At 40.7% G+C, this 576,716-nt stretch overlaps 5 protein-coding genes and 1 long non-coding RNA gene across 26 annotated transcripts; 2 read left to right on the top strand and 4 right to left on the bottom strand.

Moving 5' to 3' along the window:
- Positions 1–35,165: 35,165 nt before the first annotated feature.
- On the bottom strand, positions 35,166–124,650 carry dhx29 (DEAH (Asp-Glu-Ala-His) box polypeptide 29). 3 transcript variants are annotated; one of them, XR_011353490.1, is made up of 28 exons: positions 124,429–124,650; positions 119,502–119,581; positions 118,139–118,252; positions 107,505–107,634; positions 100,608–100,747; positions 99,634–99,783; positions 98,800–98,926; positions 92,186–92,368; positions 91,924–92,086; positions 87,200–87,323; positions 85,660–86,244; positions 81,826–81,969; positions 81,102–81,278; positions 80,772–80,912; positions 78,334–78,478; positions 73,657–73,777; positions 72,913–72,997; positions 71,921–72,009; positions 71,214–71,342; positions 62,937–63,012; positions 58,927–59,151; positions 51,598–51,734; positions 51,359–51,449; positions 50,778–51,092; positions 42,271–42,402; positions 41,192–41,288; positions 39,720–39,861; positions 35,166–39,163 (listed from the first exon to the last, which is right to left on the bottom strand). XR_011353490.1 is itself a non-coding variant. In XM_069924356.1 (27 exons), the coding sequence occupies exons 1-27, from the start codon at positions 124,586–124,588 to the stop codon at positions 39,806–39,808; spliced, it is 4,116 nt and encodes a 1,371-aa protein (XP_069780457.1). In that variant the 5' UTR covers positions 124,589–124,650; the 3' UTR covers positions 39,650–39,805. The 3 variants fall into 3 exon arrangements, 2 of the variants coding, with proteins under 2 accessions (XP_069780457.1, XP_069780459.1); XM_069924356.1 differs by lacking the exon at positions 35,166–39,163 and having other exon boundaries at positions 39,650–39,861; XM_069924358.1 differs by lacking the exons at positions 35,166–39,163; positions 92,186–92,368; positions 98,800–98,926; ... (4 more) ...; positions 119,502–119,581; positions 124,429–124,650 and having other exon boundaries at positions 39,650–39,861; positions 91,928–92,011.
- Positions 124,651–166,717: 42,067 nt separating this feature from the next.
- On the top strand, positions 166,718–326,085 carry mtrex (Mtr4 exosome RNA helicase). 4 transcript variants are annotated; one of them, XM_069924359.1, is made up of 27 exons: positions 166,718–166,836; positions 170,309–170,449; positions 190,339–190,405; positions 191,272–191,334; positions 207,173–207,285; positions 207,667–207,841; positions 208,382–208,472; positions 209,573–209,697; positions 212,533–212,631; positions 214,362–214,464; positions 217,596–217,727; positions 218,584–218,663; positions 224,259–224,369; positions 224,957–225,058; positions 226,058–226,183; positions 240,256–240,406; positions 251,712–251,884; positions 253,611–253,679; positions 271,872–272,000; positions 287,174–287,284; positions 287,514–287,702; positions 293,221–293,384; positions 296,654–296,759; positions 301,030–301,086; positions 306,752–306,914; positions 324,386–324,490; positions 325,791–326,085. In XM_069924359.1, exons 1-27 carry the CDS (start codon positions 166,742–166,744, stop codon positions 325,841–325,843), a joined length of 3,093 nt encoding a protein of 1,030 aa, XP_069780460.1. In that variant the 5' UTR covers positions 166,718–166,741; the 3' UTR covers positions 325,844–326,085. The 4 variants fall into 4 exon arrangements, with proteins under 4 accessions (XP_069780460.1, XP_069780463.1, XP_069780461.1 ...); XM_069924360.1 differs by having other exon boundaries at positions 166,762–166,845; XM_069924361.1 differs by lacking the exons at positions 166,718–166,836; positions 170,309–170,449 and adding an exon at positions 189,805–189,830.
- Positions 309,645–313,212, bottom strand: LOC138756148 (uncharacterized). The gene is made up of 2 exons (XR_011352800.1): positions 312,762–313,212; positions 309,645–310,423 (listed from the first exon to the last, which is right to left on the bottom strand). It is a non-coding gene; the product is annotated as an uncharacterized lncRNA (long non-coding RNA).
- Positions 325,948–452,921, bottom strand: plpp1a (phospholipid phosphatase 1a). 9 transcript variants are annotated; one of them, XR_011353491.1, is made up of 8 exons: positions 452,429–452,918; positions 450,530–450,598; positions 400,547–400,698; positions 392,985–393,265; positions 379,792–379,849; positions 358,634–358,721; positions 327,766–327,945; positions 326,293–326,441 (listed from the first exon to the last, which is right to left on the bottom strand). XR_011353491.1 is itself a non-coding variant. In XM_069924365.1 (7 exons), exons 1-7 carry the CDS (start codon positions 452,484–452,486, stop codon positions 326,319–326,321), a joined length of 915 nt encoding a protein of 304 aa, XP_069780466.1. In that variant the 5' UTR covers positions 452,487–452,913; the 3' UTR covers positions 325,948–326,318. The 9 variants fall into 9 exon arrangements, 8 of the variants coding, with proteins under 8 accessions (XP_069780466.1, XP_069780465.1, XP_069780472.1 ...); XM_069924365.1 differs by lacking the exon at positions 358,634–358,721 and having other exon boundaries at positions 325,948–326,441; positions 327,766–327,942; positions 400,550–400,698; positions 452,429–452,913; XM_069924364.1 differs by lacking the exon at positions 358,634–358,721 and having other exon boundaries at positions 325,948–326,441; positions 327,766–327,942; positions 452,429–452,911.
- LOC138757297 (craniofacial development protein 2-like) lies at positions 379,789–384,850 on the top strand. The gene is made up of 2 exons (XM_069924363.1): positions 379,789–379,931; positions 380,038–384,850. The coding sequence occupies exon 2, from the start codon at positions 380,749–380,751 to the stop codon at positions 381,973–381,975; it is 1,227 nt and encodes a 408-aa protein (XP_069780464.1). The 5' UTR covers positions 379,789–379,931; positions 380,038–380,748; the 3' UTR covers positions 381,976–384,850.
- A 28,468-nt stretch (positions 452,922–481,389) lies between the features above and the next one.
- Positions 481,390–566,623, bottom strand: slc38a9 (solute carrier family 38 member 9). 8 transcript variants are annotated; one of them, XM_069924377.1, is made up of 16 exons: positions 566,517–566,619; positions 565,550–565,623; positions 549,805–549,989; positions 547,507–547,630; positions 545,720–545,841; positions 544,977–545,040; positions 544,046–544,139; positions 541,367–541,537; positions 540,934–540,993; positions 536,184–536,381; positions 529,355–529,462; positions 521,805–521,911; positions 497,552–497,665; positions 489,470–489,618; positions 485,032–485,121; positions 481,390–483,512 (listed from the first exon to the last, which is right to left on the bottom strand). In XM_069924377.1, exons 3-16 carry the CDS (start codon positions 549,900–549,902, stop codon positions 483,347–483,349), a joined length of 1,665 nt encoding a protein of 554 aa, XP_069780478.1. In that variant the 5' UTR covers positions 549,903–549,989; positions 565,550–565,623; positions 566,517–566,619; the 3' UTR covers positions 481,390–483,346. The 8 variants fall into 8 exon arrangements, with proteins under 8 accessions (XP_069780478.1, XP_069780474.1, XP_069780475.1 ...); XM_069924373.1 differs by having other exon boundaries at positions 565,536–565,623; XM_069924374.1 differs by lacking the exon at positions 566,517–566,619 and adding an exon at positions 566,243–566,490 and having other exon boundaries at positions 565,536–565,623.
- Between the last annotated feature and the right edge of the window lie 10,093 nt (positions 566,624–576,716).

Here is a 576,716-nt window from a genome sequence, read left to right on the forward strand (position 1 = left end):
TTTTTATTAGATTCCTCCAATTTCTTTTTTAAGTCTTCTACCTCCATTTCTGCTGCTATTGCCCGTTCTTCCATCTTGTCCATTTTTTTCCCCATTTCTGTTAAGGTCATATCCATTTTATTTATTTTCTTTTCTGTGTTGTTTATTCTTCTTCTTAAATCATTGAATTCCTGTGTTTGCCATTCTTTAAATGACTCCATGTATCCTCTAACAAGAGCAAGTATATCCTTTACCTTGCCTTTCCCTTTATCTATTTCACTGTATTCTTCCTCTTCTTCTTCCTCTAGGTTGGCCATCTGTTGTTTCTTTGCTGCCCTTTCCTCCTCTTCTTTCTTGTTTCCATTGTCTTCTGTGGTCTCTTCTTGCTGCAGGTGTTCTGCAGCTGTCGTTGCCGGCTGTGGAGATCGACTCCCCAGCTGGTCCCCCCTCCCGTCGGTGTGTTTTTTTTCATGCGCATCGCGCATGCGCGGTTGCGCACTTTTACTCGGCTCTGTGAGCCATTGTTGTAGTTCTTTTTCTACCGACCTGAGGTAGTGGGGTCTTCTCTCCACAGCGGGCCTCTTCGGACAGGTAAGGCCTTCACCTTTTTCCTCCGTTGTCTTCTCTTCCTCTCTTCTTTCCGTTGATTTTGATTTTTCTCCTTTTGTCTCCATCTTCTTTCCACCTTTATACTCACTTTTCTTTAACTGTATTTCTGTGCCTTTGTATTTTCTCTTGTTTTTCCCGACTTTTCTGGAGAGGGCTGGAGTTCACCGTCCGGCCACTACTCCATCACGTGACTCCTCTCCAAGATATCTTTTTGAAGGTAGCCAATACGCAAGGGAGCATACTAATAGGAGGGGATTTCAATCTGAATTTGGATCCAAATATGGATAAAACGGGGAAAAAAATTAACAGGAAGAACAAAGTAACCAAATTTATAATTAAATCAATGCAAGAAATGAAACTTGTGGACATATGGAGGAAATAAAACCCAAAATAAAAGGAATACTCATACTACTCGACTAGACATAAAACATACTCAAGAATAGACCTATTTTTGTTATCAGCTAGTATGCAGGATAGAGTAAGAAAAACAGAATATAAAGCGAGAATGTTATCGGACCATTCACCCTTAATACTGACAGTAAAGCTAGAGGACATCCCTCCAAGAATGTATAGATGGAGATTAAACCCCATGCTACTTAAAAGACAGGATTTTAGAGAATTTATTGAAAAACAATTAAAAATGTATTTTGAAGTAAATACGGAATCAGTGGAAGATAAGTTTATACTATGGGACGCAATGAAAGCATTCATTAGAGGGCAAATAATAAGTTATGTAACCAAGATGAAGAAGGACTATAATCAGGAAACAGAGCAGTTGGAAAGGGAAATAGTAAACATAGAAAAAAAATTAGCAATGAAGGAAGATACAACCAAAAGAAGAGAATTGGCGGATAAAAAAATAAAACATGAAACATTACAAACATATAAGGTGGAGAAGAATATAATGAAGACAAAACAGAAATATTATGAACTAGGTGAAAAAACACACAAAATCTTAGCATGGCAGCTTAAGACAGAGCAAACTAAGAAAATGGTATTGGCAACAAGGAAAAAAGACAAACAAATTACATATAATCCAAAAGAAATTAAGGAAAACTTCAGAGAATTCTATGAACAATTATACCGAACTGAAAACGAAGGGAAAGAAGGGAAAATAGATGAATTTTTGACTAAAATTGAACTACCAAAACTACAAATAGAGGAACAAAATAAATTAACAGAACCATTTGGAACAGTAGAAATACAAGAGATAATAAAAAAATTACCAAATAATAAAACACCAGGAGAGGATGGACTCCCAATAGAATTCTACAAAACATTTAAAGACCTATTAATACCGCCCCTCCTGGATGTAATCAACCAGATTGATGAGACACAAAACTTACCAGATTCATGTAAAACAGCAATAATTACAGTGATACTAAAACAAGGGAAAGATCCACTCTCACCAGCGTCATATAGACCAATATCTTTGCTAAACACAGATTATAAGATAATAGCTAAACTATTAGCAAACAGATTAGCAGAACAGGTACCGAAAATGGTAAATTTAGACCAAACTGGATTTATCAAAAAAAGACGCACAACAGACAATATTTGTAAATTTATTAACTTAATTCATGCAGTAGAAGGAAATAAAGCACCTGCAGTAGCAGTTGCTTTAGACGCAGAGAAGGCCTTCGACAGAGTAGAATGGAATTATTTGTTCAAAGTATTGCAAAAATTCAGTTTACCGGAGAAGTATATTAATTGGATTAAAGCATTATATAAGGGACCGTTAGCGAAAGTGACAGTAAATGGACATGTATCAAAGCAATTTAACTTAAGCAGGTCAACGCGGCAGGGATGCCCACTATCACCATTATTGTTTGCGCTAGCTATAGAACCACTAGCAGAATTGATAAGAATAGATAATAATATAAAAGGAATAAAAATAAAAGACAGAGAATATAAAATCAGTCTATTTGCGGATGATGTGATAGTGTACTTAACAGAACCAGAACTATCAATAAAAGAATTATATAAGAAATTGAAGGAATATGGAGAAGTGTCGGGATACAAGATAAACGTAAATAAAAGTGAAGCAATGCTTATGAATAACGCGGATTTCTCAAAATTTAAGAAGGAATCCCCATTCAGATGGCAAATGCAGGCAATAAGATACCTAGGTGTACAAATAAACAAAAATCTAGGCCAATTATATAACCTCAATTACAATCCACTAATGAAAAAATTACAGGACGATTTAGAGCATTGGAAAGAGCTACCACTAACACTGATAGGAAGGATAAACTGTATTAAAATGAACATTTTTCCAAGGATACTATACTTATTTCAGGCATTGCCAATACAACTGACAGAAAAATTCTTCAAAGAGTTAAAGAAAATAATAAGGAAATTTTTATGGAGAGGGGGGAAACCGAGGATAGCACTAGATAAATTAACAGAATGGTATAAACAAGGAGGCTTACAATTGCCAAACTTCAAAAATTACTATAGAGCCGCACAATTAAGATACCTATCAGATTTTTATCAAACAAGGGAAAAACCAGACTGGACGAGATTAGAATTAGATAAAATAGGGGAAAAGATACCTGAACACATATTATATAAATGGGACGAAAAATTGGTACAACATAGAACTTCTCCAGTATTACACCATCTCCTCAATATATGGAAGAAGATTCATGTAGAAAGAAATAAAACAAATTATCAATTACCAAAACTAATACTGACGCAAAATAAGCTACTCCCTTTTACAATAGACAATCTTTCCTTTAAAAAATGGGAAAAAAAGGGATTAAAAGAATAGAAAATTGTTTTTCAGGAAGTAGATTCTTATCCTTTGAACAAATGAGAGATAAGTACAATATAACTGGAGATACAGCGCTGGCATATTACCAACTGAGATCCTACTTGAAAGATAAATTAGGAAGCAATTTGAAGTAACCTTGAATATGTGATTACAGATACAATGTTAATCAAAAGATTTATAACAAATATGTGTATTAAACTGCAAGAAAAGGAGAATGAGGAAACAAATAGTAAAACTAAACAAAAATGGGAACAAGATTTAAATATAAAGATAAAAAAGGAAACATGGGAGAAATTATGTTCTGGAACGATGAGAAATACAATAAATACGAGGCTGCGTATGATACAATATAATTGGTTACACAGACTATACATTATACCGCAAAAGTTAAATAAATGGGACCCAACAGTATCTGATAGATGTTTTCGATGTAAAAAAGAAAGGGGAACAACAATTCATGCAATCTGGACATGTGAGAGAGTAGAAAAATTTTGGGATGATCTCAATTATTAAATAAAATAACAGAAAACAATATACCAAAGAATCCAGAGATCTTTCTCCTAAGTAACATAAAAAATAAAGAATTTGGAATTGACTTGGAGGATGCACAAAAAAGATTTGTTAAGATAGCCCTAGCCGTAGCAAAAAAATGTATTATGTCAACCTGGAAATTGGAAGATAATTTGAAAATACAACAATGATATATAGAAATTAATAAATGTATCCCATTAGAAAAAATAACATATAGTTTAAGAAATAATATTGAAATATTCGAACAAGTATGGGAGCCTTACATTAAATAAAATAGCGAAAACCTACCGGGAACAAACATTACCTAAGTTGATGGAAGGAGAAGAAAAGAAAAGAATGGACTCAGTAGAATTTCTGGTGTATTTTTGTTGAATGACAACATTGTCTGACTGGCTTAATGCAACCTAGATTGTATACCTAAAATGGATGAGGGGGGGGGGGGGGTGGGGGGGTGGCTTGGGAGGAGGGAGGGGGAGGGGGGAGAAAAAGTCACTGTATATGTGTGAAAAAGAAAAAGTGTATATCATGGCTAACGTGATTTATGGCGTGAAAAATAAAAAATTTAAAAAAAAAACAAAAAAAAAACAGCCCTCATCAAGGGGTCAGCAGTGGAGAGGGTCAAGGTTTCAAATTCCTGGGTGTCAACATCTAAGAAGATCTGTCCTGGGACATGCATGTCAATGCAATCACAAAGAAGGCTCACCAATGACTATACTTTGTGAAGAGTTTGAGGAGATTTTGTATGTCACCAAAGAACTGAAAATTTCTACAGATGTACTGTGGTAATCATTGTGGCCAGTTGCATCACCGTCTTGTATGATGTTGCCAATGCTCAGGACAAGAAAAAACTCCAGAGGGTTGTTAACTTAGCCTGCGACATCATGGGCACCAGTCTTCACTCCATCGAGAGTATCTACAAGAGGCAGTGTCTTAAGAAATCACCCTCCATCCCCAAGGACTCCACCACCACCCAGGCCTTGCCCTCTTCACTTTGCTATCATGGGGAAAAAGGTACAGGTGCCTGAAGACCTGCACTCAGCTGCACAATGACAGCTACTCTCCTTCTGCCATCAGATTCCTGAATGAACAATGAACCATAGACACTGCCTTATCTTGACTTTTTCTTGCACTATTTTTATTTATTTTGTAAGATGGTTTAATATGTTTGTACTGCCATGCTTCTGCAAAACAACAAAGCTCGTGACATGTTCATGAGAATAAAATCTGATGAGGACTAGTTAGTGTTTTTAAGTGGACCTTTTATGATTCCTCCTTCCTGAAGACCTTGATCAGCTCCTTTGTTGTGCTAACATTTAGTGGAACGATGTTGTTGGTGACACCACTCAACTAACTGATCTATCTCATTCCTTTATGCTTCCTCATTGTCGTCTGTGATTCTGCTGACAACCGTAGTGTCATCAGCAAATTTGTAACAGCATTTAAATTGTTCTGGCCACATAATCATGGGTGTATAATGAGTAGAGCAGTGAGCTAACCACGCAACCTTGAGGTGAGCCCGTGTTGAACGTTAGAGAGGAGGAGATGTAGTTTCCAATTCCTTACTGAATGTGGGCTTCCAATGAGAAAGTCAAGGATCCAGTTGCAGGGTGGATGTGGCTATGCTGAGGACCTAAACTGATGAGTTTTGAAAGAGCTCTCAATAAAAATAATTAAAAGACAGTCTGAAAGCTCAAAAAACAGAATTTTATCATCGAAAATGGAAAAAGTTAGTGCTAAACAACCAAGGCAACCAAAAACAAAAGAAGCAATTGTTCAGCCAGTAACATCGAGTTAAAGCCTAACGAGGAGTGGCTCAGAAGCGGCCTTGGGACCAGCTGAACCCAACAGAGCTGGGGCGGGGGTCAGCTCGAGATATAATCACCATCCTGAACAAGATGGAAGCTTTGTGCACCCATTTCACAAGTGTTGAATAGGAACATAGGAACATAGGAAGTAGGAACAGGAGTAGGGCAAAAATGGCCCATCGAGCCTGCTCCGCCATTCAATATGGCTGATCTAATTTATGACCTAACTCCACCTACCCTGCCTTCTCCCTATATCCCCTAATTCCTCTATCATGTAAAAATTTATCTAACTGAATTTTAAATATGTTTAATGAGGCAGCCTCAACCACTTCCCTGGTTAGAGAATTCCAAACATTCACTACTCTCTGGGAAAAACTATTTTTCCTCATCTCTGTCCTAAATCTACTCCCCCGAATCTTGAGACTGTATCCTCTCGTTTTAGTTTCCCCAGACAGCTCAAAAAACCTTCCTACATCTATCCTATCCATACCCTTCATAATCCTATATGTTTCTTTAAGATCTCCTCTCATTCTTCTGAACTCGAGCGAATACAATCCTAGATGATTTAATCTTTCATCATAAGTCAACCCCTTCATCCCAGGGATCAACCAAGTAAACCTCCTCTGGACTGTCTCCAAAGCCAGTACATCCCTCCTCAAATATGGAGACCAGAACTGGACACAGTACTCCAGGTGTGGTCTCACCGTATCTTGTACAGTTGCAACATTACCTCCCTACTCCTGAATTCAATTCCTCTAGTGATGAAGGCCAACGTTCCATTTGCCTTCTTAATAACCTGCTGCACCTGTAACCTAACTTTTTGCGATTCATGCACAAGCACTCCCAAGTCCCTCTGCACTACAGCATGCTGTAGTTTTTCACCCTTTAAATAATATTCAGCTCTTTTATTTTTCTTGCCAAAGTGGATAACCTCACACTTACTAACATTGTACTCCATCTGCCAGACCTTTGCCCACTATATCCCTCTGCAGACTCTCCACATCCTCATTACAATTTGCTCTTCCACTTAATTTGGTGTCATCCGCAAACTTGGCTACACCACATTTTGTCCCCTCCTCCAAGTCATTAATGTAAATGATGAACAGTTGTGGGCCTAACACTGACCCCTGCGGCACCCCACTTACCACTCTCTGCCAACCTGAAAAACTCCCACTTATCCCGACTCTCTGCCTCCTGTCAGACAACCAATTTTCAATCCAGGCCAATATACTTCCCCGGACTCCACTTTCCTGTAACTTACTGATAAGTCTCTTGTGCAGCACCTTATCAAAAGCTTTCTGGAAATCCAAATATACAACATCAACCTGTTCCCCTCTATCCACTGCACCCATTATATCCTCAAAGAATCCTAACAAGTTTGTCAAACAAGATCTTCCCTTTCTAAAACCATGCTACGTCTGCCTGATTGAACCCTTACGTTCCAAAAGTTTCACTATTTCATCTTTAATGACCGCTTCAAGCATTTTTCCAACTACAGACGTCAAGCTAATTGGCCGATAATTTCCAGTCTTCTGCCTACATCCTTTCTTAAAAAGTGGCGTGACATTTGCTGTCTTCCAGTCTGCCGGGACCTGCCCAGAATCCAAGGAATTTTGGTATATGACCACCAATGCATCAACTATAACTTCTGCCATTTCCTTCAGAACCCTTGGATGCATATCATCAGGACCAGGTGATTTGTCTGGCTTTAGTCCCATTAGTTTCTCCATCACTACTTCCTTTGTAACAACTATTTTATCAAGGCCCTCCCCAACATTCACATCCTTAACTCCGCACTTGGGCATGCTGGACGTGTCTTCCACCGTGAAGACTGACACAAAATATTTGTTTAATGCCTCGGCCATTTCCTCATTTTTTGCTACCAGTTTTCCTTTCTCATCCTCCAAGGGTCCTATGTTAACTCTGGCCACCCTCTTCCGTTTTATATATTTATAAAATTTTTTGCTTTCTGTTTTTATATTTTGTGTCAATTTACTTTCATAATCCTTTTTCCCATTTCTTATTACCTGCTTTGTAACCCTTTGTTCTCTTAAAGTTTTCCCAATCTTCCAGTTTCCCACTGCTCTTTGCAGCTTTGTATACTCTCCTTTTATACTCTCCTTTATTTCCTTTGTTAACCACGGTTGATTTTTCCCTCTCTTGCTGCCCTTTTTCCTGACCGGAATATATTTTTGTTGAGCATTACGAAATATTTCTTTGAAAATCTTCCACTGTTCCTCAACTGTTTCATCAATTAGCCTGTGCTCCCAGTCCACTCTGCCCAATTCCTCCCTCATCCTATGGTAGTCACCCCTGTTTAAGCATAATATATTAGTTTTAGATTTAACTATTTCCCCTTCCATCTGAATGAGAAATTCAATCATACTATGATCGCTATTTCCCAGATGGTCTCTGACTATTACATCATTTACTCTACCCATCTCATTGCACAACACTAGATCCAGGAGAGCATTTTCTCTTGTGGGTTCCTTAACATGCTGCTCAAGAAAGCGATCGTGGATGCATTCTATGAAGTCCTCTTCCAGACTCCCACGACCAACTTGATTTTCCCAATCTATGTGGAAGTTAAAGTCCCCCATGACTACTGCCATATCATTATTACATGCCTCACTCATCTCTCTCTTTATTTCCTGTGCCATTAAACTATTGTTATTTGGTGGGCGATAGATAACACCCACCAATAATTTTTTCCCTTTGTTATTCTTTATCTCTACCTAAATGGACTCAACATTATGCTCTAGATCTTATATCATTCCTCACTACTGCCTGGAGCTCATCTTTGATTAAGAGTGCAACTCCACCTCCCTTACCATCCTGTCTATCTCTGCACCACCTGGTACCCTTGAAAGTTTAATTCCCATTTAGGGTCACCTTGTAGCCATGTTTCCGTGATGGCTACCAAATCATAGGCATGGGTACCGATTTACGCCTCAAGTTCACTAACCTTATTTCTAATACTGCGGGCATTCAGATAAAGTGCCCTTATGCTCTTTGTCCTTTTAATATCTAGTGACTTCTGTAACCTTTTCTTTTGATTTTTCTGCCCACTATTTTTCTTTGTAATTTTCTTAACACTATCATTGACCCGAAAACTCACTGCACCATCTGATTTTTTACTTTCTCCTCCCAACATTACTTTTCCTATTTTACTTTTCCTGGCCATTACTTTATCTTCCCTACCCTTTTCCCTATCACTCTGGTTCCCATACCCCTGCCAAATTAGTTTAAACCTTGCCCCACTGCTGTACCAAACATACTTGCCAAAATGTTGACACCTTTTGGATTTAGGTGCAACCCGTCCCTCTTGTAAAGATCATGCCTTCCCCAAAAGGGATCCCAATGATCCAAGAAGCCAAATCCTTGCCTTGTACACCAGCACCTCAGCCACATGTTCATTTTCCTTATCTTTACATTCTTTTCATCACTTGGATTTGGAACAGGTAGTAATCCCGAGATCACCACCCTAGCATTCCTGTCTTTCAGCTTTCGTCACAGCTCACTGTAATCCCTTTTCATTACCTCCTCCCTTTTCTTGTCAATGTCGTTTGTACCCACATGTACCAAGACATCAGGCTGCTCTCCCTCTCCTCTCAGAATATTTTGGACTTGATTTGTGATATCTCGTACCCTTGCACCAGGGAGGCAGCACACCATGCGGGTATACTTATATGGCTCACAGAACCTCCTGTCTGTACCCCTGACAATGGAGTTCCCAATAACTACTGTATTTCTCCTTTTCATTTTCTTTTGCACCACTCTGTCAGGGTCATTGCCATTGACCTGGTGCCCATGGCCATCTTCTGTCCGGTCATCTCCCTCAACAGAATCCAACACGACATAACTGTTGCTGAGTGGGATAGTCACTGGTGTGCTCTCTGTTTTTCTCGCTTTTTTCTTTCCCCCCCTGACGGTTTCCCTTTTACCTGACACGGGTTCTGGAGTATTTATCACCCTGAAAGTTGAGTCGATTAACTCCTCACTCTCCCTTACAAGCCACAGGTCATCAACCTGCAACTCCATATCCCTAATTCGCTCCCTTAGTAACTGCATCTCGGTACACCTGGTGCAGATGTGGTCATTTGGGAGGGTGGAGGTCACACATTGTTCCCACATATGACACCCAGTACAGAGCACTAACCCTATTGGCATGACTCTGAATACGAAGGCAAATAACTCAGCTTACCTTTTCTCCTTGCCTGCTTTCGCCGAAGCCTGATAAGCCAAAGCCAGGAAGTCTCACTCCTTCAGCCACTCCTCGCTGGCCGCTCCCTCCCCTTTCATTCCTTTTATTGGCCCCTTGACCAATTAACCCTGCCACTTTCAGCAAGATCCTCCTCCTCTGACTCACAGCCCGACTCTCTCCAAGCTCCTCCTCCGACTCCCAGCCGAACCAAGTAGAATCAGCAATAAGAAAATATATCAGAAATGAAATAAATTATGGAAGATTTTACAGAATGAATTACTCAAGTGGAGGCTGACATGGACAAAAAAAAAAGACAGACTAAAGGCTCTAGAAGGAAAAGCAAAAATATGGGACATAGACAGAAAAGGAATGATGGACAAGATCGATCATCAATGACCCGGTGCGGACTCAAAAGGCCAACATGGCCTGTTTCCACTCCGTCAATGGTTATATGGTTATATGAAAATTTCAACAGATATAACAATGTAAGAATCATTTGACTGAGAGAAGGAATTAATGGAAAAGACCTGGTGAGCTTCTTTGAAACATGGATCCCACAAATGGTGGGACAAAACAAGTTAAAAGCAAATTTGCAAATTGAAAGGGCTCACCATACCCTCCGAGCCAGAAGAATCAGCAAACAGCGACTACAACCAGTCCTTGTAAGACTTATACCTCACTGGGAAAGTGGGAGAAGTAATGTTTGTTTCAGGAATTCAGCCCTGCTTGGTCAAACAAAGAAAGGAATTTGATGAAGAAAAGAGACAATGATCTAAAAACTTTACTTTCTGAGACATCCACCCATTGCTGGGTAAGTCATTGAATATTTAATCAATGAATTTTCAAGACCAAAGAAGTGGAAGAATTTTTAAGAAAGTTATGAAAAGATTAAAGTCACCAGATGAAAATACCATTTTAAAATGGGACTAACTGAAAGACAACTTTTTTTTATAATTTTTTATTTTTCACACTGTGATCCATATCAACCAAAATATGTACAAATGTTTCTCATTAAATATACACAGTGGCATTTTCTCCCTTTTTTCCCCCTTTCCCTCCCTCCCCTCTTCCCACCCTCCTCCAAAACACCATAAATATTCAACATATACAATATTATAAAACCATAAAACAATATCTTCACACAAAGGAAAATAAACAAGAAAAATGCGTCATCTATTTTTACACTCTGAATCAAGTCGTTTTGCCTTCTTATCATTTTAGAGGATGGAGGTCGGAGGTAAGCCCTCTCTGTTATGTTCCATGTATGGTTCCCAAATTTATTCAAAAATGTGACTATATTTTTTAAATTATATGTTATTTTTTCCAATGGAATACATTTATTCATTTCCATGTACCATTGCTGTATTCTCATGCTCTCTTCCATTTTTCAAGTTGACATTATATATTTTTTTGCTACAGCTAAGGCTATCATAATAAATCTTTTTTGCACTTTATCCAATTTGAGGCCTAATTCTTTACTTCTTATGTTACTTAAAAGAAAGATCTCTGGATTTTTTGGTATGTTATTTTTTGTGATTTTATTTAATATCTGATTTAGTTCTTCCCAAAATGTATTCACTTTGGTACATGCCCAAATTCCATGTACTGTTGTTCCCATTTCCTTCTTACAGCAAAAACATCTATCTGATAATGTTGGATCCCATTCTTTTAATTTTTGAGGCGCGATTTATAACCTGTGTAACCAATTCTACTGTATCATGCGTAACCTTGTGTTTATTGTATTCTTCATAGTTCCAGAACATAACTTTTCCCATGCTTCATTTTTTATCTTTATGTTTAAATCTTTTTCCCACTTTTGTTGAGGTTTATAGCTTATTTCATCATTTTCCTTATCTTGTAGCTTAATGTACATGTTCATTATAAATCTTTTAATTATCATTGTGTCTGTAATCACATATTCAAAGCTGCTTCCTTCTGGTAATCTTAATCTGTTTCCCAAATTATCCTTTAAATAACCATTCTTTTAATGACCTCATTTGTTCTTCAAAAAAGGCTTAATCTATATTATATCCATCTGTTTTACCTTCTATTTCTCTGTGAAGATCTTGGTCTTCTTCTTCCTCTTCTTCTGTGTCTGCATCTGTGTTGTCTTCTTCTCTTTTTTGTGTCTGTGTTTCTTCCTGATGAGTTGCTTATATCTCTTTGTCGGGCCTCTTGCTACTGGTTCTCCCCTCCTGGGTTGCCTGTCTGTCGGCCTCTTGTCTGTCACCCCGCCATCTTTCTCCCTTGCCTGGTTCCTCGCTCCCTCCCCTGCCACCATCCTCATCCTCCAGCTGAGCACCCTGGTGTTGGGCGTCCCTCAGCTGGTCGCGCTGTGGCTGCCCTCTCCTTGGCTGAGCCACACGCCCCCCCCCCCCCGTCATTTTTTTCTTTTTCCTTTGATTGAGCACTTTTGTTTGGCTCCGAGAGCCATTTTTGAAGTCCACCGGTCAGGAGGTCATGACTCCGCAGGGCAGGCACCAACTTCAGGGATCGGGTGCTCCTCGCCACCACAGCTCCCTGTTCCTTCGTGCAGGTAAGGCCTTCTTCTTTCTTCTCCAGTAACTTAACTTCTTTGTTTCTGGTTGTTTTTACTTTCTCCTTCTTGGGTGCCATCTTATTTCTCTTCTCTGTAATTTTATCTTCTATTTCTTGTATTTTATATTTGTTGAGCTTTGTCTTTTCCTGACTTTTTTTCTTTTTTGCTGGAGAGGGCTGGTTTTACTCGACCAGCCAGTACTCCATCATGTGACTCCTCCACTGAAAGACATCTTTAAAAATTTATATTTAGTAGTACTGAACCATCTTGTTTTTTCTGCTAAAATAAAAATCATTGTAATTTACATGGAGAACACTGGAAAGAAAGGAAAGTGGTGAATAAAGAAGTAGGGTGAGAACTCCGATTTAAGGGTGAAAAAGGCACTGGGAAAGAAGCGGTTATAAAAGATCGCACTAAAGATAAGATTCTGATGGCTTTTTTTGCAGGCTTCAGGGTTCTATGGCTAACATCACTGTCAGAGCTAGGGATATGTGTGTGTTTCTTAAAGGGGAAATGTGATGTTTCTTAAAAAGGAAATGCTGCTTAAAAGGGAAATGTTTCTTACAAGTGAAATTAAAAAGGAAATGTTTCTTATGAGGGAAATATCTCAAAAGAGAAATGTCACGGTATTTTTAAAAATTGAAAAGATTTTATTTTTATACAATATTTGTTTGAAAAATGGTATGGATGAAATGCTAAAATTTATTAGTCTTAATATTAAGATGAAATTATAATCCTTTTGCAGGAAACACATCTTTCCAAATTGGAACATGATAAATTAAAAAGAAGATGGGTAGGACAAATAATATTGTCTTCCTCTGGTTCAAAGACAAGAGGGGTAGCAATTCTAATTAATAAAAATACACCAGTTTTAATAGAAGATATCTCAATTGATCAAGCCAGAAGATATGTAATTGCACACTGTAAAATTTATGGAGAAGCATGGACATTTATAAATATTTATGCTCCAAATTATGACAATGAAACCTTTATGAAGGATATCCTCTTAAAAACATCAGAGGAAAGACAAAATATATTGGTTGGAGAAGATTTTAATTTTTGCTTGGACCCAATACTAGATAAATTTGCAAGAAAAGTAATGAGGGCAAAAGCAGCAAAAATCACAATTTAATCTATGAAGGATCTAAAGCTTATCGATATATGGAGGAAATTAAATCCCACAGAGAGAGACTATTCCTTTTACTCAAGGGTGCACGATTCACATATGAGGATTGACTTATTTTTAATGTCTGCCCAGTTAAAAAGTAGTGATAAAAACAGAACATCTAGAAAGGCAACTCACCACTAACATTAATTACTGCAATAATAGAAAAGCAAGAAAATGTATACAGATGGCAGATTACTGCAAATTTATAAAGAGACAGATAGAGATATTTTGTGAGACAAATCAGCCATCTACTAACAATAGTTTTTTGATATAGGACATGCTCAAAGCATATTTGAGGGGACAAATTATATCCTGTACAAAGAATATTAAGAGAGAATATATGGCAGAAGTAAATAGTCTGGAGAAAGATATTATAGAATTAGAAATAAATATCAAAGAACAGGACTACAAGAATACAGACTGGAGAATAAAAAGCTAAGATATAATATAATACAAATATAGAGCATAAAAAGTTATATTAAAAACTAAATAACAATACTATGAGTTGGGTGAATGGGTGTAAAAAGTTTTCTCTTGGCAAATTAAAGCAGAGGAGTCATCAAGAATGATAAATGCCATAAAAACAGAGACAGACACTTTAACATATAAACAAAAGGAAATCAATGACATTTTTAGACAATAATACACGCAATTATACAAATCTGAATTATTAGGAGACAAGAATGAAATGGAAGAATTTTGTTGAATGTTGAACTTGCAAAACTACAAGAGAGAGAAAGGATAGAGCTGGACACCCCTTTACGAGGCCCTGGGTACTCTACAGGCTAATAAATCACCAGGAGAGGTTGGATACCCACCTGAGTTTTACAGTCAATTTAAAGAACTATTAATGCCCCTGTTAATGGATGTTCTGGACCAAGCAGTAGAAACACAGACCCTTCCAGAATCATTCCCAACCACAATTATTACAGTGTACCAAAAAAAGGGCCATTAAAAACTTTGTCATATAGACCAATATTCCTGTTAAATGCTGATAAGAAGATACTAGCAAATGTGTTGGCTAATAGGTTAGGACAATATTTACAAAATTGATACATACAGATCAAGCAAAATTTGTTAAAGGAAGACATTCATCAAATAGTCTAGGAAGATCAGTTAATGTAATACACTTGGCAAAATTCAAACGGCATCCAAGTATTACAGTCTCCCTGGACATGGAAAAAGCATTTGACCACTGTAAATGTGTGAAAAAGAAAAAGTGTATATCATGGCTATTGTGATTTATGGTGTGAAAAATAAAAAATTTAAAAAAAAAAAAAAAAGCATTTGACCATTTGGAATGGCATAGGCACAACCTTTAGAAATTGGATAAAACCTTTATACCATATACCACAATCTAAAATTATAATCAATAATCAGAAGTCAGCGGTTTTCCCCTTAAGTAGATCGAGTAGACATGGATGGTCCCTGTCCCCAGCACTTTTTATTCTAGCAATTGAACTGCTGGCAGAGATAATAAGAAGGGATCCGGATATAAATGGCTTTAAAGTTGTACAAGAAGAACATAAAATTAGTCTACTTATCAGACCCAGCTAAAGCTTTGGAAAAATTACAAGGAACACTAGAAAAATATGGAAGAATATCAGGCTACAAAATAAATATGGACAACGGCGAGATAATGCCATTAACAAATTTTGAATATGAAAGATACCAAAAAGGAAGTAAATTTAAATGGAAGACGGATGGAATAAAATATCTTGGAAGAGTGACTGACAACAACTTACAAAATCTGTATAAACTATGTTCCTCTTCTTGGAAAGATAGAAAAGGACCTACAGAAACTGAGAAACTTACTGATCACTTTAGTGGGAAGGGTTTATTGCATCAAAATGAAAGTAATGCCAGACTGCAGAATCTTTATCAATCACTGCCTATTCTGCTACCTAAAAACTTATTTAAACTACTAAACAATCATATTAGATAGTTCCTATGGAATAGTAAAGCACCAAGGGTCGTACTGGAAAAACTGACATGGGACTATGGGCTGGGAGGACTATCAGATTTTTAAAAATACTACTTAAATGAACAGGCTAGATTTCTCGCAGCCTTCTTTATTGAAGACAACTCCCCTCCCCCATCCACTTTTTGGATTCAGATGGGAATGGGAGGAGGATTTAATATATAAATGGAGTGTCAAGTCAATAGAAAAAAAAGACAGATAATCCTATATTAATACATATGATCAGAATGTGGCAAGAAATTAATTAATGTATAGGGGAAAAAAGTAAGGATATCAATAAAAGCAACATTGTGCAAAAATGTGTTATTGCCTATGAACATGAGCAATAGAATATTAAATTCATGGTATGACAAAGGTATAAGATATATTGAAGGCTGCTACATGGAAGAAACTCTTTTGTCATTCAAGCAATTAAAACACAAATACGCAGTGGCCAATGGGACCTTCTTCTGTTTTCTCCAGCTTAGAACATTCCTAAGAGAAAGGTGGGGACCAACGTTGACCCCACCTGAAATTAGTGAAACGGAACGAATAGTCTGGATGGGGAATACACCCAAATTTATAACAAAAATGTATTATGCTCATCAGATTGAAAGTGCAAAACCAGGATTACAGAGGTCAAGAGAACAATTGGAGACAGTCTTGTGTCTTTCAGAAAGAAGCCGGTCAGATTGGTGTAAGAACAGCATGACATCAATTGTAAATGCAAGATATGGATTGGTTCAGTATAATTTTTTACAGCAATTATATCTTACCCCACAAAAGTATCATTGATCATAAGTAGAAATATCAGAAATTTGTTTCAGATGTGGGACTGAGGCAGGAACTTTTTTTACATGCTACAAGGTCGTTCGTGAAGTTGAGGCCATTTTGGCAAGAAATCACAAAAAAAAAACCCACGTTAACAGGAGTGACCTTCAGGGGTGACCCAGAGCTATATCTATTAGGACATTTTATGGAAGTAAGCAACAAATTGGATAAATATCAAATCTCATTTATAAAAATAGCACTGGCAGTAAAAGTATTGCAATCACTTGGAAGTCCAAGTCCCCTCTACTTATAGCACGATGGACTGTGGAAATGAACAGCTGTATACCTATGGAAAAAAATCACTTAAAGAATAAATATGACTCTGCTCAACATTTGGAAGAAGATTCACGTAGAAAGGAAAAAATACAAATGATCAACTACCAAAATTAATATTGATGCAAAATCAACTAATCCCCTTCACAATTCCTTTAGAGGATGGGAGAAGAAAGGGATCAAAAGAATAGAAAATTGTTTTTCGAGAAATAAATTATTATCTTTTGAACAAATGAAGTGCAAATATGGTATAACTCACGGTACAATGTTTGCATACCATCAATTGAAAACCTACTTGAAGGACAAATTGGGAAGCAGAATGAGGTTACCAGAAGGAAGCAATTTTGAATATATGATTACAGACACAATGATAATTAAAAGATTTATAACAAACATGTACATCAAACTGCAAAAGAAAGAGAACAAGGAAGCAAACTGTAAACCCAAACAAAAATGGGAACAAGATCTAAACATAAAGATAAAGAATGAAACATGGGAAAAGCTATGCTCCGGAACTATGAGAAATACAATAAACATGAGGTTACGCATGATACAATATAATTGGTTACACAGGCTATACACCATGCCCCAAAAGTTAAATAAATGGGACCCAACAGTATCAGACAGATGTTTTCGCTGTAAGAAGGAAACAGGAACAACAGTACATGCAATTTGGGCATATGAGAAAGTGGAAAAGTTTTAGGAAGATCTAAATCAGGAATTAAGTAAAATCACAAAAAGCAACATACCAAAAATTCCAGAGATCTTTCTTCTAACTAATATAAGAAGTAAAGAACTTGGACTCGATTTGGATGGAGCACAAAAGAGATTTAATATGATAGCCTTAGCTGTAGCAAAAAAAATGTATAAATGTCAACCTGGAAATTAGAGCCTGAGAATACAGCAATAGTACTTAGAAATGAATAAATGTATTCCATTGGAAAAAATAACATATAATTTAAGAAATAACATCACAGTATTCGAACAAATTTGGGAACCGTGCATGGAACACAACAGAGAAGTCCACCACCTAAAATGACAGAAGGAGAAGAAGATGGAATGAACTGACCCAGTATGTAAAAGTAGATGACACAATTTTCTTGTTTATTTTCATTGTGTGATGACTTTGTTTAATGGGTTTAATGTATCATATATGTTGAACATTGAGTGGGTTGGGAGGGGGGTGGGAAGGAGGGAAGGAAGGGAGGGGGGGAAGGGGAGAAAATAACACTGTATATTCAAGAGGGAAATATTTGTGTGTATTTTGGTCAGTATGGTTCATAGTGTGAAAAATTTTAAAAAATTAAGATCTGGCAGCTATACCTGGACTACATAGGGGCCCAGGCACAGTAAAAATAAAAGAAAAAGGACTATAAATACAACTATTATATATATTTAAATATGGTTTCCCTAATTGGGTTCTCTATATTTAAAAGATATAAGCTCTGATGGAGTGCAGATTTGTGTATATGAAAGGGGGAGGAACTGTTTTATTTTTGTTTGTTGTTGTTCATAATAAAAAGTTTAATATATTGAGATATGGATAATTTTATTATGTATATTTTTGAAAGAAATCAAAATTAAAATATTTTTAGAAAGGATCTAGTTGCAGATTACGGGGTGGGGGCACAGGTGGAGGGGTGCAGAGGCTCAGGTTTTGGAGCTTGTTGAACAGCACTGAGGATCTGATGGTGTTGAAAAATTACCTGTCGTCAACAAAGAGTAGCTAATGTGTTTGTTGCTGTAGTGCAGTGGTTCTCAACCTTTTTCTTTCCATTCACATTTTTTCTTTGGCTTGGCTTCGCGGTCGAAGATTTATGGAGGGGGTAAAAGTCCACGTCAGCTGCAGGCTCGTTTGTGGCTGACAAGTCCGATGCCGGACAGGCAGACACGGTTGCAGCGGCTGCAGGGGAAAAATGGTTGGTTGGGGTTGGGTGTTGGGTTTTTCCTCCTTTGCCTTTTGTCAGTGAGGTGGGCTCTGCGGTCTTCTTCAAAGGAGGTTGCTGCCTGCCAAACTATGAGGCGCCAAGATGCACGGTTGGAGGCGATATCAGCCCACTGGCGGTGGTCAATGTGGCAGGCACCAAGAGATTTCTTTAAGCAGTCCTTGTACCTTTTCTTTGGTGCACCTCTGTCACAGTGGCCAGTGGAGAGCTCGCCATATAACACGATCTTGGGAAGGCGATGGTCCTCCATTCTGGAGACGTGACCCACCCAGCGCAGCTGGATCTTCAGCAGCGTGGACTCGATGCTGTCGACCTCTGCCATCTCGAGTACTTCGACGTTAGGGATGAAAGCGCTCCAATGGATGTTGAGGATGGAGCGGAGACAACGCTGGTGGAAGCGTTCTAGGAGCCGTAGGTGATGCCGGTAGAGGACCCATGATTCGGAGCCGAACAGGAGTGAATGTTGCCATTCACATACCACTTTAAGTAATCCCTATGCTATCAGTGCTCTGTGATTAGTAAGGGATTGCTTAAGGTGGGATGTGGGTGGGAAGGGAAGGTTGAATCACTGCTCTAGACCCAATTGTTACTTAAATAATTTGCTTGAGAAAAAATTGCACAGGCACATAACGATTAAAACAGTGGTTTTCAAAATTTTTCTTTCCACCCACATAGTGAAACAATCCTTCACTAATTATAGAGCACCCATGGCATAGGGAATACTTAAAGTGGTATGTGAGTGGAAAGAAAAAGGTTGAGAACCACTGCACTACAGCAATAAGTACACTGTTGTAGAGTATCTGATCCAGAGCTGAGTGGAGAGCTAGTGACATTGCATCTGCTGGAGAGCTGTGGCAAATTGCAGTAAGTCCAAATCTTCACTTAGGTGTGAGTTAATTCTGGCTACGACAAACCTCTCAAAGCATTTCATCACAGTAGATGTGAGGACTACTGGGTGATAAATATATTGAGACAGCTCATCCTTCTTGGACACTGGGAGGATGAAGCAGGTGGGAACCTCCGGCCGCAGATTGAAATAAGATTTCATTGAAACTCAGCTTGTCAAACCGAGATAAAATCACAAAGCCAATGTTTCAGGCTTGAGGTATGACAAAATGTCGGCATGGTGGTGTTGGGGGAGGGGCAGGAGCACAGTTCCACAGACAGGAGATAATAGGTGAATAAGGGAGGGAGGGCACACCAGCAAACAGGGGGAGGGCTCTGTGAATGGAGAGGGAGGAGTGTTGAGAGATGTAGGAAAGAAGACAGAGGGAATGGGAAGGGAGGGAAAACAGGGAGTAGGCCATCAGAAACCAGAGAAGTCGCTGTTAATGTCATCTGGTTAGAGAGTGCCCAGAAGGAAAATTGGGTGTTGCTCTTCCAATTTACTGGTGGTCTTGGATTGGCTCCTCCCCTCCACCATTTTTTTCAGACCCCTGCCTACATTTTGTCCGTGCCTTGATGAATGGCTCAAGCCCGAAACGTTGGATTTGTATCTTTATCTTTGTTTGACCTGCTGGGTCTATGTTGTATTTCCTGTTTAAGCAGAGTTATTGAGAAATTCCCATCATTCCCTTTTTAAGAAGAAAAAGTCGGGGATTGCCAACAGAGAAATTTGAGAACTTGGTGATTGTGAGTTGTGGTGCAGTTTGTCAAGCTCATTCTGGGACAGGAAAGAACCAAAGAATCCAATGTTAAGTTACCCCATTAAGCATATGGATATCTAATAGTTGTTTATTGCCAGTTAAGCTTGAGAAAACATATTAGCTTTTATATTAGTGAAAACCTTTACAAAGGTCGCAGGCCCAAAAGTGAGTATCAATTAATTGAATGATTTTATCATCTCAATTTATTTTTTACTGTATGGTAAAAAGGGTTCCTAGTGCAGGAGGGGACACTTTACTTTTACAAGCAAGCTGAATTTAAAACTACTGATGTGAGATGAGAGCTGCCTTCAGAATAAGCAAGGTGCCAGGAGCTCCCAATAAACAAGACATGAAGCCATTAGGGAGGCTGTGCCTACAGTAAATCCAAAAACCAGTTAAACTATAGGCCATTTCATGTTGGGCCTCTGCCTTGAGACTAGCTATGGAGCAGATAGAAAAATTGGAACTTACCTTTCAGACAGCAGCTCTAAAAGGCTCCTCCAGTGTCCCATTCATATCCAGAGGTGCCTCATAGCGCCCTCCAGATCCAACGGAGGTGGGGTGACTGGTGCCGTAATGCCACCCATCATTAATATGCAGCAGAGCAATGGCCGTCTTCCCTACCCATAATCCCCCACACAGCTGAAACCACTCTATGGTTCCCAGAACAGTTCCAGCTGCACGGTGGATTATGGGTTGGGAAGACGGCCATTGCTCTGCCGCATTTTGAGCTGCAAAGAGTGGCCCGAAGGCCAAAGCAGACCGGTGTGACTCTCCCAGCCCGTACTGGCCGCCCCGACTGCCCCCGCTGCCCCGCCGGTCCCTGCTGCTCCGCCAACTCCTGCTGCCAGCTCTCGCTGCCCCAACGGTACCTGCTGACAGCCCCCGCTACCTCGAGGGCTCCCCGCTGCCCCTGACTTGGAGGGAGAGGGTAAGTGGGGAGATGGGATGAGGGCTGATGGCATCATCAGCCCGCCCCTAAATAGCTGCTTAGCATGGCTATACATTCAGATTGATTGGGGGAGGTCTGCACTGCGGAGATTATCCCTCTCAGAAAGGGGTTAGAATATGTGGCTTGGAGACCACATTCAGAGAGGTAGGTGATTATGCATTTGGGCAGAGTTTCTCCGCCTTTACATCTCAATTTTTTGGCACTCTGAAATGGCCTAGTGTTAAATGGCTGATTGATCCTGGGAACTGATAAGACAGATTAAGCTAATCTTATTAAAACACTTAAATATGGTAAAAAGACTGATTGAGTCATTGAAAGATTCAGACCAGTGTGAGAGTACAGATCTATCACCAATGTATATAGTGTATATAGTTATAGTATCTTGACTGTGCTTACAGCGATTGGCTGAGAGCTAAGCCACGCTACTGTCTGGGCCTTAAAGGATTGTGTCCCTAGCCAGGTCGGATCATTCTGGACTGGTCGGCCACCTGTGAAGAGCTCCTGTCTTTTGCTAATAAAAGCCTTGGTTTGGATCAACAAGTCTTTGATTCTTTCGACGAGCAAAAGACAGGAGCTCTTCACAGGTGGCCGACCAGTCCAGAATGATCCGACCTGGCTAGGGACACAACCCTTTAAGGCCCAGACAGTAGGCGTGGCTTAGCTCTCAGCCAATCGCTGTAAGCACAGTCTAGATACTGTAACTATATACACTATATACATAGGTGATAGATCTGTACTATCACAACCAGACACTATCAGACACATAACAAGGAATCTGAAAACAATCAAGCCAGATTAAAGATTCATCAGACACAGGCTCCAGGAATATGTGCTAAGGGACACACAGAGGCTTGGTGCAGCTAATGCAAAGGCGCTGTTGGGAAAGATCACAGTTTGGAGTCCTTCCAATACTGGGCATTGAGGGGCTGAGACCGAGAGGAATTCCCTCAAACATGGGGTGAGGGGTGGGGGGGGGGGAGAAGCAACAAGGTGCCATGGGGATGCTAATTGTATATTTAGAGAACAAATGTAACAATGATGGGAATGTATAGTATGATTGACAGTATGGGTGGGAAAAGACTGAACGGTTTTCTTTTTTGTAAATAATTTACTGTGAATCAAGTATATTTAAAAAAAAACATCAGGCCAGCTCGTCTTGAATTTGGAACCGCTGAAATTTAGAGTTTTGAGGTGGAGCTCTCCATGAAATCATGTAAATAAATTCTTGAAGTGCACCTTGTTCTCTATATTTGAGTTAATTTCTGTGACACTGAGAATGGAGCAATGGCTGCAATCTGTACTGTGGAACTTCTGCAGTGCATGACACTTTAGGATCCCTCAATGTACCTCCCAATTTTTGGAATGTCACAAAGAGAATGTAAAAATTCCATATAGGTCAGAATTTAACCTGGACATTAAGCAGCAGCTTCAATCTAAGACACAGTGCCGGCATTCACCATTTATGATTGAGATTAAGTGCACCTTCCTTTCATGACGATGTATTTTTCAGAATTCTGCACCTTTCAGACTTGTGAAAGTTGAGGGAGAAAATACATTTAATGCCCAGATAGATGGATTAGTGAGCTATAATGAAACTAATATGATTTTTACACAGAAATAAAGAAAAATTCTGTTAAGAAATTTGCATACTTACATCTGGAGTAGTCATTTACACAGCAACTTTCCTAAGCACTTTTATGCTGCCTTCCTGCGTTGCGGAGTTTGTTGGAGGGTGAATGTTGTATTCATTTGCCCAGTTTCTTAAGGAGTGCCTGCGGTCAATTTAGACTGCAGCCGCTCCGTAAAAAACATATAGGGGTCCTGGAGGAAAAATTACGGAATGGAATTTAGCAAATAAATTCCGTCAGGTGTTGGAATATAGGGGTTAATTAATCATAGAAAATATGTAGAATATATGTTTATGTACTATTCATTTTGTATACATGAATCTATGTAACAATTTAATATTTATCTCATGGTGAAGGGAAAGAGTAATGTAAGTAAGGGGCAGCCACAGTATGTAGCAAAGTTGGCTGATTACAGTAGGTTTAGAATTGCCTGCTCCCGAAATACAAAAGAGAGGATATGTATGAAACAATTTAGTAGGTAGGTTAAGGCAAAAGGAGGTGTTGATTAGCACAGGAGACGATGGCCAGACAAGAACAAAGAGAATCCTGACAGAGACTGTCAGAAACAAAGAGAATGGAATAACTCAGTAAGAAGGCAGAAGGAGGTGTTGAGTAGAACAGAAGAACATGGCCAAATGAGAACAAAGAAATAATTAGAAATATCTGGGGTATTAATTCATTTCTGATCAAAACAACAGGATATTCTGGCCTTGAGGATTAAGATGGGAGCTCTACACCCCAGATATCTGCAGAGCAGGAAATTACTTGTGATAAATCTTATGCAAAATCTAGCAAAGAAAGCCAACTTTTGTTCTGTATGATAATGAGATCTAGCAAAGGAAGCCAACTTTTGTTCTGTATGATAAGGTTGAGCTATATAAACTGTAGAGACTGGACAGTAGAGGTCAGTCTTGGGGAATAGATCACTGTCCAGGTGACCTATGAACTAACGACTGAACCAGAGTTCTGTTAAGCTTTATTCTTGTGCTGTGTAATAAACTGATTGTTGAACCGAATACCTTCTCCTATCACTTCATTCAACGAGCACGCTAGACTCAGACGACACATAGACTAAATTGAGGGTAGGGTAAAGCCAGAGTCCGACACAGGACATTTTTACACTGCCTGGGTGGCTGTGTAAAAGTGCCTTTAAGAGTATCGGAGAGCAGACAAGATCAAGGAGTTGATGAAAAAAGTTGAATCAGCCATAAACTCATCAAACAGTAAAGTAGGCTTGGGTATCTGATTTTTTATTTTCAAAAGCATCACCCCAAGAAAGAAAAATGACAGAAAAAAACTAATCCATCAATCAGATAAATAAAACCAAATAAAAATTTCAATGTCAATCTCTTTATACACTGACTGAAAAATAAGATGAAATTAGTATTTGGATATTGGACAACATTGCTAAAACATAGCTTGCAGTCTCCACATTCTCCAGTTGATGGGAACAGAACAGTGTTGAAATGGCTGCAATTATAAAAGGAAGTTCAAATACTCAACAGGAAATATCATTACACAAACACTGTTTGGTTTGGCTGCCTGTGGGTTGATTATGATAATTAAAACAATGTTTTTTTTGCATCTTCCTTAAATTAGAAAGTTGAAACTGATTAGAAAATGTAAGATTTTCTGCTCCAGTACTGAAAAACGCCAAAAGATCATGGGGTGGGAAGCAGAAGATTAAATCAGTAAAGGGACAAAAGTAGCTGGCAATGGGGAGGAAGAGCTACAGGAGGTGGGACTAGAGGAGATGCGTGAGAGAGTGGCAGAGTTATTGACTGCAGTCGTGTTCTTTGTTTACACTTTGTAGGATGTCAAAGATGAGGATAAAGATGATAGAGAGCTGAACTGAAATGACCAGAAGCTCAAGTTGACACTTTCAGACACCTATTTCTTGGACCATTTTCGGTTCAGCACAATTTTCTATTCATTGTGTGAAGTTTTTCCAGATATACTTCCATACAGTTAAATCAGATTATGCCCAACTTTATTTCTCCTTTCATTGTGAAGGTTGCAATGTCCCGCAATCTCAAAGGGATCAGAATCAGCATTTATTATCATGAACATGACAGAAAATTTGTTGTTTTGCGGCTGCATCATAATGTATAAACCACCATTAAAAATAAATGAGAATAGTGCAAGGAAAAAAAGTCCAAGTAAGGCAGTGTCTTTGGTTCATTGATCATTCAGCAATCTGATGGCAGCCTTAATGGTGCTGGGGAGCTTCCAGAGAAGTTGACTGCTGTCCTTGTGCCACTGAGCGCTGGTGTTCAGGCTCTTGTGCCTTTTCCCTGATAGTAGCAGAGTGAAGAGGGCGTGGCCTAGGTAGTGGGAGTCCTTGAGCATAGAGGCTGCTTCTTTAAACCACCGCCTCTTGTAGATGGCCTCGATGGAGTGAAGCCTGGTGTCCATGATGTCACAGGCCAAGTTGACAACTCCCTACAGCTTTTTCTTTAGCCTGAGCGTAGGAAATTCCATAGCAGACAGCAACACAGCCAGCCAGAATGCTCTCCACGGCACACCTGTAGAGGTTTCTGAGAGTCTTCGGTGACATACTCAATGTCCTTAAAAGTAGAGCCTTTTTTTTAAATGCACATTCCAGATTTTATTCAAGGTTATTGGTATACATTTTGGTTTGACCATGTAGAAATTACAGAACTTTTTATAAATAATCCCCTCATTTCAGGGCACCATAATATTTGCGACATAGCAATGGTTAGTATATTAAAATGGTCATGTTTAATGCTTTGATGCATATCCTTTACATTGCAATGACTGCTTGGTCTGTGATTCATAGATATACACAGGTGTTGAATAAAAACGCAATGCTGGAGAAACTCTGAAGATCAAAAGGTGTCCTTTATATAGCAAAGAAAAAAATATTTAACTGACATTTGGGCTTGAGCCCTTCATCAAGGTATGGAAAAATGTTGGCAGGCATCTGAATAAAAAGCTAAGGGGAGGAGCATGGTGGCAAAGGCAGGAGGTAATAGGTGGAGAAGGGAGGGAGGGCACAGCAGCAAGCAAGGGGAGGAGAGATGGCTGAGTGAATAGTGAGGGAAGGGGGTGGAGAGCTGAGGAAAGAAGATGGAGAAGGAAAAGGAGGGGGGGGAGGGAGAGCAGGTTAGTAGAAACCGGAAAAGTCAATGTTAATACCATCTGGCTAGACAGTACCCAGACAAAAAAAATCAGGTGCTGTTCCTCCAATTTACGGGTGTTTTTTGAGGCTATGAATAGACATACGAGTATGGGAGTGAGACGCAGAACTGAAATGAATTGCCACTGGGAGGTCCCCATCACTGGTGAAAAGTAGAGCCATTGATGAGCCTTCTTCATGATTGCATTGGCATGAAAACTCCAGGATAGACCTCAGAGATGCTGACACCCAGGAATTTGAAGCTCTTGACCCTCTCCATTGCTGACCCCTTGATGAGGACTGGTTTGTTTTCTCCAGATTTCCTCCTGAAGTCCACAATCATATCGGGTTTTGCTAATGTTGAGTGCAAGGTTGTTGTGGCACCATTCAACTAGCTGATCTATCTCACCCCCCGTACACTTCCATATTGCCATTTGTGATTCTACTGACAACCATTGTGTTATCTGCAAATTTGTGGATAATATTTGAACTGTGCCTAACCACAGTCATAGGTGAACCGTAGAGTGAATGGAGCAGTGGGCTAAGCACGTATCCTTGAGGTGCACCTATAATGATTGTCAGTGAGGAGGAGATGTTGTTTCTAATTTGTACTGACAGTGGTCTTCCGATGATAAAGTCAAGGATTCAGTTGATGGGGGTGGGGGGGGGGGTGAGGTAGGGGTGACCAGCACTGAGGCAATAATAGTGTTGAAGGTTGAGCTGTAGTCTATTAAGAGTAGCAATATGTATGAGTTGTTGCTGTCTAGGTGTTCTCGAGCTGAGTGGAGAGCTAGCGATATTGCATCCGCTGTGGAGAAATTGTGTAGGTAGGAAGGTTACTTAAGTACATATTAATTCTAGCCATGACCAACCTCTCAAAGCATTTCATCACAGTAGATGTGAGTGCTACTGGACGATAGTCATTGAAGCAGCAGGATGATTGATGCCATTTTCAAGCAGATGGGAACCTCTGACTGCAGCAGTGACAGTTTGAAATGTTCGTGAACACTCCAGCTAGTTGGTTTCCAGGTACGTCTTCAGGGCCTGATGCCTTGCGAGGTTTCTCCCACTTAAATGGTGTTCCGATGTCAGCCTCAGTGACAGATATCACAGGGTCTTCCACCTTTGCAGGGATTCTTGTAAGCACTCTTCTTCTCAAAGTGGACATAGAAGGTGTTCATCTTATCCGGTAGAGAAGCATCAGCCTTTTATGGTGTTCGCCATCGCTTTGTAGGATTAAATGAGCTGCGCTCCCTATCATGGCTGGCGAGCAGCTTTCTCCAGAACTGCTTCTTTGTTGCCAAGATAGCCTTCCACAGGTTGTACCTAGACTTTTTGTAGAGATCTGGATCTGGCCTTAAACGCCCTTGATCTCACCCTCAGCAGGTTGTGAATCTTCTGATTCATCCAAAGCTTCTGTTGGGGAACTCCTGGTATGTGCACATGGGCACACACTTGTCCATGCAGGTCTTGATGAAGTAGATGAAACAAAGGTTGGTGCAACACAGTTTTATGCACCAATTATACCTTACTCCACAAAAATCACATGGTTTAAAATCTGAAATTCCGGACTTGTGTTTTAGGTGTGGTATAGAGATTGGAACTTTTATATGTTGAAAATAAAATTCTTTTGGTATGACTTGGCAGAAATTTTGACAAAAATTATAGAAGTTGATTTTCCATTGGAATCAGAACTATCAAAACATCAAATACAGTTCGTGAGGATTACACTAGTGGTAGCCAGGAGATGTACAGCTGTTACAAGAAAATCTGACTCCCCCTTACTTATTACTCATGGGAATATGGAAAGATAACATCTTAGGAAGAAATATAACATGCTTGTTAAAATATGGAAACCTTATTTTAATCCTACACCACTAGTCACTTCTGTGGCAGGACAACAAGTGTCCATTTTTCCTTTAGCTACCTTCAAATTCTCTTGAGCCAATTCCCAGATGTAACATAATTAACTTCTCCGAAAAGGTTTAAATAATATAGTTAGGTTAATAGTATTGAATTCCTGAATATCAAGATATGGACTAATTAATGAAGGCATGCTCAAACACCCCTTCTTTTTTTTTATGTTAGTAGTTGGGGGGGGGGGTAGACTGTAATTTAAAATACTATTTATGTAATAAATTTCTATGAGTATTGGAAAAATTAAACTAAAAATAAAAAAAAAAGACATGTTGCATATTCATTCAGGTCTAAGGAGTTGTCCTTGAATATGTTCCAGTCTACTGATTCAAAGCAGGTGCTCCTCCTTCTGCCTTGCTCACACTTCCACCACGTTCATCATTGGTGCTGTAGTCCTCAGTCTCTGCTTGTATGCCAGGAGTAGAAATACAGCCAGTTGATTAGACTTGCCGAAGTGTGGTCATGGGATGGCTCGGTAGGCGTTCTTCATGGTGGCGTAGCAGTGATCAAGTGTGTTAGCTCCTCTGGTCTCACAGGTGACATGCTAATGTTAATTTGTAAGAGACTTCTTCAAGTTACCCTGATTGAAGTTCCCTTCAACGATCAGGAAGGCATCAGTGTGTGCTAGCCTGATAATAGCCTACTAAGTTTGTCTACTTAATGGACTGAAGCATTGACAACCTTGTCCACTAAGTAGAGAGTGTATAGGCAAAAAGCCTTACTACTGTAACAGTACTGATGCATGACAGCTTGCAAATTCTGGAACAGACTGTGACAAACCTTTCCTCCATTCTTCCAATGTATTGAATTATTGCCAGGCTGTGACTTAAGTTGTGCTTGTGTGAAATGTTAAATTTTAAACTGTGACCATTCAGTCCCTCCTGTCAATGCTATCCTTTACAGTGATAATTCCATTTCACTAAATTAGGAGCTTGTAATACCTCCCTGAACAAAGAAAAATTTGAGCTGTAAGAGCAAAATTTTTTAACTATAAGCTATAACATTAAATAATACCTTCATTATTGTTATATAATATAATACAGACAAGTAACATTCTTTTAGAGCGTATATAATTACTAAGTTTCTTTTTGCTGAAAAGCATTGCAAACTTTGCAATCTGGAAAGGCAATCAGCAATTACATCAACTTTGCCTTTAATGCAAGTATCATTAAATTATATTCTTGCATAATTAACTCCAGTTTAATAATCTTCAATTTTTGTTTTTCATCTTACTTAAGAACACTCGGCCATTATGGTCAGTATATGCAATAATTGGTCCCTGAGCTGTACAGATATAAACATCGAAGTGCTACAAAGCCAGGACAAGGGACAATAGTTCTTTCTCTATGTTAGAATATTTTTATTTTTTATTTTTTAAAAAGTTTATTTATTCATTCAAAAAACAAATAATATGACGTATACGGCAATTAAACGTGAACATGAACATTTTTTTCTATATATAGAAAAAAAGAAAAAAGAACACCCCCCTTCAGCCAACTCTCCTAAGGAGAGCCATAAAAAAAGAAAAAATAAAGAATATTTTAAAAAACTTAAATATACATATTAAAATCTAATCAATATAAATTGAAATGTAAATATTCCAAGTATAATAGCCACTTATTAATAAAAAATTATAATTATCATGCAAAGCATATGTAATTTTTTCCATTATTAAACAATATTTCTTCTCATTATGCCATCTATTAATATCAATCATATTTGTATCTTTCCACGTACTAGCAATACATTTTTTTGCTACGGATAAAGCTAAATATACAAAAGCAAGCTGGAACTTATCTAATCCCAAACCTTTCAAAGATTGCAAACTACCCAATAAAAATACTGTTGAATCTAAAACTATTTTAATCTTATACAGATATTCTAAAAACGATTGAATTTTCTTCCAAAAATTTTGTATGTATACATGACCAAACAGCATGAAGAAAAGTTCCAACCGTATCACCACATTTAAAACACAAATCTGATTCATTAAAACCATATTTTTAAAATTTTTCAGGTGTCAAATATAATTGATGTAAAAAGTTGTAATTAATCATTACATAACGTGCATTTATCAGTCTAGTTACACTATCATAACAGATATCTAACCAATCCTCTTCAGAAAAAAAATAAAACCAATATCTGCTTCCCATTTAATTTTAGATCTATCCCAACCCTTTTTATCCATACCATCCTGTAATATTTGATACATAAATGAAATATACCCCCTCTCTGGTATCTTCATAAGAAAAGTCTCAAATTTAGTCATTTTAGGAAAAATCATTTCTCTACCAAACATACATTTTACCAAAGATAGAATTTGATAATAAAGAAATAAAGAATTCTTATCAATACCAAAATCTTCCCTCATCTGATTAAAAGATGAAAACTTACCCTCTTTAAAACAATCTCCCAAATTTTTCACACCTTTAAATCTCCAATACAATAAACTTTGATCATGTATTGAAAAGGAAATAAGTTGATTATTATACAATGGAGTCAAAGCCAATAATTTACCCCTAGAACCTATCATTTTATTTTTCTTTATCCATAACTTCATTAAATGTTTCAGTATAGGCACATTATATTGTAACATTATTTTGTACCAAATTCATATTCCACCTAAACAAAAATTGATGTATTTCAAATTCAGAAATACTTGCCATCTCAATTTTAGCCCAGCTAGGAGGCTGTACCAAATCCATCAATGAGCTAATAAATTTAAGTTGGGCTGCCTCATAATAATTTTGAAAATGTGGTAAACGTAATCCCCCTAACTCATATTTCCAAGTTAATTTATTCAAAGCTACCCTCGAAAATTTACCCCTCCATAAAAACTCCCTAACCATTTTATTTAAATCTCAAAAAAAATTATCAAGTAAATATGGAATAGATTGAAACAGATATCGTTTACGCGGAAAGATATTCATCTTAATTGTATTTATCCTTCCCACTAAATTAATAGGTAAATCTTTCCATTTAATCAAATCAGTTTTGATTTTCTTCATTAACGGAGCATAATTTAATTTATATAAAGATTGATAATTAATATTCAAAATTATACCCAGATATTTAATTCAGTCAGTCCACTTCAAATTAATAATATTCTTATAAACTTCACTTACCGGTAATATTTCACTTTTTTCCCAGTTAACCTTAATTCCAGAAAGATCCATACTGTATTAAACACTCCTTCAAATGTAAAAGTGACTGAGCTGGGTTTGTTAAGTACACCAATACATCATCAGCAAATAAATTAATTTTTAAAAGTTTTAAAAGTTTTATACCTTAGAATATATATTTTTTTGATGTTCATTGAATTTCTTGGAAAAGTAACCCACTGAATGACCAATACCATCAAAATAATTCTTTTGGAATAACACTGTTCCTGCAGTCTCTTCACTCGTATCCACACACAGCTAAAGAAAATGGTTTGTCCAAATCAGGAGATTTTAAAACAGGGCTATGGCACAATAACTCCCTTAAATTTTCTAAAGCTCTCTGACAAGATTTTGTCCACACAAATTTCTCCCCCTTCTTCAGAAGATTGGTTAAAGGAAGAGCAATTTCTGTAAAACTCTTGCAAAGCTTTCTATAATATCCTGTCATTCATAAAAACCTTCTCAGTGCTTTCTTGCCATTGGGAATAGAGAATTCAGAAATCACCTGCATCTTTGCTTGAATAGGCACAATTTTGCCCTGACCAACTACATGTCCTAAGTATGTTACAGTAGCATGTCCAAATTCACTTTTAGCTTAATTGACAGTTAATTTGCTTCAGATAACCTTACAATTTCTCCAATTCCATCAGATGTTCTTCCCATGAGTCATTTTTCCTCACCAAATCATCAAAATAAGCATCTGTATCATCCTTTGGAATATTGCTGGGGCATTTTTCATGCCAAAAGGTAGCACATTATATTCGTACAAGCCTGATGGCATCACAAATGCAGAAATATCCCTTCTTCTTTCAGTTAGTGGCACACACCAGTAACCCTTCAGCAGATCCACCTTAGTAAGAAATGTAACTTTCCCAATTTTATCAATACAATCATCAATTCTGGGAATGGGATAAGCATATGTTTTTGGTTACTGCATTAACCTTTCAGTAAACAGTAGAGAATTTAACAGTTTCATCTCTTTTAGGTACCAGAACAGAAGGAGAACAATTTGAGTTTGAAGGTCTAATAATATCATTTTCCAACATGTATTCCACCTCCTGATTAATTATTTTATTCTTTTCAATGTTTATTTGATAGGGGTGTTGTTTTATGGGACAAGCATCTCCTACATCCACATCCTGACAAATCACCAACAGTCTTTCAGGCACATCTGGAAACAAATTTTTAAATTTTAAAAGTAGCTCTTTCAATTCTTCCTTTTCCTGGGACTGGAGATGATTTAACTTATCATCCAGATTCTGCAAAATGATTGGATTAGACAGCTGAACTGGAACAGTGTTTTGTTTAAGTGACCCTCACAAGAGACAGCTCATGATCCATAGATTCCTTAATCTTGTCACAAACCGGAGGAATCACGTGATGGAGTAGTGGCCAGCAGGGGAATACCAGCCCTCTCCAGAAAAGAAGAAATAAAGTGAAGAAAATACAAAGTTCAAGAAATACAAAACTTAACAAATAAAAGATAAAGTTGTAGAGAAAAGAAATAAAATGGCACCCAAAAAGGAAAAAATAAAAACACTGGGAAAAGAAGAAGAAAAGACACTGGAAGAGAAAGGAGAAGGCCTTACCTGCATGAAGAAACAAGGAGCCATTGTGGAAAAGAGAGCCCATTCTCCAAAGTTGGTGACGACCCCGCAGAGTCACGACCACCCCCCCCTCCCCCCGACTGCTGGACTGCAAAAATGGCTTTGAGTCAAACAAAAGTGCGCTCACTAAGGAAAAGGAGAACACTGACAGGAGGGGCGCCCAGCCCTAGTGTCGGGCAAACACAACGTGACCAGCTGAGGGATGCCCGACACTAGGGCTCTCAGCTGGAACAAGAAAGCGACAGGAAAGGGAGTGAAAGGAAAGAAGAGAAGCAGGAAGGGGCCTAACAGATGAGTAGCCCAGAAGAAGAGGACCAACAGCAAGAAGCCAAGCTAGAAGAAACCCAGCAAAGTGAGACAAGCAATTCATCAGGAAAGTCAGAAGAGAGACAGATACAAGGAACAACAGTCTTTCAGGCACATCTGGAAACAAATTTTTAAATTTTAAAAGTAGCTCTTTCAATTCTTCCTTTTCCTGGGACTGGAGATGATTTAACTTATCATCCAGATTCTGCAAAATGATTGGATTAGACAGCTGAACTGGAACAATGTTTTGTTTAAGTGACCCTCACAAGAGACAGACACAGAAGAAGAGGAAGAAGACGACCAAGATCTGCGCAGAACAATAGAAGGTAAAATAGATAGACAGAATATAGATAAAACATTTTTTCAAGAACAAATGAGAGCATTAAAAGAATGGTTGACTTTAGAATTTAGTGAAATGAAAAGAAAAATGAAAAGTACAGAAGAAAAAGTGAGTAGAATAGACAGAAATAGGGAAAAGATTAGAAAATGTGGAAGAATGAAAAATGGCTGTAGAAATGGAAGTGAATGACCAAAATGCCCTAAAAGTTAAAGAAATGGGATCCAACAGTATCAAATAGATGTTTTTGCTGTAAGAAGGAAACGGGAACAATAGTACATATAATTTGGGCATGTGAGAAAGTGAAAAAGTTTTGGGAAGATCTAAATCAGGTATTAAATAAAATCACAAAAAACAACATACCAAAAAAATCCAGAAATCTTCCTTCTAAGTAATATAAGAAGTAAAGAATTAGGCCTCAAACTGGATGAAGCACAAGAGATTTATTATGATAGCCTTAGCTGCAGCAAAAAAATGTATAATGTCAACTTGGAAATCAGAAGAGAGTTTGAAAATACAGCAATGGTACATGGAAATGAATAAATGGATTCCATTGGAAAAAATAACATATAATTTAAAAAAGTCACATTATTTGAAAAATTTTGGGAGCCGTACATGGAACATAACAGAGAGGGCTTGCCTCGGACCTCCACCCCCTAAAATGATAAGACAAAATGACTTGATCCAGTGTGTAAATGTAAATGACACATTTTTCTTGTTTATTTTCATTGTGTGATGACATTGTTTAATGTTTTTATTGTATTGTACATGTTGAATGTTTAATGGTTTTGGAGTGGGGTAGGAAGGTAGGGGGAAAATAAAAGGATAAAATGCCACTGTGTGTATTTAAGAGGGAAATGTTTGTATGTATTTTGGTTGATACGGCTCACAGTGTGAAAAAAAATCTTGTCACCAACCAACACCTTACTTACCTTGTACCTTACTAACACCTAAATTCCATAATATGGCTTCAACATATTTACATGACAATTGTGTTTTGCATCTCCAATCAGGTAATCGACCACATAATCGACTTCATTAATCTTTGAATCTCTTTCATATGGTCCTGAAAATCTACCCCTACGTGGATTAGAGTTTATTGGGAAAAGAATGAACACTATCTCCCTTCTTAAAATTCCTCACTCTAGCTTTCCTATCATTTCAGGTTTTCATTTTTCCTTTAGCTACCTTCAAATTCTCTTGAGCCAATTCCCAGATGTTCTGCAACCTGTCTTTGAACTTAAAAATATAATCCAATAAATTTAACTGCATATCCTCATTAACCCATTGTTCTTTCGACATTAAAAGATCTCTAACTTGATATCCAAACACCACCTCAAAAGGACTGAAGCCCAATGATTCCTGTACAGACTCTCTTACTGCAAACAGAAGCAAATGAACACCCTCATCTCAATCCTTGTCATTATCACAGCAATAGGTCTCAAAATGCTTTTGAGTGTCAAATGAAATCTCTCTAAGGCACCTTGAGTTTCAATATGATATGCAGATAATGTAATTTGTTTAACTCCCAATTTATAAATAATTTGTTGGAAAAGTCCTGACAAAAAATTACTTCCTTGATCCGACTGAATTTACTTAGGCAATCCCACTAATGCAAATAATTTAACCAAAGCTTTCGTTATGGATTTAGCTTTTATGTTCCTAAGTGGAATAGCTTCTGGAAATCTGGAAGTTGCACATTTTGGTTCAGCTTCAACTAGCTCCAAATGTGGCAAAATGCCTGCTGAACCCCCAATTTTGTTACGAACTGAGTAACAAGTAACAAAAGACAATGAACCAGACAGTGTTTAATTTTAAAACACAAATTTTATTTCTTACTCTTAAACTATAGTTTTAACTTAATCTATCCTTAACACTAAATCTATCCCCAGCTATGCGTAGGTGTCTAGTGTATGTGTGTGTAATATACCCAAACTATTGCAGTCCAAGCCAAAATCTAGAAAGTTACTTCAAAGTTCAGTCTTTTAAATTCAGAGTTGAAGTGTAGTCCTTTGAAATTTGATGCCCAGAATTAATGTTGAACTGATGGGGAGACAGGAGTCGTGGCTGCTACAGACTCAAATTCTCCTTGCATTGTCCTTGACGAAATGTCCACCCACACGAGCTGTGGTCATAACACTCCTGGTCTTTTTGTAGGCAAGACTCAATCAGAGCTGCCTCCACGAAGCTTCCAAGATCCTGGCACCAGTCTCTCCAAGTAACTTCACTGTTAGTCACACTTAAAATGAAGCAGTCTCTCCAAATGACTTCCACTGTCAGACACAATCAAAATGAAGCACTTTGCTTCCCAAAGGTCCATCCTGGCACAGGTCAATCCTCCAAAAAGGATCAGCCACTCACAGAGCATGTTTTGCTTTGAATTCCACAAAAATGGCTAGCCAAAAGAATGGCTTTCCAAAAGGCGTTATCTTCAGCAGTCAGAATGGTTCACCCTTTGCAAAAATCACAATGTCTTTGCAAATGTATCAAATTCTGGAACAGACTGTAACAAACCTGCTGATTCTTCCAATGTATCAAATTATTGATGGACTGTTTCTTGTGTTGTTCTTGTGTGAAATGTTAAAGGTTAACTATGACCATTCAGTCCCTCCTGTCCATACTATCCCTTAGAGATAATCACATTTTACTAAAACAGGAACTCATAAGTGTGCACACACACACTATTATGAGCTACTCTATTTCTGTCTTTGTGTGCTTGCACTGTTTTGAACAATGGACCAAAAAATGTTCTTTTGTCAAGTTGCTTTAGTATAATCAGATAAATAAGCTTGAACTTGATATAGGAACAGTAAACTCTTCTGAACAAGATCAACTATGATCTTAATGAATGGCAGAGTATGCTTAAAAAAACTAGATGGCCTACTCTACTCCCGCTCTTATATCTTGTGTACATACACAAGTTGCATCCAGTATAATCCAGAATCGCCATGAAGACAAATAAATAATTATTCTGTTTGGGTGCATGAATGGAATCCAGGATACAAGCAGGGTAGTGGTTTGGAATATTACATACAAGGTGTTATACATTTAGGAAGCTAATCAGTTCTCTTTGGTTAAATGGCAATCTGAAGTATTTCCTGCAGCAATTGCACAATTATCTTATTTAATTTTAAAATGAATAATTTTTGGGATGAGTTTCTTAAATCAAAGAGTGCATGCACTTTTAAAAGAACAAAATTCAGTATCCAATTTAACAAATTCTTCTTGATATTATAAACAATTCACTTGACAATGTTTTGTGTAACTTTAATGTTGAGATATTTAATTTTGGTAACTACTAAGGTCCAAGGGTTGAGTGGACCACAAGACAAATATTCAAACTCACGCATTTACATTACACTTCATATCAGTCACCCCTTCCACCCCGCTCCAGTCTCAAACACAAGAAAAATATGCAATTATAATGTATATTCTGTAATTTCAAGAGTTCAACAAATCTGGTGTTATCCTGCCACCTACTGTTAAAATTATCCTATACTATTAGTCACCATTATTGTTTTAAAAGGCTCAATTTTAATTTGGTGCATTTAAAATAATACATAACGACAGGCTTTCTGAAGTATCATTGAAAATTCATTGCTACTTTGGCAAGGATATCCAACATATTTCATAACATAGAGGAGAGAGTGTGCAAATCTTTTGGAGTGAAAGATAACATTCCAAAAGTATAAAATCTGTAATCAACAAAACAGCAAGAGCCATGTTATATTATTTGATGCAGTGGTAGTCATATATAATGTAAATAAACTTCAGCATAAACTCATTCTAAAGTTTGAATTTTCGTTGTGTCAAACTAAAACGTCCAAGTCTCAAATATCATTAACAATGAAACATTAAAAGCTTTGCTAAATCATTCTGGTTCTTCCAGGACATATATTAATCATCAATCCTCATAACCTAAGTCAACCTTTCCTGTACTATTTCAGAGAGCTTGTTGTAGGATACTCTCGTGTGATGTTGCCTTCACCTGGGAGCAGGAAGGGGGAGCGAGTGAGAGGGAGGGTGAGAGTGCTGGAGTGAAGATGCGGAGGCCCATGGGGTCAGGGTCGCTGCCATCACCCAGCATTGTGAGAGTAGCCATCTTTTCTGAGTGTTAACTTTTAATCATGATGTTATTACCAAATATTAATTTGACTCCAAATCCTTTTCTTCCTCTCTTTGGAATAAGTGGGCCAACAGGTTTGATGTTGACTGCATCACAATCCCATGTAGTTGCCCTTGCTTCCTTCATCATCCGAAGGGCCATATTGATGAGATGGAACAATGCTGTCCCTCCCACTCATACTCAATGGTTGTCTTGATATGATGGCTTGTCTGTCTTTGGAAAAAATTAGATGTTCCACTACTCAAATTAATCTTAAGTTTGTTTTTTTTATGGGGTTCTTTTCTCAATTAATTTCAAAATTTGTAAGATTAACTATTTTCTGGTTTATGACCCCATTGGTTACCTTTTTTAAAAAATTATCAGTAGTGGTCTGTCCATGTTTAGGCAACAGCCTCTGTAGGGTGGGGTGGGGTTAGATAAATAAAATAGTAGTTTAGTTTATTTTTCCACTTCTTTTTAATGTAACATAGGTTACAATGCCATCTGTAATATTCTATTTTATTCTCATGTACACCGATGTAACATTTATACAATGAAACTAATAAAAATATTGAAAGAGGATGATATGATCATATGTAGTTACTTTTATTACTATGTCTTCTCTCTTTGGCTTGGCTTCGCAGACGAAGATTTATGGAGGGGTAATGTCAGCTGCAGGCTCGTTTGTGGCTGACAAGTCCGATGCGGGACAGGCAGACACGGTTGCAGCGGTTGCAAGGGAAAATTGGTTGGTTGGGGTTGGGTGTTGGGTTTTTCCTCCTTTGCCTTTTGTCAGTGAGGTGGGCTCTGCGATCTTCTTCAAAGGAGGTTGCTGCCCGCCGAACTGTGAGGCGCCAAGATGCACGGTTTGAGGCGATATCAGCCCACTGGCGGTGGTCAATGTGGCAGGCACCAAGAGATTTCTTTAGGCAGTCCTTGTACCTCTTCTTTGGTGCACCTCTGTCACGGTGGCCAGAAGAGAGCTCGCCATATAACACGATCTTGGGAAGGCGATGGTCTTCCATTCTAGAGACGTGACATACCCAGCGCAGTTGGATCTTCAGCAGCGTGGATTCGATGCTGTCGGCCTCTGCCATCTCGAGTACTTCGATGTTAGGGATGAAGTCGCTCCAATGAAAGTTGAGGATGGAGCGGAGACAAGGCTGATAGAAGCGTTCTAGGAGCCGTAGGTGATGCCGGTAGAGGACCCATGATTCGGAGCTGAACAGGAGTGTGGGTATGACAACGGCTCTGTATACGCTAATTTTTGTGAGGTTTTTCAGTTGTTTTTCCAGACTCTTTTGTGTAGTTTTCCAAAGGCGCTATTTGCCTTGGCGAGTCTGTTGTCTATCTCATTGTCGATCCTTGCATCCGATGAAATGGTGCAGCCAAGATAGGTAAACTGGTTGACCGCTTTGAGTTTTGTGTGCCCGATGGAAATGTGGGGGGGGCTGGTAGTCATGGTGGGGAGCTGGCTGATGGAGGACCTGTTTTCTTCAGGCTGACTTCCAGGCCAAACATTTTGGCAGTTTCCGCAAAACAGGACGTGAAGCGCTGAAGAGCTGGCTCTGAATGGGCAACTAAAGCGGCATCGTCTGCAAAGAGTAGTTCACGGACAAGTTGCTCTTGTGTCTTGGTGTGAGCTTGCAGGCGCCTCAGATTGAAGAGACTGCCATCCGTGCGGTACCGGATGTAAACAGCGTCTTCATTGTTGTGGTCTTTCATAGCTTGTTTCAGCATCATTCTGAAGAAGATTGAAAAAGAGGGTCGGTACTGCATTGTTATCTTCCACACTCATTCTCGACCAAAGACATATATTTGTTTAATTTTCTATAATAACTGGCAATGAATTGGAAGCTGTTTTGCATTGTTAGCTGCATTACAGACAAAAGCTATTTTTATTCTATCCAGATAATTAACTTCATTCCAGGCTCTCACAAATCAAAAACAAATGCATTCACAGAATGTTGAGGTCACATTTACAATGATTTATGACAGTAAACTAACTAAAACTCTTTAATCTGAATGCTGCTTATGAGATAATATTTCTTCCTGACAATAACTATGCTAAAATAGAAAGGCAAACATAATTTGCTTCAACATTTCCCTGGCCATGTGACTAGATAAGATTTTATGTCGATAATAAAAAAGAAACACACATTTCTAAATTACTAGATTGAAACCTGCGGAATTTGGACACCAGTGATAAAGATACCTCAAAAGCCAAAAGTATCACCACAGGAACATTTATTGACCATTAGACATATTATAAAATAACAAAAAAATGCTGTATTGTTCACTTTAGTATTTAAATTTAGTCTTCAAGGGAAACTTCTTTTGGCATATGTACATATTATATCAAGGTATTAGGAAGCCATATTTTTCTTCAATCACTGTATTCACTCTTGATCAGTTTCACAATTAATTGGATCATCTCATCATCTGAAAATAAAAAAAAACAATTATAGATCAATTCATTTCAATTACTCACCTAATCTGCTATCTTAAAAAATGTTTTGGAAACCAGTTAAATGAAATACATTTCAAGATGATATTCCTAAATCCTAGGTTTCCCAAGGATTTGGCCAACAATTATTCCTCAACAGCTGATTTAGATATGTGGGAGTCTATTATGTACAAATTAGTTGGTATGCTTTCTATATCAAAACAGTGATAATACTTCAGCAGTTCTTAATCATCTTGATACTTTGAAACATTTGGTGTCATGAAAAAATGTGATATTAAAATATTTTTTAAAACAAACTCAAACTTCAATAATTACATTTGAATTTTTTTTCTGTAAACCCTGCCAAGACAATTCTCATAGTCAAATTCAACACAAGACAAAATTGTGAGATATTGAGCTTTCAGATCTATAAATTAAAGTCATTATTACCTTCCATGTCACTACTTTTTTCTCTTACATCTATCTCCCTTACATAATTGTGTTGTTCGCATCCAGCACTTTTTATTGGTTGAAATATTTCAATAAAACATGCTAATGGTTCTTTGTTTTTGCACATTTAGTAAGAGCCGATTCTAACTTCTCGAGGTCTTATATGAATCAGATCAAAAATTCTTGTCACACTCCAGGGACTTTAGCAAAGATCCAAATAACTCACAAGTGCATAACTAACATGGATGAGATTTAAAGAGAGGCCCTGTTTTCCATTTCATACAGTCATTACAGATGAAAGTGACATATAGCTGACCCAGTATTCTAAACCATACTTAATTCCTCAAATAAAGTCACAGAAGTAGATTCTCTGCAATGAGTGAAAGTTGTGCAAGGAGGGAATTAGGGTTGAGAGGTAAGTGAGAGTTGGCAAGGCCTATACAACAACAGATCTGGAGAAGTTCAAATTGTTAAGTTGATACAGCAAAGTACAGGTTCTTCTGGCCTACAAGCCCATGCTGCTCAAATACACCAATTAACCTACAAACCCTGTACATTTTTGAAGGGTGGGAGGAAACAGGAACTCTAAGAGGAAATCCAAACAGACACGAGGAGAACGTATAAACTCCTTACCGACAGCGCCAGATTCAAACCCATGTTGCTGGCTCAGTAACAGCATTGAGCTCATCACTATACTAAATGTGCCCCCTGCTTATTTAAGCTTTATGCTGTTTTAAAGACACATATTTCCTAAAAAAATGAAGTAACTCTGAATTTAAATGGTTTCATCAATACATTATTCACTCTAGACATCTATTTAACTTGCAAAACATTACATAAATACTGTACAAAACAAAATAAATAGACTGAAATTACTTTCAATTGACATTTTCGGATCTTCAAGTTTCTTCAGCAGAACCGAATCAATTAAGGCTCGTAGCTCTTTAAAAATTATTCCTGTCCTTACTGGAGCCTGAAAAATAATTGATAGATATGAAAGCCTTGAACATTTTGGATGAAGATGTACAATTCTATGACGATTTGGATCCTGTCTCTCTTCAAAACCACAAACAAGCATATTTTGTTAAAATCTTATACTTGTCTTTAAAATGGTGGCTACTTATTTATATGGAATTCCACATCAGGAATCAAGATCAATTTGAACATTCAATTGATCAAATCGAACATTTTATTTATGAGAACTGAAATATTGACTTTATTCCACTTTGCATAAACGCTACCTGACCTGCCGGGTGATTTTCTAGAGTTTTCTGTTTCAATTTCTATTCCGGATTTTTACTATCATTTATTTTAATTTAAATTTACTGAAGGAGTTGTTCACAAATGAGAAAGAAGAACATGTATATTAGGTCAAAGGAGTCAAAGTATGGGAGGAGAGAGGAGGAAGGAGAATGTGCATTGGTGTAACTTAACCAAGGAGATGTGATGTGGATCACTGATGTGGATTCATAAAAAAAAATTTGTCAAGAGCATACAGCTCAAAACTATTATATGCGTGAAAGCTTCTCTTGAAGAATCAAAATTTGCAAGCTATTGGGAATGAGTTGATACTAGATGAAATTCCAGGGTATAGGCCAATGTGGATATGGCCATCAACAGTAAAACACTGAAAATCAGGGGGGGTTCAGGAGAAATGATAGAGGAATCTGAGACATGGAGAAGGTAACTAGGTCAGAATATAGCAAAACCATTTCAAAAGAATGAAATTTTAAGAGCCAAGGCATTGCCAAACCAGCAGCCAATATAGATCAGTGTGCATGGAGCTAATAGATGATTTAGTTTTAGCACAAATTAGAACAAGCAGTATCCTGAATAATCTCAAGTGTAAGAAGGGGATAGGTGAAAGCAGAGGGGATGAGTAAGAAGAAACTGCATAGAGCTGAGGAGTGCAATTAAATGTGAGAAAGTGTAGAACAATAATCAAATATACTCACCTGGAAATATATCCAATCATCAACTGAAAGTAGTCTTTCACGGTGCATCACCTCTATCTCACCACCAAAGAGCAAGATTGGAAAAGGTGAAATCAATGTAATATCTCGCACATATACCTTGCTGTATTTGACCTTGTTTGTCAAAAAAGTGGGAATAATCCATCAGAAAATGAATTTGTTAACACACAAAAAAATTACAAGTTTAGCTCCAAGAAACAACATACCCTATAAAATGATTCATTTCTTCTGTGTATGAAGATCTCACACACACAATAGTACGAATCTCCATACTGTACATGATATACATTAAATATGACATTTTTGTGCAACATTGCCTAAAGGTATGTATAAATAAACTGAGAAATATTAATTTTATGAAGATCTATTAGTCTAATGTGCAAATCTGTTCAATAAGAAGGTATACCTGTAATTTAAGGTAGGTAACATATTGAATAGCCAGTTTATACCATGACCATTAAATGCTTTCATCAGCCATTTAAAAAGATTTATGACGCATCAACTTTGATAGAAAAATAAATCTTTTTTAAGATTGCAGCATATTCTTGTATGTAAACTTAATTGTGCACAATTGCTAGGAGTGTACTAACTACACTGTGATCTGGCACGTAGCCATGGACATCTCAGAACCACAGTCAACCAACTGTTTTTTGGTTTTGAAGTGCTGGGATGGGGGAAGGAAATGGTTTGTGTCAGACACTTAAAAGTTTCTGCTATTCAAAACCAAAGTTATTTCAGATCAATATTGAATCAAGCTGTGACTGTGAGGTGGTCTAACAATGCTGGAGACCACAAGCTGATAAGCCAAGGCAGAAGTGGAGTTATTGAAAGCAGCTGTCAACTGGAAGCTCAAGGTTACATCTGCAAACTCAATGCAGATTCTCCATAAAGCAATCACCCAATCTGCACTTGATTTCTCCAATGTGAAGCAACAATTCAGGAAGAAGAGAGGCACCAATGCAAAACATCTCATCATTGGAGTCAATGTAGTATGCTAAATTACAAGAATTGCTGTTTAGCCTGCTGCTTGGGTCACTGGATGGTAGGAAGGGAAGAAGTGGAAGAACAGACATTGCACCTTCTGCACTGGCATGGGAAGTCCCATGAGAATTTGGTTGATGGGTGTCACAAAGGGAACAATCCCTTCAAAATGTTGAAAAGGGAAGGGAATGTGGTAGAATCTTGTTGGAGATGACACAAATTGAGATGGATATTTCAATGAATGTGGAAACTGGAAGGTAGGAAATTCAGGCAGAAGGGAAGCAACAGCACAGGGAAGACAGGCACCTATGCAAAACATCTAGTCATTGGAGTTAAGTGCAATGGAATGGAGAACATCGGAGAAAGGGTTGGACATGAAGTCACAATAACAAAGCGAATCTGAGCTCAGAATGGATGCTTATTGCCACCCTACAATGAGTCGGATAGATCTGAAATAAAATTGAGGGAGTGGGGCAGAGTATGATTGAAACAAAGACTATTTCACACACCAGAATGGCCTAATGTTACATTTTTGATCTGATGGAAGTATACAAAGTTGAAAGGAAAGTTCTATAATGCAGGAAGGGGTTCAACAAGACAGATGAGTGTGCTGATGGAGGGGAATTAGCTGGGTCTCTATTCAGGGAAGAAATGGAGAGCCCTTACACCCTCCTGATTTTGAATGCTAGTTGGATGGATTGTACATTGATTGTGATGGTGAACCAATGATGGTGACCGATGAATTGGAAATCTGACTCGGGGAAGAAATGCTGGGTGAGATAAGAGTAGGCTTAAACAAAGGATCTGTCAGTTGGTCACGTTTGTGGATCTTGGGCAGAAGAAAGAAATGAGCTGTGTGGGGTTCGGTAGTACAAAGTTCAGAACCTATGGTGGGAATCTCTCTCAAGGGAATGGTCTGTGACTGGGTGGAAGACAACAACCTGATGTTTGACGGTGGGACCATGATCTAGGGGGAGGTATGAGGATGAGTCTAAGAGTCAGACCATTACACCATCACTCTTTTTAGTAGGTTTGATAATGATGTCAGCATTAGTAGAGATGAGTACTGTAAGTTCAGAAGGAGTTATTTAGAGTGAGCAAAAAAAATCAACATCCCATTAGTAGAGAAAATATAAAGCCAGAGATGAGGTCCAGGTAGATTGGGATTTCTGGACCTATGGCTAAAGAAATGGGCATAAAGTTAGAGGAAAAAGAGTTCAGTGATCTCTCAGGATTGGAACTCATTATGACAAGAACAGAGGTGGACAAAGCGGAGACCTGTGCTGTTGATGGACCTTTTGGGATTAGAGAAGAGAGGATCAGAAGGGACGGTGAAAACATGGGAGGATTTGTAACTGGAGGAAGAGATGATGTCTGAAAAAAATGAAGCCGGAGAAAGGCCAGGAGGCTGGAATCCAAGAACTATTGAAGGTTATGATCTCTGGTGCTTCTTCTGCAAAGACTAATTAGAAAACTTGAAAGAATTGATATTGCATTTCATGGAGTTGTTATGAGTACATTACATTTTCTAACTTTCTTCTCGGAGTCCATCAGGACTGACTATTTCTGCTCGAAGTCTTCTGTCTGTGACATCCATACACATCAGCATAACCTGACCTGTCATTTGCAACATATCACACTTGTGTGAGAGATGGGAAAATTGATCTAAAATTATGAACATGGAAGAAACTGAAGTTCATCAGTAAAATGGCTGAAACCAGTTCAAACAGGATAAGCTTGGGGCTTAGGATGCAGGAAAGCAGAGTCAGCACGATTAACATAACAATCTTCTAGTCTTTGTGACAAGACCATAGGACTAAGATAAGGAATGGTAAGGTACAATACAATGTAGGAAGTTGAGGTAGTCTGGATCAGATAAGGGTCTCCTAGCCCTGGACAGAAGTACCAAGTCATACATTTCTAATTAGCTAACCATACACAGATTTATACATATGAAATTAGCCAACCCTAGATAGAATGAGTCAACTCTGCATATTAAGAGACTGTAGCCCAGAGAATCAGGAAGGTGTGAATAAGGACAATGACATGATGGGGCACCCACAGGATACCCCCTGGTCCTCCAAGTGTACTGAAACTGCACGTAGGCAGGAAGGATTACCTATGCCAAACCCATCCAGGGGGGCAGAAGAATGTAAGGGGGAGGGCATTCTGATACTGAAATTGACTGTATAAAAGTTGGGTGAGCCCCAGTATGTGTGTGTATTCCCAGGGTAAGGGGAAGCACCCAACTTTGCATTGTTGTAGTAATAAATGTTCTTTGTTCTCAATTTTTGTCTCGAGCAATTTCTTTAAAGGTACTATAATTTCTAACAAATGGGGGCTCGTCCGGGATCACACTCCCTCCACTGACAGAGTACCCCGACGACGAGAGTAGGTGCACCCCGGCTGATTCAGCTGGACTCACGGGCGGCGGGTGGCTGGTCAGTGGAAGAAGCGAGTGATATCCGAGAAGAGGCATTGAGAACAAACGGCGGAAGGACGCGCGCTAGAGCAGTACTGCTAGAACTCGGTAAGAGTATTTTACTTGTTCCTAAGCATGGGAATAGCGGGCAGTAAAGATGAGAGTCCTGACACAGGACGTGACCACCAGATAGCTACGTACAGCCCGCTTGGGTTGATGTTATCTGAGTGGGGCACAGGAAAGACCCGTGGTAAAGAGAAACTGACGACGGTCAGGTATTTTACTTGTTTCTAAGCATGGGAATAACGGGCAGTAAAGAGGAGAGTCCTGACACAGGACGTGACCACCAGATAGCTACGTACAGCCCGCTTGGGTTGATGTTATCTGAGTGGGGCACAGGAAAGACCCGTGGTAAAGACAAACTGACGATGGTCAGGTATTGTTGTAATGAATGGGTTAAATACCCGGTTAAAGGGAGCTCCGTGTACTGGCCAAAATTCGGATCCGAGGATGAATGGATGTGTAAAGCTTTGAACCTATGGCTCTATCAAAACCAGAAAGACAATGTTGAGAGCAGGGAATATGCAGCCTGCTGGCTCAAGGGATCCATTGAACAGCTGGTTTTGAATGAGAAAGAATTCAGGGATAAGAGAGAGGAGGAACCTCTTGTCCCTGAATCACAGGGTTGGGATGTGTTACATTCCCTCCCTCCACCTTATGTTCCTCCTATGCCAGCTCCTATCTTTCCTTCCCCTCCTATGAACTACCCTTCTGCACCTTCCCCACCTCCCCCACCACTAGAGAAGAGAGAAGAGAGCAGGAGTGGTATGATAACTTGCTCACAAAGCACTCGATTACCACCTCTGTTGACAGGAGAGAGAGGTAACTTTAATTCAGAACAGCGTGAGACTCTTCAGGAAGAAAGGGCAGAACCCTTTGATTCATTTCCCAGGGAGCAGGAACCCAGACCTAATAAGCTAAGAAACCAATTGGATGAGACCACTGCGGGAAGTTCCCATGGGAGAGGGTCTCGGTTTCGTAAATGTGCCCCTGACCAGTACTGAAGTGCATAACTTTAAGAAAGAACTGACCTCCCTGATAGAAGATCCCCAGGGATGTGCCGAACAGTTAGACCAATTTTTGGGACCATATATATATACAATATGGGGGTCTCGACATAGAATCCCCAGCAGGGGAAAAATTGGTACTAACAGGTTTTGTTACCAACTCAGCCCCAGACATTAGGAGAAAATTACAAAAGACAGAAAATTGGCATGAGCAGGGAATAACCCAGCTTCTACAGATCACACAAAAAACATTTGTCCAGACATCTGAGGATAAGCAGAAAGCAAAGGCTAACATTTTGATGCAAGCAGTTAAAGTAATAGTAGATGAGTAACATGGAAAAGGCAGGGACTGTGTGCCAGCTCCTGAATGTTGGGAGAAGTGCAGGGAGTGGGAGAGTAGAGACCAGAGATAATTTCATAAATCACGACTTCCCACTTCAGTCACTGACCAATATTGATTAAAATTCATGCTAAAAATTAAATGTCATAAATGATCGTTTTTCAATACTGTAGAATTAGCGAATTTAACTACCAGTTAATTCCAATTTATGAAATAAATTGTATTCAAATGTGATTTTGCACAGGGAGTACCTGAGTGTTGTGATGTTATAACATTTGCAGGGAGAAATGTTTGCGCAAATAGGGTGAGTTCTACACGTCTTATTTTAAGTGTATGTAAGATAAAGAAAGGATCTGATGTGTAAAGTGGCTGGATCAGCCAGTTGAAGGGGGAGTGTGCATGTCCCTTTAAGTGCACTGTGGCACTTGAAATTGAGGCTTCAGGCTCTTGTCTTGCAGTTAGAGGTATGGAGCCCTATCAACAGATTTAGTACATTTCTTCTACACATTCAGCAGTCAAGGTCCGTGAGTTGAAAGATCACCCACCTCTGGAGAATAAAGATACCTCTGGGGATTCCTATGGGGATTCCTCTAAGTTTAATCATTCATTTCTCTGGTGCATTTTCCTCTGGAGTGAAATTAATGCCTCAGCACAATTTCTCTGTATTGCCGCTGTTATTTAATTCATGATAACTTTCCCCCATTCATCAGGTTTATATTTAAATCCGGTAGTGCGGAAGTTACATTGTAAATAATCATGGAGGTAAACCCTGCGCAACTGGATTCAACTTAATGGAGAAATAAACCTGCGAACTGGTCTATGGTGCTGTGTGAGTACTGCAATAGGTGGAATATGATTTAAATTGGTGGCATAGTTCAGAACAATTGGGTGCATAAGAATAATATCATTAAGAACTCACAGATCTTGTACCAGATGCTATTCAGTACATCTTGACTTAAGGACTGGAGAAATTGGCATGTTAGAATGAGATTGGCATGGTACCAATATTTCTTGATTCAATAATGACTCCACAAGCTCCAGGATTCATGCAGCAGAACTTTTAAGTGGAATATAATAGAAACTAGCCTGTACTTAAATTATTGTGTGTGCAATCTTCATAAGAACATCTTTTAACTTTTTTTGGTGCCTGTTTTACAGACTTTTAAATAAGGCCAGCTCCTGTGAGCTGTGGCACAAGGCATTTTACTTAAGGCAGAACTAAAGGTTGAATATGTTTCAAGTTCTCTTGCAGGGGCTCTTGTGCTACAATGTCTGTTATGTACTCACTCTAACAAATTGGAGGGTTGTGCCCCATACAGACAAGCAGCTCCAACTGCATTTTAATAAGGTCTAACATATTCAAAACCCATGCAAATATGGTTTGTGTTTCATTTTACAATTTTTACACTAACACAAAGGAAAGTCAGATTGTTATTCATTTTATTAAAATCTAGTGATTGGTTATATGTAAAAGCATGGCAAGAGGATCAACTAAAACCTGCCTGGGATGGTCCCTTCTGTGTACTTTTAATTACAGACACCGCAGTAAGAACAAGAGAGAAAGGCTGGACCCACATTCAAAGAATTAAACCAGCTTCTGAACCACAACATCACGACACACAGATTCAAACCCCAACCTGGCGTGCAGTTCCTTATCCATCAGACCTGAAACTTACACTGCGCCGTGACAAAGTGCCGTAATGTTACAATTTTATTCGTTTTTTTAATGGTTTCTTCAGTTTTGTGTATTTTATTGCTGTTTTCAATGAGCTTTACATTTATGGTGGTTTATTCAGTTATTGTTGTTTTTTTGCTGCTTTCAATGGGTTTTACTTTCATTGTTGTTTACTCATTTTTTGGAATATTGTTCGTTAATGTTTTAAGTCCCCCTGGAATAGGGGCAGCAGAGGTTACAATTGTGCTCCTTTAGAATGTAGACAGGGCATAGATTTAATGTATAGTCATAGTGGGATATAAGGGATCCCAATACGGACCAGGGGAACTGAACAGCTTTAGTGGAGTACATCTAATTTGTATCGTAAGACAGACAGAATGGTAGTCAGGATTGTACATGTAGCAGAGAGAGAGAGAGTTGACACATATGCTAATGTACACAGACAGGCTGCAACTCACAAGTTCAATGATACATATGCTAATGTTAGCAGACAAGCTGCAACACACAGTTAAATCACAAGAAACAATCCCCCCCCAGCTTGGTCACTTTTCATCACCCCGTGAAGGGGAGCACCAGTTACCAACAACGTGAGCTGCTTGACACTTTAATATCAGGCTCCAAACAGCCTTCGGAGATCGGTGGCCCTAGGGTTCGGGGCTGAAGAGGACATCAGATACTAGCCACAATTCAACGGAACCGCCTGACTACTGCTACTCGTTCGCTGCTGAAGGCAGCGCTTCTCACAGACTGCTACTCGTTCGCTGCTGAAGGCAGCGCTTCTCACAGCTACTTGTTCACTGCTGAAGGCAGCGTCTCTCACAGACTTCGTCAGGACAACGCTTACAAAAGTCGGGTGGTTCAAAGACACTGCTTCAATATTTCAACGTGTGGGATGGACTAGACTCTTTACTGAGAACTGGAGCCTGATACTCGAAACCCTAATAAGCAGCTGGACTCGCTACTCTGACCTTCATGGTGCTCCCCTACCTAAAGACTTTACACAGACATTACAATTCGGTTATTGACCAGCTGGGTAAAACTACACCTTACACTTATCAGTGTTACTGATCTAAAAGAAAAGTGAGGAAGGGGGGGGGGGGATCAGTCACACTGACACTAGTAGCCAAAGATCAGTAACACTGATCATGGTGAAAGATCAGTATTACTGATCTAAAAGAAAAGTGAGGATTGTGAGAGATGGGAAAATTGATCTAAAATTATGAACATGGAAGAAACTGAAGTTCATCAGTAAAATGGCTGAAACCAGTTCAAACAGGATAAGCTTGGGGCTTAGGATGCAGGAAAGCAGAGTCAGCACGATTAACATAACAATCTTCTAGTCTTTGTGACAAGACCATAGGACTAAGATAAGGAATGGTAAGGTACAATAGAATGTAGGAAGTTGAGGTAGTCTGGATCAGATAAGGGTCTCCTAGCCCTGGACAGAAGTACCAAGTCATACATTTCTAATTAGCTAACCATACACAGATTTATACATATGAAATTAGCCAACCCTAGATAGAATGAGTCAACTCTGCATATTAAGAGACTGTAGCCCAGAGAATCAGGAAGGTGTGAATAAGGACAATGACATGATGGGGCACCCACAGGATACCCCCTGGTCCTCCAAGTGTACTGAAACTGCACGTAGGCAGGAAGGATTACCTATGCCAAACCCATCCAGGGGGGCAGAAGAATGTAAGGGGGAGGGCATTCTGATACTGAAATTGACTGTATAAAAGTTGGGTGAGCCCCAGTATGTGTGTGTATTCCCAGGGTAAGGGGAAGCACCCAACTTTGCATTGTTGTAGTAATAAATGTTCTTTGTTCTCAATTTTTGTCTCGAGCAATTTCTTTAAAGGTACTTTAATTTCTAACACTTGCATACTTCAATTTTTAAAAAAAATCACATCACTAACAAAGTCCCACTGACAAGCTGAAGAGTCTAAAATAGTCTATAAAGATCAAACCAAACATGGTACAAAAAAAAATGTGATGAGTTACCTTCTCCTGGTACAGAATCCAACCATTGGTTTGAAGATCTCTGTTGATAGATGAAGGGTGCGCTTGTGCTTTACCTTGTGCAGTTTCTATGGAACAAATCACCTTGTCAGCGATGTCCACTGATGGAGTATAAATAATCTTCCCAATATTATCATATAGTCCTGCTGTTAATACAGCTTTAAGAAGTGGGACATCCTGATTGGATAAGCTCTGTTTAGAGTCCTCTGGCAAGCAGCTTCGATGGTTAGTTCCTCTGGTTCTTGGTGATGCAAAACCCACTGCCTCCATCAGCTTGATGAGTTCTTGCTTAACATCCTGCAAGTTTATTTTCATGAAACACATCATAAGTTACCATTCTGTTTATGGTTTCTTTACGAATAAAATTTTAATCTTATTAAAGATTATTCTTTAATAAGAACTTATTCTTTCATATAATTTTTAAACAAAAAGCTCAACAATACCATTCTCTAAACTAGCCTTTTCATCATGAGAAAACACATACCTAAAATATCTGATAAGGCATTAAATTATTAATCCAAAAACCTGAATGAAAATAACAAAATTAGAAGAAACACACAAACCTCCATTGTCAAAAGTGCAGTCCTACTCAAGAAGTGTTTCTTGCAAAACATAATTTCAGCACGGTATCCTTCACTTCGCACATTCTTCCATCTAAACATGTCAACAAAAAATTGTTTATATACAATGGAATCAATTAATTGAAGAATATTTGATCTACAAAATTAAGTTGATGAAAAAAAATTACTAAAATTACTAATTTAATTAATAATGCACAGAACAATAACAGATTAAGACATACCCTAAATATGCATTGTAAATAGTCAGATGATCAGAATTAGCCAGTGACATGGCTGCCTTTGCAAAGTTTGCTTCATCTTTTCCATTCACTGGAGTAACAAAGGGAGATTTCTCTGTCATGGCAGCAGCAATGGTTGCCTGCAAACAAATCATATCTTTTTATCCCAGTATTTGACACAATGTAAATGTTTTCAATGATTCACAATTTTGCAGAGGTGATCTTTCAAAATGTGAAAGAGTTATTAAGAAAAAGAACCACTGATTTTGTTTTTAATACAGAATTCCCTAGCTTTAAAACCTGGGTTGAAAAAAAACATGTATGTTTACTAAGCAACTTACTGCTTCTTCCAGACAAACCACGGATTAAACTAATTATTCAAAGCCATCATCCAAAGCCATTTCCTAAGATAAAGCTTATAAAGGTGCTAATGGCTTTGACAATTGGGCCAAAACTGTAAAGATAGCACTCCCATTCATAACTGGTTCCTGGCAGAGACAGCTAGCTGTCTGAGCCACTACAACTATTAAACCACAAGATAGTGATCTGACAGAATCTGTTCCCATCTGATTAACTGCTGACTTAGCATCTCAGTATGTCTTTCTCTCTGACGTTGAGCAAATGTTTCTTTCCTTTGAGTTTCTTAAAGATTCAATTATTTCCTCAGATTGATAAATTTACATGTGATAATTAAAGTCTAAATCTCAAGCATACAAAATGCAGATGTTAAAGTTTATTGGAACTGGACCTCCTAGACATTAGGTATTTTCAGGTGGCCAAAATCCCCCATTGTAAAGCCGCATATTATGCTCGTACGGGGCTGTCGGGAGGCCACAGGAGGCGCGTGCGAGGCGAACTTTGTAACCCTCCTCCAGGAACACTGAGGTCCCCCCTGCACATGAATGCAGCCATCTGAAAGCGTCTGCTAAGGGGATGACAGTCAGCTGGCGAGCGCCTGACAGCTCCGCTTCCAGCTGCCCCTGCCCCTCCTGTTCGGGACGTCAGGGCAGGGGCAGCCAGTGTGGGCTGTCAGTGCGGGATGTCCCCACACTGATACAGCTGCCCCATTTTCCCAACAGCCCAACATGAATACCCACACTGATGCCACTGCCCCGCTCTCCCAATGGCCTGACATGGGTCCCCACGCCCACTCTCCCAGCATCCCGATGTGAGTCCCCACACTGTAGGAGGCCAGCACAGCCAGTGAGTGTGGGGACGTCCCCCGGCGGTCCAACATGGGTGCCCGCGCCTGCTCTTCCGGTAGCCCGACATGGGTCCCCACACTGTGGGACGGCTGGCGCAGGCTGTTGGTGTGGGGACGTCCCACGTGGAATGTCCCCATACCGCTGCCCAGCTATCCCGGTGGCCTGACGTGGGTCTCCACTCTGTGGGACGGCTGGCGCAGGCTGTCGGTGTGGGGACGTCCCACATGGAATGTCCCCATACCGCTGCCCAGCTCTCCCGAGGTCCTGACGTGGGTCCCCGTGCTGTGGGACGGCCGGCACGGGCTGTTGTTGTGGGGACGTTCCGCACAGGGTGTCTCCATGCTGGCGGCCTGTGCCGGCCGCCCCGCGGTGTGCGGGATCATGTCAGGCTGTTCGGAGAGCTGGACGGTGATATTAGTGTGGGGATGTCCCCGTGGTGATAGCCTGTGCCGGCTGTCCCAGCTCTGACAGACAGCCATCCCAAACCTGACAGCCCAAAGGAACAGGAGCCAGAGTGTGCTCAGAGGCGCTGGCCACCTGAATGGCAATTCAAAGGCCGCTTCTGCTTCTGCAGGCGCATTCTTGGCAGAGAATGAATCTGAAGAAGCCTATTAACTCAGAAAAGTAAGGATAAAAGGAAAAGGGTGATAGTTATAGGGGGATTCAAGTATCAGGAGGACAGACAAGAGGTTTTTGTGGACGTGATAAGGAAAAGCACATGGTGGTTTGCTTCCCTGGTGCCAGGGTCCGAGATGTGACTATGCGCATTCAGTACATCCTAAAAGGGGAGGGTGAGGGAGGTTGTGGTACATGTTGGTACCAATGATGTTGGAAGGAAGGAGGAAGTGGTCCTGCAGAACGAGTACAGGGAGTTGGGTAGGGAGCTTAAAAGGAGGACCACTAAGGGGGTAATCTCTGGAATTCTTCCTGTGCCACGTGACAGTGAGGGCAGAAATAGAATTAGGTGGAGGTTAAACGGGTGGCTAAAGGGGTGGCGTAAGAAGCAGGGTTTTTTCTTAGATCACTGGGACCTTTTTTTGGGGAAGATGGGATCTATACTGTAATGATAGGTTACATCTTAATCCCAGAGGGACCAGTCTGCTAGCGGGGGCATTTACTAGGGCTGTCGGGGGTGGGGGGGGGTTAAACTAGTATGGTTGGGGACGGGGTTTCAAGTTAGGCAGGACAGCAGGGTGAGGGTTAGTAGGCTAAGGAAAGAGACAAGTTTGAATAATTTGAGGGAGAAAAAGCAGGAAGTAGTAAAAATATGTTGTAGTGAAAATTGTGAGAATGGAAGAGAGGAGGATATGTAGAAGCTAGGATGTAGGAGATCCTTGAGATGTATTTATTTTAATGCGAGGAAGCTGGATGAGCTAAAGGTATGGATTGACATGTGGAATTATGATATTGTGACCATTAGTGAGACGTGGTTGAAGGAAGGTTGTGACTGGCAGTTGAATGTTCCAGGATTTCACTGCTTTAGATGTGACAGAGTTGGTGGTTAAAGAGAGGGGGGAGGTGTGGCAATACTTGTCAGGGAGGATATTACAGCAGTGCTGAGGCAAGGTAGACTGGAGGGCTCGTCGAGAGAGGCAGTGTGGGTCGAGCTGAAAAATAAGAAGGGTGAGGTTACTATTAAGGGGGTATATAATAAGCCTCCAAATGGGGAAAGGGAATTAGAAGAGGAAATGTGGAAGGAAACAGATGAGATGTACAGGAGAAATAGGGCGGTGTTGGTTTGGGATTCCAAACATAGATTGGGAAACGCAGTCAGTAAAAGGGCAGGATGCATTGTGTTCAGGATTGCTTTTTGCAGCAATATGTTTGAGATGCCAACTAGAGGGGGAGCGGTTTTAGATCTGTTGTTTGGGAATGCAATGGGGCAGGTGATGGAGTAAGCGTTGGAGAGAACTTCGGATCCAGTGATCAATGGTCCATTAGCTTTAGCTTAATGATGGAAAGGGATAGGTCGGGTCCAAGGCTGAAGGTCTTCGAGTGGGGGAAGGCCAGATTTGGAAAAATGAGAAGGGATTTGCAGAGAGTTGTGTGGGCTGATCTTTTTGCCAGAAAGGATGTAGAGGAAATTTGGGGAAATTTAGGGGTGAGATTTTGAGAGTACAGGATCTTTATGTTCCAGTCAGGCCGAAGGGGAAGACTAAAGGTTCGAGGGAGCCGTGGTTTTCTGCTGAAATTAAGAAGTTGGTTCGGGACAAGATGGAGGCCTATACCAAATATTAAAAACAAGGGATTGAGGAGATGTATGGTCATTGCTTAGATTGCAGGAAGAACCTTAAGAGGGAAATTAGAAAGGCAAAAAGGTATGAGTCCATAGTTAATAAGGCGAAGGTGAATCCTAAGGGTTTTTACAGATATGTGAACTGTAAAAGGAGGGTTAAGGATAGAATAGGTCCACTGGATGATGGGACCGGTGAACTATGTCAGGAACCGTATGAGATGGGGGAAATATTGAACAATTTTTTCTTGTCCGTATTCACAAGGGAAAAGGACATTGGCCTATATGAGATAAGAGAGGCAAAGGGCTTCGTTATGGAAAGGATAGGGATTAGTAAAGCGAGAGTTTTGTAGCTTCTAGGGTCAATTAAGGTGGATAAGTCTCCTGGTCCTGATGGGATTTTTAAGGTAGGTCAGGGAACAAATAATGGGGCACTGACAGTGATTTTTCAAAGATCACTGGAGGAGGGGGTAGTACCACAGGAATGGAGGGTTGCAAATGTTGTTCCATTGTTCAAAAAAGGCAGTAGGTGTAGGCCAAGTAATTATCAGCCAGTAAGTTTGACTTCGGTGGTGGGGAAAGTTATGGAGGATATTCTTCGAGATAGTAGGGATTGATTAGGGGCATCCAGCATGGGTTTGTGAAAGGAAAGTAATGTTTGACGAACCTTGTTGAGTTTTTTGAGGAAATGACAAAAAAGGTGGATGAAGGTGGAGCAGAGGATGTGATCTATTTGGATTTTAGTAAGGCTTTTAACAAGGTTCCGCATGGAAGGTTAATAAGATAGGTTGAGTCACTAGGAATTAGTAGAGTTTGTAACATGGGTTCAGAGGTGGCTGGGAGATAAATAGCAGAGAGTCATGGTGGACAATTGTATGTCAGGTTGGAAGCCTGTGACAAGCAGGGTAACTCAGGGGTGGGTGCTGGGTCCCTTGTTGTTTATCATTTATATTAATGATTTAGAGGACAGTGTGGTTAACTGGATACACAAATATGCAGATGATACGAAAATAGGGGGAGTGGTGGATAGTGAGGTAGATTTTCTTGGATTACAGAGGATTTGGTTTGTTTGGAAGAGTGGGTTGAAAGATGACAGATGGAATTCAATGTAGACGTGTGAGGTGTTGCATTTCGGTAAAAATAACCAGAATAGGACATATACAGTTAAGGGGAGGGCATTGAGGCACTCAGAGGAGCAAAGGGACCTGGGGGGGGGTTATGGTTCAGAGTTCACTGAAGGTGGATTCCCACGTAGACAGGGTGGTTAAGAAGGCATATGGTATGCTGGCCTTCATAAATCATAGTATAGAGTATAGGAGCTGGGAGGTGATGCTGCAGCTGTTTAAGGCATTGGTGAGGCCAGGTTTGGAGTACTGTGCTCAGTTCTGGTCTCCAAATTATAGAAAGGATATAGATAAGGTGCAGAGGGTGCAGAGAAGGTTTACAAGATGTTGTCTGGCTTACAACATCTAGATTACAGGGAGATTAAGGAGACTGGAACTTTATTCATTGGAATGTAGACGACTGAGAGGGGTCTTGATAGAGGTATTTAAAATTATGAAAGGAATAGATAGACTAGACAAAAACACTCTTTCCCCTGAGGGCAGGGGAGGTTAGAACAAGAGGCCGTGAGTTAAGGGTAAGGGAGCAACACTTTAGGAGAAATATTAGAGGTGGCTTTTTCACTCAGCGAGTGGTGGCAGAATGGAATGAACTTCCGAATGAGTTAGTTGTGTCAGGGTCCCTTCTGTCATTTAAGGTTGGATGCGTACATGGAGGTGAGGAAGTTGGAGGGTTATTGGCGGAGAGCGGAAAGTTTGAGCTAGTGGAGTTGTTCTAGTGAACCGGTGCGGACTCGAAGGTCCGACCGACATGGCCTGTTTCCGCTCCATAAATGGTCATATGGTATGTAAGAAATGAAATCTATTTGAATCGACTTGTTCACGTGAATACTTGTTTGATGCCAATAATTTCCATTTCTTAAGAAAGTACACTCTGATGTGTTAAACTAAGAAATAAAACAATGTACAATACCGCAAACAAATTCAAGGAGATATGCTTATCAATTTGTAAGAGACTGACATTAAAATCGTCATATATACTGCACCTTCTCACTTGTGTTCTTTGAATGAGGTTCTGGTATTACTACTTAAGGTGACCTTGCCTACCTGACCTTAACCACTCATTCCTGTAAGCGTAATTGTACTAAAGGTGTTTGTATTGCTCTATGGTTCTTGTACTTGTCTTTCTATCTTGACAACAGGTCAGACTATCACAGTGAATCTTTAAATTGTGAGCATTCATGCAAAGAGCATACTGCTCACACCTTCCTCATGTGCACTGTTCTGTCATTCGCTTACATCCACATAACAGGAAGTCCAGAGAAAATGTATGTTAACCTGAAAAATTCTAGGTTAACCAGAATCTCAAACAATGAAGCTGATTTTACAGGAGATAAAAATATTGGGGGGGTATAGGGGGTTTTAGTTAGATGGGTTTGTTTTTTTTTTGAATTTTATTTTTAAATAAACTTTTCAAAAAAAAATTGAAGATTTTACATCAGAATCCAAGGCAGAGATGAATCTTTGATAATCAAGGACAAACAGAGAGGATATACATGTTAGCAATTTTATGAATTGTTAATTAACTTTCTCTGAATGCCCATTCAGAGCCAGCTCTTCAGCGCTTGACGTCCTGTTTTGCGGAAACTGCCAAAATGTTTGGCCTGGAAGTCAGCCTGAAGAAAACTGAGGTCCTCCATCAGCCAGCTCCCCACCATGACTACCAGCCCCCCCACATCTCCATCGGGCACACAAAACTCAAAACGGTCAACCAGTTTACCTATCTCGGCTGCACCATTTCATCAGATGCAAGGATCGACAACGAGATAGACAAAAGACTCGCCAAGGCAAATAGCGCCTTTGGAAGACTACACAAAAGAGTCTGGAAAAACAACCAACTGAAAAACCTCACAAAGATAAGCGTATACAGAGCCATTGTCATACCCACACTCCTGTTCGGCTCCGAATCATGGGTCCTCTACCGGCATCACTTACGGCTCCTAGAACGCTTCCACCAGCGTTGTCTCCGCTCCATCCTCAACATTCATTGGAGCGCTTTCATCCCTAACGTCGAAGTACTCGAGATGGCAGAGGTCGACAGCATCGAGTCCACGCTGCTGAAGATCCAGCTGTGCTGGGTGGGTCACGTCTCCAGAATGGAGGACCATCGCCTTCCCAAGATCATGTTATATGGCGAGCTCTCCACTGGGCACCGTGACAGAGGTGCACCAAAAAAAAGGTACAAGGACTGCCTAAAGAAATCTCTTGGTGCCTGCCACATTGACCACCGCCAGTGGGCTGATATCGCCTCAATCCGTGTATCTTGGCGCCTCACAGTTTGGCGGGCAGCAACCTCCTTTGAAGAAGACCGCAGAGCCCATCTCACTGACAAAAGGCAAAGGAGGAAAAACCCAACACCCAACACCAACCAACCAATTTTCCGCTGCAACCGTGTCTGCCTGTCCCGCATTGGACTTGTCAGCCACAAACGAGCCTGCAGCTGACGTGGACATTTACCCCCTCCATAAATCTTCGTCCACGAAGCCAAGCCAAAGAAAGAAGAATTAACTTTCTCATTCCAAGCTTGAATGAAATCTATTTTCTGACGAGCTGTCAATTACAAATAAATCAGCCTGATTGCTCAGAAAGACCAAGAAAGGATCACAAGAAAATAATTGGAACAATTTACAAATTACTGATTTGAGATTTGAAAACTTCAGGAAACTATTTGAAACACGTTTTGTCTCAGTCTTACTTTAGATCCTAATCAGAGATTTTTAAAATGCAAAATTGCACTTGGATTGAAATCTTAATTTGTTTCCAATTTACTTACCACAGGTTCCAAACAGCCAAAAATAGCACCAAAAATCAACATTTTCCCAATTTTTACATTTACTGGAAGAGCAGCCAGATGCTGTCCCAATGGGGTCAATATTGGTTTGTTGATTTCACAGGCTCCAATTTTCCTCAGCAGATTCATAGCATTAATAATGACTTGATTTTGTGGTGGATCTAAAGCTCTGGCAAGAAAATCTTCTGGAGACCCATGATCACATTTCTAAAACAGAAACATGAATGAGAAATTAAAATTATAGCACATCAAATTTTAAATTCATTACAATTAGACATACTGCATGGTAACAGGCCATTTTGACCCACGAGCTCTTGCTTTATACCCAATTAATTAACGTCCCCGGTACATTTCAAATGGTGAAAAGAAACAGAGCTCCCAGGAGAAACCCACACAGACATGGGGAGAATGTACAAACTCCTAACAGACAGCACAGGATTTGAATCCCAGTCCCGATTGGTGGCGCTGGTAAAGGCGATGCGCTAACTGCTACATCAACTGTGCCATCCTGGATAATTGCCACATAGGATAATTATGTATGGAATTCAACGAATGAAAGCAGAAATAGAATGTTATCCAATTTTATGGAGACACAACGAGGTGACTGCAGATCCTAGAATCCAAAGCCAAACAATCTGCTGGAGGAACTCAGCAGGTGAATAAAGCAGTAAGTCAGGAGTTATGGCTTGAAGGTTCAACTATTCTTTTTTGCCACGTGATGTTGTTTGACCTGTTGAATTCTTCCAGCAGCTTGCGTTGGTTATCCTTTTTCACTTACTGTTATGTCATTTTTGGGTGCCATGGTTAGCTTAATGGATAGCACAACGCTATTACAGCATCAATTACACAGGTTAGAAGCAAGCAAAATTTCCAAGGAGTTTGTATGTTCACCATGTGACCTGCGTGTTTCCTCTGCATGCTCTGGTTTCCTCCCAATTGATGTACGAGGTTCATTGGCTAATTGGTCACATGGGTGTATTTGGGCAGCGCAGGATAGTGGGTCATAGGGGCATGTTTCCATGATGTATCTCTAATATTAAAAATTATTGATCCCACAACCATCAATATCAAAGTAAAAGAAGCAAGTCAAAGGGAGAAAGGGTTGAAGGTTGACAAAGAAAGATAATGAACCAAAACCAATGCCATATATTTCAGCTCCAGAGAGAACATAGAAATTTACAATGAAGTTCAGGCCCTTTGGCCCATGATGTTGTACAGACCTATATAAACGGACTTAACAAACTATAACCTATAACCTGTTAAAGATGCACTTCTGTCAAGGTATTAAAAGGTACAGTAACAAGCCACCATGTCCAAAACACAGTCATTATTGAGTCACACCAGTGGGAATGAGGGGTACCAATAGTGGGTAGACAGAGTCACCTCACTAGAACAGTTTGAACCTCATTCAAATAATCCAGGGCAAGGGAGCAATATTTAAGGACCATTCTTGCATACAAGAGATGTTACAGGCAATATCAGCATATTTCTATACACAGGAAAATAGTTGCCACCAAATGGCCATGTACATGTCATAATTGAGATATGAATTTAATAGCATATATAATGAAAACAGTCTGAGAGGCCAGTTACAATATACAATGATTTCCTTGCTTAGTTTGTCTGAGCTCAATCTCTAATCAGCAACGGCTGGTTTCACATCAATTTGATGTTATCAAGGTTAACAATGAACAATACTAAATTGGGATGGAGCTGGTGCCACTATGTCCCTGGGTTTGTTCTTTAGCCTTTGACATTTAAAATAGTATCTGACAGGTTCTGCACTCACTCTAGCTAAATTTGAGAGGGAAGCCAGTTTATGAATTGGGAGGCTGTCTGACAGGTATTGGGATCAAGGCATTAGCTTCTTATGTCTAGAGCATGGGGGTGGGGGGGGGTTCATTATTACCTTAGGGCAGAAGAGATGATTGATTCTAATTTCTTGTCTGGATTACTCTCTCCCAGCTTACTGGCAAAGTCTGTGTGATGATTTCTTCTTCATAATTCCCACACCTAGTTATTTTATAGTTTTTATAGAGTTGTACCCTCTGCAGTACAACTCCAATTATCCGAAATGGTCAGGACCAGGCCTGTCAGATAAATTTATTTTTCAGAGAAATGGTCATTTTTTAAAAACAGCCCAGTAGCAACAGCAAATCACTTGCATTAATAGCCTCTTTCATGCAGAGAAAAAGCCATTAGTTGCTATTACATGGGCAAAAAAGGAAAGTCAAGGAATTTTTTTAGTCAATTCATTTACCTCAGGACCGCTACTATTTTTTGGGGGAAACCTGCAGTCTAAAGGATCTTTCAGGTAGACCAAACACTCATCTGTGAAGGCAGAGGTTCTTCACTCTTACGGCGAAAGACATACCTTCCTGAATGCACCGTGGTCGGCTCCGAGGAGCAGATTCCAACCCTTCTCGAGAAAGGATAATCAGCGGAGCACTCCTGACCTGAATGTACAGCCACTGCAAGCAGCTAGTTAGGGGCAGGCTGATGAAGATGCCATCAGTCCACGACCCATCGCCCCACTCAACCTTCTCCCTCCAAGGCAGGGGCAGCGGGCAGGAGCCGTCAGGGCAGGGGAGCTGTCAGCTGGGGCTCAAAACACAGCAGAGCAGTTCCAACTGCATGTGGGATTATGGATAAGGAAGACAGTCATTGCTTTGCCACATATTTATGACGGGTGGTACTACAGCAACAGTTGCCCTGCCTTCATCGGCTCTGGTGGGCGCTACGAGGTGCCTCTGGATAGGAATGAGATGCTGGAGCTGCCTTTTAGGGCAACTGTCTGAAAGTTAAGTTCTTAGTTTTCCATTCACTCAAGGTGGAGGCCAACATGAAATGGTTTTAAATCTCACTGCAAAACTCACCTCAGCTGATTACTTGCTCTATGTAAAAGCACTGGGACCAACACACAGATGAACTTAAATGATCACAAGGTGAGTAATTATGTTAAATTTTTCAGAGATTTTTCCAACATTTGCTGGGGAAAAAAAAACACTCCTGTCTCCTTTCGCACAGACATGATAGATTCTACTTTAGTCCCTTATCTCATCCAATTAACATCTTCTATTAGTCTGGATTCCTCCCCCATTGTTTGAATTCTGAGCCTTCCTGATATATCCTGCTTTTGCTTTTTCTGATTTTTCCTTGAAGAAGGGTTCAGGTCTGAAATATCGGCAATATATCTTTGTCTCCTTTAGATGCTGAACAGACCAGCTGAGTTGCTCCAGCATTGCGGTGCTTTTACTGTAATCGTAGCACCTGTAGCCTATCGTGTTTCTCTCAGAAAGAAAATGAAGGTTACGTAGAATGACCTTATGGTTTTCAGGGAGCCACACAGCTGAAGAAAGCCTTATCACTATATAGTCACAATTAGACAAGCTGACTACATTGTCTACCAGAGTGAGCCCATTTGCTTACATGAAGAACTCTGAGTGCAAGTCCAAAAGGATCCCTGAAAGTGGCCAGATAGGCAGATAAACTGGAAATAATGGCAAATAGGATATCTTACCTCCCTTATAAAGAGTAAGGTGGTTATGGTACAACTTCAGAAATCATTGATTAGGTCATTTTTGGAGTACTTTGCATAGCTCTGGTCATGATACAATGGGAAGAATGTGATCACACTGGAGAGGGTTCAGGGGAGATTCACCAGGATGTTCGCTGGGATAAAGTTTTCCAATTACGAGAAGAGGGTTAGATTGACTGTTTGTTTTCCTTGAAGTGGAGGAAGCTGAGTGGAAATCCTGATAAAAGTGTCAAAATTATGATCAACTTGGAGTGGTTAGAGACGAGAAAACATTTCCATAGGTGTCAAAAACTAGAGGGCATAAGTTATGACAACAACAGAATGCAGATGAGCATTAAGTTTGAATATTGATCTACTCAAAGCAATATTCACCTAAATTAAATATTTAAATCTATTACGCACAGCAATGCCGAAGTGAACAGTAAATTCTGAAATCTTTCCATGCAGACATTACCATGATATGAAGGCAAAGCTCTTCCAAGGGTACTCGTAAGATTTCTGGGACAGAGTAATCTACAAAACTGTCATATCTGGAGAAAGAAAACAAACATTATTTTCTTTAAAAAAAAAGGTTCAACTTTTAAAATGTAATATTAAATTTCAAAGATTAAACGTTTTTCCAAATTAAAATAAATGTGCATTGTGCAAGAGAATTAATTAACAAAATAATTTATTTTAAAAATCTACTAATTGATTGATTTGCACTATTTAACAAAATTATCCAACTCCAAGCTTCAGATAATTAGCAGCAAATGAAAAACTGTTTAAAATCCAAAAAATCAATGGCCAACTTAATTTAACAAAAAAAATCAATAAACTCATTTAGACCAATGCAATTGCTTTATTCTCAGCTAATATTGTGTATCTGAGTGTTTCCAGAATGAAGAGTTTAATCTAAGTGTACATAACATTTTGGATATTGACCAAGTCCTATATAACCACCATCCATAAAGTAAGTCTTACTCATGGTCACCAATATTTCATTATACTAGACAAAATGGAATTTAAAACAAGAAGCCATGATTGGTGTATTAAAAAAAAAACTTTAATAATGGACATTTGTTTTGAAGCTTGTGAACAGTTTGATGCAGAAATCAAACACAATTTTGCTTATGGCTTAAAGCAGTGGTTAACAACCACTTTAAGTCATCCCTATGCCATCAATGCTCCGTGATTAGTAAGGGATTGCTTAAGGTGGGAAGAGAAGGTAGAGAATCACTGCTCTAGACCAATTGATACTGAAATATTTTGCTGGAGAAAAATTGTCATTGGCCCATTTCCTTTTAAGTTATGAAATCGTGCACATAACGAGTCAATTAGATACGATTAAAACAGTGGTTTTCAAACATTTTCTTTCCACCCACATACCACCTGAAGCAATCCCTTACATAATCACAGAGCACCTATGGCATAGGGAAAACCTAAAGTCATATGTGAATGGAAAGAAAAAGGTTGAGAACCCACTGGCTTAAAGCATGATCATCCCCCTCAATTCCAAAGCTACAAGAAATCCAGATGCATCATGTACAAATACTTTTGATAGAAGCATTCAAACTGTTTAATTGGAAAAAAAATTATGCTTTGAACATCCAATATAACAAGCAAATCAAATATAATTATGCACAAGGATTTAATATTTAATCTATTAATAGGGACAATATGCTTTTTTTTTTGCACAGAAACATTGTCAAACAAGCCAGGAAATTAAACTCAAAGTCAAGCCTAGAAGTGATTACATGACCCCACACCAAAATCATCCAGGGAGTTCTTCTTCAAACCTCTAGTGAAAGAAAGACAGATTTGTTCAAGATTCAATTTATTGTCTTTGTAATAAAACTGTCACATTACATGAAATTGCTTTTGTCTGCTGTAAGGCAGACAGATTCACCATCAGCAGAATTGCCCGAAGCGCCTCTTACAGAGAAAGAGAAGCAAAAGGGAGTCTCCCCAGAGTCACTGAGCGTCCGTGGATTCGCCTCCATCGCTTCCACAGCCATACAGAATCCAGTCCAAACCACTGGCGACCCAAACTCCAGATCTGAACGTCTGACACAGTCAGAAACCCTTCAGTGCCTTTGGCACCTCCTCTCATCCAGGATCCAATACATCGTACCCCTTCAGCCAGTTTCAAGCCAGTCTCCAGCAGTCTGCAACCTGACATGAGTCTCCTGACAGCAGTCTCCAGCAGCCTATAGCCTCTGTGGGTTCCTCACCTTGAGTCACCTTGCGGCTCGCCACATGCATTGGTCTTTCAGCCACAGAGTCCCTTCACTAGTCTGCCACCATGGTCACCATTCCGTGGGTGATCTCCTTTGCTTCTCCCTCTCACACAGGGGATGATCCCTGTTTCCCTGGAGTCTGCAACCCACGTGGCTGTTGCTGATAAGAGGTGTCGCCATCTTGGGCGCAGACCCCAAGGTCACGGGATTTTAAATAAAACTGCCGTCAGCTCCTTTAACGGGCTGTTCAAAGCTTGTGCAGAGCTGACAGCAGTTGACTGGGTGCTTGGACCCTGCGGGAGTGCTGTATCTCTAGTCCTTGTAGGTCCGGACCAGCGCTAGCACTGCCGTTACAGCATCACCATTTTCTGTAAGTAAATTCATCCTAGGTTTAATTTGATGTTCTTTTTTCTCATCTGGATCCCAATCCATATCCTTAGCTTTCTTCCCGTCCCCCTGACCCTTCCTGGTGCCTCATTCATGTTCTGTTCCTGTGCTCCTTTTTATTTGCCTAGTTGCTCTATTTGTCCAGGAACAATACCATCAGAGAAATTATTTTGCTGACAATATCACATTTTCAATAAGTAAAATTAGGGGGGTGTGCCACGTGAAGACGTGGGGTTAGACTGTAAATCCCTACTCTCCTCGACACAGTTGAAAAAAAGTGACAAAGGTTATGAAAGTTATATAAAATAGAAGAAAAAAGTGTTTAAAGATACACAGAACAGATCAACATGCCACCAAAGAAGGATAAAGCTGCTTAGTGACACAAGAAACTGAATACAAAAAAGAGCAAGATAAAGAAGAAAGGCCTACCATAAGGAAGGATCTTGAAGCTGTCCGGAAGATAACATCCAAGGGAGACAGGCCAAAAGCTGGGGAGACCTTGGACACTGCTGCGCAGGGTCTCCTCTGACAACGGCCAACTGCATTGGGAGAAGAACTGTCTCACAAAAAAAAAGCAGAGGAAATTTTAAAAAAAGATTCCTGAAGTCTCCAGCTCCAGTGAATGAGAAGACAAGGAGGAGCAAGAAAAATATTCAGAACAAGAAATTATGAAGAAGGAAAAAAAATTACAGATATTTCTATGCATACAGCTGAAATGATAAAATATATGGACATTTTTTGCAGTCTATGATGACATTAGCAGATAAAGTTTAAAAAAGAGAGAAAATTGAAAAATTAATGCAACAGGTTGACAGGAGATTTGAAGTAGTAAATGGAAAAATTAAAGGAACGAGTTTGAGATTCAAGGCATTAAAGAACAGATGAAGAAAGTACAAGCTGAAGCTGCTGCAAAAACTGAACAATTAATGCAAAAAATAGACATTTTGGAAAACTTTAGTAGAAGGAATAACATCAAGATTGTTAGGCTTAAAGAAGGTGATGAAGGTCAAGACATTAAAAGGTTTTTGCAACGTTGGATACCGGAATCTTTGGGACAGGCTGAATTTCAAGGAAATCCAGAGATTGACAGAGCCCATCTAGGACTGAGACCAAAGCCACAACCTGATCAAAGGTCTCGTCCAATACTTATTAAATTCCTTCAATATGAAGCAAGAGAGAAGATATTGGAACTGGCAGCAAAGCAAGCCAAAGAAATATGATCACCTCTGATTTATAATGGAAATAAGATTTTCTTTTATCCAGACACAAGTTTTGAATGGTTAAGAAAAAGAACAGAGTTTAATCCAGTTAAAAATGTGTTGTGGAAGAAAACTAGATGTTTTGAAAGTTTTCTCCCAGTTGGGAGAAATAGATTTTTTTTAAAAACGGGTCCCAATGAGGCAAAGGTGTAGCCCATTCATTGCCTGAAAGAGAAAGACAGGTTGTTGCTGATATTTGAAGTGTTTATATGACAGAAGTAGTTTTGCTGTAACTGGGAAAAAAAATAAACATGCTTCAAGAGAGGTTAAATGGGGAGGAGGTTTTAACCTATAAGTGATCTATATATATATATTTTTTTAAAATCTATGATAGAATCTGAATCGAGGATTGTATGGCATATTGAGCGAGTTAGTGGGGAATATGAAGCTAATTACTGCGAAGTCACGTACATGAGTGTGATTTTGTGATCACATCCCGAATAGATCAGGGAAATAGAGATGAAATAACATCACACGCCTCGGTTGGAGGGGGGTTCTTTCTTTTTTCTCTTGGTTCTTTTTTGTATCTTTTTCTTTTTTGAGCCTGAATTGATTAAGGACATTGTAACATATGTTATTAATATAATGGGAATGAGCAGAGTGGGAGAGGGACAATAGATAGATAGAGGATTTAATAATGGTACTTAATAGCAGGAATATTGAATTTTATTAGCATTAATATTAACGGAAATCAGAATCCAATGAAACAAAAAAAATTACTAAGTTATATGAAAAAAAAACTTGTGGATATAGCTTTTTTGAAGGAAACTCATTTGACAGAAATAGAACATGGGAAGTTAAAAAGAGATTGGGTTGGAATGGTATTATCTTTGTTTAATTCTAAGGCCAGAGGAATACCTATATTAATAATTAAAAGTTTACCAATTAAAATATTAGATACAACTATAGATAAAACAGGAAGATATGCAATGATTGTCAAATTTATTCAGAACATTGGACCTTAATGAATATATATACGCCAAATATAGATGATGGGAAATTTATGTAAGATTTTTTTAAATTTTACTTTTGACTCGAAATTAGATAGATCCAGTAGAACTACTGTAAGGTAGTTATAACTGTGACAACTTTTATGAAGGAGATGAAGCTCAATGATAGTTGGAGATAAATTCATCCTAATGATAGGGATTATTCATTTTATTTTTTTTAGACGCAAGACGTATTCATGTATAGATAAGTTTTTAGTTTCTACACAAATACATGCCAGAGTCCAAAAGATTGAATATCAAGCTAGAATATTATCAGATATTTCACCTTTAGTTATGTCAGATATATTAGAGGAAGAACAAAATGTAGGTTATGGATTGAGATTTAATACTGCTCTTTTCAATAGGAAAGATTTTTGCGTATTTATAAGACAACAGATAAAGTTTTTTGTTACTAATGAATACTCAGTAACAAATAAATTTATTATATGGGATTCTATGAAGGCCTATTTAAGAGGAGAAATAATAAGTTATACATCTAAAGAAAGAGTATATGAGAGAAGAAGATAACACTGGATAAGGATATATTGCATTTAGAAAAAGAATTGCATGTTCAGAAAAATTATGAGAAACAATGATTATTAGAATCAAAAAAATTGAAACTTAATACAATTCAATCTTATAAAGCAGAAAGAGATACAACGCGTACACGACAGAAATATTATGAGTTGGGGGAAAGAGCCTATAAAGTCTTAGTGTCGCAATTAAAAACTGAACAATTGCCAAGGACAATAATAATTACAACAAAGACGGAATCTGGTCAACTTACCTATAAAACACAGAAAATCAATGATGATTTTAGGAATTTTTATGAAAAAACTATATCAATCTGAGTTTCTGAAGGAAATATTTATCGTAAGTTATATTACCTGAATTAAATATGGAGGAAAAAATTGAATTATAAAATTCCTTCAACACGTTGAAATATGACACTGATATCTTTGTCAAATAACAAGGCTCTGGGAGAGGATGGTTTCTCTTCAGAGTTTTATAAAGAGTTATTAATTCCTGTTTTTATGGGATTATTGGATCAAACAAAATATTTTATGGATGTACCAGAAATGTTTAAAACAGCACTAATAACAGTTATTCCAAAAAAATGGAAACATTTGTTACCATCTTTTTATAGACCAATATAACTTTTAAATACAATTATAAAATTGTATCCAAACTATTAGCTAATCGATTAGCTAAATGTTTACCTAAATTAATAAATATGGATCAAACTGGCTTTATTAAATATAGAATATCTGCGAACAATATAGTTAAATTTATAAGTTTATTATAAGCCCAGAAAAAAAAGATACTACCAGTTGCAGTGTCTCGAGACGGGGAAAAAGTGTTTGATAGATTAAAGTGGAACTTTTTATTTAAAGAGTTAAATGTTTTTGGAAATCCAAATACTTTTTAAAATTGGATAAAAGCTTTATATAATCATCCAAAAGCCAAGGTGGTCACAAATAGGCAAATATTTAAGCCTATTCTATTAGAAAGATCATCTAGGCAAGGATGGCCATTATCACCATTCTTATTTGCATTGGCTATAGAACCATTGGCAGAAGTAATAATGAGATCAAGGGTTTTAAGACAGAAGATAAAGAACACAAAATTAGTTTGTTTGCAGATGATGTTATACTATATCTCACAAAACCAGAAATATAATTGAAGAAAATAAATGTACGATTTGCAGAATATGGTTTAAGATCAGGCTACAAAGTTAAAGTAGAAAAGAGCGAAGTGATGCCTATGAATAGTGGGGATTATACTCAAAGCAAGCAGGTGATAAAGTTTAAATGGCAAAAGGAAGCAATTAAATATTTAGGAATTAATATTGATAGGAATTTAAATAATTTACTTAAATTGAATTATTTACCATTATTTTAAAAAATTAGTGAGGATTTAAAAAGATGAAAAGATTTACCACTATCTTTAATAGGAAAGATAAATTGTGTAAAGATGAATATTTTTCAAAGGATACAATATTTATTTCAATCATTATTAACCACTGTACCAACAAAGTTTTTTCAAGAATTAAATAAAAATGTAGAAAAATTTATTTGGCGAAATAAAATGGCAAGAATAGCCATAGAAAAATTGATTTGGAAATTTGATGAGTGTAGAGCGCGTCGAAAGAACTAAAGACTTGTTGATCCAAACCAAACCAAGGCATTTATTAACTGAAAGATTGGAGCATATCACATGTAGGTCGACCAGTCCAGAATGACCTGGTCTGGCTAGGAGCAATCCTTTAAGACCTGCCAGTCGGTGTGGCTACACTCTCAGCCAATCACAGTCATCCTACACTACAGTCTGTACATATACACTTTGGTGACAGAATCTATCACAATGAGGGAGAACTAAGAGGCCAAATTTTTAAAATTATAAAGCAGCTCAATTAAGATTTTTGTCCTGTTATCAATCTGGGGAAAAGACAGCATGGGTACAGAATGAAATGAATAAAATAGAAGAAATTAATCCAGAACATATTTTGTACAAATTGTATGAAGAACCTTTGAAAAGGGAAAAAAAGTACCAATTCTAAAGCATTTGCTTAAGATATGGAATGGAATCCATATGGAAAAAGGAATAATGAACTATCAAATAGCTAAGATTATATTAAAGCAGAACCCACTTATTCCTTTTACATTAAATAATCCTTTTTTTGATATTTGGCATAATCATGGGATAAAGAGGATAAAAGATTATTTTTAGGTTCCTTTTTTCTGACTTTTGAGCAAATGAAAGAGAAATACAATATACCAAATAATACTATTTTCTCATATTATCAGCTCAAATCATATTTTAAAAAGTTAGGTGCAATTTTAGACTTCCAGAGCAGAGTCAATTTGAATTGATAACTGATAATTTAATAACTGATACATTTATATAGAAATTTATTACTAACATGTGTATAAAATTACAAGACACAATGCAGAAAAAGGAATTATATGTCAAAACAAAGGTAGGAAAGAGATTCAAGAAGAGGTATGGTCAAGATTGTGTCCTGAGAGTGTAACCAATACAATCAATGTCAGATATCAAATGGTAAAATATACTTTTTTTTCACCAGCTATACCATACTCCATACAAATTACATGGGCTTAACTCAAATTGTTCTGATAAATGCTTCAGATGTAATAAGGAAATAGTAACTTTATTGCATGCAGTTTGATTGTGTGGAAAAGATGAAAAATTTTGGGAATATTTGAGTATATTAATGGGATGAATTATGAAGATACAAATACTAAAAGATCCCAGAATATTTCTGCTATGTGATTTATATGAAACAGACATTGAATTGAAGTTAGATAAGTATCAACAAAAGTTTTTGAGTGTCACAATAGCGGTGGCAAAGTGTATGGCAGTAACGTGGAAGTCAGACAATATTGTAGGGTTGGATAGATGGCATGTGGAAATACAAAAATGTACACTGTTAGAAAAAATTACTTATAATTTAAGAAATCAACCAAAGAATTTTTAAATGATCTGGAAATATATGGATTTCATTGATAAAAGTCCATCCGTATCATCTGTTACACCTGCTCCTCCCAATTAATGGATTTAAGATAGAATTTATATGTTAGAATATATAAATAGTGAATGATATATAATACATACAGGTGGGCTTTCTTTTTTCTTTTGGGGAGGGATGGAAGGATAAAAACAAAATTATGTATAATTTTGCATCACTTTTATTATAATGTATTATTCAAGATGAAGAAATAGATGCTTGTATTTGATGCAAATGGAAAATAAAATTTTCAAAAAATAGTAAAATTAAAAATCCATCAGTAAAACAATCACAAAGTCACATACTCTTTCAGGTATGAATAATATTATAGATTTTCCAAATATTCACCTTGCTTTTGTGTACAAGCGAAAACAGAATCCCTCTCGGACACGACCAGCTCGACCTTGCCTCTGAAGTGCATTTGCTTTGCTGATAAAAGTCTCCACCAATGAACTCATTTGGCTACTTTCACGATACCTACGAAATTTATTATATAGTAACATAAAAACATTTTATAAGATAATGACAAAAACAAAATCAGTATGCTAAATTAATATTTCATTCAGTTGAACATTGCAGAACTGATAAATTTAATATCAAACATTGAGTTTTGTGCAGTAATTTTGCTTTATAATAGTAAGAATTAAAAAATATTTTATAACTATCAAACTGTGGCGGCTCACCACAAGGCAGGCGAACCGGCCCCGCTTGTAAGCCACGCGGTGGGGCAGCCGGCCGGCCAAAATGGCGCCATCGGGGGTTTCCCTTCCTTCCAGCTCGGGGCTCAGAAAGCTGCGCTTGGGGACCACGTGACGCCCGGATGGTGTCAGTGCCCTCCAGCGCGGTTCTCAGCCAGGTCCGGGCTGGGAGTATAAGTGCAGCCCAGCAGCCTACAATAAAGTAGTCTGCTCACTGAGCAGTATATTGCCGTCTGGTTGCATGTGTTATTGCAGGAGCAGTGTAGCTGCCGCGACAAAACTATGAAATCTGAAAAGCAGTTACAATCTATTTATTAATTAAAATAATCTCGACTTAATAACAAATTCTAAACAAACCTATTTTCTTTAGTCTTTCCAGCATCAATGACAAAGACTACATCAGGTATTGTGATTCCTGTTTCTGCAATATTTGTTGCCAATACAATCTGAAAGTGAAATTAAATAATCAGGTGCAAAGAATTTTTCACCTTTCCTGCTTTACGTTTTAATTGATAACATCATACCATGGCCATCAGTTGTGATAATAAAGCTAGAATATCATGTGATTTGTTTTGCTGGATACATTTTTGAATTCAGAACCAATAAATGACCTGAGATTCAAATTTGATATATCAATTCAATTACCTTTCCTACCACTTGAAATGGTACATCATGTTCAATGTTCCTTCAGTATTGTTTAAATATACTATCTACCACATTAAATTACATCCTGAATAATAATTAATACCGTTGGGAAAGATAATTTAGTTCTACTCCTTCAGTTCAGATGTGAAAGACCGAGTTAGCACCTCATTAGAAAATGCACTGATTTCGGAATTATCTTTGGGAGAAATATCTGAACACATACATTCTCAGTCCAAGTTGAAAAAGTGCTTTGCTGGACCTGGTGCTTGCATTCATAGTGCATCTATACCCTCTTAATCAAATCCTCCTTTGCTGAATTCCAAACTGGTCCCAAACCACTGCCTTAAGCTTTATCAGGCAATTTGATAAACCTTGTCTTTAGATAAGGTTATCCTCAGTTTCCTTTGTAAGCCACAGTTGAAATCATTTTCTTGACATTTTTAAATATGAATGAATAATTGTTGCAATTTTTTTTAAACAGAGATGACATTAAGTTGGAGAACATACAGAGCATAGGAAGTTGTAGGTAGATTTGAAGAAGTGTACAAGGTTGTGATAGATGTATTATCAAAAGCTGATTTTTGGCAACACTCCAATCACAACCTTGTACACCTCTAATATCTTATGTCGTTTCAACCCATTTCCCCAAATCATTTAGATTATGTGAAGAAAACAGAATCTGGCAGAATGACCATTTCTATTACCTTCCTTACTCCTGGTGGTGGGACTATGAAAGCTGAAGCCTGATCTTGTGATGAAAGGATAGAGTGCAAAGCAATCACTTTGTACCTACAAATTTAGCAACATAAAAATAAAATTACACACAAATATCATTTCAAAATAAGAAAACCAAGCTAAAGAAAAATACCATTAGGTTCATTTGAGTGAAAAGATTGAATGAAAGATAAAAAGATAATACAGTAACCCACCAATTTCACCACAAAAATACAAAATCCTTTCATTCTCAAACTAACACCCAATTTTCCAATTTCCATACTGTCTCATCACACTAGCAATTGTATATCACACTCATCACTTGTGTCTGCCAAATTAAAAATCACACAGTAAATTAAAATTTGTGTTGGCACTCAGATCATTTTATTTTGCATGGTAAACAACAACCAATAAGACACAAAGAGAACCCAAGAGGCCAAAGCTTGCCACCCAGACAGATACATTCCATAATTTGCACCACATTTTGCACGCAACAGCTAGATAATGGGGAGTAGAAAATTAGAAAACCATTTACAAGGTTGGAATTCCGTGGTTGTCAGAAATTTTTCATCCCAAGAAAACAACCCTAATGGAGTGGGTAGGTGTGCATTTAAATAAGAAAGTAGAGTGCATCAACATTAAGTGCATTGTTCAGAAAACATCTGTGATTGACATTATCTTAATGACAAACTTTACCAAATATTCAAAACAGACAATGGAAACAAAAACTGTACCTTCTTCTATCTTGAAACATTTTGTCTGTAGTTAAAAGATCATGAAGATGCTGAATATGAGCCAGACCTGGTAAGAATACTAACACTGCACCATCAATTGCTCGGTACTGGCTATTCCTTTCTGAAATGTAATAATTGTTTGTCAATCAAACAACTTACTGCATTAAATAAAAATCTGGTCAATATCAGACTTACAGAGTAATTTTATTTCCTGCTGGATTTAAATGTCTGTCCCTCACTTGACATGGTACACTCTGATAACACCTGCACAAAAACAGTAAACATTTATCTATGTGCTATGCTTCTTTCAACCCATTTCCTTTGTGTTATATTAGTTGCCCAGAATCCTATCTTGGGGAAATGTTAACCTCCTTCAATGCTAATAAGCAGAATATCAAAAATACTATTTACCCCCTCAACAGCCTTGCCAATGAAGTTTCTTTTAAAATCACTATTTTCATTTGAGAGTGGCTTCAGATAACTTCAATCTTCTACATAAAAGTAGACCCGCTTTCAAGTGGAATCACCTGCTCCGGAGCAGGCTGCAGGTGTCTGCGAAGGGACATTCAGGTGGTAGCGCTGAAGGAGGTGTTCTGCCACCTGAAAAGTCTGAAGCAGGGAGAGGGGCCGCAGAACAAAAGCGGGCTCTTGAGTCCAGGCAGGGGCAGCAGTTTGACAGTTTTAAGTATCTGGAACGATGCGTTAATTTTTATTTGATGCTGTGGTTTGAAAGAAAGCTTTTACACTCCCATTTTTAAATTTATTGATAATGCTGAAAATTTGCAAGCCTTTAAACTTGTAGAAATTCCCTCCTATCCATGATCACTATTGTTGTAAGTCTGAACTGCATTAGTAGAGTGACCTTATACGATACATCATCGTTCCTACAATCCACGCTCCCATTTCAAGTATGCTCCTTCACAGTGACTAATGCTGGCATGTGCAATATTAGTCCGGAGAGTTACAGCCACGGACTGCTCTGTTTGGTTCACCACTGCTTTCACCTCTCCCCGCTGCCTGAAAGCCCCTGGCATGGGACTGCAGCCCCAGCCCCGCTGTCCCATGTCGGGGGACTGTCAGGCAGTGGGGAGGGTCGGTTTTGGCAGCAGGGAGGGTTAGGTTGGTAAACCTCCTAGCCAGGTTCTCCACTTTCAGGTGGCCACCTGACAGCCGCATAGGAGTACAATAGGCTGCTTGACAGTCGGGTATTGTGGCCACCTGAAAGTGGCTTATCAGAACACAGGAACAGGAGTAGGCCATCTGATCTTTAATAAGATGGTGGCTGATCTGCCCATGGACTCGGATCCAACTTCTTGCCTTTTCACCAAAACCCTGAATTCCCCTACTATGCAAAAATATGTCTTAAATATATGTGTTCCTGCTTCCTCAGGCAGAGAATTGCACAAGTTCACTGTCCTGTAGGAAAAGCTGCTTCTCCTCATTTCACTCCTCAATCTCTCCCTGAATCTTGATGCCATGTCTGATAGTTTTACTTACCTTCCAGTGGAAACAATATTCCTGCCTCTTTTTTAAAAATCTTTCATAATTTTATCTGCTTCTGTCAGAAACATTCTGAATTCTAGCAAGTACAGTTCCAGATGATTCAAAGGCTAACCCTCTCATCTCTGCAATCAACCTGGTGAGTCTCATCTACATCACCTCCAAAGGCAATACATCTTTTCTCAAGAAAGGTGACCAGAACTGCTCATAGTACTCTAGGTCCAGCCTCACCAGTATCTTGTACAGTTGCATTGGCACCTTTCTGCTTTTAAATTCAGTCCCTCCAATAATGAAGGGCAACATTCTATTTGCCTTCTGGATTACCTGTTGCATCTGCAAACCAACCTTTGCAGTTCATGCACAAGCACTCCCAGTCCCTCTACACATCTTGCGTAATCTTTCACTATTTAAATAATAATCTGATGTTCTGCATTTCCTTTCAAAGTGCTTGACCTCATATTCACACCATTCTCCATCTGCCAGACTCTTGTCCACTCACTAACCTATTTACATCTCTGAATCCTCTGCACAATTTGCTTTTCCACTTAGTTTAGTGTCTTCAGCAAACTTTGATCTACTATACTCTATCCCCTCTTCCAATCAATGTACATTGTGAACAGTTTCAAACCTAGCACTCACCCCTGCGTCATTCAGCTCACAACTGCCAACTAGAGGAACACCTACTTATCCCAACTCTCTACCTTCTCTTGGTTAACCAATCCTCTATGCATCCTTAGCTTCTGGATGTCTTTGGTGTGGCAGGTTATGAAACACCTTCTGGAAATCCAAGTATACAACATCTACGTGCTCCCCTCTACCCATTGTGTTTGTTTATATCCTCAAAGACACCTATAGTTACCTGCCTTTTTCTTACATACAATTTTTAAAAAGTGACACGACATTTGCTGCCTTCCAATCTTCCTGGACCCCCCCAAAGTCCAGAAAATTTTGGTAAATTTACACACAACTGTAACATGCTATTTCTTTCAGACCTGGGATACATTCCATCAGGATCAGGGGACTTATCTACCTTTAGATTCATTAGTTGCTCAGCACTATCTCTTTAGTAATCACAATTGCATTGAGGTTCTCACTTCCCATCACATTCTTAACATCTCTCTTTGGCACTTTAAATGCATCTTCTACTGTGAAGACTGACACAAAAATTGTCAAGACCTCAGTCATTTCCATATTACTCAATATTAATTTCCCCTTATCGTCTTCCAAGGGTCCTTCATTAACTTTTGGTACCCTTTTGTAATTTAATTACAAAAATGATGTTTTACAGTACTTAATATATCTTGTACCTTTGTCATATGACACATTTAATATTCTATTGCCCATGTTCATAGGCAATAACACATTTTTACACAATAGTGCTTTTATTGATATCCCTATCTTTTTTCCTATGCATTCATTAATTTCTTGCCATATTCTAATCATATGTATTAGAGTGGGGTTATCTGTCTTTTCTTTAGTGATTTGAAACTCCATTTATAGATAAAGTCCTTTGCTTCCCCCTCCTCCATTGAGTACATTCTCATTTGAACCCAAGACGAGGACTGGTTCAGTATAATTTTTTTTAAAACACCAATGAAATCTTACCCCACAAAAGTCACAGCTCAAAAGCCAAAATTTCAGAGATGTGTTTCAGATATGGGACTGAGACAGAAACTTTCCTACATGCCACATGGTCGTGTGTGAAAGTGAGGGCATTTTGGCCAAAATCGCAGAAAAATTAACTCGGATAAAATGAGTGACCTTAATGGGTGACCCAGAGTTGTATCTATTAAGAAATTTCATGGAAATAAGCAACAAATTGACCAAATATCAAATCTCATTTATAAAATTAGAAAACTGGTGAAAAAATGTATCACAATCACTTGGAAGTCCAACTCCCCTCTACTTATAGCACGATGGACTACAGAAATGAACAGCTATGGAAAAAAAAAATCACATATAACTTAAAGAATAAATATGACACTTTTGTAAAGGTCTAGCAGCCATATCTGGACCACATAGAGGCCCAGGTACAGTAATAAAAAAAACAAACAAAAAGTATAAAAGTAACTAGAAATATGTAGTTTCTCCAACTGTAGTCTATATACTTAAAATATATGTAAGCTGTGGCGAAGAACGGATCAGTGTGCATGGAAGGTGAGGAGGGAGGCACTGTTTATGTTTGCAGCGTTTGTGAGCAAAAGTTTAATATATTGTATATTTAAAATATCACTATGCATAATTTTTGGAAAAAAAAACAAAAATAAAATATTCAAAAAAGTTTTAAACCATGTTTTTATATTTTGTGCTGGTTTACATCATAATCTTTCTTTTCTCTTTGCTTGCTCTGTGGTGATGGAATCTACTCCCCCAATAGTCTATTCCAGCTTCCTGTGATAGGAGAAAAATTATACAAGGTATTCTTGAGAAGCTGTATAGATAATGATAATTTTCTGTCCTTTGATCATACATTCATTTATTGTCATAACCAATTTATTAAGATATTTAAACAAAGTCAGTGCTATACTCAAGCTAAGATTTGGTCACATGTAACTGTGCAGCACTATACAATTCTACGTTAGATAGATCATTGGTAAAGGAGTTAAGGGTTATGGGGATAAGGCTGGAAAGGGGTACTGATGGTAGTGATCAGCCATGATCTGTAAAATGGCGGTGCTGGCTCGACGGGCTGAAGGGCCTACTCCAGCTCCTATTGTCTATTGTCTATCTACCAAATGGCCTGTTGGCACAAAATGAAGCTAATAATGATCAGGTTTATGATGTAACAACTGCTTCCCACATACAGTTTTTCTTTTGTCCATACAAAAGAAGTGAAAATGTTATTATCTCTATCTACAATTAACTCCAAATTTCAAACAGATTCTTGCTAAACTTTGAGTCTTTATTGAGTGAGACAATATTAAAAATTAGAATAATTTGTCAATATAGCCATTAATGTAAAATAGAAACCTTTAAACCTGAGCTTGCTTTTTAAACAAAAGCAGCCCTGCCTCATTTTTGGTAAACAAAATATTTTCAGAGATTTAAAAAAAATGCTGTGATTGTTTGTGACAAGTAACAAAAGAATTGCTTGGCTAGTAGCACATGCAGCAGATAAAACCCAAGGACAGGAATAGCTATTAGAGTAGAGAATACAAAATATAATTTTTCACCTACCCAAATAGGTAATCAGTTCTAGAATGAGATCTACATTTATTTTAGTTGGATTCATGCACTGAATAGCATGACGTGTTCGACCACTGTACAGTTCAAGATCAGTTGTCAAATTATGGCTGGGTATGAGCCCTTTCATAAAATATTCCTGAAATAAATAGCATCAGTAACGAATTAAAAGATGATGCCATTTGAAGGGGAAAGAGAAAAGACATGTCAGTATTTAAAAATTCTAAAACTGGAACTATCAGAATTGTAATTTTATTAATTGCAAACAATTAATTCAGACAATGTTATATACATAAATGAACATTTTTATTCTTGCATCAAAACCACACTGCTATCTTAATCAAGCAAACATGTCCTTTACTCACCTTCAGGATGGTATATTTATTTGATACTAAAGGCATCATTATGAGGATTGGATTGGATTTAATTTTGCAGGCCTGCTTTCAGCAGTATACATCACTGCAGCATTCCTCAATCACTCATTTTCAGAAGCATTGCCCAAATAGACAACATAGCCAAATGAAAGAGTTCCAAACTTTCCAGTAACAAAGATAAAACTTGATCACAGCATGGAGATACAGGGAGTCCCCGGGTTGCAACAACTTGTACTTACAAACAAATTGTGTCACCAAATTGCACATGTGCATAATGTTTCCTCACGAATACCCCCTTCCGATATGCAAGACATTGATGGAACAAGTATAAGTGTTAAATTTTAATCATGATCTTTTTTTCTTTTTTCCTATCTAAACTGTTTTAAGAACTGTTTCTTTAAGACAAACATTTGACTAACTGATGCTAAATAAGACTTATCTATAAATTCAACTTAAAGACAGACATAGGAACGGATCTTGTTCATAACCCAGGGACTCTCTGTACTGTAGATATCATTTTCATCTCACAACAACTTCAACAAAAATGCAGGGAACAACACGAGCCATGATTCAACCCATGATTCAAGCCATGATTGACACCAACAATCAAGAGGGACTGTGAAGTATTTTCCTCAAATTTCACTGCCAACAGAAATTATCCCCATTCCTTGACAGTAATGTAATGCATGATACTAAATAAATCTCAGTGAGGGTCAGTCAAGTGAGGCAGTGTTATTGCCCCAGCACTTTCTCGCAGCATGTTCGACTTCACCTCCAACAAATCTCCTTTGTAAATGGATCTACTATTCAGAACAAATGGAGAACTATTTAACCTGCAGCAACCACAATCAACACCCAATAACTCAGAACTAAAGACCATAGAGCCTGAGATAAAAATTTGCTCATTCACACCTACAAGAAGAAAGATGATATACTGAACATCTGCAAAACCATGGTCCTCTATTAACCTGTCCTTTGTGGAATATTGTCTTCCAACAATGAAAATTCACACCAAAAAAACTGACTAACTGCCCATTTCTTTGGAGCCATCTCTATAAAGGCAAACACTGATGATAAAATTCACATCCCTTCAATATGTCAGCATAATGGTTGGTTGATTGAGAAATATCATTTGAAGATCTGGCATAGCCCTCATGAATCCTGCCTTTCTCATGCTTCTAAGACCTGACCACCAACAGAAGGTATTGGAAAAATACCAGTGCTTGCGAATCTTTAAATTTCAAGTTGGAGTTCAAGTTTATTTATCATCTGATTGTTCATGTCTTCTTTTCTTTGGCTTGGCTTCGCGGACGAAGATTTATGGAGGGGTAATGTCCATGTCAGCTGCAGGCTCGTTTGTGGCTGACAAGTCCGATGCGGGACAGGCAGACACGGTTGCAGCGGTTGCAAGGGAAAATTGGTTGGTTGGGGTTGGGTGTTGGGTTTTTCCTCCTTTGTCTTTTGTCATGATTGTTCACGTACAACCCAACAAAACAGCGTTCTCTGGTCCTCGGTGCAATTCACTGCAAACACACATACAGACATACATAGCACATCTACAGAAAAACATGAACTAACATCAGCCTCAATATCAATATGCACCCAAATGATTTGAGGTCATAATTATTTTCATTCCCAACTTGGCATGGACCACACTGCTTATATGTCTTACTCCCAAAACAGGCACTCAATACCAAATGCAATTGTGGGTGAAGATTTGAAGGAATTGAGAGAAAAAGATTCAAAGTTTCCTTAATGAAAAGCAACATTTCCAATTTCCTGTAGAGAAAGAGCATTCTGAATTGTAGTGTGAACCTGACTGAAGCCCTTCACAGAAGAAATACACCATCTCAAAACCTACCCTCTCATCTGCTCCATCAACCATCTCCTGTCTTGTTTGAGGAAGAGTTAAGGGTTCCTAAATTGATCTTATTAGCCAGAGTGGAATCAAGATATTGCCTTAGAAAATAATTCTGCACATCTATTTTAAGTTATAGAATGCATTTTCAGTTTATAATGAACATCCTCTATTTGTAGCCACAGCGATTTATGAACAACCTGATGTTGATAGGTTCTTCCTCCTTTGTCAGTGATAGTCACATTAATTTCTTCCTCCTCCTCCAAAACTGGCTGGTAATATTCAGAATCCTTTTCCAAAATGTAGCCTGTCTCTTCTATTACATCCTCCAAATGAAAAACCTGCACATAATTGCGGGAGAGGAATTTACGTTAATCTAATTTTAAAGAGCAATGGTGTAAAAGCAGTCTATATTTCGCAAGAAGTTCATAAAGTAATTAATTTTTAAAAAATGCAGATACAGTCTGTTAAATATGTCAAAATCCACTCAGTGGATAAAAAAATAAATTCAAAATTTTCTTCATTCTTACCTGCACTGGATAAATTCGTCCAGGGATATTAATAACAGGACAATGTCCAAAGTAATTAGCAAACTTATCACTGTCAACAGTTGCACTCATCAAAATCAGGTTCAGATCTGAGCGTTTTTGCATCATGTCCCTCAAAATGATCAACAGAAAATCTGATTGTACACTTCTCTCGTGAACCTACAATATAATGAGATAATCAGCAAATCTATTTTGACAACTTTTCAACAATGGCTTTATTGCAGAAATATACATGACCATGTTTTGCACTACAGCATCAACAAATAAAAATTAAGTGGAAAAAAAATTAAATAGCAGTGCAATATTCGTATTGCAGAGGAAGAATCTGATTCTTTCAAAATTCTTGGGTGCCTTCCACATTCCAAAAGATATATGAGATTAGCAGATTAATTAGTCACAATGGTGTATTTGGAATATTGCAACCTCACAGGCCATAAGGGCCTGTTAACATGCTGTATCAGTAAATTAAAATAAAATTGTTAAATATCTCTGGGGAGAGAAATCACAGAAGAGGACAAGAAAATAAAGTAGAAAATTCAGTCAAGATTTTGTTGAGTAGCTGTGCATGCTTGAGGGGGCCAAATAACCTACTCCTGCTTTGATTTTTAATATTTTACGGTGGATCTGGACATGAAGAATTGGATCTAGACAATCACAGCATACTCTATTATGATCCAGAAATTTGTAAAAATTGACTTTTTCTAACCTCATCCACAATTACATGAGTCACATTGGTAAGAAATGCATCTTGTTGTAGTTTTCGCAGTAGAACACCTGTGGTACAATATAGAAGTCTGGAAGATTCTCCAACTTTTGTTTCCAGTCTGATTTGATAACCGCAAAGAGATTTCTACAAACAGAGATATTAAGCATTTTTAAAGACACTTCTTTGCAAGTGTGTTTTATACTTGAGAACTAAAGTTACTATGGTTAGGGTAGTGGCTAGCAGAACACTATGCCAGCGACCCAGGTTCAAATCTGGTGTTGTCTGCAAGGAGTTTGTAGGCAGTACAATTAGTGTAGCAATTAGCACAATGCTATCACAACACCAGCAACTCAGGCTCAAATCCGGCAATGTCTTTAAGGAGCTGGTATGTTCTCCCCGTGTCTGTGCGGGTTTCCACTGGGTGCTCTGATTTCCTCCCATATTTCAAAGACTTATGGGGTCAGTAGGTTAATTGGTCACATGGCTAGCATGGGCTCATGTGCCGGAAGTGCCTGTTACTATGTTGAACCTTTAAATTAAAAAAAACTTAAATTAAAAAAAAAGAAATCTAGCCCATAAATTTCAAATTGATATGATGGAATTAATGACCATCTCCAATAAGAAAATAACTACCTTCTCTTAATATTACCATTGCTAAATTCCATGCCATCAAGATCTGTCACCCTCTGAATAGAAACTATACCAGATCAGTTGTATTTATGTGAATGGTATACTCTTACTGTTTGATACAATGACAAACAACCTAAAGCTTATTTGCAATATAAAGAAGTTAAGCCTGGAGAAGTACAACACTCAATTTGCTCAATGTCAAGCAGAACAAAGTCAACCACTCGATGAGCACCCCAAATACTAATCTAAATTTTTGTTCTGTGGTGCAAATTTTAAACAAAGTAAATAGTTACTCTCCAAGATTACATGGAAAACATCACTTTTATCTGGGACCTCTACCACTGACAATACTGGCTCCAACAGTTAAAGGTAAAGGTGTGGTGGCTCACCACAAGGCAGGTGAACCGGCCTTGTTTGTAAGCCACGTGGCGGGGCAGCCGGCCAAAATGGTGCCGTCGGGGGTTTCCTTCCTTTCAGCTCGGGGCTTAGAAACCCGTGCTTGGGGACCATGTGACACCCGGATGACGACAGCACCCTCCAGCGCAGTTCTCAGCCAGGTCCGGGCTGGGAGTATAAGTGTAGCCCAGCAGCCTGCAATAAACTAGTCTGCTCACTAAGCTCAACCTGTCTGGTTGCGTGTGTTATTGCAGGAGCAGTGTAGCCGCCACTACAAAGGATCAACTATTGTCATGTAATACTACACTTAGAATGTAACATACACAAAATTCTTTAACTTTGTCTACCATAAGAAAGACAAAGTTTGTCCAGCACCCCTCACAGAAATGATGCCCCAGCGGGGAATGAACTTGATTTTCAAGACCAGTGTTCTAACCATTGAACTATTAGAGCCTCTAAATGTCTTACCTCTCCAAACACCTTACAAGGGGAATGAGGACAGCGATTTAGTGTTACAAATTGAAATATTCAACTCATCCTCATGAGGCCATCAATTACAGAAGTTCTAAATTATAACTTTTTCTTCATCTATTGAAGGATTTCTTAGATTTTAGTTCTATGTGAACTATGCGAGGAAAATGGAGGCTTTGTCATGGGAGGAATATCTGAAAAAAGAGACTATTTAGAGAGACCACATTTCTATAATTGTGATGAAATATTTACCAGATTTATCTCATTATTAAATTTAAAATTGTGGATTCTTCTTTGAAGATCTTAACTTTCCCTTCTGAATCTATATTTCAATTAATTTTAAAATCATGAATGAAGGCTATAAGGCAAGGTCTCCCCACAAAAAGTTAGCGGCTTCCAAACAAACTCGTGCATCTTTTATTCTGTCATTGTGTTTTTTTGAAAACTTCTTAATTCCATTTAATCAATAATGCATTAATGTTTGTCCTTCGTAAATTAAATTTTCAAAAGGAACCTAACCTAAAGCATCTTTAGTGCTGGCTTTTCTATGCTAATTTGAGGTTGTATTTTTTTTTAAAAAAAAGATAGTGGTGGGCATGCAAGATTACCCCTTCTGAAGTTAGCATTTATTAGATTCTTTAAGTATGCAAGATGAATGAAATCATCTGAAGAATTAAAAATATTTAAGGGTTATCATCATCTACGAGGAGGCCAATTAAATCGATACAGGGTCTACCATGCAGCACTCTGTCAAGGAATTGAACTTTTCTCTCAAATATGGGAGTGGGGTCATTTGAATTTTTGGCACTTCAGCACCATACTGGAGACACCAATCATACTCTTTCAAGCTAATTTCTTTCACAGTATCTTAGAATAACAAACTCTTAAACTCACTTAGCTTTTTCATCCACCTATCATCCTAAACCAAACACATTGGAACTTAATCACTAATGGCCCTGATTGTTACTTCCACAACAATGGCAATAGTGGACAATTTTTCAACAGCATGGCAAAGATGGTAGTGCCATCATGTACAATTTATAAATACCTTGGGGAAAAAAATGACCCTCCCAGAAGGCTGTGCAGCAGAGAAACCCTTCTATGAATGCTCCATGGATATAACCATTTCTCTGCCGCATGGCCTTCTGGGAAGTCATGTCCATCATTGTTTTCTCCCATGGTCTTTATTAATTGTGTGCTATAGCACTACTAACTTTCCCACTCTCCTTTAAAAACTGTCCGATATTGCTATTTTTTCCTCCCTCTTCTGCTGCGACTTTCCAATGGCAAAGTTTATACCTTTATTTTAATCTTTTATTCTTTCAAGTTCCTGCACTCATGCAAAAACTTGGGTCATTTCAATCCCACAATGCAATTGCCAATTCTATACTCGCCTGATTGCAATGCCAGCATCTGCAGATGCTGGGCATTGTACTTGGAGTTGAGGTCATCAATCCTGGGTGTAAGATGACATCATTTGACGCCAGCATTGAGAAGATTTTCCTTTCACATGAGACACGTAAAGGCCAATTGGCCATTAATTCCTGGGACCACTTGCAAGTACGAAAGGGGCTTTAGTGAGGATTTTAGGGACTGGGACCACACACCTGTTTGCATGGATGGGACAGAGGTGGAGAGGATAAGTACTTTCAAGTTCCTGGGAGTCCTTATCTCAGAAGATCTCTCCTGGAACCAGTACTTCAAAGCAACCATGAAAAAAGCCTCTATTTTTCAAAGAATTCTGAGAATTGGCATGTCATCAAATACTTATTATAGCTTCTACAGATGCATGTACAGATGCATCATAACCACGTTTGGCAATTTGAGTGTCCTAGAATGCCACAGAAGGTAGCAAACATAGCCAGGTCAATCACAGACTCAGACTTCCCATCCACTGCAGACATCTATGCGAGGTATTTCCGCGAGGCAGCCAATATCATAAATGACCCCCATTACCCTAGTCACAACCTCTTTTTGGTATCTTTGGGAAGAAAGTACAGAAAGAAGCCTGAAGATCAGCACCTTTACATTCAAGAATGATTTTTTCCAATGCCTATCAGGCTCTTGAACCTCCCTTTGTTACACTAATCATAGACTGCTCTGACACTATAGAGGACCTTCTGTAGAATAGTAATGCTATTTTTTTCTTGGACTGTGGTAACTGTGACTACTCATTATCCATATTTTGTATTTATTATCTCTTTTCAATCTAATTTAACATATACTATTAAAGTTGTATTTTTAATGAAGTACCTGTTGGGCTGCAACAAGTAAACATTTTGGTACATATGTACTTGTACAATACATATGACAATAAACTCATTATCATTATCTTACTTGTCCTCCAGGGCCTTCTTCACAACCAAGTTCCTCACAAACTCTTGTTGCCAAACTCACTGCTGAAATCCTTCGAGGCTGCGTACAAATAATATTGCATTTAGTTGTTTTACTTGATAGTAAATCTTCCAACAGAAACTGAGGTATTTGAGTGCTTTTCCCACTGCCAGTTTCACCTGCCACGACCACAACTCGATGTTTCCGCAGGGTTTCAAGAATTTGCATTTTATGTTGAAATACAGGTAAGAGCTGTCTACTTTTTAAATGTTTTTGAAACTTGATAGAGCTATGCAAATTTTTTAAAATAATCTTTGATGACTCTAAATTATCGGTCTTCTCTTTTTCAAAAGGTAAACTTTGAAAGTCATCTTCAGTTATCAAATTCTCCCAAGAGTCTTCTGGATCTTCTGCTGACACAGAAACACAAGTCGATGGTTGCTGTTTGAGTGTATTTAACAATTTGCTGATAAATTGTTCACGTGGTTTATTCTTTTCCATCTGTCTTTTCTCAGTTTTCTTTTTTTCAGCTTCATTCCATTCAATCCACACGTCCCGATATGTAGGTGGAAGCAACTGATGTACAGCCTGATTTTTAAAAATAAAGTGTTAAGTTTGAAGCATACCAACTTGAAATAATTATTTTTGCACAGTATGAATGAGATTTCTGTGAGTTCATTACAACTAATTCATTCTAAGTGTTGCATTAGTATACAATACCATTATTTGATGGCTACTTTGTCAAAATTTTGAAATTCCATACATAAAATCACCGTAGAAAATTAGAAGCTGTAAAGTTCCTTCACCCCTTTTCCCAAAAATAATTTGTAACAAGCAACGAATGTAATTTGGTCTGCATCATCCATACCCTACTAAGAAATATAGAACACATACAGTTTAACAAATCAACAAGAGATACACGAGAGACTACAGATGCTGGAATCTGGAGCAACAAACTATCTGCTCAAAGAATTCAATGGGTTGAATTGCATCAGTGTAGAAAAAAATTGTTGACCATTTTGGATGAAGGATTCCAGCCTGAAAATTGACCATTTTTTTCTCTCTCTATTGCTACTCGACCTGCTGAGTTCTTCCAGTAGAATGATGTAACAAACCAAAATGTTTGCTGAAGAGTTCCAAATTTAAATCAATGAGAAATGATCTGTTTACAGAGGACCACATAATCAATATATAAAGAAACAAAGCAATCAAACAGAATGCTAACAAAGAACACAGTAAAGTGCATTTATAATTCACCATAGTCAACTGCTGATTTTTCTCAATTCCTTTTCCATTCAGTTGATTTTAAATGACTCCGCAACCTTAAGCATTCTTCACTACCTCACAGAAGTGCCCATTCCAATGCATAATACTCATTCAAGCCTTAAAATCCACAGCGAAGCCAGAGCATGGCTTTCTCCAACATCCACATACAATTTCAAATAAAAAGATGTCAAGGTAGTTGGTGCTACATGAAAATCTTTCTAGTCCTTAAAGCATTAAAAAAAAACATAACGAATGGATGTGTACTGGTTGATCTTACCTGTCCTCTTACCAAATGCCACAGAGCCAATGTAGATGCCAGATGTTGGGCTTGCATGGCATCTTCAGTCAGAATTGTGGGACACACTTCTAGTATTCCATCTTTCTGTCGATTTACTCTTACACTGAATAGTAAAAAGAAACTGCATTTAGCAGGAAGACTATCAAAGTGTATGACCACAATCAAATTAGGCAACAGATATACCATGTTTCATTTATCCCAAATACTATACAACTCTGACAATCTCATCCCAATAGTTCAGAAATACTGATAGCTTGGCATTGGCTCACAAGATGCTCATTCCTTTGTTCCATTTGACACATTGTGGTGGTGCACATCACTGACCACTGGGAAACTGCTCTGCGTGTTATGTTTGCAGCAGTAGAGCAGCCGTGTCAAGATGATGGCGCCAGGGTCGTCTTTTCTGCCGGCCCGTCAGGTCTGCATGCGCATGGGACAACATCATGACGTCGTTTCTAGCAGGAGGGCAGGACTTACCCATAGCCTTATAAGGCGCAGCGCGGCAAGTTTCAATAAACAACTGGAGTGCAAATGAGCCCACCAACTACTAGTCTCGTTCTTCCTGACTCCATTTTGGTCTCACTACAACATCTTGCTTTCATTAGCACCTTGGGACCTGATTCTGTCATTCCTATTAACACACTAACGACATGATTCTCTTACTTACATTAGTTTACTAATTTTACAGGGAAATCTTTTTAATAATATCATGTATCAACTAACAAAAGTGAAGAATGCTGCAATATCAACAAATACAATAGACCATGAAATCTGCCCATGTGATGTCAAAATCTTGAGTGTTTAGGATTAACAGTTTTACTAAAAAAACCTTGAGCATGTGTGTGAGGCCAGGATAAAACCCTGGCCCTGGAGAGACAATTTACAAAGGCCAATTAATCTACCAGGATATCCAGATGTTGGAGGAAATCACAGCATACAAACAAAACCCACGTAGTAATGAGAAGAAAAGGCAAACTCCAAAAGGTAGCACTTGCCAGTAACATGATGCTTTGGAATTATAGAGTCAAGGAATCTATGTTTAGAAATATTGGAATTGTTTTCTCCCCACTGCAGCATTGATCAGTTCTTTGCAATGATTAAAACTGCATAACAAAAGCATAAATCAACAACCATGATATCTGTCAGATCCAACACTATAAAAAAGCGGAATACTTTGGTTGGAGTTGCTTATTTGAACAGTTAAGTGCTACAATTTCACAACGCCAGAGGCCTGCCTCTCACTGGTTTCCTCCCTCATCATACTTTGCCATCATCTCTGAGTATGGTTTATCTGTTAGTATAACATATAAAATACTAAGAGATAATGGATTATTAGACCCAAGGGAAGCTAACGAGCAAGTAAAACAAGAATACTAGAAAAAGTGGGAAACTGGATGGACGCGATGGGCTGAATTGCCTACTTCTGCTCCTATATCTTTGGTCAAATGGAATTGTGATGGGCTGAACTGTTTTTTTGGATTATAACAATACAAAAAAAAACAAGTTAGAAATAAAGTAGGGGAACACAACAGATAAAATTACAGAGCCACTTGATATTATTACAAAAATAAAGAATACTGTCTTTATCCTTCATGGACAGTATTTTATTTCAGCTATTAAAAGGGAATGGTGCCTACAATTCAAATGACTCAAAGAGAACAAAATAAGAATTTTTACTTGGGATTATTTAAGATAAAGATGAAGGAATGTGGATGAAATAAGAAGCAACCCCAGAAAGATGCTCGAGAGTGAAAGCTGTTCGTCAAAACTCAGAGAGCAAAAGCAGACCAAGAAACAGCAAAAGTTCCTGCCAATTATTTGGACTGAACAGAAGTGTTCTTCAATCTGTATTTAGTCTCTCCAAAGAAGAGTCTCATTATGAAAGAGGGTGATACAACAGTAATTCTGAGCTCCCAACTGTTTGTTACTTTTATTCTCATTCCACATACCCCATTGACTTTTTTTTTAGCCATTGCTGTTCTAATTAACATCACTGTAAGCTCGAGAAACAATAGCCCATCTTCAATCCAGGTCAGTTATGATAAAAGAACATCCAACTGTAACATTAACACAGTTTACCTTCCTTCACAGATGTTATCTGATATTAGTATTTCAGAATTCACTTTTATTTCAAATTTCCAACAACATTTCACAATGAACAAAATTTTTTTGTAGATTTAGAGATACAGCTCTTCTGGCCCACGAGCCATGCCGCCCAAATACACCAATTAACCTACAAAGCCTGTATGTTTTTTGGAAGGTGGGAGGAAACTGAAGCACCTGGAGGAAACCCATGCAGGCCACGGGGAGAATAATTCAGAGAGCACTAGAACCTAACACCTAACCTGGAACACTGGCGTTGTAATACTTTTGCACTAACTGCTACATGAACCTTGCTGCCCTTAGAGCAGACACAGTCAATGGTAGGACCCTGAGTGCTGTAGAACAGAAGAATCTGGAAAAAGATACATCATTCGATGAAAGTGAAGTTGCAGGTAGAGAGGGTCATAAATCAAAGTACTGAGTACAGGAGATGAGCTATTATGGTGAAATTGTACAAAACAATGGTAAGGCCAAATTTGGAGAATCTTGTTATACCAAAATCTGTTCACTCTAACCTGCCTTCACAACCAACAGCAGACTTGCGTTTCAGCCTTCTGATTTGTACTTCACAGAAACACTTCCTTAAAATACAGGGTTTCTCTCATCACGAATCAACTTGGCTGTTTTTCTTTAAATACAACTGAAGCAAAATAGCTTCATGAAACTATGATCTCTTCACTGGATTGATGCCAATGACAAGAATTGCAGAAGAACATTCCTGTTATCCTTCATCTAGAATTTTAAATTCTAGATCAGTGGTTTTCAAACTTTTTCTTTCTACTCACATCTTCTTTCTTTGGCTTGGCTTTGCGGACGAAGATTTATGGAGGGGGTAAAAGTCCACGTCAGCTGCAGGCTTGTTTGTGGCTGACAAGTCCGATGCGGGACAGGCAGACACGGTTGCAGCGGCTGCAGGAGAAAATTGGTTGGTTGGGGTTGGGTGTTGGGTTTTTCCTCCTTTGCCTTTTGTCAGTGAGGTGGGCTCTGCGGTCTTCTTCAAAGGAGGTTGCTGCCCGCCGAACTGTGAGGCGCCAAGATGCACGGTTTGAGGCGATATCAGCCCACTGGTGGTGGTCAATGTGGCAGGCACCAAGAGATTTCTTTAGGCAGTCCTTGTACCTTGTAAAAGGTCTACTCACATACCACCTTAAATAATCCCTATGCTATAGGTGCTCTGTGATTAGCAAGGGATTACTTGGGTGGTATGTGAGTGGAAAGAAAAAGTTTGAAAACCACCGTTTTAATCATCCCTAATTGACTCATTATGTGCATGGTTTCATAACTCCAAAGGAAATGGGTCTATAACAATTTTTCTCAAGCAAAATATTTTAGTAACAATTAGGTCAAGAGCAGTGATTCTCAACTTTCCCTACACACTCACATACCCTTTTAAGTAATCTCTTACTAATCACAGAGCACCTATGGCATAGGGATTATTTAAGGTGGTATGGAGCGCTTACATCCCTAACGTCGAAGTACTCGAGATGGCAGAGGTCGACAGCATCGAGTCCACGCTGCTGAAGATCCAGCTGCGCTGGATGGGTCACGTCTCCAGAATGGAGGACCATCGCCTTCCCAAGATCGTGTTATATGGCGAGCTCTCCACTGGCCACCGTGACAGAGGTGCACCAAAGAAAAGGTACAAGGACTGCCTAAAGAAATCTCTTGGTGCCTGCCACATTGACCACCGCCAGTGGGCTGATAACGCCTCAAACCGTGCATCTTGGCGCCTCACAGTTTGGCGGGCAGCAACCTCCTTTGAAGAAGACCGCAGAGCCCACCTCACTGACAAAAGGCAAAGGAAGAAAAACCCAACACCCAACCCCAACCTACCAATTTTCCCCTGCAACCGCTGCAATCGTGTCTGCCTGTCCCGCATCGGACTTGTCAGCCACAAACGAGCCTGCAGCTGACGTGGACTTTTTACCCCCTCCATAAATCTTCGTCCGCGAAGCCAAGCCAAAGATGTGAGTAGAAAGAAAAAGTTTGAAAACCACTGATCGAGAATTTAAAATTCTAAACATTTTTTTTTCAAAAATATAACTGTAGACTGAAAGTTAAGCACAAAAACATCACTTTTAAACTTGTCCAAAATAGACAAAGATTCATGAGGACTATTTCAAAATAGGGCCATCATTAAGAATGGTAGAATAATCAATCTTTCATGCATTTAGAATTACATCCACTGATTTGTTATCAATAGAAACCTGTCAAACCTGCACTTTACAATTAAAATAAATGAGATCAAATAAAGGCTTCAATATCTGATAGTGTCACTAAATGGATGCTTGCATAAACTGGTGAAGGAACAACAATGAAAAAAGATCATAAAAGAAACACTAGAATGAAGAACAAGTAAAAAAAATGAAAGAAAGAAAACTGCTCTAATTTATGTTCTATGAGAAATAAAGGGTGAAATGGTTTTAAAAAGTTGTGGTGTGACACAGACAATTATAATTCTTTTGAATACTCAAGTAAAACAAACAAAAATGTGTTGGCTGAGTGAAAGAAAAATTGTCTTTAAACCATAATTATAATGATGGGTGAGGCTTTGTTAAGATATTAATTCTTACAAAAAAAATGTAACATAACACACAAACCTACACTTCCAGAATCTACCCACAGGTATTTTGCGATAGTTAGGAGCTGGACCAGTCAGAATGTTTTTACGGCACCAATCAATCAGAAACTGCTTGGGAGATTTGCCTGTCCAACTTCGTGAAGTGTAGTCAAAGTTCCGCACATCCTTTGGCTCATGTTTTACTGTAAAGTTTAACACAACAAGTCATTTAAAGTCCATACCAATTCCAAAATATATTCTAAAATATAGTATTAAGTTACAGACACTGTTCATTTACTTACTTTCCTCTTTTATTTTTGTTGCAGAATCTTTTACTTTTGTTGCAGAATCTTCGAGTAAATTTAAGTTAAGGGTACCATTATGTGCTTCATCAGCATGACGAGTTGAGCCTTTGTCATTTTTTTTAAAGTCTGTCATCTTTATTGAAAGATCAAAAGCAGGGTGCTTCTCCAGCTGTTTAATCTCTACACCAGTTAAAAACAGAGCATTTTATTGTAAAGGAAAAATGTCAATGCCAAACTAGAGTGACTAATAATTATGTAAATTCACTTCTGTAAACATACGACAGAATTCAGCAAGAACAATTCATCAACAAGTTGCGAATAGTTTTGATATTATTGAACTTTTTTTACAACTAACCTTTTCACTTTTCTACCTGTCTTTCAAATAATTACTTGCAATTTAATAATTTATTTTTAAAAAAATAATCTGAAACCAATTTGTTTCTAGACTATTGACCAGCCAAGACTGTCTTCTTAACTCTCCACACCACCAAAAATTGGTAGTGTTGTGGATAGTGAGGTTATCTCAAGTTACAGGAACCTAATGATTAACTAGCAAGTTGGGCAATCAATAATGGAATTTAATCCTGATAAATGTGAAGTGATGCTATTTAGGAGATCAAGGTTAAGACATTGTACAATGAATGGTAGGACCCAATAGAAGTTTGAGAAAAAAAACATTGAGGTACAAATCTATCTGGAGGTACATCACAGATAGGGTGGCATAAGGTATATGCTGGCCTTCATTAGCCAAAGCTCACAAGAGTAAGAAAATCATAGCAGATTGCTGAAGCCACATCTGGACTATTACGAGCCCATCGTCTTGAAAGTACACAAGTGCCCTGGAGAGGATGGAGAGGAGATTCAGCAAGATGTTGCTTGGGATGGTATATTTCAATTATGAGCAGAGTCTGAATAAACTGTTTTCCTTGAAATGTACAAGGGTGAGAGATGACCCGACAAAGGTGTACAAAATTTCAAGAAAGCTTTGGGTAAAAATTTCTATGCAGCAAAGGTATCTTTAATTGGAGGGCACAGGTTTAAGGTAAGCAAGACGTTTAAAGGAGATGCAATCATTTTTTTCAACGAGAACGTAGTTAAAGTTTGAAATGTGACAAATAGACATATTACTTTCTACTGATAGATATTAGTTTGTCTATATAATTAATAAAGTAGTACATTAGTACCTTTATATTCTTTGGCTTGGCTTCGCGGACGAAGATTTATGGAGGGGGTAAATGTCCACGTCAGCTGCAGGCTCGTTTGTGACTGACAAGTCCGATGTGGGACAGGCAGACACGGTTGCAGCGGTTGCAGGGGAAAATTGGTTGGTTGGGGTTGGGTCTTGGGTTTTTCCTCCTTTGCCTTTTGTCAGTGAGGTGGGCTCTGCAGTCTTCTTCAAAGGAGGTTGCTGCCCGCCAAACTGTGAGGCGCCAAGATGCAGGGTTTGAGGCGTTATCAGCCCACTGGCGGTGGTCAATGTGGCAGGCACCAAGAGATTTCTTTAGGCAGTCCTTGTACCTTTTCTTTGGTGCACCTCTGTCACGGTGGCCAGTGGAGAGCTCGCCATATAACACGATCTTGGGAAGGCGATGGTCCTCCATTCTGGAGACGTGACCCACCCAGCGCAGCTGGATCTTCAGCAGTGTGGACTCGATGCTGTCGATTGGGTGAAGTTGAGCTGTTCCTTTCTTTCTGTTATTAGGTAAGGTAATGTTCTTGCTTGCTATATAGTTTAATAACCTTGCCTTTTCTTTATTTTCCTATTTAGTTTAATTCACTTTTTTTGTACTTTATTTTATTAAGGTTGACTTTAATTTTCTACTTCTGTTATTCATTTGTCAACATGGAAAACACTATTTGCGCATGGTTCATTTTACATATGGGAAATCTTCAAATAAGCGTACATAGATTTTGGATATTTGCTTAATTGAGCCTGTTATGCTAAATATGCAATGTTTGTTGGTCTTTATAATGTTTGTGTTCTTTTTACTATTAATAGTTTGGTATTACTTTAACCCCACTATCTAGTAGTTTTTGTGAATTGAATGCGTTAGTGTGTGGCGGCCCGCAACCGTGGAAATTGGGCCAGTCCAACGCACAGTAATAAACAGCAGCGTGACTCACTAATGCGACCCCTAGCATAGTGAACCAGCAAAGTTGGGGCAGTACAAGACCAGCAGCCCTAAAATGGCACTGGCCAGGCTGCACAGCTAACAGAGCAACACTAGGCTAGAGAAGAAGGGTATTCATATGCAAGAATGCTCCCAGGGTAGGATCCTGTTTTTGTTATTCATGCGGCAGATGTCAGCCAATCAACCAAGCGGTGGGAACTCCAACTGTATAAAAGGAGTATTTCCAGCCTAAATAAAGTCAGAGCTTAACCTCCCACACTGCGAGCGTATGTATTTCTTCGTAGCAGATGGCTACAATTGGTTACCCCGACAAGTTAGATGGAATATAAACCCAGTGATGTATAATGAAGCAGCGATCAGCGCAGTTGGCCTCAAGCTCCCGACCTTCTGGACAGTTCGACCCAGTGTGTGGTTCGACCAGGCTGTGGCTCAGTTCCAGATTTGGGGCATAACATCTGAGACCATACAGTACTACCATGTAGTCAGCGCCCTGAATCCAGAGACTGCAGACAAAGTAGCCAACTTCATCCACAGGCCACAATCAGAAGGCACTTTCACTGCCTTCAAAGAGCTATTAACCGAAACCTTCGGACTCTCGTGGCGAGAGAGAGGGGCACGCTGCTCCACCTGGATGGGCTAGGGGACAGATCCCCGTCAGCGCTCATGAATGAGATACTGGTCCTCCTGGGAGACCATGAACACGGCATTATGTACGACCAGGTGTTCTTAGAGTAGCTGCCCAAAGACATCCAACTGCTCTTGGCTGACACGGATTTCAGTGACCCCCGGAAAGACACAGCATGGGCAGATATTCTGTGGAAGCAGAAACAGAAGTGCTCGGCTCCCGTGGGGCTCGTCAAAAAGTCTCGCAATCGGGGGGGCGTGGCAAGATGGCGTAGAGTCTAGACGTGCAATCTCGACCCCTCTGGCAAGACTTTTAAATAGCCGTTTTTTAACCCCTTGTTTCCAAGTTTAAACTTTTTAAATTTTAGTTTAAAGTATTAAGGAATTATTATGGCCACTAATGGTAAGAAGACTAAATCTCAAGTTTAAAAGAAGATACATTTTCGAAGTGCTGAAGATCTGGGGCCTTGACGACTTGAAACAGCCCCAGGCTGTGTTGCCGTCTATCCACACTGATTGTGATCTGCAGATCAGGAAGTTAATGATTCAGATGCCTAAAGAGGGCTAATGAGACCCATTTCTAAGAGTTTGGAACTATGGCGAAAAAGGCAGAACTAGAGTCAATAATTAGGAGTCTGAAGATCCAGCTGCGCTGGGTGGGTCACGCCTCCAGAATGGAGGACCATCGCCTTCCCAAGATCGTGTTATATGGCGAGCTCTCCACTGGCCACCGTGACAGAGGTGCACCAAGAGGTACAAGGACTGTCTAAAGAAATCTCTTGGTGCCTGCCACATTGACCACCGCCAGTGGGCTGATATCACCTCAAACCGTGCATCTTGGCGCCTCACAGTTTGGCGGGCAGCAACCGCCTTTGAAGACCACCGCAGAGCCCACCTCACTGACAAAAGACAAAGGAGAAAAAACCCAACACCCAACCCCAACCAACCAATTTTCCCCTGCAACCGCGTCTGCCTGTCCCGCATCGGACTTGTCAGCCACAATCGAGCCTGCAGCTGACGTGGACTTTTACCCCCTCCATAAATCTTCGTCCGCGAAGCCAAGCCAAAGAAGAAGAACTGTCTCCCATTACTTTCTGTGGTAAACTTCATGATCAACGTGAAAATCAAGCAAGTTCTTACAAACAAAGGAAAACTAAACTATTTGAAAAGCATACAGCAGTGGTGAGTTAGTTGACCAACAAATTTTGGATACTTAAAACATGCTATTTTTTCTTAATTTAAATCTGGAAGCTGTTTTTTGTTTCATTAAAACAAAATGAAAAGAGGTGAACAACTCAACTTCGGCCCACTGTTGTTTCAGCAAAATCCAAATTATTACAAATAACAATACCAAATGTTTATCTATATATACGACCATTGCCTTCCCAACATTGTGTTCTATGGCGAGCTCTCCACTGGCCACTGAGACAGGGGTGCACCAAAGAAGAGGTACAAGGACTGCCTAAAGATATCTCTTGGTGCCTGCCACATTGAACACCGCCAGTGGGCTGATCTCGCCTCCAACCGTGCATCTTGGTGCCTCACAGTTCGGCGGGCAGCAACTTCCTTGGAAGAAGACCGCAGAGCCCACCTCACTGACAAAAGACAAAGGAGGAAAAACCCAACACCCAACCCCAACCCACCAGTTTTCCCTTGCAACCGCTGCAAACGTGCCTGCCTGTCCCACATCGGACTTGTCAGCCACCAACGAGCCTGCAGCAGACGTGGACATACCCCTCCATAAATCTTCGTCCGCGAAGCCAAGCCAAAGAAAAGAATATACAATCGTACTGATATGCAACAAACATTGATATCTGCAATCCAATGAAAACTTGGTTTGTTAGATTTGCTCTTGCTTTCCTCAATATAATCGTGTTTTTCCTGTTTCAGTTTAAATAATGCTGTGGAAGCTTTGAGATTCACATGAACCAAGAATGCAAAATAGACAATAGACAATAGGAGCTGGAGTAGGCCCTTCAGCCTGTCGAGCCAGCACCGCCATTTTACAGATCATGGCTGATCACTACCATCAGTACCCCTTTCCAGCCTTATCCCCATAACCCTTAACTCCTTTGTCCACTAGAGTCTTATCTAACTCTCTTTTGAACAATCAGCGAATCTGCCTCTACCACCCTCTGTGGCAGAGCATTCCACAGATTCACACTTCTCTGGGTAAAAAAATGGTTTTCTCATCTCCGTCCTAAAGGGCCTATCCTGTATTCTTAAACTATGCCCTCTAGTCCTCGTCTCCCCCATCATTGGGAACAAGTAATCCGACTTCACCCTGTCTATCCCCTGATAATTTTGTATACCTCAATCATGTCCCCCCTCATCCTTCTAAACTCCATCGGATACAAGTCCAGTTTTTCTAGCCTTTCAGCATATGTCAACCCCGCCATCCCTGGAACTAACCTTGTAAATCTGTGCTGCACACCCTCTATAGCTAGTATGTCCTTCCTCAAAATTGGAGACCAGAACTGGACGCAATACTCCAGGTGGGGTCTCACCGGGGCCCTGTACAACTGCAGAAGGGCGTCACTGTTCCTATACTCCAATCCCCTCTTTATGAAACCCAACATGCCATTAGCCTTCTTCACAGCTTTCTGAACCTGCATGCTAGTCTTCAGTGACCGGTGAACAAGTACTCCCAGATCCATTTGCTCCTCCCCACTCCCTAGCTTGTCTCCATTTAAATAATACTCAGCTTTCCTATTATTGCCCCCAAAATGGATAACCTCACATTTGCTTACATTGAACGTCATCTTCCATTCAGCAGCCCACTCCCCCAACCTGTCCAAGTCCCTCTGCATTTTCCTGACATCCTCCTCACACCGCCACCCAATTTCGTGTCATCTGCAAATTTGCTCAAGTTATTAATAATCCCCTCATCCAAATCATTTACATAAATTACAAACAACTGAGGACCCAATACCGATCCCTGCGGCACTCCACTCGTCACATCCTGCCATCCTGAAAAAGACCCGCTTACCCCAACCCTTTGTTTCCTATTTCTTAACCAATTTCCTATCCATGTCAGCACCTTACCTCCAATACCATGCTCCCTGATCTTGCCCACTAGTCTCCCGTGCGGTACCTTATCAAAGGCCTTCTGGAAGTCCAAATACACCACATCCACTGGCTCTCCCAAGTCCACCCTCTTTGTCACATCCTCGAAAAATTCCAGAAGGTTAGTCAAGCATGACTTACCCTTAAGGAATCCATGCTGACTAGACCTTATACTATTATTACTGACTAAGTGTTCTGCTATTTCTCCTTTTATGATAGACTCCAATATCTTCCCCACCACCGACGTCAGGTTGACCGGTCTATAATTTCCTGTTTTCTCCCTCCCTCCCTTCTTAAAAATCGGCACCACATCAGCCACTCTCCAATCCTCAGGGACCTCCCCCGAATCTATGGAACTTTGGAAAATGTCGACCAGTGCTTCCACAATTTCCATAGCAACTTCTTTAAGCACCCTGGGATGCAGCCCATCAGGCCCTGGGGATTTATCAGCCCTCAGTCCCAACAATTTACTCACAACCTCCTGTTTCTGGATCCGGATATCCATTAGATCCCCTACTTCCCCAGGAAAGTTCCCCAAGTCTCTTGATACCGCATGACCACTACCCCCTAACTGACCATAACCTATATCCTCCTTGGTGAAGACAGTTGCAAAGTATTTGTTAAATCATAAACAGAGCATTTTATTTTATAAGATAGGACACATACATGGTCAGTTACTGAAATCCAATAAAGTACTTTTGGAGGAGAATCATAATAGAACATTTCATGGAGCATATGTATTTGTTCACTTTCACAGAATTTTTAACAAAATTATTTCTTCAAACTTACCCTGCTGGAGAATCTTAATTCTATCACCTGCTTCTCTTTGAGCATGTTTGTTATTATTATGCTTGAATGAAAGTGCCCGCTCTTTGATGTCAAGTAGTTTTTCTGTCAGTTCTAAGTACAGAGCATTCTGTTTAATAAAAGTGAGAAGCCATTAAATTACCTTCAAAAGACTTGGTCTCTTGCTGTTATGTTTATAAGAACAGAAGAAATAGAAGGAGGAGTAATCCACCTCGTCCATTGAACCTGCCATTAATATGATCATAGCTCCACTTAGCCATCTGTTCCCCATCAACCTTAATTCATCTACCAGTCAAAATTTTATTTAATGAAGCTGCCTCTACCTCTTTATTGAGGACATAATTATTCCAGATTCACTTCTCTCTGGGACAAGTAGTTCCTTCTTATGTCCATCTTAAATTTACTTCCCCATCTTGATGCCATGTCCTCCAATTTCAATATCTGCCAGTAGAAAATCCTCATAGTTTCTATCTTATCTATTCCATTGATCATTTTATGCTTCCATAAATTCTATAAATGGGGCCTCCATGTTGATGCAATCATGAAGAAGGCTTGCCAGTGGCCAGAACTTGGTGAGAAGTTTGAGATTTGTTATTTCACCAAAAAATCTTAGAACTTTCTACAGATGTACTGTGGAGAGCATTCAGACTGGTTGCATCACTGTCTTGTATGGAGGTGCCAATGCACAGGATATTATGTTGTGTATTAGAAAGAAAGCATAAAATGGATTGAATTTCATGTTCCAATAAACTAGAATCTTATTTTTTAGCATGAATTTTGTTTCTTTACTTGTTACAAAATGATTTTCGTACTCACTGGATCGAAGTGCTCTTCTTTTTCATATTTTTTTTCAGATTCTTTTTCATCCTGATCGATTTCATCATCTTCACTCCCACTACCTGCTTCTTCAGCATATCGTAAAATCCAATCCTTCATGCTAATTTGCGACCTTTGACTTTTAGCTGTCTATCATTAAGACAATATAGCAACTTAAAATTTATTGGATTGACCTAGTTTTGAATCCTAACTCTGTCCTTTACAAAAAAAGAGTCAAAAAAGAGTCCTACAAGGTGGAATACAAACAATCTTTGATTTGAAAATGAAATTGAGGCATAGAATAAAAACTACAATAATGAAAAAAAAATGCTAAAAGTCACAGAAAATGCTTTCACCTGGGAAGAGCATATTTGTCTCCATAAGAAATTAAGGAATTCAGAAGATAACTTAACCCAAGGAGTGGCAAGAATAGGAAAAATACAACTGCATAGTTGAGGAAGTAGGATGCACTTCATGGAAAACTCCAAGAATATTTAAGAAAGAAAGGAATAGTGTGATTAGTCAGGGTTGAAAAGGTACACAGAAAAGAACAAGTAGAAATTAAAGTGCAACAAAAAGTGACACAGGCTGGAATGAGAGGAAACACTTGAATCAAGCATTAGGCAGTATGGTTAGCAGTGCGTGGCATGGTTAGCATTGGGACAGCAGTTAGTGTTAGCAGTTAGCTCAATGTTATTACAACGCCAACGACCTGGATTCAAATCCAGCACTATCTGTAAGGAGTTTGTAGGTTCTCCCCGTGTCTGCGTGGTTTCCTCTGGGCCCTCCAGTTTCTTCCATCGTTCCAAAATGTATGGGAATGGGGCAGTAGGTTAATATTTGGGTGGAACAGGCTTGTTGGCTGGAAGGGCCTGTTACAGTGCTGTATGCATGCTGCTGCATGTATAAATAATAATTTTTTTTAAAACCCCTTTTCTAATAAAAAAAAACAGAAAAAAGTTTAGTATTCTCACCTTGGCCATGGGTTTCTCATCACACTTTTTTCTTTCAGATATTTCATGGTTTGTTGTACATTTTACAGGCATTTGAAATTTGGGCTTGTTTTGGGTCTCTTCCTCCTGCAGCTTCTGACTGAATCCATCAGGTAACGAATCTTGGACAAGACATTTTAAATTTTTCTAAATGAACTTTTCTTGCAACCTAATTGAAATTATTTTAGTTTTTCATGCTATAATTCTCATTACTTTGCAAAATCCACTGAATAAAAACAGAAAAGGCTGCATAGATAATAACTAGGATGTTGCTTAATATAATCAATGCCTAAATGCCAATATCTTAAATTCAATTGCTGCAAATACAGGCTCTATTTTTTCCCTGTGCTTTTTTTTTTAAAAGCCAAAATAATTGGGAATAGGAAGAGCAAGACACTGGTCCCAAAGAGCTTCTGTTATTGGATTATATCCACGGTGCTTAATTTTAAATACCACATTCAAGATAAGATGAATAGCTTTAAGAGAGTGAGACAGAGTTCAAAATATTCACTAACCTCCAAGTGAAGAAATTTCTCCTGACCGCAGTCTGAAATAGCTGTCACTTATAAATTTGTGACCTTAACCCTTAATTCCAGACTCCTTCATGACATAAATACTTCCCAGTATCTACCTTATTAAATGATTAATACTGTGTATGTTTCAATTAAATCATCTCTCATTCTTCTAAATTCTAAGGAACATTGGCTTACTCTATTTGCTCTATTGCACAATATTTCCCTTACCCCAGACATCAGGATGCTGCAAATATAGCCTTCATTAAGTAAAAATAGCAGAATTCTACAAAATATTTCAGATCTTGATTTAAATATTTAGGCATAGGAATTAGGAGATCTGCAGATAAAATCTTTAAATTACATCAAATTATTGAATCGAGTTAAATTAGATCTACAGAAATAGAGGGAATTGCCATTATCTTTAATTGGAAGAGTGGACTTAATTAAAATTAATATACTCCCCAAATTTCTATATTTATTTCAATGTGTCCCAATAAAATTCCCAAAAGTCTATTTAAGGAATCAAACAAATCAATGTCCAGCTTCTTATGAAAAGGTAAAATTCCCAGAGTCAAGCTCTCAACACTTCAGGCCTTTTATGCCAAGGGATGATTAAATCTTCCTAATTTTAAATGTTACTACCTTGCAGCTCAATTCCATCCAATATGGTGTTTGTTTATATGGTTATGGTTATATGGTTGCACTCTGAGGACAATGAGGCTAGATGGCTTCCTATTGAACAACATCAATTAAAGAATGTTCCTTTAAAAAAAGGGGTTCCCATCATGGGGTACATGTACCCCCAGTGGTGCATTTGCACTTTTCAGGGGGTACATTGGGTCTGAGAGAATAATCACTACTGTACAATACATGGTATTGTAATCCGGAGTCAGACTGCAGAATGTCGTGTTTTTTTTAATCTTTAATTTTTAGGGGTACACGGGAACCTATAAAAATGCCCAAGGGGTACAGAGGAACAAAAAGGTTGGGAACCCCTGCTTTAAAAGTTTTTCCTTTTTTAACATCTAAGAACCTTATAATTATAAATTATTTCGCAGTATGCAAGACGCTCAAGCAGTTATTGGTATAAATACTTCATTATTTCAGAAAACTCCTCTGTGGAATAACCCTAATACCCCCCACCTGATTGCAGATGGAATTCTAAAAAATTGGGTTAATAGTGGTATAAAAACAGTTAAAAATTTATATAGCCAAGATAATTCAGCCAATTTTCAACAAACGTCTGGTAAATTCAATCAATCAAATCAAAACTTATTCAAATATTTTCAGATTAGATACTGGGCCTGTAACAGTTATACAGACTATCTTCAAGTTCCAACAGAATCAATGTTTGAAAAGCAGTTGTTTAGTGAACCCCTGCACACTACAGAGGGTCTAATGTCATCTATTTATATTATAGTTAAAAGTAGCTTGTCAATCCATACTGAATTATATTAAAAATAAATGGGAATCAGATCTTGAATGCAATTAGGATGATGCTGATTGGTGTATTATCCTTCAAATATCTCAAACTGTATTAATCTTAACTAAACATAGACAAATACAAATTAACACAGGCATATAATCCTTTATCCGGAACCCTTGGAGAACAGTGTGTTCAGAATTTGGGATTTTTCTGGATTTTGGAAAGCCAGATTTCAGCCCGCCCGAATTGTGCTGCCAGTCTCTTGCCCTCGCCCGGCGCTGCCGGTCTCTTGCCCTCGCCCGGCGCTGCCGGTCTCTTGCCCTCGCCCGGCGCTGCCGGTCTCTTGCCCTCGCCCGGCGCTGCCGGTCTCTTGCCCTCGCCCGGCGCTGCCGGTCTCTTGCCCTCGCCCGGCGCTGCCGGTCTCTTGCCCTCGCCCTCATGACTCACACTGGTGGTCTCTCCCCCCACCTGCCGGATTTAGGAGCTTTCCGGATTTTAGATGTCCAGATAAAGGATTGTGTACCTGTACTGTATCTTTAACCCCCCTCCCCCCACCCCCTCCCAATTGTCAGAGATGTAAAACTTGAAACAGAGATTTACTTCATATGCTTTGGAATTGCTGTCATCTGGAAGACTTTGGGAAATACATTGTTAGAATAATCTCAAATATTATTTTTAAAAATTTTCATTTGATCCTAGAGTTTGGATTTTGGGAGATCTACAAGGTCTTAATGTGAACCACAATTAAAAAAAATACTTTATATTGCTTGTGGCCACAGCTGGGAAAAGGTGCATCCTACAAAATTGGAAATCTGAATTTCTTCCTTCAGAGGCAATGGTTAAATGAGTTAACATTCTATAGTACACCTGAAAATATCTTGTACAGTGCAAGCAGGAAACTAGCAACATAAAAAAATGTTTTTTTTTTGCCTTATTACCACCATTACACCTCCTCAGGTACTGAATTAGTTGGAATACCTGTCTTCCTACTATTGCTTAATGTAGTAATATATACCATTTTGATATATATTAAGACATCATACAATTATTTGTATCTGTTTATAAAAATTTGGCTATTTTGATTCAATAAAAATATCTTTTAAAAAATATTCCAGATCTTGCTGTAGTAAGGCTCTGTATAATGGCAACAAGTCTTAATTAAATTACACAATAATCCCCTTGAAATAAAATTTAATTTCTCTCGCCTAATCATTTGTTGCATCGACTAGTTAGCTTTCTAGAATTCATGCAGAGGTCCATATTCTTCTGATTAAGATTTCTCTATCTGTTACTATTAAAAAAGTTTCAAAGTTTTTCCCAACCAAAATTACTGTTTCCTCTCATGTTCTTTACAACACTTTCTTGCCCATTTGATTAACATCTATATTTCTTTTACAACCTCTCTGCACTAAACTCTCTACTGTTCCACATACTTTGTATTAAATACTCCTCACATACAAGATCTTTGTTAGGTATCATAAACAAAGAAAGTCCAAGTTCAGCAATGAATTGCCCATCAGAATATTCCATATAAAATTTTTTAAAAAAAAATAATGTCCAAGATAAAATGACTTAGGCCAAAAAATCTCCGGAATTGAAACCATATACGTAGTGTATGTTTAGCCATTGGATTATCAATTTGTTTATATAATTTAGTAAGAGTAAAAGGGAGAGCAGCTCCCAAAATAGAGCTAATTGAAAAATTTTGTATCGGTTTAATTTCTAAATTTACCCAATGGGGATTTAGAGATAATTCTGAATAATTCAACCAATACCTTAAGTAACTAATATTAATTGCCCAGTAATAAATTCTAAAGTTGGGTAATGCCAACCCTCCCTCTAGTTTAGATTTCTGTAAATATTTTTTCCCCAATCTAGGATTCTTGTTTTGCCAGATATACGAGGACAATTTAGAATCAAAAAAAGATTTAGGAACAAAAATAGGTATAGCTTGGAATATATATAAAAATTTAGGTAAGATCATCATCTTAATAGCATTAATTCGGCCTATCATGGATAGGGATAATGGTGACCAATTGGTAAGTAAACTGCCGATCAGGTCCAATAGAGGGAAAAAATTAGTCCTAAACAAATCTTTATGTTTTTTAGTTATCTTAATCCCTAAATATATAAAATGGTCTCTAGCTATTTTAAAAGGTAAACTATGATAAATAGGGACCCATCCATTAAAAGGGAATAATTCACTTTTATTTAAATTCAGTTTATATCCCGAAAAATTACTAAATTGGGCTAATAAAGATAAAACTGCAGGAATAGAATTTTCAGGATTGGAAATATATAACAATAAATCATCTGCATATAGTGATACTTTATGAATATCCCTGCAACGAATAATACCAGTAATATTGGGTGCTTCTCTGATAGCAATTGCCAAAGGTTCTAAAGCTAAGTTAAATAATAAAGGGCTAAGGGGGCACCCTTGCCTGGTGCCCCGAAATAATCGAAAATATGGCGATCTTTGGGTATTAGTAAAAACCGAGGCAACTGGGGAATTATAAAGAAGTTTAATCCAAGATATAAATATCGGACTAAAATTAAATTTTTCAAGAACTGTAAATAAATAAGGCCATTCTACTCTATCGAAGGCCTTCTCAGCATCTAGTGAAATAACACATTCTGAAGACTTATGTGAAGGAGTGTAAATAATATTCATCAATCTTCTAATATTAAAGGAGGAATAACGATTTTTAATGAATCCAGTCTGGTCTTCAGAGATAATATATGGTAATATCTTCTCTAGCCTTGTCTCTAGAATTTTAGGGAAGATCTTAGAATCAACATTCAACAAAGAAATAGGTCTATAAGAAGAACATTCGGTCGGGTCTTTATTTTTTTTCAAGATTAGAGAAATCGTAGCTCTGTAAAATGATTGTGGTAGTTTACCCAATGTGATAGATTCATCAAACATCTTAATCAGCCAGGGAGAGAGAGTAGAAGAAAAAGCTTTATAAAATTCCACAAAATATCCATCGGGACCTGGTGCTTTCCCCGAGTTCAGTGAGAAAATAGTATTATTGATCTCCGAATCTGTAATGGGTTTACTTAATTCTAAGTTATCTTGAGGTAATAGTTTTGGGAATTTCAAATGTTCTAAAAAATTAAACATATTACTAAGGTCTTGAGGGGATTCTGTACTATATAAGGATGTATAAAAATTTTGGAAAGATTGATTTATCTCTTCCTGGTTAACAGTCAGTTCTCCATTCTGTTTGCGAATCTCCACAATTTGGCGTCTAGCTGAAATATTCTTCAGATGATTAGCCAACAGTTTACCCGATTTCTCACTATGCACATAAAAATCAGATTTAGATCTAATTAGCTGGTTTTCAATCGAAGATGTAAGTAACAAATTATATTCCATCTGCAGTTCAATTCTTTGTTTGTAAAGTTCTTCAGTAGGATAAGTCACATATTTCTTATCAATGTCTTTAATCTTCTCAACCAATAGATGAATCTTGGAAACTCCTATTGTACTAAATTTCCTTTTTCATCCCTCTCTAACTGATCAAGCTTATTTACTCTGGAAAGTTAAAGGTATAACATGCTTTTTGGATTTATTCTTGGATAACTCTTTCATGTCATTTGAACAATTATCCATGAAATATGATTTACCTCGATCTCATTTCTTTTGATATTTGCAGATTAGGAGTTTCTTAGTTTCGACTTTACCCTCTTTTCCCAATCGGGAGACTACGACTGTTTTAGAGGATATATTATATTCAAAATTCCCTCCAAAAGGTGTTATATCTAAATTATATAATATAATTACAAAAATAAATTCTGGGACTTTTGAAAAGTTTAAAAATGATTGGGAAAGAGAACTCAACCTTCATATTTCTAATGAAAATTGGAATAAAATTCTGCGACTGGTAAACTCTTCTTCTCTATGTGCAAAACAGTTTAAAGTTGTTCATAGAGCTCATATGTCTAAAGATAAACTCCATCGCTTTTATTCTCATATCGATCCTATATGTGATAAATGTCAATTGGAAATAGCTTCCCTTACACATATGTTTTGGTCCTGTCCCTCTTTACAGAATTATTGGAAGGAAATTTTTTCCATTATATCTACTATTTTGAATATTGATTTACAACCACATCCCATTACTGCAATTTTTGGATTACCTATGATAGATTTGACTTATTTATCTCTTCCTGCGGATCGTATGATTGCTTTTCTTACCCTAATGGCTAGAAGATCTATACTATTAAATTGGAAAGAGGTAAATCCTCCCACTGTTTTCCAATGGTTTACCCAAACCATACTATGTTTAAATTTAGAGAAAATTAGAAACTCTGTCTATGAATCCCCTTCTAAGTTTGAGTTAACCTGGCGACCATTTATTCAATATTTTCATTTGTGGTGAGTTGATCTGGCTCTGTTTTCTTTCTATGATTATGTATGATAATTGGGCTGTAAGATGAGATCGGAGTGATCGGCGTGGTTTAGCTATATCTGTAGGTTTTTTTTAAAAGTTTTTTTTTAAATTCAGATTTGTTTTTTCTTCTTTTTTGGGGTTTTTTTTTCTCTTTTTTCATATATTGTTATTAATTATATCTTTTTTTTAGAGATAGTTCACACCCTAAACTGATCAAAAAAATTTTTTTATGATATATTTTTATTCTGTAATATTATTGTTTAATATCTCTGTATTAATTCATTACTTACTATGTATTTTTTTAATATCTCTTTGAACTGTATGTGTTTATAAATTATAATAATAATAAAAAGATTGAAAAAGAAAGAAAAAATAATGTCGAAACCTGATAATCCTTGATGAGACAATTTCAGCAAAATTTAATACGGTACAAGGAACAATCAGTAATTTCAAGAGGTGGTGTAGTATCAACCTATTACTTCATTCTTATCACAAATGCAGTAGCATTCAACAATAAATTCTGATACAATTAACCTACCATCGGGAAGATTTAAACATAACCAATCCAGAGCAGAGTGAAGGTCTCCACCATAAACAACAGTGTTTATCATAGCTTCTTCAATGTCTTCCGTCCGAAATGAAAATTCTTGCAAAGCTGTATATAGATCCTGCAAAGATAAGCCCCAGTTAACAGGTACACCTAAATAAACAACTGCTCTTTTAATTTTCAATCAACATTTAAATTAAATACAAAATTAATAATTTAAGACTCAAAAGACCTTAAGAGAAAGTTATAATCTTGTAGGAATGTTCACTGAAGTAACAGACAATGCCAGTGAAGCAGATGATGCCACAGATCACCTCCCAAGTCAAACACCATCCTAACTTGGAAACATACAGAACTTGGGGATGCAGTGTGCATTTTCCAAAATGTTGGATGTTATTCCTATTAACACTCATACATGCTATTACTTCATTTTTTTAAAGATGCAGAAGGAATAAAAATATATTTACAGATGAATATGCTGGGTTTAAAGGGGACAGGAAGCTTGCAAGTACTCTAGACTAGTTATAACATAACATAACAATTACAGCACGGAAACAGGCCATTAGGACCTTCTAGTCCGCACCGAACCAAACACCCCTCTCTAGTCCCACCTCCCCGCACAATGCCCATAACCCTCCATCTTCTTCTCATCCATATACCTGTCCAACCTTTTCTTAAATAATACAATTGACTCCGCCGCCACTATTTCTCCCGGAAGCTCATTCCACACGGCTACCACTCTCTGAGTAAAGAAGTTCCCCCTCATGTTACCTCTAAACCTCTGCCCCTTAATTCTTAACTCATGTCCTCTTGTTTTAATCTTTCCTCCTCTTAACGGAAATAGTCTATCCACATCCACTCTGTCTATCCCTTTCATAATCTTAAATACTTCTATCAAATCCCCTCTCAACCTTCTACGCTCCAAAGAATAAAGACCTAATCTGTCCAATCTCTCCCTATACTCTAGATGCTTAAACCCAGGTAACATTCTGGTAAACCTTCTCTGCACTTTCTCCACTCTGTTTATATCCTTCCTATAATTAGGCGACCAGAACTGCACACAGGACTCCAAATTAGGCCGCACCAACGTCTTATACAATCTCAACATCACCTCCCAACTCCTATATTCCATGCAATGATTGATAAAGGCCAGCATACTAAAAGCCTTCTTCACCACCCTATTCACGTGAGTTTCTACCTTCAGGGAACGATGTACCGTTACTCCTAAATCTTTCTGCTCTTCTGTATTCATCAATGCTCTCCCATTTACCACGTATGTCCTATTCTGATTCTTCTTACCAAAATGAAGCACCTCACACTTATCAGCATTAAATTCCATCTGCCATTTTTCAGCCCACTTTTCTAAGCAGCCCAAATCCCTCTGCAATCCTTGAAAAGCTTCTTCATTATCCACTATTCCACCTATCTTAGTATCGTCTGCATATTTACTAATCCAATTCACCACCCCATCATCTAGATCATTAATGTATATAACGAACAACAATGGGCCCAATACAGATCCTTGAGGCACACCACTGGTCACCGGCCTCCAACCTGACAGATAATTATCCACTACCACTCTCTGGCCTCTCCCTTTCAGCCAATGTTCAATCCATTTGACTACCTCAAAATTTATACCTAAAGACTGCACCTTCCTAACTAACCTTCCATGTGGTACCTTACTGAAGTCCATATAGACAACATCCACTGCGCTACCCTCATCCACATTCCTAGTCACCTCTTCAAAAAATTCAATCAGATTGGTCAAACATGACCTTCCTCCCACAAATCAATGTTGAGTTCTCCTGATCAGACCCTGTCTATCCAGATGTTTATAAGTACTATCTCTAAGAATTTTCTCCATTAATTTACCTACCACAGATGTCAAACTTACAGGCCGATAGTTGCCAGGCTTCCTCCTTGAACCCTTTTTAAATAACGGAACCACATGCGCAATGCGCCAATCCTCCGGCACTATCCCCATATCTAATGACATTTGGAAAATTACTGCCAGAGCCTCTGCTATTTCCTCCTTCACTTCTCTCAATGTCCTGGGGAAGATCCCGTCTGGTCCCGGAGACTTATCCACCTTTATATTCTTCAAAAGCCCTAAAACTACACCTTTTGTAATCTCTATATTCCCCATATTTACCCAATTTGCTTTTTTTAATCTCACATCTCCCAATATCCTTCTCCTTAGTGAATACCAAAGAAAAGAAACTGTTCAATATCTCTCCCATTTCTCTAGGCTCCACACACAGTTTTCCGCTCTGATTTTCTAAGGGACCAATTTTGTCTCTAGCTTTCCTTTTACCATTAACATATTTGTAGAACTCTTTTGGATTAGTTTTCACCCTGCTTGCCATAGTTTCCTCGTACCTTCTTTTAGCTTTCCTAATTCCTCTCTTAAGATTCCTCTTACATTCAATGTATCTTTCAAACATCTCCTTAACTCCATGCTTCTTATATCTAATGTACGCCTCCCTTTTTCTTCGAACCAAGTTTCCAATATTCCTTGAAAACCATGGCTCTCTCAAACCTTTTGCCCCTCCTTTTAACCTAACAGGAACATAAAGCTTTTGCACTCTCAAAATCTGATCTTTAAAAGACTTCCATCTCTCTACTACATCCTGCCCATAAAACAAATTGTCCCAATGCACACCCTGCAAGTCCTTTCGCATCTCCTCAAATCTAGCTTTTCCCCAATCAAAAACCTCAACCCTTGGCCCTGACTTCTCTCTTTCCATAATGACATTGAAGCTGATGGCATTATGATCACTGGACCCGAAGTGCTCGCCAACACTAACCTCCGTCACTTGACCCATCCCATTTGCCAACAGTAGATCTAACACTGCTCCTTCTCTGGTCGGCACCTCTACATATTGTTGTAAAAAACTATCTTGCACACATTTCACAAAGTCTAACCCATCCAGTCCTTTCACAGGATGTGTTTCCCAATCTATATGTGGAAAATTAAAATCTCCCATAATTACAACCCTGTGCTTATCACAAATATCTACTCTCTCCTTACAGATTTGCTCCTCTAGGTCTCGGTCCCCTCCAGGTGGTCTATAATACACCCCTACAAGTGTAACCTCTCCTTTCCTACTCCTCAGTTCCACCCAAATAGCCTCCGTGGATGTGCCCTCTAATCTATCCTTCCTAGGCACCGCTGTAATATTTTCCCTGACAAGCAATGCAACCCCACCTTCTGTTGCCCCCTCCGACTCTATCACACCTAAAACAACGAAACCCAGGGATATTCAGTTGCCAATCACATCCCTCCTGCAACCATGTCTCACTAATCGCTACCACATCATACTTCCAAGTATCAATCCACACGTTCAGCTCATCCACCTTTTTTTACAATACTCCTGGCATTAAAATATATGAATTTCAGAGATTTCCCAATTTTTAATCCCTGTTTTCCCTCATCTTTAATAACAACATTATTTACTTTTCCTGCCAATTGCCCTTCATCTTCTTCCAGAGCATTTCCCTTCTCTATCACCTGCCCATCCATATTCAAATACTTACTACAAACTTTCTTTGTTTGCATTCTAACCTTCTCCTTACTGCTCTGCACTATTTTGTTCCCGCCCCCCCCAACCATTCTAGTTTAAAGGATCCTGAGTAGCCCTAGCAAATACCTCTGCCAGGATTCTGGTCCCCCTGGGATTTAAGTGTAACCCGTCCTTACTGTACAGGTCACATCTCCCCCAAAAAAGGTCCCAGTTATCCAGAAACTTAAAACCCTGCCCCTTACTCCACCCCTTCAGCCACGTGTTAATCCTCCACCTCATTCTATTTCTATTCACACTGTCACGTGATCCTGATGCCTAGTGTTTCAGACCCGAATCTCAACTCCAGCTAAGCATGCATTTCATAGTCCAGACCACAGCCATGGTTGAAGTATGGAGCACAGCTCTGACCACACACTCAAGAAGAAAACTGTATTCTGGGCTAACATTCCACACTAATGGATGAGGTAGATGCCAGACCATCAGGAATTCCAAATATCAGATGCCAGATTATTGTTTTCCTGCATTATAATTCTTTTATTAGTTCATTTTCTAAATCCTAGAACTCCCTGCATAACTATACTGCAAAAGACAATCAGTCACTTCAATCACAGGAAAAATACCAGTAACTGGACAAGCAAATTTTCAGGACTATTGGATGTTACTATTAAACCAATACACTTTAATAACAACAAAATTTTTTAAAAAATGATGTAGGAACTCAGCAGGTCACGCAGAAGGATGATCAATGTCTTGATTCTCCATCTAATCTCCAGTAATCACCATCCAGTTTCTGCCTCCACTTTCATGCTCCACTCCTTCCACCTGGGTCAATGTGCCGCTTTTTTCCCCTGTCCTTAGCTATTTTTACCCATCACCCACAAGCTGCTATCTCCCAACTCCACCGTCCCACACTTGATCCAACTGCCCATCATTCCCCTCTTCAACTACTTCCATTTATTGTCTGCTTGACCCTGCCTCTCACCTTTTTATGTTGGATATCTCACCTCTGCATTCTGTCCTGATAAAGGAAACACTGATCATTCCTCTGCATCCATTGATGATGCCTGACATTCTGGGTTCCCCAGCAGTGTTTTTTGTTCCAGAATACATCATGTGCAATCTCTTATCTCTACACTTTAATTACATTATTTTAAGCATTTCACCCAGCTGCATAATATATTTTCCAGTAAACATAGTGACTGAAGAGAGTGAGAAACAGACATCTAGTAATTTAAAGGAAGCCTTGGATTACAGAACTTTATGAATTTCAGACTGTTATGTTTGAACTTTCTGTGGTCTACCAAAAACAAATGCACATCAAATGCCAAACCACTGATATTTCTGAACAATTGGATCGTGGAATAATGATTGGAGTTTTATTGTATTTCACAAACAAATTGGCACTATTTTGCATGAACTTAAAATTATCTTGCTAAATATTTTGCGTACAATATTTTTCTTGTGCCAAAATAAGGGCATTTGTAATTAAGCCTACAATGTATTAAGAAACTATTTTTCTTTGGCTTGGCTTCGCAGATGAAGATTTATGGAGGGGGTAAAAGTCCACGTCAGCTGCAGGCTCGATTGTGGCTGACAAGTCCGATGCGGGACAGGCAGACACGGTTGCAGCGGTTGCATGGGAAAATTGGTTGGTTGGGGTTGGGTGTTGGGTTTTTCCTCCTTTGTCTTTTGTCAGTGAGGTGGGCTCTGCAGTCTTCTTCAAAGGAGGTTGCTGCCCGCCGAACTGTGAGGCGCCAAGGTGCACGGTTTGAGGCGATATCAGCCCACTGGCGGTGGTCAATGTGGTAGGCACCAAGAGATTTCTTTAGGCAGTCCTTGTACCTCTTCTTTGGTGCACCTCTGTCACGGTGGCCAGTGGAGAGCTCGCCATATAACACGATCTTGGGAAGGCGATGGTCCTCCATTCTGGAGACGTGACCCACCCAGCGCAGCTGGATCTTCAGCAGCGTGGACTCGATGCTGTCGACCTCTGCCATCTTGAGTACTTCGATGTTAAGGATGAAGTCGCTCCAATGAATTTTGAGGATGGAGCGGAGACAACGCTGGTGGAAGCGTTCTAGGAGCCGTAGGTGATGCCGGTAGAGGACCCATGATTCGGAGCCGAACAGGAGTGTGGGTATGACAATGGCTCTGTATACGCTAATCTTTGTGATGTTTTTCAGTTGGTTGTTTTTCCAGACGCTTTTGTGTAGTCTTCCAAAGGCGCTATTTGCCTTGGAGAATCTGTTGTCTATCTCGTTGTCAATCCTTGCATCTGATGAAATGGTGCAGCCGAGATAAGTAAACTGGTTGACCGTTTTGAGTTTTGTGTGCCCGATGGAGATGTGGGGGGGCTGGTAGTCATGGTGGGGAGCTGGTTGATGGAGGACCTCCGTTTTCTTCAGGCTGACTTCCAGGCCAAACATTTTGGCAGTTTCCGCAAAACAGGACGTCAAGCGCTGAAGAGCTGGCTCTGAATGGGCAACTAAAGCGGCATCGTCTGCAAAGAGTAGTTCACGGACAAGTTTCTCTTGTGTCTTGGTGTGAGCTTGCAGGCGCCTCAGATTGAAAAGACTGCCATCCGTGCAGTACCGTATGTAAACAGCGGCTTGTCATTACAAACACTGTTTCAGCAGAGGGACAGCCTGAAGACTACCTGGATGCATCCCCGATCCAAACACTGGCACCTCCTGGACTACGTCCTGGTGAGAGAAAGAGACAAACGAGATGTGCTCCACACCAGGGTCATGCCCAGCGCGGAATGTCACACTGACCACCGGCTGGTTCGCTGCAAGCTCAACCTTCACTTCAAGCCAAACCCCATGAACAGCAGAGCCCCTAGAAAGAGGTTCAATGTCGGAAACCTGCAGTCAGACAAAGTGAGAGGAAACTTCCAGGCAAACCTCAAAGCAAAGCTCGACGATGCAATCCGCCTCACGGACTCGTCCCCTGAAACCCTCTGGGATCAGCTGAAGACTACCATACTGCAATCCACTGAAGAGGTACTGGGCTTCTCCTCCAGGAAAAACAAGGACTGGTTCGACGATAACAGCCAGGAAATCCAGGAGCTGCTGGCAAAGAAGCGAGCTGCCCACCAGACTCACCTTACAAAGCCTTCCTGTCCAGAGAAGAAACAAGCCTTCCGTCGCGCATGCAGCCATCTTCAGCGCAAACTCCGGGGGATCCAAAATGAGTGGTGGACTAGCCTTACCAAGCGAACCCAACTCAAAGCGGACATTGGCAACTTCAGGGGTTTCTACGAGGCTCTAAAGGCTGTGTACGGCCCCTCACCCCAAGTCCAAAGCCCGCTGCACAGCTCAGACGGCAAAGTCCTCCTCAGTGACAAGATCTCCATCCTCAACCGATGGTCAGAACACTTCCAATCTCTTTTCAGTGCCAACCGCTCAGTCCAAGATTCCGCCCTGCTCCAGCTCCCTCAACAGCCCCTAAGGCTAGAGCTGGATGAGGTCCTCACCCAGGATGAGACATTTAAGGCAATTGAACAACTGAAAAGTGGCAAAGCAGCAGGTATGGATGGAATCCCCTCCAGAGGTCTGGAAGGCTGGCGGCAAAACTCTGCATGCCAAACTGCATGAGTTTTTCAAGCTTTGTTGGGACCAAGGAAAACTGCCTCAGGACCTTCGTGATGCCATCATCATCACCCTGTACAAAAACAAAGGCGAGAAATCAGACTGCTCAAACTACAGGGTAATCACACTGCTCTCCATTGCAGGCAAAATCTTCGCTAGGATTCTCCTAAATAGAATAATACCTCGTGTCGCCGAGAATATTCTCCCAGAATCACAGTGCGGCTTTCGCGCAAACAGAGGAACTACTGACATGGTCTTTGCCCTCAGACAGCTCCAAGAAAAGTGCAGAGAACCAAACAAAGGACTCTACATCACCTTTGTTGACCTCACCAAAGCCTTTGACACCGTGAGCAGGAAAGGGCTTTGGCAAATACTAGAGCGCATCGGATGCCCCCCAAAGTTCCTCAACATGAAAACCAACGACACACACAGACACCCCGTCTGGAGATCAGTGGCAGCGGGCTCGTCTCCGCATCTTCCGATCGCGCCTCCGGGTTCAACGTGATTATCACTCCTTCCTGCAGGATATGGGATTCCTCTTCGTTATTTATAGAAACATACAGTACAAAAGCAAGGAAGAAGTTCAAGGCAATGACAATAAAATTCTGAATCACTTCATTGTTAGTCCCCTCTGCATCGATGACCTCTCCCTCCGACGACATTAAAAGAAAAGGAGGAGTCACGTGATGGAGTAGTGGCCGGACGGTGAACTCCAGCCCTCTCCAGAAAAGTCGGGAAAAACAAAGGAAAACACAAAGGCACAGAAATAAAAGTTACAGAAAAGTGAGTATAAAGGTGGAAAGAAGATGGCGACAAAAAAAGAAAAATCGAAAGCAACGGTAAGAAGAGAGGAAGAGAAGACAAAGGAGGAAAAAGGTGAAGGCCTTACCTGTCCGAAGATGCCCGCTGCGGAGAGAGAAACCCGCTCCCTCAGGTCGGTAAATAATGGACTACAAAAATGGCTCGCAGAGCCGAGTAAAAGTGCGCAACCGCGCATGCGCAAAGTATGCGAATGAAAAAAATACACACCGACGGGAGGGGGGACCAGCTGGGGAGTCGATCTCCACAGCCGGCAACGACAGCTGCAGAACACCTGCAGCAAGAAGAGACCACAGAAGACAATAGAAACAAGAAAGAAGAGGAGGAAAGGGCACCAAAGAAACAACAGATGGTCAACCCAGAGGAAGAAGAAGAGGAAGAGGAAGAGTACAGTGAAATAGAAGAAGAAAAGAAAGGCAAGGTAAAGGATATACTTGCTCTTATTAAAGGATACATGGAGTCATTTAAAGAATGGCAAACACAGGAATTTAAGGATTTAAGAAAAAGAATAAACAACACAGAAGAGAAAATAAATAAAATGGAGATGACCTTAAAAGAAATGGGAAAGAAAATGAACAAGATGGAAGAGCGGGCAGTAGCAGCAGAAATGGAGGTAGAAGACTTAAAAAAGAAATTGGAGGAATCTAATAAAAAAACTAAAGAGACACAAGAACTACTAGCTCAAAAAATAGATACATTGGAAAACCATAACAGAAGAAATAACATAAAGATAGTGGGCCTTAAGGAAGACGAAGAAGGCAAGAATATGAGGGAGTTTATAAAAGAGTGGATCCCTAAGACCCTAGGATGTCCAGAACTACAGCAAGAAATGGAAATAGAAAGGGCACATAGAGTATTGGCCTCTAAACCACAACCACAACAAAAACCAAGATCTATTGTAGTAAAATTCCTAAGATATACTACAAGAGAAAAGGTACTGGAGAAGACAATGGAAAAAGTAAGAGAGGGCAACAAACCACTGGAGTATAAAGGGCAAAAAATCTTCATTTATCCAGATATAAGTTTTGAACTCCTAAAGAAGAGAAAAGAGTTCAATACAGCAAAGGCGATTTTATGGAAGAAAGGGTATAAATTTATACTAAAGCATCCAGCGGTATTGAAAATATTTATTCCAGGACAACAAAACAGACTATTCTCGGATCCAGAAGAAGCACGAAAATTTGCAGAACAATTACAAAAATAGACTGAGGGAGGAAGACGGGTAATGAGAGTTAAAATGATCACGATTGATATGTATGTGGGTAAAGACAAAAATAGACTGAGGGATGAAGACGGGTAATGAGAGTAAAAATGATCACGATTGATATGTATGCGGGTAAAGAGGTATAAGAGTGAATAGAGACAATGAGCATACATGAATGTATCTGTACTTAGAGGAAAATATAGATAGTATAGACAAGAATTAATAAGGGAAGGTAATGGAATAGAGAGAATAAGGAGGGAATTAAAAGAGTGACCTTTGTGACATAAGAAAAGTGAAATCTTTTCTGGGGGAGGCGGGGTGGGGGGAAATAGCGGTCACTGCAAAATCAGTTGACGCTTGCGAGTGGATTCGCAAATCCAAATGGAGAGGGGAGATGTGGTTGTCCGACAAGGGATAAAGGACAACTCAGGAGGTGAAGGGGAGATTGGGGATAAATAAGATAGAAATAGGAGAATAAGGAAAATGTTGGATGTTGTAGGAATGTTGTCTTATAAAGAGTTGAAAATAAGAAAACAGAAATGGAAAAGGAGGAAAGGTAATGATGGAAAAACGGAAAGAGAAGATAAACAAAATATAAAAGGGCTACGCTGAACTATATGTCTTTAACTATTAATGGAATACATAACCAAATTAAAAGGAAGAAACTACTAAATTTAAATGAATAAATGTATTCCATTAGAAAAAATAACATATAGGTTAAGAAATAATATTGAAATATTCGAACAAGTATAGGAGCCTTACATTAAATACAATAGCGAAAACCTACCGGGGACAAACATTACCTAAGTTGATGGAAGGAGAAGGAAAGAAAAGAATGGACTCAGTAGAATTTCTGGTGTAATTTTGTTGAATGACAACATTGTCTGACTGGCTTAATGCAACCTAGATTGTATACCTAAAATGGATGAGAGGGGGGTGTGGGGGGGTGGTTTGGGAGGAAAGGGGGGGGGGGGGAGAGAAAAAGTCACTGTATATGTGTGAAAAAGAAATAGTGTACATCATGGCTAATGTGATTTATGGTGTGAAAAATAAAAAATTTTAAAAAAAACAAAAAAAAAACATGAAAACCAACAAGGTCGGGTCAGATACAGCAATGAGCTCTCTGAACCCTTCTCCGTTAACAATGGCCTGAAGCAAGGCTGTGTTCTCGCACCAACCCTCTTTTCAATCTTCTTCAGCATGATGCTGAACCAAGCCATGAAAGACTTCAACAAATGATTAAGAAACTATAATTGGTGGTGATATATCAGTAACAAAGAAAACAACAATAGTGCTTTTGTGTTCACAAGAAGAAAAGACAAATATACTTGGCTGCATTAGTTGCGGTAAAATTGTAACTTATCAGCACTAAATCTGGAGAAATATTCCCTTTGGTTTATAAACTGCACAGTAATAACAATGCAATTATTATCTAACGATTTCTGAAACACTTGATATATCAATTAGCATAAAATGATGAGCCTTTACCTGTAGCTTCTTAGCTGTGAGCCTTCCCGATATTGTTCCTGATTTGCTATGTTGCATTTTGAATTGGTTGATCAATCTTATAACGTTTTTCTCCAATTCAAGTTTAATTGCCACCTAAAAATTTTGAAAGTTCTAATTAACAAACTCGATATTATTTCTTTCAACATGAGAGGGTAATAAAATATTAAATCTTCAAATACCATTAAAAGTTTATAATTAACACAATAATACATCGTCAATAGTACAGTTTAGCCATATAAGTAAAATAGCGAATGAAATGAAAAAAACAAATTGTGACTGAAAATAATAAAGTGCCTCAAGAACACCTTGATATAGCCATTGTTATGATAAATAACAACTATTCTCATATTTACCATTAAAAACAATAGCAATTTTTAAACACAATTTGTTGCAAATTATATGCTTATTGAGATAGTAATTATCACAAAAATAAATAAATGACAACACCATGATTGCTTAATACTGTCATTTATGAAAATGCAATTGTTTTCCATTCTAGAATGAACATAAGCAATTTACACCACGCAAATGTTCTATTTCTTCTCTAGAGGGGAAGAGAAAAAATTCATTCTGCCCTTTCATTTCAAATCTAGGTGGAATTTGCACAACTCAAACAATGCAAACACTTTTTTTCTCTACTGGCACAAAATCAACATGCATTTTTGAGTAAGTCTTCAGCATGAAAGCTTTCAAAACTGATCTAAACTGAAATACAAATCATTTATCTGAAAAACACAAACATCTACAAGGTGTAGCCAGATTGGAGGTCTGGATGCAACTATTTAGACAATGATAATGTTAATGACCTGATTTTCATAAATATTTTATGAAAATGTACATATGCATTCAAATTCTTACTTGTTGACTTTGTGCCACTGCAAGCCAGAATTTTCAAACACTGAACAAAAGAGCATGGCATGCAAATTAAAATATAAATATAATTCACAGTTCATGCTCATCATTCATAAAATAAAGTTTAAAAAAAGTTATTTCCCACACAGAATAGATAGACTAATCCTCCAGAGATATATGCAGACTAATTCTCCAGAGATATATGCAGATTCTTACAAAGCAGAATTTCTGTCCACGTGATAATCTTTGTACTTTGAGAAGTTGAGAAAAATGCATTATGATTGAAATGTGTCTTGGAATCATGCAATAAGTGTGACACCAAGCAGCACATGTACCATGGTACTCCACTTCAGTTAATAAAATTAAATTTAAACAAAAACCACATCCATAACTATATTGCACACTTAGTTTATGTGTAACCAAGGAAAAAATTTCTGTACCATGTTACTCAATTTTTAAAAACCTTGCTTTCACAATTGTTTATTATTACCTTAAGAATGGATCGGTCCAAAGTTCCCACAGCACCAAGTTCATTTGTGGAGGATGCCCCCAAGCTATAAGTTTTTGGACCTAAGAAAAAAAGTAAAAATAAACTAATAATTTGGCAAACACTGGTTGGAAGCCTGCTACATGACTACAGAGGACTTTGTGATCTAGAAGTCATCAAAGTGAACAGTTAATAATCCAAACATCTTCCACTAGCTAGCACTGGAATAGTCTATAATGACTGCATAACTAACAATTCCCACTAACATACAAATACAATTATTGCTGCCAGCCAAATCACCTGGTATGAGGGGGTGGAGGAAGTTGTAATGGCAATAAGAAATTTCATTAGCCTACTCATGTGAATAGTGTGGTTACAAAGGGAAATTAGAGGTGCATATTTGTTCATGAGTAGGGGTTTTTAGACTGCAGTTATGTAATGGTACAATCAAGGAATTATGCTGCTACATGAGCAATCAAAAAAGAAATGTGCAGGAATTATGAGTCAATTACTGCACCGCGATTTATCCTGCAGGTCCCCTATAACTTTTTGGAGGAAGTCTGCAAAGGAAATCATAGCAGAAAAATTTGTTGTCTGTTATTCACTCGGCTCCATGTCCAACCACCGGGACTATTGCACTCAGGTGTGTGCAGTCTGAAAAGATGTCAAGTATGAACGACCACATAGGCAATAATTATGTTGATTTTTTTCAGCGATTTTCCTGACATTGCAGGCTAAAAAACAATTTGACTCCCGATAAACTTTCTGCCACATACATGGCACTATTTAAAAGGACAACGAATATTCTTTACTCCTCTGGATCAGTGCAACATTCTCTCTTCTCTTTGGCTTGGCTTCGCGGACGAAGATTTATGGAGGGGGTAAAAAGTCCACGTCAGCTGCAGGCTCGTTTGTGGCTGACCAGTCCGATGCGGGACAGGCAGACACGATTGCAGCGGTTGCAAGGGAAAATTGGTTGGTTGGGGTTGGGTGTTGGGTTTTTCCTCCTTTGCCTTTTGTCAGTGAGGTGGGCTCTGCGGTCTTCTTCAAAGGAGGCTGCTGCCCGCCAAACTGTGAGGCGCCAAGATGCACGGTTTGAGGCGTTATCAGCCCACTGGCGGTGGTCAATGTGGCAGGCACCAAGAGATTTCTTTAGGCAGTCCTTGTACCTTTTCTTTGGTGCACCTCTGTCACGGTGGCCAGTGGAGAGCTCGCCATATAATACGATCTTGGGAAGGAGATGGTCCTCCATTCTGGAGACGTGACCCATCCAGCGCAGCTGGATCTTCAGCAGCGTGGACTCGATGCTGTCGACCTCTGCCATCTCGAGTACCTCGACGTTAGGGGTGTGAGCGCTCCAATGGATGTTGAGGATGGAGCGGAGACAACGCTGGTGGAAGCGTTCTAGGAGCCGTAGGTGGTGCCGGTAGAGGACCCATGATTCGGAGCCGAACAGGAGTGTGGGTATGACAACGGCTCTGTATACGCTTATCTTTGTGAGGTTTTTCAGTTGGTTGTTTTTCCAGACTCTTTTGTGTAGTCTTCCAAAGGCGCTATTTGCCTTGGCGAGTCTGTTGTCTATCTCATTGTCGATCCTTGCATCTGATGAAATGGTGCAGCCGAGATAGTTAAACTGCTTGACCGTTTTGAGTTTTGTGTGCCCGATGGAGATGTGGGGGGGCTGGTAGTCATGGTGGGGAGCTGGCTGATGGAGGACCTCAGTTTTCTTCAGGCTGACTTCCAGGCCAAACATTTTGGCAGTTTCCGCAAAGCAGGACGTCAAGCGCTGAAGAGCTGGCTCTGAATGGGCAACTAAAGCGGCATCATCTGCAAAGAGTAGTTCACGGACAAGTTTCTCTTGTGTCTTGGTGTGAGCTTGCAGGCGCCTCAGATTGAAGAGACTGCCATCCGTGCGGTACCGGATGTAAACAGCGTCTTCATTGTTGGGGTCTTTCATGGCTTGGTTCAGCATCATGCTGAAGAAGATTGAAAAGAGGGTTGGTGCGAGAACACAGCCTTGCTTCACGCCATTGTTAATGGAGAAGGGTTCAGAGAGCTCATTGCTGTATCTGACCCGACCTTGTTGGTTTTCGTGCAGTTGGATAATCATGTTGAGGAACTTTGGGGGACATCCGATGCGCTCTAGTATTTGCCAGAGCCCTTTCCTGCTCACGGTGTCGAAGGCTTTGGTGAGGTCAACAAAGGTGATGTAGAGTCCTTTGTTTTGTTCTTTGGCAGTTTGGCAGAGAGTTTAGTGCAACATTCAACAAGCTTGAAATTATTTGAAAAAGGTTCCAAACACCCTACTCAAACATCCACAATAAACTTTACTGCATTGCAATATCAACAGGCTGCTCTGTAACATCATTAAAAGTTTATCACTTTTATTAAAAGTTTGCAGCATGCAGACTTGCAGTTTTGACTTTCCAGTGGGTTTCGGATGCATACGGACACCAATGAACAACTTCAATTTATTCAGATATACATTTTCAACGTTCTAAGTTCAGAATTATTGTCATAGTACATACATGACATCATATACAACTGAGATTCTTTTTTCCCCACAGACGAGGCAGAATTACCTCTTATTGGTAGTGCAAAAACCTGTACTGAAGATAAGTGTACATGTTAATAAGTAAAGAAATGCAAACAAACTGACTGCAATACAGAGAAAAAAAATCAAACGCAAAAGAGTCTGATTGAGTTTGTTGTTGAGGAGGGGAAGGGTAGCAGCTATTCCTGAACCTGGTGGCACAAGTTTTATGGCACCCAAGCCTTTTTCTTGATGGTAGCAGCAAGAACAGAGCACGCGGTGGGTGGTGTGGATCCTTGATGATTGCTGCTACTCTCCGACGGCAGCATTCTCTGAAGATGTTCTCGATGGTGGGGAGAGTATCACTTGTGATGTGCTGCGCTGTGTTTTCTCTACCTTTTGTAGGGCTTTCCACTCAGGGCTATTGGTGTCCCCATACCAGGCCATAATGCAGCCATCAGCACACTTTTCACCACACATCTGTAGAAATCTGCCAGTGTATGTAAAAGCAAACCTCCACAAACTCCTGAGGAAGCAGAAGTGCTGACATGCTTTCTTCACGATGACATAAGCGTGTTGGGTTCAGGAAAGATAGTGACTCTCAAGAACTTAAACTTGTTCACTCTCTCCACCTCTGATTCCCCCTAAAATCAATCTATTGTACATGTCTGGTTTTCTCAAGTCAATAATCAGTTTTGGTAACATTGAGTGTGAGTTTGTTGTTGGTGTACCACTCAACCATGTTTTCAATCTTCCTCTTGTATGCTGACTCATCACCCCTTGTTATACAACCCACTACCACAGCATCATCAGCAAATTTGTAAATGGTGATGTCATACTGAGCAACACAGTCATAGGTGTATAGGGAATAGAGTTGGTGGCTGAGAAGCAGCCCTGTTGTTATCTGGTACTGTTGAAGATTGTGAAGAAGTTCTTACCAATCCTCACTGATTGTGGTCTAGAGATGAGGAAATCCAGGATCCAATTAGACAATGGGACTGAGGTCCAGGTCTTGGAATTTGCTGATACATTTTAATTTAGACATACAGCACAGTAACAGGACCTTTCAGCCTGGTACGTTTTGAACAATTAGAGTAAACCAGAACATTGGGAGGAAACCCATGCAGACAGAGAGAGCACAGGATTCGAACCCCAGTCCCGGTCGCTGGTGCTGTAACTGCGCTAACCATGCTGTCCTTTAGAGGGGATGAGGTGAATGCCAGTCTGTAGGTGATAAAGAACATTCTGATATATGCATCGTTGCTGTCCAGGTGTTCCAGGGCTTTGTGTAGAGCTAGTGATATGGCCGTAGACCTGTTGCTATGGTAGGCAAATTGGAACGGATTCACATCACCACACAGACAGGAGGGAATAGCTTCAACACCAGCCTTTCAAAACATTCCATCACTGTTGATGTGAGTGTCATTTAGGCATACTCTTCTTGGACACGAGTAGAATTGAGGCCTGTTTGATACAGGTTGGACCATGCCCTGCTAGAGGGAGGTGTTGAAGATATTCCTAAATACATTGGCATGTTGGTCAGCACAGATTTTTAATATTCGGCTGAATGCTCCATTTGGATTCACCCCCCTGAAAGCAGCCCACACATCACCCTCAGATACAGACAGGAGAGAATCATCAGGGTACATGGGAGACCCACAGTGGTGGTTCTTAAAGTCATAAACAAATTTTACATTATCCATGCTGCTAACAATTATTCTTGGTTTTTGCTAATTCCTGGCTACAGCTCAAACTCCCATCTGCCAATTACTAACTTTTTTTTTGTGGGAAGTAGGAGCAGGACCATTAGGCCCATTGAGCCTGTTACCTGGGCAGAGTATTCCACAGATTCACTACTTTCTGGGAAAAGCAATTCCTCTCAGTCCTAATTAGGAGGCATACAAGGGATAATTTGGAGGATAATTCTTATGGCAACCATAAGAACATCTACCTCTCAACAAAGTAAGAGGCATTAAACGCTGTGACTCAGAAAAAAAGTTATATTCTCAAGGTGTTGATTTGTAGTAGGTACCTTCAAAGATAATAGATTTTATTGTCCTGTTGAAAAATCAACTACTTAGTTAGATGTGTTTTTTTCCCTGAAGTGTAAACAGATGAACATTGTTACTGACCAATGTATCCAACATTTTTGTGGCCATAAAAACATTATACACTTGGAATTGTATTGTTTCGTTCTTCATCACGATGCTGGGACTGGAGCACAATATCCCCGAACTGTGAAGGCTGACGAAACGCCCTCTAAACCGGTAACATTTCCCACGGTTCTCCAAGCTCTCCCGACGGCGCCTGTTCCCACCACGGCGCAAGAAAGTGCGCGGTCGCCGAGGTTGCGCCGGGCCTGGGTTCACCCGCGGTGCCGCGACTCAGCTGCGGTACCTGTTTTCACTTTATTCTCCTTGGTGGCCGGTTTGGCGACAGTTGGCCGGGGACTCTGATTTTTCCCATGAGTCGCCGGCTGAGCTGTCGCCGGTCGCTGGAGTCGAGTCGCTGCCACCACCGCGGCCGCCTCACTTCTCCTCTTCTTCTTCCCCCCCATCAGTCCGCCCGCCTCCAAGGCCGCTCACGCTCTTCGGAGAACCCACACCAAAGCCTCCGACCGCTGCACGCATGCGCCCGAGTGACGTCACAGGGCTTCCTCGCGTGATTGGAGGCCCACACAGAAAGCAATGCACCCTCTGCTGGAGGAACTCGGGGCAGTTTGAGGAGAGGAACGGTCGGCGCTTCGAAGTGAAACCCTTATTTAGGTGGAGTCTCCGCTAAGAACGCGCCTGAAGAAGAGAAAGCGGCCCTTTGATTTGCCGTTCAGGTGGCAGCGCTAAAAGCTCAGCGCTGGCCACCTGAAGGGACAGTAACTGAGCGCACTCCGGTTCCTGTCCCTTGAGCTTCAAGTTAGGGTGGCGGGCTATCAGCACGGGGACATCCCCACACTGATCGCTCTGCCGCCCCCCACCCCGCGGGGGAGAAGGGGGGCTGGGGCAGCCGGCGGGGCAAAGGGGGGCTGGGGCAGCCGGCGGGGCAAAGGGGGGCTGGGGCAGCCGGCGGGGCAAAGGGGGGCTGGGGCAGGCGGCGGGGCAAAGGGGGGTTGGAGCAGCCGGCGGGTGAGTTTGGCGCTCGAGTCGGGTACCGGGATTGTTTTGGCCAGTGCCCTTCTCTCTCGCCGGCCGCTCTAGCCCCGCAGACCCCGCGCTGACAGCCCAGCCAGCTGCCCCTGCCCCGACGTCCTGTGCCGGGGGAAAGGGGCAACTGGGAGAGGAGCTGTCAGGCGTTCGCCAGCTGACTTTTCCCGAATGCAGCCGCTTTTAGGTGGCTGCATTCAAATGGATGGGGAGGCCACTGTGCTGCGGCGATTATCCCTCTTGAAGGAGGGTTACAAAGTTCGCCTTGCAAGCGCCTCCTGCACGTTCACGTGGCCTCCCAATAGCCGCATATTGCCAAAATATGCGGCTTGACAAGCGGGGCAATTGGCCACCTGAAAGTGCCTATCGAGACTAGAGGAATGTTGTAGAGAAGTCAGGGTAAAGTGTGCAGCGTGGGACAGGATGTTCTGTATGGGACTGGTGAATACTCATACCCGAAATCAGACCCAACAGTGTGGGGACTGCCTGCGCCGGCTGCCTGACGGTGTGGGGACTGATTTCGTGAGTGGGGAGAGAGAAGGGCAGCAGGATCAGTGTGGGGACATCCCCGCACTGACAGCCCGCGCCAGCCGCCCGACAGTGTGGGGACTGGGAGAGGAGCTGTCAGGCGTTGGCCAGCTGACTGTCATCCGAATGCAGTCACTTTTAGGCGGCTGCATTCAGATGGCTGGGGAGGCCACTGAGCCACAGGGAATTATCCCTCCTGGAGGAGGGTTACCAAACTCGCCTCGCAGGCGCCTCCTGCACATTCACGTGGCCTTCCCGCAGCCGCATTTTGCCAAAATATGCGGCTTTACAAGTGGGTCAATTGACCACCTGAAAGTGCCCAATGAGTCTCTCTCTTTTGTTCCCCTTCTGCTCTTCCCCTTCATTTTTTGTCCCCTGTATCACCCAGCTATCACACATTCTGATAATTCCTTATTTTAATATTTGATTTTTGATTTTTTTTCTCAAAAATATACATAATAAATTTTTTAATATCACAATGTTAACTTTTACAAACAAAAACAAAACAGTCCCTCCCTCCCTCCCCCTCCATACATAAGAATCTGCACACCATCAATGCTTACATATCTTTTAAATACAATTGGGGAAACTGTTTAAATATATATAATAGTTGTATTTACAGTCTTTTTTTATATTATTCTATCTGAGCCCCTATGTGGTCCAGGTATGGCTGCCAAATCTTTACAAAAGTGTCATATTTATTCTTTTAAGTTCTACGAGATTTTTTTCCATAGGTATACAGCTGTTCATTTCTGCTGTCCATTGTGCTTTAAGTGATCATGATACATTTTTGTTGGTACTGCCAGTGCTATTTTTATAAATGAGATTTGATACTTATTCAATTTGTTGTTTATTTCCATAAAATTACCTAGTAGATATAGCTCTAAGTCACCCATGAAGGCCACTCCTGTAATCCTTTTTGTGATGTGCCAAATTGGCCTCACCTTCATGCATGACCATGTAGCATGTAAAAAAATTTCTTGTCTCAGTCTCACATGTGAAACACATCTCTGTAATTTTCATCCCTGTAATTTCTGTGGGGTAAAAAATTATTCTGAACTGATCCATATTTTGCATTTATAATTGATGTCATGCTGTCCTTACACCAATATAACTACCTTCTTTCTGAAATCACCACATTCAAGTCCATCCCCAATCTTTCTCTTGACCTCTGTAGTCCTGGTTTTTCATTTTCGCTCTGGAGAGCATAGTACATTTTTGTTATAAATTTAGGTATATTCCCCATTCAGAACGTTCATTTTGTTTCACTAATTTCAGGTGGGGTAAATGCTGGTCCCCATCTTTGTCTGAGCTGGAGAAAACAAAAGAAGGTCCCATTGGCCACTTTGTATTTGTGTTTTAATGTTCAAAGGACATGAGTTTTTTTCTGTGTATCAGTCTTCAATACATCATATTTTTGTCATACTATGAATTTATTATTCTATTGCCTATGTTCATTGGCAAGAAAATTTTTTCACAATGGTGCTTTTTATTGATATCCCTTCTCTTATACATTCATTAATTTCTTGCCACGTTCTGATCATATGTATTAGTATGGAATTATCTGTCATTTTTCTAGTGATTTGACACTCCATTTATAGTTAAAATCTTTTGCTTTCCCCTCCTCCATTGATTCCGTGGGGAGTGGGGGGGGGGGTTTGTCATGATAATGAATATGCATGATATGTATTAACCTGACCGGAAGTCAGATGGTATGCACTGGAGGTGGAAGGTACAGGATGATGAAATAAGGGAAGCAGGAAAATAAAAAGACACTGAGATGTTCAACTGGTAAAGCATGTGGTGATGGTGTTATTAATTTCACATTTTGGACCACAAATGTGACATTGGCGACGAGGATAAACATTTTGGATTTTAAATGTGATAAACATTTTGGATTTTGAATTGGTGGCTTTGAGCTGGAAGGTTTTCTTCATGGAAGTCACAGGAGCTGAATTTCGAGGTGTTCCTCATTTTGACCCGACGGGTGATGCAAGCACTGTGAGTGTGAAGTGGAAGGCATGGCTGGAAGAATTTGAAGCCTACGCTGACAGTCGTGGCCTATTTCTCGATAGCAGTATGGCGGAACAGAAAGCGCAGCGGAGGGCGTTACTTCTCTTAACCGCAGGACCTGCAGTTCGGGAAAATTTTAAGACGCTTTCGAATACTGGAAGGAAGGAGGAATACCAGAAAGCTGTAGATGCATTGAATGCACACTATGTGGTGACACCGAATGCTACATTTCAACGTCATTTGTTTCGCAAAACAAAACAAGAAGATGGAGAAACGGTTGCCCGGTACATGATGAGATTGCGACAACTGGCTCAAGGAAGTGGCCATTCAGATAGCAGATGCTTTAAGAATTATTTTCCAGAACTCGATAGACTCAGGATCAGTACCCATGGATTGGAGAGTAGCTAATGTTACCCCACTATTTAAAAAGGGGGGTAGAGAAAAAGCGGGGAATTATCGGCCTGTGAGCCTTACATCAGTAGTGGACAAAATAATGGAATCCATTATTAAGGATGTAATAACGGAGCATATGACTAGCAGAGAAGGGATCGGATGGAGTCAACATGGATTTACAAAAGGTAAATCGTGCTTGACAAATCTATTGGAATTCTTTGAGATGGTGACAGGTAAAATAGATGGGGGAGAGCCAGTGGATGTGGTGTACCTGGACTTCCAAAAGGCCTTCGATGAGGTCCCGCATAAACGACTGGCTTCCAAAATCAAGGCTCATGGGATTGGGGGCAAAGTTGTTGTTTTTTTTTCTTGTTTTTTTTTTGGTATTCAACTGAAGATTTTTATTTGGACAATTAAAAAAAATACTTCTTTACATGTTGGGAGTCCAATTTCCCCCTTTATCAATTGGTCAGCAGTTAATATTCCTGAATATTTTCAGCATTGGGTACCACAGTCTAAGAACTTACCATTGGTATTTGAAGTCTTAGCAATTTTGAACAAAATAAGAGACACTTACATTGTTGCTTTTTGCCTTACAATACATGCCTGACGATGATGTCCTCATTCTTCTAACTTGTGCCTCATGCTTTTTGTTGCCAAGGCTAATGAAGGCATGCTAAAAGCCTGATGAGACTTGAACTTTGATTTAAATCATTTAAGCAGAGATTATTCAAGATAACTGGTTTATTCCTTCAGAAAAACTGCATGAATTGATATTGATATAGTCTTCTATAATAACTGGATAATATGTACGATATAGAAAGGTGTGTATATTGCCCTCGTTAGCCCTGGGTTAAAAAGATTCACACGGTTATTTTCCCTGAATTTCCACTTTGGGTTTGATTGCAGACTGATTTTATATTCCCTGTCTTTTATTTTTATTCCTTTTATATTATTATCTATTCTTATCAATTCTGCTAGTGGTTCTATAGCTAGCGCAAACAATAAAGGTGATAGTGGGCATCCCTGCCGCGTTGACCTGCTTAAGTTAAATTGCTTTGATACATGTCCATTTACTGTCACTTTCGCTAACAGTCCCTTATATAATGCTTTAATCCAATTAATATACTTCTCCGGTAAACTGAATTTTTGCAATACTTTGAACAAATAATTCCATTCTACTCTGTCGAAGGCCTTCTCTGCGTCTAAAGCAACTGCTACTGCAGGTGCTTTATTTCCTTCTACTGCATGAATTAAGTTAATAAATTTACAAATATTGTCTGTTGTGCGTCTTTTTTTGATAAATCCAGTTTGGTCTAAATTTACCATTTTCGGTACCTGTTCTGCTAATCTGTTTGCTAATAGTTTAGCTATTATCTTATAGTCTGTGTTTAGCAAAGATATTGGTCTATATGATGCTGGTAAGAGTGGATCTTTCCCTTGTTTTAGTATTACTGTAATTATTGCTGTTTTACATGAATCTGGTAAGCTTTGTGTTTCATCAATCTGGTTGATTACATCCAGGAGGGGCGGTATTAATGTTTAAATGTTTTGTAGAATTCTATTGGAAATCCATCCTCTCCTGGTGTCTTATTATTTGGTAATTTTTTAATTATCTCTTGTATTTCTACTATTCCAAATGGTTCTGTTAATTTATTTTGTTCCTCTATTTGTAGATTTGGTAGTTCAATTTTAGTCAAAAATTCCTCTATTTTCCCTTCTTTCCCTTCGTTTTCAGTTCGGTATAATTGTTCATAGAATTCTCTAAATTTTCCTTAATTTCTTTTGGATTATATGTAATTTGTTTGTCTTTTTTCCTTGATGCCAATACCATTTTCTTAGCTTGTTCTGTCTTAAGCTGCCATGCTAGGATTTTGTGCGTTTTTTCCCCTAGTTCATAATATTTCTGTTTTGTCTTCATTATATTCTTCTCTACCTTATATGTTTGTAATGTTTCATATTTTATTTTTTTATCCGCCAATTCTCTTCTTTTAGTTGTATCTTCCTTCATTGCTAATTTTTTTTCTATGTTTACTATTTCCCTTTCCAACTGCTCTGTTTCCTGATTATAGTCCTTCTTCATCTTGGTTACATAGCTTATTATTTGCCCTCTAATGAATGCTTTCATTGCGTCCCATAGTATAAACTTATCTTCCACTGATTCCGTATTTACTTCAAAATACATTTTTAATTGTTTTTCAATAAATTCTCTAAAATCCTGTCTTTTAAGTAGCATGGGGTTTAATCTCCATCTATACATTCTTGGAGGGATGTCCTCTAGCTTTACTGTCAATATTAAGGGTGAATGGTCTGATAGTATTCTCGCTTTATATTCTCTTTTTCTTACTCTATCCTGCATACTAGCTGATAACAAAAATAGGTCTATTCTTGAGTATGTTTTATGTCTAGCCGAGTAGTATGAGTATTCCTTTTCTTTTGGGTTTTGTTTCCTCCATATATCCAAAAGTTTCATTTCTTGCATTGATTTAATTATAAATTTGGTTACTTTGTTCTTCCTATTAATTTTTTTCCCCGTTTTATCCATATTTGGATCCAAATTCAGGTTGAAATCCCCTCCTATTAGTATGTTCCCTTGCGTATTAGCTACCTTCAAAAAGATATCTTGCATAAACTTTTGATCTTCTTCGTTAGGTGAATATACATTAAGTAGATTCCAAAACTCCAAATATATCTGACATTTTATCATAACATATCTCCCTGCTGGATCTATTATTTCCTCTTCTATTTTAAATGGCACATTTTTACTAATTAATATAGCCACTCCTCTTGCTTTTGAATTGTATGATGCTGCTGTTACATGTCCTACCCAATCTCTCTTTAATTTCTTGTGCTCCAATTCAGTTAAGTGTGTTTCTTGGACAAATGCTATATCAATTTTTTCCTTTTTCAGTAAATTTAGTAGTTTCTTCCTTTTAATTTGGTTATGTATTCCATTAATATTTAAAGTCATATAGTTCAGCATAGCCATTTTATACTTTGTTTATCTTCTCCTTCCGTTTTTCCATCATTACCTTTCCTCCTTTTCCATTTCTGTTTTCTTATTTTCAACTCTTTATAAGACAATATTCCTACAACATCCAACATTTTCCTTATTCTCCTATTTATATCTTCTTTATCCCCAATTTTCCCTTCCCCTCCTGAGTTGTCCTTTATCCCTTGTCGGACAACCACATCTCCCCTCTCCATTTGGGTTTGCGAATTCACTCGCAAGCGTCAACTGATTTTGCAGTGACCTCTATTTCTCCCCACCCAGCCCTCCCCAGAAAAGATTTCACTTTTCATATGTAACAAAGGTCACTCTTTTAATTCCCTCCTTATTCTCTCTATTCCATTACCTTCCCTTATTCATTCTTGTCTATACTATCTATATTTTCCTCTAAGTACAGATACCTTCACGTATGCACATTTTATCTATTCACTCTTATACCTCTTTACCCACATACATATCAATCGTGATCATTTTTACTCTTATTACCCGTCTTCATCCCTCAGTCTATTTTTGTAATTGTTCTGCAAATTTTCGTGCTTCTTCTGCGTCCGAGAATAGTCTGTTTTGTTGTCCTGGAATAAATATTTTCAATACCGCTGGATGCTTTAGTATAAATTTATACCCTTTCTTCCATAAAATCGCCTTTGCTGTATTGAACTCTTTTCTCTTCTTTAGGAGTTCAAAACTTATATCTGGATAAATGAAGATTTTTTGCCCTTTATACTCCAGTGGTTTGTTGCCCTCTCTTACTTTTTCCATTGTCTTCTCCAGTACCTTTTCTCTTGTAGTATATCTTAGGAATTTTACTACAATAGATCTTGGTTTTTGTTGTGGTTGTGGTTTAGAGGCCAATGCTCTATGTGCCCTTTCTATTTCCATTTCTTGCTGTAGTTCTGGACATCCTAGGGTCTTAGGGATCCAATCTTTTATAAACTCCCTCATATTCTTGCCTTCTTCATCTTCCTTAAGGCCCACTATCTTTATGTTATTTCTTCTGTTATAATTTTCCATTATATCTATTTTTTGAGCTAACAGTTCTTGTGTCTCTTTAGTTTTTTTAATTAGATTCCTCCAATTTCTTTTTTAAGTCTTCTACCTCCATTTCTGCTGCTACTGCCCGCTCTTCCATCTTGTCCATTTTCTTTCCCATTTCTGTTAAGGTCATATCTATTTTATTCATTTTCTCTTCTGTGTTGTTTATTCTTTTTCTTAAATCATTAAATTCCTGTGTTTGCCATTCTTTAAATGACTCCATGTATCCTTTAATAAGAGAAAGTACCTCCTTTATCTTGCCTTTCTCTTCTTCTTCTATTTCACTGTACTCTTCCTCTTCCTCTTCTTCTTCCTCTGGGTTGGCCATCTGTTGTTTCTTTGTTCCCCTTTTCTTCTCTTCTTTCTTGTTTCCATTGTCTTCTGTGGTCTCTTCTTGCTGCAGGTGTTCTGCAGCTGTCGTTGCTGGCTGTGGAGATCGACTCCCCAGCTGGTCCCCCCTCCCGTCGGTGTGTTTTTTTTCATGCGCATCACGCATGCGCGACTCTTCGCGCATGCGCGGTTGCGCACTTTTACTCGGCTCTGTGAGCCATTGTTGTAGTCCATTATCTATCGACCTGAGGGAGCGGGTTTTTCTCTCCACAGCGGGCCTCTTCGAACAGGTAAGGCCTTCACCTTCTTCCTCCGTTGTCTTCTCTTCCTCTCTTCTTACCGTTGCTTTCGATTTTTCTTTTTTTGTCGCCATCTTCTTTCCACCTTTATACTCACTTTTTTTTCACTTTTATTTCTGTGCCTTTGTGTTTTCCTTTGTTTTTCCCGACTTTTCTGGAGAGGGCTGGAGTTCACTGTCCGGCCACTACTCCATCACGTGACTCCTCGGGGGCAAAGTATTGATGTGGATTGAGAACTGGCTGGCAGGTAGAAGACAGAGAGTTGGGATAAATGGCTCATTTTCTGAGTGGCAGGCGGTGACCAGTGGGACCCCAGCTGTTCACAATTTACATTAATGATCTGGATGAGGGGATTGGATGTAGTATCTCCAAATTTGCAGATGACACTAAGCTAGGAGGGGTTGTGTGCACGGAAGAGGGGGTCAGGAAGCTCCAGTGTGATTTGGATAAATTGAGGGACTGGGCAGATACATGGCAAATGCACTACAATGTGGATAAATGTGAGGTTATCCACTTTGGTAATACAAACTGGAGGGCAGATTACTATTTGAATGGCAATAGATTAAGAGATGGGGAAGTGCAGAGAGACCTAGGGGTACTTGTACACCAGTCTCTGAAGGCGAGCATGCAGGTACAGCAGGCGGTTAAAAAAGCAAATGTTATGTTGGCCTTCATATCAAGAAGGTTTGAGTATAGGAACAAGGATACCTTACTGCAGCTGTACAGGGCCTTGGTGAGACCACACCTGGAGTATTGTGTGCAGTTTTGGTCACCTTTTCTAAGGAAGGATGTTCTTGCAATGGAGGGAGTGCAGAGGCGATTCACCAGGCTGATACCTGGAATGGCAGGAATGAGTTATGAGGAAAGATTGCACAAATTGGGATTGTACTCACTGGAGTTTAGAAGATTGAGAGGGGATCTCATAGAGACATATAAAATTCTGGCAGGACTGGACAGAATGGATGCAGATGGGATGTTTCCATTGATGGGAAAATCCAGAACCCGGGGCCATGGTTTGAGGATAATAGGCAAACCATTTAGGACCGAGATGAGGAGGAATTTCTATACCCAGAGGGTGGTGAATCTGTGGAATTCATTGCCACAGAGGGCAGTAGAGGCAGGTTCATTAAATATATTTAAGAGGGAATTGGATATATTCAGTATAAGGGTATTAAAGGTTACGGAGGGAAGGCGGGGACGGGGTACTGAACTTTAAGATCAGCCATGATCTCGTTGAATGGCGGAGCAGGCTCGAAGGGTCGAATGACCTACTCCTGCTCCTATCTTCTATGTTTCTATGTACAGTTCCCAAATTTGTTCAAATAATGTGACTTTATTTTTTTTAATTATATGTTATTTTTTCCAATGGAATACATTTATTCATTTCCATGTACCCTTGCTGTATTCTCAGGCTCTCTTCCGATTTCCAAGTTGACATTATACATTTTTTTTGCTACAGCTAAGGCTATCACAATAAATCTTTTTTGTGCTTCATCCAGTTTGAGGCCTAATTCCTTACTACTTATATTATTTAGAAGAAAGATCTCTAGATTTTTTGGTATGTTGTTTTTTGTGATTTTATTTAATACCTGATGTAGATCTTCCCAAAACTTTTTCACTTTCTCACATGCCCAAATTATATGTACTGTTGTTCCCATTTCCTTCAGAAAACATCTATCTGATAATGTTGGATCCCATTTTTTAAAACTTTTGGGGCATGATATATAACCTGTGTAACCAATTCTACTGTATCATGCGTAACCTCGTGTTTATTATATTCTTCATAGATCCAGAACATAACTTTTCCCATGTTTAATTTTTTATCTTTGTGTTGAAATCTTTTTCGCACTTTTGTTTGGGTTTATAGCTTATTTCAGCATTTTCCTTCTCTTGCAGCTTGATGTAAATGTTTGTTATAATTTTTTTTATTATTGTTGTTTCTGTAATCACATATCTTTACCTTGTATTTCTCTTTTTTTTTAAATTTTTTATTTTTCACACCATAAATCACAATAGCCATGATATACACTTTTTCTTTTTCACACATTTACAGTGACTTTTTCTCTCCCCCCCCCCTCCTCCCAAGCCACCCCCCCACACCCCCCCCCCTCTCATCCATTTTAGGTATACAATCTAGGTTGCATTAATTCAGTCAGACAATGTTGTCATTCAACAAAAATACACCAGAAATTCTACAGAGTCCATTCTTTTCTTTCCTTCTCCTTCCATCAACTTAGGTAATGTTTGTCCCCGTTAGGTTTTCGCTATTGTATTTAATGTAAGGCTCCCATACTTGTTCGAATATTTCAATATTATTTCTTAAACTATATGTTATTTTTTCTAATGGAATACATTTATTCATTTCTATATACCATTGTTGTATTTTCCAAATTATCTTCCAATTTCCAGGTTGACATAATACATTTTTTTGCTACGGCTAGGGCTATCTTAACAAATCTTTTTTGTGCATCTTCCAAGTCAATTCCAAATTCTTTATTTTTTATGTTACTTAGGAGAAAGATCTCTGGATTCTTTGGTATATTGTTTTCTGTTATTTTATTTAATATCTGATTGAGATCATCCCAAAATTTTTCTACTCTCTCACATGTCCAGATTGCATGAATTGTTGATCCCCTTTCTTTTTTACATCGAAAACATCTATCAGATACTGTTGGGTCCCATTTATTTAACTTTTGCGGTGTAATGTATAGTCTGTGTAACCAATTATATTGTATCATACGCAGCCTCGTATTTATTGTATTTCTCATCATTCCAGAACATAATTTCTCCCATGTTTCCTTTTTTATCTTTATATTTAAATCTTGTTCCCATTTTTGTTTAGTTTTAATTTGTTTCCTCATTCTCCTTTTCTTGCAGTTTAATATACATATTTGTTATAAATCTTTTGATTAACATTGTATCTGTAATCACATATTCAAGGTTACTTCCCTCTGGTAAACTCAAATTGCTTCCTAATTTATCTTTCAAATAGGATCTCAGTTGGTAATATGCCAGCGCTGTATCTCCAGTTATATTGTACTTATCTCTCATTTGTTCAAAGGATAAGAATCTACTTCCTGAAAAACAATTTTCTATTCTTTTAATCCCTTTTTTTTCCCATTTTCTAAAGGAAAGGTTGTCTATTGTAAAAGGGAGTAGCTTATTTTGCGTCAATATTAGTTTTGGTAATTGATAATTTGTTTTATTTCTTTCTACATGAATCTTCTTCCATATATTGAGGAGATGGTGTAATACTGGAGAAGTTCTATGTTGTACCAATTTTTCATCCCATTTATATAATATGTGTTCAGGTATCTTTTCCCCTATTTTATCTAATTCTAATCTCGTCCAGTCTGGTTTTTCCCTTGTTTGATAAAAATCTGATAGGTACCTTAATTGTGCGGCTCTATAATAATTTTTGAAGTTTGGCAATTGTAAGCCTCCTTGTTTATACCATTCTGTAAATTTATCTAGTGCTATCCTCGGTTTCCCCCCTCTCCATAAAAATTTCCTTATTATTTTCTTTAACTCTTTGAAGAATTTTTCTGTCAGTTGTATTGGCAATGCCTGAAATAAGTATAGTATCCTTGGAAAAATGTTCATTTTAATACAGTTTATCCTTCCTATCAGTGTTAGTGGTAGCTCTTTCCAATGCTCTAAATCGTCCTGTAATTTTTTCATTAGTGGATTGTAATTGAGTTTATATAATTGGCCTAGATTTTTGTTTATTTGTACACCTAGGTATCTTATTGCCTGCATTTTCCATCTGAATGGGGATTCCTTCTTAAATTTTGAGAAATCCGCGTTATTCATAGGCATTGCTTCACTTTTATTTACGTTTATCTTGTATCCCGACACTTCTCCATATTCCTTCAATTTCTTATATAGTTCTTTTATTGATAGTTCTGGTTCTGTTAAGTACACTATCACATCATCTGCAAATAGACTGATTTTATATTCCCTGTCTTTTATTTTTATTCCTTTTATATTATTATCTATTCTTATCGATTCTGCTAGTGGTTCTATAGCTAGCGCAAACAATAATGGTGATAGTGGGCATCCCTGCCGCGTTGACCTGCTTAAGTTAAATTGCTTTGATACATGTCCATTTACTGTCACTTTCGCTAACGGTCCCTTATATAATGCTTTAATCCAATTAATATACTTCTCCGGTAAACTGAAATTTTGCAATACTTTGAACAAGTAATTCCATTCTACTCTGTCGAAGGCCTTCTCTGCGTCTAAAGCAACTGCTACTGCAGGTGCTTTATTTCCTTCTACTGCATGAATTAAGTTAATAAATTTACAAATATTGTCTGTTGTGCGTCTTTTTTTGATAAATCCAGTTTGGTCTAAATTTACCATTTTCGGTACCTGTTCTGCTAATCTGTTTGCTAATAGTTTAGCTATTATCTTATAATCTGTGTTTAGCAGAGATATTGGTCTATATGACGCTGGTGAGAGTGGATCTTTCCCTTGTTTTAGTATCACTGTAATTATTGCTGTTTTACATGAATCTGGTAAGTTTTGTGTCTCATCAATCTGGTTGATTACATCCAGCAGGGGCGGTATTAATAGATCTTTAAATGTTTTGTAGAATTCTATTGGGAGTCCATCCTCTCCTGGTGTCTTATTATTTGGCAATTTTTTTTATTATCTCTTGTATTTCTACTGTTCCAAATGGTTCTGTTAATTTATTTTGTTCCTCTATTTGTAGTTTTGGTAGTTCAATTTTAGTCAAAAATTCATCTATTTTCCCTTCTTTCCCTTCGTTTTCAGTTCGGTATAATTGTTCATAGAATTCTCTGAAGTTTTCCTTAATTTCTTTTGGATTATATGTAATTTGTTTGTCTTTTTTCCTTGTTGCCAATACCATTTTCTTAGTTTGCTCTGTCTTAAGCTGCCATGCTAAGATTTTGTGTGTTTTTTCACCTAGTTCATAATATTTCTGTTTTGTCTTCATTATATTCTTCTCCACCTTATATGTTTGTAATGTTTCATATTTTATTTTTTTATCCGCCAATTCTCTTCTTTTGGTTGTATCTTCCTTTATTGCTAATTTTTTTTCTATGTTTACTATTTCCCTTTCCAACTGCTCTGTTTCCTGATTATAGTCCTTCTTCATCTTGGTTGCATAACTTATTATTTGTCCTCTAATGAATGCTTTCATTGCGTCCCATAGTATAAACTTATCTTCCACTGATTCCGTATTTACTTCAAAGTACATTTTTAATTGTTTTTCAATAAATTCTCTAAAATCCTGTCTTTTAAGTAGCATGGGGTTTAATCTCCATCTATACATTCTTGGAGGGATGTCCTCTAGCTTTACTGTCAGTATTAAGGGTGAATGGTCCGATAGCATTCTCGCTTTATATTCTGTTTTTCTTACTCTATCCTGCATACTAGCTGATAACAAAAATAGGTCTATTCTTGAGTATGTTTTATGTCTAGTCGAGTAGTATGAGTATTCCTTTTCTTTTGGGTTTTGTTTCCTCCATATGTACACAAGTTTCATTTCTTGCATTGATTTAATTATAAATTTGGTTACTTTGTTCTTCCTGTTAATTTTTTTCCCCGTTTTATCCATATTTGGATCCAAATTCAGATTGAAATCCCCTCCTATTAGTATGTTCCCTTGCATATTAGCTACCTTCAAAAAGATATCTTGCATAAACTTTTGATCTTCTTCGTTAGGTGAATATATATTAAGTAGATTCCAAAGCTCCGAATATATCTGACATTTTATCATAACATATCTCCCTGCTGGATCTATTATTTCCTCTTCTATTTTAAATGGCACATTTTTGCTAATTAATATAGCCACTCCTCTTGCTTTTGAATTATACGATGCTGCTGTTACATGTCCTACCCAATCTCTCTTTAATTTCTTGTGCTCCAATTCAGTTAAGTGTGTTTCTTGGACAAATGCTATATCTATTTTTTCCTTTTTCAGTAAATTTAGTAGTTTCTTCCTTTTAATTTGGTTATGTATTCCATTAATATTTAAAGTCATATAGTTCAGCGTAGCCATTTTATATTTTGTTTATCTTCTCTTTCCGTTTTTCCATCATTACCTTTCCTCCTTTTCCATTTCTGTTTTCTTATTTTCAACTCTTTACAAGACAACATTCCTACAACATCCAACATTTTCCTTATTCTCCTATTTCTATCTTCTTTATCCCCAATCTCCCCTTCCCCTCCTGAGTTGTCCTTTATCCCTTGTCGGACAACCACATCTCCCCTCTCCATTTGGATTTGCGAATCCACTCGCAAGCGTCAACTGATTTTGCAGTGACCACTATTTTCCCCCACCCAGCCCCCCCCCCAGAAAAGATTTCACTTTTCATATGTCACAAAGGTCACTCTTTTAATTCCCTCCTTATTCTCTCTATTCCATTACCTTCCCTTATTAATTCTTGTCTATACTATCTATGTTTTCCTCTAATTACAGATACTTTCACGTATGCCCATTGTATCTATTCACTCTTATACCTCTTTACCCGCATACATATCAATCGTGGACATTTTTACTCTCATTACCCGTCTTCATCCCTCAGTCTATTTTTGTCTTCACCCACATACATATCAATCGTGAGCATTTTTACTGTCATTACCCGTCTTCATCCCTCAGTCTATTTTTGTAATTGTTCTGCAAATTTTCGTGCTTCTTCTGGATCCGAGAACAGTCTGTTTTGTTGTCCTGGAATAAATATTTTCAATACCGCAGGATGCTTCAGTGTAAATTTATACCCTTTCTTCCATAAAATCGCCTTTGCTGTATTGAACTCTTTTCTCTTCTTTAGGAGTTCAAAACTTATATCTGGATAAATGAAGATTTTTTGCCCTTTATACTCCAGTGGTTTGTTGCCCTCTCTTACTTTTTCCTTTGTCTTCTCCAGTACCTTTTCTCTTGTAGTATATCTTAGGAATTTTACTACAATAGATCTTGGTTTTTGTTGTGGTTGTGGTTTAGAGGCCAATGCTCTATGTGCCCTTTCTATTTCCATTTCTTGCTGTAGTTCTGGACATCCTAGGGTCTTAGGGATCCACTCTTTTATAAACTCCCTCATATTCTTTCCTTCTTCATCTTCCTTAAGGCCCTCTATCTTTATGTTATTTCTTCTGTTATAATTTTCCATTATATCTATTTTTTGAGCTAGTAGTTCTTGTGTCTCTTTAGTTTTTTTAATTTGATTCCTCCAATTTCTTTTTTAAGTTTTCTACCTCCATTTCTGCTGCTACTGCCCGTTCTTCCATCTTGTCCATTTTTTTCCCCATTTCTGTTAAGGTCATATCTATTTTATTCACTTTCTCTTCTGTGTTGTTTATTCTTCTTCTTAAATCATTGAATTCCTGTGTTTGCCATTCTTTAAATGACTCCATGTATCCTCTAACAAGAGCAAGTATATCCTTTACCTTGCCTTTCCATTTATCTATTTCACTGTATTCTTCCTCTTCTTCTTCCTCTGGGTTCGCCATCTGTTGTTTCTTTGTTGCCCTTTCCTTCTCTTCTTTCTTGTTTCCATTGTCTTCTGTGGTCTCTTCTTGCTGCAGGTGTTCTGCAGCTGTCATTGCCGGCTGTGGAGATCGACTCCCCAGCTGGTCCCCCCTCCCGTCGGTGTGTTTTTTTTCATGCGCATCACGCATGCGCGACTCTTCGCGCATGCGCGGTTGCGCACTTTTACTCGGCTCTGTGAGCCATTGTTGTAGTTCTTTTTTTCTACCGACCTGAGGTAGTGGGCTCCTCTCTCCACAGCGGGCCTCTTCGGACAGGTAAGGCCTTCACCTTTTTCCTCCGTTGTCTTCTCTACCTCTCTTCTTACCGTTGATTTTGATTTTTCTTCTTTTGTCTCCATCTTCTTTCCACCTTTATACTCACTTTTCTTTAACTTGTATTTCTGTGCCTTTGTATTTTCTCTTGTTTTTCCCGACTTTTCTGGAGAGGGCTGGAGTTCACCGTCCGGCCACTACTCCATCACGTGACTCCTCCCTACCTTGTATTTCTCTGTGCAGATCTTGGTCTTCTTCTTCCTCTTCTTCTGTGTCTGTACCTGTGTTTGTGTCTTCTTCTTCTCTTCCTTGTATCTGTGTCTCTTCTGACTTTCCTGATGATTTGCTTGTGTCACTTTGCTGGGCTTCTTCTTGCTGGGCTTCTTCTTGCTGGGCTTCTTCTTGCTGGGCTTCTTCTTGCTGGGCTTCTTCTTGCTGGGCTTCTTCTTGCTGGGCTTCTTGCTGGGCTTCTTCTTGCTGGGTTCTTCTTGCTGGGCTTCTTCTTGCTGGGCTTCTTCTTGCTGGGCTTCTTCTTGCTGGGCTTCTTCTTGCTGGGCTTCTTGCTGGGCTTCTTCTTGCTGGGCTTCTTCTTGCTGGGCTTCTTGCTGGGCTTCTTCTTGCTGGGCTTCTTCTTGCTGGGCTTCTTCTTGCTGGGCTTCTTCTTGCTGGGCTTCTTCTTGCTGGGCTTCTTCGTGCTGGGCTTCTTCGTGCTATTGGTCCTCTTCTTCTGGGCTCCTCATCTGTTGGGCCTCCTGCTACTGCTCTTCTTTCCTTTCACTCCCTTTCCTGTCGCTTTCCTCTTCTTCCAGCTGAGAGCCCTGGTGTCGGGCATCCCTCAGCTGGTCGCATTGTGTTTGCCTGCTCCTCTTCTGAGCCCCCCTCCCATTGGTGTTGTCCTTCTCCTTAGTAAATGCACTGCTCAGTTTGGCTCAAAGAACCAATTTTGCAGTCCAGTGGTCGTCACCGACCTCGGAGAATGGGCTCTCTTCTCCATGACGGCTCCTTGTTTCTTCATGCAGGTAATGCCTTCTCTTTTCTCTTCTGGCATCTTTTCTTCTTTTTTTCCCATTGTTTTTACTTTTTCCTTCTTGAATGCCATTTTCTTTCTTTTCTTTTCAACTTTATCTTTTATTTGTTATATTTTGTATTTCTTTTACTTTGTATTTTCTTCACTTTGTTTATTTTCTGGAGAGGGCTGGTATTCCCCTACTGGCCACTACTCCATCACGTGACTCCTCTACGTGCATGAAGATGGCAATATGCACGAGAGGGTAGATAATCAAGGGTATGTGATCTTAGGTTTGATTAATGTATAAACACATCGAAATGCTGGAGGAATTCAGCCAGTCTTTCCAGCGTCCATAAAATGTACAGATATACTGCTGACTACTTTGGTGTGTTACGAACCACGCATAATGAGCTGCAATAGACAATGAACCAAACAGTGTTAAATTTTAAAACACTAATTTTATTTCTTACTCTTAAACTATAGTTTTAACTCTTAAACTATCCTTCACACTAAATCTATCCACAGCTATGCGCAGGTGTGTGTGTGTGTGTGTGTGTGTGTGTGTGTGTGTGTGTGTGTGTGTGTGTGTGTGTGTGTGTGTGTGTGTGTGTGTGTGTGTGTGTGTGTGTGTGTGTGTGTGTGTGTGTGTGTGTGTGTGTGTGTGTGTGTGTGTGGTCCAGGCCAAAATCTAGATAATTGCTTCAAAGTTCAGTCTTTCAAGTTCAGTGTTGAAGCTTAGGCCTTGAAATTTGATACCCAGAATTAATGTCAAACTGATGGGAAGACTGGAGTCGTGCCTACTACAGACTCGTGAATTCTCATTGTGTTGCTTTTGAGGAAATGCCCGCCCACACAAGCTGTAGTCATAATGTGAGAAGTGCCTTCGCATTCACAAAATATGCTCGAGACAAAAGTTGAGAACAAAGAACATTTATTTATATTTACAACATTACAAGGTTGGGTACTCTCCCCTTACCTCAGGAAAGTACCCCGAAGGCGGGAAGCCTCTTTGTTTTTATACAATTTTTACTTCACCTCCCCTTACATTTGTCTTACGTTTGTCCTTCTTGCATTGGTTTGGCACTTTTCCCTATTCGTCTGACTCTTGACTGACTCCAACTTTCTCTTATCCCGTGCTCACACCTCCTTTCCCCACCCCCTATGAAACAAGCTCTTGTGTGTACATGCATATTTCTATGTCTGCTTAAATTCCTCTGTTATCTTGTTTACTCTGTTCTGCTTTTTCATGCACCATTTTACACAAAGAACATTTTAGCTTTTTCCTTGCTTTTTCTTTCTACCTTCTATAACTGTTTCAGAACTCCTACCATTTAAATAATAACTGTTTCTAAACTCCTAGAATAACATTCCTGGTCCTTTTGTAGGCGAGACTCAAACTGGGCAGCTTCCACGAAGCTTCCAAGACCCTGGCACTGGCCCTTCACTGTTAATCACAATCAAAATTAAGCACTTTGCTTCTCAAAAGATCCTTTTGGCATAGGTCAATCTGCCAAAAAGGCCCAGTCATTCACAGAGCATGCTTTGCTCTGAATTTCACAAAATGGCTGGCCTCGAGAGCTGCTTCAAAAAAGCTGTTTTCTCTTCAGCGGTCAGAATGGTTCTCCCCCTTGTAAAATCATAATGTCTTTGAAATGTATCGAGTTCTGAAACAAGCCTTCCCTCAGTTCTCCCAATGAATCGAATTGTCACTCGGCTGTGACTTGTGATGGTCATGTTAACTGTGACCATTCAGTTCCTTCTGTCTATATTATCGCTTACAGTGATAATTCCATTTTACTAAAACGGGAGCTCGTAATAGTTACTGCCTCATGCACCATGATAAGCTTGTTGACTTTGTGAGACAAGCTCTCAACATGCATCTTCTACAGAGCCACAAACTCCCACATCTATCTCGACTACACCTCTTCCCACCCTGGATTCCATATTCTCAATTCCTCTGTCTTCATTGTATCTGCACCCAGGACAGGACTTCCATGCCTGATCATCAGAGATGTCCTTCTTCATGCAACATGGCTTTCCTTCTACCACCATCAACTCGGCGCTCACCTACATATCCTCCATTATCCGCACAACTCCCCTGGCCCTCTGCGCCCCCACATGCAAATAGGACAGGATTCCTCTTGTCCTCACCTACCACCCCATCCTCCTCCGCCATTTCCATCATTGACTACATGATCCCACCTCACCGCCTTCTTCAGGGACCGCTCCTTCCATGATTCCATTGTCCACTCCTCCCTTCTCAACAATTATTTCCTTAATAACTACTGCTGTGCCGAAAATAATTCTTCCATGTGAAGCAACATTTCACTTGTGAATCTGCAGGGGTTATCTACTGCATCTGGTGCTCCAGTTGTAGTCTCCTCTACATAGGAGAGACTGGACGCAGACTGGAAAATTGCTATGTTCAGTACCTCAGCTTTGTCCACCGCAATAGAGTGGATCTCCCAGTGACCATCCATTTCACAATTTCCCATCCCATTTCCTTGCTGACATGTCTGTTCATGGTCTCATGTGAGGCCAGACTGAGACCACCCATAACTTGGAGGAATAACACCTCATCCCCATCTGAGGAGAAGCAGAGGAGATGGCCAATGGCACAGTGACCATGGTAGTTGACCAGTGAGAGGTCTTTGCCACTGAAAGACCAATCCATGCGACGGGCTGCTGGCGACTTGAGGCAACGAACCCACAGATGTTGTGGGCTGCTGGAGATTGCTGTCGGGAGACTCGTGCTGGGCTATGGACTGCTGGAGACTCACTTGAAACTGGCTGAAGGGATACAGTTATCAGAACCGGGATGCGAGGAGGTTCCGAGGGTCCTGAAGGCTTCCTGACCGTGTTGGAGGTTTGGATTGGAGTCTGTGTGACTGTGGGGTCTGTGGAAGGACTGGAGGTGAATCAATGGACATAGTGACTCTGTGGGGACTCCCTTGCTTCTCTCACTGACAGTAAATCTGACTGTAAAGCTGCTTTCAGTTGGAATTGCTGGGAGAATGCGGCTCTGGAGCCGGTGTTGGAATATAGGGGTTACTTAATCATAGAAAATATGTAGAATATATGCTTATGTACTATTCAGTTTGTATACATGAATCCAGTACTATGTCTTCTTTCTTTGGCTTGGCTTCGCGGACGAAGATTTATGGAGGGGGTAAAAAGTCCACGTCAGCTGCAGGCTCGTTTGTGGCTGACCAGTCCGATGCGGGACAGGCAGACACGATGTAACAATTTAATATTTACCTCATGGTGAAGGGAAAGAGTAATGTAAGTAAGGGGCAGCCGTAGATTTAGCAAAGTTGGCTGATTACAGTAGGTTTAGAATTGCCTGCTCCCAAAATACAAAAGAGAGAATATGTATGAAACAAGGCAAAAGGAGGTGTTGATTAGCACAGGAGACGATGGCCAGACAAGAACAAAAAGAATCCTGACAGAGACTGTCAGAAACAAAGAGAATGGAAACTAAGTCAGTAAGAAGGCTAAAACAGAAGGAGGTGTTGAATAGAACAGAAGAATATGGCCAGATGAGAACAAAGAAATAATTAGAAATATCTGGGGTATGAATTGATTTCTGATCAAAACATCAGGATATTCTGGCCTTGAGGATTAAGATGGAGCTCTACACCCCAGATAACTGCAGAGCAGGAAATTACTTGTGATAAATCTTATGCAAGAAATCTACCAAAGAAAGCCAACTTTTGTTCTGTATGATAAGGTTGAGCTATATAAACTGTAGAGACTAGACAGTAGAGGTCAGTCTTGGGGAATAGCTCATTGTGCAGGTGACCTATGAACTAATGACTGAACCAGAGCTCTGTTAAGCTTTATTCTTGTACTGTGTAATAAACTGATTGTTGAACCGAATACCTTCTCCTATCACTTCATTTAACGAAGGTAGGGTAAAACTAGAGTCCGACAATTTGGTGACCCCGACGTGATGAAGATGGAGAAGTGACGGAAGAGAAAGAGACGAAACAACGGTCAATTGTGGTGTGGTGATAACAACAAGTGGCCACTCAACAAAAGGAGGTAAGCAGACGCCTGATTAAACGAAGGTCTGCTATTGGCAATGATAAAATTGTGTGTTGTCATCACTCTGCAAAAGTCCTAGTAGAAGCCAATGAATAAAGCTTAAAAAACCCAGGGGTTAGAGTCCCCTGGAGAAAATGGGGACTAGAGGCCCCCTAGAGAAACAGGGGTTAGAGGCCCCTGAAAAACCCAGGGGTTAGAGTCCCCTGGAGAAAACAGGGGTTAGAGGCCCCCTAGAGAAACAGGGGTTAGAGGCCCCTGAAAAAATAGGGGCTAGAGTCCCCTAGTAGAGACATAGATATAAAAGTTAGAGTTCTTGGCCAAATAGATTTAGTGAACATATTGTATAATAGTTACGTTTTTTAGTAGTGTGCTAAGTTTTCCTTGTTCAATATTGTATAATAGTTACATTTTTTAGTAGTATGCTAAGTTTTCCTTGTTCAATATTGTATAATAGTTAGTTGTTTTAGTATTGTGATAAGTTTTCCTTTTGTGTTTGTAGGAAAGTGTGAAAGTTCAAGGTAAATTGAAGGGAGGCGAAAAAGGAGGTACAGGAACATGAGAAATAGGGACAAGGGTCTATCTTGAATAGAAGAAAATTTAAACAACAGAAGGAAGCAAAGGAGTTAGAGGATGAGGAGATCTCGACCTTTTCGAGTCAGTGTAAGGAGAGTTGGACGGATAAAGCAGGAGTACACCCAGCCACAGAACCCTCGCAGACTACACTATTTAAGTCTGCAGTAATGAGCGGGCTGCCAGCTGTAGTCAGAGAGGCATTAGAGAATAACCCTGATATTCCTGGTTGCTCAACTGAGCAATGGGAAAAACATTTGATCCATCACATGAAGCGTTATAGGGCTAAGCAAAAGGAAGACAAACAAATTACGGAGTCTGCACAAGTGCAACTCCTTAAGCTTCAATTGGAAGAGGCTAGGAAAAAGGCAAATGAGGCAAAAAAGAATCCCTCAAAGGGTGCGAATCAGATGATTCAGCAGCCACTGCAGCCACCACAAGGGAATAATATGAATTGGCACCCGGCCCCAAATTGGGCACCGGGTCCCACCTATGGGGGCAGGACTGGAGGTTCAATGGGGGGATTCCGAGTAAGAGGGAGAGGTTAGGGTGTTCCACGAGTGCAGCCAGCCATATGTTTTGGATGTGGTCAACCAGGACACTGGAAGAGAGAGTGCCCCCTAGCATGGGGTCTTCAAGACACTGGGGGAAAGGGATATGGACCACCACAATATGAGCCTTGGGTCCAGCCCCAGAGATCGTCAGTGCCACCCCCGGTACATCAGGCACCCCATGCGGCTCTAGCTCCGACGAGACAATTCCCATTGCTGACGGAGGAGGAGCAATGTTACCCACAGTGACGGGGCCCGAGCACTCAAAAGCAGGTTAGGTTGGCAGACCCCTTCCTGAAGATTAAAGTGATGGACATGGAAGTATCTTTTTTAGTAGATACGGGTGCCAGATTTTCAACATTTACCAGCGCTGAGTTTCAATCTAAAAGATCATCCTCTAGCGTCCAGTTGATAGGGTTCTCGGGTACACCAGAAAATCTGCCATTTTCTACACCACTAGTCACTTCTGTGGCAGGACAGTCTTTTGCACATCAATATATTCTGTCGGCAATGTGCCCTCCTAATCTTTTGGGCAGAGATCTGCTGGTCAGGTGTGGAGCATCGATCCTTTGCGGACCTAGCGGCATAGAGGTCACCTTTCCAAATGGATATTCATTGAACTGTTCATTAACTACGCTTTGTTCCAGTTCTCAGATGTTGTTGTCAGCCGCTGGAGGATCCGCGTCTGAGGGACTATGGGCCGACATTTACTGGGGGCTGCTGGAACCAGAGGACCCACAGAAGGGAGGGCTGCTAAAGCTTTATAATCAATGGAAGCTGTGGATCCAGATGTTACACCCATATACCCCTCCCTCGGACCCCCTCCATGTTACCCTCTTTTATGATAGAGATGGGGATGAAATTTATCAGCATTCCTTTTATGAAGAGGTAGAGGGCATGCAATGGGAGATTAATTCGGACTACATAGTGGTAGGAAAGGAGGGAGTGGCCGCTACGGTTGCATTGACATCTGAGCAGCTGGAGTGGTATGTGCTGGCCGGTGAGGCCATTCCTCATGTCACTCTTGCAATTGGCACTAATCACCAGGCAAAAGATTTGGGACCGATGTGTCAGACCTTGATGTCCTTGAGGGACTGGTCCGACACTCAATTACCAACAGTGCAGATCTCTCTATCTGGTCAGGCGTACAGGATTTTGTACCCTGCAAATGATCGAGTCCTCCTTGAGCACAGACAGATTGAACGTTTTCATGGTAGAGAAAGGATGGATCATCCCGACTCTGCCCCTATTTTAGATTCTATCCCTGAGGACCTTTGGTCAGTGGGACCAGCAGACGTGGGTTTTTGCCAGCAGGTTGATCCCATAACATTTGAACTTTCAGATTATACTCCCATTTGGCAGACACAGTATCCCCATAAACCCGAGGCTGAGGTGGGTCTGGCAGATACCATTGATGGCCTTATGTATTCAGGGGTGTTGGAACATTCGTGTTCAAGTTGGAATACACCCATCTTACCTGTTCCAAAACAGGACACGGGCAAATTTCGGATGGCCCATGACTTAAGGCGCATTTATGGTATTGTGCGAACACCCACAGTTCCAGTACCGAACCCATATACCGCCATGACTGCTTTAACTCCAGTCCACAAGTGGTTCTCTTGTATAGATTTAGTGAATGCATTCTTTTGTTTGCCGCTGGCAGAACAGTTTAGAGATGTGTTTTCCTTTACGTATAGAGGCATAAAGTTACGTTATACTCGACTCCCGCAGGGCTTTATCTTATCCCCAGGGATTTTTAATCAGGTTTTGAAAGAACAGCTGGGGGGGCTAGTACTGCCATGTGGGGTAGTTCTGATCCAGTACGTAGATGATATCTTATTGGCAGCACCTGAGCCTGTCTCCTGTTTGGAGGCCACAAAACTCCTGCTTGTGCAGCTGTTCAAGGCAGGTTTTAAAGTCTCTCGTTTAAAGTTGCAATGTTGTAGACAAGTGGTCTTCTTTTTAGGAAGAATGGTCTCAGTGAAAGGTACAGGGATATCCCCTGTGCATCGTACAGCGATACTACATCATCCAAAACCTAAGATAGTTAAGGAAATGCTTTTGTTTTTGGGTTTGACAGGTTATAGTAGGCAGTTTATCCCATCGTATGGTGAGTTGACACATCCACTGCGAACTTTGGTGAATGAGCAGGGGATGAGGAATCTGGGAGCTACACTTGATTGGACTGCACAGGCTGAGATGAGTTTTATTCTATTTAAGCAAGCTCTTATAACCGCTATAGATTTGGTGATTCCAAATTATAGACACCCTTTCTTTTTGGATGTTTCTGAAAAAGCACACACGATTGTTGGTGTCCTTTTTCAGAAAAAATGGGGTGGAAGATGTGTGCTCATGTATGTGAGTATAACACTAGATCCGACTGAAGACAGACACCCACCATGCACGAGACATGCAGCGGGGGTAGCAAAGATTTTACAAAAGGTGGCACACATAGTGATGGGACATGCCCTGACGGTATTAACAACACACAGTATTGTAGCATTTGTGAGCTCGATAGCATTTACAATGACATCACTGAGGCAGACGAGACTGGAAGATTCTGAATGCTGCAAATATTACATTTACCCATGAAGGCATTAATATCGCAGACAATATGGGAGAGGGAGAACCACACTGTTGTGAAAGGAGGGTTCTAAGGGATATTAAAATAAGACCTGATTTACAGGCTTCACCCTTGAGAGGACCAGATGAAACCTTATTTACAGATGATTGTTGTTACAGACATCCTACGGACAGATTAAAAGCCACCTATGCAGTAGGTCGGAGAACCACAGAAGGATTTGAAGAAATTATTACAGGGACAGTGAGAGGAAAGGAGTCAGCACAACTGGCCAAACTACAGGGAATGATAGCAGCATTAGAATGGGCAGAAGGAAAGGAGGTAAATATATATACAGATTCGGCATATGTGGTAGGGAAAATACAGGTTGAGCTGAGTCAATGGATTAGAAGTGGGTTTTTAACAGCAGCAAGGACCCCAATTAAACACGAGAAGGATGTTAGGAAATAGGCTGAGACCCTCTTGAAACCAAGGGCATTAGCAGTTATTATATGTAAGGGCCATGATAAAACAGATACGATGGTAGCTTGGGGAAATCAGGAAGCAGACACGGCCGCAAAAAGGGCAGCAGGGTATGGCCCTCAGTTTATTATGATGCAGGCAGATAGAATGGCACATGACTTATTGCCACCTTGTGAGGTAGGAGTAATAATTCAGGAACAACTGCAGGCATCACCCCAGGAAATGATGGTATGGAAAGAAAGGGGGGCAACCGAAGATCAAGGACTGTGGAGATCAATGGACGGTAGGCCAGTATTACCATCTGGACTCATGAAACCCCCCTCCTGGAGGAGGCGCATGGGTTAACCCACTGTGGGAAGAAACAGATAATAAGGTATTTGGTACATTGGTGGCACCCCTTCCTGCCGGCGATGGTGGAGAAACATATCAGAGAGTGTAAGGTATGTATAACATATAATGTCAAGGCGACTATGAAACCTCACGAAGGACAGTTTCTGTTGCCTAAGTTCTTTCTTTCTTTTCTTTCTTCTTTGGCTTGGCTTCGCGGACGAAGATTTATGGAGGGGGTAAAAAGTCCACGTCAGCTGCAGGCTCGTTTGTGGCTGACCAGTCCGATGCGGGACAGGCAGACACGATTGCAGCGGTTGCAAGGGAAAATTGGTTGGTTGGGGTTGGGTGTTGGGTTTTTCCTCCTTTGCCTTTTGTCAGTGAGGTGGGCTCTGCGGTCTTCTTCAAAGGAGGCTGCTGCCCGCCAAACTGTGAGGCCCCAAGATGCACGGTTTGAGGCGTTATCAGCCCACTGGCGGTGGTCAATGTGGCAGGCACCAAGAGATTTCTTTAGGCAGTCCTTGTACCTTTTCTTTGGTGCACCTCTGTCACGGTGGCCAGTGGAGAGCTCGCCATATAATACGATCTTGGGAAGGCGATGGTCCTCCATTCTGGAGACGTGACCCATCCAGCGCAGCTGGATCTTCAGCAGCGTGGACTCGATGCTGTCGACCTCTGCCATCTCGAGTACCTCGACGTTAGGGGTGTGAGCGCTCCAATGGATGTTGAGGATGGAGCGGAGACAACGCTGGTGGAAGCGTTCTAGGAGCCGTAGGTGGTGCCGGTAGAGGACCCATGATTCGGAGCCGAACAGGAGTGTGGGTATGACAACGGCTCTGTATACGCTTATCTTTGTGAGGTTTTTCAGTTGGTTGTTTTTCCAGACTCTTTTGTGTAGTCTTCCAAAGGCGCTATTTGCCTTGGCGAGTCTGTTGTCTATCTCATTGTCGATCCTTGCATCTGATGAAATGGTGCAGCCGAGATAGGTAAACTGGTTGACCGTTTTGAGTTTTGTGTGCCCGATGGAGATGTGGGGGGGCTGGTAGTCATGGTGGGGTGCTGGCTGATGGAGGACCTCAGTTTTCTTCAGGCTGACTTCCAGGCCAAACATTTTGGCAGTTTCCGCAAAGCAGGACGTCAAGCGCTGAAGAGCTGGCTCTGAATGGGCAACTAAAGCGGCATCATCTGCAAAGAGTAGTTCACGGACAAGTTTCTCTTGTGTCTTGGTGTGAGCTTGCAGGCGCCTCAGATTGAAGAGACTGCCATCCGTGCGGTACCGGATGTAAACAGCGTCTTCATTGTTGGGGTCTTTCATGGCTTGGTTCAGCATCATGCTGAAGAAGATTGAAAAGAGGGTTGGTGCGAGAACACAGCCTTGCTTCACGCCATTGTTAATGGAGAAGGGTTCAGAGAGCTCATTGCTGTATCTGACCCGACCTTGTTGGTTTTCGTGCAGTTGGATAATCATGTTGAGGAACTTTGGGGGACATCCGATGCGCTCTAGTATTTGCCAAAGCCCTTTCCTGCTCATGGTGTCGAAGGCTTTGGTGAGGTCAACAAAGGTGATGTAGAGTCCTTTGTTTTGTTCTCTACACTTTTCTTGGAGCTGTCTGAGGGCAAAGACCATGTCAGTGGTTCCTCTGTTTGCGTGAAAGCCGCACTGTGATTCACAAACTCAATGCTCACAAACTCAAGCTAGCATGCTGGAACATCAGAACCATGCTAGATAAGACTGACAGCCATCGACCTGAACGTCGGTCTGCCCTCATTGCACATGAACTCCTCAGACTTGACATCGACATAGCCGCTCTCAGTGAAGTCCGCCTGGCAGATGTAGGCAGCTTCCAAGAACGCGGCGCGGGCTACACGCTCTACTGGTCTGGCAAGCCTTCGGATGAACGACGCCTATCTGGTGTAGGCTTCATGGTCAAGAGCTTCATTGCCTCCAAACTCGAAAACCTTCCGACAGGCCTCTCGGACCGAATCATGTCCATGCGACTCCCACTTCAAAACAAGCGTCACATCACCCTCATCAGTGTCTATGCTCCAACCCTCCAGGCGGAACCAGCAGAAAAGAACAAGTTCTACACCGACCTGCGCAACCTCATCCAACGTACCCCTACAGCCGACAAGGTTGTCATCCTGGGCGACTTCAACGCTCGTGTCGGCAAAGACTCAGAAACCTGGCCAGGAATCCTGGGCAAGCATGGCGTCGGCAAGTGCAACGACAATGGGCGCCTCCTGTTGGAGCTCTGCGCAGAACAGCGGCTTGTCATTACAAACACCCTTTTTCAGCAGAGGGACAGCCTTAAGACCACCTGGATGCATCCCCGATCCAAACACTGGCACCTCCTGGACTACATCCTGGTGCGAGAAAGTGACAAACAAGATGTGCTCCACACCAGGGTCATGCCTAGCGCGGAATGCCACACTGACCACCGGCTGGTTCGCTGCAAGCTCAACCTTCACTTCAAGCCAAAGCCCAGGAACAATAAAGCCCCCAGAAAGAGGTTCAATGTTGGAAAACTGCAGTCAGACGAAGCGAGAGGAAACTTCCAGGCAAACCTCAAAGCAAAGCTCGACGTTGCAACCCGCCTCACGGACCCGTCCCCTGAAACCCTCTGGGATCAGTTGAAGACTACCATACTGCAATCCACTGAAGAGATACTGGGCTTCTCCTCCAGGAAAAACAAGGACTGGTTTGACGAAAACAGCCAGGAAATCCAGGAGCTGCTGGCAAAGAAGCGAGCTGCCCACCAGGCTCACCTTACAAAGCCGTCCTGTCCAGAGAAGAAACAAGCCTTCCGTCGCGCATGCAGCCATCTTCAGCGCAAACTCCGGGAGATCCAAAATGAGTGGTGGACTAGCCTCGCCAAACGAACACAGCTCAGCGCGGACATTGGCGACTTCAGGGGTTTCTACGAGGCTCTAAAGGCTGTGTACGGCCCCTCACCCCAAGTCCAAAGCCCGCTGCGCAGCTCAGACGGCAAAGTCCTCCTCAGCGACAAGATCTCCATCCTCAACCGATGGTCAGAACACTTCCAATCTCTTTTCAGTACCAACCGCTCAGTCCAAGATTCCGCCCTGCTCCAGCTCCCTCAACAGCCCCTAAGGCTAGAGCTGGATGAGGTTCCCACCCTGGATGAGACATATAAGGCAATCGAACAACTGAAAAGTGGCAAAGCAGCAGGTATGGATGGAATCCCCCCAGAAGTCTGGAAGGCTGGCGGCAAAACTCTGCATGCCAAACTGCATGAGTTTTTCAAGCTTTGTTGGGACCAAGGTAAACTGCCTCAGGATCTTCGTGATGCCACCATCATCACCCTGTACAAAAACAAAGGCGAGAAATCAGACTGCTCAAACTACAGGGGAATCACGTTGCTCTCCATTGCAGGCAAAATCTTCGCTAGGATTCTACTAAATAGAATAATACCTAGTGTCGCTGAGAATATTCTCCCAGAATCACAGTGCCTAAGTTACCATGGCAGGAAATTGTAATTGATTACATGGACATGATAGAGAGGGCAAGGGGATATCGATACCTCTTAGTAGCAGTTGATGTGTTCACAGGGTGGCCGGAGGCAATCCCTGCCAAAAGAGAAGATGCAAAGACGGTAATTAAGTTCCTATACACGGGTTTCCTAGGAAGATCAGGTCAGATAATGGAAGTCATTTTAAGAATGAAGATTTACAGGAGGTAGAAGTGATGTTGGGGTTAAAACATGCCTTTGGAACGGAGTATCATCCACAATCCCAAGGAAAAGTGGAGAGAATAAACCAAACAATAAAAGGTAATATCGGGAAAGTACAGGCACGGACCAAATTAAATTGGGTGGATGCGCTGCCCCTGGCATTGATGTCAATAAGGAGTTCGGTAAGTTATGTGACAGGATTTACTCCGTATGAACTACAAACGGGGCACCAGTTTCCGGGACCTGGAGCCGGGATTCATACCACAAAGGAAGAGGTAAGTCCAATGAGATGTAAGCTTTATTGTATCAGCTTTTTCACAACAGGTTACAAGTACCAAACGGAAAGGTGAAACCCCAATACCATCAGCCGCGGAGTGGGTTCTGCTAAAGGTGATCAAGAGAAAGTGGTCGGAGCCCAGGTAGACAGGGCCCTACAGAGTGGTGGAAAGAACGTCCCACGCGGTTCGACTACTGAGAAAAGGAGAGACGTGGTATCATTGGAGTCAGTGTGCAGCAACGGACCCACCTACACGGACACTGGAACAGATTCGAACGGACATGACTGAGACCCTGTGAAGAAACTACGGACTAAGAACTTTTTGAACGGGTCCCTTTGAAGAGACTATTGGATTACAGTGACTGTATTTCAGTATTTAAAGTGATATTTCTATATTGAAGTCAACAGAATTTAGTGGGCTGTGATGGAAACTATGTGGGGACTATGGGTGATGTTGTTCCTAGCCCTTGAAGCGTCTGGAGAAGGAAACAACTGTATAAAGTGTTTGCGGTCAGCCTGGGAGGCCCATAACGAACCGAAACAGTACTTTGTGGATTGGACTGACTTTCCTGAACACTGTGTTGGGGCCCCCACTGGACTGAAGTGTGTTCATAATGGCCAAGTGTATGAAGTTAAGTTTAATAAGGGGTCGTGGATGCCAGTCTTTGCCAAAACTCCTGAGGTCCCATAAGTTAACTGGTGGTTGGTCTCATTTTCATGAGACCAAAAGGGGGACTGTTGGAATATAGGGGCAGCCGCAGTATGTAGCAAAGTTGGTTGATTACAGTAGGTTTAGAATTGCCTGCTCCCAAAATACAAAAGAGAGAATATGTATGAAACAATTTAATAGGAAGGTTAAGGCAAAAGGAGGTGTTGATGAGCACAGGAGAATAGAACAGAAGAATATGGCCAGATGAGAACAAAGAAATAATTAGAAATATCTGGGGTATGAATTGATTTCTGATCAAAACATCAGGATATTCTGGCCTTGAGGATTAAGATGGAGCTCTACACCCCAGATAACTGCAGAGCAGGAAATTACTTGTGATAAATCTTATGCAAGAAATCTACCAAAGAAAGCCAACTTTTGTTCTGTATGATAATGTTAGAAATAGAAGTACCTTTAAAGAAATTGCTCGAGACAAAAATTGAGAACAAAGAACATTTATTACAGCAACAATGCAAAGTTGGGTGCTTCCCCTTACCCTGGGAATACACACATACACTGGGGCTCACCCAACTTTTATACAGTAAATTTCAGCATCAGAATACCCTCCCCCTTACATTCTTCTGCCCCCTGGATGGGTTTGGCAGAGGCAATCCTTCCTGCCTACGTGCAGTTTCAGTATACTTGGAGGACCAGGGGGTATCCTGTCGGTGTCTTCTTATGCCACTATTCCCATTGTCCTTCTTCACATCCTAGCCCTTGTCCCCATTCACACCTTCCCGACTCTCAGGGCTACAGTCCCTTCATCTGCAGGGTTCGTTAATCTTGTCTAGGGTTTACTAGTTAAATATGCATACTTGAAAAATCTGTTGTATGGCTTACTAATTATATATGTTCTTCTTTCTTTTCTTTGGCTTGGCTTCGCGGACGAAGATTTATGGAGGGGGTAAAAGTCCACGTCAGCTGCAGGCTCGTTTGTGGCTGACAAGTCCGATGCGGGACAGGCAGACACGGTTGCAGCGGCTGCAGGGGAAAATTGGTAGGTTGGGGTTGGGTCTTGGGTTTTTCCTCCTTTGCCTTTTGTCAGTGAGGTGGGCTCTGCGGTCTTCTTCAAAGGAGGTTGCTGCCCGCCAAACTGTGAGGCGCCAAGATGCACGGTTTGAGGCGATATCAGCCCACTGGCGGTGGTCAATGTGGCAGGCACCAAGAGATTTCTTTAGGCAGTCCTTGTACCTCTTCTTTGGTGCACCTCTGTCACGGTGGCCAGTGGAGAGCTCGCCATATAACACAATCTTGGGAAGGCGATGGTCCTCCATTCTGGAGACGTGACCCACCCAGCGCAGCTGGATCTTCAGCAGCGTGGATTCGATGCTGTCGACCTCTGCCATCTCGAGTACTTCGACGTTAGGGATGAAAGCGCTCCAATGGATGTTGAGGATGGAGCGGAGACAACGCTGGTGGAAGCGTTCTAGGAGCCGTAGGTGATGCCGGTAGAGGACCCATGATTCGGAGCCGAACAGGAGTGTGGGTATGACAACGGCTCTGTATACGCTTATCTTTGTGAGGTTTTTCAGTTGGTTGTTTTTCCAGACTCTTTTGTGTAGTCTTCCAAAGGCACTATTTGCCTTGGCGAGTCTGTTGTCTATCTCATTGTTGATCCTTGCATCTGATGAAATGGTGCAGCCGAGATAGGTAAACTGGTTGACCGTTTGTATAACTTGCTAATACTATCTAAGGTCTTCTAATTATTTATGCAAGCCTTGCTAATTCTATCTGGGGCTTGGCGACCCTTATCTCATTCAGACTAACTTTACTTCTATTCTCAATTGTCTGTCCTTCTCTCCTTCATTCAGTGAACTTGCTGGTGTAGGAGATTCTTATCTTACTCAGACAGTGTCAGCTTCCTGCCTTCTAATATCCATGTCTCATGTTGTTTGCACTGGCTTCATTCATTTACTTATGTATCAATTTTATTTTCTTCATTTCTTCATGTTCATATTGCAATGTCAGTTTTTCTCATCTCTCACAATCCTCACTTTTCTTTTAGATCAGTAATACTGATCTCACGCAATGATCAGTGTTACTGATCTCAGTGTTACTGGTCTCTCACAATCCTCCGTTTTCTTTTAGATCAGTATCACTGATGCAGTAGAGTGGAACATGTTGGTTTTCCCAGCTGGTCAATAAACGGATAGCAGTTTCCATGTTCTCAGAAGATGTTGGGAATTGTACATTCTTTGGGTGTAAGTGTTCTGACAAAAGGGTTGATGAGTTAAACGATGTGTAACAGTCTGTATGTAGGGAAGCAGTAAGATGGTGAGAGTAATAAGTCCAGCTGTTAAAAGGGTTGCGATGATCAGACTCCAGTAACCAGTGAAAAGTCCAGTCCATCCCGCAGAGGACCGAGGTTGCAAAGTCTGTCCCTGGGCATGGGAAGTTTTTCGACGTCCTGAAGAAGTGTTCTTAACCGCCTGCCTATTGTGAGTAGTGTCTTTAAGGAGTCTTTCACAAGTGCTGCGTTCAGCAGCGAAGCTGTAATCGAGAGGCAGGCGGTTTTGTTGAAGTGTGTCTGTTAAACGTTGTTTATCTTCAGCCCGTAACCTCAGGGCCAGTGTGTTGTGTTGGATGATAATGCCCAAGGCTGCATGGAGTCTGATTAGATGTTTCAGATGGCAAGGAGCGTTAGCGATCTGTAGCTGCTGTTGCCGTTTATAACTGGAACTTCCCTTAACGATGCAGTAGAAAGGATTGTGAATGCCGGCGGAACCCAAAGGATGTTTGAGAAAAGACCAGTCTGGGAAGGATTGTGTATTACGAGCAGAGATGTGTGTAACAGTATGAGTAGAATTGAAGTTGTGAGTCGAAGCCTACTGTGTACATTAGCAAACGTCTTTTCTTTCTCTCTCTGACAGGTGCATTGGTTACTAACATTCAGTGTGTCTGTGTCATATCGCTCTCTTTGTGCTACAGATTTAGAACTGATACCTTTAATATCTATGTGGGAAGTTAAGTGATGGTCTCTATAGCTGTTCTGATCCCCTGGTCCGTATTGGAATCCCTTATTAAAACATATCTTACTATGGCTAAAAACTAAATCTACACCTTGTCTAAACTCTAAAGGAAAAAAATTGTGACCTCTGCTGTCCCTATTCCAGGAGGACTTAATACATTGTGAGTAATTAAGTGATGTCCCAGAAATGGGGAAGCAACAATTAAACAATACAATAAAGAATAAAAACAACATTACGGCACTTTTTCACGGCGTAGTGTAAGTTTCAGGTCAGAAGGATGAGGCACTGCACGGCAGGTGGAGGGTTGAGTTTGACTGTCGTGATTCTGTGGTTCGGTAGCTGGTTTAATCCGTTGGATGTGGGTCCAGCCTTTTTCTCTTGTTCGCACGGCAACGTCTGAAATCAAAAGTACACAGTAGGGACCATCCCAGGCAGGTGTCAGTTGGTTATCTTGCCATGCTTTGACATAAACCCAATCACCAGGTTTAATAGAATGGATAGGAAATTCTAGGGGTGGCGTTTGGGCTAATAATCCCTTCTGTTTCAGGTCGTGTAGAGAAGTAGAAAGATCCTGTAGAAATTTGGAAATGTATTGATCATTAGCCTCAGGGATAGGGGTATCAGTGTGGAATCCCATAAATGGAAGTCCAAACATCATTTCGTATGGTGAGACTGCAAGGTCTTTACGAGGGGCTGTGCGAATTCTAAGCAGGGCTAATGGTAAAGATTTAATCCAAGAGAGGCCAGTCTCTTCATGAAGCTGAGTGAGTTGATTTTTCAAAGTTTGATTCATTCTTTCAACTCGACCTGAACTTTGGGGGTGCCATGGGGTATGTAGTTGCCAGTTTATTCCCAGTCTCTTGCAGACACCCTGGAGAACCTGAGAGGTAAAATGTGTTCCTCTGTCTGAATCAATGGTTTGAATCAGACCATATCTTGGAATTACAGATTCAATAAGTATTCTGATTACAGTGAGAGCTCGATCATTCGGGGTGGGGAAAGCTTCAACCCATCATGTAAAATGATCTACCATGACTAGAAGATATTTGTAAATACCAATTTTAGGAAGTTCTGTAAAATCAACTTGTATGCGCTGAAACGGGCGAACTGCGATGTCATGACTGCCAGGCAGTGCAGGGCGCATAGATTTCTTATTGATTCTCTGACAGATTGGACAGCTGCGAGTGGTAAGTTTAGCAATTGTGTAAATACCGGAGCAGTAAAAAGATCGTTGAAAGGCATCCACAAGCGCCTGAGTTCCCCAATGTGTCTGTTGGTGTAGCTGATCTATCACTTGGCGGGTTAATGCTTTAAGGACTTGACGTCCGTCTACTGTCCACCACAACCCGTCGGCAGTTTGGCGAAATCCCTGATCTTTCAATGAGACCTTCTCTTCCCGTGAAAAGATGGGGGTTTTTTTAATCTCTAGTGGTGTGGGCAGCAATAGGTGGATGTGAATATTTTCCGTAAGTGCAGCCTGTTTGGCAGCTGCATCAGCCTGTCTGTTGCCGTTAGCTTCAGGACTGTCACCACTTTGATGTCCTCGGACATGTACTACGGCTATTTCAGTCGGGAGCGTCAGAGCATCTAGGGACTGGACAATTAAGTGTTCATGGGCTAACTTTTGTCCTTTACCAGTTATCATTCCCCGTTCTTTCCAGATCTTCCCAAAGGTGTGGACTACACCAAAAGCGTACTTAGAGTCAGTGTAGATAGTGCCTATTTTGCTCTCTAAGCCGTGGAGTGCTCTACATAGGGCGTATAATTCACAGGATTGCGCTGACCAATGACCAGGGAGGCGACCGGCTTCAATCACTAGTCCTTGCTTCCCATCCACTACACTGTACCCACTATAGCGAGTTCCTGCAATGCATCGTGAAGAGCCGTCAATAAACCATCTTTCACCTTCTTTTAAAGGGACATCAGTTAGATCTTCCCTAATCTTGGTTTGTAGGTCTATGACTTCTAAGCACTCATGTTCTAATTCATTTGTGGAATTGTCCAAATTAGGAGCAACGAGGAAGGCTGCTGGGTTAAGGGCTTTAGTCATGAGCAGGGTCAAATCATCCCTATCCATTAGGATCGTTTCATATTTTAAAATTCTAGGGTCCGTGAGCCATCTCCCAGCACGTTGTAACAGAATAGTGCGGACTGTGTGAGGGGTGTGAAATATCATAGGGGCGCCGAAAGTAATCTTCCGTCCTTCCTCAACTAAAACAGCAGTGGCTGCGATGGCTTGTACACATTCTGGCCAGCCATGACAAACGGGGTCTAAAATCTTTGATAGAAAAGCAACTGGTTGTCTATAGCCTGCCCTGTCCTGGGTTAGTACTCCGGTGGCTACACCTCCCTTGGCATTAGTATATAAATCAAAAGGCTTATTTAAGTCGGGTAGTGCCAAGACTGGGGCACGCGTAAGGCTATGTTTAACGAAGTCAAAATCTTTGATCTCATCGTCTGTCCAGACTAGAGGTTCGGTCTCCATAGTCGTGAGTTTATCGTAAAGAAATTTGACAAGGCTAGAATAATTTTCCATCCAGATTCTACAGAATCCCACTAAGCCAAGGAATTTCCTAAGTTCCTTGGCATTTTTGGGAGGGGGAATTTGCAGAATACCACGTATCCTCTCTGGACTTATTTTCCTAGTTCCCTGACTTACCAGATGACCTAAGTATTTAACTTCTGATTGAACAAATTGTAATTTGGATTCGCTCACTCTAAGACCTTTCTTTTCTAAAAAATTTAAAAGTGCAACAGTAAATTCTTTAGCCAATTCGTATGTTCTTCCCGTAATTAACAAGTCGTCTACGTATTGTATTAGCTGACAATTGTCTCTCCGTGGAGCCTCATCTAATATCTGTTCCAGGACTTGACCGAATAAATTTGGAGATTCTGTAAAGCCCTGAGGAAGGACAGTCCACCGGTATTGATTTTTACGTGAATGGGTTTTCCCATTCAAAGGCAAACATGTCTCTGCTTTCTGTTGCTAAGGGACAGGTCCAGAAAGCATCTTTGAGGTCAATCACACTAAACCATTTATTCTGGGGATCGATTTTACTCATGATCGTATAGGGATTAGGTACAACAGGGTGACGGGTGAGAATGATTTTGTTCAACTCCCTTAAGTCCTGTACTAATCGATAGGTACCGTCAGGTGTCTGGACAGGTAAAATTGGGGTATTAAAGGGTGACATACAAGGTTCGAGTATACCATCCTTAAGCAGCTGGTCAATTACGGGCTGCAGACCTTTGTGGCCAGCCATAGGAATTGGGTACTGTTTTCTTCTAATTGTTTGTTGCGAGTCTTTTAAAGTAACTTGGAGGGGAGGAATGTCTAAAACTCCTCTATTGCCTTTTACTGCCCATACTCTTGGATTGATAAGTTCTCGATCTTCCTCGCTTAAAATATAAAATTGAACCCCGATGCCTGATTCTAGTGGTCTGGTACCGATAGCCAATTAGTCCTGTAAGTCTCGTCCTAATAAGCATACCCCAGCCTGGGGAAGTAGTAGAAGATCCTCTACTATTACCTTATTTCCCATTTGGATTCTGACCTCTCTTAATACAGGGACTGTGAATTCTCTTCCTCCCACCCCTGAAACTATAATTGTCCCTTCGATTGTAACCCCCTTTGGTTGGTGTAAGATACTAGATCGGGCTGCTCCAGAATCAACTAAAAATATCATGTTGTCACTGTGGGGTCCTATGCATAAATTAACTAATGGTTCTCCGTGCAGCCCCACAGTGTGTATTGACTGAGAACCGTGACCCCCCTATTCATAGTCTGCTTCCATCAGGGCATAGGATCGTGTGTCCCTGGCTCGCAGTGGGCAATCCTTTTTAAAGTGTCCTTCCTTTTTACAATGGAAACAGACAAATGTTCCCGTTTCCCAATCTCTACCTGGGTTTCTAAGGTGCCCTGGGAAGGGTCGTCGTCCCCGGAATCCTCCTCTACTCCTCCATCCACTGGGGTCCGCACTTCCCCACCCGTGGCTTCCCTCACGGCATACAGGAGCTGGCACACAGTCCCTATCCTTTTTAGGTCGCTCATCTACTACCTCTCTGACTGCTTGGATTAATGTCTTTGCCTTCCCTATTTGCTTATCTTCAGACCTCTGGACGAATGCTTTTTGTGCGATCTGTAGAAGCTGGGTTATTCCCTGCTCATGCCAATTTTCTGTCTTTTGTAACTTTCTTCTAATGTCTGGGGCTGAGTTGGTAACAAAACCAGTTAGTACCAATTGTTTCCCTGCCGGGGATTCTATGTCGAGACCCCCATATTGCTGTATTGCCGTACGTAATCTGTTCAGAAATGCGGAAGGGGTCTCGTCGGGACCTTGGGGAACCTCAAAGGCTTTCTTGAAATTCTGTCCCTTTGGGACAGATTCCTTGATTCCTCTTATCAAATTAACCCTGTATTCTTCCATCAATACCCGACCATCATTGGTATTTTTATCCCAATTAGGTCTTGCCAAGGGGAATTTAGTTTCTCCTGGTACCGCATCTAGTCCCCCTTGGTGATCCCTATCCCAGACTTTAATCCCTGCCTGGCGGATCATCCCACGCTCATCCAAAGTAAACAGGGTCCTAAAGATAGATGTTAACTCCTCCCAAGTATATAGATTTGGTCCCAAAAATTGGTCTAACTGTTCAGCACATCCCTGGGGATCTTCTATCAGGGAGGTGAGTTCTTTCTTAAAGTTACGCACTTCAGTACTGGTCAGGGGCACATTAACAAAACCGAGACCCTCTCCTACGGGAACCTCCCGCAGGGGTCGCTTCCAGTTGGTTTCTGGCTGATTAGGTCTGGGTTCCTGCTCCCTGGGAGATGGATTGGGGGGCTCTGCCCTTTCTTCCTGAAGAGTCTCACAATGTTCTGAATTAAAGTCTCCTCTCTCTCCTGTCAACGGGGGTGGTAATCGAGTGCTTTGTGAGCGAGTCATCATACCACTCCTGCTCTCTTCTCTCTTCTCTAGTGGTGGGGGAGGTGGGGAAGGTGCAGAAGGGTAGGTTATAGGAGGGGGAGGAAAGATAGGAGCCGGCATAGGAGGAACATAAGGTGGAGGGAGGGAATGTAACACATCCCACCCTTGTGGTTCAGGGACAAAAGGTTCCTCCTCTCTCTTGTCCCTGTACTCTTTTTCTTTCAAAACCAATTGATCAAACGATCCCCTAAGCCAGCAGGCTGCATATTCTCTGCTCTCTAGGTTATCTCTCTGGTTTTGATAGAGCCAGATGTTCAATGCTTGACACATCCAGTCATCCTCGGATCAGAGTTTTGGCCAGTACATGGAGCTCCCTTTTATCGGGTATTTAACCCAGTCCCTACAACAATACCTGACCATGGTCAGTTTGTCCTTTCCATGGGTCCTTCCCGTGCCCCACTCAGATAACATCAACCCAAGCGGGCTGTGTGTAGTTATCTGATCCTCACATCCTGAACCAGGACTCTCTTCCTTGCTACCTGTATTTCCCATACTGAAAGGCAAGTAAAATTCCTCTTACCGGGTTCCAGTAGCAAGGTTCTACCGCGCTTCCTTAACGTTTCTTCCGTCGTTTGTTCTCAATGCCTCTTCTCGGATATCACTCGCTTCTTCCACTGACCAGCCAGCCGTCGTCCGTGAGTCCAGCTGAATCAGCCGGGGTGCACCTACTCTCATCGTTGGGGTACTCTGTCAGTGGAGGGAGTGTGATCCCGGACGAGCCCCCATTTGTTAGAAATAGAAGTACCTTTAAAGAAATTGCTCAAGACAAAAATTGAGAACAAAGAACATTTATTACAGCAACAATGCAAAGTTGGGTGCTTCCCCTTACCCTGGGAATACACACATACACTGGGGCTCACCCAACTTTTATACAGTAAATTTCAGCATCAGAATACCCTCCCCCTTACATTCTTCTGCCCCCTGGATGGGTTTGGCAGAGGCAATCTTTCCTGCCTACGTGCAGTTTCAGTATACTTGGAGGACCAGGGGGTATCCTGTCGGTGTCTTCTTATGCCACTATTCCCATTGTCCTTCTTCACATCCTAGCCCTTGTCCCCATTCACACCTTCCCGACTCTCAGGGCTACAGTCCCTTCATCTGCAGGGTTCGTTAATCTTGTCTAGGGTTTACTAGTTAAATATGCATACTTGAAAAATCTGTTGTATGGCTTACTAATTATATATGTTTTTTTTTCTTTGGCTTGGCTTCGCGGACGAAGATTTATGGAGGGGGTAAAAAGTCCACGTCAGCTGCAGGCTCGTTTGTGGCTGACAAGTCCGATGCGGGACAGGCACACACGATTGCAGCGGTTGCAAGGGAACATTGGTTGGTTGGGGTTGGGTGTTGGGTTTTTCCTCCTTTGCCTTTTGTCAGTGAGGTGGGCTCTGCGGTCTTCTTCAAAGGAGGTTGCTGCCCGCCAAACTGTGAGGCGCCAAGATGCACGGTTTGAGGCGTTATCAGCCCACTGGCGGTGGTCAATGTGGCAGGCACCAAGAGATTTCTTTAGGCAGTCCTTGTACCTTTTCTTTGGTGCACCTCTGTCACGGTGGCCAGTGGAGAGCTCGCCATATAACACGATCTTGGGAAGGCGATGGTCCTCCATTCTGGAGACATGACCCATCCAGCGCAGCTGGATCTTCAGCAGCGTGGACTCGATGTTGTCGACCTCTGCCATCTCGAGTACTTCGACATTAGGGGTGTAAGCGCTCCAATGGATGTTGAGGATGGAGCGGAGACAACGCTGGTGGAAGCGTTCTAGGAGCCGTAGGTGGTGCCGGTAGAGGACCCATGATTCGGAGCCGAACAGGAGTGTGGGTATGACAACGGCTCTGTATACGCTTATCTTTGTGAGGTTTTTCAGTTGGTTGTTTTTCCAGACACTTTTGTGTAGTCTTCCAAAGGCGCTATTTGCCTTGGCGAGTCTGTTGTCTATCTCATTGTATATGTATAACTTGCTAATACTATCTAAGGTCTTCTAATTATTTATGCAAGCCTTGCTAATTCTATCTGGGGCTTGGCGACCCTTATCTCATTCAGACTAACTCTACTTCTATTCTCAATTGTCTGTCCTTCTCTCCTTCATTCAGTGAACTTGCTGGTGTAGGAGATTCTTATCTTACTCAGACAGTGTCAGCTTCCTGCCTTCTAATATCCATGTCTCATGTTGTTTGCACTGGCTTCATTCATTTACTTATGTATCAATTTTATTTTCTTCATTTCTTCATGTTCATATTGCAATGTCAGTTTTTCTCATCTCTCACAATCCTCACTTTTCTTTTAGATCAGTAATACTGATCTCACGCAATGATCAGTGTTACTGATCTCAGTGTTACTGGTCTCTCACAATAAGGTTGAGCTATATAAACTGTAGAGACTAGACAGTAGAGGTCAGTCTTGGGGAATAGTTCACTGTGCAGGTGACCTATGAACTAATGACTGAACCAGAGCTCTGTTAAGCTTTATTCTTGTACTGTGTAATAAACTGATTGTTGAACTGAATACCTTCTCCTATCACTTCATTTAACGAACACGCTGGACTCAGACGACACATAGACTAAATTGAGGCTGCGGGTGTCTGCGAAGCGTTCAGGTGGCAGCGCTGAAGGCACTGTTCTGCCACCTGAAAGGTCCGTCGCGGGGAGAGATGCTGTGGAGCAAATGCCGGCTCCTGAGCCGGCGCGGGACCTCAGGGCAGGGACAGCCGGCGTGGGATGTCAGGGCTCTGGCTGCCCCAGACCCGTAGTCCTGTGCCGGCCGCCCCACCTCCGATGTCCTGCGCCGGGGGGCTGTCAGGCAGCGGGGAGGGGGGCTGTTGGGTGCAGAGGGGCTGTCAGACACGGGGAGGGGGGGCTGTTGGGTGCAGAGGGGCTGTCAGACGCGGGGAGGGGGGTTGTCATCAACTCTCTCCCTGCTAAATACCTGAAAGCTACTAGCTGCTTTCAGGCTACTGCTTTCAGCTGCCTGGGGGGAGTGCTTGGAAGCGGAGTATATACCTCCCAAAGGTGGGTTGAGTCCTCAGGGACGGGCTTTCTGCTTTCAGGTGGCCTCCCGACAGCCGCGTTAGGGTATTTTAGGCGGCTTTATATTTGGGTCTTCTAGCCACCTGAAAGCGGCTTTAAGAGGCACTTAGGCAGTTCCTGCTGGTGGCAAACCTGTCTGCCTTGCAGCAGGCTTAAAGAAAGTTCATGTCATACGACACTTTTATTAATATGAAAATAAATTGAATCTTTTTATTGTCACTGAAAAGACCGGATGAGGTCCTCCAGAGTCCAGCATGTCGTGGCGTTTTTACTACAATCTCAGCGTCTGCAGACTTCCGTGTTTCACTTGGTTTGATTAATATACAAACTCTTCTTTCTTTGGCTTGGCTTCGCGGACGAAGATTTATGGAGGGGGTAAAAAGTCCACGTCAGCTGCAGGCTCGTTTGTGGCTGACCAGTCCGATGCGGGACAGGCAGACACGATTGCAGCGGTTGCAAGGGAAAATTGGTTGGTTGGGGTTGGGTGTTGGGTTTTTCCTCCTTTGCCTTTTGTCAGTGAGGTGGGCTCTGCGGTCTTCTTCAAAGGAGGCTGCTGCCCGCCAAACTGTGAGGCGCCAAGATGCACGGTTTGAGGCGTTATCAGCCCACTGGCGGTGGTCAATGTGGCAGGCACCAAGAGATTTCTTTAGGCAGTCCTTGTACCTTTTCTTTGGTGCACCTCTGTCACGGTGGCCAGTGGAGAGCTCGCCATATAATACGATCTTGGGAAGGCGATGGTCCTCCATTCTGGAGACGTGACCCATCCAGCGCAGCTGGATCTTCAGCAGCAGGTACGTTATGTTGAACCTTTATAAAACTCCAGTTGGACCGGGATAAATTATGCATTCAATTGACTGAAGTCTCCTTCGTTGCCATAAGAGATTTGCAGGAGCTGCCCCGTTGCGATCATTTTGTATGGGAAGTGGGAGAGCGCAGTCGATTTTTGTTCCTTTCCAGCCACCGTTCCGAGCTCAAGGGATTCTGGATCCGCGGGCCAAGATGGCGGACGCTTTCGGAGATGATCTCTTCAGCGTGTTCGAGGAAGATACGTCGAAAAAAGCCAAAGGATCGGATGGTGCTGGAGGGAAATCGGAGTAAGAAAGGTTCGCTGCTGATGCAGCGGTGTTAATAAAGTATAGTTAAACATAACGGCGAAATTAACCCAACACAGCGCGCGTGTAAACTCAACCAGAAACCTGGGTCACGATGTTCTAGCGGTGTACGGTCCTGGTTGATTGAAGTGCTCTTTAACAAAGAGTAATAAATCTGATGGATACTGTATCGCAAATTAATCTGTAGGGCGGAGAGGACATGTTAGGTACCTCTATGTACAACATGATGTAAGCAACTACAGTCAAATCCTTTAAGAAAGAGCGAGTGTGGGGGGGAGTACTTATGGAGGAAATTAAATTAGAGTAAACAAGAAATCTTCAGATGCTGGGTCTAGTACAGTACGTAAACGTGCTGGAGAAACTCGGCATCCATATAAAAAGAAAAGGCAATCAACATTCCGAACTTCAGGAGTGCTGATAATCAGGCAGACATCTGAACAAAACGTTGTGGGGGGGGGGGTGGGGAGGGGGGGGGAGAACACAGGCTAATAGGTGGATACAGAAAGAAGCTGATAAATGATTGAAACAGAGTCTGTGGGGAGCTGGAGGAATGGAAACAGGAATAATGGAAAGAGAGATGGGGTGGTGGTTAATGGAAGAAGTTTATATTTGACGTAGTCTGGATGGAGACTGCCAAGATGGAATACAAGAGGTGTTTCCTTCAATTTGTTGGTGGCCTCAACTTGACAGTACGAGACAATGGACAGACATGTCAGAGTGAGTTCAAGATGCTAATGTTGCAGCTCTATAAAACTCTGGTTAGACTACACTTGGAATATTGTATTCCGTTTAGGTCACCTCATTTGCAGGAAGGAAGTGAAGCGAAGCTATGGAGAGATGCAGAGGAGATTTATCAGGATGTTGCCTGGATTGGAGAACTTGTCTGATGAGGCAAAGTTAATAGAGCAAGAGTATTCTCTTGGGAGTGAAGAAGGATGAGAGGAGTCTTAATAGAGGTGTACAAGATTATGAGCGACATAGATAGGATGGACAGCAAGCACGTTTTTCCTGGGCCAAGAGTAGAAATCACCAGCAGACATCTGTCGAAAGTTAGCGGAGACATCAGGGCCAAGTTTTTTGCACAAAGAGTAGTGGATGCCAGGGCAGTAGAGGAGGTTGGAACAATAGGGACATTCAATTGAAAAAGTCTTTAACAAGGCATATAGATGCAAGAAAAATAGAGGGTTCTGGATGTGAAATAGAGAAGGTTTAGTTTGTTGAGTAGGTTTATATAGATTAGATCAACATCTTGGGCTGAAGGGCCTGGTGATGTAATGTTCTATGCATTCATTAAGGTGGAGGATGGTGAGTTTAAGATTCAATTTACTCAAATAGCGTCCGTGCATGCGCCTCCAGTGAAAGTCACTTGCAGTTTATACAAATGACTTGATCAAAGGCTTGTTTGATAAATTTGCTAAGGCCAGAGATAGGTATTCAGATAGGTATGAAGCGGACATATGAAGACAACAGGTATATGGGTCAATGATGGGGGGTGACATTGAGGTCAAAAGTCTGCCAAATGGAGTGTGAAATTGGTATTTGTGAAATTGCCATTTAGAGCAGGAGAAGTAATAAAGGGACACATTTTTCAAATGGTGAGAGACTAAAGGGATCTGAGATGCAAATGGATATTAGTGGCTTTGTCCATGATTCATAAAAGACCATTATGAAGTTGCATAACACATGACAGAATGTTGTTACTGGTAGGGAAATTGAAATAGGGAGGTTATACTTTGGATATAAAGAGGATTGATAAGATCACATCTGGAATAAGTTTCTCTAAAAATAAGATGTATTTGGAAGGCAAGAATTGATAAAAGATTGCATGGGAAATTGTATCTCATGAATTTGTGCAGTTTGAGGAGGTGATCGAGAATATTAATGACCGTGGTACAGTAGATGTTACCTGCATGGTCCTTAGTAAGACCTTTGACAAACAAGGTCCTGCCTGGTAGGCTGGTCTGTAAGGTCAGATTGTGTGGGATCCAGGGTGAGCTGGATACAGAGTTGGCTTGATGGTTGGAGACAGGGTGGTTGTCGAGGGTTGTAACTCAGATATGAGGCCTGTGACTCATGGTGTGGTGCAGGGACTGTTGTTGGGTGCACTATTGTTTGTCATCTATATTAATGACAGTCTGATTAGCAGGACTCGAAAGTTTGCGAATATTGGTGGTATTGCATTCGGTGAAGAATGTTATCTAAGTTCATCAGAATCTCAATGAACTGGAAAAATGGGTCTTTGAATTGCAGATAGAATTTAACTCAAAGTGCATGGCGCAGGACTTGCACTGTCAATGGTAGACTTTGGGGAGTGTTGTAGAACAGAGACTTGGGGGAGGGGGTGGCAAAGGAAGTAGACAGGGTGGTGAAGAAGGTCTTTGGCAAGTGGCCCTCTTTGGTCACGGCATTGAGTATAGGACGTCATGATGCAATGCAATAGTTGGTGAGACTGTACTTGGAGTATTGTGGACAGTTTTGGTAACCCAGCTATAGATAATATGAAATTAAGCTGGAAAGGATGCAGAGTAGATATTCAAGAACGTTGCTGGAATTGAGGAGCTTGAGTTTTGAGGAGTGGATGGATATGTCGTGACTTTTATCCCTGCAATGTTGAAAGCTAAGGTAAGACCTAATAAATGCTTATAAAATAATGAGGGGTTTCACTATTTTTCTTAGATTACCGGCATAGATTTAAAGTGAGGGGGAAATTTGAGGGGCATCTTCACATAGATGGTTGTAAGTACGGTATATGGAATAAGCTGGCAGAGGGGGAGGTAGAAGCGGGGACAGTTGTTCAAAAGACATTTACACAGAACATGGATAGGAAAGGTTGAGAAGGCGATGGGCCAAATGCAGGTAAGTGATATGAGATGTGGAACATTTTGTACATTATAGTCCCCTTATTTAAGGAAGAATGTCAATGCAATAAGCAGTCAGAGGAGGTTTACTTGATAAATGCCTGGAATGATCAGATTGTATGAAGAAAAGTTTGTCAGGCCAGTTTTGAACGTGTTCAGAAAGTGAGAGGAGATGTATCGGAGAGGTAATGGTTGGTTGGGGGGGTGGGGGGGGGGGGTGGAGGGGTGGAATTGTCTTCCTTGGGTAAATATTCAAGGAGAACTCACCAGCATGTTCTTGAGGGAAAGTGGAAATAGACATGCTAGCATGCCAAAAAATGAACAAGTTGAAAAATTCTGTTGGATTAACAAGTGTTTGGATAGCTTTACCATGTATTTTGAATGGATCACTGAGGAATATTTAAAGTTTTAGTGTCCCAATATCATTTGTATCCAAAGATTCATAATATTCCTTTTGTTCACAGTCATGTGATAATATTCAGAAAGGTTGCTCCCATCTGTATATTGAGAAGATTATGTGGCCAATATTAATTTCTAATTCCTTCAATTAAAACTATTTTTAATACATTGATCCTGTTTTGATTTGTGCTGTACAGGAAGGACACTGCTGGAGCTTTTCGGGATGCAAGTACAATTTCTTCATTGAAAAATAAGCGTGATGTTGATATTGATATTCCAGAAGATGTAACATTTGGAAAAAAACCCAAACTTGAAGCCATATCTGCAGAGGAAATTAAGTAAGGTTTTAAAATGTGGATTATAAAATTAGTTAATATTAAAGGCCAAATGTTTTGAAAATATTATATAATATTTATTCAAAAAATAGTACAGTGCAAGCAAATGAGATGAGGTCCTTTGACCTACCATGATTCAGATTTAAACTAATCACATTTGCCTGCACATGATCCATACCCTTCATTCCCTGCCTGTTCATGTGCCTGTCAAAATGGCTCTTAAATGTTGCATTCCAGTAATTTACCACCCTTTGTAAAGATGTCTCCTCCTCATTGTGGACTTAAGGAAAGGGAAATTAAGAGAACACAAGCCAGTTCTCATTGTGGGGTCAGCTATGGAAAAGGTAAAGAACTTCAAATTATTTGGGGTCAACATCTCTGATGTCTGTCCTGGGGCCTTAATGTCAATGCAATCATGAAGAAAATTTGCCAGCAGCTATACTTGAGAAGTTTGAGGAGATTTTGTATGTCTCCAAAGACTTGCAATTTTCTTCAGGTGAACCCTGGAGAGCAATTTTGGCTGGTTATATCTGACTGGACATGACAGGAAAATGTTACAGAGAGTTGTGAATTTGGCCAGGACCATCATGGACATTAGTTTTCACTTCATTCACTCTATCTGCAAGAGGCAGTGTCTCAAGAAAGCAACCTTTAACATCAAGGGCCCTCAGCCCCCAAGCCATGCCCTCTCTTCACTGTTACCATCAGCAGGGAGATACAAGAGTCTGAAGACGAGCATCCAATGGTACAAAAATAGCTTTTTCCTCTCTGCAATCAATGAGCTATAGACACCTCTCTTTTTCTCTTTTGTACTTTTTAAAAATATGTAATTTATGGCAACTTTTGCACTACAAGTTGATAAGTTAGTTAAGATAGTTAAGAAGGACTATGGTATTCTGGGCTTCATGAGTTTAGAAGTCGTGAGGTGATGTTGCAGATCTATAAATCTCTTGTGAGACCACACTTAGAATATTATGTTTGGTTTTGGTCAGTTATTAGAAGAAAGATGTGGAAGCTATGGAGAGGGTGCAGAGGCGATTCACCAGGATGTTGCCTGGATTCGAAAATGTGTCTTATGAGGCAAAGTTGGCAGAGCTAAGGCATTTCTCTTTGGAGCAAAAAAGGTTAAGAGGTGATTTAATAGAGGTCTACAAGAGTATGAGAAACATATACATATAATGTTTGAGATCAAGACACTTTTTTTCCTTTCTTTGTTGAGGTGCTTTGCAGTTTTAAATTTGTAATCAAACAATGTGATTAAAATGCACATTCCAGATTTTATTTAAGGTTATTTGTGTACATTTTGATTTGACCATCCTGTTTCTGTGGCCAACACGTTGTTTGCATCTTCACAAGTTAAAGGAGCAGAAGGAGGCCATTAGGCCCATCGAGTCTGTTCCGTGACTATACTAAACTGAATTATGCTTACACCTTGTTCCAATTTCCAACCTTTTCCTCTTATCCCTTGATACCCTTACTAATGAGATACTTATCCATATCCTGTTTAAATACACCCAGTGATCTGGCTTCCATGGCAGTGAGTTCCACAGATCTAGGAGCCTCTAACTAAAGAAGTTCTTTCTCCTCTCTGTTTTAATAGAATAACTTCTAATTTTAAGACTATGACCTCTTGTCCTCAATTCACCCATCAAGGGAAACATCTTATCCGCATTCACACTTATCAAAACCTTTCAATATTCAAAATGTCTCTATGAGATTCCCCCCTCATTCTCCTATATGCCAATGAATACAACCCAACAGCTGTCAAACACTTCTCATACGCTAGCCCCTGCATTCCAGGAATCATCCTAGTAAATCTCTGCACCCTCTCCAACAACATCACATCTTTTCTAAGATAGGGGGCCCAAAACTCTACACAGTACTCTAAATGGGGTCTCACCAGTGCCCCATAGAGTCTCATTAACACCTCTCCACTCTTGTACACTATACCTCTTGAAATGAATGCTAGCATAGCATTCACCTTCTTCACTACCAATCTTACCTGGGCATTAACTTTTAGATTACTCTGGACAAGGATGCCCAGGTCTGTTTGCACTTCCGAGAATTGAATTTTCTCCCCACATTGTTCTTCATCTGCCATATTTTTGCCCAATCTGTCTATATGCTTCTGCAATTTTACAGTTTCTTCAACAGTTCCTGCTCCGCCACCTATCTTTGAGTCATCCACAAATTTGGGCACAAAGCCACTCATTCTACAATCCAAATCGTTAATATAAATTGTAAATACCAGCGGCCCAAGACCGACCCCTATGAAACACCGCTTGTTAGAGGCAGCCATCCTGAATTGGATCCCGTAATTTCAACCTTTTGCTTTCTGCCTATCAGCCAATTTTCTATCTAGTCTAATAGCATCCCTGTAATTATCAGCTTAACATGTGGCACCTTATTACAAGCCTTTTGAAAATCCAAATATACAACATCCACAGTTCCCTTTGTCTGTCCTACCTGAGATTTCTTCAAAAAACAAATAGGTTAGTCAGCATGATCTACCCTTTAAAAAAACAATGCTGACCAGGACCAATCCTGTCATGTATTTCCAGGTATTTCATAACTTCATTCTTGAGGATTGACACTAATATCTTCCCAACCACCAAGATCAAACTTACAGGTCTTTAGTTTCCTTTTTTCTGTTTCCCACTTTTCTTGTGCAACGGGACCACATTTGCAACCTTCCAATCCCCTGGAACCATGCCAGAGATTATTGATGTCTGGAAGATAGTCACCAATGATTCTATAATCTCCAAAGCCACCTCTTTCAAAACCCGTGGGTATATTTTGTCCGCTCTATTCATGAAGTCTTCTGTGGACGGAAGTCATTGGCACATCTACACCTGCCTCCAAAAGAGTGATTCTGATCTGTCAGATGGCATTTGGGGATTTTTCTTCATTTTGATGAGAATTCTTATGTCAGCAGTGGAGTTCTTCATTGGTCTACCAGTCCCTTTACAATTACTGAGCTCACCAGTACATTCTTTTTTTAATTTTTTTAAAATTTTTCACACTGTGAACCATATCAACTAAAATATATACAAACGTTTCTCATTAAGTGGCATTTTCTTCCTTTTTGTCCCCCTACCCTCCCTCCCCCCTTTCCACCCCCCTCCAAAACCAATAAATATGCAACATATACATACAATAAAACCATTAAACAATGTCATCACACAATAAAAATAAACAAGAAAAACGTGTCATCTACTTTTACACACTGGATCAAGTCATTTTGTCTTCTTATCATTTTAGGGGGTGGAGGTCCGAGGCAAGCCCTCTCTGTTATGTTCCATGTATGTTTCCCAAATTTGTTCAAATAATGTGACTTTATTGTCAGAAATAAAACTTCTCACACATGAGTCTCTTTAAAACTGATGACACGACAAGCTTTATTTACAAGTCTGCAGAGTTGGACTCAACTGGTTTCTCACCAGTTAAGCCCCGATACATACAGTGCATTGATTTTTATACCCTTATTGTTTGCCCTTCCCCTTCTTATTAATACTGTTTTAATTGGTTAGTATTACAAAAGCATTCTAAGTATAACTGCATTTTTAATTATCACGTTCGTTACGTACGCTGTGAACTCTACATACACTAAATTCTGTTTCTCACCCTTCTTATCAATCCTTTGTCTCCTGCATGTCTCTCACTATGACCATGAAAAGATAGGTTTAAAAAAACATATTCAGCAGATGCTTTTGTCCTTGACTACTAGTAAACTCCCTGTCCGTTCTGGCTTCCCTGTTTATGATTAATCATCACATTTTAACTTAAGTCATTTTAACCTAAATTCTCTATATAACAATCCACCCCTTTCTCTCTTTAAAATGTGTTGAATATATATATAGATATGAATGGGGATTTTAACCTAGGGAAAAGAAACGTTTTATGATTCATTAATCTCACGCTGAAATAAAAGTCTTACAGGGTCTCCCATTCCCCCTGGTTGCATAGCTTGTTGGACCATGGAAATCACCAGGCTGCGTAGACAGGGAATAATACAGGGCAAAATAAGTAGGAGGAATAAAATACCTCCGATGACCCACAAGAAGGTACGCCACCAGGTTCCTCCAAACCATTTGTCCATCCAATTTAATTGTGGGAAAGGATGCCAGGTTTGAACCGGTACATGGGACAATGTACGAATATTATCAGCGATTTTTCGAATGGCTTTGCCATTATCATCAATCTGTAAGCAGCAGTTAGTCAAATTAAGCTTTCCACATACACCTCCTTCCGTGGCTAGGAGATAGTCTAGGGCCAGACGGTTCTGATATATAGCAGAGCGCATTTGACCTTGCTGGGATGCAAGTAATTGCAGGGCTAGAGCTGTTTGATTTGTAACTATTTCAAGGACTGCTTGTAAGCGAATTATGCGATTTAACATATATATAGGAGTACGATAACCCCAGGATCCATCTTGAGCCAATGTAGCAGTACCATAATATTGAATTATGCGTTCTGGAGGCCAATCATCTCCCCATTGTCCCAAATGTACCGTGGTAGAGCGGGGTTGACGGTGTAATGTATCAAAAACCTTCACGCCTAATTTATGACCATGATCGTGGGGTAGGAGGAAAAATTCTGGGCGGATTATTCCTAGGAAACAAGTTCCACTCCACTGTGATGGAAGACGAGTATAAGCTTTATTACCACATACCCAGAATAATCCATTTGGGGAAACTCCATACCCCCTTTCCCAAACTCTTTTAAGAACGGGATTTGATTGGTATGGTCCTGTGATGGTGGAAGTGGTACAATTCCAAAACTGAATACTGCTATTAGACAGGGGTAGGCAATTAGTTTTAAAAACAGTGGATAAGAACCAAGTCTGGGGTTTAGGAAACCAAGTGAAAATACCAGGCGAAATGCGAATCCATACAGCCTTGCAGGGACTTTCTCCTACTGGGTATTTGCCGGCTCGTGAGAGACAATAAAAACCAGAGGGGACGTTAGAGAGAGACCAAGTTTCTCTTGATCTCGTTCGGTTAGTTGTCCAAATTCGGGAAATAATGGTCAATGAATTGAGGGGCTCCCCCCACCAAGGCCATTGCTCTGACATCCGTGGACCTCCGCAGACCCAACAATTGGTTACATTAAAAGTTCCTGCAATTTTAGTTGCCAGATCTACAAAAAGGTTATCTCCCCCAACTGCATTACCGAAACTTACATGGTTATTTGGATGGACTCGAACTAAGTCCGGCTGTCTTAAAGGGACAGGCATTTTCGAGTGTGGAGTGTAACTTTTCATTGGAACAGTACGCTGGTGTATGCAAAACCAGAGTCCATCAGGGCATGGTGGGCTTGAGTCACCCTTCCAACCGTTAAGAGGGAAAGGAGTGGTATTAGGAATCTGTATATAATGACCCATATTATTTCCTTCTTTTTCCACACAAGGGGTATATGGATGTTGGGTGGTATTTTCTGCCCAGCATTTCTCAGGAACTGAGGTATGGGAAATGAAATTACCTTCCTTTCTTCCCCAAATGTGGTCCTGAAACAGGACCACTGTGTCTCTGCATTTCTTACATTTCACACTTAATAAAGACATAGGCAAACTAAGAAAAATCAAAGAACATAACAATAACATTGTGAATTAAGTTTTTTTTCGAAATCGTAAGGTAAGAGGTTTTTCTCCAGGAACACAAGTCCAATCTGAGTTCGTATCAGGGTCCTGAGGCGCCTCTACAGGTCCCTTAAATCTGGATGCGTGCGTCCACCCCTTCTCTCTTGTTCGTGCTGCAGCCTCTGTAGTTAAGAGAACTTGGTATGGACCTTCCCACTGGGGCTGGAGTTTTTCAGTCTTCCAGGTCTTGATGAGAATCCAGTCTCCTGGTTCCACTTTGTGTAAAGAAAAGTCTAAAGGCGGTGTTTGTGCCAATAGTCCTCTCTTTCGTAAATCTGTAAGAGAGCGTGACAGTGCCTGTAAATAGTTCCTAACAAATATATCCCCTTCCCCCAAGGTGGGACACCCCTCAACTGTACTCCAGAAGGGAAGCCCAAACATCATTTCATAAGGGGACAGCCCTACATCTTTTCGTGGGGCAGTACGAATTCTCAATAAAGCCAGGGGCAGACACTTTATCCAAGGCATTTTAGTTTCCACCATTAACTTTGTCAATTGCATTTTTAGTGTTCCATTCATACGTTCAACCCTCCCTGAGCTTTGTGGATGCCAAGGGGTATGTAATTTCCAAGAGACCTGTAATGCATTACAAATCAATTGCTGGATTTTTGAAGAAAAATGTGGACCCCTGTCTGAGTCTATAGAATCCATTATACCATATCTGGGGATTATCTGCTCTAGGAGGAGGCGAGCTACTGTAGAGGCTGTAGTATTTATTGTTGGGAAGGCTTCCACCCATCGGGTAAAGTGATCTATTATCACCAACAGATATTTCCATCTTTGGACTTGAGGTAACTCTGTGAAGTCGATCTGGATACGTTGAAAAGGGCGTATGGCTAATGGTTGACCTCCCATGGTCCCTGTCCTCATTACCTTCTTATTAATTTTTGTGCATAGGTAACAATTCTGCACCTCCTGTTGGGCCAAGGTGTAGATTCCCTTACACACATATTCTTGAAGCACTGTGTCACATAAGGCTTGGGTGCCCCAGTGGCTCTGATGATGCAGGTGTTTTAAAATATTGCGAGTTATTTCTTTATTTAGAACCATTCTTCCATCTGGTGTCTTCCATGTTCCATCAGGCAACTGGCTTGCGCCCAGCTGATCCATGTCCTTTTCTTCCTTAGCAGTGAAAATGGGAGCCTTCTTTATGCCTTGCCTTATTGGGATTAAGGTCAGCAAACGGACTTCTTGTTGCATGGCTGCCCTTTTGGCTTCTTCATCAGCCAGTCTGTTTCCAATTGCTGTCGGGGTATCTCCCCTCTGATGGCTTGGTATGTAGACCACTGCTATTTCCTGGGGTAATGTCGAGGCTTCTAAAGTCAGAGTAATCATCTGTTCGTGTGCCAATTCCTTTCCTCTTGATGTAATTAGACCACGCTCCTTCCAGATCTTACCAAAGGTATGCACTACCCCGTATGCGTATTTGGAATCAGTGTAAATCGTTCCAATTTTCTTTGCCAGTATTCTGAGGGCTCTCTGCAAGGCATATAGTTCACAGGATTGTGCTGACCAGCTTCCGGGTAGTCTCGTGGATTCTACTACTTTCCAAGTTTTCCTTCTATTATAGCATATCCACTTCTTCTCATTCCGTCAACACATCTGGCGGAGCCGTCAATGTAGAATTCATATCCTTCTCCCAGCGGAGTATCGCAAAGGTCTTCTCGGGTCTTGGTCTGAAGATCTGTCAACTCGACACAGTCGTGCTCCACCTCTCTCTCTGTTTCACTGCCGTATAAAAACTGAGCTGGGTTGCAGCTATTAATCTTTGCAAACTGTAGATCTTCTCCGACCATTAAAATAGTTTCATACTTTAATATGCGAGAATCAGTCAGCCATTGATGGGCAGTTTGTGTTAATAAAACACTCACAGAATGGGAGGTGTACACAGTCATCTTTCCTCCAAAAGTAAGTTTACGTGCTTCCTCTACCAACAGAGCAGCAGCCGCTACTCCCTGGATACACGTCGGCCATCCGCGAGACACTGGGTCCATCATTTTGGAAAGGAAAGCCACTGGGTGTCGCTGACCGCCTTTTTCCTGTGTTAAAACTCCCACAGCTGTTCCTTGGTTATGAGTGACAAATAGCTGGAAGGGCTGTTTTAAAGAGGGCAGAGTGAGTACTGGGGCTCGTGTCAGGCGATGCTTCAAGTCCTCGAACCATCCCTCCTCCTCCTGGGTCCATTTCAATGGATATTCATTTTCATTTGTCAGTTTTTCATACATAAACTTCACCAAAGCTGAGTAGTCCTCTATCCATAACCTACAGTAACCTAAGAGTCCCAGGAATTGTCTTATTTCCTTCTTATTACGGGGTAACGGCATTCTAGTGATTCCCGCAATCCGTTCAGGGGTAATCCGTTTCTGTCCTTTACTTATCTGGTGTCCCAGATATACCACAGTTCTCTCAACAAACTGTAACTTGTTCCTGGACACCCGTAGACCCTTTTTCCCCAGATAATTCAAGAGTCTAATTGTATCTCCCCTCATTTCTTGTTCCTTGGGTCCTGATAATAGTAAATCGTCCACATACTGCATTAGTTGGGAATCATCAGATTGTGGATAGTCCACCAGGATTTGTTCTAGCATTTGTCCAAACAGGTTCGGAGATTCAGTGAACCCTTGGGGCAATACAGTCCACCGAAACTGTCTCCGTCTACCTGTCCATGGATTTTCCCATTCAAACGCAAACAAATCTCTACTTTCCTCTTCTAATGGACATGTCCAGAAGGCATCCTTCAAGTCGATAACACTAAACCACTCATGGTCTGGGGGAATCCGACTCATAATAGTATAGGGATTAGGCACCACTGGGTGGCGGGTCTGAACAATAGCATTCAAACTTCTTAGATCCTGAACTAGGCGATAGGATCCATCTGACTTTTTCACTGGGAGTATAGGGGTGTTATAAGGTGACATGCATTCTTCTAATAGTCCGTCTCGTATTAAAGTCTCAATTACCGGCTGTAGCCCTTTTCTCCCTTCCAAAGAAATAGGATACTGACGTTTCCTTACCGGCTGATGACCTGGTATTAATGTGACATGTAAAGGTGGGATGTCCAGACCTCCTCGATTTCCCTCCTTATACCAGACTCTCTCGTCAATCTGCCGTTCATCCTCTTCCTTTAAAGCGCAGAGGTGGACTCGCACTTCTCCGTCCACAGGGAGAGCACCCAAACCTAGGAGAGCCTGTAAGTCCCTTCCTAGGAGGTTAAATCCAGCCGACGGTAATAACAAGAGGTCTTGTACCCCTTCTCTTTCTTCCAGTTTCACTGTTACTTGGGGAATTATTGATACCATTCTGGGAGCCCCTTCTATCCCAGAAATTGTCAAATTACTTTTTACAGGCTCAGTTCCGATTGGCACAGTTATTACACTACTTCGTTCCGCTCCTGTGTCCACCATAAACACCACCTCTTCTCCCTTGGGACCAATTTTTAGTTTTACCAGGGGTTCCCTCTAATATTTGGTCCCTAACATTTGGAACCCCTGACACCCCTAATCTTCTTCCATAAGTTCGAGGGCACGCAATTCCCTCTTGTATCGGGGGCATTCCCTCTTAAAGTGTCCTTCCTCATTGCAGTAATAGCACTTAACGAACCTCCGGGGTCTTCCCTCTCTTGGATATCTTGGATTGTTTAGAGGAAGGTTTTGTTTTCTTTCCCCTCTGGATTCAGCATTCATCTGTCGGATAGTCTGTACCATAACCTTTGTCGCCCTCTTTTGATCTTCTTCTTCTCTCTGCACATATACTTTTTGTGCCTTTTTTAACAGGTCACTTAGGGGTTTTTCGCTCCAGTCCTCCTCCTTTTCTAGTTTCTTTCTAATGTCCTGCCATGATTTGGAAACAAATTCAATTCGAATAAGCTGTTCACCCATTGGTGTACTAGGGTCCACGCCAGCATACTGTTGGACATTCTTTCTCACCCTCTCCAAAAAATCAGTAGGGGACTCGTCTTTCCCCTGGTGGTTCCCAAATGCCTTGGTAAAATTGTGACCCTTTGGCACAGCCTCCCGTATCCCTTTAATTGTCCACTCTCTATATTGTCTCATACTTGCCAATCCCTCGGGTGTTCGTTTGTCCCACCTGGGTTCATTTAAGGGATATTTTTGTTCATGAGGTCTAGGGTCCCCAGGTTGTTCATATTCCCACATGAGGAGGGCAGCCCGTCGAATCATCTGCCTCTCCTGGGGTGAGAATAATGTTCCCATTATTGCCTGCATCTCTTCCCACGTATATGTGTTTGGTCCCAGGAATTGGTCAAGCTGTTCAGCCAGTCCTATAGGATCTTCTAATAACTTTTTCATTTCTTTCTTAAATCCCCGCACCTCTGTACTAGTTAGGGGAACATTCACATATCCCGTTCCCCCTCCCGGTCCTCCCATAGGAACTTCTCTCAGGGGATTTAGGCTTATTGAAAACTTTGATGGTCCTGGACCAGTCTGGGATCTTGTCCAGGGTCGGTTTACCGGTGGAAGTTTAGGGTCCGACTCCCTTAATTCATCCTTTTTTTCCCGGCCCCCTTCGGGGCAATCAGATTCATCACCTTTCCCCTCCGGTAATAAGCTTTCCTCGGGCGCAGTAGGCACCGGGGGAATATAAGGAGGGGGAAGGTTGTCCAGAGGTTCCCATTTCTTTTCTCCCGCTACCCTCAATTTAAAACATTCTGTTAAGGATCCTGGCCAGGGAACCCAACAAAATGCATATGCTGACTCTTCTTGATTCACCTTTGGTCTCGAATTTACATATATGTTTAATGCTTGTCTAACCCAATCCTCATCAGATCCAAATTTCGGCCACCAGACCGAGGAACCTTTAATAGGTTGTTTTGACCAAAGGAGACAATATTGGACCATCTTTTTCTTGTTTTTGTCCCGATATCTTTTACTATCCCAATTTTCAAACATTCTCCCCAAAGGGCTGTCAAGGGGTACTCCCAGGAATTGTCCTGAATTTTCAGACGAGCCCTTAGATTTTGATCCTCCCATTTTCCCACCTAGATCTGTTTATCGTTGCTGAGGACCCTCTCGTTCTGGACCCTACTCCCTTCTTCTCAGACGCCTCGTCGGAGGTACTGTCCCTCCTTCGGTTACCGCTGAGGTTTTCCTGGGGTTGACCCCTCTCTTCTCGGCACTTCGTCGGAGGTGCTGTCCCTCCTTTGGTTACCGCCGAGGTTTCCCTGGGGTCTATCCTAGAGTCCCGCGACAGGGTCCTCACGCTACGACAAAAGATCTATACCTAATCTATTACGTTAGGTTTTTATCCAAACAGGTGTATCCCGTTACACCTGTTACCCAATCCCCACACCACAATCGTAAGTCGTCACTTACCGGTGTCTTCCCGGGGATTGAACCGTCACCCTTCTCCTCTCCGTCTTGTCGTGTCACCTTGTCCGGATACCACTCGCTCAAGCCGCCCGAAGCGACGAGCAAGGGACTAGGAGCCGCTGAACTCAGCGGGGTGCACCGCCTCCGATGTCCCTCTTCTCGCCTCCCCTCACGGCCGGAGTGTAGATCCCGGACGAGACCCCATTTGTCAGAAATAAAACTTCTCACACATGAGTCTCTTTAAAACTGATGACACGACAAGCTTTATTTACAAGTCTGCAGAGTTGGACTCAACTGGTTTCTCACCAGTTAAGCCCCGATACATACAGTGCATTGATTTTTATACCCTTATTGTTTGCCCTTCCCCTTCTTATTAATACTGTTTTAATTGGTTAGTATTACAAAAGCATTCTAAGTATAACTGCATTTTTAATTATCACGTTCGTTACGTACGCTGTGAACTCTACATACACTAAATTCTGTTTCTCACCCTTCTTATCAATCCTTTGTCTCCTGCATGTCTCTCACTATGACCATGAAAAGATAGGTTTAAAAAAACATATTCAGCAGATCCTTTTGTCCTTGACTGCTAGTAAACTCCCTGTCCGTTCTGGCTTCCCTGTTTATGATTAATCATCACATTTTAACTTAAGTCATTTTAACCTAAATTCTCTATATAACATTTATTTTTTCCAGTGGAATACATTTATTCATTTCCACGTACCATTGCTGTATTCTCAGGCTCTTCTATTTTCCAAGTTGACATTATACATTTTTTTGCTACAGCTAAGACTATCATAATAAATCTTTTTTGCACTTTATCCAATTTGAGGCCTAATTCCTTACTACTTATATTCTTAGAAGAAAGATCTCTCGATTTTTTGATATGTTATTTTTTGTGATTTTATTTATCAGATATAATAATATCTGATTTAGATCTTTCCAAAACATTTTCACTTTCTTACATGCCCAAATTGCATGTACTGTTATTCCCATTTCCTTCTTACAGTGAAAACATCTATCTGATAATGTTGGATCCCATTCTTTTAACTTTTTAGGCGCGATATATAACCTGTGTAACCAATTCTACTGTATCATGCGTAACTTTGTGTTTATTATATTCTTCATAGTTCCAGAACATAACTTTTCCCATGTTTCATTTTTTATCTTTGTGTTTAAATCCTTTTCCCACTTTTGTTTAGGTTTATAGCTTATTTCATAATTTTCCTTGTCTTGGAGCTTAATGTTCATGTTCGTTTAAAATCTTTTAATTATCATTGTGTCTGTAATCACATATTCAAAGCTGCTTCCTTCTGGTAATCTTAGTCCGTTTCCCAATTTATCCTTTTAAGTAGGCTTTCAGTTGATGGTATGCAAACATTGTACCATGAGTTATTCCATATTTGTACTTCAGTTGTTCAAATGTTAATAAATTATTTCCCAAAAAAGAATTTTCTATTCTTTTGATTCCTTTTCTCTCCCATTCTCTCAAGGAAAGGTTATCTATTGTAAAAGGGATTAGTGGGTTTTGTGTCAATAACAATTTTGGTATTTGGTAATTGGTTTTTTTCCTTTCTAAGTGGATCTTCTTCCATATATTAAGTAAATGATGTAATACTGTGAGCTTTTATATTGCACCAGCTTTTCATCCCACTTATAAAGTATATGTTCTGGTACCTTCTCCCTTATTTTATCTAGTTCTATCTTAGTTCAGTCTGGTTTTTCCCTTGTCTAGTAAAAATCTGATAAATACCTTAATTGTGCTGCTCTATAATAATTTTTAAAGTTTGGTAACTGCAAACCACCTTGGTTGTACTTCTCTTTTAATTTATCTAATGCTATCCTCAGCTTCCTCCCTTTCCACAAGAATTTCCTTATTATTCTCTTTAGTTCATTAAAGAATTTCTCTGTTAAGGGAATTGGCAACGATTGAAATAAGTATTGTATCCTTGGGAAGACATTCATTTTAATGCAATTTACCCTCCCTATCAATGTTAGTGGTAATTCTTTCCAATGTTCTAAGTCTTCCTGCAAATTCTTTATTAGAGGCTGATAGTTTAGTTTGTACTGGTGGCTTAAGTTATTATCTAACCTAATACCTAGGTATCGGATTGCATGTGCTTGTTTGCCATTTGAATAGTGATTCTTTTTTAAATTCTGTATAATCTGCGTTACTCATTGATATCACTTCACTTTTATTTGCGTTGATCTTGTACCCCAATATTTTTCCATACTACTCCTTCAATTTCTTAAGTAATTCTTTTATTGATATTTCTGGTTCTGTTAAGTATACTATGATGTCATCTGCAAATAAACTGATTTTATACTCCTTTATTTTTATTCCTTTTATTTTATTTTTTGTTCTTATCAGTTATGCCAATGGTTCTATTGCTAAAGCGAACAATGAAGGGGATAATGGACATCCCTGTCTAGTTGACCTACTTAATTTAAATTGGTTCGATACATATCCATTTACTGTTACCTTCGCCAATGCTCTATTATATAATGCTTTAATCCAATTAATATTTTTTCTGGTAGATTGAACATAAATTAAATAAATAGTTCCATTCTACTCTGTCAAAGGTTTTTCCCGTGTCTAAAGCAACAGCCACTGTTGGCTTCTTATTTCCTTGAACTGCATGAATTAGATTAATAAATTTACAGACATTATCCGCCGTTCGTCTTTTCTTAATAAATCCAGTTTGATCTTGTTTGACTATTTTTGGTACACAATTGGCCAATCTGTTTGCTAATAATTTCGCTATTATCTTATAATCTGAATTAAGTAGAGATATTGGTCTACATGATGCTGGTGTTAATGGATCCTGCCCCGTCTTTGGTATTACTGTAATTATTGCTGTCTTACATGAATCTGGCAAGTTTTGTGTTTCTTCTACCTGGTTCATTACTTCCAGGAGAGGAGGAATTAATAATTCTTTAAATGTTTTAAAAAATTCTATTGGAAATGCATCCTCTCCAGGCATTTTATTGTTCGGCAGCTTTTTTTAATATATCCTGTACTTCCTCTATTTCTAATGGTTTTATCAGTTTGTTTTGTTCCTCCTCTAGCAATTTCGGCAGTTCAATTTTAGCTAAAAACTCTTCTCTTTTATCATCTTTCCCCTCGTTCTCCGTTTGGTATAATTGTTCATAAAATTCCTTAAAAGTTCTCATTAATCTCTATTGGGTTATACGTAATTTGTTTGTCCTTTTTCCTTGATGCCAATACAGTTCTTTTAGCTTGTTCTGTTTTAAGTTGCCAGGCTAATATTTTGTGTGTGTTTTCTCCTTTATTTTCATTATGTTCTTCTCCACCTTGTACATTTGTAATGTTTCGTATTTTATTTTTTTGTCCGCCAATTCTCTCCTTTATGTTATATCATCCCTTTTTACTAGTTCCTTTTCTGTATTTACTATCTCCCTTTCCAACTGCTCTATTTCCCGATTGTAGTCCTTTTTTTAAATCTTAGTTACATAACTTATTATCTGCCCTCTAATGAAGGCTTTCATTGCGTCCCATAATATAGATTTGTCTTTCATTGATTCCGTATTTATTTCAAAATATGTTTTAATTTGGCGTTCAATAAACTCTCTAAATTCCTGCCTTTTAGGCAGCATGGAGTTTAACCTCCATCTATATGTTCTTGGTGGGATGTCCTCCAGTTCTATTGCTAATAACAGGGGTGAATGATCGGAGAATCTATCTCTATATTCAGTTTTTCTAACTCTCCCTTGAATATGGGCCGGCAACAAAACATATCAATCCTTGAGTATGTTTTATGCCTACCTGAATAACATGAATATTCCTTCTCTCTTGGGTGCTTCCTCTTCCATATATCCATAAGTTTCATTTCCTGCATTGATTTAACAATAAATTTCACCACTTTATTCTTTTTACTTGTCTTTTGTCCAGTTTTATCCAACGTTGGATCCAAATTAAGGATAAAATCTCCAACTATCAATATATTTCCTTGTGTATCTACAATCTTCAAAAACTATCCTGCACAAACTTTTGATCCTCCTCAGTAGGTGCATATATATTGAGCAAATTCCAAGATTCTGAATATATCTGACACTTTATCATTACATACCTCCCTGCTGGATCTTTTATTTCCTCCTCTATTTTGATTGGTATATTTTTATTAATTAATATAGCTACACCTCTAGCTTTTGAATTATATGAGCTGCCGCCATGTGTCCTACCCAGTCTTTCTTTAATTTGTTATGTTCCACTTCAGTTAGATGCGTTTCCTGCACAAATGCTATATCTATTTTTTCTTCTTTCAGTAAATTTAATAGCCTCTTCCTTTTAATTTGTTTATGTATTCCATTAACATTTATAGTCATATAGTTCAATGTGGCCATCTCATATCCTGTTTACACCTCATTTCCACTTCCTCATCACCACCATCCCCCTTTTCCCCATTTTCATCTTTCAGTTTTCCCTTTTTAAAACTCAATGTATGAAACACATTTAAAACATAAAATACTCCAACAACTCCCACATCCAATATTACTTTAACCCCAAATACCCCTCCCCCTCCTCAGTTGCCCCTTATCACTTGCTGGGCAACCACAACTCCCCTTTCCATTTGGATTGCGATCCTGCTCACAAGCGTCAACTCATTTCGCAGTGACAGTTATTCTATCCACCCCCCCCAACCACCCCCAGAAAACCCTTTTTTTTTACACATGTAACAAAGTTCTTCCTTTTATCTTCTTTCCCTTCTCTTCCCTTCTTTAGTTCTTTACATATACATTGTTTTTACATCTTTTTATATACTTTATCATCGTTCTTCATTCTTATTACATCTCTTCATCTCTCCTGTACTGCAAGCGTTCTGCAAATTCTCGTTCCTCCTCCAGATCTGAGAACAGTCTGTTTTGCTCCCCGGGGATAAATATTTTAAGCACAGCTGGATGTCTTAACATGAATTTGTAACATTTTTTCCATAGAATCAATTTTGCTATATTAAACTCCTTCCTCTAAGAGTTCAAAACTTATGTCTGGGTAAAAAAAATATTTTTTGACCCTTGTATTCCAATGGTTTATTGTCTTCTCTAATTTTATTCTTTGCCCACTCCAGTATATTTTCTCTTGTCGCAATCTTAAAAATTTCAGTAAAACGGATCTTGGTTTTTGATATATCTGTGGTTTTGGAGCTAGTGCTCTGTGTGCCCTTTCTATTTCCATTTCTTCCTGCATTTCTGTCATTCCCAGGACCTTCGGGATGCATCCTTTTATAAATTTCTTCATATCTGTGCCTTCTTCACCCTCCTTCAGGCCTACTATTTTTATGTTGTTTCACCTACTATAATTTTCCAACATCAATTTTCAGAGCTAACAACTCTTGTGTCTCTTGAATTTTTTTACCACTTTCTCCCAATTTTCCTCTTAAGTCACTTACTTCCATTTCTACAGCCGTTTCTCGTTCTTCCACATTTTCTACTTTTTTCCCTATTTCTGTCATGACCAGTTCTAATTTTTGCATTTTATCTTCTGTTCTTTTCATTTTTCTTTTCATTTCACTAAATTCTAATGACAACCATTCTTTTAATGCTCATTTGTTCCTCAAAAAAAGCTTTATCTATATTCTGTCCATCTGTTTTACCTTCTATTTCTCTGCAGATCTTGGTCTTCTTCTTCCTCTTCTTCTGTGTCTGTACCTGTGTTTGTGTCTTCTTCTCTTCTTTGTATCTGATTTTTCTGATGAGTTGCTTGTCTCACTTTTTCAGGTCTCTTTTTGCTTGGCCTCTTGCTGCTGGTCCTCTCCTTCTGAGTTGCTCATCTGTCAAGCCTCCTGCTGCTGCTCCTCTTGCCATTCACCCCGTCGACTTTCTTTCTCACCTGGTACTTTACTCCCTCTCCTGACACTTTCCTCATCTTCCAACTGAGAGCCCTGGTGTCAGGCGTCCCTCAGCTTGTCGCGCCATGGTTGCCCGCTTTTCGGCTGAACCCCCCTCCTGTCGGTGTTTACCGTAGATTTCGCACTGCTCATTCGTGACTCCTCGCGCATGCACAGTTGCGCACTTTTGTTTGGCTCAGAGAGCCATTTTTGCAGTCCACCGGTCAGGGAGTCGCGACTCCGCAGGGCTGACACCAACCTCGGAGATTGGGCGCTCTTTGCCACCACAGCTCCCTGTTCCTTCGTGCAGGTAAGGCCTTCTCCTTTCTTTTCCGGTGTCTTTTCTTTTTTCCCCTTTGTTTTTACTTTTTCCTTCTTAGGTGCCATCTTCTTTCTTTTCTCTGCAACTTTATCTTTTATTTCTTATATTTTATATTTATTGAACTTGTCTTTTCTTGACTTTTTTTCTTCTTTTCTGGAGAGGGCCAGTTTTACCCTATCGGCCACTACTCCATCACGTGACTCCTCCAGTATACTCTTTTTTCTTAATGACGTTCCAAACAGTTGATTTTGGTAATCCTATCATTTGGACTTCTTATGTTTTATTCTTGCTTTTCAGCCTCATAATGGCTTATATAACTTTAAAAAAATTTATATTTAGACATATAGGATGGTAACAAACTATTTCAGCCCACGAATCTGTGCCACCCAATTTACATAGTTTTAACCTACACCTCCAATACGTAGCAAATGGTGGAAGGAAAGTGGAGCTCCCCGGGAAAAACCACACAGACACGGAGAATGTACAGACTCCTTACAAACAGCATGAGATTTAAAACCCAGTCCCAATCGCTGGCGCTGTAAAAGCATTGCGCTAACTACTACGACATCCTCATTGGCAAAACTGGTGCGTCTGTTGAAAAATGGCAACTACAGACTCCTGCACTATACCTGAACTATTGAAGAAATTAAACTTAAATGAATAATCACAAACGCCTGTGAAGTTAAATGTCCCAAACATTATGGTGCCCTGAAATGGATAAAGTACCAGTATGTATGAAAAGTGCTATAGTTTCTACATAATCAAACCAAAATGACTACAAATAACCTTGAATAAAATCTGGAATGTGCACTTTAATTACATGTGAATTGCTTGATTACAAATTTAAAACTGGAGCCCGGGGTAAATAAAGGAAAAACATGTCTTTGTCCCAAACATTATGGAAAGCCCTGTATAAGATAGATAGCCAGCACTTTTTTCCTAGAGCAGAAGTTGCAAACACCAGAGGACATTCAAGTTCCCATTCAGATTTATTATCATTCGATTGTACAACCCGACAAAACAGTGTTATCTGGTCCTCGGTGCAAAAACATGCAGGCACTCAACTGGACATAACATACACACCGACAAACAATACATATCCGGGTCAAATATACATAATGTAAAATTAAATAATTAAGTATTGTTTAGTTAATATTTGTTTGGGATTGTTATTGTGAGCAGTTCCTTTGGTTGTTCAGCATTCTCATTACCCGTGGGGATAAAGCTGTTTCTCAGCATGGTGGTGCTGGCTCTGATACTCTTTTTACCAATGGTAGTAGCTAAAAGATGCTATGTGAAGGATGGTAGGGGTCCACAACGATTTTACGCACCCTCTTCTGGCAACAATCCCAGTAGATAATGTCGATGGGGGGAGGGATACCCCATTGACCTTCTCTCCCACTCGTGTTCCATGGATTGATCTCGGATCCAATTCTCTACAACAACTGTACCTATGATGCAGCAGGCCAGGACATTCTCAATAGAGCTCCTGTAGAAAGTTGATGTGATGGTGGTCAGTAGCCTTGCCTGCTTCAGACTTCTCTAGAAGTGTTGTTGCTGTTGTGCCTTCCTGACAATTGAAGATATGTTGTGTGTCTTGGATATGTCACATATTAAGTGGACTCCAAGGAACTTGGTGCTCTCAACTCTCCCCACTACAGAGTTATTGATGTGTAGTGGAGGGTGGTCATTCCTGGTCCACTATCATCTCCTTAGTCTTGTCCATATTGAGACTCAAGTTGTTATTCTTGAACCGTATCATGAGATTTTCCACCTCTTTTAGTACAACTCATTGTTGTTGCTGATTAGGCCAACTACTGTTGTGTCATCTTCAAACTTAATGACTCTGTTGGAGATAGATCTGGTGATACATCTGTGGGCCAGTAGTGTAAACAGGAACGGGCTGAGCACACAACGTCATTGCTCAACATGATGGTGCTCACTGTTCTGCTGGTGACCCGGACAAACTGTATTCTTTTTGTTAGGAAATCGACATTCAAGGAGAGGGGTGTTAAGTCTCAGCAAGGACACCTTCTCCACCAGCGTCTGGGAATGATTGTATTAAATGCTGAGCTGAAGTCAGTGAGGTGTCGTTCTCCAGGTGGGTCAGGACAGAGTGGAGGGACAAGGCTATAGTATCAATAATGGAATGGTTTCTTCTATAGGCAAATTGAATGGGTCCAGTGTCCCTTGGAGGTGTGCTTTGATGTGTTCCAACAGCAGATGGTCGAAGCACTTCATAATGCTGGAGGTCAGTGCAAAGTGGCAGTAGTCATTGAAGTCTGTGACTGTTGCCATTACATCTGTACAAAGTAAAGGGAGGAAGGATTGGGGAGACATGAGGGGTAAGTTTTACTGTGGATGCTTAGAATGCATTGCCAGGGCATGTTGGAGACTGAACAGTAGGAGCATTTAAGAGATATGGATGAAAGAAAAAGTAGACGTTTGAGGTAGGAAAGGTTTAGTTTTCTTTTAGGTGCATAGGTGAGCACAACATCCTGGAGTGAAGGCCTGTAATGTGCTATAATTTTCTATGTCTCTTTTAAAAAAATTTTAAAAATAACTGAGTTTTGATTTATTCACCATTAAGATTTGAAACATGAATTTGCAGGGAATAAAAAGATACGTATCATGTGCAAGCAGCAGAATTTTAATGTGGTCTGCGCTGAACAGCATACCACCATGGGCCTAAGAACTGTTTCTGTGCTGTACTGCATGTTGTAGCAAGTTATGTGTGCCCATTGAATTTGGTTATTTAGTCTTGCAGATTTGATGCCCAAGGTGAAGGTGGAACAAGTTGAAACAATAGAAGGGTGTAACCACGAGGTAAAGTGCTTTAAATAATTGTTTTCTTTAACATTCTGAACTTTATGGTGAAATGTACCATATAAAATTGTGAAATCCCTGTGAATTGTCCATGTGGTTCCTTACGCATCTAATTAAAGATCAATTGCTCAATTCATTTTTGTGTTTTACTGCTCAGTTACATCTGATGCACAGACATCTTTTTCCAAAGTTATATTCTTAATACTATTATCTTCATAGATGAATCACATTGCCTTAAATTATGGGAGAATTTGAATTAGTTTGCTCCTTTATTTTCTATCCTTGTCAATAATGCAGGAAAGAGTAACTGCAGACATTTTTAAATGATGCAAGCATGAATAATAAATCAGTAGATTGAGTTTATTCTGAATTTACTTCATGAAAAAAGATGCACTAAAAAAGCAGTGCAGTGTTGGTGTGGGAAAGAATGAGGAGGGAATTCATGGGATTTTTACAGTGTCAGGAACAGTTCAGGTAAATTGAGCAATTTTTGAAGGTGATTGTAATTATTGATGCATGATAACAGATCATTTAGCATTTGTTCATTATGCAGGTGAGCAGAAATTGTAAGGTGTAAAATTTCCCAGCACATAACCAGGGAAGTAGTTTAGAATGGTGCTGTGATGGTAACTGCTTATCAGATATTATGCCTTTGTAAGTTTTGGACATAATGTGTTTCTATTACTCTAGTAGTATCTTGGGTTGTGTTAACTTTATGAATGATGTTCCAGATCAGACAAGGCTTTTACATTCTGAATCATTTTGTTTTTTAATCAGGTGTCCTACTTTTTATTTCTTACATGTAGACTTTGAAGTAGACTTAAATCATCCATATTCTAAAGTAGAATTATTGTAATAACTTCCAGGTGGCCATTCCATTGCATGATGAATATCAGCAGCTGAAACCTCGTGTCGGAAAAGCAGCAAAGGTACTGTCCACCTGAACTAACTAGATGGTTAAGCTTTTGTTCTTCTTGCATCCTGCCAATGAAGATGAATTTTTTTGTGGGGGCTGTCAAAAAACACTTGTAACTAAGACTGGACTAATTTTTGTACAGTACAAGGCAACAACTACTGTTGTAAAATATTGAGAGATTACTTAGGAGAAAACTTGGTATCTACATTTAGGTGATAGTTTTAAATAGCTCACAGCCCTTGGGCATTGGTGATGTCATTTTCAGTCTGAGTTCCTGTCTTCCATGCTGTCCTTATTGTGAATCTTTCACGTGCTTAGATTTATCCCTGCCTTCTCAGGGGTTTTATTTTTCACTAAGACCGTGTCATATGGCGAGCTCTCCACTGGCCATCGTGACAGAGGTGAACCAAAGAAGAGGTACAAGGACTGCTTAAAGAAATCTCTTGGTGCCTGCCACATTGACCACCAGGCTGATATCGCCTCAAACCATGTATCTTGGCGCCTCACAGTTCGGCGGGCAGCAACCTCCTTTGAAGAAGACCGCAGAGCCCACCTCACTGACAAAAGACAAAGGATGAAAAACCCAACATCCAACCCCAACCAACCAATTTTCCCCTGCAACCGCTGAAACCGTGTCTGCCTGTCCCGCATCGGACTTGTTAGCCACAAACGAGCCTGCAGCTGATGTGGACATTTACCCCTCCATAAATCTTTGTCTGCGAAGCCAAGCCAAAGAAAGAAAAAAACAGTACTTAGTACTGGCCACAGGATGGTGCTATGCCAGTACATTTCCTCAGCATAAGTCATTTTTATATAAACCAATCAGTTATATTATTGAACAGCTGTGGAGTCAGTTCTCATTCCCTTGATATCTTGGACAATATGTTTTCAGGAGAACTTGGCCTGATTTCCATTGCTATGACCAAGTTTAATGCAGCATTCTGTCGTCAGCAGCTGCCATTTCATCAGATCAACAGGAAACCCACTTTTAGCTGCCACTGTTAGTTTTGTTGGATTGTGTCACATGCTGATATATAAAAATAAGGAACAAATATATTGCTTTTAAATTAGTTACATGTGCTCTGCTGTGTTTAGCCCAATCCTTCGCACATTTGCTTTTGAATGGTTCAGTAGTTTTGGCAATTGAGGTGTATGAAGAAATATATAAAAATTTGTGAACCTTTTATTAATGATTTTCTCTGCACGTTATTCATCACTACATTTTCATTTTTTCCAGCATTTTTCCTATCCACATACCTGTCCAAGTGGCTTTTAAACGTTGTAATTTTACATGTCTACTACTTCCTTTGGCAGCTTGTTTAATCTCCTCCCATTTAAATCCTCCTGTCTCACCTTAGTTTTAGGCTACCTACTTTAGACTGTGACAATCTAGATCCCTCGTGATTTTATAAACCTTTATCAGGTCACCCCTCAGCCTCCTTTGTTCCGGAGAAAACTGTTCCAGCCTGTTCAATCTCTCCTCGTAACTCAAGCCTTGCAGTCCTGGCAACATTCCTGTATATATTTTCTGCACCCACTTTAGCTTAATCATATCCTTCCTCTGGTATGGTGTCCAGAACTGAACATGAAACACTCAAGTGCTGTCAGAGTTAGGTCTTACACAGTTGTAACATGACCACCCAACTCTTGTTATTAATGCCATGACCAATGAGGGACATGCACTGTAGGTCCTCTTCATTTTCCTGTCTGTATATTGCCACTTTCAGGGAACTATTTTCTTACACCCTGTTGTATAACATTCTCCATACCCTGCCAATCACTGTGTATATCCTGCCATTTTTAATGTAAGTACTTTATTGTCGTTGCAAAAGAAAGCACAATGAAATTAAAAAATGCTACCCGGAGTACTCATGAATACAACATACAAGAGCATATAAAAAAAAAACTAAAAACAAGAACAAAAAAATAGTAGCATAAAAACAATACAAAAATACAGTAATTGGTGGAGTTTAATTTTCAGAATGTTCTGGTTTAGAAACCGTTCTTGAGTCTGTTCATCTGTGATTTAATTGACCACTTGTCGTGGGCCGAGCGACCGTGTGAGCAAACGGGCTGAATCGCCGCAACACATGGCCGGTTCAAGATAGCGCAGGCTCCCCTTCACTGCTAAGAAGGAGCCTGCGCCTAGTGCCACATGCGTATCGGCCAGGCGGATGGAGAGTGACACCGCGATGCGATGATGCAAGTCGGGGGGAATGTCACTGGAAATGGGTGGGCCAGCGAGCACAGTCGGGGAATTCAAACTGGTAAAGCCAGTCTTTGTTTTACACTCACCTTTTTAGATGTCTCTTTATTTGGTAGCTCTGCCGCAGCAGATGATACAGTTGTAACCCCGACTATTCCAATGTTTTGGAACCAGCATCGATAACAAGAAAATATATCAATGGGCAGAATCCACAGTCGTAGTGCCTGCGACCAACGCGGTGGGTGTACATCTCCTGCCTTTCAGGGTTGCAGCTGGCTGAGTCCCAGTTCCACATCAGAGAATCGTTTTATAGGACACCAAGTTCTGGCATGTTGTCAGTGTCCTGGACGCCACCACATCTGCCAAAATAAGCTCCTTCATAGAAAACCACCAATAGTGCACAAGAACAAGCAGTTCTGACATTTCCTCCTGGACACCCTAGAGTTCAGCTGGCATGAGTGTGCCATCAGAATCCTCAACATGTGGGGCCTGGGTGACAGAAACCCCACTGAGCTAATTCATGAGATGGTAGCCCTGGCAGATGGGCATACAGACTGTTTCCTGCTCGAGGCCCTATTCCTCTCGAAACTACCAAATGCACGTATCCTCAGCAGTTTTGGAGATGGATTTCAGTGTCCCACACTGAAGTGTCAGTTTATGAAGTAGACAAAGATGATGTGGTCAAACAATATTCGTGGCTTTTATTAGCAGAAACTCATGGTACAATAATGAAAGACAATTGATGCATATACAATTATATCCAAGGGGAGTGTCCTTAACAGTAGAGATAATGCACAGCCAATGTTAGTACAGCAAGGCTCGCCAGAGGGGAGACAGGCAGCTTGGCAGACATTCACCACACACACCTCATAGCCAAGGAAGCAGACAGGCTTTTCTGCACTCCACAGCAGAGTTCCCACCATATGCAACCAGTCTACGCAATTGGCACTGCCACCCCATCCATCCCACCGGAGTCACCAATGGGACCTGCGGCTCAGCGGCAACGTGAAGGGCACATGGAGCAGAACAACGAGAACTGTTTCTACCACCACCGATGGGGCAAGAATGCCCGGTGGTGCACCCCCCCCCCCCCCCCATGCTCGTACCTCACTGCCAGAACCAACATGGCAACGGGAAACGGGCACAGGCTGGCTGCCGATAGTGGCCTCGGTGGTTGGGACATAAAAAGGCCTACTCTACCTCAGAAATTAGAGAACCAAGAGGAATTTCCTTGAAGACATGGAGACAGGCACGGAGATTAGCTTTATCCTGCCCATGCACTTTTAGGCGAGAAATAACAGCAAGGGTTTTCCCCTCCAAGTGGCAATGGATCCTCCATTCCCAGCTATAGCACCCGCCTGGTCACCATCCACGTCACAGATGCTTTTTTTCAGTGGGGAGTGCACCATCACGACTGTGGGACAGGCACTTCTCGGAGCAGATTTCCTCCGGGCTCATAAACTGCTGGTGGACATGACAAGATGCCGGTTAGTAAATGCCACAATTTTCCAGTCTTTCCCCCTCACCCTACGGAGACACTCTTTCCTGCCACTGGGAATCCACGCCCTGGACCAAGACAAGTATGCCTCCCTACTGGCCAAATACCCGGCTCAATTGGCACCGAACTTCCACGACTCCAACATGCCACATGGTGTGGAGCACTACTTAAAGACTGCTGGTCTCCCGGTGTACGCATGAGCCCGGCATCACCTGCCAGACAAGCTCCAACAAGCCAAGGCCGAGTTTGCCACCATGAAGGAGTTTGGGATCATCCGTCTTCCAACAGCCCGTGGGCCTCCCAGCTCCACATGGTACAGAAGAGCTCCAGCGGTTAGCGTCCGTGCAGTGACTCCTGACGTCTAAGTGAGGTGATGGTCCCGGACAGGTACTCCATCCCACATGTTCAGGATTTTGCCATGAGAATACAGGGCTGCAGGGCATTCTCCAAGGTGGACCTTATGAAGGGGTACCACTAAATCCCAGTACACCCCAGCGATGTCCAAAAGATGACCATCATCACAAATTTTCGCCTCTTTGAATTCCTAAGAATGCCTTTCGGACTCAAGAAGGTGGCCCAGACATTCCAGCAGCTAATGGACATGGTCAGCAGGAACGTCATCTTCATTTTTGTTTATCTAGATGACATCCTCATCGCCAACCTAGACACCAGCACCCATGGGGATGTACCTCATCTGTCTGTTCGACAGATTGCAGCAGTTCAGGCTCACAGTGAACTCAGCCAAGTGCCAGTTTGGCCTGCAAACTATAGACTTCCAGGGGCACCACATCACCCCAGAGGGTGCCACGCTGCTGCTACCCGACAAGGTGGAGGCCAAACAGAACTTCTCCAGGCTGAACATAACCAAAAGGCTACAGGAGTTCTACCACCGTTTCCTCCCAGGAGCGGCCACTCTCATGCAGCCCCTGTTCGGCATCATCAAACTCAGTGATAAGATGCTGCAGTGGACGCCAGAGCCCACGGAGGCTTTCCACGCCATCAAGGCAGCACTGGCAAAGGCCACAGCAATGGCACACCCGGATCCTTCCTCCCCCCAGCTATCATCAGACGCTTCAGACAGAGCAGTGGGCGCGGTGCTAGAGCAATAGGTTGACGAACACTGGTGACTCCTCACCACCTTCAGTAAGCACCTCCAAACACTAGAGCTCAAATACAGCACGTTTGACTGTAAATTGCTGGGCTTGTACCTGGCGATATGGCACTTTCGCTACGTGCTAGAGGGGAAATTGTTCACCATCAACACAGACCACAAACCATTGACCTAAGCGTTCGGCCAGGTCTTGGACCCATGGTCGGCAAAACAACAATGACATCTCTGCTACGTATCGGAATTCATGGACATCCGCAATGTCGCCGGCAAAGCCAACATAGTAGCCGACGTGCTATCCAGGCCCATGGTCGCTGAAACCTTGGGAGGGCTCAATATCGCCCAGATCACAAAGGACCAGAGGGAGAATGCAGACGTCCAAGCATACTGGATGGCCATCACAAGCCTGAAGGTCAGAGATATCTACCCCTCACCTGGAGAACCGACCCTGCTGTGTGACATCTCCACTGGATCCCCAAGGCTGATCCTACCCGTGTCCTGGCGACAGCAGGTTTTTGACCAGATACATGGTTTATTGCATCCCTCCATAAGGTCCATGGTCCACCTGCTCTCGGACAAGTTTGTGTGGCCTGGGCTCTGCCGAGACATTACCCTGTGGGCTCGAACCTGCTTACAGTTCCTGCACACCAAGGTGCACTGATGCACCAAAGCCCCCCCTACAGACTTTAGAGCCGGCACAATGCAGGTTCGATCATGTCTACGTTGACATCGTCAGCTCCTTCCCAGTGAACCAGGGTATGAGGTACCTGTTCACGACCATCGACAGGTTCACCCGCTGGCCAGAGGCGATACCCATGGCTGCGTGTGACACAGAGATGTGACCCGGGCTTTCCTCATCACCTGGGTCACGCGTTTCAGAGTCCTGACCCACATCACATCGAGGGGAGCAGTTCATCTCCTCCTTCTGGTTCAACCTGGAAAAATTCTGCACCAGCCAGGTCCACCATATGACAGCCTACCATCCCCAAGCAAACGGACTGGTGGAACGGTTCCACTGCCACCTGAAGGCCATGTTGAAAGCCCGGCCGTCTGGGCCGAACTGGATGGATGAGCTCCCATGAGTGCTGCTTGGAATCTGCACGGCACTGAAGGAGGACCTACCAGCATTGTCTGCAGAGATAGTGTACGGTGCACCACTTACCATCCCAGGTGACCTGGATTTCAACATCCCCAACCCGCAGACCAGCACGTTAGAAGTTCTGCACAGGCTTTGAGACCAAGCGGGTGAATGACCCCCCCCCCACCCCCACCACTGGCCAGACACGGCTCGCCACCCAGCCACATTCCAGCAGATCTGCAATCCACAGAGGACAGCAAGAGACCCCCTTCAGTGCCCATACAAAGGCCCCTTCAAGGTACTGCAGAGAGACGGTGGGGTGTTCACATTGGAATCGGTGGCCGACAGGACATATTCACAGTCGACCGCCTCAAAATAGCACACCTGGACTCTGACCTGCTGGCTCCAGACCCCCGGGTCAAGCACAGAGGTGGACCGCGCCCAGAGACTGTAATTCAGACCACTCACAGAGCGGTGGCGATTCTTTTGGGGGGGGGGGGGGGGAGAGATAGTGTAGTGGGCCGAGCAAACAGGCCAAATCGCCGCAACATGTGGCTGGTCCAAGATGGTGCGGGCTCCCCTTCATTTCCGAGAAGAAGTCCATGCCTAGTGCCACGTGCAGGCTAAGGGAACCCTTCACTTTCGTTTAGCGGCCAGTCGGCTGGAAAGTGACACTGCCACACGATGATGCCACTTCTGGAAGTCGGGAGGTATGTCACTGGAAGTGAGCGGGCCAGCAAGCACATGGGGGGAATTCAAACCAGTAAAGCCTGTCTTTTACACTCAAATAAATGATGGCCCAGGTGAATATCCTTAAGGATATTGGCTGCCTTCCCTATACAGCGAGATCAAAATAAATCCTCCAAAGAGGACAAGGAGCATCCAATAATCTGGGCCATTGATAATCCTTATCTAATGCTGTACAGCTGGCAAACTACCAGGAATGCAGTAAGTCAGCATGCTTTGAATAGAGCAGTGATTGAAGGACGCTAAGAACTTCTCCTGAAGACTGATTTTCCAAAGGATTCTCAGGAAATGGAGATGTTGATGTGCCTTCTTGACTAAAACGGTAGTATTAATAGTCCAAGAAAGATCCTCAGCCATATATGTTCCCAAAAACTTGAAAGTCGTGATCCTTTCCACACAGACCCCAATAATATACCATGGAGCTGGGGCCATACTCTTCCTCCTGAAATTCATTTCGTGCTCTTTCATCTTCAAGGAATTCAATACCAGTTTGTTTTCCAAACACCACATTGACAATCTGTGGACTTCGTTCCTATAGGCTGATTCGTCACCCCTTGAAATAAGCCCAACCACACTTGAGTCATCCACAAATTTAATGATGCTTTTAGAGGAATACATGGAGACACAGTCATAGATATAAAGAAAATACAACATTGGGCTCAACATAGCCCTGCAGGGAGCTAGTGCTAAGTGTGAGAGTAGGTGAACAATGAGTGCTTATTTTTACAGTCAGGGAATGATTCGTTAAAAAGTCATTGATCATTAGACAAATAGATCTGAAAAATCCTAAGTCAACAAGTTTGACAACCAGTCTGCCTACAATAACAGAATTAAAAGCAGAACTAAAGTCCTTAAAAAAACAATCTCACATAGCATCCCTGTTCTCAGGGAGTTAATGCTAAGTGAAGAACAGTGGCAATAGACCTATTAACCTTGTAAGCAAACTGGTATGGAATGAAGGTAGGTGGGAGACTGGCTTTAATGTGCTGCCAAACAAGCCTCTCGAAGCACTTCATGACAACTAGTGTTAAAGCAACTGGACGGTAATTGTTGAGGCCCTTGGTAACCTTTTTAAGGAGTGAGATGATTGTAGCAGACTTTCGACAAAGTGGGATGATAGATTTTGATAGGGATCTATTGAAAATCTTCTTGAAGACCTCAGAAAGATGTTCACACATTCCTTCAGCACCCTGCCTGACATATATTGGGGCCAGAGGCTTTCCTTGTATTCACCACTCTAAGCACCAGTATCACCTCATGTTTTTTTTATTTTTTTTTTATTTTTCACACTATGAACCATATTGACCAAAATACACACAAACATTTCCCTCTTGAATATACACAGTGTCATTTTCTCCCCTTTTCCCCCCTCCCTCCTTCCCACCCCCTCCCCTCCCACTAAACGTTCAACATATCTGATATATTAAACCCATTAAACAATGTCATCACACAATGAAAATAAACAAGAAAATTGTGTCATCTACCTTTACACACTAGGTCAGTTCATTTCATCTTCTCATTCTGTCATTTTAGGGGGTGGAGGTCCGCAGTAGGACTTCTCTGTTGTGTTCCATGTACGGTTCCCAAATTTGTTCGAATACTGTGATGTTATTTCTTAAATTATATGTTATTTTTCTCCAATGGAATACATTTATTCATTTCTATGTTCCATTGCTGTATTCTCAGGCTCTCTTCTGATTTACAGGTTGACATTATACATTTTTTTGCTACAGCTAAGGCTGTCATAATAAATCTTTTTTGTGCTCCATCCAAATCGAGGCCAAGTTCTTTACTTCTTATATTACTTAGAAGAAAGATCTCTGGATTTTTTGGTATGTTGCTTTTTGTGATTTTATTTAATACCTGATTTAGATCTTCCCAAAACTTTTCCACTTTCTCACATGCCCAGATTGCATGTACTGTTGTTCCTGTTTCCTTCTTACAGCGAAAACATCTATCTGATACTGTTGGGTCCCATTTATTTAACTTTTGGGGCGTGGTGTATAGCCTGTGTAACCAATTATATTGTATCATGCATAACCTCGTGTTTATTGTGTTTCTCATAGTTCCGGAGCATAGCTTTTCCCATGTTTCATTCTTTTATCTTTATGTTTAGATCTTGTTCCCACTTTTATTTGGGTTTACTGCTTATTTCCTCGTTCTCTTTCTCTTGCAGTTAGATGTACATGTTTGTTATAAATCTTTTAATTATCATTGTATCTGTAATCACATATTCAAAATTTCTTCCTTCTGGTAACCTCAGTTTGCTTCCCAATTTGTCCTTCAAGTAGGTTTTCAGTTGGTGGTATGCAAACATTGTACCATGAGTTATACCATATTTGTCCTTCATTTGATTAAAAGATAATAATTTATTTCCCAAAAAACAATTTTGTATTCTTTTGATCCCTTTTCTCTCCCATTCTCTAAAGGAAAGGTTATCTATTGTGAAAAGGATTAGTTGATTTTTGCGTCAATAATAATTTTGGTAGTTGGTAATTTGTTTCTTTCCTTTCTACGTGAATCTTCTTCCAAATGTTGAGCAGATTGTGCAGTACTGGTGAATTCCTATTTTGCTCCAGCTTTTCATCCCACTTATATAGTATATGTTCAGGTACCTTCTCCCCTATTTTATCGAGCTCTAATCTGGTCCAATCTGGTTTTTCCCTTGTTTGATAAAAATCTGATAGGTATCTTAATTGTGCTGCTCTATAATAATTAAAGTTTGGTAGATGTAAGCCCCCTTGTTTGTACCATTCTGTTAATTTATCTAGCGTTATCCTCTGTTTCCTCCCTATCCATAAGGATTTCCTTATTATTTTCTTTAGTTCCTTGAAAAATTTCTCTGTTAGGTGAATTGGTAATGATTGAAATAGGTATTGTATCCTTGGGAAGATATTCCTCTGAATGTTAATGGTAAATCTTTCCAATGTTCTAAGTCATCTTGAAGTTTCTTCATTAATGGCTGATAATTTAATTTGTATAGATGGCCTAGATTATTATCTAGTTGTATACCTTGGTATCGGATTACTTGTGTTTGCCATTTAAATGGTGATTCTTTCTTAAACTTTGTGAAATCTGCATTATTCATTGGCATCGCTTCACTTTTATTTGTTTTGATCTTGTACCCCGATACTTCTCCATATTCCTTCAATTTCTTATGTAATTCTTTTATTGATAATTCTGGTTCTGTTAAGTATACTATGACGTCATCTGCAAATAGACTGATTTTATATTCCTTCTCTTTTAATTTTATCCCTCTTATTTTATTTTCTGTTCTTATCAGTTCTGCCAAGGGTTCTATAGCTAACGCGAACAGTGAGGGAGATAGTGGACATCCCTGCCTAGTTGACCTGCTTAATTTAAATTGGTTTGATATATATATATATATATATATATATATATATGAATATATATATATATATATGTGAATATATATATAAATGAATATATATATATATATATATATATATATATATATTCATTTACTGTGTCTTACCTCATGTTCATGCATAGTGAGGACATGACCGTTAGGGGTCAGTGAGTGTATTGTGTCCTTCTCTTCCACTTCCACCTCAGATCGAGCGAAGAAACGATTGAGATCCTCGGCCAGCATAGCATCAACAGTCATACCTTTGTTGTTTTTATAATTGGTGAAGTGCTGGATGCCCTGCCACATTTGCCATGGTTCATTATCGTTTTTTTTTTAATTAATTTTTTTATTTTTCACACCATAAATCACATTAGCCATGATATACACTTTTTCACACATATACAGTGACTTTTTCTCCCCCCCCCTCCCTCCTCCCAAGCCACCCCCCCACTCCCCCCTCTCATCCATTTTAGGTATACAATCTAGGTTGCATTAAGCCAGTCAGACAATGTTGTAATTCAACAAAAATACACCAGAAATTCTACTGAGTCCATTCTTTTCTTTCCTTCTCCTTCCATCAACTTAGGTAATGTTTGTTCCCGGTAGGTTTTCGCTATTGTATTTAATGTAAGGCTCCCATACTTTTTCGAATATTTCTATATTATTTCTTAAACTATATGTTATTTTTTTCTAATGGAATACATTTATTCATTTCTATATACCATTGTTGTATTTTCAAATTATCTTCCAATTTCCAGGTTGACATAATACATTTTTTTGCTACGGCTAGGACTATCTTAACAAATCTTTTTTGTGCATCCTCCAAATCAATTCCAAATTCTTTGTTTTTTATGTTACTTAGGAGAAAGATCTCTGGATTCTTTGGTATATTGTTTTCTGTTATTTTATTTAATATCTGATTGAGATCATCCCAAAATTTTTCTACTCTCTCACATGTCCAGATTGCATGAATTGTTGTTACTGTTATTTTATTTAATATCTGATTGAGATTAGGTTCATTATCGTTGAAGTAGTCCTCAATCCTCCTCCTATAGGCCGCTTTAGCATCCCTGATACCTGTCCTCAAGTTGGCTCTAACTTTCAAATGAGCATCATTAAATTCCATCTGCTGTTACTTTGACCACATTCCCAGTTGATTTAGATCCAGTTGTAACGATAGATAAGCTTCATTGTCCACAACACCACTAATTAAGCCACCTGTGTTCTCATCCAAATTGTACTAATTATTTCTCGCATTTATTTTCAAAGTCCTTTAAAATAACTTTTCTTTTTTTTTCTCATGGTTGCTACAATGTTTTTTGTCACATTGCTTGTTTATAATGATGGGGAAAGCAGTTTTCTTTGGCAGCTCCGATAATTTGAAATACGTCATTTAATTTTACACTTATATTTTTGGCTGCCATATCACCAGAAGAGCCTGGACACCACTCAGGCTTTTAACTAATAATTGAATGTGATGAAATTCAAACTTGATCAAATAAGAATTGGTCAGGAGCTTACACTTTGGACTGCAAAAATGCACTGGGTTTGAAATTAATCTCCAAGTTTCCTACTCATTTGCTCATTTCTAAATGCAAAATCTCAGTGCCAAGTGCAGCAGAGTTTAATACAAATATTACATAAGAAAATTGGATAATAAAATATTGGTTTAGATACTTTAGAATGGTCATAATGTAGGTTAGTTCTGACAAGTCCAGAATGATGTGTCAAAAATTCTTCATCCATACCTTGACTACTGTTGGTTCATAATCTTAAATTAACAGATTTAAAAAAAAATAGAATCTCACCATTATTTGCTGCCCCCACCCTTTCCCTTTGCTTCCACCTATCACGGTCTCCCAACTTCACCCCACCTGGTTCCAATTGTCTCGTTCTTCACTGCTCCTTCTTCCACATATTACCCACCGATTCCTCCCCTCCTGTTTCGCACTACCAGTCTGACCTCTTCTATCTCAGCCATGAAGCAGGATTTCATCTGCCCATTTTTTTCAATGCCTGACCTGTTAAGTTCCTCCAGCATCTGCAGTCTCTTGTGCTATTTGCTAGAACATTAGTGAACAATCATTAATTTATTAATAATTTTAAAATAACTTTTACTAATTGACTTTGTGCCAAAAATAAGATCAATTTAAACAGGACCTCCTCCTAGGCCTGCAGAAAGAATAAAGCTGAAAGTCCCCATGGCTATCAGCTGATATGTGGTATGGCTAATTTTTTTTTGGCATACATGTTGCAAGTACATTGTTACCTTAAAGCAAGGGAAAATTTGAAGTGTAATTTGTTTTGTGCTTCAGGTTCAGAGATCTATTGCAGAAGTTTGACAAATTTGGGGATTTCTTTTAGTGAAGTCCATCACAAATAAGGCTGAAAAAAAGAACATGGGAGACGAGCAGGAAAAGGCAATTTTGCTCCTTGTGCCTGCAAGAATAATGGAGGATGAATGTGTGGCTAAAGGGGTGGAGTAAGGGGCAGGGATTTGAGTTCTTGGATCACTCGGACCTTTTTTGGGGGAGGTGGGACCTGTACCGAACAGATGCGTTGCATCTGAATCCCAGAGGGGCCAGGATCCTGGTGGGAGCATTTGCTACGGCTACTAAGGAGGCTTTAAACTAGTATGGTTGGGGGTAGGGGTCCATATAAAGGAGAACAGCAAAGGGGTGGTTTGTCCGCAAATAGAGAAGGCTTGTAGACAAAGTTTGGGTGTGGAAAGACAGGTGACTGAGAAGGAAAATGATTGATGAAGTGATGGAAGGGGGATGAGGGTAATAAATAATAGAGTTGACCATAAAGATAGGAACAAACAGAGGGAAAGATGTGGGAAATCTCTGAAATGCATTTACTTTAATGCATTGTATTGTAAGGAAGGTGGATGAGCTGAAGGTGTGGATAGACACTTGGCTGTATGACATGGTGGCGATTAGTGATACGTGGTTACAGGAGGGTTGAGACTGACAGCTAAATGTTCTGGGATTTCACTGTTTTAGGTGTGGAAGAATTGGAGGGGTAAGTGGGGGTGGAGTGGCTTTGCTTGTCAGAGAAAATATTACAGCAGTGATGATGCGAGCTAGAATGGTGAGCTTGTCAAGGGAGACGGTATGGGTGAAATTAAAAAATTGGAAAAGAAGGGGTGTATTATAGACCACCTAGTGGGGAGCGAGAAATAGAGGAGCAAATGTGTAAGAAAATAACAGAGATTTGTAATAAACACAGGGTTGTGCTAGTGGGGGATTTTAATTTTCCTAATATAGACTGGGAAACACATTCTGTGAACGGGCTGGATGGATTAGAATTTGTAAAATATGTGCAGGATAGTTTTTGCAGCAAAATGTTGAGGTAACCACGAGAGAAGGGGCAGTGTTGGATCTATTGTTAGGGAATGAGATAGGGCAAGTGAATGAGGTGTGTGTTGGGGAGCACTTCAGATCCAGTGATCATGGTACCATTAGCTTTAATATAATTATGGAAATGGATAGGAGTGGGGGAAAGCCAGATTTGAAGAAATGAGAAGGGATTTGCAAGGAGTGGTTTGGGCTGATTTGTTTTAAGCAGAGCCAAAAGTTCGAGAGAGCCATGGTTTTCAAGGGAGATTCAAAAGTTGGTTTGAATTAAAAGGGAGGCCTACATTAAATATAAGAAACAAGGTATAAATGAGATGCTTGGAAAATACATGGATTGCAAAAGGAAGCTTAAGAAAGAAATCAGGAAAGTGAAAAGAAGGTACGAGGTGGCTATAGTGAACAGAGTGAAAGTAAATCCAAAGGATTTTTACAAATATGTAAATATCAAAAGGAGAGTGAAGGATAAAATTGGTCCCTTAGAGAATCAGAGCGGACAACTGTGTGCAGAGCTGAATGAGATGGGGGAGATATTGAACGAGTTCTTATCTTCGGTATTCACTAGGGAAAAGGATATGGAATCGTGTAGGATAAGAGAAGCATAAGGAGTGATTATGGAAAATGTAGGGATTAGGAAAGAGGGGATGTTAGAACTTTTGAGGCATATAAAGGGGGATAAGACTTCAGGTCCAGACGGGATTTTCCCCAGGACCTTGAGGGAAGTCAGGGAGGAAATAGTGGAGGTTCTGTCAGTGATTTTTCAAAAGTTACTAGAGGGGGGCATGGTGCCGCAGGATTGGTATATCGCAAATGTGGTTCCTCAGTTTAAAAAGGGCTCCAGCTGTAGGCCCAGCAATTATAGGCCAGTCAGTTTGACGTAGGTGGTCGGTAAACTAATGGAAAGTATTCTTAGAGATAACATGTATAAGTATCTAGAGAGGCAAGGACTGATCAGGGACACCCAACATGGGTTTGTGAGGGGAAGGTCATGTTTGACAAATCGTTGAATTTTTTTAGGAGGTGACTAGGAAGGTTGATGAGGGTAGAGCAGTACTCTATATAGATTTCAGTAAGGCCTTTGATAAGGTTCCACTTGGAAGGTTGGTAAGGAAGGCTCAGGTGTGAGGTATTAATGTTGAGGTAGTCAGATGGGTTCAACGGTGGGTAGAAGATAGATGCCAGAGAGTCATGGTGGATAACTGTCTGTCAGGATGGAGGCCAGTGACGAGCGGTGTGCTTCAAGGATCGGTCTTGGGTCCCTTGTTGTTTGTCATTTACATTAGTGATTTGGATGATGGAATGGTAAATATGCGGACAATACAAAAATTGGGGGAGTTGTGGATAGTGAAGATGGTTTTCAGACTCTGCAGAAATATTTGGACTGCTTAGAAGAGTGGGCTGAAAGATGGCAGATGGAGTTTAATGTAGATAAGTGTGGAGTGCTTCATTTTGGGAAGAATAATCAAAACAGGACATATGCAGTGAAGGGGAGGGGATTGAGGAATGTAGAGGAACAGAGAGATCTTGGAATAATGGTTCATCGTTCTTTGAAAGTGGAATTTCATGTGGATAGGATGGTAAAGAAGGCTTTTGGTATGCTGGTCTTTATTAATCAAAGCATAGAATATAGGAATTGGGAAGTGGTGTTGAGACTATTCAAGGCATTGGTGAGGCCAAATTTGGAATACTGTGTGCAGTTCTAGTTCCCAATACTGTATGCAGTTCTAGTTCCCAAATTATAGGAAGGATATCAATAAGGTATAGAAGATGCAGAGAAGATTAACTAAAATGTTGCCTTGATTTCAGTATCTAGAATACAAAGAAAGATTGATTAGAGTGGGTCTTTATTCATTGGAGCATAGAAGATTGAGGGGGGGTATTTGATAGCGGTATTTAAAATTATGAGGGGGATTGATAGAGTAGATGTGAATAGGCTCTTCCCCTTGAGGGTAGGTGAGATTGGAATGAGGGGTCATGAGTTAGGGTTAGGGGGCAAAAGTTTAGAAGTAACATGAGAGGGAACCTCTTCACTCAGAGAGCGGTGGCTGAGTGGAATGACCTTCCAGAAGAGGTTGTAGCAAGGCCAATTTTGTCATTTAAGAAAAAGTTGGATAGGTGCATGGATGAGAGGGGATTGGAGGATTATGGGCAGGGTGTAGGTAAGTGGGACTAGAGAAGATCACTTAAATCAGTACGGACTAGAGGGGCCAAGATAGCCTGTTTCCATGCTGTAATTGTTATATTGTTATATGGTTGTATGTTATATGTGTTCTTCCTTAAATATGCACAGTACACTTGGAAAGAGAATTCCAAACCTTCATCATATCTTGGAGAAGTTAATTATTCTTATCTCTGATTTTACTGGCCAGCCATTCAATGTTTACTTTCTGTCACTCTATCAATTAGCTAGACAGCTTGTACTAGAAATCTTACTTGAAATGTATGCAAAATCAGCCAGTGATCATTATTCTTTTTTTTCCAATTACAGGAATACCCTTTTATCCTGGATGCTTTTCAGAGAGAGGCCATTGCTTGTCTTGACAACAATCAATCTGTATTGGTGTCTGCACATACATCAGCTGGCAAAACAGTTTGTGCTGAGTAAGTAGTCATCAATTGTCTGAATCTTGGTGCTGGTCAAATGAGAAATTATTTTCATGCATTTTCCTTTCAGTAAATGTGTAAGAACTGTGTGGGGATGTTTTAATACCCTTATGTTAAAATCTCTTTTCTTTTAAACGACGTCTGAACTAAAAGTATACATCCTGAAGTTACCAGGATTGATGGGCACCCTCTTAAAATTAAGAAATGTAGTTGGATCACTAGCCTTTGCAATCAGTTTATTTCAGGTTTCTAATATTAATTTTTTTTTCTATATTTGTTGGCTTTATTTCTTTTAATGCAGTTAGTATGAAATAAAGCAGGAACTCCTATTTACATGCCTTAAAAATAACATTGGATAGAAATATTCTTATCCTGTAGGTATGCAATAGCCCTTGCTTTACGTGAGAAGCAAAGAGTTATCTTTACCAGTCCCATCAAAGCATTGAGCAATCAGAAGTATCGTGAAATGTATGAGGAGTTCCAGGATGTGGGATTAATGACTGGTGATGTCACTATCAATCCAACAGCTTCCTGCTTAGTTATGACAACTGAGGTAAAGTTTTTCTATATATTGATATTTATCCATGTTCCCTTGACACTTGCTTTAGAAACATAATGGTCAGAATTTGAGAATAGTAAAAATTATTCATTATGTTTATATCTATCTGAAAGTTTTTAGCAAATTTTTGAATAATCATCTCAGTTAATTAAACAGCTCTTAAGCAGCACACTCTTCATTGTGGAAATGGGACATTCACGAACAAAAATATCAAAAAAGAGAAAAATAGAAATGCTAAAAAAAACAGCAGTTAATGATTCAGGTTGAAAGGCCTTTCTCTGTGCTGATAGAGGGAGGAATGTTTCAAGGTGCAGAGATGGTGAAGGAAGAGATGGATAGGTAAAGGGAATATCTGTAAGTGGGCAAGGCCTCTGCTGGATAAAGGATGAGTTGTCAAGTCTAGTGGGTTTATGGGGACAATTAGAAGTTGTTAACAAAGACAGTAAATGTGGTCACACACCCCAGCAGTTAAAATGTTCTTAAACAGTTTTTCAGTTTAATGTATCTTAAGGCTGGCTTTATATTTTTGGGCAGATTTTAAGAAGTATGCTGTATAGAGGATCAGAGGTTATGAGAGAAGTAGCCTGGGTTATCTTTGATGAAATCCATTATATGAGAGATGCCGGTAAGTAAACATTTGATAGTACTTTTCCTATGCTATATACATGTATATCCTCTGCATCTCTGTATGGTGCTTGCAATAACTAGATACAAATGCCAACAAGACAATAAAATTGAAAAAGTTCCATCTTGAGCTGTACTTAGACATTTTTGTAGTGTTTTTAATAAAAGAAACAAAAATGTGTGGTGGCTTGAGATTGCGTGTTGTGTGGATTGGTGAACTGACCACCAGGTGGTGCTAATTTTAAATTTTCGTATTTTTACCTACTGTATATACTTGCGAAATCACAAAATTTTTTGGACTAAATTTTTGGGTCATATTTGGGGGAGGTCAACTTTTACACGGGTCGTACATTTGACCGCGGTAAGTACCTGCGTTCTTCAAGGCATCAGGTGCTTGAATGGCCAGGGCCAGTTGGTGAGTCTGTGTTCGGGACATTGGGAACTTGGATGGATGGGAGGTGGTTGGGAGCTCCAGTGAGTGAGTGGCTAGGGTGAGGATTGTGGTCGAGGCATTGGGAACTTGGATGGTTGGGTGGCCGGGGCTTCAGGAGCTCTGGTGGGGGGCAGCTGGGGCAGGGATTTGTAGTGTCTGGAACTTTGGTGGTCGGCTGGGATGAGGATCCTCTGTTGGGAAGTCGGGAGCTTAGGTGGGTAGGTGGTCATAGCGTCAGGAGCTCGGATGGGTGGATGGTCGGGGCCTAAAAAAAAGAAGGGTTAACTATAACACAGTTCATATGAAAACACACGATTTTTGAATCAAAAAAGGGTTTGGGGTTGACTATTACACAGTATTGATAATTACACAAATATATACATTATTTATTTTCCATGATTTTTATTTGCTGGTTGCTTGAATTCTGGATAATGGACATTTTACTGCTTATCTGCTGAGGGTGATATGAAAGTAACAGGAAAAAATGAAATGGTTTAAAAATATGGTATTGCAGTGTAGCTGACTTTGTCTGGTTCTTAAGTGGAAATTTCTGGACTGATGCGATATTTTCCAATGGTGAATGTTCTCATTGTGACTACATGAAACCAAGAAGAATTTAATAGTTTTCATGGAAAACTAAAGTTTATTTTACTGTATTTTACTTTCAGAACGAGGTGTTGTATGGGAGGAAACAATTATTCTTCTCCCAGACAATGTTCATTATGTATTCCTTTCTGCAACTATACCCAATGCACGCCAATTTGCTGAATGGATTTGCCATCTGCACAAACAGGTAATTAAGTATAATTTTATATTCTTTGATTTTAAAAAATGCAAAATTCCTTCATTGTATTGTAAAGGTTATATTGTTGAAATACTGTCATATGGAGGCCCCATTTGGAAAGGCGTATTAGATGGTTATCTCTTTGTGTCTCAGAATTTGTTGGAAGGGAAGAGACTGACAGTAAAGAGAATACATGCTGCATCTTGGGCTGTGAAATCTGGAGTAATGGAACATTAGTGTTTGACCATGGGTAATCAGTCACTTAGAGGTATGAATAGACACTAAAAGGGTAAGCAGAGGCACAGTTGTTTATGTAGGTAGTAGCTGGAAATTTCATGGGAGATGCAGATTTGAAACAGAAAACTATCAAAAGTTTATTGGGGAAGTTCAGAACGGGGTGGGGGCAAAGTGTTAAATTGGAGCCCAATCAATCCAGAATGAATTTGAGAAGGATTTAATTAGGGATTGCAAATACTGACTGCGTAAATTGCAGATTTACAGATTAAGAGGCTGATTTACCTTGCAAAAGAACATCAATTTTAAAGGTAGCAAAATTGATGATGTGGATTAGCAGTGGTGCCTGCATAATTTGATCATCAAAGTGGGATTCAAGGAAGTATAGGTTGTTTTGTGTGTGTTGAGGTGCAATTGACAACAGATTACTGGCTTTCATTGACTGGATTCTGTAGATGCAGAGCCAGGAACACTATTTGGCTGTTTGTTTCCTTGGTTGAAATTAAATAGTGGAAGCATCATAGCTTGCGTATCTTGACTGGCAAACATGCAGGTAAATAGTTGTGGTGTTTTCCAAGGTTGAAGAATCTAAAAACATAAATCTAAGGGGAAAGATTGAAAAGGGACCTAAAGGATACCTATTCACAGAGGGTGGTGGGTATATGGATGACACGACTAGAGGAAGTAGTAGAAATGGGAATGTTCAAAAAGTTTAGAGAGATGTGGGCCAAATGCAGGCAAGTGAGAATAATTTTGTTGGTATGGACAACTTGGGCTTAAGGGCCTGTTTATTGCTGTAGAACAGTGGTTCTCAACCTTTTTCTTTCCACTCATATGCCACTTTAAGTATTCCCTATGCCATAGGTGCTCTGTGATTAGTAAAGGATTGCTTAAGGTGGTATGTGGGTGGAAAGAAAAAGTTTGAAACCGACTGTTTTAATCGTCCCTAATTGACTTGTTTATGTGCACAGTTTCATAACTCCAAAGGTAATGGGCTAATGACAATTTTCCTCAAGCAAAATATTTCAGTAACATTTGGGTCTAGAGCAGTGGTTCTCAACCCTCCCTTCCCACTCACATCCCACCTGAAGCAATCCCTTAATTAATCACAGAGCACCGATGGCATAGGGATTACTTAAAGTGGTATGTGAGTGGGAAGAAAATGGTTGAGAACCACTGCTGTAGAACTTTATGACTGACATCCTCTCAAAGAATTGCCTGTGCTTCAAAAGAAATTTAAATTTAATGTGAAACAGTTTGAATTTTTCCAAAAGGTACATTAAATTTATTTGCAAAAGCAACTTTTGCTGTTTTCTTTTGATTGCTAGTAATCAAAAAGATTTTTTTTCTCAAAATGTATTAATAAATAAGATTTAAAAAAAAAAGCCATCGCTGAATTCTGTACGGAATGGCAGTTAATTCTGTTAAACCAATATTCTTTTGCTTTATCGTTTAATTTTAAAATGATGCATTCAACTATAACAAATCAAAACTTTTGAGCACATATAGTAGATTAGAGTCAGAGATATGCAGAATAGCAGCAGGTCCTTCAGCCCAGCTCATCTATGCTAATTAAGATGCCTTCCTGAGCGAGTCCCATTTGTCTGTATTTGGCCCATATCCCTTTAACTTTACCCTGTGGCTGTAAGAGGTGCCATACTTGTGCCCACACCTCCTCCTTCACTTTGGTCTGGGGCCAAAACAGGCCTTTCAATTGAAGTAACACTTCACTTGTGTATCCACAGGGTTGGTTTACTGCATGCAGTGCTCCCTCTGTGGCCTTCTCTACATCGGAGAGACTGGACACAAATTGGACATTGCTTCGCTGAGTACCTTCGCTCTGTCTGCACCAGTGACAGAGACCTCCCAGTAGCCAACCATTTTAGTTCTGTGTCACACTCCCACACTCGCGTGTCAGTCCATGGCCTAATGCACAGTCCCACCAAGTCCACCTACAAATTGGAGGAACAACACCTTATTTTTCCATCTGGGCATTCACCAGCCAGATGGCATTAACGTCGACATTTCGGTTTCTGCTCACCTGCTCTTCTCTTCCCCCCTTTCCTGTTCTCCTTCCCTTCACCTAGCTATCCTTCTTTTTGATCGCTCCTATCCCCTCCCTCCCTTCTCCACCTATCACCTTTGCGATTCCCCCCTCCCTCCCTCCCCACTCTTTCGTTCGGATGCGTGCCAACATTTTTCCATATCTTGATGAACGGCTCAAACCAAAGTGTCGGTTTTGTATTTTTTACCTTTATTTTATAAAGGACACTGTTTGACCAGCTGAGTTTTCCAGCTTTGTGTTTTTACTTCCACCACAGTGCCTGCAGATTTTTGTGTTTTACTTTTTTTAATTTCCTTTTATCCTTGTCTATTTATGTATCTAGCTAATGTTTTTAAGCATAATTTTAATGGATGAACATCATTTAACTTGAGGGGTCTGGATGTTTACCCATTATGCCAAGCCTTTCCCACATCCTTCAACCGTCTCTACCTCACTAATATTTGCAATTTGAGAAGTGGATTAGTATAACTTTTGTATCTTTAATAATTTGCAACATAAGTATGTGCTACAATAAGAAATATCTATTTTTGTATGATTTATTTCAGCCTTGTCATGTAATCTACACAGACTACAGACCAACACCTCTACAGCACTATATCTTTCCAGCAGGCGGTGATGGATTGCACTTGGTTGTTGATGAAAATGTGAGTGAAGTTCATTATTGAAAAGCACTGCATTTCTCAAAAAAGTTGATTGTTGATGTAGTGCTTAAAATGTGTAAATTGAATGAGAATAGTGGCGAGCTTAGATAATTGTAGCTGTGTGGGATGGGGGGATCCAAGTGCCACCTTCATGACATCGCCTATCTTTGTAAAGCTACAGGCAGTCCTGTAAACAACTGAGAAGGTACCTGCTTCTTTGTAGAACATTGAATACCGAAAACGTGACTGACACACCTGAGTACAAAGGGAAACTGTGCTGTCAGGGTGCAATTCTTGGGATGTGGTTTTACACTGAAGCCATATGTGGTGTTTCAAGTGAGGTTAAAAGACCCCACACTTATTTTGAAGAAGAACATGGGAATTTCACCCTTGGTTTTTTTTTCTGTGGGGTTTATGGAGTTCCATCAATACCTCACTGCAGTAGTCCATCGTCCCCATGGGTTTCAGTAACAGACCTCAATTTCTTCTGCCCCATAGCACTGACCACCATTGTGAAATGCTTTGAGCATCTGGTGATGGAAAGCGTCAGCCACCTCCCTGAGAGACTGGACCCATTTGAATTTGCCTATAAAAGAAACCATTCCATTGATGATTCTATAGCCTGTCCCTTCACTCCATTCTGACCCACCTGGAGAACGATGCCTTGTACACCAGGCTGCTGTTCATTGTAAACATGAGAGTCTCACAAGGTTAGTCTGAGAAGTTCCTTTGGCCATTCAACATTCTCAATGAATGTGGGAAGAAGCTGTTTCTCAGACTGGTGGTGCTAGCTCTGATACTTCTGTATCTCTTTCCCAACCGGAGTAGCTGAAAGATGCTGTTTGCTGGGTGGAAGAGGTCCTCAATGATTTTGCGCACCCTCTTCAGAGGACAATCCCGGTAGATCTCATCGATGGCAAGTGAAGGAGACTCCATTGTTATGGTCCTAAGGATTGACCTCTGATCCATTTATCTACAGCAACCGTACCACAATGTGAAGCAGCCGGCCAGTACGCTCTCATTATAGCTCTTGTAGAAGGTTGACATGATGGTGGCTGGTAACCTTTCCTGCTTTAGTCTTGTTAGTATATGTGGCTGAATTGTTTGCTGCCTTCACCCAAGACTAGCAAATGAATGATCTTTCAGGGTCTCCTGAAAAGTCCCCTAGCTTCATAGAAGTTATTCATCTGACAAACAATCCAGTTTGTTGCATCTATAAAGAGAAAATAGCCTGTACGCTTGAAGTAGTAACGCTGTAAGCCTTAACCACATCCTAGCTTAGTGTTGAAAATTTAACCTTCAAAACCAGCCAAGACTGGTTAAACAATTCTAGCCAGCAAAGTGGGGAAAGTAGTCATTTTTATCTGTCCTCAGAAAATGCTACAAATTCAAGCAAGCTTTTACGTTTTCTGTAGCATGCAAGTACAATGGAAAATCTTTTCATAAAGGATGTTGCAATTATATACTAGAAATTGAAAATAGGAGAGCCATTCTTTATGGAAAATAATAAACCTGCCAGAATTTTGATGGGTATCCTTTGTTGGAATTGGAGCAAATTATTTTTTTTGTTCGCTGGTTTTAATCAGAAAATTGTTTTGAGGTTACATTTTGATAAATGATTTCTACTATGACAAATAAGCAAAAATCATCAATCCCTTCTCCAATCATAGATAATTGTGATATCAATGACTTAAGACACATATTCTTTTTTAAAATTTTATCTTTTTTCATAGGGAGATTTCAGAGAAGACAACTTCAATACATCCATGCAGGTTCTTAGAGATGCTGGTGATCTTGCAAAAGTTGATTCAAAGGGGCGGAAAGGAGGAACTAAAGGTATAAAGAAAGGAACTAACATGATTTGTTTTGTCTGTTGTAAAAAAAACAATTTGCCATCTTTACAATTGATTTGGATAAGAAACCAAAGGCAATACAATATATCCAAGGCAGTACAAGGTAGGTTAGAGTCTAAGTATTGAAGAAACCCAGGGGTGTCAAACTCAAATTCACGGAGGGCCAAAATTAAAAACTTGGACTAAGTCGAGGGCCGAACTAAATATTTATTGAAAATTTTCAACAAAATCTGCATGATTTCTCTTCTTTCAACATATGTAATGTTAAACTTTAGGATATAACTTTAGGAGGATAATGTTACAGGTCAGGAGTAGGTAGCTCAAGTTCACTCTTTGCTTGACCTGAGGGAAACCTATTTGGTCCCTGTGGAGCATTCACAGGCTGTGTCCATTTTGGCCTGCATCAGGACTCAGCATTTCCTGCTCACTCCTCAGGCTCTAGGCCTCTATTCACCCTCGACCCACCATCCCTCTACCTGACCAGTCCTTTACCCAACCTCTACTCACCCCTCACTCCACTCGCTCTGCCTCTACCCACCCCATCCTATACACACCCCTCTACTGCCTCTCCCCTCAACCTGTTCCTCCCTCTACCCGTCTCTCACCTTCTAATCACCCCTCCCCTACTCGCCCTGCCCCTCCCCTTTTACCTCTTCCCTATCCACCCCTCCTTCTACTCATCCCTCCCTCTAACTGCCCCTCGCACCACCATAACTTCCCCTGCCCATTACTCCTCACCTACACCCTCTGCCCACCCCTGCTTACCCACCCACTCAGGCCCAGCGCGCTGCCGATCAGCCTTTGCGGACAGCCACCATCTCTCTCTTCACGTGCAGGGCCGAACCAGCCGTCCCTGGGGTCTGCGCGGGTGCAAGCGCTGAAGGCCGTGGCAACCGGGAGAAGTGCGCTCGCACTGTGGAAGGGCCGTCCGGTGCCAGTCGCGTGGGGCTCGCGCTGCCTGGGGGCGGTGTGCCGCCTGCCATGCCTGTCGCGCCGACAGGAAATCACAGGCGCTCGCCAATCCGCCGCACCGCTCGACAGGTGGGAGAGTGACTGGTTGTGCGGGGAGCCTCCCAACTGGCTTGCCGGCTGATGACATCGACAGACTTCTCGTGTTACAATTTCTCGTGTTACAATGGGGAAGGATGTGCAATGAAGGGGGAGGATGGTGGGAGTGACATTAACAAAAACAGCATCGGCTCTCGCTGCAGGGCGGGCCACCTCTAATACATTTTTGAAATGATCTTGCGGGCCAAATATAATTATATCGCGGGCCAAATTTGGCCCGCGGGCCAGAGTTTGACATGTGTGGTCTAACCAAACTTAGCCAGTTCCATCAATGACACTGATCTGCTGTCCCTCACTTCTTTGTGAGGCGCTGCCTTAAAACACTCACATCACCTTAGACACAATTTCTTGGGAATGTTAACATCAGGCAAAAGGGAGAAAAAATTGAAGTCTAGCACCTCAAGATTCAAGAACGTTTTTTTCTCCCCCCCCCCCCCCCCCCCCCCCCCAAACAGCTATCAGGCTTGTAAACCTCCCCAAACTACCATAGCCATCAACTACTCCAGGACCACCAAAAGATTTGACTGGACTGTTGAAACATCACTTTTTTTTTTTCGCACTAACTGCAATTGTGAATATTTATCTATTTTGCATATTTCTCGTTGCATATAATAGTAATTTAATTTATGCTATTGTTGTTGGTCTAAATTACGTATCGATGTGTGGCTGCAACAAGAAAGAATTTCAGTTCTATACATTTTACATGTATATGACAACAAGCTCTCATAATAAAGTTGTAGTCATAGTGTACAGAAATTCCCATTTGACCCTGCAATGACCATCAAGCATTATTTGCATTATTCTCATTTATTCAACCCATATTCCCATATGATCCTCTCCAATTTTCCCATTTACTTGCATACGAGAGGCAGTTTAAAATGACTGATTAACCCATCAGCTATATGTTTAGGATGTTGGAGGAAACTGGAGTATTTAGAATAAACCCTTCAGTCACGGAAAAGGTGCAAACGCCAACTAACACTAGAGGTCAGGACCGAATGAGTTACTGGAGTTATGATACTTCAATTAACATAGCTGTGCCATTAAGCCATTTAAAGTGGTTGATAAATGAAGTGTTATGTGAACAAGTGTGAAAGTATCCATATTTAAATAGAATGCACTTATATACGAACATGAGAGACTTTTTAAATTGGTATAAAGCTTTTGAAATAATGGCTTAAAAAAAATTAAACAACATCACAATTTTCAAAATAACTGCTACAACTAAAATGACATAGCCAGGCATTTATGATTATCAATTTAAATATGCTAACCTAGTATAATTACTATCCAATACCTGTAGCACAATGAGTGCTTGTATAGGGAAAGTTTAATGGAGCAATCATTTTGGATGAAAACATTTCTATAACTAACCAAATCAGTTACTATGAAGGAAACAAAATCATTCTCCATTAGAATGTTGCATAAACTTATTGGAGGATTGAACTACCTCTTCACTTCTGTTGATGTTTTGTATTTAGAAGTTTGAATTTTCAGTTTTTAAATATCTTGCATGGAAAATGTTGATATTTACTTTCAACATTCAAATCAATGCAAAATAAAAGATTAAAATTATGTTCAGAATTTTTAAATACATAATATAAATGCGTATGTTTGTATGTATTTCATAAATAATAATTTCTCTCAGGTTTACCACAGACATCTTTTACTATTTTGTAGCTATGTACTTGCATGCAACCTTGTTGCAGACTTTCTTGGATACCTCTTCTTACTGATGCCTCCTTAATGGAGAAGACTTTCCACCTAGGCTGGGATTTCTTGCATTCAACCCCCATTCACATTCACAATCCAGAAGTAGGTGACGTAGTTGAATTTGAGGTCCACATTGCTCTTCTGTGAGGTTGCAGCCTGGATGGTGCGGACTAGAAGGGCCTAATGGCCTGTTTCTGTGCTGTAATTGTTATGTTATGTGCCACATGGGTGTACTCAAGCTTTGAACTTGGTACCTACTTTCCTGTTACCTTCTACTTCAAATTAGGGCTGCATTATTATGCATGTCTAAGTTATTGTTATTCTTACTTGCAGGCCCCTCAAACGTCTTCAAGATTGTAAAGATGATCATGGAAAGAAATTTTCAGCCAGTTATCATTTTTAGCTTCAGTAAAAAAGAATGTGAAGCATATGCTCTGCAGATGACCAAACTTGACTTTAATACAGGTAAAAATGACCTGATTCAGTCATGTATTTTAATTTTAGAGCAATTTTATAATTGTAAAAAGCCTTTTCTCATGAATCATTAACATTAATTTTTAAACATTGGTTTTCTATAGTCATGATTGATGCAACAAGATCAGCGGTAATAGATCAAGAATAAATAGAGAAATTCAGCAGGTCACGTAGTGGGAGAAAAAGAATTGTCAACGTTCGTGAGTTTCCCCAGCAGGCTGTATTTTGCTCTAGAGTTCATGTTAAAGTTGTGTAAGACATTGATATGGCCAGATTTGGAGTATTGTGTGCAGTTTTGGTCAACTAACTACAGGGAAGATATCAATAAGGTAGAAAGAGTGCAGAGAAAATTTACTAGGATGTTTCCTGAACTTCAGGAACTGAGTTACAGGGAAAGATTAAACAGGTTAGGACTTTATTCCCTGGAGGGTAGAAGAATGAGGGGTGATTTGATAGAGGTATTTAAAATTATGAGGTGGTTAGACAGTAAATGTAGATCGGCTATTTTCACTGAGGCTAGGTGAGATACAAAGCAGAAGACATAGGTAAAGGTGAAAAGGAAAAGGTTTAGGGGAAACATTAGGGGCGGAACAGAGAGAGGTGGGAGTGTGGAATGAGCTGCCAGCTGAAGTAGTAATTGCAGGCTCTATCTTAACATTTAAGAAGAATTTGAAAGTTACTTGGATAGGAGGGGTATGGAGAGCTCTGGACTGGGTGTAGGTTAGAGGGAATAGGCAGAAAAATAGTTTGGCAAGACTGGAAGGGCAGAAGGGCTTGTTTCTGTGTTGTAATGTTCTATGGTATAAGAATTTGTGTAGATCGCCTAAGGATATATGTTTCTCCTCAGGTGATGAGAAAAAGCTGGTTGAAGAGGTATTCAACAATGCTATTGACTGCTTGTCTGATGAAGATAAAAAACTTCCTCAGGTAAATATTTGTTTACAATTCTGATGTATTGTTTTGAAGGAAATTCGGAAAATCTGCATGTTGTATGGATTATAAATATTGAGATAACATTGTGGTTGCAAAAATGTCAAGGTAAAATAATACTGTAGATGGTATTATCCATGTTAAATTTGATAATCAATCCAGAAGAAGCCAAGTTTTGGATTTTTGGATACAACTGGAATATCTAATGTGTGCAGTTTTTTTGTTTGGATAGTTCCTGGAACAAGTAATTGACAATACAGACATATTTATTCTCTGCCAAAATTTTGTATTGTTTCCACAGTTCCAATCATTATGACACCAATCCTAGTGTAACGCTTTTCACACCACCTTCTCTTCTTATCATTTTGCTTTCTGTTCAACTATTTGCTTATCTACATATATATTTTTTACCTTTGCCATTTATGTCACTCTCCAAGGTGAAATTATATCGTGGAGTGAAAATAGAGTAATAAAAAAAAGTTAATGTTGTTCAGCAATGGCTTTCATTTTCGTGTTATGTCATTTACAGTATAATACATTACAATCTTATAGAACGGAAAAAATGATTATGAGAAATAAGAAGATATTTGGAACTGTGGGAATGAGCACATAAAGTGTTAGCGTAGCAATTGAAAACAGAACAAGAATCAAAAGTTATTGCAAATTGAAATGAGACACATCACATATCTTATAAACCCCAGGATATAAATAATAGTTTGAAGCAATTTTATACAAAATTATATAAATCAGAATCTATGCAGGATGGTAACAAAATTTATAATTTTTTAATTCAAATAAATTTGCCTAAATTAAGTATGGAAGAACAGAAAATATTAGGAACCTTATTTACAGTTGGAGAGGTATATCTTCTTTACAAAATAATAAATCCCCTGGTGAAGATGGATCTACATAAGAATTTTATAAAGAATTTAAAGATGTCCTGATTCCTCTATTTATGAAAGTTTTAATACAATTGGAAGAAACTGGAAATTTACCTGATTCTTTTAAGACAGCAATTATAATGGTAATTCCAAAAAAACAGATAAAGATCAATTAATGCCATTGTTATTGAATGTGGATTTCAAGATAATGGCTAAATTATTGGCAAATAGGTTGGAATTTTTTTTAAACCAAAACTAATTAACAAGGATCAAACAGGATTTATTAAAAAAAAATGTAACTAGGTTGATTAGTTTAATTAATCTAGCCCAAAAGAAAGACAATTTAAATGTAGTGGTGGCTTCAGATGCAGAAAAGGCATTTTATAGAGTAGAATTGAACTTTTTTTTAAGACACTTGCTAAATTTGGCTGAGGACAAACATTTATAAATTGGATAAAAGCATTATATATTGATCCAAGAGCAAGAGTAGTGACAAATGGTCTTATGTCTTATTATATTAAATTAACAAGATCAACAAGACAAGGTTGTCCATTATCACCTGCCCTTTTTGTATTAATAGATGAACCATTAGTTAAATTAATTAGAACTGATTTAGATATTGAGGGGCTAACGAACATAAAATTAGTTTATTTGAAGATGATGTAATTGTTTATTTGACAGATCTGGAAAATTCGCTAGGTAAATTGCATATGCAATTAGAACAATATAGAGCAGTTTCTGGATATAAAGTTAATTAGGATAAAAGTGAAATCATGCCTTTGTCTTTTGGAGACTATACCCAATGAAGACAAAGTACAAAATTTAAAGGCCTGAACGTGGTATAAAATATTTGTGATATAGAATTGATAATCAGTTAGGAAATATTTTTAAAATTAATTATGGACCATTGTTTAGGAAAATTGAAGAGGATTTTATAAAATGGGTTGATTTACCGAGTTGAATTAAAATGAATATTTTTCCACGGGTGCAATATTTATTTCAATCTTTATTGATATTCCTAAAAAGTATTTTAAGGATCTAAATAAAATTAGAAGGAAATTTTTTGTGGAAAGGCAAAATGTTGAGGATTTCTATGGAAAAATTAACTTGGAGATTTGAATCAGGAGGTCTAGAGCTTCCAAATTTCGAGAATTATTATAAAGCAGCCCAATTATGTTTTCTTTCTTCTTTTTTCGAGGTCAGAGAAAAAGTAACTTGGGTAAATATAGAAATATATAAGATACGTGAAAAAGAATCTGAAGAATTACTATATAAATGGAATGAGGTATTATTAACTGGAGAAATAGGCACACCAATATTAAAACATTTGGTTAGAATGTGCATAAGGTACATGTGTTGATAGGAGTTAAGGGGTATACATTAGTGAGGATGCCACTGGTGCAAAATAAATTGATCCTGTTTACGTTAAATAACAAATTTTATTAACTGGTCAACAAAAGGAATAAAATTTATTAAAGACTATTATCAAAGCAGATATTTAATAACATTTGACCAATTGAAAGCAAAAGACCAAAAAGTTAAAAAAAAAATTATATCGATAGTGGGGGGAGGGAGGGAAGAAGGGAGTTTATATTATTGATGCCAGGACAACTGAAACCCTATCTGTGGGTTATGAATGATTGGGAAATACAAGTGGTCTGACACGGAAGAGTTGAGAATGCACAATGGGTTTATTGCACTAGCGGAATTGTGACAGTGTAGTGTAGTGGGTCCTTGGGGTTTGGATAAAGGTCTAATGGGTAATGTGATGGATTATGTTTTATTTTATATTGTATATAGAAATGTTTTGAAGGAGATAAATTGTGAGGTTTTTTTAGTTAGGTCACAAAGATACAAACACTTCAAAACACAGATCTCATTTAAAATGCCAGAGTTCTGTTCAAGCTAGACAGTCCAGGCTCCAAGTGCTTTTGCAAAAACTTTGAAGAATGCCTATAGAGACTTAACAAGTAGGTGTTGATTGGACATGTTGTGGAGTAATGGATTATTGTTTTGGAAAGCAACAGATGAAAGAACTCAGAAGATCAGGTCTGGTGCCACAGACCTGAGGGTCATGTGGTTTTCTCTGAGAGAGAGAGAGAGAGAGAGAATTCAGTTCTACAGTTCAGCAGCAGCAGCTGGGACTGGAACAGGACAAACTGGCAAACTTGTGGAAAAAACCCACTTTGAAGACGGGTTGTGAGTTGTTAGTTCAGCCTGGTCAAAGCCCTTGTGGTCTATATAAGAGGAGATGGCTGGCTGTATAATGTTTCACTTGAAATAAGAGAAACAGAAAAGGAACTCTGGTGACCTGAAAGAAAGAGGTTATCATCTGGAAAACTCTGAGTGGTAAAGAAGGGTTTTGGTTATGCTGGTCTTTATACATCAAAGCATAGAATATAGGAGTTGAGAAGTGATATTGGCCAAATTTGGAATACTGTGTGCAGTATTGGTCCCCAAATTATAGGAAGGATATCAATAATGGAGAGAGGGTGCAGAGAAGATTTACTAAAATGTTGCCTGGATTGCAGTATCTAGAATACAAAGTAAGATTGATGAGATTGGGTCTTTATTCATTGGAGCGTAGAAGGTTGAGGGGGGGATTTGATAGAGGTATTTAAAATTATGAGGGGGATTGATAGAGTAGATGTGAATAGGCTTTCACTTGAGGGTGGATGAGATTGGAATGAGGGGTCATGAGTTAAAGGTTATGGGGCAAAAGTTTAGAAGTAACACGAGTCAATTGTATTATTTAAGAAAAGGTTGGACAGGTATATGGATGAGAAGAAGATGGAGGGTTATGGGCATTGTGCAGGGAGGTGGGACTAGAAAGGGGTGTTTGGTTCGGTGCGGACTAGAAGGGCCTAATGGCCTGTTTCCGTGCTGTAATTGTTATGTTATTATGTTATGTTATGAGAGAAAGCTTCTTCACTTAGAGAATGGTCGTTGAGTGGAATGACCTTTCGGAAGAGGTGGTTGCGGCAAGGTCAATTTTGTCATTTAAGAAAAAGTTGGATAGGTGCATGAATGTGAGGGGATTGGATGGTTACGGGCAGGGTGTAGGCAAGTGGGACTAGAGAAGATCACTTAAATTGGTACGGACTAGAGGGGCCAAGATGGCCTGTTCCCCCAAAGTTCCTCAACATGATTATCCAACTGCACGAAAACCAACAAGGTCGGGTCAGATACAGCAATGAGCTCTCTGAACCCTTCTCCATTAACAATGGCGTGAAGCAAGGCTGTGTTCTCGCACCAACCCTCTTTTCAATCTTCTTCAGCATGATGCTGAACCAAGCCATGAAAGACCCCAACAATGAAGAAGCTGTTTACATCCGGTACCGCACGGATGGCAGTCTCTTCAATCTGAGGCGCCTGCAAGCTCACACCAAGACACAAGAGAAACTTGTCCGTGAACTACTCTTTGCAGACGATGCCGCTTTAGTTGCCCATTCAGAGCCAGCTCTTCAGCGCTTGACGTCCTGCTTTGCGGAAACTGCCAAAATGTTTGGCCTGGAAGTCAGCCTGAAGAAAACTGAGGTCCTCCATCAGCCAGCTCCCCACCATGACTACCAGCCCCCCACATCTCCATCGGGCACACAAAACTCAAAACGGTCAGCCAGTTTACCTATCTCGGCTGCACCATTTCATCAGATGCAAGGATCGACAATGAGATAGACAACAGACTCGCCAAGGCAAATAGCGCATTTGGAAGACTACACAAAAGAGTCTGGAAAAACAACCAACTGAAAAACCTCACAAAGATAAGCGTATACAGAGCCGTTGTCATACCCACACTCCTGTTCGGCTCCGAATCATGGGTCCTCTACCGGCACCACCTACGGCTCCTAGAACGCTTCCACCAGCGTTGTCTCCGCTCCATCCTCAACATCCATTGGAGCGCTTTCATCCCTAATGTCGAAGTACTCGAGATGGCAGAGGTCGACAGCATCGAGTCCACGCTGCTGAAGATCCAGCTGCGCTGGATGGGTCACGTCTCCAGAATGGAGGACCATCGCCTTCCCAAGATCGTGTTATATGGCGAGCTCTCCACTGGCCACCGTGACAGAGGTGCACCAAAGAAAAGGTACAAGGACTGCCTAAAGAAATCTCTTGGTGCCTGCCACATTGACCACCGCCAGTGGGCTGATAACGCCTCAAACCGTGCATCTTGGCGCCTCACAGTTTGGCGGGCAGCAACCTCCTTTGAAGAAGACCGCAGAGCTCACCTCACTGACAAAAGGCAAAGGAGGAAAAACCCAACACCCAACCCCAACCAACCAATTTTCCCCTGCAACCGCTGCAACCGTGTCTGCCTGTCCCGCATCGGACTTGTCAGCCACAAACGAACCTGCAGCTGACGTGGACTTTTTACCCCCTCCATAAATCTTTGTCCGCGAAGCCAAGCCAAAGATATGGGAATACTTCAACCATTTCCAATGTTTTGCCTAGGTTATTTCTATTCAGTATAATGATGAAGAGTTCAAGGCAAGTTGTTGATTCTGATGAATCAGAACTCGTCTCTTGTATAGATCCTGAACTGGTGATAGGAGGTCAAGATTCAAAATGTGAAATGGGATTAGTACATTGGCTTCAGGAAATGAGAGCTAAAGGAAGGAAAAAACTGCTTCGTAAATTTCATTTTAGCATCTTTTATTGCTGTCCTACGTAACATCTTTTCAATGCTGTTGATACTTTATTTTTTATTTAATAGGTTGAACATGTTTTGCCTCTTTTAAAAAGAGGAATTGGAATTCATCATGGAGGCTTGCTTCCTATACTAAAAGAAACCATTGAGATTCTTTTCTCTGAGGGATTATTGAAGGTATGTTCACACTCTCCAAAATATAGTTGATGCACTTGTGCCACATATGAGCCAATATTTTAGGTGAGAATAAGATAGTAAGTGAGCAGGACTTAAACTATTATTGATGCATGGAGTAGTGATCAAAATGGACAGGATTAGGGTTTTGGGATCCAATGAGAAATGTATAGATGTGCCTGGTAGATGATGAATTGAGCCATTATTTTTTTCCATATAGTTAGCAAGTTATAAAAGTTCAAATCAATATCTGTAATGTTTTATTACATACTTGAGAAAGCAGACTTTGCTCATTTCCTTTATCCTAAAGCAGTTAAACTTTCTTGTTATAACTTCAAAAACAATTATTGGAAGTATTGCTGGCAAATTGAGTATCATTGATTGCCCAGAAACTAATCTAATATGGTTGGTGTAGAGAAGAAGTAATTTTATGTGATGGTCTGGTGCAATAGGTAGCTTGTAGGTCATTATTTAAGATCTTATGAGAAATTCAGTTCTGATTAATAGGTTCTACTGAAAATGCTAAATTATTATTTACATGATTTATGCTTGTATACCAATGTTTGTATTTAAATATTTTTTTCTTTTAGGCATTATTTGCAACAGAGACCTTTGCTATGGGTATCAATATGCCAGCAAGGACTGTTCTATTCACTAATGCGCGCAAATTTGATGGAAAAGATTTCCGCTGGGTACAGAGAAATTTTATGTATATTGTTTACAGCTTTGCAGCTATTTAATTAACATCAGAAAATCTACAAAGTATATTTTTAATGATAATATAAATGAACTTGGCTGAGTTAAAGTAGGAAATAATTCAAAGGTAAACCATGGTTGCATTCTATAATTAAATGTGATTTTCAGTGAGTATGTTTGGTTTGGTTTATGATACCTTTTGGGAATTATCACCATTTCCCATGAGGAGAAATGAATTGCAGGATAATCCAAATAGTGAAATGGCATTGAGAGTAGAAAAAAATTGCAAAGTGCTAGATACAGCATTGCTAGGACCTTAATATACTTTGTTGGTCCATTGTGAGCCAATTTTGATTTAAATCTCAATTTATCAAAAAAAGTCTTAATTTCTTTTTGCCACCACCCACCTCTCTAATTATTTAATTGTATATGCTATTTGATTGTTATTTTTCACAAAATTGTTTTGATTTTTAAAAAGTTGTATATCCAAATTATGTTGTCAGTCGTCTTTCTGTTAATTGGTTCCTCATCATCTGCTCCTTTAACCTTACTGAAGAGCCTATCTCCCTAAAAGTGCCTTTCTAACAATGGATAAAATATTGGCTTTATTTTTATTTGGTTTACATTTCACACAAGGTACAAGATTACACTCCAATTTATTAAAAATTGCATAATTCCTATTTCTATGTAACCTAATTTATTTCATGTGTCCACCAATTCCCCAAATGTTCTCCATCCAACCACCTACTTTTCGAGCTTTTGGAGCAGTAAATTAACTTATCAGCACATCTTTAAAATATGGGTGCAAACAAGTACACAAAATGGAAACCAAGTTGAATTTGGGAAGAACGCACAATCTCCATGGAAACAACTGAGACAGTGGCATTAATTGCTGAGCCACTGTGCTCTTTTTTTCCTTTTACACATTATGTTTATTTAAATGTTGGTGTCCTTTCAAAATTACTGTTCAAAAATTGCTCTCTTTTTCAATACAGATTTCTTCAGGGGAATACATTCAAATGTCTGGTCGAGCTGGTAGACGTGGCATGGATGAAAGAGGAATTGTTATTCTCATGGTAGATGAAAAGATGAATCCAACAGTAGGAAAACGGCTTTTAAAGGTGACAAATTCTGTGTAAATGAGTTTTTTGTTAAATTAATGTAATTGTTTTGGTGAAGATTTTAAATGTTCATATTTCATTGCATGGTGTCATTCTTACTTGAACGGACAATTAATAATGAAGTCATATTTTCCAATTAACTTTCTTTCATCTCACTTTAGGGCAATGATTGTGCAGATAAAGCACATTTATGAAAAGCCTTCAAATGATGATTTCTGGAAGCATGTTTATGGCAGTCATGTAAAAAGTTGGATTATTTACTGCTAACATAGTATTTTTAATAAAGTTGCAGAAAATAGCCAAAAATTACATTTTTAAACCTAATTGCGTGTTGTGATTTTAAGATTAGATAACATCAAGTTGTCCAAGGACCAGCAAACTTGAGAAAAAAAATAGTAGGCATTAACTCTGCCTTTAATCGAGTTGCTTTTCTATATCTGTAATATTTTCTTGTATGTATCCATTATCCTTTGACTCCTTTTGAAAATTTTTAAAATTTTTCACACTATGAACCATACTAACCAAAATACACACAAACATTTCCCTCTTGAATATACACAGTATCATTTTCTCCCCTTTTCCCCCCTCCTTTCCTTCCCTCCTTCACCCCTCCCCCCACCCACTCAACGTTCAACCTATATGATACATTAAACCCATTAAACAATGTCATCACACAATGAAAATAAATAAGAAATTTGTGTCATCTACTTTTACATACTGGGTCAGTTCATTTTGTCTTCTCCTTCTGTCATTTTAGGTGGTGGAGGTGCATGGTAGGACTTCTCTGTTGTGTTCCATGTACGGTTCCCAAATTTGTTCGAATACTGTGATGTTATTTCTTAAATTATGTGTTATTTTTTCCAATGGAATACATTTATTCATTTCTATGTACCATTGCTGTATTCTCAGGCTCTAATTTCCAGGTTGACGTAATACATTTTTTTGCTACAGCTAAGGCTATCATAATAAATCTTTTTTGTGCTCCATCCAAATCAAGTCCAAGTTCTTTACTACTTATATTTACTTAGAAGAAAGATCTCTGGATTTTTTGGTATGTTGCTTTTTGTGATTTTATTTAATACCTGGTTTAGATCTTCCCAAAACTTTTCCACTTTCTCACATGCCCAAATTGCATGCTCCTGTTTCCTTCTTACAATGAAAACATTTGTCTGATACTGTTGGGTCCCATTTATTTAACTTTTTGGACGTGGTGTATAGCCTGTGTAACCAGTTATATTGTATCATGCGTAACCTCGTGTTTATTGTATTTCTCATAGTTCCGGAGCATAGCTTTCCCATGTTTCATTCTTTATCTTTATGTCTAGATCTTGTTCCCATTTTAGTTTGGGTTTACAGCTTGTTTCCTCGTTCTCTTTCTCTTGCAGTTTGATGTACATGTTTGTTATAAATCTTTTAATTATCATTGTATCTGTAATCACATATTCAAAATTTCTTCCTTCTGGTAACCTCAGTTTGCTTCCCAATTTGTCCTTCAAGTAGGTTTTCAGTTGGTGGTATGCAAACATTGTACCATGAGTTATACCATATTTGTCCTTCATTTGATTAAAAGATAATAATTTATTTCCCAAAAAACAATTTTGTATTCTTTTGATCCCTTTTCTCTCCCATTTTCTAAAGGAAAGGTTATCTATTGTGAAAAGGATTAGTTGATTTTTGCGTCAATAATAATTTTGGTAGTTGGTAATTTGTTTCTTTCCTTTCTACGTGAATCTTCTTCCAAATGTTGAGCAGATTGTGCAGTACTGGTGAATTCCTATTTTGCTCCAGCTTTTCATCCCACTTATATAGTATATGTTCAGGTACCTTCTCCCCTATTTTATCGAGCTCTAATCTGGTCCAATCTGGTTTTTCCCTTGTTTGATAAAAATCTGATAGGTATCTTAATTGTGCTGCTCTATAATAATTAAAGTTTGGTAGATGTAAGCCCCCTTGTTTGTACCATTCTGTTAATTTATCTAGCGTTATCCTCTGTTTCCTCCCTATCCATAAGGATTTCCTTATTATTTTCTTTAGTTCCTTGAAAAATTTCTCTGTTAGGTGAATTGGTAATGATTGAAATAGGTATTGTACCCTTGGGAAGATATTCCTCTGAATGTTAATGGTAAATCTTTCCAATGTTCTAAGTCATCTTGAAATTTCTTCATTAATGGCTGATAATTTAATTTGTATAGATGGCCTAGATTATTATCTAGTTGTATATATAGGAATCGAATTGCTTGTGTTTGTCATCTAACTGGTGATTCTTTCTTAAACTTTGTGAAATCCGCATTATTCCTTGGCATTGCTTCACTTTTATTTGCGTTGATCACAATGGAACACAATAAGTACCCCGATACTTCTCTATATTCCTTCAATTTCTTATGTAATCCTTTTAATGATATTTCTGGTTCTGTTAATTATACTATGACGTAGACTGATTTTATATTCCCTCTCTTTTATTTTTTATCCCTCTTATTTTATTTTCTGTTCTTATCAGTTCTGCCAGTGGTTCTATAGCTAAAGCGAACAGTGAGGGAGATAGTGGACATCCCTGCTTAGTTGATCTGCTTAATTTAAATTGGCTTGATATATATCCATTTACTGTCACCTTTGCCAATGGTCCCTTATATAATGCTTTAATCCAATTAATATATTTCTCTGGTAGGTTGAACCTTTGTAGTACTTTGAATAAATAATTTCATTCTACTCTGTCAAAGGCTTTCTCTGTGTCTAAGGCAACTGCCACTGTTGGCGTCTTGTTTCCTTGTACTGCATGTTAAGTTAATGAACTTAGAGATATTGTCCGTTGTTCGTCTTTTCGTAATAAATCCAGTTTGATCTTGTTTTACACAGTCGGCCAATCTGTTTGCTAATAGTTTAGCTACTATCTTATAATCTGTGTTAAGTAAAGATATTGGTTCATACGATGCTGGTGTTCATGGATCTTTCCCCGTCTTTGGTATCACTGTAATTATTGCTGTTTTGCATGAATCTGACGTGTTTTGTGTTTCTTCAATCTGGTTTATTACTTCCAGGAGAGGAGGAATTAATAAGTCTTTAAATGTTTTATAGAATTCTATTGGGAATCCATCCTCTCCCGGCGTTTTATTGATCGGTAGTTTTTTTTAATATATCCTGTATTTCCTCTATTTCAAATGATTTTATTAATTTATTTTGCTCCTCTTCTTGCAATTTCAGTAGTTCAATTTTAGCTAGAAACTCATCTATTTTGTCTTCTTTCCCTTCGTTCTCAGTTCAAAATAGTTGCTCGTAGAATTCATTGATTTCATTGATCTCCGTTGGGTTATATGTAATTTGTTTGTCCTTTTTCCTTGATGTCAATACCGTTCTTTTAGTTTGTTCTGTCTTAAGCTGCCAAGCTAGTATTATGTGCGTTTTTTATCCTAGCTCATAATACTTCTGTTTTATCTTCATTATGTTCTTCTCCACCTTGTATGTTTGTAGTGTTTCATATTTTATGTTTTTGTCCGCCAGTTCTCTTCTTTTTTTTGTATCTTCCCTTATTGCTAATTCTTTTTCTGTACTTGCTATTTCCCTTTCCAGCTGTTCTATTTCCCAATTGTAGTCTTTCTTCATCTTAGTTACATAACTTATTATCTGCCCTCTGATGAATGCTTTCATTGCATCCCATAGTATAAATTTATCTTCCACTGATTCCGTATTTATTTCAAAGTACATTTTAATTTGGCGCTCAATGAATTCTCTAAAATCCTGTCTTTTAAGTAGCATGGAGTTTAATCTCCATCTATACCTTCTCAGTGGGATGTCCTCCAACTCTATTGCCAATAACAGGTGTGAGTGATCCGATAACAATCTAGCTTTATATTCCGTTTTCCTAACTCTCCCTTGGATGTGGGCTGACAACAGGAACAGGTCTCTCCTTGAGTATATTTTATGTCTACCTGAATAATATGAGTATTCCTTCTCCTTTATGTGTTGTCTCCTCCATATATCCAAAAGTTGCATTGGTTACTTTGTTCTTTCTGCTAGTCTTTTTTCCAGTTTTATCTATCTTTGAGTCCAAATTAAGGTTAAAGTCCCCTCCTATCAGTATATTCCCCTGCGTATCTGCAATCTTCAAAAAGATATCTTGCATAAATTTTTGATCCTCTTCATTAGGTGCATATACATTGAGGAAATTCCAGAGTTCTGAATATATCTGACACTTTAATCATTACATACCTCCCTGTTGGATCTATTATTTCCTCCTCTATTTTGATTGGTACATTTTTATTAATTAATATAGCCACTCCTCTGGCTTTTGAATTATATGATGCTGCCGTTACATGCCCTAACCAGTCTCTCCTTAATTTCTTGTGTTCCACTTCCGTTAGATGTGTTTCCTGCACGAATGCTATAGCAATTTTTTCTTTCTTCGGTAAATTTAACAGCCTCTTCCTTTTGATTTGGTTATGTATTCCATTAATATTTATGGTCATATAGTTCAACATGGCCATTTCATACTTTCTTTACCTCTCATTTCCGCTTCCTCATCACCTTTCCTCCTTATCCATTTCTGTTTTCTTTTTTAAAACATAAAATATTTCCACTATTCCCACATCTAAAATTCCCTTAACTCCAAATCTCCCCCCCCCTCTCTGAGTTGCCCCCTGTCCCTTGGCAGGCAACCACAACTCCCCTTTCCATTTGGATTGCGAACCCGCTCGCAAGCTTCAACTGATTTCGCAATGACTGTTATTCTCTCCCACCCAGCTCCTTCCAGAAAAGACTTTTATCTTCACATATAACAAAGCTCACCCTCTTAATTCCCCCCTTACTTCCTTTCTTCCCCTTCTTAGTTCTTACTTATACATTATTTTTCTTCTTTATATGAAGTTTGTTGTCATTCTTGTTCTTGTTACATCTCTTCATCTCTCTGTCTGTTTTGCAGGCGTTCTGCAAATTCTCGAGTTTTTTCCGGATCCGAGAACAGTCTGCTTTGCTGCCCCGGGATAACTATTTTATGCACCGCTGGATATCTTAACATAAATTTATAGTCCTTCTTCAGGATCGATTTTGCTGCGTTAAACTCCTTCCTCTTCTTCAGGAGTTCAAAACTTACGTCTGGGTAGAAAAATTTTTTTTGACCTTTGTATTCCAGTGGCTTTTTGTCTTCTCTCATTTTTTTCATTGCCTTCTTCAATATATTTTCTCTTGTTGTATATCTCAGGAATTTTACTAGAATGGATCTTGGCTTTTGTTGTGGCTGTGGTTTTGGGGCTAATGTTCTGTGTGCCCTTTCTATTTCCATTCCTTCCTGTATTTCTGGCATTCCTAGGACCCTGGGGATCCATTCTTTTATAAATTCTTTCATATTTTTGCCTTCTTCATTTTCCTTAAGGCCCACTATCTTTATATTGTTTCTCCTATTATAGTTGTCCATTATATTCATCTTCTGAGCTAACAACTCCTGTGTTTCTTTAACTTTTTTTTATCAGATTCTTCCAATTTCCTTTTTAAGTCGTCCACTTCCATTTCTATGGCTGTTTCTCGTTCTTCCACCTTGTCTACTCTTTTCCCTATTTCTGTCATGACCATCTCTAATCTACTCACTTTTTCTTCTGTACCTTTTGTTCTTCTTTTTATTTCATTAAATTCTCAAGTCTGCCATTCTTTTAGTGCTTCCATATATTCTTCAAAAAATTTTCTATCTATGTCCATTCCCTTTATCTTCTATTTCTCTGTGCAGAGCTTGATGTTCTCCCTCCTCTTCCCCTGTGTCCACTCCAGGATCTGTGTCCTCTACCTGTCTTCCTTGTATCTGCATCTCTTCTGACTTTCTTGTTAGGCTGTTTATCTCAGTTTGCTGGGTATTTTTTTTTAATGGTGTCTTGATGTTGGTCCTCTTTCTCTGGGCTGGTCATCTACTGTGTCTCTGATTTATTTTTTTCATTCTCCTCCCTCCCGTTCCCGTTATTTTCTATATCTTCCCCCTGGGAGCCCTGCTGTCGGGTCTTTCTCAGCTGTTCAAGCTGTAGAGTTCCACTCCACAGCTGGTCCCCCCTCCCGTCGATGTTGTCTTTGTCGTGCGCATCGCGCACATGCGATTCTTCGCGCATGTGCGGTTGCGCACCTCTGTTTGGCTCCGTGAGCCATCCTTGTAGTCCTGCGTGCGGTGGGTTGCGACCCTTTGGGGTTTCCACTGACCTCAGGGAGTGGGCTCCTCTTTCCACGGCGGGCCCCTGCTTCTTCGTACAGGTAAGGCCTTCACCTTTCTCTTCCAGCGTCTTTCCTTCTTTTCTTCCCATTTTTGGCTTTTCTTATTTTGGTGCCATTTCCTCCACACCTTTATTTTTTATTTGTTGTGATTTGTGTGTCTGTGGCTTTGCTTTTTCTTTACTTTTTTCCTTCTTTTCTGGAGAGGGCTTGTATTCTCCTATCGGCCACTACTCCATCACGTGACTCCTTCCATCCTTTGACTCCTTTAATGTCAAGAAAGCTGTTGATACCTTTTCAAGCTGTCATGGTGTCTGAACCTGCCCTTTAGAGCAGTGAGCTCTTTGCAATAGAAAAATCCCCCTCATCATAGTCTGAAATGGCTTACTAATACTCTATATACTGAGATGGGGACAATGTATTGCAAAGTGCTGGATCCATTGTGGGAAGGTGGGGGGATGGTGGGGAAATTCAATGCCCAACGTGGCAGAGCTCATACTTGGCAGCCCAGACCTTGAGGATTACAGGGTCCAGGAGAGCAATGTACTAGTGCAGGACACCAGAGCAATAGAATCCCTTTCCCCACCCCACTCCATCCACCTTCCCAGAAGGAGAAACCTGACGAGGAGCCTGTTGGATAAGAAACCAGTGCAGAGCTTGGTGCACAATTGCCTTGCACCCAGCCACAAGTTGTGTGAGACTGACTTCTGGGAACTTTGATGGAGCTGATGGGAATCAGGTTTTCCAAAGGGCCTTAGGAGTTGACAGCTTCTTAATTGTATCAGGAATCACGGAGAGTAACTTGAATGTCTTGAAATTGGGTTTATTGCTGGACCTGACGCAAGGCTGTGCAGTTATGGTGGTTGCAGGAGCTGTCTCGATCCATGGATACATTAAGCCTCTGAAGAGGCTCATTTTTCCTTCTCTTTTTTTATCTTGATAGTTGAGCTGGCATAGTAACACTTCTCTGTGTTTTACGTGGACCTCTCTTTTCACAAGCAATGGCATCCCCTTTTTCTATAAAATAATGGTAAACTGAAATCAAATGAGTTTATGTTACGGCCCCAATTCACCATCTTCTCTTCAGTAAAGACTGATCCAATCCAGTCATCCAATACAGAAATGGATGAATAGCTTCATATCCTTTAATTTTCTCTGCCAGTGAATATGCCATCCATGCACACACTGGGTATTATCTTCAATCTTGTCAGGTTCTTGTAATGCAAATTATCCAATGCCTGCTATTTTCTGAAACCCTGAAAAGACATTGGTACTTTATCAGTCTGCATCAGGCTTTGAATATGATCCACCTCCAATTACTATCCAGGAGGACTCTGGATAAGTTGAGCACTTATCTTACCTCACAATCCATGTACACTTCCTTCTAATGGAAAGATACTTTGACACTTCTTCACTGATTATAACTAAGGCAGGGCCTGTAGTTGCCATCCCTGTACACTCTGAAGGATACTAAACAGAAGTGATCTACCAAGCACATCTGCAGTTACTAAAATAATGTAATCATGTCTGTATTTGGAACATTCTGCCCATTGTGGGAAGATAGTCATAGAAATGTTATGTGTATGATTTGATGGATAACAATAATCAAAATTCCAACTGAAACCAGTATCAATCAAACACATGCACCAACTTGGCTTGTCTTGACATTGTGTCCAAATATGAGATTCTAACTTTCCCAAAAAAGTTCTCTACTCCCAACTCAATCTGATCCTGTGTTGGCCAATAGAAATAATTTTATGACATTTTGCTTAAAAAGAGGATAAATGTAAACATCACAGTCTTAAGAGGAGCAGGCTAGTAGCAGGTCACAATGATGTCACATCCTACAAATGGGAGTGGCCCACTTTGAGGAGAAGTGCTCTGCAATTGGAGAAAGAGAGAGGAGGAAGTCAAGGGGAAAAAAAAGTAGATAAGTGTCCTGCAAGGAAATATTTGTATCTTCCATGGTGGGTTTGTTGTTCCAGGATTGATCAATTCAGTTATCTCTGGATTTGTAAGTAAACATTTGGTGGAGGTCATCCTTGAACAGTGGGAAATCACAGACAGTGACAATTATGCATTACCTGACATGTCTTCTTTGGCTTGGCTTCGTGGACGAAGATTTATGGAGGGGGTAAAAGTCCACGTCAGCTGCAGGCTCGTTTGTGGCTGACAAGTCCGATGCGGGACAGGCAGACACGGTTGCAGCGGCTGCAGGGGAAAATTGGTTGGTTGGGGTTGGGTGTTGGGTTTTTCCTCCTTTGCCTTTTGTCAGTGAGGTGGGCTCTGCGGTCTTCTTCAAAGGAGGTTGCTGCCCGCCAAACTGTGAGGCGTCAAGATGCACGGTTTGAGGCGATATCAGCCCACTGGCAGTGGTCAATGTGGCAGGCACCAAGAGATTTCTTTAGGCAGTCCTTGTACCTTTTCTTTGGTGCACCTCTGTCACGGTGGCCAGTGGAGAGCTCGCCATATAACACGATCTTGGGAAGGCGATGGTCCTCCATTCTGGAGACGTGACCCATCCAGCGCAGCTGGATCTTCAGCAGCGTGGAATCGATGCTGTCGACCTCTGCCATCTCGAGTACTTCGACGTTAGGGATGAAAGCGCTCCAATGGATGTTGAGGATGGAGCGGAGACAACGCTGGTGGAGGCGTTCTAGGAGCCGTAGGTGATGCCGGTAGAGGACCCATGATTCGGAGCCGAACAGGAGTGTGGGTATGACAACGGCTCTGTATACGTTTATCTTTGTGAGGTTTTTCAGTTGGTTGTTTTTCCAGACTCTTTTGTGTAGTCTTCCAAAGGCGCTATTTGCCTTGGCGAGTCTGTTGTCTATCTCATTGTCGATCCTTGCATCTGATGAAATGGTGCAGCCGAGATAGGTAAACTGGTTGACCGTTTTGAGTTTTGTGTGCCCGATGGAGATGTGGGGGGGGCTGGTAGTCATGGTGGGGAGCTGGCTGATGGAGGACCTCAGTTTTCTTCAGGCTGACTTCCAGGCCAAACATTTTGGCAGTTTCCGCAAAGCAGGACGTCAAGCGCTGAAGAGCTGGCTCTGAATGGGCAACTAAAGCGGCATCGTCTGCAAAGAGTAGTTCACGGACAAGTTTCTCTTGTGTCTTGGTGTGAGCTTGCAGGCGCCTCAGATTGAAGAGACTGCCATCCGTGCGTACTAATGTGAAGCTTTTGAAGAGGTTGTTGTCTGAGGGACAAAACACAAAATGGCCTTTCATTCCAGATTGATTTGTACTGTAGTTCCATTAGTTTCTGATACTAGAACAACTGTGTCAATTAATTTTGCCTTATACACTGTTGAGAGTATTTTAATTTAGTTGTAATTTCATGGGCTTCAAAGAAGACCTTGTTAGTGTAGTGATTAGTGCAACACTATTACAATTGCAGCAGTACAGGTTCAAATCCAGCACTGTATGCTTTCCCTGTGATCTCACAGATTTCCTCTGCGTGCATCTGCTTTCTCCCATTTTCCATGGGTAAAATTGGACAGCATGCCTTGTGGGCCAGAAAGGCCTGTTACCATGCCGTATCTACATTTTTCTACATTTGTTTTTACAAAAATTAGCTAGTTTGCTTTAGAGCCGGTAAGAGCATAAACCCAACTAACATTTTTGTGTACTGCAGTCTATTTTGCCATTTTAACTGTATGTCATTGGAATATGGGAACAGTTTATTTCTATTACATATTTGTAATAGTTAAAAACTACATAATTTATTTGTGTTCTTCTCCCAGTGACAGTCTTGTGCAATTCAATGATTTCTTGGAATAAACCTTCCAAGAAATTATGTGAAAATATCTGGGACATCATGACGCTTTGTATAAGCTATCCAGCATGACGAGAACTATTGATATTTTGACTCTGAAATGAAAAATTGTCATGAATCTTATGGTTAAACAGCAATTTGAGAAATAGAACAGTTTGTATACATGCCAAAACTTAATCCCAACTGTATTATATAATTATAGCTTTGATGAACTGTGCAGTGCTCAAGAAAAATTAACAGGTTTCCGCTCTGTTAAATTTGCTCTGTACCTTGGCTTGAAGTACTATGTTAAGTGAGTTTTAATTTAAAGCTTCCATAGAATGTATACATTTTTAATTGATTCATTGCTTTGTAGCAACCTTTTCAAAGTTGTTCATGATGGAGTAATGAATCTTTACTGCCTCTCATTGATAAGAACTTGAAAGCCAAAGCACAAGTTATGGAAAAACACAAAAATGCTGGAGGAACTCAGTAGGTAAACATATATAACTGAAGTTCCAGGCCTGTGCCCTTCTTTAAGTGAAAAGCAGGCAAGTGCATGAATAAAAAGGCTGGGAGAGAAGGGAATAAAGGCAGGGGAAGGAGCACAAACCAACAGGGGGGTGGCTCTATAAATGTGGACCTGGAGGAAAGGAGAAAGAAGGAATCAGAAGAGAAAAGGAGAATTAGATAACAGGTGTGGAATGGGCTGGCTAATGGAAACGAGAAAAGTCGATGTTCATACCATCTAGTTGAAGGGTGCTCAGGCAGAACATGAGGTGCTGTTCCTTCATTTGGCAGGTTGTCTGATAGTGTAGAGACTATGGGAATGGGGCAGGGAATTCCCCTTTTCTTCACCTACTGCTCCACTAGCCTCTTTCTTCTTTGGCTTGGCTTCGCGGATGAAGATTTATGGAGGGGGTAAAAAGTCCACGTCAGCTGCAGGCTCGTTTGTGGCTCACAAGTCCGATGCGGGACAGGCAGACACGGTTGCAGCGGCTGCAGGGGAAAATTGGTTGGTTGGGGTTGGGTGTTGGGTTTGGCTCTACACCCAAACATACCATCCATCCCCTGCCATTGCTGTCACCTACTACGTGATCCCACAGTCATACACATTTTACCCTCTCCGCCATCTGCAGAGATCACTCCCTCCACGACATCCTTGTCCACTCCTCCCTTCCCACCAATTGCACCCTTCGCACCTGCCTCTGACCACAAGAAATGCTACACTTGCACCCACACCTCCTCGCTCACCACCATTCGAGACCTCAAACAGTCCTTCCAAGTGAAGCAACAATTCACATTAATCCATAGGGGTCATCTACTGCATCTTGTGCTTCATTTGTGGTCGTCTCAACATCAAAAAGGCCGGGTGCAGACTGGGAGTTTGCATCGTTGAGCACCTTCTCTCTGATGCAATAATGGGGTTTTCCCAGTGGCAACCCACTCAATTCCCTGCCCCATTCCCATGCTGACGTGTTTGTCCTCAGTTTTGTGCACTGCTAAACTGAGACCACCTGCAAATTGGAGGATCAAAACCTCATATTACATCTGAGCACCCTGCAACGAGATGGCATTAATATCGACCTCTCCGGTTTCTGTTAGCCCACCCCCCTCCCCCATCTTTCCTCTTCCCCATCCCTATTTTCCTCTAGCTTGCTCTCTTTGTCACTCTCTTTCTCTTTCCCTCCTTTCTTCGAGCTCTGCATTCACAGAGCCACCTCTTCCCCCAATCATTTCTCATCTTCCCTCACCAGTCCTCCCATCGTCTCCAATTATCACTTTTGTCTGTTGGCCTGTGTTCTTCTGTCTGCCTTTCTTCCCTTCTCCCCCAGCCTTTTTATTCAAGTGCCTGTCTGCATTTTGCTTACACCTTGAAGAAGGGCTCAAGCCCGAAAGGTTGGTTATATATCTTTATCTCCTGTGGACACTTCAAGAACTGCTGAGTTCCTCAAGCATCTCTGTGTTTTCACCATGATCCCAGCATCTGTAGATTTTTGTGTTTCACACAAGCTTTGGAGTTGGATTTCACACATTTTTAAAATGGTTCATTTTTCCTTCATCTGGATCGTGAGTCTGCTGCATCAGCCTGACTCTAGTGTCTCCCAGAATCCATATTTCTTTTTGTGCAGTTTACCTTTTATATCTAGCCTTATTCACCACAACCTGAGTTAACTCACTTGTATGTTTTCCATAAAGTCCTCATGCAGGACTGTCTTGGACTTTGTTGTTTTATCCTGCTCTTGTCTCATAGATCATAGTTCTCCCCCCCCCCCCCCCACCACTATGATTCTGTTCTTTCTCTCCTCCAGACGCTTTACATTTACATCTGTAATACCTTTGATCCCAGAAATTTAATCTCAGTAACTGAAAATCAAGAAAACTAAAAGATGATTTTTTTTTCATAATTATAATCCTCTAAATCCTGAATCTAATACTCTTCTGTTGTTCCATCTCTATTTCTGTAAATGGGGATTGCAAATAATGTTCCAAATCCCATAAAACCAATGTACAAATTTGTTCTTAACGAGGTTTTATATTCTTAAAACCTGAAACCTATTGAAAATCAAATAAATGGCGTAGCGGTTAGCACAAGGCCTTTACAGCGCCAGTTATTGGGGCCAGGGTTTGAATCCCGCACTATCTGTAAGGAGCTTGTACATTCTCCCATGTCTTCGTGGGTTTTCTCCAGAGGCTCTGGTTTCCTCCCGCCGTTTATTGGGTGTGATTGGGTGGCATGGGCTCATGAGGCAAAATGGCCTGTTGCATGCTGTATATCTAAATTTAATTTAAAATTAAAATTTAAAATCTAAAATGCACTGAAAAGCACTCCATATGCGAGATAGCATCTGCAGAAATAGGAACCGACTTAATGTTTCCAATCTATTTCCCTTTATCAGAATGCTGTGAAAATCCAATCCTGGCACCTCAGAGAGTCTTTCTTTCTTCCTTAAAGAGAGTTCTAAGCATGTCTTTCTATCTTTCATTATATAATATCTTTTTCAACCTGATTTACTTTTTTCTGAGATAAGTCTGTCTTTTGTGGGGTACTAGATCGTCTCTGTTTCAGTTCAACTCTGGCTTCTTCCCTCAGATCTTTTGATGACTATTAATATTGCATTCTTAGATAACTTCAAAGTTTCTTTACATTTGTTGCCTATTTCCAGCCTGCTTAATCTAATCTGGTTCTGTTCTATCTTGATATCCTAATTGGGAGAATAACTAATAATCCTGACATTTCTACAGACTTTGATTGCTATCTTAACTGAATATGCACTTGGCTTCCAGTAAACATTCTTTTGTTTGTGGTCTCCATTTTAACTGCTTTTATGACAATGCAATCCACACTCGTCTTCAAATTTCCTTGGTTTCTGCTCCCCTAGTTTCAACTATATTTCCTCCATTTCCCACACTATAGTTCTAACCTATACTTTGTCCCAGGCAGTGTGAGAATAGGGTTTTCCACGTCCTCAACTTTACTCAGCCAGTTTCTACGTTCAATGGGGATCATCCTTGGTCAACTTGATCAAAGTCCTCCAGCAGGCAAATATTCCCCTCCTTTCCTCTTTCATCATTCTTAGGGGATTCCTTTATACCTTTCCATATTTCCACAAAGTCCTCATGCAGGACTGTCTTGGACTTTGTTGTTTTATCCTGCTCTTGTCTCATAGCAGCACTTTCCAATGCAACCCCAGGAGTCGTAACACCTGTTCTATAACAGCTTCTTATTTTACCATCCGAGGAACCACATAGTTCTTTCCACTGAAGCAGCAATTCACTTGTACTATTTTTAATCTGCATGTTGCATTTGGTCTTCATCATATGGGTTCCTCCCCATTGGAAAAACCAAGCGCACATTGCAAAACCTTTTTTTTGGCAGAACATTTGGACTCCAGGTAGGAGTTAAAGCAAAATTGCAAGATGTCTTCTTTCCTTGTACAGTTTCAAATATGATTTTATTTAGAAAAGCCCACCTTGAATATGACCTAATTTTTTTAAAAAGTGGATTTTATTTTTTCTGATAAATTGAGGGGAATATCTTTTGAGATTTTTGTGCCTTTTTTGTGCAAATCCACTTAAAGAACTAAGAGTCAGTTGAGATCAGTTTCTTTTTCCAACAATTTTTTTTATATTGCAGGGTTCAGCTGATCCTCTAAACAGTGCTTTTCATCTGACTTACAACATGGTTTTGAACTTGCTTCGTGTTGAAGAGATCAACCCTGAATACATGTTAGAAAAGTCTTTCTACCAATTCCAGAATTACAAGGCAATCCCTGGATTGATGGAAAGTGAGACACTATTATTTTCTTAATGTTTTTGTTGTAACATCAAATTGTTTTTTTTTCCTGATAGGTTAAAAACAGTAGAACTAACTTGTGCACATATTTTACATTGGACACAACATTTTTAAGGTAAACAAGGGAGACTGCAGATGCAGGAAAACTTGAGCAAAATTCAGAAAGAAATCCTTTTTTTGGCTCAAAATATTCACCATCTTTTGCCTTCCATGGATGATGCCTGACCTGCTGAGTTTTCCTGTATTTTGTGCATTGTAGATTTTTAACAAGTTTGAAAGCCGCTTATTTCCAGAAAGCCAACTTCCTGAGAGATCCTCACTAGTGTCATTCTGATGTGATTGTGATGTTTGAGTCCTCAGTTTCCCAGTAGTTACACTGGGAATTATGGATGCCAATAGATGTCGCCCAAATTCAGTGAAACCATTCATTTCAATGCACACTTTTGACCCAGCAAGATGGAAGTTTCAGGTCATTTGCTTTTTTTAAATTAAATAACAAAAGTACTTTAATGTATTTCATTGTTTTCTCATCTACATGTTGCTGCAGGTAAGTGTGAGGATTAATAACTTGTTGCTTATTGAGGTGAGCTGAACAGAACTATGCTGTGGATCAGCCATTCTCAATGTGGGCAATAAGGCCCCCTCCCCCTGGGGACCACAGCACATTTAAGGGAACCATGAACTGAAATCAGAAAATATTTTTGTTTTATGTAATTGGTGGGAGATAAGAACAGAAGAAACCAATTAAACTTTACTGCTTCACAGGGAATGGGGCCCATAACCTTTGGGGAGAGTCCAAAGGGATCGATAACAAAAATGGTTGAGAATGGCTGCGATAGATGATGTGCTGTGCATCACATAGATTTTCAGTTATGGATCTATTTTGTTACAATAGATACATAGGTTTTAAAGAATTAAAATACATGCATATGTCTGGATCATATCTACAAAATGAACATTCAATATCTCTTTATTGTAGAATCTACCCATTCCACATTCATGTGGAATCATAGTACAGCACAAAATCAGGCTCTTTTGGCTACTTTGTCCATGTCCACAATGATACCTATCAATACTAATCCCATTTCCTTTCATTAGGCCTGTAAACTGCCACACCTTCTCCTGTCTTAAGTACAGTAAAATCCCCATTATCTGACACCTGTCGGATATGCAAATTTTCCAGGTGACACGCATTAAAAATACACCTTTTAAAAGACAAAAGACAGAGCAAAATGTAATTTGAAAAAAAAAATCAGTATTGTAGTCTTTAATTAAGTAAAGTTCACTTTATTCAGTTAATTACCGTAATTTACAAAATTTTCATTCACATTGACCACCGCCAGTGGGCTGATATCGCCTCAAACTGTGCATCTTGGCACCTCACAGTTCGGCGGGCAGCAACCTCCTTTGAAGAAGACCGCAGAGCCCACCTCACTGACAAAAGACAAAGGAGGAAAAACCCAACCCCAACCAACCAATTTTCCCTTGCAACTGCTGCAACCATGTCTGCCTGTCCCGCATCAGACTTGTCAGCCACAAACGAGCCTGTAGCTGACGTGGACATTACCCCTCCGTTAATCTTCGTCCATGAAGCCAAGCCAAAGAAAAAGAAAAGAAAAATTCAAAACCCAATCACCGTGCTGCCATCATAATTAATTTTCTCCCCTCCAGCTGACAACCAGACTCACCTCCACGCAAGTGTCCGAGTCAGACCCTCGGTGCAACCCGACTCACCTCCATGGAGGTGTTGCAGTCAGACCTTCGGCACAACCTGTCTACCTCCACACCAGTGTTCTGGTCAGGTCCTTGGCACACCTTGCTTTAATTCAAACCCCATTCACAAGCTCTATAACAGCATTGTGCTAGCTGTTACGCTAACCATACAGCCATCATAATTAACTCCCTTCCCCAACTTTACAGATAAAGCCTTACTGATAAACAAAAATATACTAATAAATACTCTTTCCAGGCAGAGATAGGGAGACACTTTGGGAGGGTCACCCCAGCACCGACGGCCACTTCATCCTGGGCAACGCCATTTTATTAAAACACAACTTTATTGAAACTTTATTCAAACTGCTGCTGCGGATGGGGCACAACCCACAGTGCCAGAAACACATGTTCAATTTGAGTTTGGGTGCTGTTATGTGGAGTTTGCCGAATTCTTTTGATTGTATGGGTTGCCCTCCAGGTACTCTGGTTTCCTTCCACATGTGAAAGGATGGTAGGTTAATTGGCTAATGTAAGTTGCCTTTAGTGTGTAGATGATTGGTGGAACCTGGGGGAATTGATAAGAATGAAAGGCATACAAAAAAAATGTATGATTAGTGTAAATTGGTGACTGAGAGCCTGCACCTTGTGGGCTGAAGGTTCTGTTTGTGTGCTGTATCTCTCTGACTATCCTGTGTTTACATCAACAGTCACAGAAGCACGTCAGTGACTGTATGTTTCCCTAAATATTGTCTCCTGTATTTTCAAACTAATTAAACCTGAGATTTTGCATGAGATGTATTTTACTTTAATGTTTGGGTTGAATATAATGTATATTGAATATTGTGTAACTGGAAGCCCTTTAAAGTAAAAAAAAACACTTTTCTGAATTATAAAAAATACATAATTTTCTTTATATTCCATATTTGATGGCATTTCAGACCCATGGACATTTCAGCCCACCCTCCCCACCCCCCCATTTCAGCTGGGAATATTAAGATTTTAATACTAAGCATTAAAAGATAGGTAAGCATTTAACTTCACATACAAGACCTGGGTGGAGGGCGGTGGTTTGGTATTTTTAAGCTATTTTTGGGGGGAAAAATTGGGTCTTGTATGCCATCAAATACAGTAATTTCTAAATTGACAAATGTAACATTCATGACATGACAATTCTTTGAATGGAATCCAAAAGAGTTATGGATGTTGACAAATATGCAGGTAATCAGTTATGGGATTCTTCTGATAGCTGCCTTTGTAGCTGTTGATTGGTCCATCCCATGCACACATTGTTGACAACAGTCTAGTGAAGTGGATCAGTTGCACTTCATTCCATATCTGAAAAGGCTAAGTCAAATGCATGTACTAAATAAATAAATGTCCATTGACAACATTGTATCTCAGCTGAGGAATTGCAACAGGACAAGCTTTGTGATTGGGCTCAGAGCGAAGAATATTGGGCAGCACAAAGGACACTATACTCAGCAAGCCAGTCTTTTTAAAATGGAGGAACTAAATTTATGGTGGGAATTACAGAAATGTTCGAAATAAATAGAGTAATTTTTGCCTTACTATTGTGTGTAAATCAATCCCAGATTCTTAACACCAATCTGTGAATAAATAGATTTCTCATTAAATGCAGCTAATGCATAAATGGTGACACAAGATTTAATGTGAAAGTAAAATTAAACAATTTTCCATGACTTCACATTTTCTTATGTTCGTCTGTTTTTTTTTTATAAACTTTGATTTATTTGGGCCATTTATAGTTTATATTTTGTATCCTTATCTGTATTTGTAAGGGTTAAAATCCAGATTCTGTAAGAAGTCTGTGAAGGCATTGTTGACATTCTTTGAGTGTCTCCATAGAAATGTATTCTTAGCCAAGGTCCTCTCTCTGTGTTTTAAGAAAAGTTCAGTTTTGAATTTTCTTCTGTTGAACAAAGATGGAGGGATTTGAAATAGACTGATAACTTTTATTGACTGTTTTAAGTTTCTTTATAAGCATCATTTAATCATATATCAAAGATGTAATAATGTAGTAACCTATATAAGGTTCAGTAAACCGTGGAAAACTTATTTCAACTTTGGTACAGATCTTTTTTTGAACGAGTATTAAACAGCCATATTCTAGTCTCTCCAGCGACTATAAAGGAAGATAGTTGCATTGATTAGTCAATAAAAGAGGAACCATTGACTCAATAGTTAATAAAAGATGGAATTTAAGACTATAGAAAGTTGGAAATTGGATTTGGAATTTGGACTAGATCGATTGGACTCTGTTCAGAGTATTTTAAACAAGGAGGCACAATCATCAACAGCACCAAATAGCATAGGCTACATCAATGACTACCACCCAGTAGCACTAACTTTTACTGAGATGAAATGCTTCGAGGGGCTGGTCATGGCCAGAATTAACATGTACCTAAGTAAAGAACTGGACCCACTGCAATTCGTCTATTGTCACAATCATTCAATATTGCTGGCTCTCCAATTAGCTCTGGATCACCTAAAAAAACAGCAATTTGTACATGTGGCTGCTCTTCATCGACTACAGTTCGGCCTTACAATACTCTTACTGCTGGTCAAGAAGCTACAAACTCTGGATCTCTGTACCCCACTCTGCAACTGACTTTCTCATTGGAAGACCACAGTCAGTATGAATTGGAAACAATGTTTCTTCCTCACTGATCATCAACACAGGTGCACCTCAAGGATGCATGCTTAGCCCATTACTTTACTCATTATATTCCCATGTCTCTGGCCAGGCACAATTTTAATGCCATCTATAAGTTGGCCAATGATACCACAGCTGTCGGCAGAATCACAAACGGCAATGAGGAAGTGTGCAGGAGGGAGATGGATCAGCTCCTTGAATGATGTAAAGACAACAGTCTTGTGCTAAATGTAAGAAAACCAAGGTGATTGTAGACTTCAGGAGGAAGTCAGGGGAACACGATCTTGTCTTCATCGAGGGCTCAGTAGTGGAGAGGGTCAAGAACTTCAAAATTCCTGGGTGTCAACATCTCTAAAGATCTGGCCTGGAGCCTCCACGTTGATGCAATCACAAAGAAGGCTTATCAGTGGCTATACTTTGTGAGGTTTATGAGGCAATTCGGTACATCACCGAAGACTCGTGTGAACATCTACAGGTGTACCGTGGAGAGCATTCTGAAGGTTGCATCACTGCCTGCTATGGAGGCACTAACTCTCAGGACAAGAATAAACTCCAGAGGGTTGTTAACTCAGCCTGCGACATCACAGGCACTAGACCACTCCATCTACATGAGGAGATGTCTTAAAAAAGCAGCCTCTATCATTCAAAGACCCCACCACCCAAGTCCTGCCCTCTTCACTCTGCTACCATCAGGGAAAAGGTACAGGAGCCTATAGATGAGCACTTGAGGGCACATCTTCCCCGATGCCATCAGATTCTTGAATGATCAAGGAACCAAAGACACTGTCTTACTTTTTGTGCCCTGTTATTATTTTTTAATGTTATTTTTATAGTAATGTTGTAAGATGGTTATAATATGTATGTTTGTACTGTGATGTCGCAAAATACCAAATTTCATGACTTGTTCGTGACAATAATTTCTGATTCTGAAGAAGCGGAAAGCCTTACTAATGGATTCCTTCTGAGTGTTTATTGCAAGTTGGAACACAGTTTGGAGAAACTGCCGCTTGTCCTTTGAGGACTGTTTTGGTTTTGGAATTATTGTTGTGAATGTTTGGTGCCTGAGTGCGATGGCTGAATGGATAAGATTGCAGCTGCTGTACTTGTAGAGCTATGTGTCAAGAAGATAAAGGTCACAGATCTTAAAGAAGAGTTGCAAAGGCGGCAATTAGATGCAAGTGGAAACATACTGATTCTTCAAGCAAGACTGAAGGATGCTGCTGGGGATACAGATCCCACAGAATTACTGCAAAAAACATTAATAGAAACTAAGATCAACCACAAGGTAATGGCTGAAGCTGAGCCACAAGATGGTGGTGAGGAGGATGGGCAATTCAAAATGGAGACAGAGTCAGATATTAAGGCTGACATACTGAATGAAATAGGACCTAAGGATAGTATGTCAAATGCTGAAAGCAGGAGAAGTAAGAGGAGTTCTAGATCAGGCTCCAGAGGTTCAAGTACTGAATCTATTCATCTAAAGATTCAGGCAGACATGGTAACACTTGAAGCAGAAAAATAACAATGTTTTTAAATCGAACTTAGAAGAGCGGGAGGCGCAGATAACAATAACACGAGAAGAGGATCAGCTGCGAATGTTACATCAGGGATAAATTACAAAATAATTAAAGGCAGAAAAAGCTAGTGTATAGTAAATATTCTCATAATGTGGTCAGAGAATAAAAATATTCATAATTGATTTCAATTTTAAATAAAACGAGATGTCATTAGTAGCAAAATGGCATTTTTCCTGATCTATTACTTAAATTAAATATATTCTTCAAGCAAACCCTATGAAACGAAGCTTGCTCCTTTGCAATTAAAATTTCAAAATAATTTATTTTGATGACATTGTCTGTATGTGTATATTCTTTAACTCATTCTTCCTACCGAGATCTAATTTATTATTTGACCTTATTTGCCCTAACAAGTACTCGAACAATCACCTGAATTCCAGCAATCTATTTTTGTTACTCCTAGCAGTTTGATAAAATTGAGTGGCTTGGTAGGCCATTACTGAAAACAGTGAAAAGTCACCCAATGCTGCACTGTTACCTGGGATTGTAAATTTGCTGCCTGGCTTTATGGGAAAATTGTGAGAATAAGCCCAAGGTCAGGCTTCATCTTCAGGCCAAGAGTATGAGTTACTGATTCTTACATTGTTATTTAGTTTATGGAATCATTTTAGTCCACATTCAGGAGGGTAGTTCATGATTTGTTCATAAGCATTACATTAACAAATTTTGTGCTAGATTCTTGAAATGATCCCTTAACAGTGTTTGGACTTTAAGCTGCACACTCTACAACTAGTTCAATACTATAGTGAGAAGTATTTAAGAATATGCTGATATGGCAAAGTTTGGCATAGATCAAGAATGGAATGCAAAGATTTTGTTTGGAAAGTAAAAGAAGCAACATCTTGTGTTTCCCAAAATTGCTGATGTCAGTACATTTTTGATATCACATGGTGAATGGAGTTTTGGTCATTCGAAACATAACCAGGAGGAGATTCTCATTGTCATTTTGGATGTGTCCTGGCAGTTACTTTTCATATTTCAAAGCTAGGCTTTGAAACATTTTTTGTTCACTGTGCAAGGTTTTATGGTTCGATTAACTTAAGGTAATACATCGATGACATTGAATTTATACTATGTGAACTCTCAAGTTTTCAAGACAGCTGGTTCTCTGTTGTGCGGTTAGATGAGTCTTAAAAGAGTTGGTAATCCCAAAAGTTGGGATTCTTCTTATTCAGCTATATTTGAACTGCAAGTGCATTTCCTAATGGATATTGTGGAACTGACCACTTCTTGGTCTTTTAGCTAAGATCAAATGTAGGATATGGTGGAACTGCATAAATAATAATCAAGAATGTTCCCAGTGATTGTTCATTGTAAGCAGTGGAATTTTAACCAGTTAACTAGAGTCATAGCTCAATGATGTCCATTGGTAAGCCTGTAAATTTTATCTGGAGAGGTGATATTCGGTGAGAGTAATTTCTGATTGGATTTTCTGCATGGTCTATTTTGAAACTATTAAGCATGCAGTGGGGATTTGACATGCCTGACTGGAAAAAAAAAAGTTGTATTACCAAGAGCACTACCGTGCTGAAAACCTGATGTGAACTCTTCACTGCTCTGCTACAAACTAGGCTTTTGGGAACCTAGCACAAGCCTCTGGCCATTCTGTTGCTACATGCTGTTGTTCCAGGAACTTTGCTCAAATCCAATGATGAACTGCTCATAGCTCATTGTTGAGAAACTACTTATGATGCCTAGTGTTTGGTTGACTAGGTGAGTGGTGCAGCCTTGTTAGCAAAGGAAAATACCTGGGATGGGGAAATTGTGCAAGCAAACAAAAGAGAGGGGAGGCAGCAACTTTCATGACATCCAAGAGGGAAGTATTGAGGGAGACACAAGGATGAAGATAGACTTCCAAATGCACAGGAGCTGAAGTTCCCCAATGGTGGCCCATCTTAATGATGATGGCGAGTATGTTACGCTGAATTAAATTTTTTAGCAATGAGTTGCGACATCATTCATGCATTCTACCCAATATCAGCTCTCAGAGATGTCCTCTTAGAACCATGGCTGGGCAATTTATAATTGCATGAGGCAATTATGCAGGAGCCATTTGCCTAAGGTTTCTGACAAACCAATAAGCAATGCATTTTAAAGTATGTTAGGACACATTTCTAAAAGTGTTCAGCCTGGAGGATCAAGCCAGCATTCAATGGCATAGCACCAAGTGGGATATTGGGGAATTTCAGTTCATTAGAATTTTTTTTATTGCAGGTAGCTGTGATAACTCTGCAGGTGTGTACTTTTCAAAGTTCAATTTATTGTCAGATTACATAGATGACATCACGTACAACCGTGAGATTTTTTTTCCTATGGGCCAGACAGAATTTCTATTTATTAGTAACTCTAAATTTTTCCCCAAAAGGGAAAGTCAGACAGAAAGATGTTGAGGATTGAGGATAAATATTTGGATCCATAACTACAGCTGATATTTTAGAGAAGTTGCTGATAAGAATTTTCCACATAGATTTTGAAGTAGCCCTTTGGATAAGTGGTGTGGAAGTGCATTGAGATGAAAAATTTGATGCTGTTTGACTTAAATCTTATAGCTTCAGCAATTCATTTGATATGCCAGTTGAATGCATTTTCCCATAGTTTATATTTGAATATCTTGGTTTAAAGCAGTTATGCTCATGAGATCAACTGTAATTTTACTTTCGTATATATTTGGAGAATCACTGGAGCTAACATACAATTCTTTAACCCAACATGGATCATTAACAATGGTCTGAGAGATGGAAATGTTAATTATTGTGCAGCACCCTTATTCTAATAAAGTTATTGGTGTGACAAAATTGTAGGAACTTAGGCATTATTTGATTTACAAAAGCACAATTCTGACAGTGGGGGAAATCAACAATAGTCTTGCTGATTGCATAAAACTGTGATTGTAAATGAGTTCCATCCATTTTGAATTGTAATTTCTGTTGAATAAGAAAAGAAAAATGACAATAGTTACAAAAAGTTACCAACACTTTAAACTCATACTGGAACACATATTTATGGTGATCCACCACAGGCATGTTTAAAAGAAGAATACAAGTGTGTTACATTCTCATGCTTTTATGGAATGCTGCCGTTTAGCCCTAGAAAGCTGCACTTACATTGTACTTTATAACATTAAAGGAGGTGTTAAATATTTAGGAAGAAGGTCATTACTATTCCTTCACCAATATCTTAGAGTTTCCATAGTCAAGAATGTAATACCTAGGAAGTAAATTTATGACGGGTGTAATATGACAATAGACAATAGACAATAGGAGCTGGAGTAGGCCATTTGGCCCGTCGGGCCAGCACCACCATTTTAGATCATGGCTGATCATTACCATCAGTACCCCTTTCCAGCCTTATCCCCATAACCCTTAACTCCGTTACCCACAAGAGTCTTATCTAACTCTCTTTTGAACATAGTCAGCGAATCCGCCTCTACCACCGTCTGTGGCAGAGCATTCCACAGATTCACACTTCTCTGGGTAAAAAAAATGCTTTCTCATCTCCGTCTTAAAGGGCCTACCCTGTATTCTTAAACTATGCCCTCTAGTCCTCGTCTCCCCCATCATTGGGAACAAGTAATCAGACTTCACCTTGTCTATCCCCCTGATGATTTTGTATACCTCAATCATGTCCCCCCTCATCCTTCTAAACTCCAATGGATACAAGTCCAGTTTTTCGAGCCTTGCTGCATATGACAACCCTGCCAACCCTGGAACTAACCTTGTAAATCTGCGCTGCACACCCTCTATAGCTAGTATGTCCTTCCTCAAGTTTGGAGACCAGAACTTATACTATTATTACTGACTCCAGGTGGGGTCTCACCAGGGCCCTGTATAACTGCAGAAGGGCGTCTCTGTTCCTATACTCCAATCCCCTCTTTATGAAAGCCAACATTCCATTTGCCTTCTTCACAGCTTTCTGAACCTGCATGCTAGCCTTCAGTGACCGGTGAACAAGTACACCCAGATCTATTTGCACTTCCCCACTCCCTAGCTTGTCTCCATTTAAATAATACTCAGCTTTCCTATTACTTCCCCCAAAATGAATAACCTCACATTTGTTCACATTGAAATTCATCTTCCATTTTGCCGCCCACTCCTCCAGCCTGTCCAAGTCCCTCTGCATTTTCCTTACATCCTCCTCACACCCCACACCGCCACCCAGTTTAGTGTCATCTGCAAATTTGCTCATGTTATTTATCATCCCCTCATCCAAATCATTAACATAAATTACAAACAACTGAGGACCCAACACCGATCCTTGAGGCACTCCACTCGTCACATCCTGCCATTCTGAAAAAGACCCATTTACTCCAACCCTTTGTTTCCTATCTCTTAACCAATTTCCTATCCATGTCAGCACCTTACCTCCAATACCATGCTCCCTGATCTTGCCCACTAGACTCCCGTGCGGTACCTTATCAAAGGCCTTCTGGAAGTCCAAATACACCACATCCACTGGCTCTCCCGAGTCCACCCTCTTTGTCACATCCTCAAAAAATTCCAGAAGGTTAGTCAAGCATGACTTACCCTTAAGGAATCCATGCTGACTAGCCCTTATACTATTATTACTGACTAAGTGTTCTGCTATTTCTCCTTTTATGATGGACTCCAATATCTTCCCCACTACTGATGTCAGGCTAACCGATCTATAATTTCCCATTTTCTCCCTCCCTTCTTTCTTAAAAAGCGGCACCACATCAGCCACTCTCCAATCCTCAGGGACCTCCCCAGAATCTATGAAACTTTGGAAAATGTCGACCAGTGCCTCCACAATTTCCATAGCCACCTCTTTAAGCACCCTAGGATGCAGCCCATTAGGCCCTGGGGATTTATCAGCCCTCAGTCCCAACAATTTACTCATAACCTCCTGCTTCTGGATCCGGATATCCATTAAATCCTCTACCTCCCCAGTAAAGTTCCCCAAAAGTCTCTTGATACTGCATGACCACTACCCCCTAACTGACTATAACCTATATCCTCCTTGGTGAAGACAGGATGGCTCATCCTGCTACAATAAGTTAAGAGTCATGATATGCATCTTACCATTCAACTATAAATATTGAAGAAACCCCACTCTACACAGAGCATAAAAGGACATTTGATATTTAAGTTATCTATCACCATTGATTTTTATTTCCCAAAGCTTAAAAATGCAGAGCTCATCCTTCCCCCCTGGCCGCCCCCTCCACACACACTTCCAAATATCATTTGATTAAGGGGAAGGAATGATGCACAATATCAAACATTTTGTGAACAAAAAAATAAAATGGTTCATGATTCCTGACACATAAATATGGTATCTTTGCATCTAACCCAATATGATGTATTATTTTACAGAGGTCAAGGGACTGGAAGAGCAGTACAATGAAATTGAAATTCCCAATGAAGAAAATGTTGTTGCTTACTACAAAATACGACAACAATTGGCTAAACTGAGTAAAGAAATTGAAGGATATTTACACAAACCAAAACACTGCTTACCTTTTCTCCAACCAGGCAGGCTTGTTAAGGTACGTGCCATTGTCATTATTTCATGTAATGTCAGACAATCCACACCTTTGCACCAAGAGATAGTGTGGACCAGTCTAAAATAAGTCATGGAGTACAGCCTAGTTGGACCAATAGACTTGCGCTGTAGATTGGATGTAATCCGATGAATTGAAGAAAATCAAATGTAAAAACTATTGAACAGCTTTTCATTTTTTCATAGTATCTTGCATTGTTGGAAAGCCTAGCTTTTATCTGTCTATCTATATGCCTGTACAAATATATCAATGTATAATGTTTAAATGAAAATTTTATCTAATATATGGGTTTTGCTAAAATAACATTGTTCAGTGAGTTAGATGCAGATGTCTTTTGTGTTGTAATTTGAAAGTCCATATTGGATTAATCAAGATCAAAACTGTAAAAGAGGCTGCAAAAACATGGATTAAAAAAAAATGGCAAAGTAATACTAAATGAAAAATTGAGGTAAGTGTCCAATGAAGTTCTCCAGGATCAGAATGTAATATATATGGAGTTAGACTTTGGTATCCATGGTATAATTTCCAGGTTTTGCCTACTGTACTGCAAACTGAGTAGTGAGCAGAATAATAATAGATTTCAAGGAGATGTAGGCAGATTGGTGGAATGGGCAGATAGGTGGGAAGGAACATGACATGCTATACTAATAACAAGAAGCATTAAAAGCTAAAGGACATGATTCTAAAAAAGAGTGTAGGAACCGAGTGATCCACTGGTTAAATGTACATACATCCTTTAAAGTGGGGTTGACAAAGTGATTTAAAAAAATGATTTAAAATTGGATCTTGGGCTTTATAAACAAAACCATAGAGTACTAAAGCAAGCGATCTTGTTAAATGCTGCTCGTGCTGAATGTATCTTGGTTTGAAGCAGTAATCTATATTTTTCTCACAGCAACCAATATTTAATTAAAGTAAATTGAAATATAGTACAACTCTGATTATCCAAAATGGTTGGGACCAGGCCTATGGTTTTTTTTTGGAAAACTGGTCATTTTTTAAAAACAGCCCAGTAGCCACAGCAAATCACTTGTATCAATGTTTAAACAACAACAAATAATAAGGGAAGGCCTTTTAAGCATTAAAATAATGTTTAATTTTCACCAAAAATAAAATAATGGCCGATGCTGATCCCCGACATGTCCCAATTGCCGATCCCCGACACGTCCCAACCGCCCATCCCTGACTTGAACCCACTGCTGCCATTAATCCCCAGGCCGGAATTCCTGACCCCAATGCCCAAGTCCTGACTCCAAATCCTCCCCTAGGCCTACCACACACAGATCACTCCTGCCCAGGAGGCATCACTCCTTGATGACACCAGTACAAGGGATTCTTCTAACCACTAGCGGCTGGGAGACAGCGACACGCTGTTTGAGAGGAAGAGTTGGAGAAAAAAGTAAATAGGGGAAGGTAGAGAAGAAAAGGAAAGAGAGAGGGGAGGGAGTTACCTGAAATGAGGATAATCGTCGTTCTAATTTCATGTTGGGTTAATTTTTTTTCAACCGGTAAGGTCATGTTGGCTCTGAAAAATTTCCAATAAATGAGGATTTATGATTTGTTTTGGATATCCTCATTTATCCAAAAATTTTTTTTTAAATTGCTCTTCAATTTAGTTTGTAACTTCTCCGTATTGTGTCACTTAATTGTATGGGCATCTGAAGCTATTTGAAAAAGTTTTGAATGAACAAATGCACATCTTGTCTTTCAGGTGAAAAATGATGATGATGATTTTGGTTGGGGAGTTGTCATAAATTTCAATCAAAAATCTCACGTTAAGGTAAATAATGTACATAAAATAGTATTTTATAGGCCAAACGTGCACTCAATGTGAACCTTCATTATTTGAATGCACTTAGATATTGAAAGATGGACTAATTTGAGATTATTTTAGGCACTTAAAACCAAGGGCCACAGGTTGGAGTTCATGTGTCCCTTTGCATTCATTGGATATGTTTTTGTCACATTCACTAGAAAACATATTATAATGCAACATAACAGCAACAAAAAGTTAAGTGTGTTGGTTTATTAATACAGTAGTTCAGAAAACTGCATGTCCAGCACCAACAGTCCTGAACTGAAAATCACAATTTTATGATGTATGTGCTTTTACTTTTGGGTCTTGAACATCTGTGTTCGATAGCTTGGCTTAACTGGTTTCAAATTAATACACATGTAGACCACCCAAAGAAGATCTCTTGTATGTTTACCAGGTTGTTCAAGTTCAGTTGATGTCCATTTGAAAGATTTAAAAGATCATATTTGCATCTTTTGCCTTTTTCCCTCCTACAATAATTTGACTCTGCATTAGATGAAAAAAACCCACTTATACTTAGATATTATATATCAAGAAACTTTTACATGGATTCCTACTGAGGGAATATTTTTTGAGTAACATCTAACAATAGAGAGGTGTAGACTAATGTTCCTGACGTTATACCAATTTAATACTCTGCACACAATTACCTCCTTTAATAGCCTTTAGATCCTTCCCTGCTTGAAATGTATGATTGAATCTCAAGATGGCCTTACTTCTACCAATATCTGCATTAATCTACCTCGGACCTTGAGGGAGACTAGTGCAGAAATTTCAGGGGCCCTGGCTGATGTATTCAAAATGTCCTTAGCCATGGGTGAGATGCCAGAGGACTGGAAGGTAGCTCATGTTGTCCTGTTATTTAAAAAGGGCTCCAAAAATAAAGCAGGTATTTATAAGCTGGTGAGCTAGACGTCACTAGTGGGCAAATTATTGGAAGGAGTTCTGAAAGACAGATTATTAGGTATTTGGACAGTCATGTGCTGATTAAGGACAGTAAGCATGGCTTTGTGTGTGGTAGGTCGTATTTAACAAATCTTGTAGAGTTTTTTGAGGAGGTTACCAAGAGGGTAGATGAAGGAAACGCTGTGGATGTTGTCCACATAGACTTAAGTAAAGTCTTTGACAAGGTCCAACATGGGAGGTAAGTTCAGAAGATTATGAACCTAGGTATACAAGCAGAGGTTGTAAACTGGATTCAAAATTGGTTATGTGGGAAAACATAGAGGATTGTAGTGGATGGTTGTGTTACAAGCTATGTTTATATAAATAAGTCTTTAAAAGAGAAAGATTGTTGGGGGGGGGGTGTTTAGTGTAGGTCACCACAAACAGACATTAACATTTCATAAAAGACATCTCATTTGAATGTAGGAGCTATTCATAAGCAGAGACTTCATCTCCACAGTGACTTTACAGAAACTTTGAAGAATGCCTATGGAGACTTCACAAGTAGGTGTTAATTGGACTGATGTTGTGGAATAAGTGGACTATTGTCTTTAAAGCAACAGATGGCCAGGCTCAGAAAATTGATTCCGCTGCCAGCAATCTGTCTGGTTGCAGTTTGCTGTTCATATGGTTTTGCAAACAGAGAGAGGGGGAAAAAAATGATTCTTTGGAGAGAGAGAGAAGTCAGTTCTACTGTTCTTTAGTAGCTTTTGGAGGCTGCAACATGGCAAGCTGGCAGGCTTGTTAAAACCCCATTTTGAAGACAGGTTGTGTGTTCTGAGTTCAACCAGCTGAAAACCCTTATAGTCCTTACAGAGGAAATGGTTGGCTAGAGTGTTTCTCCTGAAATAAGGGAAACAAGAGGAACTCTGTAGTGAGCTGGCAGAAGAGGTTATCATTTGGAAAACCCATGATGGGGCACATTTCTTTGGCAAGACACTGAAGTGGATGATTGGAGGAAATCAGTTTGTGTGTGTGTCCAACGAGCAACAAATCTGTCTCTGAAACCAACGAGAACCTTCCTGAGCAGTAAGCATTTACCTTTCAGCATTAGAGCCTGGTGAAAATTCATAAATGTTAAATTCTGTGCACAGTATAAGAATTGCCTGATACCAGTGAACTTGGAGGAGTGAGAACTGAGATTGGACTGTGAATCAAATAACTTTCCTGAGCATACACACATTACATACACGTTCGCTAAGAATTAAGAGGGGTTAAGTTAATAGTAATAAGTTAAAGTTTGGTCCTGTTTTTATGTTTAAAGAAAAGTAAAAGCAACTTTTGTTTAAGTAACCATTTGTCTTGGTGAATTTCTATTGCTGCTAGGTGTTGGTGGTCCTCTGGGGTAATAACTGTTGCTTCTCAAATTGGAGGCCTGTGATTTGTGATGTGCTTCATGGTGCTGGGACCATTGATGTTTGCTGTATATATCATTGATCTGGATGATAATGTGGTGAATTGGATCAGCAAGTTTGCTGATGACACAAAGATAGTGAGGAAGATTTTTAAATCTTGCAAAGGGATCTGGACCAGCTAGGAGAATGGGCCAAAAAATGGCAGATGGAGTTTAATGTAGACAAGTGTGAGGTGATGCATTTTGGAAGGGCAAACCAAGGTAGGAGATACACAGTAAATGATAGAGCACTGAGGAGTGGGGAGGAGCAGAGAGATCTGGGAATACAAATACATTGTTCTCTGAAGGTGGCATTTGAAAAGAGCATGTGGACAGGGTTGAAAAAAAGCTTTTGGTTACTTAGCCTTTATAAATCAAAGTTTTGAGTTTAGGAGTTGGGATGTTATGTTTTTTTTTTTATTTTTTTTTTATTTTTTTTTTATTTTTTTTAAATTTTTTATTTTTCACACCATAAATCACAATAGCCATGATATACACTTTTTCTTTTCCACACATTTACAGTGACTTTTTCTCCCTCCCCCCTCCCTCCTCCCAAGCCACCCCCCCATCCCCCCCCCCTCTCATCCATTTTAGTTATACAATCTAGGTTGCATTAATTCAGTTAGACAATGTTGTCATTCAACAAAAATACACCAGAAATTCTACTGAGTCCATTCTTTTCTTTTCTTCTCCTTCCATCAGCTTAGGTAATGTTTGTTCCCGGTAGGTTTTCGCTATTGTATTTAATGTAAGGCTCCCATACTTGTTCGAATATTTCAATATTATTTCTTAAACTATATGTTATTTTTTCTAATGGAATACATTTATTCATTTCTATATACCATTGTTGTATTTTCAAATTATCTTCCAATTTCCAGGTTGACATAATACATTTTTTTGCTACAGCTAGGGCTATCTTAACAAATCTTTTTTGTGCATCCTCCAAGTCAATTCCAAATTCTTTATTTTTTATGTTACTTAGGAGAAAGATCTCTGGATTCTTTGGTATATTGTTTTCTGTTATTTTATTTAATATCTGATTGAGATCATCCCAAAATTTTTCTACTCTCTCACATGTCCAGATTGCATGAATTGTTGTTCCCCTTTCTTTTTTACATCGAAAACATCTATCAGATACTGTTGGGTCCCATTTATTTAACTTTTGCGGTGTAATGTATAGTCTGTGTAACCAATTATATTGTATCATACGCAGCCTCGTATTTATTGTATTTCTCATCGTTCCAGAGCATAACTTCTCCCATGTTTCCTTTTTTATCTTTATATTTAAATCTTGTTCCCATTTTTGTTTAGTTTTACCATTTGTTTCCTCATTTTCCTTTTCTTGCAGTTTAATATACATATTTTTTATAAATCTTTTGATTAACATTGTATCTGTAATCACATATTCAAGGTTACTTCCCTCTGGTAAACTCAAGTTGCTTCCTAATTTATCTTTCAAGTAGGATCTCAGTTGGTAATATGCCAGCGCTGTATCTCCCGTTATATTGTACTTATCTCTCATTTGTTCAAAGGATAAGAATCTACTTCCTGAAAAACAATTTTCTATTCTTTTAATCCCTTTTTTTTCCCATTTTCTAAAGGCAAGGTTGTCTATTGTAAAAGGGAGTAGCTTATTTTGCGTCAATATTAGTTTTGGTATTTGGTAATTTATTTTATTTCTTTCTACATGAATCTTCTTCCATATATTGAGGAGATGGTGTAATACTGGAGAAGTTCTATGTTGTACCAATTTTTCGTCCCATTTATATAATATGTGTTCAGGTATCTTTTCCCCTATTTTATCTAATTCTAGTCTCGTCCAGTCTGGTTTTTCCCTTGTTTGATAAAAATCTGATAGGTACCTTAATTGTGCGGCTCTATAATAATTTTTGAAGTTTGGCAATTGTAAGCCTCCTTGTTTATACCATTCTGTTAATTTGTCTAGTGCTATCCTCGGTTTCCCCCCTCTCCATAAAAATCTCCTTATTATTTTCTTTAACTCTTTGAAGAATTTTTCTGTCAGTTGTATTGGCAATGCCTGAAATAAGTATAGTATCCTTGGAAAAATGTTCATTTTAATACAGTTTATCCTTCCTATCAGTGTTAGTGGTAGCTCTTTCCAATGCTCTAAATCGTCCTGTAATTTTTTCATTAGTGGATTGTAATTGAGTTTATATAATTGGCCTAGATTTTTGTTTATTTGCACACCTAGGTATCTTATTGCCTGCGTTTGCCATCTGAATGGGGATTCCTCCTTAAATTTTGAGAAATCCGCGTTATTCATAGGCATTGCTTCACTTTTATTTACGTTTATCTTGTATCCCGACACTTCTCCATATTCCTTCAATTTCTTATATAGTTCTTTTATTGATAGTTCTGGTTCTGTTAAGTACACTATCACATCATCCGCAAACAGACTGATTTTATATTCCCTGTCTTTTATTTTTATTCCTTTTATATTATTATCTCTTCTTATCGATTCTGCTAGTGGTTCTATAGCTAGCGCAAACAATAATGGTGATAGTGGGCATCCCTGCCGCGTTGACCTGCTTAAGTTAAATTGCTTTGATACATGTCCATTTACTGTCACTTTCGCTAACGGTCCCTTATATAATGCTTTAATCCAATTAATATACTTCTCCGGTAAACTGAATTTTTGCAATACTTTGAACAAGTAATTCCATTCTACTCTGTCGAAGGCCTTCTCTGCGTCTAAAGCAACTGCTACTGCCGGTGCTTTATTTCCTTCTACTGCATGAATTAAGTTGATAAATTTACAAATATTGTCTGTTGTGCGTCTTTTTTTGATAAATCCAGTTTGGTCTAAATTTACCATTTTCGGTACCTGTTCTGCTAATCTGTTCGCTAATAGTTTAGCTATTATCTTATAATCTGTGTTTAGCAGAGATATTGGTCTATATGACGCTGGTGAGAGTGGATCTTTCCCTTGTTTTAGTATCACTGTGATTATTGCTGTTTTACATGAATCTGGTAAGTTTTGTGTCTCATCAATCTGGTTGATTACATCCAGGAGGGGCGGTATTATTAGGTCTTTAAATGTTTTGTAGAATTCTATTTGGAGTCCATCCTCTCCTGGTGTCTTATTATTTGGTAAATTTTTTATTATCTCTTGTATTTCTACTGTTCCAAATGGTTCTGTTAATTTATTTTGTTCCTCTATTTGTAGTTTTGGTAGTTCAATTTTAGTCAAAAATTCATCTATTTTCCCTTCTTTCCCTTCGTTTTCGGTTCGGTATAATTGTTCATTGAATTCTCTGAAGTTTTCCTTAATTTCTTTTGGATTATATGTAATTTGTTTGTCTTTTTTCCTTGTTGCCAATACCATTTTCTTAGTTTGCTCTGTCTTAAGCTGCCATGCTAGGATTTTGTGTGTTTTTTCCCCTAGTTCATAATATTTCTGTTTTGTCTTCATTATATTCTTCTCCACCTTATATGTTTGTAATGTTTCATATTTTATTTTTTTATCCGCCAATTCTCTTCTTTTGGTTGTATCTTCCTTTATTGCTAATTTTTTTTCTATGTTTATTATTTCCCTTTCCAACTGCTCTGTTTCCTGATTATAGTCCTTCTTCATCTTGGTTGCATAACTTATTATTTGCCCTCTAATGAATGCTTTCATTGCGTCCCATAGTATAAACTTATCTTCCACTGATTCCGTATTTACTTCAAAGTACATTTTTAATTGTTTTTCAATAAATTCTCTAAAATCCTGTCTTTTAAGTAGCATGGGGTTTAATCTCCATCTATACATTCTTGGAGGGATGTCTTCTAGCTCTATTGCCAATAACAGGGGTGAGTGGTCCGATAATAGTCTAGCTTTATATTCCGTTTTCCTAACTCTCCCTTGTATGTGGGCTGATAACAGGAATAGGTCTATCCTTGAGTATGTTTTATGTCTAGTCGAGTAGTATGAGTATTCCTTTTCTTTTGGGTTTTGTTTCCTCCATATGTCCACAAGTTTCATTTCTTGCATTGATTTAATTATAAATTTGGTTACTTTGTTCTTCCTGTTAATTTTTTTCCCCGTTTTATCCATATTTGGATCCAAATTCAGATTGAAATCCCCTCCTATTAGTATGTTCCCTTGCGTATTAGCTACCTTCAAAAAGATATCTTGCATAAACTTTTGATCTTCTTCGTTAGGTGAATATATATTAAGTAGATTCCAAAGCTCTGAATATATCTGACATTTTATCATAACATATCTCCCTGCTGGATCTATTATTTCCTCTTCTATTTTAAATGGCACATTTTTGCTAATTAATATAGCCACTCCTCTTGCTTTTGAATTATACGATGCTGCTGTTACATGTCCTACCCAATCTCTCTTTAATTTCTTGTGCTCCAATTCAGTTAAATGTGTTTCTTGGACAAATGCTATATCTATTTTTTCCTTTTTCAGTAAATTTAGTAGTTTCTTCCTTTTAATTTGGTTATGTATTCCATTAATATTTAGAGTCATATAGTTCAGCGTAGCCATTTTATATTTTGTTTATCTTCTCTTTCCGTTTTTCCATCATTACCTTTCCTCCTTTTCCATTTCTGTTTTCTTATTTTCAACTCTTTACCAGACAACATTCCTACAACATCCAACATTTTCCTTATTCTCCTATTTCTATCTAGTTGGGATGTTATGTTGAAGTTGTTTAAGGCATTGGTGAAGCCAAATTTGGAATATTGTATGCAGTTCTGGTCACCTAACTACAGGAAGGATATCAATAGATTTAATAGGATGTTGCTGGGCTTTCAGGAATTGAGTTACAGGGAAATATTACATAGGTTTGGACTTATTCCTTGGAGTGAAGAAGAATGAGGAGAGATTTGATAGAGGTTTACAAGATTATGAGAGGTATGGACAGAGTGGATGAGAATAGGCTTTTTCCACAGATTGGGGGAGATAAATACAAGAGTTCATAGTTTTAAGCTGAAGGGGTTAAGGTTTAGGGGGAACATTAGGGGAAAGTTCTTCACTCAGAGAGTGGTGGAAGTGTGGAATGAGCTGTCATCTGATGTGGTGAATCTGGGCTCAATTGTGTGTTTTAGGAATAAATTGGGTAGGTACATAGATGGTAGAGGCCAGGAAAGTTACGAAATGGGAGCAGGTCAGTGAGACTAGGGAGATGATGGTCAGCACAGACTGGAGGGGCCAAATGGCGTGTTTTCTGTGATGTCGCATTCTATGGTTAATCACCTATTTTAGTCACATGTTTCACTTGCTTCCATTCCTCTGAATCTGGCTGCATGTGCATTTTTCCTTTCATAGTACGATCATCTGAGTCCCTGCTTTGGAATGGCCTTCACCACGTAATCTCAAATCCTCCCTTTTAGGACTTCTGAAAGTCCATAACTTATACCAAAGTTTTTGCATCCCTTTCAATAGCTCTTTCTTACATGGTGCTTCTTTCTGTAAGTATTGTCAAGACAGTTGGACAGCATTCTGAGCTACTCTGCTGCATTTAGTGAGGGAAAAGGAGCTTGGGTTAATTACTCAACTCTTACAAAATGATAACTCCAGCACATTTTACACCAGGACTTGAGGCACAAAAGTCTGCTTTTGGTTTTTATGGAATCCTTGAATAAGAGTTTGATGATTAAAGATTTTTACATAGGTTATTTTAAAATATCCACAAATCTTTCTCAGAATTCTGAAAGTATGATTTATATTTTTAAGTCCATGAGTGTGAAAGCAAGCGTGCATTTGAGGAAGATTCAGATTCCTAACAGAGAGACCTGAAAGTGGATACTCGTGGACAAGCTGAAGAAGAAAGCATTTGGCATGCTTGCAGTATTAGGCTCTTTCAGGTGGCCAAATTACCCTGATGTAAAACTGCATATTCTACCTCTATGCGGTTCTCGGGGTACCCACCTGAAAGAGCAGGAGGCGCCTCCGAGGTGCACTTGCCAACCCTCCTCCAGGAGGGATAATTGCAGGAGCACTGAAGTCCCCCTAGGCACCTGAATGCAGCTGCCTAAAAGCGGCTGCTAAGGGGCAGGCTGATGACAATCAGCCGGCGACCCAACTCCCCGTGCCTGACAGCCCCGCTCCCCCTGCCCCCCCGGCGCGGGACTTCGGGGCAGGGTGGACGTCCCGAAGAGACAGGAGCTTGTGTACACTCCATGTCGTCTCTTCTGCAACTGTCCCTTTCAGGTGGACAACGCAGTGCTTTCAGGGCTGCCACCTGAATGACCATTCCACAGGTCTGTAGCCGCTTCTGCAGGCGCATTCTTGGTGGAGAATGCACCTGAAAGTGGCTATTGATTACAAAGATTGGGGCCTCGTGATTCATCTCTACCATGCGTTGTTGAGACCACACTACGACCAGACTGTGTGCAATTTTGATTGCCCAGTTATAGTACCGCCTTCAATAAATTAGAAGGGGGTACAGAAGACATTCATAGGATTGTTGTTAGGACCAGCGGGCTTGAGTTCTAGGGATAAATTCAATAGGCTGAGTTTTTTTCCCCTTTTGCATTGGCGGCTACGAGCTGATCTTTTAGAGTTCTGTAAAATCATGAGGGGTGTGAATAGAGTGAATGCTCACAGTCTTTTCCCGAGGATTAATGACTTTAAAACAAGAGGGCACAGGTTTATGGTGAGAGGGGAAAGATTTAAGAGAGTCCTGAGGAACAATTTTTTCACTCGGGGTAATTTAAATCTGGACGAATTGCCAGAGGACACTGTAGAAGTGGGTACAGGGAGTCTTGATCTGATACATGGGTTGAATCAATAATTAAGGATATATATTTCTCAGTATCTGTACAAAGATGCAGTTACATACAAAGACCATATATTCTCTGTGAACTGAGATGTGATCTTGTGCTTCAATTATGAGGAAGACTTAAAGCGGACTGAAACGCCTGAGCATGTTGACATTAACAAAAAGGATGTGTTGGAGCTTTTGAAAAGTAGGAGGTTAGATAAGATGCCGGAACCAGATGACCCAAAGCTACTGTGGAAAGCAAGGGAGGGGATTGCTGAGTTACTGATGATGATCTTCATAACGTTACTGGGGACAGAAGAACCAGAGTGCTGGAGGGTTGCGAATATTCTGCTGTTCAACAGAAGCTGCACCTGGACTGGAGAGGGACCTGGAAGGCAGGTTTGTTAGAGCTGTTGGGGAGGGTTTAAACTAGTTTGGCAGGGGGTTGGGAATCAGGATATGAGGGCAGAGATTAGGGTAGAAGGACAAAAGCATGATGCTACATCTCTGAGTTAGTGAGAATGGACAGGCAGGGGACAAAACATAAAGGTAGCCAGTTACAGGTTTTGAAATCCGTCAATTTCAACGCTAGGAATAAAAGGGATAAACTTAGAGCATGGATTAGTATGTGGCGCTACAATGTTGTGGCCATTACTGAAACTTGGCTGGTGGAAGGGCAAGATTAGCTGATGCAGATAGTTAGGTTAAGGTGTTTTAAAAAGAATAGGATGGGAAGTAGAAAAGTGGTGTGTGGTGAGGGATAGTATAGTATAGAAAGGGAGGACACTGCAGACAGAGTGGCCGCTGAGTCAGTGTGGGTAGAAGTCAGAAATAGGAAGGGAGCTATCAATGTGCTGGGTGTAGTCTGTATGCTCTAAAATAGCCCTTGTGACACTGAGGAGCAGAAAAGCAAACAGATTTTGGAATGGAGCAAGAAATACAGAGTTATGGGTGATTTTAAATTCCTTAATATTGACTGGCACCTCCTGACTGCAAGAGGGATAGATGGGGTTGAATTTGTCAGGTGTGTATAGGAAGGATTCCTGGCACAGTATATGGACAGGCCAACTAGAGGAGAAGCCATATTGGATCAGGGAGTATTCATTCTGGGGAATGAACCGGCCAGGTGGGGTAGCATTTTGGTGAGAGTGACCACAACTCCCTTAGCTTCAACATAGTTATGGAAAAATATATAAACAGTCAAATTGGGAAAGTGCTTAATTGGGAAACGGCGAATTATGAAGGGTTGAGGCAGGAACTAGCGAGAATAAATTGGAAACAGTTGGTGTTTGGGTGAGAGCAGAGGTAACGTGGAGGAAGTTTAGGGACTACTTGAGCAGGGAGATAGGTTTGTCCCATTGGGACAAGGAAAGATGGTAGGAAAAGTGAAATGTGGTTGACAAAACAGATCAGGCAACAAGTCAAGAAGAAGAAAGAAGCATACATTAGATATAGGAAGCAGGAACACGAAGGGCTCTTGAGAAGTATATAGTAGCCAGGAAGGAGCTTAAGAAAGGACTTCAGAAAGCTTGAAGGGAGCATGAGAAGGCCTTGGCATGTAGAATTAAGGAGAACCTCAAGGCGCTCTATGTGTATGTGAAGAACAGGAGGATGATGAGAATGAAGGGGTCCACTAAAGGATAAGGGAGGCAATATGTGCCTGGAGGCAGAGGAGGTTGGGGAGGTCCTAAATGAATACTTTGTGCCAGTATTCACAAGAGAATAAGATCTCAATCACGGTGAGGTCGAAATTGAACAGGCCTGTATGCTGGAGTTGGAAGCGGAAGTGTTGGTTCTTCTGAAAAACATCAAGATTGATAAGTCCCCGCGGCTAGATGAGTCATGCCCTAGGCTGCTGTGGGAAGTGAGAGAAGTGATAGCTGGGGCAGTAGCTATGATTTTTGAATCCTCTTTGGCTGCAGTGGAGGTGCCAGAGGATTGGAGAATGGCAAATGTAATCCCTTTGTTTTAAAAAAAGTAATAGGGAGAATAGGGAGACCAGTGAGTCTTATGTCAGTGGTGTGTAAATTAATGGAAAGGATTCTTCAGGATAGGATCTCTGAGCATTTGGAGCAGTACAGTCTACTCAAGGATAGAAAGCATCACTTTGTGAAGGGAAGATCATCCCTCACAAGTCTAAGTGAGTTTTTTGAGGAGGTAACAAAAATTGATGAGGGCAGGGCGATAGATATGGTCGACATGGATTTTAGCAAGGCATTTGACAAGGTCCCCCATGAGAGACTCATCCAAAAAGTCATGAGACACAAGGTCAGTTGAAAATTAGCAGTATGGATAAAAAAATTTTAACTTGTTAGAAGAAAGCAGAGTAGTTGTGGAAGGAAAGTATTCTGCCTAGAAGTCAGTGACTAATTGAGTGCTACAGGGATCTGTTTTGGGACCCCTGCTATTTGTGATTTTTATAAATAACCTGGATGAAGAGGCAGATGGATGGGTCAGTAAGTTTGTGAATGACATAAAGGTTGTAGAAGTTGTGGAAGGTTACAGGAGGATATAGACAGGATGCAGAGATAGATGGAAAAGTGGCAGATGGATTTTAATCTGGATATGTGTGGGGTGATGCATTTTGGAAGTACTAACCAGAAAGGCTGAGTACAGGGTTAATGGTCTGTCACTTAGAGTGTGGATGATGAGAGACACCTTGAGGTTCAGTTCAAATCCATGCATCCCTCAAGGTCACCACGCAGGTTGATAAAATAGTTCAGAAGGCCTATGGGATGCTGGAATTCATTAATAGGGGGATTGAATTCAGAAGTATAGCAGCCATGTTACAATTCTACAAATCTTTGGTAAGACCACAAGAGTATTGTGTTCATTTCTGGCCACCTCATTATCGGAAGGAGTGGAAGCTATGGAGTGGGTGCAGAGCAGATTTACCTGGATTGGGAAACCAGTCTAATGAGGGAATGTTAGCAGAGCTGGAACTTTTCACTTTGGTGTGTAGAAGGATGAGAGGAGGTTTACCAAATTATGACAGCCAGCACCTGTTTCCTAGGGCAGGATCAGCAAACACCAGAGGACATATGAGAGGGAAGTTTAGGCGAAACATCAGGGGTGTTTTTTTTTTAGAGTTGTGGTTGCCTGGAGTGCATTGCCAGGGATAATGGTGGAAGCTGAAACATTGGGGCCATTTAAGAATCTCTTAGACAGACATATGGATGAAAGAAAAATATACGGTTAATGGGGTAGGGAGGGTTTAATTTTTTTTAGGAAGGGATATATGGGTCAGCACAACATCAAGGGCTGAAAGGCCTGTACTGTACTGTGCTGTCTTGTTCTATGTAGGGATAAGAGTTAACCAAGGAAATTAAAGGCCAGTGAGTCTTACTTCAGTAAGACTGAGAGACAAGCATTCAGAGAGGCATCGTCTGATTGGGGATAGTCAACATGGCTTTGCATGCTTTGGTTATAGATGGTTCATATTCTGCATGGAGGTCAGTTAGCAGTGGTGTTTTCACAGGGTCCTGATCTGGAATCCCCCTCTGTGATTTTTATAAATGGCCCAAATGAGGAAGTGGGTGGGGAATGACACGAATATGCATGGTGTTAAGGATAATCTGGAGGGATTCAGAGCTGGGACGAGAAGTAGCCAATAGAGTTTAATCCTGAAATGTGAATTGGCCATTTTGGTTGGTCAGATTTGAGGGCAGAAAACAATATTAATGGGCTGACTCTGAGCAGTGTGGTCAAATTGAGAGATCTTGGAGTCCATGTCCATAAGACACTCAAAGCTTCTGCACTGGTTGCTAGTGTTGTTAAGAAGGCATTTGGTGTGTTGACTTTCATTAACTGTAGGATAAAATTCAAAAACCATGAGTTAATAAGACCTTGGTTAGACCTCACTTCAAATGTTGTGTTCAGTCTAGTCGCCTCATTACAGGAAAAATGGGGATGCTTTAGAAAGGGTGCAGAGGAAACTTACAAGCATGTTGCTTGTATTGAAAAGCATGCCTAATGAACTTGGTCTTTTCTTCTTGGAATGACAGAGGATGGGGGGGGTTGGGGGGCGTGGCAAGATGGCGTAAGGAACAGACGTGCCTTCTAGTCCTCTCCTGACTCTTTGTTATTGTTTTGTCTATAAGTGCCCGTTGAAACTTTTTAAAAAGTTTAAGTAGTTAGAGGTGTTAAACTAGCTTATAATGGTACAATTGCTGAAAAAAAGTAAAAGAAAACAGAATGACAGAGGATGAGGGGTGACCCGATAGAGTTGTACAAGATGATAAAAGGCATTGATCATGTGGACGGCCAGAGACTATTTCCCCAAAGCTGAAATGGTTAACACAGTGGGACATAGTTTTAAGGTGCTTGTGTAAGTACAGGAGGGAATGTAAGAGGTAAATTTTTCATATAGTTGTGGGTGCCTGGAATATACTGCCAGCAACAGTGGTGGAGGCAGGTATAATAGGATCTTTTAGGAGACAACAAGATGGGTACATGAAACTGGGAAAAATGGAGAGTTGTGGAGTAGTGAAATTTTAGGCAGTGTTCTGGTAGAATATTAGATTGGCACAACACTATGGGCCGAAGGGATTGTACTGCGCTGTAGATTTCTATGTTTTAGCAAAACAATGATGCCAAGCCACCAATGGGCAAGCAGGTATTTTGGTGCATGGTTTATCATAGGATAACATGGAAATATGAATTAGTGGGAGAGCTAACAAAATGTTATTTATTTGTTGGCGGATTGAATAAAAAGATAGTGTGGTTATATTTCATTTATATGAGGTGAAAATGAGACCACTTCAGTGAATTATGTACAGTATTGGTCTTCATATTTAAGGAGACATTAATGTGTGGCAATGGTTGAGTGAAAGTTTAGTGGACTAATACCAGAAATGGGCCATGGTTTTCTGACAAAATGCTTGTAACTAAAATAGATTGTTACGAGACCAGAGGACCCATAAACTCAGCAGCAATAAATATTCACCAAGACAAATGCTTTCTTAAACAAAAGTTGCTTTTAATTATCTTTAAACATGAAAACAGAATCACACTTTAACTTAACTATCCAAACTTAACCCCATTTTAATTCTAAGCACGTGTATGTAATGTGTGTGTAAGTTCAGAAAAGTTCTTTGGTTCACAGTCCAATCACACTTCTTATTCTTCCAAGTTCATTGGTTGCAGGCAATTCTTATTACTGTGCACAGAATTTAACATTTATAAAGTTCACCAGGCTTTGGTGCTTGAAAGGTAAATGGTTATTGTTCAGGAAGGTTCTTGTCAGTTTTCAGAGAGAGACGTGTTGTTCCAGGACATCCACAATTGATTCCTTTTTAATCGGCCACTCCAGTGTCTTGCTGACGAAACTTGCCCCCCCCTTCCGGGTTCTCCAGATGACAACCTCTTTAAGGTCACCATAGAGTTCCTTTTTGTTTCCCTTATTCCAAATGAAACATTAGACAGCCAGTCCTCTCCTCTTGCATAAACTACAAGGGCTTTGACCAGGCCATCTTCTAAAATTGGGCTTTCCACAAGCTGACCAACTTGTCCTTTTCCAGTCCCAGCTACTTCTGCTGGCTGTAACACTGTAGAGGTGATCTGAGTCTCTCTCTCTCACTCTCTCTCACTCTCTCTCACTCTCTCTCACTCTCTCTCACTCTCTCTCACTCTCTCTCACTCTCTCTCACTCTCTCTCACTCTCTCTCACTCTCTCTCACTCTCTCTCACTCTCTCTCACTCTCTCTCACTCTCTCTCACTCTCTCTCACTCTCTCTCACTCTCTCTCACTCTCTCTCACTCTCTCTCACTCTCTCTCACTCTCTCTCACTCTCTCTCACTGTTATAAAGCCTGTTTGACACTCTCTGCTTGCAAAACCACCAACCCTCTTAGAATAACAGGTTCTCTTCCAGATATTCTGCAGCTCCAAGATCTTTCATCTGTTGCCTTTTGTAAGCAACAATCCATTAGTGAAGTCTCTTGAGCACTCTTCAAAGCTCTTGCAAAAGATGTGGAGCCGATTTGTCTACTATGGGGCAGAGCTCCAGATTTGTTTTAAAGTCTTTGTATGTAACCTACTTTAACAAACCTTTCCCAATTTATCTCCCAAAAATATATCTTTATACTCTGTCACTCGATACAAGAGTGAAAGGATACTTGATTAAACATACAAGATCATAAGAAGGTCTTCGTGATGGATGTTTTCTTTTGTGGGATATAATGTGGAACAAGGGATTGTTTATAAATAAGCTGATTAATTACAGAGAAATGACAACTTTTCTCTTAAAAGGTCATGAGTCTTTGGCATTCTTCTTCAAGGTGCAATTGAAGAAAATTCTTCGAATATTTTTGTTCAGAGTAGGTAGGAAGATGCGAGTTAAGCAAAGGGATAAGCGAATCCTGAGGACATTAATTTTGAGTTGAGATTGCTGTCTGATACATCATGAACATACTAAATAATGCAGGAGGCTGGAGGAACTTGGTTCTCCACTCCTACTCCTAGTTTGTTTGTTCATATGTAGTACAGGTACATAATCTTTTATCCAAAATTCTGAAAACCAAAAATTTTTTCCATGGATGCCATCTGCACATCAAGGCTCGCGTTTGGCACCAAACAGGACCTGACGTGACCCACCCTTGTCCAGGGTCATTTCTTAGTGCTTCTATGAGTCAGCTGTGCCTCTGCTGCTCAAAGGCATTGAAGAATGTGAAAATCTCAAAAAGAGCTGCAGAGTCCCCTGTGGGAAACAGTGAGAAGCAGGAAAACAAATGTCTGTCATTATCGATAGTACAGAGAGTAGAGTTTTTGCAGAAGCTCGATGGTGGTGTATCTGTGTGGTATCTTATTGAAGATTATGATGTGGGAACTACCACCATATATAACTTAAAGAAGCAGAAAGATAAGTTGTTGAAGTTTTACAGTGACAGTGATGACCAGAAACTAATGAAAAATAGGAAAACATTGTATAGGACAAAAAATGCTGATTTTGACCATGTGCTGATTGTGTGAGTTCGAAAACGAAAAAGTGAATGTATACCACTGACTTGTTTGCTTGTCATAAAACAAGGTAGAAAATTCCAGGAAGAACTGAATGCTCACAATTTATGTTGTGAGTGAGGAAACAGGTTTGGTAGGTCTCAATGGCAAGGACTCTGAACACAGTTTTTTAAAAAAAAAAAATATTTTTCACACTATGAACCATACTGACCAAAATACACACAAACATTTCTCTCTTGAATATACACAGTGTCATTTTCTCCCCTTTTCCCCCCTCCCGTCCCTCCTTCCTTCACCCTCCCCATCCCACCCACTCAACATCCAACATATATGATGCATTAAATCCATTAAACAATGTCATCACACAATGAAAATAAACAAGAAATTTGTGTCTTCTACTTTTACATACTGGGTCAGTTCATTTTGTCTTCTTCTCCTTCTGTCATTTTAGGGGGTGGAGGTCCGCGGTAGGACTTCTCTGTTGTGTTCCATGTACGGTTCCCAAATTTGTTCGAATACTGTGATGTTTTTCCAATGGAATACATTTATTCATTTCTATGTACCATTGCTGCATTCTCAGGCTCTCTTCTAATTTCCAGGTTGACATAATACATTTTTTTGCTACAGCTAAGGCGATCATAATAAATCTTTTTTGTGCTCCATCCAAATCGAGTCCAAGTTCTTTACTTCTTGTATTACTTAGAAGAAAGATCTCTGGATTTTTTGCTATGTTGCTTTTTGTGATTTTATTTAAGGTCCCATTTATTTAACTTTTGGGGTGTGGTGTATAGCCTGTGTAACCAATTATATTGTATCATGCGTAACCTCGTGTTTATTGTATTTCTCATAGTTCCGGAGCATAGCTTTTCCCATGTTTCATTCTTTATCTTTATGTTTAGATCTAAACCCAAACAAAAATGGGGACTCTGAGCACAGTTTTGATGTAGGGAAAGATTTCATTTACAAAAGGCAACTGATGAAGAGCGCTCACACACTCAATGAACTGGTACATAAAAAGATAAGGGAAAAATCACTCCAATGCCCCCACCCCTCGATTCAGTTCAGGCATTGCTCTATGCTACAAGGGACACTAATTAAATGATCCCAACCCTTTTAACAGTGCACATCTTACCAACAGTTTCTCCAGCATCCTTCCACATTTCTACGCCTGGAGTGAAGCAGGGTGGTCCCAAATTGGCAGAGAGAGAACAATGAACACATGGCACCTTTATAATGCTGGAGGGACAAGCCCACATCATTTATTGGGGGCCAATAGCTCAGTGGCAGGAGGGTTAATCTAATTACAACAGCCAATGGCCCAAGGCCATGTACAGGCAGGCTGGAGAGTGGAGTCCAGGTAATTTACATGTGATCAACAGCAAGTTGTACACTAATGGATGGGGCAGATCCAAACCTTGATTGGCAGCTGGTGTTTCCTCCAACTAGGTAGGGGACAGTGCTGTCACATGACAGTCACAACCCTTCCCAATACAGTCCAGAGATATTTCCAGTTGGCGTGTCTTTGTACAAATCTGAAATTAGTGCAGTTACTTGACGTACCGCTGTTACTATTATTCTTTTATCCAAAAAAATTCCGAAAAGGGTCTGGTCCCAAGGGTTTCGGATAAAGATTATGTACCAATATTTATAGCATTGAGGTACTCAGGGAAAATATTGGGGTCAAGATAATTTTTTAATTGGTCCAAGTATCAAATTATCTGTGTTTTGGTAAACCATTCATTTTGATTTGCAAAAATGAAATTTTAATTGATTGCAATAGATGTATTTTCCAATAATTGTTTCAATTAATTTATCATTTATATAAACCATGATATGCAGATTCTGTTAAGTCTCCAGTGAAAGATTATTTTCTCATTTATGTTTCCAAAATTTGTGATTACTTAAGAATAAAGTCATCCCATTTTACAAGCAAACATGGATTGTAAAACTTTTAAAATGTAATTTAATTTCGAGATACAGCACTGTGATGGAGCTCGTCTGGCCCACGAGCCGGAACTAGGTAGTTGTTTCTCTCAAGTGTTTAATTTCTTTTGTGTGTCTGTAATAGAAAATAGACAGCAGTCAAATGGACTGAAAAAGTTGAACTTTGATAAAGATACTGTTAACTCTATTTTCCTAGCCTAATACCGGGGAGCTGGATCCACTGTATGTGGTAGAAGCTTTATTGCACTGCAGTAAAAATAGCGTGAAACTTGCAGCTTCAGAAGCAGCGAAGCCAGCAAAACCAGGAGAAAAAGGAGAGATGCAGGTTTGTGGATTGTAGTTCAATATTGTTGAAAATATGAGTATTTTCTTATTTAGTCTCTGCAAAATAGTCCTGAAAGTTTTAAAGAGCAAAATTCTTAATCATTTTTTGGAACTGTTGGTGTGGCTGTTCTTATATTCAGCTGAAAAGTGTGTAGAAAATAGTCAAAAGTTTCTTTTAGGCTTGAATTTTAAGCAGAGACTGGGTGTGCAAGGACTTTTCTTCCTTCAACATATAAAGCTAAGAGGGGACTGTGGTAATTTATAAAATCACAAGGGTAAATAATTATAGCTTTTTTCCTGGGGTAGGGGAATCTTAAAAGTGGAAGATATGCATTTGATATGAGAGGGGAAAGATTTAAAATGGACTTAAGGACAAAAACAAATGGCACTGCTGGAATTGCTATAATGGTAGTGCTGCCACTGTTGCACTCCTAAAGGGTCCGACTGCCATCAGCTCAGTATGGGCTTTAAACATCCTGTTAAAGGAGGCAACAGTATTTTAAAATCCTGTAGAGTCTTGGCTCAAGATAGTGACGGCCTCATGGGGTTGCAGACTACGGGGGAGCAGAGGACTGACAGAGAGCACCAGGAAACTGGGAGAACACTCCCTGTTTGAGAAGAAGCAACCCTGTGGGATGGTGACCACACAGCAGACCAGCGAGGAGCTCTAAGGTTGAAGAACACCCCAGGCGGGGGGCTGTTGGAGACTTGCGACAAGGAATCAATGCAGGCTGTGGACTGCTGGCGACTGCAGTCAAAGGACTCACACCAAGCTGCGGACTGCTGGAGACTGGCTTGCGACTGGCTGAATGGATAGCAGGTCTTGATATGCAAGAGGGTGCTGATTATGTCAGAGGTATGGATCTGGACCTCAGGTTATTGATGGTTTAAACTGAAGTATATGTGGCTGTGGAGGCGAATCCATGGACACTTAGTGACTCTGGGGGGGGGGGGGATCTCATTTGCTTCTCTTTCTCTGATTGTAAAGGGTGCTGGGCAATTTCTGCTAATAGTGAATGTTTGTCTGCCTTATGATAGACTAAAGGAAATAATGACAATAAAATAATCTTCAATCTTCTCACAGATGCCAGTTCTGTTCATGGAAAAAGCTGCCAGAGGAAGTGGTAGAAGCTGGGAACCATTATATTGTTCAAAAGGCATTTAGACAAGCATGTGGATAGGAAAAGTGGATAGGATAAATGCAAGTGAGACTGGTTGGCAGACTAAGTAGTGCTGAGGAACCTGTTTTCATGCTGTAATCTTTTTGTGGATTGTGCTGAATTTACATGGGAACTCATCACATCAGGAGATCTCTCCTTCACAGCCTCTAGCATTATAATGCCCCAACTTCGTATTTCCTGGTTCTACTGCTGACCCAAGATCCACAATCAAGGACTTTCCAGATAAGCTAATTGATTCTGCCTGCTCTTACTCCATAACATAACATAACAATTTACAGCACGGAAACAGGCCATTAGGCCCTTCTAGTCCGCACCGAACCAAACACCCTTCTCTAGTCCCACCTCCCTGCACAATGCCCATAACCCTCCATCTTCTTCTCATCCATATACCTGTCCAACCTTTTCTTAAATAATACAATTGACTCCGCCGCCACTATTTCTCCCGGAAGCTCATTCCACACGTCTACCACTCTCTGAGTAAAGAAGTTCCCCCTCATGTTACCTCTAAACCTCTGCCCCATAATTCTTAACTCATGTCCTCTTGTTTTAATCTTTCCTCCTCTTAACGGAAATAGTCTATCCACATCCACTCTGTCTATCCCTTTCATAATCTTAAATACTTCTATCAAATCCCCTCTCAACCTTCTACGCTCCAAAGAATAAAGACCTAATCTGTCCAATCTCTCCCTATACTCTAGATGCTTAAACCCAGGTAACATTCTGGTAAACCTTCTCTGCACTCTCTCCACTCTGTTTATATCCTTCCTATAATTAGGTGACCAGAACTGCACACAGAACTCCAAATTAGGCCGCACCAACGTCTTATACAATCTCAACATCACCTCCCAACTCCTATATTCCATGCAATGATTGATAAAGGCCAGCATACTAAAAGCCTTCTTCACCACCCTATTCACGTGAGTTTCTACCTTCAGGGAACGATGTACCGTTACTCCTAAATCTTTCTGCTCTTCTGTATTCATACCACGTATGTCCTGTTCTGATTCTTCTTACCAAAATGAAGCACCTCACACTTATCAGCATTAAATTCCATCTGCCATTTTTCAGCCCACTTTTCTAAGCAGCCCAAATCCCTCTGCAATCCTTGAAAACCTTCTTCATTATCCACTATTCCACCTATCTTAGTATCGTCTGCATATTTACTAATCCAATTTATCACCCCATCATCTAGATCATTAATGTATATAACGAACAACAATGGGCCCAATACAGATCCTTGAGGCACACCAACTGGTCACCGGCCTCCAACCTGACAGACAATTATCCACTACCACTCTCTGGCCTCTCCCTTTCAGCCAATGTTCAATCCATTTGACTATCTCAAAATTTATACCTAAAGACTGCACCTTCTTAACTAACCTTCCATGTGGTACCTTATCGAAGGCCTTACTGAAGTCCATATAGACAACATCCACTGCGCTACCCTCATCCACATTTCTAGTCACCTCTTTAAAAAATTCAATCAGATTGGTCAAACATGACCTTCCTCCCACAAATCCATGTTGAGTGCTCCTGATCAGACCCTGTCTATCCAGATGTTTAGAAGTACTATCTCTAAGAATTTTCTCCATTAATTTATCTACCACAGACGTCAAACTTACAGGCCGATAGTTGCCAGGCTTCCTCCTTGAACCCTTTTTAAATAAAGGAACCACATGCGCAATGCGCCAATCCTCCGGCACTATCCCCATATCTAATGACATTTGGAAAATTACCGCCAGAGCCTCTGCTATTTCCTCCTTCACTTCTCTCAATGTCCTGGGGAAGATCCCGTCTGGTCCCGGAGACTTATCCACCTTTATATTCTTCAAAAGCCCTAAAACTACATCTTATGTAATCTCCATATTCCCCATATTTACCCAATTTGCTTTTTTTATCTCACATCTCCCAATATCCTTCTCCTTAGTGAATACCGAAGAAAAGAAACTGTTCAATATCTTCCCCCATTTCTCTAGGCTCCACACACAGTTTTCTGCTCTGATTCTCTAAGGGACCAATTTTGTCTCTAGCTTTCCTTTTACCATTAACATATTTGTAGAACTCTTTTGGATTAGTTTTCACCCTGCTTGCCATAGTTTCCTCCTACCTTCTTTTAGCTTTCCTAATTCCTCTCTTAGGATTCCTCTTACATTCAATGTATCTTTCAAACATCCCCTTAACTCCATGCTTCTTATATCTAATGTATGCCTCCCTTTTTCTTCGAACCAAGTTTCCAATATTCCTTGAAAACCACAGCTCTCTCAAACCTTTTGCCCCTCCTTTTAACCTAACAGGAACATAAAGCTTTTGCACTCTCAAAATCTGATCTTTAAAAGACTTCCATCTCTCTACTACATCCTGCCCATAAAACAAATTGTCCCAATCCACACCCTGCAAGTCCTTTCGCATCTCCTCAAATCTAGCTTTTCCCCAATCAAAAACCTCAACCCTTGGCCCTGACTTCTCTCTTTCCATAATGACATTGAAGCTGATGGCATTATGATCACTGGACCCGAAGTGCTCGCCAACACTAACCTCCGTCACTTGACCCATCCCATTTGCCAACAGTAGATCTAACACTGCTCCTTCTCTGGTTGGCACCTCTACATATTGTTGTAAAAAACTATCTTGCACACATTTCACAAACTCTAACCCATCCAGTCCTTTCACAGAATGTGTTTCCCAATCTATATGTGGAAAATTAAAATCTCCCATAATTACAACCCTGTGCTTATCACAAATATCTACTATCTCCCTACAGATTTGCTCCTCTAGGTCTCGGTCCCCTCCGGGTGGTCTATAATACACCCCTACAAGTGTAACATCTCCTTTCCTACTCCTCAGTTCCACCCAAATAGCCTCCGTGGATGTGCCCTCTAATCTATCCTTCCTAGGCACCGCTGTAATATTTTCCCTGACAAGCAATGCAACCCCACCTCCTCTTGTCCCTCTGACTCTATCACACCTAAAACAACGAAGCCCAGGGATATTCAGCTGCCAATCACATCCCTCCTGCAACCATGTCTCACTAATCGCTACCACATCATACTTCCAAGTATCAATCCACTGAATTTATCTCCTCATAAGACCAGAAGAAAGGCTGTTCAGCTCATTGAGTCTGCACACCATTCCATTGAGCTGATCCATTTTCCCACAGCCCCAATCCCTAGCCTTCTCCCCATAACCCTTGATGTCTTGGCTAATCAGGAACGTATCAATCTCTGCCTAAAAAACGTATGGGGGTTTTAGGTTAATTGGGGTATTTGGGTGGCATGGACTTGTGGGCCAGAAGGCCCTGTTACCATGCTGTATGTCTAAATTTTTTAAATATTAAAAATTATAAGTAATTAAATGCACCCAATGACTTGGCCTATACAACTACTTGTGGTAACAAACTCCACAGATTCACCACTTCTGGCTAAAGAAATTTCTCCACATCTCTTTTTATGGGACAGCCATCAATCCTAAAGTTGTGCCCTCTTGTTCTAGACCAGTGGTTCCAAACCTTTTACTTTCCACTCACATACCACTTTAAGTATTCCCTATGCCATAAGTGTTCTGTGATTAGTAAGTGATTGCTTAAGGTGGTATGTGAATGGGAAGGGAAGGTTGAGAATCACTGCTCTAGACCCAATTATTACTGAAATATTTTGCTTGAGAAAAATTGTCATTGGCCCATTTCCTTTGGAGTAATGAAACTGTGCACATAATGAATCAATTTGGAATGATTAAAACAGTGGTTTTCAAACTTTTTCTTTCCACCCACATACCACCTTAAGCAATCCCTTATTAATCATAGAGTACCCATGGCATATGGATTACTTAAAGTGATATGTGAGTGGGATGAAAAAGGTTGAGAACCACTGTTCTAGACTCTCCCACCAAGGGGAAACAACCTTTTTACATCTATTCTGTCTGTGACCTTCAATATTCAAAATGTTTCAATGATATTGTCCCTTTGTTCTCCTAAATTCCAACAAGTACATGCCAAGAGCTGTCAAATGTTCCTCATATGATAACCCTTTCATTCTGGAATCGTCCTCTGAACCCTCTCTGAAGTTAGCACATCCTTTCTAAAATGAGGAGCCCAAAACTGCTCACAATACTCTGTGAGGTGTTACCAGTGACTGATGCTGAATGATCAATGAACCAAACGCACTGCCTTACTTTCACCTTTCATGCACTATTTTTTTTTTGTAAGGTGTTTTATATGAATGTGATGTTGCTGCAAGCCAACGAATTCCATGACTTGTTCATGTCAATAAATTCTGATTCAGTGCCTTATGTAGTCTCAACATCACATCTCTGCTCTTGTTTTCTATTCTTGAAATGAATTCCAGCATTTCATTTGCCTTCTTCACCATCCAGTCAATCTACAAGTTTACCTTCAGGGTGTGATGCCCTGAGGTAGCAGCAAACAAGCACAAAACTCAAAAGACTATACAACAGGCTTTATTCCAGTAAAAGTCTGAACACTAGTTCATGCCTTGGTGGCTCCCTGTGTGATTGGCTCAGGAGGAGCCAGCTCAGGTTTATATTCAGGTCAGCTGATTAACAGTCAGCCAGGTGGAGTCAGCCCCTTAGGTTATCTTCCTGCAGGTACAGAAATTACCTGCTGCAGTAGGCTGGTGGTCGTATCACCACACAGGACTCCCAGGTACCCTTGCATCTGGGTATTTTCCATTTTTTCCCCATTTAGAAAATAGTCTGCCCATTTAATTCTACCAAAGTGCATGACTGTACACTTTCCAACATTATATTCTTCTAATCAGTCTAAATCCTTCTGTAACTTTCCTGTTTCCTCAATACTGACTGCTCCTCCACCTTCCTTTGTATCATTTGCAAATTGGCTACAAAGCTATTCATTCCATAATCTGATTCATTGATAGAAAAATAAGTACCCCTAATGCTAACCCCTGTGGAACATGACTAGCAGCTGGCAGCGAACCCGAGTATGATCCTTGAAATCCAACTCTGCTTCTTGCCAATCAGCCAATGTTTTACCCACACTAGTATGTTTACTGTTATACCAGGGCTCTCATCTTGTTAAGTCACCTCATGTGGTGCACCTTGTCAAAGGTCTTCTGAAAATCCAAATACACAACAACCACTGTTTTTCCTTTATTTCGCCTGCTTGTCACTTTTTCAAAGAATTCCAATAGGTTTGTCAAGCCTGATTTTCCCTTAAGGAAACCATGCTGGCCTGTCATGTCATATCCCTCCAACTATTGTTAAACCTCATCCTTGACATTTGACACCAGTATCTTCCCAACCATTAATGTCAGGCTGACCAGGCTATAATTTCCTTTCTGCTGCCTTCCTCCCTTCTTGAATAGTCGAATGGAATTTGTGATCCTCCGCATCCATGTCAGAATCTATTGATTCCTGAAAAATCATTACCAATGCCTTCACACTCTATACAGTTACTTCTTTCAGAACCCGAGGGTGCAATCCATATGGTCTAGGAGACATCCACCCTTAGATCATTCAGCTTTCTGAGCACCCAATCCCTTAAACTAGTAATTGTACTCGCTTATCTTTGAGGCCCTTGGACATCCAGCACACTGCTAATGTCTTCCACAATGAAGACGGATGCAAAATACTCATTTAGTGTCTCTGCCATCTCCTTGTCTCCCATTATGATTTCTCCAGAGTCATTTTTCCAGTGGTCCAATATCTACTCTCCTCTCTTTTACTCTTTGCATACTTAAAGAAGCTTATAATAACATCTTTGGTATTATCTGCTGGCCTACTTTCAGACGTCATTTTTTCCCTCTTTGTGAGTTTTTTAGTTGCTTTCTGCAAGTTTTTAAAAACTCCTAATCCTCTCTGCCCACTAATTTTTGCTTCCTTGTGTGCCTTCTCTTTTATTTTTATGTTGGCTTTGACTTCCCTTGTTAGCCACAGTTGTGACATTTTTCTTTTTTGGTTCTCTATCTTTGATGGTGTACTGTCCTCCCTACTATTGAGTCTTCCAGTATAATTTTGCCAGTTGCTCTCTCATGCTCTGTAATTCCATTGAAAAACCAACACATCTGACTAGTCTCTCCTTGTTAAATCTCAGATTGAACTTAATCACATTGTGATCACTGCCCCCTGATGGTTCTTTTACCCAAAGCTCTCTAATCACCACTGGTATGTTACACCAGCACATTTTGGGGTTGGGCGGGGGGGCATGAACTGATTTTTTAAAAATGTAGTCAGTAGGAGAAAAGTACAGAAGAAATGAACTAAACTTGACTGGTCCACAGAGAAGGAGTCCTTTAAACAACTTCGAGCAGAGTCCTAAGGGGACCATAGCCAAAACAGGGTTGTGAATGGCTGCATTACACAACACCCAATCCAGTACATCCAATCCCTTCGTGGCTCATCAACAAGCTGCTCTAAAAAACCATCTCATAGGCCTTTCACAAATTCTCTCTCTTTAGATCCAGTCCAAGCCTGATTTTTCCAATCTACTTGCATATTAAAATCCCCATGACTGCTATAACTTTGCCTTTCTGACAAGCCATTTCCATTTGAAGTTGTAATTTGTTGTCCACATCTTGGCTACTGTTTGTAGGATTGTATATAATTGTCAACAGTGTCCTTTTTTTTTAACCCTTGCCATTTCTTAACTCAGCCCACAATAATTCTATATCTTCTGATCGTATGTCGACTCTTATTAATGATGTAATATTATTCCTTACCAACAGAGCCACTCCACGCCCTCTGCTTACCTGCCTATGTTTTCAGACATTCAGCTTCCAATGACATCCATCCTTTAGCCACTAACTCCATGATGGCCACAACATCATACCTGCCAGTGTGTAGCTGTACAAACTGCGAATCTGTCAGCGTACTGACAATCTGCACCAACCAACTAGCCAGAGAGTTCACAGACATTTTCAACCTCTTATTGCCCCAGCTATGCTTGTCTCTTTGTTGACCCTGTAGAGCAATTTTCTCTAAACCTGCCCTGGCACCACCCCTCAAACCCTCTATTACCCTAAATGATGCTGACTGCACTGGGACTGCTACCTGTATCTGCAGAACTCCTCGTTTTTATCAAGTTTGCTTTTAACCTTCTCCCTGCTCTGAAATTCATTTGGACTATTTCTGACACTTCTCTCCCTTTTCTAGATCTCTCTGTCACTATCTATATATTGAGATTTACTATAAATCCATTGACTCGCGCAGCTAACTTGGCTACACTTCCTCCTAACTGTTCTCTAGTAATGATGCTATTCCTTTCTCCCAGTTTCTCCACTATTACTTCATCTGCTGTCAAAATGATGCATTCCCTTCCCTTTTGAATATATATGCACTGAATGTGGATGATGAAAAATTTATTCAAGAAACATTTTTTAATCTGGCAGGAGCACATCAGACAGGAGCACATCAGAATATTTTAACAGCTGGCAATTTCAATTTTTGTCTAGATCCAGTTTTGGATAGATCAACTAGAGCAGTAACAGCAAAAGCCACCTTAGCATTAATGAAGAACCTGAATTTAATAGACATCTGGAGAAGATTCAACCAAGAGGGAGATTATTCTTTTTATTCAAATAGACACAATTATTATTCAAGGATAGATTTATTTTTAATATTGGCACATCTTCAAAGTAGAATAATCAAGTTGATTACAAAGAATTTTATCAGATCCTTCACCTTTATTATTGACACTTACAATGTTAGGTAAAGAAGAATCAATTTATAGATGGAGATTTAACTCATTGTTGTTAGAAAGACCAGATTTTTGTCAGAAGGCAAATCCAAATTTTTCTTGAGACTAATTGTAATTCAGTTAATAATAAATTTATTTTATGGAACACAATGAAAGCACATTTAAGAGGACAAATTATACGTTATATTTCTAAAAATTAAGAAAAACTATATGAAGGAATTAGACCAATTGGAAAATAAATAACATGTTTAGAAAAAGATCTGCAAAGACAGACCGAGGAGAAAAGTAGAATATTAATAAAAAAGAAACTTCAGAATAATACATTACAAACATATAGAACAGAGAAAGCAAAAATGAGAACTAAACAGATATTATGAGTTAGGTGAAAGAGCTCATAAGGTCCTTGCTTGGGAGTTGAAAACAAAAATTTCAAGAACGATTAACACAATTAAATTGACAGATGAATGCAACTACCTTTAAACCTCAAGAAATCAATGAAGCTTTTAAGCAATTTTATTCTAAGTTATATAAATTGGAGTTGCAGAGAGACAATCATATAATGGAAGATTATTTTGTCACAAATAACTTCACAAAAGCAAGCAGAGCTGGGTGCCCCTTTCAACCCAATGGAGGTGAGGGAAGTGTTGAGCTCATTACAAAGTAATAAATCTCTGGGAGAAGATGGTTTCCCATTTGAATTTTATAAAGAATTTAAAGATTTGCTGATTTCTTCTTTTATGGAAGTATTAGATCAGGCAGCAGTAACACATACGCTCCCGAAATCTTTTTCTGCTGCGATAATAACGGTAATATCAAAAAAAGGTAGAGACCCTTTAAAACCATCAACATATAGGCCTATTTCACTGTTAAATGTAGATTACAAGATAATTGAAAATTTTTAGCTAATAGGTTGATGAAACTTTTACCAAAGTTGATAAATATGGATCAGACAGGGTGTGTGAAAAAAAGACAATCTGTGGATAATGTAACCAGTTAGCTTAATACATCTAGCACAAAAGAGGGGAGATCTAAGTGTGGCAGTGGGTTTGGATGCAGAAATAGTGTTTGATAGATTAGAATGGTTCTTTTTGTTGAAGGTGTTTGAAATATTTGGGATGGGACAGGTATTTGTATATTGGATTAGAGGCTTATATAATTAACCTAAGGCTAAGCTCATGAAAAATGGACAGATTTCAGTGATGGGAGACAGATTTAAATATTAACATTGATGAACAAAATTGGTCAAACTTGTGTCGAGATAGTATGACAAATACTATAAATGTTAGATACAGATTAGTTGAATGTAATTTTTTTTTACATTAACTATGTCTCATGCCACAGAAGTTAAATAGATTGAAATCAGACCAGTGTTTTAGATGTGGCCAGGAGATAGGTACTTTAAGTTCTGTCCTAAAGTGAGACCTTTTTTGTTAAATTTGGCAATTTCTGGTTATAGGAATTAAATTCCCACAAAATCCAATGTTATTTTTATAAGGTCATATTGAAGGGATAAGACCAAAATTGAAATTATCTATATATCAAAAATAATTTGTAAAGATTGTCTTGGCAGTAGGAAGAAAATATATAGTAATCACATGGAAATGTATAACTGTCTTCCTCGTGAGAAGATTACTTATAATCTAAGAAATAAATATGATGTAATTTTGATAATTTGGCCCCCTTATTTACAAATTGCTGGAATTAATTGATAGATGTTTTCCATAAGCTTTGAACCTCATTGACCTCCTTGCAAGTATTAAATGATACAAATGGTCAGAGCCATGTGGTGAGGGGTCTCCTCTGGCAACCAGGTTTTTATTCTTGTTTTTCTTACTTTATTTTTCTTTTTAATGCTTTTTCTTATTTCTTACTTCTTTTTCTTGAGGTTTTGTTAAGGGGGGGGGAAAGATGTTGTGGTTTTATACCATCATGTATAATGGATTTGGTACTGATATTTCATTACTGTATTTTACATTTGGCTATGATTACATGTTTGGAAAAAAATTATTTTTTTAAAAAAATGATTCCTTTCATTCCAGGATATCTGAAATGTCCTTTTTTCAAGCAATGTATCTTCCCCTCTACTGTGATCAATGAAACTTCCTCCTACATTTACTTTTTTCTTGGTTCCACCCTTTCCCCCCACTCCCCCAAACAGAATAGAGAGGGCTCCTCTTTCACCCCACCAGCCCCCACATTCAGCAGATCATTCTGTGTTGTTTACTGTCAGCTGCAACTAGACCCTGCCGTGACCATGTTTATCTCTTCCCACTCCTTTCTGCCTTCTGCAGGGATTGTACCCTCCATGATTCCCATATTTGCTCATTTCTATCACTCACCTTTGCAGGCCATTACAGCCTACAAAGCAAGGATAAACATTATAGATGCTTAATTACATGATGAGCTGAACACCTAAGCCCACATTGAGAAGAAGAACCAAATAGTGCTACTAGAATCCCTGAAAGACTGAGGTCAGACCCTGTGATATCTGTCTCTGAGGCGACATCATTTATGAGGTTGAACCCATGAAAGCTGCCAGGCCCTGACAGCGTATCTGGCAGTGTACTGACAATTTGCACCAACCAACTAGCCAGAAAGTTCACAGACATTTTCAACCTCTTATTGCTCCAGTCAGAAGTTCCCACCTGCTTCAAAAGGGATCAGTTATCCTGGTACCCAAGGAGAGTAGTGTGAACTGCCTTAATGACTACTGCCCAGTAGCACTAACTTCTACTGTGATAAAATCCTTTGAGAGGCTGGTCATGATCTTAACCCACTGCAATTTATCTATTGGCACAACTGCTCCACAGCAGATGCAAAATCACTGGCTCTCCACTCAGCTCTGAATCACCTCTAAAACCACAATTCATACATATGGCTGCTCTTCATTGACTACATTTTGGCCTTCAATACCATTATTCCCTTAGTGCTGGTCAGGAAGCTACAAACTCTTGGCCTCTGTATCTCCCTCTTCAACTGGATTCTTGACATTCTCATCAGAAGACCGAAGTCAGTACAAATTGGAACAACATCTCTCTGATTAATCAACATAGTCGCACCCCAAGGATGCGTGCTTTGCCCACTGCTCTGCTCATTATACACCCATGACTGTGGGCCATACACAATTCCAATGCTATCTACAAGTTTGCGATTGACACCATAGTCGTTGGCAGAAACACAAATGGCAATGAGGAAGCGTACAGAGGGGAATAGATGATCAGCTTATTGAATGGTATAATGACCACAACCTTGCACTCAACATCAGCAGAACCAAGGAGATGATTGTGGCTTCAGTAGGAAGTCAGGGGAACACAACCCAGTCCTCCTTGAGGGCTCAGTGGTGGAGAAGGTCAAAAACTTCAAATTCTGGGTGTCACCATCTCCGAGGATCTGTCCTGGTCCCTCCATATTGATGCAATCGCAAAGAAGGCTCGCTAGTGGCTAAACTTTGTGAGGTGCCTGAGGAGATTCGGTACGTCACTGAAGACTCTTGTAAACCCCTACAGGTGCACTGTGGAGAGCATTCTGGAGTTGCATCACTGGTTGGTATGGAGGCACGAACTCTCAGGACAAGAATAATCTCCAGAGGGTTGTTAACTCGGCCTGTGACATCACAGGCACCAGACTTCACTCCATCGAGGCGATGTCTTAAAAAAAGCATCTTCTATCCTCAAAGACCCCCACCACCCAGGTTATGCCCTCTTACTCTGCTACCATTGGGGAATAAGGTACAGGAGCCCAAAAGACGAGCACTCAATGGCACAGGACACCTTCTTCCCCACTACCATCAGATTCCTGAATAATCAATTAACCAGACACTACCTTCCTTTTTGTGCACTATTATTTTTTTAATAGTAATGTGGTAAGATGGTTATAATATGAATATTTGCACTATGGTGCTGCCACAAAACACTGAATTTCATGATAATAAATTCTGATTCTCCATGACCCTGGTATTTTCCTGTGCAACCCTGTTCTTACATATCTTCCCTCACCACAACCCAGGGACCTAAATAGCCCTTCCTAATAAGGCAAAGAACATGGGAACCTCCTCTCACCTCATGTACTATATTTACTGCTTTTGATATAGCCTCATCTACATCGGTGAGACCAAACGCAGACTTGGGAACTGTGACACAGAGCATCCACACTCTGTCTGCTATAACCATCCCGAGCTCCCAGTTGGATTCTATTTAAGCTCCCCTTCCCATTCCCACACTGACTTGTCTGCCCTGGGCCTTCACTGCCAAAGTCAAACCCATCAAAAACCAGAGGAACAACACCTCATATTCCACCGGGTAGTCTACAGTCCAATGATATGAATGTAGAATTTTGTAATAATGAGTCTTTTGCCCTATTTCTGCTTCTCTCTCTCCACCCACTTTTTTTGACCCCTTATCACATCCCACTCAGACTCCCACCACCCTTTTTCATTCCCTCCACCCTGCACCTCTGGTTCCACCCCCATCTTCCCACTGGAGTCTTCTACTTTCTCCCCCAGCATACCTCAGTTCCTCTGGTCTTTCTTTATACTGCCATTGTCACCTCTTGTCAGATCCCAGCAATCGGCAGCCTTTTCTTTCTAGTCACTCACTCCGTCCTGTATGAATTGTCTTGCACCACCTGACCCCTTTGTTTCTTTTGACTATCTCTCCCTTTGTCTGGAACCTGCCAATCTACTGTCTCTGACATGCCTCTCCATCTGGTTCACCATTTCCAAATGGGAGGCAGTCCTACCCCTTACACCCTGTCCTCTCTACTCTGGTTTCACTTCATATCCCCAGTTTTGATGATGGGTTTTTGAACAGAAACGTTGACTTTTTTTTCCCACATACTTTGGGATTGATCTACTGAGTTTCTTCAGCAGATACTGATTCTCTTCAGATTCCAATATCTCCTATGTCTCCTGTTAAATTGTATATAGTATTTGTAAATGTCCACAATGTTGGAAATTATGAAAATAATAATACTTTTTGTACAGCACAGAGAAGAGCATTTTAGTCTTGTGTAGCTGTTGTGTTGTCAGACTAACTTTAAAGGCTCTCCATTCTTTTTGCAATTGTTGGTCATTTCATTTTTAGACAGAACCAAATTAGCAGATTGTAGAACTGATGTCTATTATGTGATTTGTTAGTGCTAGTTTACTCCACCTTCTGATAGTATCAGATGAATATTGCTAAATTTTGATCTGGCATAGAAAGCATGCACTGGAGGAAAATTATTTTGATTCTAAATGGCCAAAATTGTTGAACCATATATTTGGATTCAAAATATAGAAACAATAAGCATATGTAGTTCAATGACCCAAGTTGGATTCTCAGTAACATTTCTGTTTGACAGATTTCAAGTAAAATCTCTTTGTATTCACCTACTTTATGCTTTTAATTTTTTCTGTATTCTTAGTCCCGCAGTATGGCCCTGCCTCTTGTGCCCTAAACATTCTGTGTTCAAAAGCCTCTGTTTTCTGCATTATTTTCTTCAGTCCCTGATCCCCCTATCATCAATTGGATTCAATTCTGATTTTTCATTATGATTTTGGTACATCTATCATTACACTACACTAGTCTTGTTTTTCCTTTGTCACATATCTTGCATTTTAGGCTTATCATGTGTACTTTTTGAGTTATATGGCAAATGTTTCAGAGCCTCTAATTGCACTTTTTCGGAAGATGATTAAGAAATCCACATAGTTTATCTCGATTCCTAATATAGAGCTGTTTACTCTTCCCTTATCAGGATCCTCCCCCACTATAATTATGTTCACAAAATTTTGGGAAAACCAGCAAATGCCAAGTTTAGGGACCTGTTTATTGCAGTATAAAAATCAGTGGGATTAATTTATAATGTCAAGTATCTTCTCCCAATGGAAGTCCAAAATAACTTCCTGTTTTGTGGAATGAATTTTCCAGGACTTGAACCTAAAATTCTTGGACAGTTGCCACCTCTTTTTTGAGCTACATATGTAGAAATGGCCAATTGTTATTTTCATTTTTTAATTAGATTAATTCACTTTTAAATATTAATGATTAATTAATCCATTAAACATCAATTAACTGGCCACAGAACACTATTGTCAAACTGTGAGGAATATCCTGCGACTGCTGGCTCAGTGCTTTGTTAGTGAGATATTTGTCAATTACCTTTGTGCCTTTATTTTAACTTGCTGTTTGGGAATCTTAGCTAGATTTGGTTACACTGATGTTAAAGTTTCACAGAACTTTTGAGGACCAGGTGAATGCACAGAATTTAAAATACTCAGTTCAAATAGATTGAAGATAGAATAAGTATTTTGTAATTTTAAACCACTGCAATTTTTTTTCTTAACAGGTTGTTCCTATCATGCTTCACTTAATAACTGCAATCAGTAGTGTGCGTTTATATATTCCAAAAGACCTAAGACCACTGGACAACAGGCAAAGTGTTCTGAAATCAATACAGGTAAATTACATTTTGTAAATCAATTTTTCTGTTAGACAGTGGATTGTAGTTTTAAGCCTAGCCCGGATATATCATTTTCATACATTAGTTATATTAACATTTAATGGTTGCAATGGTGAAAATGGACAAAAGATTAAAAATTTGATGAGATGTGGCTTTGTACAGCCTTCATAATACTATATAGAACACCATGCAAATGGTATAATTTTAATATTGTTTTGTATATTAGGAAGTACAGAAGAGATTTCCTGATGGTGTACCTTTGCTGGATCCAATTGATGATATGGGAATCAAGGATCAGGGACTGAAGAAAGTAATGCAAAAAACGGAGGCTTTTGAACACAGAATGTATTCGCATTCCATGCACAATGACTCAAATTTGGAAACACTCTATGGGCTTTGCGAAAGGAAAGCGCAGGTAATTGAGAAATGGCAACACCTTTTCTTAAAAATGGGGATGTATGAAATGGTATTATGGATCATTACCAAGGCATGTTGCTACCTTAATGCATGCTCTGGATGAATTAGTCCATCTGTTTCTTTCAGTAAAATCTTTATTTTCAAAAATAATTTTGTCTTTTCAAACTCAATGGGTAAGTGTAATTACTATGTCAGTTGGTAAGTATGGTGAGGTTTCATTTCTTAAAGAGGAATAAAAATAAGTAAAAAAATCTGAAATGAAAACAAATTGTTTAAAAAGCTTAAAAAGTTCCAAAAAATATCTTGAAGCCATAAACCAATTGTCGGTTATAAGAAAAATAATTAAACCCTTACTCAAGGATGTAATAAATAAACGTCATAGCCATCTTCGAATCAGTGGATCTGATTAATTTCTTGAAGAGCTAACCCAGGGGCCTGAACTACCACCCCTGCAATGGAAGATACAATCCCAATGTGGCAGATATGAAATTTAAATTGAGTTAATAATGTGGAATTAAAAGTATGCTCTTGGTAGCACTGAATCATAGTGAATTATAGTTAAGACCCATTTCAGGGAATGAAATGTACTGTTCTTATCCAGTCTGGCTCATTTGACTCCAAACTGGCAACGGTATGATTGCCAATTCAGCTGTGGAATACCCCTGAGAATCTTCAGCAATAATACCAGAACTTTAGAAATTTCATGGCATCACATCAAATTGTAACAATGAAACTTCCTTGTGATTATTACTTACCATTCACCCTCAGTTATTAATTCAGTGCTACAGAAAGGATTTTGTCTGCATCTGAAAAGAATTGAATTTATTTAACCTTATCCTCACCAGTTTTCCTGTGGCAGCTGTGCTAAACATTGATAGAAGTTAACGCGACAAGAGTCCTTGTGAAGACTCATTCTGTTTTCACGCTGAGGATATCCTGCAACTTCTTGCGTGACCCTGCATTCATGTTAAGTAGATTAAACTCAGAATGGAGTTAATCTTAACTGGAGACTATCAGTGGAAATATATAACACAACACAACCTGTAACTCACTGGTTTGGAATATCTCCCACTCAAACAAGCCAAGGAATTAGTCCTGGTTCAATGAGGACATTCTGGGATAAACACCACATGTATTTAAAAATAATGTGCCTGCACATGGGCATATATGTGAGCCAGTATCAAAATCTGTGGACCTTTGGCTCCTATATTAGATCTGAAGTGGAGAATGGATTGCCTTGCATATGGTTAGTGAATCCACATAAGATTTGGCTACTGTGCTGAATTCCACATTTGGTAAATGTAATGGTGTCATCTGCAATTCAGTAATGCTCAGACTTGAATCCACTCAAATCTGTTCAGGTTTTTTTTTGTCATCCAATTGCACAAGTACAATCCGACAAAACAGCATTCTCCAGTGCTTGGTGCGGAACATGCAAATACACAACCAGACATAACATACATTCAGATAAGCAAAACATATGTGGGAAAAATATACAGTACATATATAAAAATAAATGAATATTGTTTAATGAATAATAGAGGCTTGGATCTGAGCAGTTCATTTAGTAGTTTAGCATTCTCACTGCCTGTGGTGCTGGCCCCGATACTCCTGTGTCTCTTTCCTGACGGGAGTAGCTGAAAGATGCGTGCAGGCTGGTAGAGGTCCTCAATAATTTTATGCGCCCTCTTCAGACAATGATCCTGGTAGATTGTGTTGAAGGGGAGAGGGAAATTCCAGTGACCTTTCTGCCACTCTTATAATCCGGTGGATTGACCTCTATCCATTTTTCAACATCCACTGTATTACACCAATGCAGCCAGCCAGGAAGCTCTCGATCTCCTGTAGAGGGTTGACATGATGGTTGCCAGTAGCTTTGCCCACTTCAGTCTTCTCGGGAAGTGCAGTTCCGGTTACGTCTTCCCGACAAGGGGCGAAATGTCTATCCAGCATAGGTGACTTCTGAGGACTTTGGTGCTCTCTACTCACTCCACTACCTAACTATTAATGTATAGTGGAGGGTGGTTGTTCCTGGTCCTCCTGAAGTCCACGATTCATTCCCTCATCTTGTCCATGTTGAGACTCAGATTGTTGTTCTAGCAACATATCACAAGATTTTCCACCTCTTCTCTGTAGGGCGACACATCATTGTGGCTAATGAGGCCAACTACCTTTTTTTAAAATATATTTTATTTAATATAAAACCATTTTGTAAACATATCACAATATTTCAAACTTAATCCAAATACATGTGGTATTTTATATGAAAAAGAAAAAAAGAAAGTAAAGAAATACAAAAGAAAATAAAACCCTAGAAATCCCCCTACAAACTTTAAAAAAAAGAGGGACAAGAAAACCACAATAGGAATACTTCACTTTCCGATACTTTTAAACATATAAATATTTATAGAGACTTACAAGAGAAAGGGTATGTTCGAGATTCATTTAAATTTTAATACGAACAGTTTGTAAATATGGGCTCCATATTTCACAAAATGTATAATATTTATCTTTTAAATAATGTAATTTTCTCAAGTGGGACACAACTACGAACTTCTGCATGCCATTGATCCATTCCCAGATCAGTATTCGATTTCTAAGTTATAGCAATACATTTTCTAGCTATTGCCAAAGGAATATGAACAAATTTTACATGATACATACTCAGTTTTAATTTAGGTTTAATCCCTCTAACATCTCCCAGTAAAAACAACGTTGGATCCTGTGGGAATCTTACTCCATTTATTCGTTCTAATAAATTACACAAATCAAGCCAAAAAGATTTAATTGTAGAACACTGCCAAGTCTGTTTTAGTTGATTTATTCAAGACAACAATTAATATCACATCCTATTAAAATCTTTACCCGCACTTCCACCAAGAGTAAAAAAGTATTCTTTATAAAATCTTTATCATCTACATTTCGTGCATAAATATTCATAAGTGTCCACATTTCAGAATAAATCTGGCAATTAACCAAAACACATCTCGCCACAGGATCAAATGTAATATCGAAAGATTTTACTGGTAATGTTTTTTATAAATTAATATTGCTACTCCTCTTGCTTTCTAATTAAAAGATGAAGCTATAACTTGGCCCACTCACTCCCTTTTTAATTTAGAATGTTCTTTTTCATGTCAAATGAATTTCTTGTAAAAATGCAATATCAACCTTCATCTTTTTCATATTACTTATATTCTTTTCCTTTTAATTTCACTGTTTATCTCATTAACATTAAAACTAAAAAAAATTAATTTTTGTCATCCATTATCCCAAATCAAAATCTCTTCCAATCCCGTTCTCCCAGGTCTCTGTATCAACTCTAACTGACTCCTGTGTACATCTTTGTCCCTTAAGAAAAAAATAGAAAAATAATTATAAAAGGAAAAATTTGTTAATAACCAAAAAAAAATATACTACTTTTAAAAAAAAAAAAGCAATATAAAAAAACCCCCCAAAAAGTGCTGAATAAAAATATAACAGCATTATTTTTGAGAGCTTAGTCTGTTTTGGCACAGCTTTCTTTGGTATAATTTGGATCCACAGCACTTCTCTTTGAACTTCTCATTGAAGACTTAAACAGCAATTCTTGCTGCTCTTCTTTAATAGTGTTGATGGGAGAGAGGGAAATTCCAGTGACCTTTCTGCCACTCTTCTTCCATAAAGAACTTAGATCATTCAACGTAGCTGAATATCTAAAAGTAAACTTTTAGCCTTTCTTCCAAAGAATCACCTTCACTGGATTGAATTGTTTTTTTTCTATCCACCATTTACTTAAATCTGCATAGAAGAACATTTTATTTCCATCAATAACCATAAGTCCCATGTTCTGCCTTGCTTTCTGGACTGCCAATCTTAAAAATTTCTCTTTATCTTGATATCATAGACATTTAATCAATATAGCTCTAGGTGGCTGATTTGGCAGTGGCTTCCTCCATAAAGCTCTATGAGCCCTTTCCAATTCAATCCATTTTTGAAAAGAATTCCACATTTCCTTCAAAATCTTCTATAAGTCCAACAATCTTAACATTATTCCATCTACTTTGACTTTCCAACATTTCCATCTTATCCATAATTTCTTTCCTCTGTTTTTCCCCAGAGTATATCTGAATTTTCAACCCTTTCAGTTTTATACATATAGATCCATATCATTTTTAACCCTCTACAGATCCAAATCAACTCTTTGGACTGTGGCTTTAACTTCCTTCACTTCTGAAGCATACTTCAACGTTTCACTTTTAACCTCCTTCATATCAGATCTAACATCTTTAATGTTAGCCCTTATAACTTGATATTGACCTATTATTAGTAAGCAAAAATCTTTCATATTTGGCTTGTTTTTTCCAAGACTCAGAGCCCCCGGTAATTCTCCAATTTGATCATTTTCATCTTGATCTGACTCTTCTTGATCTCCTTTCTTCTCTTGATAACCAGCTGTCAAAACTGCAGGTACTCTTGACAGTTCTGGCATATCTGGTGTATCTGCCTGCACTACTGGGAATGGTGCTATGTAGCGACCATTCCAAAGCATATTTTTCCTCTTCAAGCATGCATGGAGTTAAATCTTTGCACATGTGCATAAGATTAGTATATTCTTCAGGGGAGATCTGGTTCGATCCAACACCACCTTCCCTGGTATCCAAGGGAGGTGGCGCCGACTTTGGTTGAAAGTAAGCCGTCATCGTGCGTGTGAGTCGCAGAGGCTTCGGAACTTGAGACCCAGGCTCCAACTGTAGGTAGGCTGCTTTTCCTCGAATTTTTTTAGTATCTTTACTTAGAATTTTCTTTTCTCTTGCTGCTTTCTTTGCTCTAGCTGCCATATTTAACAGCTTCTAGATAGATTCCGGCAGATTTTAATATATTTTAAATTTGAAATCAATTTTTAATTTGGGCTTTATACTTTAACCTCCTGGGAGAGTTGTAAGTCCATCTCCTTCCCCTACGCCATTACACTCCGTCCCCGAGGCCAACAACTTTTGTGTCTAATGCGAACTTAATGACTTTGTTCGAGCTGGATCTGGCGTTACAGTCAAGGGTCAGCACCATGAACACACAGCACTGAGATGTGCCAGTGTTCAGCGTGACGGTGCTCAAAGTTCTGCTGCCGTCCAGGACAGATTGTGCAGAATCCAGATACAGAGAGGGGTATTGAGTTCCAGTGAGGACAGCTTCTCCACCAACCTCTGGGAAATGATCGTATTAAATGCAGAGTTAAAATTGATGAACAGCAGCTTGGCATATGAGGCGACGTTCTCCAGGTGGAATGGCTTAATGCTGGCAGTTCCTTCGGGGAACTGGGAAGATTTATTTGAGAAACAACAATATTTTACACAGCCATTTAGTTACTTCTGTCCTGTATGCTACCAAGTCCTCCCTTAGTTTTCCTTTTTGATTCCCCTTTTCCATAATCTTGCACAAAAATGGTAAAATGCAAAAAAGTAAAAATGTTTTTTCTATAAATTGATGAAAAATTGTCATCTGCTAAACTTCAATTGAATGTTCCTCTCTTTGTTTAGATTGCAGGAGATATCAAAGCAGCAAAGCAAGTGTTGAAAAAGGCACGAACAGTTTTGCAGACAGATGAATTGAAATGTCGCAAAAGAGTAATCAGACGATTGGGCTTTGCCACCTCATCTGACGTCATTGAAATGAAAGGACGAGTCGCTTGTGAAATAAATAGGTAAGAGACTAAATAAATTGGCAACCCTAAAATATTATATCTCCTACCCTTTGCAGGCAAACCAATTCTGAATCCTATGCCTCATGGTTTTCTGAATAAACCTACCAATGAAGATCTTGACATGTGCCTTACTGAAATCCATGTACACCACATCCACCACCCCACCTTCAACAATTTCTTTATTCACTTCCTCAAATAACTTAATTTGTCTTGAGTGGAACAACCTGGGCTTCACAAATCCATGCTGACTCTCCCTGAGAAGATTGTGCTTTTCTAAATGTTTGTAAAACCTGTAAAAGCTTTTGGAGATATTTTAATATTTATTTTTAATATATTTGGAATACAAATTTAGTATCAGTGCCCAGTAATTTTGATTTCTTACAATATTACAGTTGATCTCTGAATTGAGCTCTCTGTTTCTTCCTCCTTTGAAGAAGACCGCAGAGCCCACCTCACTGACAAAAGGCAAAGGAGGAAAAACCCAACACCCAACCCCAACCAACCAATTTTCCCCTGCAGCCGCTGCAACCGTGTCTGCCTGTCCCGCATCGGACTTGTCAGCCACAAACGAGCCTGCAGCTGACGTGGACTTTTTACCCCCTCCATAGATCTTCGTCCGCGAAGCCAAGCCAAAGAAAAGAAAGACCAAATGAGTATATTAAATTATGATTCTATTTGAGAGAAAGTTGATGATAAATTTCTTTGGCTTGGCTTCGCGGACGAAGATTTATGGAGGGGTATGTTCACGTCTGCTGCAGGCTCGTTGGTGACTGACAAGATGGATGCGGGACAGGCAGGCACGGTTGCAGCATTTGCAAGGGAAAATTGGTTGGTTGGGGTTGGGTGTTGGGTTTTTCCTCTGTTTTTTGTCAGTGAGGTGGGCTCTGCGGTCTTCTTCAAAGGAGGTTGCTGCCCGCCGAATTGTGAGGCGCCAAGATGCACGGTTGGAGGCGATATCAGCCCACTGGCGGTGGTCAATGTGGCAGGCACCAAGAGATTTCTTTAAGCAGTCCTTATACCTCTTCTTTGGTGCACCTCTATCTCGGTGGCCAGTGGAGAGCTCACCATAGAGCACGATCTTGGGAAGGCGATGGTCCTCCATTCTGGAGACGTGACCCACCCAGCACAGTTGGGTCTTCAGCAGCATGGATTCAATGCTTGTGGACTCTGCCAGCTCGAGTACTTCGATGTTGGTGATGAAGTCATTCCAATGAATGTTGAGGATGGAGCGGAGACAGCGCTGACGGAAGCGTTCTAGGAGCCGTAGGTGATGCCGGTAGAGGACCCATGATTCGGAGCCAAACAGGAGCGTGGGTATGACAACGGCTCTGTACACGCTGATCTTTGTGTGTTTCTTCAGGTGGTTGTTTTTCCAGACTCTTTTGTGTAGTCTTCCAAAGGCGCTATTTGCCTTGGCGAGTCTGTTGTCTATCTCTTTGTCGATCCTTGCATCTGATGAAATGGTGCAGCCGAGGTAGGTAAACTGGTTGACCGTTTTGTGTTCAGTGTGCCGGATGGAGATGTGGGGGGGCTGGTGCTCATGGAAGGGAGCTGGCTGATGGAGGACCTCAGTTTTCTTCAGGCTGACTTCCAGGCCAAACATTTTGGCAGTTTCCATAAAACAGGATGTCATGCGCTGGAGTGCTGGCTCTGAATGGGCAACTAAAGCGGCATCGTCTGCAAAGAGTAGTTCATGGACAAGTTGCTCTTGTGTCTTGGTGTGAGCTTGCAGGCGCCTCAGATTGAATAGACTGCCATCCGTGCGGTACCGGATTTAAACACCGTCTTCATTGTTGAGGTCTTTATTGGCTTGTTTCAGCATCATGCTGAAATTAATCCATACTTAAATGGACAAGCATTGGAACTGCAACTTGGAGGGAGCATGTTGGTATTGTTTCTTAAAATACTTTTCTGTTTATCTCCTTAAAATGTCATTATATATCTACCAATACAGTAAATATTTTGTTATTCATTGTTATGAAAATCTTAATGCAAAGCTAAGCAAGATGTTTATTAGTTTTATCAATGAATTAAAACTACATAAAGTAGCAGCCAGAGTTGGATTTATTGGATTAAACAGATTGAAATTTGGAATATCGTAGCTCATGTTTTTGAAAAATGATACTTTGAAATTAGGATATATTAGAATAAGGAAAGTGTCGTCTATAGGTATTTATTGATTGAAGTCTGCTTTCAACATCATAGTCCTGAGGAATCTCATTCCCAAACTTTGGGATCAAGGCCTCATTGACCCCCTCTGCAACTGGATCTATGACCCCCTGACTTAACAGACCACAATCAGTCAAAATGGTAAAAAGTATCTCCACGATCTCACTCAACACTGTTGCTCCTCAAGAATGGGTGGGTACTCAGTCCCCATACATACTCCCTTTACACCCATGATTGTACACTAAATACCATTCCTACTCCATCCTTAAATTTTAAGACCCCACCACAGTATTGGGCCAGGTATCAAATAACGATGAGCTGGAATACAAGAAAGAGATTGAAAGTCAAGATAACAACCATACTCTGAATATCATTAAGACAGAAAACGGTCATTGACTTCCAGAGAGGAAGCAGAGTCCACACCCATGTCCGCATTAATGGCGCTGAAGTCTTGAATAGCATCAAATTCTTAGGAATAAGGTCAAGAAAGCATAGCAGCACCTCCACTTTCTCAGAAGACAAAGAAAGCTCAGCATGACCTTGCCCCTCACCAACATCTACAGGTGCACCATTGAAAGCATGCCTGCTGGATGCATCATGGTGTGATATGGGAGTTGCTCTGGAGAAGACTGGAAGAAACTGTGGAAGGAATTGAATGCAACTGAGATCATAACAAAATCTTCCCTCACCTCCATGGACTCCATCTGCATCTTCTGTTGCTCAGTAAGGGAACCAATGTAGTGAAGGACCCATCTCACCCTGAACACACTCACTTTTCCCTCGTCCCATCAAGGAGAAGGCTTAAGAGTATGAAAGTATGCACCAACAGGCTTAAAGACAATTTCCTTCCCGCAACCATCAGGCTCCTGAATGAACCCCATAACAGTACTCTTATGCTGTCCTTGCATGGTGCTAATTGATCTTCCCTTTTCATTGTACTCCTACATTCTGTAAATTGTTAGAGGTGACCTGTTAGTTGAGTGCAAAAGAATCCTCCTCACTGTGCTAAGTATTTTGCAACAAATAAAGTTAAACTTATTTCATGCAATTATGTTTTTTATTTTTGTATCTGCTAATAACCAAATCTTCTTCCTTTGTAGTGCGGATGAGCTACTTTTGACAGAAATGATGTTTAATGGTATCTTCAATGATCTGACTGCTGAGCAAGCAACAGCTTTACTTAGCTGTTTTGTGTTCCAGGAGAAGGTAAATACGTAATTTGTTTTCGGCTATTAATTGAAAGGTTGGTGGCTTCTGCCCACCCAGGGACATGTGGGATTTTTGGGGTGGCATAGTTAGTGAAGCGGTTAGAGCACCGCAGTTACGGCGCCAGACATCGGGACTGGGGTTCACATCCCGCGCTGTCTGTAAGGAATTTGTCCATTCTCCCTGTGACTGTGTGGGTTTTCCCCGGGGGCTCCGGTTTCATCCCACCCTTCAAAAAAAAGTACCAGGGGTGTAGGCCAATTGGGTGTAATTGGGCGGCATGGGCTGAAAGGCCCTGTTACAGTGCTGTAAGCCTAAATTTATATTTTTAAAAACCCTGATTTTCCTTGATACCATAGGATGTGTCAGCTGAAGTAGTCAATGTAGGCTTGATTTGGACATTTAAGTAAAATTTGGATACATGGACGGGAGGGCTATAATGGGCTACAATCCAAGTGCAGGTCAATGGCACTAGCTAAAATAATAGTTTTGCACAGATTAGGTAGGCTGAAGGCTCTGTTGGTGTGCTTTAGTGTTCTCTGGTTCTATTGTTCTAATATTAGAAGGTCTGGTGTTACGAGCCCAGAGGACCCCAAAACCCAGCAGCAATAAACATTCACCAAGACAAATGTTTACTTAAGCAAAAGATGCTTTTAATTTTTGGAAAGAATAATCAAAGCAAGACACATGTGGTAAATGGGAGAGCATTGAAGAATGCAGTGGAGCAGAAAGATCTAAGAATAATGGTGCATTGTTCCCTGAAGTTAGGAGCGCATGTGGATAGGATGGTGAAGAAGGCCTTTAGTATGCTTACCTATATAAATCAGTGCATAGAATATAGGAGTTGGGAAGTAATGATAAAACTGTGTTGATGTGAGGCCAAATTTAGAGTACTGTGTGCAGTTCTGGTCATTAGTTTATAGGAAGGATATTAACAAGATCGAGAGAGTGCAGAGATTTACAAAAATGTTGCCTGGGTTTCAGCATCTGGAATACAAGGAAAGATTGAGCAAATTAGGTTTTTATTCCTTGGAATGTAGAAGGCTGAGAGGGGATTTGATAGAGGTGTTTAAGATAATGAAGGGGATAGATAGAGTTGATGTGGAAAGGCTTTTCCCATTGAGAGTAGGAGAGATGGATACAAGATGTCATGGGTTGAGAGTTGATGGGCAAAGGTTTAGGAGTAACATGAGGGGGAATCTCTTTATTCAAAGAGTGGTTACTGTGTGGAATGGGCTTCCGGGAAAGGTGGTGGAGGCAGGGTCAATTTTGTCATTTAAGAAAGAGTTGGATAAGTATATGGATGGGAGGTGGAGGGATATGGGCAGAGTGCTGGTAAGTGGGATTTGAGGAGGGTACTTGGATCAGTGCAGACTAGAAGGGCCAAATTGGCCTGTTTCCATGCTGTAATTGTTATATGGTTATTATCTTTAAACATGAAAATAGAATCACACTTTAACTTGTTGCTATTGACTTAATTAACCTAACTGAATCCCCTTCTAATTCTAAATGCACGTGTATGTAATGTGTGTGCAAGTTCAGAAAAGTTATTTGATTCACATTTCAATCTCACTTCTCAATCCTCCAAGTTCACTGGTTGCAGGCAATTCTTATACTGTGCACAAAATTTAACATTTATCAAATTCACCAGGCTTTAGTACTCGAAAGGTAAATGGTTACCGCTCAGGAAGGTTCTTATTGGTTTAGAGAGAGATTTGTTGTTTCAGGATTAAAAAGGAAATCAGCCACTCCAGTGTTTTACTGACAAAACCTGCCCCCTTCAGGGTTCTCCAGATGATAACCTCTTTCTTTCAGGTCACCACAGAGTTCCTCTTTTGTTTCCCTTAATCATAGTGAAACATTAGACAGCCAGTCCTCTCCTCTTAGATGAACCACAAGGGCTTTGACCAGGCTGAATTAAGAACTCACAACCCATCTTCCAAATAGGGTTTTCCACAAGCATTTCAGCTTGTCCTGTTCCAGTCCCAGCTGCTGCTGCTGGCTGTAACACTGTAGAACTGATCTCTCTCTCTCTCTCTCAGAAAAAACCTGTTTGACTCTCTCTGCTTGCCACATGACCCTCTTAGAACAGCTTCAGACAAACTGCGGCTCTGGCTAGATCTTTCATCTGTTGCCTTTTTGTAAACAACAGTCCATTAGTGAAGTATCTTGGGCACTCTCCAAAGCTTTTGCAAAGGCTTTGAGGCCCTGACAAGTCTAGCATTAGCAGAGCTTCAGTCTTTTAAATAAGATCTGTTTTGAAGTGTTTGTATGTGACTTACACTTACATACTTTTCCCAGTTTATCTCCCAAAAACATATCTATATACTCTGTCACACTGGATAGAGTGGACATGGAGAGAATGTTTCCAGTAGTGGGAGAGTCTAAGATCATAGGGCACAGCCTCAGAATAAAAGGACGTTCCTTGAGAATATAAATGAGGAGTTTCTTTAATCAGAGGATTTTGGATCTGTGGAATTTGTTGCCACGGATGGCTGTGGAGGCCATCATTGAGTAGATTTAAAGCAGAGGCTGATAAGTTCTTGTTCAGAAGGGACATCAAAGATTATGAGGATAAAGCAGGAGAATGGGGTTGTGAGAGAAAAATGAATCAGCCATGATTGAAAAGTAAATCCGCCATGATTGAATGGTGAGGCAGACTTGATGCACCATTCTGCTACAGCATCATCTCCTTATAGCAAGTGTAGTAGATGATAATGTGTGATGGTTTCTTTGGCATTGTTTAATTTGATGCCATCAGACCATGGACTCAAAGTTAAGGATTCTCATGGTTACCCTTCCTGGCTGTAGCCATTGAAATGTTCAAGGAAGACTAAAAGGAAAAGTTGAATGCATTTAATGAAAAATCCTAAAAGAACAGTGCAAATCCTAAGAATTCTGTGATGGCGAATTCATAAAACTTAAAAATTAATCAGATGCTCAGAACACATTGAATTGACACATAGGTTTCTCATTATCTCCTTGATTTGTAACTATAAGTAAGAGAATTAGCTATTTGTGTGTTGAATTTTGAGAAGCTTTACCTTGAGAATGATGTTAAGACTGAGTAGGATACTATTGAGACACATTAAATTAATCCTAGGAGTTGTGTTTTATTTGTGAGGAAAGACAAGGAAAACAAGTTTAATTGTTAGTGAAGATAAAGAGATAAACTTGAATATTTGTCTCAGTATATCCAGGGGAAATCCAAAACTTCTTAGCTCACTGGGCACGTGGCTTACTTCGTTGACTTAGCTCTTTTCTTTGGTTGGGATGGTAATTAGGTGCCAAATTGTTTATGATTCTGTGAATGCTGTTAGCAAAAACTTATATATTCAAAGGGTGGTAGATTTTGAATCATATTACAATCCAGCCATGATCTTACTATGAATGGAAGAGAAAATTTGAGAACCTGTGTGGATACACTTTGTCCCACTGCATACATCACATTTGTCGAAGCAATCAGTTTCTCCGACATCAGTGAATCTGCAAATTTCAGCATTTGGCAAAATTTTGACAACATGCAAGTTTTGTTTAAATATTTTCCACATGTGAGCTTTGCGACACAAATATATTTGTCAGCATGCTAACTTTTAAGTATAATTATTGTTTGAGGAATCACCTAGAAGCTATTTGGTTAGGATTTGTTAGTAGTTTCTTAGTGGAATACTTTCTGTTTTCCTCTATGTAGGTTGTATCATTATTTGACAATGGTGCTTTCATTTATAACATAAAGGCAGCTTTCATTTTAAACTACATTTGAATCAACAGCTAAGAGGGCATCATCTGTTAATAATTATTTTTTCCTTAGAGGATGAAAAAATAATTGCATTGAGAAAACTACTGAAGCCTGATACTTAGCCCTGTTTCATAGACTCATGTCATGACTTTTGAAAATTTGGTCAGAAAATGGACAATGTTGCTACAAGTTCAACTCACGAGAAATGCAGAAAAACAAGGAGACAATTATTTTTAAATTGCAGTACTGATGAGTTTTAAAACCTTTATTTCATTTACAGTCATACCTGAAACAATCCAATTCATATTTTAAAAGCGTTTGTTCTGTAATGATCTTTCAATGGTGCTGTCTCCTAGCAGTTTGAGCCTTGTACAAGTAATTGGAAGTATTAATTTCATCTGATCTAAATGATTCAGTTCTACATATTTAAGTGAACAGAGGAAATCATGATGTTGTCAATGCAGTCTGCTCTTCTGTGAATCAGTTATTGTGATAAAAGAGTAACTTGGATTGTTTTGTTCTAATTTACAGGCAAGTGAAATGCCTAAACTGGCAGAACAACTGGCAGGCCCTTTACGACAGATGCAGGTATGGTAAGATCTTTCTTAATCTAAGATAAAAATAGTGAGGGCTCTAAAAATGGTCTAGACCCAATATTGACTGTCCATTTTTCTCCATGGATGCTGCCTGACCTTCTTAGTCCGCCCAGCTTCTCTTTGCTCAACATGTCAGCATCTGCAAGTCTTGTATGTCTGCAATAGAAATAGAGAAAACTGAGCAAGTTAAGCATGCTCTGCAAAGAGAAATTGCATTAATGTATGGCCTGGATGACCTTTCATCAGAGGGAACAAAAGAGATCTATGGTAGAGTGGAGACCAGTGGTAGTAGAAATGTTGGCATCGGAAATAGGGTGGTGAAGATATGACTGGTCGAGGTACTAATGGAAGGACATGAACAAATTTTGAAATAAGAAAATAAAATAATAAATGGTGCATATGTGATATACAAGACTGGTTACCCAAAAAATCTTAATTTCATGATGATTCTCAGACTATAAGGTGTATGAGTATTCAGGCTATTCGCCCCATCAAGTCTGCTCCACCATTTGATCATGGCTGATGTATTTTTCCTCTCAACTCTGTACACAAGCCTTCTCCTCATAACCTTTGACACCCTTACTAATCAAAAACCTCTCACCCTCCGCTTTTAATATACCCAATGACTTGACCCCCATAGCTGTCCGTAGCAACAAATTCAACTGATTCACCACCCTCTGGCTAAAGAAATTCTTCTCATCTCTGTTCTAAAGGTTCACCTTTTTATTCTGATGATGTGCTCCCAGCCCTAGACTCTCCCACTACTGGAAATATCTCCTCCATGTCCACTCTATGCAAATGTTTCCTTTTAAATTCCAGCAAGTACAGTCCCAAAGCCATCACCGATACCAATACTATTTATTATCATGTAATAAAACAGGAAAATAATATTAAATTGTGATAGTACAGATTCTATCACCAATGTGTATATGTACATATGTACAGATGGTAGTGTAAGATGACTGTGATTGGCTGAGAGTGTAGCCACACCTACTGGCAGGTCTTAAAAGGATTGCTCCTAGCCAGACCAGGTCATTCTGGACTGGTCGACGTACTTGTGATATGCTCCAGTCTTTTAGTTAATAAAAGCCTTGGTTTGGATCAACAAGTCTTTGGTTCTTTCGACGCGCATTACATAAATGAAATTGCCTTTAGTCTGCCATAAGGTAGACAAAGATTCACTATTAGCATTACCATTGTCTGGTGCCCTTTACAGTCATAGAAAGAAGCAAAAGAGTCCCCCTCGAGTCATTGAGTGTCTGTGAATTCACCTCCAGGGCTCCTGTAGCCTCTGCAGATACACAAGATTCCATTTCAAACCATTGGAAACCCAAATCTCCAACAAGATGAAGAATCCTTCAGTGCCCAGTGCCCAGGAGCCCTCCTTTGCCCTCAGCACCCTCTCCAATCCTGGTTCCGATACCTGGTTCTCACAAGCCAGTCTACAGCAACCCATAGTCTGATGTGAGTCCTTTGACCCAAAGTCACCAGCAGCCCACAGCCTCTGTGGGTTCCTTGTCCGCAAGTCGCCAACAGCTCACTGCCTGTGGGTGTCCTTCAGCTACAGAGCCTCTCACAAGTCCATTGCCATGGTCACCGCACTTAAGGTTGTCTCCTCTGCTTCTCCTTCTCAGCGAGGAAGTTCTCCCTGTTACTGGTGCCCTACGCCAGTGCGCTGCTCTCCCAGAGTTGGTAACCCCTTGTGGCTGCTGTTAAACACAGGCACCAGCATCTTGGGCCCAGATCCTGTGATTGCAAGATTTTAAAATAAAACATCATCGGCTCCTTTAACATGCCATTTCAAGCATGTCCAGAGTCGTTGGCAGTGGGACTGGGTGGTTGGATCCTGCGGGTGAGCACCGTGTCTCCACTCCCTATGCGTCTGCACCTATGACAACGCTGCCATCTTTTTTATCAATGTTCTTGTCCATTAACCCTTCCATCCCTGGAATCATTTTTCTAGACTCCTCTGGTCTATCTCCAATGTCAGCACATCCATTCTTAGATTTGAGGTCCAAAACTGATCATAATACTCCAAATATTGTCTGGTCAATGTATTATAAAGTCTCAGCAACACATCCTTGCTTTTACATTCTAGTCATTGCAAAATGAATGCTAAAATTGCCTTCCTTTTAATGACAGATTCACAAGTTAACTTTGAGGGGATCCTGCATTCGGACTCCCAAGTCCCTTTGGACCTCCACTTTTTATATTTTCTCCCCATCTGTCCCTTCTTTGCCAATACTCCCAACCTGTTCTTCCTGTTTCCTTCACACTACTTGCCCATCCACCTAATTTATGTCATCTGCAAACTTGGCCATGAGTCATCAATTCAGTTTCCAAATCATTTATGTACTACTTGAAAAGTAGAGAACCCACCACCAATTTCTATTGAACCCCACTAGTCACCGTCAGCCAAACAGAAAAGGCCCCTTTATTCCCACTCTTTGCTTTCTGCCAGTCAGTTAATCTTCTATCCATCTAGACCTTTGGCTATAATATCGTGGGCTGTAATATCATGGGCTATCTTGTTTCGCAGACTCATGTTTGGCACCTTATCAATGGCCTCCTAGAAATCCAAGAAAACAACATCTACTGACTTTGCTTTATCTGTTCTACTCATTATTTTCTCAAAGAAAGCCAACAGATTTGTCAGGCAAGATCTCTGAGGAAACCATGCTGACCATCTTATTTTATTATGCACATTTAAGTATCCTAAATTCTCATCGTTAATACCCTAAAGAACAATCATTCTCAATGTGGGCCATGCGTTTTCCTGGAGACCATGGACTGGAATGTTTATTATGTAGTCAGTAGTGGAGAAGATATGAAGAATTCAACTAAACCTGACTGCTGTAGAATCTTGGCTACCGCAGAAGAGAGGGTTATTTTCTTGACCTTTGTCTCTCTCCCTTAAAGAATGGAGTGAAATTTATGATTTTCCAGACCTCCGGAACCATTCCTGACTAATCAAACCTCAATACAAATTCCTCCACAATCTCTTCAGCTACTTTTTCAGGACCCGAGGGTATTATCCATTGATCCAGGTAGCATGTCTACCTTCAGCTTCCCAAGCATCTTTATCTTAGTAATAGTGCTGCCTCACTCTTCTGAATTTCTGGCATATCGCTGGTATGTTCCACAGTGAAGACTGACACAAAATACCTATTCAGTTCATCTGCCATCGCTTGTATTCACAAGTTGGGCAAGACTTCATTTTAGTCTGAGACTGTTTCATATGTTCTCTGTGTATATATATGTAAATATATATAAATGTAAACGTGGTGTTAAACAATTTATTGGTATTTGCATTCTTTTATTTTGACAATTAATAGTTTTGTACAGGTACATGACCCTTGGGGGATAGTGTGTTCCGAATTTTGGATTTTTTCTGGATTTCGGAAAGCCAGATTTAAGCCCACCCGAATTGTGCTGCCGTATCCACCCCCACCCCCTTCCAGTCGCCCTGCTGTCTCTCCCCACCTCACCTGCCTGACTCGCACTGCCGGTCTCCATCCCCTTGCCCGCCCAACTCGCGCTGCCAGTCTCTCGCTCGCCCGACTCATGCTGCTGGTCTCCCCCCCCCCCAGCCCTCAGCCGCCTGACTCGCGCTGCTGGTCTTTCACCCGTCTGACTTGCGCTGTCATTCTCCCCCGCTTCGTCCACCCAACTTGCGCTGCTGCCTCTCTCCCCACTTGCCGGATTTTGGAACTTTCCGGATTTTAAATGTCCGGATAAAGGATCGTGTACCTGTATTTTGTTCTGAATTTCATTTATTTCACGATAAACTCAAACTCATCTTTTAAAATCTGAAAAAGCAGACTTTGGGAAAATTTCAACAATTTGCCATTAAATATTTCATGGCTTGTTATATTGGTCTTTTATTATTTATGTGGTACGTGGCATACAAGAGTCATTTTACCCAATGAATTACTTATTGATTATAAATTGGGAAAGGGTTTGAACTGGCCTGCTGGAATTTAGAATCTAAATTTTACTTTGTGGTTCCATTCTAAGTCCTCAACCAGCTAACTAATTATTAAATGTTAACCTATTCTCTTCATAGGTAGTTCTAGTCCTTCAATCAATTCTACAATGGGGGTTCTCCTTTGTAAAGCACCTCCATTTAATCTAGATTCTATGTCATTTGATTTTGGATTCCATCCTGGATGCTAACCTTATTTGAATATAAGCAATCTTCTTGGGGGCCTGCCTACACTTACATCTGTTTCTTCTTTTGGAGCACTCTTACTTCTTCGATTTAAATGTAATGTCAGGAACATCGCTGCACAGTCATTTGTTGGTGCACTTCTTGCACTACAACAGGACTGAATGTCAGAAGTTTAAAAGACACAAAAGTGCTGGAAACATTCCGCAGGTCTCATAGTGTCAGCAGCAAGAGAAGTTGGTTTATTATTTCAGATTGGTGACCTTGCATCAGTTATTTATTACCTGTTGCAGTTTTAACCATTTTAGGATATACTGTATTTCCTTTCCTTTTTTGTAAGCTTTGATGCAAGATATTTATGCATTGATTTATTTTCAATTTACTCTCTAACTCCCTATTTTCATTTCAAACTCACAAATGTAAATTTTCTTTTTGCCCAGTATAACTTAATTTTAATCATTTTTCAATCTATTTCCCATATTCTTATATTATAGTTTCTTCGTCTGTAGCATTTTTAAACTTGAAGTAATCACTCTCTGAATGTAATTTAAACTGCTTTTCGGTGTCTCTTTCTCGAGTTTAGTGTTGCATGTCGTGAGATGGTGAAAATCAATGCATTCTATCAGGCATTGGAAAAAGAAGTTGCAACTCTTTGGTGCCATTTGGATTTAAAATTCATGATAAAAGCAAATTAGTAAGATAGGTCATTACAATGGCTTTCCTGCACTGTAGTATAACATGCAAAGTAATTAACTTTCAGCAGCTTTCTTGCCATTCCAGGAGCTGCTAACAGAAAACATCGTCACTATACTTTCGCTGTGCCATTTCATTTTTCCATGTCATCTCATCCTTGATCTTTTTTTATTTTAACTTCATAAAGTTATGTTATTATGTTGTCATGATCACCTCATTGTTTTACACAAATTAAATCAAACAAAGTCTTACTGAAGGGTTCTAATCACCAGGTCCAGGAACAGCTGCTACCATCAGACTCCTCAATGACAAACTCAGAGACTCATTTAAGGATTCTTACTTGTGCACTTTTGTTTCTCTGTATTGCACAGTCAATTTGTTTACATTCATCTGTTTACGGTTCTTCTATTTCTTCACATGTTTATGCTCTGTACAGTTCATCTTTTGCACTACTAATTAGTGGTAATTCTGCCTCACCCACAAGAAAAAGGAATCGCAGGGTTGTGATGTCATGTATGTACTCTGACAATAAATCTGAACATTGACTATTCTTTTTCTCCCACTGATGCTACTCAACCCACTGAGTTCTTCCAGCATATTGATTTTTGCTTCAGATTCCACCATCTTGTCTCTTGTGTTCCCAGCAAAAGAAAACAACTGTTTGAGGTTTCATCAGAATACTTTGCAATTTCAATATCAAAAAATATCAATGCTTTTGAACAAATTAAGAACCACGTCCATCATAAAACTTTTTACCTTTCTCCTCACGATACTGTTTTCCTCTGTCTGGCATAAGGAATGTGCGAGGAGAATAGCCAAAGTGTCAGCAGAAGCCAAACTGGAGGTTGATGAAGATATGTACCTGGACTCGTTTCGACCCCATTTAATGGATGTTGTGTTTACATGGGCAAATGGAAGTACTTTTTCTCAAATTTGCAAAATGACAGAAGTCTTTGAAGGTAATGTTAGTATTGTCTTCACTTTATTTTTGTGCTTCTTTGAATTTTAAATTCAGCTATTAGTTTGTATTTGACATTATACTATTTTCCTGCACCATTTTAGATTTTGAACTTGTTTTTAACATTGAGTAAGTGACAAGTTTGGTTTCAAGCAGAAGGTAATATCTCAGATATTTTCAAGTATTTTTATTTTGCACAACCTTCATTACAAATTACGTTTCAGACTATTACCATATCTGCAAAAAAAGAAAGAATTTTTGTAAATAATAGTGCTTTACTGGCCTGGATTGATAGAATTCTCTCTTTCAATCCTTTACTTCTATGACAACACAACATTTGCATTATGAAAATGGATTTATTTTTGAGATTCTAGGGGCAGTATGTTTCAAGTTGAGTGAAGCAGGGATAAAGTTGTATTTAAACTGTGTTTAAACCTCCCAAGGTGGGAGAGAATAATGATTTGAGGTGAGTGGAAACCAATCAGTTAGAAGTGGAAAGAATTAGTTGTAGGGCACACTTGAAACACTGGCCCATGAGGGAAAATCAGCTTTGTTTTAAAAAATACTGAAGAAAGGTGCTGAGTGAGATTTGGTGTCAGTGTGTTAAATACTTTCCCATAAGAATTACTGAGAAATGATTTGCGTCTTTCAGGGTGAGTTGCACATACTTGAAGCCAAGAAACATTAAGGCCTAAAAGGAAAGAATGGAACTGGCTTTTAGATGATATTGTAGAACCAAAGGGACATAGTGGAATTATACTATTCCTCTTGCATTATTTGATAGTTAGTTTTATTGCATTTGTTGATTCTGGTGTTGAAATTGTATAACTAATTGGTGCAATATTTTGTTAATTGTTTTGGAATGTAGTTTTTTAATGTATTTCAAGCTCATATTTGGAAATTAATTTATGGTCAGAAGTGAAAGTGATAACTTCAACACCAAGTATGAAAAGGCTTGGTTGCCATCATAAATAGGCCTCTGATAAAAATCACTGGGAGCTGAGCTGTTTGATTTATTTGTTTTTCCTTGTGTTAAAAAGCAAGACCTCAAGAGTGGTAATCTCGGGATTGCTGCCTGTGGCATGCATTAGAGGGGGTAGGAATAGGAATATGGCGGATGATAGCATGCTAAAGAGTTGGTGCAGGGGGCAGAGATTCACATTTGTGGATCACTGGGGTCTCTTCTGGGGAAGGTCTGACATGGACAAAAGGGATGGGCTGCACTTGAACTGGAGGGGGACCAATATCCTGGCAGGCAGATATGCTAGAGCTTTTGGGGAGGGTTTAAACTAGTTTGGCAGGGGGATGGGAATCAGAATGAGATTGTGGAGATTAGGGTAGAAGAACATCTAGATTTGATAAGAGAAAGGAACCAGAAAGTTAATGTGTATACATTTCAATGCAAGAAACATTGTAAGAAAGGTGGATGAGCTTAGAGCATGGATTGACACATGGAAATATGTGAAATTTGGTTACAGGAGGGCATGATTGGCACCTAAATGTTCTAGGATCCTGTTGTTTTAGGTGCTATAGAACAGGGGGGATAAAAGGTGGAAGAGTCAAATTGCTTGTGAGAGAAAACATTACAATGGTGCTATGCTGGGATAAATTGGAGGCCTCGTCCAGTGAGGCTATTTGAGTGAATTTGAGGATGGAAAAGGCATGAAAACACTAATGGGAGTGTATTATAGACCACCTAATGAGCTGAGGAAATTTGTAAGGAGATAGCATATATGTGTAATAAACATAATGTGGTGATGTAGGAGATTTTAACTTTCCACACATTGGCTGGGACATCCATACTGTAAAAGAGCTGGATGGGTTGGAGTTTGTCAAATGTGTTCAGGTAAGTTTTCTAAATCAATACATAGAAGAATTTCATGGCTTGGTTCAGCATCACTGACAAAAGGCAAAGGAGGAAAAACCCAACACCCAACCCCAACCAACCAATTTTCCCCTGCAGCCGCTGCAACCGTGTCTGCCTGTCCCGCATTGGACTTGTCAGCCACAAACGAGCCTGCAGCTGACGTGGACTTTTACCCCCTCCATAAATCTTCGTCCGCAAAGCCAAGCCAAAGAAGAAAAGAGACATAGAAGAATAGACTAGAGAGGGGGCAGTATTGGATCTCCTATTAGAGAACGAGATAGATCAGGTAACAGAGATTTGGGGAATGTTTTGGGTCTAGTGATTATAATATTAGTTTTAGTTAATAATGGAGAAGGATAGGGCTGGTCCTAAGGTTGAGATTCTTGATTGGAAAAAAGCAAATTTCAAGGAGATGCAAAAGGATTCAGAGGGTCTGGATTGGGATAATTTCAGGGAAGGATGTAACAGATAAATAGAGGATATTCAAAAGGGGAAATTTTGAGAGTACAGAGTCGATATGTCCCTGTGAGGATTAAAGGGAAGGTTAGAAAATATAGGGACCTTGGTTTTCAAAGGATATTGGGAATTTGGTTCGGAGGAAGAGGGATGTGTACAACAGGTATAGACAATAGGGAACAGGTGAAGTGCTTGAGGAACATAAGGAGGGTAAAAAAATCTTGAGGGGAAATTAAAAAAGCTAAAAGGAGATATGAGGTTGCTTTGGCAGGCAAAGTAAAAATAAATCCAAAGGGTTTCTACAGGACAATTAAAAGAATAGTGACAGATAAAATTGGGCCCATTGAGGATCAGAGGAGTAGGTTATGTGTAAAGTGCCAGTTGACGAAGTAGACAAAGACGATGTGGTCAAACAATAATCATGGCTTTTATTAGCAGAAACTCATGGTACAATAATGAAAGACAATAGATGCATACACAGTTATACCCAAGGGGAGTGTCCTTAACAATAGAGATAATGCACAGCCAATGTTAGTACAGCAAGGCTCACCAGAGGGGAGACAGGCAGCTTGGCAGACATTCACCACAGTCTCCCCCCGGCTGAAGAAGGGTTAAAATCAAAAGGGCAGCAGCTAGGAAAGACTGAAGCAAGTGATTCATGGATATCATGTTTGGCATTGAGAATACTCTAGCAGCCAAAATACACCAATATCTAGCAAGCAATCAAAATATAATGAGATGTTTTATGAATATGTCAGCCTATCAGGTTGTTTACGAATTCTGGTGCTTCTTCTCAAAACAGGTGGCTCCTTTGCAAACATGGGAACTGGTACAGTTCCTGGGTCTGTAGTGTGGGAAGGATTGACTTCTGGACCGGTCCAGAATCACCAGCATGAAGGCAGTGGAGCCTCAGCATGGCCATCTGAAAGCTTACTAGGGGTCATAGGCTGGGGGGGTGAGCCCAGTCTCTCAGGCTCACTCTGAGTAAGGGTGTGAGGAAGATCTCTTAGGGGTACAGTGTCAGTACTCCCATCTGGGAATTTAACATAGCGTAGTTGGGTTTGGTATGCAGTAGCTGAACTGGTTGGACTAGGGAGTCTGTTTTACGCGCCCGAGCATGGCTCTTCAGCAGCACGGTTCCAGAATCAGATAAATAGGCTGGCCAGTCCATCACAGTTCCTGATTTCCTAGGAAAGACAAACATACGTTCATGAGGTGTTTGATTTGTTGCAGTACACAATAATGACCGAATAGAATGTAGCGCCTCAGGCAGCTCCTCCTGCCAGCAGGTAACAGAGTAACCATGTGTTTTGAAAGCAAGTTTAACAGTCTTCCAGACTGTAGCATTAGCCCTTTCAACCTGCTCATTGCTCTGTGGGTTGTAGCTCGTGGTACAGCTGGTGGCAATCCCCTTCCGTAGCAGGGCTCGCCACAGTTCAGCGCTCATGAAAAATGCTGAAAATTCAGTCAACTAACTTAATGACAGACACTGACGAAATGTCAGGGCAGGGTATCGCAAAGGGAAACCTGGAATATTCATCAATTACAGTAAGGAAATATACATTTTTGTTGTTGGAAGGTAACGGTCCTTTAAAATCTAAGCTGATCCTCTCAAAAGGTAGGGTTGCCTTGATGAGAGTGGCCTCTGGAGCTTTGAATTATTGCGGTTTGCATTCTGCGCAAACAGGACAGCTTTTAGTCAGTTTCCTGACTTCTTCCAGAGAGTAAGGAAGGTTGTTAGCCCTTACGTAGTGGGAGAACCTCGTGACTCCTGGGTGGCACAGTCTGCTATGGATTTCTTTTAGCCCCTCCAGCTGAGCACCAGCAGCAGATCGTGACAATGCGTTAGAGGGATCATTTAACCTACCCGGTCTGTACTGGATCTCATAATTATAAGTTGAGAGTTCTATTCGCCAGCATGCCATCTTATCGTTCTTGATTTTACTTTTGTGTTTAGTACTGAACATGTAGGCTACAGATTTCTGATCAGTGACATGAGTAAATTTTCTGCTGGCTAGAAAGTGTCTCCAGTAGCGAACAGCTTCAAAAATAGCCTGGGCTTCTTTTTCAATGGCAGGATGTTTGAGTTCAGGTCTGCATAACATGCGGGAGAAGAATGCCACAGGTCTGCCCTTTTGATTAAGGGTTCCTGCAAGGCACAATCTGAGGCATCAGTTTCCACTTGGAATGGGACATCCTCGTCAATGGATGAGATTGCAGCTTTGGCAATATCATCTTTAATTCTTTCGAAAGCCTTCAAGGCCATTGGAGGGAGTGGAAAAGATTTAGTGTCAAACAGAGGGTGTGCCTTCGTGGCATAGTCCCAAACCCATTTGCAGTAGTAGGAAAAGAATCCCATACACCTTTGAAGGGCTTTTGCTGAGTTTGGGGGTGGTAACTTCTTAAGGGGGGGCCATTTTTTCCGGGTCGGGGCGGATTTTGCCCTTGCGGACAATGTAGCCCAGAATGGGTAGCCCTGTCGCGTTGAACACACATTTGCCCTCATTAAATGTAAAGTTGAGTTCTTTAGCTGTTGCTAAAAATTTCTTTAAGTTGTTGTCGTGCTCAGCCTGTGTTTTCCCACAGATAGTGACATTATCCAGATAGGGAAATGTACCCTGTAACTCATACGTCCTAACAATCTTATCCATTTCCCTCTGAAACACGGACACACCTTTAGTGACCGCAAAAGGTACCCTTTTAAATTGGTATAACACCCGATCAGCCTTAAAAGCCGTATAGGGCTGTTCCCTTTTCTTAAAAGGGGTTTGGTGATAAGCTGCTTTGAGGTCGATGGTGGAGTACACTTTGTATTGCGTTATCTGATTAATAATTTCATTGATGCGTGGCAGGGGGTGGGCATCCAGGTTCGTGTAACAGTTGATTGACTGGCTGTAGTCTATAGCCAGTCGTCTCTTAGTGTGATTTTTCACGGCTACCACTTGGGCCCGCCACGGACTCTTACTAGGTTCAATTACTCCCTCTTTAAGCAGTCTCTGGGTCTCTGCTTTGATAAACTCACGATCCTCTTTGCTATAAGAACAATCTGCTGACACTTGGGATAAATCACTGAAAAGGGAAGGAGCTTCGATCTTTAATGCGGACAGACCGCAGTAACTAACGCGGTGGATGGTAAGTGTGGGTAGTGGCCCACCGAAATTTAACTCTACACTGTTCATCTGAGATTGAATATCTAACCCTAGTAACACAGGGGCACAGAATTCCGGTATAATAAAGAGCCACACATCAGCAAGGTAATGTCCCTGCAAATTTAAAGTAACTTTACACTTGTCCCGTACAGTTTTTGTAAGTTCAGTACAAGCTATCGATATCTTTCGGTTCGCTGGATATCTCTGCAAATTTAAGGCTCTGGCAACTCTCTTGTGGATGTAGCTGTCAGCACTCCCCGAGTTTATTAGACAATCAAGAGTTTCACCATCCACCTCCTCCTTCATAGTCAACCGTTCCAGTCCGTACCATTCCCCCAAGCTTTGGAGTCAATTGAGCTATCACAGGGGATCTCACCTCTCCGTCACTTGAAGTCGATTCAGCCTGCTCGTCTGAAGATTTCCCCTTTTCACAGTTGTCTTCCATTCCTGCAGCTCCAGGACACATTTTCTTGGTGCTTCTCTTCTTCATATCAGTGGGAGTACTTTTCGCCTTACACGCCTTAGCCAAGTGACCGAGTTTCCCACAATAGCTGCAGATAGCAAATCGAGCCGGGTATGTCTGGGGTGCCAGCTCTTATCACAAAAGTAGCATTTTTCAGGACTTCGCCTTTTTCTTTCCTTCAGGCTTCCAGCACTCCTGGATGTTTCCTTTACAATTTCTAGCATTTCACTGGTCCGCATGGCACTTCTCAGTATTTTGGCTAGAGTGACTGCCCGGTCGTAGGTTAAAGGCTCCATCTCCAGCAGCCTCTGTCAGATGTAACTGGAGTCAATCCTATTGACAAAAGCATCCAGCTTCAAAGCATTGCGATGTTGTTGCACATTGACTGCCCTGACATCACTTTCATTTACCATTGAGTCGAGAGCCAGTGCCTAGACAGCATCACTTTCCCCGGGTTTCTGGTGTCTAGTCAGCTACTGGTGTCGAGCAAGTACCACATTCCGTGGTGCTACATAGTAAGCAGTCGGACGTTCCCGGGCTATAGCCAGAGTGGTAGCTCCTTGCGTTACGGAGAAAGGGATCTCACCCAGCAGAGAGTTCAGGTGGCCCCACTGTATCGCCTCATCAACCACGTTGTTTCGAGCCATGTAGTAATCGAAACAAGCAATCCAGTAGTTGAAAATTTCTCTGGCCCTCGGGGCAGACTGGTCGATTATCAGCTGCTCTGGCTTGAGTGCTGCATCCATTTCTGCTAATAAAATTGAAGTGCCAGTTGATGAAGTAGACAAAGACGATTTGGTCAAACAATAATCATGGCTTTTATTAAACTCATGGTACAATAATGAAAGACAATAGATGAATATACAGTTATATCCAAGGGGAGTGTCCTTAACAGTAGAGATAATGCACAGCCAACGTTAGTACAGCAAGGCTCGCCAGAGGGGAGACAGGCAACTTGGCGGACATTCACCACACTGTGAGAAGTCAGAAGAGATGGGGGAAATTCTAAATGATTTTTTTTTCTTTAGTATTCACTAAGGAAAGGAATATTGAGCCAGATTAAGTAAGGAAATCTAGTTGTGAGGTCATGGATAATATACAGATTACTGAGGAGATAGTATTGTTGATTTTAAAGAGAATCAAGGTGGATAAATCTCCAGATCCTGACAAGATATTCCCGAGGACTCTGAGGGAAGTTAGTGTAGAAATAGTGGGGGGTCTGACAGAAATATTTAAAAAGTCAATGACCACAATTATTTAGAAAGACAGGGGTTGATTAGGAGTAGTCAACATGGTTTTGTATGTGGTAGATCCTGTTTAACAAATCTTATAGAGTTTTTCGAGGACGTTACAAAGAAGGTTGAAGAGGGGAAGGTTGTGGATGTTGTCTATTTGGACTTTAATAAGGCCTTTGACAAGGTTCCGCATAAGAAGTTATTTATGAAGGTTCAAGCATTAGGTATTAATGTTGAAGTAGTGAAATGGATTCAATAATGGTTGAATGGGAAATGCCAGAGAGTAGTGGTGGAAAATGGTTTGTCAACTTGGAGGCCGGTGACTTGTGGTGAGCCTCAGAGATCGGTCCTGGGTCCATTGTTGTTTGTCATATACAAATAATCTGAATAATAGTGTGATAAATTGGATTAACAGTGAAGAAGGTTATCAAAGCTTGCAGTAGGATATAGGCTAGTTAGAAGAGTGGGCTGAACGATGGCAGATGGAATTTAATACTGATAAATGTGAGGTGCTACATTTTGGTAGGACTCATCAGCAAAGGTCATACATGTTAAATGATAGACAATTGAGGAGTGCAGTTGAACAAAGGGATTCAGGAATTCTGGTACATAATTCCCTGAAGGTTGAGTCATATGTAGTTAGAGTGGTGAAGAAACCATTTGGTATGTTGGCCTTCATAAATCAGGGTATTGTGTACAGGAGTTGGGATGTCATGTGGAAGTTGTGTAGGGCATTAGTGAAGCCAAATTTGGAATATTGTGTGCAGTTTTGTTTGCCAAATTATAGGAAGTATATAAACAGAATAGAGAGAGTGCAGAGGAGATTTGTAAGAATGTTGCTTGGGTTTCAGGGTTTGAGTTACAGGGAAAGGTTGAACAGGTTGGGACTTTATTCCCTGAAGCGAAGAAGATCGAGGGGTGATTTGATAGAGGTATTTAAAATTATGAGCAGGACAGATAGAGTCAATGTGGACAGGTTTTTTGAGTGAGGGAGATTCAAACAAGAGGATTTGGATAGAGATTGAAGGGGGAAATGTTTAGGGGAAATATGAGGGGGAATTTCTTCACTCAGAGGGTGGTGGGATTGTGGAATGAGCTTCCAGCTGAAGTGGTAAATGCAGGTTCAATTTTAATATTTAAGGAAAAGTTGGATAAGTATATGGACGAGAGAGGTGCGTAGGGTTATGGGCCATGTGCAGGTCAATGGGACTCGGTGGGAGAAGTTGTTCGGCATGGATTAGAAGGGCCTAACTGGCCTGTTTCTGTGCTGTAATTGTTATATGGTTATATTGTGCCTAAAAATTGGAGAGGTCTCTCTTTCATTGTTTTGCATAAAAACCTTATTATAATTTATCATTTTTTAAAATAATTTTAATCTTTTTAATTTTATAAATTCTTCTTTCTGAATTGTGTATTTCAAATGAGCCCATATAGTTTGAGGTCTTATGATTTTGGACATCCTTCTTACTATTGCATGCTCACCCCTGGAGAGAATCAATTCCTCAGGTTCCCTTGCTACCAGTCCTCAGCCAAAGTTCAGTAGTAAAGACTATAGTTGAAATCACACAGTTAAATAATTGTGACTTGAGAAGATAATTAACAGAAACATAGAAACATAGAAGATAGGAGCAGGAGTAGATCATTAGACCCTTCGAGCCTGCCCTTCGAGCCTGCTCCGCCATTCAGTGAGATCATGGCTGATCTTAAAAGTTCAGTACCCCGTCCCCGCCTTCTCTCCATAACCTTTACATCCACTAACTCTACTTTGTCTATCTTGCTTGTTACTTCCTGCACAAATTCCAACTGATTTGTCAGGCAAGATCACTCGTGAAAGGAAACCATGCTGACTTTGGCCTATTTTATTATGTGATAGATACTATATTTCTAAACTCCGTGCAGGCGAAAAAATCTCTTCATCCACAAAAGTATAAAAGTATAATTTACTTGATACTATTTAAGTGCCTGCCACATTGACCTCCACCAGTGGGCTGATCTCGCCTCCAACCGTGCATCTTGGTGCCTCACAGTTCGGCGGGCTTCAACCTCCTTTGAAGAAGACCGCAGAGCCCACCTCACTGACAAAAGACAAAGGAGGAAAAACCCAACACCCAACCCCAACCCACCAATTTTCCCTTGCAACCGCTGCAACCGTGCCTGCCTGTCCCGCATCGGACTTGTCAGTCACCAGTGAGCCTGCAGCAGACGTGGACATACCCCTCCATAAATCTTCGTCCGCGAAGCCAAGCCAAAGAAAGAAGAAGAAAGAAAAGATTTAAGTGTTGAAATTTTTAGCAAGGGAAACTATTGCGATCCACCACAACCATTTCTTTTTGGACTATATCATTTGTCATCTTTATTTTGATGAGATAAATTCTTACCATGGATACATAATCAGCATGGAAGTATTCAATTTGTAAAGTCTTTGAAACCTGTTTTTTTTTTATGCCAAATAGTTCTTGTACTTATTTATATTAATTATATTTTACAGAAAGCTAAAGCTCTGATGGCAGGCACAATACTAAATATCCATGCTGGCACTTGAAAAGAACTGCCAACTGCAGGCAACAAAGATTCTGTTCTTCCACAATTTATGGCTCCAGATAATGGATCCATTATCATTTGACTAATTTCACTACAGTTGAACCTTTGTTCTGGCATGATATCCATCCAGCTCAGTACGAACCATAAAGATCTAAATGTTATGGCAGGGCAAAAATACATGCTGCCTCGAACACTTGATGTAGCTTCTGGTGAATCTCATCTAAGATGAGTTTTTGTCCTGGCTTGGATATGATTTGCAGTTGTCCATGTATCCTTAAACTGCTTCAAAGCCATTGTGGTTGCAAGGTGCAGGGACTAAATTGAGTTAGTGACAATACCCCATTACCTCTTCAGCAATGTAATTTTAACATTATATTATTAAAATAGGAAGCAGATGTGTTTTGATGGTGAAACTGACATTGCAATTCTGAACTTGTTATCAAGTTTCTTTATTAGCTTCCTCTCTCCATGAAGACTCAAGTGATGCCAGGGCAGAATATTTCCAGGATTGTTTTTTATTTCCAATTTCTGGCAGCAGCAATATTTTGGTTTGCTTATATCCTCCCAGAACACACCTATAATTGTACCTCGAATTTTGGAGTGGTAGTTTAATTAACTTTCCGTGCACTGTTAATTAACCATGCCATTCCCATCTCTCACAGGCCTCTGGGTTCCATCCTGAAAAGCTTAAGTTTCTTTGATCTTTTCTCAAACCTTGGATGCAAGAAATCAGTCCCTTACGTGCCCGCACATCTGCTGTTTCCTGCAATTTTTTTTACTTGTTACACAACCATCAGAACATAGTTCTCAACATATGTGTGACCAGAGAACTGAACAGTTTAGACAAAACTTCCTGTCAAATGGCCTGCGTTGGCAGTAGATCCATATTGGGTTTTGTTGATTCCTGCTCTGTCTTTAGTTCTCTTTCAAGTGCCATAACCTCTAATGAACAAAGATGTGCCTAAAATACAAGTTGATCCCCTCTTTTGGATTTTTAGAATTTCCAGAAAAACACTTCCTACTTTTCACCAACATTGGCTGAGAATTGCAAACATAATATATTGTGAGGGAAAACTTATTCCTTTAAAGCATGAAAGCAAAGCTTGAAGCTTGAGTACTGTTTGTTTTCAGTGTCTGATAGAGATGTCATTCTGACAGCAGTTAGGTTGGTGAAAGAGCTTTCTAATATCCTAACATATCACTAAATGCAACATCGTCTTATGCCATGAACCACATTTCGGGAAAAATTACCAACATACTTCCTGGAGCACATCTATTAATGTTGCATCATTCTTTCACCTTTTCAGAAAGATTCCCAGAAAATAGACTCATGTTTTTCTGACTGCCATGAATGATTCCATTGAACTTGCACAAAATGGCCATTGCATCTTAGTTTTATTGAGCTTAAATTATTGATGCAAGTTGCAAATAGTTGAACTAAGTCTGCGTCTTGCAAACACTAACTGCTCCTCTGCCAACCCAGTATTTCCAAAGAATGTCGGCTCATAATTAGAAAATATTTGCTGGATCTTAGTTCAAACATCAGTCAGAAATTTTGCTCATTTTGCAGTTACACAAAACCTTTGAGCAAGCCTGCATCTATAGGCTCTTCATTTCAGATGTTTATAGTGTCAATTATATTTTGTTCACGAGTGCATAATGCTTGGATTAAAAGTACGCATTCAGCTGAAAAATGATCATATGTGATTAAAGTGTAGAAATGAAATCTGGACTCTGCCAAAGTGCAGCGTGGCTCTGCTTCTGGAACCTGCAACTGCTTTGGTTGTGTTGTGTTTCTACCCTATTATAATTCGTTCCAGGTAGCTCTGGAGCTTATTGGAACATTTAGATTTCATAGAACCATTTGAAGTTGTAAAATTCTGTTCAGCAAAGGAAAACAGTGAATTTCCCAGTAGAAATTCTTGGTCATTCATAAATAAAAATATATCAATCAATTGATATTTCTTGTCATGTTTTCATGTCCTGAACAAATAGTTATATACTCAGAGAGCATGGCTAAATCTGTGTCAAGGTGGAGTCCAAATTGTTAGTTTGTGCTTTGTGGTTGAGACTGCCTTGAGCAACCAACAGAATTAATTACTCAGCAATACACATTGCTGCAACGTACCTTGATTTGGCCACACTGTCAGTCACAGGTGTCTACTTGTTCACACCTGGATGGGGTTTGGTTCTGTGACTCTCATCGTAAGATGAAATTATCATGTCGGGGTCTGCCTGTGCAGGTAGTTCTCTGAGCTGCTCCTGCCAGGAGCCCAAGATGGCGCCTGATAACTAGGGGCAGTGGCGTCACTTCTACATTGTGATTTGGAATGTACGCACAGATTGCCCTCGCTCTCGCCTTCCATCTCTCTTCCTCCCCATCGACGACAATCTGCACATGCCTTCCAAATCACCTTTTTAAAAGAGGCTTTGGGTCCAACAGAGCATGATTGGGAAGCGATCTGCATCTGCTGACTGGATGGAAGTGTTTCCTTCAGAGAAGGAAAGCAACCACATTGATTCAGGTAGACCCTCTGATCATTGTAACTTTGAAATATCGTAAGTCGGGGTCTTTTTGTATAATATCTTGCCTGTGTGTGTGTACTTGTATCATTCTTCGTTTTTAAGAAACGATCCATAATAATTTTCAAATGTGGAAAACCTAGCTTTACCTTTAGTAGAATTGCTATTTTTATACCAACCAAAATTTAGACATGCAATAATTTTTATTGATTTTATTTTGCTCATGCCTTTCACTCTGTAAGTCATTCTTTAAAATTTTATCCGAGTATTCTTCCAGAGCAAGCAAATGAGTTGAAAGATTTGATTATTTGACAGTTTTATTAAGAAACCATCATGAAATTAACTTGAATTGCACTCCAAATCCCATCCTGCACCGGCCAAGATGTTCAAGGTCACTATCATCGATGACCTTGAAGCTATCCCAGCAAATATGCTCTAGCTTGTTCTTTTCCTGGGAAATTTTAACATTTTTAAGAGAAAAGGGAATTTGTTTTACAGAGAACAAAATGAAGCTTGAGACATAATTATGGAAGCTGAAATATCAGCTTTTATAAATCATTCAACTTCAAAGTAAACTTCCCTGTACAAATTATACCAGGACCCCATTTAATGCAACCCTTCAGACGAAATATCACAGTTGGCCAGCGGCGGGTGGGGGGTGGGCTTTGGGAGTGGTGGAGTTTACTAAAAAATACAAGGAAATAAAAAAGTCTTGCAACTTGCTGAAAAGGCACAAAGCAGCCACATTGTTCACATTTGCTTTGTCAATCAGAACACAGTATGTAATGGCCCTTCTTAGAGCTGATTCAGTTAACACTCTCATTTCCAGGCATTCACCCTGAGTGTTAAGAGAGGCACCAGTGTAAATCCCACACAATTTAGACCATAAGATATAGAAGCAGAAGTAGGCTGTTTGTCTCGTCAAGTCCACTCCTTCATTCCATCATGAGCTGATCCATTCTCCCACTCAGCCCCACTCCTCTGCCTTCTCCCCATAACTTTTGATACCCTGACTATTCAGATACCTATCAATCTCTGCCTTTAAATACACACAAAGACCTGGGCTCCACAGCTGCCTGTTAGCAAATTCCAGAGGTTTGTCTTTCTCTGGCGAATTTGTTTTATTTTTAAGACCAGTGATGAGATTCAGCAGTAATTAAACCTCAATAAGTTCTAAAATTAGTTTTACCCTTTTTAACATCATGTAACTTGTTTGTTGAATAGGTTTATATAGGTCAGCATAACATTATGGAGCAAAGGGTGACCTGTGCTGTAATGTTTTAGGTAACATTTTAAGTAATGTTTAGAGATGCATCGCCTGAAATTGTGAACTTCATGCCTATTTGATTTTTTTAACCTCGATGTATACAGCCACAGTGCATCCTGTGGAAAAGGAGCCTATTCTCTAAAAACGACTTTGGAGTTTCACGTTCAGCTCTAGGCATGTACACTCCTGTAGTTATTATTCAACACCATCCATTCATTCTGATGACTACACCATTATAACTTCCAAAAGGACTGAATTCATTCAATTCCTTCACATATCTTCTCAGCTGCTATGCTAACTGCCCAATTCTTCTATCTATTGTAAATTTCCAGCCATCTAAATTGGTGATTCCCAAAGTGGGCCCCAACCCCCCCCCCATCCCCAGGCAGTGGGAAGAGCCAAAGAGGCAATGAGAGACGAGGAGTGGTGAGGAAAAAAGGGGTGGTCCGAACCTTCCATTTTGTTATTCATTTTGCTGCAAAGTTTAATGAAGAAGCCAGTGCAGTAATTTTCTGGCCTGACTCGGGGTAGTAGTAGTGAGCAAAATAAACGGCGACAAGGATCTTGGTGGCTGCCATGTTGTACTGGTGCCACTACCCCCCTCTCAAGACCGCCACTAACCCCCCCCCCCACCTTAGCACTGCCACTACCCCCCCTCTCAGCGCTGCCACTAAACCCACCCCACCCTGCTCAGTGCCACTTCTACCCCCCTCTCCCCAGAGCCGTTGTATTGGAGGGGGCATTCAGGATGTAGCCTGGAGGCCAAGGGGATGGCAGCCCGAAAAAGTTTGGGAACCACTGATCTAAATGATGGTCTCCAGACCAATTCACAAGAACACCCTTAAATACCAAATAAGGGAAGGAACCTGTCCTGACATGCATTATCAACATGGTGGTTGGGAAGTTGTTGGAGGTGATCGTCAAGGATGAGGTTACGGAGTACTTGGAGGTGCATTACAAGATAGGCCAAAGTCAGCATAGATTCCTCAAGGGAAACCACAAGCAGGCTGGACAAAGGAGATGCAGGGGATGTTGTATATTTGGATTTTCAAACGACCTTTGACAAGGTGCTGCACAGGAGACTGCTCCACAAAGTGAGAGCCCATGGAATTGCAGGAAATATACCAGCATGGGTAGAGCATTGGCTATTATTGAAGTCAAGAAAGATCGGGAATAAAGCGATCTTTTTCTAGTTGGCTACTGGTCAGTTGTCTGAGTGCTACTGGTACCATGTAACCCAGAACTACCTATTGCATGGTCGGGTGGTCGGTGACTAAACTGGCTCTCCCACCAGGCTTGCAGGATGAAAAACAAGACCTGTCAAAGGGTGGACAAACCTCTCGTAGGGTCAACGGCCATCGAGCAAACATGTTCAGTGAAGTACAGAAAGGGCATCTTTTGCATTAAGACTTGGTCTGGCCATTTGCTGCAACAGAACTTCCCCCAGCTGTCTTAGACCTCACCCTGCCACTGGATCCGGGAGGGTATGTCGAGAGGGTGGGTCTGGACCTGTGCATCCCCCTACTTACCTAAAATCCATTCACGCACACACTGTTCCTTTCTGAAGAGTGGGGCATTCTCATATCAAACCCCACAAACAGACTGAAAGGAACCATCATCATCCCATGGGATGGCTAGCTGGAAAAGAAGAAGGTAACCAGAGGTGTTTCACAGGGGCCACTTCTTTTTACATTGTATGTTAATTGGATTGCAGAATAAATGGCTTTGTGGCTAAGTTTGCAGATGATATAAAGAGGAAATGGAGAGGCTGCAGAGAGATGTGGATAGATTAGGAAAATGCCCAAAGTGGCAAATAAATTATAATGTTGGAAAATGTACAGTCATGCACTTTGGTGCATGATAAATCTATAATAAATCTATTATTTGGATGGGGAGAAAATTCAAAATTTGGAGTTGTATTGGGGCTTGAGAGTGCTTATGCAGGATACCATAAAGGTGAAGAAGGCAAATGCACCTTTGGCATTCATATCTAGAGGAATAGGATAGAAGAGCAGGGATCTGATGTTGAAGCTTTATAAGGCACTGGGTTCCATTTTGGGCTCCTTGTTTAAGAAAGGATATGCTGGCTTTGGAGATGGTTCAGAGAAGATTCACACTAAACCAATTGACATATGAGGAACATTTGACAGCTTTTGGACTGTAATCTTTGAAGTTCAGAAAAATGAGGAGGACTTCAGAAAGGCTTACAGAGAGTAGATGTGGCAAGGTTGTTTCCCATGGTAGGGGAGCCGAGCACAATAGGGCACAACTTCAGGATTGAAGAGTGCCCATTTAAAAGAGAGATGCAGAGACATGTCTTAACCCAGAGAGTTGTGGACCTCTGGAATTTACTACTCTGGTCAGCTGTGGAGGACAAGTCATTGAGTGATTTTAATTTCAGAAATTTACACCATGTGAGAAGTAATGGTGTAAACCCCCTAATCTTTTAACTATATCCCTTTGTTCGAGATGTTCCCACTGGTGGAAAGTCTCAAGATCTATCTTTTCATGGAGACTGCTGAGACCAGAGGGCATTGATATTGACTTCTCCAATTTCTGTTAATCTCCTCCTGCAGTATCTTTTTCCCTCATCCCTACCTTACCCCCCGCTCCATCACTTCTTGGCTTTTTTTCTTTTACCCTCACATCTGTATCTACCTATTACCCCCTACCTGTTAGCCTATTTTCTTCTTCTCCCCACCCTTTCCTCATCTTTTTTATTTGGTTGTCTGATTTTCAGCTCTCCTGAAGTCTCAGACCCAAATTGTCAATTGTGTTTTACTTTCCATGAATGCTGTTTCTCTAGCACTTTTGTGCACTGTTACAGAGTTATCCACTTGTAACGTGTTGAGACATTTCTGTACATTGAGTACATTGTAATAGTCAATATCATGTAAAAGTTAACCCACCCCCCCCTGATTTGTGGCCCACAAATGTGGTATTTTCCATATATTGCATGTAAATGTCAAACCCCCCCAACCAGAACAGAACTCCCAATGCCCCAATTGCGGACTTTCGCCGTGACCACTTGCCCACTGGGGCTCCCAACACCCGACTACGGACTCTCACTCAGGCCCTGGAGGCCCACCCACCTGAGCTACCATTGCCCTGGCTGCCTGCTCATCCCAGCTCCTGGCAAGCCAACCACAGATTCTCACCCCAGCCCCCGGCCACCTGCTCATCTGAGCTCCCAACACCCGGAGTGCAGACCTATTACCTGCCTGCCCATCTGAGCTCCCGATACCCTGAGTGCAGAACTATCACCTGCCTGCCCATCTGAGCTCTCGATACTGAGTGCGGACCTACCACCTGCCCATCCAACTGAGCTCCAACACCCCGAGCGCGGACCTACCACCTGCTTGCCCATATGAGCTCCTGAGGCCTCAAACACGGGCCTACCACCTTCCCAGCCATCTGAGCTCCCGATGCCCCAGATTTTGCAGGAACTTAGCACAGTCAAAAGTAGTATGTGTTTAATAGTCAACTCCCTAAATTTTACTCTAAAAATCAATCCACAAAATTCGACTATTACACGTGTACATAGAGTACTTAAGGTTTTTGTAGCCGTGGACCCAAATAGGAAGCTTTACAATTTATATTATTGGATGACTCTTGAGTTGAAAGAACTCTCTTGGTAATAAATTCTAAAATATTTTTATTTTAAAGTTATAAGGTATTGATGATTTACTTGGGTTGGGGGGTTGTGAGTTTTCCTGTTAACTACATAACAGTTTATGGAATTGCCAATCAAATTCTGGAATTTGTTGTTGGACTCTATCACAATAATTAATGAGCAAAGAATTTCTACACTTTTATGACTATTTTGCTTGTTGGGAAAGAAAAATTGGAAAATTGTTCATTAAGGAGCATCAAAGTAATTTAGGTGCTTTGAAGGCTGTTCATTGAACCTTGTGATAATTTTTGTGGTAAATTCATATTATTTTTGTCGAATACCTTATATTTTAAAACAGGAAGTATAATTCGTTGTATGAGGCGCCTGGAAGAACTCCTACGACAGATGTGTCAAGCAGCAAAGGCTATAGGAAACACAGAATTAGAGAACAAATTTGCAGAAGGTTTGTGATTAAATAGCTATTACAAATAAAGACATAATTTGTTAGATTTTAAAGAAGTTTGATATTCTGAAATCTACACTGCAATAATATCATTTTCATTGGTTGAATATCACCTTCCAAATAAAAGTGGTGATCCTTCAAAGGAAAGATTTATCTTCTCCCTTCAGCTTCATCTTAATAGTAAAACTTGAGGTGTGTTTGGAGAGACCTAAAAGCACATGTGTGAAGTAGAGGAACATTCAACCATTTCAAAGTGATGGGATTATGAAATCTTGACTTTCAGCAAGGTTGAAGGATACTTTGAAAAAGCTCAGTAATGAGAAATACCATTCCCCAAATCTCAGTTTATTGGGATCAGAATGAGCTTTGCAAGTTAAGGTGAGTTTCAGCTATTGGCTAACCATTACAGTTACTGGCTGAGCTGCATGGTGACTTGTATCGTGCACCAGTTTGTAAAGGCAATTCTCCATGATTACTAGATTGGGTTGCTGGGGTCTGTTCCACTAAGAGGACTGCAAAAATAGCATCCATCTAACCATCTTGTTACATAATAGTATATACTTAAATATAATGCAGGTTTGAAGGTGTGCAGTAAAAGAATCTTTGTTTATAAATACAGGTACATGATCCTTTATCCAGAACCCTTGGGGGACGGTGTGTTCTGAATTTTAGATTTTTCCGGATTTCGTAAAGCCCACCCGAATTGTGCTGCCGTGTCCACCCCCACCCCCTTCCAGTCGCCTGGCCGTCTCCCCCAACCGCGGTCTCTCGGCCGCCAGTCCCTTGGCCAACCGGACATCTCCGACTGCCGGTCCCTACTTGCCAGATTTTAGATGTCCTGACAAAGGATCGTGTACCTTTAGTGACTGAGGTACTCCATTGTACCAAATCTGGGTATTCCAATCACTGTGCCAGATAAGATCAAAGTTGCTGATTTGATTCTCAGTTTGAACTAAATTATTAATCTTTTGCATTTATTATGTTCTATTTTGTTACATGGAATTCAGTTAAAGGTACAAAAAATGATCTATAAACTGATTACAAATGAGTGAAATGTGGTAGGAAGATGTTGAGCTACAATTGAATGGTCTGACACTTGTTGCTTAAGTTATATATGGTATCATAACAGAGCATGTTAGAAGTCACAGCCTGATTTATTTTTGAGAATATCTGTTAGTTGGTATCAGCTTCAAAAAATATAGAGGGGACTATATAAAAAAGACGTGTTTTATTTCTTCTCAACACAGAGAATGGCACTTGATTGATGATTTTGTGTTAATTATTTAATCTTTATTTTTAGGCATATCCAAGATCAAAAGAGATATTGTATTCGCTGCAAGTCTTTACTTATAATTCTGGAAAATGCACTGGAAATGACATTTACTTTCATGCTGAATCACAACTTTTGAAAGGACCACATGAAGAGACTTGATGGTTAAACAGTCAACAATAGAGCATTCAGACTTTAAGATATTTTATTCTCCATTACATTTATGTATAGTATGAACCTCCAGCACCAACAAAAGCAAGCTTCAATACTGAAACTGTACATGGAAAGCTTTAGTGTTATTTTAATAAACATTTTACATCTTGAACTAATGAATGACATTTAATGTGATAAAAGCTCTTTAGGAGGAAAGGCACAGTAGAAATATGTATTCATTATGTAACTACTGGTATATAGGTGTACATATTCAAAGTAAGGTGGATTCCACAGCCAAGTAGCAGTAGGTGCTTATTCATAGTTATCTATGTGAGTGACTATTATGGAAATATGTCTTAAGTTTTACAATGCCTTTACATTCATTGACACCTGTGACAATTTTTATTATTGATTATTCCTGGAATAATGATTTCCATGTGTTTCATGCAGAGCTGAATGTGAATTTTCCTCATCTTTAGGTGAAATTCTGGGCTGTCTCTTTTTGAAGAAGTCAGACACAAACACCACCTAGTAAAAAATAGAACATGAGATCATTATTTGCTGTGAACTGAACACTGAATCTCCATATTCCTGCTTCTCCTAAATTAATATCCAAACATTTTTCCAGTGGTTCTTTCATTCAAACTAGATGATTGTTTATTTAATCTGGGGTTGTCTCCAGTGAAGAGGGTGTAATTTTTCAGATGGTACATGGACAGAAAATTAAATGGACCTTGATCAGTTTCGTAAACCAGCGATTCCTTGGCATAAATTTTAGTTGGTCTGGAACAAGAGTGAACAAGGGTCAATATTGAAGAAACATCATCATCAACCAGAGAAAGAGCTATTATAAGGAATTTATTGCACCCACAAAAAGTGCGTGATATCTTCATAGGTAAAATATCAAAAAAATATGATGGTGGCAGCAAGACTCGTCACATGCATCTGAAAGAACGTGATGAAGAGATTGGTCAAAACAGCTCTTTGGTGGTGCAAGCAGGCCTTATCCTGCGCTTAGATTTTGAAATGCAAGATTAGAAACTGAGTTCAGGAATCAATCATCGAACAAAAGATTCTGAAATAATGGAATACACAGAACCAAGCATACAGGTATTTACCTGAATTTTTCCAAAGCAACTGATTGGCTCTTCAAGAACCCAGCTTGCCACTGGTAGCCTACCCACCTGGCTAAAGGACATCTTATTCTGCGCCCAGGGGTCAGATGCCAACCTTCTGCAGTGACTCCCAGAATATCGAACTGAATCTTGGGAAGCAGTTTCTAATGTCTGACATTGACAGGCAATACGTAACATAACCACATCAAATCACTTACAAATCACTAGAAATATCAAGCCAAAGCATTGGATGAAAATTCCCAATGAAAAAAATTCTCAAGCTGTGTACTACTACTGAGCTGCACCTAAATCCAGCCTGGAGCAGAGTAACAGATAGGGTGATTTGTTGGTCACGAAGTCCTGCACTTGCAGTCAATCTCCATTTAACCATATAACCATTTACGGAGTGGAAACAGGCCACATTGGCCTTTCGAGTCCACACCGGTTCATATATATGTTGAAAGAAGAGAAAACATGCAGATGTTGCTGAAAATTTTCAATAAATATTTAGTTTGGCCCATGACTTAGTCCAAGTTTTTAATTTTGGCCTTCTGTGAATTTGAGTTTGACACCCCTGGTCTAGAGGGTACTGTCAGGATCTACCATCAACCTCAACAGATACTGCCAAATGTGCTGACTGCTTTTAGCATGTTCAGTTATTTTATGTTTTCTGCAAATTATGGTTTTCTTTAATGGTAAGCCATTCTCTTGATGAACAAGAACTTGTGTCTACTTACAACAAGTGTGGCTGCAATTGCTCCCTCAACAAGTCCAGTTAACACATCACTCCAGTGGTGTTTATAATCAGACACACGTGAAAGTCCCACATAAACTGAAGATGCAATCAAGCCAAACTGAAGTGTTGGGCGCAGCAGTCTGGACCAATCGCCCACCATTCGTGCCTGTAGATAAAGCTGGTGAGAAATGTAAAGTGAAGTTAGATTCTTGAATTTGTTTTGGAGAAGCACAACTATTTTTTGACAACTGAAACCACTCATGAATCATTATACTGTAATCAATTTGGTCACTTGGCAACCACAGTTCTCATTTTCCAGAGTGTGTGATGAAGTTGCACCTGGAATTTCAACTTTTACTGGTTCATTTATCCTTCACTGTGATATACAAACTTCCTAAAGGTTTTGTTCTTGCCTATCATGAAAGACCTTTGAGGAAAATTCTTTTATATCCACTATTAATGGGGACCAGAGTCGGAAATCATAACTTTTTGTCTTTTTTATGTATCAGTAGCAGAATACAGAAAAAGCCAACTAAACTTGACTGCTGCATAGGGAAGGGGGCCCATAAACTTTAGAGTCCTAAGAGGGCCATAGCAAAAAAAAAGTTTAGAATAATTTTTAGGTTATAAATCAAGCAACACATAAGGTTAAAGTCTGAAAATGGTTACACAATTTCCCTCAAGGTTTCATTGAACAACCAAATTCACCTTTGTGATGCCTTTCTGGGTTGTGTACATTATTAAAAGAAATAGAATTAGTATTTATATCTTTTCTGTGCAGTTAAAAATCAAGCAGATCCTTGATTCTTATAAAGGCCTGTAAATCAAGGCACACTTTTCTCAAAACATACAACGGTGGATTAGTGAATAATACTTTTCTCGTGTTCCACCTCCCTTACAATGTATTCACTTCTTCCCTGAAGACATGTAAAAAGATGATTTCACAGATACATAAACTTTCAAACTCTTTGGTTTCCAGCCAATAACTCACTGTGAAACTGAAGTTTACATATACTGAGCAGAAACGACACCGTAGCCACAGATAGTAACTCTAAAACTGTTGATGTGGCATTCAAATATGAAACGTTATGGTCTTTGACCATCATTTACACATATCCACCTACTTTTCATTCAATTGGGGCAGCGTGATTAGAGGAAGTGTCACGGCCAGCGACTGAGACAAGGGTTCAAATCCTGCGCTGTCTGTAAGGACTTGGTATGTTCTCATCATGTCTGCGTGGGTTTCCTTCCATAGTTTGAAATGTACCGGGGGTTGTAGGTCAATTGGGTGCAATTGGGCAGTACAGGCTTGTGGACCAAAAGGGCCTGTTTCTGTCTAAAATTTTTTAAAAACTTGTTTTTAAATGATAACTAAATACACCCTTAGTGCACAACATCGTGTTTAATTCTGACTAAAATTGCACCATACAAAAATTCTGTACCTAATAATAATTAGTTTATACAGCCAATATTGCATACAGCACCTTACTAATTCCCTCCGCTACATTGTCAGACGGGGGTGGGGAGGGGGGGTGTCATAAGAGTGAATGTGCTTCCTTTAATTATCTTCAGTATGACCATCAAACATTAGACATTACAGAATAAACCAAATTACAATTTCTTATTTTCAGTTGAAGTTACTTCAAATGGAGGGCAAAGAAAAAAAAATCTTAAGAAGCTAAATGAAGTAGATTTCATTCCAACATTTTGATTCCATCTGTTTTAAGACTTTTTAATTTGTGGTATAGCCTTGCTCATTAACATGGAAAGTCAAACAGATGTCTTCCCTTTTCAGCTTGTGTGTTGTAGTAAAAATGAATGGAGACTTGACTAGAGAAAACAGCAAAATTCCTGAATTGGCTGCAAGTTGAGCACTGGAAGGAGTTAGAAACTGGGGAAAATTATTGAGCAAACTATTGGAGCTGTAGCACACAAATCTCGGGGTCCTGACGGGCTTCATCTAAGGATCTTAAAAGAAGTTGGTAGTGAGATAGTGATTTCAGTTTTTCCAACGTTCCCCAGATTTGGGGAATGTTTCAGGATATTGAGATGTTGTTGAGTTCTGGGAATGATAGGGGGGTCTGAATGCCATAGTAGTGTATGATTTGCAAAAGATCAATAGCTACAGCAAAAAAAAGAAAAGCAAACAATCATCAGTTTATTGATAGAAAAATTAAATAAGGGGACTACACTTTAGTTCTTCAGGATATTAATGAAACTATATCTGCAGTATTGTGTTTAATATTGCCCTTAGGTAAATGCAATTCAGAAAAGCTTACAAGACTAATATCTGGAATGAACAAGTCGCCTTAAGAGAAAAGGTAATAACAGACTAGATTTGTATTTGCTGGAGTTTAGAAGAGTAAGAGGTGATTAAATTGAAACACCCAATCCTGAGAGAACCTGACAAGAAGGGTGTGGAGAGGAACACAAATGAGGCTGTTCCCCCACCCCCCTCCCCCATTCAGTTATGAGCTTGGAAATCACTCCCTGAAAGGGGAATGGAAGCAGTGTTGCTGAATAATTTTAAGAGAGGTAGATCATTTTTGTTTATTAAAGGGATGAAAGGTAGACATGAATGTCATAATCTTAAATAGCAGAGCAGATGAGGGCCCAGTGGCCTACTGCTAATTCATTGATTTGTCTGATCAGATGACTGATTAAATGAGAAGAAATACAATTTGCAGTTTGGAAAAGGACGGCACGGTTGGCGTAGCGATTAGTGCCATGCCTTTACAGCGCCAGCGATCGAGACCAGACCTGGGTTCGAATCCTGCACTGTCTGAAAGGAGTATATGAGTTCTCCCCGTGTCTGGTTGGGTTTCCTCCGGGGGCTCCAGCTTCCTCCCATCCTTCAAAAAAAACCTACCGGGGTGTAGGTAAATTGGGTGGCACAGACTTGTAGGGCCAAATTGGCCTGTTACAGTGCTGTTTAAATTTAAAAAAATATAAATTCTAGGAAGTTGAATTTAAAATGCAGACACTTCCTTATTTCCTCATGACATGTAATGAATGTGTTTGGCTCATCAAGTCTATGCTAGTTCACAGAGCAATCCCATTTCTCACTAATTACCTTCGAAACTATTGGTCGCACATTCATATCAAGCCCCCAAACATTTCCCCATTGGACCCCACCCCCATTTCCATTCAGTTGTAGCTGCATATTTCTGAGATATGGGCAGAAAATCAGAGCATCCCAGAGAAATGCACACTCACAAGAAGAACACGCAAATTCCACAAAGATAGCATTGGAGGTGAGGATTGAACTTGGGTTACTGGTGCTGTGATGGAGAAGCTCCCCTCACTGCATCACTGCCACCATTAGATATTGTTCATACATTTGTTTCAATTGGTATAGCATCTTTAAGTAAGGCTCATCTCAAACATAATTCCGCGATCAATTGTGTAAAATTCTGTTAAAGCTGTGAGTACTTTGTCCTCAAGTTCATCAGAGAAATTCTACTGGGTGACACCAGATTATAATCTGCATATATACCAGATGATCCATGTTGATCCAACCACTGAATCTGCACAATCGCAATTTTAAAAGTAAATTTTTCTATAAAGGAAGCCAGACAAAGTACATATAACAATTACAGCACAGAAACAGGCCAGTTCAGCCCTTCTAGTCCAGGCCGAACTCCTTGTCCCTCCTAGTCCCATTGATCCACACCTTGCCCATAACCTCCACACCTCTCTTGTCTATATACCTATCCAACTTTTCCTTAAATATTAAAATCAAACCCGCATCTGTTACTTTGGCTGGAAGCTCATTGCACACTCCCACCACCCTCTGAGTGAAGAAATTCCCTCATGTTTTCCCCCTTTCAATCTCAATCCATGTCCTCTTGTTTGAATCTCCGCCACTCTCAATGGAAAAAAAGCCTGTCCACATTGACTCTGTCTCTTTCCAATCACCCCTCAATCTTCGGCACATCTGGACAAAGTGCAGTGAATAATAAAGTTATTATTTTTGGGGTGATAGCAAACAATATTTTTAACTTCCAAAGTTAAATGCAATTGTAAAATGCTTGGAAAATTCTATTATTAGGCAACTTTCTTAGGTGAGTGATATAAAGCTCATTCCTACTAACATTATGTACTTACAATTCTCTAACTATACTAAAACATCAGAGTACTGACTGACTAGACATGGAGCAATATTGGGGAAGGATATATGATCATGAATGGCAGTGGTCAAAGAATTCATGAGTTTTAAGTCGGTGGTAAGCTTTCAGAATGTGGGGTAAACATTTTAGAATTTAAGAAAAAGAGCTGGGTGAGAAGAATGCACTGAAGGCAGAAGAACATAAAGTGGGTGCACAAGTATGACTGAGGGGGCAGAGGTAGAAGTAAAGGACACCAGGTCTTGAAGTTGTTGGGGTACAGGTGAACTTCTGCACAGGTGATAGGGAGCTGGTAGGATGCAGGTAGTGCATTTGGAACATAGTATCATTACAGCAGTGATGGTGCTGCAGGAGTAGGTTTGCCTTATGGTAAAGGAGGTGAGCACGTTCTAACAGAGTGTATGATGATGATTGAGGTAATGGGTGTCTATTGTGAACATCTTCCTTAAAGAGTTTCAAAGTTATCGAGTGGTCCTGCATGTCCACGCTGATCAATTTTTTTTAGCCATTAGCCTATGAAAAAAATTGGCCCTCAGGTACCCTTTAAATCTTCTCACCCAACCCCCATCTTAAACCTATGTCCTCTAGTTTTGAACTTGCTTATTCAAGGAAAAGAACAGTTGCCATTCATCTATGCCCCTCTTGATTTTATATACCTCAACAAGATGACACTCAGCCTACCCTATCTCAGCAACATCCTTCTAAGTCTGTTCTTAACCCCTTCCTACAATGAGATACTGCTCAGGTTTTAAGGTTATTGTAACTACAATGAGAAGGACTCTTCTGTGAGTGGTCTAGCAAGTCAATTCTAATGATCATACAGCTGCTCAAAGTGGCAGGGCAGACCATGGTTACATATCATGGGATTACAATGAGAAAGATCAATTTGTTCATATAATGCCCTCCATTATATTTGGGACATACGCTTTTTTTTCTTTATTTGCCCCTGTGCTCCACAATTTTAAATTTGTAATTAAACAATCCCATGCCATATTTCATTCAAGGTTATTTGCATACATTTTGGTTTGACCATGTAGAAATGACAGCTCTTTTTATACATAGTTCCCTTATTTCAGGGCACCATAATATTTGGGACATTTGGCTTCACAGGTGTTTGTGAGTACTCAGTTCTGTTTAATTGCTTCATTGGTGCAGGTATAAGAGACCTAGGCTTGCTTCTAAGCTTTTGAGCACCTTTGGAGTCTGTAGTTGCCATTTTTCAATGTGAGGACCAGAGTTAACATACGTAGAAACATAGAAGATAGGAGCAGGAGTAGGTCATTCGACCCTTCGAGCCTGCCCTGCCATTCAACGAGATCATGGCTGATCTTAAAGTTCAGTACCCCGTCCCCGCCTTCTCTCCGTAACCTTTAATACCCTTATACGGGAGAAATAGATCTAATTCCCTCTTAAATAGATTTAATGAACCTGCCTCTACTGCCCTCTGTGGCAATGAATTCCACAGATTCACCACCCTCTGGGTATAGAAATTCCTCCTCATCTCGGTCCTAAATGGTTTGCCTCTTATCCTCAAACCATGGCCCCGGGTTCTGGATTTTCCCATCATTGGAAACATCCCATCTGCATCCATTCTGTCCAGTCCTGCCAGAATTTTATATGTCTCTATGAGATCCCCTCTCAATCTTCTAGACTCCAGCGAGTACAATCCCAATTTGCGCAATCTTTCCTCATAAGTCATTCCTGCCATTCCAGGTATCAGCCTGGTGAATTGCCTCTGCACTCCCTCCATTGCAAGAACATCCTTTCTTAGATAAGGTGACCAAAACTGCACACAATACTCCAGGTGGGGTCTCACCAAGGCCCTGTACAGCTGCAGTAAGGTATCCTTGTTCCTATACTCAAACCCTCTTGATATGAAGGCCAACATACCATTTGTCTTTTTTCACTGCCTGCTGTACCTGCATGCTCGCCTTCAGAGACTGGTGTACAAGTACCCCTGGGTCTCTCTGCACTTCCCCATCTCTTAATCTATTGCCATTCAAATAGTAATCTGCCCTCCGGTTTGTATTACCAAAGTGGATTACCAAAGTTGTGCCCATGAAAGTTAAAGAAGTCATTATGAGGCTGAAAATAAGAATAAAGCAGTACGAGACATCGCCCAAACCTTAGGAATGGCAATATCATCCATTTGGAACATCATTAAGAAGAAAGATCATACTGGTGAACTCAGTATTAGCAAAGAGACTCGTTTTCTAAGGAAAACCTCCACTGCTGATGACAGACGAATTCTCAAAATAATGAGGAAAAAATCTCAACAGATCAGAAACACTCATCAGGAGACAAGTGTGGATGTATCAATGACCTGTGTCTGCGGAAGACTTCATGAAACGAAATACAGAAGCTACACTGCAGGATGCAAACCACGAGTTAGCGAGAGTAAGGGTGGAAGATTACAGCGTGCCATGAAGTATTTAAAAGAGCCTACAGAATTCTGGAAAAAGGTTTTGTGGACAGATGAGACCAAGATTAACCTTCATCAGAGTGATGGCAGGAGCAAAGAGTGGAGGTGTAAAGGACATTGTGGCCCTCACCAAGACATAGCTTGATGATGGATGTGATTGGGAGCTGAATGTCATGGGTACACAGTGTATAGGAAAGATAGGCAGATAGGCAGAGGTGTGGCATGGCCCTGATGGTAAGCAATAATGTTAAATCACTAGAAAGAAGGGACTTAGGGTCAGAAGTGGTAAAATCCTTATGGGTTGAGTTAGGAAATGGCAAGAGTTAAAAGGACCCTATTGGCAGTTATATCCAGGCCCCCAAACAGTAGCCGGGAAGTGGACTACGGGTTGCAGCTGGAAATAGAAAAAGGTGTGTCAGAAGGAGAATGTCTAAATAATTATGGGGATTTTTAACATGAAAGGGGATTGGGGAAGTCAGGAAGGTACTGGATCTCAGGAGAGAGAATTTATAAAATCCCTAGGGATGGATTTTTGGCGCAGCTTGTCGATAAGCCCACCAGGGGATCAGTGGTTTTGGATTGGGTGATGTGTAATGAACCGGAGGTGATTAGGGAATTAAAGGTAATGGTACCCTTAGAAAGCAGTGATAGAGTTCAGTTTCAAATTTGAAAAGGAAAACTGATATCGGGTGTGTCAATATTTCAGTGGAACAAAGGGAATTACAGAGCTATGAGAGAGAGGAACTAGCTCAAGTTAACTGGAAACATAAGCTAGATGGGGGGACGGCAGGGCAGAAATGGATGACATTTCTACAAGAAATAAAGAAAGTGGAGGATAGATATATTCCAAAAAGAAAGAAAATTATGAATGGAAAAATGACACGAATGTGGCTAACAAGAGAGGTTAAGGCTAAAATAAAAGCAAAAGAACGGGCATATAAGGAAGAAAAAATTAGTGGGAAAACAGGACTGGGAAACTTGAAAACTTATAGAAAGAAACAAAGTAAGTCATTAGGAAGGAAAAGATTAATTATGAAAGGAAGTTGGAAAATAACATACAAAATTATACTAAGAATTTTTTTAATATATAAAGGGTAAAAGAGAGACGGGTAGATATAGGACCGATTGAAAAATGATACTGGAGAAATTATAATGGGTAACAAAGAGATGGCAGAGGAATTAAATGAGTATTTTGCATCAGTCTTCACTGAAGAAGACAATAGTAATATACCTGATAGTCAGAGGTTTTAGGGAATAGAATTAAGTACAGTCAGGATTATTAGAGAGAAAGTTCTTAGTAAGCTGAATGTACTAACAGTAGGTAAGTCTCTCAGAACGGCTGAGAAGTGAATGCAAGGGTTCTGAAGAAGGTGGTTTTGGATATTGTGGAGGCATTGGAATTGATTTTCCAGAAATCAATAGATTCTGGCATGATTCCGGAGGATTAGAGGTCACAAATGTGGTTCTACTGTTTAAGAAAGGAGGGAGGCAGAAAAATGTAAATTATAGGCCTCTTAGTCTGACATCAGTAGTTGGAAAGTTGTTGAAGTCGATCCTCAAGGACGAGGTCATGATAGGTCAAAACCAGCATGGTTTCATGAAGGGAAGTGACCAACTTATTTGAATTTTTAAGGAAATCTCAAGTAGGATGGCAAGGGAGAGGCTATGGATTTTGTGTATTTGGATTTTCAAAAGGTCTTTTTCAAGAGGCTGCATAATAAGATGAGAGCCCATGGAATTACAGTTAAGATATGAGATTGAGTGGAGCATTGGCTGATAGGCAGAAAACAAAGGGTGAAAATAAAGGGATCCTGTTCTGTTGGTTGCCGGTTACTCGTGGTGATCCACAGGGGTCGGTGTTGGGACCACTTCTTTTTACAATGTATATTGATGAATTAGATCATAGATTCTCAAGGTGGGCCATGGGAATATTTTGGTGGGGTGTAGGAATATTTTGGGAAATAATTAAAAAGTTGATTTGAAACAATAAACTCATTATATTGGTGTGAAAGGTGTGTCAGTGCAACAGAATTGTGGTAACTTACAATTAAAATCTCTTCTCTGTTGTTCCTCCATTGTTTCTCTTATTTTAACTGTGTTATCCTTGGTTAACATAATTATATTTTTCCTGACCAGTCTTATTATCATCCATTCCAAATTATTTAACTGGCAACGAGGATTCCAAATGATCTCAACAATTATGTCTCCATCCATACCCTTTACTTTTTCAGTTCTGTAATGAGTGAGACCTATATGTGAATGTATCTTTGTGCACTAGCGTATTGATGGGCAGGGTCCGTCCCAGAGGGGGACGCCAAAATTGGAAAAAAATGTTAGAAACCGTGCTAGTGTTTTACTGATTTTTTTTAGGGTCAGTATTTATCCTTTCATTCAGTCATCACTTTTGTTACATTTTCAATTCTAAGACATAATAAAATATTGATTAAGCTGATTCAGGGAGATCACATGTTGGATTAATCTGTTTGAGGGAGCTCGTGGTGTTGTACATTCAAATTAAGTAGACCAAGCAAGCAAAAGCAATATTCAGTGGAGTTCTTGAAGTTTGGGTTTATACCTACTGTACACAATGAACATGCACCTTTTTGCCTATTATGCCAACAGACTGACAAATGAATCAATGAAAGCAGGCCGTCTTGAAACTCATTTGAGTGTAAAATATCCCAACCATGTCAATTCGAAATTGGAATATTTTAAATCACTGAAAGAGAAGTTTGAAAATACATCAAAAATTATTTCATTATTCGCTGCACAAACTACAGCCCTGAATCGTACCCTTGAAGTCTCTGCTGAGAGCAAAACATGGGAAGAATCATACGATTGGGGAGGAACTGATTAAACCCGCAATATCATTGTCATCCTTTTGCAGAACTGTTTTGAGAAACAAAGATGTCCGGGTAATACTGATGAGTAACAGTATGTCTGCAACAGAATAGATGACATGGGTCAAGATGTAGAAAAACAGTTTATTGAGAAGTTGAAATCACAAAAGTTCTCAAAACAACTGGATGAGTCTACCGCACTGGAGCACTGGACGGTGAGGCTCTGTTATTGGCATACGTGAGATACATTGATCAGGAAGAGTTTCAAGAAGAGATGTTGTTTTGTGAATCATTGGAAATAACCACTACCGCAGTTGATATCTACAGCAAGCTCAAAAATTATTGGATGAAAATGAAACATCAAAAGGAAACACTGTATCTTGTGCTGCAGATGGTGAACCTGCTATGATGGATTTAAAAAAACAGAATGTTTACAATTAATGAAGGATGAAAATCCAAACATGTTGGTTGTGCATTGTGTTATCCATCAAGAAAACTTAGTTGCCAAGAAAGTTTCCCCTGTTCTACATGAGATACTGCATTCTGTGATCAAGTGTATCAATGCCATCAAAGCTAATGCCAAATGTGATCGTCCATTTAAGCAGTTTTGCGTCCACAAAAATGCAGAACATGAGATTATTCCTTCACACTGAAGTCAAAGGGAAACTGCTTCAAAGGGTTCATGGAACGGTTTTATCTCCTGAGCGAGTTTTTGAAGGACAAACCTGAAATGAAGCTCTTGCTAACAGCAGATGGCATAGCTTACGTGAGTTACTTGACAGACTTTTTTGAGAAACTAAGTACATCGAACAAGCAACTCCTCCAAGTAGCAAATATGATGCTCATTGATGCAAAAACAAAGGATTCTTGACACTTCTAGAATTATGCCAAAGGAATATTTCTGCAAGAAATTTCAGTCAATTCTATTGGTTCAATAAATGTGAGGTAACAAATGCTGCTACAAACATCATTGCTGACATTTGAAAATATTGGATACCAATCATGTACAAAAAGTGCTATAATTTCTACATAGTCAAACTAAAATGTATACAAATAACCTTGAATAAAATCTGGTATGTGCACTTTAATTACATATGAATTGTTTGATTACAAATTTAAAACTGTAGAGCACAAGGGTAAATAAATGAGTAATTGTGTTTTTGTCCCAAACATTATGGAGGGCATTATAGCAAGGACAGCATATTAGCTGTGGGAAGAAAATGTCTTTAAGCCTGGTGGTAAACAATTTCACGCTCTGAATCTTCTCCCCGATGGGATGAGGAAGAATAGTGTGTGTCTGGGGTGGGAAGGATCCTCAGAGCATACTGAGTTCTCCAGGTGTGACCTCACACACACAACTTGCCCTTCAGCCCCATTCTTTCCCTAATCTCCCTTTTGTTCTTATTATACTGTAGGATATTTTAGGATTTTCCTCATCTTTCAAAGCTATGTTATTATGTCTTCTTTTTGCCATCTTGACTTCTCTCTCGTACACTCCTACATTCCTTGTACTCCTAAAACTGATATAGGTCTCCTTATATTTCCTGACCAAAACCTCGATATACATCTCATAAACCAGGGTTTCCCAATCTTGGCAGCCTTGCCTCTCATTCTAGCAGGAACATGCTTTGTCCCTGAACTCTCCCAATCTCACTTTTTAAAGCCTCCCACTTTGCCCGAGGTTCCTATATCTGCAAAGAGCTTCTCCCAATCAATCTTTGCAAGTTCCTATCTAATGTCATCAAAATTAGCCTTCTCTCAATTTAGGATTTTTATTTCTGGACCATTTCTATTTTTATTCCCATAACTATTTAAAAATAATGGAATTATGGTCACTGTTTCCACAGTACTCCCCCCACTGACAATGGATATAATGATTTCCACTAGCCAGTTCACAAACTAAGTTCAGATTTCACAATGCACCACACATGGTTCCAATTAATTAGGTAGAGTTTCAAAACTCAAATATTGTGCTCCACATCTGCTTCTGGCCTGCATTATATCAAACTGTGATGGGTTGTTGAAGCAAACATAAAATATTTCACCAGTTACAAATTGTGATAAAAAAAAAAAGACCTATGACTTGCCCTTTGGAAAATCCACGTTTACAGATCAATGGAATTGAACTGAAATAGGCACAAGGAATTCTGACTGACTTTTACATGTTAACTGCACAAAACTATGATGAAATTAAGCAAAAGTACTTGCAATATAAGCAGTTTATAAAAGTTAAAATTGTCTAATCAGTATCCTAATGTTCAGACTTCATTTAATCAGGATCCCTTAAAACATTCTGGGAGCTCACGCAAAGTAACATTCAGCTTCAATTATATTTGCATGGTTCATATAACGACAGGCAGCTCTTCAAAACACACCAACCAAATTTATGTTTTTAAATTCTAACATGTTGATGGAGGAGGGGACAGATGTTTCAACTTATTACAAATGAAAAACAGGGTATAAAAAGATTGATATTTTAGAGACGACAGGGATTCAAGTAGAGGGCTGCATGGTTAACGTCGCGGTTAGTGCAACTCTATTTCAGTGCCAGTAACCCGGCTTCGAATCCAGCGATGTCTGTAAGGAGTTTTTACCCTCTCCCTGTGACCTGCATGGGTTTTCCCTGGGTGCTCCGGTTACCTCCTGCTCTTCAAAATTAACAAGGTTGTATGCTAATTGGGTGTAATTGGGCAGCATGGGTAGCAACGGCCTGAATCCGCTTCTACCATGGAAATAAAAAAATACAGTTTTTAAAAATTCAAACTAATGTTGAAAATTCAGGAATATTTCTAGCAGTACTTCATTTAATTCTACAGGCTATTCTTTTCTTGCTGTTTGACTATTGTGAAAGTAATGCATTTTGATTATTGGGAAGCAAATTATTTAGAGATTTATTTAGAAAGTATGGATTACAGATTGGACAAATTTGCACATCTTTCCATGCCTGAAATACCCATAACACTTTTGTGCATGCTCTAGATTATCTCCATAGGAAATTTGTCGAGGTGCAATTCACCTGGAATAGGGTGTCACTTATACCTGTGATGTCATCAGTGTTCCTTAACGTTTGAAATTGGTTACCAATTGTCCAGCCTACCACCTATGTTTCTCACTCTCTGTAAGAAACCACATGGGAAATTATCAAGTGGGTTTTAATGGCATGTCCTTTACAGGATTTTTTTAATTGTGCTGAGCTGACTGATCTTTGCACTGTAGTGAATGGGCAGATAGCTGTAAATGACTATGATATAGTTGGGATCACAGAGACATGGCTTCAAGCTGGGAGCTTAACATTCATGGATTTTCAATATTCAGGAGGGACAGACAGAAAGGAGAAGGAAGTAGGGTAGCATTGTTGGTTAGAGAGGAGTTAAAAGCAATAGAAAGGAAGGATGTTAGCTTGAATGATGTGGAATCAATGTGGGTAGAGCTGCAAAATGCAAGGGGGCAGAAGACGTTAGTGGGAGTTGTATATAGACCACCTAACAGTAGTAGAGAGGTTGGGGATGGCATTAAACAGGAAATTGGAAATGCGTGCAACAAAAGCAAGGCAGTTATAATGGGTGACTTTAATCTCCATATAGACTGGATGAATCAAATTGGTAAGGGTACTGATGAGGACGATTTCTTAGAAGGTATTCTAACACAGTATGTTGGAGAACCAACGAGGGAACAGGCCATCCTAGGCTGGGTTCTGAGTAATGAGGAAGGGTTAATTAACAATCTTGTTGTGCGAAGCCCTTTGGGCAAGAGTAACCACAATATGGTGGAATTTTACATTTAGGATGGAAAGTGACAGGGTTAATTCTGTAACTCAGGTTCTGAACTTAAAGAAGAGTGACTTTGAGGGTATGAGCTACGAATTGATTAAGTTAGATTGGCAAATGTTACTTAAAGGATTAACTGTAGAAAGGCAATGGCAAGCATTTAAGGATCACCTGGATGAAATACAGCGTTTGTTCATCCCGGTTTGGAAAAAGAATAACTCAAGGAGGGTAACAAGGGAAATCAGGGAGAGTATCAAGTGTAAAAAGGAAGCGTATAGACTAGCCAGGAAAGACAGAATACCAGAGGATTGGGAAAAATTCAGAGTTCTACAGAGGAAGACAAAGGGATTAATCAGGAAAGGCAAAAGAGATTATGAGAGAAAGTTGGCAGGGAACATAAAAAATGACTGCAAAAGTTTTTATAGATATGTAAAGAGAAAGTGACTAGTAAAGACAAATGTGGGTCCCTTGCAGTCAGAAACAGGTGAATTGGTCATGGAGAACAAGGACATGGCAGACCAATTAAGTAATTACTTTAGTTAGGTCTTCACTAGGGAAAATATGAATAATCTTCAGGAAATAATAGGGGATCATGGGGCTAATGTGGCAGAAGGACTGGGGAAAATAAGTATAAGTTATGAGGTTGTGTTGGATAAATTGAAGGGATTAAAGGCAGACAAGTCCCCAGGGCCAGATGGTCTGCATCACAGAGTGCTAAAGGAAGTAGCCCATGAAATAGTGGATGCATTGTTTATAATTTTTCAAAACTCTTTAGATTCTGGAGTAGTTCCTGAGGACTGGAGGATAGCTAATGTAACTCCACTTTTTAAAAAGGGAGAAAAAGAAAAATCAGGGAATTATAGCTTGACATATTGTTAGCTTGACATCGGTAGTGGGGAAAATGTTAGAGTCAGTTATTAAAGATGTGATTGCGGCACATCTGGAAAGTGGTGAATTCATTGGTCATAGCCAGCATGGTTTTATGAAGGGAAAATCGTATTTGACTAATCTTATTGAATTTTTTGAGGATGTAACTAGTAGAGTGGATAGGGGAGAACCAGTGGATGTGGTTGACCTGGATTTTCAGAAGGCTTTTGATAAGGTCCCACACAGGAGATTACTATACAGACTTAAGGCACACGGTATAGGGGATATGGTATTGAGGTGGATAGAGAATTGGTTGACAGATAGGAAGCAAAGAGTAGGAATAAATGGGTACTTTTCGGAATGGCAGTCAGTTACTAGTGGGGCACCACAAGGCTCAGTGCTCGGACCCCAGTTATTTACGATATATATTAATGATTTAGATGATCAAATAGAAAATAGAATTTCCAAGTTTGTAGATGACACGAAGCTGGGTGGGATTGTGAGCTGTGTAGAGGCTGTTAAAAGTGTGCAGGGTGACTTGGACAGGTTGGGTGAGTGGGCAAATGCATGGCAGATGCAATATAATGTGGATAAGTGTGTGGTTATCCACTTTGGAGGAAAGAATGGGAGGGCTGAGTACTATCTTAATGGTATCCATTTAGGAAAAGGGGAGATGCAAAGAGACCTGGGTGTCGCTGTGCATCAGTCATTAAAAGTGGGCAGGCAGGTGCAGCAAGCAGTCAAAAAAAGGCGAATGGTATGTTGGCATTCATATCAAGAGGATTAAGTACTGGAGCAGAGAGGTATTGAAGCAGTTGTATAGGGCCTTGGTGAGACCTCACCTGGAGTATTGTGTTCAGTTTTGGTCTCCTTATCTGAGGAAGGACATCATTGCCATGGAGAGAGTGCAGAAAAGGTTTACCAGATTGATACCAGGGATGCATATGAAGAAAGGTTAGAACGGCTGGGCTTGTACTTGCTAGAGTTTATACGATTAAGAGGAGATTTAATAGAAACGTTCAAAATTCTTAAGGGATTTGACAGGCTAGATGCAGGAAGATTGTTCCCAATGTTGAGCAAGTCTAGAACCAGGGGTCAAAGTTTAAGGATAAAGGGGAAGTCTTTTAGGACTGAGATGAGGAAGAATTTTTTCATTCAGAGGGTGATGAATTTATGGAATTCTCTACCACAGGAAGTGATTGAGGCCGGTTCCATAGCTATAGAGTTAGATTTAGTACTTATGATTAGGGGGATCAGGGGGTATGGAGAGAGAGCTGGAACAGGGTACTGAGTGGATGATCAGCCATGATCAAAATGAATGGCGGTGTAGGCTTGAAGGGCCAAATGGCCTATTCCTACACCTATTTTCTATGTTTCTATGTAGTGCTAGAAAATAATCACAACAACAGGCTTTTTATGGCAGATGGTATGTTAGCTTTCATATTGCAAAAGGATTTGAGCACAGAATATAAATGTCTTTCTATAATTAGATAGAGCATGGCAAATTCTGTACAGTTTTGGTCTATTTTCCAAAGAAAGTAAATATTTACTACAGAGGAAGTGCAAAGAAAATTCACCAGTTTTCTAAGCGGTGGGTTTGCCATATGAGGAGGGAGTGAGGAGGCTAGGCCTCTAGAGTTTATAAGAATGAAATGGGATCTTAATGAAATATACTAAATTGTATGATGAATTAAATGGATACAAGAAGGAAAGGTCCCCTGGCTGAAGGGTCCAGAACAACAGGACACAAAAGTAAGGAGTTGGCTATACAGGACTGTGATTTTATTTTTCAGAGGGTGGTGAATCTTTGCAATTCTCCATCGTGAATGTTTAAGGAAGCTCAGTTTCCAAGTTTATTCCAAACAGATAGCTATAGATTTCTGGATAGTAAAGGAATCAAGGGATATCATGAGAAGACAGTAAAACAGCTCGATCAGGAGCACTGGCTGGGCAAGGAACGTGCAAAGCTGCACCTCTGCAGAGATAAGGTAGTAAATGCAATCTCTGCACATGTTGCCCTTGGCTATCATGCAGGCTGCATACAAGTGTGTCAAAACAAAGGAATACAGCAGATTAGGCAGCATCCATGGAAAGCAATAGACAGTCAACAGTTCTGGCCAAAAACCCTTCATCAGGAATAGTAACAAGCAGGCAGACACCTGAATAAAAGAATGGAGGAGAAGCACAGGCTGGCAGGTGACGTGACTATAGGTGGGTGGGGGAGAGCCAGGAGGTGATGAGGCAGAGGGGTAAGAAAGATGTGCTCTCCTCGAAGGAAGGTATAGATGACAGGGAGGTAGGGTGGGTGGGGAAGGGAAGAAAAAGAAGGAATGGAGGCAGAAAGATAAAACTGGACTTAGTTTAGAGGTAAATTTTACCAATTTAGATCTTTTTTTCTTTAAAGCCAGCCCTCTGGTTGGGTACACTAGATTTTACCTGTTTTGGAGCACCAATTTTTTGGCCCAGTATGAGTATATATGATCAGCTTGAAAGTGAAACTGCTCTTTTTCAAGCAAAAAAATTATTAAATACATGAGTCTAAAGCCAATTATGAACACTTTCCCCTTGCTCAGCTGACATCTGGAAATCCTCTGCAAACCAGGGCCTTCATGACTTAAACAACTAATATCTCAAGTGCTGTAAATGTAACTCAGTACATGGAGCAGGCCTCCAACAAGGTTCTGAGTACAATTAGTACCAATTACCTCATGGAGAGTGGAGGGGTGGGTTTAAACCAATGCTGCAACATTACAAATTAACTAGATTCAGAAAGGAGGGGCACATAGTGACAGTAAACCCAATAATCTGTCTTCTTTTTTTAAAAAAACTTTATTTATAAACTTTTAAAAACAATGTAAAATCAATAACAACAGCAGAAAAAAAGATTTTTAATCAATATAATAAGCCTCCCTCAGCCAGCACCCTTAAGGGGAGCCAAAAAAACATAAAACATATACAGTATTTTAAGATATTTCCAAACCCATATATTTTCAATAAGATGTCCAAATTTTAACAATAAGTAATTATCATGTAAATTATGTTATTTTCTCCATATATATATGTATACAAGATCTCAATTTATTATGCCAACAGACTATATTAATCTCTACATTGTCTTTCCAAGTAATTGCTACATATTTTCATGCTACAGATATTGCAAGACAAACAAATGCAATTTGAAACTTATCCAACCCCAAGCCAGTCAACGAAACCATAAAACCCAACAAAAAAAAATCTCTGGATCTAATGGTAATTTAATTTTATATAATTTCTCCAAAACCAACCTGACTTTTTCCCAAAATGGTTTTACCCTATCACAAGACCAAACTGCATGCAAAAAAGTTCCAGTACTTAACCCACATCTAAAACAAGAATCCGAATTACTAAATCCATATTTTTTCAATTTCTCAGGAGTCAAATATAACTGATGCAAAAAATTGTAGTTAACCAAACCATATCTTACATTAGTCAATTTAGTTACCCCTTCATGACACATAACCTCCCAATCCTCTTGAGGTATAACATAAATTAAATCACATTCCCATTTATTTCTAGATTTCTCCAAATTCAGTTTTTCCATAGTTTCCTGTAACAATCGATACATATCTGAAATAAAACCTCTCTTTGATATAAAGGAAATCAAAGATTCAAATTTCATTAACTTAGGTAAACTCATCTCTTTACCATAATTATCCCTTATCAAAGTTTGGGGTTGATAATACACAAATAAAAAATTTACTGGTATATCAAATTTCTCCCTCAATTGATTAAAAAGAAAGAAACTGTCCTTCTTCAAAACAATCCTGAATCACTTTTATACCCTGAAAATACCACATCTTTAAATACCTATTAAACATTGAAAAAGGAATAAGCTGATTTTGATATAATGGAGTTTGAATTGATAATTTAACCCTTTGTTCCAATAACCTTATTTCTTTTAACCCATATCTTTAACAAATGTTTTAATACTGGTAATAAATCCTTGCAATAAATTCAAATTCCACTTATATATAAACTGATGAACATCAAATTCAGAAATACAGGCTAACTCCACCTTAGCCCAACTAGGAGGCTGATTAATATCCATCATTCTACTTATAAACTTCAGCTGTGCAACTTCGTAGTAATTTTGGAAGAATGCGTATTTCTATGTCAATTTCTGTAAAGCTACTCGAGCTAATTTTCCCCTCCATAAAAATTTCCTCACCACCTTATTCAAATCCTGAAAAAAAACCCTTTGAAAGTAAACACGGTATTGACTGGAATAAATATTGAATACAAGGAAAAATATTCATTTTAATACAATTTACATGACCTATTAATGTTAATGGAAGATCCTTCTATTTAATCAAATTCAATTTAATCTTTTTCAATAAGGGTACATAATTTAACTTATATAAAGATTGATCATTTGCATTCATAGTTACCCCTAAATATTTAATTTTATCAGACCATGTTAATTTTATAATATTTTTACACACTTTATAATCCTCTTCCAAAATTGGCAATATCTCACTCTTATCCCAATTCACCTTATACCCAGATAACTCCCCAAATTGAACCAAAGATTCTTGTAAATATTTCAAAGAATCTGTCTCCTGATGGTTTGGAATTCTTGATGGTCTGGCATCCAGCTCACTCATTAATCTGAAGCTTGAACTGAAGATCACAAGAGTGGCTAGGCTATGGTCTGGATGGGTATGAAGCTCAGTTTAGGAGTCAGAACTCCAAGGGTTAGGAACATGGGTAGGTTTTCAACAGAGCTAGGTCAAGTGTGCTCAAGTATTTCCCACTCCCTTTTAACACACTGGGTTCATAAGAAAATTGGTTATATTGCTGTATAACCCGTGAAATACAGTGTATTTGGGTTTCAGGCACCTTCAAATAATCTGGAAAATCTGCTGCTCAGGTATCAGCAATGTCTAAAGGATGCCAGTTTATTGGAATGTTACAGTACAGATGTTTGATGTTAATCTATAGAAACAAGTCTGTAAATTTATGGATCAAATGTTGACATTGACACAACAATTATATGCACAGAAAACAGGCAGACAAGGGAAAAACAAAATAAACAACCATAACCTCTCATTTTTCTAAACTCCAATGAGTATAAGCATAATCTTACCATGAGACATCCAATTATCTACAATCTCTAAACAAACCCCATTAGCTCTCCTTAAATGACATCACAACCAAACATAATTCTTTCCATCATGGTGTTTTCAATAGATTCTACTTGTTTTATTTCTGTCTAGTAGGGAGTATCAAAATTTCATATGTGAATGGTATCATTTTTTAATAGGATGCATTATTACAGGAAAAGGAAGAAGAGAACATGGAGATCTAGTTTCGTGGACAAATATATATGGATTCAAAGAAGATTCTCAAGTAATGAAATTTTTTTGCACAAAATTGAATCCATGTCAACATTTTTTTTCAGATCTGCTGCTCTGATATTCATAGTACCATGAAAGAATACTCCCAAATACTGATGATTACGTCCAGGTACAGTGATTCTTTGTCACAAGTTGCTTCATACACTGCCACTGTCTTCATTGGCTGGTAAAATAAATTCCATGAATGTTTTTATATTTATATTTTGGCAAGGCAAAAATAATATGGAATAGAAGAGGAGCTTTAGTTCAGATTTAACTCAGTGAAGGCAGTGGCAGTGACAAAGAACCACTGTACCCAGATACAGGGATCAGTTTTAGGAACTATCTCTTTTATATTATGAATATCAGAGCAGCAGCTCAGAAAAGAGTAGAGAAAACTTCAAATTGGTGCAAAAAATCTGTGGAAGAACTCAGAGTCAAGCAGCATCTGTGGAAGTATGGTCAACATATGAGAGGCATAGATAGGTTAGACATCCAGCACCTTTACCCCAAGGCAGGAACAGCAAACACCAGAGGACATCTGTACAAAGTGAAGGGAAGGAAGTTTAGGGAAGATATCAGGGATAAGTTGTTTTTTTTAAAAAAAAAAGAGTTATGGGTGCCGAGAATGATTTGGCAGGGATGGTGGTAGAGGAAGAGACACTAGGGGCATTTAAGAGACTCTTATACCCCTTTTACACAGCAGTTAAAAGACGAGAATTAACCACCTTTTAACTGCTTCACTTACCTGTATAAGTGCAATGAACGCAGTATGGGGGTAATTTTCATCCTGTGTATTACCCACTAAGGTAAGCAGTATTAGAGCCAATGCGTTTCGACCCGGCTTTTCTTGGTTCTGTGTGAACGACCCAACCTGGCTTTAAACACTGGTCATTCACACACCAATTAAGTGTGATTTCTGTATAAGAGGGGTATCAGATAGCCACATGGATGGAAGAAAAAGAGAAGGTTGCAGAATAGGGAGGGTTTAGTATATTTTTAAGGAATATATGGTTGAGGACCGAAAGGCCTGTACTGTGCTGTAGTGTTCTATGTGCTATTTCAGGTTGAGGCCCTGCATCAGAACTGAGACTGTAGCAGGGAATATAGTTAGTATATAGAAATGAGGAGATGGGGTGAGGCACAGATTGGTAAATGATTGGTGGAACCAGGTGAAGCAGAAGGATGATGGGCAGATAGAACCAAGTGAGGAAGGGTGCTGTCCAGGTAACAAGGTCAGAGAGGAGGATGGAAAAGTTGAAAAAAAGTAAAAAGAACTCAGCTGGACTGGTGGAAGTAGAAAAGCAACACAGGAGGTGGAGGCTGTTGGCTGTTCAAGTGAAATCGGAGGTGCTATTAGTTTTGATGGCCTCACTGTAATAGTGGAGAAGGCCAAGGGCAAAAAGGTTGGTATGATATTAGGGAGATAAAATGACATGCAACTGGGAGCTCAGGATGGCCATTGAGGACAGACTGTAGGTGCTCTGCAATCCAATCTCCTCAGAGGGCACTTCCTGAGTACCAGATTGAAGGAGGTGCATCAAATTAATAGTACTTCAAATACCAGAAAAGAGACAAAAGGGGTTAACACTTCATAAGATGGTTAAAGTGTGGGAAGCAATATTTAGTGCAGAAAAAGTAGAGATAAAGGGAGAGATGTATAAAGGAGGAATATAAACCAGAAACACCTCATCTGAACATTGAATTCTCCAATACCAAGTAATTCCTTCCCTCCCTTTCTCTTTTCTTCACATCCACCTAGCTTTTCTCATACATCCTTTTTTCCATGTCCCTCATACCTCCTTTCACCCAGTTCCTTTCCACTTCCCTACCTTCTCCATTTATCCAAGGCTTACACATATCCCATCATATTTCCCTCACCCAGTGTTCCCCTCAGACCATGATTCCCCTCCCCACGATCCCCACCTCTCCCTTTCCCTATTCTTCTATCTTTCCTCCAGCTCTGCAGTCATAGAGCTACCCCTCTCCCTCAATAACTTCTCAGCTTTTTTCTCCTCCCATCCTATCCATGGCACCTTGGCTGTTGGCCTGTGCTCCTCCCCCACCTTTTTATTTAGGCAAATGCCTACCTTTTGCCCATACCTTGGCCAAGGGCTCAGGGATGACGCAAAAGTTATATATCTTTACCTCCTATGGATGCTGTGGAGCCTGCTGAATTTCTCCACCATGAGTATTAACATTCTCTCTCCCTCCCATGGCTGAGCCAATCTCCTTCCTTCAGCAGCTGTCTCCACCCTCTTGTCCCCTCTCCTGGCTTCACCTGCCCCCCAACTGTTTTTTGCTTGCAACTATCACTGTCATCCAATTCTTCAACTGGTCCATCACTCATTGGTCTACTGAATCCATCTCCTATTCTCTTTAATAGAGCCTATCTTCCCTCTGCTTTATCAATCCTGAAGCAAGGTTTTGACGCAAAAGAGCTCTTTACTCCGTAGATGTTGCCTAACCCATTTAGTTCCTCCAGCAGTTTGTTTTTGAAAAATAAGCCAATTAACTGTAAATTACTGGATACAGACAAGATTGGAATAATATCTGTATTGGTGTCATATTTGCAAATAAGCTTATTTTGTGGCTTGGATTTAAATTAATTTTTTAAAAAGTGATCAGGACCCTGGACAAAGTTTGACATGTGTTGGCTTAATTTGCTTGCTTGCTTTAGGGGAGTGGAAATAGATAGAATGAATGGATGATGGATTAGGCCAATAAGAAGACGTTTGTACATTCCTCTCTGAGTTTTCTCTGGGTGCTCCAGTTCTCTTCCTTTCAAAGATGTATGGGGTTAGTGGGCTAATTGGTTACATGCGTCTATTTGGGAGGCACAGGCTCATGGGCCAGAAAGGCCTGTTACTGTTACCATTCTTTATTTCTAAATTTATAAAAAAATAAAATTCTTTGTTTCACACACACTGACAATAGTATTTCTTCCATTCTTTCCTTTAAAAGTATGTTCAATGCAATTGGGTATGAACATGGAAATACTTGGAGAAGTTTCAAAATTTCTTCATTTGTTTTAAATACAAAGTTATGTAATTATTATTCTGATCGATCCCATGTCTCTTAATTGAGTCATCTGCAAGTAATTAGTTGAAGACAGAGCTACCATAAATGTACGCATATACTAGCATTAACAATACAGAGGTTAATGATATGAAATGGTGTATCATTTGATAAATTATTTTCTTTCCATGAGCAATTTCAAGCTAGAGGATTGAATTTAAGAGCAGGGAGGTTCTGCTGCAACTGAATAGGGTACTGGTGGTCACACCTCGAGTACTGTGTGCAGTTCTCATCTCCTTATCGGCGAAAGCTTATACTAGCTTTGGAGGCGGTGCAGAGGAGGCTCACCGTGTTAATTCTGGAGATGAGGGAGTTAGCCTATGACGAGAAATCAAATTGTCTGGCACTATACTAACTGGAATTCAGAAGATATAAAATTATAATATTGTTTTTAGATATATAGCACGGTAACAGGCCCTTCCGGCCCATGAGCCTGTGCTACCCATTTACATCCAATTGACCGACAAACCCATATGGTGATATGACTGTATGCACTGGCTGGCCTGCCCTCTGGGTGTCTCCCTGCCTTAGGTCCTCCCTTGATCCTTCCCATGTGACCCTTGGCCATAAAGGTCGAGTCCCCTCTCCTTCCCGCTCATTTTCCTAGCCCAGACCCAGGCCAGCAGTCTCTTGCTCAATAAACTCTATTGTTCCCCTCAGTCTTCTGTCTGCGTCATTATTGGGCTACCAATAGTGCTCAACAATTTATTGAGCAAGTTTTTGGAACTCTCCGGTTATGGAGAAATTGCTGCGCCCTGAACGGCTGGAAGTAGACTCCAAGTCCCAGGTGCATTGGTACTCTTCGAGAAGTGGGTGAACTGTTTTAATAATTTCCTCAATGCTGCTGCGGAGGTGGTCAACTTGGATGAAAAGAAGCTCAAGATCCTTCAAGCACGAGTCAGCCAGGAGGCCTACCTGACCATCCAAGGCTGCACAACTTACACCGAGGCGATGGCTGAGCTGTGGGGTGCTCTATAAATCCAAGGTGAACTCGGTTTACTCCCGTTACCTGCTGGCATCACGGAAACAACAGCCTGGTGAGTCTGCTGAAGAGTTCATCCAGTCCTTGTCACACTGGGAAAAGACTGTTGGGGGGATCTCACGGGCCTGGGCATGATATCACTGAACCAGTGCGTGGAAGAGCAGATCAGAGACGCCTGTGTGTCGAGGTTGAGGTCGGACTATATCCAGCAAAGACTCCTCGAGGAGGGCCTGCTCCCTCTCAAAAAGGCTATTGAACTGGTCAGAATTCTGGACTCGGCCCAGTGCCAAGTGGTGTCGATTGCAGGCAGAAATGGGCCAACTGTGTATGTTCCACCACGAGGGCCATCTGGGACTCAACATCAGGCATCAACGACCTGACTGCGGCTGCAATCACACCGACCGCATCATCAAAATGCAACTTCTACGGGCAGGCCAAGCACGCGAAGCGCCTCTGCCCCGCAAAAGGTGCGACGTGCTTGGGTTGTGGAAAGAGGAGCCACTACCAAAGGTCTGTGGGTCCCCATCACAGCCAGCAAGCAGTGCGGTGTGCGTTCCTGAAGAGCATTCCAGTCCTGACTGCGTGCGCAGAGAGGGTAGCACCATCTTACCAGCCACTGCTCCCAACCTCGGCACCTCGGTCTACCACACTAGTGACGTCACTTACGACTGCCTTGACTCCACTTATGGCTTCTTCTTCATTCGATGCTGCGTGGTCAACATGGAGGTCGCCACCTTTGGCGGGCCTCTCCACCGACGGCGACGATGAACGAACGCCACTCCTCGCTTCAGTGACACTAAATCAAGCCAGTCCTCACCCAATCTCGAACTCAATGATGCAGATCGAGGTGAATGGAGATAAAAATTAACTGTCTTTTTGATAGCGGCAGTATGGAAAGCTTCGTACGTTCTGATGTGGTCCAGAGACTCTCCCTCCTGGTCCGACCCATGACTGGAATGGTTTCAATGGCAGCCAGGGACCAACAGACGAGTATCCGGGGGTATTGTGTAGCGTCGCTGACGGTGGTGGGGGGGGGGGGAATGTTATAACGACTTTGTGTTATTAATCATCCCCTGGCTCTGCGCACCGATCCTCCTGGGCCTTGACTTTCAGAGTCAGTTTAGGAGTGTGACGGTGTGTTCGGAGGCCCCCAAACACCGTTGACTGTTCGCAACCCTCAGTTTTCGGGTGACCATCCCCGACCGGACAGTTGGCCCCGTTACTATCCTGAGGTCCCAGCACCCAATCACCGGCACTGTTCAGCGACATTGGCACTCAGTCCTCAGCGCCGTCCAGCGGTCCCGGCACTCGAACCCCAGCTACGACCTATGGCCTCACCACCTTGCGGGTACCCCCTCCGTCGCTGTTCGCGAACCTCACCCCGGATTGCAAACCCATCGCCACCAAAGGTCGGCGCTATAGCTCGGAGGATATGCAATTTATCCGGGCTGAGGTTCAGCGACTCCTGGCAGAGGGGATCATAGCCCCGAGCACCAGCTCCTGGAGAGCACAGGTCCTCGTGGTCAGAGGGGCGGGCAAGCCTCGTATAGTAATTGACTATAGTCAAAACCATCAACCGCTTCACTCAGCTGGATGTGTACCCACTCCCCCATATAGCCGACTTGGTCAACAAGGTCGCCAAATACAGGATTTTTTTCGACAATTAACCTCAAGTCGGCTTACCGAGCAATCAAATCTATACTGGACTCGAAGCCAATGGGAAACTCTTCCACTTCCTGCAGGTGCCCTTTGGTGTTACTAATGGTGTTTCTGCTTTCCAGAGAGTGATGGACCAGATAGTGGAGGAACACGAGCTGACAGCAACGTTCCCCTACCTTGACAATGTCATCATCTGCAGCCATGATCAGCAGGACCACGATGCAAACCTTGCCAAGTTCTTGCGTACAGCCAAGTTACTTAACTTGACATACAACAAGTGTGTGTTCAACACAAAGCGCCTGGCCCTTCTTGGATGCGTCATGGCACATGGTGTCATTGCTCCTGACCCTGACTGCATGCGACCACTTCTGGAACTCCCTGTCCCAAGCAGCCTGAAGGCGTTGAAAAGATGCCTAGGGCTGTTCTCATACTATGCGCAGTGGGTGCCAACTATGCCGATAAGGCCCATCCCCCAATTCGGTCAACCACTTTTCCACTATCGGTGGAGGCCCAAGTTGCTTTTAATCAGATCTGTGGGGACATCGCTAAGGCCACGATGCATGCTGTGGATGAGTTCCTTCCCTTCCAGGTGAAAAGCGATGCCTCCGACTTCGCGCTAGCCATCACATTAAACCAGGCAGGGAGGCCGATAGCATTTTTTCCGCGCACCCTTCATGGTCCCAAACTCCGGCACTCCTCCGTCAAGAAGGAGGCGCAAGCAATCGTTGAGGCAGTGTGCCACTGGTGGCACTACCTAGCCAGTAAAAGATTTACCCTGTTGACTGATCAGAGGGCAGTGGCCTTCGTGTTCAGTGCCAAACAATGGGGTAAAATCAAAAATGACAAGATTCTGAGGTGGAGGATTGAGTTATCCACCTACAACTATGACATCTTGTACCAGTTGGGATGCCCTATCCCGAGGGGCGTGCGCCAGTACACATCTCGACCATCTCCAGGTCTGCACAACAGTCTGTGCCACCCTGGAGTCATGAGGTTCTATCACTTTATCAGGTCAAGGTCCTACTCCGTCTAGGATGTCTGGTCCATGACCAGACAATGCCAAATCTGCGCCGAATGTAAGCCTCAGTTTTACCGGCCAGAAAAGGCACACCTCATCAAGGCCACCTGCCTTTTCAAATGACTCAGTGTCGATTTCAAGGACCCTCTCCTGACCACAAATAGGAACGCCTACTTCCTGACGGCGGTGGACAAATTTTCCAGGTTCCTCTTTGCAATTCCCTGCCCAGATGTGACCTCAGCCATGGTCATCAAGGCCCTAGGCAGTATCTTCACTCTGTTTGGGTACCCCGACTACATTCATAGTGACCAGGGAACTTCATTCATGAGTGAGGAGCTGTGTCAGTACTTCCTGACCAGAGGCATTGCCACCAGCAGGACCACCAGCTATAACCCTAGAGGTAATGGCCAGGTGGAAAGAGAGAACGGCACCGTCTGGAAGGCAGTGCTCCTGGCCCTCAGATCCAAAGATTTATCAGTGTCCCGCTGGCAGGACGTTTTGCCTGAAGCTTTCCATGCTATCTGGTCATTACTCTGGACCGCTACTAAAACCACCCCGCATGAATGCCTCTTTGCTTTCCCTAGAAGGTCGGCAAATGGTTCTTCCATCTCTCCCTGGCTGACATCCCCAGGGTCAGTTCTCCTTCGGAGGCATGTCAGAGGCCATAAGACAGATCTACTGGTTGAAGCGGTACACCACATTCATGCCAACCCCCAGTATGCATTTGTGAGGTACCCGAATGGCCACGAGGACACTGTGCCCATACAAGACCTAGGAAGGGCCAGAGACCCCAAGACTGCCTTGCCGGCTGCCGACCACGCTGTGGATCCGATGGTGCCACATCCAAGCACAGCCCTGGAGTCCGAGCCGCCTACCCTGCAGCCAGACGTCCAGGCTCCTACCGCTCCTGCAGCTGTGGAGGACCCCCCAGTACTCCAAGAGTCCACCACCAGTACCCCAACCCCCACATTTCCTGCAGCGGATACTCCCCTGTTGGCCCCCTCTTCGGAGGAGCGGACCAGCAGACAGAGGAGGTCGCCTGTGCGGCTCAAAACTCTAGCCAGGGTGGGGGGGGGGGGGGGCATCCGCTTTTGCATCCAGTTGTTGTTAATTATTATTGTTCTGCTGTTGTATTGCCTCTGGGTTTTGTTGTTACCGGTGGGTTCTTTTTTTAAAAAAGGTGGGTGTGTGAATGTGGTGATATGGCTGTATGCACTGGATGGCCCGCCCTCCGGGTGTCTCCCTGCCTTAGCTCCTCCCTTGATCCTTCCCATGGCCATAAAGGTCAAGTCCCCTTCCTGCTCATTTTCCTAGTCTCGACCCGGGCCAGCAGTTTCTTACTCAATAAAGCGTATCATTCCCCTCAGTCTTCTGTCTGCATCATTATTGGGCTACTGATAGTGCCCAACACCCCGTACGTTTTTTTGAAAGGTGGGAGGAAACCTGAGCACCCGGAGGGAAGGGAACCATCGTAGACACGGGGAGAAGAGCATACAAACTCCTTAGAGATAGCGCTGGATTCAAACCCAAGTCGCAGGAACTGTAACAGCATTGCGCTACGCTACGCTAACCGTGCCTTATGAAAGGGATAGACAAGACAGAGGCAAGAAAGTGTTTCCACTGAGACTAAGTAGAGAACATAGCCTCAAAATTCAGGAGAATGGATTTAGGACAGAGATGAGGAGAAACTGCTTTTGTCAGAGTGCAGTGAATCTGTGGAATTCTCTGCCCAAGGAAGCAGTAGAGACTGCCTTTTTAAACATATTTAAGGCACATAGGTTTTTTTCATAGTAGGATAATGAAGAGTTGTGGGGTAAAGGTGGGCAAGTGGAGTTGAGTCCACGGCAAGAACAGCCATGATCTTATTAAATGTCAATGCTGGTTCAATAGGCCAGATGGCCTACACCTGCTCTTCAAAGTTTCAAAAGATTCCTTTTATTGTCACTTAATAATACATTAAAAATGTAATATTCATGATACACTTCAATTTTTGTCTGATATAGATCGAACAGATCACCATGAGCATTACCCAACACCCCTAACAATATGAGAAAGAGAAACAAAAGAGAGTCTCTTCAGAGACACTGAGTGTTCGTGGATTTGCCTCCAGTGCTCTCACAGCCTCTGTAGACACAAAAACTCCATTTCAAACTATCGGCAAACCGAGCTCCAGATCCAACCCTCCAACATGATCATGAAGCCTTCAGTGCCTGAGGCCCTTCAGGGGCCCATCTTTCCCTCAGCACCCTCTTGAATCTTGGTTCCAATACCTGCTTCCCATGAGCCAGTCTCCAGCAACCCACAACTTGTGTGAGTCCTTTGACTCCTAGTCACCAACATGTAGTGAAATGTTATTTCCTATGGTTTTTTTAAAAAAACACTTGGACATAAAGCATGTTAACAGGCCCTTCCAGCCCACAAGCTTCCGCTGCCCAAATACCCCAATTAACCGACCACACCTGAATGTTTTTGAAGTGTGGGATGAAACAGGGCACCCGGAGGAAATGCACGCAGACACGGGAAGAAGGTAAAAACTCCTTACAGACAGCATGGGATTCGAACCCTGGTAGATGACGCTGTAATAGCATCGAGCTAACTGCTATGCTAACCAGGCCACCCCAAATATATTCACTCATTTTATGGGATCTGTACATTGCTGATACAGCCACATTTGTTCTCTACTCCTTATCTTGAGAAGGTGGTGGTGTTCAGTAAAAATTTTAGCTTTTACCATGTGATAGCCAGGTGAGCAATTTTATGCAAATAAAAAGATGATTCATCCCCTACTCATACACAGTGGTTATATGATGTAATGTCCTATTTAAGTTTAGAGAAAAATTGATATAATATTAAAGATAGAAAGCATCAATTTATGCAAATGTGGGGCCTATTCTTAGAATTTTTTTTAATAATTGGAAGAATTAACAATTATTATGTCCTGGTGGTTCTCCCAGGGGTTGCCAGTGGTTCCACATTATTGATTTTTTAACATTAATTTATAAGGGAACCTTGATTAGAGGGAGGGGGTAGATTAGATTTAGTTTTACGTTTTTTTTCTTTATTTTATACAAGTTATTTCAACAAATGGGTTAACATGGTTGGATAGATCATTTCAATAAAATGTTTTTTGATATATTATAAGCAATTATTGATGTTGTTTTATCTACTTTTTTCCCCATTGGCTTTTTTTTGTGCATGCTTACTTGTATACAAATGAATTATTATGTAATTGTTAATTCTGTATTTATGATTATTTGCTAAACTCAATAAAAATATTTTAAAAAGAAAAAAGGTGGTGGAACTGCTCCAGTCCTTCTTGTGAAGGTCCTCCCACATCACTGATGGGTGGAGAGTTCGAGGATTTAGATCCAGCAATAATGAAGGATTGGCATCAAGTCAGGATGGTGTGGAACTTGGAGGCTGCAGCTGGTCATGTTCCGTGTAACTGCTGCCCTTATCTGTCTTGGTGATATACACTGTGGAATTGATAGATGCTGGTGGAATAACCCAGGGAAATAACTACAGTGCAATTTATAAATAGTATACACAGCAGCTGCTGTGCATGGACAGTGGAAGAAATAAATGTTCAGGGACAGGATAAGGTTCTTAAGAATAGCACAAACTGTACCCATCCAGACAAGTGGATTTTTTTACTTCTGCCTTGTAGACGGTGGAAAGCCTTTGGGATATCAGGCAAGTCCCTCACTACAGGGTATTCAGTCTCTGACCTGCTCAAGTAGTCACAGTGGACCTCTTGATAATACATAATAATGATGTTACCCACATACATTTACCCTTGAGTTAACGAGGCAACACCTTTTTTCATTCTGAAAAGCATCATTATATATTTATAAGCACCAGTTGCTGTGATTGAAGTGGAATTTGGGTTTAATGGAGAGCCATGGCTGATGTAGTTATCTTCCAAATTTATCTGGTGTTAATTTGATCCTTGCATTTCCAATATGATGTTAATGATGTAACAAAAATATATTTTTATCAAGTTCCTAATATGCTATTTAAAACCCATCCTCGAGTATAGCTGAAGGTTCCTGATATAGGATAGCTGCAAAGTGTACAATTGTGATAGAAGCAGGATAGAACTTCCACAATGAGACTGAAGGAATGATTAATGATCCAGCAAATGAAGGAAACTGAGCCTTCTAATTTAAGTTTGTTTTGTTCCTCTAGCACAGGCTTCCCAAGAGAAGTTAACTTGGGAAAAGGCAGCTTGTGCTTCTTGGCAATTGGACTTCATTATCCTCCTTTATTATTCCCACCCCCTGGGTGTCATTCATGGCCTGAGTCAACTTGACAGTCTAGAGGCTTTTTCAGGTGCATTCTCCGCCAAGAATCCGCCTGCAGAAGCGGAAGTCGACCTTTGAATTGCTGTTCAGGTGGCAGCGGTAAAAGCGCAGCGCTGGCCACCTGATGGGACAGCTACACCAGATGTGCCTCTGAGCTGTCAGGTTTGGGATGCTGGCTGTCAGAGCTGGGACAGCCGGCGTTGGCTATCAGCGCAGGATGTCCCCAGACTGATACCGTTGCCCCGCTCTCACTCAACAGCCCAATACGAGTCCCCACACCGTGGGGCGACCAGCGCGGGATGTCAGTGTGGCATAATATGCGGCTTTACAATCGGGGATTTTGGCCACCTGAAAGTGCCTTAGGATTGAGAAGGCAGCCAGATCAGAATCAGAAAGGGCAGAATTCTCAAGCCCCTTTCATACTTGCCAGTGATCCCAATAATCGAACGCCAATCAGCCTTTGAAGTGGCAAGCGCGAAAGCAATATCTGACCTCGACTCCAGTACAATCCTCGGTATCTGCAGACGACAGCATTGAGATCAGGCAAGTGTGAAACAGGCAATTGCATAATAGGCACTTTCTATTAAAGGTAAAACAGTCAAAAGCCGGGGATAAACCCTTGCAAGTGTGAAAGTGTTCAGTGTCCTAGTTAGGAGTGGTATAGTGTGAAAGGCTAAACCCCCATTCCTATCCTGGGACACTGAACTGCCGATTTACAAGTGTGATGCAAGTGTGATGCAAGTGTGAAAGGGGCTTCAGAAACCCAGTGGGCTAGTGTTTGTTCTTCTGTCAGGTGAAAAGAAAACTCCACACAAAGACTTGAGCAAAATAACTTCTATAATTGACACTGATTAAATTACTCACTCTCTGTTTAGCAAATGTTTCAAATACAAAAAAAAATTGTCCATTTTAAAGACACAAGGCTGGAGACTTCAGCAAATCATTCACACCTCATTAAATAATGAAAAGTTATTGAAATATTTTAAATATTCAGCATTTTAAGTGTTTTTTTTCCATGATAAATCCCAACTTCAAACCCACAGGGAGTTGCTATTTTCTGCAAATTCAGATGCCCATGAAACTAGAGCAGAAGTGGAAGCTCAGGTAAAATATTTCTGAAGTGCTAAATTGTCGCACGATCATTTTAAATCTTCAATTTAGATGTACAGCACAGTAATAGAGGCCTTTCCAGCTCATCAACCTGTGCTGCCCAATTAAACCCAATGGACCTACCAGCCCTGATACATTTTTAGAACAGTGGGAGAAAACTGGAAATCCATGAAGACATGGGGAGAACTTGCAAACGCTACTTAAAGACAGTGCCGGATTTGAATCCCAGTCACTGGCACTGTAACAGCGTTGATGGAAAGAAATTACAAATTACCCTCTTAGAATATTAAGCACAAAACAACCATTTAAAATCAGCATGACTGTTACCACCTCCATGATTCATAATGTATCAGTTGATTAAAAGGGTTCATTAATTATGCTTTTTTTTGCTAATACTTTAACACAGTGGTTTTCAACCTTTTTCTTTCCAGTCACATACAACTAAGTATTCCCTATGTCATAGGTGCTCTGTGATTAGTAATGGACTGCTTAAGGTGGTATGTGGGTGGAAATAAAAAGGTTGAAATTGTACCTAATTGACTCGTTATGTGCACGGTTTCATAACTCCAAAGAAATGGGCCAATGACAATTTTTCCTCAAGCAAAGTATTTCAGTAACAATTGGGTCTAAAGCAGTGATTCTCAACCTTCCCCTCCCAGTCACATCTCACCTTAAGCCATCCCTTACTAATCACAGAGCACTAATGGCATAGGGGTTTCTTAAAAGTGGTATGTGAATGGAAACAAAAAGGCTGAGAACCACTGCTTTAACATCTTGTTCCTCTGCAAAGGCAACACCATTCACTACTAAACATATGCATGCAGGAGTTGGCTCTAGTAATTGGCCTTAACTCCAGCTTGAATAAATCTGATTATTCCCATCTTCCTCAACGCTCAATATTTTTTTTTTGCTGACGAGGAAGCTCCAGCGTTTGAAGGAGTTGATTTCCTTCTGGCTAGCATACAGCAATGTTAATTAGTCACATCGGTCTCTTCTAAATTCTTGAGAAGTTGCAGAGTTTAGTCAAATGCTATTTGTTATTGAATGCTAAACTGCTGTCTGAGTACATTTTAAAAAAATGTGCTTCACCATTGCATTCTTTCTGTGACTTTAACAGAGGGAAATGAATATTAATAGTGGTATTTAAATCAGAGCATTGTTCAGTCTGTACAACTTGGTCAATTCCTCTTGCTAATTTGCAAGTCACTTACATGTTAACTTCAGCAATTTCCTTTAGATATACTGATGCAGCAATTTGTACTTCAAAATTAATACGTAGACTAAATGTTTAATTTATAAAAAGGTAATGCCTGAAGCGCCTGTTAAGTGTTTACTCAGTTTCCACTGTCTGAATGTGATTTGTTTTCTTATTGAACACAGCTTGGAACTCGGATATTAAGAGCAGTTGGTTAATCTCTACCAACATCCTTGTGTATTTCAGGTTCATTTGATTGAGTGAAGAAAAACAATAAAAACACAGGATTCCTGTGTGAGAGGATTTCGGGACTGGACATTGGTTTGGTTCCCTCCAAAATCAATTCATCTCTTCATGCACAGAGAATAACTCTGACATGATACCCAAATGCTGAAGAGGTAAAAAATGAATTTAACTGCAAAGCTACAGGATGCATTAAGGTGGTGAACAAGAAAATCGCTGGCACTGGGATCTAATACAGTGCACAAAAGTGCTGGAGAAACTCAGAAGTATTGCAACATTCATAGAAAGCAAAAGGCAATCAACGTTTCAGGCCTGAGTTCTTCCTTCCAGAGGATATATTAAATCAGGCTGAACAATTCAAGAAACCATTGTTTCTTTCATTCTGAAAAAAAATGCTACCTTCTTATGACATTGTAGACATGCCAGTGATGCAAAACAACTCTGACTCCTTAATTATATTGATGACTATATTGGTGCTGGCTTCCTGCATCCATGATGAGCATGTTATCTTTATCCACTTGCTGCCAACTTCCACTGACCTCAAATTCACTTAATCGATCTCTGGTAACTCCTTTTCAATCTCTCTGTCCTCAATGTGGTAACAGGCCCCTTCTGGCCCATGGACATGTTCCCCCCAAATAAACCAATTAACCTTCAACCCTGTACATTTTGATGGGTGATAAATATCCAGAGCACCCAAAGGAAACCCACGCAGACACAGAGAGAATATCCAAACAACACTCGATTTGATCTCAAGTTACTGGTGCTGTAATAGCACTGAGCTAACTGTTACGCTAACTGTGCTGACCCACTGTCTCTCACAGTTGCCTGACGACATCACATCCCACCTTGCCTTGTCTTCTGTAAGGATTCTATTCCATTCTTTCAATTCCTTTGTCTTCACTGCATCTGCTCCCAGGATGAGACCTTCATTCCAGGACATCTGAGATGTTTTCCTTCTTCAGGAAGCATAACATTCTCTCAACTGCCATTAACTCAGCCCTTGCCCACATCTCCATTTCATGCACATCTGCCCTGGCCCCATCTGCTCTGAAACACCAAGGACAGAACTCCCTTGTCCTCACCTACCAGCCCAGCAGCCTCTGTATTCAATATATCATTCACCACAGTTTCTGCCATCTATGACAGGATTCCAACAACAGACACATCCCCTTCCATCCCCTCTCTGCTTTCCGTGACTCCATCATCCATTCATCCCTCGTAAATTGGTGCACCCTCACCAATTTTCAAGGCCCCAACAGTCCTTCCAAGTGAAGCAACACTTCACTTATAAATCTGCATCCAGTGCTCCCAATGTGGCCTCCTTTACATCAGAAAGACTGGATACAGACTGGTAGACTGCCTTGTTGAACATCTTCACTCTCCACCTGCAATGATAAAGACCTCACAGTGGGCAATCACTTCAATTCTACACCTCATTGCTACACTGACATGTCTGTCCATGGTCTCGTGTTCTACCAAACTGAGGTCATTTGTAAATTTGAGGAACACACCTCAGAGTTTCCAACCACAGCATTAATATTTACTTCTCCAACTTCCTTTAACTCATCTCCCCAATCACTCCCTTTTCCTTCATCCCAGTCTCCCTTCCTCCAGCTCCACATCTCCTTTTGTTCCTTTTCCTATCAGAGAGCTACCCTTATTAGCCCTCTGCCCTTTCCCCATTACTTCTCAGCTTCTTTCTCTTCTGCTCTCTCACCAGGTTCCACCAATTAACTCTTAACTGTTAGCCTGTCCTCCTGCCCCCAGCCCACCCCACCCTTTTATTCAGGTGCCCGTTTGATTTTTGGCACTCCTGAAGGTGTCAAGTCCAAAATGTCAACTAGCCTTTTCTTTCTATGGATATTGCATGACCTGGTAAGTTTTTCCAGCACTCTGATGTTCAAAACTAGACACCAGCCATTTGCACATTTTCTTGTTTCCCACTGCAAAACTAAAATTGATGGTGTAGTCAGATCTGCCTTATCAATGTTTTATAATTTAATGTTTCACAAAATTGAGGTAATGGAATGTTTAATTAAAATGATGCAATTTGACAATCTGCAAATTTTGGAATTTGCTCAAAATATATGCGCTTAACGAGGAGGACCAAAAGTTTATGCAGAATATTTTTTTGAAGATTGCTGACACACATATTGATAGGAAGGAATTTTAACCTTAATTTGGATCCAATGTTGGATAAAACTGGCAAAAGACAAGCAAAAAGAATAAAGTAGCCAAATTTATGGTTAAATTAATGCAGGAAATGAAACTTATAGATATATGGAGGAGGCAACACCCAAGAGAGAAGGAATACTCATATTATTCGAATAGGCACAAAACATACTCGAGGATTGATATGTTTTCATTGTCGGACCATATTCAAGGGAGAGTTAGGAAAACTGAGTATAAAGCTAGATTACTATCAGATAATTCACTCCTGTTGTTAGCAATAGAACTGGAGGACATCCCACCAAGAACATATAGATGGAGGTTAAACTCCATGCTACTCAAAAGGCAAGAATTTAGAAAGTTTATTGAACACCAAATTAAAACATATTTTGAAATCAACACAATCAGTGAAAAACAAATTTATATTATGGGACACAATGAAAGCCTTGATTAGAGGACAGATAATAAGTTATGTAACCAAGATGAAAAAGGATTACAATCGGGAAATAGAGTGGTTGGAAAGGGAGATACTAGTAAAAAGGGATGATATAGCGAAAAGGAGAGAACTGGCGGACAAAAAAATAAAATACGAAACATTACAAACGTACAAGGTGGAGAAAAACATATTGAAAACAAAGCAAAAGTATTACGAACTGGGAGAAAAAACACATAAAATATTAGCCTGGCAACTTAAAACAGAACAAGCTAAAAGAACTGTATTGGCATCAAGGAAAAAGGACAAACAAATTACATATAACCCAACAGAGATTAATGAAAACTAAGGAATTTTGTGAACAATTATACCAAACTGAGAATGAGGGGAAAGGCTAAAATTGAACTGCCGAAACTGCAAGAGGAGCAAAATAAACTGATAAAACCATTAGAAATAGAGGAAGTACAGGATATATTAAAAAAGCTGCCAAACAATAAAACACCAGGAGAGGATGGATTTCCAATAGAATTTTATAAAACATTTAAAGAATTATTAATTCCTCCTCTCCTGAAAGTAATGAACCAGGCAGAAGAAACACAAAACTTGCCAGATTCATGTAAGACAGCAATAATTACAGTAATACCAAAGACAGGGAAGGATCCATTAACACCAGCATCATATAGACCAATATCTCTACTTAATTCAGATTATAAGATAATAGCGAAATTATTAGCAAACAAATTGGCCAATTGTGTACCAAAAATAGTAAAACAAGATCAAACTGGATTTATTAAGAAAAGACGAACAGCGGATAATGTCTGTAAATTTATTAATCTAATTCATGCAGTTCAAGGAAATAAGAAGCCAACAGTGGCTGTTGCTTTAGACACAGAAAAAGCCTCTGACAGAGTAGAGTAGAACTACTTATTTAAAGTATTACAGAAGTTCAATCAAACAGAAAATTATATAAATTGGATTAAAGCATTGTATAATGGACCATTGGCAAACGTACCAGTAAATGGATATGTATCAAATCAATTTAAATTAAGTAGGTCAACTAGACAGGGATGTCCATTATCCCCCTCATTGTTCGCCTTAGCAAAAGAACCTATGGCAGAACTGATAAGAATATAAAAGGAATAAAAATAAAGGAGAAGGAGTATAAAATCAGCTTATTTGCAGATGACATCATAGTATACCTAACAGAACCAGAAATATCAATAAAAGAATTACATAAAAAATTGAAGGAATATGGAGAAATATCAGGGAATAAGATCAACGCAAATAAAAATGAAGTGATGCCAATTAGTAAAAAAATAATTACCATTTAAATGGCAAGCACAAGCAATCCGATAGCTAGGCATCAGGTTAGATCAGTGGTTCCCAACCTTTTTCTTTCAACTCACGTACCACTTTAAGTATTCTCTATGTCATTGGTGCTCTGTGATTAGTAAGGGATTGCTTAAGATGGTATGTAAGTGGGAAAGGAAGGTTGAGAACCATTGCTCTAGACCCAATTGTTACCAAAATATTTTGCTTGAGAAAAATTGTCATTGGCCCATTTCCTTTGGAGTTATGGAACCGTGCACATAACAAGTCAATTAGGCACGATTAAAAGGGTGGTTTTCAAATTTATTTCTTTCCACCCACTTACCACCTTAAGCAATCCTTTACTAATCACAAAGCACCTATGGTATAGGGAATACTTAAAGTGGGGTATGTGAATTGGAAGAAAAAGGTTGGGAACCACTGGGTTAGATAATAACTTAAGCCACTTGTACAAATTAAATTATCAGCCACTAATAAAGAAATTGCAGGAAGACTTTGAACATTGGAAAGAATTACTGCTAACATTGACAGGGAGGGTAAATTACATTAAAATGAATGTTTTCCCAAGGATACAATACTTATTTCAATCATTACCAATTCCCTTAAAAGAGAAATTATTTAATGAACTAAAGAGAATAATAATGAAATTCTTGTGGAAAGGGGGGAAGCCAAGGATAGCATTAGATAAATTAACAGAGAGGTATAACCAAGGAGGTTTGCAGTTACCAAACTTTAAAAATTATTATAGAGCCACACAATTAAAGGTATTTACCAGATTTTTACCAGACAAGGGAAAAACCAGATTGGACTAAGGTAGAACTAGATAAAATAGTGGAGAAGGTTCCGGAACATATACATTATAAGTGGGATGAAAAGCTGGTGCAATATAAAAGCTCACCAGTATTGCATCATTTACTTAATATATTGAAGAAGATCCAGTTAGAAAGGAAAAAAAATGAATTACCAAATACCAAAATTGTATTGACACAAGACCCACTAATCCTTTTTACAACAGATAACCTTTCCTTTAGAGAATGGGAGGGAAAAGGAGTCAAAAGAATAGAAAATTGTTTTTTGGGAAATAATTTATTAACATTTGAACAGTTGAAGTACAATATGGAATATGCAATGTTTGCATATGCAAACTGAAAGATTATTTGAAGGACAAATTGGAAAACAGATTGAGATTACCAGAAGGAAGCAGCTTTGAATATGTGATTACAGACACAATGATAATTAAAATATTTATAACAAACATGTATATTAAGCTGCAAGATAAGGAAAATGATGAAATAAGCTATAAACTGAAACAAAAGTGGGAAAAGGATTTAAACATAAAGATAAAAAATGAAACATGGGAAAAGTTATGTTCTGGAACTATGAAAAATACAATAAACACAAGGTTACGCATGATACAGTATAATTGGTTACACAGGTTATATATCATGCCTCAAAAGTTAAAAGAATGGGATCCAACATTATCAGATAGATGTTTTTGCTGTAAGAAGGTAATGGGAACATGCAATTTGGGCATGTACGAAAGTGAAAATGTTTTGGGAAGATCTAAAACAGATATTAAATAAAATCATAAAAAATAACATACCAAAAAATCTAGAGATCTTTCTTCTAAGTAACATAAGAAGTAAGGAATTAGGCCTTAAATTGGATAAAGCGCAAAAAAGATTTATTATGATAGCCTTAGCAGTAGCAAAAAAATGTATAATGTCAACTTGGAAAATGGAAGAGAGCATGAGAATACAGCAATGGTACATGGAAATGAATAAATGTATTCCATTGGAAAAAATAACATATAATTTAAAAAATAAAGTCACATTATTTGAAGAAATTTGGGAACCATACATGGAACATAACAGAGAGGGCCTACACCCCCTAAAATGATAAGAAGACAAAACGACTTGATTCAGTGTGTAAAAGTAGATGTCACATTTTTCTTGTTTACTTTTCATTATGTGATGACATTGTTTTATGGTTTTATTGTAATGTATATGTTGAATATTTATTGGTTTTGGAGGGGGGTGGGAAGGGGGGAGGGAGGGTAGGGGGAAAAAAAGGAGAAAATGCCACTGTGTATATTTAATGAGAAACGTTTGTATATATTTTGGTTGATATGGTTCACAGTGTGAAAAATAAAAAAATATTTAAAAAAAATGAGAAATAAAACATATAATGACACCATCAGTAAACATACTGCAAACAAATGAATTATAGCTGTGGCTGGGACTAAGTTGGTTGGAAGCTCTGCAAGAGTACTATGGTAACCGGCTGTTTAAAAATATAAATTTGTTGTGGTGTAATGCTGAAATTGGTCAGCCTCGTTATGCAATTAATGCTCCTGACTAAACATCTTCCAGGAATGTATTTTAATTTCCAAGGAAATGAAGAAGAAGTAAGTGGAGATTTTTGGATAGCAATGACAAGTGGAGACATTAATTCCATAAGCAGCTTTTAGCAACTGCAGAGTAAAACCAATGTGGATGAAAGATAAATAGGATTTTAGTCCACAACATCATGGCAAAGAAGTCCATGGTAAATTTTCTAACTGCTTCAAAATCATTAACAAAATCTATCAATCCAGTTACTTCTTGCAAAAACAAAAAAACAAATGAAGGCTAGTTGCTGAAACATTTTAGTATCTTTAGAATATCACAATGTCAATCCATAATTTTTTTTTTTTTATGAGCCCAAGCAAGTTCTGAGCCATCATTAATAAAAATCAGGAGAATGGAAAACAATAGACACCCAATCTCAATAAATCAAACATGTATTACAATTAGTAAATGGACTAGCCGAGAAAGGGAACCATTTAGTGACAGCCAAGACAAATATTTATGTCTGGAGGTGAAAGATATTGTAAATGTAAAACCCAGCAACTAAGCTACCTTATGTACAGTCATCTTTTCTTATCATCCCATTCTCAATTTTTAGCCTTTCGAGTATTTCAAATGATCTGCTTCAGTAAATTAAAATCTTGATCAAACTTGATTTCTTGGTAAAGAAAGGTGCCAAGTCAGCAGGTCTGGATGAGATGCATTTTTGATTGCTTAGGTAAGCAAGGAGCAAAACTGTTGAAGAACTTGTCATAATCTTCCAAGGTTTCTGAGAAAGGCAGGCATTGCAAGAATTCTGTGGGAATTGCAAATTACATCTATTTTCACGAAAGGATTGAGACATAGGAGTAGAAGATTGCTTTGAGCTTGCTCACCTTCCAAATTTTGTTCCCTGTTTGGCTTTGTCCTCCTAATCATGGTTCAAGGTGTCTTTATTGTTATGCACATTAATACAGAAAATGTAGTTATGTTTGTTTGTCCTATAAAGCCACTCAAAAGAGGAGCCACTAATCCAGCAACCCTACCAGGAGGGGAAAGAGAAGCAAAAGAGCATCCCCTTCAGAGACATTAAGCATCCATGCATCATGCCATCTTCTCTGATGCTGTTGCCTCCTGTGCTTCCATAACCTCAGTGGTCACACGAACTCTCATCCGTCCCAACGGAACCAGGAATCCATCACCCTGCTCAGACCCTAGTTCCAAATCCCCAATACAATTAGGAAACAGTCAGCACAGAGTCCCTTTGAAAGATCTGCTTGCATCGACACCCTCACGAATCCGGATCCCGATACCTGGTTCCCATTTTACAGTCTCCAAAAGCTCACAGTCTAATGTAAGTCTTTTGGCTGCTGAACCCCTTGCTGGCCTGCTGCTGTGCTTTCCTATCCTGTAGGGTCATCCCCCAGGCTCCTCCTTCTCAGCAGGGTGGTGGGGGAAAACACAGCATGGTTGGCATAATGGTTAGCGCAACACCTTTACAGCATCAGGTCTAGACCTAGGTTCGAATCCGCACTGTCTATAAGGAGTTTGTACATTCTCTGTGTTTGTGTGGGTTTTCTCCAGGGGCTCTGGTTTCCTCTCACCCTTCAAAAGCATATAGGGGTGTAGATTAATGGGGTGTAATTTGGGCGGCACAGACTCGTAGGGCCGACTTGGCCTGTTACAGTGCTGTATGTGTAATTTTTTTTTAATTCAAAATCTCTGATCTGGTATCACTGCTCTCCCAGAGCCTACAACCTTTGTGGTCTCGGTCTCCGTAGTCATTGAGGACCATAAAAGAGCCTTATTTATATAAGCTCTAGAAATTCTATGCTTGTCAGCAAAATATTTCTCTAATAACCACTTAGCTATTGTGAATCCTTGATCCAAAGCCATATGCTGGTTAACTCTTGGTCATCCGCTCATGAACTGAAGCAAATCCTCTGAGCTGTAACTTTCAATTTCAATACCACATTCAAAACTTTTCTTAAACTCTTGAAATTGAAGTGGGTCACTATCAAAAATTGAATTTTTTTTAACCTTTAAACTAATTTGTCAGGGGTATGGGAACCAGAGTGATAGGGAAAAGGGTAGGGAAGATAAAGTAATGGCCAGGAAAAGTAAAATAGGAAAAGTAATGTTGGGAGGAGAAAGTAAAAAATCAGATGGTGCAGTGAGTTTTCGGGTCAATGATAGTGTTAAGAAAATTACAAAGAAAAATAGTGGGCAGAAAAATCAAAAGAAAAGGTTACAGAAGTCACTAGATATTAAAAGGACAAAGAGCATAAGGGCACTTTATCTGAATGCCCGCAGTATTAGAAATAAGGTTAGTGAACTTGAGGCGCAAATTGGTACCCATGCCTATGATTTGTTAGCCATCACGGAAACATGGCTACAAGGTGACCCTAAATGGGAATTAAACTTTCAAGGGTATGAGGTGATGCAAAGAGATAGACAGGATGGTAAGGGAGGTGGAGTTGCACTCTTAATCAAAGATGAGCTCCAGGCAATAGTGAGGGATGATACACAATCTAAAGAGCATGTTGAGTCCATTTGGGTAGAGATAAAGAATAACAAATAAAATAAAGAATAATCGCCCACCAAATAACAATAGTTTAGTGGCACAGGAAAAAATAGAGAGATAAATGAGGCATGTAATAATGATATGGCAGTAGTCATGGGGGACTTTAACTTCCACATAGATTGGGAAAATCAAGTTGGTCGTGGGAGTCTGGAAGAGGACTTCATAGAATGCATCCACGATAGCTTTCTTGAGCAGCATGTTAAGGAACCCACAAGAGAAAATGCTCTCCTGGATCTAGTGTTGTGCAATGAGATGGGTAGTAAATGATGTAATAGTCAGAGACCATCTGGGAAATAGCGATCATAGTATGATTGAATTTCTCATTCAGATGAAGGGGAAATAGTTAGATCTAAAACTAATATATTATGCTTAAACAGGGGTGACTACCATAGGATGAGGGAGGAATTGGGCAGAGTGGACTGGGAGCACAGGCTAATTGATGAAACAGTTGAGGAACAGTGGAAGATTTTCAAAGAAATATTTTGTAATGCTCAACAAAAATATAATCCAGTCAGGAAAAAGGGCAGCAAGGGAGGGAAAAATTAACCGTGGTTAACAAAGGAAATAAAGGAGAGTATAAAATTGAAAGCGCAGGTGTACAAAGCTGCAAAGAGCAGTGGGAAACTGGAAGATTGGGATAACTTTAAGAGACAACAAGGGGTTACAAAGCGGGTAATAAGAAATGGGAAAAAGGATGATGAAAGTAATTTGGCACAAAATATAAAAACAGAAAGCAAAAAATTTTATAAATATATAAAACAGAAGAGGGTAGCCAGAGTTAACATAGGACGCTTGGAGGATGAGAAAGGAAAACTGGTAGCAAAAAATGAGGAAATGGTCGAGGCATTACACAAATATTTTGTGTCAGTCTTCACGATGGAAGACACGTCCAGCATGCCCAAGTGCAGAGTTAAGGATGGAAATGTTGGGGAGGGCCTTGATAAAATAGTTGTTACAAAGGAAGTAGTGATGGAGAAACTAATGGGACTAAAGCCAGACAAATCACCTGGTCCTGATGATATGCATCCAAGGGTTCTGAAGGAAATGGCAGAAGTTATAGTTGATGCATTGGTGGTCATATACCAAAATTCCTTGGATTCTGGGCAGGTCCCGGCAGACAGGAAGACAGCAAATTTAACGCCACTTTTTAAGAAGGGATATAGGCAGAAGACTGGAAATTATTGGCCAATTAGCTTGACGTCTGTAGTTGGAAAAATGCTTGAACCCGTCATTAAAGATGAAATAGTGAAACTTTTGGAATGTAAGGGTTCAATCAGGCAGACGCAGCATGGTTTTAGAAAGGGAAGATCTTGTTTGACAAACTTGTTAGGATTGTTTGAGGATATAATGGGTGCGGTGGATAGAGGGGAACAGGTTGATGTTGTATATTTGGATTTCCAGAAAGCATTTGATAAGATGCCGCACAAGAGACATCAGTAAGTTACAGGAAAGTGGAGTCCGGGGAAGTATATTGGCCTGGATTGAAAATTGGTTGTCTGACAGGAGGCAGAGAGTTGGGATAAGTGGGAGTTTTTCAGGTTGGCAGAGAGTGGTAAGTGGGGTGCCACAGGGGGTCGGTGTTAGGCCCACAAATGTTCATCATTTACATTGATGACTTGGAGGAGGGGACAAAACGTGGTGTAGCCAAGTTTGCGGATGACACCAAATTGAGTGGAAGAGCAAATTGTAATGAGGATGTGGAGAGTCTCCAGAGGGATATAGTTAAGCTGAATGAGTGGGCAAAGGTCTGGCAGATGGTGTACAATGTTAGTAAGTGTGAGGTTATCCACTTCGGCAAGAAAAATAAAAGCTGAATATTATTTAAAGGGTGAAAAAATTACAGCATGCTGTTGTGCAGAGGGACTTGGGAGTGCTTGTGCATGAATTTCAAAAAGTTAGGTTGCAGGTGCAGCAGGTTATTAAGAAGGCAAATGGAATGTTGGCCTTCATCGTTAGAGGAATTGAATTCAGGAGTAGGGAGGTAATGTTGTAACTGTATAAGGTACTGGTGAGACTGCACCTGGAGTACTGTGTCCAGTTCTGGTCTCCATATTTGAGGAAGGATATACTGGCTTTGGAGACGGTCCAGAGGAGGTTTACTAGGTTGATCCCTGGGATGAAGGGGTTGACTTATGATGAAAGATTAAATCGTCTAGGATTGTATTCACTCGAGTTCAGAAGAATGAGAGGAGATCTTATAGAAACATATAGAATTATGAAGGGTATGGATAGGATAAATGTAGGAAGGTGTTTTGAGCTGGCCGGGGAAACTAAAATGAGATTACACAGTCTCAAGATTTGGGGGAGTAGATTTAGGACAGAGATGAGGAAAAATAGTTTTTCCCAGAGAGAATTCTCTAACCAGGGAAGTGGTTGAAACTGCTTCATTAAACATATTTTAAATTCGGTTAGATAAATTTTTACATGATAGAGGAATTAGGGGAAATGGGGAGAAGGCAGGTAGATGGAGTTAGGTCATAAATTAGATCAGCCATGATCTTATTGAATGGCGGAGCAGGCTCGATGGGCCATTTTTGGCCTACTCCTGTTCCTACTTCCTATGTTCCTATGACCCCTCCTTGAATACATTAACGATTTTGCTTCAAACGCTTTCTATGGTTAAAAAAATTTCCTTGTTCACCCCCTTCTGAAATCTGCCTGGCAAATCTTTGCTGCACTCCTCCTTCCTTAGCAAGAACAAATGCAAGTCCTCAGAAGCCAAAACAGCACACAGCACTCAAGGTGTGGTCTTGTGTAATTGCAGTGAATTATCCTCTCGCATTGAATGCCAGCATATCATTTGCCTTCTTAGTCATCTGGTGCGCCTGTATCAAAATGGTACAAGGAAGAGCACGAGGTCACATTGCTCCCAATACGTCATCCTGTCAATAACAATGTGCCCCTTCTGTGCTTGTGCCCAAAGTAGGTAAGATCACATACTGGAGCCTCCCTCCATCCTTCCGGTACAGCTTTGTCCACAGCTTGGAGATCTTGTATTTAGTTCCCTCATTGAAATCTTTAATATACTGTATATTATGATTAAAAAATACAAATCTATTAATTGCAAGCTACTTAGTTTAACTCAGTTGATGAGAAACCAGCTAGATAGATCAGGGATCAAATTAAGGGTTAATTAAACTAAAAGCCTGCATGAATTTGTTGAATAAATTGTTCTTCATTAACTGGTTAAAGAGGAGAATTTGAGCGCACCGTGGTTCATGTTAGAACATAGAACAGTAAACACAGTAACAGGACCTTTGGCCCACGCATCAGTGCTGAACATGACGTCCAAATCAATTTAAACCTCTGCTGTTTGCAGCTGATAGATATTTGTCAATCTGCTTCATATTCATGTGTCTAACTGGAAGTTTCTTAAATGCTACTAATGTAACTACTTCACCCACTACACCTGGCAGTTTATTCCAAGCATCTCTGTATAATATTTGTTCTACCCATCTCCATTAAACTTTCTCCCTCACCTTAAATGCACACCCTCGGGTGTGAAATGCTTTTGCCCTGGGGAAAAGATTCTGAATTTCCACCCTATCAATGCCACTCATGATTTTATACACTTCTGTCACATCTTTCCTCAGCCTCTTAGACCCCCAGAGAAAATAACTCACGTTTATCCAATCTCTCCCCATAACTATAATTCCTACCCCTCTAAACCAAACCTCTTCTCTGCCACTTCCAAAGCCTCCACTTCCTTCCTACAACTAGACTTATACACCAAGTTCAGCTGAATCAAAGTTTTATATGTGTGCATTGACTTACAAACAATATGTTGCATAACAGCTGTTCTTCAGAAAAACTGAAGCTAACTGAATAAGAGGCATATTTAGCATTATTGGATTTATCATACAAAAAGCTGACAGATGATGAGCTAAATGGCCACCTGTATTGTAGCAACTTGATAATTCTGATTCAAAAAGGCCAAGGTTAAATTCTAGATTCAATGGACAATGTCCCTGCTGGCAGAATGAGAAAGTAACTGACTTGAGTAAGAGAAGTTAAGCCTGCATTGTGGAAATACAATAATTCTCATTGCACTTTTTGTTATTGAAGTAATAAAGGAAATTTTGTACAAACCAAGCTGAAGGAGGAAGTATTGACCAACTGATAACTGACAGCAACTGAAAATGTGGTAAAAATAATTACGTTAATACTGTTTTTTGGGCATGAAATATTTTACCACAGCAAGTGCCTCATCTGGAGATCACAACTACTTACTTAGATCATAGAACATTACAGGAGAGTACAGGCCCTTTGGCCCATGATGTTGTGCTGACCTATATAAAACTACTCAACAATCTGCCCATAACCTATTTTTCTTGCATCCATGTGCCTGTCCAAGAGTCTTTTAAATGTCTCTATTGCACCAGCCTTCTCCACCACCCCGGCCATGCATTCCAGGCACCCACTATTCTATGTTTAAAAAAACATCCTTGATGTCGCCCCTCACTTTATACAGATGTCCTCTGATATTTGTTACTGTTGTCCCATTAAAAAAAGTTTCTAGCTGTCCATCCTATCTATGCCTCTCAATCTTGTAGACCTCTATTAACTTATTTCTCATCCTTCTCTGCTCCAAAGAGAAAAGTCCTAGCTCTGTTAACCTTGGTCATAAGACATGTTCTCCAATCCAGGAAACATCCTGGTAAATTTCCTCTGCACCCTCTCCAAAGCTTCCACAACCTTTATGAGGCAGCCAGATCCAAGTATGCTATAACCTGAGTTTTATAGAGCTGCAATATTACCTCATGACTCTTGAACTTAATCCCCCTACTAATGAAAGCCAGCATACCATAAGCCTTCTTAACTACCCTATCAACCTGTGCAGCAACCTTGGGAGATCCATGGATTTAGACTCTAAGGTCTGTGTTCTTCTATTCTTCTGAGAATCTTGCCATTAACCATGTACTCCACCTTCAAGTTCAACTTCCAAAATACATCACTTCACACTTCTCCAGATTTAACACCATATGCCACTTCTCCGCCCAACTCTGCATCCTAACTATAATCTGTTGTAATTTATGACAACCTTCTACACTGACAACAACAGCTTCATCCTTCATGTCATCTGCAAACTTACCGACCTATCCTTCCACTTCTTCATCCAGCTCATTTATAAAAAAAAAATCAAGAAGAGCAGGGATTCCACAATAGATCTCTGCAGAAGTCCACCAGTCCTCCAGGCAGAATACATTCCACAACTACCCTCTGCTTTCTACATGCAAGTTGATTCTGAATCCACATAGCCAAGATTCCATAGATCCCCTGCCTCGTGACTTTCTGAATGAGTCTACCTCTGAATGGAGAGACCTTTTCAAATGCCTTACTAAAATTCATACACACCAAATCTTCATCAATCTATTTTGTCACTTCTTCAAAAAACCCAATTAGGCTCCTGAGGTATGGCCTGCTCTCACAAAACCATGCTGACTATCCCTGAGAAGACTATACCTCTAAATTTTCATAGATCCTGTCTCTAAGAATCTCTCCAATAGTTTGCTCTGCTCTGATGCAAGTCTCAGTCTATAATTCCCAGGATTCTCCCTATTATCTTTTTTAAACAAGAGGACATTTGCCACTCTCCAATCTTCTAATACCTCCCCTGTAGCCGGGGAGGATTCAAAGATCAATCTCATCCTTTGCTTTCAGTAGTAACCTTGGGTGTATCTCATGCAGTTGGGTGACTTATCAATCCAAATGTTTTTCAGAAGCATTTCCTCTTTCTTAACCTCAACATGCTCCAGCACACAAGCCTGTTCTATACTGACCAAGTTCCCCCTCTGGTGAACACTGAAACAATGTTTATTTAGCACCTCCCCTACCTCCAGAGCACATTCTCTCCTTCATCCATAAGCAGCCCTACTTTCACTCTCATCATCTTTCAGTTCTTCATATATGCATAGAATGGCTGTTTTTCCTTAATCCTACTTGCCAAGGCATTATCATGCCCCTTTTAGATCTAAGTCCTCCTTAAGTTCCTTCCTGGCTACAATATAATTCTCATGAGGCATTTCAGACTTCTGCTTCCTCAACTTTGTGTATGCTTCCTTCTTCCTCACCCCTTTTATTAACCATGGATTCTTATCCTACCATCTTTTCCTTGTCTCAGTGGGACAACCCTATCCGGAATCCTGTGCAAGTCATCACGAAACATCCCTCAAATTACTTCTGTAATTTCCACCCCCTCTCTCCCCCCACCCCAACCCCCCTCCCCCACACTCCCCCCACCACTGTGAACACGAGTTTTCAATTTACTCTCCCAAATTCCTGCCTAATCCTATTGTAATTATCTCTTTCCCATTTAAACACTGTAGAGCTCGTCGAAAGAATCAAAGACTTGTTGATCCAAACCAAGGCTTTTATTAGCAAAAGACAGGAGCTCTTCACAGGTGGCCGACCAGTCCGGAATGATCCGACCTGGCTAGGGACACAACCCTTTAAGGCCCAGACAATAGGCGTGGCTTAGCTCTCAGCCAATTGCTGTAAGCACAGTCGAGATTCAGTAACTATATACACTATGTACATTGGTGATAGATCTGTACTATCACAAACACTTTCCCATTTTGCCTATTTCTATCCTTGTCCATAGGTCAGGGCTAAAGGTCAGGGCATTATGGTAATTCTCACTAAAATGCTCCCCCTACTGGGAAGTTCAAGGAAAACATTTCAAGCAGTACCACAAGGCAATGGAACATCTACTGGGTGACCAACTAAGGTTTTCATGCATTTTTGGTTTTTATTTCAGATTGATGGCATCCGTAGTTTTACTTTGATTTTCATTTTAATGATATTTGCATTCTACATCACTAAATTTATTCTCATCTCATTACTTAAAACCTCTGGTCTTCTCAGAAAAAAAGTGGTCAAAATACTACTTTATTTGTTCAAACAAGAACACCACCTCTTAATTCCACTGCTTTTGTTAAATAAACATTTCAAGGCACCTCACAACAAGAGCTTGCATTTCAAGTGGACAAATGAGAGAAATAGGGAAGATGATTGAAAGTGTGGTTTAAAAGACATTTAGACAACAATTGAAAGTGAAGTGAAAATGACAACAATTAGAAAAGTTTCTGAATGCACAGGTCTGGTGGTAAAAGATTGAGGTTGTGAGATTAACATGTGCTTTTCCATCAGTCAGGTGCTGAACATGGATTATGATTTAGGGTTTGGAGGTTGTCTTGGGTCTTTCATTTGGGGACATTCTAGATTCAGCTTAAGTCGGGGAGACCTCAGGCAGTCTGGATCGGTAACAGAACCTCAAAGAACATCACACTGAGCACGGGGGCCCCCCCAGGACTGAATGTTTAGTCCTCTTCTGTTCACTCTGCTGACCCACAAGTGTGCAGCTAAACACAGCTCAAGCCACATCATCAAATTCACTGGTGACACAACTGTGGTGGGCCTGATTAGTAAGAATGACGAGTCAGCGTACAAAGATGAGATACAGTCGCTAACAGATTGGTTCAGAGCCAACAACCTGTATCTGAACTTTAATAAAAACAAGAGTTAGTTGTTGACTTCAGGAGGGCCCGGAGAGATCACGTTCTGCTGACCATGAGGTCATCAAGTGTCTTGGAGTGCACTTGGTGGAGAATCTCACTTGGTCCCTTAACATCAGCTCCATAACCAAGAAAGCCCAGCAGTGCCTCTACTTCCTGTGAAGGCTGAGGAAAGTTCATCTCCCACCCTCCATCCTCACTACATTCTACAGAGGATGTATTGAGAGCATCCTGTGCAACTGCATCACTGCCTGGTTTGGAATCTGTACCACCTTGAACTGCAAAACCCAGCAGAGAATATTGTATTCAGCAGAAAAGATCTCTTCCTACTATGAAGGACATTTACAACACTCGAAGCAGGTAAAAGGCAATAAACATTGTGAAGGACTCCACACACCCCTCATGTAAATTGTTCTCCCTTCTGCCATCTGGTAGGAGGTACTGTAGCACTCAGGTCCTTATGTCCAGATTGGGCAACAGTTTTTTCTCCCAACCCATCAGACTCCTGAATTCACATAACATGCAGATAGTGTACCGTGGACTTTTACTGTATATGTCTCAATACTTTAATGTTTTTAACATATGTGGATAGTGCACTGTGGACTTTTACTGTATATGTCTTAATAGTTTAATATGCCTAACTTATATTTATGTAAATATGCTATGTGGACCTGGAGAAAAGCTTTCTTGTCTTTATCGCGTGGGCATGGTATGAACGGTAAATAAAGGTGACAACTTGACTTGAGGTCCTAGCTAGAGATGGAAGTTGGGCAGCTGGTAAGAAAAGGAAAGTGTTCAGGATGTAATTTTATTGCAAGAGTTGAGCTGACATGTTAAATATTTAATCAGAACCTGTCATGTCATCAAAACTCATTCAGCAAACAGCACAGAAACACCTATGGGGTTCATTCCATGTTGAGTGGTTGCATACATATTTTTCCTTCATGTTTTGAACTTAATAAAAAATTGACAACTTACCTCCTCAATACTAAACCTGGTGCCAGCAAATTCAATTATGGCTTTCTGCCAACAATTTGTAAAGGTAAAATCCTTGCTTGCCCCATTCAGACCTTCCACCAAATTTGGAAAATTCTTCCAACTCTCCTCTTTTACTCCCCAATACAAGTACAAAATGCATCATCATCCCCTCTTTTAGCTCCAAGCTACTAACTCACTCAGACTTTCACACTGCCTCTGAAAGCTGGTACTTAATCGCCTTTTTACTGTTTCACTTTCCTGTGCGAACACGGTATTGGTGGGGGGTTGGCGTCATTTTCATCATGGAACTTACCCGCCAATGCAGTTCACATTGACTCCAGTGTAAAAGGCTTACCCACCTTCCTGGTGCACCAACACTGTAATGCTGCAGGTCTTGCCTCCTTTTGCACTGAGATACAGTCTGGGTCCCTATGTAAAAGGTCACACTGAACCAGCTTTTCTTGGTTCAGTGTGATTGCTCCAATCCAACCAGACTAAAAACATGGGTTGTTGACACACCAATTTACTGGGATCTCAGTGTGAAAACACCCTTTTATTGTTTATTTCATTGGTACTGCTTTGCAAAGTAATCAGAACTTATTTCTTTTAAGTTATAAGGTGATTGGGCACTTCCCCCCCCCCACCCCCCCCTCCCCCATCAAGGTTCCTACTGCAATAAAATGAACATTTTTGCAATCCTCTGCAGATCTGCAGAGGATCAGGAAACAAATTCATTCCTCATATTACAAAAAGCTTATAATTTTAACAATCAATATACAGTTGTTGCCTTTATCACTCCTTTAATTCTACTGAATGTTCAATATTTTGGACAGTGACCTTTCACCTATTTCACCACTTGCAACCAGTAACAATTCAGAAGTTATACAAATTATTACAGATGTTGAGTAAACATAAATTAGCACTAATTTTACACATGTACCTCCTCTCATTTCATTACAGTTTCAATGCAGCAGAATATTAAACATTTTTAAATTAATTTTAGTGCAATGTTCAGTAATGTTAATTTCCTTTCTCTTTAGTTTGTTAAAAAGAAAACATCCAAACACAATAACAACACAGTAAAGCTCATTAGTACATGATGTTTGAATACAAGATTATTAACATGACACTGAGAATGTTTAGATAATAGAACGGAAAAACACAAGAAATCACTTTAAACATTGATGGTGTGATCAAAAGTCAAATCAAAGCTTGAGAAATGCAGGGCAGAAAACTACCTCAATATGAAAGCCACACATCTTCTGGCGAATTCAAATATTTAAAATTCCACTATTGCCCAATGAGGGTTGTCCACCTCTTCCTGCAAAGTTTGTGGATTTTGGAAGAAGTTTCCCCACATCTACAATGTGCAATTCAAGTCTTAGGCAAGTTAAAAATCATCAAAAATTATGAAAATACACCCAAACGAGCAGAGCTCCAGCTCAGTCTATCAATCATTATTTGATATGACATATCCATTGTCAGCAATTCCTGTTTCTCCCTCTCTGCACTTTTAATATTCAGATCACAGCTCCAAACAAAACCCTCCCCGTATTTACATTAAGCTGCATAGAAATCTGAGTCAATCCACTAGTTAATCATTATCTGAACACTCAAATCATAAATATGAAGCCATTACTCATGAAACAAATAAACTGAGCAATATACTGTGCAATATACAGCAAAAACTCAGCCATACTCACTGCGAGGAACATCATGCAGTACATGGAGAAGGATGAATGGCCAGAGAAAAAGGAGAGCCTAGGAGGGACAAAAAAAAAGTGCAATGTCATTACTATGCTCAGAGAAGTTCCATGTTTAGAAAAAACATGTTGCTAAACCTGTAATTGTTACAATACTTGAAAATATTTTTTTTCCATATTTCTTTTAAGTTTTAAAACTATTCACTTAAAAAAAAAGTTGTTTTTTTTTGTTGCTTTCATTGGCAGACACGGGCTGGATCTTACAACCACGAGTCGCAGATTTCCATGTGTGCTGGGAAATGTCCAGGACAGGGGCCATTTCTGTCAGTTTGCTGCACTGCTGACAGATGATCAGAACTCATCCAGGATCACACTGACCATCATGTCAGAGGTGCACCAAAGAAGAGGTACAAGGACTGCCTAAAGAAATCTCTTGGTGCCTGCCACATTGACCACCGCCAGTGGGCTGATATCGCCTCAAACCGTGCATCTTGGCGCCTCACAGTTCGGCGGGCAGCAACCTCCTTTGAAGAAGACCGCGGAGCCCACCTCACTGACAAAAGACAAAGGAGGAAAAACCCAACACCCAACCCCAACCAACCAATTTTCCCCTGCAACCGCTGCAACCGTGTCTGCCTGTCCCGCATCGGACTTGTCAGCCACAAACGAGCCTGCAGCTGACGTAGACATTTACCCCCTCCATAAATCTTTGTCTGCGAAGCCAAGCCAAAGAAAGAAAAAGATAGATATGTTTTTGGGAGATAAATTGGGAAAGGTTTGTTAGAGTAGGTTACATACAAAAACTTTAAAACCAGGTATGGTCCGACCTAGGAGGGGAGGCAGGCCCCTCCAGCCCGGGTAAGAAACCTGCATAGGAGAAGGCCACTTCGATATAAAACCTACGACCCAAGGACCTCGCTGCCACGTCCCAGCTTGCTTGGCCACGGCACACGAACCATGGGTGTAAAGGGTGGGGCCAGTACTGTGCACACTGCACTCCACCTAAAACCTCCTTTGCGCAGGCCCGAGGACAGGTCCACGTCCTCCCCCTCCACATCCTCCCCCTCAAAAGATGCTCACAAACTCAAGCTAGCATGCTGGAACATGCTAGACAAGGCTGACAGCCACCGACCTGAATGTCGGTCTGCCCTCATCGCACATGAACTCCTCAGACTTGACATCGACATAGCCGCTCTCAGTGAAGTCCGCCTTGCAGATGTAGGCAGCCTCCAAGAACGTGGCGCGGGCTACACACTCTACTGGTCTGGCAAGCCTATGGATGAACGACGCCTATCTGGTGTAGGCTTCATGGTCAAGAACTCCATTGCCTCCAAACTCGAAAACCTCCCGACAGGCCACTCGGACCAGATCATGTCCATGCGACTCCCCCTTCAAAACAAGCGTCGCATCACCCTCATCAGTGTCTATGCTCCAACCCTCCAGGTGGAACCAGCAGAAAAGGACAAGTTCTACACTGATCTGCGCAACCTCATTCAACGCACCCCTACAGCCGACAAGGTTGTCATCCTTGGCGACTTCAACGCTCGCGTCGGCAAAGACTCAGAAACCTGGCCAGGAATCCTGGGCAAGCATGATGTCGGCAAGTGCAACGACAACGGGCGCCTCCTGTTGGAGCTCTGCGCAGAACAGCGGCTTGTCATTACAAACACCCCTTTTCAGCAGAGGGACAGCCTGAAGACTACCTGGATGCATCCCCAATCCAAACACTGGCACCTCCTGGACTATGGCCTGGTGCGAGAAGGAGACAAACGAGATGTGCTCCACACCAGGGTCATGCCCAGCGCGGAATGCCACACTGACCACCGCCTGGTTCGCTGCAAGCTCAACCTTCACTTCAAGCCAAAGTCCAGGAACAGTAAAGCCCCCAGAAAGAGGTTCAATGTTGGAAACTTGCAGTCAGACGAAATGAGAGGAAACTTCCAGGCAAACCTCAAAGCAAAGCTCGAGGATCCAATCCGCCTCACGGACTCGTCCCCTGAAACCCTCTGGGATCAGCTGAAGACTGCCATACTGCAATCCACTGAAGAAGTACTGGGCTTCTCCTCCAGGAAAAACAAGGACAGGTTCGACGAAAACAACCAGGAAATCCAGGAGCTGCTGGCAAAGAAGCGAGCTGCCCACCAGGCTCACCTTGCAAAGCCGTCCTGGCCAGAGAAGAAATGAGCCTTCTGTCACGCATTCAGCCATCTTCAGCGCAAACTCCGGGAGATCCAAAATGAGTGGTGGACTAGCCTCGCCAAACGAACCCAGCTCAGCGCGGACATTGACCACTTCAGGGGTTTTTACGAGGCTCTAAAGGCTGTGTACGGCCCCTCACCCCAAGTCCAAAGCCCGCTGCGCAGCTCAGACGGCAAAGTCCTCCTCAGTGACAAGATCTCCATCCTCAAACACATCCTCAGAACACTTCCAATCTCTTTTCAGTGCCAACCGCTCAGTCCAAGAATCCGCCCTGCTCCAGCTCCCTCAACAGTCCTTAAGGCTAGAGCTGGATGAGGTCCTCACCCGGGAAAAGACATATAAGGCAATTGAACAACTGAAAAGTGGCAAAGCAGCAGGTATGGATGGAATCCCCCCCAGAGGTCTGGAAGGCTGGCGGCAAAACTCTGCATGCCAAACTGCATGAGTTTTTCAAGCTCTGCTGGGACCAAGGAAAGCTGCCTCAGGACCTTCGTGATGCCATCATCATCACCCTGTACAAAAACAAAGGCGAGAAATCAGACTGCTCAAACTACAGGGGAATCACGCTGCTCTCCATTGCAGGTAAAATCTTCGCTAGGATTCTCCTAAATAGAATAATACCTAGTGTCGCCGAAAATGTTCTCCCAGAATCACAGTGCGGCTTTCGCGCAAACAGAGGAACTACTGGCATGGTCTTTGCCCTCAGATAGCTCCAAGAAAAGTGCAGAGAACAAAACAAAGGACTCTACATCACCTTTGTTGACCTCACCAAAGCCTTCGACACCGTGAGTAGGAAAGGGCTTTGGCAAATACCAGAGCGCCTCGGATGCCCCCCAAAGTTCCTCAACATGGTTATCCAACTGCACGAAAACCAACAAGGTCGGGTCAGATGCAGCAATGAGCTCTCTGAACCCTTCTCCATTAACAATGGTGTGAAGCAAGGCTGCGTTCTCGCACCAACCCTCTTTTCAATCTTCTTCAGCATGATGCTGAAACAAACCATGAAAGAATTCAACAATGAAGACGCTGTTTACATCCGGTACCGCACGGATGGCAGTCTCTTCAATCTGAGGCGCCTGGAAGCTCACATCAAGACTCAAGAGCAACTTGTCCGTGAACTACTCTTTGCAGACGATGCCGCTTTAGTTGCCCATTCAGAGCCAGCTCTTCAGCGCTTGACGTCCTGTTTTGCGGAAACTGCCAAAATGTTTGGCCTGGAAGTCAGCCTGAAGAAAACTGAGGTCCTCCATCAGCCAGCTCCCCACCATGACTACCAGCACCCCCACATCTCCATCGGGCACTCAAAACTCAAAACAGTCAATCAGTTTACCTATCTCGGCTGCACCATTTCATCGGATGCAAGGATCGACAACGAGATAGACAACAGACTCGCCAAGGCAAATAGCGCCTTTGGAAGGCTACACAAAAGAGTCTGGAAAAACAACCAACTGAAAAACCTCACAAAGATTAGCGTATACAGAGCCGTTGTCATACCCACACTCCTGTTCGGCTCCGAATCATGGGTCCTCTACCGGCATCACCTACGGCTCATAGAACGCTTCCACCAGCGTTGTCTCTGCTCCATCCTCAACATTCATTGGAGCGACTTCATCTCCAACATCGAAGTACTCGAGATGGCAGAGGACGACAGCATCGAATCCACGCTGCTGAAGATCCAACTGCGCTGGGTAGGTCACGTCTCCAGAATGGAGGACCATCGCCTTCCCAAGATCGTGTTATACGGCGAGCTCTCCACTGTCCACCGAGACAGAGGTGCACCAAAGAAGAGGTACAAGGACTGCCTAAAGAAATCTCTTGGTGCCTGCCACATTGACCACCGCCAGTGGGCTGATATCGCCTCAAACCGTGCATCTTGGCGCCTCACAGTTCGGCGGGCAGCAACCTCCTTTGAAGAAGACCGCAGAGCCCACCTCACTGACAAAAGACAAAGGAGGAAAACCCAACACCCAACAAATTTTCCCTTGCAACCGCTGCAACCGTGTCTGCCTGTCCCGCATCGGACTTGTCAGCCACAAACGAGCCTGCAGCTGACGTGAACATTACCCCTCCATAAATCTTCATCCGCGAAGCCAAGCCAAAGAAGATGAAAACATATTATTTGAAATACTGGAGCTATGCTAATGATAGACATATTGGCTCCACAGCTTTTGCAAGAACTTTGGAGAGTGCTCAAGCGACTTCACTAATGGATTGTTGTTTACAAAAGGCGACACATGAAAGATCTTGTTGGAGCCGCAGATTGTCTGGAGATGCTCTAAGAGGGTCATGTGGTTTTGTAAGCAGAGAGAGTCAAACAGATTTTCTCTAAGAGAGAGAGACTTCTTCTCGAGTGTTACAGCCAGCAGAAGCAGCTGGGACTGGAACAGGACAAGCTGGCAAGCTTGTGGAAAGCCCATTTGAAAGATAGCCAGGTTCTTGCAAGAGGAGAGGACTGACTGTCTAATGTATCACTTGGAATAAGGGAAACTAAAAGGAACTCTGTGGTGACCTGAAAGAAGGAGGTTATCATCTGGAGAACCCTGAAGGGCATTTCATCAGCAAGACACTGAAGTGGTTGATGGAAGTACATCAGATGTGGATGTCCTGGAACAACAAATCTCCCTCTGAAAACCGACAAGAACCTTCTTGAGTGGTAACCATTTACCTTTCAAGCACCAAAGCTTGGTGAACATTATAAATGTTAAATTACTGTGCACAGTATACTTGGAGTGAACTTGGAGGAGTGAGAAGTGAGATTGGACTGTGAACCAAAGAACGCTTCTGAATTTACACATATATTACATACGCGTGCACTTAGAATTAGAAGGGGGTTAAGTTTGGTTAGTTAAGTTAAAGTATGATTCTGTTTTCATGTTTAAAGATAATTAAAAGCAACTTTTGTTTAAGTAAGCATTTGTCTTGGTGAATATCTATTGCTGCTGGGTTTTGGGGTCTCTGGGCTCATAACATTTTATACAAGGTACGAGTGTCTATGACAAACTTTCATTCATATCATATTTTACAACCAAAAGCCATCCTGATTGATAGGTTTGGATGGAATACTTTGCATTCCCAAGAACAAGGAGCCTTCATTGATATTGGTGGGAGGGTGAGAGATCCAATCTCTTCAGGTGATGATCTTAAGGTGTCTGATAGCTAGAAGTCAGAGAAGAATGTTGAGGCAAGGCTCAATGCAGGCAAGGAAGAAGGCAGCCTGTCTATCTTTGCATATACCTGATAAAGGACCCAAATCCGAAATGTTGGTTACCATTTACTTCCTCTGTTATGTTGATGACTACATTGGGGATGTCTCATGCACATGCAATGAACTCGTCAACTTCATTCACTTCACGGGCAACTTCCACCTCGATCTCAAACTCACCGAGACAATCTCCACTAATACTCTCCCCTTTCTGGATCTCGATCTCCATCTCAGGAGACAAGCTTTCAACTGATATATATTACAAACTCACTAACTCCTACAAATACCTCGATACCTTCCATACACCCTGTCTCCTTCAAGGATTCTATTCACTTCTCTCATTTTCTCTGTCTCTGCTGAATCTGTTCCCATAATGAGGTTTCCAGTCCAGATCTTCTGAAAAGTCTGCCTTCCCACAAATGTGGCTTCCTCTCCTCCACCCACCCTCACCCGCATCTCCTCCATTTCCCATTCACCTGTCCTGGTCCCCCCTGCACCCAGACACAACAAACATAGGATTCCATTTGTCCTTACCTATCACCCTATTCTGCATCCAACACATTATCCTCTGGAATTTCTGGCACTAACAGAATCCCACTACCAGACACATCTTCCCCTCTCCTTCCATAATGACCACTCCCTCCATGACTCCCTTATGCACTCATCCTTCCCCACCAATTCCACCCCCCCCCCCTCCCCACGCCACAGACACCTTCCCCTGTGGCCGCAGGAGTTGCCACACTTGCACCCACACCTCCTCCCTCACCACAGTCTGGGGCCCCAAATTGACCTTTCAAGTGAAGCAACACTTCCTTTGTGGCCTTCTCTACAATGGAGAGACTGGGTGTAAACTGGGAGATCACTTCACTGAGCACCTTCGCTCTGTTCACACTAGTGACAGGGACCTCCCAGTGGCTAACCAATTTGGTTGTTTCCCACTCCCACACTTACATGGCCTCATACTATCCCACCAAGACTACCATTAAATTGAAGGAACAACACCTGATTTTCCGTCTGGGCACTCTCCAGCCAGATGGCATTAACATTGAATTTTCTGGTTTCTGCTATAACCTGCTTTCCTTTCCCCCTACCTTCCCCACCTTTCCTTCAGCTCTCCACACCCTTCCCATCCCTCCTCCCCTTGCTCACTACTGTCCATCTATTACCTTCTGCTTTTGTGACCATATCTCCCCCCCTCCTTACCTTTTTATTCAGATGCCTGATGAAATTTTTCTGGACCTTGATGAAGGGCTCAAGCCCGAAACGTCGGCTATGTATTTTTATCTTTACTATATAAAGAGACTGGGTCTATTTCAAGCACGCTGTCTAGAGACTTTCGGGTTTTATTTCAGGACACGCTAATTGTTCTGCAGTATGCAGACTTTGCACTTTCACAAACCAATTGTCACCCTACAAGGCTGAAAAGGCAGGAACTTTGTACTCTGGCCCTACCACAGCACATCTGACATATACCCTCACCTTTGTTAAACTAGTCCTGATTTTCCTGCACATTCCTGCTGACTCTCTTAATCTAACTAGAAGTCATCCAAAATCCTGCTGCCTGAGTCCTAAGCTTACACCATCACGTGTATCAACAACCTGGGTTATATGAAGGCAAATATAATGTTGGCCTTCATTTGTAGAGGGATTGAATTTAAGAGTGAGGAGGTTCTACTTTAACCGTTCAGGATAATGGTAAGTCTGCACCGGGAGTACTGTGTCCAATTCTGGTCTCCTTACTTGAGAAAAGATATACTGGCTTTGAAGGTGATGCAGAGGAAATTCACCAGGTTGATTCCAGAGATGAGGGGTTATCACATGAAGAGAGATCGACTTCATGAGAATTCAAAAGAATGAACAGGGGAATCTTCTAGAAACATAAAATTATAAAAGATAAAGAAAGTTACTTCCACTGGTAGATGAGACTAGACTGAGGAGACATAGCCTCAAGATTCAAGAGAGTAGATTTAGAATGGAGATAAGGAGGAACTGTTTTTACCAGAGAATAGTGAATCTGGGGAACCCTCTGCCCAAGGAAGCAATAGAGGTTATCTTTGTAAATGTATTTAAGACGCATTTAAATAGATTTTTGCATAGCAGGGGAATTAAGAGTTATGGGGGAAAAACAGATGGGAGTTGAATCTAAATCCAAATCAGCCATGATTTTACTGAATGGCACAGTGGCCTCGACAGGCCAGATGGCAGACTCCTGCTCCTATTTCTTATTTTCTTATGTTATAACCCTTGATGACTTAATAAGAATATAGTTCAAAATTCTCCTAATTTTCAAATCCCTCTGTGGCCTCACTCTTTCCCAATTCTAATCACCCACAGTCCTACCCTACAACTCTCTAAAATAATCAAATACACTGTCTTGACCAGCCCTACATTAAACTTCCAACCATTAGCTACCTTGGCTTCAGCAACCAAGGCCAAAAAATTTGAAACTGCCTTCCTGAGCTTGTCTCCTTTAAAAAGGGTGGGACAGTCCCGTCTTTAATCAAGTTTCCAGTTGTTTCATATTGCCTCATGCATCCCTTCCAGGATTGTTTTAAAGTTATTACTCTATTTCAAACAAGTATTCACAAGAAGTATGCACAAATACTAAATGGATGCAGGTTTGTTTGGGAGAGGGCAAGCACTTACTTGGATTTTATGAAGGCCTTTGATGAGATGCTGCACACGAGTCTGCAGAACAAGCCCATGGTATCATGGGAAAAATGGTATCACAGATAGAATTTTGGCTGACTAGCAGAAGGGAAAGAGAGGGGAAAAAAAAGGACCTTTTCTAGTTGGCTGCAGATGACAAGTGGAATGCTGCAGGGTTCACTGTTGGATCCACTACTTCTCACACCATAGATTAACGATTTGGATGACGAATTGATAGCTTTGTGTCAGATTTACAGATGGTATGAAAATGGACGGAGGAGCAGGTTGTGTTGAGGAATCAGGAAGTCCGCAGAGAGACTTGGATAGGTTGGGGGTATCAGCAAAGAAGTAGAAGATGGAATACCGCGTAGAGAAGTGTACCATCATGCACTTTGGTGAAGGAATAAAAAATATATTTTCTACATGGGGAGAAAATTCAGAAAGCCGAGGTTCAAAGGGACTTGGTAATCCTAGTGCAGTATTCCATAAGGTTAAGTCGGTAGTAAGGAAGGCAAATGCAATGTTAACATTCATTTTGAGAAGAGTAGAATGTAAAAGAATATAATGCTGAGGCTTTATAATGTTTGATCAGACCACATTTGGAGTACTGTGAGCAGTCTTGGGCTCAATATCTAAGGAAGGAGCTGGCATCAGAGTCCAGAAGAAGTTCATGACAATGCCCTTGGAGAGGAGACAGACAAAATGAGCCGTGGGCTCATTGGAATTTAGAATGAGAATGAGGGATCTCATTGAAACCTACTGAATATTTAAAAGCCGAGAAAGAGTGAATGGGGAAAAGAGGATTCCTGTAGTGGGAGTCCAAGTGCAGAAGGCACAGCCTTAGAATAAAAGGATATCCATCTGTTGAGGAGAGATTTCTTCAGCCAGAGGAAGGTGAATCTGTGAAATTAGTTGCCACAGATGGATGTAGAGGCCAAGATTTTTGGTATAGTTAAAGCAAATGTTGAAAGATTCTTGATTTGTCAGTGTCAAAGATGTCAATGTTATGGGGAGAAGGAAGAAGAATGGGGTTGAGAGTAAAATACATCAGCCACAATTCAAATGGTAGAGAAAACTTTATGGGCCAAACAATTACATTCTATTTCTACATCTTATGGTCTTATGGGAGGGGGAAGCATAACACTGGGCTTGCACAGAGTCAGAAATGCTGGTGCTAACAGCCCCCAATTTAACTGGTCTCTGACAGGCGGTCATCACCAGTGACTGGAGCCAGATGATTTATGCTTCCAAGACAGTCTTCCCAAATGACAAAAAAAAAATTTCCAGCATCGCTCTTCCTTTCTTTAAATCAGGAATTGTGTTTCTGCTACATTAGCATTATTCAAACAGTGGTGGAAATAACAAGTTTTCCAAGATGAGACTGAAATCCCATTCCAATATACATCATCATCAGCAGGGATAGTACATTCCTTTGAGTGAAACTGAACAAAAGCTTCTCTTTCAATCTCTTATTTACATTTGATTAAATGTTACTGCAGACTCTGGGTGCTATAACTGGAAGTTTTAACTGAGATTATACTTAGTATACATTTACAAATCCTTGCTCCTACCACACAGCTTTGGCTGGCTAGGGAGAAAACTGGAAATCTAGGTGTTGCCTTTATGTTTCACAGTGACTTACTTCCAGTAATTGTGTGCAAGGAGGCAGAATTCATAACAAAGAACACAGCAAGGCATTAAGACCAGATTGAGATCAAAGCAGCACTGATGTTGGATTTCATGGAAATGGTAGTGTTTTGTAACGCGAGAAGAAAAAGCTAGCTCAGAACTGCATTCAAAGGGTCCTGCTTTGTATATGATGATGTGGCAACAAACTGTACCCAGTCTATCTTCACTACATCCAGTTACTGATCTCTGCTTCATTGATACAGTGACTCTACAAGCATCTTCTCAAAAGTGGAGGATGCCAGGAAGTCAGTTACTCCATGTCACCTGCAACAATGTGGAGGATAAAACTTAAAAAGATCAAAGAAAAAAAAATTAATTAAGCTACTAAACAGACCATTTTGTCTACTTGTCATTATTTCCTTGGAAACACTCAATTTGCAGCAAGAGATTCTACAATTAGATTGCATGCATTGACTATACTATATGGAAAGACATTCATTTTCCAAGCAATACTGTCTTATTTGACAAAGTCTAATAAAAGTTCAGCTTTGCTCAGCATTTCACTTTGAACATAAGCATGCAATTTACAGCAACTTATCACAAGAATATGGATGAGTTGACAAAACTTTGCTGAAAAAGAACTTAGTTCTCTGACTGAACTATATAAATGCACAACTAGAGAACGTGTTGGAGCTGGCCTCAACTGTCTGTTGTGCATATTTCATTAAGAAGGATATAGAGACTAAGGGATTAAGGACAGTCAGCATGGCTTTGTGCATGGTAGGTTATGTTTAACAAATATGTAGAGTTTTTTTGAGGAGGTTACCAAGAAGATAGATGAAGGAAAGGCTGTGGATGTTGTCTGATGTGGGTGGAGCCTGACGTGAAGTTGTACGTTGTCAGGACAGAGGTGGTGCTTGAGGCAGATATTACTGTGTTGAGCCACCCTGCCAGCTTTTCACAGGATATTTTTGTCAGCTGCTGCAGGGATGCAGGGGACCTTGTTCATGTTCGAATGGGATATTTCGCTGAGCCTTTGGGAGACCAACGGGATGGATAGTGCTGCAGGAACACTATGTGTCTAATACATAGCTCCAACATGGTCAAACAAACCTTTCAAGGATATGGTGAAGGAAGAACTTTTACCATTGTGTGCCCTTGCTTGCGTAAAATGAATTTCAAATCTGAAAGGACCTATATTTCCACCCCCCCCAGCCCGGAAAGGAATTATCAATGATCAATTTAATGTGAGAAAATGTTAGAGCTGGGGCTAACAACTTTTTCTCCCCATTCATTTAATCTAAGTATTATGAATAATATTAACCAAGCAGAAGAAATTATTTGCTGTGGCAGCAAGGAAATGCACTGCAGACTCTAATCAAATCAGAAAGAAATTTCATTACACTGTGCATATTCAAGAGGGAAGGGTTTGTGTGTATTTTGGTCAGTATGGTTCATAGCGTGAAAAATTTAAAAAAAAAAAGAAATTTCATTGACTTTTTATCCTACTGCTGCAGACATCAACCTGGAAAACATCAAGCAATCCAGAAAAAGACAAACTCATTGCTCTTTCCACTGTGCTGTGACTCGATAAATTCCAAATCCACTAGTATTGACAACCTAGCTTTGTAGAGAGCAGATGCTGTAACAACTTGGAGTTCCTAATCCCAATAGTAAAAACACAGCTGTTGCTGCATTATAATGTTCAGAAACAGCATTGTACAAGGCTGTACATTATGTTACAGGTACTTTTATTTAGAATCTTGAATCCTCTTTTCAAAGCTCAAGACCAGGGAAATTTCAGCCATTGGATAGCTGCTGGTACTTCAACTATGCATTTATTCCTCAATTCATTCCAAGCATTTTTAATATATGCATGAACTCATGTTCACCTAGATTGAGGAAAGGAATTCAGAAGTGTGCTGCCAGGGTATTGGTGGAAGCAAACACAATAGAAAAGTTAGATAAACCTTCGAATATGCAGGAAAGAGAGGGATATGGATGAGGTCCAGACAGAAGAGATTTTGTTTAATTTGGCATCGTGTTTGGCTCAGACATATATCACAGGGCAAAAGTCATGTTCTTGTTCTGTATGGGATCTCTGGTAATTTTTTCAATCCTAATCTAAAGATACTGAGGTTGGTATTTGGATTTACTGGCTGTATTTTCATGTCATCCTGCCCATGATCTCCTACCTGCCCCACCCTCACAGTACCTTCTGATAAGGAAGGAAAAAATGTGATGATCCATTCCCTATGCTGTAAAGTCTAATCTCTGATCTGTTTTCTTCACCCCAGTCATGAACAAAGTCACCTATACACCAGTCCATTCTTCCTCACCCCAAATCTCAAAACCAGTCTCTCACCTGGTGAGAAGCCAAGTTACTTCATAACACCCAATCCAAGGCTTTCTCAGAGAACTTTTAATTTACCCCAATCCTAAATGCCCTGTTCACAATCTCCAATCCCTCCTCCTGCCAACCTCATGGGATGTTTTTCTCCGAGTACAAGGTGATCCCACCTCCAGCCCCACAATTTGTCACAACAATCTAGTTCAATCTGAAACTCCTTTCAAATCATCTGAAGAACCAATCTTAACTAGATCTTGCTGTCCCACCAATGGCCTAATGACCATGATTTTAGCCTCCTGCTCAACAATGGCTGATCCCATCAAACTTTTGACTCCACACGAACTCCCCCACAATTTGCCTTGCCTTTGCCTATATCTTGTTTTAAAGACTGCCAACACCCCATCCTCCCCCTCTATCACCTAGTCCCAACCAACCCATGATCTGCAGCCTCTCCTCCTTGGGGGAGAAAAAATATTGAGGCATTTTAAGAACCATAACAGTGGCAGCTCTGATGAGCACATTATTATTCTCCTACCTAATTCAGGGCTATTATTAGGATGCATGGTGACACCACAGCCAATGTTACTGTCACACAGTTTCAGTGACCCAGATACGACTTTGCATGCTGTCTATGTGGAATTTGCATGTTCTTCCTGTGATCTTGTGGATTTTCATCAAGTGCTCTAGTATCATCTTGCATCCCAAAGATGGCCTAATAGGTAAACTACCTCTGATATAAATGGGTGGCAGGAGAATCGGGAAGAGGGACAGGTCTAGGAGTTGCTGGACATGCATGAGAGAACAGGTTTTAGGAAATATGTGGGGAAAATTGGGCTGATGGGAATGCTGTGTGACATGGCACAAACTTAATGACCACTTTCTGTGTTGAAAGAAAATATGATAAATATTAATGCCTATAACAACAGATCCAACCACAAAGATGCACATATGAAGGGAAAAATTGTGCAATGGAAGGGACATCCAATCCCCATGAAGACATCCAAAATTTGCCTCATTGCAAATCTCTCACAACCGTGGACAAAGGAACACTTATAGCCAATCATGCAGAAGTGTGTAGACTGTTGCCTTTCTCTTTCACATTAAATATAATGTGGATCAGATGAAAGCTCCATGTTATTATGGAAAATATTGTACAAGACTTACCGGGCTTCATTGGCCATCTGTTTGTCACCCAGGCAAGTGAAATCATTTATGTACCCATGAGTGCAGTTGATTTTCGTCCAATCAGGTTGGCAAACATCAATGAAGTGAGGTCGAAGACGTCCAATTGAATATTTGGCTATGTCAGTCAGAGACTGACTCGCAGCAGCTCCAAATAAAAATGTCCCAACTGCCTTATACACAGTGGCTATATAAGAATTTCTAATAAAGGAGTTTGAGTATAAAATGTTCCAATGAACTGAGGCTAACTCTCCTATGATGATCTGCAACAGAAAAAAAAAGGGTCAGACATCAATTCTGCATAAGAAGTAGAACAAAAAGAAATAGATATATTCCCAAAGCATGCATAATGTAATCTACAAGCACAGTTGGTTGCAAGAAGACATGCAGCATCAGCAAAATTTTAAAAGGTCAAAGATTTCAATAATCAATGAATTTAGCTGTTTTACTAAAAGTCAGACAAATGTTATGAGTGGTGCTCATGTGTACAGCTTTTCTTTATTAATTAGTCAAGATTTTAATCTATAACTTACATTTTCAGATCTGAAGTCATTTAGTGATAAAAAGCAAATTAACCCACCTAATTTTAGATTAATACAGAAATCTGTGATCAGCACATTTTTCAGTATAATACTTGTAAAGTACAGAAATGGTTGGTGTAGTGCGCTATCAGTATCCACCAAAATTAGGCTGAGGTAATGATAGGCCTTAATAAACAGAAGAACCTTGCTGGCCCAGTTCCAGATATAGGAATGGCAGGAAGGGAGAGGTGGCTAGACCTTTATGGCCCAAGATCACAGGGGAGAAGTCATAGAGTACGAGTCATCAGTTGGCGAGCCAGCACCATATATACAGTAATTAACAATAACTATATAGAATAGAGGAAACATATCACCACATTCACCCATCCTTTTAGAGCAGAACCCCCCCCCCCCCACCCCTTAGTCTTTGAACACAATAACAAACAAAAAAAAGTGCCAAGGCAACTGATTCTGGTGCACCAGTGACTTCCTCTGTACACTGGACCTGCAGGGAGCAGGGATAGGGATAGCCTGCTGTTTTGCAGGCTGGGTGTCTAGATGAGGGGCCACCAACTGACTACTTTGAAAGGGTGCTGTCTGTGTTGGGGTGATGTGAAAACGCAGGGTGATCAGGGATGTATGGGATAGCTCCGGGCTGTCCAGCCTGAATGAAATGCACCTCTTCGACCACCACGAGTCCCGGATGGCTGAGCCTGGTGAGTGCCATCCCCTGTTGTAATGGTGAAGGCCTCTGAAACTGGAACAATGACTGCGCCCTTTGGTGTAGGCGTTCGTTCGAAAGCCAGTGTCCCAGAGGGGTGATCTACCCGCCCAGAGTCATTACAAGGACAGGTGTGCTTGCAACAGGTCATACAGTGATATTCTTCAGAAATTCCTTATTCTCTGGAACAGTATATGATTCAAATTTTTTTTATTGTGTCTTTTGCTTAGAACAAAGAGCCTGACCATTCTGTCAGGGACATGCCTTCGCAGCAGGCAGTACAGGTGCAGGATGTTGCATGTGGATTCTCGAATACCATCTTGTATTAGACCCTGTAAGGGGTGGCCAGCATAGCGAATGCTTCTTTTCCAGCCTTTCTACTAGCACCACATGCCATCCCTTCAACTTGGTGGGAGTGTACCAGCTCTCTCCCTGTTTTATACAATGCCCTCTGCTACCAGCCTGCATTTGAAAAAAAATCACTCATATTTTGGCAAAGGACTGGAGGCTCTTCCCCATACACAGATGGATCCCAGTTGTACTCAGTTCCATCCTTGTCAGGGCCAGGTATCAGAGGAATTGCTAGTGCCCATAGGCCTTGAGTTATAAGTACACTGGGCTTTTTCAATCCTCTTGTTCCCACCATGCTGTCACCTTTGTGGACCATAGTTGGTGTGGCTTTGTCTATGAGGAGACCTCCTCCATTCCGCAGTGTGGCTCTTCCCGGCTGTACCTGCTCTGATTTAGGAGCATCTGCATCAGATGTCTCTTAAACGTTACCAGCAGCACCAGTCATACCCCTCCCTGTTACAGCTGTCACGCCTGCGAAGCCGCTTTCGTCCATGCTCGACAGTTGTTCGGCCATGTCAATCTGCTCACCCTCCATCCACGACATCTCATCGCCAAGGCTCCACTCCTGCCAGCGGGCCAAGATCTGCCACTGTCACCACCTGAGTGCCAGAGGCTGACGTACACGGTCACCGTTGCCACCGGGGGGGGGGGGGGATGGGGGGGGGGGGGGACACCAAAGTCCACTGCCGCCGCCAGGGGGGCCGGAAGTCCGCTGCCACGATTGGGGGGACCAAAATACTCTGCCCCCGCTGCCGGGAGGTCTGCTGCCAGGGGGGCCCAATGGCCACTGGTGCTGCCGGGGAAGCCCCATGGCCACTGCTACCGTCGCGGAGGGTCCCGATGTCTTTTGCCACTGCCACCGGGGGAAAATGAGTTGGCAAATTAGTTTTAGTATTTATCTCCCATGTTATTTTTATCATCATTGGAATAATGTTGCAAGCTTCCATTGGCAGGATGAAGTTGCATGATCACAAGATCAGCAGACAGATTAGCATGTAGCAAATTCTGGCCTACTTCTGGGCAGAATGAGCTCATTTTAAAGGAGGATAACACAGACATGGAATATCAAGTATTTTTGATGAGCTTTGACTGCAAGGAAGAAGCTGAAAGTCCCTGCCACAGGCAGGTGAGGACTTGGGTGAAATGGACAAATGACAACACAATTCATACCTCTTCAAAAGTGTCACTTGCCTTTTAAAATTATGACAAGATACTATCTCAGAAGGTAATTATCAAGCACCAAGCACAGAGAAAATGGCCAGTATTTTTGTCGGCCGGAAATGGTGTTGTACTTCTTTCTGTCTAACATGATTGATTTGGGCACCCTCTCCCCTCCCACCACTTCCTGCGGTCACATCTCCAGACTTACAGCATCCTCACCTACTAACTGTGGAAACATTATAACCAGGTTCAGCTAGAACTCAGGAAGACTCCTTTGGCTATTTTAATAAGGTTGACAGTCGTACCACCAAATCAACCTCATAACTCTGCATCTGTTAAAATCAGGGCTGCACGTTATTAGATCCAGTTTGATCTTGCTTGGGTATTTTAACCAGCTTTACAGGTGAAGAGTTCACATTGCAAAGTTGTCTGATTCAGGATAGGGCAATTTTCAAGATCTTCTAACCTCCTGTGGCTGCCCCACTGTGTTAAGCTTCCATGAAAGCCAGTTTTCAAAGGCACATCTATGCATCCATTAGCCAAATGACAAAAAGTTTGCAACACAAAGACAAAATACTTGGAAAGGTAAAATAATGCCACGATTCCAAAAAAACAAGAATTCAACAGGTGCCCCTCCATAAATCTTCGTCCGCGAAGCCAAGCCAAAGAAAGAAGAAAGAAGAAGACTCAAAATGCATTGATATACATGAGGATCAGATCTCTTGGAGGCACTAACTGCAAGACAATCAATATTTCTCTCATGGCTGTATCAAACAATAAATAAAGAGTAAGGAAAAAGGATGTTAGGATCCATGTACACAAATCTTTGAAAGTGGTAAGACAGACTGGGGTTGAAAAATGCACAAATAGCCTTGGGCTAATTTATAGCAGAGGGTCTAGAGCACACATGTCAAACTCTGGCCCGCGGGCCAAATTTGGCCCGCGATATAATTATATTTGGCCCGCAAGATCATTTCAAAAATGTATTAGAGGTGGCCCGCCCTGCAGCGAGAGCCGATGCTGTTTTTTGGTAATGTCACCCCCACCATCCTCCCCCTTCATTGCACATCCTTCCCTACCCCCTAACTATCCCCTCCCCCCTAAAACCACCCCCCTTAAAAGATGGCCAGAATATTCTCAAAAAGGAATCCATAATGGTAAAGTTCCACAAACCTTCTGCTGGGAATTTTCAATAAATATTTAGTTCGGCCCTCGACTTAGTCCAAGTTTTTAATTTTGGCCCTCCGTGAATTTGAGTTTGACACCCCTGGTCTAGAGAGAAAAGTGAAAAAAACTTAAAAGCTCAAGTTTGTTTCATCCAGAGATGTATGCCTAATTTCATGTACTGCACTTTAAGAGTAAAAAGAAAACTTTTGAGAGAATACAGAACAGATTTATTAGAAAGTAGGTTTGCTTTCCTTAGAACAGAGAATTCTTAAATTTTAGACATACAGTACTATAACAGGCCATTTTGGCCCACAAGTCCATGCCGCCCAATTTACACCCCATTAACTTACACCCCAAGTAAGTTTTGAAAAGTGGGAGGAAACTGGTGCCCCCAGAGAAAACCCCACAGATATGGAGAGAATGTACAAACTCCTTACAGTCAGTGCAGGACTTGAACTCTGGTCCAGTCCCGATCGCTGGTGCTGTAAAGGCATTGCGCTAACTGCGAAGCTAGCCATGCTGCCATAAAGAAGGTCACAGATTTGATACAAGTATCAAGCATTGAGCCAGTAAACAGAGAAAACCATTCATAGTAATGGAAGGGTCAAGAACAAGAGGATGCAATTGTAAAATGACTGACAGGAGAGCCATAAGAAATACATGGAAAAACATTTTCACCCACTTAATGGATAAAACTGGAATGTACTTCCTGGAAGGATAACAAAAGCAATAATAAAATATAGGTTAAGTACTTGAAAGAAAAACATATGCAGAGCTACTCCAAAGAATACTGAAGAAGACAAGAAGTTTGTTCTTATGCGTGTTGGCACATGCTCAATGAGTTGAATAGCCCTATCTTGGAAGTACTTACTTGTGATAGCTTCATTATGTAGTAACATCCAGGTTTCCTCATTATGTGATGGTTTACACAGACTGGACTAATGACTGAGGAGAGTCCAAGTTCATTTTCTGCAGTCATGACTGCTGTCAAACCTTCTCGACATCACAGAATATATAATTGGTGAGGACATATTCCAACCAAAGCACACGAATGGATTGGTGAAACAGGAACCATTTACAGATCGAAAACAATCCCGAGTGAAAACAGGAAATGTCAGAGACAGTTAGCATCTGAAGAGTTGGAGGCTTCAGTTTCAGGACAACTTGCCTCATATTGTAAAACATTCAGTTAGGAAATCTAGCAAGTAAGATGGTATGGAGATCCATTGTTCACAAGGAGCAAAGGAGGAGCAAGAAACCAGTGCTGGCATTCATCAATAACCATTTCCAATAATGACAAACTCAGACTGTGAACACTAATTTCTTAAAACTCTCAAACATGAGTAACCTTGATCTTTCATGTATTATACTTGGTTTCTTGTACCTAAGGGATAGGCCAGTTCATACTCTAATTCCTGTAAATGGCTTAATGACTGCCCATTTTTATACCTCATTGAAATGTTAACTCTGAAGACCAGAACTCTTACAAAAGCAAGACAACACGAGAGTTTGATCAGTATTCTTCTACATGGTCGTTTTCCACGGTGCCAAGATACTTCAGAAAGTTTTAAAAGTCAACCAGGCCAAAAGTGGGACAAGAACAGCTCTAAGGCTGAAAACATCAGAAACCATCCCATCTAAGCTGAAAAATGAGTAGGCAAGTGAAAATTCAGCAACAACTGAAGCAGTGAACTTTGTGATTTGAGGAAGGTGCAACTACCTGAAGAGTAAACTGACCATCATCTCGGGTGTTGGAAGGTACTGCAGCTGCTCTAACAGTAAGAGACTTACAAGTTGAAGTTAAATACCTCAATAACCTTTTGCACACTGACTATTGCCACAAATTTTGAAAGAAACCTCAATAAATCTGGACATTTAGAAGTGTCCAGATTTATTGATCTCTATTTCAAAATGTTAAAATATGAGAAGGCTTCACAAGCCATTTTCAGGTGGAATCACCTGGAGAATGTGGCTCTGGAGCAGGCTGTGGGTGTCTGCGAAGGGACATTCAGGTGCAGCGCTGAAGGAGGTGTTCTGCCACCTGAAAGGTCTGAAGTGGGGAGAGGGGCCGCAGAGCAAACACCAGCTCTGGAGTCTGGGCAGGGGCAGCCTTCTGACATCTCGTCTCCCCGCTGCCTGACAGGTGCCGGCGGGGGACTGCGGGGCTGGGGCGGCTGTCCCAGAGAAATCTGGACTTACTGAAAGCTCTCACCTTTTAAATTTAGCAGGATATTGTGTACGTGCGTAAGCACTACAGATGCACAGCGGCAACAAGCAACGACTTTATTTTTCTTTAAAATGTTCGTTTTGATAAATTAACCACGTTGTATTTACTGATGAATAAACTGTCACAATTCACCTGTTCATCTCCTCTTTATTCCACCTTAAATTTGAATTTTAAAATTACTGCCCAAGAATCCAGAAAATCAGGACCAACCCAATCCCCGAGCAGTCCGGATTTTTGCAATAAGTATCATAAACCATTTCAGTTCTTCGTTGGTAATTTAGCACCATCTCACAACCTCAAACTACAACGAAAAAACAGGAGTAGCAATATTTTCCACTGCTGGAGCACCTTACTCAACTGGAAAGCACCTGCACCTCGAGGGCAGAAACAATTTACAACAACTCAAACAACTTCTCAGGGCAGGATGAGAAATCTCAATAGTACGGCCGCCCCAGCCCCGTAGTCCCCCGCCGGGGTACTGTCAAGCAGCAGGGAGTTGGGTCGCCAGCTGACTGTCATCAGCCCGCCCCGTGCTAGGCACCTGAAAGCAGCTAGCAGCTTTGCCTGAGCTGCTTTCAGGTGCAACAGGGGATTCTCGGAGCAGAATATTATACCTACAAGAGAAGGGTTAGGTAGGTAAACCTCCTGGCCGGGTTCTCTACTTTCAGGTGGTCACCCGACAGCCGCATAGGAGTACGATAGGCAGCTTTACAGTCAAGTATTGTGGCTACATTTAAAACTATGAAAACTGAACATAATACACAAGTTGCGGATCTATCTGGCAGTTAAGAGGAAACTAAAATTACAATATATACTAATAAGATAACCTTTGTAATGGGTGTGATTTATTTTTGTAACATTGTAAACGGTTTATCATCATCGTCAGATTACGTTACACATCCATGCAGTAAACATAATTTCCATCTTAAAACTCAAGGTGAAGTCAGAAGCCAGAAGATGGCTTGCCATCCAATTTTCCTTCCCATTGGTAAAGGAAATTCCAGTACAGAACATAAATGTTTTGTTTAAATGAAAGAAGACTGTCTCCTGCAGAAGCCAATGGAGCTGGGGTACAGCTATATTGATTATACCTTAAGAATGTGCCTGCAGAAAACTCAGCCAAGACCATCAAAGATCTCCTCTGGTAGTCACAGTTCAACATTTCTTTGGGACTACTGGATGTTAGCAATAAAACTTGACTGACAAACAAGGGTAAATGTAACTGCCCAAACTGCACCCAGTAATGAACAATTAGGCAGAGATTGCAACTATTCAGTTTGTTACCTCTAAGTCATAGTTTTCCATAATGTGACATATTCATTCCAATTATTAAACAGTACATCTGCAATAGCAAGTGAAAGCAACAATTGTGTGGAATAAAAAGGAGTCGACTTACTACCAGTAGAACAACTGGAATTAAAGTGCCAGCTAATAATTGGTAGGATATGGTGTCTTCTTTGTATGGGTACTTGAGGGTTTCATCATTACAGTAAAATCCACGTCTGAATGGAGAGCGAATCGATGAAAGAATTGCAAAAGGCAATCCAGCTAGTAAAGCAACAAGAAACCAATCTGTAAGTTTAATCAAATACGATATAATTGATTGGTTGATTCCAAACTTTATCTGATGTAATCGCACCACTTCACTCACAACAGGCTACAGACCACAAGCTTAAAACAATTTGAAGAAACTTCATATTGCACATGAAGTCACACACATAGACTTCTCTGGGTTCATAATAATGGAAGGCAGAAGTGCTGGTAGTCTCTGAGGCCATGTGCATTCCACCGTCCAGGTGAGGAGCAGCAGTCAACAGGACTGTCATCCAACCATTTCAGGGCTATAGATTGTGCATGATTTGGTGAGTAGTAAAATAGAAAAAATATTGTTTTAAAAACATCAGATTGAAAATAAACAACCGAGAATCAGACAAAAAAGATAATGAAATCAGACAAAAAAGATAATGAAATATTAAGTGATTGATTCTCACAAGTTAATAAATATTCAATTTCCTGTAATTTTAACAGACCACTTTAGACTTGAACTTGTGTTTACAGGGAGCAGTAATTCCAAGCTCCATACAATAAATAGTTGATAAAGATGCCAAAAGTGGAATGACTATTTATTTCAACATAGTTATGTTCTTTAATTTGTATTGGGGATCACTTTCACAGTCAAATATGTGTATATGGTGATATTTCTTTGGGTTTACGATCACTTGAAATGAAGGTAAGAGCCAGAAAGGGGGGGGAGGGGGAAGAAAAAAAACCCAATCTTATCACAGTGACTTTAAAAAACATTTTTTGTCAGAACCAAAATATCCTGCAGACTTCATGAGTTCGTGCAGTTGGCCCAAAGATGAGAAAATGGGAGACAATCAAAACAGTCAATTGACATGCAAGGACCAACATCCAGTGTGCATACTGATATGAACAGACTTTTAAATTCATGTAACTGGCTAAAGATGTTTATAATAAAGAGGCATTTAGGCATGTGAACAGGCAGGAGGTGGAGGGGTATGGACAATGTACAGGCTGATGGAATTGTTGGCACAGAAATCTGCTGAAGGGATTGTCCTGTGCTGTTCTAAATAGTCCTTGTGAACTGGAAACAATAACAACAGTAAGTTTGATAACCTGCTGCATGTACAGCAGATGTTATGAAATAGTTTTTCAAAATAACATTTATTATCTCGACATTGTTAACACTAAACAGTAGAACTTGATAATTACAATATATAGATTAAGAGAATTCAGGACTGTTACACGCTGAGCACCAGTGCACCTCAGGGCCGTGAGCTCAACCTGCTCCTGTTCATGTTACTGAGCCACGAATGCAATGCCAGATCCAGCTCCAACAGAGTCATCAAGTTTACAGATGACACAACAGTAGTTGGCTTCATCAGTAACAATGATGATTGGTACTACAGAGAAGAGGGGGAAAATCTCTTGATATGATGCAAGAATAACGACCTGAATTGCAACATGGACAAGATAAAAGAGATGATTGTGGACTTTCAGAAGGACCAGGAAAAACCATCCTCCACTACACATTAAATAACTCAGTATTGGAAAGAGTAGAGAGCACCAAGTTCTTCAGTGTCCACTTAAGAAGTGACCTATGCTGGACTTGTGATATCTCCGACTAATCAGGAAGGCACAATAGCAACTGCACTTCCTTAGAAGTCTGAAGGAGGCAAGGCGATTGGCCACCATCCTATCAACTTTCCACAGGAGCTCTATTGAGAGGGTCCTGGTTGGCTGCATCATTGTGGAAAAGCTGCCAATCAGCAATAGATGGGAGGTGAATTCACAGAGAAGATCTCCTGCCCCCATCCATCAATGTGATCTACCAGGATTGTTCTTTGAAGAGGGTTCACAAAATTGTTGAGGACCGCTAACACCCCACACAGCAACTTCCAGCTACAGGAGTACCAGAGCCAGAACTACGAGACTGAGAAACAACTTCTGCTGAACGACTGAATGAACTGCTCATACAAATCCTCTGAGACTCCACTATTTATTAAACAATATTTATTATTTTTATACATGTATTCATATATACTGCCTATCATTTATCCATATTTGCATTGTCTGGTTTGCATGATTTTGCCCTGAGGACCAGAGCATGCTGTTTCATCAGGTTGAACCTTAACTAGTACCACACATTGTTGCACACCTGCCCTTTACCTCTCCTATGACGCACTGAATGAACCCAACATTTCCCTGGATTGGTAATACACAATAGTTTTTGGCGTTGATGACAAGGTTTCTTCAGATACAAAATGATGAAAGAGAATCAGTTTTTACTTTTCAGGCCAACCAGAGCTTTTAAAGTTCTGCCATTGTTTGAAATTGTCCATAATTGGAAGGTTTTTTTTTTGACACAGGCTGATTTAAAAAGATAATTTAACAGAACCTTGTTTGGGATCACAAAAGTGAAACAGCATTCTGTGACTAGATACCAATTGAGTGACACCAAAGTATAATAATTTTAATTATCTTGAAAGTCCCAGGGAGTGAAACCATTTGCATTCCAGCAAACGCCCTGCAGTGTTTGACAAGACATTTCCTGATTAAATTAAAGTTAATTCCATAAAATGTTTGTTACAAACTCTTATACATTGAAACAGCATGTCAGTTCTTAGCAATGTCAATTCAGCAACACTTGCTATGAAACTAGTCCAAAAGGTCAAAGCATTACTGACAAGTAACAAAAAAATTCAAAGTTAAGCAGAAATAGGAAGTGAAATTTAACATCTCTATTGTATTCTAAAATATTCCAGCAGGATACATGCAAAGGAGGCAATGGACTGACATTTCTGCAGCCTTCACTGGCAATTGCTTTTGACCTTCTCCCAGAATATCCCAGGCACCTCACCAGAGCAGCTGTACTTTGCAAAGTCAACGAGTCAGACTGAAACCTAATCTGTCTCCTTCAGTCTGTGATAACCATGAAAGTGATGAGCCAAACTTTGAGAAGGGGTAGGCTTTTTCCTATAGTGTGACAATCAGAAGTGCACACAATATTCCAGCTGTACCCTATCCAATTTTTCATAACAAAATACAAAGACCTTCCTGCTTTTATACACTCTGCCCTTGCTAATAAAGGCAAACATCTTTTATGTCTTCTTCACCATCTATGCTGACAGCTTTCAGGATCTTTGACTTGAATGCCAAGATATCTATGTTTCTCAACAATCCTCAAGGCCTTGCCATTTGGAACTCAACACATATTATGACTTGAAGCAAAATTTAACATTATTCTCTCCCTGTGGCTAGCTACAATTTGGATACAATCTAATACTGCATCCACTTTTTGCCTCCTTTCATCACACAAAGATATTCTGTCTGATTCTAAGGAAGAAACCTTGTGTTGCAGGCAACAAAGATGGGATTCAAATCAACCAAGAAGTGTAATGCACTGACTTCAGGGTATACTTGGAATGAATAGCCCAGAAGGTGCAGAGCTAGTACTAATTTAGGAGGCACTGACACTACTTTGAAAATGAGGGGATAATGAAATAGATTTAGTGTAAATGGATGGTTGACAGTCAATCCAGACTCTGTGGGCTGAAGGACATTTCTGTTCTTTATTTCTCTACGACTCTGTTCAAATCACATAGATTGGCGGCTCAGAACAACATTGGGTAGGGGGGGGGGGTTAGTTTTGAGTGAACTGTCCATCAGAAAAATCTTGAAAATCTACTTTTTCATGGTTTCCCAAATGGATCCTAATCTTAGTATGACGCATTTGTCAGAAAGAGACATTTCCTTTCAGGAGAGCTGACTAATCTTCATTGAACCAGGTGAAACACTGAAGTCTGCAGATGCTGTGATTGTAATAAAAACTCACCAAAATGCTTGAGGAATAGTCTTTCAGCATCCATAGGAGACAAAGATATTTTGCCAATATTTCAGGCCTGAGCCTTTCTTCAATGAATAAGCAAAAAATATATACAAAGAGTAAAGGAGAGATACAGGACCGATTGAAAATGATGCTGGAGAAATTTTAATGGGTAACAAAGAGATGGCAGAGGAACTAAATGAACATTTTGTGTCTTCACTGAGGAAGACAATAGCAAAATACCTGATAGTCAGAGGTCTCAGGGAATAGAATTAAGTACAGTCAGAATAACTCGAGAGATAGTGCTTAGTAAGTTAAATGGACTAAAAGTAGATGTCTCCTGGGCCGGATGAGGTGCACCCATGGGTTCTAAAGGATGTGGCTTTGGAGATTGTGCAGACATTGGAATTGATTTTCCAGAAATCAATAGTCTCTGGCATGGTTCTGGAGAATTGGAAGGTTGCCTTAATTACTTTATTCTTTAAATATAATATACCAAATTGAACTGTTTAACACAATATCAAGACTTCCAGACAACATTCAGTGAGAACCTAAATAAGTGAAAGTTAATTAAAATTGGTTTAAAACAATTACAGGTGAGTTATTGATCTTTTTAGAAGTCTAATGAGGCAATTGCAGACAAGAGTAAAGGTCATTAAGGGATCAGTCATTTTGAAGAAATTTCACCCCTCAAAATGGTTTCCCTCCAAAGAGCTGCAGTTGTTGAATTACTGAATATTTACAGCAGATAGGATTTGGACCATGGAAATCAAAAGATATGGAGATCAAAGAAAAAAGTGGACTTGAGGTATAAGCAAGATCACCACAATTTTACTGAATGGCACAGCAAGGCTAAGGAGTTAATTATCTACTCTGATAATTTAGAAAGGATTGATACAACAAATAGAGAAACATGATATCTGGCTCTCCTTAAAGCTGGGACACTCAGGAGAGAGGTAATGAAAGACATCACAAAGAATGACAGAATGAAAACAGGGTCTTTGGCCCATTGCTTCTACGCTGACTATTAATCCTGTTTTCCTTCCCATTCACATCATCACCTCGACCAGCTTCCCTGAATTCTCTACTATCCATTGTCACTTGAGGCAATTAACAATCAACCTTCCACTCAAACCCTTCTGGAATGTGGCAGGGAACAGAAATCCCAGAGAAAAGCTACCTGGTTATGAGGGCAGGTGAAAACTCTACACAGAGATCAAGATCTAACCCAGGTCTCCAGGGCAATGAAACAGTGATGACAATTGCAGTGCCACTGTGCCTATTCAGGAATGGGTAGAACTCTTCTCCACAAAATATCATACATTAGCTCAATTAATATTACAAGATCTAGGATTGATATATTTCCAATAATCATGCAAAAGATATGGAAATGGCCATGGGAGACACCATCTCTCTGATCCTCCACTCAGCCCTGGAACACCTGAACTCCATGGATATCAGTGCCAGCCTACTACTAATAGACCATAGCTCCACCTTCAATACCATAATACTTAACAAACTCATTCCAAAACTGGCATTCCACTCTGCAACTAGATCCTTAACTTGTGGTATAGCAGACCATAATCAGTGAAGATGGGTAACATTTCCTCACAAGCACAGTCAACATTGGCACTCCTGAAGGATGTATACTTAGCCCTCCACCATACTTCCTCTACTCCCATGACTGTACAGTAAAATACCATTCCAATTCATCTTTAAATTCACTAACGACCCCACAGTTGTAGGCCAGGTATCAATAATGAGGGGACAGAATACAGAAGGGAGAGTGGCACAGTTTCAACCTCCATCTCTCTCAATCGCACTTCAGCCCACACTGAGTGTACAGAGTCACCAGCATCCAATTGGAATTAAATGCTTTCAATTACCTGACCAGGACCAACCATGTGGACATCCCAGTCAAGAAAGCATACTGATGCCTCTACAATTAAAAAAAACCTAAATTCATCATGTTCTTTAACAATTTCTGCAGGTACATCATCAAATGCAAATATGCCTCACACATCACAGTGCAGTATGGGAGCTGCTCTGCTCAGAGCATTGTGCAAACTTTGTTCACCGCCATGGACTCCATCTTCATTTTCCAACACATTGAAGGACCCATCACACCCATTGAGGAGAAGGCAAAAGACTATGATATGACATATCAAGAGCCTTACTGACAATTCCCTGCCTGTGGTCATCAATGAACCTCAATAGTGCTCTCATGCTACCTTTGGTTTGTACTAGCATTCATTTCAAGAGGAATAAAATACAAGAACAGGAATATGATGTTGAGGCTCTAAGGTACTGGTGAAACCTCATTTGGAGTGCTGCAAGCAGTTTTGAGTTCACATTTAAGAAAAGATGTAATGTTGGAAAGAGTTCAAAGGAGGTTCACGAGGATGATTCTGGGAACAAAAGGGTTATCATAGGAGGAGGTTTTGACAGCTCTTGGCCTACTCATGCTCCCTCCTGAGAATGCCATGAACTCTATCTGAGATCTCTTGGACCTGGCACCAGGAGGCAACACATCATTCAGGATTCTCAGTCTCTTCTGTTCCACTCACTATGGAATCCCCTCTCACTACCACTCACCTCTTCTCCTCCCTTCCCTTCTTAGCCACAAGACCAGATTCTGTGCCAGAAACCTGATCACAATGGTTTGTTCCTGGTAGCTCATCCACCCCAACTATATCTAAAATTGTATACTTGTTATTGAGAGGAGCGGCCACAGGGGTGCCCTGCACTGACTGCCTGTTCCCTTTCCCTCTCCTGACTGTCCCCCAGGTACCCTTCTCCAACATTTAGTGTCCCTGTAATTCATGTCAATCACCCCTCAGCCTAACAAATGATTCAGAATTCAATCCAACTCCTTAACTTACTTTGTAAAGAGCTACAGTTGGATGCATTTCTCACAGATGAAGACATCGGGGATACTGATGGTTTTCCTGACTACCCACATTCTGCAGGAGGAACATTCCCCTGCCATGTCACCACAACGCCAGCCTCTTCTCACCAAAACCCCTTGAGCCAAAGCTTTAGCATTTTGACACAGACCAAGACTCTTGGACCAAAGCCAGCCTGCCCACTCCCTCAATGCCCATTCTGCTATACAGTCCCTCACTTTTATAGCGATGCCTAGGTCACCTGACCTTGATTGCCCAATCAGCTTCTTCCCGCTCATTTTTTAAAAATTTATTGGTATAAGATAGTTTATAGGAATGTTTACACGATGATGCTGCTGCAAAACCACAAATTGAACATGCATTGAAGATTGTAAAATGTTCACAGCAAACAAACAGCAATTAAACAAAAATCCTGATACTGAAAAATCATAAAATTCCTATTGCTAACTCCAGCTTAACTTTGTTCCCCAAATAAAGTCAATATAGTAAAAAAAAGCATATAATATGAAATCAAACCCAAGGCCAATCATGTAACCAGTAACAACGACGAGCCACAAAACAGAGCAAAGTACAGAAAATAGAATTATGGTGCAACATCAAATTAAGTTTTTCCACAATTCTCTGATAATGATATGTCAATATGAATCTTGATAGGGATAAACCCAGTCAATAAACCACACAGAACAAAATAACCCAAAAGTATGAAGTCTCAGGTTTAATTCCTAGTCTGTTCCAAGTCAATTAGTGTCAGAAACCAAGCCAATAGCAACTCTCTGAATAAACAGGAAAAAGGTGGCAAAGTTCTTGCTCTGATTTCAGAAATTGCAATAAACATGGAAGAGTACACCAGAGGAACAAGCCCTTTGGCCCACAACATCTGCACTAAACATGATTACAAATTACCTGTTTTCTACCCCTGGCATATTCATGCATCTATAGCCTCTTAAATGCTACTATTGTGCCTGCTTCAGTCACCTACTGTTCTTTGTGATAAAGCTCAAATTTAGACACAGCACAGAAACAGGCCCTTTTGGCCCACAAGCTTGTGCTACCCCATTGATCTACAACCCTCAGTGTGTTTCGAACAGTGGGAGAAAACCCACACAAACACAGACACAGGGAGAATGTACTAACTCCTTACAGAAAGCATGGGATTTAAATTCTAGTCCTGATCGCTGGTGCTGTAATATGTTCCGCTAACCATGCCACCCATGACCTGTACATTTCCTTTAAATTTACCTCCACTCAAATTAAACATACAGTGTCCTCCATAATGTTTGGACCAAAGACACTTTTTTCCTTTATTTGCCCTTGTTCTCCACAGTTTGAAATTTGTAATCAAATAATTCACATGTAATTAAAATGCAGATTTTATTCAAGGTTCTTTTGGATTTTGACTAGGGACTGTGGGAAAAAGCTGCGAGCAAGGGGCACAGCAAGCAGGTTCCAAGCATATAAATAGGTAGCGGGATCGCTTTAAGTGATCTTTTGGATCTCTCCATTGGTCAATTAGTTCTAACCAATAAAAAGGGTCGGAGGCAGGTTGGGGGGATAGCTCAAGCAGAGCTTGATTCCAATAAGGTAAGATCTTTGATTATAAGGTAGGAAGGACAGTGGAATGCTCAAATTGCAGGATGTGGGAAATCTGGGACAGCACAATTGTCTTTGATGACTAAATCTGCAAGAGGGGCATCCAGCTGCAGCTCCTGGGAGACCATGTTAAGGAACTGGATGAACTCAGAATCATTCAGAAGGCAGAGGCAGTTATAGAAAGGAGCTTCAGGGAGACAGTCACCCCTAAAAGTCAGGAGAGAGGTAACTGGGTGACTGTTAGGAGAGGGAAGGGGAAGAGGCAGACAGTGCAGTGCACCCTGTAGCTGTTCCCCTCAACAATAAGTATACTGCTTTGGATACTGTTGGTGGGGAGGAATGATCTTCCAGGGACAAGTCGAGGTGGTCACATCTCTAACACAGAAGTTGGCCCCTCGGCTCAGAAGGGGGGGGCGGGAGAAGAGGAGAGCTATGGTAAATGGGGACTCATTGGTTAGGAGAGCAGAGGGTGCCCTGCACTGTCTGCCTCTTTCCCTTCCCTCTCCTAATAGTTTCCTGCCTTTTAGGGGTAGCTATCTCCCTGAAGCTCCTCTCTACAATTGCCTCTGCCTCTTGAACAAGATCGAGGTGTGCCTCCCAGGTGCCAGATTCAGGATATCTCTGATCCAGTTCATAGCATTCTGGAGGGGAAGGACAGCAGCCAGATGTCATGGTCCATGTGGGGAACCAATGACATCGATAGGAGTAGGGATGAGGTCCTGAAGAAGGAAATATAGGGAGTTACGAAAGAAGTTAAAAAGCACGATCTCAAAGACAGTAATCTCAGGATTGCTGCCTGTGCCTCTTACCAGAGAGATTAGGACCAGGAAGTTGTGGCTGATGAATGTGTGGCTGAAGATTTGGGGCAGGGGTTCGGATTTCTTGATCATTGGGATATCTTCTGGGGAAGGTCTGGCCAGTACAAAAAGGGCAGGCTGCACCTGAACTGGAAAGGGAACAATATCCTGGAGGGCAGGTTTGCTAGAGCTTTTGGGCAAGATTTAAACTAGTTTGGAAGGGGGATGGGAATCAGCATGTGAGGGCAGAGACTTGGGTAGAAGGATAAAAGCATGATGCAGCTCCTGGGAGACCATGTTAAGGAACTGGATGAACTCAGAATCATTCAGAAGGCAGAGGCAGTTCTGAGATGGTGAGGAAGGACAGGCAGGGGACAAAACATAAATGTAGCCAGTTAGAGGGGTTGAAATGTGTCTCTTTCAACGCGAGGAGTATTAGGAATAAAGGGGATGAACTTAGAGCATGGATCAGTTTGTGGAACTATGATGTTGTGGTCATAACTGAAACTTGGCTGGAGGAAGGGCAGAATTGGCTGATGCAGGTTGTGGGGGCTAGGTGTTTTAAAAGGAATAGGATGGGAGGTAGAAAAAGGGGGAGGGGAGTAACATTACTGGTGAGGGATAGTATCATGACTATAGAAAGGGAAGATGCTGCAGAGGGTGTGTCCACTGAGTCAATGTGGGTGGAAGTCAGAAATAGGAAGGGAGCTACCACTGTGCTGGGAATAGTCTATAGGCCCCCCAAATAGCCCTTTGGGACCAAGGAGCAAATTACCAGGCAGATTTTGGAATGGTGCAGGATATACAGGATTGCAGTTATGTGTAATTTCAACTTCCCTAATACTGACTGGCACCTCCTGATCTCAAGAGGGATAGATGGGGCTTAATTTGTTAGGTGTGTTCATGAAGGATTTCTGACAGTATGTGGACTGGCCAACAAGAGGAGAGGCTATACTGGATCTAGTTCTGGGTAATGAACCTAGTCAGGAGGCAGACCTCTCGGAGGGGGAGCATTTTGATGAGAGTGACCACAACTCCCATAGTTTCAGCATAGCTATGAAAAGGATAAAAATAGACAAATTGGGAAAGTGCTTAACTGGGGAAGGGCTAATTATGAAGGGATGAGGCAGGAACTAGCAAGAGTAATTGGAAACAGATGTTTAAGGGTGAAAACACAGAACTAATGTGGAGGAAGTTTAGGGACCACTTGCGCTGGGTTCAGGATAGGTTTGTCCCACTGGGGCAAGGAAAATGAGGTAGGAAAAGGGATCCATGGCTGTCAAAACAGGTGAGGCAATTAGTCAAGAGGAATAAAGAAGCATATGTTAAATATAAGAAGCAGGAAGGGCTCATGAGAAATATATGGTAGCCAGGAAGGAGCTTAAGAAAGAACTTAGGAGAGCTCGAAGGAGGAAAGTAGGATTAAGGAGAAACCCAAGGTGTTCTATGCATATGAGAAGAACAGAAGGATGACTGGAATGAAGGTGGGGCCGCTAAAAGGATAAAAGAGGCAACATGTGCCTGGAGGCAGAGGAGGTTGGGGATATCCTAAATGAATACTTTGATTCAGTATTCACAAGAGAAAAGGTCCTTGGTCATGGTGAGGTCGAAATAGAACAGGTCTTTGTGCTGGACAATGTTGAGATTAAGGAAGAGGAAGTGTTGGGTTGTCTTAAAAACATCAAGATTGATGTCCCCAGTTTGCTGTAGGAAATGAGAGAAGAGATAACTGGGGCAGTAGCTATGATCTTTGAATCCACTTTGACTGCAGGGGAGGTGGCAGAGGGATTGGAGAATGGCAAATGTAATCCCCTTGTTTTTAAAAAAGATAATAGGGAGAATCTTGGGAATTACAGACCATTGAGTCTTACATCAGTGGTGTGTAAATTAGTGGAGAGGATTCTTAAGGATAGGATCTATTAGCATTTGGAGGTACAGTCTACTCCAGGATCATCAGCATGGCTTTGTGAAGGGAAGGTCATGCTTCATGAGCCTAATTGAGTTGATGAGGGCAAGGTGGTAGATGTGATTTGCATGTATTTTAGCAAGTCATTTGACAAGGTCCCCTACGAGAGCTTCATCCAGAAAATCATGAGGCATTGGATCAGTGGAACCTCGGCTGTGTGGATAAAAAAAAACTGGCTTGCAGGTGGAAAGCAGAGAGTAGTAGTGGAAGGAAAGTATTCTTCCTGGAGGAGAGTGATTAGTGGAGTGCCGCAAGATGTGTTCTGGGACCCCTGCTTTTTGTGATTTTTATAAATGACTTGGGATGATGAGGCAGAAGGATGAGTCAGTAAGTTTGCAGATGACACGAAGGTTAGAGGAGTTGTGGATGGAGCTGAAGGATGGAAGAGGTTACAAAGGATATGAACAGGATGCAGAGTTGGGCAGAAAAGTGGTAGTTGCAGTTCAATCTGGATAAGTGTGAGGTGATTTATTTTGGAAGGACAAACCAGAAGTCTGAGTACAGGGTTAATGGTCAGTTACTTAAGAGTGTGGATGAACAGAGGGACCTTGAGGTGCAAATTCATACATTCCTCAAGGTCGCTGCACAGGTTGATAGGATCATTAAGAAGGCCTATGGATGCTGGGCTTTATTAATCAGGGAATTGAGTTCAGGAGTCGAGAGGTCATCCTGCAACTCTACAAATCTCTGGTAAGACCACACTTAGGAGAATTGTGTTCAGTTCTGGTCACCTCATTAATAGAAAGGATGTGGAAGCTATGGAGAGGGTGCAGAGGAGATTTACCAGGATGTGGCCTGGATTGGAAAATGTCTTATGAGGCAAGGTTAGCAGAGCTGGAACTTTTCCCTTTGGAGTGTAGAAGACTGAGAGGAGATTTGATAGAAGTCAACAGGATAATGAGAGGCATAGATAGGGTGAACAGTCAGCACCTGTTTTCCAGGGCAGGAATAGCAAACACCAGAAGACATAGAGTGAAAGGAGGGAAGTTTAAGTGATACATCAGGGGCAAGATTTAAAAAAAAACAGATAGTTGTGGGTGCCTGGAATGCCTTTCCAGGGATGGTGATGGAAGCTGAAACATTAGGGGCATTTAAAAGACTCCTAGACAGGCATATGGATGAAAGAAAAATAGAGGGTTACAGGGTAGGGTGGGTGTACAACTTTTTTAAAGAACATATGGGTTGGCACAACATCAAGGACTAAAGAGCCTGTACTGTCCTATAATGTTCTATGTTATTTGTATGTATTTTGGTTTGACCATGTAGAAATTACAATACTTTGTATACATAGTCCCCTCATTTCAGGGCACCATAATGTTTGGGACATTTGGCTTCACAGGTGTTTGTAAGTACTCATCTTTGTTTAATTGCTACATTGGTGCAGGTATAAGAGATCTAGGTTTACATCTAAGCTTTTTGATCACCTTTGGAGTCTGTATTTGCCATTTTTCAACATGAGAACAAGAGTTGTGCCAATGAAAGTCAAAGAAGCCATTATAAAGCTGAAAAACAAGAATAAAACAGCAAGAGGCATCCCCCAAACCAAAGAATTACCAAAAATCAACAATTTGGAACATAATTAAGAAGCAAGGTCAAACAGGTGAGCTCAGTAATCACAAAGGCACTGGTATTCCAAAGAAAACTTCACTGCTCATGACAGATGAATTCTTATCATGATGAAAATAAATCCTCAAATGTATGTCCGACAGATCAAAAACACTCTTCAGAAGGTAGGTGTGGAGATGTCAACGACTACTGTCTGAGGAAGACTTAAAGAACAGAAATATAGAGGCTACATTACAAGATGCAAACCACTAATTGGCCACAGAAAGGATGGCCAGATTAGAGTTTGCCAAGAAATATTTAAAAGAACCTGCAGAATTCTGGAAAAAGGTCTTGTGGACAGATGAGACCAAGATTAACCTGTATCAGAATGACAGCAAGAGCAAAGTGTGGAGGTGTAAAGGAACTGCCCAAGATCTGAATCATACCATCTTTGCAATGGTTTGCATCTTGCAGTGTTGCCTCTTTATTTCTGTTCATGGTCTTCTGCAGACATGAGTCCTTAACATATCAACACTCCCTCTGAAGAGTGTTTTTGATCTGTTGGATATACGTTGGGGATTTTTCTTAATTATGATGAGAATTCTTCTGTCATCAACAGTGAAGGCTTCCTTGGAATACCAGTCCCTTTGCAACTGAGCTCACCAGTATGCTCTTTCTTCTTAAGGATGTTCCAAACTGTTGATTTTTGGTAATCCTACAGTTTGGGTGATTTCTATCCTATTTTATTCTGGTTTTTCAGCCTCATAATAGCTTCTTTGGTCCTCCTGTTGAAATATGGCAACTACAAACTCCAAAGATTATTAAAAGCTTAGAAGCAAGCTTAGCTCTCTTTTACCTCCACCAATAAAGCAATTAAACATCTCACAAACATAATGGTGCCCTGAAATGAGGGGACTGTGTATAAAAATTGCTGTCATTTCTAAATGGTCAAACCAAAATGTATACAAATAACCTTGAATAAAATCTGAAATGTGCACATTCATTATATGTGAATTGCTTTATTGTAAGCTTTATTGGAGCACAGGTGCAAATAAAGGGAAAAAAAAGTGTCTGTCACAAATATCATGGAAGGCACTGTATGTCCTCTCATCTGCGCTATATTTACTATGCTAGGAAAAAATTCTGACTAACCTATTTATGTCTCCCATAATTTCAGGAACTTCTATCAAGTCTTCCCACAGCTCCCGATGCTTTAGAAGAAACAACGCAAGTTTGTCCAACCTCTCCCCATAGCCTATACCCTCTAATCTAGGCAAGATCTTGGTAAATCTATTCTGTCCCTTTCCAATTTGGAATGACCAGAATTGTACACAACATTCCAATGTGGCCTAACCAAATTTTATATATCTGCATCGTGACTTCCTTACTCTTATACTTAATGTCCCATCCACTGACTGCAACCATGTCCTATGTCTCCTTTACCACTCTATTTGCAATGGTCACTTCCTGGGAATGATAGACTTAGATCTCCAGATCCCTCTGTATATTAATGCTATTAAGGGTCCTGCCAATAACTGTGTACTTTTCCCATGCATTTGATCTCCCAATGTACAACACTTGCCCAGATTAAAATCCATTTACCATTTCTTTGCCAATATCTGTAACTCTGCCAGCCCTGACACCTCCCCACCACCACCGCTGGTCCCCGACACCTCCTCACTGCCACCACCAGTCCCCAGCTACAGTCCCCACTCCTGCCCAGGAGCCCAAGATTACTTTTTTGAGGCAGAAGGCACCGCACCCAATGTTGAGAATGGAGTTGCTGTCACCGACTCCGGGTGCAGCTGATACTGAAAACTTGGATCCAGCTCTGTTTGGCATCTTCTCTGCCAGAAGCAAAGATTTTGTTTTGTGCCACAGAGCTTTGTTGTTACCAAACTGGCACAACAGAGCATCAGAGCCCCACATGGCAAGTCAGGTAGTGAATTTTGTTTTCACCTTGTTAAGTTAGTGCTAAAAAAATTTTGGTTTTTGAATCTTTTCGGAACTTTGGGGTACTCAACCTGTACCAACAAATGCAGTACCTGTACTTTGAAGGGAATACAACAAAGAAATTAATGGAGGAAATTAAGGCTTTTGTGCATGAGAAGCTAAACATTTTACTTAAAGATATGGTTTCTGTTAATGTGCACAAAATAAGTCTAATGGGTTGCAATAGAAACCTTCAAATAAATTATCAGATTTGGTTTTGATTTCCACTGTGCCCACTCTTTGTTTCCAAACAGTGACTCCTCAGTAAGCTTAAGGATTTTGGTCTACTTATTTTACATTAGCATAGACTTAGAAGTGCATGGATGTGTTCAAATCCAAACACAGCAAAGAGGGAACTTATGTAATTTAATAAATATTAATCTTTGAAAAATTCCATACAGAAATGGTAAGCACAATATTAGTGAAGTGCTGTAAAACCCTATCCAGTTCACTATGCTTTCTTTGACCAGACAGGCCATTGTGCAACTCCAGACCTACCAATATTTTTGATTCTCAAATAGCTCCTCCCTTCAGCAACCATTAGGGATGGTCAATAAATGCTGTCTCTGCCAGCAACATCCACATTCCATTCTTCAAAAAAAAGCACATGTCCCAGCAATGACACCACTGATAGACTGGCAAGGAGTTTAACTTATGCAAGAACAGTACAGCCATTCAATCTATTCCCAATTGTTTTTTCCACCCGAAAATTGTGAACCTTTGGAATATATTGCCAGCTGGGTGGGTTGGCGGTTGCCAATTATCTGATTACCTTCATAGGAAGGCTGGCCTGGTTCCAGACTTTTTTAGTTGACAACATAAATCTAAAAAAATAACATGGCCAGGTAATGATTGCCAAAAGGGAATCAAAGGCCAATGCATCTTTTTTCTCTTCTGAGCCTGAGGCTTTGTCCCAGGAGATTGCAGGGTTAACAGTGCTAAGAAGTACAATGGTTTGGCCAATTCAGTGGTTAATTTGGTGGACCACCTACTCTATTTTCAATCATCTATTTCATATTTTCTCATTTGAATTATGTGGAGGCTTTAGAAAGAATACAGAAGAGATTTGCCAGGATTGGAGGGTAGGAGCTATGAGGAGAAGTTGGACAAACTTGAGTTGTTTTCTCCGGAGTATTAGAGACTGAGGGGAGATCTGATAGAATTTCATAAAATTATGAAAGGGCAAACAGTCAGAATTCTTCTGCTAGGGTAAAAATGTTGCAGAATAGAGGAAGTGCAAGGTTGGAGGGAAGGGTGGAAAGGGGGAGTTTCAGGGAGATGTGCAGGATTTTTTTTTTTTTTTTATTTTATTTTTTTTTTAAACACACACACTGGGAGTAAAAGGTGTCTGGAATGGGCTTTTAGGGCTGGTGGTGGAGGTGGATATGACTGTCTCATTTAAGAGACTTTTAGACATATGAAAATGCGGGGAATAAAGAGATATGCATCATGTGCAAGCACCTATTTTATTTTAATTTGGCACCATGTTTTGCACCGAGATTGGGGTAAAGGGCATGTTTTTGGCTGCACTATTATATTTTATATAGATCCAATATGAAAAGTTCACCTGGGATAATTATAGCATCCAATTACACCAAAAACTGATGACAATGATTATGGATTAAGATAATGAATAATTTGCTTAGTAACTGATTAACTGAAAATTGTTTCCCTATTTTAAATATTTTTATTGTAAGTTGATAAGTGTACATTGGAATTTCCATTTGGTTGAATCTCTGGCTAAAGGGCCATGGAAGCTCAATCATTGGAATACTTAAAGAAGTAGAAAATTGAAAAATTAGGAATTTGATGTCAATGGGGAACTCCACACAGGAGTCAAGAACATGAGCAATCAACCCTGATCAAACAAGTAAATGGGCAGGCTTGTGGAGCTGAGTGGTCCATTTCTGTTTGTATGTTCTCACACATTTTTAAATCCTAATTGTTGCATCTACAGTACTTGCTTTGCGGAAAGCATTAATGAATATGAAGCCATATGCAATAAACAAGCAACACACTATGTAGTTATTTTACCCAGTACAGTACTTAGCTAAATATATCAACTTCAAAGAACCCCCTGAAGGAAATTTTGAAAAAATGTCAAATTGTCCCACCTTTTTTCTCCAATGTTGTATATCTTTAAATTCCCTACAGAGAAATGAATAGTTTGACATCAAGAAATCTGATTAGATGTGATAAAACACTATAATTAACTAGTGGGATTTCAAATAAATGTTTGAAGCATGTTTGAGAAGAGAGTTTTACTGTAATACAAAATCCTATCATACCACAGGACCCAAGAGACCATTCACAGATGACTTGCCATGCGATGTTTTAACAACATTACTAGAGGAATTCCCAAACATAGAGGTACAAAGATTAATTCCCACCCCTGAGGGAATGCAAAGTTGCAAGAAACCCTCTCCATTGAGTGCACAAAAATATTCTTTTCTCCAACACTTTCAAAACAAAATTGTAGTCATCACATCACATAGCCATTCTTGATCAATTTCTAATAGATAACTACAAACTATGATATTTTTAGAATCAAATGGACCACATCATAATAGGTTCCATCATCAGTAAGTAGAATCAATATGGATAATTGTGGGTAATTTATGTCAGAACCAATTAAAGTGACAATTAAATCACTATGGGGTGCAAGCTTCCTGTACTGTTGAATGTATACCACCACAAAACAATCAGCACCAAGTATGTATTGAATTGTAATTGTTCATTAGAAAGAAAAGAACACATCTTGGAACATTACATCCTCTATCAAATCAGCTTCTAATTCTGACTTTAGACATCATCTTTGGTACTTCAGAATAAAGGAACATTAGTCCAGAAAATAGTTCTTAATTCCTGGAGAATGTTTGGAATAGTCCAAAACACAGTTTCTTGCACAGCTACTGTACCATTGATGGTGGTACTCTTACAGAAGTCGGAATGTTCAGCATTCATGTTCCACTCCAGAGGAGATCCAAGCTAAGGGAATTCAGACTGTTGGAGATGTCTCGTTCAGATGAGATATTAAGGGAGAACAATAAAAATATTATTTTAAATAGTAGCAGGAGAGTTATCTGCAATGTCTCATCCCTTGACCAACTTTAAAAATGGGCAGCCCGGTTAGGGTAACAGTATTACAGTGCCAGTGAGCTGGATTCGAATCCGCTACTGTCTGTTTGTATGATTTCCTGGGTCCATGTGAGTTTCTTCTGGGTGCTCCAGTTTCCTCTGATTTTCCAAATATGTACAGGGTTAGTAGGTTAATTGCTCACATGGGTGTAATTGGGCAGCACAGGCTCATGGGCTGGAAAGTCCTGTACCAAGCTGAATCTATATCATTGTTAACCTCATTATAAGAATTTACTGTGAGGAAATTGGTAATATGTACACATCAAGTATACACTTCACATCAAATACACACCAAAACTACTCTATTAACATGAGGTGGTTTGGGACATCCAAAAGAGATTTGAAAGATAAAACAACATCCAAGAAATTTCTCTTTTTGTAAGTAAATGCCACCTTTAAAATGTTAATGAAAATCACCAGTTGTACTGTGAGCACCACTCGTATCATGTCTATGGTCCTAATATATTCAATCATGTTCTTCTCACAGAAATGCTGGAGGAACTCAGCAGGTCTCGCAGCACCAATAGGAGGTAAAGATATATGACTGAGCCCTTCTTCAAGGTATGAATAAAAAACCTGAATTAAAAGGCTGGGGAGAAGGAAAGAAGGGGGAGGGGGAGGAGCACAGACCAATAGACAAAAGATAATAATTGGACATGGACAGGACAGGAAAGGTGAGAATTGAGTGGGAGGGGTGACTCTGTGAATGCAGATTTGGAGGAAAGGAAAGAGAGAGAGAGAGAGCAAGAGGAAAGAAGATATAGGGATAGATTGTGTGTGTGTGGGGGGGGGGGAGGGAGGGAGGGAGGGGGGGGGTGCAGCTAACAGAAACCAGAGAAGTCAGTATTAATGCCATTTGGTTGGAGGGTGCCCAGATGGAATACAAGGTGTTGTTCCTCCAATTTGCAGGTGGTCTCAGTGTGGCAGTACATGAGACCATGGACAAACATGTCAACGTGGGAAAGAAGCGGGGAAATGAAATGCGTTGTCACCAGAAAACCCGACTATTGCAGCGAACAGAGTTGAGGTGCTCAACGAAGTGTCCCAGTCTATGTCCAGTTTCTCAGAGGTAGAGGAGACCACAACGGGAACACTGGATGCAGTAGATGACCCAAGAGTTGCTTCAGTTGGAAGGACTATTTCAGCGATCTAAACAACAAATTGTTAATTAGTGTTGTTCAAGTGCGAGAGCTGTTGGAAGAGGTGGGGAAGGTATCGTCAGGAGAGTAATCCTGCTCACTCTCAATGGCGAGTCAAAGACTGAGCTTCCTAGAAGGATTTTGCAACTAGTTCATGTTTAAAAACACTTAGAATGCAAAAAATAAATCCTAGAAAAATGCATAGGTATAGCAAAGCTCAATGGCTGCAGAACTAATTTATCTCACACCGATGCCCAATAAACCAAACCAAGCATTTGAATTTGCAGCTACTGACATACCCAATAGATCAAAGCGTTAACAGCCAATAGAGAATAGTCAGTAATTACATGCACGCAAATGCAATCATACAAAAATCACTTTTTATATAATCAAATTTTAATTAAGCCATTCACTGGCTCACCAAACACCAAATCGCTTCACACATACCCAAAAATGTTCATAGATCAGAGCGAGCATCCTGCAACAAAACCCACAACCCACCATTCTCATGTTGACTTCTCATTCAGTGGAGGAAGGCTTTGAGTCTGACATTCAGCCTTTGTCAGAATTTATTTAAAGCTTCAGAATTACCTTTAAAATCCTGCAATTTTTTTTCTAATTTTAGACAAAAGCAAAAAATGAAACAATAATGAAGCAGGTTTCACAATAATTAACCCAGTAACTACAAGTCAACATCATTGTTTAATTTCTTCCGTCCTACCAAGATTTTTGGGGTCAGCCACAGTTCGACAGATTGTCTGAGCTACTTACAGCTGATATAGGCAGTGTAAACCCAACTGAATATAGGACAGTGGAAGTGACGGTACTGTTCCTGAATGGATACTTGATGGTTTCATCATCACAATAAAAACCTCTTTGATAAGGTTTTATTTTGGCCACATTTAGAACACCTAGTGGCAAACCAGCTGTAGGGAGGAAAAGAAAATCTTAAGTGCATCTTAAACTTATCACTTTATTATAGATTACATTCATGTATCCAATTTCCAAAAAAGTTCAATGAACAAAAGTCCATATGTTACATTTATATGAAGTCACAGGAATGAACATTACTACAGGGGATCAATTAATTCCCATTCTCACCGGTCCTTGAACAGGAAAGATTGTTGATCCTTTTCAGAAGGTAGGTAAGAGTTAATCACATTGACAGAACCACATACATATCAGCCTAGATAAGGACACGAGATTTACTTTCCAAAGGTCAATGGTAATTTAAGCATTGGATTCTCTGCCCTCTATTTTCCACTCTCACTTATAACCCAAACATGCAACATTCACTTAATACTCCGCAATGCACATGCATGTATATTAGTGTTAAGTAACTTGCTAAATGTCTGGAACTAATTCCAATATGCTGTAAAAATAATTGGTGACATATTCTATTAATTCTGGGAAGAATTATTTGTGCCCCAAAGAGAACTCGAATGGGTTTCTACAGGATTGAGCCTGCCAGCAACGTTCAGGACCATAGAGAAGGTTGGCGGTCTCAGGTTGCTATTTAAACTATCTCTCTCAGACCAATTACTTGTAATCATCAGTAAAAATAGAACAGAGTCACAGTGCTACACTTTTCAGATGCACGACGATTAAAAGAGTTCTCTATTTTCTTACAAGATACCTACTTCATTGAAATGAACAATAACTGTACAAAATAAACATAGCATAACAAAACACTCCTGATTAAGACATTTGCCTTAAAATTTAACAAGGGATTTCAAATCCTATTTATCTTTCATGCTTTCCTGATACCATACAATATAGAAGAGGAATGCAAAGATGAGCTTCAAAGCCTCTGAATTTTATTCTAAATGGTCATGGCCTATGATGGGTAGATACTCTTGTTTTTTTTCCCCCCCAACGTAGTGGGAAAGCACTTGCTCTTCACAAAAACAACTGGTATCAGTACCGACAAGAGTTTGTATTGTGATGGCATGTCAAACAATCCACTAAACATCCAGTAGCCAGAGTCTTTGAAGTTGTTTCCTGCATTTTTAACATCATTTTGTAATTGTACTGAATTTTTATTCAAAATTTGTGGCCAAGCACTGACCACATAACAACAGAAAGCAAACTTAATGATGTATGTTTACATAAAAACTATCATAGTTTGGTTTCACCACTAGTACAGAATTCATTGGCTCATGTTAGGAGGAACAGTTTTATCTAGTAGATACACAAGTAAAAATGAAAACAAACAAGTATTTAGCTAAAGACTGCAGAAATAGATTTCCATTTAAAAACACTAAAATATAGATTGTCTAAAATTTGGGACATGAATTGGTAATCCAGAGCTATTTCAAATCCCACCCCAACAACTTGGGTATTTAAATTCAGTTAATCATATTGGGAATACAAAATCAGAATGCTAATCAAGGACTGTTGTCAACAAATATTTGACTCAATAGGTCTTTCAGGAATGAAGTTTGCTGATTTGAGTTCAGACCCAAACATACAGTATGTGTTGACTCTTTATTGTGCTTTAAATAGCCTGGCAAGTTACTAAATTCTGGTTCTGGGGCAATTAAGGATAGGCAAAAAAAATTAGCAACATCCATATAAAGGAATCTATAAAAACTCAACAACTATTGGCCAATTGTAATTACATCTTATGCTTTGTGAGATTCCAGTCTCTGGAGGGACCTTGACACACTTCAATTTGCCTATTATCACAACAGGTCAACATCTTGCTGACCTCCACTCTGCATTAGATCACCTGGACCACAAGAACACTTACATCATAATTGATCACAGCTCAGGATTAAATACGGTCATACCGTCAAAACTCATAATTATATTAAAGGATCTGGTACTCTATTAATCTTTCTGCATCTGAATCTTCAACTTCCTTTCTGACAGACCCCAATCATTGTGGATTGGCAACATCACCACCTCCTAGCTGACCATCAACATTGGGGAACTTCAACCTTATGTGTTTAGTCCCCTGCTTAATTCTCTATAAACTATTCACAATTGCATTGCCAAGTCCTACTCAAATTTCACTGACGACACCATCATTGTTGGCTGATTAATGGGAGAAGATAAATCAGAATACAGATTGGATATCAAGATTATAGTCATGTGGTTCCAGAACAACAAATTGTGATCTAATGTCAACAAGACTCAGGAGTTTATTGTGAATTTTATGAGGAGGAGACAGTGTTGGGGGGTGAGTGGGGGGGTGGGGGTGGAAGAGAACCTCACACCCGTTTTGATTGATGGAACTACAGTGGAGTATGTTGGTCCCTTCAATTTTCTGGGAATCTGCACATTGGAGTACCTCTCCTAGATCCAGCACATTGAAGCACCTGTGAAGGAGGCACACCAATGCCTTCACTTCTAAGAAATTCGAAGTTTGACAGGTTTTTGAATATCTATCAAACTTGCACTGTGGAAAATATACTAACTAGTTGCATCAAGGCCTGGTTTGGAAATTCAAGTGCTCAGTAATGTAGAAGGCTGCAGAAAGCAGCAAACATAGCCACGTCCATCACATGCTCCAAACTCCCAATCATTAAAGATTTCTATGTGAGATGCTGCCTCAAGGAGAAAGTCAAAATTATAAAGGACTCCCCATCACACTGATCATGACCTCTTCGTGGTACTACCTTTGGGAAGAAGCTTCAGAAGGCTGAAATTCAGCACTTCCAAGTTCAAGAACTATTTTTATCCAATGGCCATCAGAGACTTATCTCTAGTCATAAACTACTCCAGCACCACAAAAAACAAAACCCTGTCTGAACTTCTTTTCTTGCACTTACTATAAGTGTGAATATTTATACATTTGTCCTTTATATTTATTACTGTATCTATCATAGTTGGTGTATCACATGCACCTGTTTGGATGCAGCAAGCAAGAATTTGGGCATATATACACAATGATAATAAGTTTATTGTACTTGTGCATATGACAAAGTTATCCCATAGAATGCCACCTATAATACCTGCTTTGAAGGAAGTGTTAATCTTTCCTTCTGCCAAACTTTACTTGTGCATCATGCAATGCGTTATTTTACTGACTTAAAAAGCAGATATCAAAGAAATATTTATGTTTTTAAAATTTTAAATTTTATTTACAGCATGATAGAAGCTGATTCTGGCCTTTCAACCTTTGCTGCCCAATGACATCTAAATTAATCTACAACCTTGTACATTTTGGAGGGTGGGAGGAAATCGGAGTACCTGGGGAAATTCACACAGACACAGGGAGAACGTACAAACTCCTTAAAGACAGCACCAGATTCGAACCTGTGTTGCTGGCACTGTAATACCGTATCACTAACCACGACGCTAATCATGCCATCCTGTTTATTTTGGTACCATCTTTGCACAATAGAATATAATGCCCGAGGTCCTAAATTAGCTTTGCAATCCCAAATACAAACACTGCAATCTATCCTATTCTTTATTTACTCTTTTTAAAAACCCTTGAAAGTTTGGAGCTCGGGGTAGTGGGATATTTTTGAGTCTACAAGCATGCTGAAGGGAAGGGATTTTGAAACTGGTAGCCAGTTAGTGTGGAACCTTAGACATGGTCAAACAGGTCTAATTTTGGGTTATATCAAAGCAGATCTTACATGCATTGTAAAAGGACAAACTGCCAAAATAGCCTGTGTATATAAAAAAAAATATAGACATACAGCATGGTAACGGGCCAATTCAGCCTACAAGTCCATGCCACCCAATTTACCCCCAATTAACCTACACCCCCCCCCCCCAGTACATTTCGAATGATGGGAAGAAACCAGAGCCCCTATAGAAAACCCATGCAGACACGTGGAGAATGTACAATCTCCATACAGACAACATGGGATTTGAACCCCGGTCCGGTCCCAGTTGCTGGTGTTGAAAAGACGTTTGGCTAATCGCTGCACCAACCATGCCGCCCTTTCTTGGGCGCAGCAGTGCTAAAAGCATAAGCATCCAGACACAAATCATGCACAGGATTTGCTGGAAAGCAATTACAAATAAGAGTTTATGCAATCTTCTCATCATGAAATACAAGGGAATTGAGATAAATTGCAGTCCTTGAAGACTCGTCTCCTTTTCTAATTATAGATTGCATGGAATAAAACATTACATTGGAGACCTCATAGACATACCTCACCAATTTATTCAATGGCACCACACAGACCATTAATGTCTCTACTTTTAATGTCAATATTTCAGTTCAGAACATTTAACCATCAGGCAAATCCTAAAATTCAAGGAAATAAGTACTTCAGCAGAACAAAAACCTGGCATTAAATATAGCCAATAGATATAACATACATATTAAATTTAGATCCCTACAAGAATTGTATGTTGTCAGTGCTCAAGTGCGTGCGTTTACATACAATTAGTTTCTTAGCCAATCCTATTTTTATTATGGAACACTGACTTCTTTCCCCTTTCTTCTTCCTTCTTGAAAACACTCTTTCAACATTGGGAATTCCTCAGCACCAGTGTCAAGTGTAATTTTTTCTGCATTGTGTAGGATCACAACAATAGCATTATCAACAAGGCTAAATAGTCTGGTGTCACAAAAGTCTAACCTCCAGATTATTAAAATGAATGTTGTCCTCCGTCTTCAACACTTAATTTCCCTGGACAACTGACTTCCCTCCTCTCTGTTTCCATATGAATGTGCGGCATTTCTTGACAATACCCCAGGAAGAAAATAGATTTTAAACTTAGAAAGTTTTTGCATGAAATGACATGTAATCATGCATTACATAATTCCACAAACCTAACATTGGATGAACAAGTGCACAATGGACAAAACTGAATTATTGTGCACATTACAACTCTACCCAATTTAAGTGCTATTCAATACCCTGACTGAAGGCAAATGTACCAAATGCACCAAATGCCTTTTTCACTATACTGTCCATCTGAGTCATCACTTTTCATGGAATTACGTATCTTCACCCTCAAGTTTCTGTTCAACACACTCAAGGGTTCTACCATTCACTGTGTAGTTCTTGCCCTGGGTTAACCTGCCAAAGTGCAACTCCTCACAATTGCCCAAGTAATTCCATCTCCCATTCATTGCCTACTTTTCCATTTCCTCTAGATCCTGCTGTAATCTTAGATCCATTATATCACTAATTTAGGTGTCAGCCACAAAATTATGAACCATGTTAACTAAATTGTCAACCAAATCATTACATATACAAGAACATATATAGAACATAATGTGTAGAATGCTCAAGAAAGAAATGGTGTTGAGTCTTTTAAAGAACATTAAGGTGGACAAGAGAAAAATTGTCATTGGCCCATTTCCTTTGGAGTTATGAAACCGTGCACATAACGAGTTAATTAGGTATGATTAAAACAGTGGTTTTCAAACTTTTTCTTTCCATTCACATACATCCTTGAGTAATCCCTTACTAAGAACAGAGGACCTATGGCATAGGGATTACTTAAAGTGGTATGTGAGTGGAAATAAAAAGTTTGAAAACCACTAGTCCAGATCAGATACTTATCCTGCATGTGTATTGTTTGTCTGTATGTGTTTTGCCTGGTTGCATGTCTGTTTTTGCACCAAGGAACAGAGAATGCTATTTTATCAGGTTGTACTTGTACAATCAGATGACACTAAACTTGACTTCATTTGACCAACAGGTTGCCCAGTTTAGAAGGTACGAGTTATGGGGAGACATTAGACAAACACGGTTATTTTTCTTGGAGCGCAGGAGGCTAAAAGGAGGGGAGGGGTGGAGACCTGATAGAGGTGTAGAAGATCATGAGGCATTGATAAGGTGGACAGTCACAATTTTTTCACTCATGGAAAAGAAGACATGTGAGCAGGAGGAAGTTTAAGGCATGTGCATAGCAAATATTTTACACAAAGAATATAATCTGAGTGGTGTAATCTAGTGTAATCACAGTGCTTGGAAAGCGCTGCCAGTAGTAGTCGGGGAAACAGGTACAAAAAGCTGATAGACACATGAATACGAAGGGGATGTAGAGATATCTATCAAATTCAAGCACCAGAGTCTTAGTTTGATTTGAACTTCATGTCCAATATAGATAAATCGACCAAAAGACCTGCTCCTGTGCTGCACTATTCTATGTCCTTTGCTTAAGTGGCAGCAAGATTGGCAATGCCTTTACAGCGCCAGTGATCGGGACTAGATCTGAGTTCGAATCCCTCACTGTCTGTAAGGAGTTTGTATATTCTTCCCCCATGTCTGCATGGGTTTTCTCTGGGGGCTCTGGTTTCCTCCCACTGTTTAAAAACGTACAGGGGGTACAGGTTAACGGGGTGTAATTTGAGCGGCACAGACTTGTGAGCTGAAATGGCCTGTTACCGTGTTATATGTATAAATTAAATTTAAAAATATAAATTAAATACTCGTGGTCAGTCAGAACAAGAAAATAATAAATCCAAGTTTTCAGTTTGCTGCAGACCCATTCTAAATCAAAAAGGGTTTTTAGCCTTTTCAGAAACTAATGATTTGTAGTGATTTTTCAGTCTATCAATATTCTATTTTTTTTTTTTAAAAAAACATAATTTGCTGTGGGATTATCAAAACCCCCTAGTTGCTTGGAAGTGGAACAGAGAAAAGGAACACAAATTGAGAACAACATTATGTGAAAACTCCAAGTTTGTTCAGGCTGACCTCAATCTCCACTTTTTTAAGGTGTAGCGGCAGTTACGAGAAAAGAGACTCTCCACCACCACGTTGGGAGTTTCAACGACAGTTGAATTCAAAACCCGTGTGTGCTCCTTTAAGGGCAATGTGAGCTCCGCCCCCGTGCGTGCGGTGACGTCATCACGCTGTCTGGGGCGCACACTCAGTTCAAACAATGAGCTCCCCTGATGGCACCCTGTGCTCACAGCTGCTCCACTGGCGTAGCAGTACAAGTGGGGCTGGTTCGCTAAGAGTAAGTGCACCACCACACAACCCCACCCAGAACCAGCTCACGCATCTCACCGCTTGGGCGGCCGGCCTCGGAGCTTAAGTTGGGCCATCTGAACTGGCTGACTGGGGTCCAGGTGCACTGTCTTGAGGCAGTTGATCAGGAATAGTTCTCCTTTGCCCCCAATGTCTAAAGTGAAAGTCTTGTCCGATCAGTGCAGGACTCTGTAGGGGCCTTCATAAGGGCACTGCAGGGGCAAGGTATGCAAACCTCGCCGGACAAATACGTACTCTGCTCCATCTAGTTCCTTGAGCAGGCGGGACGGTCAGCCACCATGGTGGGACGAAGGTGGGGGGCTAGCGAGGCGAGCTAACTCCGAAGGTCTGCCAATAAGGTCGGATTGTTGGCAGCCGAGTCCGTGTCTGGGCTGAAAAACTTTCCAGAAAGTGACAATGGCGCGCCATAAACCAACTCTGTGGATAATACCTGCAGATCCTCCTTCGGGGCCATCCTGATACAGAGTAGAAGCCAGGGCAACTCATCCGCCCATCCAGGGCCAGTGAGTTGAGCCATGAAGGTTGACTTAAGGTGTCGGTGGAATCGCTCCACTAGGCTGTTGGTTTGAGAATGATATGCCATGATGTGGTGGAGCTTGGCCCCCAAAAAGCTCTCCACTTGTGCCCAGAGGGTGGACGTGAATTGGGCACCTCTGTTGCTAGTAATGTGTGCCAGGACTCTGAACCTGGCGATCCAGTGAGTGAGTAAGTAAGTTCCTGGCGCACGTCTCGGCGGTAATGTCTTTCAGTAGAATGGCTTCTGGCACCTTGTCACTCTGTTGACCACCGTCAACAAGTAGTGGGCGTCCCTGGACACTTGCAGGGGACCCAAGATGTCCATGGGTATATGTTGGAATCTCTTGGCCGCAGAGTCAAACCACTGTATCAGGGCTTTTGTGTAATGGTAAACTTTGGAGGACTGGCACTGCGTGCAGCTCCTCACCATCTGGGCTACTTGTTTTTTGAGCCCATGCCATACAAAACGCTCTCCCACCATCTGAAGCGATATCTTTACTGAGGGGTGCGCCAAATCGTGGATCATGCTGAAAGCCCACAAACTCCACTGCGGCGGGACTACAGGGCTCAGTGAGCTGGTGGAAACATCGCAGAGCAGCATGTGTGGGCTGCCCGGCAACTGGAGGTCCCGAAGTTGGAGTCCTGTAATGGTGATGCGGAGTTGGGCCTGTGTTTCTGCGTCCTCCCTTTGGGCCTGCGCTAATGATTTTGTAGTGATTTTTCAGTCGATCAACATTCTATTTTAAAAAAAAACATGATTTGCTGTTGGATTATCAAAACCCCTAGTTGCTTGGAAGTGGAACAGAGAAAAGGAACACAAATTGAGAACAATATTATTTGAAAACTCTAAGTTTGTTCATGCTGACCTCAATCTCCACTTTTTTTTTTATATATATATAAAAGGTGTAGCGGCAGTTACGAGGAAAGAGACTCTCCACCACCACATTGGGAATTTCTGCATCCTCCCTTTGGGCATAGTTCAGGCCGGGGGCGAGGCTGTGGATGGCGGGCCACTAAAGTGCATCTGCCACAACATTGTCATTACTTGCCCGGTGCCGGATGTCAGTGGTGAATTTAGACACATAGGATAGGAGCCGCTACTGGCGAGCCGACTGGGGTCATTTGCCATTGCGAGGGCTTGTGTGAGCGGTTTGTGGTCAGTGAACATGGTGAATGGTCTGCCCTCCAAGAAATATCAGAAATGCCTGGTGGCCAGGTACAGGACCAGGAGCTCCCTGTTGGAGGTGCCAGCTGAAAAAGGTTAACAGGCACTATTGGCCATTGACCCATTGCTCCAGAATGCCCCCAACGGCCGTGGATGACGTGTCCACTGAAAGCGCAGTGTAAGCATCCAGCTGCGCGTGGGCTAATAGAGTGGCACTCACCAGAGCGTCTTTTATTGCAGCGAAAGCGCCCTCTGCCTCTTTTGACCATACTGGGACTTTGTCCTTCACGGCAATCAGCACGAATAATGGCCACTTGATGCCGGCCACCCCGGAGATGAACTGGTGGTAGAAGTTCTCCATGCCGCCGAACTCCTGCAGGCCCTTGAGGGTGGTGGGCTTCGGAAACTGGCACACAGCTGCAACCTTCTCTGGTGCCGGGGCGGCTCCAGCCGCCAAGATGGTATGGCCCATGAACTGCATGGACTGCCTGACAAACTGGCACTTGACTACGTTGGCCATGAGGCCGAACTCTGCCAGACGGGCGAACAATGCGCAGAGATGGATCTTGTGCTTGTCGTGATCTCGACTGGCAATGAGGATGTCGTCGAGATAGATGAACTCAAAGTCCAAGTCACTGCCAACCGCGTCCATCAGGAGCTGGAAAGTTTGGGCCACATTCTTTAACCTGAAGGGCATCTGCAAGAATTTGAAAAGGCCGAACGGGGTGACGATTGCGGTTCGCCAAGAAGTCCTGAATATGCAGGATGGGATATCGGTCCAGCGTGGTCGCGTCGTTAAGAAGACGGTAATCCCCGCAAGGGCGCCAACCCCCTGAAGTCTTGAGGACGATGTGGAGGGGAGAGGCCCAGGCGCTGTCAGATCTATGGATGATTCCCAGTTCCTGCAGTCGGGAGAATTCTTCTTTGGCCAGTTGCAGCTTTTCTTGGCGTGAAGTGAGGGACTCTGGGTTGCGATGTGATGGTAGACTCAGTGTAGAGGCATGGTGGTGGTGAACTGCGGCTGCAGGATGGAGGGAAACTCATCAAGGATACTCGTGTATTCGTCCTTGGGGGCGCTGATGGAGTCTATCCCTGGGTTGCACACGCCTGTGGCATCCAGGCAGACTGATTGAAAGGTGCTGGCATTAACTAACCATTTGCTCTTGACGTCCACTAACAGGCTGTGCACCCGGAGGAAGTCTGCACCCAATAGCGCCGTACCCACTGAGGGCAGCACAAAATTCCAGCAGAACCTGTCCTTTCTGTTCTGGATCTGCACTCTGCGGGTTCCAAAGGTCCTAATGGCAGATCCGTTGGCTGCCCGCAGGGTAAGACCCATGCTCTAATGCAGATTTTGAGGGCTGTCAGGGGGACCACGCTCAGCTCTGCTCTCGATTAAGAACCATCAGCCAGTGGACTTGTCAGTCATGTGCAGGAGGCTGTTCGTGTGGGCAGCCACCACAGCCATTAACGGCGGCTGGCCGAGTAGTTTCCCTGAAAGGTACAGGGCTGCATGCACTTGTGGGCTTCAGCCCCCCAGTGTTGATGATAGAAACACCAGGTGGGGTGGTGCTCCTCCGGCTTGTGCTTGGGGGGTGCCTGCGGCCAGCTGGGCCCTAGGCGGGTTACCTGGCTGAGGGCGGTCTCGTTCTCCCGCTTGGTCTGCCAGAAGATGTCCGCGTGGGACGCAACTTGACATGGGTAGGAGAAGTCTTCGTCTGCCAGCAGGAGCTGTATGTCCTTGGGCATCTGCTCGAGGAAAATTAGCCGGAACAGAAAACACGGTTTGTGGTTCTCTGCTAACACCAGCATCTCGTCCATCAGGGAAGATGGAGTTCTGTCTCCCAACCCATCCAGGTGAAGGAGCCTGGAGGTGCGTTGCTGTGGGGAGTTCATGGGCCATACCAGCGGTACAAGCAGGGCCAGTTCACTACGAATAATTGGATTCATTTATAGCAGTGTTTACTTTTAATCAACAAGGTGAAGAGTATCCATTATTTCCCATATTTTACATTTAGAAATCAATAAACAATGTCTACAAGTATGTTTTACTCCAACTTTTATGCAGATCAAATATATACCAATTCACTGAATATATTTTATTAAAAAACTTACCTCCTCTCTATAGCCCCTTTTCCACTGCACATGGTCCCAGGAATTAATAGGGAATTAACAGAGGCAGGGTCCAGTGGAAAAAGAAAACAGTCAGCATGCCGGCGTCAAATGATGTCATTTCACACCGATGACTGACAGACTCTACCCCTACTCATATCCCTGGCGTAAGCTGACAGCGAAGCGCTGATTATACCAGTGGAGAGAGGACAGCAGAAAGACTCCCATTTCCAGTTGAAGGTAGACTCTCCAATCCCTGGGGATGAGTTGTGTTTAGTGGAAAAGCAGTGTCCCCATTAAAGGTGACCCAGTGGAAACAGCACAAATGGCTTCCTATCCCGGGACACTGCACAGCCAATTAACTGGGATGCCAGTAGAAAAAGGTCTTATGTCAAACTGCATTCCCATAATTGTCCCGTATTCCTTCAATGTAAAAAGTCCTTACTTATTCCATTAACCTTTAGTCTTCCCACATTTGGTCATACATCTCCTTCAGGCTAGTTTGCCTTTTCTCTCTACTAATAGATGAAGCTTTCTCCCGACAGAAAATCATTGCATTACAATAAAATTGATTCCAGATGGGATATTTTAGCTGCTCTGTCTGTTTGATAGCCAACTTGTGTCCAATTATTTTATAAAAAGAGATATAGCTAGTAGTCTGTCCTCACCTGGAACCTATCTATTGATACAAAAATGGTCAAACTAAACTGACAATGGTGAATGCACTTGGCATATTTACTCATGTACTGGATAAAGATAAAAACAAACCTGAATTTCTCCACTCCAAGCAGCTTACAGTTCAGAATAAATGGCAAAAATTTCCTTCATGAGTATCAAAATGACTTTAAAATAATATCACAAATAAGATTAATTTTCCATTAATTATTTTTCATATAAAACTCTTTCATACAATTATGAAGCATTAATTTCGAAACATCCCTTCCGGAACAAAGACATTTTTGAAATTAACATCCATTTCAAAAGGGCATCAATCATCCGAGTGCCCAAGAAGACCAGAGTGAGCTGCTTCAAAGATGATCACCCAGTAGTACTAACATCTACTGTGATTAAATAAATGCTTTAAGAGACTGGTCATGGCCAGAATTAACACGTACCTAAGCAGAGGTTTGGACCCACTGAAATTCGTCTGTTGTCACAATCGCTCAACTGCAGACACAATATCACTGGCCCTCCACTCAGCTCAGGACCTCACCTCAAAAACATCAACTCATACATACGACAGCTCTTCAAAGACTACAGCTCACCCTTCAACACCATTATTCCCTTCGTGCTGGTCAATAAGCTCCAAACCCTAGGCCTCTGCACTGGATCCTGGACTTCCTCATCAGAAGATCACACTCAATATGAATTGGAAACAATAGCCCTTTTTCCACTAGTATCCCAGTTAATTGGCCAGGATAGAGAGCCGTTTGTGCTGTTTCCACTGGGCCACCTTTAATCAGGACACTGATGCTTTTCCACTGAACACAACTCATCCCCGGGCATTGGAGAGTCTACCTTCAACTGGAAACAGGAGACTTTCTGCTGTCCTTTTTCCACTGGTTTAATTGGCATGATGGCATCAGCTGACACCGGGGATTTGAGTAGGGGTAGAGACAGTCAATCCCCAGCATGAAATTACATCATTTAACACCAGCATGCTGACTGTTTTCCTTTCCCTCTGGATCCTTAACTGGTTAATTCCTGGGACAATGTGCCAGTGGAAAAGGGGCTAACAACGTCTCCTCCTCATTGACAATTAACACAGGTACACCTCAAGGATGCGTGCCGAGCCTACTGCTCTACTCACTATACACCCATGACTGTGAGGCCAGACACAATTCCAATGCTATCTTCAAATTTGCCGATGACATCACAGTTGTCGGCAGAATCACAAACGGCAATGAGGAAGTGTACAGGAGGGAGATAGAACAGCTCATTGAATTGTATCACATCAACAATCTTGCACTCAACATTAGCAAAACCAAGTAGATGATTGTGGACTTCAGGAACAAGTCAGGAGAATATGATCCAGTCACCATCAGTAGTGGAGAGTCAAGAACTTTAAATTCCTGGATGTCAACATCACCAAGGATCTGTCCTGGAGCCTCCATCACGCAATCACAGAGAAGGCTCACCAGCTGCTATAATTTGTGAGGAATTTGAGGAGATTTGGTATGTTACCAAAGATTCTCAAAAACTTCTGCAGGTGTACTGTGGAGAGCATTTTGGTTGGTTGAATCACTGTCTGGTACAGAGATGCCAAACGTTCAGGACATGAAAAAACTCTGGATGATTGTTAACTTGACCTGTGACATCACAAGCACCAGACTTCACTCCATCGAGGACATCTACAAGAGGCGCTGTCTTAAGAAAGCAGCCTCTATCCTCAAGGACCCTGACCACCCACACCACACCCTCTTGACTCTAATACCATAGGAAAAAGGTACAAGAGCCTAAAGACGAGTACTCAGCGACACAAGGACAGCTTCTTCCCTGCTCCCGTCAGATTCTTGAATGATCAATAAACCAAAGATATTGCCTTACTTTAAATTTTTGTGTCTCAATTTTATTTAATTTTTGTATGGTGGTTTCTATGAATGTTTGCTCTGTAATGCTGCCACAAAATAATTAATTTCATGACTAGTTCAAGACAATAAATTCTGATTCTGACACTGATTTTGGATTTCTGGCAAGCAAATATCCTGTTCCAATGTAGCAATTTCTTCTAATATCCAACATCAAAAGATGGTGATGCACCATCAATAACTCCAAAGACTAGAACTTACCTGACTGATAGGCTTTTATTACCATAAACAGAAAGCACATTTCATGTTGAGCTAGTTCTGGGGGAGGGGTTATGGCATTGCCACTTTTATTGTAGGGAAATCAAGGGGGAAAAGAAACAAGGGCCGGGCCAGCTATACACATACAAACAGTATTAACAGTAGTTCCACTACAGTTTTTTTTTGGGGGGGCGGGGGCAACTAAACTGTTTATAGACTATATCTGTAGGATACCTCAATCAGGTATTACAGATTCCAATTTTTACATTAAGCCATACAATTTTCTCTAAATCTAAACTGCGACCCAAAATAACCATTGACATAAAATATATTCAACTCTGTTTAATTAGTAATATATACACAAATATTACAACAATTTCCTTTAAATTTGGATTAAGTGGTTAACTAATTGGCTTGACCAGGTCACACTGGAGCCTGTGGTCCTAACTCCATCTAAATGAATGATTGACAGCTCTCAAATGTTAAAAAAAAAACAGCTCACTTTGAGAATCTCAAAAAAATTGAAAGCTGATTTTATTTTAAGTTCTAAGTTATTCTTGGAAATAGTTGAGTGATAAATGAAGAAAATTATTATGTAAAATTTTAAAGGATGTCTGCAAATACAAGATTGAAGAATTAAACTGGTTACAGGTTAACAAGACTTTCATTATAGCTTGGTCGTGATTCCTTGTATTTTTTTTTTTAAACGTAGATTTTTTACCCTTTGTCTAAAAATTCCAAGTAAGCACCTGAACAAACACTTTAGAGTTGATTGGGCTATGACCTGAACCTTCCACTACTTTTGCAATTTTAGAAGCTCACATCTGGTTTTGGAGTTTGATTGGCTCAAGGCAGTTTAGCTTAAACTGTCTCAGCAATCTAAATAGAAATGAATTTACTCAGCCTGTCAAGATGTGCAAAGACAAACCTCTTACTCCCTTATTGAAATCATTTTAAACAAACATAAACCCAGAGAAAACTCACACTGTCACGCCAGTTCCATAAAATATAAACATCACTCCAGTCAATCTGAAAATAAAGCCGATTCAGATTTGCATGTGTCAAAATAATGAAGTGGTTAAGTGTATGAGTAACCCCTTTTGTCAGGTGCAACGTATTCCCATTTAGCAGCAAAGCACTCAGTGTTAGCCTGCATCAGGGATGGTCTATAAAAGAATCCCATTAGGAAATGTGATAGCAATTTGGGGCAGATATTGCTTTTTCAGTATTCTTCAGGATCACATGGATCTAGCAAATCCAGACAATCTTCAGACTTTCTTTAAAAACATTCAGAGGATCCAAGAGTAAAAAATACCCTGACAAATCAAAGGAAGTCACATTTTCCCACCTACAATGTCCTCTGGGGATTTGCATCATGACTACTGCCAATGAAGCAAGCGTACAAATTCTTTCACAATTCCCACCAGCTTAAACAAGATTCTACCACAAGACATAATGGCACAATTTAAAATTTCACTATGGAGCACTGACCAAGATAACACTCAGTAACTTTAATTAAGAAAAGGAGCATTTAGCAATTCTGCTCTACCTCTCCTGGAAAAGATGACTGAAAGAAGCCTAATTTCTGAGCCACTATGTTTTATAAATCAGCCCTTCCATGCCAACCAAATTACCCAGCTGATCTCATTCCCTTTGCCTCTGCTTGGCTCATATCCCTCTAACTCTTTCTATCCATTTACCTGCTGAAATGTATTTTAAATCTATTAATTGTTCCCACTTCTACCATCTCATCTGGCACATAAAAGATCACCCTCTGTTTTAGACTCTCCTACCCTTGGGTAAAAATTGTGTCTATCTATTCCTCTTATGTTTCAGGTAAACAAAAAGTCCTAGCCTATCCAGCATCCCCTTGTAATTCAACCCCTCCATGCAATCCCTTCACAAACAGTACTGATCTTTAGACAACTATCAAAAAGTTAATTGAGCCTCTTTCTTTTCACTCCTCATCTTCACTTGCATCTTAATTTGAGAGTGCTTCATATTTTATTTGTTCTAGTAAAAGGGGATTATTCCAAAATATTAATTCTACTTCTGTCCCCAGATTCTACCTGACCTACTGTGCATTTGCAGCAGTTTTCGTTTCTTCAGATTCCCAGCATTGCAGTTCTTTGTTCATGCATTTTACACTTGCCTTCATTTCAGTCCTTTATAATATTACAAGAGGACATAAAGATAACTATGTGAGCATATTCTACATACCAGGTAATTAGCAAACTTTTCTGCTAATTATGAAAGATCAGACATGGTTTTGTCAGGTCAGAGGTGGGACCAATGTAATGAACTGTTACTACATTGATTCATCTTTTGGCGTGAATGACTCATTCTCAGTTATTCTGCCAACCACAAATGTCTCACTTGGTCTTGATGTCTGCAAAAGTGTTGTTAATTGAATACTGCGAGAAGCGACAATATAAGATAAGCAGAAAGAAATTAAGCCTCTTTCCTATAGGGTGACCTGTACATAGTACTCTAAGTGCAGCCTAGCCAATGTTTTGTTCAGTTGCAACATGACATCCCAACTCTTATACTCCATGTTTTCCCTCTGATGGCAAGCATGTTAAATGCCTTCTTCACTATTCTATCAACCAGTGATACCATTTTCAGGAAATATGAACTTCCACCCCAGTGTCTCAACATTCCTAAGGTCTCAACCATTTACTGTAAACATCCTGCCTTTGGAATCTTTAAGTGCATTAACTCATACATGTCAGAATTAAATTTCATCTGCCTTTTCTCAGCTCAACTTTTCAGCTCATCTTTGCCCTTGGTAACCTTGGGCAACCATCCTTGCGATCTACACTACCAATTTTCATATTATCAGCAAATTCACATTCTCATCCAAATTATTTGTACATTCAGATCTATGACAAACAAAGGTCCCAACACCAATCCCTACAGAACACCACTGATTATAGACTTGCATTCAGAAAACCAATACTCCGCTATCAGTCTCTGCAACTTATCACCAAGTCAGATCCATTTTGCCTGCTTTAACCTTCTGGGACCATGTCAAAAACCTTGTTAATAGTAATGTACACCACATTCACCACCATGACTTCAACAATTTTTCTGGTTAACTCCTCAAAAAACTTCAAATTTATGAGACAATTTTCCCTGCACAAAAAAACATGCTGACTGACACAATCAGTCCCTGCCTTTTCAAGACCATGTATATCCTGTCCCTTGGAATATTTTCCAATAATTTCCCAACTACTGAGCCTGTCTTTCCTGGCTTATTTCTACTGGTATCTTGAATATGGGAAAAATATTCACTATCCTCCAGTTTCTGGTACATTATCAAAGTTTAATAAAGCTGTAGAAATCTGTTAGAATTCCAGCAGTCTCCTCCCTTGCTTCGTGCATCAGTATCTGGAAACTTGTTCACCTCATTTTGTGTTAGTATCTTTAACATTTCCTCCTTCCTCATACCTGTACAACTATCTTTCAGAACATCAGCACACCCCTCCATAAACCCAATTCCCTATACTGTACTGTTCTTCTCCCTGATGAATAATAAAAGGAAGCATCCACTCAGGACTCCATTGACATCCCATGGCTCTACACATAAATGGAGCTAGTCAAGTTTATTGTCATCTGATTGTTCAAGTACAATATGATGAAATAGCGTTCTCTGGTCAAAAACATGCAGACATAACACACTTACAGCAAAAAATACATATACAGGACAAGTATTATATCTATAATAAATAAATATATTTTGTTTTGTACAAATGAGAGTCTCTGATGGTTCGTGTGAGCAGTTCCTTTGGTGGTTCAGCATTCTCACTGCCCACGGGAAGAAGCTGTTCCTCAGCCTGGTGGTACTGACTGTATCTTTTCCCCAACAGGAGCAGCTGAAATATGCCGTGTGCAGGGTGGAAGGGGTCCTTAATGATTTTATGCACCATCTTCAGACAACAATCCTGGTGGATCACATCAATGGGGGGGGGGGGGGTGGGGGGGGAGGGAGAGAGATTCCAGTGGTCCTCTCTGCCATTCTTATGGTCCTGTGGATTAACCTCTGATCCATTTCTCTGCAGCAATCATACCACTCAATGATGCAGCCAGCCAGGATGCTCTTGATGGAGCTCCTATAGAAGGTTGGCATATTGGTGATTGGTAGCCTTGCCCACTTCAGCTTCTTAGGAAGTCCAGTCACTGTTGCACCTTCCTGACAAATGAGGAGATGTTGAGTGTCCACTTTACGTCACTAGTTAAGTGAACTCCAAGGAACTTGGTGCTCTCCACTCTCTCTACTATAGAGTTGTTGATAATTCCTGGTCCTCCTCAAGTCCACAATCATATCCTTCATGTTGTCCATGTGTTAAGACTCAGGTTGTTATCTCACACATTTCATGAGATTTTCCACCTCTTCTCGGTAGCGTGCCTCCTTGTTGTTGCTGATGAGGCCAACTACTGTTGTGTTATCTGCAAACTTGATGACACTGTTGGAGCTGGATCTGGCAATGCAGTCCATGGGTCAGTAGCATAAACAGGAGCTAGGACTTCTGAGTGGTCCTCGAGAGGACTGACTAATTCCCTAACTATGATCTTGCTTCTATCACACAGAAGAAATTCTGGAGCCAAAAGATCAAAGTTGAGCCTAAGTGCTTTTAGAGGATGTCCTGACCCTTTATTGTTTCTTTAAAATCCAAGAAAGGAAAATTGAGCAAATAAGAAGCTAGAGGGTATCAACATCAGGCAGTATACATGGAGAGAATTGGACAGTCAATATTTCTGTCAAGACTCTTTATTGAGACCAAGGTGGGAAGGGGGTTGAGTAAACATTAAGAAGAGAGAGGTGGAGAGACAGATCGAGTTTTGGGATACTTCTTAAGCCTTTTTGCCCTCCAACCTTTTTTCTTTCCTCTCCTATTTTGCCTATAAACTTCTAAAGACTAATTTGTTCTGACTCGAGTGTTCTTGTTATTACCAAAGTAGTATTTACCCTATCAGCAGTTCATAAATGCCAAATAGATAGTTAAAATGTAATATGTTGGAGAATCTGTTGCTTTGGAGTGCAAACATAATTTATAGTTGGAAATACACATGGCTCAAGGCTTGTACTTCAAGTTCATTATTACATGTATCAAGAGGAAGTGGAAGAGGTTGTTTTACAAGCAGACATCTCATATATAGTACATCTAATTGTTATGTAACTTGGTGCAGTTAATGTGCAATACATCTTAACCTAATCTTTCACCGATATGAAAAAAATTAGACTTTTGGCAACTGCAATCATCTGCATGGCACAACTCCAACAGCTGGAGTGTTTTTGATGTTCATTGGATTCAATTTTATCAAATGTTGCCTTAGTATCAATAGAACTGTTGTAACTCAGCAGGAACCCATCCACTGCCAGTCACATACTTGAACAGACAATAGTTAGGTATTTGAGTGAGGAGATTCCAGCAGATTTCTGCCTCCTCCTTTTTTTTCCTTCCTTCAGTTCGGTTCACTTCATGCTTTACACAAGTTGAATTTTAATTCAGACTTTGTCAATCAAGAATTTAACTTCATTCAATTAAAAAATATTTATATTTTACCTATTTGCAATGCAATTCCTGCAAAACCTTTTAAAACCAAGAACTGTTAAGTGTATTGAAGCATACTCAACTCTAAATGATCATTTGAACCAGAACTGGAATATCTCATTTCCTGCAATAAGTTACAGGGCTGGTGCTGGAATCATCCAGATACTATTTTTGAGTGGTATGAATTTAGTCCAGAATGTTAATTACATAGAGTTTATTGTTATGTGCCAATGCATCAAAATTCTCCTTGCTCCAGCCATAGATACTTAAAAAAAATTCAAAAAGAGAAATACAAAAGAGACAAATTATTGCTCTACACTCACCTATTCAGAGAGCAAGGAACTACAAAATATCTCAAAAATTGTAAACAAAGAGTAATCTGCAGTGGATTGGTATCCTATTTTATCAGCAGTAGAATGCAACCTTTGGGAAAGATTTGAAAACTGGACTGGGTTTATTGATAGAAGCAGCACATTAAATCTTAATTCCCAACTGTATACAATATTGAACACATATGATCTGTATATTTATCTCTGAATTTCTGGAGACTTAAAAATCCTGAAACTTAAATACTTCTCATTTTGTATAAAATTAGACTTCAATATTTTAAGCAATATAAATTTATGGGCTGGTAATTAGTAATAATGATTAGATCCATTTATAAATTGTTGTGCATAGTATCTTTAATACAATAAAGGTCATAATTGTTTATCTTTAGCTGCATCCACTAGATAAAACAAGCTTTTCTTCACACTTCCATTAAAAGGAATTGTTTAAAATGTTTTACTATTATTATTGAAAATGTCATTTTTAAAATAATACTGTTTTCTGTTTTTAAATAAAAGAATTTCATTATTTTGCTTTTCACTACATTCTCTGGGTAGGTCACGTCTCCAGAATGGAGGATCATTGCCTTCCCAAGATCATGTTATATGGCGAGCTCTCCACTGGCCACCAAGACAGAGGTGCACCAAAGAAGAGGTACAAGGACTGCCTAAAGAAAGCTCTTGGTGCCTGCCACATTGACCACCGCCAGTGGGCTGATATCGCCTCAAACTGTGCATCTTGGCGCCTCACAGTTCGGCGGGCAGCAACCTCCTTTGAAGAAGACCACAGAGCCCACCTCACTGACAAAAGGCAAAGGAGGAAAAGCCCAACACCCAACCCCAATCAACCAATTTTCCCCTGCAACCGTGTCTGCCTGTCCCGCATCGGACTTGTCAGCCACAAACGAGCCTGCAGCTGACGTGGACATTACCCCTCCATAAATCTTCGTCCACGAAGCCAAGCCAAAGAAGAAGACATTCTCTATTCCCTCATTTGTAGATTTCTTAGTTCTTTCTAAATGGTTGCAAAACTTCAGGTCAGGTAAATTTGCTCAGGTTAGAAATGAACCAAAACAGCATGTGGGGGAGGTTCAAAGAAACAGCTGTGACGGGAGAGTAAACAGGTGTGGGAAGAGTTGGCAGCCATTCCTCACAGACTCGAGTGAACCTACTCAGCACTCCCTGTGCTACTCAGTTGAACCCAGCCCTTAGCAGTGCAGCTTAGGAGTTCAGGAAAGGAAGCGTGTGGAAAAACCTGGTTCCCACCCAAAAGAAGATGTTAATTCTACCTCTCTATAGCCATTTGCTTTTATGGTCTTCTAACTCAATGCTCTTCTTGCTGATACTTTATCTTTGATAAACATTAACTCATCTAAAAGTCAATTTCCAAAACACAATTTGGCACAAGTTCCAGCAAAACAAGTGAGCCTTTTATGTAAAGGATGAAGGGAATCAATAACTTGAAATCACAATGCAGCCCAGATTCACCTCTTGAAAGTCATCCTTGGTCAATAAAAGCCACTATATCCAATTTACTGTAGTCAACTAACCTACCAGCTGGTCTTTGACATGTGAGGGGAAAAAAAAAGAGTGCCCAGCAGAAACCCACAATGCCATGTGCAAGTACTATGCAAGCAGGGTCAGAATTGAATCCCTGGTCAGTGGAGTAGTGAAGCAGCTGTGCTCACTGCTGTACCACCCAAATGTTGGCATCTTGAAGTAAGTGGTTCCATACTTACAAACCAAAAAGGGTAGTGCAAGATTCCTGCAAAGAAATTATTAATAATACAAGAACTGGTGCAGAAAAATCAAAATCCAAGAAAGGAATATTTTGCAGACCACCAGGTTCATAAATGGGTCAAGTTTATCACCTGGAGAAAATGGAATGATTTATAAAAAAATTAAACAAGGAAGCAATCTACAAAATTTTTATGATTAGGATCTTGGAAAAAGAATTCCATCTCAAGATTCTGGTTTCCTGTAAAAAAAAAGTCAGATTTCATCTCCATCTTTAAACTAATCAAAACCATATTTTAAAATGGACATCTCTCCTGAATCACTCCAGCATTTTAGCATTGTTCATTTGTGCTGAAATGAACACTAATAAAGATGTTTGAGGGGATAGATTTCTGAGGAAACATGCAAATAATGCCACAATACTAAAAATTTTATTTTTAAAATTAATTCTGGCATCAAAAATACTGATCTAAAGAAATGTATTTTAAAGGGAAATACTTCCAGTAGTCAAAGCTTTATTGGACATAGAGGAAGAACTTGTGGTTTTGTCAACTATGGTTCCCTTTTCCTACCATCTTTTCCCCATCCCAGAGGGACATACCTATCCTGAACCCAAGTGGTCCCTAAACTTCTTCCACATTAGTTCTGTGCTTTCACCCTTGAACATCTGTTTCCAATTTACTTTTGCTAGTTCCTGCCTCATCCCATCATAATTAGCCCATCCCCAATTAAACACTTTCCCATTTTGTCTGCTTTTATCCCTATCCATAGCTCTGCTAAAGATCAGTGGGTTGTGGTCACTCTCACCAAAATACTCCTCTACTAAGAGGTTTGCCCCCTTTGTTCCTCTTTCTACAGATTTAACCTGGCCTACTGAGTTTTTCCAGCAATTTCATTTTTACATCAGATCTCCAACATTCTGAGTTTTTCTTTAACTATATAGCTCCTCAAGATCAGCATCCTGAACTTCACAGTGGATCAAACTAAGTTAGCCATGTCAAATCTGGAGCCAAAAGATCAAGGTTAAGCCTAAGTACTTTCAGAGGATATCCTGACCCTTTATTGTTTCTTTAAAATTCAAGTCATGAAAATTGAGCAAATAAGAAGCTGGAGGGCGTCAGCAACAGGCAGTATACATGGAGAGAATTGGACAATGAATATTTCAGTCAAGACTCTTTATTGAGACCAAGGTGGGAAGAGGGTTGAGTGAACATTAAGAAGAGGGGAGAGAGGTACTGGGCAGGGGCTGAGAGTCAATAGGATAGGAGAGATGGAGAGACAAATTGATTGACTTCCCATTTTTTTGTAGATGCTGCCTGACTCACTGAGTTACACCCTGTTCTCTTTGTCATCTCTAAAAGCCAGCATCTGCAGTTTCACGTCTCATGTCAAAAAAAAAAATTGCTCTTCACTTACCTAGAAGGGTGGTTCTGTTACAACTAAAAATAAAGTCAAAATTATTCAGGATAGAGATGTTTTCATGGCCACTGCTCCCACCCAATATCATGAGGGTCATAGATAAGGTAAACAGTCAGAGTCTTTTACCCAGGTTAGGTAAAACTAGAGAGCACAGATCGAAGGAGGGAAGGAAAAGATTTGAAAGGGACCAGAGGCAACTTGTTTCACACAGGTGATGGGTACATATAATGAGCTGCCAGGTGAAGTGGTGTAAACAGATAGAATTATATTGTTTAAAAAACATTTAGACAGGATTAAAGTTTTAGAATTATATAGGTTGAACACAGGCAAACAGGACTAGCTTGAGTAAATAACTTGGTCAGCATGGACAAGTTAGAAAGTATATGTGTCCATGCTGTCAAACTGACTCTACACCAAAATGGGTCTCACTCGGCCACCATATAACTGGCGCAAGACATCTCTCCTCTCATCCTCAAATCCTGTAACAATAAAGCTAAACTTCTCTTCATACATCTCATTTGCCATCTCTACTTTTTGGAGCCTTTTATTACAGAATGCAAATTTTTGATTTTTGTAGGAACTTCTACTTTGTAAATTTGCTGCAAAATTTCTTAAAATAACATTGGTCATGAAACAGATTGTAATATTGTGATTTTATGGCAGATTCTACATAAATACAGGTACAGGTACTCCCTGACTTACAATCGTAATTCGACCAAAGGATTGGTCATATCTCAGAATAGATGCATGTCGGAATTGTGTACTTACCTTGTTATTCGGCAACATTATAACATAATGAATGCTGCACGACTTGCTACGTTTCTCCAGCAATTTTGTGCAAAAGACAAGTATCATAATTTAAGATAAAGGTCAAGTTGATTACTTTGAATTATTATATTCATTTGTTGACTCTGATTTAGTCAAGAGCAGTTTACTTGAATTACTTTTCAAATAGTTATTTTAATGGATGATCAGGAATCTGAAGAGAAAATACTAAGGTCAGGGAATTGGGTTTGTGCAGTCATGAATCAGAATCCATCCAAATCCCAGGTTTGATCTAACTATTCTGCATTTGGTGTTCAGGATAAACAACTCCTATTGTAACACACGTGTGGTTGGAGCAGACTACACCAAGATAGCACTGGGCATCTTCCCCTTAAGAAAAGGGCCCGCATGCACGCAGTATGAATAGCTGGCAATCAGCGATGCAATTTCCGGTTCCTAGCAGCGGGAACATGGAGCGCCTTTAAAATGCTTAGTGAGTAAACAATAAAGCAGCGAGTTTTGGAACAAACCCGTTGACTGCTGGTCTTGTTATTCTCTCTGTAGCGCGAATGCTACGAGATAAACTTTTCCTTCACTGATTGCTGTTTGAGTTCAGAAAGCTGGGTCTGAGGTCCTACAAATGTACTTGAACATTCTGCAACCATTAAAAAAAAGCTGCTGCTTCTGCCTTTGCGATGGAGAGAAAGACAGTGCAGGTTACGACCTGAACACTGGCAATTCCTTTCCTGCCACAGATGCTGCTCAACTTGCCGAGTTTCTCCGGAAAAGTTTTTTCTTTGCTCCTGATTTTAGCATCTACAGTCTCTTGTGTCGCCATGAAACTGTCATACAAGCAGAAAGAGGGAGAAAAATGGTTACTGAACATGGGAAAGATGACACTGTATTGATCTGATCTCCTAAACTAATGAAGGATAATAATTGCAATAGAGGCAGAGCTGCTAAGGTGGACCAGATTGATTCCTAGGAGGGTGATTTATTGTGCAGGGAGAGATGAAACAGACTAAGCTTCTTCTTTCAAGTTCAGGAGAATGTGAGCAATCTTATTAAAATTCTTAATGATCTTGACAGAACAGATGAAGAGTTGGTTTCATTTGTCCGGGTGTCTAGAACAAGTGGTCACAGTTCAAAACCAGAGAATCAAAGGGGGAAGGTTTCAATAAATATTATGAATGTGAAAATATAGCCTTTCTGATTCTGAAGTCAAACTTTTGAATTTGGGAACAAGCTGATTCAGCCTGAACAAATGCTGAGGAGATTGGGGTCAGTGACTGAGGTAAAAGTTAATGTAATTTCTTACATTTGGATTTATTGCAAGTATTGTGTTGACTATTTACCAAGACATCTATACCTGTATAACTGACACTGCACAAGGCCGAATGACAAAGATCTTAAAAAGTTTTTAAAAATTGCCTTCACTTGTCAACAGGTAACATTCAAATACAAATATATCAAGTCAACCAACCTTCCATTTAGTTCTCTCGTTACAAATATATTCTAACACTTACGATGGCTTAGAAGAGGATTAATGCAGTAATAAAGTGGAAGTTTCCAAGAATTATGACAACTTAATAATACAATAAAATCATGCCAGCTTTCGGAAAGAAATGAATTGCTAATTTATTTCAATTGACAGTGAAACCTGGAAATTATTTATCTGAGGTATGGACAGGGGTTATCATTTTTTTTGGAGGGTCATTTTCAATTATCACTGTAATATACAATGGGTCCAAGGAGGTTTCAAACTCCAAATACCAAACAAAAAATGGATCCAAATTCAAATGCTGCAATGATTTAGGCTCAGGAGTCATATACCTTTTTTTCTTTGAATGCACCTTCATGCAAATAAAGAGTTGCAGTGAATTGAAACACTACCCACTGCCAATCTATGAACCATGCATTGCCAAATAACTTTTATTTCTTAAAAGGTTCCAAGGAAAGTTAGGATATATACAACCAGCAGGACAGGATATATGTCAATCACTGGTATGTGCTGCAAATTACACTGACATGGGCACCAAAATACTTAGAAAATTTTAGTGTAGATCAAAGATGGGAGTTCTGTAGTAAATAATGGTACAAATTTAGAAAGAACTTGGAAACTAAAATGTTCACAAATTGATCCTCTTAAAAAAAACTTCTGACCTCCCAAATGTCTGCACAATCACCTCAAATTCAAAATTTTTCTAATACTAAATACAGTTATCAAAATACTAGGATTTCTCACAAGATTGCTTAAGATTTATGTAAACATTTGACCAAAATAAAATGTAAACACTGAAGAGTATAAACCCAGTGCAGAACCACAACCAACTCTAAACAAATCTTAAGTTTACAAAACTGTTGGGCAGCAAACAGTTCTGCTTTCAGAGACCCAATTGTTGGTGAAATATTTTGGTTGAGAAAAATAGTCCATTTCCTTTGGAGTTACAAAACCGTGCACATCTTCTTTTCTTTGACTTGGCTTCGCGGATGAAGATTTATGGAGGGGTAAATGTCCACGTCAGTTGCAGGCTCGTTTGTGGCTGACAAGTCCAATGCGGGACAGGCAGACACGGTTGCAGCGGTTGCAGGGGAAAATTGGTTGGTTGGGGTTGGGTTTTTCCTCCTTTGTCTTTTGTCAGTGAGGTGGGCTCTGCGGTCTTCTTCAAAGGAGGTTGCTGCCCGCCGAACTGTGAGGTGCCAAGATGCACAGTTTGAGGTGATATCAGCCCACTGGTGGTGGTCAATGTGGCAGGCACCAAGTGATTTCTTTAGGCAGTTCTTGTACCTCTTCTTTGGTGCACCTCTGTCATGGGGGCCAGTGGAGAGCTCGCTGTATAACACGATCTTGGGAAGGCGATGGTCCTCCATTCTGGAGACGTGACCTACCCAGCACAGTTGGATCTTCAACAGCCTGGATTCGATGCTGTCGGCCTCTGCCAGCTCGAGTACTTCGATGTTAGGGATGAAGTCGCTCCAATGAATGTTAAGGATGGAGCGGAGACAACGCTGGTGGAAGCGTTCTAGGAGCCGTAGGTGATGCCGGTAGAGGACCCATGATTCGGAGCCGAACATGAGTGTGGGTATGACAACGGCTCTGTATACACTAATCTTTGTGAGGTTTTTCAGTTGGTTGTTTTTCCAGACTCTTTTGTGTAGTCTTCCAAAGGCACTATTTGCCTTGGCGAGTCTGTTGTCTATCTCATTGTCGATCCTTGCATCTGATGAAATGGTGCAGCCGAGATAGGTAAATTGGTTGACCGTTTTGAGTTTTGTGTGCCCGATGGAGATGTGGGGGGGCTGGTAGTCATGGTGGGGAGCTGGCTGATGGAGGACCTCAGTTTTCTTCAGGCTGACTTCCAGGCCAAACATTTTGGCAGTTTCCGCAAAGCAGGACGTCAAGCGCTGAAGAGCTGGCTCTGAATGGGCAACCAACTGAAAAACCTCACAAATATAAGCGTATACAGAGCCGTTGTCATACCCACACTCCTGTTCGGCTCCGAATCGTGGGTCCTCTACCGGCATCACCTACGGCTCCTAGAACGCTTCCACCAGCGTTGTTTCCGCTCCATCCTCAACATCCATTGGAGCGCTTTCATCCCTAACGTCGAAGTACTCGAGATGGCAGAGGTCGACAGCATCGAGTCCACGCTGCTGAAGATCCAGCTGCGCTGGATGGGTCACGTCTCCAGAATGGAGGACCATCGCCTTCCCAAGATCGTATTATATGGCGAGCTCTCCACTGGCCACCGTGACAGAGGTGCACCAAAGAAAAGGTACAAGGACTGCCTAAAGAAATCTCTTGGTGCCTGCCCCATTGACCACAGCCAGTGGGCTGATATCGCCTCAAACCGTGCATCTTGGTGCCTCACAGTTTGGCGGGCAGCAACCTCCTTTGAAGAAGACCGCAGAGCCCACCTTACTGACAAAAGGCAAAGGAGGAAAAACCCAACACCCAACCCCAACCAACCAATTTTCCCCTGCAGCCGCTGCAACCGTGTCTGCCTGTCCCGCATCGGACTTGTCAGCCACAAACGAGCCTGCAGCTGACGTGGACTTTTACCCCCTCCATAAATCTTCATCCGCGAAGTGAAGCCAAAGAAGAAGAAAAGGTATGATTAAAACAATGTTTTTCTAACCACCTTCTTTCCACTCACATACCACCTAATCACAGAGCACTGATGGCATAGGGATTCCATCAGGATTTGATTGCAGAATGCATCCTGCCAGTAAGAATATCAACTCATTATTGCTCCCCTTAAAATTTCTATTGCATCTAACCAGATGGGTCATGTAGCTTAGCTATGCAGAGTAATTTATAATGACAATACCTGGACGCATTAACAGTTTCTTTTTCCACGATGCTGCCTGACTTGTGAATGATTTCTTTTTTTCCTTCAAGAGTTAGACCGGAAAACTGTGCTACTTACAAAACAGCAGATATTTGAAATGGATTTCTGCAGGTTATTCTTGATTTTGAATCTGGTTACATGGAGGCTGAATGATCTATTTAACACTAGTTCAAGAAATGAAAAGATCTTGCCCTGATCCTGTTTACCAAAATTTCAAAGTGGCATACTACATTGCTCATTCTTTCAGTAGTGTTGTAAGAACATGGCTTTTATTATTGTCTTAGGAATTTCCATTTTATACACAGTAAGAAAAACAAATATCCTGAAGTGTTTCTCTTTAGTTAGAGAATCTTAAGAATTTCCATTTTATAAGCAGTAAGAAAAACAAATGTCTTAAAGTTTCTCTCTATTGTACTGTGCTCATATATAATCGGTGACATGTAATTTGCAGGTAATGAGAATTAAAATCTAATTTGGAGAAAATTCCCATACAGCTGAGTTGAGTGAGTGTTTTGATACCAGGAAAATCAGAAGATCTCTGGGTTGCTGTGAACAGCTAGATCAAGCAGTATTTGAAAGGTCAATGTCTTGAAGCATTATCTTTTTTTCTCCCTACCAATCTGTCTAAAGTTCTGAATATTTCCCATATTTGCAAGTCGTGTTTAAGATTCATAGTTATCATGTTTTCTTCTTGATTCAGTTACACTGAAACTATATTTAAAAATTAATTGCATGGGACGAGGGTAATGATGAGGAAGCCATATCGAAAAGGACAAAAATTAAAACACCTACTCATGGAAGATGAACATCTCCAGCCACATGGCAGCACTCATTGAACCCTGTCACCATCACAAACAGTTCTCCTCTTTCAATATCTGTGGCTTGCATTTTGTTCTGCTGCATGCTGGAATTTTGGACAAGTATCATCAAACACATGCTGTGCATCCTTTGACGTCACAGCAGACTTCCACAATATTCTGTTCAAAGTGTTTAAAAGGTCATTTTAAAGTTAGGGAACCACTGGAAGAGACCAAAAAATTACAGACCAATCAACCAAATCCCAAGGGTGAGAAAGTTATGGAAGGACAATATTATTATTTAGAAATGCACAGAATAATTAATATCACCCAGTTAAGGAAATGTCTCAAGTCAAATCAACAAATTTATTGAAGAAACCAGGAGAGTTGAGGGGGATAATGCATTTGATCAGAAAACAGCAAATCCTTTAACAAGGTCCCATGTTTTTTTTCCCCCACAAATATTTAGACAAATACAGGGAATTTGATAACAAAATCGTTGATGATACAAAACTGGTTGTGTGGCTAACTGAGAGATATAAAGCTGTTGATTGCAGGATGTGTGGAAAGGAAGAGATAACATACAAACAAAATTACACTATTAGAATCTTGCCACAGTCCCACCAAAAATATCACATTGATCATTAAAAAAACCCTTCCACTACTGAACGACCTTCACAATAAAAGCTATGTGGTGAACTTTTTGTCATTGACGGACCTGGTTAAATATACACAATGGAAGACATACTGTAAATGCCAGGCTAAAAGCTAAAATACTGTAATTGTAACAAAAAACAGTTAGTGCAACAGGGCATCTTCTATACAGACACTAATCGAATAGCCAGGAAAAAGAGACATCAAGGATATTTTTCTAAATGCTGTATATCAACCAGTAAAATCTACAATGGGCTGGATAGGTAGAGTGAAACACGATATACTGCGAGGTACACTATCAATGACAACATGATATAACACTCAACAGCAAAGTTAAGTGAACATTGTCAAGGTTGTTTGGAGAACAACAGTTCTTGCATCAATGGAAATTTTGAACCAAATTAATTATTCTAATTAGAAGGATAGACAAATATTTTGAATGGAGTCAAATTTACTTGTCAGAAAAGGATGCTTTATAAAGTCATGCAGGAATGGAAAAAATGGTGGATTTCAGATTAAATGGAAATGAACAATGCTTGCTGTAGACCTTGAAGAAAAGTGGTCACAAAGCCTCTGTAGCACCAGCTTCTCTCCTGCGAGAACACAAGTATTGATGGCTTCAAGAAGAGCAATATTATCACGCTGGTGAAACAGTTTGTCAGATGGAGGACTGATCACAATGAACCTGATGTAAAACGCACATTTGGTGTTTCACTTTTTTTTTTAAAAAGAAAATTTAAAGCAATGAAACATTTATCAGGACCAGAGAGATCCCTGCTGCAATGAAGTAACCAAGGCCAATGCCAATAACTGCAACAACTCTGCTGAAAAAAAACAGATACCAGAAAGTCAGCACCTTCCATTTGCTTTTTTTGATACTCGGCCAAGTGCCTGCTATCAATTGATCTGCTTCTGAACTGAGAAGCTGCGGATATAAAATGGGAATTAGGGGTTATGTCATGTCCTATAACAACAGTCCAATATATTTTACAATCATTTTATAATCTCCACTATGAATTTCTGTTGGAAAGACATATTGCACCAGAAAGTCAAACCAGGTTTTCTGGTATGATTTCTAACAATGTCAAAAAGGTCCAGATTTAAACAAGCATTATTTGTTTAATTTTCATGTTCTAATTTGGGAGTCTGACAACTAATGATCTTATCTAAACCAATCACTCCTCTTTATACCAGTTCTTTCTAAGCTAAGCATTTGAATAGAAACTGTTGTCATCATGTCCATTGCTCTGATCTTGAGCAGATGCTAACATAATGCATATTGCTGGGTAACCTTTCAAGTTCAGATAGTAACATAATGAGTATTGGTAATAACCAAGTTTATTAGGTCTTGTTAAACATAACAGAAAATTATGCTATTTATGAAGCTCAACTTGACTTAATGCAAGCAGTGGAAGAGAAGAGATAAGTTCTGAACCAGTGACTATGTTTATACTCTTCTGCTCTTGAGAGTTCAATCCAGGTGTAAAGGTTATTAAGTTCATGTCTAATTTAAAAACAGCACACAAAAGTGCTGGAGAAACTCAGCAGGTCACTCAGTATCCAAAGAAAGTAAGAGACGGTTGATATTTTGGGCCGGAGGCCTCTTTCACGAGTGCTGAAAATCAGAAAGATCCCTGAATTAAAAAGATGGGAGTGGGAGAAAGTGAAAGGGGAAGGAATACAGGCTAACACGCAAGAGGTAGATTCTGGTGGGAGGGTACATGAGAAAGAAACTGAGGTAGGTGATGGGGAGAGGGCAAAGAGCTAAGATAGGGGATGGGGAAATGGAAGACGACAGCGGGGTGAAGGAGAGAGAGACCTGGGGAAAGTGGTTCACAGAAATTAGAAATCAGCATTGATGTTGTGTGGTTGGCAACTCCACAAGAGGGAATACAAGGTGTTCTTCCTCCAATTTGCAGATGGCCTCAACTTGACCGTACATGATGGCATGGACAGACATGCCAGTGTGCCAAAGGGGTGTGGAATTGAAGAGATTGGCTCTGGGGGGTCCTTGCCGTTGCAGGGAACAGAGGTGAGGTGCTCCATGAAGCGATTTCCCCAGTCTGCATCTTATCTCCCTGATGCAGAGAAAGGCTAATCGAGAGCATCGGCTATCTTCGCTTTGTCCGCAAAAACCTCAGCCTAGGGATGCTCTGTGACTTGCTGAGTTTCCCCATCACTGGACAACCAACACCTGCAGATAGTCTCTCTTTACCTTCATTTAAAAGCGATTCTAATTCTTAGGAAATGATCTCCATTAAGTTTTACTCTGGGCGCCAAGAGCAGCTCATTAATGTGTTTTAAAATTTAATGGGGGGGGGGAGAATAACTCGTTCAGCTGATTTGAGTGGATTAAATAGATGTGAGCGAGTTGAGAGCAGCAAGATTCGAGATGATCGTCAGCTCTGCCTCTGGCCGAGAAACAGAAGCAGAAAGGTCGCTAATTCCCTGTTAGCCGAGTGACTGTGCAGGGGCTGAATGGATCCCAATAAACGAGACCGGTCCCTGGTGACGGAGATTCGAAGAGCCGTTATCATTCATCTTTCCGAATAAAACCGTGCGAACCGCTCAGGGTCCGCGCAGATCGCATCCAGCCCCAGGACCGATACAGCTCACAAGTAACCGAGGGATCAAGGAAAACAACAACGTAGCACACATTCATTCCCAATGAAAATACAGTATTTGACGTGCCTAATATACAAAAATATCAAGTGATACAAGGCAGCCAATATATAGATTTAATAAATCCACTTACCCAACAAGACGCAAAATACATCCAAACAGACAAAGGGGACTCTATGTCTGTCAAACATCTCGCTCTCCTGGCGCGCTGAACCGATGATGGCAGCTCCCTCGGCAACTAATCTTCTGGACTTGGTCTGGTCCGCGGGACGGTGCGCGTTTGGGAGGGAAGGCGGGGGGCGCGCGTTTAAAAGGGGCAGCTCGCTGCCGTGCGGACCAGGGGAGAGCGAGGTTGAAGGTTAATGGCTGACGTCGGCTCTGTTTCACAGTGGGAGGAGGAACCTGGAGCCCCGCGTGCCGAGACGATTCTTTCCTCCAACCACGGACCGCGACAGAACAGCCACGCGCTCTTTCGCGCAGCCGCCCGGTGCTCCTCGGGGCCGGCGCGCGCTGGCCGCAGCCCGACGGCAGTGCTGCCCGTTTGGCCTCGGTGCCCGTCACGGTGGCAGGGCTCCGGATGTCTCGCGTACGCGTCGGGCCCAGTGGCCAGAGCTCCGCCAATCTCGTTGACGTCAGAGCCGCCCGCCCAACCCTTTGGCTGCCAAGAAGTAACATCTGCGCTAGAGATCGGTCGCATCGAGTCAGTGAGGAGCTTCTGAAAGAACTGAACACAAAAATATCTGAATTTGTACCCTCAAAAATCCATAATCAAACAGCTCTTCCAAGATCTTTCATGCAAAAATACTTAAGCAAGGAGCAGTTGACCTTATAGTAATCTTTATAACCAAAAATAGACTTTGTTTACAATGCATTATTTACAAAAGGAAAATTCACTCCACCCTTAGTTTTGAATCTATGTACGTTCATTTATATTTACGCCATTACCACGGGGTGGCCATTTCAAACTTACCAAAAGGGATGCAGGATCAGCATCAGATACTCTCGGGGTGGGGTGGGTGGAAGGGGAGGGATGAGGCTTACTTCTGGTGGGCCGCAGTCACACTAACCCCTGGCCACACAAACCATGGCTGTGGCATCTTGTGGTTTACTTCATGCCAGGGTCGGCACTGAGGACATCCATGGGGATTTCCCCCCACCCCCAAGCGAGGTGCCATCACCTTCCCAATATGGTCACGGCCAGCGCTCACTGTCAGACCCACCTCCACAAGTACTCCTACAGCCTGGAAGGTACCAGTTGGGAGCATTCCTCACCGATATTTCCATGTGCTGAAAGACCAGCAGGTTTCAGGCAGACTAAAGTGCTTCTTTCACCAAGTTGCTGATCTTCCAGCAGTTCTGGATATTAGTATTGTCTAAAGGCCTACAATAAGGTGCAACAAGATCACAGATGACGTAGATAAGTACAATCTACACTTGTCATCTGTTGGCCACCAAGTTTATCAAATTATTAGAGCACACATGTCAAACTCTGGCCCGTGGGCCAAATTTGGCCCACGATATAATTATATTTGGCCCGCAAGATCATATTAAATATATATTAGAGTTGGCCCGCTGGCCGCCGCGCCAGTATAGCGCATGCACACTGAAGGTGAAAATGAAGACGCCGGAGGTGTGGAGGGATCTCAGAGTCCCGAATCCCAGGGATCGGAGCGCCGCACTCAGCCCACCCGGCTCCCGGACACACAGACGCAGCTGGAATTGGGGACCATCCTCGCTGGGTCTGCGCTTCAGCGGCGACGCCGGACCGAACATCTCGTTGACGATGCCTTCCCCCTCGCTCCGTGCGCAGCGGACCCTGCCTCCCGCTCCTTTTGTTGGAGACGAGCCCGGCGCCGTGAGATCGCAGTTTAATCCCTCTCCAACCATGGGAGGGGGGTGGGAGCAACGCGCTCTTCTCAGCCAATTCCTCCACCGCCCCAGACGCCGGCGTTTCAACGGGGGGTTCGGGTGCCTTCATCAGGCGACCGACCTGTTGGTCCAAGACAAGGGGAGAGCGTACAAACTCCACACAGACAGCACCTGAACTCGGGTGAACGTGGAGCTGCGACCCCACATTCCACATCAGGACTGTGTGTAAGATTGGGAGCAGTGAGACAGAAGCTTATTTTATTCCTGTGATTTAAGCCTTTCTTGGGGTGGGGGGGGGGGGGTCCTTCTCTGAACACTTGTCTAACAATTAACCTAATCAGATGTGGAATTACCACAATACAACAGTTCTCAACCTTTTTCTTTCCACTCGTGTCCCTGTGCCATTGGTGCTCTGTGATTAGTAAGGGATTGCTTAAGGTGGTCTGTGGGTGGAAAGAAAAAGTTTGAAGACCACTGCTTTAATCATCCCTCATTGACTCGTCATGTGCACGGTTTCAGAACGCTAAAGGAAATGGGCCAATGACAATGACAATGAAAGAGTTTATCCAAAACTATTATTAAACATTTATTTTAATAAGAAAAAGTTTAACATTACATATGTTGAAAGAAGAGAAAACATGCAGATGTTGTTGAAAATTTTCAATAAATATTTAGTTCGGCCCTCAACTTAGTCCAAGTTTTTAATTTTGGCCCTCCGTGAATTTGAGTTTGACACCCCTGCATTAGAGACTCCAACAAGTACAACAATGTGATGGCTCTACGGCTGCACGGTGCCCCATGAACTCAATGTACACTCAATATCTTCTGGTCACCTGGTGATGTGCCCCTGGTGAATCTGTTGATGACTTCGTGAAGGCCATGTGGGAGCATGTACGAGCCTGTGGGTAAGGAGATGTAATTGTGACAGTCTACCAAGAGGAATTCATTTGTGATGGGTTAGTGGCTGACTTCCATTCAAACCACATCCAAGAATGAATCCTGGAGAAGGACAATAAGTCATGCAGTTGGCGCGATCGCCTGAAATAGCCCAGAGAAAAGGCGAGGCTTACTGCTCTGGCAACGCAGCCACCAGGTGAGGAGCATGGGCACCGCCATCTTTGGACGCAGGGTCCCTAACAGCTACTGCCACCGCCTAGCACTCAAGGTGCAACTACTGCAGCCAGTCTAAGCATCCCTGGAAGTATTGCCTGGCCCGTAGTGCAACATGGTTGAACTGCAGGAGGAAGGAACTGCAGGTTGCGACCAGTGTTGCTATCTTGTAACTTCCGGCATCATTTCTGGTGGCAGAGAACTGAACAGTAGGAACAGGAGGAAGATAACATGGGTCGACATCATTTCCAGCATCTCTTCCGGTCCCCACCACGAGCAATCCATGGGGGCGGCCATCTTTTAGATCTCTGGGAGAGCCATCTTGGTGGTAGCCGCTGCCACAGTACAGCAGCAATGACTCGGAGAATGAATCAACTCTGGCCTCAATCGTTCTGGACCAGAACAGGCCACACCAACTAGCACGATCTATAATGGACATCAAGGTAAATGGTCATGTCACAGGCTCCCTTTCGACACAGGGAACACTGAAAGTTTCATACACCTGGGCACAGTCCAATGTCTTTCCGTTGCAGTGTTTCCTGCAAAGTGTAAGGTAGCTCTAGCATCCAAATCTCACTCCACGGAAATCCACAGTTGCTGCACAATGACTCTAACCATGAGGTGCATCAAATATAAAAACTTTAAGCTGCTTGTCCTGCCCCACCTCTGTGCACTAGTAATACTGGGACTGGATTTCCAGTGCCAGCTTATGAGCATGCTCATCCAGTTTGACAGGCTCCATCCTCCCATCACGATCTAAAATAACCAATTCCTAGATAGCCCACCCTTCGCTCTGAACAGTGTCAATCAGACACTGGAACACTGCCCAATCCATCCGATCTGCAGCCTGGCCACCTTCTGGATCCCTCCGCTCCCGTGTTCCAGAATCTCACCCCGGACTGCAAATCGGTCGCCACAAAAAGTGAGCAACAGCCCTGGAGACAGAGAGTTTATAAAAGCAGAAGTAGGGCAACTGCTAGCAGAGGGCATTATAGAGCCTAGTTACAGCCCCTGGAGGGCACAAGTGGTGGTGGTGATAAGAGAAGCACCAGATGGTCATCAATTACAGCTACACCATCAACTGGTTCACTTTATTGGACGCCTACCCCCTTCCCCGCATAGCTGACATAGTGAATGAGATCACCCAGTATTGGGTCTTCTCTGCCATTGACCTCAAGTTGGCTTATCACCAAATCCTGATCCGCCTTGAGGACTGCTTGTACAAGGCATTCAAGGCAGACGGCTGCCTCTACCGTTTCCTGTGGATCCCATTCGGTCTCACGAATGGAGTATCTGTGTACCAGAGGGAGATGGACTGCATAGTGGATGACAATAAATTGAAAACGACATTTCTGTATTTGGATGATGTCACCATCTGCGACCATAACCAGAAGGAACACAAGGCGAACTTGCAGAAGTTCATCGCCGTGGCCAAGGCCCTGAACTTGATCTATAACCAGAAGAAGTGCATATTCCACACTTCATGTCTGGCGATACTTCGGTACATAGTAGAGCATGGTGTTATTGCTCCCGATCCCGACTGTATGTGCCCCTCCTGGAACTCCCATCACCCCAAATCCTCAAGGCCTTGAAAAAGTACCTGGGGTTCTTCTCATACTACACCCAGTGGATCCCCCAGAAGGCTTTCAAGGGCATCAAAGATAAGATTGCCTTCTATCCTTTTCCAGGTGGAGCGCAATGCCTCCAACTTTGCCATGGCCCCCACACTGAACCAAGCAGGTATTCTTTTCCTGGACCCTCCAGGGCCCCAAACTCAAGGTTCAGCCATCAAAAAGCATGCCCAGGCTATAGTGGAAGCTGAGTGCCACTGGAGGTACTATTTGGCCATCAGACTCCTAAACAAGCATATTAGACAGTTCCTATGGAATAATAAGGCACCAAGACTTGCATTGGAAAAACTGATACAGGACTCGGGCTGGGAGGACTTCGACTTCAGGATTTCAAAACATTGTGGCGGTGCACATCCTCATGGCGAACTGGCTCTGCTTGCATCGCCATGTGACAGGGCAGTCATGGGGAAATGGCGTCGTTAGCGGTTTCTCTCTGACTCCAGCATCCCTTCCAGCGCGCACCCTGGGCAGCGATATTGATGTCACAATGCACCAGGTGACTGAGCTCATGCTGCCCTTAAAGGAGCGTGCTGAATTTGAATAAAAACAGTAATTTACGACCTTTGGTGTGGCAGCAGTGATTTCTGCCCTCAAAAATCTACTCCTGGGGAAGTTTGGCCTCACTCCCCAGCAGCGTACTTCCAGGATCTTACACCTGGATGGGTTAGGTGATAGCAGCCCCTCAACCCTCATGGATGAAATGCTGGCCCTGGCGGAGGATCATGAACTGTGTTTCCTCTTCTGCCAAATATTCCTTGAACAGATGCCAGAAGATATCCGGCTCCATCTGTCCGGAGGACTTTTCCGACCCCCGTAAGGCCGCTGCCCGGGCAGATGCCCTCTGGTGCGCAAAACAGGAGAACAAGGCAGCTCTCAGCCAAGCCTCCAAGCCAGGGCCCTGCCGTCCACAGAATACTCCCAAGCACAAGCCGGAGGAAACCCAGTCAACATGGTGCTTTATTCACCAGCACTGGGGAGTGAAAGCCCACAAGTGCCGTCAGCCCTGCGACTTCCAGGGAAACATTGATGGCTGCGACGGTTGGCCACTTGAACAGCCTCCTTTACATCACTGACAAGACCACGGGCCACCGGTTCCTGGTGGACACAGGGGCCGAGCTGAGCGCCCTCCCCCCTACAGTGCTGGAAACTCACACCTGGACCCACAGTCCAACCCTGCGGACTGCCAATGGTTCCGCAATCAAGACCTATGGCACCCGTAAGGCACAGATACAGATTGGGGATGAAAAGTTCACTTGAAGGTTCATCCCGGCCGGGAGGAGTCACGTGATGGAGTAGTGGCCGGACGGTGAACTCCAGCCCTCTCCAGAAAAGTCGGGAAAAACAAAAGAAAACACAAAGGCACAGAAATAAAAGTTACAGAAAAGTGAGTATAAAGGTGGAAAGAAGATGGCGACAAAAAAAGAAAAATCGAAAGCAACGGTAAGATGAGAGGAAGAGAAGACAAAGGAGGAAAAAGGTGAAGGCCTTACCTGTCCGAAGAGGCCCGCTGCGGAGAGAGAAACCCGCTCCCTCAAGTCGGTAAATAATGGACTACAAAAATGGCTCGCAGAGCCGAGTAAAAGTGCGCAACCGCGCATGCGCGATACTTCGCGCATGCGCGATGCGAATGAAAAAAAACACACCGACGGGAGGGGGGACCAGCTGGGGAGTCGATCTCCACAGCCGGCAACGACAGCTGCAGAACACCTGCAGCAAGAAGAGACCACAGAAGACAATAGAAACAAGAAAGAAGAGGAGGAAAGGGCACCAAAGAAACAACAGATGGCCAACCCAGAGGAAGAAGAAGAGGAAGAGGAAGAGTACAGGGAAATAGAAGAAGAAAAGAAAGGCAAGGTAAAGGATATACTTGCTCTTATTAAAGGATACATGGAGTTATTTAAAGAATGGCAAACACAGGAATTTAAGGATTTAAGAAAAAGAATAAACAACACAGAAGAGAAAATAAATAAAATGGAGATGACCTTAACAGAAATGGGAAAGAAAATGGACAAGATGGAAGAGCGGGCAGTAGCAGCAGAAATGGAGGTAGAAGACTTAAAAAAGAAATTGGAGAAATCTAATAAAAAAACTAAAGAGACACAAGAACTACTAGCTCAAAAAATAGATACAATGGAAAACCATAACAGAAGAAATAACATAAAGATAGTGGGCCTTAAGGAAGATGAAGAAGGCAAGAATATGAGGGAGTTTATAAAAGAGTGGATCCCTAAGACCCTAGGATGTCCAGAACTACAGCAAGAAATGGAAATAGAAAGGGCACATAGAGTATTGGCCTCTAAACCACAACCACAACAAAAACCAAGATCTATTGTAGTAAAATTCCTAAGATATACTACAAGAGAAAAGGTACTGGAGAAGACAATGGAAAAAGTAAGAGAGGGCAACAAACCACTGGAGTATAAAGGGCAAAAAATCTTCATTTATCCAGATATAAGTTTTGAACTCCTAAAGAAGAGAAAAGAGTTCAATACAGCAAAGGCGATTTTATGGAAGAAAGGGTATAAATTTATACTAAAGCATCCAGTGGTATTGAAAATATTTAATCCAGGACAACAAAACAGACTATTCTCGGATCCAGAAGAAGCACGAAAATTTGCAGAACAATTACAAAAATAGACTGAGGGAGGAAGACGGGTAATGAGAGTAAAAATGATCACGATTGATATGTATGCGGGTAAAGAGGTATAAGAGTGAATAGAGACAATGAGCATACATGAATGTATCTGTACTTAGAGGAAAATATAGATAGTATAGACAAGAATTAATAAGGGAAGGTAAAGGAATAGAGAGAATAAGGAGGGAATTAAAAGAGTGACCTTTGTGACATATGAAAAGTGAAATCTTTTCTGGGGGAGGCGGGGTGGAGGGAAATAGCGGTCACTGCAAAATCAGTTGACGCTTGCGAGTGGATTCGCAAATCCAAATGGAGAGGGGAGATGTGGTTGTCCGACAAGGGATAAAGGACAACTCAGGAGGTGAAGGGGAGATTGGGGATAAATAAGATAGAAATAGGAGAATAAGGAAAATGTTGGATGTTGTAGGAATGTTGTCTTATAAAGAGTTGAAAATAAGAAAACAGAAATGGAAAAGGAGGAAAGGTAATGATGGAAAAACGGAAAGAGAAGGTAAACAAAATATAAAAGGGCTACGCTGAACTATATGTCTTTAAATATTAATGGAATACATAACCAAATTAAAAGGAAGAAACTACTAAATTTAAATGAATAAATGTATTCCATTAGAAAAAATAACATATAGGTTAAAAAATAATATTGAAATATTCGAACAAGTATAGGAGCCTTACATTAAATACAATAGCGAAAACCTACCGGGGACAAACATTACCTAAGTTGATGGAAGGAGAAGGAAAGAAAAGAATGGACTCAGTAGAATTTCTGGTGTAATTTTGTTGAATGACAACATTGTCTGACTGGCTTAATGCAACCTAGATTGTATACCTAAAATGGATGAGAGGCGGGGGTGGGGGGGTGGTTTGGGAGGAAAGGGGGGGGGGGAGAAAAAGTCACTGTTTATGTGTGAAAAAGAAATAGTGTATATCATGGCTAATGTGATTTATGGTGTGAAAAATAAAAAATTTAAAAAAAAAAGGTTCATCCCGGCCTTGGTGGACACTGCATTGTTAGGGGTTGACTTCCTAAGGGCCCACGGTCTTCTGGTGGACATGAGGGGCAGGAAGCTTTTCAACGCCCTTACCTTTTGCTCGGTGCGTCTGTGCACGGCGGATGATGACAGACCCAAAATTGCCACTGTAGCCACCACCACAGACGAGTTCGCCGAGATCCTCAGTGAGTACCCTACCATCTAGCCACGCTTCAACATCACCTCCCCCCTGCCATGGAGTTTTCCATCACATCTCCACGAAAGGCCTCCTGCTGCACGCCAGAGCTAGGCAGCTGCCATCAGAGAACCGAAAACAGGCAAAGGAGGAATTCTCCAGGCTCCTGGGCATCGTTCAGCCATCGGACAATGCTTGGGCGGCGCCACTGCACATGGTCCCAAAGTCATCAGGGGGTTGGAGACCCTGCGGAGACTACAGACGGCTAAACAACACCATGACTCCAGACAGGTACCCGGTCCTCCATATCCAGGACTTCGCGGCCAACCTCCATGGCGCATGGTTCTTTTCAAAAGTAGATCTGGTTCACAGATACCACTAGAACCCGGTACACCCCGATGACGTTGGAAAGACCGCCATTATCATCCCTTTTGGCTTGTTCGAATTCCTCCGGATGCTGTTTGGGTTGAAAAACGCAGCCCAGACATTCCAGCGCCTCATGGACACAGTGGGTAGGGATTTGGACTTTGTCTTTATCTACCTAGATGACATCCAGCCACGAAGAGCGCAAGGCCCATCTTTGTACCCTGTTCGCTTTGCTGACAGAATTTGGCCTCACAGTCAACAAGGCCAAATGCCAGTTTGGGAAACAGTCATTGCAGTTCCTGGGGCACACCATCTCAGCATCTGGAGCAGCTCCGACACCGGAGAAAGTGGCAGCTGTCTCGCATTTTCCCTCAAGGGCCTATAGGAATTCGTGGGAATGGTAAATCTTTACCAGAGATTCATTCCCAACACCACCCACATTGTGCGTCCTCTTTTCGCGCTGATCGCGACGAGAGAAGACCCTGGCCTGGTTGGAGGATGCAGACGAGGCCTTTACTGCAATGAAACAGGCCCTCACAGAGGTGACTTTGTTGGTGCACCCGCTCCTGGAAGCGCACACGGCATCCTTGGTCTATGCTTCTGCCACGGCAGTCAGCAGAGTACTGGAGCAGTGGCCGGACAGGCAGTGGTGCCCACTGGCCTTTTTCAGTAAGCAGTTGTGGCCGCCGGATCTTAAACACAGTGCGTTCGACCGGGAGCTCCTGGCGCTGTATCTGGCCATCTGCCACTTTCAATACTTCTTGGAGGACAGAACTTACACTGTTTTTACCAATCACAAGCCCCTCACCCAAACACTGGCTATGGCCAAGGACCCATGGTCGGTCAGGCAACAGCGCCACCTATCCTACATGTCTGAATTCACAACAGATATCCGGCACAGGGCAGGCAAGAACAATATGGTCGCAGATGCGCTCTCCCGCCCAGCCATCAGCAGACTAGCTCCCGGCCTCGAATATGCACAACTAGTGCAGGCCCAGCAGCATGACGCCAAAACTCAAGCTCTCTGGAGCACTATCTCAGGTCTCCAGCTCTAGGATATCCAGCTTCCTGACTCCGTCCAGCCGCTGCTCTGCTCACTGTGCCCGGTAGTCCCACAGGAGTGAAGGGCAAGGGTCATCAGCTCTATCCACAATCTTGCCCACCTCTCAGTAAAAACTACCGTGTGTATGGCGGCGTAGCGATTCATCTGGCATGGCCTCAAGAAGGAGGTGGCAGCACTAACCCGCAATTGCATCAGGTGCCAGATGTCTAAAGTCCACAGACACACACAGGCCCCTGTTCAACATTTTGACTCAGTAATACGGAGGTTCCAGCATACCCATGTGGATATCGTGGGCCGCTTGCTGGTGTCCAGGGAGTCGTGGTACCCATTTACCATAGTGGACAAAGTAACCAGGTGGCTGGAAGCCATCCTGGTCTGTGAGGCATCAGCGGAGACATGTACTAGAGCCATGGTCAGCTAGTGGATTGCTCGTTTCAGCATGCTGGTGCACATCACAAGATACAGAGGCGCCCAATTTATCTCCGCACTATGGTCACAGCTGGCAAGGCTTTTAGGGGTAACACTGCACCACACCACGGCCTACCACCCACAGTCTAACGGGTTGGTAGCGAGGTTTCATCAACACCCTAAGTCCGCTCTGATGGCAAGACTTTCCAGCCACAACTGGGTGGACAAGTTGCCCTGGGATTAGGACAGTGCCCAAGGAGGTCCTGCAAGCCTCGTCAGCAGAAATGGTTTACAGCATGCCACTCTCCCTGCCAGATGAATTATTCGGCCCGTAGGCCGAGACGACACACAATGAAGGTGAGCGGCTCGCAGACCTCAGTAAATGACTGGGCAACCTAACCCCACTGCCTCCATCGCACCACGGCACCCAACCATTCCATCAAACGAAAGATCTAGAAGTGGCGCAATTTGTGTTCGTCCGGAGAGGACTACAGAGGGCCCCGCTGCAGCATTCATTCAAAAGGTCGTACAAGGTTCTCCGGCAGTCGGGTGGGACTTTTACTTTAGATGTGGGGGTGCAGGGAAGAACTATTTACTGTAGACCACTTAAAGGCTGCTCCCTTGGACTTATCACAGCTGGTGAAGATGACCACGCCCAAGCGCTGGGGCCGGCCGCCAAAGCAACAGGACGCGTAGCCGGTGCTGGGGGGGTTGTGTGGTGGTTCACATCCTCACGGCGAACTGGCCCCGCTTGAATCGCCACGAGGCGGGGCAGCCATGGGGAAATGGCGTCATCAGAGGTTTCTCTCTGACTCCAGCATCCCTTCCAGCGCGCACCCTGGGCAGCGATTATGATGTCACAATGCACAGGTGACTGAGCTCATGATGCCCTTAAAGGGACATGCTGAATTTGAATAAAAACAGTCGTTAACGACCTTCAGTGTGGCAGCAATGATTTCCTTCAGCTCCTGCAAGCACCACAAAATATGACCTAGCTGCACAGGTTAGATTTCTTCACTGAGGACAACCCCCTTCCCCCCAAATGGAAACGTACTCAATGGAGGAACGGGAAGCAAAAGGCTTTATCTATAAATGGAATTTAAAATCACTAAAAAAAGACAGATAACCCCATGCTAATAAATATGATTAGAACGTGGCAAGAAATTAATGAACGTATAGGAAAGAAAGTAGGGATATCAATAAAAATACCATTGAGTAAAAATGTTATTGCCTATGAACATGGTCAATAGAATATTAAATTTGCGGTATGACAAAGGTAAAAGATATATTAAGGACTGTTACAAGGAAGGAACTTTTATGTCCTTCAAACAATTAAAATAGAAATATGGAGCGTCCAATGGGACCTTCTGTTTTCTCCAGCTTAGACCATTCTTAAGAGAAAGATGGAGACTGACGCTGACCCCACCTGAAAATAGTGTAACTGAATGAAAAGTTCGGATGGTGAATACACCCAAATTTATAACAAAATTGTACAATGCTCTCCAGAGCTAAAGGGCAAAACTAGGGTTGCAGAGATCCAGGGAAAGATGGGAGTCAGACTTGGGTGTGGAGGTTTCAGAAAAAAGCTGGTCAGATTGGTGTAATGGCAGCATGACATCACTTATAAGTGCAAGATATGAACTGGTTCAGTATAATTTTAATTTTACACAAATTTTATTTTACCCCACAAAAGTTACACAGATCAAAAGCCGAAATTTCAGAGATGTGTTTCAGATGTGGAACTGAGACAGGAACTTTACTACATGACACATGGTCGTGTGTGAAGTTGAGGCCATTTTGGGAAGAAATAACAGAAAAATTAACCAGGATAGCAGGAGTGGCCTTCAGGGGCGACCCAGAGGTATGTCTATAAGGTAATTTTTTTGGAAATAAGCAACAAATTGACCAAATATCAAATCTCATTTATAAAAATAGCACTGGCAGTAACAAAAAAATGTATCACAATTACTTGGAAGTCCAATTCCCCTCGACTAATAGCATGTCGGACTGTGGAAATGAACAACTGCATACCTATGGAAATAAAAATCACATAACTTAAAGAATAAATACGACACTTTTGTAAAGGTCTGGCAGCCATACCTGGACCACATAGGGGCCCTGATACAGTAATAAAAAGGAACATAAAAAAAGTACAAAAGTAACTATTATATATACAAAAACAGTTTCCCCAACTGTACTCTATATACTTAAAATATATGTAAACTCTGATGGTGAATGGATCTGTATGTATGAAGGGTAGGGGGAAGGGATGGAGGGACTCTTTTGGTTTTCTTTGTTGTGTTAGTGAGAAAAAGTTTAATATACTGTATTTTAAAAATGTTACTATATATAATTTTGGGGAAAAAAATTTAGAAAAGGGATGAATGTGTACAGGCTGACCCACCTCTGACCCTGTAACTCCTTCCTGTAAGATATCCCAACAGAGGCTGAGCCGCCCTAGTCTCCTCTCTTAATTCCAGCCTTGGAACTGGGCCAGCAGCATGTGAAGAAGTTCCTGTGTTTTAGGTTATTAAAGACTTTAATTACTCGCTTCAAGCCTGCTTGTGCTTATTGATCGTGCTGCAACATGTAAATCAGAGTCCTCTGCCTCATTGCTGATGGAGATGAAACATGACAAGAACAGTTGCATAATTCTCCACACAGTCTAAGAAGTGAACTTGCATTCTGCAAAGAGGTGGACTGATGGACCATCAATCACTCAGGAGACTATTATGGAGAAACCAATAGGCTTTAATTCACTTGAGAACATAGCATGGCCAGAATAGAAAATTGTTTTTCGAGAAATAAATTATTATCTTTTGAACAAATGAAGCGCAAATATGGTATAACTCACGGTACAATGTTTGCATACCATCAATTGAAAACCTACTTGAAGGACAAATTGGGAAGCAGACTGAGGTTACCAGAAGGAAGCAATTTTGAATATATGATTACAGACACAATGATAATTAAAAGATTTATAACAAACATGTACATCAAACTGCAAAAGAAAGAGAACAAGGAAGCAAACTGTAAACCCAAACAAAAATGGGAACAAGATCTAAACATAAAGATAAAGAATGAAACATGGGAAAAGCTATGCTCCGGAACTATGAGAAATACAATAAACATGAGGTTACGCATGATACAATATAATTGGTTGCACAGGCTATACACCACGCCCCAAAAGTTAAATAAATGGGACCCAACAGTATCAGATAGATGTTTTCACTGTAAGAAGGAAACGGGAACAACAGTACATGCAATTTGGGCATGTGAGAAAGTGGAAAAATTTTGGGAAGATCTAAATCAGGAATTAAATAAAATCACAAAAAGCAACATACCAAAAAATCCAGAGATCTTTCTTCTAAGTAATATAAGAAGTAAAGAACTTGGACTCGATTTAGATGGAGCACAAAAAAGATTTATTATGATAGCCTTAGCTGTAGCAAAAAAAATGTATAATGTCAACCTGGAAATCAGAAGAAGCCTGAGAATACAGCAATGGTACATAGAAATGAATAAATGTATTCCATTGTAAAAAATAACATATAATTTAAGAAATAACATCACAGTATTCGAACAAATTTGGGAACCATACATGGAACACAACAGAGAAGTCCTACCGCGGACTAAATGACAGAAGGAGAAGACAAAATGAACTGACCCAGTATGTAAAAGTAGATGACACAATTTTCTTGTTTATTTTCATTGTGTGAGGACATTGTTTAATGGGTTTAATTGTATCATGTATGTTGAACATTGAGTGGGTGGGGAGGGGGGGGGAAAGGGGAGAAAAATGACACTGTGTATATTCAAGAGGGAAATGTTTGTGTGTATTTTGGTCAGTATGGTTCATAGTGTGAAAAATAAAAAAATTTTTAAAAAAAGAACATAGCATGGCCCTACTGTTCAGTTGTCCTGCACTGAGTTGCAGGGGACTGAGGAACAGCCACCTTTATGCAGGAGCCTGAGGGAGGGGGCACAGGTACAGCTGGCCAATAGGAATGCTTGACCAGATAATTATACATTACAGTGGTTTACCACATTCACCCTCATTTTGAAAAAAAAAATCCCACTGGGTGAAGACTCTTACAGAGTTGAAACTTACAAAATTTCACTTTTACAATTTTAAAGTCATAAGTTTAGCCTATCAGGTGATCTGGTCATTTGCTGGGACCATCATAAAACCAATTGCAGTTGCAGTGCAACAACAGAATCCTGGATGGTCTTATATTCATTAGTCCTGTGCTGGAGGGTGGGCGCCGTGCCCGGTGTATCCTCCCTCGGGGCAGAGACAGGATACCAGAGGTCGGTGCATCATGTGTGTTCAGTGGTGAGGAGGGTGTGGGGTGATTAGCAGTGATATTCCAGAGCCTCTGAGGGAGTCACGCCTCTGATGGAAACGGTGTCCTCATGTCTGTCCAGATATGCCACGTAGGCATATTGGGGGTTGGCATAGAGGAGGTGGACCCTTTCAACCAATTGATCAGACTTATGGTTCCTCACATGCCTCCAGAGCAGGACAGGCCCTGGGGACATCAGCCATACCAGTAGTGTGGTCCCTGTCGCTGATTTCCTGGGGAAGGAAAACATATGTTCATGTGGTATAGTGTTAGAGGAGGCACACAGCAGGGACCTAGTAGAGGGGAGGGCCTCCAGGCGAACCTCCTGCCAGCAGGAGACTGGGAGGCCTTTGGACCATAAGGCCAGGAAGACTGTGATCCAGACTGCAGCATTCTCCCTCTCCACTTGCCTGATATCCCAGGGGTTGTTACTAGTGGTCCTGCTCATGGCAATACCCCTGGCTAACAGACACTTGTGCAATTCATCACTCAAAGGAAGGCCCCCGGTCACTGTGGATATAATTGGGAAGCCAAATAGAGTGAAGAGGCTGTGGAGGGCCTTGATGACAGTGGCAGCAGTCATGTCCGAGCAGGATATGGAAAATGGAAAACAGGAGTATTCATCAATGATGTTAAGGAAGTATATGTTACAGTCAGTGGAGGGCAGGGGTCCTTTAAAGTCAACACTGTATCACTCAAATGGGCAGGTGGCTTTAATGAATTGTGCCCTGTCTGACCAGTAGAAATACGGCTTGCACTCAGCACAGCCCTGACAGTTCTTTGAAATAGTCCTGATCTCATCGATGGAGTACGGCAGATTGCATGCTTAACAAAGTGAAAAAAACCTGGTGACAGAGATCATTATGGAGGTTTTGTATTCAGTCGATCAGGGCACTGGCACAAGTCCCGTGGGACAGTGTGTCTGGTGGCTCATTAAGTTTCTCCGGCCAGTACAGGATGTCATAGTCATAGGTGGATAACTCCATTCTCTGCTGCAGTGTTTTATCAATTTTTTATTTTGCCCCGCTGCTGATTGTTGAACATGAATGCGACAGCGCATCGATCAGTCAGCAGGGTGAATCTCTAACTGGCCAGGTAATGGCACCAGTGCCGCACTGCCTCGACAATGGCTTGGGCCTCTTTTTCGACTGAGGAGTGTCAAATCTCAGGGCCCTGCAGGGTGTGTGAAAAAAATATGACAGGCCTGCCAGTCTGATTAAGGGTGGTGGCTAGGGCAAAGTCTGACACATCGCTTTCCATCTGAAAAGGGGTGGATTTGTCCACAGTATGCAGTATGGCCTTGGCAATGTCAGACTTGATGCAGTTGAAAGCTGCAAAAGCCTCCTTTGACAGAGGGAAGGGTGTCAATTTGATAAGAGGGCGGGACTTTTCTGCAAAACTGGGGACCCACTGAGGATAAGAGAAGAAAAACTCAAGGCTTCTCTTCAGGGCCTTGAGGCTGCGTGGAAGGGGAAGCTCCAAGAGTGGTCGCATGTGGTCTGGGTCCAGCCCAATAACGCTATTCTCCATGACACAGCTAAGAAAAGCCAGACGAGTTGTGAGGAACACGCACTTGGCCTTGTGGTACGTTAGATTAAGGAGATTAGCTGTCTCAAGAAATCTGAGATTGGCATCATGGTCATGGCTGCAGATGGAGACATTATCAAGATACGGGAAAGTGGCCCGCAACTCGTACTGATCCACCATAAAATCCATCTCCTGCTAGAAGACTAAGACACTGTTCATGACGGCAAAGGGGACCCGTAGGATGTGGTGGAGGCTGCCATCCGCCTTGAATGCCGTATACTGATGGACCTCTGGGCAGATGGGCAGCTGATGATAAGCTGACTTTAGGCCAATGGTCGAAAAGATCCGATACTGGGCAATTTGGTTGACCATGTCGATGATTCGTGGAAGTGGGTATGCGTTCAAATTACTGTATTTATTGATGGTCTGACTGTAGTCAATGACCATTCTATTTTTTGCCTCGATTCACACTACCACTATGCACTCTCCAAGGGCAACTGCTGACTTCAATAACCCCTTTCTTAAGTAAGCAATATACCTCTGCCTGAATGAAGGCCCTGTCCCTGGCACTATACCATCTGCTTTTAGTGGTGACAGGTTTGCAGTAGGGGGTGTGTGGTGCACTGTTAGCCAGAATCAGACACACACAAGGTAAAGTGTATAATAGGCTTTAATCCACAAAGACTTCCACAGAGCCAGGGTGGCCATAGCTGCAGCAACTCTGAGTGAGGCCTCGGGAGGTCAGCGCAGGCTTATATCTCGGAGGGTGATTGACACCCGACCGGGTGGGGCTTGATCCATTCAGGCTGACTGATTGACAGCCAGCCAGGTGTTGTCCTGTCCTCTTACACTCCTGCAGGTACAGAGGTTGTCCCCTGCAGTAGGCCGGTGGTGTACCAGCACAGGGTGAGGTTGGCAAATAGTGATGAGGTGGGGGGAAAATTTTAAGTGCAAAAAACCTGCAAGTCATGCATGGTGAGTGGTTAGGTTGGTGGGTGAGTACAGTGGGGGGATTGGCTATCAAATTGCTGGTTGCAAATGGTGAGGGGTGGATCGACCCATGAAATACCATTGTCATGCTTTTAAAATCAAGCCCCAACAGTACAGCAGTACAGACCTGCGAAATTACTATCAGTCTAAAGTTGTCATATATAGTACACCACACCATTAAAGACACAATACAGAAATCCTGAACGTCCACTGTATACGATTTGGATGCCAAGGAGACCTTCTGGTTCTCTGACAATACTGTGAGGGAGAGGGACCGTGCTGTTTCCAGATATATAAAACTCTCCGTGCTCCCGCTATCGTACAAGCAACTCATCACGTGGCCATTTGCAGACTGACCTGGCTGAGGGTGATGGAGGCTAGAGTCAGGTCACTGCACCTCGCTGCAGTGGAAGATGGAGGCGTCCAATTGTTCAGTTGCCTGTACATGGTGTTGCCAGATCTTGAAGATGGTGTCCAAGATGGTGGCCTGCACGTGGCGCAACTGGGTCTTGAAAATGGAGTTCAAGACGGCAACCCCTACAGATTGCATGTGATCCTGCTAGAAAGAGGTTTGGACTTTCACACTTTGACATTGTGGCTCTTCTTTCCACAGCTGGAGTAGATTGAATCCTTCGCTAGGTAGTGCTTCCTCTGATGCTTGCCCAGAACACCGCAGCTGTGGTTGGGTCATTACCAGATCCGGTCGACAGCATTGGGAGCCTTTCAGAGCACTGCTGCTGTAGTCTGGTTGTTAGTGGGGTGGTAAGGTGGTGGCACGACCCAGGATGGCCGTGACCAAGGTGACCACAAGGTGGCCATGTTGTCAGTTGAGTAGGCCTTCACGTTCTGGAGAGTGTTAGGTCTGCTTTGTTCATGAATGAGTGAGACAAACACCAGGCTGAGTCGAAATCAGGGTTCTTTGTTCTTTATTACCGGATTGTAATGAGACAAACACCAGGCTGAGTCGAAATCAGGGTTCTTTGTTCTTTATTACCGGATTGTAACACTTGCGACTAAACATGTTAGTCGGAGAATGCATTCTGCCGTTATCAGCAAAATGGTGATTTTTTATACCCTTGGATACATGCTTAGAACATCATCATATCATTACTTGTCCAATGACTAAAACTGTTGCTATCCTTTCCCTGCTAGCTTCCTGCCTCTCAATCCATCAATGTCTCTCTTATCTTGTAAGTACAAGGATGCATTCACATCTTGTTACAGCCCTGTACATTCCCATCTCATGATGTTTTACCTAACAGGAGTACAAGGACACCTCCCCTTCTTGTTACTGCCCTGTACAGGGTAACTCCCTACACATTCCCATCTCATGATGTTTTACCTTACAAGAGCCACCTCCAGAGTACCTGTCAGCTCGACTGCTCTCCGCAGACTGAGTTCTCCTTGCTCCAAAAGTCTTTGTCATATATAATTCGACTTAATCCCCGCGACATGGGCATCCCAGAACAGGTCCTCAGTATACTCCATGGTCAACCCACCTTTGCATTCACAGGCCCTGCCGAGTGCTCACAGTGCCTGAATATCTTTGACATCAGGTTGTTGTTTTTGAGTCACTAGAAGGTGTCTAGCACAGACAACATTGATTTTATGCAGATATTGCCCTTTAAGGATGTCCATGGCCTTCTGGTACATTGTGGCATCCCTGATAATGGAGTACACTAGGGTGCCGACCTGAGAATGCTGTACTTGCAGTTTGTCAGTCTCTGATAACACCATGGCAGAGGAAGCCTGTAGGAATACCTCAAAACAGCGCAGCCAGAGTTTAAAGCTGGTAGATCCCTTATGCAATTGAGGGTCGATATCTAGTATTCCTGGTTTGAGGATCTGCTCAATTGTAGAAAACTTCAAGTGAATTAAATTGATGCACCATCAATCACTCAGGAGACTATTGTGGGGAAACCAATAGACTTTAATTCACATAAGAACATAGCATATCCCTACTGTTCAGTTGTCCTGCATGAAGTTGCAGGGGACTGTGGAACAGCCACCTTTATGCAGGAGCCTGTATGGAGGGGCTACAGGTACAACTGGCCAATAGATGTGCTTGACCAGATAATTATACATTACAGTGGTTTACCACATGGACAGAAGTCTCCTATCCACCATGGTCATCTCAGGGTCAACATGTGTTATAGATGACGTTATGAGAGGCATAGAGGGGACAGCCAGCACCTCCATCCAGGTCAACAGCAGAAAACGGCAAATGTTTAAGATGGGTGGAGGGAAGTTTATGGGAGATATCAGAGGCAAGTTTTTAAAAAAAAATGTACATTGCCAGGGTGGCTGGGGAAGTAGGTACAATAGGGACATTTAAAATACTCTTTGACAGACATGTGGATGCAAGAAAAAGGGAGGGATATGGGTATGAGGTAGGAAAAGTTTAGGTTATGATAAAAGTCAGCACACATTGTGGGTTGATGAACCTGTACTGTGTTATTCTGTATTTAGAGGACCTGGATTAACCACAATAAGCAGCCGGTTGTCCATAAGAGAAAAAAAATGGCAGCATAAGATATTTTAGCACTTTAAGTATTAAAAAACCACAGGCACCTGAGAAATTGAGATTAAAGTGGTATATTTTTCCAGCAGTTATATTTTTATATATTTTATTTAGACATATAGCACTGTAAAAGGCCATTTTGGCCTACAAGCCTTGTTTGAGGAGTTCCAGTATGTCACTGAAGACTCTCAAAAGCTTCTATAGATGTATTGTGGAGATCATTCTTGCTAGTTACATCACTGTCAGTTACAGAGGTGCCAATGCTCAGGACTAGAAAAAAACTCCAGAGTTGTTAACTTGGTCTACAACATCAGGGGCACAAGTCTTCTCTCCATTGAGGACACCTACAAGAATCGATGTCTTAAGAAAGCAGCCTCTTATCCTCAAAGACCCCAGCACCCAGGCCATTCCCTCTTCATTCTGCTACCATAGTGAAAAAGGTATAGGAGCCTGGAGACAAACACTCAGGGACGCAAGGACAACTTATTCCATCAGATTCCTGAATGAAAAATTTACTACAGGTACAGCCACTGCTTTAGTTTTACTTTCTTTTTCTTCAACTATTTTTATTTATTTTGAGGTGATTTAGATAAATGTTTCCACTGAGATGTTGCAACCAAACAACAAATCTTGTGTCATGTTTATGACAATAAATTCTGATTCTGGAACAAGGGAGAATTAATCCATTCCCTCTATATACAACAGCACTTCTAAAGTATGAAGGGACCAATGTTGTTGTTGCAAAAATTAAAATTTCAAAAGGCAACTATGAAATTAAACAATTCAGTATTTTTATGAACCTCAGCATGTATAATTATAAATCTGGGTTATGGGTCAGTAAGAACTCATCTAGTGCTGCCCATAAGAGATTACAGCCCCCCACTTCCCCCAACATTATGGCTGACTTAAATTGCTCATTGGAATCATACCCACTATGTTAAAAGAGTACAAGGAGAAATTTGGCTTAAGCAAATTCACTTCCAGTCCAAATGATCTGCAAATTCAACTAAGGAATTGCATCTAAATTGAGTTGGCTCTCCCACAGATTAGTCAATCCAAGTCAGTCTCAGTCTTAAATTTAACATGTCAGATTCCATCATAATCCTTGGGTTAATCCTGGCTCAACCACAGAATTTAGCTGCCAGACTAGGTCTGTGGCAAGTGGTGAATGAACAGGAGAATACATCGATTTGATCAAGTCTTTAACTTGTCTGTGCATCATCCCTGACAGGAGTGAAAGCCAGGGTAGATGTGAAATCAAAGACCAGCTTTAATACCATTGTGCTGGGCAGCAGTATTAATATGCTAAATGAGAACCACAGAATAGATCCAGCAGTCAAACCTCTGCATTCAGATACCATGGACCATCCTTCCTTTGGCTTGGCTTCGCAGACAAAGATTTATGGAGGGGTATGTCCACGTCTGCTGCAGGCTCGCTGGTGACTGACAAGTCCGATGCGGGACACACAGGCACGGTTGCAAGGGAAAATTGGTTGGTTGGGGTTGGATATTGGGATTTTCCTCCTTTGTCTTTTGTCAGTGAGGTGGGCTCTGCGGTCTTCTTCAAAGAAGCTTAGCAGACTGAAACCTTTTTTGGGAGATTGACACTGGTCCAACATATCTTTTTTGTATTTTTCAATGAACTTTGGCTAAACGCCGAAGTGGCAGAGTAAAGAACTTTTCTGGATCAGGAAATTAAAAATTGCACAATGGTTTAGATTTCTTTTGTTACTGATGGTCCATAGTATTTGCCAGATACTAGAGTGCATTGGATGCCCCCCCAAGTTCCTCAACATGGTTATCCAACTGCACGAAAACCAACAAGGTCGGACCAGAAACAGCAATGAGCTTTCCGAACCCTTCTCCATTGACAACGGCATGAAGCAAGGCTGCTGGGGAAATTCAAAGACACAGGGAGAACGTACAAACTCCTTAAAGACAGCACCAGATTTGAACCTGTGTTGCTGGCACTGTAATTCCCGTATTACAAATCTATGAATCCTAGATTCTGGATATCATTAAATGAGTTCCTCAGAAATTTGTCCAACTTCCACTCATCATCAGCTGTTTGAGATCTTCCTTCCATAAGATTAGAAGCAGAGAGATCCTTTGATTTCAAATACTTAATTCCATTGTTTTTCTGATTTCTAAAGTATTCATGATGTAATGTGGGAACTCCAACCTCTCTCCAATGGGGCAGGTTAGGCAGATAGTTTTGAGTGGTCTGCCTTTTCGACTACATATGCAGAATCTCCATGTGCCAATCCAGCTACAGTATGTGAATGATAATGGGCAACAAATATAACAAAGCTTCAGAACTGCAGTTGTTCGCCTGGGAGAAGGCATAATCCACAAATTTGGAAGATTTTCAGAGATGATGTTGGTTGTGCTTTAGTAGCTTTAGATATTTGTGCGAAGTAGTCCAGGTCTCAGAAATACATAGTGGCACAGAGACAACGACTGCCAGTAGACAAATTTTATGCTAGGTCTGAAGATTTGATCTTCAAATACACTTTTCCGTAATCAGTTTAAAGCTTTGCATGAAAAATTGCTTGCAACTTATTATTTACCTACCTTTGCCCCGAGGAGGCCCCTGAGATACAGGAGTGGTTAAATGTTTCACAAAGTTATGTCCTTTCATTGATCTTTTATTGGAGGGTAGTGTGAGCAGCAAGGGGAGGATGGTGGAGGCCACATTAATTAAATTTTATATTTAAACATATAGCACAGCAACAGGCCATTTCGGCCCATGAGTCCGTGCCACCCAATTAACCTACACCCCCTGGGGATAATCCAGAAAGGGGGATAACATACAAACTCCTTACAGACAGTGCAGGATTTGAACCATGGTCCTGATCACTGCCGCGATAAAGACTTAGCGCGAACTGCTACGCCACTCATGCTGTCCCCTAACCACTATTTATGCTCCCAAATACCAACATTTTTCTTTATTCAAGGGGTGTGGAATTAACAGGTGAGCCAACCACTGGCCATCCCTTGCTGCTCTTGAGAATGAGGTGCAAGTTGCCTTTCTGAATCATTTTAATTCAATCACCATGAAGGAACCCAGATATAATTTCAATTCAGGATATTGTATGTCATGGGGGCCAATGATGTTTCAATACTGCCCTCATCATTCATGCTGGGAGAGGTCATGATTTTGAAGTTTTCTTTAAAACAGGCCAATGTCCTTCATAGTAAAGTTTCTGGAGTGTTGTTGCACACAATAGCAGTGGTGTGCTCCAGCAAAAAAAGGAATCCAGAGCAGACTATTCTGACCTGTGGTGAGGGAATAAATTTGAAGGGTTCAAAGAGGGACAATCCAGGACACATGTCAGTACAGAATTGTAAACTTTACATTCAGGGGCATACACAGGAGACACACTAAGCAGTAATGCACAAATCATGTACATCAGATACAAGTTAATCACTAATGATCGCAACTCCTGAAAAAAAGGCGAAGGTTAAACAAACTGTACCTACCACCTTTCTCCTACATGCAGGCAACAGCACACTGATTAGCAAAGAACACAAATTAACTACCATCTACAATGAGTGAATCTGTCCAGAGTGCATGCCACAATAGCACCCACCATCACCCATGCTTCGCAACCTGGTGTGGAGCTCTGGGATGGTTTTAAGGGGGGGGGGAAAACTAGCACATATGCTGTAATTTCATTCTGCTGCCAGTTAAGGTGTGTGTGTGTGTGGGGGGGGGGGGGGACGAGGCAACAAGGGAGGTGCATAGTCCTTAGAGGGACCAATTTGGAAGGTCTCTTTACATGGAGAAATTTGACCTCCTGTCTGGATAGTCAGATGACTCTTCAGGTGCAAGCACACTCCTTTGTTCTGACCAGCTTCTTGCCAACCTGTTGGATAATCCTTTGGGTTACACTCCTAAATCTATGACCTGCAATATCAAGGACAAGAGCATGCATCTTGGATAAGGAGGAGAAATTTTTAATATGGTTGCTGCGTAATTAGTATTATGCTAGATTATGATTTGCTGTAACTGTATCAAATATTTCTATATTAAAAAAACAAGAGCAAAAGCCACATGGGACCAACACCACATGCATGATTTTCCTCAAAGACATACAATACCATCTTGGAAATAAATCCTCATTCTGTCTTCATACTGGAACTCCCAAACCAACAGTTCAAGGTTGGGCTCACTGCCACTTGGGGATGGATAATAAACATTTACCTTGACAGTAATATATGCATCCCAATAAAATAATAATGAATTTGGCAGTGCAAATTTTAACTCCCCCCCCCCCCCCACCCCCACTGGACACAACTAGAAATCGAGTTAAATAAATTATAATGACATTGGTATTGGGTTAGTCAGGGATATAGGACAAAAACATAAAGACAAACAACAATTTTTAGTGAATACATTGGCTACTGCATTTGCACAACTAATTCTTTGCTGCAATAAGTGAATATAACCTGAAAAAGCACACCAGATGGAAGTTATAGCGCCAATGGTAAGAGCAAGTCCAGGATAATAATGTTTACGATCTGTTGCCCAAATCGACAATAAATCTTTTAATAGTTAGTTTACTTGTACAATTGAACAGAAATACCTACAAAGCATATAGCAAAAACAGAATAGTTGCATGGCCAAACCAGCTCCAAGAGGGTGGAAAAGAAAACAAATGAGAGAAGTAAAACTAGAAGTCAATAATAATCAAAGATTGATTTTAACAGCGCCAAACTACAAGTGGTCAGAAATAGTTAATAGCAAAATAAACAGTTCCAACTATTCAGAAGGAAACAGATGAAATACATCTTGATCAGGATGAAGCAATATTTAATGAAGATGTCTTCTGAGAAATAAATGCTCAGTACAAATTAAATTCCCAGTAATAGATTTTATTTAAAACATATGATGACAAAAAAATATTTCAAGTCCATTCATATGTTTGTTGTTCCAGCAAACGCTTTATTATTAAAATAAAGCAGACAAAATAGATGCAGAATTATTTATTTTCCATCAGTGATGCATAGTACTGATAACTTACAGATACAGTTATAAACGTACTGCAAGTGATTGTTCAAGTACAATGAGTGAGGTGCATCTTCAACTTATAACCCCCATCTTTTATCCCCTCTTATTTAGTTGTAAAACAGATTGGCAAAAAATCTATTTAATTTCTTTTTAATTCCATTGGTGTGATGTTGCACTGCACACAAGTGTTAAAATACAACTACTTTGTACTTGTGGCAAATGTGTATTTCTACACCTCCAAAAATCTTGAAACAATTTTGCTTTACTGACAAAATATGCTTTTGAGGCAGGCTCTAGGAAGATAATTGTCACCAGGAATTGTGACTTACTGCAGGAACAATCAATCTCGACTAAATGCATAATCGATTATAAAGCCGTTAGGCTGCTTCGAAAGAAAAAAAATACCACATTCAGGATATATTCTGAACAATGTGGTGACTATGAAGCAGGCTTCTGACAAAGGACAGAACGTAAATTAGTGGAATCAATTACCTCCATAGTAAAATAAGTGGAAAATACACTTACCAAAGTGACTTATTTTCACATCCAAGGCAGTTCTTGAAAATAGTCCTCAATAATATGAAGCGTCAGAATTTGGAAATTAACTCTTACAAATACCAGCATTACACTTTTCAGATTATATTCAAGACTTCAACACTAGCTGTGGACTTCTTCAGTTCCAGAGTCAGGTCATACCAATTTGAGTGAAAATACAACAGAGTGGACATCAGTTTACTCAAAATTGATTGACCCTATGAAATTATGGAATCAGATTAAACTTGGCCAAGAAATAAACTGCATCTTAAACATATTTCTCCACTGCTGAATTAGTCTTCCTCTTTGCAAAACAACATATGGAAAAAGAAGTGAAGCTTCCAAGGAAGCAAAACTTAAATTTAATTGACCAGTTTTACAAGTAGCTCTACATCTCTACCAACTAACCCGAAATGAAACAGCTTCAGAAAATATCTCCAGTGGGTGGCAAGAAAACAATGTTTTTTTTTTGGTTGTGGGGGGGGGGGGGGAAAGAGGTACACTGAAAAGGACACATTTGATGCCATCATAGATCAATACAGCACAGTACAGGCCCTTTGGCCCTCAATGTAGAGCCAACCTATATATTCCTTCTTAAAAAGTACTAAACCCTCTATTTTTCTTTCATCGTGTGTCTGTCTAGAGTCTCTTAAATGCATCCTTGCCAGTTTCTGTCACAGATGTATAACAGCATCCATAGGTGTGGAAGAATAAATTTTATGTAACTGCTCAATGAAGGGTTAATGCCTTAGGTAAGGCTTTCAGTTACTGCTGCTTGTGCAAACGTGGGAATATAATTGTTTCTTAACATCTGTGCTGTAGTAAGATAATCAAGTTCATAAGTACGCCAATAAGCCTAGACTTTCCGCATTTATATTACAAGGTAAACATGTAATGGTAAATACAAAATGTGTATGAGGCTTGTGTGAAACTTGTGAGGGTCTCATGCAGACCCCTGCCCAAATTGTGTATAAATGTATAGCAAACACTCTGATACTTTGAGTGTTGGGCTCAGAACAGAGAATGAGTCACTGAACTCTTTCTTGAATCCACCTCACTCCTGCTAGTGTAACAAAGGGTTAAAAAAGCTGTTGTATGTTTACTTGGTTCTATGGTCCTCCATCAGCCAGCTCCCCACCATGACTACCAGCCCCCCCACATCTCCATCGGGCACACAAAACTCAAAACGGTCAACCAGTTTACCTATCTCGGCTGCACCATTTCATCAGATGCAACGATCGACAACGAGATAGACAACAGACTCGCCAAGGCAAATAGCGCCTTTGGAAGACTACACAAAAGAGTCTGGAAAAACAACCAACTGAAAAACCTCACAAAGATAAGCGTATACAGAGCCGTTGTCATACCCACACTCCTGTTCGGCTCCAAATCATGGGTCCTCTACCGGCATCACCTACGGCTCCTAGAACGCTTCCACCAGCGTTGTCTCCGCTCCATCCTCAACATTCACTGGAGCGCTTTCATCCCTAACGTCGAAGTACTCGAGATGGCAGAGGGCGACAGCATCGAGTCTACGCTGCTGAAGATCCAGCTGCGCTGGGTGGGTCACGTCTCCAGAATGGAGGACCATCGCCTTCCCAAGATCGTGTTATATGGCGAGCTCTCCACTGGCCACCGTGACAGAGGTGCACCAAAGAAAAGGTACAAGGACTGCCTAAAGAAATCTCTTGGTGCCTGCCCCATTGACCACCGCCAGTGGGCTGATATCGCCTCAAACCGTGCATCTTGGCGCCTCACAGTTCGGTGGGCAGCAACCTCCTTTGAAGAAGACCGCAGAGCCCACCTCACTGACAAAAGGCAAAGGAGGAAAAACCCAACACCCAACCCCAACCAACCAATTTTCCCCTGCAACCATGTCTGCCTGTCCCACATCGGACTTGTCAGCCACAAACGAGCCTGCAGCTGACGTGGACATTTACCCCCTCCATAAATCTTCGTCCGCGAAGCCAAGCTAAAGAAGAATGGTGTTTTCTACTGTCTGTTTTCTTACAGTGTGGACTGACTTTAACATAGGTGTAATAATAGAAAAGTAATAATAAAATGTTGACTTGTTCTTGATCCCCAGAATCAAGTGAGATCTTCTTCAAACAAAAAATAGACTCCTGATGTGCTCAAATAACAAGATACACAGGCATTTTATTTTTGGATCCGCTGATTTAATAGTCTTTTTTTTCATTTTCTTAATAGATTTTATAAAAAAACATAAACATGTAGTGCATATGGAATACATATGTGCAGAAAATAACACCACTTGTGCAAAACTATTATAATCAGTACCCATAATCACTAAACACTTCCACACGTGGAATTAAAGAATAATATGAAATATTTTATTATGATATAATATCTATTCCCACACTTAAACTGTTGTATAGTGAAAAGATTGATACTTTGCTTTAGAAAAAAGCGCAAAATTATCATCAAAATGGTTATTATTCCTAGAAATAGTCCATAAATGGACCCCACAATTTTGAAAATTCATATTTGTTTCAGTTACAGAATATCAGATTTTCTCCAGATTAAGGCAAGACATAATCACACACCACCATTGCACGCAAGTTGGCATTAAAATCATGCCATTCTCTCCAAAAGTGCCACAAAGAGCAACTAAAAGATTAGGCTCTAATTTGAAGTCAAGGATTATTGATTAAGTCTGAAAAACCTCCATCGACTATCTTCTAAGGCAAGTCCAAACCATATAAATGTAGCATCTCCATTGTTACATCTGTTGCAATGAGGACTCACATTTAAGTAAATGTGAGAAAGTTTATCTTTGGACACGTGAACTGCGTACTATTTTAAATTGTAAGAGAGAGAACGGCGATCAAATAATGATGAAGTATTAACCAATTTAAAAATCAAATCCCAATTCTCTCTTCAGATATTGAAAAATGTGAGTCCTGGTCCCATGCTTTTTAAATTTTATTTAAAGGAGCTTGATGCAATTTTATCACCATATCATAAATTGGAGATATTAATCCTTTCTGTGAAGGTTGTAAATTAAAAATTGAGTCAATAATATTTGTGTCATGAGCTTTAGGAAATTCAGGTTGTTGAGAATTGAGAAATTTTCTAATCTACAAATATCTAAAAAAAGTTTTAGATAAAGCAAATTTACTTGACATTTGTTCAAATGAAGCAAGACTACTGTCAATAAATAAATCTTTAAAACTTGTAATACTTATTCTATATACCAGTAGATATAGAAAAAGTAGATATGCAAGAAGGGTAGTAACAGATTTAATTTTCACCATCTTCATTAATTTTAGAACAAATGCAGAAAATAACATACTGATGCAAAGTGGTAAATCACAAAAGAAAAATGCTGTAGAAGCTAGAAGTCTGAAAGATGAACAATGTAAATACTTAAGAGCTCAGATTGATGACACTGCATCAGATCTGGGAAATTATCAATAGATTTCAGAAGACCAAAAAGATGGGATGTGGAGAGGTTGCAGAAGTAGAGAATAAAAAAAGACAGGTTTGTGACAAAATGAATGGCAGTGACTAAATGATTACAAAACTAAAATATTAATTTGGAGGGAGAGAGCAATGCAGGAAGCTGAAAAATTCCAAAAGAATACTATGAATACCAGAAATGAAAATGCTGATTTCACAAAATCATTAAACTCAGTGTAAACTTTCAAGGGCTGCAACACATCAAATCAGAATATAAAAAGACATTAATAAAATCCACATTGATCTTCTTTGGAGATGAATTAGGAGATGAAGGACAAGAAAAAAAACTAACTGATTTAGCACAACAATTAAGCACAATATTTTAAAGGGGTAAAGTAACAACTGATTGGAAACATGAATTAATTTTGATATCAAAACAATTGTTTTTTTTTCCTGGAGAAAAAGGCAAGATGCATCATTATATTTATATCCAATTTTACATTTATTTTACATTTTTTTTACATTCTTTGCTGAAATAAGTTTTGCAATGTTATTTTATTATGTACATTTAGAAAATATTTTGTTTCATTGACTGAGCATATGGTATATAACAAAGCAAATTAATTTTAATAACAAAACAAAGAATAATGGACAATCAATAAATTCCAGTGTACTGCACCGAAAACAAAAGCAGTGGTTAAGAGGGAACAAACTTTGCACTTGCATTTCCAAAAAACCATGCACCAGTCTCTATAATTCTCATTCACAACACAGATATTATGGAGTAATACAACATATCCAGTTTACCAATCAATGAGATTAAATTCTTTAAGTATAAATTATCCTATTCTTTGAACTATATTAAATTAATTACACTATAGCACAATTCAAAATGAAGAATAAGAAATGATGTTGCAGAACTTTCTTGATCTACAAACATGACCCCTGCACTCTATCCAGTCATGTACCAGAATAATTCAACTGCTCCTGGGCCTGCCACCGAGTCCTACTAATGCTTTCGCTCAAATTAAGCATGACAAATTTTAAGTGGTAAAAGTGAGAATACGGAGGATTTCCATGAACACTACCAACAAATTCAAAATTATAGTCATTAAAATAACTCTCACATGGGTTGCAAATCCACACATTAAAGATAATTTCTAGAATAGACTTACTCCCGTGCACACAGTAGTACTAGACATTGCCGAGGAACTACTCGTCAAGTTTAAGATGATACAGCTGGAAAGTCAGATTTAGTGATGTGGAGAAAATATCAGTATTTCTTAAGATCTTAATGGCACTCCGTTACAATGTGAATTTTGTTTCAAAGATCATAGCTATTCTGCATCGCATACATAACCAAAGTCTAAATTATTGCAAGCTTTGTTCTACTTATTAAGTATGTAGTTCCAATCAATCTGCTAGTTTGAAAGCATTATCAATAAAACCACAAGGAATTCAGCTTTGTGTCAGCAATATTATCATCAGCCAAATGCAAACGCTTCCAACGTTTATCACCAATCTTGTGATCCAATATTTTAGTCTTACTTCTTTGGCACATGAAATTACAAGAGTCAAGACTTCTTCACATTAGATTTTATAGATTTTGCTGAAGTTATTAGGATTATTTAAATCATTGAAACAAAACAAAGTACAGCATTTGAAAGTAAACTTTTACATTTACAGCAAAACGAAAGAAAACGGATAACATTGCAAATCTTCAAATTTCCAAATGTTGATTGTGCAAACACATTCAGCCAAATAAGTGAGAGAAATCTGGTGCAGTAAAAGTGAGAATAAGGAGGGTTTCCACTAACACTAACTTCCATGCTCAACAGGATAGTTCATTAAAATGAAATGCACCTGAGTTCTGGCATCAGTAAATTAGACAGTTGCTGCAATCTAGTCATTCTTATGCATACCATACTAATTTAAACCAATAAATCAAATCTCTTCAATCCATTCAAATGCACCATAAGATAATGCTTCTATTTATACTAATATAACAAAGTACCACATGAAGTGATAAAAGATAACTATTTCAGAGCAATGGAATTTTTTTTTTCAATTCCCTTTGGCATTTATCCAGTGATGCCTTGTGGAAGGAGAAAGGAGGATTTAAAAACCAATAGCAAGTGTTTTTGATGTGATATGGATTAGTGACTTAACAATCTGTGTTTTATTGGGCTGAATGGAATCTTCTCCAGGTTGAAAAATGCCATGCTAATTAATTTATTGACAGTGATTTAATACCATAACCTCAAGCCTGCACAACCATAGGAAAAAAATTGGAATGAAGCCTAAATGGGAGAAATTGTCCCACTGCACTTGAACTGTCAGCATAATCAAATGTAGTATATAAAAGTTACACTTCTCTAAGAACAGCAATAATTCAATTAACAAGTCACCCAAGTTTATATTTCTTTTGACTAGTATCATATCAAGAACTGTGCAATCAGATTAACTGCACCAAGTACTATCAGAAAACTATGGAAAATTAGAGATGGCCAACTCAGCTGTCCTTTGCGATGAAGTGATATCATGTGAATAAGAGATGGATAAACAAATACAAAGGCAAGTCCACATGTTGCTCCTAAACACCTACATTAAAAGACAGACAGAATGATTCAAAGATTTGTTCCATTTTTCTCAGTTTTGTTGTGCACGTAATAAAACAAATTGCAGAAATCACCACAATGTGCACCCCCAAATTAAGAATCTGATTATGGCTGTTAGAGGTTTAAGTATTCCTGATCAAAAGAAGAAATGGGCAACAATAAGTGCATTAGTTTTAAAATCATAGTAACCTTGGAAGTTCCAACAAGGTAATTAATTATTACATAGTTTCAAAGTCATTGGTTTAAGCACTTTTAAAAGCAAAAGATGTTAAAAATTACTTTAAATTAATAGGGCTGTAAAAGTCATCTATTAGACAAAATTTAAATTTAGCAATTTGAGTTACAAATCTTAATTTTTAATTTTTTCTTTGGTTGCGTAGGAACGGGAATGAGATAGAAGTACCTATATTTCTACAGCATTGCCAACTTGTTATAGAATTATGGAATAGTGGCACAACTAACTGGTGGCAATTTGAATATTAAATCAATGCTGGCTCTTTGCAGAGTAATCTATTATGTCCCATTTCTTTCCTTTTGCTCCTAAGCACACGATTGCCAATTCTCTTCTGAAAGCCCAAATTTTAATTTATTCTGACAAAGGAGCCCTCACCCAATTAATCCGTATGTCTTTGTAACATGGAGGAAACTGGAGTATCCAAGGAAACTAGACACATGCAAACTCCTTACAGACAGCATCAGATTCAACCTGGGTTGTTGGCATTGTAATAGCGTTGTGCTAACTACGCCACCCTGCATTCTGCTTTATATTACAGATGCTATCAATATAATCATCACATCTAGACAATCATTGAGGACCAAAAGATTTTACGAAACTTAATTGTTTAAATTAAGACTTCAATCAAGAAAGCGCTTTCAGGTTTCTTATGAAAATGAAAAAAGCCATAGCATTGACACAAAAGTCATTTTAAATATAATAAAGCAAAGCAATATTGAGTTTTTGCAATAAAATTAGATAATTCCCTTCCATGGACAATGATTCTTTTCTGAACATGGCCTTAAGCTTTTCAGATGTAACTTTTCATAATCCCAAACACAATTGTTACCTTATAATTAACTTTTAAAGTTTCCTAACCCTCATTTCAACATTTTGTGCAATCTATAAAAACCAAATTTATAAGTAAAATATTTAGCATTTTAGTTTTTAATCTATTAAAATTAATTAAAAAAATGAAAATGCTGTACATTTGACAGGTGAAACCTTTTGAGGCATTCATTTTAATTTGATTTTCAGGATGAGTATGGGGCCAAACAAGTTACAGCATTAAAGCTTTATAATAATACCTATCAAAACTTAAGATTTACTTGCAATGACATACAATCTATAGGAACATCCCAATATTAGTGTAGAAAACATTTATTTCCTTTGATAAAGACTTGGAGCAATAGATATTTAAATCAATATTGAAATACTACCACTTAAAAGTTGCAAAAAAAATTGCTAAAATACAACTGAAATAAAAAGAAAAATAAGACACAATTACCTGATAATGCCACCTATATTGGGATAAAACCTTGCCACTAGGATTCCACTGCACACAATCACGATGTTTAGAATGAACACATGAGCAAAGCTAATGAAAAAAATTGAATAAAATGCAAAAGTTGAAAAGTGCATTATGTTATAGTGCAGGTTAGACAGACCAGTTGGTTATATTATTTCATTTCAAGACAACAGATATTGCTGAAGACCAAAGACAGCTCTGATATACCAGAATGGCACCATCTAGTGGATCTTTGTGTAGTTGCCCCTTTTGATATTATTGGCAACAGCAGATCACTTTGGCTACCTCATTCAGTATGGCAAGGAAAAAGACTGGATGAATGGTACTATTGTCAATGTAAACGGAAATAGAGTAACCAGTATGAGATCTATTTAAGAGTTTGATATCAGTAGGAAACAAAGTCCTTGAATCTGGGATTATCTCCAGCACATTTCTCTTTGAGTTTGATGTCAAAGCATCCTTCAAGAGAGTGAACCCTCACAAGGCATCAGATCCTGATGATGTACTTGTCAGGGTACTGAAAATCTGTGCCAACCAACAAGCTAGAACATTCATGGGAATTTTCCATCTCTCATTGCTGCAGTTGGAGTTTCCCACTTGCTTCAAAAGGATACCAATTATCCCAAGAAGAGCAGAGTGAGCTGCCTCAATAACTATTGCTCAGTAGCACTCACATCTACTGTGATGAAACACTTTGAGAGGCTGGTCATGGTCAGAATTAACATGTACCCAAGCAATGGTCTACACCCACTGCTATTCACCTACTGTCACAATCACTCTACAGCAGATGCAATATAACTGACTGTCCACTCAGCTCTGGATCACCTTGACAACAGCAACTCTTATATCCAGCTACAGCTCAGCCATCAACACCATCATTTTCTCAGTGCTGGTCAACAAGCTCCAAACCCTGGGCCTCTGTAAGTGGATCCTTGACTTCCTCATCGGAAGATCAGTCAAAACAAATTGGAAACATCTCCCACCTCAATGACCTCACAAATGCATGCTCTACTCACTCTATAACCATGACTGTGTGACCAGGCACAATTCAAATGCTATCTTCAAATTTGCTGATGACACCACAATTGTCGGCAGAATCACAGACTGCAACGAGGAAGCATGCAGAAGGGAGACAGATCAGCAACTGAGTGGTGACACAATAACAACCTTGCACTCAATGTTATCAAAACCAAGGAGATGATTGTGAAGTTTTGAAGGAAATCAGGAGAACACAAATCAGTTCTCATTAAGTGGTCAGCAGTGGAGAGTCAAGAACTTAAGTTCCTGGGTGACAACATCTTCTGAGGATCTGTCCTGGAGCCTCCACGTCGATGCAATCACGAAGAAAGCTTGGGAGCCGCTACACTTTATGAGGAATTTTGGTACATCATCAAAGACAAAAATTTCTACAGCCAGTATTCTGACTGGTTGTATCACAGTTTGGCATGGAGGTGCCTACACTCAGGAGAGGAAAAAACTCCAGAGGTTTGTTAACTCGGCCTGTAACATAATGGGCACCAGTCTTCACTCAATCGAGGCCACCCACAAGAGGCAGTTTCTTAAGAAAGTAGCCTCTATCCTCAAGGACCCTCACCACCCAGGACATGCCCTCTTCACTCTGCTATCATCGGGAAAAAGGTACATGAGCCTCAAGATGAGTACTTAGCAGCACAAAGGACAGCTTCTTCCACTCTGCCATCAGATGACTGAATGAACAATGAACCACAGACTCTACCTTACTTTGTCTCTTTTTCTTGCATTATATTATTTACTAGCAGGATAACAGGGGGTTGGAGCAGGGGGAGGGGCTGGTGGTTTTGGGGCTGGGTAGGGTAGCCAGATGTCCGGTTTTAGGTTGGACAGTCCAGCTTTTGGGCCCTCTGCCCGGTGCCATCTCGAGCTGGATGTTAATTTGTCCTCCATTATTAAATGGACCACCCCTACCCCACTTCCCCTGGTGTTATCAACCCCCTGGATGGTCCCCATCAACCCCTGGGGGGGTTTTACATCAACCACTTTGGAGACCTCTACCTTAAAGGTTAAATTCAATGTGGTCATGACAATCAGCATCAAATGTTTACCTCTACTGAATCTCCTTGGACATTTCTAGAGTGCTCCATATTGATTTGCATGGAGAACAGACAGACAAACATGCAAATATATATTAGATTTTGAAATGTGGTTTATAGAAATATTTGCACAGTAATGCTGGTGCAAAACAACAAATTTTGTGACATGTTCATGAAATAAATTCCGTTTTTTCTGATTCTGACATTTGTGTTGCACTTGAATCAGAGATTCATAACCTCAAACACATGCATCTTCAGCCTGATAGAAGGAAAGAGAAGAGAGGCTGAAGATTAAATATTAAATATTATAGCAGTTTCCGAGATAGCAGGAGAATTAGTCAAGGGAAGAGAGATTAGGTTTTCATGAAGGCCTGCGCTGTATCAAAGAGTTATCATACGAGAAGTGTTTGGCCTGTATTGGGTTAGCACCGTGCAGTTACAGTGCCAGTGACTTGGGTTTGAATCCAGTGCTGTCTAGAAAGAGTTTGTACATTCTCTGTGTCTGCGTGGGTTTCCTCCCACCCTTCAAAAACATACTGCGGGTGTAGGTCAATTGGGTGTAATTTTGCGGCACAGGCTTGTGGTTCAAAAGGGCCTGTTACCATGCTGTATGTCTCAATTAAAATTAAAAGGAGGGGGAATCTCATTGAAACATTTCAAATGTTGAAAGGTTGTTTCCTATATTGGGAGTGTCTAGGACAAGAGGGCACAACTCCAAGTTTAAAGGGTGTCCGCTCACAACAGAGATGTGTAGAAATTTCTTCAGCCAGAGGGTGGTAAATCTGTGGAATTTGTCACCACAAGCTCAGGTCATGAAAACCAAGAGGCCAGGTCAGTAGGTGTATTCAAGGAAGAGATTGATAGTTTCATGATTAGCCAGAGCATCAAAGATTATGGGGAGGAGGCTAGCCAGTGGGGCTGAGTGGGAAAATGGATCAGCTCATGATTAAATGGGAGGATAGGCTGAATAGCCTATTTCTGCTCCAATGTCTTACAGCCTTATTGCATTTACTAGTCTCTACATTTTTTTGTGGACTTAGAGCAGTTCCCATACCAGAGTATGAGGACACCAATACCCCTGGGAATAAAGTCCTCCAAAAGGTAGTGGACACAGGCAAAACTCTTCCCACTATCAAAAACATCTACAGGGAATGCTGCCATCGGGGAGCAGTAGCAATCATCAAGCACACGATCTGTCCTTGCTGGTACCAGCAGGATAAAGATATGGGTGCCACAAGGCTCGAACAATCAGGTTCAGGAACAGCTGCTACCCCTCCAACATCAGACTCCTCAACAACGAACTCAATCATGGACACATTTAAGGATTCTTACCATTGTACTTTATTCATTATTTTTTGCACTACCAATAAGTTGTAATTCCACCTTGCCCACAGGAAAAAGAATCTTAGAGTTGTATGTGTCATGTATATACCCTGAAAATAAATCTGAAATCTAAACATTGGTAGGAATGTAAAACTTGGGGCATAACAAATTTCCTCTAACTTCTAAGAAAGTAATCTCTGGTACACTTTCTTGATTGTAACATCAACATAGCCTAAAATGGATGAGAGGGGGGGTGGGGGTGGCTTGGGAGGAGGGAGGGGGGGGGGAGAAAAAGTCACTGTATATGTGTGAAAAAGAAAAAGTGTATATCATGGCTAATGTGATTTATGGTGTGAAAAATTAAAAAAATTAAAAAAAAACATAATTAGACATAGTTAGTTATATGTTTGGCTCTCTGCTATCTACACCATTGATGTGTGCTCTTCTCCATTTCCTGAAATCAATGACCAGCAACTTTGTATTGCTGACATAGAGGGAGAGATTGTTACCTTGACACCATACCACCAGACTATCTCCTTCATCTCTTTGCCTGATATCCAGCCTTTGAACTATGTAAAACTTGGCAACACTTAATTTTGAGCAAAGGGGTGTTATTGGTGCTCTACAAAACATGTATGGATCACATCTTTTTACTTCAGAGGTTGCATTTCTGACAAATATCGGTCATTACTCTTTTTCATCTTTTCATTCAAACTTTCCCATTTTTGGTTTAAATGCTTTTCCTACTGCAACACCTCCATGGATTAGAAACCTAGCAAATAATTAATTAATTGTAGTAAAATTGAAGCTGAAAATGTAGGAGTCAATTTGAAAATTAATATCATTCTCAGGAAATATGGCAGCACTTAATTCTGGCCTTAACTCATGCAAGTCTGTGATTGGTATACTGCATCACCTGATCAGGTTACAAATACATTTTCAGAAATAATCTCACAAAACTCAAATTAGAAAGTTTCTGAGATGTATCAATACAATGATGAGAAAAATGTTAAATAAATTCAAACCTGGGATACACTTTTCCAAAAAACTGTCCAAATAATTGTGCTCTTATCAGGTAGCCCAACAATGGAAAAACAGTGGTCATCTGAAACAGTAGGAAGACTCGGGAAATGAAGGCAGTGATATCATTGCTTGGCAGATTATCCAAAAAGTTCTGGAAAACATTAAGGAAAGGTTTCAGAAATGCAACACAATGTTGTCAAGAAGTTGAGAAGGATGCAGGAATTCAAAATACGAACTGAAAAATTCAACAACTTCTCAGAAAAAAGAAAATGTCAACATCCATGTAATCTAAACATCAGAGCCCAATTAACATTGTCTGGATTATTTTACCAAACCAATACATCCCAGATACAGAGGGCCATACAGAATGACTCCAAATAAGATGCCTCCAGGCTTCAGGCAACCAATCGCAACATCATTTCACCAGAACATCACAGTATTTGAAGCGTGCAATTGCCTCGAGAAAAGTGTTTCTGATAGAAATATGCAAAATTTGCTAAAATAAATTTAAATACAAGATAAAATTATCATAAATAATTAAAAGCATCGACTAAAATTAAATGTGACATACAACTTCACATTTTCTCTCCAGAAAATCAGCAACTTTATTTATAGATCTTTCATAAGCCATTCCTGGTATAGAAATGAGGGACTAAATGAACAGCCCACCTCCTATCAACTGAATCAGTGGTTCAAGGAATCAAACAGATTAGGGGTGGGGGTAAAGAGAGGTGGGGTGAAATATGCCAGTATCTGACCTCTGCATTTCAACACTTGCAGTTGAGGCTGGAGACAAAACAGGCAATCCTTGCTTCACAGTGGGGTTACGTTCCTCGAAAACAGCCCATGTTGAGAGATGTTGATTTGCTCACAATCTCCACATTTTCCCTCCCCCAACCCCAATAATTTCTGAGAGAGCAAATTTCATATAGAAATTCACATTTTCAGGTAGTGATTTCTGAATTCAAAAAGGCAAATTTTCGTAACCCAAATGGCTAAAATGGGGTCACGTATGCAATTACAATGTAGTTAGCTATTGGACATGTTATAGTCCAGTGATGAAAAAGGAGAATTTGAAAAGATAAATGCAGTGATCAGTGGGCAATCACCATAATATATTTGGTGAGCTAATCCCAGACAAACAGTTGCATTATCACAATTCTCCAAGCATGGGGAGATGGCTGAATGACAACAGACAAGGATCTGAACATTTTAGTGAATGACTAAGGGAAAAACCACCATCATACACAAATATTGTTCTGATGAAAGGTCATTGACCTGAATATGGACACTTTCCTTCCCATAGATGGTGTCTGATCTGCTGAGTTCTTTTTATTTGCAAAAGTCTAGGAATATGAGAGATGTTAGATAGATTGACCAGATCCTTATGAAGGATAAAGACAATATGGTCAGATACGTTATCAACAAGTTGACATATAATCATTCCATCCTTGTTAAGCATTATATTATAATACAATAACAGATGTAAACAACCACTAAGCAGATCCAGGCTCTAATTTATTCACAGCAGTGACCATACACTGGTCAAAAGCACCATTAAGATATGCCTTCCTCTCCTTCATTTTCAAAATCATAACCTACTTAAAAATTATACTTGACTAATCTTCAATTTGTTAATCCTCTCAAAGATGCTCAAATATTTGGTTGCTCCCAACAATCTTGTTTTTTTGGATCCAACCAACAATATCAAGTTTGTAGCCCTCCAATAATATGCCCAAACATTCTCTTGCTGACCATTAGTTATATCTTCTCGTTCTTTCTCTGGTCTATGACAAGGTAAACAATACCTTCTTCCACTAAAATGTTTGAAATTAACTACCAGTAGGCAAAGAATTAATGTTGTGGAAAAGTCAATTGGTTTGAGTAAAAGCCTTTTCAAGTGTTCTTTTCCCCTTCTCACTGGCAAATTCAAGTATGAATTTGTGGACATGTATCAGCACAATATTAAAAAGGTCAGGATTTATACCAATTTTCATGATGCTAAACTCGGCTTCCATTATCTCAGTTTCTATGCCCACATCTTCCAACAGGATTCTCCATCCCCTAATGAAGACCCCTTCAGCTACCTCAGCCTTCTTCCTCTTGGGATACCATATCCTGGCCGTCTGCCTGTTTTGGATTTTTACTTTCCAACGTCACCAAGACATAACCATCTCGACCACCAATCCCCTACTTATTCTTATCTCACTCTCTTGGAGCACTCCACCCTCCACTTTCTTGGCACCAATCCTCATCTCACGATCAAACCAACAGACAAGCTTGGTGCAGTTGTGATCTGGTGCACTACTTCGCAAAGCCAGACAACAACTCTCAGACACCTTGTCTTACCTCTTCCACAGGACCCCACCCTTACTTCACATGCCCTCCGTTAATTTAACAACTTCCAATTCCCTGAACTCAACAACCCAATTTTTACTCTGGACATCCAATCTCTAATTCTAAATCGATACCTCCCTCACCCCATACCAAAAGTCTCAAAGCCCTTCATTTCTTTCTTTTTGAGGCTGTTTGGGTGGAATTGAGGGGTGAAGGAGACATGAGGGTGCTAATAGGGCTGTATTACAGACCACCAAATAGGTCAAGAAAACTAGAGGAACAAATGTGTAGAGAGATAACGTATATGTGTGAGAATCATAAGGTAGTGATCATGGGAGATTTTAACTTCCCTCACATTGATTGGGATACCCATACAGTTAGAAGGCTGGATGGGCTAGAATTCGTTAAATGTGCTCAAGATTGTTTTCTAAATCAATTAGTAGAAGAACTGACTCGGGACAGTGTAATACTGGATCTCCTGTTAGGGAATGAGCTAGGTCAGGTATCAGACATTAATGTTGGAGATACAATTGGTTCTGTTAGTTTTAAGGTAGTTTTAGGGAGGAGTAAGGAGGGGCCTAAAGTTGAGGTTCTGGATTGGAGAAGAGTAAATTTCGAAGGAATAAGAAGGGATTTGGGGAGTATTGAGGGGGACAGGATATTTTCAGGTGAGGGTGTAAATGAGAAATGGAGGATATTCAAAAAAGAAATTTTGAGGGTACAGAGTAGTTATGTCCCAGTGCGAATCAAAGGAAAGGCTGGAAGTCATAGGGAGGCTTGGTTTTCGAGGAATATTGGAAATTTGGTTAGGAGAAAAAGGGAGGTGTACAAGAGGTATAAAGAACAGAGAGCTGACAATTTGAAGGAGGACTACAAGGAGTGTAGAAGGAATCTTAAGAAAGAAATTAGAAAGGCCAAAAAAAGGCACGAAGAGGCTTTGGCAGACAGAGTAAAAATAAATCCAAAGGGTTTCTATAAGTATATTAAAAGTAAAAGATTAGTGAGGGATAAAATTGGACCCCTTGTAGATAGTGAGGGTAGGCTGAGTGAGAAGTCAGAGGAAATGGGGGAAATTTTGAATGATTTCTTTGCCTCGGTATTCACTAGGGAAAAAAATATTGAACCAGTTGAGGTAAAGAAAAATAGTGGGGAGGTAATGAAGCATATAAGGATAACCGAGGAGGTAGTGATGGCTGTGTTAAAAAAGATAAAGGTGGATAAATCTCCGGGACCAGACAAAATATTCCCAAGGACACTCAGGGAAGCTAGTGGACAGATAGTGGGGCCATTAACAGAGATATTTAGAATGTCACTGGCCACGGGGGTAGTGCCAAAGGATTGGAGGGTGGCGCATGTGGTTCCGCTGTTTAAGAAAGGGTCTAAATGTAAACCTGGGAATTATAGGCCCGTGAGTCTGACGTCTGTGGTGGGCAAGTTGATGGAAAGTGTTCTGAGGGATGGTAGTTACAATTATTTGGAGGTACAGGGATTGCTAGGGAGTAATCAGCATGGTTTTGTCAGGGGTAGATCATGCTTGACAAACCTGTTTGAGTTTTTTGAGGGGGTTACAAAAAAGGTTGATGAAGGGAAAGCTGTGGATGTTGTCTATTTAGACTTTAGTAAAGCTTTTGACAAAGTTCCCCACAGGAGGTTAGGAAAAAAGGTGGAGGCATTAGGTATAAATGAGGAGGTAGTGAAATGGATTCAGCAATGGTTGGATGGGAGGTGTCAGAGAGTAGTGGTGGAAAATTGTTTGTCCAATTGGAGGCCAGTGACTAGTGGAGTTCCTCAGGGATCGGTCCTCGGTCCACTATTGTTTGTTATATATATTAATGATCTGGAAGTAGGGGTGGAGAATTGGATAAGCAAGTTTGCGGATGATACAAAGATTGGTGGTGTTGTGGACAGTGAGGAAGATTACTGTAGATTAAAAGGTGATTTAGGAAGGCTGGAGGTGTGGGCTGAGAAATGGCTGATGGAATTTAATACATATAAGTGTGAGGTGTTACATTTTGGAAAGGCAAATCTAAATAGGTCATATGCATTAAATGGTAGGCTATTGAGATGTGCAGAGCAACAAAGGGATTTAGGAGTTGTGGTAAATAGTACCCTCAAGGCTGATACTCAGGTAGATGGTGTGGTGAAGAAGGCATTTGGAATGTTGGCCTTCATAAATCGGAGTATTGAATTCAAGAGTAGGGAGGTTATGATGAAATTGTACAAGGCATTGGTGAGGCCAAATTTGGAGTACTGTGTACAGTTTTGGTCACCAAATTATAGGAGAGATATAAACAAAATAGAGAGAGTGCAGAGAAGGTTCACGAGAATGTTGACAGGATTTCAAGGTTTGAGTTACAGGGAAAGGTTGTGCAGACTGGGGCTTTTTTCTCTGGAGCGTAGAAGATTGAGAGGGGACTTGATGGAGGTGTTTAAGATTTTAAAAGGGACAGACAGAGTAAACGTGGATAGGCTTTTTCAATTAAGAGTGGGGGAGATTCAAACTAGAGGGCATGGTTTAAGATTGAAGGGGGAAAATTATAAGGGGAACATGAGGGGAAATTTCTTTACACAAAGGGTGGTGGGGATGTGGAATGAGCTTCCAACAGACGTGGTCGAGGCGGGACCATTGGTTACATTTAAGGAAAGACTAGATAGTTACATGGATAGGAGAGGACTGGAGGGGTATGGACCGGGTGCTGGTCAGTGGGACTAGGAGGGTGGGGATTTGTTACGGCATGGACTAGTAGGGCCGAACCTGCCTATTCTGTGCTGTAAGTGGTTATATGGTTATATGAACAGACCAAACCAGTCTGCCTCCACCACCCGCCTCCACCACCATCCTCCTCTACCAAGCAGAACTTGTCTTTGCCCTCAATAACTTCTCTTTTGACTCATTTCACTTTCATGAAGTCTAAGTGGTAGCCCCAGGTACCCACATGGCTACATGAAACAATCTATTCTACAAGCCTACACAGGGAAGGCTCCACAACTCTTTCTCCGCTACATTGACAACTGCATTGGTGCTTCCGCATGCCATTATGGGCTCATCTACTTTATCCACTTTGCTGCTAACTTTCACCTCAATCTTAAATTCACTTCGTCCATCTACCCCACACTCCCTTTCTAAATCTCCCTGCCTCCATCTCAGGAGATAAACTTTCAATAGACATTTTCCACAAACCCACCAAATCCCATGGTTAACTCAACTACTCCCTGTGAAGATTCTATTCCTTTCTCTCAATTGCATCTGCTCCCACGATGAGGTATTCCATTCCAGATCATTTGAGATGTCCTCCTTCAAAAAACATGGCTTCTCCTCTACCGCCATCAACTCAGCCCTTGCCCACACTTTCTCTATTTCTCGTCCTGACTCCTTCACCCCTAGATGCAATGACGATTATCCTTATCCTCACCTACCACTCCACTAGCATCCACCACAATTTCCACTATCTACTACGTGATCCCACCACCATACACATCTTCTCAGCTCCACCTTCTGCAAGGACCACTCCCTCAGTAACTCCCTCATCCACTCACCTCTTACCACTAATTGGCCCTTTGGTACTACCCATGACTGCAAGGAAGTGTAACACTTGCACCCACACTTCCTCCCTCACCACATTTCAGCACCCCAAACGCCCCTTTCAAGTGAAGCAACACTTAATATGAATCTGCAGGGGTCATCTACTGCACTTAGGTACTCCTGATGTGGCCTTCTCTACATCAGAAATGAGACCGAGATTGGGAGATCATTTCATAAAGCATTTTTGCTCCATCCGCTGCAATAGCAGAGATCTTCCAGTGGCCAACCATTTCATATCCATGCCCCACTCCCATGCAGACATGTGTCTGTGGTCTTGCACACTGCCAAACTGATGTCACTGACAAATTGGAGGAACATCATCTAGTATTCTGTCTGAGCATTCTCCAACCAGATGGAATTAACATCAACTTCTCAGATTTTCGTTAGGCCCTTCCCTGGTCTCTTTCTTTCCCTATCCCTCTGCAGTGGCATATCTGGGTAAAATAGTGCCTGGGGCAAGCAATGAAATAGTGCTTCCCAACCAGTTTTTTAAAAATTGCAAATAAAGTTGCCATTTGGGTGCTCTGCATGCAAAATTGGGCTAGTTTGAAGATCGGCTGCAGGAAATTCTGAGTGTCTCTGTGTTGCAGGCTTTGGGTTACTTTTAAGCGTGTACGTATTTTTGGGTAGAACTCCATGATGAAACTATGACTTAGCTGAACAGAACCATGAGCCTGTTGATTTAAAAGGGACTCTAGACTGAATGGGGTTTAATTCCAGGAGGGGAATACAGTCACCCAGCACCCAAGGATTGCCTTCTTCTGGCTATCCATCCCATAGGATGATGATAGTTCCTTTCAGTCAGTTTGTGGGGTTTGATGTGAAGATACCCCCCTCCTCAGAAAGGAACAGTGTATGCAAGAATGGATTTTGGTGAGTCAGGGGTTGCACAGGTCCAGACCCACCCTCTTGACATTTCCTCCCAGATCCAGTGGCTTGGTGAGGTCCAAGACAGCTTGGGAAAATTCTGTTGCAGTGAATGGCCAGACCAAGCTTTGAAGTAAGGGTGCCCTTTCTGCACTTCATGGCAAGTGTTTTCTAGATGACCATTGGCCCTACATGAGGGTTTGTCCACCCTTTGACAGGTCTTGTTTTTCATCCTCTAGGGTGTCTAAGCCACCCTCCGCACCAGGCAAGCCTGGTGGGGGAGCCGTTTAGTTGCTGACCACCCAACCATGCGACAGGTTGTACTGGGTTACATGGTACCAGTAGCACTCAGACAAGTTACCTGACACTCTCTCACCCAAAGGGACTGGGGTGGGGGCAGAAGAGTGCATATTGCACCCCAGGATGGACTGACTGTGTGCACAACGTGCTAAAATCAACTCACTTGTAGTTGTCTGCCCTTCGCTGTAAGATCCGCTCCTGGGATCGTTTGAATCGCCTCTCCCTGGACACACAGACCCCTTCCAACAGCCCCAACATATCAACCAGGATGAAATCCAAGAACAAGGGAAAATCTTTCCAAAAGGTTTCTTGAACTTTTGAAACGTTGATTTCTCTGGGTTTTCTGGGTGGTGTGGCCAGAGCGGGGACCTCAAGCTGCTGGCAGGAGCAGGGATATCCATCAGAAATTAAAATGTGACAGTGTCATTAAAGAACCTCATATTGTCACCCATACCCTGAAGTTCTTTTGTCAGATAGAGTTTCTTTGTTGGGCTTGGGACTCAGGAGTTTGATATTGGGCAGGTGAAGACAGGGGCACAACCCCTTTAAGTGGCGACCAGTGCACATGTCCTGGCTGCCATACCCTAGATACACCTTGGTCCCTCTGTCTCCCTTCCTCCACATTCCAACCACCTTCCCTCTCCATTCAGAGAGCTATTGCCTCCCCCTTTCACTTTCCAACTTTTTCTCTTCTGTCCTCTGACCCTTATCCAACTATGACCTTATTGCTTGTGGGCCTGTACTATCCCTCCACTATTTTATTCAGGCACCTGCCTGCTTTTTGCTCATACCTTTATGAAGACTTAGGCCCAAAACATTAGCTACACAAGAAACACTGCGTAATTTGCTGAGTTTCTCCAGCACTTTTGCACACTTTATTGAGCTACAAATTTTCAGCATCTTTTATCCCTTTTGTTCACGTTATGAAGTAAAGACAAAGACAAATTTAACAAGTTAGACGGGAAAGGATGCAGATGTTGAGCATTAAATTACATACCGGCTCAATGCAGTCTTTGGATAATTCAGGTGAGGGAAATGCAGCAAATGTCATCAGTGCAACATATAAATAGGTTGATCCCACAAGTAGATAGGCAATGGAAAGATCTCGAACCTGATCAGAAAAATTATAAATGAGTCTGACATTTGCCAAGGGAAACTTACTTTCATCCAAGTCAATTTATGGAAATTAAAATCACCTTATTTGAAAATATAAATCATGGATGATTTAATGTTTTGTGACCAGAACATCATAGAACATGCTTTGTCACCTCTTTGCGTTGCCTTTGTTAAAATAAAAGTAGAGCTAGTAAATAATGTCGGAAAAATAATTTCATGGAGTATTCACATACATTTCCATGTTAGTTGATTTTACAAAAAACTTTCATGAAAGACTCCCATATTTCTGGCTTATACTGCCTATTTTTTCAGTACAATAGTCTTAACAAGATTTTTTGAAGTTACGATGGTTCAAATCCGTACTTTCAATTTTGAATTCTGATCTGTTCCTGCACTTGCAATATGTGGCATGCTACTCTTTGGCAATGTTATCGCGTGAGAGTATCATGCAGTATACCCTCTCGCAACGATGGTTCAACCACGCTTGCAGTCTCTGTAGTGATCACGCAAACAAATGAAATTGACAATTCTGTCATTTTAGCAACCCCCACCATTCAGTAATTAATTTTAGTTCTTTGCTTCAAACATTCTTCATGCACAGCTTTTAGCTGCCCCCCCACCCCCGGTGTTGAATAAAGGTATTCAAAATTTTATTATAAAAAATGGTAGGTGCGGTATTCTTTTACGACTTGCGTATTTTTTGACTTACGATGGGTTTGCCGAAACAGAACCCCATTGTAAGTTGAGGAGTACCTGTCTGCTGCAGTCCTCTGCAATAAATAAACCAATTAAATACTAGACTTGTACAATCAAGCAAAACTTCATACTTCCACTTGACATAAACAAAAAGCATTTAAACAATATACAGTGATGGTGCTAGAACACAGGAGCACAATATTACTAAACCACCTAAAGGTCACTCAACTGTGCAACTCTTCATCCAGACATGGATCCACACAAAATAAGCATGACTAGATTTATAACAGTATGCAAATTAGAAGACACAATATTACCACAAAGTGCATGGAAATCTACAATAGAGACACACTAAAAGGAAAGAAAAAAAAATGAGGTAAAGAAAATATTGATAGAAAATTAAAATTTCATTTTATAACATGTATAAGGGCTAAAATGCAAGTTGCAAGCAAATTCTGCAAGCAGCCAGTAGTGTTCAGAGTATATAGATATGTGTTTGGGAGATAAATTGGGAAAGGTTTGTTAGAGTAGGTTACATACAAACACTTTAAAACAGATCTTATTTGAAATACTGGAGGTCTGCTAATGCTAGACATATCGGCTCCACAGCTTTTGCAAGAGTTTTGGAGAGTGCCCATGAGACTTCACTAATGAATTGTTTACAAAAAGGCAACAGATGAAAGATTTTGTTGGAGCCACCTTCTGTCTGGGTGGAGCTTGCTGTTCTAGGAGGGTCATGTGGTTTTGCAAGCAGAGAGAGTCAAACAGGCTCAGAGAGAGAGAGCGAGAGCGATCACTTCTACAGTGTTACAGTCAGCAACAATAGCTGGGACTAGAACAGGACAAGCAAGCAAGCTTGTGGAAAACCCCATTTGGAAGATGGGTTGTGAGTACTTAGTTCAGCCTGGTCAAAGCCCTTGTGGTTCATGCAAGAGGAGAGGACTGGCTGTCTTATGATTCCCTTGGAATAAGAGAAACAAGAAAGAACTCTGTGGTGACTTGAAAGAAAGAGATTATTATCTGGAGAACCCTGAGGGGTCGAGTTTCTTTGGCAAGACACTGAGGTGGCTGGGTGTCCAGCGTACAACAAATCTCTCTCGGAAAACTGACATGAACCTTCGTGAGCGGTAACCATTTACCTTTCAAGCACCAAAGCCTGGTGAACTTTATAAATGTCAAATTCTGTGCACAGTCAGAATTGTCTGCAATCAGTGAACTTGGAAGAATGAGAAGTGAGATTTGTCTGTGAATCAAATAACTTTGCTGAACTTACACATACATTACATACATGTGCACTTAGAATTAGAAGGGGGTTAAGTTAGGTTAGTTAAGTCAATAGTGAAAAGCTAAAGTGTGACTCTGTTTACATGTTTAAAGATAATTAAAAGCAACTTTTGTTTGTAATGATTTGTCTTGGGGAATATCTATTGCTGCTGGGTTTTGGGGTCCTCTGGGCTCGTAACAATAGATGTTGACATTTTTCATGCTGACTCCTAGTAACATCTTTGTATAGCTAGTTTTATGTGTGTTGAGATAAAACATTTAGTTTGATTTTCTTTGTTCTATGAAATGGAAGGAATTTGTTTTGTTCCGCAAACATTTATTAAACATTTAATTGTTTAAGCGTTGCTTTTATACTATATAACTTTTTTCTCCCCCAAAACCAGCTTGTAATAATATAGTAACTGATATAATGAAAACTTAAATCAACTTTAGTACAGATTTGTTTGAATGAGTCACTGACAACAATAACAACATTCAAATTCCTGCAAATGACTATGAAGGAAAATAGTCACAACAATTAGTCAATCTTCATTCAGAGAGTGGTGGTTGAGTGGAATGACCTTCTGGAAGAGGTGGTTGCGGCAAGGTCAATTTTGTCATTGAAGAAAAAGTTGGATAGGTACTTGGATGAGAGAGGATTGGAGGGTTATGGGCAAGGTGCAGGCATGTGGGACAAGAGGTAATCACTTAAATCGGTATGGATTAGAGGGGCCGAGATGGCCTGTTTCTGTACTGTAATTGTTATATGGTTATAAAAGATGGAATTTAAGACAAGAGAAAGTTGGAAGTTGGATTTGGACGGATCAATTGGGCTCTGTTTAGAGCATTTCGAACTCACAGAGCATCAACAGCATTACGAAGGCCATTGAAGAAGTGGTAAGTCTTACTAAAGGATTCCTTATGTGTGTTTATTGCAAGTTAGAACACAGTTTGGAGCAACTGCCACTTGTCCTTTGAGTACAAGAATTGCCTGCAACCAGTGAGATTGGACTGTGAACCAAAGAACTTTGTTTTGCAGTTACGATTTTGAATGTTTGATGTCTGATTGCAATGATCGGCTGTATGGATAATATGGCAGCTGCTGCTAAGGAGCTGTGTCAAGATGAAGAAAACTGAACTCAAGAGAATTGCAAAAGGAGTGGATAAGAATAACACAGGTGCAGCGACAGAGAGAAGAGGAGCTGAAATGGAAGCAGCTATAAAGAGGAAACATCTATGGAGAGAAGAGGAGCAGCTAAAGAAAGGAGCTGCAGGAGGAGCAGCTAAGAAAGGAGGAAGTGCAGCTAAAAAGGCAAAAGGAGCTACTGGAACTGGACAAAAGAATTATTGTTAATCTGGCCAAATCGAAGGCACTAGAAGCCTTTGGTATCTCGTGCACAAAGTAAATTGTCTAAAGCGTCTATTTCATGTTTTGAGAAAAGACAACAGAAAAAGAAAATATTTGATACCAAGACTGAGCCAGTGCCACAGTTACGAGATATGTATTGACCTGAATTTGCCAGGTTAAGGCATGGTGATGCCAAATTTCAAAACCCAATTATGACCCCATTGGACAGAGATAAGACTTATGTCATCTTTCAAAACAGAATACCACCCATTCCTGGCAGGTAAGAGAAGTCTTGGTGAGCAAGTAACTTACACCCAAACATGAGAAGGCAAGATGAATTGGTTGGATCATTAATTCAGTTACAGACACTCTCTTCTTTGCCCAAGAGAAAGATTCCAGTTTTTGATGTTTTTGCTTCAATTCCAAGTGTTTATGGAAAAACTTTGAACACAATATTGGTAAAGGTTCCATTATTGTCATGTAATACTACATTTAGAATGTAACATACATGAAATTCTTAAACTTTTGATTATCGTAAGGCAGACAGAGTCACCACTTTGTCCAGCGCCCCTCATAGAAACAGACAGCACCTGGTGTTTCAAAATTTGGAGGATTGTGTATATTATTTGGAATAGTTCATGAATGGACAACCACCAAGATCTTGTAAAGAGTTGCCAGCATATTGATACGAGTCCAGAGGACCCCCAAAACCCAGCAGCAATAGATGTGCACCACGACAAAGGGTAACTTAAACAAAAGTTGCTTTTAATTATCTTTGAACATGAAAATAGAATCAAACTTTAACTTATCTCTATTGGCTGACTTAACCACCTTCTAACTCTAAGCGCGCGTGTGTGTAAAGTGTGTGTAAATTCAGCAAAGTTCTTTGGTTCACAGTCCAATCTCACTGGTTGCAGGCAATTCTTGTACTGGGCACAGAAGTTGACATTAATAAAGTTCACCAGATTTTGGTGCTTAACAGGTTAAGCTTAACACCACTCAGGAGGGTTCTTGTTAGTTTTCAGAGAGTTTTTATTGCTCCAGGACATCTACAACTATTCCTTTTTAATCAGTCACTCCAGTATCTTGCTGATGAATCTTGCCTCCTTCAGGGTTCTCCAGATGATGACCTCTTTCTTTCAGGTCACCAAAGAGTTCCTTTCTGTTTCGCTTATTCCAAGGGAAACACAGGACAACCAGTCCTCTCCTTTGACCAGGCCGTCCTCCAAAGCTAGCCAGCTTGTCCCTCTGGAACCGATGTCTGTCACTCCTCTCTCCCTCTCAGTCCCTCCAACTCGGAGAGCAAAACCTGTTTTTTCCTCTCCTCTCTGCCTGCAAAGATCACATGACCTTCCAGACAGTAAATTCTCTTTTCCAGACATAGCTGCTACTGGACGTTGTTACATTTGTTGCCTTTTGCAAATAACAGCCCATCATGAGTACTCTTGCAAAAGCTCCTGCAAAAATTCTGTGTTTTAAAGTGTTTGTGTGTGACCTGCTTCAACAAACCTTTCCCAATTTATCTCCCAAACACCTCGATATACTCTGTCACAATATGGTGCCAAATGCAATATTTAAACAGGCTAAGTTTTGAATTAAAGTATTTTGGCAACAAGCATAAAATTTCTACATCTTATATACAGAAGGCTCTTTCAAGGTCATCACGAAGACCGGATGACACCAAGAGTTTACAAGCTTACACCCTCTTTCTAAGTGAATGTTGTAAAGTCATGATGGAGTTCGGCCATCTACAAGAGCTTGATATATCTACTAGTATGCCAATCATTATAGATAAATTACTGTACTGGATGAAAGAATTATGGAGAAGTTCAGTTGCTGAATTACAGAAAGATGCAATGTGATAAGTACTTTTAAGGATTTGGTGGCATTCACTGAAGAGCAAATGGACATTGTGCAGATCAGTGTATGGAAAGATCAAAGGCACTCAAACAGTAAGTAAAGAAGTTGAGAAGTCCAAATCATACCCTCAAAATTTTTTTTAAGAAGTACATTTGCCACCTCACTGGCAGTGCAGGATAAACAAATTAAGGAAAATTTAAGTTTACTTTTTGTGAAGAAATGTTTGTCTGTAATGACAAGCATACTTTGGAAAAGTGTGCACAGATGGAAAAGAAGATGCAAAGTGAAAAAATTGCTTTTTTGAAGGAAAATGTGGTATGTTTTAGTTGTCTGTGTAAAGGACACACTACCAAAAACAACTCAGCTGCAAATATGTGGTCAAAAGCATCCCAAAATGCTACATGTCTTCCAGGAAAAGAAGAAAATGGAAAAGGATCAAACGACAAGAAAAATAGCAGATGAAACAATGCTAAAGCCATGGTATTGACAAATGGTCTTACTGGGGATGGAGAGAACTGCAAACTTTTAATACCTGTGCAAGTCGAGGCCAAAAAAGGAAGTGCAATAATGCATACTTGTGCATTTCTTGACCCAAGAAGCACTGCATCATTTTGCACCATGGGGTTAATGAAGTAGCTTCAACTTTTTTTAAAATTTTAAAAAATTTTTCACACTATGAACCATACTGACCAAAATACATACAGACATTTTTCTCTTGACTATATAGTGTCATTTTCTCCCCTTTTTCACCCCTCCCTTCCCTCCCTCCCTCACCCCCATCCCATTTATTCAAAGTTCAATCTATATGATACATTAAATCCGTTAAACAATGTCGTCACTTAATAAAAATAAACAAGAAATTTTTGTCTTTTATTTTTACATACTGAGTCAGTTCATTTTGTTGTCTTCTCCTTCTGTCATTTTAGGTGGTGGAGGTCCGTGGTAGGATTTCTCTATTGTGTTTCATGTATGGTTCCCATATTTGTTCAAATATTGTGATGTTATTTCTTAAATTATATGTTATTTTTTCTAATGGAATACATTTATTTATTTCTATGTACCATTGTTGTATTCTCAAGTTGTCTTCTAATTTCCAGGTTGACATAATACATTTTTTTGCTACAGCTAGGGCCATCATAATAAATCTCTTTTGTGCTCCATCCAAATCGAGTCCAAATTCTTTATTTCTTACATTACTTAGAAGGAAGATCTCTGGGTTTTTTGGTATATTGCTTTTTGTCATTTTATTTAATATCTGGTTTATATCTTCCCAAAATTTTTTCACTTTCTCACATGTCCAAATTGCATGTATTGATGTTCCTGTTTCCTTCTTACAGCGAAAACATCTGTCTGATACTGTTGGGTCCCATTTATTTAACTCTTGGGCTGTGATGTTTAGCCTGTGTAACCAATTATATTGTATCATGCGTAACCTCGTGTTTATTGTATTTCTCATAGTTCTGGAGCATAGCTTTTCCCATGTTTAGATCTTGTTCCCATTTTTGTTTAGGTTTACAGTTTGTTTCCTCATTCTCCTTTTCTTGCAGTTTGATGCACGTTTGTTAGAAATTTTTTAATTATCATTGTGTCTGTAATCACATATTCAAAATTGCTTCCTTCTAGTAACCTCAGACTGTTTCCCAATTTGTCCTTCAAGTAGGTTTTCAGTTGGTGGTATGCAAACATTGTGTCGTGAGTAATATTTGTCCTTCATTTGTTCAAAAGATGATAATTTATTTCCCAAAAAACAATTTTCTATTCTTTTGATCCCTTTTCTCTCCCATTCTCTGAAGGAAAGGTTATCTTTTGTGAAAGGGATTAGTTGATTTTGTGTCAATATTAATTTTGGTAGTTGATAATTTATTTTATTCCTTTCTACATGAATCTTCTTCCAAATGTTGAGCAGATGGTGCAATACTGGTGAATTCCTATGTTGCACCAATTTTTCATCCCACTTTTCTCGTACATGTTCAGGTATCTTCTCCCCTATTTTATTTAGCTCTAATCTGGTCCAATCTGGTTTTTCTCTTGTTTGATAAAAATTTGATAGGCATCTTAATTGTGCTGCTCTATAATAATTCTTAAAGTTTGGTAGCTGTCAGCCCCCTTATTTGTACCATTCTGTTAATTTATCTAGTGCTATCCTTGGTTTCCCCCCCTTTCCATAAGAATTTCCTTATTATTTTCTTTAGCTCCTTGAAGAATTTCTCTGTTAGGTGAATTGGTAATGATTGAAATAGGTATTGTATCCTTGGGAAGATGTTTATTTTAATACAGTTGATCCTTCCTATCAGTGTTAGTGGTAAGTCTTTCCAGTGCTCTAAGTCGTCTTGTAATTTTTTTCATTAATGGCTGATAATTTAATTTATATAGATGGCCGAGATTATTATTTAGTTGTATACCTAGGTATACAACTAAATTGCTTGTGTTTGAGGTTTTTGAGGTTCAAAATCAATCAGCTATAAGTGTCAACAACAAGATATCAATTGTTAAACTTGATAAGCTATGGGAGCAGGGAGCAGAGTTCAAGAATGGCTTTCCTGAGTGCATCAGGGATGACCAAGAACCTTCAAAGGAAGACCAGTTCTTGGAATTGGTGTCAAAATCTGCCAAACTGGGGTTAATGATCATTATTGCATTGGATTACCTTTAAAGGGAAATATGCATGCCTGAAAATAGAAGCACTGACTAACAATGTACCCTGAAAGAGAAAATTCCAGAAGGATTCTTCCTTTTATTCAGACTACACCAAATTTTTTATCTAATATGGTATCTAAAAGATATGCAGAGAAAGTACAAGATAATACTTTGGAACTTGATGCAAAAAAATGGAACTTAATCACACCATGGAGTTTCGCATCACAAAAGAAAAAGCTTCATTGGTGTTTGATTGTGGAGCAACCTTTCAGGGAGTTTCACTAAATTCTAAACTCATACAGGGTCCTAATTTGACCAGTATGTTGAAAGGAGTCTTAACTAGATTCTGTAAAGAACCTGTCATCATTACTACAGACATTGAAGTAATGTTCCATCAGGTGAGAGTACCGAATGAAGAGCATGATTTGTTACGATTCCTCTGATGGCCTGATGGATACTAGTTAGAACACAGTAGAATACAGAATGAAAGGGCAACTATTTGGAGTGACTTCATCACAAAGTTAAGTGAATTTTGCCCTTCGGCAGTGTGCTGAGGACAATATAGAGCAATTTAGCTCTCAAGCTACAAGCACCATCAGGAATAGCTTCTGTGAAGATGCCTGTCTCGCTTCTGCAGCTACAGTAAAAGAACCAATAGTTCTTTAACACGAGTTAAAAGCAATTTGTTTCAAAGGAGGCTTTCTACTTACCAAATGGACAAGTAACAGTCGCCAAGTATAGGCTGCCATACCCAAAAGAGAGAGGGCAAATGAAATGAAGAATTTGGACTTAGACCAAGACAATCTTCCTGTTGAGAGGGTGTTAGGTGGACAATGGTGTGTTCAGTGTAACATTTTTAGGTTCAAAATCATTTTGAAGGACCAGCCTCTCACAAGAAGAGAATACTATCAACTGTCAGTTCAATATGTGATCCTCTCTTGGAATACTGACATCAGTTGCCCTGACTGCGAAGATGATCCTGCTAGATTTGTGTAGGAAGAAGATAGGTTGGGATGATGAGATACCAGAATCCATTGTACAAAATGGACGCATTGGATACAGGATCTTTGTAAGCTGGAAGACTTCAAGATTGACAGATACTTCAAACCTACAAATTGTGGAACTGTAACATCTGTTCATTTGCATCATTTTACTGATGCATATGAAGATGGTTATGGAACTATTAGCTACCAATTACTGCATGATAACAAGGATCAAGTATTTTGCGAATTTGCAATGGGAAAGGCCAGAGTGGCTCCATTGAAACCAGTCACAATTCCACAAGTGGAGTTGGTGGCTGCTACCATGGCAATCAGAATACACAAAGTTGGAAAAAAAGTTGCAGATGAAACTAACAGACTCCATATTTTGGACTGATAGCACCTCTGTGCTCAAATACATCAAGAATAAAACCACAATGTTTTGAAGTTTCGTGGCTAACAGAATCACTGAAATTGATAAAAATTTGACGTCCAATACAGTGGAGATATGTTAATGCAGTTAACAAGTCCACCTGGCTTCCCGAGGTTTGAAAGCCAAGTCTTTTTTGAAGAATGAATTGAAATGTGGGTGTCAGGGCCTCAATTTCTTCTACAGCTTAAAAGGGGTGGCCTCAAAATACTGATGTTAAAAGAAATTTTACCAGAAGACCCCTGAAATCAGGAGCAATGTCTGTTCAGATAACGTCTAAACAATGGATTCAATTACCCACTTAATCTATTACTTCTCATCTTGGAATTGTTTGATAAAGGCAATAGCATGAATGCTCAGATTTAAAAGATGGTTTCTGAATTGTAGCAGACAGAACAAACAAACAAGCGATGTTCCTGTTCAATTTCATTAAGGAGATTTACCACAAAAGACAGATGATCTTGAGACTCAAGAAAACGGATGTCTCAATTAAAGAACTGATTACTGCTGAGAAGGAAGAGGTGTATGGAAAAATTGATCAGTGCAAAAAATTCTTAATTCCATTCTAGATAGATAAAATCTCAATGAGGGTCTTCAGACAGTTCTATGTGAAGTTGAAGCTATCCTCAACAGTCATCCAATCACTAAGACATCAACAGATCCAAATGATCTTGAAGCACTTACAAAATTAAATGGAAAAGCAAACTGAATGGTGGACTCTGTCTGCTGAGTGTTAAAGAATAGATTTAATAAATGTACAATTTTTTGGCAGATGGGAATATCACGTAGATTAACGTGAGGATATCCACTTTGTCAATAGATTATTATTGTAGTGTAATGTTATGCAGAGATCTGGAAATGCTTGTATGTGAACTACAAAATGTTAGTTTGCAAGTGCACCAAGTAATCAAGACAGCTAATAGGATGTTGCTCTTCATCGCAAGAGTGATTGAATTTAAGAGCAAGGGTCTACTGTAACTGCACAAGGACACTGGGGAGACCACAACGGAAGTACTGTGCACAGTCTGGTCTCCTTACTTGAGAAAGGATACTCAAGGGGATTGCAAAAATGAGGGGGTTATACGAGCAGAGATTGAGTAGTCTGGGATTATACACATCGATGTTTAGATGGATAAAGGGTAGATGTTAGAGGCAAAATTAAATAGGGAACAGATGAGAGAGAAACGGGGAGGTTGTTTCTACTGGCAGATGAAATTAGAGCTAGTGAGCATAACCTCAATATTCAGGGGAACAGATTTGAAGAGACAAGGAGAATATGCTTCCGCAGAGAGTAGTGCATTTGTGGAATTCTCTTTCCAAGGAAGCACTTGAGGCTGCCTCATTAAATGTATTTAAGACACAAGGTTTTTTTTTGTGTGGAATAGGTGAGTTGAAGGTTATCAGGAATAAATAGGTAAGTGGAGCTAATTCTGCAGTCAGATCAGCCATGATCTGACTGAATGATGGGGTTAGCTCAGGAGGCCAGCTGACATAGATATGCTCAATATATGCTTGGTGAATCTGTTAAAATGAAGAGCAACCAAGAATCTTCAATGTTGTTATTCTTTAAAACTCAAACAAATGTGTCCTTTGGAAGAACTATGGTGAGTTTTATAAAAGCTGCAAGGATGCAGCTGCAGAGGAATTGATTGACAGTCTTTTCAAAGGTGACATGGACAAACTAAAAGACTGTCATATTTTCTTTTCCATCTGTCTACTGGAGATAACAAAGTTACAGGATATTGTGATTTCTTTTTGAGCAATGAAAAATAACCTGCTATGGTGACCCACTTACCTGCAAGCGAACTGGCTCCCAAAATGGTGGACGTGCTGTGGAAAATGCAGGAAGTTCACCTGCACCCAACACAGGTTTTTAACTAGGCTGATGACATAACTTCCTGTTCATTTGACAGAAGCAGTGATGTAAATAAGCCCAGCATGCAAGCCTGGAGGTGTCACTCCACACCATGTACATCAACTTCCTCGTGTATACATCAACACGACAGCATGTACACCAATTCCACAACATGTACGCAGACTTCAATAGTAGCTCAGCACAGATTACTTCGCTAGATTGGTGACCTCGACAGTCCAAAAGATATTTGGACCCCAACGTGGAAAATTTTTCTTCAATGCATGCTGTGGCTCTGAAACTGCCAATGTTTTGGACTTCACAACCACGTGTATGATTTGACCAAGCAGAAGCCCAATTCCAGTTGAGGCAGTAAATGCTCTGGATCAAGAGACAGCATGCCAAGTTTCCGATTTTCTGCACCATCCACCAGAGGAGGGCAAGTATATGGCACTAAAGAGTCTGCTCGTCCATACCTTTGGCCTCTCACAATGCGAGTGAGAAGGAGTCACGTGATGGAGTAGTGGCCGGTAGGAGAATACCAGCCCTCTCCAGAAAAGAAGGAAAAAAGTGAAGAAAATGCAAAGCTCAAGAAACAAAATACAACAAATAAAAGATAAAGGTGTAGAGAAAAGAAAGAAAATGGCAAAAACAATGGGAAAAAAAGGAAAGACGTCGGAAGAGAAAGGAGAAGGCCTTATCTGCACGAAGAAGCAGGGACCCGCTGTGGACAGAGGAGCCCGCTCCCCAAGGTTAATGGAGACCCCACAGGGTCGTGACCTCCCAACAGCGGGACTACAAAAATGGCTCACTGAGCCAAACAGAGGTGTGCAATGCGCACAACAAGGAAAAGGAAAACACAGACGGGAGGGGGGCCCAGCTGTGGAGTGAACTTACACAGTGTGACCAGCTGAGAAATGCCCGACAGCAGGGCTCTCAGCTGGAAGAAGAGGAAAGCAACAGGAAAGGGAGTGATAAGAAAGAAAAACAGCAACAGGAAGCCCAACAGATAACTAGCCTAGAAGAAGAGGACCAACATCAAGAAGCCATGAAAAAAAATACCCAACCAACTGAGGCAAGCAGCTCAACAAGAAAGTCAGAAGAGACACAGATACAAGGAAGAGAAGTAGAAGACACAAACCCAAGAGCAGACACAGAAGAAGAACACCAAGCTCTGCACAGAGGAATAGAAGGTAAAATAAATGGACAGTACATAGATAAAAAAAAATTTTCAAGAACAAATGAAAGCATTAAAAGAATGGTTGACACTAGAATTTAGTGAAATGAAAAGAAAAATTAAAAGTACAGAAGAAAAAGTGAGCAGAATAGAGCTGGTCATGACAGAAGTAGGGAAAAGATTAGAAAATGTGAACGAACGAGAAATGGCTTAGAAATGGAAGTGAACGACTTAAAAAGAAAATTGGAAGAAAGTGACAAAAAAAGTTAAAGAAACACAAGAGTTGTTAGCTCAGAAGATGAATATAATGGAAAACTATAGCAGGAAAAACAATATAAAGATAGTGGCCTAAAGGAAGATGAAGAAGGCAAAAATATGAAAGAATTTATAAAAGAATGGATCCCAAAAGTCCTGGGAATGCAAGAAATACAGGAAGGAATGGAAATAGAAAGGGCACACAGAACACCAGCCCCGAAACCATAGTCACAACTAAAACCAAGATTCGTTTTAGTAAAATTTCTGAGACACACGACAAGAGAAAATATATTGGAGAAGGCAAGGAATAAAATTAGAGAAGACAAAAAACCATTGGAGCACAAGGGTCAAAAATTTTTTTTTTACCCAGACATAAGTTTTGAACTCCTAAAGAAGAGGAAGGAGTTTAACACAGCAAAGTCGATCCTATGGAAAAAAGGCTATGTTAAGATATTCAGCGGTGCTTAAAATAGTTATTCTGGGGGAGCAAAACAGACTGTTCTCGGATCCGGAGAAAGCACGAGAATTTGCAAAACGCCTGCAGGACAGAAAGAGAGATGAGGAGATGTAACAAGAACAAAGAACGATGACAAACTACATATAAAGATGTAAAAATAATGTATAAGTAAGAACTAAAGGGAAGAAAAGGGAAGTAAGGGAGAAAGGGAAAAAAAGAGGGGGAAAAAAAGAGGGGAGGTTTGTTTTAATGTGAAGATAAAAGTCTTTCCTGGAGGGGGTTGGGTGGGAGAGAATATCAGTCACTGCGAAAACAGTTGACACCTGCGAACAGGAGAGGGGAGTTATGGTTGCCTGGCAAGGGACAAGGGGCGACTCAGAGGGGGGGGGGGGAGGAGACACTTGGGGCTAAGGGAATTTTAGATGTGGGAGTGGTTGAGTATTTTATGTTTTAGATGTGTTGTCATACATTGAGTTCAAAAAGGGAAAACAGAGATGAAAATGGGGAAAAGGTGGTGGTGAGGAAGCAGAAATGAAGTGTAAACAGAGTATGAGATGGACATGTTGAACTATATAACTATAAATATTAATGGAATACATAACCTAATCAAAAGGAAGAGGCTATTAAATTTACTGAAAAAAGAAAAAAATAGATATAGCATTTGTGCAGGAAACACATCTAACTTAAGTGGAACATAATAAATTAAGGAGAGACTGGGTAGGGCAAGTAATGGCAGTATCATATAATTCAAAAGACAGAGGTGTACCTATATTAATCAATAAAAATGTACCAATCAAAATAAAGGAGGAAATAATAGATCCAGCAGGGAGATATGTAATGATAAAGTGTCAGATATATTCAGAATTCTGGAATTTGATCTATATATATATATATATATATATATATGCACCTAATGAAGAGGATCAAAAGTTTATGCAAGATTTTTTTTGAAGATTGTAGATACGCAGGGGAATATATTGATAGGAGGGGATTTTAACCTTAATTTGGACCCAAAGGTGGATAAAACTGGACAAAAGACTAGCAAAAAGAACAAAGTAGCCAAATTTATGGTTAAATCAATGCAGGAAATGCAACTTTTGGGATATATGGAGGAGGCAACACCCAAAGGAGAAGGAATACTCATATTATTCGAGTAGACATAAAACATACTCAAGGATTGACCTGTTCCTGTTGTCAGCCCATATCCAAGGGAGAGTTAGGAAAACGGAATATAAAGCTAGATTGTTATCTGATCATTCACCCCTTTTATTAGCAATAGAACTGGAGGACATCCCACCAAGAACATAAAGATGGAGATTAAACTCCATGCTACTTAAAAGACAGGAATTTAGAGAATTTATTGAGCGCCAAATTAAAATGTACTTTGAAATAAATACGGAATCAGTGAAAGACAAATTTATATTATGGGATGCAATGAAAGCCTTCATTAGAGGGCAGATAATAAGTTATGTAACTAAGATGAAAAAGGACTACAATTGGGAAATAGAACAGCTGGAAAGGGAAATAGTAAGTACAGAAAAAGAACTAGCAACAAAGGAAGATACAACAAAAAGAAGAGAATCGGTGGACAAAAAAAAAAACAAAACATTACAAATGTATAAGGAGGAGAAGAACATAATGAAAATAAAGCAGAAGTATTATGAGCTAGGAGAAAAAACGCACAAAATACTAACCTGGCAACTTAAAACAGAACAAGCTAAATAAACTGTATTGGCATCAAGGAAAAAGGACAAACAAATTACATATCACCCAACAGAGATCAATGAAAACTTTAAGGAATTCTATGAACAATTATACCGAACTGAGAACGAAGGGAAGAAGACAAAATAGATGAGTTTTTAGCTAAAATTGAACTACCGAAATTGTAAGAAGAGGAGCAAAACAAATTGATAAAACAATTTGAAATATAGGAAATACAGGATATATTAAAAAAGCTACTGAACAATAAAATGCCTGGAGAGGACTGACTCCCAGTAGAATTTTATAAAACATTTAAAGAGTTATTAATTCCTCCTCTCCTGGAAATAATGAACCAGATAGAAGAAACACAAAACTTGCCAGATTCATGTAAGACAGCAATAATTACAGTAATACCAAAGACGGTGAAAGATCCACTAACACCAGCATCACATAGACCAATATCTCTACTCAATTCAGATTATAAGATAATAGCAAAACTATTAGCAAACAGATTGGCCAACTGTGTACCAAAAATAGTAAAACTAGATCAAACTGGATTTATTAAGAAAATACGAGCAATAGACAATGTCTAAGTTCATTAACTTAATCCATGCAGTACAAGGAAATAAGATACCAACAGTGGCTGTTGCTTTAGACGCAGAGAAAGCCTTTGACAGGGTAGAATGGAATTATTCATTCAAAGTATTACAGAGGTTCAACCTACCAGAGAAATATATTAATTGGATTAAATCATTATATAAGGGACCATTGGCGAAAGTGACAGTAAATGGATATATATCGAACCAATTTAAATTAAGCAAGTCAACTAGGCAGGGATGTCCACTAACTCCCTCACTGTTCTCTTTAGCAATAGAACCATTGGCAGAACTGATAAGAACAGAAAATAAAATAAAAGAGAAAAATAAACGAGAAAGAATATAAAATCAGTTTATTTGCAGATGACATCATAGTATACTTAACAGAACTAGAAATATCAATAAAAGAACAACATAAGAAATTGAAGGAATATGGAGAAATATCAACACAAATAAAAGTGAAGCGATGCCAATGAATAATGCAGATTACACAGAGTTTAAAAAAAATCACCATTTAAATTGCCAAAACAAGCAATCTGATACTTAGGTATTAGATTACATAATAATTTAGGACACCTATACAAAGTAATTATCAGCCATTAATGAAGAAATTACAGGATGACTTAGAACATTGGAAAGAATTGCCACTAACATTGATAGGGAGGGTAAATTGCATTAAAATGAATGTCTTCCCAAGGATACAATACCTATTTCAATCGTTACCAATTCCCCTAACAGAGAAATTCTTCAATGAACTAAAGAGAATAATAATGAAATTCTTATGGAAAGGGGGGAAACGAGGATAATGTTAGATAAATTAACAGAATGGCACAAACAAGGTGGTTTGCAGCTACCAAACTTTAAAAATTATTATAGAGCAGCACAATGCGAGTGAACGGCCCATTTACTTCACTTCAATGGCTTGGGAGACAGGACCCCTTCCCCGCTCATGAATGAAATGCTGGCACTAGCAGGAGGGCATAGGCCCTGCCTCATTTTGGAGCAGGCTTTCTTGGATCAGTTGCCAGAAGATATCCACATGCTGCTGGCCGATGAGGATTTCAGTGACCCATGGGGAGTTGCAGCCTGTGCTGACATTCTATGACAGGCTATGCAAGAAAGTGTAATATTCGAAGGACAGGTCGCCAGATCCCGCTCACAGCAGCAGGAATGTGCAACATTAGACCAGCAGCAGGGTCGATCAAATCCGTTGTCAGACCGCCAGTCAGCCAGGAGATAGCAGGACGAAGATAGCACCATCAACAATGGGGTGCAGAAGCTTACCGATGCCAACCTCCCTGTGCATTTCAGTGAAATGCCAGGGCCAGCTGTCACCAATGGCTGTGGCAGTTGACCTTTGAGACAGCCTTTTATTTAATTGAGTAATTGGTTAGTAGGCCAATAAATAGGAGGGGAGGGACAAGGAGTGGCCAGTGAATGAGTGGTGTAGCGAAGGAGTAGGACTTCCAGGCTTTGGCTCATCGGGGTTTGGCAAAAGCAGGTGAGGAGAAAGCGACTATGTCGAGCAGGGCTGAGGAGAGCTGCTGCAGAAACCAAGGTAAGAAGAGAAAGTAAGACTAGTCAAGGATGTTAATCTACAAGCTAATGGAGTCACCTTGGACTGTAGATTGCTCCAGCTGTGGTATGTGGGAAATCTGGGATTGTATACTTGTCCCAGATAACCACACTTGCAGGAAGTGCACTCAGCTCCAGCTCCTTACAGACCGAGTTCGGCAACTGGAGCTGGATGAACTGAGGAGGTAATTGAGAGAAACTACAGGGAGGTAGTCACCCCAAATAGACAGGATGCAGAGACATGGGTGACTGTAAGGAGGGATAAAAGGAAGGGACCAGTGATGCAGAGAACCCCTGTGGACATTCCCACCAGCAATAGGTATGTTGTTTTGGATAATGCTTGTGGGTACGATCTACCAGGGACGAGTCGAGGCAGACAAGTCTCTGGCACAGAGACTGGCACCTCGGCTCAGAAGGGAAGGGCTGAGAGGAGAGCATTAGTGATAGGGGACTCGTTGGTTAGAAATTTGCTGGAATGCATCATGACTCCCAATTGGTGTGTTGCCTCCCGGGGTCCAGGGAGGTCTCAGATCATCTCCCCAGCATTCTAAAAGGGGAAGGGGAGCAGGCAGATGCCATGTCCACATGGGGACCAATGACATATATAGAGGTAGAGATGAGGTCCTAAAGAGGGAATATAGGGAGTTAGGTAGAAAGTTAAAAGATAGAACGTCGAGGGTGGTTAATCTCCAGATTGCTACTTGTGTCACACGCTAGACAGGGTACTAATAGGAAGATATGGCTGATGAATCCGTGGCTAAGGAGTTGGTGAAGGGGGCGGGCTTCAGATTCCTAGATCATTGGGATCACTTCTGGGGAAGGTCAGGCCTCTATAACAATGATGGGCTGCACCAATAACTTGGCAGGAGGGTTTGCTAGAACTGCTGGGGAGGGTTTAATTTAGTTTGGCAAGGGGAGGGAATTCAAAATGAGAGTGCAGAGAATAGGACAGTAGGGAGACAGGGAATTACAACAGGGAAAGAAATAAATAGTGAAGAGTGACTCAATAACAACAGAAATAAAAGGCAGGTGAGCAGGCAGGAGAAAGTGCTGCACAAAAAGAATACAGAACATACAATTTCGGTATCAGGTTTAAAGGCACTATATTTAAATGCACGTAGCATTAGAAACAAAGTGGATGACCTAGTTGCTCAAATTTAACTGAAAAAGTATGACATTGTAGCCATTACTGAAACGTGGCTCAATGAGGACTATGATTGGGAGCTCAATATCCAAGGTTACACAGTCTATAGGAAAGATAGGCAGGTGGATAGAGGAGGAGGGGTAGCTCTGATGATCAAAAATGACATTAAATCAATAGAAAGAAGGGATATAGGGTCAAAAGGGGTAGAATCATTATGGGTTGAATTAAGAAATGTCAAGGGTAAAAAGACCATATTAGCAGTTATATACAGGCCCCCAAACAGTAGCCGAATAAGATAATAAGTGGATAATAAGATACAGCAGGAAATGCAGAGGGCATGCCACAAGGATAATATCAAAATAATTATGGGGATTTTAACATGGCAGAGGATTGGGAAAGTCAGAAAAATACTGGAAGCCAGGAGAGAGAGAGTTTGTAGAAAACCTAAGAGATAGATTTTCTGAACAGCCTGTTGAGAAGCCCACCAGGGGATCTGCAGTTCTGGATTGGGTCATGTGCAATGAACCCGAGGTCATTTGGGAGTTAAAGGTCAAAGTACCTCAAGGAAGCAGCGATCAGAACATGGTTGAATTTAATTTAAAATCTGAAAAGGAAAAAAAATTATCGGATGTATCAATTTTTCAGTGGAATAAAGGAAATTACAGTGGTATGAGAAAGGAACTAGCTCAAGTAAACTGGGAAAGCAAACTAATTGGAGGATCAGAGCAGGACTGGAAGATATTTTTACAAGTAATAAAAGGCATGCAAGATAGATATATTCCATGAAAAAAGAAATTTGTCCAAGGAAAGATGGTACCACTGTGGCTAACAAAAGAGGTAAAGGCTAAGATAAAAGCAAAGGTGAGGGCATACAAGAAAGCTAAAATTAGTGAGAAATCAGAGGACTGGGATTCCTTTCGACAATTATTGAAAGAGACAAAGAAAGTCATTCAGAAAGAAAAGATGAACTATGAAAGGAGATTAGCTAACAATATTAAAAACAATATTGAGTTTTTTCAAATATATAAGGAATAAAAGAGAGACACGTGTTGACATAGGACTGATAATTGCTGGGGAAATTGTAATGGGTTATAAAGAGATGGCAGAGGAACTTAATTAATATTTTGCATCTGATTTAACCATGGAAGACCTTAGTAATATCCCGGACCATCAGAGGCCATTAGATTCAGTTAGGGTTACTAGAGAAATTGTGCTAGGCAAAATAAACGGATTAAAGATTGATAAATCTCCTGGGCTGGATGAGGTGCATCCACGGGATTTGAAAGAGGTGCCTTTGGAGATTGTAGATCCATTGGCGATGATCTTCCAGAAATCGATAAGACTATGGAGAGATTCCAGAGAGTTGGAAGGTCGCAAATGTGGTTCCACTGTTTAAGAAAGGTGAAACTCAGAAAAAAGGAAACTATAGGTAGATTAGTCTGACGTCAGTGGTTGGGAAGATATTAGAGTGGATTCTCAAGTATGAGGTGATGAAATACCTAGAGATGCATGACAGGATAGGTCCAAGTCAGCATGGATTTTTAAAGGGTAGATCCTGCTTGTCCAACATATTAGAGTTTTTTGAAGAAATCTCGTCGGATAGACAAAGGAGAGGCTGTGGATGTTATCTATTTAGATTTTCAAAAGGCTTTCGATAAGATGCTGCATATTAGGTTGCTAAATAAGATGAGGGCCCATGGAATTACAGGGAAGTTATTAAATTGTATATAAAAGTGGCTGATAGGCAGGAAGCAAAAGGTTAAAATTAAGATTTCCTGTTCTGGATGGCTGCCTTTAACTAGTGGTGTTCCGCAGGGGTTGGTATTGGGGCCGCTGCTGTTTACAATTTATACTAATGATGATTGTGGTATGAATGGCTTTGTGGCCAAATTTGCGGATGACACCAAGACAGGTGGTGGAGTAGGAAGTGTAGTAGAAACCGTAAAGTTGCAGAAGGATATAGACAGATTAAGAGACTGGGCAAAATTATGGCAAATGAGATTTAACAGAGAAATGTCCAGTTGTACATTTTGGCAATGGAAATAAACAGGCAGAATACTATTTGGATGGGGTGAAAATTCAGACCTCGGATGTACAAAGGGTCCTGGGTGTCCTCGTGCAGGGAAACCTAAAAGTTAATGACCAGATGAAACTGGAAGTGAAGAAAGCGAATGCTACGTTGGCATTCATTTCAAGAGGAATAGTGTACAAGAGTAAAGAGGTGTTGATGAGGCTCTATGGGACACTGGTGAGACTTCATTTGTAGTCCTGTGAGCAGTTTTTGGCCCCCTATCTTAGAAAGAGTGTGATGTTGTTGAAGAGGATGCAGAGGAGATTTATTAGGATGATTCCAGGAATGCAAGGGCTAACGTACAAGGAGAGTTTGGCAGCTCTTGGAGTATAGGAGAATGAGAGTAGATCTCAGAGGCATTTCATATTTTGAAAGGTTTAGATAGGGTGGATGTGGGTAAGATGTTTCCCTTGGTGGATGAATCAAGGAAAAGGGGTCATAGTCTGAAAATTAGAGGTTATCCATATAAAACAGAGATTAGGAAGAATTTCTTTAGTCAGAGGGTCATGGATCTGTGGAACTCACTGCCGCATACAGCAGTGGAAGCCAGATCACTGGGAGTATTTAAACAAGAAATAGACAAGTATCTTATTAGTGAGGGCATCAAGGGATCTGGGGAAAAGGCTGGAAATTGGAACTAGTGTAGAGTAGCTTAGTGTAGATTCACAGAACAGACTCGATGGGCCGAGTGGCCTGCTTCTGTTCCTTTGTCTTGTGATATGTCTGGGATAGACATTCCAACTAGTGTTTCTTGATGAATACAGTGGCTGAGATCAGCATGCTTCCCCCTTCGGGGTGTGACACACGCAAGAGAAAACCCAGGCCATCACTGAAAGCTGCAAACTGCAATACTATCCAGACATTTGGCACACATAGGATCCTGCTTCAATTTGGCAATACTAAGTTCATGTGGACGTTCATATTTGGCTGAGGTCGCACAACCACTACTGAGAGCTGGTTTCCTCAGAGTATATAGTCCGCTGGTTGATCTAGAGGGACGAAGGCTCGTTCATTTGAACACTTTCTAGATCTTCGCCCTAGGTGAGGCCAAGCTGCCAGCCCTGCATTTAGACTCCATTGCTCTTTCGGAGAATGAATTTGCCAGGTTGTTGACGGGATTCCCCACAATAATTATGCCGCAATTCACCTCAGCAATGCCGAAACATGGGGTGCAGCACCATGTACCAACTGAAGGGCCTGCTCGAGCTCAAAGGCTCCCTCCAGATAAATTTCTTCTGGCCAAAGAGGAGTTTAAAAGGATGGAGGACATGGGTATTATACAACAGTCCAATAGCTCCTGGGCCTCCCTGCTCCACACGGTACCCAAGGCCACAGGTGGATGGAGATGACCCTGCAGTGATTTCCGCAGGTTGAACGAGGTTACCACACCGAATCGCTACCCAGACTGCATTTACAGGACTTCACATCCAACCTGCAGGGAGCCCACATCTTTTCCAAGGTGGACCTGGTCTGGGGGTATCATCAGATCCTGGTCCACCTGGATGAAATTTCAAAAAATGGCTATTATTACACCCTTTGGCCTTTTTGAATTCAGAAGGATGCCTTTTGGGCTCAAGAAAGCCATGCAGACTTTCCAACATTTAATGGACAGAGTGGGGCACGATCTCTACTTTACTTCATATACCTAGATGACAAAGTTATCGCTTGCCACAGTCATCATGAACATCTGTCCCACCTGTGCAAGCTTTGCTCGTTTGAATGAGTTTGGGCTGACCATCAACCTGGCCAAGCGCCAATTCAGGTTAGCGACCATTGACTTTCTTGGCCATAGAATTAACAAACATGGAGCAGAGCCACTACTGGCAAAGGTCAAAGCAATCTGGGCATTTGCTAAGCCTAGCATAGTTAAAGGCCTCCAGGAGTTCATTGTAATGGTGAACTTTTATTGCCAGTTTTTACCATCAATGGCTTGCATCATGCACCTCCTCTTTGTCCTGGTGTCAGGCAAGGCAAGAGATGTCACTTGGGATGAAGAATCGTCGGCAGCATTCAAAAATGCCAAGGAAGCACTGGCTAATGCTGCATTGCTGGTCCACCCAAGAACGGATGTCCTGACAGTGGATGCATTCAGCGCAGCAGTTAGGAAGGGTGCTTGAACAAGTACATTGATGAGCATTGGAAACCATTGGCTTTTTTAGCAAGCACCTAAAGCCACCAGTACTCAAGTACAGTGCTTTTGATTGAGTTGGCACTGTATCTAGCTATCAGACATTCCAGGTACTTTCTATAAATCATGCATTTCGTGGCTTTTATGGACCACAAGTGGCTTATATTTGCCTTCACTAAGGTATCAGATCAATGGTCGGCTCATCAACAGAGACATTTTTTATATATTTCTGAGTTCACAATGTCCATAGAACACATCTCAGGAAAGGCCAATGTAGTGGCAGATGCGCTGTCTCACCCGGCCATACAATCCATGCAGACCTAAGCCCAAGGGATGTATCATGTTGTGCTCACAAAAGTGCAACAGGTAGACGAAGAAATTCTGTGTAACGGAACAGAAGGCTTGAACCTGGAGCTGGATGAAATTCCAGTTGGCCCGGGGGAGCTCAAACTCCTGTGTGACATATCTACAGGTCATCCTTGCCCAATCATTCCGAAGATCTGGAGGCAGCAGGTATTTGACATGTTACATGGGGTTGAAGGTAGCCAACAGATTTGTGAGGCATGGCCTTTGAAACCAGGTCAGCAATTGGATGATGACATGCACTCGTTGCTAGACATCCGAAGTCCAGCACACATGAAAGCCCCAACTTTTCGGAGGTTTGACCATATATACATGAACATGGTAGGCTGGTGTCACGTAGTTCTCGCTTTCTTCTTGCTATAGTGGATCAGGCCATGCAGTGGCCAGAGGTGCTTCCACTGGCAGACATGACTACTGACACCTGTGCCAGGACCCTCATTTCCACCTGAATAGCATGTTTCGGTCTGCCAGCACACATCATGTTTGACAGGGATGCCCAATTCACATCAAGCCTGTGGTTAGTAATGGCCACCCTGCATGAACCAAGTTGCATCATACAACTGCATACCACCCACAATCCAATGGACTAGTAGAAAGGTTCCATAGGCATTTGAAATCGGCCCTAACTGGGTTAATGAATTGACCTGGGTACTCTTGGGCATTCGAACGGCACTTAAGGATGATAATAGATGCCTCATTGGCAGAGCTGGTCTACAGTGTGCCCCTGATGGGTCCAGGAGAATTTGTATCAGACTCACAAGGACAGGAGGAAACGCCCACAGAGGTCCTAAGCAAGCTCCGTGAGAAGCTCGGTTCTTTAGTGCCCATACCAACATCTCAACACGGTCAGACCAGGTCCTATATACCCTATAACTTGCAGGTTAGCAAGAACTTTTTTTTTAAAAACAGAAAGAAGCACAACAAGCACCATTCCAGTGTCTGTATGACGGTCTCTTGGCAGTACTAAGAAGCAATAGTTCAACATACATTTTGGACATCGGAGGTAAAGAGGAAGCTTATGTAATTGAACACCTCAAAACTGCCCATCTGGATCTGTACGAACCAGTCTTTGTTCAGGCACCATGGCGGAGAGGAAGACTGCCCAAACAAAATAATATACAGACTTTGGGGTCTGCAGCAGGATTGCCGGTTCTTGGGGGGGGGGGGGGGGTGAGTCATGTTGTGACCCACTTACCATCGGGCAAACCCGCTCCCAAAATAGCAGATGTGCTGTGGAAAACGAAGGAAATTGACCTGCATCCAACACAGGTTTTTAATCTGGGCTGATGGCATCACTGATGATGTCACTTCCTGTCATGTGACAGAAGCAGTGATGTATACAAGCCCAGCACACAAGCCTGCAGGTTTCAGTTTTGCACCAGACTCCAGTGTGTACATCAACTTCCCCACGTATAAATCAACTCGACAATGTGTACAGTGATTCCACAACACGTACATCGTCTATAGTAGCTCAGTATAGAATACTTCACTACACTGCCTCTTTATCCCACATCATAATGGAATGCAAATGAATAGCCAATTCAAATGATATGAATAATGCAAAGATCAGATGGTTAAACCTTTCCCATGCAAAAACTTACATTATTTTCTTGGTGTTGGTTGTTCTTTAAAAGAGTGATGACACAGTTATGAATGAAGAAAGCAAGTGCAAGAACTCCAGTCAGATGTGGGAAAGATAATCGAAATTCTGAAAAAAAAAATTAAAGCTTTATTAACTACCAAAATCAGTATATTTTGGAATTCTAAACCCAAATTACTTTTCCACACCAAATTTGAAATATGTACAGATTTAGATCGAAAATTTACTTCAAAATAATTAATGTGCTCCTGAACCAAAATTCAAGATAAATGAGCACTGGGGGAATGAAAATTAGGACATGGACAGGGTGAAAAATAGGAGGATGCTCACAGAATGATTGAAATAGCTGTACTTCTGCTGCTTTCAGACCAAATGTCAGCAGTAGATGGGTTGAAAAAAGGGAAATCACTGTAGGAATGTCTGGGTTTAGAGCAGACAATGCAGAATAGTACAGTATTAGAAAAGGCCCTTCAGCCTATCATGTTTGTGTCAAACATGATGCAAAAATCAAACCAACTCTTCAGGGGCACTATGCTGCAGATGAGATCGAAGTTCCCACCAATGTTGCTGAAGAGACTCAAAGATAGTAACCAACTTGATCAGAGCTATATTCAGAACTCCATACAACATAAAAATGCTAGGTGATATTGCCAGATGAGAATCAAATTTCCACCGTACAGAAACTGGGCTTTCTGCCCAAATTGTCCATGATGGCCAAGGTAGTCACAGTTGAACGTGATCAGCCCATGTCCCTCTAAACCAGGGTGGCCGACGTTTTAATTTAAACACTCAGCACAGTAACAGGCCATTTTGGCCCATGAGAGATGTAGGTTCATTGGACAGCACAAACTCATGGGTTGAAATGGCCTGTTACTGTGGTGTATGACTAAATAAAAAATAATGTCACCACTGCTGTCTCAACCATGCATCTGTAATATTATTGTGGTCTGATGGGCCCGTACTATTGTATGTTTAAATGTGTTCAAGAAATTACAATTGCCCCACCTCTACCACTGACTTCAACAACTCATTCCATGTACCTAGCATCCTCCATGTGAAGGTGCCCCCCAGATCCCTTTTAAATCTTCATCTCACCTTTTATCTATGCCCTCTAGTTTTATATTCCCCTACCATGGCAAAAAAGGTCTCCAAAAATGTACTTTATCTATGCCCCTCATTATTTTACAAACCTTGATAGATGCATCCAACTCCACAGAGAGTAATTTCCCAGCCTTACCAACTTTATTAATTCAAGTCTACTAGTCCTGGTTATGTTCTCATGCACCTTTTTTTAAAAAACAAAAAAAATCATTTCCAGCTCAATGACATTGTTTATGCACTTGGGCATCACAACTACACACAATATTCCAAGTATGGTCTCAACATCATATTGTATAATCCTCACATTCTCAAATATGACTGAAGACAAGGTTAAATTAGGAGTAGTAAAGGGCCAAATTGTGCAAGGCGTTGCTTTTAGAGCTGATGGTTCACTGAACTCCATGTTGTCTATTGGCAGAATACAGAAGTGTAGGGAGTGTGACCGAGTATTTAGAGGTGGTTTGGGAGGAATTGTTAGAGCAACTTGCACACACACATTTTAAAACACAGAATATTTGCAGGACTTTTGCAGAATGCTTTATGCAGGAGGCAACAAAGTATTGACAGCAGCTTGCCTTGGAGAACATATGATCTTTGCAGGCAGAGGAGAACAGTTTTGCTCTCAGGGAGGGTGTGAAACAGAGAGAAGAGACAGAAATTTGTTCCAGAAGGACAAAGCTGGCAAACTTTGGAAGGCTGCCTGGTCAAAGGAGAAGACTGGTGGTGTGAAAGGTGATCTGAAAGAAAGAGGATCATCTGGAGAACCCTGAAGGGGGCAAGTTTAATCAGCAAGACTGATTGAGAAGGATTTGTTGCGGATGTCCTAGAAAAGGAATCTCTCTCTGAAAACCAGCAAGAACCCTCCTGAGTGGTAACCATTTGCCTGTTAAGCACCAAAGACTGGTGAACTTTGTTAATGCTAACTTCTGTGCCCAGTACAAGAATTGCCTGCAACCAGTGAGATTGGACTGTGATCCAAAGAACTTTTCTAATCTTTAAATATACATTACACACACCTGTGCTTAATATTAGAGGAAGGGGGATTAAGTAATTAGATAGGTTAATTAACAAGTTAATGTTCAATTCTGTTTTCTTGTTCAAATATAATTAAAAACTACTTTAGTTTAAGTAACCCTGTGTTGTCGGGCATATCTATTGCTGCTGGTTTTTGGGGTCCTCTGGACTCTGTAACAGGAGTCTCCAGCACTGTACAGGAAAAATCTACCTCTGTCAAGCAATGCTAACTGGATCTTACATTGGAATCAGACTACCTATTCAGTTGAGCATGTGCAATTAAGGTTAGCTTGGTAACCATTGATAGGTTGAGCAGAAGAACATGTTTTCATACTGTGAAACTCTGGATTCTGGCAATACCTGACTCGCATTTTTGTTTTTGCTTTGTAATTTCCAGATTGAAGATGGTGGTATATTTTTTCCAAATACGAATGCAATAATAAAACTAAAAAGTATTTATACCAGGAATAGAAACATGGAAATAGTAAGTCACTCAACCTTTCACAATGTTCTACTGTGAAATACAAGGGGAAGCACGGATGGCATAGTGGTTAGTGCAAAGCCTTTACAGTGCCAGCGATGGGGTTTGAATCCCACACTGTCAGTAAGGAGTTTGTACTTTTCCCCCCATGTCTGTGTGGGTTTTCCCCTGGGCTCCCGTTTCCTCCCACCATTCAAAATGTGCTGGGGGTGTAAGTTAATTGGGTGTAAAATTGGGGGGCATGGGCCAAAATGACCTGCATGTCTAAATTATTTAAAAAAATTAAATTTAAATTATGCTTGGCTGACTCTAAGTACAGAAAGAACATCTTATTTAGCCCTTCAAGTCCACAATTCACCCAACTATATTGCATGTTGCATCAATGGTCTCACAAGGAATGCTAATAACAAGGGACTTAGTATGCCACAAACTCCAAGATGGGGATTATAAAAATGCACAAAATACACAGCAAGATAAAAAAAAATTAACCAACAATGATAGTGCCAGTTAGATCAATGTAGCAAAAGGTTGAAGAACACTTCTAATATGAAAGGATTGTGGTGGCGCACATACTCGTGGCAAACAGGCCCTGCTTGTACCGCCTCATGGTGGGGCAGCCACAAGAAGATGGCGCTGTTGGGGGACCTCCTTGCCTCGTGGCTTTAGCCCAGTGCGCGCCTCAGGCAGGCGTGATGACTTCACTACCCACGCGGGGGTGGAGCTCATGCTGTCCTTAAAGGGGCGCGCATCAGTTTTGAAATAAATGGTCGCTGAGAACCTCCAACGTGGTGGTTGTGAGTCTTCTTCATCTAGCTGCCGCTACATTGGTGACCCCGATGAGTCCAGATGTTTTTCTGGCCTCCCAGCATGGATCCCGCAGATATCAACACTGTCGTGGTGAAACTGCCTCCTTTCTGGACCCATCGTCTACGTTCGTGATTTGGGTAGGTGGAAGCAGTTTTGCCTCAGAAACATTTCTTCTGACACCACGATATTTTACCATGTCATGAGTGTATTCGACGAGGAGACTGCGGCCAGGGTGGACGACCTCATCCACAACTTGCCGGACAATGGTAAATACCCTGCCCTCGAGAACCTCCTTCTCGGCACTTTCGGTCTCTCCCCACAACAGTGCACCTCGACTCTTGCATCTAGACAGGCTAGGAGACAGAATCCCGTCGGCCCTGATGGATGAGATGCTGGTGCCGGTGGAGGATCACACGCCCTGCTTCTTGTTCTGCCAGCTTTTCCTTGAGCAGATGCCCGAAGACATACAGCTCCTGCTGGCGGACAGAGACTTCTCTGACCCACGGCGAGTTGCGGACCGCGCAGACACCCTCTGGCGAACCAAGCGGGAGAACGAAGCCGCCCCAGCCAGGTCACCCGCCCAGGACCAAGTCGGCTGCAGGCACAGGCCCAGGCACAAGCCAGAAGGACACCACCCCAACCTGGTGCTTCTACCAACAATGTTGAGGGGCTCAAGTCTGTAAGTGCAGGCAGCCCTGTACTTTCTGGGAAATGACTCGGCCAGCCGCCATTGATGGGTGCAGCGGCTGGCCACGTGAACAGCCTCTTGCATGTGACTGACAAGTCCACCGGCTGACATTTCCTAGTGGACACCAGAGCGGAGCTGAGTGTCTTACCTCCGACTGCCCTTGAGACTTGCACCCGAGCACAGGACCCTACCCTGCGGGCAGCCAACGGATCCGCCATCAAGACCTTCGGCACTCACAGGGCGCAGATCCAGATCGGGAAGGACAAGTTTCGCTAGAGATTTGTGCTGGCCTCAGTGGGCATTGCACGTTGGGGGCCAATTTCCTCAGAGCGCATGGCCTGCTGGTGGACGTTAAGGGCAAACGACTAGTCAACATTCGCACTTTTCAGTTCGTCCACCTCGAAGCCACAGAAGCCTGTAAGCCGGAGATAGTCGCCATCACCACTCCCAGGGACGAGTATTCCAGCATACTCGATGAGTTCCCCACCATCCTGCAGCCACAGTTCACTGCTGCTATGCTCCAGCATGGGGTTGATCACCATATCTCCACTCAGGGCACCCCACTGCATGCCAAGGCCAGGCGACTACCTCTCGAGAAGCTACAGCTGGCCAAGGAAGAGTTCTCCCAGATGCAGGAGCTGGGAATCATCTGCAAGTCCGATAGTCCCTGGGCCTCCCCTCTCCACATAGTCCCCAAGAGTTCCGATGGCTAGCAACCCTGCGGGGATTATCGGCGCCTGAATGACACGAGTACGCTAGATAGGTATCCCATCCCGCATATTCAAGACTTCACAGCAAACTTGCACGGTGCCCAGGTCTTCTCGAAAGTCGACCTGGTACGGGGCTAACATCAGATCCCGGTCCACCCTGATGACATTGATAAGACCACGATTGTCACCCAATTCAGGCTGTTTGAATTCTTGCAGATGCCTTTTGGACTAAAAAACACGGCCCAGAAGTTCCAGCACCTGATGGTCGCAGTGGGCAGGGACCTGGACTTTGTGTTCATATACTTCAATGACATTCTCATTGGCAGCTGGAACATTAGGTCCATCTCTGCACCCTGTTTGCCCGTTTGGCTGAGTTCGGCCTCACGGTCAACGTGGCCAAGTGCCAATTCAGCAAGCAGATGGTGCAATTCCTGGGACACACCATCTCGGTGGCCAGAGCTGCTCCGGCACCAGAGAAGGTCGCTGCCGTGCGTCAGTTCCCAAAACCCACCACCCTCAAGGGCCTGCAAGCGTTTGTTGGCATGGTGAACTTTTACCATCGGTTCATCTCTGGGGCAGCCTGCAACATATAGCTGTTATCCTCGATGATCGCAGTGAAGGACAAGGTCCTGGTTTGGTTGGAAGAGGCGGAGGGCGCCTTCACAGCAACAAAGGATGCGCTGGCGAGCGCCATGCTATTGGCCCACCCGCACCCAGAGGCCCACACCACGCTCTCGGTAGATGCCTCGGCCATAGCCATTGGGGGCGTGCTGGAGCAGTGGGTCGATGGCCAGTGGCGCCCACTGGCCTTCTTCAGCAGGTACCTCCGACCCCCGGAACTCAAGTACAGCGCCTTCAACAGGGAGCTCCTGGCCCTGGCCATCAGACACTTCCGGTACTTCCTGGAGGGCAGGCCATTCACCGATCACGAGCCGCTCACGCAGGCCCTCGTGATGGCCAAAGATCCCTGGTCGGCTCGCCAGCTGAGGCACCTATCCTACGTGTCGGAGTTCACCACTGACATGTGGCACAGGGCAGGTAGAGACAATGTTGTGGTGCTTTCATGACCCGCAATCCACAGCCTTGCCCCTGGCCTAAACTACACCCAGCTGGCATTGGCCCAGAGGGAGGACGCAGAGACACAGGCCCTCTGCAACACCATTACAGTCTCCACCTCCAAGACATCCGTTTGCTGGGCAGCCCGCACACGCTGCTCTGTGAAGTTTCCACCGGATCGCCATGCCCAGTAGTCCCACCACAGTGGAGGTTGCAGGCCTTCAGCATGGTCCACGATCTAGCACACGCTTCGGTCAAGATATCGGTACAGATGGTGGCAGAGCTGTTTGTGTGGCACGAGCTTAAGAAGGAGGTAGTGCAAATGGCGAGGAGCTGCATGCAGTGCCAGACCTCCAAGGTCCACTGGCACACTAAGGCCCCGATACAACAATTCAACGCAGCGGCCAAAAGTTTCCAGCACATACACGTTGATATCGTGGGCCTCCTGCCGGTGTCCAGGGAGGCACGCTACTTGCTGACTGTGGTCAACCAAACCATGAGATGGACGGAAGCCATCCCCATCAAAGACACTTACGCCGAAACGTGCGCCAGTAACTTGCTTGCTCACTGGATCGCCAGGTTAGGAGTCCCAATGCACATCATCAGCGACAGAGGTGCCCAATTCACGTCCGCCCTCTGGACAGTTGGTGAGCCTGCTGGGGGTCAAGCTCCACCACACCAAGGCGTATCACCTGCAAGCAAACGGCCTGGTGGAGCGATTTCACAGTCACGTAAAGTCGGACCTCATGGCCTGCCTCACTGGTCCCGGCTGGGTAGACGAGTTGCCCTGGGTCCTGCTCGGCGTCAGGACTTCTCTGAAGGAGGATCTGCAGGTATCATCCACAGAGTAGGTTTACAGCGTGCCACTGTCGCTGTCCGGCGAGTTTTTCAGCCTGGACACAGACTCCACAACCGACAACCCAACCCTGTTGGCAGATCTCCGCAGCAAACTTGCCTCACTGGCTCCCCCTTCTACACACCATGGTAGCCGACCATCCAGACTGCCCAAAGAGCTAGATGCAGCCGAGTACGTCTTCGTCCGGCGTGGCTTGCACACAGCGCCCTTATGAAGGCCCCTACAGAGTCCTGCAGCGATCCTGCAAGACCTTCACGTTGGACAATGGGGGTAAAAATCAAACTGCTTACGGTGAACTGCCTCAAGTCGGCGCACCTGGACCTCACTTAACCGATTCAAACGACCCAGCCTAAATGCCAAGGCCGTCCGCCCAAACGGCGGGATATGTAAGCCAGTTCTTGGGGGGGTGGGGGGTGTTTGTGTGGCGGCACACATACTCTTGGCGAACCGACCCCGCTTGTACCGCCGCATGGGGTGGCAGCCACGGGAAGATGGCTCCATCGGGGGACCTCATGGCTTTAGCCCAGCGCGCGCTTCAGGCAGGCGTGATGATGTTACCGCCCACGCGGGGGCAGAACTCACGCTGCCCTTAAAGGGGTGCGCATGAGTTTTGAAATAAATGGTTGTTGAGAACCTCCAACATGGTGGTTGTGAGTCTTCTTTATTGTAGCTGCCACTACAGGATTTGTTAAATTTAAGAACTTGACAAAATATTGCGCACCGAAATGATCAACTCAAATAGTACGCTCTCAAGCAACTTCAACATTTTTAAAATATAATTGGAAAAAATATGGACAATTTGATGCTAAATTTAGATACATGTTTACTGGTAACCTACCTGCGACAAAATTGTTTGCAGATTCAAACCAGTGGAATTCCATGTGAAATCCTTGTTGTGCTGCCTTCAGTGTTACCAAAATAATTAAATACACAACTGAAATTGTACCTGTAAGTACAAAAAAAACTTTCTAAATATTGGCATTTAAATGCATATACACTTTGAAAGATTATCGCTGATACTGCTGTTAAAGTGGACCCGAGGTTAATTGATAAACACAAATAGAAGTCCAGAACTTCACTGTGCTATTTTAATTCATTTTGCAAAGTGTGAGAACTCCATTACAGCAAGAAGCATTGCCACAAGCAGCTATTCTCACCACAGGGAAGTCTGCCTTCTGTCTTACAAGTGACATATTTATACAGACAAACATCCAGTTTTCTAGAACATTCAAACAAACTTTCACCATACAAGTACATTTCTTAGGATTCTTTTGGGATTAGTCAACCAGGATGCATCTCTTACTCAATGGTTAATAGTCTTTTACTGTTATTGCCAAATAAGGAGTTCATCATCAGCTTTAGCCTTGCTGAATTATAAAGAAGGGAATGGAATGCAGTCTCTCTCACTGAACATTTTAAAACTCATATTCTCATTGCTAGATATCCAGTGGTTTCAATAAACATGCAATCCAGTAGGTACAGGCAGTCCCCATGTTACGAATGTCTGTCTTACGGACTACTCATACTTGCAAACTGACTGTTCCCCCAATTCACCCATGCGTGTAACTGTGCCCCAATTTGCACATGCACTTAATGTTACCTCACAAATGATCCTTTCGGCATGCAAAGCATCGATGGAACAAGAGTGAGTGTTAACTTTTAATCATTTTTTTCCCCCACTTAGAAAGATAAAATATATAGTTCTATAAACATTTGACTTGCTGATGCTAAAAGTTGCTAAATAAGAACCGTATGTACCTGTTCTGACTTACCTACAAATTCAACTTAGGAACAGAACTAGTTTGTAACCTTGGTACTGCCTGTGTTCTAGTTTAACTACTAATATGCAGAATTCAACAAATCTCAGCCACATCACGATTATCATGAAAATGGAGTAGAGATAGGAAAGGAATGGAGGCTTCCATTCCATTTGTGGATGTTAAGCAAAGGCTTCATCCCCTACATCATTTTGCCAAATATTATACACTGTATGGACTCACTCATGGTAATTTGAAATAAATACAGGTACTGGAGATCTTGAGTATGTCACAGTCATTTCCATACCAACAAAAACAGTATATTTGACAATCATATTGAACATAATACAGGAGGCAAATATTTTGCAGTACCCAAGTTAAGAACCAATAGTTCAACAGTGATCTTCAATTCAGCAGTTGGCCCCAAAAGATTACTCACTGACTTTCTGTAATTAAATGGATCAAGAAATAAGCTGCAATATTTTCAGTGCCAAGGTAGCACGACATGCCAAACCATCCACAAATGAAATGTTTTTTGGAACTGTTTTACTTAGAGATTAAGATTTGACAAAGCATGGTTAATGTTTGTCAGGGGACATAAATATTTTATTCTGTACCTGCTTAGACCCGACAAAGGGCCCAAGCACGAAAAGTTGGTTACCCTTTTGTTCCTGTGAATGCTGCATAACCTACTGAGTTTCTCCAGAAACGTTGTGCTTTGCTTTTGGCCTATATCATTAAAAGGGTTTTATTACGTGGACGGGTAGAAGAAATACTGCTCTAGTTAGGCAAATGAATCCAACAGCAATTGCAGAGCAACCACATGAGAACAAGTGATGACGGTCTCCATCCAAAGGACAGCAGCAGTTATCACAAAAAAAACCAAACAATTATTATTAGCTCTTTCAAAATCTAAATTGAATAACCTTCATAAACAAGATTTTTAGATAACTGTAACACAAGTCAAATAAAACCTCAACATTTGCCCTTCAATATAAAATTCATAAATCAGCAGTTTATTTGCTTGCCTTCTCCTTTGGAAATATACTAACATGCAGGAGGATTGAACATCAACCACCGATTCAACTCCATCTAATTAAAAAAAAATCTTAAACCAATTAAATTAACCCCAGACATGGTTATGCAAATATTTCTAGTTTCAAAACACTGGAATTCACTGGAGCCACCATATATGTCATCGTATATGATGATCTTAAACTTAAATATGTCATCTTAAAATCAGATTGATAATGGTTTATGTTAAACTATCCAGATTAAATTTAAATCTTTAAATAATTTGTTATTAATATGTTGTGAAAGGCTTTTATTGTGATCAGTGGTAAATGCCAGATTTCAGGTTGTCTTATTGCAGTGAACGGAGATTCACTGGTGGTGTGTTATATTGGCTCCACCCCCATCTACCCAAATATAACCCTGGTTTCATGCCTAAACCCTGAACCCTTCCGAAGATCACTAAGACACTATCCTCAATTATAAGCTACAGTCGTGAGAGCTTTTATTCACGCTACAATTTTATTAGCTTATTCCCTAGAAGATGGAAGAGCTGCTCAAGCCTGGTATCCTGCTGACAGACCCTCTCTCCCCCGACATGTACTAGCTAGACTGCTTTCAGGCCTACCTGAACGCGACCAGAGACCTCTTCCATACTGATGAACTCGGGAGGTTCACACTAGTTTCCAGGGTAGGAACAAAAGGGTATGCAGTCATCAAAGAATGCACTACACATGATGCTGCCATTGAGGCTTTGAAGGCTTAGTACTTGAAGTTGCAAAATGAATCCTAGTGAGGCACTGACTCACTCTACGTCACCAACAGCCAGGAGAGACCATCAATGATTACCTGCTGGATCTGTGGACGCCTGCCAAAAAGTGCAGATACGAAATGGCTATGAGCCATGTTCATGAGGAAGAACCGATCCGGGACACTCTAGTTGCAGGGGTCCTCTCGAAGTACATGAGGCTGCAGCTGCTCGAGTTGGAAAAGGACCTGGCTAGCCAAGTTGCTGGAACAGGCCAAGCTCGAGAACGACAACCTCGAAGCTAGCAAGCTCACTCACTCAGGTGACCCCTTCCAAGGACTGACTGCTCCCCTACCCCAGCCCTAATGGCTGCTGCCTCCCATGCTAGGGAGCACTCCCACGCTAGGGAGTGCTTTTCCTGTGGCAAGAGCCAGCAATGCTGATCTCATTTCCTGGCTCGAGCTGTGGCAAGAAAGGACATTGGGTAAGGGATTGCTGCATGAGGGGAAGCCCAGGGAAGTTCATGGTCTGCACCGCTTCCAGATCCGATTCCAGCCCCAAGCTATCTGTCCCGAATTCGCCTGATCCCACTTGCTGCACTACGCGCCGAAGGAGGTTGGCTGCGAGAAAACAGCGCAAAAAGACTTGGCGGCCATCTTGCCAGGATGCAAATTCAAACTCTGTGCCTTCATCGTCAGAGGAGGAAGGAGAGTGGTCATCTTGTTGCGCCACTAGTTCAACACCATCTTACCTGTAGGCAACCCAGGATGGTGGGGGACTCTCGAATGAGAAGTATGGAGTCTCTGGGGTCATAGCCTTGATGGTTCTAGAACAGGACAGACCTCACCAGCTTAGCAACTCCAAAGTGACTGTGAAGGTAAAGACATTCCACTAAATGCCTAATCGACACAGGCTCTACTGAAAGCTTCATAGACTGTACAAGAATACAATTTGAAAATGCATCCTTCCAATTATCGTATATTCCTTGTGTCTCATTCGTACTCTACCCATATTCAAGAACATTGTAATTGTGCATTTGTCATGGGGAGGGGGGGAAGGATTTTGTAAAATACACCTGTATGTACTTAATGAACGGTGTTCTCCAGCGGTGTTGGGTATGGACTTCCTGTGTCCTCTTAAAAGTATGATCTTGGAGTATTCTGGTCCCTTATCCCTTGTAACGGTTCGGAATGGAGGGCCTCTAAAATCAGAACCCACATGCAGCCTCTCAACACTGAATATCGACACCCCCCTCCCCCCACCTCTCTCCCTGAATCAGTCCCCAGACTGCAAACCTATTGCTATCAAGAGCAGGAGGTACAGCATGGCAGATTGAGACTTCAAAGTCTGAGATGCAACATCTTCACATCGAACCTAGCACCAGCCCATGGAAAGCACAAGTGGTGGTGGTAAAAGGGGAAAACGAGACCAGGCTAGTAATTGACTATAGCCAAACTCTTGGACGCTTACCCCTCCCTCGAATTGCAGACATGGTGAATGATATTGCGCAGTATCGGGTCTATTCGACCATCGACCTGAAAACTGCTCATCACCAACTGCCAATCCATTCTGAGGACTGTCTATATACAGCTTTTGAGACTCTAGGTCATTTCTATCATTTCCAGAGGGTCAATTTCAGTATTACTAAAGGAGTTTCTATCTTCCAGAGTCAGATGGACAAGTATGGGTTGAAGGCTACCTTCCCCTACCTCAATAATGTCACCATCTGTAGCCATACCATGGAGGACCATGACATCAATCTTCAGAGTTTTCTCCACACAGTGAATGCCCTGAATCTCACTTATAACTCTAGCAAGTTTGTGTTCAGGACTAAACATCTGACTATCCTTGGCTATGTGATGGGGAATGGCGTCATTGGCCCCGACCCTGATAGGATGTGCCCCCTGTTAGAGCCCCCATTCCCAGGACCACGAAGGTTTTGAGGAGATGCCTGGGGTTTTTCATCATATTACACCCAGTGGATCCCTCAATACGCTGATAAGATTTGACCTCTGTTAAAAGCCACTTCTTTTCCCCTCTCGACCGAAGCCCAAACAGCTTTTAACTATCTCAGAAACCTCATTACGAAAGCCACCATAAACGCGGTGATCGAGAATGTACCTTTCCAGTGGAAAGCAATGCTTCAGACGTGGCCCTGACTGCTACCCTCAACCAGGCGTGCAGGCCAGTTGCATTTTTCCCTCCCTCGGACATTGCAAGGCTACACACTCTGAAATGCCTCTGTGGAAAAAGAGGCTCAAGCCATTGTAGAAGCCATGAGGCACTGGAGGCATTACCTGGCTGGTGGGAAATATATGCTCCTCACTGACCAGGGCTCTGTCATATTTATGCTTAATAACGTCGAGGGGAAAAATCAAAAATGACAAGATTGCTAGGTGGACGAATGAGTTGTCCACCTAAAATTATGACATTGCCTATTGGCCAGGAGCCCTTAATGACCCTCCAGATGCCTCATCCAGAGGAAGCTGTGCCTCTGCACACACCGGTCAACTACGGTCTCTAAATAATGTGCTCTGCCATCCAGAGGTTACCCGCATGGCTCATTTTGTCAAGGCGTGCAATCTGCCCTACTCCATGAAAAATGTCAAGGAAATGACCGGGTCTTGCTAAGTCTGTGCGGAGTGCAAGCTGCACTTCTACCATCCTGCAAAGGTGCATCTGATTAAGACATCCATGCCTTTCAAACAGCTCAGTGTCAATTTTGAGAGACCTCTCCCCTCCACGAATGGGAACACTTTCTTCCTCTCTCTCATTGATGAGTATTCCCACTTTCCGTTCACCATCCCATTTGCCAGACAAGTCCACTTCATCAGTCATAAAGGCCCTAGATTCCTTTTCGCCCTGTTCAGATATCCTGGCTATAGGCATAGCGACCGGGGCTCATCTTTCATGAGCGAAGAGCTACACAAGTACTTGCTGGCAAGGGGCATCATATCCAGCAGGACTACTAGCTAAAACCTCCATAGGAACAGGTAGGTTGAAAAGGAAAATGCCACGGTCTGGAAGGCTATCATATTGACTGGCCCTCAAGTCAAGAGGCCTTCCAGACTCACACTGGCAGGAAGTTCTTATGGCGCTCCATCCCATCCGGTTGCTACTATGTACAGCAACCAATGTTACTCCTCACAACTCCTATTCAATTTCGAGAGAAAGTCAGCATCAGGAATTACACTACCAACCTGGCTCACCAACCTTGTCCGGTCCTTCTCAGGAAGCACTTGAGGAGAAGCAAAACCGATACCCTGGTAGAAAGGGTGAAACTACTCCACGCCAATCCCATGTATGCCTATGTGGAATACCTGGATGGCAGGGAAGACAGTCTCCATCAGGAACCTGGCACCCGCCGGAACAGAGGCTCCGTTGCCTCAAATGCCCTGCCAGTCACAGAGCTCATTCTCGCCACCTCCAGTCAGGGCCTCCGGGGATCTGGTTCAGGAAACCACATCCCCCTCCACCGTAAAGCTGGAGACCCCGCCCACCCCTCACAAGGGGTCCAGGAGACCCAAGGCCTCCTGTGCTTATATGCTCCACCAGGATTTCCAGATCACTTGAATTTGTAAATAACTGTATATTTTTTGAATTTTTTCTCTGAATCAATGTTCTCTGTCTTCATTCACAGACCACAAATTTTGCAGGAAGGGGTGAATTCAATGAACTGAGATTCACTGGTGGTGTGTTTTACTGATGGCTGGCTCCGCCCCCATCTAGCCATAAATAACCCTAGTTTCCTGCCTGAACCCTGAGCTCTTCTGAAGACCACTGTAAGACCCTACCCTTAGTTATAAGCTAATTAAAACATTTGTTCTCTTTCCAGTCATGAGAGCTTTTATTCACGCTACACTTATACAAAGGGTATTACTCAAAACCAACGTTTTTGGTGGAAAGGAAGTAAAACACTGAAGTCTGCAGACATCGTGGTTGAAGTAAAAACAAAATGCTGGAGAAATTCAGCAGGTCAAACAACATCTTTTTATATAGCAGATACATAACCGACATTTTGGGCTTGAGTCTTTCTGGGGTCGTCCTATACAACAGCATATATTTTTTAAACCAAATGATTAAGAAATGTATTCAACAGTCACGTTCAACCAATTCCGAAAGCTTCAGCAAGATATTAATGGAACACTTACCAAGATTATTGAACCTTGCAAAGAATGAAGCAGATTTGAAGCAAAGGAGAGGCAATAAAAGGAAAATGAGGTAGAAAGGTACAGCATTCGTCTTACTCCACCACTGCTGAAACTCATGCAAGGCTGTGTCATTACTTATGATGAAGGACATGTCAGTGGAATTCTTTTCATGAACTTCAGGTGGGTTGGGACAAATAACTGAAATCAAAGAAAATGATTCAGAAGAACAAGTTATGCAAAAACAAATTGGTACAATCTTCAAGAATCAAGGCAAATCCTTATAGTTTATTTATATAGCACATTTAAAACAACTCATGTTGACCAAAGTGCTGTACAGATCAAAAAGGCATCATAACCTAGGCAACTATTTAAAGTACAGAATAAAATGAATATGAGATTAGAGCACAAGAGTACATCTTCAATCTGGATATAAAAGAGTTGATGGAAGGTGCTGATTTGATAGGAGAAATGTTTTTCCAAAGTTTGGGGGATGCAATAGCAAAGGCATAATCTCCTGAGTTTATGATATATTCAAGGCCCCATTCTCATTGCCCCATGTTAGCTGACCTGAGGAGTCTTGAAGTGGAATAAGGAGTTGGCAGATACGTGATCTAAGAGGGGGTGTAATGGAGAGGCAGCATCCACCACTGAGTGGTGCTGCTACGCTCCTGTTCGGAGGACACACTACCTCCCAATCAAGGTCAAAGACTCACCCCAAGCCATCAAGGTGACCCTTACAATTGGCTCACCTAAATCACCAGGTGCTGCAGTCCAGGCAGCCCACCCAGATTCAGCCCTGACCTTCACCCAATTGGCCCAGGTGAATCACCTCAGTTCACCCCCTGCACTTGGCTTCAAGCCATTGGCCACAACAACCAAAGGGGCTCACACTGACACTTACGATTGGCCCCCCAGCTTTGCCCCCAGAACTATAAAGGACCATGTGCCCCTTTGTTCTGCCTCTTTGGACTCCTCATGGCATATAAGTATCACCTTCCGCACTGGGTTGGGGTGAGTCTCGAGGCTAGGTAGCAGAGCCGTGTCCATACCAGTCAATGGGTGGGGGCATGTAATATCACCTTGATCTGATTGTTGAATGGGTATTCTCTTAACTTCCCCAGTTTCTGTTGGTTTCCCCCTCGTCATCCGAAAATGAATATTTACCCCCTGCATATTGTATATGTTAAGAAGTTTGCTTGACATATCAACCCTGTTGTTTCAATTCCATCCCTGAAATAAACATGTGCTTTGTACTTGCACTTTGGTCTGGTTCTTAACCTGTGGGACCCACACGAATGCAAACAACAGGAGGCTAGCCCATTAAGGATTTTATAGACAAAAAGGAAAACTTGAAAATCAATTCCGAGCCATACTGACAGCCAATGGAGGGAGGCCAGAATGGGAGTGATATGGTCCCTCTTCTTGGCACCCGTCAGGAGCCTGACTGCAGCATTCTGAACCAGTTGCAGATGGGATAATGAAGACTGTTTAATCTAAGTAAATTGACAGAATAGTCTTAAACAGAAGAATGTAAAGGCATGGATAACTTTTTTTAAGATCTTTAAATGAAAGGAATAATTTGATTTTGGCAATAGTACAAAGCTGGAAAAAGCTAGCTTTGACTATTGCATCCACTTGTTTGTCAAACTTGAAGGTGAAATCAAATATCACACCAAGGGAATCGATGTCGGGTTTAATGAGGGTGGACAAGTTACCAAGATTAATGGAGATAATTTTGGTAGAATTAGGGGGACAAAATAGGAAAACTTCAAATTTGTCTTCATTTAGCTTCAAGTTTTAAGCCATCCAACACTTTATGTCCTCTAAACAGTTAGTGAAGCTGGCTATCTTTGATTGGTTGTTTGGTTTCAAGGGATAGTAATGGAAAGAGATGCCATGATTTTGAATGATATGACCAAGGGGAAGCAAGCATAAAAAGAGAATGGGGCCCAAAATAAACCTTTGTGGGACCCCGGAGGAAGACAAAAATTTGCCCATATTAACTGAGAAAGTCCTATCATTAAGATATAATTTAAACCAGTTCAAGGCCATGCCATTGACACTGACCCCCATACTGGAGGCTGTCTATTAAAATAGCATGATCCACAGTTTCGAACGCTGCACTAAGGTCCAGGAGAATTAGAATGGTGCAGCCACCTGAGTCAGTAGAAAGGAGCATGTCATTGTACACTTTTAGTAAGGCCGACTCTGTATTATGGTGGGCCTTATAACCAGTCTTAAATCTTTCTGATATGTTGTTTTGGTGTAGGTGGGGCAACAATTGGCTAAACAACTTTTTCAAGGACTTTTGACAGGAATGGAAACAGGTCTGTAACTTTTGGGTGTGGAGGAGTCTAAGTTGGGTTTTTTCAGGAGGGGCTGGACCATAGCACACTTGAAACAAATTGGAACAGTACTAGTGGCCAGCGAACTGTTAATAGAGAGAGGATGCTAGGACCAGCTACGTCGAAAACATCCTTCAGGAGGGGAGTAGGGATAATGTTGAGGGGCAGGTTGTAGATTTCATGGAGGACACAATGTTTCTAAGGGTGGGTAGTGTGATGGAGCTAAAACTGTCCAGGTTAGATGAACAGAACTAGGGTACTGTGCTCTTCAGTTAGCAGGTCCTACTTATTGTGCATTCATGACAAAAAGAACAAAAATTGCTTTCAACCATTTTATTTGGATTCTTGGCTTCCTGTTCAAATTAGACCTCAAATTCTGGCTCCAGAGCTTAAGTATTCAATTTGAATTTTTTTTTTCAGGATTGAATTAAGGGAAAAATGCATTCATACTTTTTCCATGATGAATCCGATATGAGTTTGTTTCTTATTTCCAATTATCTTCTAGCAAAGCAGTTGAATAAAACTATGGGTATTATTTTTATTTGATTTAGACATACAGAACATTAACAGGCCATTTCGTCTCACAAGTCTGTGCCGCCCAACTTACACCCAATCAACCTACACCCTTGTTAAGTTTTGAATGGTGGGAGGAATCTGTACTGGGACCCCAGCTGTTCACAATTTACATTAATGATCTGGATGAGGGGATTGGATGAAATATCTCCAAATTTGCAGATGACACTAAGCTAGGAGGAGGGGTTGTGTGCACGGAAGAGGGGGTCAGGAAGCTCCAGTGTGATTTGGATAAATTGAGGGACTGGGCAGATACATGGCAAATGCACTACAATGTGGATAAATGTGAGGTTATCCACTTTGGTAATACAAACCGGAGGGCAGATTACTATTTGAATGGCAATAGATTAAGAGATGGGGAAGTGCAGAGAGACCTAGGGGTACTTGTACACCAGTCTCTGAAGGCGAGCATGCAGGTACAGCAGGCGGTTAAAAAGGCAAATGGTATGTTGGCCTTCATATCAAGAGGGTTTGAGTATAGGAACAAGGATACCTTACTGCAGCTGTACAGGGCCTTGGTGAGACCCCACCTGGAGTATTGTGTGCAGTTTTGGTCATCTTATCTAAGGAAGGATGTTCTTGCAATGGAGGGAGTGCAGAGGCGATTCACCAGGCTGATATCTGGAATGGCAGGAATGACTTATGAGGAAAGATTGCGCAAATTGAGATTGTACTCGCTGGAGTTTAGAAGATTGAGAGGGGATCTCATAGAGACATATAAAATTCTGGCAGAACTGGACAGAATGGATGCAGATGGGATGTTTCCAATGATGGGAAAATCCAGAACCCAGGGCCTTGATTTGAGGATAATAGGCAAACCATTTAGGACTGAGATGAGGAGGAATTTCTTTACCCAAAGGGTGGTGAATCTGTGGAATTCATTGCCACAGAGGGCAGTAGAGGCAGGTTCATTAAATCTATTTAAGAGGGAATTAGATATATTTCTTCAGTATAAGGGTATTAAAGGTTACGGAGAGAAGGCGGGGACGGGGTACTGAACTTTAAGATCAGCCATGATCTCGTTGAATGGTGGAGCAGGCTTGAAGGGTCGAATGACCTACTCCTGCTCCTATCTTCTATGTTTCTATGAAACTGGAACCCCTGGGAGAAAACCCACAGTCACTGGGAGAACATACAACTCCTTACAGACAGCGCAGGATTCAAACCCCAGTCCCATTCAATGGCGCTGTAAATACATTGTGCTAACTGCTACGCCAACCATGCTGCCCCAGTATATTTTTTTTAAATAAAAGATGTAGGTTACTTGAACACTCCCAAAAAATAGTTATTTATTTCACTGCTCTTATGCCAAGAGGTATCATGATAAAGAAAGCAACATTTCATTTCTCTATACTCGTTCACAAAATACCCTCAAGCCTTGAATTTGGCAGATACATGAAATATAAGCAGAAATAGAATATTAAAAACAAAAATTTTGTTAAATAAACATCCTGCTAATATTCAGACATCAATACAGGTTTCAAAAATGAAGTTCTCATTTGATATCCTTCTTCCACCTCATGATAGGTCACATTACCTGAAGTAAAACTAATACTGATATTGGATAATTTGGCCTCTATTTAGCTCCCAGTGTTCTGGCTATTAATAATTAATTATATATTGACCTATTAGGAAAGATTTATATTTGTGACCTAACCATGATACTGTAATACTAACAAAATTAGTTGATGTTGAGCATTATCAAAAACTTCATTACGAATATGATGCCACCACTGATCTCATGCTTTAACTAAATGGATTAATATGTGTTTTATGACAGGAAGTTTATATTTAAATTCTATATATTACATCTTGTCAACGAACTATCCTACCTTGATGACTTCCATTTGTACTCAAAACAGGACTCTCTTCTGATATATTATGAACATGATCTGAAAAAAAAAATCAAGTGAAACATGGGAGATGAAACCATTGTTAGATTCTTATCCATAATTAAACATACTTCCTTGGACTCGCTTAAGTTTCCAGTTGCCTGATAATTTAAAATCTTTTTGCGTATCAATTTGTGTACACAAACCAACAAAGCCCTGATTGATCACAATCAAGTTATTTTGTTTTTACAATAAAACATTCAGTGTTAAAAAAGAAAAAAAATAAGATTTTAAATTAAATAAGAGTTGAAACTATTTTTGTTTCTGAAATAATCACTGTAATGTTAACATGTTGAAATAAACTATAGAGATCTGGAATAAACTGATCAAAGTCCAAAATGAAAGAAAAGTATGGCATTTCATTTTTACTTACTGTAAATAAATATTCCTGTGTTGAAAAGGAAATTGGACATGAGGACCCAGTAAACAATCATGGCTCCATATAGGGAAATTAGAGAGAAAAGAAGACTGGACCACTGGCCAAAGGAACCAAAATAATATTTACAGACATCAGGAAATTCCCAGCTTGATGTATCGAGATGAACTTTGGGAAAAGAAAACATATTAATTTCAGGGAGCGATGAAGCCTCAACTTTCCCCATAAAACAAGACTTCAAACCAATAGTTCATTTCAATGCAATTTGACAGCAAGCACCACCCCCACTTCCCCCCAGCTTTGCTGGCCTACTGCATAAAAACATTGTGGGCTCATCACCGGACTGAACAAGCCATAAAGGTCAAGACAGAATTTCTACTTCATCTCAGCAAGCAGTAACAAGTATGCTGCAAGTCTCCCAACACCCATATAAATTAGGCCCAATATTAATCATTTAATTTCACAAGGACTTCAACTATTTACGGAATTAATGGCTGCAGTTTGTGCAGCCCATGGCAAGAAACAAGTGGTAAAAAAGTTGTAGGTACACATTTTTAAATGGCATGGATTTTTCAAAAGATATTACAGATTTTGGAACAATGGAACGACGCAGCACAGTAGCATCAGTAGAATACCTGTATCAGTGGTTAACCAGCAACAACAAACAGTGCTTTTTGAGCACTGACATGATGCCACAAGTGGAAAATTCACATGAAATAATAGTATTTACCCAAAAAAACTTGATCTCTATTTCAAAAGAAGACCTCCCCACTGCCATTCCCACTCCTGCCCAGGAGCCTGAAGTTCCCCTCCTGCACAAGACGACTTCTTCGATGCAGATGGTACCGCATCCGATGGTGAGAATAGAGTCGCCATCTTCGACTTCAGCCAATGCTGAAGACTTGGACCCAGCTTGATTTGGCACTTTCCCAGCCAGAAGCAAATATTTCATTTTTTCTACTGTTATTGTAATCAAACTGGCACCAACTGGCTCCATAAAGAGAAATTAGAGAGAAAAGAAGACTGGACCACTGGCCAGTGAGGTATTTAATTTTTTTCCACTTGTGACGTCACATTGGTGCCAAAAAACAAATTTGGTCTTCAGATCTACGGATAAGGGGCACTCAACTTGAACTGAAACAAATATCCCAAGGTCTGTTTCCGCCCCCCACCCCCCACCCCCCCCACCCCCCCCCCCCACCTCCCATCTGTTTTTGGCTTTTTGTTTGCTAAATAACTCCATCTTAGTAACTGAAAGGTTAACTGAAGATACTATTTTAATTGGCATTGCAAAACATTAACCAATTACAATTTCATTTAAAAATCATTGAAGTACCAATTTGGTGTTTCACAACCATGTATGTAAAGACCAAAAATGTAGTTGATATGATTGGTTGACCTACAAATGCCAAGCACACTAGTGCAATTTTCCTTTACTTGGAAGTCTTCCTGTTATTCCTGTTAATAACAAACATAATTAAGCTCTTGTTTGTACCTAATGAACCCACAAATAAGCACATGAATTTAAAAAAAACAAGATCTGTTAAATACTTAAATGGAAAATATATTAGCCAACTGTTGTAATGATTGTATTGAATTTAAAATCAAGGTGAACCATCCACCTGCTAAAAGAGCACACAGGAAGAGCAACAAATAGTTTGGAAACTCATCACTGTATTTATGCAGAAAATGATTATTTCTTCAGAAAAGACTCAGTATAATCATTTGCATACCAAGTGGCGAATTACCCTCAGTTTCATCTAGAAGATAGTTTTGTACCATTTGTGAAAACTTTTCTCTCAAGACATTAAATGTAGTAGCAACAATCACAAGATAAACCAGTTACCAATAATATACAGTACAGTAAAATCCTATTATCAAGCAACCTCAAGCAGGCAGCAAAAAAACAAATCGAAGAAATAAATAAGTAAATAAAACTTAAAATTAAATAAAAGTTTAAAATTGTAAAAGTAAATAATCTCTGAAGTAACACCAATCTTTGGAGAAGATTGGAGTCGATATTCAGCCTTGGATGTACTTTGCTTGTAGCAGTTGTTTGAATCAAGTTGGAATAAAGTTATGTTTGAAATAAAATGCTGTCGCCAAGAATGAAGAGCTTTGCTCATAGCAGCTGCTTGAATAAAATTGTGATGGAATATAATTGCCCAGTATGCAGAGGTTTGTTTGAATAAAGTTGTTTTTGAATAAAATGGCTTCACCCAGGATGAAGAGCTGATTGAAGATGCCGTTTGCCATTTGCTTCCTACTTAGTAAGAGTCTTAGTAAGAGATGCACTCTCTACTTAATAAGATTCTTATCTTTATTAGTATATTATCTGGCTTTATCTGTAAACTTAAGGGAGGGGGGTTAATTATCTATGTCACTGTTCGTCTTTCGGGTGGCTAAGTGGAGATGCAGCGACGGTTAAATGCCTTCAAAGAATATGATTGAAAATAAAATTCTCTATATATTCAAGCAAGTGAAATTTGTTCAGTGCAAGTACATTATAGTATTTTTGTATTTTAAACTGTTTAAACTTAATGCAGATGTATTAATGTATTAAATGTATTTACTGTACATTACATTAACCATAAATAACTTCCCTGCAAGATGCATTTAGCTGTACCACAATACAAATGAAACAAGCTTATTGCAAAAATAATAAAAAATACACACCTACTGTCTGTCGAGATTTCACTACTCGATAACAACAGTATAGCATTAACATGCTCATTAGTACGATTAAGATAATCCCAAAAGTAAATCCTGCCTAAATGGGAAAAATAAGTATTATTTTCTGAACTCAAGGTAAAGATTCTATTTTTGAGTCACCCGGAAGCAACAAATATTTAGAAAAAAATGCACAAACTTTGCGTATTAAGAACAAGACTTGGCGTTCTCAGTCTACCAAATTATCATTTAAATTAACTTTTAAAGCCACTTCCCAAATGAATTGTTGAACAAGTTTACAGGTACATTAACAACTTAGAGCGATCTGACAGAATCTGTTCCCATCTGATAAACAGCTGATCGATAGCAATCTGTCAAGATTACTACAGAAGGCATAGACTTCTCATCTCAGTATCAAGTTATGCGTCTCCCTTTGAACTTGACCAAAAGTTCCTTTTTCTTTGTGAATCTTAAGAACTTAATGAATTCCGAGACTTTTGATTTACTTGTGTTAATTAAAATCTTGAAACTCATACTCATCAGACATGGATGTTACAGTGATAAAGACTTTCTAGACAGGAATTCATTTGTTTGTAAGATATGAAGTTTCAACAAACATTGACTGTATATGTGAATGGCAGATTGACGTCCGTCATTTACATTTTTTAAGAAAAGAATGTTTGGTGTTAGCAAGGAAATTACTTATTATTCTTCAAACAAATTCAAAGAGCAATGCTTATCAACTTGGAAGAAATATGGTGTCAAAAATAATATAAATACTGTGCTATTTCACTGTGATCTTTGAATAAGATTCAATATTGACAAGGGTGACATGGTCTACCTGACATCAATATCACTCATTCCCGCTAGCGTGACTTAATAAATGTGTTTTGTATGGTCTACGGTTCTGTGTACTTTTCTGTTTTAAGAATCTAACCTCTTTCAATCCCCATGGAAGGCTCAAAATGGATGTACCCATCATGGTATTCCAAATAGAAAATCTGAAAAAAATAAAGATTTTAAAAAAGTTATTGATATAGCACAGTGGAAGGCCCTTCTGGACCATGAAACCCATGCCACCCAATTAGCTTCCAACTCCATATGACTTCTCCTTTCTTGGGAGCTATGTTTGCTTTTTTTAAAAAACGTTAAGACACACTTATCAACTGGCATTAAATGAAGGAATCTTCTGCTTATGCAATGATAAACAAAATTAAGTGATTTTAGGGAACATGGTGAAGCAGCAAGGGTAAGTGCTCTTCATAGCTCTAGCTCCCCAGCTGCAATACTGCCTCATCTTCCTCCACCCCAACAGCATTGTGTGGAAGATGTTCATTACATGATCATGGATTTCCCAAGATGCTTTGGTTTGCTCCCACATTCCAGACATCATGGATGGTGAATTCATTGGCTGCTGTAAATTACCTCTAATATCAGCGACTATCAGGAGAATCAGGTGGTAGAAATACATAATTTAAAAAGATACCAAGAATTAAGTGGGGAAAAGGAATGATGGAATTATTCTGGGAGATTTGTGGAATCAACGATCCATCAAGTCTCATTGTATACCTTATGAAATATTGCAATAATAATTCTGATCCATTGGTCAAAATGCCAGTCAAAAGTCTTTTGTGAAACAGTAATCACACTTTTGATTATTCATGTAAAATTTGTACATACATGGTGACTATGCTGGGATTCTTTCCAAGGCCATCTATGCTACTTTCAAATTGCAGAGCACTTCCTAAAGGACTGTAAACATAAATTTCCTCTTCTGTTGGAATTACATGATGAGGTGGCACCTGTAAAAATATTAATAACTCTTAGCAATGTTCTAAGGCAATTCTATATTTTTTCAATAAATTATATTCTTAGCAATCTTATTGTTATCAATTAATACAATGTTCTACGTTCAGGAAATGAATAATCTAACAATTCCTCACTCTGAATGCTGTTACCAAGTGTGCTGACAAGTCTCCAAGTCTGCAGCTCATACAAAAGAAAATTGAGGTCACTCCATACACATTAGTGCACATATGGTTAATATTTCCATATGTTTTTACTTCAAATCATGATGTCTGCAGACCTTTGTGTTTTACATCTGGAGAATATTTCCTATTTTCATTAAAGTTCTTATTTTATGTTCAAATCCTTCTTTGGGTCAATACCTCCTCATTTCTGTAACCTCCATCCCCAGAAGTTGCATCCACAAAATTCTCTATTCCTATAATTCTCTTCTCCATTCTCTCTGCCCCAATATGAGCAATCAAAAGTTCCAATGCCCAGGCTGAAATTTTGAATACCCTTACCCATCACTGCCCTCCACATTTGACATTTCCCCTTCTTAATCATTTTAAAAGTTCACTTTTTTTGTGCCTGAATTTAGTTAACTCCCATTTTTATTTCCAAAGAAACAAAGATATAGCTGTACACAGCAAGTAGCGCAAATGTTCAGAAAATCAACACCACAAGGAAAAGCAACTAACTCATCACAACTGGAGACAAATTTTATCCTTCATATTGGGGTTATATGTGATCACAGTTTAGCCCTTAAAGAAGCAAAGTTCCATCTTCACATTGAGAATGTTCTCCAATGTGCAATGCTGAAAAGGACAGATTCAGAAGTGGCCAAGAGCTTCAAAATGGGCATTCAAAAAACACAGTGAACCATAAGAGAACTGTACTCCATAACCTAACAAACTCCCACATACAACAGTCGCATTGCAAGGGTTAAAATGCAAGTTGCAAGGAAATAATGCAAGCAGCCAATAGATTTTGACACATTTCATGCTATTTCCAAGTATCATGTTTGCTTCAAGGTTATAGCTAGTTTTCTCTGCATTTTTGAGATAAATATTGTTGAACAAAAATGCAGACATTAGAAGAGTTCTGATAACTTTTATTGAACATTTAATCATAGTTTTAGAACTATCTAGCAAAGTTTTAACAGCTTGTAATACTGAAGTAACTGATATGTTTAATAAATCATGGAAAACTCAACCTTAGTACAGATTTGTTTGAACGAGTCACAGACAACAATGACATTCTAATTTCTCAAGCGATTCCAAAGAAAAATAGTCACTACAAACAGTGAGAAGATAACACATTCAACAAATTTCAAAGAAAATTCTAAGAGCGGCTTAAAGTTACAGCAGTAACCCAACCCAACTACGAGCAAAGGGCAGGATTCTCTGGACAATCGTTGAGGCAATGGTCAGGGATGGAAACATTTATTGAGTTGGAGCACAGTAATGGCTATTCAGAGGTTTTATAAAGAATTAGAGATGAAATGCAGCACATTGCAGACACCATCAAAATACAAAACCCATTAGAGGATGATGTGGACAGTTTAGCTTTTTAATAGCATGTCCCAATCATTTGAAGTTCACCAATCATCAGTAAAAGTTAACCTTTTTTCTGGTGCATTGTGTTTCATTAAAAATATTTGCAAATTAAAAAACTACTACCAATTTTTTATGTGTAGTGGTCAATTTGCTGTAATACTGAATACGGCTGTTCATTGCTGAAGCCTCTGCTGTGATCTGCTCTTGTGTGTTGCCATGAAGGTTGTTGCGTGGAACACAAAATGGCCTAAAGGCAAGAGAACAGATTACATTTATACAGGAACAGATAAAAACTTCATAGACATCCATAGCTTCACACAATACGGCAAAGCCACTCAAGAGAAAATTAATACTCATTGCTCCTTCAATATATGAGCAACCTCTGAGTTTATGCTCTTGCTCAATAGTGCAGAATCAATAGATGCAAATATAGCCTCAGCGCATTCAATATTTAAAAATATCAATGAAAATGCAAATTAATCAAAATAGGGGATAATAGAATTTGTATCTACTTTTCCCATTTATCACAAAGTATATTAAAATGTAACATGCAACCTAGACCAAGTACCTGAGTGTCCTGCAACACTAAATTGTGAAACACAGATGATTACTGGAATGTTAAGAGATTTAAATCTAACCTATACAATCCATGGCAGTCAAATTCTGCAACCAATCAAGGATAATAACTGGTTAATATGGCTTAAGAATCTCTTTTAAAAAAACATTTAATCCTATAATGTCTTCATCACAGTTAAACCAATAATGGAGAGAATGACCAAGTGAAAACCTTGTCAAAGTTCCAACAGCTGAGTGTTTTTCTACCACTACATAAGAAGACTGTCTAATCATGACTAGAATTACCTCAACACTGGCATCTACACTGCTGAATTAATTGATTATTGACACATGTACTAACATAGTGAAAAAAACTTTTTTGCTTGTTATCCAGGTAATCAACTAATTTAAATTTAGTAGGTCGTGCAATAATAAAAAAAGTGCAGGCTATAATATTACAAAAATAAAGTGGAGAGTTTTGAGAAAAAATATAGTGAAAAGAACGGAAGGGTATCATTTTTTTAAAATCAATGAGAGGTCCATTCTCGACTTACTGTAAACAATTGGTATTTTGTCAATACCCAGAGGGGAAAAAAATCTTGATTGCAATAATTTTTATAATTATTCAAAATATGGTCTCCAACCAAGGAGGAAAATAAATAATACTTGCTCTAAAACTACTGGCAACTATAAATCCATTTGTACTGGATATTTTGTTTCTTGTCTAGGTACCGCACGGATGGCAGTCTCTTCAATCTGAGGCGCCTGCAAGCTCACACCAAGACACAAGAGAAACTTGTCCGTGAACTACTCTTTGCAGATGATGCCGCTTTAGTTGCCCATTCAGAGCCAGCTCTTCAGCGCTTGACGTCCTGCTTTGCGGAAACTGCCAAAATGTTTGGCCTGGAAGTCAGCCTGAAGAAAACTGAGGTCCTCCATCAGCCAGCTCCCCACCATGACTACCAGCCCCCCACATCTCCATCGGGCACACAAAACTCAAAACGGTCAACCAGTTTACCTATCTCGGCTGCACCATTTCATCAGATGCAAGGATCGACAATGAGATAGACAACAGACTCGCCAAGGCAAATAGCGCCTTTGGAAGACTACACAAAAGAGTCTGGAAAAACAACCAACTGAAAAACCTCACAAAGATAAGCGTATACAGAGCCGTTGTCATACCCACACTCCTGTTCGGCTCCGAATCATGGGTCCTCTACCGGCACCACCTACGGCTCCTAGAACGCTTCCACCAGCGTTGTCTCCGCTCCATCCTCAACATCCATTGGAGCGCTCACACCCCTAACGTCGAGGTACTCGAGATGGCAGAGGTCGACAGCATCGAGTCCACGCTGCTGAAGATCCAGCTGCGCTGGATGGGTCACGTCTCCAGAATGGAGGACCATCGCCTTCCCAAGATCGTATTATATGGCGAGCTCTCCACTGGCCACCGTGACAGAGGTGCACCAAAGAAAAGGTACAAGGACTGCCTAAAGAAATCTCTTGGTGCCTGCCACATTGACCACCGCCAGTGGGCTGATAACGCCTCAAACCGTGCATCTTGGCGCCTCACAGTTTGGCGGGCAGCAGCCTCCTTTGAAGAAGACCGCAGAGCCCACCTCACTGACAAAAGGCAAAGGAGGAAAAACCCAACACCCAACCCCAACCAACCAATTTTCCCTTGCAACCGCTGCAATCGTGTCTGCCTGTCCCGCATCGGACTGGTCAGCCACAAACGAGCCTGCAGCTGACGTGGACTTTTTACCCCCTCCATAAATCTTATTCCGCGAAGCCAAGCCAAAGAAAAAAAGAAGAGGTTAAGTAAAACATTTAAGCTGCTATTTGGCCAATGAGATTAAATCTTACCTTCTTAAATTTAATTCTGCTTTGCTGCCTTCATGTTCAACATCAGGCGATTGATCGGCAACGGCAGAAGACAATAAAGGCTGAAAATCATCTGCCATACTTCAATTTATTTGTACCTCAGAGGTCCAAGTGCAATTTTATTTCTGTCAGCTTCTGTCCTACAGCTCTTTGGAGTCCTATGTCATCTAGATGGACACACAGGTTATGAATAAAAATGCACTGAAAGTAACATGTTCACAGAAAGCATTAAAATCTCACCTGACAAATCAGAATCCCCAACTCATAATAGTTGCATTTTAATTAAAAGTGCATGTTTACGGACTACAGGTGATCCCACCATTTTCTACACCACACAGCCACATCATCTGTGCATGCATCAAGAAAAGTGGTTTGCATTGACTCTTTTTTTATTCCCACATAAATTTGTGACTGGACTGCTAACTTTTATGGTCAGGATGGAGCTATACAAAGATGGACATGATCCATCATGAAAATGAGATCAGGGCTATCTCTAGGAATTGAAAGATGTCAAAGAATGGAGGGTTTCCAAGATGTCCAAGAATGAGGTGAAGAAAGGAAGAAGAGATAGAATTAAGGCATGGGCTCAGCTTCTGTGGTATCGGGCCCACAGTACCACTCAGAGGTTGAGTGGGTGAAGCAAGTCAAGTCGTCTCAAGGGAGTTGATGTTGTGACAACAATTAGAAAAGGTCAAGAGACGCTAAAGCAGGGCTAGCCACAAGGAAGGAATGTATTGGAGATGAGAGATGAAGTCATTAGTGAAGGGATGAGGCAGAGGCAATGGAATAGAAATTCAACAGGGTGCAGAAATACAAAGGTGATGTCTACACCAAGAACTGACCACTGAGCATCAGAGAGAAAGAGATTGGGAAGGAAAATGATGAAGATTTGGGCTGAAGCTGGGGAAAAGAGTGGGATCAGAAGTGGGAGAAGAGGGTTATGGAAGAGGTACTTAAACAAATCTGCTGATGCTAAGATTGAATGCAAATAAACAAATGTGCTGGAGAACCTTAGCAGGTCAAGCAGCATCCACAGGAAGTTATGGGTAACCAATGTTTTGAGACTGACCCATCATCGGGTATGAAGAGGTAGGCAATGAGGAGCCGAAAGAGAGAGGGAGGAAAGAGAAAATGTAGCTTTGAGGTTGGTGCAGTAGAAGTTGAAAGATGCAACAGTGTTTCAGAAGAAGGATGGAAGAGCAAAAATTCAAAACATAGCTTTAGTAGCCTAGAATAGAGCCAATTTCCAATCCTTTATTGAGGTCAGGAACATGAAAAAACACTGGCTGAAAGAGGACAAAGAATATTTCAGATCTTCACATATTTAAGAAAGTGATGTCTGGAGCCATAGAAGGGAAAGAAAGAGGGCTAAAGATACTGAAACATTGGTGGAAGTGGACAAGTTAAAATGAAGGCAAATAACTTTGATGTGAAGAATCAAAGTAGAAAATGGGGAATTTTATCAAAATCAGAACGTATTGTTGTGAACAAGTCATGAAATTTGGTGTTTGCAGCAGAATCATCGTGTAAACATTCATAACTAACTTACAACATTATGCTAAATAAATTATAGTGCACAAAAAGTAAGTCAGTGTCTATGGTTCATTGATTATTCAGGAATCTAATGTCAGTGGGGGAAAAGCTGTTCTTGTGCTCGTCTTTTGGGCTCCTGTAACTTTTTCCCGATGGTAGCAGAGTGAAGAGGGCACAGCCTGGGAGGTGGGGCTCTTTGAGGAGAGAGGTTGCTTTTTTAAGACACTGCCTCATGTAGTTGCTCTCAATGGAGTGAAGTCTGGTGTCTGTGATGTCGCAGGTCAACATAACCAGCCTATGGAGTTCATTCTTGATCTGAGAGTTGGCACCTCTATACCAGGCAGTGATACAATCAGCCAGAATGCTCTCCATGGAACACCTGTAGAAGTTTAAGAGAGTCTTTGGTGACATACCGAATCTCCTCAAACACCTCACAAACTATAATTACTGGCAAGCCTTCTTTGTGCTTACATCAACATGGAGGTACCAGGACAGGACAGATCCTCAAAGACGTTGTCACCCAGAAATGTGAAGTTCTTGACCCTCTTCACCACTGAGCCCTCGATGAAAACTGGGTCGTATTCCCCCAACTTCCTCCTGAAGTCCACAATCATCTCCTTGGTTTTGCTGATATTGAGCGCAAGGCTGTTGTCATTAACCATTCAACGAGCTGATCTACCTCCCTCCTGTATGCTTCCTCATTGCCATTTGTGATACTGCCAACAACTCTGGTGTCAACAGCAAACTTGTAGATGGCATTGAAATTGTGTCTGGCCACCTAATCATGGGTTTATAAACGAGCAGAGCAATGGGCTAAGCATGCATTCTTGGGGTGCGCCTGCGTTGATAAACACTGAGGAAGAGATGTTGTTTCCAATTTGTACTGACTGTAGTCTTCCAATGAGAAAGTCAAGGATTCAGTTGCAGAAGGTGCGTACAGAGGCCTAGAGTTTGTAGCTTCTTGACCAGCACTGACAGAATAATGGTATTGAAGGCCAAGCTGTAATCTACGAAGAGCAGCCATATGTATGAATTGTTGTTTTGGAGGTGATCCAGAGCTGAGTGGAGAGCCAGTAATATTGCAATGAAGCAATTGTGACAATAGATGAATTGCAGTGGGTCCAGATTTTTGCTCAGGTATGTGTTATTTCTGGCCATGACCAGCCTCTCAAAGCATTTCATCAAGTAGAAGTTAGTGCTGCTGGGCGTTCGTCATCTGCTCTTCTTGGGTACCAGGATGATTACTCTGACTGCAGCAATGTGAGGCTGAAAATGTCCGTGAACACTGCAACTAGTTGGTTGGCACAGATTTTCTGTACTCTGCCAGGTACACAGTCAATGCCTGACAGTTTGCAAGGGTTCACCCTCTTGAATGATGTTCTGACATCACACTCAGACAGCTATCACAGAGTCCTCAACCTTTTCAGGGAGTCTAGTAGGCACTGTTTTGGTTCTTCATCTCAAAATGGGCATAGAAAGGTGTTCAGCTCATCAGGTAGGGAAGCATCACAGCCGTCTGTAATGTTTGCCCTTGCTTTGTAGGCTGTAATAGCCTGCAATTCCTACCATAGCTGGAGTGTATCTATCTCTGTCTCTAGCTTCCCCCAGAATTGCCATTTTGCTTCAGAAATGGCCTTCTGTAGGTTGTGCCTGGACTTCTTGTAAAAATCCCGATCCTTGGCGTTAAATGTTTTTGTTCTCCCCCTCAGCAGGTTGCAAATTCTCTGATTCATCAGGGCATCTGGTTAGTGAACACTGGTATTGGCATGTGGGCACACACTCATCCACACAAGTCTTGATGAAGTCAGTAACACCTGTTCCATATTCATTCAAGTCTATTGATGAGGTCTTCAATATGTTCCAGTCCACCGATTCAAAGCAGTCATGCAGAGACTCCTGCGTCTCCCTCAACCATATGTTTACCGTCTTCACCACTGGTGCTGTAGTCTCCATTCTCTGCTTGTACACCGGGAATAGAAGTACAGCTAGGTGATCAGACTTGCTGAAGGGCAGTTGTGGTATGCTTTGGAAAGAATTCTTCATGGTGGAATAATAGTGGCATGTAGTCTTCATTCTCTGCTTGTACACCAGGAATAGAAGTACAGCTAGGTGATCAGACTTTCTGAAGGGCAGTTGTGGTATGCTTTGGTATGAATTCTTCATGGTGGAATAATAGTGGCATGTGACATGTTGGTGGTAGTTTGTCAGAGACCTCTTCAGCTTGGCCTGATTGAAGCCTACCTCAATGATTGGAAAGACATCAAGATGTGCTGTCTGAGTCACGTGAAGGAGTAGTGGCCGGTAGGAGAATAACAGCCCTCTCCAGAAAAGAAGAAATAAAGTGAAGAAAACACAAAGTTCAAGAAATACAAAACATAACAAATAAAAGATAAAGTTGTAGAGAAAAGAAAGAAAATGGCACCCAAGAAGGAAAAAGTAAAAACAGAAAAAAAAGAAGAAAAGACGCCGGAAGAGAAAAGAGAAGGCCTTAATTGCATGAAGAAACAGGGAGTCATCGTGGAGAAGAGAGTCTGTTCTCCAAGATTGGTGATGACCCCGCAGAGTCGTGACCCCTGACCGCTGGACTGCAAAAATGGCTCTTGAGCCAAACAAAAGTGCGCAACTGTGGATGCACGACTCCTCGCGCATGCGCAGTGTGCTCACTAAGGAAAAGTAGAACACCAACGGGAGGGGGGCCCAGCTGAGGAGTGGGCAAACACAATGCGACCAGCTGAGGGTTGCCTGACACCAAGGCTCTCAGCTGCAAGAAGAGGAAAGCGACAGGAAAGGGAGTGAAAGGAAAGAAGAGCAGCAGCAGGAGGCCCAACAGATGAGGAGCCCAGAAGAAGAGGACCAACAGCAAGAAGCCAAGCAAGAAGAAGCCCAGCAAAGTGAGGCAAGCAACTCATCAGGAAAGTCAGAAGAGACACAGATACAAGGAAGAGAAGAAGACACAAACACAGGTGGAGACACAGAAGAAGAGGAAAAAGACCAAGATCTGCACAGAGGAATAGAAGGTAAAATAGATGGACAGAATATAGATTTTAAAAATTTTCAAGAACAAATGAGAGCATTAAAAGAATGGTTGACATTAGAATTTAGTGAAATGAAAAGAAAAATGAAAAGTACAGAAGAAAAAGTGAGTGGAATAGACAGAAATAGTGAAATGATTAGAAAATGTGGAAGAACGAGAAACGGCTGTAGAAATGGAAGTGAATGACTTTAAGAAGAAAATTGGAAAAAAGTGATTAAAAAAGTTAAAGAGTCACAAGAGTTTTAAGCTCAGAAGATGGATATAATGGAAAACTATAGTAGGCGAAACAACATAAAAATAGTGGGCCTTAAGGAAGATGAAGAAGGCACAGATATGAAGGAATTTATAAAAGAATGGATCCCAAAGGTCCTGGGAATGACAGAAATACAGGAAGGAATGGAAATAGAAAGGGCAGACAAAATACTAGCTCCTAAACCACAGACACATCAAAAAACAAGATCCGTTTTAGTAAAATTTTTGAGATATACGACAAGAGAAAATATACTGGAGCGGGCAAGGAATAAAATTAGAGAAGACAAAAAAACATTGGAATACAAGGGTCAAAAAATATTTTTTTACCCAGACATAAGTTTTTTACTCTTAAAGAAGAGGAAGGAGTTTAATGCAGCAAAACCGATCCCATAAAAAAAGGTTATAAATTTATGTCAAGACATCCAACTGTGCCTAAAATATATATCCCTGGGGAGCAAAACAGACTGTTTTCGGATCCGGAGGAAGCATGAGAATTTGCAGAATGCCTGCAGGGCAGAAGGAGAGATGAAGTGATGTAACAAGAATGAAGAATGGTGATAAAATATATATAAAGATGTAAAAATAATGTAGATGAAAATAGGGAAGAAGGAAGTAAGGGGAAAAAAAGAGGGTGAACTTCGTTATATGTGTTAAAAAAAGTCTTTTCGGGGGGGTGGGGTGGGTGGGAGAGAATAACCATCACTGCGAAATCAGTTGACACTTGCGAGCGGGTTCGCAATCCAAATGGAGAGGGGAGTTATGGTTGCCCGGGAAGGGATAAGGGAGAACTAAGAGAGGTGGTGGAGGACATTTGGATGTGGGAGTTGTTGAAGTATGTTTTAAATGTGTTGTCAGACATTGAGTTTAAAAGGGGGAAACTGAGAGATGAAAATGGGGGAAAGGGGGAGGGAAGCGGAAATGTGGTGTAAACAGGATATGAGATGGCCAGGTTGAATTATGACTATAAAATATTAATGGAATACATAACCAAATAAAACAAAAGTGGCTATTAAATTTACTGAATAAAGAAAAAAAATAAACATAGCATTTGTGCAGGAAACACAACTGAAGTGGAACATAATAAATTAAAGAGAGACTGGGAAGGGCACATAGTGGCAGCATCATATAATTCAAAAGCTAGAGGTGTAGCTATATTAATTAATAAAATTGTACCAATCAAAATAGAGGAGGAAATAATAGATCCAGCAGGGAGGTATGTAATGACAAAGTGTCAGATATATTTAGAATTTTGGAATTTGATCAATATATATGCACCTAATGAAGAGGATCAAAAGTTTATGCAAGATATTTTTTTGAAGATTGTAGATACGCAAGGGAATATATTGACGGGGGCGATTTTAACCTTAATTTGGATCCAATGTTGGATAAAACTGGACAAAAGACTAGCAAAAAGAATAAAGTGGCCAAATTTATGGTTAAATCAATGCAGGAAATAAACTTGTGGATATATAGAGGAGGCAGCACCCAAGGGAGAAGGAATACTCATATTATTAGAGTAGGCATAAAACATACTCAAGGATTGATATGTTTTTGTTGTCGGCCCATATTCAAGGGAGAGTTAGGAAAACTGAAAGTAAAGCTAGATTGCCATCTGAGCATTCACCCCTGTTATTAGCAATAGAACTGGAGGACATCCAACCAAGAACATATAGATGGAGGTTAAACTCTATGCTACTTAAAAGGAAGGAATTTAGAGAGTTTATTGAACATCATATTAAAACGTACTTTGAAATAAATACAGAATCAGTGAAAGACAAATTTATATTAATGGGATGCAATGAAAGCTTTCATTAGAGGGCAGAAAATAAGTTATGTAATTAAGATGAAAAAGGACTACAATCGGGAAATAGAAGTTGGAAAAGGAGATAGTAAGTACAGAAAAGAAACTAGCAACAATGGGTGATATAACAAAAAGAGAATTGGCGGACAAAAAAATAAAATATGAAACATATAAGGTGGAGAAGAACATAATGAAAATAAAGCAAAAGTATTATGAACTAGGAGAAAAAAAAACACACAAAATATTAAGACTGGCAACTTAAAACAGAACAAGCTAAAAGAACTGTATTGGCATCAAGGAAAAAGGACAAACAAATTACATATAATCCAATGGAGATTAATGAGAACTTTTAAGGAATTTTATGAACAATTATACCAAACAATTATACAAGGGGAAAGATAGAAGAGTTTTTAGTTAAAATTGAACTGCCGAAATTGCAAGAAGAGGAGCAAAACAAACTGATAAAACCATTTGAAATAGAGGAAGTATATAGGATATATTAAAAAAACATTTAAAGAGTTATTAATTCCTCCTCTCCTGAAAGTAATGAACCAGAATGAAGAAACACAAAACATGTCAGATTCATGTAAGACAGCAATAATTACAGTAATACCAAAGACGGGGAAGGATCCACTAACACCAGCATCATATAGACCAATATCTCTACTTAACTCAGATTATAAGAGAATAGCAAAATTATTAGCAAACAAATTGGCCGACTGTGTAACAAAAATAGTAAAACAAGATCAAATTGGATTTATTAAGAAAAGACGAACAGCGGATAATGTCTGTATATTTATTAATCTAATTCATGCAATTCAAAGAAATAAGAAGTCAACAGTGGCTGTAGCTTTAGATGCAGAAAAAGCCTTTGACAGGGTAGAATGGAATTATTTATTCAAAGTATTACAGGTTGAGAGGGGATTTGATAGAAGTATTTAAGATTATGAAAGGGATAGACAGAGTGGATGTGGATAGACTATTTCCATTAAGAGGAGGAAAGATTAAAACAAGAGGACATGAGTTAAGAATTAAGGGGCAGAGGTTTAGAGGTAACATGAGGGGGAACTTCTTTACTCAGAGAGTGGTAGCCGTGTGGAATGATCTTCCGGGAGAAATAGTGGCGGCGGAGTCAATTGTATTATTTAAGAAAAGGTTGGACAGGTATATGGATGAGAAGAAGATGGAGGGTTATGGGCATTGTGCAGGGAGGTGGGACTAGAAAGGGGTGTTTGGTTCGGTGCAGATCAGAAGGGCCTAATGGCCTGTTTCCGTGCTGTAATTGTTATGTTATGTTATGATAATCATTCGTATGAAAGGACATTTTTCTGGAAGCATCTCAACAAGGATTTGTGAGTTTTCAATAATCTGATTACATAGTCTCTCTCTTCCTTTGTGATTACTTCTGTACAACCGTTTAAAAATCTGAGTTTCAACAGAGGATTTCCAAAACTGAACTTTTGAGTTGACATTCCAGAATTGTGCCTTAGCTATAATTGTTTGGGGATTATACACATACTGCGTATGTTATATTATTAATAGTTATTAATAAATATTGTTTTAAAAATAACACTGACTTGGTGAATTTCAATTCCTGCTGGTCTGTGATGTAACACCACACAATACAAAGCTGTGTAAAGGTTAAAACTTGTGTTTTGCTTTTACAAATTGTTTGATTGATATAGCAAACAATTCAAAGATGTCACTTTACTTTGAGAGAACTTAATAATTTAATTTTGTGTTGCAGACCATTTTGTTCAGCTTAAAGTGTCAAATACAAGTATACCAATTGCAAAGGGAGGCCATTCAAGCCTCTCCAGCATTTACTAAAGTCATGACTTATTGCATTATCACTTCAACTCTGCATCCCAGAGCCCTGCTTCTCCCATTTTTTTTTAGATAATACCTCTTATTTTTCTTGCCAAAATAGGCAATTGCACACATCTCCCACATTATACGTAGAAGAAATGAAAAAGATGGGGCATGCTTACAAGCTATGATAAGGAAGAGAGGAAAGGACATTTGTCAGCTCTTCTTCCTAGTGTGAGGACCCCATGGAACATGCAATTAATGTTAATTTGTTATATTCCTTCAACTGAGTGCGAGATCTACTTTTTCCTACGACAATTGCAATCTTGGACGACCCATGAGCATCCCGTAATGCAATCAAGATCGACATATTCTTCTCCACTCATTTCTATCACCGAGGAATTTTCTCACAACTGTAGTTCCCTTGAGGTTTTGCCTAACAAATTATATTGTTTATATTGTGCAAGGTATTTCAATTACAGTAGAAGTCCAACAGTCCAGAATGCTCAGGGATTGGGTTGGTCCAGATTTTTGGATTTTCCAGATTCTCGGGCAGTACTTCTAAAATTCAAATTTAAAGAGGAATAAAGAAGAGGACACGCAAATTTTGATAGTTTATTCATCAGCAAATACTGCATGCTTCAATTATCAAAAGGAGCAGTTGAAAGAAAAATAAAAATGCTACTGTGCATTTATGCCGCTTATACATGCATGCACATAAAAGCCTCCAAAATTTTAAAAGTTTGAGATTTTGCAAAGTCTGGATTCTCAGGTGGCCCAGATTTCTAGCATTTAGATCTTTGGTCTTCTACTGTATGTCGAAAAGTTGGTTGGATCAATGATTTCTTCATGTAATTTGCATGTTTGGACCTAATGCAAGTTATTGCTGCAGAAGCTTAAATTCATTTTTATGCTGTGCAAAACTTGTAAAATCAAGTCTTTTCACTTTTGACAAGCTAATAAAATTGCCTCAGGAAAGATTTCTGCTATTTGAGCTGACAGGAAGATCAGCCTGACTTCCCCAGTTGATCTGGAATTTGGAACTAAGCAACAATGTAATTAATGTAATTAAACACTGGAGAACAATAAAAAGGTACATTAAGATCAAAAGTAAAAATATAGCACTTAATGTGCTTTTAAAAGTCAGGAAATAGGTTCAGGTATTTCAAAGGAATGTTAGCTTCAGCAAGAACCCTCAACACAATTTAGATCCTGGTGGTGCCAGATGAGATGTTCTATTGCAGGTGACATTTTTAACTAAAATGTTTAAATTGTAACACCAGAGTTGGGGACGCCAGCATTCTATTGGTTTTGTGTTTAATACTGGTTCCTACAGATCTTTACACCCGTTTCCTCCTAGGAGTGGAAGTTGGAAGATGCTGCATTTTAAATAGTTTATTTCCCATAAATCAACAACTTTGGAGTGTGGGAACTGGGGCCCAAGTTAATCAAAGGGAGAGTGGGAACTAACAGCCAGAATTCCAGATGACAAACCTTTAGGATTTCCAAATAGTCAGACAGCAGATTATAGGAGTTTTAATGTAGAAGGATTTATGTTTAAAGTTCTGATTTATTTGTGGGTCACAAGCGATATAATTATTTTTTAGTTTTCATTTGAGGAAAAAAAAAGACAAGAATTTGTCGGGTGGGAGAATAATAAATGAACTTCAAATGCAGGCTAGACTTCCTGCCATTCATGATCTTGAAATGTGAGCGACCAGAAACCTAGATCAACGGTACTACCATCCAATACACTTTTTTAAAATAAAAGTGCAATTTACCAAAAAAATCACTTTAAAAATATCCAAATAGTATCGCATGTTCCAAAAATTAAATCTCAATAAAGATCCACTCATTAGAGGGCAACACCTTTAGGCCTAAGGCATCTGCTAGATCCCAAAAGAGAATACAAAATCAGTACTTCAACTTGGTCCATGCAGTATATGGTAAGATAAATGCATTTCATCCAACTCCAGGCAACTTCATTTTGTTCTTTTCAAACTTAAAATAAAATTATATTTACTAAGATGCAGCTTGGTAATCCTTGCCTGGGTAAAAAATTTAAGAATTTTGACAAAGAGACTAAATTATATGCAAAATTATTCCAGGAAATTGTATCTCCAATTAGCAGTTCATCCTTTCTACTCTTTTAAAAAAGTTGTGAAAAGCAGATACAATATGCAGCCATTACTATAGAATCATGCAAAACTTAAGTGTAGAAAATGCCCATTTGTCCTATTAGGTATTGGGTACAGTTCAAGTCAAACAATAGAAAGGACATAATTGACTGTGCAGAGGAGATTCAGGAGGAATTAATGTTGCAGCTGTGATGGGGGGAGGTTAGGGGAGATATGAGACTCTTCTTCCCCATGACAAAAGCATCTAAAACCAGATTTAACCTGAGGCAAAAGCAGATTATATAGATCTGTGAAAAAACATTTTTGTCTGGTGGGTGATTACCATCTGGAATGTACTGCCCTGTGGATTTGGTGAAACAAATTGGCATATGAAGACCAAAAGACATATCAGAAAGAGGCTATTCACTCATTTAGTCATGAGCTGAACCATTTTATCACTCAGCCCCACTGCCTGGCCTCCTCATAACCTTTGATGCCTTGGCTAATCAAGAACCTATCAATATCTGCCTTAAATACAATCAATGACTTGGCTTCCACAACAACCTGTAGCAACAAATTCCACAGATTTACCAACCTCTGGCTAAAGAAATTCCACCGTATTCGTTTCAAGCAGACACCTTTCAATCCTGAAGTTGTCCTGGACTATCCCATCATGGGAAGCAATCTTTCTACATCTACCCTGTTGACACCTTTCAACATTTCAAATGTTTCAATGAGATCCACCTCATTCTCCTAAATTTCAACAAACCAAGAACGGTCAAATACTCCTCACATGATAACCCTTTCATTCCTGGAATTACCCTTGCGAACCTCTACTCCATTGTCAGCACATCCTTTCTTCAATGAGGAGCCCAAAATTGCTCACAATACTCCACGTAGTCTCACCAGTGCCTTCTAAAGCCTCAACATCACATCCCTCGAAATAAATGCCAGCATTGCATTTGCCTTCTTCATCCTCCACGTCAACGTGCAAATTTACCCTCAGGTTATCTTCCAGTTCCCTTTGCATCTGCTTATTTTCAACATTTGAATGCCAATGCATAAAAAGCTGTGGAGCAGGTAATGTCAAATGGAATTCGCATGGATGGTATTTGATAGTCAGAACAGAGATGGTGGCCTGAAGTGCCTGCTTCAGCTTATTTGATGTTGGATCAGATCCAAACTCATGCAGATCATAGTTCTTCAAATACACATCAAAAAATTCTGCAAAAGTGATGAGTTTCTGCCTCTACTACTATTTCAAGGCATCAATTTCAAGATCTCATCTACAACTGAATGGATTTTTTTTCTTTTGAATTTTCACTAATCCTTTATCAATTATTTACTTTCCATGCCTCATGTTTCTTTTAAACCCAATTAACAACGTGCTCCATCTGAAAGCAACACTGATAAAAAAGACAAACATTAAAAATTAAATTTGAACCTGGGAAAAATACAAAAAAATGTGATGTTTGCTATATTAAAGGTGTAACATAAACACAGGATTTGCTGAAAACCTGGGAAAACATCCAGACTCCAAGTTAAGGCTCCCCTCCATCTGAACTATTCCTTCAAAAGTAAACCTAATCTATTTACTCTTGGCTCATAACATGTTCCAGTAATGACAACATCCTGTACATCTCTCCTGAGCCCTCCAGTGCAATCACATCCTCTATTTCAGGTTCCCTAATATAAGCTCCATCTTCCCTTGGGCATCCTCTTATGAATTTAGAAAATACCTACCATATTAATTTTCTTTGATATTCCTTCTCAGTATTTTAAAAGTCACTTTGTTTTTGTAACTACCCTTGCAATTTCTAAATTATTTTGCTCTAAATTATGTAAAACAAGCTTTCCCTTTTTCCCTTCTCTTCTTACTCTTGAAGTACCCGGTCATCCAGAAGACTCTAGCTTTTGCAATTTCCCTTTTATCATTATGGGAAATCAAAAAGCCCTTGAATCCACTTTTTAATTATCCCCCCCCTTCGCAGTGAATCAAACAACTTTTAAGTTGCTGTTTCCTTCACTTTTCACCATTTCCTTATTGTATTTTTACTGAAATTTCTTTGTGATCCATTATGAGACCCTATTTCAATGAAGACTGCAAGGTATAAGACAAAAAGGAATTTCCTTGCTCCTTCTGATAAGACCATCTTTAGTCAGCATTAATTTAAAAAAAAATGCTCATGTTTTTTTTCAAAAAATATAAGTAGATGTACCGATACTTTAATTAATTAAACAGATACTCAGCAAAGCTGGGATTGCAGTTTGCCAGATGCCAAAGCTTTCAGGAGCAGGACTGTCTCATGGCATCAATCATCCAAGCCACGCATGAGGAGGCCAAACCAAAAGGGGACAAAGGCATCAAGATCTGGCTCTCTCACCTTCTATACTCTCAAAGTGGAAATTAATTGAGCTTAGCTCCATGCTAATGTAACAAATGTATGATTCAAAAATGTTGCTTAATACAAGCAAGACAGACACCTGGTCTATTTTCCTCCTTGTTAACCAAGGGTTTTAAAACACCATTTATACACGCCAAGAAACATGAAGCAGAATGACATTTGGCATCTCATGCTTGTTCCACCACTCATTCAGGTCATGGTTAACATTTTATCTTCTTGTCACTTTCTCGAATAAACCTCATATCTCTTGACCCCCATAAATCAAAAATATTTTAAATGTCACTAACTGCTGTCATATGCAATAAAATCTGAAATGTGTTCATCAAAGACAGAAATTCCAGAATAAAAATGCAGATAATTTAGAGTTTGAAAAACACAACCGAAAACACCATCTCCTTTTCACTAAAATGTCATTTACAAATAAACAATTTTTCATTGTTCCGAACAAATTAATTATAAAGATACAAAATTAATATTCAAGCTTTTCCTTTTTTTTTTGATTATTTTATTTAATCAACATAATACTAACAATAAGTAACTATAATATAATGTTAACAAATATATGCTGAAAATATATTAAAAAAACTAAAAAACTAAAGCTAAAACTAATAACTAAAAACCCATCCAGACCCTACCCCCCCGAAACCTAATCTAGTCCCATAACTAAAATAAATAATGTCATAACTGCAAAATAATATTCAGATTTATTCAGACATTCAAGGAACCAAAATAACATAAAATTATTATTCATTCTGAGAAAACATCACTGGAGAGGAGAATTCAAATTAAAAATGTAAGTCATTATAATTTTAGCCTCATAATTCTAGTGTATGGGCTCTAAATTTGCAGGAATAAAGAATATTTACCCGTCAAATTGCAAGTGATTTTTTTCTAAAGGAATACAACTTTGAATCTCAGCATGCCATCTATCTAATGTTAATGAAACATCAAATTTCCATGTTACAGCAATACATTTCCTTGTTATTACAAAAGCTAACTTAACAAATTTTAGTTGAAAATCTAACAACAATAATTCAGGATTTAATGGGAAAAAAAAATCACTCCAAAAATTTACTAACAGAGACCCAAAATGAATTAACCTTCAAACAAGACCACGTAGAATGAAAGAAAGAGTTCCACATCTAAAACAGTGATTTGATAAATTCAATCTCTATCTATTCAGTTTCTGAGGACAATCAATCTTTTTCATCCTGAAATCACAGAAAGCTTCTAAATTTTAATCATGTTTACTGGGCTTATGTGGAAACCAACTAGAACAGATTGAAATTATACCACCACTTCTGGGGTTGAAGGGAACAAAGGGAACAAGAGTGATACAGTTGATACCATGACATCACATACAACCTTGAGATTCCTTTTTTTTCCTGCAGTCACAACAGAATTACCACTAATTGGTAGTGCGAAAAAAACTGCACAGTAAACAAATAAAAGAACAATAAGCAGATAACATGAAAACAAACCACCTGTGCAAAACAGAGAGAACAAAAGAAAATCAGTAAAGTGCACAAGTAAGAGTCCTTAAATGAGTTTGTTGTTGAGGAATCTGATGGTAGAGGGGTAGAAGCTATTCTTGAACCTGATGGTGTGAGTCTTGTGCCACCTATACCTCTTTCCTGATGGCAGCAATGGGAACAGAGCATGTGCTGGGTGGTGAGGGTCTTTGATGATTGTTGCTGCCCTCCTACAGCAGCATTCCTTGTGGGCAGAATTTTGCCTGTGATGTCTAATTGGTCCAATTTTTTTTCCCCTGGCAGACACTAAAAGTTATTGAAACTTGTACAATTACATTTGTGTGAATCCAAATAGAAAAAATAGAATATACCATAATTACTCAGCAATATCTCCAGGTAGAGCAAAAAGGTAATGTTTCATGCTAATGACCCTTGATCAGATTTGCAGTCAGAAAATAAGTGTGATTTAAGTTATAAAAAGGAGGGGGTAAACTTAAAAAAAACCCCTAAAACTCTCCCCACCTTAATCTAATCCATTATAAAATACATAACAACTGCATATTGATTTTGATTGTATCAGATGACACTCAAGGATCCCAAAAATATCATAAAGTTATTATTCATTCAGGGAAAACTTCACAGGTCTTTAGTTTTTAGGTTTTCTTTTATATATTCTCAGCATATATCTGTTAACACTGTAATATTTGTGATTTATTATTGTTTGTTATTATTTTCTTATATATGTTGATTTAAATAAAATATTCAAAAAAAGGAGTAGGTGAATGAACAGATCAAAGGGTGAACAGAACTAAGGGTGATAGGGTGGATACCAAGGGTGCCTGGGTGACACAATATTTTTAATGATTCTGAAATATATAGCAAAACAGCATTTTGGAATTGTGAGATAATTCATTATTATCTCACATTATTGGAAACCTGAAACAAAAGAAAAAGTTGCACACGCCCATCAGCATTTGTAGAGAACTTGTTGCAGGTTCATAGCCATGCATTAGTACTAACAAGCAAGCTAGGCTGGTTACCTCAATCTCTTCATTTCAATATTAACATCCAAGAGCTATTTCTCAAGCTTGCATTAAACCATTGTGAAAGTGTTAAAGATCAATGCAGAAGCAGGATGAAGAATTAAATTGACAGGCAACTGGAAATGCAGGGGACCATTGAATGACAGAGTTATTCTGCAGCGAGCTTTTGAATGAACAAGTCAAGGCAGCACCCAGGGGAAAGAAATGGTCATTCAACATTCCTTTATCAAAACTGATTTCTACTCACGAATACAATCTAACCCAGAGTTCCTCCAATGGCTCATTTTTCACTCAAATTCCACCATCTGCAGTTTTTATATTTCACCAGGGGCATTCTGCAACATAGTTACCCAATCAGCAAAATGTTATCTCAATACCATGAAGTAAAATTTCTGTTCTTTCTAATCACCTCACTCACTCTCCACAACTTGCCAGTTTTCTTACTTTTTGAATTCTGAAAAAGAGCTATTGGTTTTCCATTTTTGCAGGCACTGTCTGACCAAAGTATATTGAATGTTATTTTCGATTCACACTTTCTGACAACCAACAAGGGCACCAAATATCTTTTTCTCTCCACCCATCAGACACACCCTTTATATTTTCTACCCCTCTAACTCTATAACTCTAAAGTGTTTTGATTTCTAACTGACCCAAACAGTAGATAATAATGGTGCTGCCCAAGTTACTGAGCATTTCCAGATTTTGGGGTTCTTGTATCAATAACGAAACGTTTGATTTTCATGACAAAATGTTGTCCTTTGGAGATTCCAACAGGTGCATTGTACCGAAATTCTGTTTCTTTAAACACTGGATGAGGAAGTGACAATCTGGCCTCTTCTCTCGTCTGAAAGCGGTGCTTTCTAGAGGACAATAAACGATACTCAAACTTCTAGGTTGACTTACTCTCACCTCAGTCCTTTAAGGGTTTGATTAAACTTGAAAAAAAATAATCACCTTCCACCACTAATGTAGTTTGAAGACAAAGCGTCAAGCGTAATCTCAGCGGTGAGGTCAACGTCACCAACCCATGACAAGACCCCCGTTCCCCGAGCAGGGTTCGCCCTGGGACAACTAATTCCTCTCCCCGCCACCCTGCGTCCCGAACGCCTAGGCTGCGTGCGCAGACCCGGCTCCCTCAGCTCGCACCCTTCCACTGACTGAATCCCCCCCCCCAATGGCGTGAAGGCTTCATTGCCCGGGAAGCAGCGCCTTCCGCGGTTCGCCCTACCTCCGACGGCGTCAGTCCGCCTACCCGGCCCAACTCCGTCCGATCGCGCACAAACGGGCTCGGGATCACGTGCGTTTTCACGCTGCGTCCCTTTCTGGCAGCAGCGCCGGCATGACGTCGTGCGTGTGCGTGGGAAGGAGCCAACGATGCTGGCTGCGCGATACTCTCCAGGTGAATGCGGAGAGAGCTGGTTGAGCAAAACGAAAATAGGCTGTGCTCACGAGGAATCAGAAGGTCAGCACTGAAAGCTGCGAAACCCGGAAGTCTGCAGACGCTGTGATTGTCCTGAAAACGCACAGAAATTCTGGAGGGATTCAGCCGGTCATTGGAGGAGGGAAAGATATTACTGTAGAGGTGGCTACACTGCTAACTGAAGGATCGCACAACCAGACAGGTTGAGTTCAGTGAGCAAAAACTGATTTATTGCAGGCTGCCAGGCTGGTTTTATACTCCCGGCCTGGACCTGGCTGAGAACCGCACTGGGGGGCACGACGTCACCAGGGCGTCATGTGGGTCACCAAGCGCAAGCTTCTGAGCCCGGTGCCGAGGTCGGGAGGACACCCCGACGGTGCCATTTTGGCCGGCTGCCCTGCCACGTGCTTGACAAGCGGGGTCGGTTCGCCTGCCTAATCGCATACCGCCACACAGCCCCCTGCCCCCCAGAACCAGCACCAATGTCCTTTTTTGCCGGGCGGCCTCGCTTCTTGGGTTGGGCCACAACTACTGGTTCGGTGGGGTCCAGGTGGGCTGGCTTTAACCTGTCTATCGTAAACAGTTCCCTCTTACCACCGATGTCCATTATGGAAAGGAGATCCTGACGCTGGATGACTTTGTACGGCCCTTCGTATGGACTTTGTAGAGGTGCTGTGGACAGGCCCCGCCTGATAAAAACGTACTCTGAGGAGTACAGCTTGCTGGGGATGTAAGAGGCCCGTGTGCCATGTCTGGGCGGCGGTGGGGGTGTGAAGGAGTCCAACTGGGCCCAGAGGCGGGGAAGTCGACCGTGTGGTGACTGCTGGGGGTTGTGAGGTGCGTTGACGAACTCACCGGGTAGGGCTAACAGTGCACCATAGACCAACTTGGCTGATGACGCCTTTAGGTCTTCTTTGGGTGTCAAGCGGGTGCCCAGGAGCACCCAAGGCAACTCGTCCACCCAGTCGGGCCCGATGAGGCAGCCCATGAGTGCCGACTTAAGGTGTCGGTGCAATCGCTTGACTAGCCCAATTGCCTGAGGGTGATAGGCTGTGGTGTGACATAGGTCAACCCCCAGCCTGTTGGCAAACTGTGCCCAGAGCACAGAGGTGTACTGGGTGCCATGATCACTAGTGAGGTGGTTCGGGACGCCGAACTGGGCAACCCAACCGTTCAAAGCCCTTGGGAGCAGGAGTCCGTGGAGGCATCTGGCATCAGGATCGCCTCAGGCCAACAAGTGGTGCGGTCTACCACTGCGAAAAGGTAACAGTTACCTCGGAAAACTGGTAAGGATCCGATGATGTCCACATGTATGTGGCTGAACTATTCCCAGACGTGTTCAAAATATCGTACGGGTGCTCTGGTGTGCCTGTGTACCTTGGAAAGCTGGCAATGGGTGCAGGTTCTGGCCCAGTCCGCAATCTGCTTCCGAAGCCTGTGCCAGACAAAACGTTCTGCCACCATATGGACCGTGGACCTGATGGAAGGGTGGGAAAGGTCATGGATATGGTGGAAGACTTGCCTGCACCACTGCTGGGGAACCACTGGTTGTGGGGAGCCCATGAAGACGTCGCACAGGACGGTGCCCTCACCATGACGAGTCAGCAGGTCCTGGAACCACAGGCCCATGATGGCAGTCCTGAAGACCCATTTCTCCTCGTCGGACTTCTGGACCCGGGCGAGCTGGTCAAAGTTGAGGCTGGGTGTCAGTGCGCAAATGCCCAGTCGTGAGAGTGCATCGGCGACCACGTTATCTTGCCCTGCCTTGTGCCGAATGTTGGTAGTGAACTCCGACACGAAGGAGAGGTGACGCTGTGGTCGGTAAAAATGGTGAAAAGCCTCCCCTCCAAGAAATAGCGGAAATGACACACCACCAAGTACATGCCCAGCAACTCACGATCGAAAGTGCTATAGTTGCTCTCTGGCGGGCGAAGAAGTTGGCTAAAGAATGCCACTGGTTTCCACTGCCCGTTCACCTGCTGCTCCAGGACAGTGCCAAGGGCTATGGCAGAGCATTGACGGAGAGCATCATATGCAGGTCAGTGCGTGGGTGGACAAGCAGGGTAGCCTTCCCGAGGGCATCTTTCATTATTTCACCATTAACAGGAGGGCCACTACCTGTTGGTGCCACCCATACCTTTTGTCCGGCATTCCCTGGCTCGGGAATGGGGGGGAATGACTGTTTTTCCTCTGGAATAGGCTGTAGTTCAGAAGTCGGTGGAAAGGTGTGCCTCCCTTCAAAGGGCGATGATTCAAATTGTCGACTGCCTGCTGCAGCACATGGCACCACCCCTTCAGGGTCCCCAGTGGTGTTAACAAACGAATTTGTTCCTTCAGTAAGCCTTTCATTTGTTCAACTAACCCGGCAGCCTGCGGGTAATAAGGAATATGGTGGACCCATAAAATACTGTTGTCAGCTGCCCAATCACAGATTGCCTTCCCTGGGAAGTGCGAGCCATTATCAGACTGAATTTCCTCTGGTACATCATAACAAGAAATTAAATGGTTTAGTCCTTGGATAGTGCTAGATTGGTCAGCCGTCTTGGTGGGAAAAGCAAAACCCAGGCCTGAAAATGTGTCAACCATTACTAGGATGTAACGTTTACCTATGCAGACTGGCATAGCGAGTTCCCCATCTTATTCGGCCATGCGGACCAGGAGGAACGGTGCGGAACTTCACAAGCTGGCATGCTGGGCATGTCCGCACGACCATGCGGATGTTGTCATGATGGATGGGTAATGCATGTGCACAGGCCCACATAGCTGATCCCCCTTGGCTAGTATTAAGGGCCGTACCGGCCAACATATTAATACCCAGGATACACTTGTCAGTGGCAGCCTCCAGGGCATGTAACCATATAGGGGAAGGGCCATCACCCACCGCGGCATGGACTTTTATTTCCTCCCATCCCCTCTATTCGAAATGTTGGTCCAGTCCAGAGGTCAGGGTTACCCGGAATCACCGAGTGCTCCGCACCGGTATCGACCAAGGCCAAATATTGGTGGTCATTACCCCCATTCCAATGGACTGTTAACGGTATCTAGGGCCGTGGGTCCCTGTGTATCTGCTGTATCTCAACGGAGTAGACACGGGAATCCCGCCTGCACCCTCATGCCTTAGTAGGGTTCGGGGGCTTCCAGGCCCACATGCCACTATTATCCATAAGAGCCTTTTTAACCATTTGTTGTATCTCATCACGAATAACTGGAGCAAGAGAAGTTGGCTCGATAGGAGCAGCAGTGGGAGCAGAAGGCACAGTTGAGCCAGGAAGACTCAACATCTGGGGATGATGTTCCCCTGCCTTCCTCTTATAAAGGGCATAAAGGACCGCAGTAGGTTTCTCATCAATATCACTTTTAGGTAGGCCTAACTTTAACAAGGTTAGAAAAAGGTCCTTTCTTGTCGGTCCGTTATTAGCAGCAGCCCCTCTCCCTTCATCCTGCTTGTCTGATTTAACCTGGGTTGTACGTGAGGGGATTTTACCTCCCAACTCTAATTCTCAAAGCCCAGATAAGGCGTGCACTGCCTCAGTCACTGGGTGCCCAATTAGCGGACTAGTTACGGACAGAACCAGTCCCCGTACAGTGGGTTGGGCAGAACGAACCAATCTGGTATGCATTCCAACTGTGAATATCTCTTCATCAGGGCTCCCCCCATGTACCCACAGCCTCAAACGCCCTGCATACAAGGCAGAGGCCAGGGCCTGCTGAGAATTACTGCTATACCCTCCTCTGGGGTGCCCTAATTGTTCTGTAAATGTAAATCCCAATCTACTGGTGATGGGTATACTCGTAGCAGGGCATCCCCTAGATGGCAAGTAAGTAATCCACCTCTCTTCCGCTACCCCGCAGCTCAGCAGTGACCCGGATATCAGTAGTCAATGTTCCTAATCCCAACAGTTCCTCAGGGGTTAAATATATATTACCCCTTCCTTGCTCCCAAACACACAGGAGCCAGGCTGCCAGAGCTTCTCCCACCTTTTGCCTATATCGATCTCCAATGGCAGCCAGCTCTTTTATAGAGAAGTCACGTATCATTGACTGCTCTTGACCTCTGCTCCCACTTTGGCCGACAGGGTCCTTTGCCCAGTGGACGGGACGAGGCCTAGGCCATCCCATAGAGGGGGTGGGCCATAGAGTATAAGCAGGGGTTCGGGTATTTTCCCCTGGTCCGCTTGGCAGATCGGGCTATCTATCCCTTAAATCTCTACCCTTGCATCATCCCCGTCTGTTTGGGAAGTCTGCTGCCTTATGGGGTGGGCGTGAACAGCAGGTGGAGAGGGTAGTATGTTAGGCACATGCTGAGGAGTATCTGCATTATTACCATGGTCATCATTCCAGATATTCCTGTCACATTCATCAATTACATCAGGATCATCACCATTCCTTATCATGGCACGAATACAATGTGGATCGGGTTCTACTCCATGCCTTTCTTTATCTGCACAGAGCTGCTGCCGGAGTTTAATATTACGGCAGATCGTTTGGACATGCTTATCCTCCCATTCTTTGGCTCGGTCCTGACTGGTGCAAACAATCTCACTCATCATGGAACAGCCTTGTCACAGGGCTTCTAGCTCCTCCTCTAGTTGCTCTCTCTTACGCTGAGATTCTACTTCTTGCTGAACTGATTCTGTTTCACACTGAACGGAGTGGCATAAGGCTGTGGCCAGCAGCCAAAAACCATCCATCAGTGTCCCCTTTTTACCAAGAAATTTACTTTCTCGAAGGAGTGCGGCAACCCGCTCACCCAGAGGTGTACTTGATGGGTCTAACTGCTCATGGGTGGTCCCAACAAATGGGTGGTTCCAACAAAGATAGGGTATTGGCCAACATGCCAAATCCATCGTCTTTGGAAGTCCATCCCAGAATCAAGAACTGCTCAGGGCTCACCTCTTTCTTTCGGCGAAACATCTTGAGACCAATCCTGCTGACTACGCCAATTGTCTTGGGTAAACTTATTCCTCTCATTTTGTTCATTTTAGATTGGTCACAGTGTTTGAGCTACCGAAAGAAAATAGACACACACACACACACACACACACACACACACACACACTGAGAGCAGTTCAGTTTATACGAGGCTTTATTACTAAATCTAAAGCTGAATTCACACTACAATATGCAAGCCCTTCCCAATTATACTTATCAATGCCTGGACTGGTCCCAACTGCCGAAGCGAGGCATCGACTGCACACTTGTAGTAAGTTGTCGGGGCACCGGTAGCAGCTTCTCTACCTCCCTCGACCGGGTCATTAGCTGGACTCTTGAAGTTCTTCTTGCTGAGAGATGTTGCCACCTTTTGGAGAGTCTCAAACTTCAGCAGTGGGACCATGGCTTATTTTACCCAAAAGTTGTATACTTCAGATCTTATCTCTTTGAACAAATGATTTAATTATCTTCAAGGTCTCCTGACAGTCTGCGACCAACAAAAGACAACTGCATCTCTTGGCCTCATGGTGTAAATTGGATTATGTCTTCTGATGCAACTGCATCCCTTCTTGCATAAGCTGGTCTAGGGCCCCATGGTGGAATTTAGATTATGTCTTCTGATGCAACTGCATCCCTTCTTGCATCAGCTGGTCTAAATCCTCCATTACACGTGGTGAGGCGGTGGAGAACTGCGGCTTGAGGAGGGATGGGAACTCGTCCTTGGGCGTGCTGACCGTGGCCATCTGCGGCTGCTCTGTGCAGGAGGCGTTGAGGCAAATTGATTGGAAGGTATGGGCATCTACCAGTCTCCTACCTCGAATGTCGACCAGGAGTCCGTGAGTGAGGAGGAAGTCGACTCGTAGGATGGCAGTTGGAAGGGATGAAATGGTGAACCTCCATGAGAACTTCCTCTGGCCCATCTGTAAGTGGATGGTCTTGTCTCCGTACGTTCGGATCTCCGTCGAATTGACTGCACGGAAGGGAGGTCGTCGTAGCCAGTTCTGGGACTCGATGGCTGTGGCCGGGATGACGCTGATCTGGGCCCCAGTGTTGACAAGGAAACATCGGCCGCTGACTGAATCCCGCAGGTAGAGAAGGCTGTGTTCTTGGCCAGCCACCGCAGCCATGAACAGCGGCTGGCCTGCTTGTTTTCCTGGAATGAGCAGGGCTGACGACACTTCTGATCCTTGGCTCCCCAGTGCTGGTGGAAGAAGCAGAGACCTGAAGTGGATGACTTGCTTCTGGCTTTGCTCTTTGAGGCCCCTGCAGGGGCCGGGTGTTCCATCACAGCGCTAGAGGAAGGCTTGGCGTGGGCATGCCCATGACTCATAACCTGCTGGACTGCTGAGCCCTCTGGGAATCGTTCAAGCCATAGCTCCTGAGCCTTTTGAGCGACCTTCCGAGGGTCGACGAAGCTCTCCTGGGACAACAATGGCTGGTTGTCTTCAGGCAGATGGTCAAGGAAGATGCGCTTGAAGAGTGGGCAGTTAGTGTGATCGCCCATGAGTGCGAGCATCTTGTCCATCAACTCAATTGGAGTTCTGTAACCCAAGCCGTCAAGGCACAGCATCCGAGCGGCACGCTGGCACCTGGAGAACCGAGGGAGCTGGTGAGCACCCACTTGATGGTCCCGTACTTATCTTCCGCGGGTGGGTGCTGAATGAGATGCAGCACTTGTTTGGCGGTGACCTGGTCCAGGGCAGCAACCACGTGGTAAAACTTGGACAAATCGGATGAAATCTGGTGGAATTGAAACTGAGCCTCTGCATGGCTGAACCAGGTCTCCAGTTCCTGAACCCAGAAGTCAGGAAGCTTGATGGCTATAGCATTGATTGAAGGGTCATTCATGTTGGTTTCAAAAATGTTTGGTAGGGGTCACCAATTGTAGCAGCGGCTACATTGCTAACTGAAGGATCGCACAACCAGACGGGTTGAGTTCAGTAAGCAAAAACTGATTTATTGCAGGCTGCCTGGCTGGTCTTATACTCCCAGCCCGGACTTGGCTGAGAACCGCGGTGGGGGGCCCCGACGTCACCTGGGACCCTAAGCATGGGCTTCTGAGCCCAGTGCCGAGGTTGGGAGGAAACCCCGATGGAACCATTTTGGCTGGCTGCCCCGCCGCGTGCTGTCTTGGGTAAACTTATACCTCTCATTTTCTTCATTTTAGATTGGTCACAGTGTTTGAGCTACCGAAAGAAAATAGACACACACACCAAGAGCAGTTCAGTTTATACAAGTCTTTATTACTAAATCTAAAGTTGAATTTACACTACAACATGCAAGCTCTTCCCAATTATACTTATCAATGCCTGGATTGGTCCCAACTGCCAAAGCGAGGCGACGACTGCACACTTGTAGTAGGTTGTCTGGGTGCCGGTAGCAGCTTCTCCACCTCCACGGACTGGGACATTGGTTGGAATCTTGAAGTTCTTCTTCTTGCTGAGAGATGTTGCCACCTCTTGGAGAGTCTCAAACTTCAGCAGTGGGACCATGGCTTATATTACCCAAAAGTTGTTTACTTCAGATCTTATCTCTGAACAAATGATTTAATTATCTTCAAGGTCTCCTGACAGTCTGCGACTAACAAAAGACAACTGCATCTCTGGTCCTCATGGTGGAAGTTGGATAATGTCTATTGATTCATATGCATCCCTGGGCCCCATAGTGGAATTTAGATTATGTCTTCTGATGCAACTGCATCCCTTCTTGTATAAGCTGGTCTAAATCCTCCATTACACGTGCGTGACAATCGGGGCTGGTTTGCCTGCCTAATGGCATACTGTCACATTACATACTTTGAAGAAGATCTCAGGCCCAAAACATCTTTACGGACGCTGTGCGACGGGCTGGGTTCCTCCAGCATTTCTGCTGAAAGGTGGAGATCTAATTCAAGAACTGTAATTTCATTTTGCTGCTGACTTTCACCCCGACCTCAAATTCAGTTGGTCGATCTGCTGCGACGCTCGCCCCTTTCTCAATCTCAGGAGACAAGCTTTCTACAGACATTTTTTTTTACAACCTGCCGCCTCCCACAACTATCTTGACAACACTTCTTCACATCCAGTCCCATGCAAGGATTTCTTTCTAACAATTCCTCTGTCTCCATTGTAATTGCTCCCAGACCAGATCATTCCAAAGTATCCACCTTTCAAAAATTTGGCTTCCCCTCTACCACCATCAATTCAGCCCTTACCTGCATCACCTCCATTTCACATTCATGTACCCTGGCCCCCTCTGCCCCTAGATGCAACAAGAACAGGATTTCCCTTGTCCTCACCAACCACCCCACAAGCTTCCACATCCAACACATTATCCTCCGCAAGATCCCACCACAAGACACATCTTTTCCTCTCCACCTTCCATAGGGATTACTCCCTCCATGACTTCCTCATCCACACATCCCTTCCCATTAATTGCCTCCTTTGTACCAGAGGCGTTGCATATAAAAAAAGTGCCACGGCACACTAGATGGTGAGTCAGTGGTTGAATGGAGAGCCACACTGATTTTTTTTCAGTGGCATCAGACCAGAGATGGGGGTGCTGAGGTCTGCATTTGTGAGGAGGGTGGAGGTTACATTGAGGGTGGACTGCATTGGAGTAGAGGGGGGCCAGGGGCCGTGTCGAAGCCCTTCAGCTCTTCTAGTCTGTGCCGAACTATTTTAGGCATTTGACAAGGTCCCCCATGAGAAACTTTCAGAAAGCCATAAGGCATTGGATCCATGGAACCTTGGTTGTGTGGATTAAAAATTGGCTTCCATGTAGAAAACAGAGAGTAGTGGACAGAAAGTATTCTGCCTGGAGGTCAGTGACTTGTGGAGTTCCATGGGGATCTGTTCTGAGATCCCTGCTCTTTGTGATTTTTATAAATGACTTAGATGAAGGGGCAGAGAATGGGTCAGTAAGTTTGTGAATGATGCCAAAGTTGGAGGAGTTGTGGATAGTGCTGAAGGTTGACATAGGTTACAAAAGGATATAGACTTTTACAGAGATGGGTGAAAAAGTAGCAGATGGAGTTCAATCCAGATAAATGTGAGGTGATGCATTTTGGAAGGTCAAACCAGAAGGCTGAGTACAGGGTTAATGATCGGTTACTAAAGAGTGTGGATAAACAGAGGAATTTTGTTGTCTAAATCCATACATCTCTCAAGATTGCTGCACAGTTAGATAGGGTAGTTAAAAAAGCCGATGGGATTTTGGGTTTCATTAATAGGGGGATTGAGTTCAAGAGTCGAGAGGTCATGTTAAAGCTTGTTAGGTCTGCTTTGTTCATGAATGAGTGAGACAAACACCAGACTGAGTCGAAATCAGGGTTCTTTGTTCTTTATTACCGGATTGTAACACTTGCAACTAAACATGTTAGTCGGAGAATGCATTCTGCCGTTATCAGCAAAATGGTGATTTTTTTATACCCTTGGATATGTGCTTAGAACATCATCATATCATTACTTGTCCAATGACTAAAACTGTTGCTATCCTTTCCCTGCTAGCTTCCTGCCTCTCAATCCATCAATGTCTCTCTTATCTTGTAAGTACAAGGATGCATTCACATCTTGTTACAGCCCTGCACATTCCCATCTCATGATGTTTTACCTAACAGGAGTACAAGGACACCTCCCCTTCTTGTTACAGCCCTGCACAGGGTAACTCCTTACACATTCCCATCTCATGATGTTTTACCTTACAATCCCTCCTTTGTCCTCTTTAGAGGACAATCTCGCCCTGACTATGCTACCACCGCGTTACATTAGTTCGCCTATTATTGCCAAGCTCTATACGGGTTCTGTTCACAGGGCAGTTCGGCTGGTGGGCGAGGGCTCCCCCAACCCTCCTTTGCGTACACCCCCCATCCGTCACCCCGATCCCATTGCCCGTTTACAAGTTTCATCCCATTTGCCCCCAAGCAAAAAACTAGCTAACCCCCCGTACATTAGTAAATTCCCAAGTTAACATATGGTCTACAATCTAATTCATAATACTTGTTCTACAATCTGATTAATAATGTTTGTGTTACAATCAATGTTATAATATTTGTTCTACAATCAAGGTTATAATATTTAGGTTACAAGCAAGGTTAAA

Source organism: Narcine bancroftii, chromosome 3 (genome assembly GCF_036971445.1).
Source record: "Narcine bancroftii isolate sNarBan1 chromosome 3, sNarBan1.hap1, whole genome shotgun sequence".
In the NCBI taxonomy this organism is placed as follows: domain Eukaryota; kingdom Metazoa; phylum Chordata; class Chondrichthyes; order Torpediniformes; family Narcinidae; genus Narcine; species Narcine bancroftii.

Bases quoted from the DNA above. Each gene is read 5' to 3' on its own strand.
- dhx29 (XM_069924356.1), bottom strand. From the start codon at position 124,588: ATGGGGGGGAAGAAGAAGAGGAGAAGTGAGGCGGCCGCGGTGGTGGCA. The intron at 71,343-71,920 runs GTTTGTTTAGAA...TAAATTTCGTAG, and splicing joins GGAAAGACTAAAGAAAATAG to GTATCGTGAAAGTAGCCAAA. The intron at 59,152-62,936 runs GTAATGTCTGCA...TTTCTGTTTTAG, and splicing joins AGCTTTGCCTTCATATCATG to AAATGTGATCATGGGTCTCC.
- mtrex (XM_069924359.1), top strand. From the start codon at position 166,742: ATGGCGGACGCTTTCGGAGATGATCTCTTCAGCGTGTTCGAGGAAGAT. The intron at 170,450-190,338 runs GTAAGGTTTTAA...TTGGTTATTTAG, and splicing joins ATATCTGCAGAGGAAATTAA to TCTTGCAGATTTGATGCCCA. The intron at 324,491-325,790 runs GTTTGTGATTAA...CTTTATTTTTAG, and splicing joins AGAGAACAAATTTGCAGAAG to GCATATCCAAGATCAAAAGA.
- LOC138757297 (XM_069924363.1), top strand. From the start codon at position 380,749: ATGGGTGTAAAGGGTGGGGCCAGTACTGTGCACACTGCACTCCACCTA.
- plpp1a (XM_069924364.1), bottom strand. From the start codon at position 452,486: ATGTTTGACAGACATAGAGTCCCCTTTGTCTGTTTGGATGTATTTTGC. The intron at 379,850-392,984 runs GTAAGTCTTGTA...TGTCCCTCCTAG, and splicing joins CAGATGGCCAATGAAGCCCG to GCTCTCCTTTTTCTCTGGCC. The intron at 327,943-379,791 runs GTGAGTATGGCT...ATTTCTCACCAG, and splicing joins ACTGCATGATGTTCCTCGCA to CTTTATCTACAGGCACGAAT.
- slc38a9 (XM_069924378.1), bottom strand. From the start codon at position 549,902: ATGGCAGATGATTTTCAGCCTTTATTGTCTTCTGCCGTTGCCGATCAA. The intron at 545,041-545,719 runs GTATGTACAAAT...TATTTTTTTCAG, and splicing joins AATCCCAGCATAGTCACCAT to ATTTTCTATTTGGAATACCA. The intron at 536,382-540,933 runs GTAGGATAGTTC...CTTTGATTTCAG, and splicing joins TACAAATGGAAGTCATCAAG to TTATTTGTCCCAACCCACCT.